This window comes from Cheilinus undulatus, linkage group 15, assembly GCF_018320785.1.
Source record: "Cheilinus undulatus linkage group 15, ASM1832078v1, whole genome shotgun sequence".
Taxonomy (NCBI): Eukaryota; Metazoa; Chordata; class Actinopteri; order Labriformes; family Labridae; genus Cheilinus; species Cheilinus undulatus.
The window spans coordinates 10223205-10799920 of NC_054879.1; the positions used below are offsets into that span (position 1 = coordinate 10223205).

At 38.8% G+C, this 576716-nt stretch overlaps 8 protein-coding genes, 1 long non-coding RNA gene, 1 other non-coding gene and 1 pseudogene across 35 annotated transcripts; 9 read left to right on the top strand and 2 right to left on the bottom strand.

The window, feature by feature from the left end:
* Window positions 1-1712: 1712 nt before the first annotated feature.
* On the top strand, window positions 1713-37387 carry cavin2a (caveolae associated protein 2a). Its single transcript, XM_041807535.1, has 2 exons — window positions 1713-2353; window positions 32682-37387. Exons 1-2 carry the CDS (start codon window positions 1811-1813, stop codon window positions 33591-33593), a joined length of 1455 nt encoding a protein of 484 aa, XP_041663469.1. The 5' UTR covers window positions 1713-1810; the 3' UTR covers window positions 33594-37387.
* A 4207-nt stretch (window positions 37388-41594) lies between these two features.
* On the top strand, window positions 41595-41676 carry trnas-cga. The gene has a single exon. It is a non-coding gene; the product is annotated as a tRNA-Ser (tRNA).
* A 338-nt stretch (window positions 41677-42014) lies between these two features.
* nabp1a (nucleic acid binding protein 1a) lies at window positions 42015-48047 on the top strand. Its single transcript, XM_041807796.1, has 6 exons — window positions 42015-43212; window positions 43402-43540; window positions 43975-44046; window positions 44776-44860; window positions 46182-46251; window positions 47010-48047. The coding sequence occupies exons 1-6, from the start codon at window positions 43119-43121 to the stop codon at window positions 47219-47221; spliced, it is 672 nt and encodes a 223-aa protein (XP_041663730.1). The 5' UTR covers window positions 42015-43118; the 3' UTR covers window positions 47222-48047.
* Window positions 48048-52769: 4722 nt separating this feature from the next.
* On the top strand, window positions 52770-57284 carry LOC121522305 (C-X-C chemokine receptor type 2-like). Its single transcript, XM_041806518.1, has 2 exons — window positions 52770-53197; window positions 54582-57284. Exons 1-2 carry the CDS (start codon window positions 53119-53121, stop codon window positions 55652-55654), a joined length of 1152 nt encoding a protein of 383 aa, XP_041662452.1. The 5' UTR covers window positions 52770-53118; the 3' UTR covers window positions 55655-57284.
* A 5874-nt stretch (window positions 57285-63158) lies between these two features.
* Window positions 63159-148655, top strand: spegb (striated muscle enriched protein kinase b). The gene is made up of 41 exons (XM_041806773.1): window positions 63159-64284; window positions 88210-88293; window positions 90789-90855; window positions 91000-92513; window positions 92684-92827; window positions 92911-93093; window positions 99473-99639; window positions 100235-100323; window positions 104349-104524; window positions 104756-105016; window positions 105112-105270; window positions 105937-106126; window positions 106222-106451; window positions 108177-108296; window positions 109903-110007; window positions 112038-112244; window positions 112326-112449; window positions 114709-114881; window positions 114967-115079; window positions 115243-115411; window positions 115553-115649; window positions 116125-116325; window positions 116546-116603; window positions 117564-117641; window positions 117858-118030; window positions 118145-118171; window positions 118305-118457; window positions 121524-121566; window positions 121664-121732; window positions 121832-124562; window positions 124647-124796; window positions 127982-128098; window positions 128537-128704; window positions 130965-131087; window positions 131543-131707; window positions 133035-133803; window positions 136522-136761; window positions 138139-138362; window positions 141216-141291; window positions 141552-141701; window positions 143277-148655. The coding sequence occupies exons 1-41, from the start codon at window positions 63867-63869 to the stop codon at window positions 143530-143532; spliced, it is 10761 nt and encodes a 3586-aa protein (XP_041662707.1). The 5' UTR covers window positions 63159-63866; the 3' UTR covers window positions 143533-148655.
* An 8124-nt stretch (window positions 148656-156779) lies between these two features.
* LOC121522605 lies at window positions 156780-159881 on the top strand (annotated as a pseudogene).
* Window positions 159882-162183: 2302 nt separating this feature from the next.
* LOC121522714 (carboxy-terminal domain RNA polymerase II polypeptide A small phosphatase 1-like) lies at window positions 162184-212898 on the top strand. 2 transcript variants are annotated; one of them, XM_041807335.1, is made up of 7 exons: window positions 162184-162531; window positions 188670-188818; window positions 195875-195976; window positions 204480-204536; window positions 207241-207333; window positions 208780-208965; window positions 209981-212898. In XM_041807335.1, exons 1-7 carry the CDS (start codon window positions 162459-162461, stop codon window positions 210107-210109), a joined length of 789 nt encoding a protein of 262 aa, XP_041663269.1. In that variant the 5' UTR covers window positions 162184-162458; the 3' UTR covers window positions 210110-212898. The 2 variants fall into 2 exon arrangements, with proteins under 2 accessions (XP_041663269.1, XP_041663268.1); XM_041807334.1 differs by lacking the exons at window positions 162184-162531; window positions 188670-188818 and adding an exon at window positions 189558-192202.
* Window positions 212899-213044: 146 nt separating this feature from the next.
* Window positions 213045-267925, bottom strand: LOC121522712 (obscurin-like protein 1). 17 transcript variants are annotated; one of them, XM_041807316.1, is made up of 38 exons: window positions 267645-267925; window positions 265222-266340; window positions 263450-263719; window positions 260133-260393; window positions 259714-260025; window positions 259340-259606; window positions 258517-258792; window positions 258059-258334; window positions 257541-257816; window positions 256986-257261; window positions 256374-256652; window positions 255923-256189; window positions 255723-255818; window positions 253682-255052; window positions 252958-253233; window positions 249944-250219; window positions 248999-249277; window positions 248545-248820; window positions 248091-248366; window positions 245518-245778; window positions 244794-245069; window positions 244421-244693; window positions 242500-242775; window positions 242144-242419; window positions 241632-241907; window positions 241277-241552; window positions 240910-241179; window positions 240540-240806; window positions 239017-239286; window positions 238286-238552; window positions 235784-236050; window positions 232606-232718; window positions 232307-232460; window positions 228363-228524; window positions 228079-228183; window positions 227406-227672; window positions 221831-222100; window positions 213045-215077 (listed from the first exon to the last, which is right to left on the bottom strand). In XM_041807316.1, the coding sequence occupies exons 2-38, from the start codon at window positions 266234-266236 to the stop codon at window positions 215067-215069; spliced, it is 10962 nt and encodes a 3653-aa protein (XP_041663250.1). In that variant the 5' UTR covers window positions 266237-266340; window positions 267645-267925; the 3' UTR covers window positions 213045-215066. The 17 variants fall into 17 exon arrangements, with proteins under 17 accessions (XP_041663250.1, XP_041663254.1, XP_041663253.1 ...); XM_041807320.1 differs by having other exon boundaries at window positions 249989-250219; window positions 265222-266343; XM_041807319.1 differs by having other exon boundaries at window positions 248091-248336; window positions 265222-266343.
* Window positions 267926-282400: 14475 nt separating this feature from the next.
* Window positions 282401-415128, top strand: col18a1a (collagen type XVIII alpha 1 chain a). Of its 3 annotated transcripts, XM_041807253.1 has the most exons (43): window positions 282401-282566; window positions 282650-282723; window positions 364324-364865; window positions 368243-368326; window positions 373870-373941; window positions 381042-381120; window positions 384005-384067; window positions 384978-385102; window positions 388142-388168; window positions 388364-388561; window positions 388848-388874; window positions 389039-389101; window positions 389220-389297; window positions 389388-389438; window positions 390515-390637; window positions 390765-390827; window positions 391064-391108; window positions 391744-391875; window positions 394159-394230; window positions 396650-396676; window positions 397071-397169; window positions 398928-398963; window positions 399308-399397; window positions 399538-399570; window positions 400067-400102; window positions 402215-402274; window positions 402376-402453; window positions 402546-402581; window positions 403668-403721; window positions 404003-404074; window positions 406347-406415; window positions 406689-406719; window positions 407092-407145; window positions 407246-407280; window positions 407369-407500; window positions 407696-407855; window positions 409094-409158; window positions 409248-409376; window positions 410603-410635; window positions 410733-411053; window positions 411194-411391; window positions 413448-413563; window positions 413741-415128. In XM_041807253.1, exons 1-43 carry the CDS (start codon window positions 282556-282558, stop codon window positions 413952-413954), a joined length of 4107 nt encoding a protein of 1368 aa, XP_041663187.1. In that variant the 5' UTR covers window positions 282401-282555; the 3' UTR covers window positions 413955-415128. The 3 variants fall into 3 exon arrangements, with proteins under 3 accessions (XP_041663187.1, XP_041663185.1, XP_041663186.1); XM_041807251.1 differs by lacking the exons at window positions 282401-282566; window positions 282650-282723 and adding an exon at window positions 348129-348562; XM_041807252.1 differs by lacking the exons at window positions 282401-282566; window positions 282650-282723; window positions 384005-384067 and adding an exon at window positions 348129-348562.
* An 18994-nt stretch (window positions 415129-434122) lies between these two features.
* Window positions 434123-563574, top strand: pcbp3 (poly(rC) binding protein 3). Of its 7 annotated transcripts, XM_041807223.1 has the most exons (18): window positions 434123-434332; window positions 472977-473020; window positions 480693-480744; window positions 480867-480935; window positions 482225-482330; window positions 482582-482684; window positions 518304-518471; window positions 519871-519894; window positions 520003-520035; window positions 523250-523366; window positions 525589-525720; window positions 527547-527675; window positions 534868-534942; window positions 535874-535915; window positions 543569-543647; window positions 549068-549120; window positions 551073-551242; window positions 552953-553760. In XM_041807223.1, exons 7-18 carry the CDS (start codon window positions 518397-518399, stop codon window positions 553005-553007), a joined length of 984 nt encoding a protein of 327 aa, XP_041663157.1. In that variant the 5' UTR covers window positions 434123-434332; window positions 472977-473020; window positions 480693-480744; window positions 480867-480935; window positions 482225-482330; window positions 482582-482684; window positions 518304-518396; the 3' UTR covers window positions 553008-553760. The 7 variants fall into 7 exon arrangements, with proteins under 7 accessions (XP_041663157.1, XP_041663155.1, XP_041663156.1 ...); XM_041807221.1 differs by lacking the exons at window positions 434123-434332; window positions 472977-473020; window positions 480693-480744; ... (2 more) ...; window positions 482582-482684; window positions 552953-553760 and adding exons at window positions 511401-511513; window positions 555997-563574; XM_041807222.1 differs by lacking the exons at window positions 434123-434332; window positions 472977-473020; window positions 480693-480744; ... (2 more) ...; window positions 482582-482684; window positions 552953-553760 and adding exons at window positions 511401-511513; window positions 555997-563574 and having other exon boundaries at window positions 543572-543647.
* On the bottom strand, window positions 489909-511799 carry LOC121522655. Its single transcript, XR_005992995.1, has 3 exons — window positions 511475-511799; window positions 511306-511371; window positions 489909-489939 (listed from the first exon to the last, which is right to left on the bottom strand). It is a non-coding gene; the product is annotated as an uncharacterized LOC121522655 (long non-coding RNA).
* Window positions 563575-576716: the final 13142 nt, after the last annotated feature.

The following is a 576716-nucleotide window of genomic DNA, read 5'->3' on the forward strand; positions in this document are numbered from 1 at the left end:
CTACCTCTATTCTGTCAATAGGGCTAGGCCTGCCCGGTTTCCACAGCAACCTGGCCCCTCCCTTTGGCTTGCAGGGGAGGTGTTTTGAAAGTTCACAGCGTGTTTGTGGCCTTGTATAGAGGCCCAATACTGCCAGTACAAAAAAAAAAAAAAAAAAAAGAAATACATATGATAAAGACATTTAAATAAAATACAGAGGGAAAAAAATCTCGAGTCAAATTAATGACATTAGAAAGTCTAAATTATGAAATTTAGAAATTACATTTATAAATCATGAAATTAAGAAGATAATGTGGGATAGTTTAAATGGTCAAAACTGACGTTTTTTTCCACATTAGATTTTTGATTCATGATTTCACTTTTTATCTAACAACTAAACTAAACTGAATTATACTTATTATTATGAAAAAATCCATATTTGAACTTTTACACTCATTATTTACATTTTTTTTTTACTCAATTTTAACTTTTTAACAAGAACATTTGAAAAAAAAACTCTTACTACCATATCACCATATATTTCAACATAAATATCACAATTTTACATTTTTTATCTCATGATTAAACTTTATTAAATCATATTTTCAACTATTACATAACAGTTTTAAATATAGAGGCAGAAATTTGAGTTCTTATCTCATATTTTTTCTATTTGTATAATCGTTTTGCCTACTAAATGCATAATTTTGAACTATTTTATCATAATTTATACTTTTTAAATCATAACTTAATTTTTATGCCATAACTTTGACTTTTATTTAATGATTCTGACTTTTAGAATAAGGACCTTCTGATTTATGATTCTATTGTTAATGTCATAAATTATTTTTGTCTCAAAATTGTGACCCGATGAAATGTAAGTATAAAACTTACACTTTTGGATGGATATCTCATAACTTTGGGGTCATAATTTCAAGTCTTTTTTACTTACTTTTAGTTTTTATCTTGTAAATATTAGGAGTGCAAATGTTACATTGGCAGATAAGAACATTTCTGCTGATATATTCAACCAATATCTTGTCTTTAAATATGAAATATAAATAAAATATTTTTTTTTTAAGTTTTGACCCTGCATGTTATTGTATGACTGATAATATCGTAATTTTATGGATTTTTTTCCTCATCATTATTTGCCATTTAAAATACAAGATTTTAAACTCATACTTTAAAAAAAAAAAACATCTTATTTTTCTGTTTGTGTCATAATTTCAACTTTTAATCTCAAAATCAACACTTTTAATCTAAGTTTTTAAAAATTTGTCTTGTAAATTTGGCGGTCTAATTATTTCAATGTATTTCATAACTGTCACTTTTTTATCTTGTGATTTTTACTTTTAAAAATTAAATTCATTTGGACATTAGGATGTAGAAATGTGACTTTCTATTACAGTTTCTAATTCATATCTGATGTTTTATTTTTTATATCATAATATTTACTTGTATGTCTTACTTGGGACTTTAACTCATCATAGTTATCTCCGATGACTTCATCTCACTCAATTTACATTTTTTAGAATTTTTAAACTAATAATTATGTCTTCAATTTTTTTTTCCTTTTTGTTATCAAAGCTGTCCTTTTGTTAATGGCGGGAGAGGGCCTCCATATATGAGAGTGTGTGAGCGCGCGGACAGGGACAGGCAGAAAGGGGCGTGGATGCTGGAGCAAGTTAAAGAAGTAAAACAGCCTGCCTTCAGACCTGAGCAGGAGCAAGTGTCAGCAGCATCAAAGAGAGAGTAGGAGCACTACTTTGTCTTTGTGTTTTAGGTGATTTTACCCCATTAAAGCGGGACATTTGACCACCTGTGAACCATGGAAGAAGACGCGTCCACCGCCGACAAGACCAGCGTCACCGGCAGCACCCACACCATCCCGCAGCCCGAAAACACGGAGCTGCTCATCCCGAGCTTCACCCCAGCTTCCGCCCCGTCCTCCCCGACCCCGACCAGCACCCTCTCCAGACTGGGCTTCAAAAGTCCCACCAGCCCCACCGCTGCGGCGCCGGGCAGCCCTGTAGACCGCGGCCAGGTGAGCGCCATCACCGTGGTGGCGCTGCTCGACAAGCTGGTGAACATGCTGGAGTGCGTGCAGGACAACCAGCAGCGCATGGAGCAACGGCAGGCCGACCTGGAGGGGGCCGTGAAAGTTGTGCAGGGTGACGTGACCCGGCTGTCCAAGACCCACATCTGCACCTCCAACAGCGTCAACAAGCTGCTCGAGCGCTCCCGCAAAGTGAGCGGGCACCTGAAGGAAGTGCGGGAGCGCATGGACAAACAGGCGGTGCAGGTGAAGAAGCTGGAGGCGAACCATTCCCACCTGCTGAAGAGGAACCACTTTAAAGTGCTCATCTTCCAGGTGAGCAAACAAAGCCAGACAGGGGAGATAAACGTAGCACAGTAATAGCGTAACAGGAAACACATCAGATTTAATGCTGGATTCATGCCTTCCTAGCTTGGTCCTAGTGACTGAAGTTGGAAAAAGCTCTTCCAACTGTGCTTGTTCATGAGATTATAACTGTCTAGAAGTTTGAAATTACACAAACCAACCTAAATCATATTGTTATGTGTTAATTAATAGAATTAACATTTAGCCAACTTAAACTCGCTTTTTTATGTCAGTCCATCTGCAAAGTTTGATATTTTCCAGTTTGTCTAAGTTGGAAACTAGTTTTCCAACTTTTCCCCCTCTAAAATGTAGAAACGTAAAAAGTGGCATAATGTGGCAGTTATTGTAAAATAACCTGCTGATGTCACAGTGATGTCATCAGGGTCACATGATCCATGGGCTTAAGATATAGTCTAAATTTATACCATGCTACAAACTATGGTGTGGGGTTTCAAATATGCTGACATTTAGGAGGCAACTTGATATGTTCTATTGAAAGATGCTATCATGTTGCATTCTGGGAAATGTAGTACCCAGTGCTTTTAGCTTTAGCATGCACTTTTGTCTAAAAATCACATATCTGGTTCTGCATCCTCAGATTTTGTCCGATTTTAGAATTAGTCACCAAACTTCAAAAGTGCACCGACAACTCTGCCTGACATCCTCTTTGAGAATTAAACATGCAATATGTTTTGCATGTAATGCATTTGCATCATGTGTACTCTCTGTAGTGTGTTTGTATGTGGCTGTACGTCATATTTGCATTGATATTTGACTGCAGTAGTGGGTGTGTTTAAATGTGTTCCTGGTTGGCACTGAAAGGTAATACGCTTTAGGCAAAGAGCACTTTGACATTTCAACACTTAAAACTTGTTGAACAGGACTTACACAACCAATACAGCTAAATTCACCCCTGATTGGAGATGTTTGCTGGTTCAAACTCTTTCAAAATACCTGAAAATGCATACATGTTGAGGCTCTTTGCTCTCATGTCCATTGTGTTTGTGTGGGAGATAGAGTAGAAGGGTGTGTCTGGGAATGGAGCTATAGAGGATAATAGAGGAGGGCTCAGACACCGACTCTGACTGGATCTGTTTACACCCCATGGTCATAATTCAGACAGACAGATGGCTTTTAGATGGATTTACCACTTCAAGTGCAGTATCATACCTGTGAGGGAAAACTTTATACTTACATTATAAAACAGGATCAAACATCCTAATTTACCCAGGAAATCACAAGTGGAAAGTGTGAGGGATATCCTTATATAATCCACCTCCAATTTATCTCAAGAAGATATAGCTGAAATCTCTTCTGTTGCTAAAGAATCAGAGGCCTTGACCTCTATATAGGGCAGGGCAATGTTGACCAAGAACCAAACCATTACAGAACTGTACAGAACCAAACCGGACCACTCATCCAGGCTGATTAATTAATTCCACCATGCTTTTGTTTCCCTGCGACTTTAAAAAAAAACTTGTTTTGCTTGAATATTTCTCTACTTTTGGGACACAAAAGTAGATTAGGAACCAAAAGTATTAAGATTTTTGCACTTTAAACACTTAGCATAGCTATAAACAGCTTGAAAAAATGGCCTTTTTGTTGGCATTTTGTATGCAGAAATCACCACCTGCCCCCCATAAGGAGTTCTCTGCTGCTGTGTCACTTTATCTGCAGAGAACCTTTTAAACACGGGACAAAAAAGAGGATAACAAAAAGAGGTGCAAAATTAAGAGATAAACAGAAAGGCATAGTATCTCCTGATTTGAAGTGATGAAATAAAAACAAACTAAGAAATGCAAATAAGCAATATGCATGTTAGAGCAATGTAACAGTTGTTAGCGTATAGTCTGCACAGTGGTTACTCCTGCAAAAACTCAACTTGTGTATGTCTGACTCCAGACCAGCACAAGATGGGATGTTTTCATGGAGCCTGAGTTTATGAAGTGATAATAAAGAGGTAAGACTCTGAGTCACATGTTATGGTTGCAGGAGGGTTTGGTAGGCCCTACAAGATTTCTTGTTTCAAATGCAGCACATTTAATTATGTAAAGGTTGATTTAGACATTTTATTGTGAAAATTTTACTTGCTGTACCTTGAAGGGGAGAAAACATATTTCCCACCCAAGAAAAGCCAAGATGGAAAATCAAAACTGACAATGCTCTCCTCATTTCTAAAGGAACAGGAAGCTTCCTCCTAATGCATAAGAAATAACCAAGGATTCAATCAAATTGATCCCCAGTGCCTCGTCCGCAGACACATAGAGCTACCTTGTACAGGGGCAGGTCTTGGCACCTGTTGCATTTGAACAACAGAGCCTCAGTACCTGGGAAACCAGATAACAACGGCGGTTAAGAGCTCTCAGCGGCCCAGCCTGTGTCAACAGTGCACCCCCCCTCCTCTGCTGTCTGGGCACACACTTGTATGCACACGCAGAGACACCCTCATAAACACACATATGAAAAAACATGCACTTAGTCATGCAGAGACACTGTGCATGGGTCATGGTTTAATGGTTAAATTGCATCCTTTAAATACATTATGGATATTCAGGGGTCAACTGCATGCCAATTGCTTTTATATGATAGCAGGCAGAAGTAGGGCTGGGCAATATATGGAGTTTTTAAGCATATATTGCAAAACAGGATAAGACGATATTAGGGATGTTCAGTCTGTTCTAGTCTTAAGTCAAGAATACACCCAAGAAACAGTCAAAATCAAGCACTCAATGTTTAACATGAGATCACAGCAGCTTTGGGTAAACAACAGGGGTTTATCTGTCAGTTTGGGGGTCGTGGTTCGGTGCATGTAGTCACAAAATGAGTCTGAATGATTCAGAGATAATCAAACATGACAGTATTTACATGCTAATCTAGATGGAGGTAACGCTCGTAATTGTTTTCACTTTATCACATGGAGTTTTTACAAACTCCAAGCGGACTGTTATGTGTTTTTGCACTGAGGAGAGTCTTTCGTCTAGCCACTCTGCCATAAAGCTCAGATCAAAATAAGTCTGCGGTAATGGTTGTCCTTCTGGAACTTTGTCCCACCTCCATACATGATCTCTGGAGCTCAGTCATTTCAGACGGACACGGTTCTAGCTCTGGAGTCTCAGAACCTTGGTGCTTTCTGGCGAACCAGCCTGCATTCATATCATGTTACACAGAACCAAACTAGGAGGATGTAACTCCATGTCACTTAGTGTTTCTTGAGTGTTTGGGTGAACCCAGCCTTTGCCATGTCTTCGGCATATAACATGCTCTTCCTTGTACTGTTGATTGCCAGATTGCAACCAAACATTCTGTCTCCTCAGCAGACCACTTCTCCATTTTCTGCTAACCTTCACAACCTAGAATATGACCCATCCACTAACGATATCACATTTTTCAAGGAAGAACCAACTATTTTTGGCTCCAGCTGAGAACCAACTTTTCAGTTTCTGAACCAGTTTTTTCAGGTTGAACGCTAGGGTTTGGTATTGTTTGGGTTTTTTCTGATAGCGGTTCTAAATCAGTATGTTTTATACGCCTCTGGTGCCCAAACGGTGCCCAAATACTTTTGAGAGAAATAAAGTGTGTTGAAAGTTGATGGGAGAATATAAGCTGTGTGGTTACCATGGATAATTCACAGAAATATCTTGAAAGATGCCAGCAGAGCATGGGATAAGAAAAGTGGAGAGCAGGCGGGTGGCGGGTATTGAAATGAGGTATCAATATCTGTGTTATCAATCAGTGTGGTAGGTATTGGATGTGTTAGTACCGGTACCATGTTGGTACCAGATTTCAATACCCATCTCTGTTGAACACCCAGTTCAAAATTAGTTTCAGGAACCAGAACCAGCACAGAGCCCTGCCGGTCTGAAAGGCCTATCAGAGTGACCATCGAGTTCTTTATCACCTCTCCTCCAATTTCCCAGTTTCCCAGTACGGCTTGAAGACCAGCTTTTGGAAGAGACCTGGTTGTGCCAAACTTCTTCTATTTGAGAATTATGGAGGCCACCATGGGAACTATCAGTGCAGCAGAAATTTTTTTGTAGCCTTCCCAAGATTTGTGCCTTGCAACAGTCCTGTCTCTGAGCTCTGCAGGAAGTTCCTTTGACCTCATGGCTTTGTTTTTGCTCTGAGGTGCATGCCTTTCCAAATTATGTCCAATCAATTTCATTTACCACAGCTGGACTTTAATCAAGGTGTAGGAACACCTCAGCAAAGATCCAGAGAAATGGGAGGAATCATATGTCACTTTCTTATCAGGACTTTGTGCTTGTATGAGCAAACATGATTAGTCTCAACCTCATTATCAACAAAATAGATAGGGCTTTTACTCTGAAAAACATACCAGAGGTGTAACAGCACTTTACATTCAGGCTCAAGGTATTGAAGGCAGGTTGTCAACTCGGTGCCTCTTGGTGAATGGACGGTTCATGTTGTGGTTCGTGACTTGAGAATTAAACCGTTAAGTTCAACATTAAACATAAATACGAGCACGTTCAGGCACTTTTACTACCTGCACTGCCATCTTTTGTCATTATTTTGTTTGAGAGCCCCTTGGCAATAGAATTTACTCTGCATTTAATCCTCCATGTGCACGCTTTTAACTGGTGCATGTATGCTACCATAGTGCTGCTCAGACTCCTGCTAAAACTGCTGATCAAACTTCTGCTGACTTGACTTTTCCCTCCCATTCTGAGTCAAACAAACTGCTGAGGATTTGTAGATGGGTGTAGCAGGGCCAGGCCAGGCCAGGGCGTGTGTGAGCAGCATGTGTGTGCGTGCAACCTGCTTATTGGATGTTAAGCTGGTGTGTCGGGTCAGGTGTATGCAGTTACAGAGCAGGTAAATTAGACTCTACGTGCCTGTGGGGAGCGGGAAATAAAAGAACTAAGTGCGGGCCTTGTTCCTTCTCCTCCCTCGGCTTGTGTTGACTTTTTGCGTCTATCACTACTTGCCTCACCTTGTCCTTTATTTTACCTCCAGGGTTTTATGGGGTTTTTCTCCACCTGGTGCACACTATCTTTTAGCTTATGCATGTTCAGCATTTTTAAGCCCTCTGCTTCTGGCCTTTTCTAATGAATCTGACTTGCATGTGACCCTTTTTGTATTTGGTCAAGCCACCTGTCATGATTCCCTGAACCTAGATAAAAGCACATGGCACCGCCAGCCTCACGCTACTCTTTGATAGCGCACATTTCCGCACATCCAAGAGCCTCAGACGCACTTCACAGGCCCTGTAGCAATTGGCAGAGGGGCCCTCCTCCTCCCCTCCAAGCTCTTCAAAATTGATCCAGAACACTCATCGCCCTGTATGTGCCAGCTGAGGTGGAAACGCTGGAGGGTTGTGGGTAAACGCCCACTATTGTACAGAGCAAGGGTATACCAGGTCCAGGCTTTGGCCACTGTAGTCTGAAGTGACAGCGATGTCTGCCGCTCTGTTGCGTTCCTGTACATAACACGGACTAATGAGGTCTTAATTACTGCTGCTTAGGCCTTGTTTGTTTGTTTTTGTGCACCAGTGCTTTCCTGTCTTCTTGTAGCCCTGCCCACTCTTGGCCTTTTCTCTTTCACACTCACACTTCCCTGCCATGTGAGATTCCAGCATGTACAGACTGTTTCTGTGCTTACTGTTTGGAAATTGATTGCTGATTAAAGCTGCATCCCATCTGAATTAATAGATTAACTTCAAAAGTTTGTACCTGAGTGTTTAAATATCAAGCATCACTCTTGGGGCCTTATAAATTACCTTATTTGCATCACTGGGGCATGAAATAAGCACTACATGGATTTCATTTCCTGCAACAGAAGCTATTTATTGCTAAAGAGATCATAATCCTCCCATCTGTGTTTATTTCTCAGTGGAATCAAATCAACCACAAAGGCAAATTGAATCTGAGCACAGAGAATTTCATTTGTTTTGTAGCTCTGCACACAAAAGTCTGAGTCAAAGTTTTGTTTGATACTAAGCACTGAGAGGGGAGCTCTGTGGGTCTCACATGGGGATGGGAAGAGGATGTTTGGTGATTGTCTGTGCGTTTGGGAGCTGTAATCGCAGAATGACAACCGTCAGAGCTCTTGCACTATCAAAGAATGTTCATATCAGAAGGCAGAGAAAGAGAAACACGCTCACAGGCCAAGCTAAACACAGTGACTTCAGGGGTTAGGTGTCGGAAAGAAAGTTGTTCCTGCAGACTTGACTTTTAAAGCAATAATGTGTAGGAATTTGTGTTGGTTTGCTTTTGTTACACACTTGAGATCTCTGAGTGCAACTGCAGTGTCATAAAACACAAAATTCTGGTACCTCCCCCTCCCCTTTAGGGCACACTCATACTGGGTGAGCTGTATTGTGCTTGATGTTGCTCGATTCCCAATTTTCAGTTTGTTCGACCAGTGTGAGTGCTCCATACTGCGCTTAAGCAGGGTACAATTCCTTGTCACTGGCACTGATGCTAAAGGTTCGCTACGGCAGTGGTTCTCAACGTGGGCGTCGGTGTCCCCTTGGGGTCAGCACTGAGAGAGGGTCACCAGATGCCTTTAGATAAAATATTTTTTTAATTATTTCAATTTGTATATTTTGACCAATTTTTATGAAACTACATATTAGTTAAATATAAAATGAAACCACTGTCAATTGCTGAGATTTGTGCTGAAATCAAAGTAAGATTTTAAAAATCAGTTAAAAGTAAGTCTGCCCACAGGCCTGCCCCAATTTGGGCCCCAGACATACCCAGAGATTGAGTCATCCCCATTGTGATTTATTGATGATATCAGTGCATTCATGTTTTATCAGTGGCATTGCTGCTAGTGTCCTGGCTTATTTTTTCCACTTTACACCAATTTTGCCACGTTTTAACCCATTTTAATGACTTTTTCTCACCAATTTCTGCCAGTTTTGACACATTCTTGGTCCTTTCAACCCATTTCTGCCAGTTATGATCCCATTTCCCCTCTTTTATGCCCATGTCTTCCACTTTTAAATGCTTAGGGCTGACAGACTCAAGTCGATTGGTCAATTAATTGGTCGATAACCTCATGTTCAGTCAAAATCCAATTGGTCGAAAAATCACACGTGCAACTTTAATTGGAAGAATCCAATGGGAAGGGAGATGTCATGTGTTTTTATGTTTTCAGTTATCTAGTGTTACAAAATATATCATTTCCAAAATAAAGTAACTATGAGTGTGACTATTGAAATATAATTTATTGTGCCTTTAAGGGTAGTTAACTACAGGTTAAATACCCAGAAAGTCAAAACAGTGTCACTAGGACCCTCCCACCTCAGAGGAGAGCAAAGCCTGTGAAGGACATTTATACACCGTTTCGCGTTAATTGACAACAGAAAAAGTCAGTGGTGTGGCAACATTTTGTTAAAAAGGATTATTATTTAATTACAATATAAGGTGGTTATACTGCAAAAATCGTAAGATTTTAAAGTTCATTTTGGGTTCATTTTGAATTTTGATTACCACCTAAATGCACTGACTACATTGTCAGTGATAAGTTTGATGTAGAAATAACATGAAGGTTTTATTTTTTTTGGTCCATCCCACGACCAATCGATTAATTTATGATCTGGTGTGATTTTAGTCGACCAAGTTTTTTTTGGTTGACTACAGCCCTACTTTCCTCCACTATTTCTGCCTGTTTTTGCAACTTTCTACCTATCATTACCTCTACCTCTAATGACCCATTATTGCCGTTTTCAACCCCTTTTCACCACTTTCTACACCAATTTTACACTAATTTTAACCACCTCCACCTCTGAATGGCTCAAAAAAAAAAAAAAAAAAACAAAATTAAGGTTTTGGAGTGGCCAAGTCAAAGTCCGGACTTAAATCCAATCGAGATGCTGTGGTGTGACCTTAAACGGGCAGTTCATGCTCAGAAATCCCCCAATATGGCTGAGTTAAAACAACTCTGTGAAGAACAGTGGGTTGATTTCCTCTACAGCGATGGGAAAGACTCATCGCCAGTTACTGCAAACGCTTGATTTCAGTTATTGCTGCCAAGGGTAGCACAACCAGTTATTAGGTTCAGGGGGCAATTACTTTTTTCTATAGGGCCAAATAGGTTTGGATTTTTCCACCTTAATAAATAAGATTATCATTTAGAAACTGAATTTTGTATTTACTTGGGCTGTCTTTGTGAGATTTTAAAATTGGTTTGATGATTTGAAACATTAAAGTGTGATAAATATGCAAAAAAGTCAGGAATCAGAAAGGGGGCAAATACTTTTTCACGGCATTGTATATGAGGACAATGACGCCTCCATCTCTTAGCCTCAGCTGTTGTCTCAAACAGTACTAGCATTATAAAGCTGTGCACCTTATGCAAGACAAGCACCACCTGCTGCCAAAGTTACATAGTGCCTAAAGCAGGCGACCAGGGCACTCTATTAAAACAAAGCAGATGCCATTCTTCCTGCTAGAAGTTGTTTTACTGTTAGACTGACTTTCAAACTAATAATTTAAGGTAGAAAGTTAGATGTTGTTGCTTATGGCTTCTCTCAATCATTTATTTACACTTAATACTACTAAAAATGACTGTACTTCCTTGAGTGTGAATCCTTGCAGTACATCACCACACCCTAACCTATCACTCAGTAAAGAAGCTGCCTGCGGTGTTGTAACATTTTTTGTGATTGCCTTCTCTTCACTCACTGTCATTTTGTTTGCTCTGCCACCCATTGTCATTGTGCTTTTGTGAATCGACACTTGACCAAAGGTTGTGTCTTAATCTTTGCTTTCAGCACCAGGAAGAGTTTTTCTACGCTGCTTCTTACTCTTAGATGGAGGACAAACTGGTAGTTCTGTTCTCAGCCTCGCCTCAAGCTTTTAAATGTGTTTTACGACACAGAGTGTAATACTTTGGAATGGAAAGAAGTAATGGCCTTATAAATAAACTCAGTAATACAACATCAACTTTTGTGCATACATATGTCATGGGAGCTTTACTACGAGACACATTCCTAAAGCCACACCCTGGAAAAGCAGCAGTGAGAGAGGCAGCATGATAGAGTTGATTATAAAACTTTTAAACTTAAACTGCTCATGATCAGGGGGTTATAATGAGTGTAATTTTGGTGCATTTATTGCGTGTGTTAGTCCCAGAGTTGTCTTTACAAAATCATATCCATCTCCACAGGTTGGAGCAGGTCGTTGGCTGGAGGCTACAGCTCAGATTTGTTGTGTGTGTCCTGACCTGGTGATATATAGCATGGGTTTATAGCCCAGAGCAGTGCTAGCTGTTTCAGTGCACACAAGACTTCTTGGTTCCAATTGTTTACCAAGGGATTAACTTCAAGAAACAGGATTTAATTAAGAGAAAAATGGATTCTGTTACTGTTGAAGTTGTTGTTATATAACAAAAACAAAAAGATAGAAACTTAAATTTATTTATTCTAAATAAACAACTATTAAATGCAATCCTAGACCCATTTTTCATTACTCTTTGTGTCAGTGTTGTCATCAAGCAACTAGTGCTGTACTTAGAAATATTAATACCTCTTTTAGTAACTTATCTGATGTACCTTTCTGTACACTTCAAACATAAAAAAGCTTTCAGGAAAGACTGAAGTCAGCACACAAAAATGTCCTTTTAGGCACTGTAACACCTTGTCCCCACTGCAGCAAGCATTCAATATTGCATCACATGTCCCAGCCTTGCAAGCTCCCTGTCCTGACTGCATCTGTTAAATATCAAGCTCCCCTTGAAAAATGAATGCCATCCAGCGCTTTTATTGTGAATGTGGATAAATGGAAGTGCAATGCTTTGTGTAGATAAGCATTTTACAGCTGCGAGCTGCATAGTTTTGCCTCCATGTTGACACAAGTCAGAGAACATCTAAAACACAGATATAGATATTCATGCACAGCGATCTCCACTTTGTAAAACAAACAAACAAGCTCACGTGAGGGAGGAAAGTGAAAGAAAGTCAAGAAGATCATCCTGTTTGACACACCTGGTGCCTTGTCGTCTTCTTTTTTGTGCCTATGCCAACACGAGTGACAGAGAAAAATACAAACGGGATGAGGGAGGAGAAATGTTGTGCCGTGTTGTGCTGCATTGCTTGTGAGCTGTTAGGATACTGCATTAGGAACCAGTGTAATCAAGCTGAAGTCATTAACACTCTCTATTCAAATAACTTTATATCTTAAGTATCTATATATCTTATATATATATTATATATATGTCCATGCACCTGTTGTACTGTTTTTCTAAGTTATAACTATGTAATTTCAGTAAAACTACAAAAAATGGAAATTGTGAATGCTTTTCTATGGAGAGTTTTTGAGCTAGACATCAGAGTGCATTGTATAGGTTCAATAAAATTGACTGGCTTGTGGTGTCGGAGGGCAGGGCTTAGAAATTAGATTGTTTGCGGATTGAATCACGTCAGAGTGAAGAACTCCAGATGGGGGGCAGGAAGTGATTTCTGCATAGTGAAGCGCTTGATTTGCAAGTCAGCCTGGCTGCAGACAGAATATCTCAGACACCCCTTCTCGCAGACAGTTCTAAGAAGTATCTCGGAATACACACTAAAACTTTCAAAATAAAATCAGGTTAAACATCTGTTTAGGGTAAGGGTAATGGTTAGGGTGCCAAAAGTAAAAAACCCTAGCTGCAAAACCTGTTTACAAGATTTTTAAATTAGCCAACTTAACAGTCTGCTTACAGGAAAAAGCTTGTCCTCCTTAAGAAATCATTCTAACGTAGCTTACATTGCTTTGTTAGATGTGTAAGATTACGTAGCTAAAGCTAAGCTCAGGAAGCACATAGATATCTTTACGAAAAAAGCTATGAAGCTAATGTAAGCCCCATAAACTATGTTATCTGCATAGCTACGTGAGCTGAAGCTACATTTGCTACAGCCATTGCTAAAGCTTACTTGGCTACATTGGCTTATGTAGCATTATCAAGTAGAATAGATATGTTAGCTTGTACTAAAGCTCATGAAGCCAGAGTGAGTCACTGTTCATCTAACATCTTCTAAAGGCTCATATATGTTCTAGTTTGAAACGCATATGGATTCTGACCTTTCTGTACGTACTCTGTGTTCATTTTTCTGTTCTCTTGAAGTTTACAGATACAGACTAAAGCTCGTCCCCCTTAAAAAACACTTAAATGTAGCTTATTTTGCTCCATTAGCTGCATAAGATTACGTAGCTGAAGCTAAGCTCATAAAGCTCATTGATATCTAATTGAACAAAACTATGAAGCTAAAGTTAGCTACATGAAGTACGTTATCTGCATAGCTAGGTTAGCTTTAGGTACATTTGCTAAAGCTCATATTGCTAAAGCTAATTGACTACGTTGGCTGACGTAGCAATGTCAACTATGTAGGTAGTGAAGATTTGTTAGCTTGTGCTAAAGTTAATGAAGCTAAGGCGAGTCACTGTAGCCAACAGTTCAACCGAGAGTAGCAAAACACAACAAAGAAGAATCATTTGGAAAAAAAAGGTGGAACTTAATTGATTATTCTGAGGAAATATAACCACATTTTGAGTGGGTTATGAGAAAATACAAACATAGCAATGATGCTAGCTCACCCAGGCACAAAGACGGACAACTACAAGAGCACACCTGAGCTGCAGACAGACCGTATGGCAGGGGTTCTCACATTTTTCAGCCCACAACCCCCCCAGAAAAGGAGCGGGAGACAAGGGTCCCCCGCTGTACCAGAGGGTGGTTGAATACCAGATAGCGTAGTTGAACACATTCAAGAATAGTCATGTGCAGTCTTACATTTAAAGGATTTTTTAAACGTTACTTTGATAAAAGCGTAAATCTAATCAAATTACCTTATTTTTATTTTACATTTAACTAATTTTATGACTTTTTTGATAAAGAATGGTTAAAATGTACAATTTGAAATCATTTTAAGATATTCTTTATGGAAGGAATCTGGTGACCCCCTCTCAGCGTCTGGCAACCCCCAAGTGAGTCCTGGCCCCCCAGGTTGAGAACCACTGATCTATGGAGTGGACAGAGCCGCGTTAAAATAACTCTGTGAGAGACAGCAACCTCTAGTGAATTTGTTTTTCAATGTCCACTCTAACATAATAGATGCGTATCAGTATGGGAGCAATAATGGTTGTAAAGTTTAAAACACATGGATCTATTTTTATATGTACGTAGAGCATAAATGAGCCTTAAAACGGGTCTTTGCATTATTTAATCCTGATTTAGACCTTTGACCTTGTTCTCTGTTTTAATTCAGAAGTGTTTTTTAAATGCAATGTGGTTATTTGATTAACAGTTAAACTGTGGGAAAAATCACTTGTTTGTAAAGTGTAGGGATTGTCATCAGTGCATGTCAGCATTTTCTGATGATAATTGCAGTGTAAATGTCTAATTTAAGCTTTAAAGTACTAACTCTCTTTCATTTCCATTCATTCTTTAACGGCTGTTTTTCACTTCCTGCGCCCCCATCTGTCATCAGGATCATGTGACTGCAAACAACCTATCAGTCAGTTGTATTAAGAGGTGTGGCTACATGCCTAATGTTAACTGAGATTAGTTGTTTCACAGCATACTATGCATCTTTGATTTAAAAAAATTAAATATTGGTGTTCATAGACTTGTCTTCTTGTATAAACATTGTTCAGAAGCCTGTGTAGTTGCCCACTAGTACACAGGATGTGACATCCATACGTTGCATAAAAGCCATATGTTCAAGAGTTTAAGTATTTCCTGGAGGCTATTTTTGGAGCTAAAGCCAAAAGTAAGACTGAGCTCAGTGATGATGATACTTAAACCATGCTGTGCAGCCTTTAAGGCAACCTTTACCTCATGAACAATGTTGTTTGTTTACAACGTGGCTTCTTGCTTTGTTATCATTCTCTCCCTCCCTTTTGGGTTCATTCCTCAGATAATCCCTCCAGGTTTACAGACAACAGAAAATACAGAGGCAAGAGGAGCAAAGGAGAGATAAATATAGAGAGGAAGAAGACAAAGGTACGAAAATAGCTTATTTTTGTCGAGCAGTAATAGTAGGCTAGGCTACCACCAGTGGAGTTTGGATAAGAGATTACGGTTCGGCTTGCAAACTCGGTGAGCAAGCGGCCTGCATGTGGATTAGGAAGAATTAACTGAACTGCTCTCTCTCTTTCCTGCTCGATGCCACATTCAGGTTTGGCGAGTCTGCTCAACATTTTCACACTCTCAGGCAAGTTTGAAACTGCAGACTCCCCGTGTGAAAGACTGATTTAACAGCTGGGAATTTTATGAAGTCTGTGCCTCCTCCTTCATGTGTTTTAATTTGGCTGCTTGGGTTTTATTGTCTAGTCAAGTCAAATGTGCATATATAGAAGGTTAGAGAGACAGTAATAATGAAAATAAATACAGGCAAAGACAGTTTAAATTATTTCAAAGGCCAAAGATAAAAGGTTTGAGCTGTGATTTAACTTGATTAGATTAGGGATGCACTGATGCATCAGTTTAACATCAGAATCAGACATCAGCCCCTTTGACAACCATCATCCATCAGCAAATAATGAGGCACAAACAGATATCAGTATCTCGTGCTATTTTGTTCTGTCCAGTAAGTTTGATGCTGACATTCTGCACACCTAACTGCCAAACTGAAAAGCGAAAGTGACATGTCATTAAAACTCTGATCTGTTTGAAAGGTCTACAGATGGCTATTTTTTTTTAAACATGGCTAATTTTCCTTATCAGTGCATCCCTCAATTAAATATGTAAGAACATCTGATCTGATGTGGGGGAAGCTGTTCCACAAATAGGGCCCCAAACGGCGTTTCCTCCTGAGTTTCCTCTGAATCCAAGGGACACCAGGTGAGACTCGTGACAGGACCTTAGTGGGTAAAAAATGGTCCATAAACATAGGAAATAATTGCATTTATAACACTGAAAAAGGTGTCTGCTTTACGTTAGGGCTGTTGCCAATCAATAAAAACTTGAAATCACACACACCAACCATTCTAATGGTTGTTGTGGAATAAAAACAATAGAGCACATTGTCCCTCAATCAAACTAATCAGGAACAGTGTCCTCATTAAACCCTCCTGGTAGTCTACATCAGTGGGTCCCAAAGTGGGGTCAGGATCAAGACACTTTCCAAAACAACCAAAATGAAATTTAAAATGATTTAAAACAGATTTTCATTAAACATATTGATATAAATATTTTCAATTAAAAAAAAAACAAAAAACAAATCTTAAGTTTAACTAGAAAAGCACTCAAAGAGCGCAGACTTCCCCCATTAGTCCCTATCTCCCAAAAGTGAAGAATTCTTTAAAAACATTCCTGAATCCAGACAGTGATCCAGATCACTCCCAAAATGTAATTCACCGATTATTCCCTCCTCGGTGGGGTGGAGACACGGTGAGGCAAAGCATTAACTTTGCTGGGTGGACAGTCATGGCGGAAGCATTTCCTGCCGGTGCCAACAGACGCACTGACAGTCTCACCCATGGTCTCACCCATGGTCTCACTGGACGACTGAAAGTCATGGCAGAGGGTGAATATTCCTCTATTCCTCCCAGCATTGTGAGTATTAGCGCTACAATTCGTTCTCTTTCTGTTATGCTCCAACTCCTCTCCTCGACCGGGCATACGTCTTTCAAACTCTATAAACTCTAAAACTTTGAATAGAAACACACTCAAAATGCTGCTGGGATTGAAGTTACTTATGTCCACCATCTCCTGGTGTAAAGTGGTAACAGCGCAGACCTCCGTCATCAGCCCTATCTCCCAATAGTGAAGAGTCCTTAAAAAAATTCCTGGATCCAGACGGTGATCCGAAACAGTCCCAAAATCGAATCAGTTCTTCCTTATGCTATTTCTGACATTTCCTGAAAATCTGTTCATGACTTTTTGAGTCATCTTGCTGACAAACGAACAAACTCACCTAAACACATAACCTCCTTGGCGGAGGTAAAAAGTTGTTAATAACGAGAGAAAAACATATTTTTCTCACTTTAAAAGTTGTAGATGTACCTGAACCAAAACATTTTTTTAGATTATAAAGTCTGAAACCCCACCACTGTTTTCAGTGTGGTTTCTTGTTAATTTTTTTACTTTACATCGTTGTAAATTTTTGTCTTTGAAAACTTGACTGTGAGTTTCTAATGTCAAAATGTAAGACTTTTTAAACGTGAAAATATCAAGATTTTTCTTTTTAATTTCTGACTTTTTGATCCTGAAATTCTGAAATTGATTTCTTGTAAATACATGACTTTATGATCTCAAAAATTTTGGGTTATTTTTTTCAAAAAAAGAGACTTTTTGCACAAAACTGAACAGATTCTGTTCTAATCATGGTTTAAAAGATATATATGTACATCTAATTCTGACAACGCCAAAGCAGACAGGGTCTTGCACTCAACTTGAGACTTTTGGCGCCCCCCCTAGCGGTGGCTTGACCCCAGGTTAAGAGCCACTTGTCAAATCTACCAGTCAACTGGAAGTTGTCAGCCCTATTCTTCATAGAGCTTGGCTTCCAGGCAGATGGCATAGTGCATTGGTTCCCAACCTGGGAATTCCTATTGGGGCACCAAATGTCTTTGGGGGACGCAGGGCTCTGTCTGCTGTGAGGTTGTCAAAATAAGATTTCTAAATCATGATAAGCCCCACAATAAATATTTTATACACAAATCTGTTTGGCAAGAGCAGGAGTGTGTGTAGGATTTAAAAATAAAATTAGCAAAAATAATGTTTTTTTGTCTGGGTCCTTGGGGGGGATTAGCTTTTCTTAGAAACAACTGTGGGGGCGGGCTCAGGGAAGAAGACTTGTAACCACTGCCATAATGCACTGTTCTTTTTCCTGCAGCGAGCACATTTTAATCATGTTTTGCATAATGACGCAGGTATTAACACGCTAATGACATTAATCTCTTTTGCAGACTTGTACTCACATGTACGTTTTCTCACCAACTACCTCCAAATTCAATGAGCTTTCTCTTCTCTCTGTAAAACATGCTAACACTGGAAATGTTTGGTGCTGACTTTTGAAAGCAACTGAGCGACTGAAACTGTGGCGGGAGTTTTGTTGCTAAATTTCTGCCAAAAATACTCAAGGTCCTATTGAAAATCAAATAAGATGAAACCAACCATCCTCTTCTAACTCCGTCAACCACCTCTCTTATCTCCTCTGTCATTAGACCGCAGGAATCCTCTACGTGTCTGCTCCTCCTCAACTTTCAGACCCAAGCCTCCATCCCAAGGCCACAACATACACTACAGGAAATATGAAAACAATAGTCATGATGGTTCTTAGTTCCTATTTCTGAGCTGTTTGATAAAATATGACAATTATAACATGTTCTGAGATAATATGATGACTTCCTGGCTTTTTTTTTTTTTTTTTTTTTTTGCAGATACTCATGCACTCTGACCTCCATATGGGGTAAACATTGTGACAATTGGTGGTAGCTTTATCAAACAAGGACCTGATTCGCAGCCTCTACCAAACAATGGCCCCCAAACTTTGCCTATTGGATTGTAATGAAGCATTGTGCAAAAAGGGGATTTTTGGAGATTTGGACAAAATCCCTAAAGGAGATTAGTATAGCTGTGGTGCAAAGTGAACACAAGAGCAAGAAAAAAATGTAAGAAAACAGGATTGTGTTGAGGTGACGGGGCTGGCGACATGTACCTCATTCATCAATTATGCAGAGGAGATGGAGCACGACAGGCAGGAAGAGTGCAGGTTATATGAGGTTGTCGGCTTCACAGAGATGAGTGTTATAAGTGACAAGAAGCCCAATGGTCCAGTCAGCTGTGGACTTACTACAGTGAATGCCATGGCTTGCTAGAATTAATAAAGAGAGAGCATGTGTCGCAGACTACAAAACCTATTATCATCCACAGCTCACAGCGTGTCATCGTGTAAATTACGGGTTACGTGACCACAATTCTGCAGACGTCCAACATCATCATTTATGTAGTCGGGAATGATCCTCTCTGGATTGCCATGATCTTCTTTCCACCAGCGCGTCAGCAAAATATTGCGCCTGAATTGGTTATTGTGTTGTGTGATTACGCAAGTTAGAAGGCCAGTAAACATGTGTTGTTTTCTTTTGGAGAGGCAGATATGGGAGGGGTGTGAATGAGAATGAATGCCCTAACTTGTTATGCAAAGCTTCATGTGTATCAGGCTAAGAGGTATAAATCAGACAGTAAAAACATGGCTGACAAGATATTTATGATGCATTTAAATGAGCATACTGGTATGCTTTTTCCATTTTTTTGTGGTATATTTAGAGTGTTTTATGCACATTTTTAACCAAGACAGTGTATACACCCCCATACTGTGTGTGTACTGTACAGGGAGAGTTTATCATGTTTTCCAGTCCCATGACCAATCACTGAATTCCATTTCCTTTGCTCCATCCTTCCTCTGTCCACAGATGGCTCCTCGTGCACATTAGGTTAGGGGTGGAAGGGGCTTGATGTTATGTAACAAGCTGGGATGGGGTGAACTGTAACAGGAAGTAGGGGTGGGAAATGTGGACCGAAGATGAGATCTTTTTTGCTAAATAGCAATACACAAAGTGTTTCTCAATATTTTTATCAGTAAATACTGTAGGGATGCAAGCAATCAGTCAGCAAACGCTCAAACCCCTGGTTGATTAGCTTAATTCTTGGTATTTTTAATCATTTCAGACCTACAGTCCCATGCAAATAACTGTGTAATCAACCATATGATTATTGGTGTATGATATTCAGCTGGATTTCTGGAATGTATGGCTGTGGGTTCAAACCCGACCCAGAGATGGCATTATTTAGGTATTCTTCATCCTTAAAAAATCACAGTCTCTCTGTGCACTATCGTGTATAAAATAGTAAGGGACTGATAATACATCTCTGGAAGTTTTGCCTTAGTTCAAGACCTGGAGTAGATTTGGTATGGCATGATGGGCAACCCTAAAGGGATATTTCAAAATTTTGGGGGGGGGGGTTGTTCAGATTCTAATACCAATATCAGAAATTTGTCCCATTCTGCTTAAAATGCAGGTATCGGTACGGGCAAGAACACAAGTTTATGCACCGATCCAATACCATTTGGTTCAGCTTTATATTTTGCTTCGTTTAGCCATGCTAAATGTTAGCGCTATAAACCGAAAATCAATTCTTCTTCGCTGCCAGAAAGCACTGCATGCATGGGCTACGTTTTTTAGAGCAAGGACCCAGGGACCCGCAGCAGCAGCAAACAAAGGTGGCTGCATGACATTTTTTCTCTCAATATGATCGTTAAAATGCCTTCCAGACTGGCACTGTCGTACACAACTAGAAGTGACACAGTTTATCAAAAGTTAAATAACTTGTGAACCATAAATCGTTGCCTTTTTCTTTTTTTTTCCTCTTGAAGCTAGCCGTTGTGCCTTCCCATTGATGCTATTGATGCCTTTGAATCCCATGCGGCAGCATTTTCAGCGAGCCTGGATCTCATGTCACTTTCGATCAGTTAAACTTTCATGATTAAATCCACAACATTGAACTCAATATTGAATGTCTTTTTATCCATTTTAATCGAATCATTTATTACCGCTAGCTCGAATGTTAACTGGAATGCTAATATTGTTTTCCCTTTGTGAGGGTCTGTCAGCCAGTTGCAGGCTGTTCTGTAATCACATGATGCTGCCCGAATAGAGCATAATGGAGAGAGATGGAGAGGCTGTGATGCAGCCCCCTGTATTATTGTGATTTTAATGTTTAGCAGTAAAATAATCAGCAGAACAACTTTAGGGTGACAGAGATGCTGTACGTTAACAACTGTATTTTTGAGTCAAATATAGGTCTAAAATAACTTGCTCTTTTTTTAAGTTAAGTTGTAAGAGATACGTAGCAGTAGTAGTGGTATTAGCCTCCAGTTGTTTCAGTGTGCATTGCTCCTTCACAAAGGACTCACTGGTTTTACCGGCCAGGAAGCTATACAGCGTAACAGATGGGTACAGTTTCTCTGCAGAATTTAGGGAGTTTTTAGTATAAATGGGCCACAAAACAATGTTGGCTCAAACGTACACATTAGTGATAACTGAAGCTTTTAATTTTTAACCCATAAAGCCTCTATGTTTTTGTCACTATTTTGCAATGGAAGAGCATTCAGTTTTCAGGAGTTTGCCTGCCATTTTTCAGAACAAAAAAATCAACAAATTACTAAATATTGGGTGTGTTAGACTTTAACGTCAGTGCTGTTATCAAACAAGTATCAGTTCAATTAAATCTCTATTTATAATATTAATATTTTTAGATAAAAGGAAAAAAAATCTCTAGTTAGACTGAAGATTTCAAAAAGATTATCTTGTGGTCAGTAATTCTTCTGTTAGGGCCCATATATGCTTTACACCTGAAATGCATACAGACGAAGCTTTCTGTCCATACTCTGTGTTCATTTCACGTGTCTTTACGTAAGTTTTCTCAAACCTTACAGATACGGACAAAACTTATCGTTGGTGCAGTGTTAAACAGCGTAGGCATGAATTTAAGCCAAAGAAGCAAAACACAAGATTAAGATTAGTTTAGAAAACAAAATATTTACTAGAGGAAATACAGCTGGAAATTTTGTGTGTTTTGTTAGAAACTACAACTTTAATGGTATTCATGTTAGGGAGGTCAGATGGATCAGTAACAAGGGAGCTGCGGAGGGAAGGGACAGTTGCATCATTTAAAATGCATTAGTGGCATTTTGTACGTATGTACAAGAGGCTTAAGTGAGCCTTGACTGGTTCCTACAGTAAACTTTTTACTGAGCTTTAGGCCTGACATCCATTTAGTCTTAGCCATATTATCAGAAACTATACAGATTTATAAAAAGTATTTTCTAACCCTATTTCTCATTTTTCTCTCATATTTGAAAATATATCGATATCTCTTAAAAGCTTTACATATTACCCAGCCCTAACAGGAGGGATGTAATCAAGCTTATGCAGATAAAGGCAAATTTGCACAAGTTTCACGTGTCTGGAACCAGTCACAGAAGGGATAAGGTGGTGTGTATAAAATCATGCAGAGGGTAGGGAGGGTTGTGGTGGATTAGGAGAGAGAAAAGGTGGAATATTCAGCACTGGAGGTTTATCTGAAATCCTGTTTGTTCAAATGAGCCAAAAAGTCTGCATTTCATCACAAAATAAGGCTGTACTTTAATTGATTAATTTGTTTGTCTGCAGATCATTCTCTGTAATCCTTTTGTCTTAATCTTTTTGCAAGCAAATTAATTTTCAAGGCTTAACAACGGCAAACACTTGTTTACATAAATTTATTTGTATGAGTGAGAGATTGCACGTTTCAGAGGCACCTGACCCTCTGTGCCAACACACCTGCATAGCCTCACCTGTTAGTTTGAAGCACTTTCATGTGTCTTCTTAAGAGGCAGGAAAAGCACACCTGTTTCAGCTGCTTGCACTCATGCACACATAAACACATTCCCCCACTGATTATGTGCAGAAATTCAAACCAAGCAGTATTAGGATCTCGTAAATAGCTAGCTTTCTTTCATATCTTGCATGAGCATCAAAGTTAGATGGGTATTTTTTAGTACTTTATTTGCATGCTTTTTTGTGTTTTTTTTTTCCAGTCAAACTCACATTAAGTGTAAGGGAAAGTATAACATGATCAAGCTGGCCTGGAGAAATGTCAAGATAATGCAGAGCACACTGTTGATTGATGAAGGGAAGGAGTGTACTTGGGTTTATATGGTACCAGATTATGAAGATCCTCCTATAAAATGCACCCACACAAGCACAAACAGTACACAAGAGATAGAGGAATATGAAGTATTCTCAGGGTGGAGCAATAAAAATATATAACTTATCAAGCTCCAGTGAAGTAGTATGGTGATGTGGACATACTGGGCTATAATCTTTAATATATGCTGTTGTGCAATTTTATCTCAAAGCAAAATTTAATTAAAACCTTACATTGAAAAGTTATGGGAGTTTTCCTTTACATGAGAGGAATGCAGTTCCTCTCTGTACTCATACTGATTTATATAGATGGGATTGTGCAGGCAAATCAAGATAAAGATTTAAGCGTAGAGCTAGAAGACAGCTTTTGCATGCAGCTCTTTTAGGCTTAACTAAAGGAGTGTTATGGATCAAAGAAATGCAATCATAGGCATCATCAACTTGTGCTGGTGTTAATTTTGCTAAATGGAGTTTTTGCATGCCACTACACTGATGAACAGAGGTGCCTGAATAGACTATGGAGGTCACTGCTGCTTCACACACTCTGAGGAGACAAACCATGCTAGCAGTATCAGCAGTTTTGGATGAGTCCCGGTAGGGTAGGTGGGACAACATTGAAGTGATTATTTCAGAGGAACAGCAAGAAAATCTTTGCATGTCAAGGGCAGCGTTGCTGTCTGTGGATGAGCTGCTTGGCCTGCACACTGAAGGACTGAATACTATTGATATGACATACTCTTTGTGGCATGAATTAGTGCTTTATTGGATTTTCATGCAAATATGTTGTTGAGAACAGAGCATGTACACTCACTGGCCACTTTATTAGATACACCTTGCTAGTAAAGGGTTGGACCCTTTTTTACCCTTAGAACTGCCTTCATTCTTCGTGGCATAGTTTCAACAAGGTGTTGGAAACATTTTCAAAAATTTTGGTCCATATTGACATGATAGCATACCCTTTACATTGCATCCCAAAGGTGCACTATTGGGTTGAGATCTGGTGACTGTGGAGTCCATTAGAGTAGAGTGAACTCATTGTCATGTTCAAGAAACCAGTTTGAGATAATCTGAGCTTTGTGGCATGGTGCAATATCCTGCTGGAAGTAGCGATCAGAAGATGGGTACACTGTGGTAATAAAGGGATGGACAGGGTCAGCAACAGTACTCAGGTAGGTTGAAAATATCCCCACACCAGCACCAGCAGCTTGAACTGTTGATACGAGGTATGTTGGATCCATGCTTTCATGTTGTTTACGCCAAATTGTGACCCAACCATCTGACTGTTGCGGCTGAAATCGAGACTCTTATGACCAGGTACTGCTTTTCCAATCTTCTGTTGTCCAGGCTTGGTGAGCCTGTGTGAATTGTAGCCTCAGTTTCCTATTCTTAGCTGACAGGAGTGGTACCTGGTGTGGTCTTCTGCTGCTGTAGCTCATCTGCATCAATGTTCAGAGATGGTTTTCTGCATACCTAACTTTCTGCATAACCAGTCTGCCCATTCCCCTCTGACCTCTGCCATCAACAAGGCATTTTTGTGCACGCAACTGCCTCTCACTTGATATTTTCCCTTTTTTGGACCATTCTATGTAAACCCTAGAGATGGTTGTGCATAAAAGTCCTAGTAGATGAGCAGTTTCTGAAATATTCAGACCAGCCCGTCTGGCACCAACAACCATGCCACATTCAAAGTCACTTATATATCCTTTTTCCTCCATTCTGATTCTCAGTTTGAACTTCAGCAAGATGTCTTGGCCACGTCTACATGCCTAAATGCAGTGAGTTGCTGCCATGTGATTGGCCAATTAGCTATTTCTGTTAACAAGCAGTTGAACAGGTGTACCTAATAAAGTAGCTGGTGAGTGTGTAATCATACAGTATTTTTTTGGGAACAGAGAAGTAAAGATGCATTAATTGCAAAAATCAGGGCCAATGCCTAAGCTTGAAATAATCATTTAACCGAGGGCCAGTTGGATATCAATGTTTTTTATTACTTCTCTTGGTAAAAGGCCAACATTATCTCTCATGTTTGATCACAAAACAGATCAAAGTTTGTCACATCCTCTGCTGGATGTTAAGTATCCTCTCGTAATCAGCCTCTGGGAGTGCTAAATGTCAGCATTAAGTTGATATGACACAAGAAATGAACATCTGCCAGCTCTATGGGAGCTGATGTTTGTCAGAAAGGCTGACTTTGGCTGATACTGTTGCTAAACCAATGCATCTGTGCATCCCTACAAAGAAGAAAAACTTCAGTATTTTTTAAAAATCCATGCCTGTGTGGGAACTAGGCCTAAAAGATGACGAGTAAGTGCTGTAGGGTAGTTGTGTTGATATTCATACCTGTGATTTGGGTATGTTTGGTAGGCTTTTTATCTGAAAGGAGAGGCTTTGAAATATGTTGTTTACTGGCTATGACTGAGCTTCACGTTGGTCATTGCCTCCAAATTACTAAAACTGCCTCTGCATACGTAGATGGCTTAATATCTTAGCATTGTAGCATGTGATTCAGCATATTCACCATCATGGTTTGGAGAGGGTTTAGCACAATGCAAAGCTGAGGTCAATTGATGTGTCATAAACAGACATGAACCAAAGATATTTTGACCTGCTGGTGGCAGCCGATCAAAAGTCAGAGTATCATTAAAAGTCACTATTGTCAGTCACATAAACAAAGGGGAGAGAAGCAACAGTATAGGGTTTCCTTCTACTTATTGTATAAACAGAGGCACACACTCACAGAGTAACATGAGTTCATTTGAGCTCTTTCAAAGAGGAGCGACTCCGTCCTGCCCCGCCCTGATCTCTTTCTGTTTGAAAGGAGGAAAACTTGACTACACAAGCTCTGCCTTAGCAACACCTTGCAGAACTTGCAATTAGATGACAATTCTGCCATGCAACCGTTAATTGAGATCCCGACCCCCATTACATAAGCCTAGGGAATATCTTTGAAGTGTGTGCTATTTAACATACAATAAACTAACTGTCACACTAAATTAACTTTGTTTTTTTGGTTGGTTCCAAATGTATTTTTAATTTTGTTTCATCCTGCACTCTTAAGCAGTTTTTTTAAACAATGGCTGATGCCCTACATTGCTACACACAAAGGCATGCATACACGTATCAGATTCTTAGCGGCTAATGAGTGTTTGCTTAGAGGGTGCATTAATTAATGGGGTTCCCAAGAGAAAAGAGCCAGAATGTGTCCACACGCACACAAATACACAGGACGGACCTGGGTCAAATGCTATTTAGGAAGATTTTTTTGTTTGTTGTTGCACGCAGGCCAAGATTGTTAGGGGTTAAACCGGGGACAAGCTTATTTTGCACTGTTGAACTAGTGCAGCAAAACACAAACAGCATTTTAACTTATAAAGTCCAGTAAAAGATGTGGGAAAAGAGTTGGATAAAGGGTGCATAAACAGCTTTAAGTAAAGTTACTCTTGTGTTCTCTTCGGAGGGAGTTTGAGTTTCATTTGCTGCCTCCCACACGCTCTTCAGTACCCACACTGATTATATCAAACATGTTGGAGCTTAATCAGAAAGTCTGTGGCAAGCCCGGACTGGAGCTGAGGTATCTAGCATTGATTCTTTAGAAACCTTAACACCCCAATCAATCTAGGAAGATTAGCATTTATTATCAGGGAATCCTCCACCACTGAGGGTCAGGAGAGGCCATAAGGCTCTGATTTTCTTATCCTGACTGCTTAGATTTAGATGGGATTGTAAACCTTCAGCTATCTCACACTTTAGAGATAACTATTTCACTCTAAAGCACACACAGAAGAGGTGTTTAAGCATACATTCTCCACTATAAATCCTGAGTGTTTCTCTCTACATCTTGTGTATTCAGTGCATAAGCTCCCACACATAAATCCGGCTTTTATGGTTTGATTCTGCACGAACACGTTCAGACGTTGAATGGGTGTGGTGCAGAGTCAGACCTACAGCAATGACTGGAGGGAACAAAACTTAGAGGAGGAACTAGAAATCCTACCAAACCATACGTAGAGGTAACGAGCTATTCCTGAAGAGGCTACCTTTGTTTTTTTGTAGGGGTGGAACCATTCACAGAGGTCACGGTTAAGTGCAACATGAAAAAAACAAGCCATGGATGAGTGCTTCTTGGTTTGACTTATTTTCATTTTGAACTAAAAGTCATAAAAGCTAAGGTTTGTTCCATCTTGTGTTGTGTTGAGATTTCAAAAAAGTCAAAATACAGTTGAAAGACCCAAAATCTGAGATAAAAAGTCAAACTTATTTTTTCAAAAGGTCATAATTAGAGATAGAAGTCTAAATAATGTCATCAGAAGGCAATATGTGATATAAAATGTCGAAATAATGAGTTTAATATGTTAAAATATTATAGAAAAGTCGAAATAGTGAGTTTAAAATGTCAGAATTTTAGATAAGTCAATCATGAGTTTAAAAGAAACATCGCTGTATTACTCTAGGATTGTGGGTAATGTAGTGCTGTTGCCCAAGATCATGAATAAACAATGTATTTATTAAAAAGAGGTTAATAACATACAGATTTATCATGGTCTGCCATTTTAAATTGTATTTTTTCTTAGGTAAAGGCAGGTTCAACCAATTAAAGACACTGTTGTTATACTGTAAAATTATGTAATGTAGAACTGTTGCCCTACATTCATAATACAAATACATGCACCAATCCATCAAGTCTAAACCATGTTTGTTCAGCAGAAACACAGATATCCATTAGCCCCTCACTATTTTAGGATGTAAAGTACCAAACCTGCATGCATACTGAAAGCTGTTCCTTTAGTAGCTGTTAGTGGTGAAATTTAACGCACAATAGTCAAAATACACAGAAAAGCAGTTCTTTGTTTTATTTTCAATTTATGACAACAAAAAAATGTTTAGAAATATAAAAGACTGACAGCAGAGTTGGACCAACTTGTGATGGATCACCCCTATATGATAACCCTCTCTACTAAAGTGTGTGGTATTCTCCAGTGCTAAAACATTTATTGTTTCTCATTTACCTCTGACAACGTGGCCCTGTTCTTGAGCTTGATGTTTGCCTTTAAGAACACGCTGACAGATTTATTAGCCTTACCCCGGCGATACCACACATGCTTGGCACACATCTCAACTGTGAATCATGCCTGCATGTTTGAAATGAAGGCTAAAGGTATCAGGTGTCTGCAAGCTGGTAAAATGGAGGCTTTGTGTGGATTTTTATACTCTTTAAAATTGTTTTGGTTTTTAAATAGAGGGCTGTGAAGTGCTGTGGATCAGACTAGAGTGAAACAGCAGTCAGAGATTATCCTCTGTGCTCATTTCAAATGGCCTCATGTCTAATATAAGACATTATGCAAGCAGGACGAACAAAGAAAATGGCACAAAACTTCTAGGAGAGGTTTTTCAGAATACAGTACCCTTAATGCTCTTTTGATTGGCTAAATGTTGTGCAAGTATTGGCATAATATTGATTGATATTGATTAGTTACACATTGTATGATACCATAATCCAATTCTTTGGAGCCCTATTTACAACACATCATCCTAATACTGTCATGATTGTGGCGGCTTTAACATTCTAGCTCATTATTGGCCAAAATATGTGCCTTTGAGCTTGAATGGGCTTCAGTTAAAGATAACAGAATAGGTAAAAACAAAAGTCCTTAAGTGCAAAATCCAACTACTGGTGATGAATGAAGAAAGGAGGGATGCAGGAATCTTCTAGACCATCTGGTTAGCCCAGTCCTTCAGTATGCATAATGACACCCCAGGAAAGATGTATTGCACACTCCTTTGACAACCTAAGGCATCTTCTCACTTTAAGCCATGCTTTATGGCTGCCTTGCATTCTTGAAATGCTGTCATACTTTACAGACTCATTCTTACAAGCCTGGTACACAGAAACCACTGTTGTTTCAAGAGTCTTCAGGTGTGTTTTGAGGATGACTGGGTTCTTCAGTAGTACTTTAAATTGACATATCCGGTGGTAAAGCATCTCAAATATGAGTAGCCCAAACAGACTGAATGTAGTTTAAATTCCATATTGTAGTCACACTGTTCATAGAAAACACCAAGACATGTCAACAAAAGGATGTGATGCTAAATCTTTATTGGCAAAATTTGTCTATTTTCCAGCAAACTGGTGGCCTTTTTCTTTCTTAACATTAACCGCGACTCTGAACATATCCAGACACTACCTTATACCTGTGTGAAAGAATAGAAATGTCCCTCTCAGGTAAATTGGACATGACATGGGCTTTACAATAACCTGTAATCTGAATAATGTAAGGTGTAAATTTGAGAAGGAAGCAGACAACAGTCAGCAAACAAGCGTTTTGACAAGTAAAGTAAATTTCAGTCTTTTTTTATATTTGGATACATCCTTAATCATGTCATATCAATACCTAAGAAGAAACAGTCATCATGTGGCCAGTTAGTAGAGATGCACAATATTGGATTTTTGCGGATATCCGATATGCCGATATTTACAAATTCATTTTAGCCATGATACCGATATTTAAATATGTTTTACACAGCTAAAAATTCAGTACTTTGAACATGAATTAAGGCTTGAGGATAAAAAAGAAAGAAACTTTTTTCTTAAAACACACTTTAAAGTTTAAAGAATGTAACCTTGCAAAGCAGATGGATACGCCTGTTTTCTTGTTTTTCACTGGCTAAACCATCTTGCAAAGCTCCCATCTGAACCGTTTGGGCCCGGTTAGAAAGTGACAGGACCAATCAGTGACAAGGGGCAGTACTTTCAGGCGCAGCAGAGTCGTGACGTAAACAAGCAGCAGCAAAAGCTGGTGCAGTTATGGAGGAAGAGATTAGTGTGGATGCTGCTAAAGCACCAGTTTTATCACAACTTGACAACATTTCTCTGTTAACAGAAGAGCAAAGAACAGCAGTGAGTTGTTTTCTTTTTAAAAATGACAAAAGTCGAGTACTTACATGTCTATAGTCGCCATGTTTCGTGTTATTCTTCAGTTGCTGCTCATGCGCAGCTCGATAGCGGCTACGTCGTGTTTTGTTGCTCTTATTGGCCCATAGAGATGTGACAGACAGAACGTTCCCCCAATCACACTCCAAGTTTTTTGCAAAGCCTCTGCCTTTTCTCAGATGTTTCCTATTGAAGCTTTCCCAGATGGATGTGTTTCACACATCCATCTGGTGTGTCAGGTTATAAAGAATGAGGATGAATAAAGGAAATGGTCTCAACTTACATAGGTCTATTGGTCCAGCCTAAAACTCCAATAATTTATCAGTATATATGGCCAAGTTTTACAATCAAAATATACTGATTTTCACAGCCAAAATATTGGATGTAAATATTGGCAGAAATTTTGATGTCTGCCGATACCGATATTGTGCATCCCTTTGGCATTAACTTGCCAAACAATTGTTAATTGTCAATATTTCTATCAATTCAGGCCCACAATGACTGTCAAAAGCTATTTCTAATGCCTAATTTTTGCTTCTGCCTTGAGCTTTGCCACCACCTGTGTCTCACTCTGAAAAAAAAGAAAACTCTAATGCTTCAGTTAGTTGCAAAGCTGTCAAATTTAGTTTTGTCAACTCATTTTAACTTTATGTGAAATTTAACCTTCCGCAGCTTGTTAACTTGAGCTTAAAACAAATTCATTCAGTTACTTGTTGATAATTTAACCATTTTTCAGGTTTTCCACCTGTTTCTTCTTAGCAGCTTAGAGTGATAGGAATGGATGTGTATCTATATCCAGTACCAACACATACGGTACGATACCTACCATACCAAACTACATGGCAGATTTCAGTGCTTCAATTCGATACCACCATGATCCCCCACCACACCAAAGAAAAGGCACGAAAGATTTTCTGTGAAGGCACCGTTTAGGCGCCAGCACCTTATCACTTTAGCACCAGTATCAGTGATAGGCTGGCATAGCCATGAACCCTATGCAGAGGCCCAGGCGCATAGCAGACGTGTATTATAATACTAATTTTAATGCATTTAAGATATTTTTTGGTCTGTCAGTAAAAATACTGTTCCAAGTTTACTAGAGCTTTGTGTACTTTACACATAATACAAAAATAAACAATAAGAAGATGAATTATGATTTTAAAAGATTTGAATTTATGTCAGATATCGCTGCATATTCATAAGAATCTCTAGCTCCAGCTCCAACACAATATACTCAGCTTCACTTGCTATGGTTTACCTACACAAGAACAAGCAGGGACCAGGGACAGGCATTAAAACAAAACTGCCTAGTAGTGGTTATGCAGAGTATTGCAGAGCAATATGGACACACCACTGCTTAAGTATGATGTGCATACAATGGCATAGACCACTATAGTGTAAACTCAATGCATGAGCATAAACCAGGCCTACACTGTAACACAGTCGCCCACGATGAGCCAGTGCTATAACTCCAGTTGTAGCTACTGTTTTATGGTCACAATGCTCTTACTACCTGGACATAAATAAGCACAGTGCACAGATGCCATTTCAGATGAGCAGTATGGTTTGACAGTGTTTTAACTTAGAAACAGAGATAAAATTATTTGTAGGTAAAACAACATGTAACGACATTCAGCACAGATATGTGGGTAAACTTGTACAGAGTACGGAAGGCTAGCAGCACTAGCATTTTAAAAGTTTGCCAAATTTGTTGAAACAGTATGATGTTAACCTGCTGATGCTGGGATCCAGTGTTTAGCAGTGTTAACTTAATGGTTCTCAATTTTGACAGTTCAGTTTTTCGAGTAGTCTGAATTTTGATTTGTGTTAAACTGTCTTTGAAATTACTTGCTAGAAACATCCCTAATTCAGAGCTTATGTGAGGCAAAAAGGTGTGCTGCATGTGAGTTGCTGACTGTACAACAATCCATGTATTGTACCTTGTCTTTAAAAGATATAGAAGAGCGCTGTAAACTGATGTGTTAAGTCAGCTCAAAAACCAAGTATCCACTGTTGATACCTTAAGCTGATGTCAATAGGGGGGCTTTCTTTATAAGCATTTCAGAAGTGTAGTGGAGTATGTCAACCACTGAGGCTGCACCTTCACTCCACTCCTGGGTGTGAAAGGATGGGGGCAAATGGGGGTGGGAGCAGTAGGTCATAAATCCCCAGTGGAGTGGAACATCGTATGTGTATGTGCACTCCCACATGTGTGCGATTGCCTGATTGTACGCGGATGGATAGGCAGCAAGTAGGAAGCAAGAGAAGAGAGTGAGCAGTAACAAACTGAAACTCTGGTTATTGAACCTGGTGTTTTCCATCTCTCTCTCTGATTATGTCACATGTGTGTTCATGGAAGCTGTGTTAAAAGCAGAGAGGGATATAAATGACAGAACATTGAGAAGAGCGTACATTTTCTGCAGAGAAACAGATGGAATTCCTCAAATGTCTTGAGAAGTGAGTGTGTAAGGCATGCAGGGACTGGTTTCCTCAGACCTCACCAGGCAGGGCGAAACCATAATATGTTGTGTGTATAGGGTATTAAATTAAAAATGTCCGATTACAATGTCAACACCCTAGCTAGAAGTTAGTATAGCAGGTGGTATGGTGGGTTATGTTTAGAAATTCATCTAAAATATCTTGGCTATGCTTGGCTGGTAGAGTGACTTTTACATTTTAAAGCCTTTCTTTTCACTATAAACTCACATATTTCTGTTCTCCTTCCCTACAGGAAGACAACGAGATCCCAACTAGTGTGTCAGTTAAAGACTCCCTCAAGACCCCGCAACCAAGCCAGTATGATGCAGAATCCACCAACCTGACTCCATCTATTGCTGGCCCTACTCCATCCATCACTGGCTCTGCTGATGGTAGTCGCACCCAAGAGGAAGGTCTTCAAACCATAAGCCTGTCCTCTGATGAGGATGATGATCTTACAGCTCACAAAGAGGGAGAAGAGCTGCTTGATTGTGATGATGGAGTTGGTGCGGGCACTTCCCAGGCATATGAGAGAAGGGCTGATAAATTCAAGCGCTCCAGCCTTAGGAAAGTTGATAGTCTAAAGAAGGCCTTCTCACGCCAGAGCATCGAGAAGAAGGTGAACCAGATCACCACTAAGATTGTTCCACTTGAGAAGCGTGAGAAAATCAAGAAGAGCCTAACCCCCAACCATCCCAAGAGCCCTACTGCCAAGAGTTCCTCCTTCAAGGTGTCTCCTATGACCTTCAATGTCAAGAAAGTCAGAGATGGGGAAGTACCAACACAAGACGTGGTATCGCCTGTGGAAGACGCCCATGTGGAGATACCTGCTTTGGGGGGCTTAGATGTTGAAGAGGAGGTTCCCCTTGCAGAGGTGCACACCCAAGAGGACATGGTGGAGGAAATTCAGGAGATGCTAAGTCCCTCCACCCCAGATAGCATCAAGGTAGAGCTGGCTATCAATGGAGAAGCACCAAGCATTGAGTGCGGGATAAATGGTGAGCGTTCTGCAGGCTTGGCAGTCCCAGAAAATGATGAGATTATTGGGGAGGATGACGAGGAGGATAACGACGAAGAAGGAAAGGAAGAACACAAAAGCCCTGTTGCAACAGCAGCAGATACCCAGATTCCCACAGCAACAATTGCTGTAGAGCAAATGTCTTAAATGTGTGATTGTAGAGAGCATCAAATCTAGTTTACAAATCTTTCTCTTCTGTCTAAAGTTTCTAGATTTTTGAACACCCAGTAGGCCCAAGTCATCTTTCACCTTGAATAGTCAAGGTTTCTTGCAATCACCCATCCTTATCATCATCATAAGCCTGTTTGTTCCACACGAACCCATTCTTTGGTGATTCTTGTTACAATTACTCAAGATCTCAAATTTTGGTCTGACATACCCTAATTGTCCATCTTTGGACCAAGACACTTGGGGGGTCCATCCTTGAACCAGCATAATCAAATTGTCCCATGACCACCATATTCAAGCTGCATATCCCTTGGCCAACATATACTCAGGTCGTCTACCCCTGGACTAAGCTCCCGTTCCTTAAACCAACATACCCTGGTTGCCCATCCTTGGACCAACATACCTCTTTTGCCCATCCTAAGACCAATGTACTCAAGCTGCACATCCCTGGACTAACCTATACTTAGGTTGTCCATCCTTGGACTGACATAACCTTGCCCATCCTTGGATCAACATACCTTGGTTGCCTATCCTTGGACCAGCATACTCGAGATGCCCATCTCTGGACCATCCTATACTCAGGTTGCCCATCCCTGAACTAGCAGGCCCTGGCAGCAAATCCCAAGAATCAGCATCCCTTGGGTGCCCATCCTAGAACCAACATACTCAAGCAGTACATCTCTGGACTACCCTATACTCGGGTTGTCCATCCCTGGACTGACATAACCTGGCTGCCTACCCTTAAACCAACATACCCTGGTTGCCTATCCTTGGACCAATGGACTCAAGATGTACAAACACAGACTCAGGTCGTCCATCCCTGAACTAGAATGCCCTGGTTGCCCATCCTAGGACTGATAAACGTGAGTTGTACAGCCTTGGACCAACATATACTCAGGTCAGTCATCCATGGACTAGCATAACATGGTTGTCAATCCTTAAAACAACATACCCTGGTTTCCCATCCATGGATCAACATACCATGGTTGCCCATTCTTGGACAAACGTACTCAAGATGTACATCCCTGGACTAATTTATACTCACATTGTCCATCCCTGAACTAGAAATACCTGGTTGCCCATACGAGGACTAAAAAACTTGAGTGTTGCATCCTTGGGCCATATACTATATACTCAGGTTGTCCATTCTTTGACTGGTTGCCTTTTCCTGGGGTCAACATACTTGGCCCTAGTTGTCCATTCTTGGATACTCAAGATGCCAGTCTTTGGCCTATTCTTTATTATTTTATTCAATTATCACCAGCCAAGTTTTAAAAGCTGTGGTAGGGTCTACATGGGCAAGCTCAGCTATTAAACCTCACAGAGTATCAGAATCAAGTGCAAGCGCTTCTCAAACCCTGTAGAAGAGTGGTCCAAAGAAAACAACATTGCACCAATGCACCATAACTCAATCCAATCAACGGGTGCCCACCTCTTCAATAGCAGCACATCTCCAGGGCACTGGGCCAACTATCTCTCTCCTGCTCTGTTTGTCTGTCTCTGGAGCTCTCTTCCTCACTGACAAATAGCCTCTTTGTTCTTTGTGTTTTTGTGAAAAATAGTAAATCTCTGGCAACAGCAGACCTGGCCGCTGCCTGTTTGAGGCAGTGTGTTGCCCGGTTGTGTAAGAGTTGGAATGGGGAGGTTCTGGGTTTAAAGTAAGACAGTCTTTGGGTGTTTTGTAGTGAACGAGAGGTTGTTTACTGAATTCTTTGGACCTATGCGGAAAAGGCCCAGATCTTACAGGTGCCTATGCTTCGGCTGTTAAATTGTATGTGACTTCTATCAGGATGTCTAATTTGTTTTTCATAACTTGATAAGTGACAAAACTAATACATTAAAGTGGTAAATCAGTTATTTTAGTTCATGTGATCGCCAATAAAGTAACAATAAACCCTGAAGATTAGAATATATATGTATAGGTTTACTAATAGTCTTTTGGTTGTTAAAGATCACAAAACTTAAAAATTTAAAAGCAAAATATGAAATTAAAGTTACTTATTAACATGTTTTTGTTCAATCACAGTGGCATAATTGAAGGACACCAGTGCAGGATGGAAGCTGCTCTAGAAAACATAAGTAACTCCAGTTAGCTCACCGATTTTAATATTTACATTTCAAATGTCACTTGTTCTGCCTTTGTCTTGTCTGAAAGGCAACTGTGTATGTTTATGTACAGGAATTAATGTTTATTTCTGTGTAAGGCCACACTTTTCTCTAGGTATTAAGAGCATTCACCCTAAAATTGTAACTTTATGATAACTGTCTCAAGTGTGTGTGTGTACTTTACAGTTAAAATTGTATCTGTGAGTTAATTTTATTGAGTTTTTCAGTGATATTTGGGTGTTTATAAGTTGTGGTATTCTTACAGGTGTCCATAGCTTGTATTTTACAAGTGCATCTCAAAAAATTAGAATACCGTGAAAAAGTTATTTTTTTCCTGTGAATTAATTCAAAAGTCAAACTTCCATATTTTCTAGATTCATCATTATAAAGTGACATTTATTTTGTTTTAATCTTCATAAATAACTCCACTATCTCAAAATAGAAGAATATTACAAAATGCCAATTAAAAAAAAAACTTAATAGAGAAATATCTACTATCTAGAAATGTAACCTTATTTATGTACTTGTATAATTGGTCATTGCTTCTTTTTCATGGATTACTGCATAAATGCATCATTGCATGGAGGCAGTCAGTCTGTGGCACTGCTAGGGTGTTATGAAGAGCAGGCTGCTCTGATAGCAGCCTTCAGCTCATCTGTATTGATCAGTCTGGCGTCTTGTATCTTCCCCTTGACATTTTTGCAGGGATTCTCTATCGCATTGATCATCGACTATAACCCCCCCTCAACAATTGATATTGAAAAAAATGCCCAGATTGGTCTAATATTTGATCCATTTTACATTTTAAATCTACCTGTCAGCAATTATTGGCAAATAAGATGCATGATAAACATATACTTATCAGTTCATTCTTGATTAAAACTGATTTTCTTTTAAATTTAGGTGTTTTCCTCTGAGAATCGAAACTAAAGACCTATGTCTTGCATGTTTTTATTCATCAGTCAGGACACAGCACATTATCAGGACATAACAGTCCCAGAAAAAATAAATAAATATCCAGCAAAAATATCTCAATTGCTCCCTTGTGGCAGGCTATGGTACATGGAGTGATCTCATTTAAAAAAAAATTGCATACATTTGAAAGAAAGTAAAGATATCTTGCAAATATGTTTATTAGACTAAAATGTCTAAATGTTTGAAAGTCGGCCCCAAAGCGTCCATCAAGGAAAAAGGGTCCCTTGTACAAAGGTAGTTGATGACCTTTGCTCTATAGGGTTCAGGTCAGGTGAGTGGGTTGACCAATCAAACACAGTAATACCATGGTCAGCAAACCAGCTTCTGGTAGTTTTGGCTGGTGAGATAGCAGAGTTCTGATTTTTGTGAGCTGTAATTATCAAGATTAAATGAAAAAGGTTGTATTATTTCTCTTTATATGAGAATAATCTTTATCATGTTATTCTAATTTTCTGTGATGCCCCTGTAGAGGTTTTCTTAGTTTCACATGTTGAAGACATCAACACAATCAGGGCTCCATTACAAAATCCACCCCTCCTATGTGCAAACATATACTCCGACAGAGCCTTAACCATGCACAGAGGAAGGTTTCCTATCTTTTTGTAGATATGAGTGATTATTCAGGCATGCCTTTATGCATGTCTTTCCTCTCCTGAGGAATCTATGCATCTTTGGGTGGGGGTGGGGGGTGGGGGGCATAGCAGATACCAGCGATATAGAATTAAAGTCAGCTTTATTGTAGTAAAATGTACTCACAGTTAACTGAGAGTAATCCTATAAAGTGTCCTTTGTCTAATTGCACCTTAATTGTGCAACCTTGGCCTCAGTTACAGACGTCTAATGCCATGACTCCCTAAAATGATCCAGTACGAGATTCCAGGTGCCAGATACAAGAGAGGTCAAAGAGGTGGATTAAAGCAGAGGACAGCATTCCCAGCTTTGACGAATTACTCTTGCTTGGCCTATTTTTCATAGCCTTGGCCCTCCTTGTTGAGACGGTGCAGAGCCACAGGTGTTCTGCTCCTGTGGCGGCTCCTGGGCATTGGTCCGTGTGGGTTTTGGAAGTGTGAGAAAGGATTTCAGTTATTGGAAAAGGTGATAAAGAACTTCATCAAAGTTGCCTTGGGGTTAGGCATATGCACAGCTTGGCAGAAAGAAGTTAAAATTGTGAACGTCTGAACAGAATGGAAGGGAGGTTACATACCGGTATCAGTCTCTGCAGGATTCCTTACCTTTGCCTCCCTTGTGTATCTTACACTAGATGAGACTCATTACATATCTATGCAATATCACTGTCACTGAGGTGTAGTAAACAAGAGTGCACATGGAATAGCAGAAATATTTTTAACAGCTTGTGTAAAGCCTTTTTAATACTACATGTGTTATAAAATGTACCTGCCAGTTTACTCAATGGGTTTTGTAGGGAGAATATAAATAATTAGATATAACTGATTTTTAACTGTATATTAAATGTGCTTAGTCGTTTTGAGCTTTCTTCTATTTTGATTCTTCTCTGTATAAATCATCTCACTGAAAAGGGATCAAACACTAGGCTTACTGTGTACATTATGTCTGCTTTAGAGGTTAAATGTGACTGGCTTTGAGTTTTTTCTGCCTAATCAAGTTCATGTGTTGCGCTGGTATATCTGCTAATATTAAACATGTTGTATCCAGATTTGCCTTAAAGTCTGATTTTATGCATCATGAAATCTACCCTGTTTACTGTGGGTCTTTTTGAGAACATATGTAGTGATAAATCATTTAACATCATCTTTGTTTCTCCTTTATTTCCGCTCCCTTAGTTAACCCCTTAAACCAAAGAAGTTTCCCTCACAGCAGAAGCCACTCGAGTGTTAATGTTCTCCTGACACTTGTTTCAAGCATACAGGCATTTCCTTTCAGAAATTAGTATTGTCTTTATCAATAAAGATTTGATAACATTCACTTGTTGTTTGCGTTTTTTTCCCAGCAGATGAGTACATGTCATACATTTCACATAAACTGAATTATGGTAGATGATGTTATGTGTGTCATGCATGCTGGGATTTAACTCATTTGCATGTTTGACCTAGAGTTCACCAGGAAGCATGTTGTAAAGGTTGGAAGCTTGGGAAGTTAATTTATTCCAGTGAAAGTAAGTGTAGGTAATAACATTGTTTGGGATTAATTTAGCAAGTGGTAAAATGGCTTGATGTTTTATTTGTAGTGCACAGTTTAAGGATTAAAGTCTTATAAGTAGGGGAGACTGGGTACAGTTGCAACAAGGGACAGTTGCAACAAGCCTTATTTCTCCAATCAGAAACATGCTGGAGTGATGACACTCACACTACACATGCTCAGTTAGACCCTATGCCCACCAAGAAGAGAGAGGCCATATTGAGCATCTATGAAAGTAGCTTTTTTCATGAGCTGTATTTTTGTCATACTGCCCTGATCTTTTGTATGAATTAATCCAAACATACCTACACTGCTTTCCACATTATTAAGCAAATGACATTTTTCTCTTATTTTCCAAAATATTAATGCAAATGACAGAGTATTTTTCAAGTCATCAGCCATTAGAGCATAATTCAAATGTTTTTGAACAAACTTCATAATGATAACCATTATTTTATTAAAAAAAAAAAAAGCACTTTTCCACACTATTAAGCATGACAGAGTTTTAAAACATTTTTTTGTTTTTAAAGAACTGAAAATGGACATTTGTTGAATTTGCAGCATTAGGAGGTCATATTTACTGAAATCAAAAGCTATTTCAATCAAAAACATCTTAACAGGCAAAGTTACATGTTAACGTAAAGACCACTTCTTTGATATCCCCTTCACAGTTCTTGCATCCATTGAGTTTTTGGATAGTTTCTGCAGGAATTTCTTTGCAGGATGCCAGAATAGCCTCCCAGAATTGCAGTTTTGATGTGAACTGCCTCCCACCCTCATAGATCTTTAGCTTGAGGATGCTCCAAAGGTTCTCAGTAGGGTTGAGGTCAAGGGAGGATGGGGCCACAGCATGAGTTTCTCTCCTTTTATGCCCATAGCAGCCAATGACATAGAGGGATTCTTTGCAGCATGAGATGGTGAATTGTAATGCATGAAGATAATTTTGCTATAGAAGGCACTGCTCTTCTTCTTTACCATGGAAGAAAGTGGTCAGTCAGAAACTCTATATACTTTGCTGAGGTCATTTTCACACTTTCAGGGACCCTAAAGGGACCTACCAGCTCTCTCCTCATGAATCCGGCCCAAAACAGGACTCTGCCCCCTCCTTGCTGACGTCACAGCCTTATTGGGACATGGTGGCCATCCACCAACCATCCACTGCTCCTCCATCTGGACCATCCAGGGTTGCACAGCACTTATCAGTCAACAAGACTGTTTGAAAATGAGTCTTCATGTATTTCTGGGCCCACTGTAACCATTTCTGCTTGTGAGCATTGGATAGGGTGGCCAAATAGTAGGTTTATACACGACTGCAAGCCTCTGGAGGATCCTGCACCTTGAGGTTGGTGGGACTCCAGAGGCACCAGCAGCTTCAAATACCTGTTTGCTGCTTTGTAATGACATTTTAGCATCTGCTTTCTTAATCTGATGAATTTCTCTGGCAGAAACCTCCCTCATTATGCCTTTATCTGAACGAACCCATCTGTGCTCTGAATCAGCCACAAATTTCTCCACAGTACATTGATCACGATTAATTTTTCGTGAAATATTTAATGTTTTCATTCCTTGTCCAAGGCATTACACTATTTGACACTTTTCGGCATCAGAGAGATCCTTTTTCTTTCCCATATTGCTTGAAACCTGTGGCCTGCTTAATAATGTGGAAAGTGCATTTTGGGGTTTTTATTTTTAAAAAAATAACAGTTATCATTATGAAGTTTGTTCAAAAACATTTGAATTATGCTCTAATAGCGAATGACTTGAAAAATACTCTGTCATTTGCATTAATATTTTGGAAAATAAGAGAAAAATGTCATTTGCTTAATACTGTGGAAAGCGGTGTACATTATCAACATTTTTGTACAGTTTTTCCTAATTCCTAAGACATTTCCTAAACTCTTCTTCCATTTTCTCTAAAGCATGTACACAAACCTCAGTTTTCAAATTACTTTCACAGCTCTTCTGGTTCTGCTGTCAAAATCAAACGAGCACATTTAACAGCTTTAACTGTGCTCAAAATCAAACTGTTTTCACATCATAAACACAGCAGTCAAAAGTCAAACACTGCTGAGATGGTAGAAAACACTGTACTGAGCGACTGTCTCTGGGGAAAAAAAATGATTTTTGAGGCAGTAGTAAGATGGCAAGTCAGTGAAGTTCATGACAATAAATGATAGAAATACAAAAATCGCTGCTAAATTTTCAAGAAGAAATATTTAAAGAACAAAAAAACAAAACAAAACACTTTAGCACCTGGACAGGTGAATACAGTAGTCGACCATCAAAACACAAACACTCCAGCAAATTCCAAAATTTGCTGTGTTGCTTCACAACATGGTGTCACTCAGACTCAGCAACACAGACCTTGTACTGTAAAGAATAATCATTTCAATTGTAGCAATACTTCAGCAACGTAGCAATACAACTGACTGAGGTGGGAAGAGAAGAAAGGGGAGGCAAGATGGAGAGAAAGAAATAACACTGATTTTATGAATCTGTGTTTGGTGTATAGCTTTTTACATGGTGTTTGTCTCCCTCCAGTGTTAAACTCGAGGAAACACTCCATTAATCTTTATCGATATTGGCCTTTCAGACTGATGTTCCTTTGATTACCAACTCTGTATAAGGAAATTTTCCTAATTTCAGTTTATATACAGAATTAAACATTACATGCAAAAAAAAAAATAACACTACAATGTCTATATTTAAATTCTCTTCCCGTACCTCATTGCACATGTATTTGTCACGGTGGCCGAGAGGTTAAGGCGTTGGACTCGAAATCCAATGGGGTTTCCCCGCACAGGTTCGAATCCTGTTCGTGACGTCACTTTTTCGTTACCGACTTAAAGTCGGGTAAAAAAATCCTCTCATTGACACATTAACTGTCGTGTTGGATGAATGTCACTCTGAAGTGCCAAATTGCATGTCTTTACGTAGGACGCGTTAAAATGTATGGGACGAAGTCGAGCCACTGTTGGACAGAGGTGTTGTTATGAACATAAATAAAACCCAATAAATCCTTAATATTGTGGATTCAAATAGAAATAGTCATTTTTGCTTCATACTCTGCTCGAATTCAGCGTCTAAAAACTCTCGTGCATTCTCGCGTTGACTCGAATCATTTAGGAACGAACCAACTACTTTCTTTTCTCTGCATGTTTGGGGTTTTCTTTGTTTCATAAATCAATAAATAGAGGCAGAACACAGCTAAAGTCGCTGTCCGTAAATCGATTAGGTCAGGACAGACACAAAGAAGAAAGTTCTCCGGTTATATCCCATTACCAGACACATAATGGAACTTACCGAGTTAGATAAAACAGACCGGCACTGCTCGCTGACGTAGATTTTGGGGCATTGTTGAAGCAGGGGCAAAGCGTGCTGTCAACAGCTTGTACAGGTTTTATAAAGCGTTTAGGGGTATTTAGTGGTTTAGAGGCATACATAACCAGGACATTGAACATAAAGCTTTTAGACGAATAGCGCCGTGAAGAGGAACACTGTCCGCTCTAGACACACTTGGCTTATAACAAAGCAGACTGCGTGCTAGGCTAATACTTCCTTTATAGTTCAAAAAGGCTCTCTACAGAAATGCGATCGATCTGAAAAGGATATTTACGAGGACTAGGTCATCCAGCTTGTCGATTGACACTTTCAGCCGAAGTCTTCACATTGAGTACAGCAGCAATAAGACTTATAGCTGACGTATCTTAAAGCAGGGAGCGGTCTTTGTTAGGACATCTGAGGTTTGACTCGCAACCATTCATGCTGCTGTATCTTTAGCCTTTCTGCCAAATCCAGTGCTTAAGAGCCATTAAAAACATCCAACGCGTCAATAGGATTATGTAAGGAATGAAGCTGTCATCATGGCGAAATCTGTGAAAAAAGATGCACAGAGACTGGCATCCTGAAATCAAAAGAGGATAGCTTTACTAGCCTTTAGCTAACGCTTAGCCCAGTGCTCTGATATCGCTTCTAAGTGAAGTCACTGCGAGTTTGTAGGTCGTTTTGAAGCGGCCAACCTCTTCATTGACATATACTATCGCAATTTAATAGCGGCCTGTTACCCAAATAGCACATTTTAAGTCTTTTAGGATAAACGGTAACGTTTTAGTTGCCGAAGTAGCCCTTGTTTCCTACTTAGCCAGTAGGCTAGCGAGTTAGCTTAGCTGAAGCTAATGTTGTAGCTGCTCTGTGCAGACAGGCAGTAGTTGGCTACTGAGTTTTAAGTGATATAAGGTGAACGAACAGCTTTCTTCAAGGCAAACGATGGCAGCTCCCACAAACGAGGCCTTGTTTTTGATAAAGGACGTGAAGCCCGGGTCCAAAAATTTGAATATCGTGTTCATCGTTTTGGAAATAGGTAAGTAGTTTGGGCATGATGCGAAATACCATCAACTCGTGTCTTTTTTCCTTTAAGCAGCCAGAGGTAATGTTTCAACAGTCATATATGAACGTCAATAAGGCCGATGTCGATAATTTAACCCTTGGAAGATCTGTTGATATGTAACGTTAGCCACATGTTAACCTGATAAATGCTTTGTTCTTTCAGGGCGAGTAACCAAAACGAAAGATGGTCATGAGGTGCGCTCATGCAAGGTGGCAGACAAGAGTGGGAGCATTGCCATCTCTGTTTGGGATGAACTCGGCAGCCTTATCCAGCCAGGGGACATCATCAAGCTGACCAGAGGGTAGGGCTGTTGAAATCACTGATACAGTAATCTTTATTTCCCTTTAGAAATGAGACGTTTATGCATAGCTGTGGATAAGTCTGGCTCATTGGAGACTACAGGCTGACTTACCTGTGAAAACATGCCCAAACACTATTTTACAAAGCTAACAATTGATGGAAAGTTATTAAGAACAATAAAATGATAAGGAGAACTTCACATGGTTACTTTAGATAACTAATTTACAGGTTCTGCCCTGAGATAGTCTCAGTTTTAGAAATAAGGTGTGCAGGGGACCTTTGTTCCCAAATGAAATGGATAGGAAAAAAAATCACTTGGTATTAGTGACAAATTTATATGAATATAGTATATCCCTTGATCATTTAAGTGCATGAGAAAATTGTAGTGTAGTGTAGAAATCTCTCTTCATAAATTGACCTTCTGATCTTTCTTAGATATGCATCCATATGGAAAGGCTGCTTGACCTTATACACTGGAAGAGGAGGAGATCTGCAGAAGATTGGAGAGTAAGTAACTGGCTACAATAAAAAAAATATTTAAAAACCTTTTGATTTGGCATGGGACTCGCACTCCTGGTGGAAGGGGTCTAGTGTTTTGAGGCCAAAACTTAAAAAAAAAAAAAGAGAGAAAAAAAACAGGGTAGACACTACTGATGGCGGAGTCCAGAAATTCTAGTCTTTTATTTTCCAGCATTGGACCAAAAGTGGACATGATTCAGCACAAAACAACAATCAACATGCTGTGCAAACATAAAAACAAACAAAAAAATCCAAACCAATAAAGCTCTACCCCGCTCTACCCACAGAACTAAGCTAGCACTTATCATCTTAACTTACAAATTCAAAACACTTAATTTTTTTCCCCAAGGGGGTAATTCAATAAAACTTGAAGAGCAGTGTATAATTGGAAATTTTCCTGCGACTGTATATTCAGAAAATGTGCTTGACAGCAGTTGAATTTTCTTAAGGATGAACATTTATTTTAAGAACATTACACGGGCAGTCGTATTTTTCTGTTGTCTACCAACATCAGTTTTACAACCTTTTTCACACAAAGTACATCAAAACTAGTTTCCCTTGGCCTAATAATAAGATCAGAGAAAAATATGAAGTATATAAGTTGCTGAATTGAAATCGTCTTTGAATAAACTGACAAAAGAAACCTAAATGCTCTCTGATCAGGCAGTGACCATTAAAACTTTCATCCACATCAAACATGTCTTCTTTTCCTTGCAGGTTCTGCATGGTGTACTCAGAAGTTCCCAACTTCAGTGAACCAAATCCAGAGCTGCTAGCCCAAGCAAACCAGCAAAACAAATCTGTGAGTATCCATAAATAACTGTAGCCAGGTGCACCAGCTAGCCATATGCCTGGGAGTAAAGTAACATCTAACTTTAAACTAGAAGTTACAACCGTCTTTAAGTCATACCCTGTGCACCAGCGAGATGTTAGCTCTTTGTAAGTTGCTTGGGTTCTGACTTTTATGTCATGAGATTTAAAAGCCAGACTAATCCAATATTACGTGAAGATAAAACATGCAGCAATGGTCTGAAAACGTATAAGCGAAGCAACGACAATGCATCTTGTTACACAGCTGTCAGTGAAAAGGCATAAAGATGAGAGGGACAGAGTTGTCTGGAGTTGGACTACAAGTTTGGATGTTTATTCTGGCAGTAAACAGGTGGAAAGTTATCATTTAGCAGAGAAGCCATGTCTAAATAAAGAAAATATAGCTTGATATCCCCTGAATACTTGTGTTAGATAGAAACATGGAGGTATCTACACCTTGCAGGTGTTTTCTGCCAACTTTTGTAAAAACCAGTCTCTTTTGGTATATCATAATCATACATTAAAAAGAAAACAGTAATATAATGTTGAGTAAAGAAAGCTTGTGGGGTGCAAATGTGATTGAAATTACAGCATAAATCTAGACAGTAGAGCAGGGGGGCATTTAAACATTGTGTAGGACACAATAGTATTTATCAAACATCATTAGGGGCATTGAGAAGAGCTCCTTTCAGCAGCTACAACCATTCTCGGTCTCAGGCTTGGTGCACTGGCTGCAAATTTGAGTTCAGAAGTTAGCTCTAGCAAAGTCAGATCTGGGAAGTCAGACTTATTTTATTTAGACCCAGCTGGAACACTTGGCTCCTCCATTTTTTTTATCAACCAATAAATCGGTAGGTATTTACAAATGACCTATAATGGAAATATTTAGCAAAATGTAGTCGTACACTTTGTTTGTGCAAGACTTTAGCTTAGAAGAGGAAGGTGCAGATCCAAAGATGCGCGAAGACTCTACAGGATGGTTAGCTTGCTTTTAAAGGCAGTGGCTGCTAGCCTATCAAGTCAGAACCCTCATGAGTAATATATCTACATGTCAGCTTATACTCCTCATTAAAGTCTGCCAAACATGGAGTTAAGACAGTATAACATTCTGCATGGTGACAATTTAATGTAGCCAAAAATACATATAATATGGCTGCCTTTAGTCCTTCTAGTTCCTCTTTTAAACTGCCTGTTCTATGATGGCCTCTACTAGAATTTGAATCATTCTTTAAAATGCTCCTCAGCAGTACCATGTTAAAGTGAAACACCAATGTAGGCAGTGTATAAAAGATGACTATTGCTTTTTCTCACAGGGAAAACCAGATGGGAATCAGAGGGGAAACTCTCCACCCAATCAGAATTCAGGTACACCTGCCCCACCAGGTCAGTATACATGTATTATTATGTATTCAAATATACCCTTCTCAGCAGTAACCCAGTTAAAAACAACAGAGTATGCATCATGTAGTGGTATGCATTGGCTATGACAGCACAAAACAGCTGCACAATTTCCAGTTATATATATAACACATCTATTTTAAAAAATTGCTTACTTAAATAGGTTAACATGTTAGAAATATCATGAGACAAATACTTCTTAGATAATTGAAGGCACGCAAGGCAACTTACATTTATTAAATTTTGAGTCGCCTGAGTTAGAAAGCACAGGTGTCAGTTATTTTACCTTTAACACTTAACCCTTTACAGCCTAAAAAATTCTATTTTTTTGGAATGGAGATGTTTATTCAACCTTCTTCCAAAAGCCAAAACAAGAAAAATTGCCATAAATTTACATTTTAATTAATTGGACATTTCTGGCTGATAATCTAAGGGAAGACATTTTTTAAAAGTCATTTACTGGATTCTGTACAAAAGATTTTTGAGGATAGTATTGATTATGTTGATTAGCCCGAGGTCTCACAAAACTGTGCATCAAATCTGCTGGTTTTAGAGGGTTAATGCTTCTTTCTAAAACCAAAGTAGTGAAATCAAACATCCCATCATTAAGTTTATGATGAACACTTGTGATTTCTCCTCAGGTTTGTTAGACTGATCTATGTGGAGAAAAGCCTTTCTTTGTAATGAAATGTCTCATTATATAACTTTCTCTGTGTGGATTTTTTTTATTTCTCTACCATCAGGTAATGGTGCCATGCCCCCATTTGCCAACAATAACAACAACAACCCACCACCTGGTGCTCCTCGTGACCCTGGTTTTGGGGGCATGGGGCGACCCAACGGTCGCTCACCTGGAAATGGAGCACCTCCAGTTACCGCTGCAGGACCTCCAACTGCAGCAAAGTCGTCAGTTACCATTAGCAACGGCAGGGACCCACGGCGTGCCAAAAGATGAAAATGGGATCACGGGGGATCATGTGGGAAAATTACGGACATCTCCATGTCTCCCTTTCCCATTTTTTTAACATTTGTGACTTCTCCACATCACAGCCTATGTCGACTTTCAGAATAATGAATTCAATTAGGGACTATTTGCATCATTTTCTACTGGCTAACAAATTGTGTTGTTTTTCATGCATAGTGCAAGTAGTGCACTCAGTAAGCAGCACAATGTGATTGTGATCTACCACTCGATGCACTATCAGGACTTCTTCTATAGTCGAGCCTCGGTGCTTCTTAGTCTGCACCCCTGTCCTCTAAATCTCACTGCAAATTTGCCAGTTCTGTGCCAGTGTTATCTTCCCCCTACATCTCCTTAATCCCCTGTCCTGTTTTGTCTTTTCAAACTATACACCCTACTTGAACACTTGATGCACTTTCTTCTCTTAATTTATGTCAGCAATGTTGCCTGTCATTTAAATCAGGAAATCCATTTCTACTCTCTAGTGGAAAGGCCTTAAGTTGGTGAAAATTAGTTCTGTGACTGAATGCACAAGCGACATTTCTCTCTTAACCAAACTGTGTCTGAAGTGAGTCTGTGACAGGAAAGGTGTTAGTTTTGACTATTTTAATAATGGATAGATAGAATGAGAACTTTTTTTTCCATAGGACATGTTTTTTCTTTATCATTGCTTTCAACTGTACCATATTCAAGGTGGGACCACTCCAATTCTGGCAAAACGGTTCACCCAATAAATTTTACAGTAATTCTGCTGCCAAAAAGTGGTTCCTGTAGTGTATTTGACATAAACAAAAATGTAATAAAATTGGTTTTAAATCTGGGGAATTAGAATTTTCATCAGCATTTTCTGGTTAGGTCAAATACACAAGTATTCAGTTCCAACATTAACCCCTGCAAGAAACCAGTACAAACATCCACAGAAACCCCCCACCAAATATTTAAAATTCACTCAATCTGACCATCCATGTTGATAACTGCTGTCCCCAGTAACTAAGCCTGACATGAGTATCTAATATTTACTCTATAGCACCACCCAGTGCTCACAGAAGTGCATTACACCTGTGTTTTGAAATGTTAAACTTTTTTTTGGTTGTTTTTCCCAAGTCCAAGCTGAGAAACTATACTTTTTTTCAGTTTTACACTTGACTTCCTCTGTCACAACATAATGACAGCAGAGAGCCTTACGTGGAACAGTCCATTTTGAGGCAACTATTGCGCACAAACATTTCTTCATGTCCCTTGTTGCACCAAGCACCTGAAAGTTCTGGCCTGGTTCTCATGTTACCCTTTTCACTGAATATTCAATTATTTTTTCTTCCTGTTTAGTATTTCTAAACTAGTGGACCGGACTGGCTAAGAATTCAATGTGTAGTATGAAAATTAAAAAACAAAAAACCAAAAAAAATTTCCTAAAGAGTTCAAATGTGTAAAATGTAAAAAGAGGTAACCAATGTTCTGAAAAATCTCCAAACTAGGGATACGTAACACCGAATTTTAACCTGTATGCAATATGTTAATATTTACAAACTAATTTAAGTTGATACCAATATCAGAACTGATATTTAAATGTAGGTTTAACCTAAAATGTCAGTCCGTAAAACACAATTTAATGATTAATACATTTCAGTCCCAGTCTATAAAGAATAATCTGGCATTATTTTGAAGACCTTTTAAGACCCTCTTGATTCATATTAACTACGGGGATATTTGTGCTGATAGACAAAAAATGGAGACTAAGAAAAAAAGTTGGTAATTTTTCTAGTTGTAGAATGGAAATTAAACTTTCTTGGAGAATTTTGAGATAAGATGAGAAAAAAAAACAGACACCCAAAAATATCTGACAGTGGAGGGGCTGATTTTTTTAAAACTTAAACAGGTTAAAAGTTATCATACCACAATCTAGAAGTGACAAGTTGTATGCTGTAGGTATATCAACACTACATTTAGGTGTTAAGACAAAACAAGGCATATTTGCCTATTTCAGAATATTCTTTAATGCAGACTTTAAAGCATTGTGACATTTATCACTTTACTTTTGCAGCTTATCAGCCACAGCTCATTTTAATTGACTTGTATTAATAATAAAAATATGTTTACATACATCTGGGTGGATGGTAAATGCCCAAATCTCTGATTAAATCTAAATATAAAACACAAAGGCATAGGAAACTAGCTTCCAATTTCTCTGGATCAATATAGAACAAAAAATGACTAAAATTAAGACCTAATAGTCTTGCCTTTAAGACTTTTTAAAAGCCTTAACTTTGGCTTATTATTTATAAACGTATAATACTTTTTAAAACCCCACACACCTCAAAGCATAAGGAATGGTGATGAATAAAGAAAAGACTTTAGCTGATGTATGTCAGTGGCTCCAGTCTAAACTCTAACTTATTTGTTTGGCCTATATCTATGCCTAATACAGGCAGATTTGCATGGCCAAAATATCAGCAGGGATTTTCATATCTGCCCATACCATAAGCAACATTTTAAAGCTAGTATCTGCCGATAACAGTACTTTTCTTTGTATAAATTTGCAAAGAATCTGGGGATGATGTTGTCTACAGCAGTGGTTCTCAGCCTTTTTTTTCCTTAAGCCCCCCCCCCCCACCACCACCACCACCACCACCACCACCACTAATACATGAGAAAAGCTTAGCTACTTCAGGAACCACTATGAAAAAATACATATCGATTTTAATTGTTTTCATTGACAAAATCCCAACACAATAGGCCTACAGACACTTGTTCTTGATAAAAGATCTATGTATAAACTATTCATTGTTACAACAGCATATTAGGACCACTTTAAAAGAAATGATAGAGGCAAAACTTGTTTTGCTTTAACAGTCTTAATTGTAACCAAAACAGTGTATTTCTGAGATTATAAAGTAGAAAATTTAAAAATCCAACCACTGTTATCAGTTTCTTCTAAGTTAAAGCCTTTAAAATGTAAGTTTAGTATTTTAAAAACTTGAATTTCAAGTTTTTTCTTGTAAATTCACAACTTTTTAAACTCTGAAACTCTGACTTTTTTTCTTTTGTAAATACCCAACTTGATGATGCTGAAAAAGTATTTTTTTCCACACAAAAAAAAAACAAAAAATCACTTTTTTTGCCACAAAATTTACAGACACTCTTGATGTTTTATTGATCTTCAAGGGCGGCCTAATATGCCTTCATACATTATATTTCTAATCATGATTTATTATCATTTTTTAACAATATGTGGTCCTCTAATTTTGATAAGGTCAGAGCAGACAGATTTCTGTGCAGGTAGACCAGTGCTGTAAACATCAATTGTGGTTTGACATCGTAAGATGAATAGTCTCATATTCATCTTTTGATGTCAAATCTAAATGTTTTCAGTCTACAGCAAAAATAAAGGAATTGGCCTCACTGTTCCAATACTTTTGGAGGGGAGTGTATGTGTAACAAGACAGGAAAAATCAGATGTTTCTTTTTAAAGCTAAAAAATCACTCCCACAGCAACTTTTTAAATTCCCATGATGATCTTACCTACATGATCAAAACATGCCTTGGTAATCCCTCCTCTAATAAAAAAAAATCCTCTTGTGACATCAGGAAGTTAAAACACATGAGAAGTGTGGCAGGAAATGCGATACTTGTCACTCGTGTCAACACTGATGCATGTCATGAGCCGGGAACTTCCTCAGTCAGTCGGAAATGTGCTCACATCATGTGGGTCATGATTTTTATAATGCAGCATGATTATCGAGCTTTGGCTTGCCCTAATAGATCTCACTTTGTAGTGTTTATTTTCCTCTCTTAAAAACAATACTATACAGACAAGCAGCTCTCGTGAACATACAGATGCATTTAAGAAAAATTAGAATACCTACCTGTTCATTTTTTTTCCTGATTTAATTCAAGAAGTGAAACTTCTATATAGTTTACATTCATCATTACAAAGTGAAATATATTATGATGATTACTGCTCATGAAAATCAAAAACTCATCATCTCATAATATTAGAATATCACGAAACATCAGTCCTTAAAAAGTATCTATAATACAGAAATGTTGACCTTCTAGAAAATGATGCTCATTTATGCATTAAGTACTTGGCTGGAGCTCATTTTACACAAGTTACTGCATCAGTGCAATGTGGCATGGAGCCAGGCAGTCTGTGGCACTGCTGTTGTGTTTTTTAATGAAGCCCAGGTGTCATCTGTATTGTTGAGTCTGGTGTCTTACATCTTCCTCTTGACATTTCCACAGAGAATCTCTACGGGGTTCAGGTCAGACCAGTTGATTGGCCAATCAAACACAATAATACCGTGGTCAGAAAACCAGTTTCTGGTAGTTTTGGCTTCACTGTGGGCAGGTGCCAAGTCCAGCTGGAAAAGAAAATCAGTATCTAAAGAAAGCTTTTTATCATGTGGAAGCATGGAGGTCTAAAATCTCCTGGTAGACGGCTGACAGCGTTGACTCTGGGCTTGATAAAGCACAGTGGACCAACAGCAGCAGATGACATGGCTCCCCAAACCATCACTGACTGTGGAAACAGAGAACACTGGACTTCAAGCACCTTGGATTTTCTTTCTCCAGACTCTGGGACCTTGATTTCCAAATGAAATGGAAAATTTTGTTTCATCTAAAAAGAGGACTTTGGACCACTGGGTTATGTGATTCAGGATTGACTCAACACTAAGAACCCTAATCTTGTAGTCCATTTCCTGGACCCGTCTGTGTGGGGGCTCTTGATCCACTGACTCCAGCCACAGTCCACTCCTTGTGAAGCTCCCCTAAGTTCTTGAATCTGCTTTGTTTGACAGTCCTCTGAAGGCTGAGCTCATCACTGTAGCTCGTGCACCTTTTCATACCTCACTCTTCCCTTACAGTGAACTTTCCATTAAGATGCTTTGACACAGCCTCTGAGAAGAGCCTGAACTTTCAGCAGTGAACTTCTGTGGCTTACCCTCCTTGTGGATGGTGTCAGTGATCGTCTTCAGGACAATAGTCAGGTCAGCAGTCTTCCTCATGATTGTGGTTGTGTGACTCAGAGAGAGTGAAGGCTCTGATAAATTTGCGAATAAGACTTTTCCACAATATTCTAGTATTTACATAATCAAGATTAAAACAAAAAGTCTTCAAATATTTTACTTTATATAAGGTGTTTCTGGAATATATGAAAGCTTAACTTTCTGAAATAAATCAGGAAAAAAAACTTTCACATGGTATTCAATTTGTTTTAAATGCACCTTTAATCATAGCAACTATAAAACATATGAGAAATTCTTAGAGATGCAGCCTGTGCACATGATTATATTTATTTTGTATTTTTAACCTTAGGAAGTTATAGTTTCTGTTTCATTCTTAAAAGCAGTGTGACAGCACATCCCATGACACAAATGACTCATATTAGGCCATGTTTTTTTTTTATTTAGGAAGTGTTGTGGGTGAGAAAAACCCGTGCATGACTATTGAAAATAAAGACTTGTGATTTTTGAAAACAGACATTGAAAAATGAAGGAGAAAATATTAACTCTGTGTGTAGAAGAAACATTTACATGTCCAGTACTAAGAAGTTGAAGCATAGAGGGAATAAACCTAATTTGAGTTCTGGTGTATGTATTGTCCACTAAAATAATAATACAATGTTAAAAATGAAATGATGTTAAATCAATGTTAAAAATGCACCTTTGGGCAAATATGACTGCAGCCTAATAAGTCCAATGAAAAGAAAGGAAATTATTTTAAAATGAACTTCATCTACAGAAAAATATCACTACACACCTAACTACATTTAAATGAGTGATAGGGTACATATATTTTAGTGTTGAAAACAAATAATACTATTGAAATCAAATTTCTTTCTATGACGCAGGAAGGACAAATGGGCTGATGGGTTGTGTGATGGGAGGGATATGGAGAAATATTGCGCTTGTTCCTTACCTCCTTGTGACATACTGAGTGCCTCCTACAGAGAAGACAGCACAATGACTGGTGAGTATTTTTAACCCTTGGTTAACAGTTTATATTGCTTGATAGTAATAAATAAATGTATTAGTAGAAAAAAAGCAGTTTCAGATGTCATAACACTGTGATATATTATCAGCAAAGATAAATAATTATATCTAATACCTTGTAAATGTAAAGAAATTTAAGTTTTTGTCTCTTTGCCAAAGTTAACAATGTTTTGTAAGATTTATGCCAGGATAAGTTAGAATTACTTTCCTTGATTTCTCCAAACATTGGCTTTTGATTATTTAAATTATTATAATTTTGATTATTGATTAGACTTTTGCAGTGCTTATCAAATTTCTTAGACCACCTGTCATAAAAACAAGAAAATATAGATATTTTAAAAATCTTTCCAAGACTTTTTTAAAACAAAAAAAGTGTTATTTATTTGGCAAAAACAACTAAGTAGTCCTTTTTCACACATAATAAAAATAACTTTGCATGGCCTCTTTTGGCCTTGATAACTGCTTGCAGTCTTGCTGCCATTGTTTTATTTATTTTTCCACAGCCTCTTTTGTTATTGAGTTCCAGATAGTTTCTCGCTGTTACCACACACTTGCTTTAGATCAAACTTTTTTGCAATCAATCTTTGAATCTTCTAAATCCCAAATTTGTTCAAAAGGATTTCCAGTCCAGACTTTGACTTGGCCAGTTCATCAGTTCCAGTACTCCAGATTCCTTTTTCCTTGTCCAGTAGTCTCTGCTGTCACAGCTGTGAAGTATGCTTGTTGTCATTGTCTTGTTGGTATATGAACCCACAACCAATCAGATTCAGTCCAGAAAGGATTCCATGATACACTAAGATGTTGTGATAGACATTCTTGTTCTTGATACTGTTGATTTTCAATAATTTGCTTGCGCTGTTTCCACAAATGGGACCCTGTACAATAATGGAATCTCCACCGTGTTTTACTGTGGGTGCATCTGTCAGAAATTAAGCATAACATTCAACCACTAAAACTAATTTTTCTGTTCAGGAATGACAGTAAGTAACTATATTTTGACATCTCAATATATTTTTATAAGAGAGTGAATTTGAAAATTCATGGATAACAATAATAATTATATTTTAGCATTAAAAAATACAATTTCACTTAAAGAGCTTCTACATGCTGATGTATTTACCATTACAGAAACATAAAAAATGATTATGGTAATTTCCAATGCTGTGGCATAAACCTTACATTGGGTGATGGTCTAATAAATTTGTAAAGCACTGTATACCTTGCAGACTGATTTAAGTTACTTATAGTATGTTCGAAGGTTTTATGTTAATAGGTTTGCAGGTCTATTAGTCTGTTGTCAATAGTTATTCATGAGTTGAACATCTGTGTAACTTAAGTTTCATTTCAATTGCTGTCCTCAGATCCAAACACATCTTCTTTTGACTTTGGCTTCATTTATTATGAACTCAACCTCACCTACAACAACAACACAGAGTTCATCTTTGACCCTGAAACGCAGCCATGCAATCCGTTCACCCTCCCGGATGCTCTGACGGTGTTTATAAGTGCGTTTTATGTCCTGATCTTCATTTTGGCCATTCCTGGAAATCTGGTTGTCGTGTTTGTGATCGGCCCCTGTAAGCAGGCGCTTTCTCCCTCTGACATTTACCTCCTGCACCTGGGAGTTGCTGACCTCCTGCTGGCTGTTACCCTCCCGTTTTGGGCCACATCTATTACTCAGGGTTGGGTGTTTGGAGATGCCATGTGCAAAATTGTCACCATCCTTCAAGAGCTGAGTTTCTACTCTAGCGTTCTCTTCCTGACCTGCATTAGCATGGATCGATACATGGTGATTGTACGAGCTATGGAGGCACGCAAAGCTAACCGGCAGTTGATCAGCTGGGGGATTTGTGTGGCTGTCTGGGTCACTGGGGCTCTTCTCTCTCTGCCCGGGCTTTTCTACTATTCTTACAAGTCTCCAAGTTCCAATAACGAAGTGTGTGCCGAGAAATACGACCCGGGAAGTGCTGATACGTGGCGGCTTGTGACCAGAATCCTCCGCCATACTTTGGGTTTTCTCATCCCATTGGCCATCATGCTGCCCTGTTATGGAGTAACTGTCAAGCGCCTCCTTCACATCCGTGGGGGATTCCAGCGCCAACGAGCCATGAGAGTGATCGTGTGTGTGGTTGTTGCCTTCCTGCTGTGCTGGACCCCGTACCACTTTTCAGTGATGGTGGACACATTTTTCAGGGCAAAGATTGTGCCTTATCAGTGCCCATCGAGGATGGCGGTGGATAAGGCCATGCTTGCCACTCAAAGTCTGGCTCTACTACACAGTTGTGTTAACCCAGTGCTGTATGCGTTTGTCGGGGAGAAGTTCAGGAAGAGGCTGCAGCAGGTACTGAAGAAGATGGGCATCCTGAAGAGAACATCAGTGTCCAGAGCCAGCAGATCTTCACTGTCATCAGAGATTACATCCACATTTATGTAAAAACAAGGAAGATAAACTTGTGAACTGTTGTTGTATAATCTAAAGCAGTGGCTCTCAGCGGGTCTGTTCAACCACTCAAATTTGTTCAGTAAAAATGTTGCCATTTTTGTCTTGGATGGAACAAAAAATTTTTAGTCAAACTAAGACAGGTCAAACAAACATGTTTAAAAACACATCATTACAGAAACACCTGGTGGATGACAGGCATACATTTTATTTTACTCTTTTTCTCATGAAAACATGTAAGTTTTGGTTGTTCTTTAGAGGTCTTAAGAAATGTATGTATTGTCATGAAAACCAGCTTTTTAATCTGAAGAAACCAATGAAAATACATCAAGAGCTTTAGAATAGTCAGAATTTACTTATCACCAGTGTTGGGGGTAATGCATTACAAAGTAATCCATTAGAATCCTACGTTTTGCTTTAACAGACAATCAAATAATCCGTTATTATTATTTTCATAAAATGATGTTACTGAAAAAATAAACTCCCCCTAAAGATAGAAGGGAATCCCAACAGGATCTGCATTGTTTCTCTACTTCCTGTCTGCATGTAGCTGCCTGCCAGCACATGGTAAACACATCATTGTCAGTGTGCACATATTGCTAGCTAGCGAGGACAGCATTACAGCATTAAAAGGACAATTACATGGTGAAATGTATGTTCAAAAGCTCATATGTTGTTTTTATTGAAACGGCTGTGCAGCCATTCCAATGAGACATACTGTATTATACACAGCCTGTGAGTAATACTGTAGGCCCCTGTCCAGCTCCCTGTCAGATTGTGACCATATGAAAGAGATGTAAGCACGTTTCTTAGTTATCGGGCTGCAGAGTTGCAGATTATGGGCTGTAGACTTTGCTGAAGAATGACAGTAGAGTCTACATACTGAAAGGCAGATGTAAGCTACGGGGGGCTACATGCTATTTTAATAATCCACAATAATCGACTGTGTTTCTAACACAGTAATTTAAAGACTTTTAAAAGTAACTCGACCCAACACTACTTATGATGGCTAAACAGATTACACAGATATATTGATTTTTTATGGCTGCTGTATGTTGGTAACTTTTTATATCCTAGCTAACAATTGCGATCCACTGAAAACAGCTCCACAACCTACTTTTGGGTCCCAACCCACTAGGTGAGAACCACCTATCTTAAGTGTTTGACATCGGAGTAATAGTTTTATACTTATGCTATTTTTATAACAACTCTTATTTGTTTAGAATAGCTATTTTGGAAATATAATTGTACAAAACTTCCTGGGAGTGCCATGATTTTTTCCACCGGAAACTGTAAATACTGTAGTATTAATAAAAAATGCTCTATTTTTTTATATTTTAAGTTTGTTGGATGACCATGGGTGATAAAACAATGTTTTTGTGTTCTGGCTTATAATTTTAAATTTATTTATTTGATTTTGCTACGCTAGGCACATTCTTTTCTAACCAATATATGTTTTCTATCTATATACAAAGTCTGTCTTGGTATTGGTTTTAGTGAACTAGAGACGACCTTGTGGTTATCCATCCACTCATTTCTCAGTGATTACAGGGGAAACTGCAAAAAAAAAAAAAAAAAAAAAAAATTTAAGTGCGACATTGTTGCACCACAAAAACTATGTCAACATCAGGAAAAAAAACCTTCATCTTATAAACATCATGAGACATAGTAGAATACTTGAGGTAATCTGACATTAAAATATGAGAATTCACTGATATTTGACCATGCATTTTCATTATGCCGTATTTGTTTGTTAGTCTAGAGATAAGTTATTCATATTTACCAGCATATATACCTAGGCTTTTAAAGAGCAGCTTAATTATCTCAGCTCAAGGTGCTGCCTCTGCCATGATGACATCCTGCAGTAAAATAAAACTGTCCTTCAGCATATATGTCTCTGTACAGGGTTTTTTTTTTTTTTTTTTTTTAAGTATTTGAGCAAGCTTGTAACCATGACAGGGCCTTTGGTTGTATGTATTAATCCTAAAACAGCAAGTTATCTTTTGGAATCAATTTTTGCAATCTTTAAATAAAGATATATATTTGTGTTAATAAAAAAGCAAACTGCTTTGTTTCTCATTTATATAACACCACTGTAACCCATAGGTCAATTTTTATTCAAGACAAAGAGCTGACTGAGGATAGGACTGACTAATCCAGCAAGTTTTGGGATTTTCCTTGTTTATTTGTAGAAAACAGCAGCTTGAAATAACAGAAGTTGTGCAACAGCACCAATACTTCTGCTATGAGGAGGTCACAGAGGCAGGAATTTCTGCTTCTATGCAGAATAAAAGTATTTATAAAGAACTGTTTGACTGCAAAATTCTGTGTGGGTTGTGCAGAGGGCAGGCTCATCTTAAAAGAAGAAGTTGGCCTAATATTTAGCTTGTTGCAGCATCACAGATTCAGGTTTATGCATCTTACAAAACAAAGTCAGGGAAAACAAACAGTGAATAAACATGCAGTTCAAATTGGGTTGCTTTTCTCTTTTATATCATGATAATAATATCCCTCAGTATGAGAATTATTTCAGCAACTACTTGATTTATTAACAGTAAGTCTTTCCATACTATAACAGCCTACTGCCAGTAGCACTAATACATTTATAATTGTGCACTAATTTTAATTTGACCTGAAAAGTATTTATCATCTACCTCTTTAAAAAGTTAATTACCAGTCATGTCATTTAGTAGTCAGTTTAAGAGCATTTTATGATTGCCTCAAAATAATCTATGTCATATTCATAACACCACAAATGTTGACCATCAAACTCCATAAAACAACTTCAGCACTGCTCCTTAACGTCTCATTTCAGTTTAGAAACCTCTCAGACAGCTCAGCAGACAAGTCGGTCATCTGCACCTTGTGTTATTAAACATTTAGCTTTCACTGTTCCTTTCTTTTTCTCTTTAATCCATAACAAGTTCACTTTTCCATGGTTAGGTTTATATTATAATCTTTAATCTACCAGAAGCTCCTTGCTCCTACAAAATAAAGCAGGCCTGTATTGAAAACCCTTAATTTAAGATGCTACAAAAATCGAACATTAATTAGAAACTGTTTTAAATGCAAAATAGTTAAATTTCAAAATTGGAAGATTAATTGAAATTAACTAAATAAATTCCAAGATTAATTTAAATTATTTTTTGTATTGCCCTAATTAAAATCAAAAGCACAATACCAGAGAATGCAAGCACTCACATCAATCTCAAGCCAAAACATCGCTAAATGTGGCTTATTCAGAGAATCCATAATGTCCCGAAATAAAGAGAATCTGAGGAGCCAAAAGGGCTGGCTCTTAATAATACGCTGAGCCAAATGATCCGAATCACTAAAAACAACCGAACTTCCCATCACAGTGGGTTACGGCCTGAGAATACAAGGGGCTGTAGTCTCTTTTTCCCCACCTCACTTCATGAAGGCCTACAGCAGAGGGTGCTGCTGCTTCTGTGGACACTGGTAAGAGCAGTTTAGGGCTTTGACATTTCAGATATTTCAGATATTACTATTACCAGTACATTATAGTTTACTGGTAACTTCCTCATTCACTCTCTGTTTTACCAACAGGGACAATGCCTAGCTGCCAGATCTCTGAGCATACATCCTGCTCCACTGAAAGGTAAGTCTTATTTTATAACTAGACCAAAGTAGGTTTCAGTAATTAGCTGAGGAAACGCCACACAATCAAATATGTTTTTATAAATTTAGCTGAATCATTAATTACCATGACATATTAAACAATATTTGAGTAAGTTCACGTTATTTTACTAAATCAATAACAATATTTATTTATATTAGAAGATATTTTTTTCCTCTCGGGCTGTCCATTCTCCAAGAATCAAGCTAAATAGCAAGCAATGCTAGTTTATGTTCAGTTAAGTTTCTGTTTGTTGATTTATTTTATTCATTTTACGTGGTAAGTTTTTTATAATTATACTGAACAAGGTCTTGTGTGAAATTATTAGATTTAGCACGGTCCTAATTTGTCAAAAAACATTGAACAGTTTATACAAATTTGATAACAGTTTTTTTTTATTTGCTTTAAGCTAGCTGTTTGTTAGCTTTAACCTGAATGACCGTTAGCTCTAACCTGAATGACTGTTAGTTAGCTGTTATATCATAAGGCTAACTGCGCTGCTTTTATATAACAAAATACAAGAAGTAGAGTTGAATGCATAGCTTTTACTTAAGATAACTTAAGTTTGATAAAATATATGTTTATTAAGGGTAGGAACATATGGCTCATTTTGCAGAAACTTACAATTTTCTGTCTGTAGTCTTTACTGAAATATTAATTTGGGAATCAAACCTTATAAAATATATTTTTATCCCCCCCCACAAAACCATATACTATTTGAACAATTATTCTTTCTAGAGTGATAAATTCTTTATTATTTGTATTTATAGCAGTAACATAAGTGTCAAGCACTACATATGTGCCTGACCCCACAATCATGCACCATATAAAAGGTGAGGACAGAAACTTGAGGTCAAAAATGCTTATGTAAAATCATTATATATATATATATATATATATATATATATATATATATATATATATATATATACAGTGCTTAACAAATTTATTAGACTACCCTAACCCTAACCAAGGTAAGATTTATGCCACAGCTGCCCTAAATTAACAGCATTGGTAATTACCAAAATCATTTTTTATGTTTCTGCAATGGTTAATACACAAATATGTAGAGGCTCTTTAACCAAAATGATATTTTTAATGCTAAAATATAATTATTATTGTTATCCATGAATTTTTAAATGTACTGATTTACAAAAAAAAAAAACTGAAAAAAAAGTAAAGCACATCATTATTTCTTAATTAATATGTTAAATTATAGTTATTTACTTGCATTCCTGAAGAGAAAAATGATTTTTAGTGGTTGAATGTTATGCTTGATTCATTGCTGACTTCTCAGAGAAGCCCAGTGAGCCGGCTCAAATTTGGTTGAATTCAGTTTGAAACCCCTCATTCCTGTTCAAAATGGTAAAACATGGAGAGCTCACTGAAAATGAAAGAGTCCGCATTAAAGCACTGATGATGCTGGATGGTTTTTGAGACTAATATGACAGGTGGTCTAATAAATTTGTTAAGCACTGCATATTTACATGGCCATCAGATATACAGTACACTGGAAAAACACATAAATCAACAAAATGGCAAATAAATATTGTTTTTAATAGCATTGAAGTAATTTAACCTCAGAGTAATGTTACTGGAGTCACCATATTGAAAAAACAGAGAAGAAAAAGGTGATTTATTTTCATACTGAGGATATCTGCTGACTCCCAGTTGCGCTTTCTTGATGATCTATGTAGAAATTAGGCCTCAGTCACTGGTGTGACCTCTTTGTGTGGGAATTGTACCAAAAAAAGATTACTAAAAGATCAAATAACATAATTTTATGATAATAATAAATAACAATATTAATAATAACTTCATTTGTATTGCACCTTTAGAAATAGAGATTTACAAAGTGATTTGACAACAAGGAGAATCAAAGTTAAGACAAACCATCATAACACAAGCATAAAAACACAACAAGAAAGACAAAACCCCAACAACAGGAGAACCCATGAAAAATTAATCTAACAGTGAATCCCACATCATAATAGCCAAGCAGACATATTATAAAACCTGAGGACATATCTACCTAAAAGACATCATAAAAACACAGAAACGTAACAGCCCAGTATAAAAGTAAAGACTGAGAATAAAAACACAGAATAATCAAGAGAAATCCGGACAAGACTTTGAGTATATCATGATTATCGATATGTGTTTTGATTCCATACAGCAGCCATTTTGTAGAATTATTTAATTATTTATTTGTTTTTGGGGAAAAAATTTACTGGTGCTACCTTCCCCATGTGAAACCCAATTATGATCATGAACCCCATTTACTCTTGTGTGATGGTTCTCAAATGGTTCATCAAGGCACTCTGGTGTGCCATGAGACAAGTCTAGGTGTGCGTTGGGAATTTGTACAACCACACGTTATTACTGCAAGTATACAACAATAAAAGATATGTAGCAGCAACTTTTAAAGCTAATTCTATCCATATGGTGTGCCTTAAGATTTTGACTTGGTATTAGGTGTGTCTTGGGCAAAAAAAAACCTTTGAAAACCACTCCTCTAGTTCATGGATTAATTTTTTTCTATGCTTTTTATTAAACTATTTTGCTAAAATGGCATCAAGAGTTCATGATGTTAACTTTCTTTACCATTGGTAATCCTGTTTAGGTATGACTAAATTAAATGCAGCTGAGAAGTAGCTACTGTAGAGACAGTGTATGGATGTTGGCAGGATCATAGAAGAAGTTGTCCTTAATGGAGTTAAAATGTGTTTTTATTGTGTTTGTATTCATTTTGTGCCAACTTTGGTCTATGATTTTTGTGCTAAATGTTAAATATACACTTCTGTCATCGCTAAATATAGTTAAAGAATAAGAACATTGGACTTATGCCACTGATGTTACTCTAGTGTTGTCGTTTCTTTTGTTGCTGAATGAAATTAGTGATTCTGGCATAAAGATAATTACAAACTAATTTGCTAAAAAGACAAAAATAAAGATTCAAAGGACTGTCTTTTAACCATTCATGATCATTTTTTAAATATCTCTGTATCTATGGAAAATGTATGTTTGCCAAAACAAACTATTACCATTAAGTTAAGCTTTGAACCAAGATTTATAAAATAAATAAATAAAAGACAATCTCCTGCTTTATGGATTCCCATCATTCTTCTATGACTCTAACCACACGTGAGATTGAGATATAATTTTTCATTAACAAAATCTTTAAAATGCTAATGGATAAGATAACACCGGTGACAAAAATATGTAGTATGCAACCTTTAGATAAATGCCAAAAAAATTATAAAGCTTGCATTCATTCAAATACTTAAAACCAATACATTATGTAATGATGTGGAAAAAGTTAAAGTACTAGAAAGAGAAGTACCTTTTTTACAGTTTGCAACCATACAAGTTTACATTTTTGTAGAAAGGCCCATGCAGCTAACTTAGTTATGTGTTCTTTGTTTTTTCAGGTCTTTTTGTCACAACGGCAGCAATTCTAGTGGATTTGAAGTACTATAAATCTCACAAAATCAGTGCTGTACAGTACAGTACAGTCCTGTACAGTTTGCAGTCTAAGATAAGATCACAACTTAATCATAAAAGAGAATATCATTGGGCTACAGCTGCCAACATGCAATGTTAACACGTGATAACGTTTACATTTATTATATTTGACCACCTCACCACAATTATGAGGCCAGCCTCTACATTTGACCTACAAATTAAATATCTGTTCCATACCGACCACCCCCAGCTTAGCGCTAAGTGTTGCACCAGCTCACATGTTCTACTGACCCCAGGTTGGCTAAAAATGACGAGGGGGCGGGAGCTGAGTGGTGAGTGGGCAGACAGATCACCACGCAGCTGTCAGTGTAAGGCTTGCCGGGCTGTGACTGTCATTTCCCCCTTCGGACTGACTGGCAGAGGTAGGGGGGGATCATGAGTGGGGTGGTCTAGCTCATGGGCTAGGAGGGAGGACTCTGTGCAACTTGCTGGGCAGGACTTGCATTCAAAGAGAAGTCGAGCAGACACAGATATCAAGGCCACTGGGAATAAATAAGGCACCTCAAAGAGGATCTGAAGACCTTGCTCTGCAGAGGAGTTTCAAGAAGTTTCACATATTTGGAGATGCTTCAAGAGTCTGAAAGGGCAGGAAAAGGAAGGAGGAAAGCAAGGCCGTAACATCCAAGAGGCAAGTCGACTGAGCTGTTAATGCAACATGATCCTGTGGGTCTTGCCCTAAAAATACCTCTGGGCAGGAGAGTGGCAGTTATCTCTATCTGCTAAATAACCTGGTAATCAACCATTTATACCCTTTTGACAACAACTGAGGTCAGAAAGCAGCATTTTTACAAGACTTTATCCATGGCAGATGTTTTTATAGATGTTTTAATTGGACTTTTCAAACAAAACTATCTTCTAGATCTTAAATACAAAATGTGAGAACTTTGTTGACTGTTATGTATACTTAATCCTTCTCATAGTATCCAATGGCATCACTTGATTTTGGTTTAGAGAGCAAAGCGAGTGCTTAGTCAGCATTAGAGCCATTCAGTCTTCATACACAGTTAAAGAATCCGTTTAAGGATCCACCAAATCAGCTCCACCATGAGAAAAGCTGAGGTGCAAATGACCCTGAAAAAAGGGGCAGATGAAGCAGTGGCACCCCCAAGCCCCATCATCCCCCCAAAACGGTCCAAAGCAAGTCCCGAACAAGTTGTCCCAGAGCATGGAGGATCCGGTCTTCCAACTCCAACTCCTCCTGTATTTATTCGTAAAATGAGGAATGCTGCTGTAGGGACAGGATGCGATATCCGTTTGAAGGTGACTGTGGCTGGAGACCCTCAGCCATCCCTTTACTGGTACCACAATGATGACCTCCTCAACATGGAGAACCAGGAGTATGGAGGACTCTGGATTAGAGATTGTAAACCCAGTGATGCTGGCTTGTACACCTGCATCGCCAATAATCACCTGGGGGAGGCCCGGAGCAGCGCTGTGCTCGCCGTCTTGGATCTGGGAGAAGGTAATACCAATGATCACGCTATACACTTCATACTTGCATCTGTTTCTCTCATAGAGGGGATTTGGTAGTTTCTGAGTTACTTTTCATCATTTGATATCGTCTCTAAATCAAACAGATAAAGCAGCTCAAAAGAATGACCTTGGACTCAAAGCAGTCAGACACTTTACAGCAGAACCCACAGTAATAGATGGTTTTAACACTAGGCAAAGGCAGACAATCACCTGGGCCTTGTGCTCCATTAGGCCTCAAGATATAGCCATTAAAGGTGTGCATCAAATATGACACGTACATGAAAAATTACATTCAGTGATTAAGATGTGAAATTTGGATGTAAATGAGGGGCCAAGAGTGTAAAAACAGCACCAAAATAAACTGCTATTGTCCTAAAAAATCCTAGGGAGGATCCTAGCCCTAGCAGTAAGATCCAAGCTTCTCAAAAAGCCCCAAAATATCATTTTTTATAAGGATTAGCCTTATAGACACAGTGAAGCAATACATTTGTGGAATATATTGTTGTAACATTGCATGTTATGGATAAGAAAAACTATGATTTGCGACAGAAGAGTGGATATTGCACCAATGGTCAGCTTGTACTTGTACTAGTCTAGAAACATTTTAACATTTTACAGTGAGGGGATTTTCCATTTCAAGTCCCCATGTTAGAGGGAATGAAGTACATTTAGGTATTTGGATTTCACATGCCAGGATATCCTGTACCTCTGTGTCTTTGTTACCTAAAAAGAGATGCTTCGAATTATTTTTTCTGGCTGTGATTGCTTTTAGCTAAATGGTGAAGGGCCTCATGCTGGTTTTTGCCTGGAGCTAAGATTTGGAATTTAGTCGACTCTGGCGCACAATGTACACAGAAATATCATCAGGGGAGTCCGTTTTAAAGGCATGTAATCATCTGGTTTTACACTGTAAAGCCCAATTAGAAAACCTTACTTAAAATCATGCAACGCAATTACCTTAAAATGTAAGTAAAATAACTTTTTGACATAAATAAAGTAAACCAGATATTATGTGTTACATTTACAAAAGCTTTCTTAGTGTTGTGCACTTGACAAAGACACTGGAGTAATATTCTCTGAAAAACAGTATTTGTTAAGTAGTAAATACTTAGCCATTTAGGTTATGTCAACTGAATTTAACTTGTACATTTATGTTGAGTCAACTAACTCACTTTTCCTATCCACTGTAATTTAAACTTAATTCTTTCATATATTTATACATCAAACATTCTTCTTCCTGAGAGAAGTCTCACTTTTTGTGCGGTAATGAGTGATACTAAATCAGGAAGTGTTTTTCCATCAGTACACCAGCCCTGCCTTAGTCTTCCTTCACATCAGAGGGACTTCTCTGACTGAGTGTCTAACTTCACTGAGGTTTAAAATGCCCAAAGGCATTCTGGGAAAACTCTGCTGATTAAGAGATTATTGGCAAATTATTTGATTACAATGTAAAAGATACTGAAGTTATCAAGTACAGTTTACTTCAACTAAAAATATGTTCTATCAACTGTGAGAAATGGGGCTAATGTGGCTGTCTGGCTATTTAAGCTAATTCATTTCAAATTTTTGTTTGACAAGATCTCACTTGTTCAGTTGTACAGTGTTTAATAAAAGTGCACCCCAAGCCAACATTAGCTGTTCCATCATGCCTAACAACCCATCCTTAAGATGTGGGCATGGAGTACTTCAGGTGGGACACCTCTCACTGAGTCAGTAACTTCACTCATGGTGCGAAAGTGTCTAATGTTCGGGAAAATTATGCAGATTAAGGGATGATTGTCAAACATTTTGATTAAAATGACAAAAATATACTTAGCTCAAGTAGCTAGGCCTTACCCTGTAATTTCAAAAACATCAATAGAGCTGCACAAAAGTTGAAACCACAGCAAGTGAGGGCAAACTTGGCTAAAACACATGCTCAGGAGGCTTAAGGTCTTTGCACACTGATGCTGATTTTTTGTCCATCATTTTTTAATGAAAATATTTGCATCAGTGCACGTCATTTAGATGGTGATTGATGATTCAGATCAGCACCTGCTTCTTCCTTCTCGTTCGCTCGCTCACCCCCTCTCCTCTCTTTCTCCCTCTATCTCTCTTGCACTGAACCCTCACTGTAAACACCATCATTTGCCCATGGAAGTAGAACAGATAAAGGAAAACCTTTGCAGCCTACTCACAGGTCATAACAGAGGCTGAATTAAAAAGTTTATCTCCATGTCTTCAACTTGGCATAGTGCTATGGCACATGAGCTGGTGCTGTATGAAGACCTCTGTCAGGATGGATGGATCTAGAGTGATTTTGAAGGAATGACAGAGCCACAGGCTCACAGTACGAAACATTTTGCCACATTCTAGAAATTTTTTAATGGACCCAATGTGTAAAGACCTTTAGACTGTTAAATTCCTTCTTTTTCTGCTGTTTGAGTGTTGTTTAACCTGGCTGCTCCACCTACTGGACGTTGGTGTGAATCAGCAAATCGGCTTGCTTACTTTCAAGTGACTTTTCTTGAAACAACAGTTAAATTGTTTCCTTCACTGTGCTATCAAACATCACTTCTTAAAACTTATAGTTTATCTATCAGGGTTTACAGTGAAACTCTGTTATCTTTTACAGTGCCAACTTCCATAAATATTGTCCAGAATATCACAGTCATCCAAAAGGGTCGGCCTTCTAACAGCAGGAACTATCTATAAAACACATGAGAGGCCTGTCTCTTTCTTTTTCTTCAGTTCGTTTGAATATTGAGCCATGCTGCTAACTTACTGTGTATCTCAGCTTGCCACCATAACTTCTCATGATGGAATTAAAAACGACAATAACCGTATGTTATCGTTAATACAGGTACTAAATGTTGTCTCTCATTTGGTTCATGCCAAGGCAGTGGATATTATTAACTTGAGTGGGAAAAAAACAGTAATTTTAAGAGAATAAAGGAACAAAATGCTGAAATTTACCTCAGCATATTAAAAGGAATTGAGTTAAAAATATTTATTTTCACATTTCTGCAACAATATATTGTTTATATCAAGCCAAATACAAATACAACCTGATTCACAGATTAAAACATGTGCATCCCTCTGTTCTTTTTAAACATAATTTGGTTATTCTTCTGAAGATTCAGACATTTAATAGTTATAAAAGCATACAGAAACTGGATTTTACTGTCTTGAAGAATAGAAAATAGGACTTCCAGTTGTTTAATCCACAGGAAACACACACAAAAAGAAAAGTAGTTAATTCTAGTGTTTTAATATGTTTTTCTGCTAGTTTTTCTCCCACCAATGGCATCTGAAAAGCACATTAGAGCAATAACATAGGTATCAATTGCCTCTGAATTAACTGCAGGCTTTTGTGTTAATCAAAACTTTCGGAATAGCTTCTTTGATAACTTTTAATCAAATTACTCCATGCAAATAATATTTAACTGTTCTATGTTTATATGCTATATTACTTTATAGGCTTCACATAGTTACGGCTAGCAGTAATTATGAGTGATCTAAATTGGCTTTCAGTTTGTTCTATTTTCGAAAGTGCATGAAAGGATATGAAGTTGATAATGCTGAGGAAACAGTTTATTTCTGAATTGCTTTAAATTAGTCTTTTATAGGCACAGAGTGCTCATTTGATATTTTAAACTCAGATGCATGGTTAAATTAGATCTTTTTTTCAGTTCTTAAAGGTCCATTATCTCAATGCTTTTTATGTTTTATGATCTTGGAGATCCAAATTAAAAATACACCCTTTTTAGATATTTTTCTTTTGTTTTTTTTGTTGTTACACCATGTGGGTTTAACTGTTTGAGATGAGCATATGGGGGGAAACTGGTTCAGATAGTTACAGTGCTTGTAGAGTCACTGAAAATAAAATCTTTTTAAACGCCACATTCTTTTGACAAATTAGCCAAAGGGAGCTTTTAAAGTGTGTTTCAGTCAGATTAGTCCCTGTTTTATTGAGGATGCTGTGAAGGCCAGTGTGGCTCCTGTCTGTTAAAGTCCTGCATTCTGATCATCTAAACCTCTTCTTATTCACTGTGTGGTCTCTAGTGCTGATCTACATTCAGCTCACCTGAGTGCTTTGACCGCTTCAGCTGCTGTGAAAAATGACATTACCATATCCACAAATATGCCCTTCATATATCAGCTGGAGTAGTCTGTCGTTGTTTGGCAGGGCTCTGCGTGAGTGTGTAGTGGAAACGCACTCTTCAATTTAGATCTGCCTTTTCCTGCTGAGAGAGCATATGAAGCATGCATTTGCATACACAAAAATGTCAAGTCTCATCACTGCTGAGCACAGTTCAATCAGTTTGGAGGTTTTGGCAAATGATAGCATACTCTGATGATGTAGAATAAAGCACAGGGTGCTTACATAACAATCCCTGCTGATTTTTAAAAATGAGATGCTCTGCAAGCTTAAGAAACTGGTTACTAAAAGAGTTGTGGTTTCTTCAGACTAGAAAATGTGATGATCGGGATTCCTTTTAGTATTGCCTGCAGAAACCACACTGTATTAAACATCCTTTAATATTAAGAGAAATCCTTTGGTGAAGTCAGATAATAGATACCCCTCATCAGATAACATCCCTCGTCTTTTGAAATGTTTCTCTTGATAGTCTGTAATCATAGCATGTGAGCTGCATGTGTGAAGGCCTGTTGTTGATGAGGCAGTGTATCGCACCCATAATCCAAGAGTACAGGATGATACCGACAGCAAGAAGCTAGTGAAAAACGTTACACGTTAGGCATACAACGCTTCATTTTTAACATTAGACATGGCACTTCAATTAGTGCATGTATGGGAGGGATGTACTTGTAGATGTCTCTCATTTAACGTATGCAGATGGCGATTACATACATTTTTTTTAAATGGTCAGAAAATATACTTGGGTGGCTGTTACTCTGACAGTGTTAATTTTGTCAACTAAAACTATGACAAAGGAGGGCAGATGGTGGTTAGGTCACGCCCCATGTACGCAGGCTACCTGGTTTTGGTTTTGTCCTATGGCTCCTCAACTCTCTCATCCCTGTTTCTGATTCTCTGCACTTTCCTCCTCCACCAATATAGGCATAAGAAGCCCTAAAATATACCTTTGAAACTACGACTCAAATTATTAGTCAACTGCCATTTTTTCCATGAGGTGGACAAGGCTGAGATAAAAATAGATCTTTGTGGGTAAAACCTCTGATGAAAAGTTTTTGAGTTTAAACAAAAATGGTAGTGCTGGACTGTTGTACATTCAAAATCTATGATATTTCTCCACTTTGCATATAAGGTATGCCAATATTTCAATTGGTATATTCTAAACCTATCAAAGTATTGATAGTGCATTGATATATTTACATATGTATCAATTGGGCTCTGACCGATGTGGATTTTTTGGGGCAGATGCCGATACACATACTGAATTAAAGTACTAGAAAAAATTCTGATGACAGGTATATCCGATAAAATGTTAACATCATTATTTAAAATTAATGACTAAGTAAAACAAATAGCTTGCATGTCAGAAACCTGATAATTCTTCTGTTTGCTTCTTACTGAGGTGTTAGTGGGTGTTGGTGTGAGGAGCATCATATTGAGGAGTCTGTGATATTTTGCCAACACCACTTAAATGCACCAGAGGGTCAAAATATGAGGAACACCTCTTACAAAAGGAGCAACACTTACTGTAATCTGAATTATAAACATAAAGAAGAATGAATCAATTACAAATACATTTGTTGAAGTACAGTTCATGGTAGTGATGTTATTATTGGTGTGCATTACATTGCACAGATGTGCTAATGAAGTGGTTACTGAGTGTATTTATAAATGATTAATTTATCATCTGTAGGTAATAGGTAAATGGATAAGTACCATCAAAAAATGTCACTGGTGAAAAACTATTTTAATTGTGCCTCTCTGATGCCCTCTAAGCGTTTATTCACACTTTGTCTCCTCTATCTTTCTGAACCATGAAGTCTTTATGAATCCCTCCATCCATCTCTGATGGTCATCACCTGTGTTTCTGTAATTTGCTCTGGTCTTATCTGGCAGCATGTAGCTGCTTGAGTGAGCGTAACATAACTGAGATATTGCTTTATTACGTTCATTGTGTTATTACTGGCTCTGCTAAAGTTTAGAGTTAGCTAATGTTAAGCCAGGTTATTCTAACTTTGACTTGCTAACATAAACACATTAGTGTGACCTACATAACGAGTCACATCATGACTAATGAGCAAACAGGTTGAAGTGAAACAGGAAAACGAAGTTATTGTTTATTGCATAAACTGGTTATAAAATTACCATTGAGGTGAGCTGTTCTCTTTAACAAATTTGATGCCCAGCCAAGCTGCTCATAGCTCTAGTTCTGCTCTGAGCTGTGACATGACAGGAGTCGGAGCGCCATCTACAGGATAAATAATAGAACACGGACATCATGCCCTACGTAAAACCGAGTCATATTCCCTGCACTTTATCAGTGAAAATACAGGTGTTAGCATTTACGTCTATCTGCCAAACTTTTGGCTGATTAATGATTATTTTGATAGGCTCTAACTGGATGATTAAACCAGCTGATTTATTGACTAAAACTGGACTAAAATATTTCTTTTAATTTTCATTGACTAAAACTACACAAAACTATAAATATTAAAAATGATTTCAGTGTGACTAAAACTAAAGAGTAATTTAATCTAAAGACTAACTAGGAATAAAGATTGACATACACTGAGTTTAAGCCAATTCTGTTAAAGTTGTGTTGGTATGCCAGCTCAAACTGTCTCAGTCATTTACAAGGCATGATCAATGCTCATGATTTATGTGCAAACACTGTGCAGTCTGATTGTTGGGCATGACATGACCGCTTACAGTGAACAAGTTAAATCAGAACATCCACCCATCCATGCATCAATCTACATAGCCTATCCCATCCAGGGTCACAGGGGCCTGGAGCCAATCACAGGGCTGATGCAAAGAAACAACCATGCATGCCCACATGCACACCTGCAGGCAATTGAAGTCATGTTTTAGTCTAATACGCATGTCTTTAGACTGTGGGAAAAAGCCATAATACCTGGAGAGAACTCACTCATGCATGGTGGAAAATATACAGACTCCACACAGAAAGGCCCTGGATTTAAACCAGGAACCTTTTTTCTGTCTAAAATCTCCATCAAATGGATCTGGATTCTATCTGGATTGTAGTTCTCTCTTTTGTATGGCTCAACAAACACAGAAAAACGTTCATACAATCCCACATGTGCACATACTGCATCACCAACAAATTAGCAGCTAAATCTTATTCAGTGTTCCCTCTCAGCTGGAGGTGTACAAGTATTTCCTGCTTGTTCACATCTTTCACGATAGGAGGGGGATGAAACATCATGTAAGTAAGCCAGTTGTTGCCAGGGCACTTACAGATGCTGTCCAACAGTTTGTGCTGGCTCAGTCAGGAAAAAGCCCTGAAGTTGGGGCCTGAAATTGGCAGTTATTAACCAAAACTTCAATTATGCCAGAAATAGATCTGCCTAGTTGGAAGCAGCCAGTCGGGCTACCATGTCCTCCTGTGCTCTGCATGACAAACGACACATGAAAAGAATGCTGGTCGGACTTGAAACCAGTTTTACAGTTAAAAAAATCAGATCAGGATTTGCTTTGCTTGACTTTGCTTCAAAGTGCACCTTGTACACCTTGCCTAAGTGAAGGCATTAACTTTCATTATGGATTTGGGCATCAGTAAACTGTCATTAGATCCTCTTTTATGTTTCTTTGTGGTTTTAAGAGCAAAATCTTGAATCTTTTCAGTGTTTAAAGTTTTCACAGGGGAGGTATGATGTTCTGAAGTCAAGGGAAAGAAGATGAAAGTCCTGTTTTATTACACCCTTGTGATGCAGTATGAGAGCAGTCGTGACAGCATGAATCACTGGGGATGTTTCAAAAATAGTGGTGTCATGTAACAGTCATCTAGATTCCTATAGTTTGGTTTGAGGAGTTTTGGCTGCACATTGCACAACACTTTTAGCATTAGGGCAGGTTTGGTACACTCAGAGGCCCCAGGCATAGACCAACATGAGGCCCTTTCTCCCATTTAGTTAAAGCAGTTATACTGTGTGTATGAGGTATTTTTCAAGCATCTCATTTTAGCTAGAGAAGTAGTAGCCAAACCTAAATGTAATATATATACCCAAATACTTAACAGTCTTTGCTCATCAGTTCTCAGAAGAGAATCAAAATTCAGACTCAACACATTGTAATAATATAACACGCCTCTAGGCCAGGTAACTTTTGGTGCCCTCTTTTTTCCACATTTATACATTTTCATCTTATGCATACAATTTTATCACACAGTAATCCACCAGTACAGTGTTTCAGTATCATAAAAGAGCTACCAACTATAATTTGCTTTACATGAATACATTAGGGAGCTTTTTGAGGGGCTTTGACTTAACTGTCAGGGACTATGTGAATATTAATGCCTATTCTGATGCTATTTATGAACTTCTATAGATTATTTACATTAAAAAGGCCCATCTTAATCACAAAAAATACTTGTAGAAATGTGATGCTCTCCTCTAATGACTATACATTGAGACCTGTTGGTGCTCAAGGCCAGGGAATTGTCTACTTTTGCCTAATGTTAAAACAGCTTATGCTTGCATGGTTTGTTTTGTGTTTTAGTAAACTAAAAATGAGCTGAGGCAACATATATCTTTAGTTTTTATGCAGTTACTGGATATCAGGAGTGGTTGTTCACCCTCAGTACTCGTCACATTCCTTTCAGCTTCTTTCAAACATTTATATGAGGTCTGAAAACAACATCTTTATTCAGATGTGCTCCCTTGATTCTCCATTTTAACCTTCAGTTTAATTCAGCTCTCTTCAGCTTTGCCATGTGCGTAGTCTACAGCTGTCCCATCACTCAGTGGTTCTGCCTGAACCTCTCTCTCTCTCTCTCCTCTCTCTCTCTCTTTCTCTTTGAAAATGTCTCTCTGTACCGCCCCCCTCATCCACCAACTCTCCCTGGTTATTTATACAGCGGAATGTGCCAGGCCTTAGATTTTTGTGATGTTAGCAGGCCAACGTCTCTCCTGTTACATAGGAAGACATCACTGCTAATTTTAGCCCGGCCCTGTGTGACTTTTTTCTCTATCCTGACCAGGGAAAGGGCTTAGGATGAATCTGCAACATTTCCTAAATATGCAGGGGCATAAAGATGACTGCAACATGTTGCTGTGTCATGCATCTTTCATTATCTTCGCCTTTTCCATGCCCTTAAAGTGTCTTCTTCCTTTAAACTATGGCTGCTAATTGCACAGTCAATTGCTTATTTATTTATTGGACAAATTGGGTGATGTGTTAATACAAAAATGTAAAGAAAATCCATTTAAACTTTTTTTTTTAATTAAAGGGTTAAGGAAATGGAAAAATTTAGGTGCAATCAATACCTATTTCCACTTTTTGTTAGCAGTACATGATGAAAACAGAAAGCTGCAGGCCATAATCAGAAAACAAATCACTCAAAAATGCTAAAAAGTTACATACAGTTGATGAGACTTGCAAATCTGCGTGATTCTTTTTTGCACACCAGTGGTTTTTAGCCAAAAATCTGTGTCATCTGTTTAAAGCTTGCATGTGATTGATTGATTATTCTGTTTGCAGAGACACAGTACTGGCAGCTTTAGATGTCGCCCCTGAGTGTGACCATGGCTGCTTTCCAGGGTGTTTGGATAGTTTCCTCACCATGTTGTGTTCTTCTAAGAGCATGAATGTGAGCGAACAGGTGGAGCTGCAGTCACACTGTGGAAATCCCCTATACCGCCATTTTGCCTCATTAAGTTTAAAACAAATCAACAAATCAGTGTTTAAGGGCAACAAAAACACATGTGTTGCGTAGCTTATTGCAGACGTTAACAAGTTGAGAGATTTCTTGTTTGTTTGGATAAATGTATTTGAAATGAGTAGGAAACAGAGACACATCGTATGAGTAAGTCAGTCGCCTTTCTAACATTTACCCTTGCTTGTACCCCTTATTTCCAAGTGCCCCCTTGCCCCTTGAAACATAGTTACAGGGGCTATAGGTGAAACCTCCTCCTTACAAAATGGGAGGATATTTCAAGATCCTGATATGTCATCAGCAGTCACTGGCAGCATTTATGTAAACAGGCACAATAACAATACCAGACATTTAGAGTGATATTTGTGCATGTTCAAAACAAGAGGATCATAATGCATTGAAACATCATTAGATTAAGATGTTAGATGATTGGAAATTTGTATTATTCTTATTGTTTAACCAGGAACTTATGTGCATTTGTAAATTTCGTTTTGCACTTGAGCACTGTCTCACTGACATACCAGGAGATCCCATCGCACATGAGCTTAGTCCCAATTCACCCCTTACCCTTTCCACTTTACCCCTCGTTTTTGAGCGCCCCCTTGTCCCTTGAAATAAAGCTACAAGTGACGACCCTTTAAGTTCCTGATACTTTAACAGCTGCTGTTAACAGCATTATGTAAACAGACACTAAGACAATACGGGACAGTAGAACAACAAGGGATTACAAAAAAATGCTTGTTTGAAATAAAAAAGACCATAAAATTATCAGAACAGCATTGAATTGAGATATTAGATTGTTGTGACTTTTACATTTTGCTGATGATTCTTGAGGCATTCTGGGAAGTTTCCCATAGCTCCTAGTTTGGAATGTACCACTTCCCCCCTACCCCTCCATGCAACTAGAATCAGTGCACCCTTCCCCTAGTTATAGATGGGTAGTTATAGACCAGCATCAGCTAGCATTTTCACTTTGTATGTGCGATCTGATTATGAGGATTTTCCTTATTTGCTGTAAAGAATTAAATAGCTTGCAGGATTTTTTAAAAGAAAAAAATAACTATAAAGGAATCTGTGTAGAGTAAATATACTTTCATCTTTTATATTTCATACTATATCACTTTGTATATCAGTCTTTAATGTCAAGGTATTTGTGGAGGGAGACTATGGGAGACATGCTGATCCTCATGTCCAGCTATAAGGACTAGTGGACTGTGTATTGGGGAGCGTATGATGTGACAGGCTAAAGTGTGTTGATTGTATTATGGAGTCCATCACTCTTAATGAGGCAAAAGTCCTAACAAATAAAAAGAAGTATTGACTGTGTATTTATGGTTGCACAAGTGGAGGCCAACGGTAGCATCAACACTCATTTAATGTTAGCTGTAATGCCATCACTATGATGTCTAGCACTCAGATTTGTCATATAGTTTGAGTATGTGACTTTGGCATGGCATATCTTGCAAATGACTAGACTCTTGTTTAAGTCTTTTGGAAGCCAAAATAAGTCCACACATGTGCTATGAATGTAGCAGAAGCTTCTCTGCTGGGTAGGCACGAGCGACCGGCTCGATCAGGCCTGAAGGCTGGCTGACGAGTAAACATTCAAATGCTTGCTGCCACCTAGAAGTCGGAAGTTGAAATTACATCCCAAAACTATTGCACCAGTAGAGTAAATTAATTAATAAAATATCGGTACAGCATTTTAAAATATCAATACCGTATCATGCCACGAAATATCCCAATATTTTAGTGTACTGATATTTTCTAACACCCTTAGAAAGCAAGCAAACAAACATGCATTTATTAGCTTACATCAGCTTACATTTAAAGTTGAACAATAAACTATCATCATTGCAATACCTCAATTTGGATTGCTGTCAAAAGGAATCCAAGGCTTCATTGTATACAGGGGATGAGGGGTTTCTTTGTCTGCTACCACTGTTCAAAGACGGTTTTTCCATCTTGAAATGAATGGCTTTCTTGACACCGCTCTCAAACCAATGATCGTCCCTGGCCAGTATCTTAATGTTGCTGTCCTCAAAGCAATTCCCAGTATCCTTCCCTGTAAGCGAACAGCTGAGTCCTGACCAGATGAGTTGGCTCTGAGCCATAAAATGCATTGAGGAATGCAAGGACTCATACAGGGAAATGAAACAACCCTTACACAAATGCATGGCCCATTACAGGACAGCCAACTCATCTGGTCTGGACTCAGCAGTTCACTTCCAGGCATTAACTATGCATATGTGGATGCATGATGCCACATTTCTCCTGTGTTGGTTTGATATGTTGGCTGTGCATGTCTTTAAAATTAACATGTAGTCAAGTGGTTGAAAAATCCATTACACAGATGTAGTAGAGGTGAAGGAGATATGATAGACAGCTGAATTGTTTTTTTGTTTGTTTGTTTGTATTTTTTTAGATATGTTTTGGGGATTTTTATGCCTTTTTTTTTAGTGCGGAGGAGAGTAGGTAACAGGGATGAGAGAGTGGGGAAGAGACATGCGGGAAAAGAGCCCAGGCTGTCACAAACATGTGGCGTGACCTAACCACTGCACTCCAGACAGCTGAATATTTGAAGACAAACTGACAAACCAAGTCCACATTTATCCACATCATTACAATGAGGTATTGTCCCTGCACAGGGACAAACATGTCTGTCAAAACAGCTGGTGACCGATAAATTCTATTTTAAAAGTTGAAGCTGACACTATACCTGTAAAATAAGACCGGTGTTTCAGTTCAATCAGTGACCGTGCAAACTAGTGACTTTCAGCTGAGTATGTCTGTCGTTGTTTGTATTAATTTATTTATTTTTAGTTACAGACATATCTGATGATTATATTTTGACAATATGTGAAAAACTAAACAAATACATGTGCAAGGATTTTTCATTAGCTGCTGTAACGCAAACATCTACAAATGCAGTTGGCTGAAAGACGCCAGGTAACAGTCACTAATGAAACCATTAGGAGACCAGGTGGTGGACCCCGAAGCTTCTAGGCCAGGGGCATGCTCTCCTGGGAGAAAAATTGTGACATTTTGAAGTTAAATGCACCAATCTTATAACCTGACACACCAGATTGATTTGTTTCACACATCCATGTGGTAAACCTCTCATAGACAGCGTTTGGGAAAGGGCAGAGCCTCAGGTGATTGGATGAATGTTCTGTCACATCTTTATGGGCCAATCAGAGCAAAAAAACATGTGACGTGGCCGCTACCAAGGAGTAAAGTCCATAGAGAACTGCATAACCCGAACCATGGCAACTGTAGACATGTCAGTACATGACATGTTGTTTTTGAAAAGAAAACAACTCAAAGCTGTTCTTTGTTCTTCTAACGAAGAAATGTCTTCAAGTTCTGATAAAACTGGTGCTTTAGCAGCATCCACGCTAATCTCCTCTGCCATAATTTCACCGGCCTCTGGTTGCTGCCTGCTTACGTCATGACTCTGCCGTGCCTGAAAGTACTGCCCGTCGTTGCTTATTGGTCTTGTCACTTTCTAACCTGGCCCAAACAGATGGGAGCTTTGCGAGATGGATCCGCCAGTGAGAAACACGGAAATGGGTGTATCCATTTGCTTTGCAAGGTTATCAATCTTGTGCATTTTTAGAGCAAAATCAAGAGGTTTTATCCAGGGAAATTAGGTTCTCTACAAACAATTTTCTCTTGTAGTCATTAAATCAGAGGTGCACTGATCATAATTTTATTGGCTGGTTACAGTTTAAGTTTTCTCCTTGTCTAACCTGATGATAAAGATTTTTTTTTCTGGTTTAGCTAAAACTATCTCCATCAGGAAATTGTGTTACTGCCTTTATGTCCTGTATTAGTGTTTACTCGTATCACTTAATTTAAGGGGATGTTGATCTATTATATTCAATAGCTTTAGTAAAACAAAATCTAAATGATATGTAAATTAAATTTGTAAGTTAAGTATACATTCTAGAGAGAAATAATTAGTCTTTATGAACCTGGTTCCTTCTCCCTTGTCCATATAACACAGGAATTAATCAAATCACAGAAACAGACACGTTTACAGCAGCTGCACTTTGACTCCTGATGGAATTATGAATTTTCCAACAAATAACTAAAATCAGAGACAGTTTCACTCAGCTAGAACTGAAAATCTGTAATCTGACTGTCTAGTTCCCTTTCTCTGCTTTATTGATGGGTGCAAAGAGTTTTTAACATGTTCATTTCCTGTTAGGTGATATGTCTGACTGAAGCCGACTCTTCTCAATCACACACTTGCACTTTGTCACTTAAGACAAGAATAATACTGGAATATTTAAGAAATTAGGAGGGATGTAATAGAGTTACTGGTAAATTACCGGCCTGTATTGTATATATTTTACAGATTTTTATCAACGTGACAATAAAATATAAACCAATAAAATCCACCAATAATAAAGTCGTTTGTTTTCTATAAATGAGATTACACATTCCGAAACAGTAGGTTAGTGGGCTATCATTATATATATATATCAAACCCAGAGAAGAACAAGTAGAAGAAGAAGCCTTAGCACTGAGAGGCTACAGCGGCGCTAATAAAACAATTTCACTGGTGAAGTTTTTCTGTGTTTTAAGGGACGATAACATGACAGTGTTTGTAAAAATTGCCTTGCAAAAGCCCTCAAGTTTAACACAAAGGATTTCATAAGTCTCTTAAGAGTTGTCATCCTGACAACTGACGGTTAATACGAAGCAGCTTTAGCCACTAGCATTAGCTGCTAGCTTTAGGACCAAGCCAAAGGATAATACTAGGCAGAGTGCTGATTCAGCATGCATTTGAAAACTGCATAAAGTTTGTCATTGAGCCAAAAGGCAAATCTCTAAATAGCAAAATTAGTCTGACAACCTCCTGATCCATCACTACATGTTAGACGTATCCCTGCCTGCTCTGACTGATGTGGTTTAATTCACAGTTTGATTGCCAACAGAAGAAACAGAAGATTAACCAAAGACAACACCATTATTTTGGTTTAAAGATGTACTTGGCATTTTTGCTTATATCTGATACGACTAATGTCAGTGAATATTTCTAATCTTTATGAAGAACATCAGCTCTCTTTCAGTTCTGACTTGTGTGGTATAAAAAAAATTTAAAAAACCTGCTGTCCCTCAAACCTCTCCATGCTCCAAGCATGACAGCCTGTTCTCATTTAAGTGTTTTATCTGAAGAGTAATATGTAGCAGGCTTTTAGTTCATTCATTTTTAATTGAGAAATACATTCTACTTATTGTAGAATTGTATTGTATGAATGCTTGAAATGTCAGATTTGACTGTTTGTTTAGGTATTTAAATTCATTTCCTGGGAAAAGGGAAAAAAACGTATTAGACGCTCTTTAAAACCAAATTATTTCAGTGTTTGTTTATATCGCATTTTGTTTGGTACACAAATGTACTATTTAAAATTTAAAAAAAAAATAACAGTTGTGAAGTCAGAATTGTTTTTGTTTCTTGATGTAAACATGAGTGATGTTAGTTAGAATGAGTTATAATTACCTCCATCACTACATACTATATTAACCCCTCTTACCCCCAGATGTGCATAAATACATAAACTAATTTTTTAAAATCAACAAGTGAAAAAAATTATCGGTTCCTATTAGTTATTGGCCATCAGAAGTAAAAAATTATCGGTTATCGGTATGGGTTCAAAAAAAACTTGTCAGATTCGCAGGTCCTACATGAATGTAAGGTAAAGAGGAACAGTGTCTCACCTGAAATAATTCAAGGCTTTGTCTCCTGTAGCTAGAGTGTCTGAAGCTCAGTCCTGCAGTGCATAGCTTTTTTGTCCGCTTGACAGTCCGTGCATGCAGCACAGCTCACATGCACGTATGGATTCAATGCAAAGCAGTCCGACGTCTGCTTTATGAAAATGTAACGTTGGGTAATTAGACTGTGGTGATAGAAATTAGACTATGGGGATAGAAATTAGACTATGGGGATAGAAATTAGACTATGGCGGAGCACCATGGTCTACATAAGGGGTTGTCAAAGTGAGGGAAAAGTGAGCCTCCCCCCAGAGAAAATATTAAATTCTGTGGACCCCATCCCCATAAATAATATGATTTAAACGATTATATTTTCTTACATTTATGTCTCATCTTTGAGCATTTTTATTTTGACATTTCCTGATTTTTTAATGTTTTGATCTATAAGTGTTTTTAAACATCCATCTTTCCCAAGCAGTCAGTTATTTATTTTCAGTGATGAACGTATCGCCAATATTACCTGATTATTATGCTCTACACCAGGCCTATTCAATTAGCGGCCTGGGGGCCACATGTGGCCCAGAACCAACAAGAGGGCAACCTGTTTTGCAAGTTTTCATAAATTCCCACAGTATTTCAGACCATAAATGCAACACTCTGCATAGCCTAGCAACAGTCCACCTACAATGCACTGCGCTGTTTTGAAGTGTGGCTAGTGATGCTGACAGATGTAGCCCCACGAGTACAAAACATGTCCTTTTCAACTGTAGCTACAACTGTGCAAATTTAGTTTTTATGCACTTCAAGATATGCCTGGGTAAGATGTGACCAACATAATTATTTACAAAATTTCATTTTATTTTTTCATTCTATTCATTTTATTTTTATTCAAGTGAGAAAAAAAACATTTCTACTACCTCCGGTTATTTTCAACCGCTGCTCTGTTGTTGTGTTTTTATGCACTTTTTGATGTGCTTTTGTCATACTGCCAGATTTAAAAGGCAGAATATGAATAAAAAGAGCATATTGATCTGTATTGGTTCCAAATTGACATTACCAGCTGCCTACTGGGCACAAAACATTTCTGGCCTGGCAACATTTCTTGATTTTAAAATTTGGTCCAGTTGAATTTGTACATGATTTGCCCTGCTCTACGCTCTAATTTAGTGGGAACGATGAGTTTGCATCCATGCAGCTGATGCAGGATTGCATAACAGCAGTTCATCCTCCACTTTCTACCTTGCTTGGTACTTGCTTTTGATCATTGATGATGGCATAGCCTGCTGTTGTAGAGGCTGTCTTAGTGTTGATGGTGCTAAATGTCTCAATTGGTTCAATGACCAGATTTCCTTTTACTTCTTGTTTAAAAAAATACCCTGGTTTGGTCACTAGACTTTGTGCTTTTGACTCAATAAAACCTCAGGGTTTACACAGCCTTGTGCTGTCATTAGTTTGTACATCTTTGCTTTTTAAACACTGTGGCTATTGAGCATCATCAAGTCTAATGCAGGACAAGCCTAACTTTAATAGTCAGCTCTACTATAGTCTATAGTAACTACAAATCTGTCCTCTTTGCCCCATGCACAGCAGAGGTTAGCAAAGCAAATCAACTTTTTTCTGGTTTATGGTTCTGCACTTTTCCTGAAGTCCTGTGGCGCCCCTCAGGGGCAGCCCACCTCACACTTTGAAAACCGCTGGTCTATTATAATTAATGGGAAACCCTGGTATATGTACAAATACACCCATGATGCAGCCAGACGCAAACGCAGCGGAACAGAAGGTATGTCTCGGGCCTAAGGAGGCTGCAGTCCTCCAAGCAAGCAGCTCAGGTTTAAACTGACCTGCAACTCTTTTCCCTCATGTCATCCCCCACTCTCTCCCCCGATTAACTACTCAACTCACTGTCCTGTCTGAATAATCGCAAACAAACAAACCAAAACAAAGTAAAAAAGTCAAATGAAATATAAAAGCTGTTTTTCAGACTGTTAAACACCAAGATAAGCAAAAAAAAAAAAGCTAAATAAGGCTGAACATCCGAGTAGCACTGACAGGCACTGTAAAGTTTAGTAGTAATATTCAGTGGCTTTATCGTGATAAGCAATCTCTGTTACACTACATGTTATTTTATGTGGGATTTTAAGACTATTTTAAGCTCAGGTCTTATCATGTCTACAAATGTTTGATTGCACTGTGGTGCATAGGGTAATTTTGCATGCTAAGACTACACAAAATAAGGAACCACTAGGGTTACTATGTACATAGTGGCCTGCTCTACATTTTGTGTATGTTTGTTAAAGGCAACAAGATGAGCATTTTTGCTTTGTTGCAACATAGCATTAATGATGGAAAGCAATTATTCTGCTGCAGGTTATCATGTCAGCGTGAAGCCTGTGCTTTAGCATACCGTAGCTAAGAATAAAACATGTTATTTTCATTACAAGGCTTTGAATCATGTTGGATTTCCCTTTTGTTGAATCAAGGTTGAGTTCATTTATTTTTTACAGAAAAGAAAGAAATCAGGAGAGGTCCACAGAAAATGCAGCTGCCAAGGAAACAAGAAGGCACTCTCCATGACCTGAGATTACATAACACACATACGGTTTTATTAAGTCTGTAGGTAAATGCAATTTTGCAAATGATAGCTGCATTTTTGTATGGAACCAACACCCTAACCATCACTAATTTTCAAGTATAACACCTAGGTGTGACTTTGGAGGGAGAGCCATGTTCTGAACACAGTGGAGACTGAATTAAGTGCAGTTATTTCTGTGTGCTGGTTTATTCTCGGTGCCGAGATGAAATGTGTAAGCAGTAATGCCCTTTCTTTTTCCTCGGGGGAAAGCATTCTTACGTACTGAATCACTCGAAAAAAGGCTTACACCATCCAGGTTATCAAGAATTATTACACCAGATGTTTTTTGCATTAACAGCTACTGAATTTGTCTTGTACAGCAGCACAAGCACTCTCTTATATTTAGGAGCATAACTGCAAATACACCAGTTCCATCTATCACATGCTTTGGAAAGAGCTGTGCTTTGTGTAAGCAGCCAGTAACACATTTTTCTGTGAGAGCTAACAGAGCTCCAGCAATGCAGAGGAGTGAGGAGGTCCCTGTAGCTGTTGCGGTGATTCTCTCCCCATCCCTGCCGACAGCACACCATCGGCTCATTACACCAGTAGAAGAATAAGAAACAGACACATGGGGAGGAAAGAGAAAATGAAAAATGTCAACCAATGCTGTAGAACACTGATCTCAAGAGGGCTGGATCACTCCCACTGGTTTTTCTGCCTATCGGTGTGCACTGCCTGTGGGGTGGAACACAGCGGGGGAAGATGCTTACACTGTCGCTGGCTATTGTGTGGACAGGGGGGCTCCCTCAGAGCGGGTGATATGCATTCAACAGACATTTCCACCTGCGGACGGAGGTCTTTTCTCTTTTCTTTCCAGAGACGGATCCTCTCAGAAGAAGTGCTGAGACTCTGAGATGCAACTTATTATGTAATGGACCAAAGTGCCTTTTTTTCTCGCTTTTCTTTGCATATGATTGAGGAGCTTTTACCGGCAGACTTACAGAATATGACAAGTTTAATCTTTTTCACCTAAGTCAGATGTTACTTGCCGATGTCTTCTTAGAAAAAATCCTGATCCAGGCGCGTAGTAATGGCTCGGAACCCCCCTGTATTTTGGGGAATACCCTGCTGCTGAATGTAAGCCAAGACAAAAAATCCCTTTCGAGGATATACCAACAGTGGCCATGAACAAAACCCACACCAAAGAAATAACCAGGCAAGTGCTATTTTATGTAATCTTTATTAATCATAAATGTCTTTATTCCTCCTCTGTATCGCTTCAATCTTTTGGCTTAAGCAGAGACAAAGCTCTAAAATGTTCATGTGAAATCATGACTGAGTAAATATACTGAAATAGCTTCATCTCAGCTGGAACATTATATTTCTTATTGACAGTCTTCGATGCATTGATGAGTGACTAAATAACATGAAGCTACTATGTACAACTCCAATCTAAAAGAAACCAGATTAGACCAGTGTTATAGTAGAAAATATAACATCAGCCAACAGAAACAGGCATTGAACTTCAATTAGATTCACCAGAGACACGGCTTTGAACTAACTTCAAAGAGGACTTTCAGAGTTGCACTCAAAAGCAGATATTGTGGTGTTTTTCTGACTGATGCTGCCTTGAAAGAGGAGGGTATATAGCGCTTTATCACAATTACTGGCTTGCTGAGTGTAATATATATAATTTGAAATATAAATACAACCCTGAGCAGGAAACATTGTCCAGTCATAACATAACACGTAGGAGGTCATTTGAACACAAAGCCATGCCCTGCTGCTACATAAGCTATGTGGTTTTCAGTCAGCTTACAGTGACAAGTTTATGATCCACACTTTCATGGGACTATAGTGGGATATGTCCGATAATAACTCATGCACTCACTCTGCTACCATCTCTTATCAAGCAAAACTAATTCAGCTTTTGCTTTTGTAGGGACTAGCTCACTGCTAAGTTGGGCATTGATGCCATGTTTCCTTTAATATCAGTTTAAATTTGCATTCACTAACAATAAATAGACTTACATTTTCACATGTGTGGTGATGTCCACTCCAGGAGATGGAACTGGGTTGTATGAGGAAATGCCCTGGTCTCTTTGTTGTACTGTTTAGTTCAATGCCTTAACCTGAGGGCTGCTCAATAATTGCAAAAATCATTATCATGATAGGTGACACTTTAAAATAACTATTCTTTTTTAGCATTGATGGAGCATTAGTAAAGCTTAAGTAAATACTTAACCCGTAATCTATTCATAATCTATGCACTAGATCAGCCTTTCCCAAACCTCAGTATGCTGCAGCCCAACTGGAGACCTAAAAAAGTATTACCTTAACATAAGACTTAAGTAGTTACATTAACGATCATATTGTAGTTTGATAAACAGGGAATTTAGATGCAAATGCTGAGCTTTCAGATGCATAACATAACTCCAACGTGTTTTTAGGGTCACAAAGTACGTTTAAATGAGCCTCTGCCATTCATTTTGTTTTAATCAGGCATCTTGTGTTTGTGTTTGTTTTTTAAATCCATAAAACCTTGTGGCCCAGCAAACTCTTCCCAAATAGCATTAATGTCTCCAAAGACACTAACAATTACATAAAATCTGAAAGAGAGCTGCACTGTAGAATGTTTAACAGAGGGTCACTAGTTAATCCAATCTAATCTCACATGCATGCGCGTGATGAACCGACAGACAGGAATCTTGGTCAGATGAGAGTATACCTAACGACCATCTGACCAGTTGAATGAAAGGTGTCAGCCCTAGTAATGCTCTATTTTTCTGCCTGAATTACAACCACTCTTATCAAAGTTACAAATTATGTATTTATATATTTATACCGTAGTACAAGCATTCTTCAAAATGTCAACCCCTTCCCTTTAAATAAAATAAAAATGATTTAAAAGTGGCAAAAACATTTTTAGAGTGACTCAGATGGGTTTAAAAAGAGGAGAAAATGGGTTCACAGAAAGGAAAATGGGTGGAAAATCACAAAAATGGCTAAAAATCATAAAAACGGGCTGCAAAATTGGTGAAAAAGGGTTCCAAGTGCAAGAATGTGCATAACCAAGAGTGAAACGTGGCTAAATTAGGCAAAAAAAAAATGCAGAAAAAGTGGTGAAAAGGGGTTAATAGTTTCCAAATTGTGTTAGAGGAGGAAAAAGGAAGGCAGAAATTGGCAAGACATCGGTTAACTAAGGCAAAATGGGCAGGAAAAAGTGGAGGAAAGGGTTCAAAAAGTGGCAAAATGGCTTAAATATGGTGAAATGGGCAGAAATTGGATTAGAAGTGGCAAAAATTGGATAAATGTGGAAAAGGGTTAACAGAGGCAAAAACAGGTGGCAAAAATGGCAGAAAAAGTGGTGAAAAGCAGTTAAACTATGGCAGAAATGTGTAAAAAGAGGCAAAATGGGTTAAATGTGTGCAAAATTGATGAAAATTTACAGATGAAAGTGGCAAAATGGTCTGAAAAAGTGGTTAAAAAAGAGGTTAAAAACTGATGCAAAGAAATAACTCCAACATCAGACCCAACCATAGTTTGACACACTTTTCAGCTTCAAAATGAAATATATTTTAGCCAGGAAAGCTAGTATCAATGCTATTGATCCAACACACACACATTGATATCAATAAATTACAGCTGGGGAGGGCTCATTCTCTGGGTTTGTCGGGGGGCCCAGCCAATTCTGTGAGTGGGCCTGCTGATGACATTCGTGTTTTCTTGTATGAGATCTTCGTTAGTTTGTTAGTTTGTTTATTTGTCAGCAACATAACTCAAAAAGATGTGCACAGATTTTGATGAAATTTTCAGGAAATGGCAGAAATGGCATAAAGAAGAACTGATTAGATTTTGGGAGTGATCCGGATCACTGACTGGATCCAGGAATTTTTTTAAAGGATTCTTTACTACTGGGAGATAGGGCTAATGGTGGAGGTCTCTGCTCTTCGAGTGCTTTTCTAGTTTTTTCAATTTCTTTTGATTCCTTTCATAGTTCAAATATCATTGCATGGCTGCATAATGTCAACTAGACCTGTTCTTAGTCCCGGTTCAGTAATACTAATAAAATCACATCTTAGAATGTGTCACAGTTACTATATTTACCAGTTTGTTGTTTTAAAGCCACTTGATTACAAAACATTTTTCATTTATAAACAAGCAAGGAAGAGAAAGAAGCTTTTCATCTGTTACTGTATATATCCATAGCTTCTTCTGTTAGTAATGATAGTTAAGTATCTCTACACTGTCAACAAGATGCATGGCCAGATTAGAGCTGCACCTTAATCAATAGACCTTTCATTTGGTTGTTTTTCATGTAGGATGTTCAGTAGTATTGGCATTGTCACTACCTGGAGCCTGGGTCTGTTGAAGGTGGCGATGCTTTTTGTGTTGCGGTGGCAGCTATAGACCATGTCGCAGGTTATGTAACTTATCACAGGGGCATACTTCAGATTAGGGGACTCTTCACTGAGCACCTATCATTAAATACCTAGTGTTTAGAACTTTTGTGATTACAGTAAAATGCATTAGTGATGCTACTGTCACTTGAATACTGCTTCAGTATATGAGAATCTCAAAGAATGTATCTGATTGTTTTTGATAATTCACATATTTTATGCATTTTATGTAAAACTATACCCTTGGTCACATGTAGGACTTCTGGTTTTGAATATATTTTTAGGGGGAGTGTGTGTGGTTCTGAGAAAGAGATCAGACTGTAAAAATTTTAAGTTTTATGGCAGAATCTGAAGTCAGAATCTGCAGTACAGACGTGATCTTAATATTACATAAATGTGTAGGTTGTTTGAATGGAGACTCACAGGCTTTGATTCACATACGAACACTCAACAAGTGAAGCACTTATAGAGTCCAATGCATTATTTATTTATCTGCTTGAAATCATATGATTTAAAGAGCAAGCTTATTGTGTGATGCTGCACCTTAACAGCGAATTCATGTAAGCATTTCCATTATTCCTTCGCTGAGTTCAGTAGAATAAGCATTGTCCTGTGTGCTTTCACTGCAACAGAACAACAGAAAGCCTCTGTTTATTATAAGCAATAACACCTACTGTGAAGCAAACGCCTCATGAGAGCTGCTGGGATGGCAATGACTCAATAGTACTTTCTATTTTGAGTTCAACCAATGAGTGAGTTTGATCTCAGTCAAGGGGAAGTAGTCATCTTTTAGATGATTTAACTAGAACAAATTTTAGTTTTTAAAAGGGATAAGATGTAGAAAGACTGATTTTTCTCCCCAAAATACGAGAACAAATTGTTGATTTGTTCATTCATAATAAACACCTCTTTTCTATATCAACTTGTAAATGTTAATGAGATGATTATGAATGATACGGACTCAGCAACAACACAGCTGTGGCAGTTTTATTACACTTATCTTAGCTCTACTAATAAGTCCCTGTGGTTGATGGCTTGTCAAGATAATGTATTATATGGATTAAAAAAGAAGCGATCCAATATATATTTATATTTTTACATTTCTGTTGCTATTCAATTTTTAAGTCTTAGCTGAAAAGGAGAAGTTATTTGGCCTTTGTAGTTATATTGTGATCACTTCAGTTTGCCTGCCACTATAGAAACACTGTTATTCGAGAAAGTATATATTTATATATAAAACTGAAACCAGATCGAATTTTGAGAACTGGTACATGTTGTCACAGACTTGACACTCTTATTCCAAGAACAACAACCTGCACTATTTTCTCCACAGACAGCCCCTCAAACTTTGCTTCAGGTACAGTCTGAGTAAGATTTTCTCTCCCTGTTTGAAACATCTTTTTCAGATTCTGAGTCAACAGAAGATGAAGAAGACCAATTTGAGACCAAAGAAGAGGGTGAGGATGTTGAGGACCAGGCTGTGCATACAGGTATTTGTGTTTTTTCCTGTTTTCTTTTAGTTTTTTATTTTTAGGTCATGAATACACAATGTGTAGATGGACAGGTAGCCGATTGTCTTCTGTAGTTCCGTTTTTTTATTTTTTATTTTTTTAAGTATTAGGAACTTTAACATGTGAGAGAGAAGGTGTGCATACAAGATCAGCCAATAACATATCACGTATAGACTCCAGAGGAGGAAAAGTACATCAGAATTACGCTAACAATGTAGTTTGCTAGGAATAGATAGCCCCACTTGATCCTTGGGTGATCACCTCCACAAAATCTGTCTGAATGGTTTTGACATATCTAACCCATTTGGTCCAAAGACAAACAAAAACATCTTTCTGCAGACGCAAAAAAGTGATCTTTTCCATAACATAAATATCATTTACGATATAAATCCAGTGTCTAATTATAGCTTTTTTACAAACAGAGGTCAACATGCCAAACATGTATCTATCACTGCTTCTTGCCTGAAGATTTATATTCCTAAAAAAAATTGTTAAACTGATGAGTTAGGTCTGTTGTAATGATGTTTTAATGCTTTATGAAACTGAATATGGTTCTATAACTGGGCATTCCCAGAAAATGTGCCAGTGGTTGTTTTCCTGAAACCCATACCGAATCCAACATTTAGTAACCCCTCCTGCACAAATGAATAAAACAATTCCAATCAAAAATTTCTGCCACAGATGAAAGTTTGTATTTTTCCATACAAAATTCCACATATTTAAACAGCTTTTATCTTATATTAGTTATTAATTTTATTTTTTTTGTAAAAGGAATCTTAGCAAGTTTAGAGATAATTTCCTTATTTGAACAGTTTTGTAAGCACCTCTAAATGACTTCAATATTGGATCTTCAAGTTCTGTTTCATTTATTAGATTATAATTAAAAATTTCATAAAGATATCTGTAAAAATCTGCATTTTCAAGACCCTATTTTTCCTTATTGTTTTTTTCTGTTTGAGATTTAAAAGACATATTTTGACCTTTTTTTATTGTCTTCATGAAATTTTTTAACTTTATTACTGATTCCTGTGAGCCCTAAAACATGTAAATACAACAACTAAAATACTAAGAATGTTTAAAAGAACAGTTTCTTAAATTTTTATTTTCAACTTCAATTTGTCTTTAGTATTAACAGTTCTGTTTAGCTCAGGGGTGTCCAAACTATGGCCTGGGGGCCAAATGCGGCCCACTTTTAATTGGCCCGCAGCAAATTTGGAACATAAAATGAAATTAGAACATGAAGCTTTTGCTCTACTGTATTGTACTTCCAAGTTTCACCACACTGGCCGTGCTACCATGCTAATTCTGTAAACAAACATTTGACAAGAACACCTCAGTGATGTTTTTATTCATTTGTGACTACACTAAGACACTGACACTGTAAATGGTAAACATAATGGCAACCAAATTAATAATGTTTCTTGATTTATAATGCCCTAAGTAATTACCCCATTTAACAGCGGCGCCAATATTGTCTTTGACTATAAACAAAGCAGAATGTTGTTCGGTCTCTGATTAACCAAAGAAAATCAGCTCAAGGGCGCTATAACGCAATCTAGAGCTGATGGGATCAGCAATGGTTAGGTCAGTTTTTCTGCCACTATTTGGGTCCAGTGTCAATTATATCGACTAAAAATATGACTAAAAATATGACTAAAAATGTTATTCAGCAACATTTTTCAATGAGGATGACGAGACTGTGGCTAACTCAAAATAGATCTTTGAGAAAAAAACCTGTGAGTGTTTATAAAGGAGACAGAATGAGACTTCAATGTCAGTGCTGGACTATTGGCTATTTAAATCTATGATATTGGTCCACTGTGTGTGTAATCTGTCCAACACAAGCAGAGATGAAGTGAGAGAGCAGGAGGAACTTGTGCACTTGTTTGAGTGCATTTCTGTTTGAAGCAGCATGGCAGAGAGAGCACAAGCTGGTAGATTGAATCCGCTTTGGTTGCCAGAGGTAGTATTGGCATTAAATGAAACCAAAATGCAGCACCTGGTTACCTACTTTTCAAAATGCATTGTGAGAAAGAATAAGTGCACTATATAGTGAATAACAATACTCACTCAGAATTCGGACACCACAACAAATTGGCTTATTCACTATTTAGTGCACTATATAGTGTATAGGGAGTGATTTCGGACACAGCCAGTGTCTCAGATGATTGGTCTGTGAGAGTGGCCGTCAGAGATAATAGGTCTGTTATCGAGTTTTCATCAACTAAAACTAAACTGAGACTATAAAGAGTAAAAATGACTAAAATGGGACTAAAACTAATGAGCATTTTAATGCAAAGACTAAGACTCAATTTAAAAATGTCTGTCAGAATTTACAGTTTGGATCCCTTCTCCATCTGTGACTTCATTTGCAAAGAATGAGTGCTTTTCCTAGCTTTTAATGTCACACAATTGTTAGTACTTGATTGCTAACCTTTAGAATAAGTTGCATCTTCTTTTAACATGTGTTGCAGTGAAGGACAAGAGTCCAGAGGATGATAACAGAACACATGGACATGAAGATCACTCGAACACAGCCAGGCAAGAAAGGAACACTCGGAAATTTCTATCAGTTTTAAAAAGGCTTTAGTGTATTCACTGTTGTCTTGTACTCAGATTCTCAGCAGATTGTGAGTTAGAAACAAAATACTGATTCCAGCTACTGAAATCCTTTTTTTTTTTCAGGTGCCAGTCTGAGAATTTTTCAAGAGTTTCTCCCCCAGAAGTCCTCCCACCTCCATCCCCAAGACTCGTCAAGCGTAACTCCACCTCTCCAATGCCAAGTCGCTCTGGTTCAACTACTCCTCTTAGCTTGCGGAAGAAAACTGTGTTGCCAACTGAATACCAAGACACAGTGCCTGGAGAGTTTGAGGAAAAGGTTAAGCAGCCAAAATCTGTAACACAAAGTAGCACCCAGGATTCAAGACCTCAGACTCCAGTGAGCGAGTATTCACGGAAAGAACTCACTCCGAGACCATCCCCAAAGCTAACCAGGGCAAGCTCAAAGGTCTTTGAGAAAGTCCGCGGCTTAGAAGAGCGAAGACGAAGCCTTGATATTCCAGAAGGCTCTACCTCAGGAAGATCTTGGGCCGGGTTTAACCGTGCTGGATCTGTAGATTCAGATGATGGAGGAAGTCGATTGGGCATCTCTAGAGAAAGTTCACGGGAGGATCTAAGGGAGGCTTTGAAAGAAGATGCTGCTGAGCGAAGATCTATGTTTAGACAGAGAGCTGCTTCACTGGAAGAGAAACCTCGCTACTCCCAAAAGGTTCAGGACATCGAGAACAAGTTCACAGAGGAACTCCAGCGCATTAAGAAACTTGTCGGCAAACCACATCTAAAGAAATCGTTTTCAACAGAACAGCTCACTTTAAGGGGTAAGCAGCGCCAGCCTCTGAGGAAAATTGAACCTATTCCTCCACAAGTTCTTCAAAAGCTCCAAGAACGGGAACGTGCCCAGTGGGCAAAGGAACAGAGAGAGAAGGAACTAATGCAGCAACAACAATCAACGCCCCAAAGGACAGCAAGTACTGGTTCAACAAGTGTAACAGTCAGTCGATTCGGAGAGGTTGCAGGCACCCCAGAGTCCATGCAGTTATCTGACTTACCGGGACAACGATCAGTGAGAGAGTTAAGTCGAGTCAGTCCAGTTACAGAGATCGTTCAGAGATCATCATCACCAGCTTTATATCATCAACAAAGGGAAGGTTCGCCAAGTAGAAATGTTCCTGAGATGACATTACGCAAGGTTGAACGAAGACCCCCAAGTCCGCTTGTACAAAGAGTATCTCGAATGCAAGAACCACAGCACATCCAAGAATCGCACGCAACGCAAAAAGACGAGCCTTCAGGGAGAAAGACGCCAATAGAAGTAGTATTAAGGAAGATTGAGAACAGACCTGAAAGTCCTCTGGTACAGAGAAGAGGAATTATGGTTCAAGATTTTCCTTCGCAACCTCCTCAGAAACCCCTAAGGATGTCACCACTTAGTCCAACAGAAGAGAAAATGGAAGTGGAGCCATCTCAACCTGCCTTAAAGATAAGGATCCCTGCAATCATTGTTGAAGATGAAAAGATGGAGGAGGATGTTCCTGTGAAGAAGAGCGAACCTCAGCCAATTTCTACCAGTGCCACAGAGGGACAGCAGCCAAAGACCAAAGTAAAGAAGCGCCGTCCTCGACCCTTGTCTCCAGAGCTTGGTAAGATTTCTGATGCTTTTTTATTCAGCGCATAGCAGTCATGTTAAATCCCAGTGTAGCTGTTGTTTCATCTTAAGTCAACCAGTTAGAATAGCCTTACTACACAGGGTTTCCTCTATGTTTTTTCACTGGAAAAATGACTTCAGGCTTGTCTTTTGTTAACTGTGCAGATTCTTCAGATGATTCTTATGTATCTGCTGGAGAAGACCCGATGGAGGCCCCAGTGTTTGAGTTTTCCCTGCAGGATACTGTAGCATCTGCTGGAGCAGATGTGCTGCTTAAGTGTATCATTGCTGGAACCCCCATTCCTGAAGGTATAATGTTGATACTTTGAGTATTTAACCTTACAGGTGATAAAGAATTAAATTTCTTAATATATTTTTTTCCCTGTGTATAGTCTCCTGGACGAAAGACAATGCTGAAGTTAGTGGGATTGCAAATTATACAGTCAAAGTGGAGGGAGAACGACATAGTCTGCTCATCAAATCAGCTAGAGTAACCGATGGGGGAAAATACTGCGTAACTGCGGTCAATCAGGTGGGCAAGGTGTCCAGCAGTGCCATTCTCATAGTTAAACCAGGTAAGTTTGACTTTTTTTGATATTACGCTTAAATGGACTGCACTCAAATGGCACTTTTTAAGTCTTCTGACCTCTCAAAGCACTTTTACATCAGTTGATGCCTTCACTTTATTATGCACACAATTATACATTGATAGAGGTGGCTTCTTCATAAATCGTTTAACTGTTCATCAGCACAAATTAGTCATGACTCATTCACAAACAAACCACTTCCAAGGTTAGTCAACCCCAGTTTGGGAACAGGCTCCCTTTTTTCCATTAAAGAAGGATCTTTCTTCCACACCGCTCCAAAACAGGCACACCACACATAGAAGACTAGTGCTTGATGGAGTAACAACATTTGATATAAGGGGAGTAATATTAAGTACAGCCAGTTAGCTTGATTAATCTAGCTTGCACAATGGGTTTTGGACATGAGTGAAATTTGGAAAATATTGATGGGAATTTCATAAATTAATAAATTTTTAACATGTGTTTTCACCCATTAATTATTCAGTAACGTAACAGGTAAATATGATGATACAACATATTGATTAACTCTAGCACTAAACTAACATATAATGGGATGTTACTGCACACACTGGTGCAACTTCTGCAATACCTAGCTTAGTGAACATGCTGTCCTAATGAGAAAAGTTGACGTAGAGATCATAAAAGGGTATTTATTTTGCCTTACTTGCACACACTTTGATACGAGTTTATCAAATTTGAAGATTTTAAGCCACAGAAAGATTTTAAAAATCTTAGCTGATTTTTCCAGTGTCAGAGACCCCACACATAGCGACAAAAAAATCACTGATTTTCCAGTCTTGTTCTGAGAGTGTGTGGTGTAGAACTAGAGGATTGACTCAGCACACCACACACTGACAGATTCTGTTCACTGACTACCAGAGTCTCAGTCTGGTCTCTTAAAACGCCCAATCTTGCACGGTCAAACGTGACTTAGAGTGAAAATGCTACGGTGGTCAGCCGTTAGCTACGGTTGCATTTTCGGTCCAGCTCCCTCCCTTGTCACTTTTATTTGTAGTCTGTTTTACAGTACACATTGTTCAACACTGGTTTAAATGCCATAAGCAAACAAGTTTATCCTCCATTTCAGACGTCCATCCCAGTGTTTATTTCGTCAACTACCTTTTTTTCCAAGAGAAAGACTAGACTAAGACTAACCAAAAATAGATCTTTGATGACTGAAACTGATAAAAAGTAAGTTTAGTTTAGGTCAAGATGACTAAAATGTAATTTCATTTTCATCAGACATTCAATTTCCATGATATTTCTCCACTCTCTGCAAATCTGTCAAAATGGTTGTAACTGTATCTCTTCTGTGTTTCAGCTGTGAAGTGCAGGGACCCCAGGTTTTGCACAGTGCATAGAACACACTACCATGATTTGGTACCAGACTTAGGCAATGCTTGGACTAGGAGTTAAGGCTAAAATGTGAGGACTTTTGATGGACTAAAGCGAGACTAAATTGATTTTGAGCTTTCGTCGACTAAAATTAGACTAAAACTACAAACAGTAGAAATTATGAAAATTTGACTAAAACTAAAAGGCATTTAATCTAAAGACTAAGACTGAGACTAAGATTAACAAATATCTGTCAAAATTAACACTGGTCCATCAAACTTTATGCGTCCTGTTTACCAGCACCATCTATGGCACTGCCTGTTTACTATTTTTGCCATTGCTCTGTTTTTGTTTTACTTCCTCCTTCAGTTAGCTTGCTTTCCCACTAGCTATTCCTCTAAATCATATCACAAATCTGCTTGTATTTTCTCAGCTGTCTTCGGCACTCACCACACACATTTAGATTTCTGATCGTAAATATTAAACATGTTCTTTTATCACAGACAGCAAAGGCATGAGCAAACCTTCATGTTCTGCTGTCGTGATGATTTCAGACGCTGACCAACAGTTATTTGGAAGTCAGCTCATGGTTCTGCTCTTACTGTGTGAGTTTATGCAGTCATCTGACTGAAATATTAGACGTGTCAGAAATTCATTCGACAGCAGCTACAGTGGTGTGAAAAAGTATTTGCCCCCTTTCTGATTCCTGAGTTTTTTGCATATTTATCACACTTAAATGTTTCCGATCATCAAACCAATTTTTATATTTCACAAAGACAACCCAAGTAAAACGAAAATGCAGTGTTTGAATGATTATCCAATTTTTTAAGGGGGGGGATCCAAACCTATCTGGCCCAATGTGAAAAAGTAATTGCCCCCTGAACCTAATAACTTGTTGTGCCACCCCTGGCAGCAATAACTGAAATCAAGCATTTGCGATAACGGGTGATGAGTGTTTCTCATCACTGTGGAGGAATTTTGACCACGCTTCTTCACAGAATTGCTTTCACTCAACCATATTGGAGGGTTTTCCAGCATGAACTGCCGTTTAAGGTCACACCACAGCATCTCAGTTGGATTTAAGTCCGGGCCCTGACTGGGCCACTCCAAAACCTTAATTTAGTTTTTTCTTGAGCCATTGAGAGGTGGACTTGCAGGTGTATTTCGGGTCGTTGTCCTGCTGCATAACCCAAGAGCGCTTGAGCTTGAGGGCACATACTGATGGCTGGACGTTCGCTTTCAGGATTTTCTGGTAGACAGCAGAGTTCATTGTTCAAGCAATCACAGCAAGTGGTCCAGGTCCTGAAGCAGCAAAGCGGCCCCAGACCATCACACTGACACCACCATGTTTGACTGTTGGCATGATGTTCTTTTTATCAAATGCTGTGTTATTTTTATGTCCGATGTAACGGGACTCAAACCTTCCAAAAAGTTCAACTTTTGTCTCGTCAGTCCCCAGAATATTTCTCCAAAAGTCTCAGGGATCATCAAGATGACTCATGGAAAATGTGAGACGAGCCTTTGTGCTCTTTTTGGTCAGCAGTGGTTTTGGCCTTGGAACTCTCCTATGATGCCATTTTTGCCCAGTGTCTTTCTTATGGTTGAGTCATGAACTCTGACCTTAACTGAGGCCAGAGAGGCCTACAGGTCTTCGGATGTCGTTCTAGGTTCTTTTGTGACTTACTGGATGAGTCGTGGTTGCACTGTCAGAGTGATTTTGGTTGGCCGACCACTCCTGGGAAGGTTCACCACTGTTCCTTGTTTTGTCCATTTGTGGATAATGGCTCTGACTGTGGTTTGCTGGAGTCCAAAAGCCTTAGAAATGGCTTTGTAACCTTTTCCAGACTGATAGATTCCAATCACTTTGCTTTTTCATTTGTTCTTGAATTTCTTTGGCTCATGGCGTGATGCGTTTCTTTTTGAGATCTTGTAGCCAACTTCATTTTGTCTTACAGTTTCTATTTAAGTGATTTTTTGATTCAACAAATGTGGCGGTAATCAGGCCTGGGTGTGGCCAGTGAAATTGAACTCAGCTTCACAAAAACTGTGGTTAATCACAGTTAACTCATGATTTAACAAGGGGGTCAATTACTTTTTCACACAGGGCTGGAGAGGTTTGGATTTTTTCCCCCTTGAAAAATTAGATAATCATTCAAACACGGCATTTTCGTTTTACTTGGGTAGTCTTTGTGAAATGTAAAAATTGGTTTGATGATCGGAAACATTTAAGTGTGATAAATATGCAAAAAACTCAGGAATCAGAAAGGGGACAAATACTTTTTCACACCACTGTAAATAGCAAAGCTGAGGTCAGCCCTATACATAAAGCATGTATAGATAGTGCATGTCTGGATATTCCAGTGAAGAAGTTCTATTGTATCTTTAAGACATCAGTAATGGCTGAATATTGGATTTATTGATTTTCTTTCACCTTTCTCACTCACAGAGCTTGTCACAGTGCATTTAGAAAGTACTCAGACTCCCTTCACTATTTTTATTTTGCTGCCTGGTGTTACAGTCTAGCCACTCTGCCATAAAGCCCATAACAGTGGAGGGCTGCAGTGATAACTTGGTCCCATCTCCACACTTGGTCCCATCTCCACACAGGATCTCTAGAGCACAGTCAGAATGACCATCAGGTTCTTGGTCACCTGTCTTACTAAGGCCCTTCTCCTCCAGTTGCTCAGTTTGGCCGGATGACCAGCTTTTAGAAGAGTCCTGGTTGTGCCAAACATCTTCCATTTGGGAATAATAGAGGCCACTGTGCTCTTGGGAACCTTTAGTGTAGCAGAATTTCTTTTGTAGGCTTCCCCAGATCTGTGCCTTGGAACAACTCTGTCTCTGAGCTCTGCAGGCAGTTTCTTTAACCTCATGGCTTGGTTTTAGCTCTGATATGCATAGTCAGCAGTGAGGCATTCTACTGTATATTGAGGTGTGTGCCTTTCCAAATCATGTCCAGTCAATTTGGTTTACCACAGGTGGACTCCAATCAAGGTGTAGAAACATCTCAGTAGTGATCAAGAGAAATAGGAGGCCCCTGAGCCAAATTTCAAGTGCTGTTGCAAAGGGTCTGAATACTTTTGTCAATGTGATATTTCAGTTCGTTTGTTTTTTTGTTTTCTTGTTTGTTTGTTTTTAATGCAAACATTTCTAAAACTCTGTTTTCGCTTTGTCATGATGGGGTACTGAGTGTAGATGAATGAGAATAATAATGAATTTAAACGACTGTAGTATCAGGCTGCAGCATAACAAAATGAAAAAAGTGTACGTTGTCTGAATACTTTCTGAATGCACTGGGGATATACACTCATGAGCCATTTTATTAGGTACACCTTGCTAGTACTGGGCTGGACCCTTTTTTGTCTTTAAAATTTCCTTGTGGCATAGTGTCAATTAGGTTTTGGAAACGTTCCTCAGAGATTTTGATCCATATTTACATGATAGCATCATGCAGTTGCTGCAGATTTGTCGGCTGCAGGTCCATGATGCAAATCTCCCATTCTACCACATCCCAAAGGTGCTCTATAGGATCTGGTGACTGTGGAGGCCATTGGAGTACAGTGAATTCATTGTCATTTTTGAGAAACCAGTTTGACAGTATTTGAGCTTTGTGGCATTGTGTATTATCCTGCTGGAATTAGCCATCAGATGGGTACACTGTGGTCATTGGTACTAAGAAGCCCAAAGAGTGGGTAGATTTTTCAGTGCAAAATTCTGCTGTATCTTCAAGACACCAGGAGTGTATGGCTGTTGGATTTATTGATTTTCTTTCACCCTTCTCCCTCACAGAGCCTGTTAGCTTGCTTTACTAAGTAAAATAGTATCTATATCTATGATTGAAATGTTAAATTTGACTTGTGTTAACATGGAGACAAACTGTTCAGCTCACAGCCATCAAAGACTTGTCAATACAAAAAAACCACACGCACATTTCTCTAAATTCAGAATAAAAGTGTATTTTTTATTCTGTTTAAAGTTACCTGACCTCCTTGAAAACAAGATGGTTAACCACATGGGGCTATCCCTCAAGTAAATTTAAAATTTACAGGGCAGAGAATTAAATCTTTAATGGATGCAGTGTGGAAAATAAGTTTCAGATGCTGTGCTATGTGAAGCACGCTCGCATGTTGTCATGACATGCTGTTATGAAGAGCCATTTGGGAGCTGAAAGAGAGCTCTTATGGCTCAAGCAGATCACTCAAAAGAACCCTAATTCCCTCTGCTAGCAGTAATCATGTTTACACATTGATAGCAATGCCTTTGGCTGCAGCTTGGGGGTCAGTGTCTTGCCCAAGGACTCTTCAGCATGTAGACTGCTTGAGCTGCAGCAACAACCCACTCTACTCTTGAGCCACGGCCGCTCAGTTAAGATGAATGTGTATTTTTACTGCAGTATTTTGACTTCAAGTTTTGACATCTAATCTCATTTTATTCCGTTGGCCAAGGAGGTGTTGTTCATGTTGTACTTATATGTGAATGATGCTGTTTTTATGCATCAAAAGGGAACATAACATTTAGTCTTATTGCATTGACTGAATAAGAAAAGGCCCACACACTCAAAGGCAGAAGTACCTAACAGTCATTTTTATTTAACAGATCTTATTCTTCATTGTATAAAAACATCCTTTGGCCTCTTCCCACTCTGGCATTGTGTTTCTGCTGATTCTCTGCTCCCTTGTCATTATCTCTTTGAGCAAAATGTCTCTGCCATATATTCCAGCTGAACAACCTCACTTATAGTTACCATAGCAACTCAGAGGCAAAGCTGAACCTATAAATTGCCCAGTGAGGCTCACTGGCTCCACCCACTGTGAATCCACTATTGTTTGGATATCACGTTTGACATCTCACAGTCTAATTATATTTTAAGGGGGCTTTATTTTCTTTAATAAACAGCCTCCTTGAACCCTTTTTGCCGTCACAGCTGTGCTCTCAGTAACAATAAACCAAATAAAAATGAAAGGTGTTTACAGGACTCACTTGTAAGCAGAATCATATAAAACTACATTTTATCACCCTGTTGCTTTTACAGAGTTGACACATGAGCCAAGGGGAAACCTGGGTGTGCCGATGGATATCAGCAGTCCTATCACATCAGATGAGGAGTATCTCAGTCCCCTGGAGGAAGGCATGGATTTTGGAGGACCAGAGCCAATCAGAAATATTGATACACAGTTCAGAAGACCCCCTTCATTCCTGGTGAGACTCCACAAACAAGACCTAATAATGAGATGCTTTATTGACTCCTTTTTCAAATAAAATATGCTATATGTTTAGCGTTGACACTGGTTAGTTCATATTAGAACTGATTCATGTCACATCATATTGTATCTTGTCTTTTTATTTTATAAAGCCCAATCATAATGTATTGAGCAATTGTAACATTACATCTTATTATATTGTTTGTATCTGATTGTCTTCCCTATCATTTTATATTGTAACATGCTTCATTGTATCATATTGTATATCATCACTTAATCGTTTCCCATTGTATTGTACATCATTTACATCATTTGAACGATTAATCTTATATCATATCTCATCACATTATCATAGCATTCTGTATCATGCCATGTTGCTTTGTTTTATACCTAATCGTGTTTTGAGTTACGCTGTGATTGCAGCCCCTGTTATATAATGTCCTTTATTGATCAGTATGAACTTTCCTGTTTGATTAGGTTACTAACTCTGAGATGAGTCTGTCAACACGCTGATTAAAAAGATTTACAGATTTTAAAAATCTTGCAGGTAAAATTAATCTTTCAGCGTCTAACTTGTGTTACATTTCAAACAGGTAACCATGAGTAATCAAGCTGTCATTGAAGGACAGGAAGTCACCATGTCTGTTAAAATAAGTGGAGAACCCAAACCCATGCTGTACTGGTAAGTACTCTCACTGCTTTGAACTGTTTAAAAGCTTTTGCTGCTCTGGAGATGGATAAGACTTTCTCTGCATCGCAGACCATGAGCTAAGCTTGCTTGACTGCATAGTTTGTCTTTGAACACGCTGCTTGATTTCATCTGTTCAGAGAAGTAGGAGCTCAATGTTTACTGCCTAACAATCTCCTGGCTGACAAAAAGAGTCTTAATAAGGAAAAAGGAAGAAAAACATGCTTCCCCTGTTTACCACAGAGCTGCTCAGTGCCCAGAAACACAAATGTCTGGCTAAACTAATGAGCTCTTAGATAACAATCTGCAGTGCTGAGGCCATCTAAAAAAAGAGCTAGATCTGTTGGTGCTTCATCACAGTAGACAGGTCTTTTACTGATTGTAGAATCTCCTCATATTTTTATGAGCCAGTGGTTTTCTATCTCTCTTAAAGCAAGGACAGCAGCTTCAAATGAGATACTCTGAAATACTCCTCAATTTTCTTATTGTTAATAAATCCCAAAAGAGACAAGAGTTTGACTTTTCTTTCTCCTCCATGCCACAGAGCTCTATCTTTTTAGTCAACCCTTCATACCCCATCTTGCTGCTGTAAATACTCACTGGTGCACCCCATATGTATTAATATACAACTTTAAATAGCTCCTAATAAAATGTGCTAGTTACTGTTGTATGAATAATATTATTTGAACGCAACAGTGCCCAGCAGTTCCAGGCAATTACCAAGCCCTTGTAAAGATGAGAGGATTTATGAGATATTTTGATGTTGTCAGCAGGGACACAACTAGTTCGCACACCAATATTGCCAAATACAACAACATGGTCATGCCCGGAGCTTTAAAACATGCAGCCGGTGCCGGTTTAACATCAGTTTTGTGCCTACAGGTCTCCATAGACAAGTAGGCATGAAATGTAACTTCACACTCTGTGCTCTCATGGGTCAACTGCACTGATATGAAGGACCAAATCATTGAGAGTAAAAAGAAAAACCATGTTACACTTTCTATTGGGGGATTGTCAGGTGTCTCAGACTTGATTTGTCGCTGTAATCATACTTGATTGTTCACTATTGGCTGTTCACTTTTTGGAATGAAATAGATTATTTTCAGGGAAGATAGTTCATGAACTCTACAGCTTGGGAAATCATTGTGCTGAAGAAGACAAAGGCAAACATGTACATATGAAATGCACAGGTGGGGCAAAAGGAAAGGATGTGTTTTGAGAACACATTAAAACATTTTAGAGGACATCAAACATACCATGAAATTCATATCTTCATATAAATTCTAATAGCAGGAAGATAATACAGTTTCCAGGCCAATATCATAGATGTATTGTCACATAGTGCATTTAAAGATTACCTTAGGCGTTAAAAGCGCTTGTTAAAGATCTCTTTTAAACCAAAAATCAGAGGTGGAGAAAGTACTAGACAATTGTACTCAAGTAAAAGTACAGTTACTCTGGTTAACATTTACCTAAGTAAAAGCACTGGTTAGCTACTGAGGAACTGGTTAGCTACTGAGGAACTGGTTAGCTACTGAGGAATTATACAGTAACATATGAACTTTCTGGCAATAACAGCTTGAGAATAGATCTCCAACCAGGTTGTTCAGGTACAGTCACATCTTTGTAATAAAGTTGAATACACAGACATATTTAATTAAACTCATGTAGAGTTTAATTTAACTCTTCTAAAGCGTCTAAAAAAATTCATACAGATGAAGAATTTGCACTGTGTCCTGTAGGAGCACCTTAAGTCACAGGTGAAAAATTCTTACTCAGTGGATAACTTCACACATGTTGCAAATGTGGCTCACAAAAACAACAAAAATCCACAGGAAACATGAGCAGAAGAACCCCAGCAGGGATCACTGTACAACAGACAACATCCATACATAATTAAAAACATTTAAAACACATCTAAACACTCCAACAACAGGGGCAATCTCCCTGATTTGAAATTGCAGTGGGTGGCATTTAGATCAATTGACTCTACAGAGTTGACTAACACTGATGGATCAATACTATCAAATAACTCCAACAATGACAACCATTTCACTCAGAATGGAGTTACAATTACTCTTTTGACCAAAACTGTCCTGTTTTGGCTGTGTCCAGCAGCTGTTTAGGGATGTCATGTGGAGTTATTCTCTCACTATGTGCTACTGTGTAGTCAACAGAGGTGGAAAAAGAACACAATTGTTCTCAAGTAAAAGTATAGTTACTCTGGTTAAAAGTTACTTAAGTAGAAGTAAAGGCACTTATTTCAAAATGCACTACAAACTTGCAAGTACCCAAAAAAGCCACTCAATTACAGTAAGTTGAGTAAATATAATTAGTTACTTTCAAATAAAGCCATTGAAAGATTCAGGAAGTAAATTATAAAGAAACTGAAAACCACAAGTGCCCCTTTGCAGTATATTTATGTCAATTATGTTTAATTATCACAGACTTTTAAATAATTAAGCTGTAGGAGCCTTCCAGTTTGAGTAGGTGACCGTTTTTGTTAATAGAAAAATGGGACTGATTTGATTAGACTTTAAGTTCTAGCGAAGACTTTGCTTCACTTTCTGACTGAAATTGTGTCCTGAATGAGGGTATTGAGTGCCCATCTCTTGGTTTGAACTAGTATCTGCTTTTTCTGTGGTTTGAAGATAATATTAAAAATGCATAATTTTGAAAAACATGAAAAATCAAAACTTGCAAAAGATTCACCAAAGTTTTCTTCTCTTTGAATTTTTCTTAAAGGAGACGTATTATGCAAAAATCACTTTTTCAGGCTTTTCTAACACAAATATGTGCCCCTGGCCTGTCCACAATCGCCTCAAATACCAGAAAAATCCATTCTCTCTCCCCCTCTCTTTCTCCACCTTTCAGAAAATGTGTGCTGAAACAAGCTGTTCCCAGATTTAGCTCCTGGTGACCTCACCAGGAGCGTAAGCACCCGCCCCCAGGTTTGGCTGGCCCTCCCCCACTTGGAGGAATGTTCTGCCCTCTTCTACTGATCCTCTCAACTACCAGCTGAGATGCTGGATAGCTCAGTGGGTTATCCTGCTGACTACAGTCTGGGAGGTTGATGGTTCAAATCTCAGTCAAGTGCTAACCTTTGGATTAAAGTGTCTGTAGTACCAGGAGTACTGCATCCATTTCCTGAGAGGGGTGGAGTCAGACAGCTAATTACCATTTAAAGCCGCAGACACAGAAACGGCTCGTTCTGAGAAGGGCTGAAATAGAGGGGGTTTTAAACGTACAAAAATCCTATACTGGAGTGTTTTTTTCAGCAAAAAACTTCACAGGCATGTTTTGGGGAACTCTGAGACCAATTTAAGCTTGTCTTAAAAGGGTATAATATGTCTCCTTTAACTCAGAACAAAACCTAAGAACACTAGAGAGCATTCTGATGTACATTTGGATGCTGATATGACAGGATAAAATCAGCTCTCAGATGCGCTAGATTAAGAATGACACAGTAGCATATAATTTTTAATAATATTTAATCAAACCATCCTTTTTGGGTTTCATTTCAGGTTGAGTGTGGATGTAAGGTTTCTAATATGAATAAATGCCTACCTATCATTTTTTTTTCTTCATTCTGACAAATTTCAATTGACAGCTCAGCTGAGAACACGGACCCTTATGAAAGACAGGCTGACACATTGTAGGTGTTTGTCTCTTTATGGGATTTGTTAACATTAAAAGCGCTACAGAATATTGTCAGCCTTATCCTTTAATATAGGACACCAGAGTAGGCTGAATCACTCAGGCAGGTTCTGTCATTGGAGTTAGTCATGGCTCTCAAGAGACAATAGCAGAGAAGAAAGTGCTAAACATAATATTGGCAGCCCTGGATAATGTATCCCACCCCCATCCCCTTCCTACCAGCCATGAGAGAGCCTGCAGCTGAAAACAAGTGTGCCTGGTCATCTTTGATTACATAAATATCATATAAAAAATAAACTGAGTGGTGTACGGGTGATTCATCACTTGTTTTAAATCACAGCAATGATTCTGTTCTCTTGTAGGCTAAGGGACAGAGTTACAGTTAAAACAGGCCCACGTCACATCGTCCGGGAAACGGAAGAAGGCACTTTTGAAATGACCATCAAGTCAGCAGTGAAATCCGACTCTGGGATATATATATGTAAGATCATTAATGAGTACGGGACAAAGCAGTGTGAAGGAAAACTGGAAGTTAAAGGTATGCCTCTTTTAAAATAAACTCAACATAAACTTCCCTTTGAGTCTTTTATTGTGTTTCTGGCCAATTTTGCTGACTTTTTGCTACACAAAAGGTAAATTTTTAATGCTAGACTTCTTGTTGATTTGCATAGACATGTATACCATGACTCCACTGAGACTTGTTCACAACACCAGCCTTCAGGTATCATTTAACAGTAGTGCTCAGAAAATGTCCTTTATTTAACCCTAGCTCCACCAGTTGAGCCAGGCCTGGCCGTGGTCCGCCCGGTCAGGGACATTACAGCCAAGGCCGGAGAGACCGTTCTGTTTGAGTGCCATGTCATCGGACCGAAGGACACTGACGTGGACTGGCTGGCAGACGGGAAACTGATCCAGCCGGCATTGCTCAACTGTAAGATGCATTTTGATGGAAGAAAGTGCCGTCTGCTGCTCAACTCAGTCCATGAGGATGACAGCGGGACATATATGTGCAAACTAAGTACTGCTAAAGGTATGTCCCATGAAAAGTCCCACATAGAGTATCAGTGTTTGATTGTCATGACTAACTTTTCTGTTTTGTCTCAAATTCAATGTTTAACTCTTTAGAGGAAGTGACTTCATGTGGCAAACTCAAAGTCCTGCCATCGATTGAGCCTCTTTTCACTCGTAAGTTGGATGTTTTAGAGGTGATTGAGGGACGAAACGCTCGATTTGACTGCAAAGTCAGCGGGACACCAGCACCTAAAATCATCTGGAGTCACTTTGGTAAGATTTTCCTTTGCCATAATGATCTGGGTAATGTGTGAAAACAAGTAAAGTACTAAATTACAAAGGCAAGTTTATTTTTTGTGTGACACTGTTTACATTTGCAAAAGCAATTTTTTAAGTCAAAATCAAGAAAATTGATTTGTTGTCAAAACAGTTGACCTTGGGGAGTGGTATAGTATGTGTGAACACAAACAGCTGAACTTTTCACCCAGATTTAACACAAAAATGGCCCCCTTCATGTTTTTCCCTCCTCCACCATTCCTTTCTTGTTGACAGGAAAACTCCCTGCTGTGAGCAACAAGTGTGAACAAGCAAGTCAGGAAATGTTCTGTGCAGGTTTAGGGTTGCATGTTTGAAAATGTCTTCAGGATTTTTTTAAACCCTCCCCAGGCTAACAGGTTTATACTGGAGGAAAATAGCCAGCAGCTGCCTGGAATCACCACACTTCATGGGGTGTTTTTCCACTTATAAGATTGTTTTTTAACTAGGCAGTGATTAATGGCACAGCACTGTATTTGAGTTAATGATATAGACATTTTACCACCGTAATTAGTTTGAGCTTGTCAGGAGTTTATTTACTGAAAAATTAAATGAAAAATGTGTGTGAAGTGCTGCTTTGATATAGCCATGCATAACAGTATAATGTGCTGCTTCTCTCTTTAGATCAGCCACTCATAGAGAGTGAGGATATTCGTATTCTTCAGGAGGGTGGCCGCCACTCTCTCATCATTTCTCATGTGACCAATGAGGACGAGGGCTTTTACACCGTCACAGCCCGTAACGTGCATGGAGATGCAGAGAGCTCAGCCGAACTTTACATACAAGAACCTCGGCCTGCCATCTCCTCACAGATGTAAGATGGTTATTTAATTTGGTTTGGGGGGCAAAGGACTTGTGTTTTTATAGGCTATAAAATTTTATGTCCTTCTGTCCTTCTTTCCCATCTAGGGCTAAACTGGAGAAGATGCCGTCTATTCCAGAGGAGCCGGAGGTACCAGAGAATGAGGTGGAGCGGTTTACAATGCCAGACTTCATCAAACCCCTTTACGACCTGGATGTGATTGAGGGGAAGGAGGCTGTGTTGAAATGTAAAGTGGCCGGTTTGCCGTATCCCACCATTGTCTGGTTCCACAACGGCAAGAGGATTGAGAGCACAGAGGACAGAAAGATGACACAGTGTGAGTGTTTCAGGAGTCAACATTCATCCGATGTTTAAGTTTTATTGAAATTTATGAACTATTTCATCAATCGCAAGAGAAAAATAATTATGTAAGACTTTATCTTTGTTTTAAATAACATCAACTGCAATTTCAACCCACTCCTCTGGATTAATCACCAGTATGCCCTAAATCTCATTTACTAGCTCTTTTTATCGTGCAAGGAAGTTCAATTTGTACCCAGTTTGTTTGACTCCTAAAACTACTCTTTTATTCCATTTCAGATTTTTTTTTTCAAATAAAAAGTATTAAACCTTCCTCTTCAACAACCAATATTAACACTGACAAACAGCTTTAATCTAAGCCTGTTTTGTGAGCATCTAGTGGAGTTAATCTGCTTGAACTCGCCTGGCTGACCACTCAAATTAGGCTCTGTAAGGTGACTTGAAGCACTCAAACAAAATCACACGCTTCATCCTTACTAAGATGAAAGGACAGGAATTTTAAACATAGCATTTCCAAACATCTTAGTTTTATCTTAAATTAATTTATTTTGCACACAGAAACAAAATAATTTCACAATTTCCCCCTCTAAAACTGACCTTTTTGTGGAGCTATAGCACAAACCACTGTTTTGCAATGATGTTCTTTAACTTTGTAATACTCAAAGCTTGTAAAATCAAGTAAAACTCAGAGTCATCCTCCAGTTTACACACAAAAAAACCCCAGTAAGGGTTTGAGCTGCCACTGAGAAAGCATCATGGCAAAAACTAAAAAAAAAATAATTTTGGTCTTTTGAAAAAGAATTTTTGATGCCTACAAAGCAGGATGAGGCTATACAAAGTTATCACAGCATATCCAAGTGTCAAGAACTGGAGTGAGAAATATCGTCAAGAAAGTCAAAGAGAGCCACACAGTCCAGAACAAGCCTGGCAGAGGTAGGAGGAGAAAGATTTCAAAGACTTTGGAAAGAAAACAAGTGAGAGATGTGTCTAAAAACCCCAGAAATACTGCCAAGACACAAGTGAATGACCTAGCCAAGTCAGGAATTCTAGTCTTAAAGATGACAATCACTAGAGCCCTGCACAGGAATGGACCAAGAAGAACTCCACTTCTGCAGAAGAGACATCTTCAAGCCAGACTGAAGTCTGCTAAAGACAACCTGGAGAAAGATTATGAATACTGGAAGCGTGCCCTTTAGTCAGATGAGACCAATCTAGAGCTCTTTGGCCACAGAGACATTGTTTATGTCTGGAGAAAGAAGGGAGATTCAAAGAACACCGTCCCCACAGTGAAACATGGTGTAGGCATATTATGCTGTGGGGATGTTTCAGTGCATCTGGAAATGGGAATCTCATAAAGGTGGAAGGAATCATCAAGAAAGAAGGAAATGTGAAGATTCTGAGAAGCAGTCGTCACTTTGCCTTCCAGCATCCAAAACATACTTGGCTCCTGGTGAAGGACTACCACCAGAAGACTAAAGTGAACGTTGTTGACTGGCCTGCACCGAGGTTGGCTGTTATCCAGCAGAAAGGAGACTTAACTGACTGTTAGCATCGGGGGGGCTAAAAATTTTGACTGATAGTTTTGTGAAATTATTTTGTTTGCATGTGTTAAGTAAAATAATGTAAGCGCTGTTCTTCCACTGTTGTCTCATTTATTACCATCTTGTTGGATTCAGTTGACACTCAAAGTTATTAACCATTGAGTTTATTGATGCTGTTTTATCTCTACTCTCTCCTGTAGTCCGGGACGTCCACAGCTTGGTGATCCGCTCTGTGTGCCACACCCACGGTGGAGTCTATAAAAGTGTCATCTCTAACAAAGTTGGAAAGGCGACCTGCTACGCTCATCTCTATGTCACAGGTGAGGAATAAATTCAAGTTATGATATTCAGAGATTATCTACATTTCAGCAGTCTTCATTCAGATCTCTTCCCAATATTATCCTCTGATGCATGAATAATGGAAAGTTATTTCTGTATAATATAATAATTCAGAATGAAATATGTCTGCTAAAGTTATTTAGCTCTGAAGCTGTCTCATATGGGGTGTGCTGCTTCTTCTATATAGTTCTTATTTCACTCTTTACTCAATAACAATAGGCCAAAGTTAGATTTCTTTCTAGGTAATCCCAGGTTTTATCCAAACAGGAAGTGAGTACTCATAGCTTTGGACAATAAAAATTATTAAGTGAAACATGACAAAGAGCTGCTTCTTCAGAAAATCCTTTAGCTCAGTTCTAATCTTAAATGGGCTGCTTACAGAGAGAAGGAAACTACAGCAGAACTCTTCAGTGCATGCAAGGTGGGAATTAGCACCCACCACCAGCCAAATGCCATATCTGAGCAGTGTCGGGTGAATTTGCTCAGCCTACCAGCCACTGGGGCAGGTCAAAAAAGTTATGTAAATAAATGATTTTGTGATGGTTAACAGCATAACTGGGTCCTGGTTCTCTGCTTGTTCCCACTGATTGCATGATCAGAACCAAGCAGATCTGAACGCTCACTGACCAAAAAGCCCTGCCTCCTCTCCCGGTGTCAGAGCCGGTTTCAAATTGTGCACAAAATATTTAATTTTAAGTCTGACACTCATGATACAGAAAATGCAGGTGAAACATTTCACCTTATTGAAAAGCCTTTAACTTCAATATCATACCTCATTGCATTATACAAGTTGTCAAAATAAAGTAGCTTGTAGTTTTTGACTGTAGCAGTTGCAGTGGCAGGGAGGCAAAAAAGTTCATTTCCAACCCTGATGCATGCACTCGTGAATATTTTTCAGTGTTAACCTTTGTTTTCACAGAACAGTGCTTTGTATCTGTATTCTACCACAAAGAGAGTGTAGCACTAATTTTAAAGGTGCAGTGTGATATTTTTAGCCTAGCAGCATTTAGCGGGACAAACTTTAACTCGTCTAAATTAATGTTTTGTCCCAGATTGTATGAAACTGTTTTATTTTTATAAATATGGAAAAAAAAATGTATTCATACATAGGGAGGATCTCCTCCTCCTATGATTTTTGCATATTTCATGTTTCTGTGGTACTACAGAAGGGACCAAATGGCAGATACACTTTTTTTTAATACCACTGGTTGCCACGCCTACCACCAGAAAAGGGAGCAGTGCAATCTAGAATCTGACTGTCAGATGTTGCCAATATTCCCAATTTTACACACTGCACCTTTAATAAAAGTAAAGTCAAGATCACAAAGTAAATGTCTTTGATTCAGAAGAAACTCAACAGACTTGTTTTACATTTTCAATATGGACTAAAAAGATTTTTTAAAGGCAAAACAATGTGATTTTCAACATGGAATCTAAACTATAATTGATCATATTTAACCCTCAAGGTGTAGTGATTAATTGTGATTGAAAATTGAATCCATCAACAGCCCCAGTCAATGCATTTTATTACACATCTTTGGCAGCTCAGAGACAGTTGCAACCCTCTAATTCTCTTATCATTTTCAGATATCCTCCCTGACCCTCCAGATGGGACACCAGTGATAGAGTCCATCACTGGGAAAGCCATCATCTTAAGCTGGAAGAAACCAAGGAGGCTGGACCCTTCCATTGGTATGCAAAAAGGATATTCACAATAGTTTTATGCACCACATTGGATAACTGAATTTTGTTTTTGAACACTTTTTCCTACTGTTATTAATGCAGACGCATGTTAAAACTACAGTAAACTGTTCTAAATCAGAGGCTGCACAACACTGTTGGCTCACATCAAGAAGGTTATTGTTTTCCAAGCCAAGCCCTTTCCGTGCAGAGTTTATGTTTTCTACCTTTGCATGTGTGGGTTCTCACTGGGTACTCTGGCTTGCTCCCACAAACCAAAGACGTGCTTGTTAGGTGAATTGGTGACCCTAAATTGACCATAGAGTGCCTGGTTGTTTGTCTCTGTATGTCAGCCCTGCAATTGGCTGGAGACCAGTCCAGGGTGTGCCCCACCACTTGCCCAGTGACCGCTGGGATAGGCTCCAGCCCCTCTACGGCCCAAAACAAGAAAGATGGTGTCAAAAATGGATGAATGGATCTTCTAAATCAGGACCGTCAAAATCAAGGCCAGGGTGCCAAATCCTGGCCTGCAAGATCATATCATATTTTTATTATAACTGGCCCACCGAGATGAGGTCTGCAGATTTCCCCCAGAAGCATGAAAAAGAAAATTTAACCTTTATGATTAAAAATATCTTTCTTAAGTCATAAAATCTGAAAAGGTAAAAATAATTGGATAAAAAGTCAAGAATGCGGGAAAAAGAGATTAGTTTGTGTTTTTATTCCATATTTTTAATTTTTGCATCTCACAATTATGACTTAAACTTATGATTTTGACTTTTTACTTCATATTTTGACCTTTTATGTTCCCAGTTTTGAATTTCAAGTCATAATTGACCTTTCTAAATCATGATTTCAAATTTTATCTTAACTTTGGACCTTTTCAACTCCTAACTTTGACTTTCAATCCCATATTTTGACCTTTTAAATTCATGAGTTTGACTTTCTATCTCTTATATTTACCTTTTAAAACATTATTTTGGCTTTTAATCTTGATTTTTGACTAGTATTTGAACTAATAAGTTTGATGTTTTTACTTAGATTTTGAACTTTAAACTTTATCATTTTGACTTCTCAATCTCACAATCATTTATCATCAGTGCTAATTTTTTTCCATAATATTCATGGTGAAAATGAGGTTGACAGTTTACGGTTGAATGTTGACCCTGTTAGGCTCTCAGGTTAGACCTAAATTCAGAATCAGGCCCCTGCTGTGATTGAGTTTGATATGCCTCTTCTAAATCACTCAAAGATAGAGATAATAGTTTATTTAAGACACATTGCTTTCACTTAACATTGCAGCTTGTATCCTTTCATGGCTTTTTTGTTCTGTTAGTGCCTAAAGCCTCAGTTTCAGAGTGCTTCTCACTAAGGTTTACTGCTTCTTAGTTACAAAAGTGGACTGCTGCTTCCCTCTGTAGTAGTGTGACCCTCTGTTTTAAATTCAGTAGCTCTGCTTACTTAATGTTTGCTCATAGTCATGGAGATACTAGAGAAAACATGAAACCGATGTAAAGGAACCATGCACTGGCATTATTTTCAGCTCTAGACCTAAAACTTGTAATACTGAAACTGGGTCAGATTACATTCTCTCCTTCCATTTTTGTTGACTACGCTGATATCAGGTGTTCCCTTTCATGATTTAGAGAGAAAAGTGGCATTGGCAAGCCTGGCAATCCAAATGTTTAAATATTTTCATGAAAGAGGGCCATGAGTGCAGCAATAAAAAGAGCTGAGTCTGACAGCAGATTTGTGCTAAAGATGCTATGTGCAGAAACTGCATTGATTTATGTGCAGTAAATGGAAGTGGCCAGTCTGAAAAATAGGGAAAGGGCACAGACCCTAATGACTGGACAAAATGCAAAAAAGATACCATGTGACATTAAAATATTCAGTTTAACTTCTTGGCTTTAACATAAAAAGGAGGAGAAAGCTCATTTAAATGCTTCTGAGATATTAAGCTTATAGTGATGGTGTTTTTCTTTAATAACAGAGAACCATAGTTTCATCACCAGTGTGCATTAAACCCCTTTTCCTTTCAGACCCCAGCTCCCTGATGTACGCCATCCAACAACAAGCCCTGGGCTCCATCCAGTGGACCATCATAGCCTCTGGCCTGAAGGAGACCACCTACACCATCACCACCCTCTCCAAAAATGTGCGCTATGCTTTCAGGGTCCTGACCATCACCTCCAAAGCCTTCAGCAAGCCCTCACCTGCCACTGACCCGGTACAGCTCCTGGACAGAGGTACACTCTTTGATCTTTTAGAGTACCCTTTCATCTGTCAGTGTATGCTACAAGTTCATTTACATGATCTGTTTCTTGTAGGTCCCTATCTTCAGGAGGCTCCTGTAATCATTGATAAGCCAGAAATTGTCTATGTGATTGAAAACCAGTCAGTCACCATCACTGTCACTCTCAATCATGTCAACGCTGCAGCCATCTGGAAGAGGTATCAAGTTTCTGTGAATGATTCTTTCTTTTTATTGTAATAATCTGTAAGAGTTTAAATTGAGTAATATGTTACAAGAAGACAGAATACAGCTGTTCAGACTGAATAACCTCACTTATATGTTACTGCAACACATTTCCAACATATGAGGTTTATTTATTCATTGAACCTAAAGGCACACTGGGTATAATTTTTGCACTGAAATGTCCATATTATTGTTATAATAGTCGTAACAGTCTGTGTCTTGTCATGGCAGCCACTATAACAGAGCTGCCATGACGGACATGAAATTTATATCATTGCCGTGGAAATGCTTGATGTTACATCAGGAACTGCTAGATTAGGACGCCTGAACTGCTACTGGAAGCTGCCACTCTGTTGCTGTAGCTCATTCATGTTTTATGCTGCTTACTTGTGATGGACCATGATATTTCTCTGCCATCAGCTGGTCGTTTTTTCCCCACAGCTTGTGTAATTCCACCCCCTGGCATGCTTTAACCCTGTGATGTTTTGGCCCCAGTAGACATTTCCATGTTAAGAAGAGATCTGATAGAGACATGCTAGTCAGGTGTGCCAACCTCGAGTTCTTTTGGCAAAACTGCACTTCATAAGGTGTATTTTTTTAGACCTTTTTGTTGCCCATTGGTGCAGTGGTTGGCACTGTCACCTCATGGCAAGAAGGTTCCTGATTCGAACCCCTGTCTGGGGTTTGGACTTTGCATAGTCTCTCCGTGCTCACTTTGGTTCTCTCATAGTGCTTTCAGACAGACAGGGTTCTGGTTCTGGCTTTGAATCCATTTTCTGCACATCTTCAAAACCTAGGATATAACACACTCACTGATGTTACTACAAAGGAACCAGCTAGTTTTTGGTTCCAGCTGAGAACCAACTTTTCAGGCTCCAAATGTGCCAGCAGGTTTGAATTGGCACAGAGCTCTGCTTATCTGAAAGGCCTATCAGGGTACTCTGGCTTCCTCCCACTGCCCAAAACATGCTGTTAGGTGTGTTTGCTCACAAGAACAAGACATAATGAGACAAGATTTTACATTATTATTAATTTTGTTAACAAAATATATGAGTGGAAAATTTGTCTTTGATATAACTGAAAGTCACAAATGCAAAGCAATACAGGTCTGTTCAGAAATGTTTAAACTTATCCTTGTGTGCTGCATCTTTATTTTACTACACTGTATACTCATTGCTACAATTATGATAACAAAAGAAGCTTTTAGAATATTTTGTAAGTACCTTAAAAAACATTTTACAACAGACTAAAATATAAAAAGCTACATCAGTAATATTAAACAGTTTCTCATCCTCTTTACATCCAAATCTAAAATACTCAAAAGAAATCTTTCTGTTAATAACATGAGTTTTGCCAGTGTTTGATATGACACACTGATGACTGTTAATGTGTGTGCGTTAATGTGCGTGTGGGTTTCTGGCATGGGACCGATGATCTGAACAGATCACAGATCAGCTCAGTTTCTTCCCTAGCTGCCAAGCCAACAATTTTAAAGTGCCAGGAGCATTTTTGTAGTCTTTCCACACTGGTGTTATGCTCCATCATGGCAGCTGGTGCTCTGCGTATCTGTGGCAAATCTTGCGAGACAGGCTTCATCTCAATGAGAAATCTTGTGACGTTTTGATCTTGCAAGATGTTGTGGCAAGAGACCTCTCCACACCCTTACATACTGTTTCATTGGTGACTCTAAGTTGTTTACAGGTGTGGATATAAGTGTTGTTAGTCTCTTCATGTCAGCCCTGTGACTGATGCTACCAGTCCAGGTGTACCTTGCCTCTTGCCCAATGACGGCTGTGTTGGGCTCTAGCCCCCAAAAAGGATAAAAAAGCAGAGATAATGGATGGCTGGACGTCTACATTACAAAATAATCTTCAGACCAACTACACTTTAGCTCAGGTGTATTCATGATCTTCCAACAACTCTGCAGTTATGGTTTTAGTTTTCACGGGAAAATCCTTTGTTATAACATTTTAGTAAACAACCATCAACTGGTCTTAAAGTTGCCACTTAATGGAGCCATTGTTTTACAGTATAATCAAGGTGCATGGCAGACAGTCATAAATAAGTCTGACAGTTCATACAGGCAGCTGTTACTGGGATTATCAAAGATTCCTAACCAGTGAGGTGTATGACAGTGTCCCGACTTACACTCTGGGATCATGCTTAGTCATAGTCTCTTGCTCTCTATCTATAATAAGTTTAACCTGGTTCACAACACAAATTTTCCTCTGTAGGAGAGGAGCGGTCCTGTCCAGTAAACCTGGCCTGTATGAGATGACCATGCCAGATGATGACCAGCACACACTGAAGCTGCTCAAAGTCAAGAGTTCTGACATTGGAGACATGACCTTTGTGGCCTCCAACAAGCATGGCAGTGACAGCTGCACCTTCAGCGTGGAGCTGGCAGGTAGGCATTTGACTGATTTATCTATCCATTAATCTGTCCAAAGGTGATGTAACATCAGTCTGTGCCTTTGAAACTGTGTGCACAGGTCCACCCACGTTTGAAACTATCATGGAGGATTTGGACGTTAGTGCTGGGGAGACTCCTCGCTTTGCTGTGGTTGTCGAGGGAAGACCCATTCCTGACATTCTCTGGTTCAAGGTGTTTACCCTTTAAGCAGTCACAAGCCAAACATATCTGAAGAGGCCCACACTATGTAACATATAAAGAATGACTATAAAAGCTAAACACGAAAACATACCAAAAGGGATTTATTTGTTATGAATCTTTGAAGAGCCTGTGCTCACATAGTATTTCCTTTCAGAATGATATCCTGCTGTCAGAAAGCAGTCACTACACGTTTGTGTACGATGATAACGAGTGCTCCCTGGTGGTCCTAAATGCTCGTCCTGAAGACTCGGGGGTTTACACCTGTACAGCCAGGAATTTGGCAGGATCTGTGTCCTGCAAAGCTGAACTTACCATTCACGAAGGTAAGAGCTGCACGTATCAGCGTCTATAAAATCATTCAGTGTAGAGGGAGATGCTCTTCACAGTAGCACTTTTCTTGTAGTCAACTGTACCTTTTGCAAGTTGTGCATTTCTCTCTTTACATCTTCAACTTGCCCATGTAGCCAAAATGAAAGAAGATCCAGTTGACGATGAGGAGACCATTCTTAGAAAAATGCGCAGGCTGACGGACTACTACGACATCCACAAGGAAATTGGACGGTAAGACAGTTTTTAAACCTGCATTGGTGAGAGCAATCAAACCTCACTTTCTTCTCCACAGAGTGGTTAGTGCAATAAAAGGACACAGTTATAGCAGTGATTGTTGAGAGGTCATCAGAGTAACTTGATAGAAGAATTTTTGTCAGCTAGGTGTGATATTATTTTACAAACATGTATCTTATTTTATTTCTGTTTTGTTACACTGTCTGGTTCTTTCAGGAGGTGGTATTTCATTTTATATTCAACATTCATTTTGTTTTTTGTTTTTTAAGTAGAAGAATGAAAGAAACCCCATACTTTGAAGTATGATGTGCAAAAGAGCCAGTACTTGACCTCATACCTGTTTTTAGTTTTTAGACAGCTGTTTTGCTTCATTTTTGTCTAGCTCCATCATTTTTAAATATGTTCCATTTTATTAGTTTATGATGAGCGAAGGACAAAGTAATGATTTGACCTGGTTGTGTTTTTTTTCCAGAGGTGCATTTTCCTATGTGAAACGTGTGACCCAGAAGATTGGCAAAATGGAGTATGCTGCAAAGTTCATTTCCACGCGGGCTAAGAAGAAGGCGTCTGCATTAAGAGAAATGAATCTGCTCTCCAAGCTGGACCACGAGAGAGTGCTTTATTTTCATGACGCCTTTGAGAAAAAGAATGCAGCCATCATCATCACTGAACTGTATCCTTAGCATGCCAGTAAAGCAGAGGAAGGTCCAACGCAGAGTGCACAATAAGGCTAAAATAAGGCAAAATATTATTTCAAAACTGATTTAGCTTATTTTGCTGTTACTGTGTGCTTTATTATTCTGTGTCTGCTGTAAATGCTTAATATACAAGATGCAGTTACTGTACAATGAGTCCAAGTTCCCAGAGAGGATACCCTTAATTAACTTTTAAAGATGCCATGAGGAGCTGCTTGACAGATTTACAAGGAAATCTTCCATCATGGAGTCGGATGTAAGTCCGGTGTTTTTTGAATACGCAGCAAATCTTACGGTTTAAGCTTGTGTCGACAATTTTAGAGGAACCAGCAAGAGTAAGCTGGATTTAATAAGTCGAGAGCTGAAATATTTCCAGCTCTTCCATTACCCTAAAACACATGAGTGTACACTGTCTGACTACTGCACGAGGGAAGGATTTTATAAGACATTACATTAATGACTCTTATTTGTTACAATGTTACAATGTCATTTAGCAGACGCTTTTCTCCAAAGCGACGTACATTTGAGAGCAAAGTTTTGATTTCTATTTATGGGTAGAGTATTTTATTTACAGTCTGAATTAAAAGATAACTATATAGACAGAAGTATTTGGCCACACCTGTCCAATATTGAATTTAGGTATTTCAATCAGACTCTTTGCCACAGGTGTATAAAATCACACACCTGGCCATGCAGTCTCCATTTGCAAACATTTGTGATACAAAAATGGGTTGGCAAGGGCTATAAAGACATGGTTTGATGAGTTCAGTGTGGAAGAACCTGAGTGGCCCACACAAAGCCCTGACCTCAACCCCACTAAGCACCTTTGGGATGAGCTGCATCTGAGATTGCAAGCCAGGCCTTCTTATCCAACATATGTGCCTGACCTCATAAATGCTCTATAGATTGAATGGGCTAAAATTCCCACAGAAACACTCTAAAATCTTGTGGAAAGCCTTCCAAGAAGAGTGGAAGTGTTAAAGGGGACCAACTTCATATTGAATTATATGTATTTGAATACTATGTCAATACAGTCCCTGCTGGTGTAATGGTCAGGCTGCTGAATACTTTTGTCTTCATAGTGTGCATCATGAACATTTCCAAAATAAATGAAAAATCCTCACTTTAAAAATTCTTAAATTAATGATCAGATTAATACAGTTTATTTATGAAAATTAACAGCAGTACTAATGTGTTTGTGTTATTGGACCACCAGGTACGTTCATGTATAAGACAAATGCTCGAGGGATTGGACTACCTTCATCATCTAAACATCATACATCTGGACATAAAGGTCAGTACCAGAGATCCTTACTTCACTGATTCTTTCATTGTCGCTTTATATATAAAAGACTTGGCTCATCTCTACTATACATTCTTTTTTATTTTGCCTCTCAAGAAAAGACAGCTGGGATAGGCTACAGCCCCCCCCTCGACCCCGAAAGGGATAAGCATAGAAAATGAATGGATGGTTGGGTGGATGGTTCTTAAACATTGTTTTCCTCTTTAGCCTGATAACATCCTCATGGCAGATCCACACGGTGATCAGATCAGAATCTGTGACTTTGGAAACGCAATGGAGATCACACCTGATGAGGCTCAGTACTGTAAATACGGCACACCTGAATTTGTTGCACCTGAAATTGTCAATCAGACTCCTGTGTCAAAGGCAACAGACATCTGGTAGAGTATCTCTACAAGTAAAAACAGTAATCTTTATAAAGCCATATTTATTTATTTTTTACTGTAGTTGATTTACACAATATCTTTTTCTGATTCTTCTCTTTATTCTCCAAGGTCAGTGGGAGTTATTGCATATCTGTGGTGAGTATCATTTTTATATTTCTCACTGTCTTTTTTAGTAAATGTAATCTAGGAGACTATGGTTTTACTGTTAGTTTCTGAAATGTTTGTGGATTCATGTCTGTAAATCTGAAGTATTTCTCTCTGTGATCAGTCTGACAGGAGTCTCTCCTTTTGCTGGAGAGAATGACCGCAGCTCTGTACTGAACATCAGGAACTATAATGTGGCCTTCGAGGAAAACATGTTTGCCGATCTTTGCAGAGAGGCCAAAGGGTTCATCATAAAACTGCTTGTGTCAGACAGGCTGTAAGTAGCAACACAAGATATCTATTTTTCTCAAGATCTGCTCTATGTAAAAACAGTCTGTAAAGAAGTATAAACTAGAAATAACACCTGCAACAAACCCTTCTGGAAATAAGTTTTGAGTTTGAGTATAACACATATTCAGTAGGTGTGTGAATCCTTACAAGACGATTCAGTCCTTGGGTCTTGTTTAATGATTCATCAAAAATGTAGAACAGTTTGGTCTGAGTCATTTCAGCTTGGTATTGTTTGATGCAGTACATTTCAGATTGATTTCACAGTCCAAAGAATGTTTTTCCCTTTAAAGAAATGACAAAGAGCGAAAACTCATGAACCCTTTCCAAATGATGTCCTTGATTTTATTCAGCTTATTGACAAAACAGTAAGAATAAAAAATCGACCCCAGTATGAACAGATAGTTTGATTTCTTCCGTGATTTGCAGAACTTTGTCACTTATTTTTAAAACCTTGATATTTAAGGAAATAATTTTAGCAAACCTGATGTAACCTGAATGTTACATTCATCTAAGTAAGTGATTCTCAACTGGTAGGTTAGGACCAAAAGCAGCAAATGCTGAAAAAATTAAATAATGTCTAGAAGACCTTAGCAGACATGCATCACCGTGTTTTATTTTACTCTGTTTTGCAATGAAAATTAGTGGATTTTAGTGGGGGTTTTTTCAAGTCCTTAATTTTTTTTCCTGCCTTCTTGGTATAATAAACTGTTTTTCCAATGATAATGTGCTTATTTATCAAGATCTCTTGAAAACAACCAAAGTTTACATATCATCAGGAAACAGAGCAAAATAAAATGTATGCATGCATGTCCTTGCAGGGCTTCTATAAACATGTTCTTGTTAAACGTATTAGTTTGTTTTTAAACAGACTTTCAAAGTTCTTTTTATTCAACCTTATGTACATTTTCACTGAAAATAACACAAAACAAAACACTAGACCTACCCCACAACAACTAACCCTTTACCCCTAGCTGGCACTCAAACAGTTAAGTCTGTCACACTTGAATACAATGTTTGATAAAAAGTTTAAATAAAACAGAGATAAAATAAATACAAGACTTTCTGTATGTAAATAAATTGTAACAGCAGCAATCTGACGTAAAAAAAAAGATGTTACAAACCATTGCAACAGTCACAACCCCTCATTCCCAATAAAACTACTTTTCAGGAAATTAAAAGCACTAGATTTCCACATTATTCAATAATGAATTGTCATAGTCAGCACCATGTTTGACACTTTGCATTGGCCCAGACTTTATAAAACCAGCCGACAACAAATGTAAAGGATGTTAGTATGTTAGGAAAAAAAAAATATTGAAAATAATTGAAAAATTAAAATATGTGGACAAGAGGCCACAATCCAACTTCACTGGAACAAAAAGTTGACCAGGAACAATATGACCTGGGGATAGAGAGTATGTGTCAAAGGGCAAACATATAGGTTCAACAACTGCTCATTTACTTGTGTGGTGGGTTTATGAAAACGTGTCAAGAAGGATCTCCACACTTCATTAAATTTCCTTTCAGGACCACACAGTGTACATTTTTTTCAAACATCTTTTATTCAATGAGATACTGAGGGTTGGGCAGCATGCTTCCATTTCAAAAGTATCAAGCAGCAAGCCAAAAGGGTGATAAAGGCCTTGACCCTTTGACCCCCCACTGGTAACTGCATCTCTTCAGGAACCACCACAGAAAGAGATATGAGGGCATATGGATCAATTCTAAGTGTTGATATAGTAAAAATGGCATCAAAAATAGCTTTCCACAAACCTTCCAAGTTGGTATATAACCAAAACATGTGGAACAATGTTGCTTCCCCAAACTTATACCTATCATGATTTGTGGATATATTTAAGCTAATTTGGATTTAGAGAGCAAATATGTTTGTTTTGTGCCATCTTTGTTCAGTCATATGTTTTATTCTAGTTCAAATCTACAACATTTTTCATGAATGAATTTAAATGATTGAAGAATTTCAGAAATTTGGGTTGCAGCCACTCAATGTGCCGGTGATGGTTGGCAAGGCAAACTGAGAACCACGGAGCTATTCAGTTCAGTTTTTGTAGCAATGCTTGTTAAGATAACATATAGAGTTTGTCCTTTGGCTTTGTCAGTTTTATTTGTTCACAAAAGCTTCCTCAACATTTCCTCCATGTTTTGTAACAGCCTAAGTAGTTATTATGTGGACAAAGACGCTCATCTAAATGAATTCTTTCACTACCCCATGCTCATCACACGGGCATCCCTTGTTTCTTTTTCTTTATCTGGCCTTTTTCTTGAACTCCTCCTCTGCCTTCCACTACCACTCCTCTTTAAAGACCCTGTAAAGTGAAAGCCAAAGTTTCTGTCTTAACACTCTAGAAATGTTGGAATATGGTTGTTGTAAACATGTGAAAACTCTGAGATCTACATGAGACTGGATTTAGGCCATTTCATCTCTTTCCTGGCTTGGTTTCATGTGGGCGGGGCCAATATGTGGGCTCACGATGTCATGAGCCTACAGTAGAGAATGACCCTGCCCCTCTAACACTACAATATTGTGGAAGGAAGCAGTCACCTGGAGCAGGGACTTCTGGTTCATTTTGTGCAAAGGAATTCAGTCTTGTACTCTTGTAGCGTTCTATAATGTTCATGTTTCATTGCAACATTATAGTTATGCATGTTTTGTTTATTGGTTCATGTTTTTAGGGGAAATCTTTTTTCCAAGTATGACACCATGAGTGAGGGGGTTAATGCTGCAGACTACCCTTGTCCTGAGTGGGCGTGGTTTCAGCTCATTCAACAGACACACCCACACCATCCTGGAGCAGATTTTACTGCCTCATTTTTCATGATTTGATGCTAAATTTTATACACTTGGAGATGCTTTATGTGACTGAAATGTGACCTGGGGGTTCATAACACAGTGATCTATCATACGACAAACCTAAATACAGATTTATTTTTACTTTACAGGGTCTTTAAAGACAGTGAAGAATACAGTGTATTAAACAAGACAGGAAGAAAAAATTCAAACTTTGAAGACTAAAATCTGCAATTTTTTTTTTAGGAGACCTGATACTCAGGAATGTTTGCGACACCCCTGGTTCAAGGTAAAACTACCTTTTTCTGCTGCAGTTTCCACTCAACAATACCAAAGAAGGTTCATTGATTTATTTCAGTGAATTTAATGTCTTTTCTTTTGTACAGACTCTCAACAAGGGGAAGGCCATAAGCACCGAAGCACTAAAAAAGTTTGTATCTCGCAGAAAATGGCAGGTGAGTGTTATTTCACTTCTAATTCTGGTAGGATTTCTTATATTACACTGTCTATTATGTAGATATTTTAAATGTTTGATTTTATGTTCTCTTTCCCAGCGTTCACTGATCAGTTACAAATCAAAAATGGTCATGAGGTCCATCCCGGAGTTATTAAATGACTCATCCAGTCATATCTCCATCGCCGTTCCCAGGCATCTTAAAGAAGGCTCGCCTTTGCCGTCATCATCCTCAGACTCTGACGAAGACCTTGATGAACTACCATTTATTCCAATGCCGCTCAACATGGAATTTTCTGGATCCAGGATGTCACTGAATGACATCCAGACCAATGAGCAGGAAACAGGGAAACAAGATGGCAATGGTAAATGGTCTGGGTCCGTTCAGGCCCAGGAGGCAATGGAATGTGACCCAAATCAGGTGGATAAAGAAGGGGTCGATTTAACAGGTATAGGTCGCGTGCGGAAAAGAACGTCACCAGACAACGACAAGGGCTCTTCAGATGAAGAAACGCCTACTGAATTGCCACAAAAGTCAGAGCTGGCAAGGAAGCCTCTGAGAAGAGGTTCAAGCATGGAGTCAGACAAACCAGAGGGAGCACGACGAAGAGGAGAGCTGAGACGTGGGGGTTCTGCTGACAGTGCACTTCTGCTCCGAATAACACCTGAAGAAGGCGCTGCAGAGGGAAACCAAGAGGACGGCAGGAGAGTTTTGAAGAAAGCTGTCTCTATGGAGCTACCGCGGAGGAGCACTAGTCCAGGAACGGCAAAGATGAGTCAAGAGGACTACGCTCTCAAACTGGAGCTGATGAGACAGCGTCTGCTTCGTGGTGGCTCTGTGGACAACAAGATGAGTGGATTAAGAGGACCACTGCTGGAAACATTAGGAATGGGTGATGAAAAACGGGCAGTACCCTCAGATCGTTACCCTCGTACTGCTCGTTTGGGCCCACCTCCGCTAATTAGAGCTGCTTCCAGTGATTCAGCAAGGGATGAAGTCCCCAAACCCAAAATTTTGCGCAAAACTGCTTCTTTCAGTCAAGGAGATTCAGAGCCTATAGCTTTACACCGCCGGTCCGGAGCTCCCTTGGAGATTCCCTTAGAAAAGGTAGAAGAGAGACGACTCAAGGAAGCTATATCAATGTCAGCACTAACTGAGCAAATCAAGTTTGACTCCCGTCCAACGACACCTAGAGAACCATCGCCAAAACCACCAACACCAGAGTCAGTATTGCAGGAAAGTCCGACTAAAACAGAAAGTGAGGAATCATTCATGGAGAAAGAGCTGAAGCTTGATGACAGTATGAACGAAAAGATGGATGGGTTGACTACAGATAGCAATTTTGATGAACGATCAAGCACAAGTGGCTTCTCAGAAAAAGACATGAGCATATCAGAAGAACCAATGATTGAATCAGAGTATGCAGGCCAAAGAGTTTCTACTCCTACTCTTTTGGCTGAGAGCTCTAAAGCAGAAGAAAAAATGGAGGAAGAAGAGGAAGTAAAAGAGCAAGAAGAGAAGGAAGAGGTTATGAAAGAAGAGGAAAGACATATCAGCACTGATGAATCAAATGAAAAGGAAAATGTAGAAGTCTCTGAAGAAAAGGTAGAAGAAGAAGTACACATGCCTCCACCATCCTCTGATATGATTATAAGCACAAGCTCAGTTATGGTGAGATCAGCACAGGAATCTTCTCATCACCCAACAAATGTTGTTTCTACTTACGTAACACCCACACCTCCTGCTAAAGTTGTTCTCCCAGATGGACGAACTTCAGCTTATGCCAGTATTATGCAGACCATCATGGTGCCATCGCTTCAGCCTCAAAGCGAACAGTCTTTGGGCCCGTCTACTCCCGTTGTTGTTCAAGAGTCCCCGTCATCTCCAGTATCAACTGTAACACCTCCATCTGCCAGCATGCCCTCTGCCTTGCCCAGTCAACCAAAGCCTACCAGCATTTCCACCACTGAGCACCCCGCTGTGTACTCAAGAGTAGCCTCACCAGAAATGATCACGAAAGAACCCAGTCCACCAAAAACTATCCCACATTCCTCATCCCAACAAGAGCTCTCAGCAGGAATGGACTTTGAAGACATTACCTCTGAGGAGGTCTTTGAGGCCCGCTTCAAAAAAAGAGAGTCATCTCTCTCAAGAAGTCTGAAATTCCTCTCACGCTCAAAGAATGACGAGAAACCACAGAGTTCATCGGACTCTGCAGAGTCAGGGGAGGAGATATACAGACCTGGGCCAATTGGTGCGCCTTTGGAGTTGGCACCAAGGAGACTTGAGGAAAAGTCCAAGTCAGTCCAGGACCTCCGTGAAGCTCAAAAGGACCAAGGCTTTATGAGAAGACTATCTATGCGCCTGAAGAGAACTCCGTCGACCGAACGCAAGGAGGAAGCGACCAAAGAGGAGGATTCACTTGCGTCAAGGCGAAGGCTTTCTTGGACTATTGGCAGGAGAGGCTCACAGGACAAGAAGGATGTGGAGATGGCTCGCATGGATGGAGGTGATTCAATGGCAGATCAAGAGGAAAAGGATGTGAAGAAACCAAATGAATCACCTGTGTTGGCAATGCGCAAGAAGATTGAATCCACAGTGGCTGGCATCTCCACGAGAATTCGTAGCTACTCAGAAGAAAGGAAAGCCTCAGAGGACAAGGATTCAAAGAGGACGCCGATTCTTTCCATGCTTCGCCGTGCAACCTCAGAGAGCCGTGCTCCAAAGGTCACCACTGTTCCTCAGAATCAGCTAGCAGCTCAAGCCAGCAATGGTGCCTCGTCTGAGTCTTTAGACTCTATGTCCAGCCTAAAGTCCGACACATTAAAGGGTATAAAACTGTTACTGTGCTTATTGAAGTATTTACTTTGAACTCTACCTGATTTTGAAGGATTGATTGTGTTTTCCTCTAAAGGTATGGAGGCAGAGCGCAGATCCCGCTGGGATCGCTGGGGGCTGACCAGAGGGAGACGAGATAAGACCGTATCACAACCTGACATACCAACAGCAATCTCAAGAGAAAGCAGTGCCCTTCGCTCACGCCAGTACTCCAAACTAGCTTCTGGTGAGTCTAAAGGAGATTTCAAACAGAGATTTTGATTTAATGTCTGTTAGGCTGGCCACACAATAGATGATTTTCAAATCTTAGATGATTTTAAAAAGGTGGAAGACCACAGACATAAGGACAATTTCAAACGATTTTATCTTCTACCCTCTGAGTCACACATTAGACAACTGAGCCAGACTCTGAGACCACACACCTACCGACCTTGCGTGATCACGTGACTTCAGAAGAATAACAAACATGGATATCCATCAATACCATAGGCTTCATAACACAAGGAACAGAATCAGGATGAAATCCTGGCTGGAATTAAGTTAAGAATGTATGACCCAGCCCGTGATGCTCCCTGGTCTGCTTGCTCTCATTGGTTGTTGTGGGTTTTCCGTCAGAGGGACTACGACCTAGAATTGTCAATATCAAACATGTTTGATATTCGGGTCTCGGAGGCTGTGATGCAATTTGGAGCAGTAAAACAATCATGTTGATACCACACACATGAGGTTTAGTCAGACAAATAGTCATTTGAAACAAGACCCATGATCGTTCGATCCATGATCGGGAGGCAATTCTTACCTCAAATCGGGCTTAAAATCCTGTTGTGTGTGGCCGGCCTTACCAGGCCCATTTGGTGGCTGCGTAAAGCAACATAGACATTTTGGGAAATAAAGAATTGCCACAGAAAATAGGGTAAGACTTCCTCTACCTTTACCCTGTTTAAGGGAGACAAGACGTTTCAACTCGTGAAAAAGAACATACAGTTTTAAGGTTCAGTGTGTCAAATTTTTGAACTGAAATGTCTTTGTTGAAAAAATATTTCTCCACTGTTACATTCTGTACATCGTACATACCAGTAGATGTTTTACATAACCTTAAATAAATACACCAATATACATAAATACACCTTATGAAATGCTGTTTCGTGTTCTGAGTTCTTGATTTGAAACAAGAAGTAAGCAGCGGATGTGGGCAGGACTGAAAAGCATGTTTCCCCTTTTTAGTCTTGATTAAGAGCCCCCTAGCAACAAAATGCCCATACTGTGTGTTTAAAGAGTCACTTTGAGATTCTGAGACTTAAATTTAACCAGAACTGGCATTATGTTGAGAATAAAACACACTGGCCATTTTACTTTTATTATAATAAATATATTACATTAATCTGAGCAAACAATTTTTAATTTGTAGTGCTTTGGACCTTGGTAACTCCAGGGTTTACATTCATAAAAATCAGATGAGCCATCTCATGTGAATTAAAAGACTTTTTGGATCCGAACATTAAATAAAAGGCTTTACCAGCTAACAATGTGGGCTCAGTATAGAAAAACAAAGTGTGTTTTCGCTCAAGGATGCCAGCAACCAGTGGATACTTCTTGGAGTGATCGCTTCTACATATAGCCTTGCACACAACCTTGTAGAAATAAGCAATATATGGATTTTGCCTTGATGCTATGTGTCAGATAGCGATTTTAAGATGTTCTTTGTAGCTGCTTTTGTTTCTTTAAAGTCATGCCAAGCTATGTCTTCATGTGTTTCTTTTACTTCAATCTTAAATAGCCTGCTGCAAAAAGAGAGAGGGGTATTAATTCCTAATCATGATCAAGACAATTAAGAAGAGAAGAAAATATTTCTCCCAAAATGCCCACCTGCACCTTTAAGATAGCTTTCCTACCAGCTCATAACACGTATGTAAATCATCCTCCTAGATATCAGTGAACCCATGGCAACCATTTACCTCATGAATTTCCGTTTGATGCCTCAGTACATATAAATATCTTTTCCCAAAGATAGAAAAAAATAGACGGTACAGTGTGTGTGGGCACAATATAAAAACCTAAACGTAGGCAGGAAGTTGTACCATGGGCCCAGTGATGATGATGGATATCACTGGGTAGAGCAATTCATAATTTTTAAATAGGCCTATCAGAAATAAGATTGGCAGGGTAAGGCAGTTTTATTTATAGAGCAGTATTCATATATAAAACAGATTAAAGTGTTAAAGTGTTACCCTGCTCAAAACAGAGTATTAAGAAGATAATTTAACAATAACAAGACATAAAAACTACAAAATATATTACAAAAAAACAATAATGCATAAATAAGGTAGAACTTGATAACTCCAGATAAATTCTAGTGCCAGATTATTTCAAATAACAGCAGAAAGATGAGCAACTAGTTAGAGTAAATTAAAGTAAATTTAAAGAAAGAATCATGGTTAATATAATTTAGCTTTTTGATGAAAAGAAACCTCTGAGAAATTTCAAAGTGAAAACAGATTTTTACAAAGTAATGTCAATTAAATAAAAAATATATAAGGTAAAATAAGTGACAGAATTATTCTTCCCCTTTAAAGTGAATGACTTAATTCAACAGAGGTCCAGCCTATTGGTGCTAGTAGTCTCACAGTTAGTGACACTGGGATCACCTGAGTGCAGTAAATGTGTCTCATGTGAAGGTAGTATAAAGACACTTGTGTCCGGAAGGTTCAGTCACTGGTTAATCATTATTCCTTGCTACTATTGCACCATGAAGACAAAAGAACACCCCAAGCAACTCACAGTAACAGATATTGAAAAGTATAAGACAGATGATGTGGATACAGAAAAAAATTAAAAGGCACTTAACATCCCCCAGAGTTCAGTTAAATCCATCATCATGAAATGGAAGGTATATGGCACATGTGTAAATCTGCCTAGATCAGGCTGTTGTCACAAACTGAGTGACTGTGCAAGAAGGAGACTAGTGAAAGGGGCCACCAAGACCCCTATGACTACTCTGAAGGAGTTACAAGCTTCAGCAGCTGAGATGGGAGAGATTCTGCATACAACAATTGTTGCCCTGATTCTTTACCAGTTGGAACAAAAAGTCACATTAAATCTGGACTAGAATTTGCCAAAAGGCATGTGGGAAGACAAGTGGAAGAAAGTTCTTTGGTCTGATGAGACCAAAATGGTGCCGTTTGGCCATCAGACAAGACGTTATGTTGTAAAAATTAATTTTGCACTACATTATAAATGCATAGTAGCAAGTGTACTATTTTGTACATGATATAACAAAAATATTGCATATTGTATAAAATGTTATCCATTAAAGGTTAGAATAACATAATTAACAAGATATTTAAAGTCATTGCTCCATTACACAATACACTATGGATGAAATTTAAGAGTTATTATTTTTTTAATTCCCAGATTTCCCTCCTGTCTTCCACATCAAACTGAGAGATCATGTCCTGCTGGAGGGAGATCCAGTCACTCTCAGCTGTTTACCAGCCGGCAGCCCCCACCCACACATCACCTGGATGAAAGGTAAGAATTTAAACAACAACACAGTCCAACACATTTCTCAGGTGCATGCTCAGTATCACTTCACCTGATAATAACAGTCATTTACATAATTACTATTGGGTACATGATAGCAGAGGCATAATAATGTCTTAGATTACATCTCTCTACATGCTAACATGTGTTACCATGACAACAGAAGCAGCACAGAAGATGAGATAAACAACTGAGATTCCACATTAATTTAGAAACAAATTAAACCAGCAGTTTTGTGTCTGACTACCCTCTGATAAGTTGTGTTTGATAAATTGTCATGGAAGAGTTTTATGATTATATTAGAACTACTTTTTAAATGACATTTTGTACTCTCCATCCATATCATTCATTATAATACTGTAATTTAAAAACTTCCTCCTTGCATCTTACAGTAAAAAATAATTATATGCATGCTCTTTTCCTCAGATAAGAAGCCGCTGCAGATCGATGCCAGGATGAACATGATCGCCTGCCCTGATGGCCGTCAGCTACTAATGATCATGCAGACCACCAAAAAAGATGCAGGGGTCTATGAATGTGTTGCTACAAACCCTCTGGCTGCTGTATCCAGCTCTTGCACAATATCTCTTGCTCGTAAGAAAAAGAAATACATCACTTTGATATGCAAAGTAGTAAGCTGTGATAGTCCTGCAAACAGTGCACAGTATAAATTTGACTATATATCCATAATAGGGCCGTTCTTTACAATAACTACACACTAGCATTATCAATGAATATACTGTAAGTGCAATATATAAAAACAGCTTTAAATGCTTTATTGATGGATTAGTAAAGTATTTAGTTAGGTTTGGGACAAAACTGATGGCAATGGGTTTAATTTTGGCAGGGCAAATATGTGGACTGGCGATGTCATTTGTTAATTGTGAGGTAAATTTGCCGAATCTATCAGCCACAGTAGCCTACAAATCATTGAAAGCATCTTAACAGAGATATTTATGCCAGAAAACAGACTTTGTCTCTGCTCTGGCACAAAGCAAGGAAGCTGCTCTCTGACCATAAGGTGACTGTAAGGTCAAGGGACAGGTTAGATTCTGGAGTACTTGTCTATTAGATGCAGCAGGAACAAACATCTTACCTGCTGAGGGTGTGTTTTAGTTCATGTTTCACTTGTCTATAGTCGTGGATGATTAAAAGAAGCAGACTGTGGCTGTCTCTCTACAAGAAGAACCAGTTTAATCCCTCATGTCTGTTAGCATTGCAATGCTAAAGTTTAGTAAAGTATCCATTAATACTATCGGTCAAGGTCTATCCTGCCAGGTCTGTCACAATTAAAGTCTCCAATGCTAAGCATCAATGAAGACTTTTATTTTGAAGATCAACTTTAGGAAATTGAGTGTTTTCAGCAGCAACAACAAAGACATCTCATAAATTGGAGAGACTTAATTTCACATAACTTGACGATGAGATATAAGAAACACCTCAAGTCCTAAATACAAGATGAGAGAATGACACCGAGACTTTTTTGCTCTGAACTGTCTGTCATGCCATAAATTTGACTGTTTCTCTGGTAGCTGACACTGAGCACCAACAGGTCCAATAGAGCAGACAGATATGAAATTTGGCCTGGTGGTTCATAACACATTGGCCTGTCATACATTAAACCTAAATACAGATGTATTATCACTTTACAGAGTCTTTAATAGAAGAAACTATTTTTAGGGTAAAGTAATGTACTAAAAAAACAGAAATCAGGATGGCATTAATGAAAAGAAGAGAAAGAAAAGGGAAGACATTTTTTATTATTAAAAAAATTACTTTGTTTTTGATTTAGTTGTTGGATGGTTTATCTGGTATTATTGGCCACAGGGAATTTTTAAATTCTCTTTTTGTCTAACAATAAACCATACAGGTCATCTGGTATTTTGCAGATCTCCTTTACATTATAATCAATCCCCCTTTTTTATTAAAACCAACATTTCTTTAAATTGAAGAAAAATAAGCCATGAAGCATTGGCAGAAAATTTGATCCTTTATGAGCCCCTGGATGTTAATCAAAATCTGTTTTAGTTTCCTCTTTTACCCTTTGAATGAGGACTGATCATAAGCTTATGCTCTTGTTTAGACCTTCAAAATTATATTTGGATTTCTGTACTGGAATGTGCATCTTGTGCTTTGTCTTTCCCATGTTAAAATTTTGTCTAATTGGCAATATAAACTCAGTCCAGTTCTTCCATAGTGTTTTTAATTTGCCAAGCTCATATCTCTACAGAGAAAATTGGCCTGTACATAGTATATATATCATTCATGACAGTATACCAGTCCTCCATCTTGGGTGTCATGGGCCACAATTCTTTATCTGATAATAAGAGACAGAGGTTTCTGTTTGCTGGAAGAAGTAATTATATTTAAATAAAGTTTGTTTTGAACACAGAAATGATACTACATGTGCCATTGGGGAGAGAAAGCAAAACCCAACAGCTACACTTTTTTTGGTTCAGTTGAGGCATACAGGATTTTTTTTACAAGGTTAGATACTCACCCACGGTGTTCTGGTTAAGGTCAGAGGTTCAATTTTGAGCTGTAAACCTCCTAGATGGTTTGGCGTAGGCAGTGTTCTTGAATATTTAAGGTTAGGGTTATAAATGATTTACTGATGCATCAATAGAGCATTTATAGCTGTGTTTATAAATTACAGAAATTAATAATGCTTTGTAGATGATGAGTTAGGTTTTTACTAAAGCCTGTAGTTTACTAAAGTGTGTAGTTATTACAAAGTTTTACCATCAGTAGAACAATGTACACTATTTAAGATTACTGGAGAGACTGAGATGAACTGGAGGGCAATAAGAAAAAAATAATATACTTTTCATTACAAATACATTTGTTTTCACAGGTCTGCCTAATCGTCCTGGGACCCCTGAAATACCTCAGAAGTACAACAACACAGCCTTGGTGCTGTGGAGGCCATCAGACACCATGGCCCCGTGCACATACTCTCTGGAGAGGAAAACTGAGGGTCAGTTTTGCTCACACCAATCTAATGCCTTGTTCGTTTTTGGATAGATTATTAAAAAGATATTGTGTTTGTCTTGGTTGGCAACATTTTGTTTTGAAATGTCTGCATTATGGGTATCAAACTGTATTCTCCTTTAAAGGTCATATGAGGCCTTTGGCTTACTTCGGGCTATGGCATAATGTGATGAAAGTTAAATATTGGACTACATTATGTAGGAAAGACAAGGTTTAACAACCTCAACCATAAACATGGCATTACAGCCTCACAACATCGAGACAATATTTTTCTGTATGGAAGTAATTTGTGCTGAACTTCAGTGAGATCAGCGCATTTGAGGTTTGAGACTAGCTCACTGATAGCAAATTTTTAAAAAGTGTGATATGTGCAACATAATCAAATAGCATACCCTGTTTTTATAGTATAATCTGTTATTTCTATGATTTTTTACTCTGCAGGTGAGACGAACTGGTTGATCGTTGCTACCGGGGTGGCAGACTGTTACTACAATGTGGTTGACTTGCCAGCAGGGGGCTCCTTCAGGTTCAGGGTGGCATGTGTGAATAAAGCTGGCCAGGGTCCCTACAGCAACCTCTCTGAGGTAGTGACCCTGGATGCAACAGGTGATTAGAACAAAAGAAAGTTTTTTTTTTCTGATAAATACTCACAAAATCTACGTCTATGGTTTTTATTGTATTTATAGCAGGCCATTGTGTTTTATATTTTTTGAGTAGGGCACATTTAACCCATGTTAACAGCTTGTGAGCATATGTGTGCCTTTAATGAGATAGCAATTTGAAAATTGAGTGTCAAAATACTGATTTAAAAACTTTAACTTAGAGGTAACAAGCTGTTGCTGAGATATTAAATAATTGTTTAATTTTAAGCTATTTCCTTGTAAAGATTAAAAGATGGATTATTGAACACATTTTTTGAAATGATACTGACAAGAAAATGTTCGACTCTTTGGCATTTTACTTGGTTCAAATAAGGCTCATCCGAAAAAGTATAAACCCCATTTCAAATAAAGTTTGGACGTTATGTGAAATGTGTGTGTATTATTTACACACATCCTGAATTTGATGTTGGCAGCATTTTTCATGAAAGCTGGGACAGGGGCAAGAAAAGACTGGGAATGTTGGGAAGTTCCACGTGTGTGTAGGTTTTGCAGAAGGTGATAGTGCCATGATTGGGTGTAAAATGAGCACATCTGAAATGCTGAGTTATTTACAATGGTGGTATGAGGTTCTTGACTTTGTGAAACACTGTTTAGGCAAAAGTCCAGCAGTTTATGAAGAACATTTTTCAATCTACAACTGCTTAGAGATTTCACCATATACAGTCTTATAAATCATTAGGGTCAAAAGAGAACAAAAACCCCAGCCAGATTGTTGTTGACTCAAAGTTCAAAAGTGAGCATCTGTGATGGTGCAGGGGTGTATTAGCGGCATGGGGCGTAATAGTGGCATGGCTTATTTTATGTCTGAGAAGGCAGCATTAATATAGAGAGGTACACACAGGTTTCAGAGCAACATATGCTTCCTTATGGACATTGTTTTTCAGGAATGGCCCTGCTTATTTCAGCAAGACAATGCCAAGCCACATTTTGCACAAGTTGCAAGAACATGGCTTCACAGTTAAAGAGTCTGAGTACTATACTGGACTGCTGGCTGTCCAGATCTTTATTCTATTGAAAATGTATGGCACATTATGGAGCAGAATATTTGTCAACCGAAACCTTGCAGTGTAGAGTTATTTAAAAGATATACATCAAGAGAGAATGGGAACAAAATCCCCTATTAATACTTCAGCAATGAGTGTCAGCAATGTCCAAACTATTTTTGGAATAGGGGTTTATAAATCAACATGCGCTTCATGTCTAAAGTGTACATCATTGCTCTGCATCAATGTTTCAAACCAAGTCCTCTTCCTCTCCTTGTCTTTTATCAGAACCTGCCAAATCCAGTGCCACTGTGGTGGTCAAGACTGTCCCTGCTACCACTCCTGCTCCCCCTGTGGTGATGATGTCATCCATGAAAGTGCCTCCCATTAAACCAGCTCCCAGTAAACCCACTCCAGCAGCACCAACCACTCCCTCTCCAGCAGCTCCTGCCCCATCAGTGGTCAAACCTCCTTCTCCAGTCACCGCCAAACCCACGGTGCAGGTTGAGGCTAACCGTCCTGCAGTTACTCCCCCTGTTAGTACCGCTCCGTCTGAACAAGCTCCTGTTCAGACCACTGCAGCAGTGCCAGCCAAGGCCAAGACCACCCTGAGCATCAGTATGAGCAAACCACAATCCAAACTGGCTCCTCCTCCTGTGGTTCCACCCAAACCAAGGAGTCCTGTTGCTGCAACGCCCTCCGTAACCAACAAACCGCCTTCACCAGTGCCTGCAATTGGGAAACCTATATCATCTGTCCCTATGTATGTACCAGCTGCAACCTCTAGAGTTACACCGCCTTCTCAACCCGCTACAACTCCAACCACCACCACCCCTTCAGTCACTCCTGTGACCCTCTCTCCACCCGTGGTGGTGGTGCAGAGCTTGACGCCAGTGCTGCAGGGAGGGGACAACCGTGGTACCCCATCAGGGCGGATCACACCATCAGGACGGCTCACGCCCTCTGGGCGCAGGACGCCATTGGGCAAGCCTGGAGAGGGGTCTCTGCGCCAAGGTGTCCCACAGAAACCTTACACCTTTATGGATGAGAAAGCAAGGTAATGACTACCGGAACCAGGAAAAAATTCTCTCACAGCTTAGTCAAATATAATCTGACATATGCAGTTTGTCAATGAAGAACAGTTTGAAATGCATGCACCACAAATGCTCTTATTTATTCATTTGTCATTGAAACCAGACTCCACTCAGGTGCAGAAATCCTCTTACAACAGGACCACATTGGTATTTTGAAAACATGGTTATCTAGTTAAAAATGAGATAAGGAAGGCTAAAAGGTTATATAAAGAAAAAGTTGAATGTAAGTATAGTAGTGGTGATCTACGAGCTGCTTTGAGAGGAATTAAGTCCATGCCCTCTTTAAATTTAGGAGGTTAGAGTCAGCAAGAGCATTTTTAAAATTGAAGGAATTAATGATGCAGACATTCCAAACATTTTTAATAATTTCTTCTGTCATTTTGAGAAATATGATTTTTCTGAAAATCTCTCCCTTCTCAAAGAGTCTCTCTCCTCAGAAGGTAACATTGTAATCAGTGAGCATGTTGTGAGATCATCTTAAATGTATGAACATAAGGAAGGCCCCTGGTCCTGACCCTTAACAACTAAAAAACTTTAGACTGGTAGCCCTAACATCATTAACCATGAAATCTTTTGAGAAAATAGTGAAAAATCTTGTGTTGTTAAGTGTGGAGGGTAAACTTGATCCACTCTAATTTGCTTACCAGGCAGGAAGAGGTGTGGAGGATGCAAATCTTTAATAACCTTTATAAACATTTGGAACAACGACATGCTCATGCACGACTCTTGTTTGCTAATTTTTCATCAGCCTTTAACACCATGCTGCCTCACCTTTTAACAGAGGGAATGATCAATGATTTTAACTTGCCTCATCAGTTAGTCCTGTGGATTATCAACTTTCTGACAGACAGAACTCAGAGGGTGTCTGTAAATGGCCATTTGTCAGACTCCCTTACTACCTTCACAGGCTCACCACAAGGCTGTGTCCTTTCCCCCCTCATCTTTTTCATGTTCACTGATGCTTGTAGGAGCACTCAGGAGGGCAGCTACCTTGTTAAGTTTTCTGATGACACAGCTTTGCTGTCCCTCCTTCAAGGTCCAGTGTAAGATCATGGAAAGGCTCTACCTGATTTCATTTCCTGGTGTGATGAGAACTTTTTAGATTTAAATGTTTTGAAAATTAAGGAGCTGATCTTTGACTTCAGGAGTCAGAGAGAACCCGTTGAGGAGTGCACCCTTCATAATAAAAAAAAAAAAAGCTGAGATTGTAAGGTCATACAAATATTTGAGCACATGTTTGATGTGAACACTGAGACTATTGTCAGGAAGGGGAAACAGAGAATTTATCTTTTGCATAAACTGAATTCTTTCTCAGTCAGTCCTGACATTCAGTGTTGTTCCTATCAGTCTTTTATTCAGAGTCTTCTTTGTTTCATTTCATCTGCTGGTTTCACGGTCTGTCAGTGAAGGCCAGAAACAGTCTAAACAGTATTATTAAAGTCTGTTCCAAAAATCATCGGTGTTAAACAGAGAGATTTAAATTCCTTTTGTAACCAGCAGATCCTTCGTAAGGCTGAGTGTATTCTGGATTCTCCTGATCATGTACTTATTGGTGAATTTTCTCCATTGGCATCAGGACGATATGTTTTACCTGTGTGTAAGACTGACAGCCATTTAAAATCATTTTTTCTGTGTGCAATCAGATTATTAAATGCTCCTTAGGGTCTTATGTACATCCCTTTCAGTCTTTTACCCTGCAAGTCCCTTTTAAGCCTAAGTTATATCAGTACTCACTTTTTTAGCTCTTCTTGAGTATTTTAGCTTACACTTACTGTTGTTGTCTTTGTCACTGTGTTTTATCTATGTTTTTATGTACAAGCTACTCTGAACCAATTGCCCCTTGAGGGATTAATAAAGTTGTTGAACTGAGTTGATAAAATCACAGCGCATGACCAGGCTTTGATAAATGTGGCACCTGTAAACATTTGCTATTTTGATATTGCGTCCTGATATTCATGGTTCTGCTGGCCTCAGCTCTAGAGTTTACAGCGTGGTATGCAGTACCCAAGAGAAGAGAAACTTCCATGACTTAGAGGCTGACACTGTAACAATACGAGTGGGAAGAAGTAAAATAGTGTTGTTTGGCAGCCTGAAAAGTGGGATTAAAGGGAGTCAAAAAATAGCAACTGTGGAAGGAAATCACTGCTTCAGTCCACAGCGTTGGTGTGGACAACTGAACTCCAGCTTAGGTTTGAGTATTTAACTTATGCAACCCCAATTCCAAAAATGTTAGGGTGCTGTGAAAAATACATCTAAAAAACGTGATGTTTTGAAAATCTCATAAAAACAGATTTTATTAATATTTTCATAACATAAACAAGATACCATTCATTAAAAATGTTAGCTCATTTTGAATTTGATGGCAGCAACGCATCTTAAAAAAGTAGGGATGGGCCATGTTTACCATTGTGTCAACTGTGTTGATGGACAATGATTTCTGGAAGTGTTCCTGATCCCATGTATTGATTTCCAGTACAGAATTCCCATGCCTGTTTTTAATGCAGTATCGCCTGAGGGCTTAAAGATCACCAGCATCCAATATGGACCTTCGGCCTTGCACCTTTCACATCGGTTTTATTCTAATTTATTTTTACAAAGCTCTCTCCCATAGCTCCTATTCCTAAGAGTATGAGTATGTAGTATTTGGAAATTAGTAACCACTGGCTTATCCTTTATCACAGAGGTCGGTTTGGTGTAATCCGAGAGTGCCGGGAAAACGCCACAGGAAATCTCTTCATGGCGAAGATTGTTCCATACGAGGCAGACAGCAAGCAGGAGGTGCTGCAGGAATACGACATCCTGAAGTCTCTTCATCATGACAGGATCATGGCTCTGCATGAAGCTTATGTCACACCACGTTACCTAGTGCTTATCTCCGAGTACTGCAGTGGGAAGGAACTGCTCTTCAGCCTAATAGACAGGTAAAGATTGGGGATGCACAATACTGGATTTTTGCCGATATCCGATATGCCGATATTTTAAAACTCATTTTGGCCGATGCTGATACTGATATTTAATTACATTTTTTCCACTTTAAAAAACACCAATTCCATCCTGTACTACAAATATATATTATTTTTAATATTGGCAGTCTATTTCTTTAGAAACATACAAAACATTTGATTTTTATCAGAATGAAGGATGTATTATTTTTTTCAAATACAGCCATACACTAATGAAAAACTTACAGTAATGTCTTTGAGTTACATCTGCATTACATGCTACATGTATTTTTAGCAGTACAGCCAAAGTCATCTGCATCTTTGAGGGCAATAAAAAGCAGCGAAATAACCTGATGGCACTGAGCTCCACAGTGCATAAAAGAAATAGCTTATAAATTTAGTTTTGTTTGCAGGATGGCTCCCTGAGATACTCCTGACAAAGTGCTTTAAAATAACAACAACAACAAAAAGACAGATTCTTCAATGCGAAAAATCTTACTATAGTTCAGAGCTTAAATATGATTTTAAATTTTTTAAAACTCAAGATGAACAAAAGAAATAAAACTTCAACTGAAGTAGTTCTGATTCTGCTTTAAACAGCACAAACTAACTAAGCAACCAAGTTTAATTGGCATTTCACTGTGAACAGCTCTGTAACAACCCAGTGACACCCACATCTCCCATGCTGGAGACAGGGCACCCAGGGCAGCTGCAGAGTGTGCAGGGGAGACTTGGCACACAGAAGTCTGTCATTGCTATTGCCTTGTTTCGCACACTGTCACGTAGCACGACATGCACATTTTTTATCTCTATTTTCTACATCTGAAACATGCTATCAAAAGAGAGAACCAGACAATCCTGTGAGTGCAGGACAGGCTTTTTAAGACTGAAGTCCTCATATCCACTGAGGCGGGGAGGCTCAACATGCTAACAGGACTGACACTTGATGTCCATAAATCTGTGGTGAAGCTAATATGTTTAGCTTTAATGAGGAGCTTCTTTACGTGACTGGAAATGAAGTTTTGCTGGTCAGGTAGGCTACAAGCGCCTGCTAGGTATAACGAAGTGGGGCTTTAAATGCGTCTAATTAGGATGTCACATTATCGGCTGTACAGACAGTCTTAAATTTTATTATCGGCCAATACCGATCATTAACTTTTTAAGCTATTATCAGCCGATACGATATCCTGCCCATAATATCGGGCATCCCTAGTAAAGATAAACAGATGTTTTTATTAAATGACTGTTAGTCAGGTCTGGGATCACAAAATGCTCCCACATGAACAGAATGAGAAGGTTTTATGTAAATATGTACCCAAGAGCAGCTGCTCTAAGCTGTTTTCTGCTTTATTTCAGGTTCCGTTACTCAGAGGATGATGTGGTCACCTACATCATGCAGATCCTCCAGGGTCTGGATTACCTCCACACTCGGCGGATCCTCCACCTGGACATCAAGGCAGAAAACATCATCGTCACCTACATGAACGTCATCAAGATCATCGACTTTGGCAGCGCTCAAACCTACAACCCTCTCTTCCTCAAACAATTCAGCCCTCCGATTGGAACGCTGGAGTACATGTGTAAGAGTTTACTCAGACCATTGGGAGTGCCAAAACTAAAGCAGCTCTTATCTAAATTTTCATATCAACGTTTGATCAGAAAAATACACAAACCCATCATCAGATACTTTTATTATAATTACTTGCAGCTAAAGAGGCCCATATGTATGACTAAAGGGAGATAAAATTATGAACTTTTGAATTCCTCTGGTGGATGGAATCAAAACTTCTGCTGCTCAGATTTTGTGTAACAAGTAGTTGTTTGCTTACACATAAGTTACGTCAAACTGAAGTGCATAGTATGTAAATTGCACTGCCAATTCGGTAAACCTAAGCTTCCTTTAAGTTCAGTTTTAGTTTGGTTGGGTAACAATTCATAAACAAAGACTAGTTTTATTCAAGTCCGTGGGATTAGGGTTTGCTGTAGAGAACCGAGTTGGCATCTTCTTCTTCTCTCAGTGGCAGCGCTCCCCACTACCTGAGTCTTCTGACGACATTTAAAGGTGACACAGTCGCAACTTTGCACGCACTGCTGTCATGGTGCATTCAAGACTGTCGGACATCCCAACACAGCTTAACTCAATGTTTTATTTCCCACATGAAAACCGGTCCAAAACAATTCACAAATAGAAAATAAAGGAAAGGAAGAGGGACTCTATCTATCACGCTTATTCCTAACGCATTTGACCTGTCAGGATGCACAGCTCTACTGTTGTGGCAGACAGGACTCATCCTGTTATAAGTATAAAAGATTTGGATTTCTCTGGTTCTTAAATTTGTTGGGAATATTTGAGGAGATGTAAGTATTCATCTATAAATACATATATAACACAGGTTATGCCATATTTTCATTAATTTAGACAGTTAAAGTGTAAGTAAACCCCCAGCTCAAAGCTATCTCAGCCCAGTTCAGTAATTCAAAAAATGCACAGAAAGTGAGCAGTTTGGTACTGGAGGGAGGGGGAAAGGATGGGGTTTTCCAAATGAGGGGGGAGTGACAGTGACGTCCACTTGCTAGTAAGTGACACCGTGTCCCGCAGCACTTCTGCCTCAGAGCGATTGTTTGAGGTGGAGGATTTTTCCCCTCTAGAGTCCCCTGAAGCAGGCTGTAGTGTGGTGGTGGTGGTGCAGGTGCAGGAGAGGATGGGAGTGGTCTCTGAATGGTAAAGTCTGTTAGAGGCGATAATGTCAACCTTTTATATAAAGTTTGTTACATAGAAACCCACTGATGGCAGGATTCTGTGTCACATTAGCCACGTCTTGTCTTGTTTTTTTTAAGATTTATTTTTGGGCTTTTCATGCCTTTAATTGATCGGGGAGGACGGTGGATAGAACTGGAAACGGGAGAGAGAGTGGGGAGAGAGTGGCAAAAGGCCACAGGCCAGATTTGAACCCAGGCTGCCCACGTACGTGGGCACCATCTTAGACCGCTAGGCCATCTGTGCGCCCCAAGCCATGCCTTTTCAAAAACAATTTTTCCAAGCAGATGTCTGTTTGAGCTAATAAAAAGCCATAAAATGCAGATTTTTATCAGTTTGGCACAAGTGTCAGAAATAACACCAGCACTGATGTGTTATATCATAGTTCAGTCAGATATTTCAGAAATATTAAAGCATTCATTTTTCTTTAAGTAGAAAATTCAACATATTGAACCCTTAAAATGCTAAAGGCCACTGTGTTTACAGCAGGATATCTCAGCCAGTGAATAAAAAGTGAGTCTAATGAAAGTGTTTACACAGGAAGTGTCCACTGTTCAAAATCATGGGGACAAAAGCACACATGATTTATCTTCTAAGTAAGCATGCTACTTCAACACTAGTTTAAGCAATTGCAAAGAAAATCAATTAGAGCCAGCAGAACTAGACTCTAGACTGTCTGAGTTGCTTGTTGCATGAAGCTCACAGTGGTAGCCTATCCATCTAGAACTCAGGGGATGTTCTCAGGAGAAAAGATATGACATAAAAAGATTCAGAGATCTGGGGAAATTCTTATTTTATAGTTAAAAAGTCCATGTCTTGGAACCCTGCAAATCCCAGATGCTATGCATGGCTTGCAGTGCAAAGCAGGAAGGTATTAATGCTTAATTCGAAACAATAAGTAAGCAAAGAAGATGGATGAAGGTAGGAAGCTAAACAGTGTCTCTACTCATCACCCTTAGTTATTGTTTTGATTAAGAGCCTTTGGGAGGGCACAGATGGCCTGGTGGTCAAGGCACCCCATGTACACAGGCGGCTCAGGTTCAAATCAAGCCTGTGGCCTCTTTCCTGCATGTCTCTCTCCTCTTCTCATCTGCGTTTCAGACTCTATCCACTGTCTTCTATAAATAAAGGCCTAAACCTCACAAAAAATATCCAAAAAAGGAAGGCTCTTTGGTGGCAAAAATGAACATGCTGTGTGTTTAAGTTAAAGTATTTGAGGTTTTAACATTGAAAAGCATTGTTCACATTTTTGAAAGGACAAAAGTATAATGTATTTTAAATCTTTACCAAGAATCAATTTTGACCCAAAAAATCAGACATTAAAAGACTTGAGTTGAAAGGAGGTGTTTCAGTAAACATCCTGCTATAGATATTTTGTTGATCAGTCCTGTTGATAAGATAATTTCTTATTCCTCTTCATGTGGAGGGTTTATGTAACTTTTTTGTCAGTGGGCGTGCTCTAGCTGTGAAAACACAGGAGACTTCTCCACTAAGTAAAACTATGTTTTCACACATTTCTCAAAGTTAAACTCAATATCAAGTCAGTACTTACAGAGAATCGCAGGCACTCAATCATGAACTGTAGTTTCAGCGTTTCAAAGATGTTTTGCAGATGTAATTAAAGATCTGTGTAGACTGATGAAGGCTCTGTGTTTCCCCTGTCTTCTCCTCACAGCTCCAGAGATGTTGAAAGGGGACGTTGTGGGCCCTCCAGCTGACATCTGGAGCGTGGGTGTACTGACTTTCATCATGTGAGTACAGTGTTCACAGCCTCCTCTCGGCAAGCTCTGTTTAAAAAGAAATAGCCTCCATGTGAAATGAGGCTTGGGATTGAATATTTGTCCACTGCATGGGCTTTTAAGAAACAGTAAAGTGGAATATTTTATTTTTTTCTTTTGATTTATATGAAACTCAGCCAATGACCCATCTCGGGTTGTATTTTAATTTTGCTTTATTCATGTAAAGCTATCAGAAGTTTCTATAGAGTCTAAACTTGTCCCTGATTTTCCAGGTTGAGCGGCAGGTCGCCTTTCATGGAAATTGATCCTCAGGAGACGGAAGCAAGGATCCAGGCGGCGAAGTTTGACCTCTCTAAACTCTACCAGAATGTGTCCCAAAGTGCCTCCCTGTTTCTTAAAAAGATCCTCTGTAGCTACCCTTGGTAAGATGGACACAAGTCATTCTTGTGATTACTATGTTGTACAGAATTTCAAATGGTTAATTTATTTAATTCCCCAGCAATCATGTTTTTTCTTTTCAAAAAAATATTGGTAGAGAACGTCTTTCTCCTTTTATTCTGATAGAAAAACATCAGTTCATATGGTTGCTAAGTTGTGACTTTTCAGTTACACATTCCCCTTTTCTCTGGTATTGAAACATTTTCCTGCCCTCATTACAGTAAGAAAATCATTCTTTTCAAACTTTCTCCCATATTACTCCACTTTCTGTTGTAGGCATGGACTGTAAGCATTGTCATGTCACTGCTCTTCTCTCTGGTTGCTAAAGTATCTTTATAAGGCACCTTTTTAATCCTCACTGGAACATACATTCAGATTTACCTCTCACCAACAACATTTTCCAGCTCCTCCTGAGAGATCCTGACGTGTTCCCATGCCAGAGGGGATATATATATATATATTATTTCTCCAGTAAGTTCTCTCCCAGTTGGACATGTCCTCACAGGAAGGCATCTGCCTCAGATGCCCAAACCATCTCAGCTGCTATGTCACACAGACAAAAAGTTAGGGAAGAACAGTCATTTTCAACCATAAAATTGTTACGAATTACCCATGTTTTCCATTGTAGTATTACAAAACACCTGGACAGTATCAAAATACCATTACAGTCGCAGATATATCACACAACTATTGAAGACACAGTCTGACTGTCGCCCTGTGGGATGTTCTGTTGGCTTTACTTACAGTGCTGTGAAAAAGTATTTGCCCTTCCCCAATTTCTTTCTGGGCTTTTTGTTTTGTTTTGTTTCTTTACACTGTATTTTTCACAGTGAAGTGTTTCAGATAAAACAAATTTTAATATTAGACAAAAATAACCAGAGTTAATATGAAAAGCAGTTTTTAAATAATGATTTTATCTATTAAGGGACAAAAGTCATCCCAACCTACCAGGCTGGATGTGAAAAAGTAAATGCCCTCCCTTATTCAATCATGAATTAACTGTGATTAACCACATTTTTTGGAAAGCTGAGTTTAGTTTTATTAGCCATATCCAGGTCTTATTACTGCAAGACCTGTTGTATCAAGAATTCACTTGAATAGAACCTTTCTGGCAAATTGAAGTAGACTGAAAGATTTCAAAAAGCAACACACCATGGTGCCATATAAAAGAAATCAAGAACAGATTATAAACCAATTCATTGATATCTATCAGTCTGGAAAGGGTTACAGAGCATTTCTGAGACTTTGGGACTCCTGTGAACCTTGGTAAGAGCCATTATCCACAAATGGATAAAACTTGGAACAATGGTGAACCTTCCCAGAAGTGGCAGGCCTACCAAAATAACTCTAAGAGTGAAATGACTCATCCAGGAGGTCACAAAAGAACCCAAAAAAAGTCTAGATTTTAATCTAATTGAGATGCAGCGGCATGACCTAAAACAGGCTGTTTATGCTGGAAAACCCTCCAATGTGGCTGAATTCAGAAAAGAAGAGTGGGCCAAAATTCTACATAGTTCATTTTAAACAAAAACTCTTTAACTTTGTTTGGTCTTCTACAGGGCCCGCCCCTCCATTAAGGACTGCTTCAATAACTCATGGCTTCAGGATGCCTACCTGATGCGCCTTCGGAGGCAGACTCTCACTTTTACAACCACCCGTCTCAAGGAATTCTTGGCCGACCAGCAGCGCAGGCGAGAGCAGGTGGCCACAAAGCACAAAGTTCTCCTACGGTCCTACCAGAGCTCGCCACAAACGCCCACCAGCCCTGCCACGCCAAATGTGCCAACCACACCCACCGCGGCTGTCACCCAGTGAAAACAGGCTTCCACAAAACCCGTTGGCAGAACTCAAGGAGCAGTTGCTGGGCCATGAGGCAGGGTTGGCGCTTCAGGTTTGAGTTGCTGAGCTCGGTCAGAGGAAAGTGGAGAAACCAGCAGCGGCTGCGATCTACAGAGACGTCACCTTTTCTCCTCTAAGAATCTGAAGGATTCTTTGATACCGGAGAAAACTCTTACAAAACTACAAGAGCCTGACTGCATTTTTTTTGTAATGGTGGACCTTGCTCAGTCAAGGCAGGATGTTGTGTTAAAGTTTGTACCTCAAGGTTTGTAATTTTGCATACATTTTGGGTAGAATATTTCATTTCTTACTGTCAACACTGAAACTATTAGAGTGGAGAATTATTTATGCATTATGTTAACCCACTATGAAAGGCCTAAAATAGCTCTTACATAGGTTAAAACCACATCAAATCAGTGAAAGAGTTTAACCAGATCCCCATCTATGAAAATTTATTTTATAGCAAGGACAGCTGATAACTTGAGTCAATCAGTCTAATGTACACATTTCTTGACTTGAGGTTTATTTTGTGATGTCTAGCTCCATTCACCAGATGGACAGTACATAAACTTCATCAAATTCTAATCAAAGTATCATATCTTTGCTACAGTATCTGAGTTTTTATACTGCTGTAGCATGACAGTGATTGTCAGGATTGTAAGAATGTAGCTGTACCAGTTCTGAGTTTTTAAAAAGTGTAGTTAGGAGGATGTATTAGAGGATTCTCTGCAAGGGCTATAAGAAAAGCACTCCTATAATCAGCAAAAAATTCTTACCTTTTGGTCAAAAGTAGGATAGAAAGTATTTTCATATTCTCAAAAGAAAAATTTATTACTCTTAGTTGTTACAAGGTCATTAGTTTTGCCCCTTGGGATGACAAAGACAGCAGAACTGTTGTTCCTTCAGCACAAATAAGCTAACGTCATTGGCTTCTCTGCAGCCTAGTGAAAACAATCCAGTTTGATTAGCCACGTAGAAGTAGAGTTTACTAAAATGAGGTTTACAAGATGAGATTAAACTGAGGCCACGTTTACACGTCGACGAAATGATAACACGTTGTTACTTTATGGCTGTTCGTGCCTGAAAATGGGAAGTTTTGAAGTGGCGTTTCAGAGAGAAAACTTTTGAAAATGCAGCCATAAAAATGCTGATACAAAGTTTCCACTGAAAGCTGAGATTTACACACGTGCATTAGGGTTCCAGTCAATACCCAGGAGCAAGTACGTGGACTAAAACAACAATGGAGGACTCATGAGTTTTGTTGTTGCTGCTCACTTCCAGTCTAAATTTCTTTGACATTTAAGGCCTTTCTCAAACCGCTCTCTACACCTTCATCCTCAACACTTCCACAACTTTTGCAAGCTCTTGGGGTCTGCAACATTAAGTGTTCACAAATCATAATAATAATTCAAAAATACACACACGGGGCCACAGGTAGCTCCTGTGTTATATTTTTATGGTCTACTGACCATCAGCCCTTCAAATCCCGGCTCTAAATAAAGTTACAAGAGATGATACTGTAAAAGATGGCTATTAACTGTATATGTATAAAGAAAACATTAATACATAATATGAACAAGACAGTCCAAACTTTATTCAGTAATCGCTGTCTTACCTGTCAACTTAACAACCGGTCACTCCTCTTTCCTCATACATCTGTCCTATTCTCATAGCTGTTGATAGCCCTGATAGTAGCTTTTTTCCATCTCGACAAATGCCATCGATTCACTGAAGTCTTCTCCTTCCAAAAAATCTAATATGAGCTTATCTCGGTACGATTTGTTAAAAGCAGGCTAATCTTTCTCCGCTCTGGTGTCATTTCAGTACCATTCAAACAGTGTGAGCCAACTTCAGTCATGGTGTCAGATAGAGTCCACTCAGAGTGAGTATGGAGTGGTTTGAGAAAGGCTTGTAGTCTTTGTAGTTTCTTGGAGTAGCAAACATCTCATCATCCTTTCATACAGACATTCATGTGTTGGCTATTTTTGTACGTTTACGACTTATCGCTCTGTAGAAGGACGACTGCGTGCATGCATGTGTTTTATTCCAAAGTCTCACTGCCATCTACTGGCTTGGCATGTATACTACAGCGTTTTTAGTCATTTTGATGTGCTCATCAGCTGTAATGAAATGTCTGAACACAGGGGTTTTGAAACTGAAAATGAAAAATTATTGCGTACTCAATGGATTGTTTCTGTGTAAGCGTGGCCTGAGTTTCTATTAAACCCACTGCTGATCCTGGGGTGCATCCAAGTGCCCTTAAGAGTTAGCATTAGTCAGCATTAAAAATATGCCTTTACTATTTATGAACAAAAGTTCTTTATTAAGACAATTTTGAGTGATTCAGTTCTTATTTTTACTGTAATTTTAAATTGCTACAACTAAAAAAGAGGCTTTGCTTTATTTGTTTTTATAAATGACAGATTTTAGATGGCATATCAGTTTTATAATCAAAGACTGAACATTTATATTAAGCATTAAATTAACTTAAATATTCTTTATTTATTCCCTTAAGTGTTATACACCAGCTCATACAAGCTAACAAGACACTGTAAGAAATATAAATTCAATGCATATGCAAATTTGCTGCCTCTGCAGACTGTATAAAACAACACTATAAATGTCAAAATGAAACACAATCCAGCAAACGCTAGGACACAGTAAGCCAAGAGCATAATTAAGAAGAGACGCTTCCTTTTATTCAGTGCTCTATATGTGAGATATATTCAGCATTAACATGGAGAATCTCCTAATGTCTGAGCACATTATTTAGAAGACAAATCCTAGCTTCTTTAAGAATAAAGGCGATGTAAATTATGTGTCATACACTGGATAAACAACCATTCAAACCAACTGGTAATTTCTGAATTACCTTAAAATCTAGTATTTAATTCGTCCTGATGAAATAGCAGCAGACTGTGGGGTTTTTTTTAGAGTCTCCCAAAGGGAAAACGTTTTGAACTGTCTTCCTGCAAGACAGTTTCTGTTTCTGTTTCCTTCAGTATAGTCCACAACGTGCCGTTTCTGTGCAGCTGTGCCGCTCTTTTAAGCCCAGATCAGACCAAAGATTTGCGACGTAACAAGACCGTTTTAGAACGTCACGGGAGACGTTTGCAGCTGTGTGAACTGAGCTGTCGCAGCTCAAACCACACAGGCAGATGGTGTTGCACGTGATTCAGTTTGTCAAACCGCCAACAGCTTCTTTCTATTCTTGGATGTTGCAGGCAGATAAATGTGAAATGAAGAACGGAAATCTCATTTTTATAGGCTATAAACTACAGAGGTAACAGTAAACAATAACAACAACAACAATAAACTTTTCAATCTTACGTCTCCTCCATCAGCTTCACACTTAAGCAGAGCATGCAGTGCCATACTAAAAGGTGACAAAATCAGGGAATTACAGATGAATCATCCTTATTCAATAATCATACAGCCTGATACACATTATCATGATGATAGAGGTAGGATCCGCAGTACCGTCTTTCTTATACAGATTTATTGCGCAGTAACTTCGGTAATACGAGAGTCATTGCTATTGAAAGGCACATCATCTCCCTCTGTTGCAGTGGTGTGAACTGTGAGACTTTCATAAAGTTGCAGCATGGCCCATCGCAAGCATTTGCAGGTTTCAGCTTGTCTCGTCGTGAATCTTTACTCTGAACTGGGCTTTAAGACCATCTTTTGTTCCCCCCGTATTAAGTATGCACATCTTCTAGCTATAAAAAGATAGTTTAGTTTCAGGCTGGGGCGATTGTTGTGAGACAGACTCACAGTTTAGGTGTTGCGCTGCTCAACTCTGCTGGTCACTCTCTCAAATTGAGGAATCTTTTAAATTAAACCACAAGCTTTATTCACTAAACAGTACATGGCATGTGTTCTTCACATGCAGGATTATAAGGGAAAAATAATGGTAAAAAGTGGTGCCAGTCCTCATGTCTGTCAGCAGGCTGTGATCGTGATGGTACATGTCCCAGCATTTACACTGGTACATAGGACACAGCTAGTTTTTAAAAGTGTGTTGTACACCCATGCAAATTTTGTTTTTTTAAACAAGCTTTTATCCAGCGTAACACTTATTATTTCCTCATAAGGGACTATACTAAAGACTCAAGTCTCTGTCTAAATTAAGTTTTACATTGCAACTGTTGGGGAAAAAACTTAAAATCCCCTTCTGCCCTCAAATGGTTCATCTTAAATACTTGCTTTTGGAGTCTTTCCACAGTATAAAGGAGTATTGTGATCTTAAATCAGTATTATTCACTCATCCATCCTCATTCATTCATGCTAAATGTCTGACTTTTCTTGTCCCTTCTCATTACTTTACATTGTAAGGTAAAATTCAGTTTAAGACATGAATGTAAAACGTTTGCACAAATCTCCATATGTTGATATGAAGTACAGATTTGCACACTAAACACACAAAGTGTTACTGGATTCATTTTAAAGTGCATTAAGGATTACAGTCAGACTCCTCTGAGTGTTTTATAGCACATGAAGCTGCAGCACGGATTTAGGAAATCATCTTATTCTGTACTGACTGGCAGAGATTGTTGGTAATTCAGTGAAATTATTTTACTGGTTCTTTCTGTTCTACTGCTACTGCTAGATAACTACTGCCCTTTTCTGCAGCTCTTTGTCTTTTTCCTATGCAGAAGTTAATCACACACAGTTTTAAATAGGAATGAAAACATGCAAGATGAGCATGAGGATGCAATGCTGCATTGTGCAATATCTATCACTATTCTTTAATCCTGTCAGATAAAACTACAGCTCTTTGTAAGCAGACAACAGGGTTTGGAAAAAAGAAGTTGAATGCGCCACATTTTGTATTAAATCCTATGCCGTACTTTGTGGAATGTGTTGCAGTGCCTCGTGATGGATATTAGACCCACAGAGTAAATAGTTTGATAAAATGAACAACAAGTTCTTTATTTTGATTATATGGATGTGACTGCTTTGTGTGTGGTTTGCGATTTGTTTATTTATTGAGTGACTGTATTTGTAATAGCTTCTGCTTTTTATTTGGTGACATTTCTGAATCTGGCATGGAAAAGGCATGACAGCTGTTAAAGGCTATGAACAATAAAAGAAATATGACAAATATATCATTATTGTCGACCTGTTTTTTATTCATATGGATGAAAAATATCAAATATGGTTGCAGAGGTATTTGTAGAGCTGCGAAGAATTTCTTCTAATCCACAATTGAGTAACTCAGCTGAATTTATTTGAGCCATGTATGGAATAACTAACTCTGCCTGCTAGCTGAACTGTCCACTTTTCCAGATGATCATAAGAGCATCTTAAATAAGGGCTTTTTGTAAAGAAAAGAACATATATTTGGGGCAAAATGCCCTCTTAATTACACAGTAGTTGACAAAGTGACCTCTGAATGCAACATTTTTCAATGTGCCCCCTAAAGTGCTCTCAAATTGGTTAAAATCTGACAGAGTGCCCACTTAATGGACCATATGTGACAAATAACCCTCTTAAGGGCACTCTAAGTGGAACAAATGTGACAAAGTGAGCTCTTAAGAACACATTATTTGACAAAGTGCCCTCTTAGAAGCATTCTAAGTGGATAAAATCTGACAAAGTCCCCACTGAGTACACAATATTTGATAAAGTGTCCTCCTCATGCATAAATGAAAAAAGTACTGTCTTAAGTAGACAATATTTGGCAAAGTCCCCTCTTAAGTGCACTCTAGTTGGATAAAATTTGACAAAGTACCCTTTAAGTGCACTCCAAATGGGCAAAATTCAACCAAGTGCTCTTTTAAGTACACAAAATTTGACAATGTGGCCTCTGAAGTGCCCTCTAAGTTGACAAAATTGGACAAAGTACCCTTTAAGTACTCTCTTAGTGGAAAAGTTTGACCAAGTGCCCTCTTAAGTACACAATATTTGACAATGTGCCCTCTGAAGTGCCCTCTAATCTGACAGAATTGGACCAGGTGCTTGTTTTAGTCGACAATATTTCACACTGGCCCATCTTAAGTTCATGCTAAATGTGACAAAGTGCCCTCTTAAATGTGCTTTAAGTGGAAAAAGTTTGACCAACTGCCTGTTTAAGCAAACACTATTTGATAAGTGCCCATCTTAAGTGCCCTCTAATAGGACAAAATCTGACAAAGTGCCATCTTAGTGCCTATTAGGGATTCCTTCTATTTGGCAAATTATGTTTAAGTGCGCTGTGGGGAAATATGACAAATACCCCATAAGTTATGGACCTGTTTGTTTCTACTGTGGATAAAAATCAAATATGGTTGCAGAGTTACCTGTAGAACTCCCATAAAAATTGCTTCCACTCCACAGCTGAGTAACTCTCAGTTGGATTTATTTGAACCATGTAAGGAATAACTCACTGCTAGCCACACTATCCGCTGCTCCAGATCATCTTAAGAGTATCTGAAATAAGTTTTTTTGTAAAGAAAGGAATATATTTCATATTTCTCGGGTGTCTTCTCTCATTTATCTTTCTGAGTATTTGTTTACAGTCAAAACGGAGAAATGCTGGGCGATGAATCACTGCTGTGACATCGTCAAAATTGGATGTAAAAAACAAAAAAAAGGATGCTAATTTTTGTAATAGAAAGTAGAGGGTTTTGGCATTTTATTTTATTTTATTGGAGATTAGAAAGTCCTACATTTATAAGACATCCAGCTCAGAACCTCAGGCAGGGGCGGAGCTAGATGTTGCCAACATTAGGGGCTTAGCCCAAGACTAGGGGGTCTGGGCACATTCTCCCAGTGAGACTTTTTCCAACTTTACAGACACTATTTTCATTGATTTTAAGCTATTTGTATTCATGGAATGCACATATTTTCTTTGGAGGAACCTAATGTGTCTATTAACAAAACAATTATATTATTTCAAAGTGTTAAGTGTATCTCATAATAAACACATAAGTGTTAAATTTACACCTCTAACCCTATTAAGTTTGTTTTTAAAATTCCCAAGACAAATAGAACAACAGAATTTCAAATTGGACTTATCATACAGTGATTATCTGATCAGTTCCTTTCTGACTCACTCTGCTCTCTCTTAGTCCTCTAATCTTGAAATCTCTCCCTTTCTCTCTCTGCTCCACTCTTTTACTCCTGGATGGAAGTTTGCTCCACTGAAAGAAGAAAATATAAAAAAGGAGTTTTAGATTTATGACCATTATACCACCACTAAAAGATCAAGTTTTATATGCATCTTAGTCACATCAACTCTTGGCACCTCTGTCATCTTTTCTGTAACACAGCTCGATTATCTGATCAACAGTTTCATCTTCTGCCTCTTTGTCTTCACCTGATTTTAAAACCACTGGACTAGTGACTTCACTTCCTCTTCTCTCCTTCCTCTCTCTTTCTCTTTTTACTTTTCTTTTACTTCACGTTTCATGATTCCTCAAATCTAAATTCAGCCCCAGGCTTTTCTGTAATAATTCTCCTCTTCTCCTCTCTTGGCTCATCACACATTTCCTCCCTGTTTCTTTCCCTGATGTCAGTCATTTCACTCTTTCTCCTGGAGAATCTTCTTCTGTAAGGGGTATAACTGTCCTTTCCTCATATTTTCATCATAACTGCCCTTATCTCAGCACCTGTATTTATTTTATCCTTTCCTTTACCTTACTCTGAAGCTTAAAACTACCAAAAAGTAAATCACATGTACAGTAGTTAGCGAGGCATAGATTTACTTCAGATATGTGGGGGTCTGGCGTTCCTCCCCCAGAAATCTTTGAGCTTCAAAAGCTTGATTTCCTATATTTTGGTATATATATGTATATATATATATATATATATATATATATATATATATATATATATATATATATATAGATTGATTGATTGATTGATTGCTAAATAAGTTGTAAAATAATAAGTAAAATAAGTTGCTAAATTAGCTATGAATTGCAGAAAAATTCTCAAGTTAACTGTTTCCACTTGATGGAGTCAATAAGGTCAGACTAAATCATCCTAACAAAAATCAAACCATTTTCTAGAGTCTAAAAGCTGCATAATATTTATCCTTATAAGATCCCAGATAAATTAGAAACCAAATCCTGTCAGACTGTCATAATAGCCAATATTCTAAGAGTAAAAAAGGTAGTGTTTTCTACCTGATTTTAACCTCTCCAGTCTTCAGTCAGCTTCAGCAGAAACACAGTAAAGAGTTGACCCAGGCTAAATCATGAGTAGAAGTTTAATCTCCAAATGTTAAAGTATATGCTTAGAGTTTTGTTCAAAATGATAATAAAGTTATCTTTTTTGTTTGGTTGTTTTTATTTTTTTTGAGAGAGAGAGATTTTTCTCCAAAAAAATGAGTGAGAGTGTATTTACCATCTCTGCTGTGCTCAGTGCCTGTGTGACAGACTGACCCAGGGCCACCAGCCTCACTGCAGACTCACAGCTAACAGGATCAGATCACTGTTTATCAAACATGTTCAGAACTCGAAGAAAAACTTTAAGAAAGGAGTTTTGTCAGGAGCGTGGAGGATGCATTATTTATTTTCTCAGTTGTAGCTCCATAATCTAACTGGTTCATGTGACAGACATGTCTGTTTTCGCTTTAATCAGAGTGGTGAGTCTGACTGAAACGGCGCAGACGCACGTGAACGAGCTGTGAGCTCAGGCTGAATGAACGTGCTGTATGTTGGCTGTCTACTAAATCAGACTTTACAAACTTTACCTGCATTCTGACCATCTGCTGTCCTCTATGCTGAACGTTTCTTCATTCAACTTTGGTCTCACTAGCGCAGTCTTGGCTTTTACCAAAGATTGCATATTGTCGAGAAGAGCACTCACTTCATCCCAAATTCATGCACAATCAATAACTTAATGGAGGAGCGAGTCGCTCTGAGACCAAAAAGGTTCAGGCTTTAATGAGAACATCCGGGGCTTGTGTGGCCCTCTAACTCCGCCGATGGCCACAGGTGAGTTTAAATGAGCATCACATGCTTGAAATAAAATGATTTACCCACAGTTTTAAAAGGGTGCCAATAATTTTGTCCATGACTGTGCATAGATGAATACTCAGAAATGCTCCCAAACTTTACAACAAGTTCTGTTTGTTACATATATTAATCCAGTGTAAAAATCAGTGCCAGAATCGACAGAATTTAAGTTATTAGCAAACTTTACGACCTGAAAGACGGAAATTATGGTGCGTTCAGGTTACCTCAGAAAATTAGACGACTGTATCCTATGTGGTATGATATGTTCTAATGCCTCACAAAAGATAGGAACATTTAGTTTTGACAAGAACCATCAATGAACGCAGCTTTGAATACGAAGAAATGATCAATAAGGAGTATCGATAACAGTATCAGTTTCGGTAAAAATTAATGATCCCCATTCCTCATCATAATGACACCCCATCGTGCACAATTTTGTCGAGGAATGCTGCAGTCTCTTATGTTTCTTAAATACAACCAAGCTCTTCTTTAAGTCTTCATTTCCCATTAAAAGAAATGGGACTTTTGAGGATATGTTTGTGGTCTTTAGCAACCATACCTCTGTTTGTTTGCTCATGATGGTAAGCTTGGATTTCTGAGTGTTTTGAACTGTTCCTGGCTATTTAATGTTGTAAACAGTAATGTAATTTGACTTAAAACAGCTGCCGTTAGCTCACTGATCGTTCTGCCTCCTTGGAAATCTTTTCGAGTGCCTCATGTGTCAGACAACTGCAAAAACTCAGACTCAGTCCATCTTATTTCTAGTCAGAAATACCTCTGAGCACTTTACTTTAGGCCTCATTCACCTGACAAATCTAGATAAACTTCTCATTTTCAGATTTTTCAAATAATTCTAGACTTTTAAGTGGCTTTAAAATACATACAAAACACAGATGTCTGTTGATACCGTCTTGTTGTCTCTCCACAACAGGCTGTCCTGGCATGCATTTCAGGTGCAGCAAAATCATAAAACATGGGAAAGACTCAGGATGAAATCATGGCTGAAAATAAAGTACACTTGTGTTTATGGTTGTGAGCGGTGAAAGTACGTATGATCCGTCTGTGATGCTACCCAGTCTGCTCGCTCTCAGTGGTTGTTGTGGGTACTCCGCCAGCTACGACCTAGAATCATAAATATCAAACCGTTTGATATTTTACGATTCTCTTCATAAATATCTCTTCCTGTTGGATAAGAACACTCTTGCATCAGCACCAGGAGCTGACTGCATTTGTTCAGGAACTCCTTCAGGCTGTCCCAGGAACACTTTGATGCAGTTCTTGCCATTGTGGCTCCCAGAATCACATGGCAGGATACCCCATGTATGTGTTTTATATATATGAATATATAATTCATGTGTCTTGGGCTCTGCTGGGGGTAGAGTGCACATTTGGGATCTTTGTTTTCAGGTTTTGTTTGTCTGGCAGGTGATGGAGAAACATCTCCACATGTAGACGCCTGTGTGAAAGCGACCTGCATCCTCCAGAGCCTCCTGAGGTCAACAGAGGCCCAACCTCCTACCTTTAAGACTCAGTCCCCATGGAAAATGCCGGGCGCCTGGGATCCAAAAAGTCCACCAGGTTACTGATGCCGCAGAGGGAGAGGTTCACCTGGTAGTTCACCTCTGAGGTTGCCGAGCGCTCCTGGAGGCATTTAGTTGTGACCAACCCTACAGTACTTCACAAACAAAAGGCCCTTTTCAGGGCCACTGCACTCTATAAAGAGCAAAGTTTCCTTACTTAAAAAAGGCCTACATTAGAGCTTTCCATTATTAGCCACAACATAAAGTGGTCCTGTCTGCTCCTGGATCTGGCCTTAGTCAGGATGAGAGCAGAGAGGGGAGATCCTGGCGGCTCATCTTAACATTCAGACACTAAATAAGAGTAAACCGCAGGAAGCTGACAAACTTTTTAGGATTGATGGTGCCTGAATATGATTTCTAAAGTGGAGCTGAAGATGGAGCAGATGATTCAGCAAATGAGCGCCATTCATGCTGATATTTGCTGCCATGGTCCTTTTGGCATTTTAGGTCAGAGCTATGTTTATCTATATTGATATCAGTCTATCAGCTAAATTGAATTTTTGAGCTAAATATCAGCATACTGTGCTTCCCTTGTCTAAACTAAGAGTAAAATAGTACAATACAGCACAAGCTTCACGTTCTAACGTGGCTGTATTTCATTTTATTTCTTGAACTTTCTGCAGGCCAGTCAGAATTGGACCATTGGCCACAGTCTGGACACCCCTGGTAAAAAAAAGTAACGATAGACCTAGGGGTTGAGACCACATCAGTATATTCATCCCTGTTCACTGAGAATTTGAGCATTTTGTTTGCAAAATGTAGAAAGGATCTGGAAAGATGGAGGAACCTTCCACTGTCCATGGCTGGATGAATTAATGTTGTAAAAATGAAAGTGCTGTCTGAATGTATTTATATTTCCAGACCACCCACCCACCCCCTAATCAAAAAAGGGTTGTTCAAATCTCTGGTTAAAGCGTATTATCGTTTATTTGGAATGATGGACCACATCAAATTCAAAGCAGTTCTCTTCAGAGACCCAGAAAGCTTGCAGGTCTAGCCCTACCCAGTTTCATGTATTATTATTGGTCATGTCATATCAACCATTGGACTGATGAAAACCTACTTCTAGCCCTGACACCTGGGTTCACATGGAGTAAGCCTGCAGCCCAGTCAGCTACCCTGCTGACGTTTGTCTGGGAGATTGATGGTTCAAATTCCAGTCAGGTCCTAAACTTTGGATAAAAGTGTCTGTAACACCAGGAGTGCTGCATCCATTTCCTGAGAAGGGTGTGGTCAGGGGCATAGTCAGACAGCTCATCAACATTTAAAGCCACAGACACAAAAGCAGCTGAGAAGGGCTCAATCAGAGGGTTTTTTGGCATGTAAAAACCCTATACTAGTGTAAATCAGCAACAAATTTCACAGGCATGTTTTGGGGACCTCTGAGACCGATATAAACTTGTCCTAAGGGGCAAAATATGTGGCCTTTAATACATTTCTGCTCTGCCCCATCGGGCCAAAGTAACAAGACTTTTCAGGAAAAATGTGTTGAGTTGACTTTCAAGACTTTGGATTCTCTACAATTTTAGTCTTTTACAGTATTTGAGACATGTCTCCCCAAGTTCAGAGACTACCTGACCCTCTGGCTAAAGTAAGCAAGTGGATTAAAAAAAATAAAACATGTCAAAAGGATTGTTTTTTTTTTTTTTTTTTTGTTCCATGACTTAACATTGTTTTACATTTGTAAAGATGAACAGTCTCCTTCAGCTGAAAAAAACGTAAAACGAGTTATACAGGATTGTGGGCAGCATTGAGGTGCAGGGGTTAGCGCTGTTGCCTCACAGCAAGAAGGTCTCTGGCTCGCTTCCCGGTCAGGGCCGTTCTGTGCGGACTTTGCATGTTCTTCCTTTGCATGTGTGGGTTCTCTCCGGGTACTCCGGCTTCCTCCCACCTCCAAAAACACGCTCATTAGGTTAACTGGTGACTCTAAATTGGCCATAGGTGTGAATGTGGGCATGCTTGGTTGTCTGTCTCTATATGTCAGCCCTGTGATTGACTGGCGACCAGTCCTGGGTGTACCCCGCCTCTCGCCCAGTGACAGCTGACAGCCCCCCCACGACCCCTAACAGGAAAAGCGGTGTACTATTTTAACTATTATTTCTTAATTGAAACAACCTAAAAAAACAAAACAAAAAAAAAAACTACATTTCTCCAACCTTTATAAAATGGTTGTATGAACTTACACATTTTAAGTTCAAATGAGTGAAATATTTATATTGGGTGATAAATGAAACATTTATTTTTAGTTTAGGACAATTTAAAATAATTAGGTTTGCTCAACCGTCAAACATAGTTTCTATGAAGTTAAAAAAAATATAGATTTATCTGATTTAAAAAAAATAAATGATTCAATTAAAAATGTTTCCTGTGATTGATTACTTCATTTTTTTTAGTTCAACCAATGTTTTATTTTTTCAGTGTATAATGAATATTCCAGTCTTCTAAATTCATCATCAGTGGGTCCTAAAAACGTAAAAATCTGTAAAAATTGTCATATGTTACAAGGACAGCATATTTTTGCCTGACTTGTTTAGATTACCTGCAGGTAAATTCTCTTTCTAAAGCATCCATCAGGATTTCCCGGCTAGACGCCGGTTTAGCTGTTAGCTTGTAGCCGCCGATCAGCTGTTAGCCTCTGTGGGCTAGCGGATAGCTAGCTAGCAGCAGCCTGCTCCCACTGCTTCCTCACGCAGCTAACATGGTGCTCTTCAAATACTCGCCCCAGCAGCTTCTCAACCTCATCTCTTTCTCCACTCCAGCCTGTCTTACAGACATTAAATCCCTCGGACTTCTGCGTCGTCCTCGTTATATCCACAGAGCACAGAAACTAAAGTTTGTTTACTCCAGCCACGCCGTCCCCACAGTCCAGTCGGACCGGCGCCCTGCCCACTCTCGACGACGTCATCACAACAAACCACACTTACAGCTCAGTAACCTGAGACCTCTCAGATGCACTAACGTCCCTCCCATTCCCCTCTGCTCATCATCTTCAAACATTTCCACCACATTTATGCTGCAAAATGCCCGGTCCATAAACAATAAAGCCCACCTCATCCATGACATCATCACAGACAGGAAAGTAGACTTCTTATGTCTGACTGAAACCTGGCAAAGCCCAAATGACTACTTCACACTAAATCAAGCAACCCCACCTGGCTATGTGTATATCCAAAAACCTCGCACCACTGGTCGCAGTGGGGGGCTGGCCGTGATATATAGAGAGGATTTCCAGGTTAAGGAGCTACCAGCACCCAGCACCTCAGCTCTCGAGTGTCTAATCATCTCTCTCACTGGATCAGCTCCGCTTCAGATGGTCCTCATCTACCGGCCTCCCAAAGCAGCTACCACCTTCCTGTCTGACCTGTCTGAGCTCCTCACCTCTGTCTGCTCCAGGTCTTCTTCCATACTTCTCCTTGGAGACTTCAATATCCACGTTCACTCCACCAGCTGCACACTCACCTCCGAATTTCTATCACTATTGGACTGCTTCAACATCACACAGCATGTCCAAGGACCCACCCACTCCAAAGGTCACACACTGGATCTTGTGTGCTCCACTGGTCTCACCCCATTCATTCCACAATGCCTGGACCTAGCCATCTCAGATCACCATGCTGTTTTCTTCTCTATCCCCACCCCCCTCCCCAGACAGCTTACAAAACGCAACATCACTTTCCGTAATCTCAAGTCAATAAGCATCCCAGCCCTCAAGAACATGTTAGCTACCAACCTGACCACTACACACCCTATAACCACAGTTGATGCCCTGGCAAATCACTACAATACAGCACTATCCCTCAGCCTGGATTCTCTCGCCCCTCTGAAGACTCGCTCAGTCTCCTTTACCCACCCAGCCCCCTGGTACACTGCTGAACTCCGCTTCATGAAGGCTTCTGGCCGACAGCTGGAGAGACTTTCTAAAAAATCTGGCCTCACCGTCCATCTGGAGGCCTATAAAGAGCATGTGCGCTCCTACAAAGAAGCTCTCTCCAGAGCAAAGTCCAGCTACTACTCATCCCTCATTAGTGACCAGCAAAACCATCCCCGGATGCTCTTCTCCTCAATAAATCGCCTTCTCAGCCCCATTGACAACCTTCAACCTTCATTCCCCAGCCAACTTCGACCGCTGCACTAGGCACCTGCAGTTTTTCCAGGATAAAGTAGCCTCCATCCAGCAGCAACTTTCATCTGGACCTCCACCTCAGGATTTCACTTCACATCAGGACACCGCTCCTCCGCCTCACTGCCGTCTTTCCTGCTTCACACCCGTGGACACTCTCCAAGTGGCTGAATGGATCAAGAAGGCCAAGGCATCCACCTGCTCCCTCGACCCCATGCCCACACCACTGGTGAAAGCATCTCTGTCTGTTCTGTGCCCCATCATGGTAGACATCATCAATACCTCATTATCATCTGGAATTGTCCCCTCATCCTTCCAAACTGCCTCAGTAACCCCCATCATCAAGAAGCCTGGGTCAGACCCGGAGGACCTCTCCAACTATCGACCGATCTCCAACCTTCCCTTCATCAGCAAAATTCTCGAAAAAGCAGTCGCTGCCCAACTCCAGCAACACATGTCCAACCATGAGCTCCATGAACCTCTTCAATCAGGATTTCGCACTCACCACAGCACTGAGACCGCCCTTATCAAAATAACCAATGACCTCCTCACAGCTGCAGATTCTGGACACATCAGCCTCCTCATTCTCCTTGACCTAACCGCTGCCTTCGACACAATATCCCACACCGTCCTCCTTGACCGCCTGTCTCACCATCTTGGCATCACTGATACAGCTCTCTCCTGGTTTCACTCATATCTCTCACAAAGAAAACAGTTTGTTACCATCGGCACCTCTCACTCATCCCCCGCCCCAGTTAACCAGGGCGTGCCTCAAGGCTCTGTTCTTGGACCTCTCCTTTTCACCATCTACATGCTTCCCTTGGACAGATAATTCACAAAAACTGTCTCAGCTTTCACTCTTATCCAGATGACACCCAACTCTATCTCAGCACCAAACCATCCACTCAGCTCACTCCCCACTCCCTGGTAAACTGCCTCCACGACATCAAAGCCTGGATGACCTCTAACCAACTCAAACTCAACAGCAATAAAACAGAGCTCATGGTGGTGGCCCCCAAAGCGCTGCTGCAGAAGGTTGGAGATCTCATGCTCGATGTGGATGGGACCTCCATCTGTCCATCCTCCGAGGTCCGAAACCTGGGCGTCATCCTGGACTCCACCCTCTCCTTCCAGTCCCACATAAAGTCTGTCACCAAATCTGCCTTCTATCATCTCAAGAACATCTCCAGACTCCGACCATCACTCCCTGATTCTGTGGCTGAAACACTCATTCATGCTTTCATAACCTCCCGCCTGGACTACTGTAATAGAGTCCTGTCTGGAGTTCCCAGCAAAACCCTGGACAGGCTTCAGTACGTCCAAAACTCTGCAGCTAGAGTTCTCACCCGCACTAGACCCTGGCAACGCATCACTCCGACCCTCATCCACCTCCACTGGCTCCCTATCAAGTCCCGTATCAACTACAAAGTCCTCCTCCTCACATACAAATCTCTCCATGCTCTGGCTCCCCAGTACCTTTCTGATCTCCTCCATCCATACACACCATCCCGCAACCTTCGATCTTCAGACACCGGCCTGCTTTCCATGCCCAAAACCAAACTCCGAACCTATGGAGACAGAGCCTTCAGTGCTGCAGCTCCCACCCTCTGGAACACTCTTCCTGCAGACATTCGTAGCGCTCCATCTCTGGACATTTTCAAAAAACGTCTCAAGCACCACCTGTTCACCACAGCCTACAGTCTTCACTAAACCACCCCTTACACTCATCCTACCCCTCACATAGTTTGTCCATGTCTATGTGTTCCTGTAAAGCGTCCTTGGGTTTCTTGAAAGGCGCCATATAAATTCAAGATATTATTATTATTATTATTATTAAAGCAGCTAATTAAGCCCGTAGTGTGCAAACATGCAGTACTCATTAAATGCTATGGGATCATTTATATTTATAAACATTACAGCAGCCTATATATCAGCTTTGGTCATATTGATGTTGTTAAAAAATTGCCCAGCCAACAGGACGTCTCATTGGAGCAAATCCAGCCCCAGACCCAAAATGAGCTTGACATCCCTGCTTTGCTGCATGTACAGTATGATTTAGATGCAAAAATACTGACAATAGTGCCTATTGTATTTTTCTCTCAATAACATAATACAAACTCATGTAATACAGCTGATTGGATGCAGAAATACAAATTAACTGCATTAAGTTCTTAATGGGACCTTGGGCCAGATACAATTACTAAGATATTGTATCTGAAAGCATGAAACCCTGAGAAGAGGAGAGGCCATGAACTTCAGAAAATGATGACAATAAGCCACAAGTTTGGGCATAAAAATTATTGACGTAGAGAGAGTCTTTATTCTCGTTTCTCTCTGGAGATGTCAGATTGACATTTGTTTTTTTATGCTCTAAGTTGGAGGCAGTTTGTCCAGCTTGATGTCACCAAGTGTTCACTAATAATCTAACAGATGTTGTTTATAATGCAGATGATATTACACCGAACAGAGTTAAATATGTCATTAGTGGAGCACTGCACACTGTGCTGCTTCTGTTAAATCACACTCATATGGCGGTCATCAAAGAAGTTGAGGTGAGAGATTGGGGGGGGGGGGCTGGGGCCTCCAAGAAATTAATACCGCCCCTGTAGCTTGTAGACGCAGACCAAAAGCTTCATTCAGGATTCCAAATATTGATGTCCAAAATGTTTTCATCTTGGGACACGAGCAGTTTTTCAGCGCTCACACGTCTCATCTAGATCTGGCTGTGTTTTGGCCAGTCTGACCTTACTGTAATGAATGCCATGAAGAACTTTGAACTGAATCAGATTTAGACATTTATTCACCCACTCAAAGCTCTGTCCCACGTAAGGTCAGGAACGCCTGTCCATAGTTCCTTCTCCCATTTCATTTGAATTGAGTCTGCTGCAATACAACGACATCATTGAATTACAGATTTAGAAATTTGACCTTTTGGAGTTGAAGTCATCTGTAGGATGACATCTAAGCTGGAACTTCTAGGTAAATGAGGAAATGATGAATTATGAGTTTGAATGAAACAATCAGGAGATACCAGAAAAAAATAGATTTAGAAATAGCACAGACGGTGGCCAAGTCTGTGACGCTGGAGAAAACATGATCTAAAAAATCCTCTCAAGTCCTTAGCTCATATTGTCCCATTGTTTAAGTGTGACGTCCAGAGGTGTCAAAAGTATTCACATTCATTACTCAGGTAGAAGAATAGATACTAGGGTTTAAAAACACTTCTGTAGGAGTTGAAGTATCTACTCAAGCTTTTTACTCAATTAAAAGTGTAAAAGTACTGAATTCAAAACTACCTGAAGTATAAAGTTAAAGTAATGTAAGGGGGAAAAATGCCATTAAGATGGGCCATATTCTCACTGCCTCTTGGATACTTAAGCCAGACTATCGTGTATTTTAAAATATTGCATTGTGCTTATTTTAGTGTACTTTTATTGTTTTGCTCTATATTAACCTGTTGGAAATAAATGAAAAAATATTCTACATTTAGTTAAAATAATTATAAACCTTAAATAATTTTAAAAATCTCTTTTGCTCGATTGAATGAAGAGTTTTTGAAATAATTCAAAGTGGGGGAGCGTAACTTTGATCCACGGTGTGGGCACTTTAAGACCGCCCCTTACTTCCGTTTTTTTGTTGGACGGTTTCAAGGCTCCCCTGCTCACTATCAAAGTTTTGTTTAAACTTTAAAACCGCTGGAGGCATACAAAGCAACTCACCTTGAAATCATTACTGGCTCTAAATAAATAAATTAAAAATCATTTACTCATAAGCTCTTTAATTTTTAAAATCGCGTTTTGGGAATCATACAGCAGGTTAACGTCAAAAGTATGCTAAAAAATAAACCCCATACACTTGTGAATACCACTTTAAATCTTCATCGCTGTATTAACATAATATTAACTACGAATTAGTTTAAAAATTTGGAAAAGATTTGTGAAATCTTCACATCCTGGCTTGTGGCTTTAAGGATGGGGTTCCTTGAAACCGTCCAGGTCCATGTTAGCATGCACAAATGATGAACTTCTTCAACGTAAAAATTAAGGAATAACTTTTTTAGACGATTTTAAACTTTACTTTTCATGGACTTTAGTCATTAGTGCTTCGTCTTATAGTCTTTATGTTGTTTTTAAGCATTAAACCAAGTATGCGCGTTTGCAGACAGGGAGTGGCAAAATATAAATACATTTTTTGCCATAAATCCTCGAAGTAAGTTCATTCAGCAGCAGCGTCTCTTGTCTTTGAGTGACGGATCTCATGGACCATTCGTCGTCGATAATCACGCAAGTAACCAGAGAAGAGGAGGAAAACGCGACTTGTCGTGAGGAAGGTGAGTTTGGGAAAAAGTTTGTGTGAACTTTTCAAGCTGCGCATGACAATGTCAGGAAGGAGGCACGAGACACAGCGGTGTGTGCGGACGCCACGGTGTCACTAAAGTCACCTGTGGCTCCGTGAACGAGCTGTCACACCGTCCTCAGCCCCGAGGAGACCTTCTAGTGACATTAATAGAGGTTTGGACCAGATTTGAAGAGCCTGTAGTCAAAGCCGGTTTCTTTCTGGGTAGGCCATAGCCATGCGCAGCCGCTTAGGGGTCTGATACGTTTTAAAAAGCAGGAATTTAAATATGAATGAGTGCAAGAAGCACAAAACTCATAAACGTTGTAGTGTTACTCGGAGATTTACCGCAGATTATGGGTAAAACTTCACAAAATGATGAGTCCATCCTAGGGGGGCGGGGTCACTTTGACAGTTCACTGTTATTGTTGTGGACTTTGATGCAGACCAGATTATCTGCACAAGTTTCCAACTAAATCAACCTATTTTTAACGCACTAATTACAGAATTACAACACTGATGTTAGCAATAGACGTAATGTCCCTTTTTGGACTGGAAAGCACAAACGCAGCCTCTAACTCAGTGATACTGAACGTGTGACTCTAGAGCCACATGTGGCTCTTTTGTTATGATTTGGGGATCTTTTATGTCTTTATTTTAAATATTATCTCCCCAGAAAACTTTTCTTTTTTAAAAAGGGAAACTTTTTTAGCCATTTTTTCACCTTTTCACCCGTCTAGGCTAGCTTTTGCCATTAAATACACCTTTTTTTCTTCTCTTTTCATTTTTTTTATTTATTTTTTTGCCATTTTGCAATTTCTTTTTGCAACTTTTCCTCCTTTTTTTCACTTGTATCCAATTTTTGCCCGTTTTCACCATTTTTGCCACTTTTTGCCCACTTAAGCGACCTTTTGCCATTAAATATTTCCTTTTTCCTATGTTTTGCCCATTTTTGCAACTTCTTTTTGACACTTCTTCCCAATTTTTGCCCTTTTCTCTTTTTTTTGCCATTTTTTTTGCCCATTTGAGCTACCTTTTGCTTTTATATGCACTTGTTTCTATTTTTTGCCATGTTTTGCCACTCTTGACTGCTTTTTGCCCATTTTAGTAATTTTTCACTCATTTTTTGCTACTTCATGACAATTTTTGCCACCTTTAACTTATTTTCATGGCTACTTGAAGCCGTTTTTGCCACTTTTCACCACTTGCAAAGGTATTTTTCAACAATTTGGCTCTTTGGTTGAGCAGGGTTGAGTAACACTGCTCTAAGTGAATAATGTCATCCTCAGTAGTGTTTCTTTATGATTTAGAGATAGTTAAATGGTACTTTCTAAGAATTTTCCTTCTGGACCCTTTTGTTGACCCTTGACCCTTTCCTACTCTATCTAAAGTAAAGAAATAAAGCTAAATCAAACACTGATGATTCAATCTCAAACACATCACGTCTTGAGAGCATTTTCAGGTTATTTCTGGCGAAATGAGACATCCCGTGTTCTGGTGTGAAAAATACAGAGGAATTCAAATAAGGGATATTAACTTTTTAGAGCAGTTCAAATTCCAAAAAAGTTGGGATGCTGTATAAAATGTAAATAACAGAATGCATGATTGTCAATATTTTATTTACAATTGAACAGTAACAACATATCAGGTGTTGAAACTGAAACATTTTACCATTTCATGAAAATCATAATTTTTAATTGATGGCAGCAACACATTTTAAAAACGTAGGGACAGGGCCACTTTTAACAACAGTCTAGAAACGTCTGGGGAGCGAGGAAGACCAGTTGCTGGAATTTTGGGAGAGAAATGCATCGTCTTGCTGAAATATGGAAGGCCTTCTCAGAAAGAGACATTGGCCACGTTCACGCTGCAGGCCTTAATGCACAATTCTGATCTTTTCTCAGATCAGTTTTTTTTTTTTTTTAGTTGGCTGTTCACACTGCAGTTGACTTCCAAAAGATCAGGTTCGTGTCTGATTTAGAGCCACATATGAATGTGGCCTGAATCTGATTCGTAAAGGTCAGATTCAGTGTGAAAAGTCAGATATGAGTCATATGTGAGCAAAATCATCAGATTCAGGTCACTTTTAACTGCAGAGTGAACACAGCCTATGTGTGGGTGGGAGCACATGCTGCTCTGAAACCTCTTTCTCCTTTCAGCATTGATAGTCCATTTACATAGACACTAATCTAACCCCATACCATCAGAGATGCCAGCTTTTGAGCTGTGCCAGGTTAACAGGCTGGATGGTCCCTCTCCTACCTTGTTCTGAAATTTGACTGGATAAAATAATAAGAAAAAATGTGTTGTGCAGAAGGCCAAGCAGCATCTCTTTAACATTGGGTTGATGTTATGTTTTTTTCTGTTTGCATGAAGGCGACAGGAGAGCCTGGAGGCAGACATCAGACATCTAAAAAAAACCCATTCACACCTGGACGTATCAGTTAATGGAGAAACTGACTGGTGAAAGCGCTTCTCCTTTGTGCTGTTTTTACGAGTTTTAAGTGCAAATAGATTTTTAGAGTTCAGAATTTTTTTTGTGATCAGTTTGGATATTTACAGAGTTATGATCAATTTTGCAGTGAGGCCAGCCCTTTTTAGATGGTGCATGGATGTCTGATGTCTGCAGCCAGGTGTCTCTTGGAGCAGATGTGATGCTTTCTGCTTATTCACCTTGATACAAACTGTGTCTGTGTTGCAGTGACATTTAAACTGTGATTTACTGCATAGCTCTACATTAGATAGCCCAGTGGTTCTCAAATGGTGTGATTTATTGATGATATCAGTGTATTTGTTTTGAATCCGTAGCAATGGTGCTAGCATCCTGGCTAACAGTTACCTCATTTGGCAAACTATTATTGAGTTAAAATTGGTGTTGAAATTATTCATTCATGCCACTTTTAACCAAGTTAACCAATTTTTCTACCCATTTTGCTGCTTCTTTTGACAACTTAAACCATTTTTGCTTTTTTTTTTTAAATTTCGCAACTAGTTTTAATACTTTTGACCCATTTTTGCTACTTTTTAAACCATTTTTTCATCACTTTTAACCCCTTTTTACCACCTTTTAGCAACCCCTTTGACACCTTTCTGCCACTTGTAGACTATTTTGCCACCTTTTTGACACTTTCAACCAATGTTTGCTACCTTCTTGCTAATATTTTCTCACTTTGCCTTTGTTTGACCACTTTTTGCCCAATTTTGCCTATTTTTTGAATCACTCCTGACCCATTTTTTACCACCTTTGTACAACATTTAACCCTTTTGACCACTTGTAACCCATTTTTGCCACCTTTTTGACTTTGTCTTGTCACTTTTTGCCCACTTTTGCCGTATTTTATTATCACTTTAAACCAACTTTTTCCACCTTTTGCCACCTCCATTTGGGCCCCAGAAACCTCTCTCCTTTATCCCCCCTTATGGGCCACCTTGACTGTTATATTAGTCTTTTTTGTATTGTTATTAATATGGTGTGCCTTGAGATTTTGGCTTAACCCTAGGTGTGCCTTGAGTGAAAAAAGTTTGAAAACCACTGAGATAGCTGACTGAATTTCTTATGAAACACTGCATCAAACTCCACTGACAGCTCACACTGTCACACTCCTTTTTTAATAAAACCTAAACAAGCATACGTAAATGGGTTAAAGTAATGGCTTACTTCATCTTTCCACTACCAGAAAAATGCTTCAGCATGAGGAGAATCATTGTGAAGAAAGAAATCCAGTCTTCTTATCCAGTTAACAGCAGTGTTTCTGTTGTTATCTTTTGTAAAGCTGTCTTTAGTCAGAAGGTGGCAGTACCATCTAGCTTAAAGCTCTTGATAACTTCATCCTGCTCTCTCCTTCTCCTGGTCGAGAGGTCATGAGGCCAGAATGTGGCTGCTGTCCAGCACAGAGGCGCCAGAAAGGATCAAAGACAGAAAAGAGAGTTTTAAAATGTCTTACAGAGGTTTTCAGGAGTTGCTATCCACTAAACATCACTGGTGTTTCATTTTGGTGGCGTGTTTATCTGATTTTGATTCTACAATTTAGATCATTTGCATTTAATAGATGAAAAAACACTGTTATTTAGGCTTTGTATTCTTGTTAAGGATTTTTGCACCAACCAGTCATGTTTCTTGTTCACCAGTTTCATCACAGTGGCTTGTATTACATAGTTTTGGTGTATTTTTGTAATTAGAGAAGAGTAAAGTAAAAATTTTCAGGTGTTTGTACCTGAACCTGACCTAAGACTGGCTTGGCCACCATGAACCTGCCCCTCCATTTGCTCAGTAGAAGTGTGAAGCGAGTTGTCAGATTGTAACAGAAGATCGAGTGTCAAAGTTTCAGAAAGTCGGTCGTGGGAGGCCTCATTCTTTCGGCGTCTGGATAGGAATAGAAGCAGGCGAGTTTGGAGGGCATGCCTTCACGTAGCCCTTAAAGGATCTCAGATAAGCCTGCTTTTACTAAGTAGGCTAAAACATGCTGTTGTGGCGTGAGGTCGTTGCTGCCCCTCGGAAATGCTGTAGCCTCATTATCAGTGTCGGAGCCTTTTGGACGGGGAGGTGTGAGGAATTCTGCAGAATACTTTGCTTCTTACACATTTCTGATACGTCATTATAAAAGAGAAATAAGAGCATGTAAGTCCTGTCAAATTTAGGTAGAAAGCTCTTTTTCATTTCATCTGCCTTGACTCTTTTCCATGTAAAAAAGGAAAATGAAAAAAGAATGGCAAAGATAATACATGACGATAAAGATATGAAAATATGTATGCATTGCTGGTTACTTAAGTTATTATTCAGTGCAGACGGAGGCTGGATGATTCAAGAAAAAACTTGTATCACAATATTTTTTCATTCCAGGAAACAAGGAATTATGCAAATAAATGCTGTGTTTATGAAGCCTGAACAATTATACATATATATATGAACAATTATGATTTGACTCATTCAGTAATAGTTGAAATTATTTTGACCTTTAAAAGTCAAATTTCTTTGCTCTACATGAGAAAAATTTGAATTGCAAAAACACTTCAGAATTGAGATAAACTATCTATATTGGCTTTAGCTGTTTGCAGCATGTTTCTCTCCAAAAAGCTTTTATTTCTTCTAAACTGACACATCGATCTTGAGGAGCTCGTTATGAGTCGTTTGTATATAACATAGAATACCTCTGGCAAGATGGCGGCGGCCCACTGGCCAATGAGGCATCTGCGTATAGCTATAATGTCTATGGTTTTACCCATATTATTTTTTCAGGGCTGATACAGATTATTGGATGTTTTTAAGACCAATAACAAATAATTGGAACTGATATGCATTTATTATGATGTGCAAAATATGGCAAAAGTAAATTTGCATGATGAAAAATTATGGAAATAAACAACTTAGCTCCGTCAGCATGAAAATCAGCAGTCAAACAGGAAGTGATTCCATCCACTTTCTAAAGCCAGCCAGATTTTGGCCCAGCTGCAACATCACAGCTCATCATCAAAACCCGAGCCTGATTTTGAGCGCCGGGAATGAAAATTGGTCATGTAGTCTGACATAACTAATGACGCATCTAAGATGCCCCACGACCACGACTTGACAAGACAAGCATGTCAGCAACTTACATCTTCATCTAGTCTGACACCCTGACCTGACGTCAGCGATGCAAATCCTGACCCCTACCAACAGGAGAGGATTTGCTCCTTATCTTTGCATAATCATACACAACCACCCCCCCCCCCCCCCCCCGGAACTAATGTGTACATTTTATTTTATTTTATTTACATAATAACATGCATATCTTAACTTCTATCCAAAAGAGCCAGTCCATAATGTTCTTCTTTTGATACATCCGTAATTACATGAATGACCAAAAAAATGATGTAGTCTGAGCCAGCCTTAAGTCAGTGGCACCCAGATGAAAGTGTTCATTGGCTGATACTCATATGATACTGAGCCAATCAGTTTGTGTTGTATGTAGGAAATTTTGTGAGACCGCGGAGAGTAAGAATAATGGCAGAGGCGGAGACACACCTTGACATGTCAGCTTGCAAAGTAGTGCATTTTTTGATGATAATTTTATTAATGATTGGTAGAACAAAACACAGACACAATAATCAGCCAAATGCCAAGTATCAGCCTCAATAATCGTCCAGGCCGATAATCAGTCTGTTTCTAGTTTTCTTATCAGTGATTTGTTTTAGCTAACAACAAAATCACTCCAGAGCACTCTTACACACATTTGAGTGCTGATATGAGAGGATGAAATGATTAATTTACAATGCTCAAATATGCTTGTTTAGGGAAAAAACACATTAACACTCACAATGTTGCTGACAAACAAAATACTCTACAAAGAAAAAAAGGCTGATACTCAGTAGAATCAGGTCTGATGGATTGGTCTGCTATCATCTTATCTACAAGCTTAAAGAGAAACAGGAGTGTTGGTCTTTAGGCTGTTGTGAATTATTCCATGCGTTTTGGAAGATGTTAGTTTTGGAATATGTGTTAAAGTTTTCCTGGGAGCCTGTGGAAAAAAAAAGTTAAAACAGGATTGCTGTTTTGCAGCCTTGGGGATGCAAGATCTGTGCTTCTCAAAGTAAAGACCAGAATCTAAAGTTGTTTTGGCACAAATATGGAACCCCAAGCACTCAGATATCTACAGATGCTTGCTAGCTAGCAAGCTAAATCTGGTACCAAGCATCTTTTCTCTTTTTTAGAGTTTTTACTTTGTCCCTGAGAGAAATAAACTTAATAAACTTACCTAAAATAAACAAAATGTATTTAGTTTTATCCCATTTTTCCCCCCATGAAGACAGTGTTTTTCTTGAGATCTTGATGAATGTATTCCATTATCCCTGGATAACAAAGCAGGTTTTCCTGAAATAACAGTCATTTCTTGAGATCTTGTGGCAACATCTAAATTCAACACTTTATTGTGGGAAAACCAGCATTGTTAATGGAAAAATGAAGTTAAATAATATATTTGTACATCTCTATGTTTGTCCTATCTGGGTCCCTTACTCTCAATGTGGGACCTTCCTTAAAAGATCTCTGTTTTACTTTATAAGCTTAAGTCATTTTGCTTCAATAATAAGCTTCAGCTCATAAATCCTGCTGTCCTTTATCACATCACTAAGAACATGTTTATCATGCCATGTTATGGTATAACTGGCTTACTGTAGCAGGCCATGATCGTTTGCATTCATTCTGACTAAACTTGGTAATCTCCCTGGAGCTCTTAAAAATCTGCCTGCACAGCTATGATCAGTGTGTGGCCCTTAACAACCCGTCATGTGCCGGTGGGTATTAGGTCTGTATTTCTGGGCCAGCATACCATGTTAATGACGCGCTTGCAGATCAAGGTCAAACCTACACATGTAGCATGATGCTGCTCTCTTAAATATCTAAGGAGTGCATTGCAAGTAATGCATTAGTGACTCCTTTAAGTCAGGCTAATGCTAGCATGACTTTAATGCTGTTCAGGTAACCCTGCTGTGCAAACCTCGTGACTTGAGTTCAACTGCAGAATAATTTCCATATCGTTTTACTGCTTTTTGGCTGATGCATGCTGTCGTACATACTGTCATGTTGAGGAAATTGGTACACCCATGTCATGCTCCTGCTTTATTTTTAGCCACATTAATGGCGAGGCTCTTGGGATGTTCATGTGCAGCTGATTATGTTTTAAAGTGGGGAGTAAACATTAAAAGATACACCGTCAGCAGAGGTCAGGCAGTTCTCCTCAGTAAGCTATTACAGAAAACCTGTGATCACATTTTCTGCACTCCTGCACTCATGGATTTAATCAATAAACAACTGCAAATATTTGACTTAAATAGGCATTCAAGAAGAAGAGCAGTCTAGAATTTGGAGGATCTGGATGAGGCAACTAATAGAAAACTGCCCATTTAATCTTTTAAAATATGCTTATTTTACATTTTGTAAAAAGCAGTTAAAGGAATACATTAGATTAGCAGCAAGATGCCTTGAATGTTGACTTGCAGTTGAGTTCTTATAGTTTCAAATAATTGCCCATTTTTTCTCATTCATTAAAAACTGATTAAATCAAGAATATCACCGGGCAGCCTTTAAGTCATATTAGAACAGAAATTTCTCTTGTTGTCCTATTTTTCTGATGTAGTTAAGTAATATAGAAGCTAAAAAGAGCCCAAGATATCATTCCCGTAGTTTGCTTTTGACTTTTTTTAGCAGCTGGCTCTGACAGCTAATTTAAAGTTTTGCTGCTGTGCCGAAAAAAGCTTCCTTTAACATACACTAGCATACATATCTTTTTCAAGCATCTATTTCCAGTGCATGAATGCAGCTAAGCTAAATGGCATGTTTCTCACCATTGTAAACAGTCAGGGCTACTGTTTTGGTCAACACGCTCAGCAACAGATTTGAGATCAGGACGGTTTACACTAAACCTGCACAAGGTCGGTCAGAAGTGTGCATGTTTGTCTACGTGTAAAAGTTTCTGAAAATAGTAGTTTTAGTAGTATACGATTGGTAATTAACAAATTCACACGACTATATGAATGCATTTTTAGGACCTTTTTCATGCCTTTGTAGGACAGTGGATAGAGAACAGACTGCCTGCAAACAACCATGCAGACAACCCTTTTAACTGCACTAACAGCATCCTGGAGATATTTTATTAACAAGATACAGAGAGAGGAAGTAATCCAGAAGTGATTTGTGTGAAGTGCTTATCAGAAAATGTAAGCACTGAAATGCACCATTTTAATTCCAACTTTTTGACTTATAATGTTATATGTTAATTTTGATGGGTGTCTGTTCAGGTCAGCAGGTGCTCCAGAGGCTACAGTCCTCCCTGGTCTGGTCTGGTCTGGTCTGGACTGGACAGGTCACATCATAGGATCCTGATCCTGGTGCATATCTGTTGTATGTCCCTCTCCCCATAATTCCCGTCTCTCTTCAGCTATTTTGTCCATTACAGGCAAAAAGACCCAAAATGAACTTAGAATAATAATCCTAATAATGTTTATCTTCAGATAATTATTTATTTTATTAATCCAGAAGGAATGTATCTCTTTTTACTTTGTTGTTGTTGTGAAACAGTTAGGACACAGAGATCCACCAACACAACCACATTTTTTATGGAAAAATGCCCAGACGAAATGTTTATTTGAGTTTGTTGCCCTTCTTGAGGACACCTTGGTGATACTCAAGAAGTAAACTGGATCCTCTCCAGCTACCAGACCTTGTTTCCATATAGGCCCCTTTAAGGGCTTGAACCAGGAACCGTCCTGATCCAAACTCAAATCCCCAAAGACTGAGTTGCAACTTTCCAAATTTAGCGTGTAGCTGAAGCACTGCTGTGTATATAAGGACAGTACACTTTAAACTAGTTTAGCTATTATTCATGAAAAAGGATATCAGCCTACCAACTTCATTTTATAGCTATGCCATAACCAGTGTTGGGTACAAGTTTCAGAGTGATCAGCTCAAGTACTGAGATTACTATTGGTTTTTAAAGGCTAATATTCATAGCTGTTAAAGACCAATATTCAAAGCCAACTTTGACCAATATTTACAGCCAATAGGCTATAATACAGCTGATATAGGCTGGTATCTACAGCTGATTTAGGCCAGAATTTACAACTAAGAAAGTCTTATATTAGTTGTAAATTCTCAGCTGATAAAACACATTTTAATAGCTGATATAGGCCAATGTTTAATGCAAATTAAGGTCATTATCTAAAGCTGAAAAAATCCAATTTTTACAGCCAATTTATACCAATATGTAAGGGGGATATAGGCCACTATTTCTAGTTGTTAAAGGCCAATATTGAAAGCCAATTCAGGCCAGTATTTAAAGCCAGTATTGGCAGTTATTTGTAACTGATATAAGCCAACATTAAAAAGCCAAATTAGGCCAATATTTACAGCAGATATGAGACTATATTTATAGCCAATATTGGACCATATTTATACTGGCTATAGGCAAAAATTACTGCTCAAATAGGCCAATATTTACAGGTGTTGTAGACCAATATTTACATCTGTTAAAAAACCTTTTTACAGCTGATATAGGCCAATATTTTAGCCAATTTAGGCCAATATTTTTAAAAGATACCATCCAATATTGACAGGCAAAATAGGCTTATTTATGCAGCAGATAAAAGCCAATGTGCAGAGCAAATGTAGGGCAATATTCCAAGCCAATTTAGGCCAATATTTACAGCAGATATAAGACTATGTTCACAGCCAATATTTGCTGATATTTATAGTGGGTATTGGCCAACATTTACAGCAGATATAAGACTATGTTTACAGCCAATATCTGCCAATATTTATAGTGGGTATAGGCCAAAATTTACAGCAGACATAGGCCCATATTTATAGATGATCTAGTCCAATATAAAAGCTGATGTAGGCCAACATTTAAAGCCAGTTTAGGCCAATATTTACAGCCGACATAGGCCAATAATTATGGTCTACATAGACCACTATTTATAGCTAATGTAGGTCAATATTTACAGCTGATATACTTGAAGTAAATACCAGCAGAAATATTCTAATACTGATGGTTAACTTTTTAAGGTGATATGTCCTCTGTAAGGACAGGAACATCACAGTGACATAAAAGTTGAAAAAGCCTGTGTCATACATTGAAATAGCTATCCTTAACATCTGTGTCATTGGGGCATACAGCGCTACGCACTGCCTGTGTGTAATGTGCTATGCCTCTGTCCATTTTGTTGATTGTGAGCGGATTAAAAGCTTTAAAGGTTATCACACATGTTAACATTGGTATTAGGCTGCACAGTGGTGACTCATGAGCTTCAATTTGGGATATGGGATGATGGTAGAGTCAACACATTTTACGGCAGACATGTGGTCAGCTTCTTGCTGTTTTTTTTTTACTGATAAGTGGAACGGATAGTTTAAGGGCTTTAATTTGGTAATGCAATAGTACTGTAACTTGTTTCTTTTCTCAGTATGTATGCAGAAATAAAACAAAATACTTTAAATTGTGACACTTCTAATGCTGGTCTTAGTACTACTAATGAATATTATTTGCTTTAAGAAGAAAAATGCCACATGTTGTTCAGCCTCTTTTCACTTCTCTGTTATAACTAATTATAGGCCCGTCTCAAACCTTTCCTTTTTGTCAAAAAAAGGAAAGGTTTGAGTCTCTTCAGTCAGCTTTTAGGTTGAATAACTCCCCAGAAGCAGCGCTGACAAAAGGGGTGAATGATTTTTTACTAACTGTTGACTCAGAGGCATTATCTGCTCTGTGTTTGCTGGATCTAAGTTCTGCTTTTGATACAGTGGATCACTGTATTTTATTGGACAGACTTGAGAATTGTTTTGGCATCTCAGGCAAGGTGTTCCAGTGGTTGAGGTCTTACCTGTCAGAGAGATCTCAAAGTGTTTTCTTTAACAATGTGTTCTCTGAGTCCTGTGCTGTTAGCCATGGGGTACCACAGGGGTCTGTACTGGGTCCACTGTTGTTTTCTCTTTATCTGACAGCTTTGGGTCAAATTTTGCATTCTTTGGGGATCTCTTTTCATTGTTACGCAGATGATCTACAGCTATAGCTGCATGCCTTTGGTCCTTCAAAGTGGATCTGACACTAATAAACTTCAGTCCTGTCTTTCAGCTGTTAGGGACTGGTTATCAACACATTTCCTGCCTCTGAACTCTGCTAAGACACAAGTCACAAGTGAGTAGATATGAGCACATTACTCCAGTGCTGGTCTTTCTTCACTGGCTGCCTGTTCAGGTTAGAGCAGTGCTGCTGCTAACATATAAAACTGGAAATGGCATTGCCCCATCGTACCTGTCAAATTTGGTGAACCCGTATGTCCCTACTCGTGTTTTGCTTTCTCAGGGGGCTGGGCTTCTGAGTGTCCCAAAGGTCCGTAAAAAGATGGTTTGGGAGCGGGCTTTTTCCTTCTGTGCACCAACATTGTGGAACAGTCTACCTGTTGAAATCAGGCAGGCATCTTCCACTGATGTATTTAAAGCAAAACTGAAGACCCACTTGTTTACTGCTGCATTTGAGTCTTAAATTGTTTGTTTTAGTGATGTCCTTTTTATTGTTTCAGTATGTTTGTATGTTTGTGGATTTCTCTGATGTTTTTATTGTCAAGTTGATGTTATCTCTATGTACAGCACTTCGACTGAAAGCGCTTTATAAATGAATTTATTATTGTTATTATTATTATTATTATTATTATTATTATTATTATTATAACAGAGTTATGGACTGGCAACTGATTATAAATGAAGATAAAGAGGAGCACTATCGGTGGAATTGAAGTGGAATTGTTTAGATAAAAAACAGAATTTTGTAAAATATCATAAGATGCAGGTAAAGCATTTAAAAACTACTACGGTTGAACGCTGTTTAACTTTTATTGCTGATGCAAATTAGCACATAATGCAAATCACTCATGTAAAAAAGACAAACATCAGGTACGGCAGTATAATGTGTTGGAAACTACATGGGAAAAACCTCAACAAATCCCCTCCTAATCACTCTGACTTTGCACACCGTGACCTCTCTTATTTTGGATCATAAGTCAGTCAATCAGGAGCCAGAGCCATCTGTGCAGCCAGGCATTCTGTTTATGTTGACATTTGCAATGTAGACATGATCATTAAGAGGCTTTAGGAGTGATGTGATGTTGCAGAGTATTCGGTGTCGGTGGCTCCACTTAATTCTCTTTTCTGTTAATGCTCTGAAACGTGTCTGTCATTTCCTGCTGCGTGCTCTAGGCAACACAACAATGTTTGACTGTTTATGGCCTGAACATAGTATGTGACTTTATATTTATGCACAGAACCTCATTATTAACCGCTGTTAGCAGCTGTTGTGGCTATTTAAAGCTCTCTGATGTGTAATGTCAGAAGAGGTAACAAACTGGGCTGCGTGATGTTTTTTAACACTTTGGGAAAGCTTCACCTGCCCGTTTCCCTCACACGTGTTTGCACACAAACCTTTCATCTGCATACCAACAGAGGAATGTCCCAACAAGCACGCCTGCATGGGATTTAATCACCACTCTCTAGTGGCTTCTTCCACTTAGAGCCTCAGATGAATGAAGCAGTCAGCAGGCTGGAGCTATCGCGAACAACACGTGAATCTGGGTCAGACGTGTTCAGGGATGAAGCTCAAAGTGGGACATACTGAAAGGTGATCATAAGGAAACTATTCTTTTTTAAATAACAGATGTTTTAAGAGATGGTCCTTCCAACAGAAGGGGGGATTTGATCACTGGCAAATGACTTTTTATTTTTCTTTATTTCATAACTTCAATTTGCTCTGCATTTTTTTGTTTGTTTTATTAAATTGAAAGGCCTTACATGCATTATTATAAACATGTTCAGCAAAATTCACAAATACTGCACCTTAAAGCATCAATATGTTTAAAATCAAGTTCCAAAAAAGTTGGGAATTGTGTACAATGTGAATAGGAACAGAAAACAATGATTAGCAAACCTTATTTAATGGATTTTTTAAATTGCATACAGTTCAAATACAAAGTATTTCATGCTCAAACTGAACTTTTTTAAATACACACATATTCAGAATTTATTTCCCACAACATGCCACCCAAACAATGGTGAGTCCACATTTCAAATTGTTTTTTGGAAACAGTGGGCGTCAAGTCTTTAGGGCTAAAGAGGGACCAGACTGTTATCAAGGCAAAGTTCAAGAACCAGCATTTTTGATGTTGGAGGGTGTATTAGTGTCCACATGGCTTGGATCACTTGCACATCTTTGAATGCTGATGCTCACAATGGCCCTCATTTATCAAACTAACAATAACCAATAACTGCTTACAACTTATCAGGCATTCATCTGAAAACAGTCATCATTGAAATAACACACCCCTAGATATTCATGCTTCAGCTGCTGTAGGTACCAGATGTGTCTGGGCCGATGGATCTGTCCGGGGGCCTGCGCCTTCATTCTGCACCTTCCGATGATGTCCCAAACGCTGTTGACACTGTTGACTTCAGCTGGCGGGGTATAATGAAGTTGCGGTGACAGTGTTGCAGCAGCAGAGCTTGTTGGCCTGTTAGAGGCTCTTCTGTAAAATCCTGGAGCCAGGATGTTCTTCAGCATTAGCTGATGGAAGTGGAGGAACTAAGTTTGGTTCTGGTTTCTGGTTTGGCTGTTCTTCCACAGCCTCACCCCCCAGGACTGAATCAGTGACTACAGGTTCAGCTGGAGGGGTATCATGAGGTCATGGGGACGGTGTCCAAGCAGCAGAGTTGGGTTCCAGACCTGTCTGTTCTTCCACAACCTCACCCTCAGGACTGAATCCATGACTGAAAGTTCATCTGGCGGGGGTATAACGAGGTTGTGGCAACAGCGTCGGAGCAGCAGGGTCTGGTTGTGTGGAGGCTGGAGGTGGAACAGTGGGCGTTATGAGTGCATTAATTCTTTTTAATAGACATACACTTTGGTTAACCACCACAGCGTCTTCCTGCAGCCACAGTGATGTAAAATAAGTCCACTACTGTTCCTTAACATCTCATTTCATAAGTCAAAAGTCATTTGTTATCATTTACCTTCATACTGTTCCTTTATTTCTTTTTTATCCATGATAAATTCCCTTTTCCGTAGTTTTATTCATGCTATACACTTCAGTCTACCCAAAGTTCCTTATTTTCTTTTAAAATGAAAGCAGATCTGTAGCCACATGAAATTTCATTTGATTAAGTTGAAGACAAAACAAAAACCCAACATGAAACAAAAGTATTTTTAAGTGGAATTTCAAAATCTTACAAAAAGGTGAGATTAATTGCAATAAACCACAGAAATTCTGAGATTAACTGTGATTAGAATTTAAATCGTTTGACACCTAATATAACCTACATTTATGAATACATATATATATTTAATCAAGGTAAATAAACCAGTCATGAACTGATAGTAAAATAGAAAATATTCTAAGTCATATTGTTTAAAAAGGATAAATGAATAGCTATGTCAGATACAAAATCATTTATTTTATTGATATAAATTCACTTTTATAAATTTTGCAAGACTAAAAGCCTTTGCACACTCAGTCTGTTTTTCTTATGAAATTGGTATTAAAAATCAACTGTTGTGCTAATCATTTTTGTACATTGACACTTTTATCTTTTATCTCTTTTTCAAAGCAAAGAAGATTTTTTTGCAGGTGTTTTGCATTCACCCAAGTTTTTTAGATAAGTGATTGATTTTTCAGAGCTGTGGCTGCTGCTCCCTTCTCACTCTCTCTCTCCTCGCACTGAAACCTCCCTTTAAATACTGTGATTAATCAATGTGTTACTTGGATCTCAGTCATCAAACATGATAGATAAAGACCATTGATTTGTGTTCACAGCCACACAAGAAATGAACCCAGAGTGTTTTCAAGGAGTGAAAGAGAATCAGAATCATTTTCACTGCTTTTCCTCTTTGCAGCATGAAACCATTTGACACGTTCTGCAAATTTGCACCGTGAATGCAAAACATGCATGCATCTGACTTTGTTTCACTTTGGGTTACAAACCAGGAAAACTCATCTGAAAATAACAGACTCTGTGTGCAAAGACTTTGAGACACTTTGTAACTCGCAACGACAGTGAAGAAGGGGTGGGATTAAATAATTGTGCACTTCCTCCAACGCCTTTTCAGATAACCAGATCATTGTGTGTGATATTCTCATATTGCTCTGTGTTTTCTATTTTCCCAAAATTTTTAGTGCTATATATTTTTTGTATGATCATTTTGCTCTCTTTTCTTATTCAAAATAGATTTCAACTTTATTTTTCAATAATGAGCAGAGTCATCAAGTCAAGAAAGGGAGTGCTGCATGCTGACCAACATGCTGGTCTTTACTGGAAATGCCTGGTGGGTCTACTTCTACTTTTGTGTTACGAGGATGAGCTTGGGCAATTGAACTTACAACCCGTGAAAGAATAATACTGGTCCATCATAAAGTTAACCTTGCAAAGCAGATGGATACGCACATTTTCTTGTTTTTCATTGGCGAATCCATCTTGCAAAGCTCCCATCTGAACCATTTGGGACCGGTTAGAAAGTGACAGGACCAATCAGCAACAAGGGGCAGTACTTTCAGGCGCAGCGGAGTTGTGACGTAAACAAGCAGCAGCAAGAGCTGGTGTAGTTATGGAGGAAGAGATAAGCGTGGATGCTGCTGAAGCGCCAGTTTTATCAGAACTTGACAACAATTCTTTGTTAAAAGAAGAACAAAGAACAGCAGTGAGTTGTTTTTTTTTTTTTTTTTTTCAAAAATGACAAAAGTCGAGTACTTACCTGTCTACAGTCACCATGTTTTGCGTTATTCCCTGTAGCTGCGCACACGCAGCTCGATAGCGGCTACGTCACATGTTTTGTTGCTCTGATTGGCCCGTGGAGATGTGACAGACAGAGAATTCACCCAATCACACTCCAAGTTTTTTTCAAAGCCTCTGCCTTCTCTCAGACATTTCCTATTGAAGCTTTCCCAGATGGATGTGTGACACACATCCATCTGGCGTGTCATGTTATCATAAAGTAGAGACACACAACATTAATGAGATACAGCAACATAACAGCAGCTCTTAGTAGAAGTTCCAACTTCATTATGAAGCAGTCTTTTATGAAATGTCATGCATTTCTATGGCAATAATTTAAAAAAAAGTTATACAGCATCAATATATACATTTCACAAAAAGTTCTGCTTATTGTGGATTTAAATAATGGAAAAAAATATCTTTAACTTGGCAGATTTCTTTTCTTACTGTCCTAATTACAACAAGCATCACACAACTATATCTTCACATTCATAAGTAAAGGTACTTTTTAGGGGGCAAATACAATAAACCATAGTGTTGTGTTGTAACCAACATAAACATTTAGTTACACCTCTTATAGTACAGGGCACAGACAAATGGCTGTTTAATAATCTGGCTATTGTTGAATCTATTTATCATAAACTCACTTTTTGGGCCAGAAATGTTGCAAAATCCTAAAACTGCCTGTCATAAATCCCTCCAGCTTTTAATGAAGTTGTCAGGTTTCTCTTAGATTTAGTTGAATAACACAGAGGATAAAGAGAAGCTGCAGATCTTCATAGCTTAGAGGGAGAATGGTTGGTATATTCTTCTGCAGCTACTCTATTTGGATCTTTGTCAAAGTTAATTTGGTTTATTCATGGTCCGGGAATGTTTATGTTATCCAGCATTACTTAAAAAAAAGTACTCTCAAAGCAGATTTGTGTTCACTGCCTGCTCCTCTCTGCTAAACAAAGTATCCATTGCAATCACAACACATTTACACCCAAAGCAGGATGACGGGTCTGTGATAGGCCCCACAGTGCAGTAACACATTTAGCCTTGTCTGAGCAGCACGCTAATGCCTCGGCTGACAGCTCTGACCGCTCATCAAGCTCACCTAATTTATCATTTTCTCTTTTTTTCACACTCCGGCTCTCATCGCTCTGCCACCAGTTGGTGAGGGGTTTCCACTTGTTTGTGCCAGTGGGTGTTGGTACATGGCTCAGTAATGCTTTGAAAGATAATCAACACTTTTAAGTGTAAGTCAAGCTTGTTTTTACTTTTACTGTTTGCAGTAGCAGAACAGTGGTTGTGTAGAAGTAGCAGAGAAAAAATAGAAGTAGCAGCTATAATTAAAAATGAATTGTTTCACAAGTTTAAGGCATTAAATTGGCAAAAAACAATATAGACTCAGAATATTTGACATCACATTTTCTGTCCTGCCTCTAAAAAGAAAAGTAACTTGTTAATTACCGAATAACTGTGCTTAACAAGTACTTTTGTTCACAAATTCCCATAAAAGCATGATCATATTTTGATATTTTTATGGAAAGCTAAACAAAGAAGGTATTTACAAGGACAGTTCCATAGGCGTCATGGCTTTGTATGCCTTTAGACCTTTGTGTGTGGAGAAACGCCTCTTGAAGCAATGTCCGGACTGGATGTGTGGCAGCTGCATGTCAGCACCGTCACGGGTCGGTTTTCATTTTGGCATGCATGTTAACAAGTCAGGGCTCCCAGACTGCCTGCATGAGTTCAACTGCCCTTGTCTCAAATCCAGGGAGTTTAAAATGTAGAAGGCTAGTCTACTTTACTGTTAGCTGTTAGCTGTGTGCATCTCTCAACAAAGATGGACAGGCATATGTTAAAGAGAAGGCCATGTTAACTTTTTTAGCAGATATAAAAGTATATGTTGGAGGAAGATGTTTGCAATGTGCCTTTTGAGTTCCCTGATAAAAACCTACAAGCCAAACCCCTTCAGACTCATAAAGCCATTCCCTGAACTTCAACTATTGTTGGAGCTCTTTGTTTCAAAAGCAGTAGAATATGTCACAGGGAAGATAAACACAATACAATTACACTTCCTGTTTGTGTTTTTCAAAGTAAAGGCCCGATTTCTGTGAAGAACCTCACCTAATTTGTACAGAATGCTTTTATTCTGAAATTTCCCCCTGCTCAGTTCAGCTGTACAATTAATCGATTCACTTGTAAGGAGATTAATTGAGGTAAAACTCTTCAAGAAGGACAGGGCTGCTACAGTAGGAAGACACAGCCAACACACAGCACGCATGCGCCTGATATGAAAGCCGTAATGGTGCAAATCTAAGCTGACACAGGCCACAGCTGTCACACAGGGAGCATGCACCCAGTCTGAAAGGGGTGTTAGTTCAGTCTCCAGTCTTTCTCTGTTTGTGAGTGCTCTGGAGGTGACTCACCTCATTTCACTGATATTTATGTATTTCTTTAAGATTTATTTTTGGGCTTTTTGCCTTTATCAGAGAGACAGGACATTGGATAGAGTCAGAAACAGGGATGAGAGAGTGGGAAATGCCATTCAGTGAAAGAGCCACAGGCTGGACTTAAACCGCCCTGGCGTGCATGGGGCGTGACCTAACCACTAGGCCATCAGTGACCCAGTCACAGATATTTTTGTCAAATAAATTCATTTTATTATGTTCCTCTCTGTCACTTGTTTGGCTCCTAAATACACCTGAATGTAACTGTTGACTAAACTATAGTGAGTGAGGTTAGACTTGTGTCATCAAGTGGTCAACTGAGTTGAAGCAGAAAGATTTGATGGTCATTTCCTCTATATTTACAAATACATTGAGATATAATTGCATTTTAAAGCACCCTAGTAAGCTGACATTACATTAATATTAAGTCTAAACCAGATGTATTGTGTTAATTTATGCACATTGGGCTAGAAATAAACTGTCTTTGCACTCAATTGCAGCTCTTCCATTACACCTTTAGCACATTTTGAGTTCTGTTATTTTTTTCATAGCTTGTTATTGCTTAAAACTTGTTCTTCTTAGGTTCCCTACTCTTTTATAGCCATTTACTTTTTTATTCTTCTTCTGTTTGTTTTTTTAGCAATAAAACACCAAATCAAATTATCAGAATGTGAAAACCTACTTGGCAATAAAATCTAATCCTGAAAGTGTGAGATATTTATGGAACCACAGCAGCATTTAAAAACACAACACTGTAAACTACACAGTCAAAATGGCTTAAACCAGAGGAATATATTGCATTGATATGCAAAATATCAAATATAATGCATGGGTTGAAATGTGACTATCCCACGGTTATAAGATAGGAGATGGGGAGGGGGTTTGTGTGTTGGCTTTGTGAGGTGTATGTGAGCCGCTGTCAGTGCATACTAGAGTTCAGTATGGAGAAGAAACCATCGTTCATTCTGACTTCTGTTAAAGCTGCAGTCAGGGAGCAGCAGGTCAGATAGACGAAACCAAGATGTGAGCCGTCCTTGGCTGTTCTCAGCTCTGCTGAGGCAGCCACAGTCGTAAATGTATTTAAATAAAGGTTCAAAATTTGACCTTCCACTGTTTTAGCTTTCTCTGATGCAACAGAATTTTCCCTTATGGGGCCACCTTTACTAATCTCCACTTACATTGTCTAATGAAATGTGTTGCCTGAAAGTAGGGTTTCAAATGGTGCTGTGAAATTTAAAAATGGACAAATCATCCCAAAATGTCCTTATAACACAGAGATATTAATAGGAAATATAAACCACATTATAAACACATTTAAACAGACAATAACAACAAAAAATGATCTTACCATAATAAAAAAGAGCATTATACATCTTTAAAAATAAACTGTTTTTAAGAAGAGCAAGATGTCAATATGATTCAGCTTGCTACTGTTACAAGCTCTACTATTTAATGTGATAGCATTAAAAAGTACAAAAGCTGTAGTTAATATTATATTTTTCTGTCATATTTGCCGATTAAAAATGACTTTTTAAGGACTTATTTCTGGGCTTTATGCCTTTAATTGTTAGAACACGTTGATATGTTAGGAAATCAGGAGAGAGAGGATTTTATGCAGCAAAGGAGCAAAGGAGCCACAGGTGTGACTTGAACCTCTCACACCCGTTTGTAGGCTCACAGCCTCCGTACATGGATCCGACCCAAACACTGGTGCCCCCATAAAAACAAGGAATTGCCTGATATTGGTTGCCTGCTACTCTTTCGTTGCTGTGGTATTAAAACTGGTAGGTTTTCTTCAAACTTAGCACAAATGTTCACACTGATTTAAGATTATAGGTCAAAGATTAAGGTCACTGGCCCTCATATTCATCTCTTGTTTTTGAGGCCATTCTTGTGAAAACAGGATCTTTTGAATGCTTTGAGGGATTTTTCTTTGTGTCCAAACGCTCACTTCTTCCAAACTCTCAACTTCCCTGCATAGTGAACCATCTACAGACTACAGCAGAATTTCCCAGATTCCAGTATGCTGCGGCCCAAATTGAGACCAGACCAGAAAATCTTCTTGGACCCAACAAAAACACCCTTGTACAACAACAACATGAGACTCTAATATTTACCTTTTAGCTATCATACTTTTGTTTCATAAACAGGGAATTCCAGTGCAGATGCTTTGCTTTCAGATACATTAGCATTAGTGTTTTTAAGGTCACAAAGTATAATTAATAAGCCACTGTCATTTATTTTAAGTGGGCATCTGCAAAGTCACATTTAATTTCCCTTTCTTATATTCATCTCTGTAAATGTACTTTGAGGCCCAGCAAACTCTTCCTAAGTAGCATTAATGTCTTTGACGACTCTGATAAATTCTTAACACCAGGAAGAGAGTGGCCGGTTAATCCAGAACCAGTCAAACCATGACACTGGTTGTATTCATCCGACTAAACTGTCTCTTTGTTAAAACCTCATTGATATGATGGTAAGCATCGCTGGGATAGTGACCATCAGTCATTCACTACTTGTCACAGTGCATTGTGGGAAACAGTGAGGCTCACTTTTGACAGCACTACATAATGTATTCACTAAAGTGTGAGCGATAGTGAATATGGTGTGATTTCTGATATAGACTGGGATTTGAGGATGGACTGATAAGATTGCAGAGGTCAAACATCATTCAGCCTCATGGGCAGAGCAGATAACTTGTTTCATGTTGTCATTATTTCCGCTCTTGTCGGTTCTTTTAGATAATAATATGATCATTAACATCATTTTCCTTGAGATTTTTTTTTTTGCTGCTAGTTAAAAACAAAAATCATGAACAAACCCACAGGCACATAGACTGAGTCATGAAAGACATTATTTAAAACTGCATATATTAAGAAAAGAGTACATCAAGTGACAACAGGACACCAAAATATGTGGTAAAACAGTCTTCTTGCAATTCAACTCTGCAAACAACACATCAACATATTTACACTAAAGGAACTAAAGGAAAAGATCCAAATCCAGCAGCACAAAACCTATACAACCACAAAACCAGACCAGTATATTATAGACACCACAGAGTGATGTAGACTTTTAGGGTTTACTATTTTTAGTCATTTTAATTAAAAATAGCACATTATAGAACACAAGTTGTAGTTAAGAATACACCGTTCCTAATGTTTTAACACTGAGCACTGAGTCCATCATTAATCATTGATTTAGTTGCATAATCAAATTATTAGTACTTTCAAAACCAAAATTTACAACCAAAATAAAACCAGACCTTACCTGGCTGCTTTTTGGGCTGAAACGCACACCCCGCCTTTGTTATGTAATGTCTAATAACCTTTCGCTGCACTACTAAAATAGGCATGGTCAAGTAATGCATAACATGACAGAACTCAACAGGGGTCCATGCTGACAGTCCAGACTGATGTGCAGATCAGATGTACTGGATCACCATGGGTGCCAGTGCTTACATCATGAAACGGATCACATCTTGGCCCCATGTGACCGACGTTCACTAAATGTGTGTAAGACGCTGAGGGAATGAGACGACTGCAGCATGATACACTAAGTACCATAAAATTGGTATTTATTGGGAAAATGTGAAATTTAACGTGTGTTTGTGATAATTTTATAAGATTCCCGACCCCAGATGACTCCTCTAGCAAGGCGCTTAGGTTGCTCTAAAGTTGTCAACGGCAAACCATGTTTGGTTGGGCAATAGAGATGTCAGAATTTTCAGTACTTCCATATTTTTCTATACATTTTAATGCCAAATGTTTCAAATGATACAATCTGTTATTTTTGTGATAATAGTAATGGAAAGCACCGAAGCTTTAGAGAATTATAAATCTTCATTTTAACTCGAAACTGCCAGGAACAAAGGAGTGATAAGTGTCACAAATACGTTTGCAGCTTTTCAGCACCAAAACATTTACAACAGATTTTTTCAGCTGAGACAATGTGACTGTTTTTATTGAATAAAACCAAGAAATCCCCCAACATTCGACCCTTATAGGAATATTATTTTTTGGTGCCATGGTAATATTCATCAACATTATTTGATTTTTAAAACGTCCGGTATAATGATTGTTTAAGACTGAACTAATTATCTTCTCTTAATGCTGACATCACTGTTTAAATGGGCTGATCCCCTTTTTAGGGAGCAAAATCAACCAAATACAGAAACACTAGGACTGCATTCCTGAGGTGCCAGACAAACCTTCGCAGTAAGTTTAGAAATATTTCATACAACACACCCTGGTTGGGAACGAAAATGCACAACATCAATAACCTTTTAAAAATTATTAAATAGATTTCATGAGGAATGAGATGACGTTGTCCTCTTCTGATAAAGCTGCCCCTATAATTGCATCCTGTTATCTTCACCATCCACCATAGTTAAAGGCTTGTGGTTCAACTGAACCATGTCTGTAGCTAGTGCCTCTTTCTCCTCAAATGTTGTTGATTTGTCCAGTCATTCTCTGACTGAGAGAAATGTTTCAGACTGAAGTTTTGCGAGATTGGAGTTGCCTGATGACTTACATGAAATCTGGCCAATCTATCAGCTTTGCAAGATTAGGCTGAGTAGGAAATTAGGAGAGAGAGGGGGGTTGACATTAGGGCTGAATGAGTTGCAAAAATAATCAAATTGTGATTTTTTTTCTCTGATATTGTGATTTAATATGCGATTATTATTATTAGGTTCCTCAACTTATCCATTTTTCAACAAATTCAAGGAAAAATGTATTCTATATGATAGCCTTCATTCAGTCAGAAACACTCATCATACATTTTACCATTTTATTGCAAAATGAATGTGCAGTTTTACTTGGCAGAGAAGGCTTGGCTCTAAAGATGCTCCCAGGGTTAGTCGAGCATCGTGCGTTGACTTTTCAGGGGGCACATGGCTAGAAACCCCTACATGGATGGATACATAAATGACAATGTGTATTGAAAACACTGAAATTATTTTAGAGGTGATTAATCCATAGTAGCATGAATCACAATGTGAGGGTGCAACAAGTTTTAAGCTATAAAGGAGGCGGCTAGGGTGGGGGAGATGAGACTGAATATTAGCTGACAGCAGCTTGGGGTATGACTTCCATGAACTAATGCTAAGCTTCATCAATATAAGAATGAGCTAGTTTATTTTTATTTTATTTTATTCATTTATCTATTTATTTTTTTTGTGGATTGCAAATTTGATACCAATTGCTTTATTGAAGGGGATTATTGTTTTTATGAGACTCACTTTGACTAAAAAAAACATACATAAAACAGGAAAAGGAGAATTTTTGTAAACCATTAAAAAATTGACATTTCAAGTTTCCACAATGTATATAAAATCTCTGCTACAAAAATGAATGCATTAAACTGCTATTTTGACACATTTCAAGTCAAAAAAGTAGTGCAACTTCTGCGATTTGTAAATTGTAGCAGGCCATATTGTGATTTAATCTAAGTTGCAATTAATTGCCCAGCCCTAGTTGATATGCAGGAAAGGAGCCACAGGTCTGACTTGAACCCTGGGCCAGCCATTTAGAGCATCAGTTCAGACCTCATACAGTACAAAAATGCAGGTTTTAAAAGAGTTTGATTGACTCTTTGGCTCAGTTTTTGTTTCCAGGGACACATTTGGGTCCCGACCCACCAGTTGAGAACTGGATTTAGAGCAGGGGTTCCTTAACTTTTCAGTCCGCAACCCCCAAATATAAGAGAGAGACCGGGGAGATGGTTGAGCTACAGTTGTACACAGCTGTGCACATTTAAGAACAGTCATGTAGACTTACATTTTTAAGGGGTTTTTAAAATGCCACTTCATGCATAAATCTTAACAAAAACACGTAAGACATGCGCCATCAACTACTGTATATCTCTACAAGGGCTGGATTTTGCCATGACAGATGCTTAAGGGGGCCATACTTTAAATTAACTAAAATAAGATAAACATTCTGGTCTTATTGGCATTTTATCATGTTAGTATTTGTATTTTCTTTTAAAAATAAGTCATTTTTATGCATTAACAGTGAGATCAGTCTCTAACGCAAGTACACCAGTCACCTGCAAGGGGGTGATTGAAATATTTTAGCCACTGAGTTTGAAGCTGAAATGGGAAATCCTTATCAGAGAAAAAAACGTGCAGGAAACAGCTCTTTGTCTTGATTCTCAGGCAGGAGAACTGTAATCTTAAAGAGCCTGAAGTGGAAAGATGACAGAAAACTGAAGATTCAGTCAGGACTGGTCTGATAATGTTTATTTAATGTTTATTTACTACTAATGATGGATTTCTGTAAAAAAAAAAAAAGATTCAAACAGTCTTTCTTGATTAAAACTGGTGCACTCCTGATTATCCTGGTATTGATTTAAGAGCTGTAGAGATTTAAAAACAAAGATACCGTAAAACCACAGCATCTTTTTTCCTTCACACATTAATCATCGTTTGTGGGCCAGATGGGGAGCCCTGGGGGTCCTGATATGGCCTCTTGGTGACCAGTTTATGATCACTGGTGTAAGATATAGAATTTGAAATCATTTGAAAATATTCCTTGATTTTTGGAAGGCGTCTCATGACCCCCTCAGGGGTTCTGACCCCCACTTTGGGAACCACTGATTTAAAGGAGCCAGTGTGCATAGGGCGCTACCTAACTGCTAGGCCATTGGCACTCAATAATTAGTGCTATAAGAACAAAGATTGATTGATTTATATCAACTCAAAGTTACTTAGCATTAGAAATATTAAAACAATCAAATACATCCAAATTATGTTGTTGCAGTATCAAATGTTAATCTTTTTATGTTTATATAGCCCTAAATTTTAACATACTGTAGGTTTCACATAAAATTTTAAGGATAGAAAGAATGAGAGCAAGCAGACTGGCTGTCAGGGTCGCTCCTCCCTTTACGCAAACTACGCATAGTGCACAGGGCTTCATCACCCTCTTCACATCAGGCCAGTGTTTGTATGATAAATATGATGAAGGTATGTAATAGACAATGTAGACCAAACATGAACTTTACCTGGGTGTCACAGATTAGTTAATCAACCCTCAAAACATCTATTTTTTGAGATTGGTGCCATTTGTGATCAATTAATTGTGTGCAGTGTCCACTCGCTTACCCTCTCTCTCTCTCTCAGTTCATTGATACTTGCTGCACAGAAACTTTCATCACATCTGTCTTGTAAATTTGCCTGTTGCTCTGCACAGTTATAGTGTAAACAAGTGTAAAAGTAAGAGACCTTGAGCAGGGCCAGACTTGTTGTTGAACAACCATCTGTGATAAAGATGGTCTGAGACGGTGAGGCAGAGAGAGAGACAGACTCAGACAGGGAGAAGTAAACACAGCTACAAAAATAACAACAAATAAAGCAGATATATCATGAGTCTAGTATGAACATCATGTCTAATGTTTCATCTCTTTATTTAGGTTCCAGTGATGTTTCCCCATCAAAGAAGCCTCGCAGCAGAGGCCTCCTCGACAGCCTCTTCTGCTGCTTATGTCACCATGAATCAGAACCTCTGCCAGTCAGAAATAATGCCCCCCTGCTGGTCGAAGAAAACGGGAGTCTGTCAAAAGTAAGTTCTTCAATCAACATATCTCTGTCCCCTGTGATATCGACTTACCCTCACCTCCCCTGCTTCAATCATTCTTGAACAGCATGAGGCCGGTGTTGCGTAAAAACATGTACTCATGGCTTCGAGCTTTTCGTGTTTACAAGAACATTTCTCATGGGCTTGGAAGCAATGGACGCTAGTGATGATAAGTACTCCGTGTTCAGACATCCATCAGGGTGATTGGGCACAAGAAGAAGGGCGGAAATGTCTGATAGGATGCTTACTGCATTGCAAAAATCCAAGAACGGCTACTGTAGATGTGCCAGTGAAAGGCAGATTACACTGACTGCTCTGTGGGAAGAGGTCCCTAGGATTACATCAGCAAACTATAAAACAACTTAGGTATCAGGAGGGATTTACAGCATGTGGTCCCTCACATTTTCTTGGTTTTATCAGAGTTTGATTTAAAAAAAACTAAGCCATTAATCAACCCAGAAGGATTGGGTGTGGCTTGTCCGAATGGAAAACATGAATGGCTCAAATGTAAGCCAAGACATATTGATAGCCCATCAGTGACTGACCACTACCTTTTTACATAACATCTTGGACAATTGACAATTCTGTCTAAGGTTTCACTGAGTAGATACTTTTAGACAACAACATGACTTATGGGAGTTATGGTCTTAAGATCAAGTGGTCAAGACGTTCTCAGGTGTCAGTTTCAGATTAATGTCTTAGTTCAGCCTTTTATAGAGATTTGATATTCCAGAAGTTATTTGTCACGGCTTTCCAAGGCCCCAAAAATAAGCTGCTTGGTCTCTTGCAAAGGAAAAGGGGGGTTGAGTCGAGCGCTAGGCTCAGTTTTGGTTGTGACAGGCTGTCATGTCGACTTGCATGCTGCTCCTGTTGCTGTTACTCTCTTGGGTGCGCTGTAGTATCAGTGACTCCCCCCACCACCAGCTGTGTGAATATCCCCTCTGAATGGACCCGGCAGTCACCTGCCTGTCATTTGCACTTGGACTCTGCACGATCCAGACCTAATGTATGGAGCTTTGAGTGAACAAATCTGAACAGAGAAGAAGTTTCCTTATGTATTTGGAAAACTCTGAGAAGAGAAACGTCTCTGAGGAAGAGGAGTCTTCAACAGAAGCGATGATAGGTGAACAATGCCAGGTTTCTAAAATAACAGAAGCTGAAGATTTGAGCAGCCCTTCTAGGGACAGTGAACTGAACATGAAGGTGTGTGTAGACTATACCGAGCAGAATGATAACAGCACAGACTCTTTCTCTGATTGCAACATGAAAGATGAGCTTGAGAACTTCACATTTTGCAGCGGACTCTCTGAGAGCTTTGAAAGCGAAGAATCGTTCGAATCCGACCACACTGCTGATAAGTGTGACACTTCGGGGTTAAGCCAACCATTCGATGAATGTGCTCAACACTGTGAGTGTTTTAAACCTTGCAAGTCCTCTGGGCACTGCGCTAATCATAGCTTAGCTTCTGAATGTAGCCCTTGCTGTGAACATTGTGCCGAACACCTTCAGTTATGTGAGCAATGCAAGCCCTCTGATCAGCAGTTTGAGTCTTTTGACTCAGAGCCAGATCCTTTGGCTTCAAACTGTGATAGTTTGGAGCAGTTTGAAATGTCTGATTTGATGCCTGAATGCACTGACGACCTCGAGTTGCTGCAGCAATATGAGACTTCTGATCAGCAGTATGAGGGCTTTGACTCTGGGCTAGATGCATCAATAGAGGAGTCTGAGCTATGTGAATCGACAAACATCTCTGCCTCTGTGGACTCGCTGGATTGTAGCACTGACCTTTTTGAGTATGAGGAAATTCAAACTGAGAGCAATGAAGATAATACAGAGGATTTCGAGGAGGGTTATCCACAGCAACAAGAGGACAGGCAAATGCAATCTATCAATGAAGAGTATGCCGTTTATCTTGATGACAATGCAAATGAATACAGGGAGGAAAACTCTCAGCTGGACATCCCTGCAGATGCAAATGAAATATATGAAACCGAAGACCCTGAAACAAGCCAAGAGTGCGATCCGAACGAACAATGTGAGACTTCAGAGAAGCACAACCCTGGCAAACCCTCAGAGTTGTACAGTGAAGAAGACTGCTCCTCATATTGCTCCTCTATTGAAACCAAATCCTTTAATACTTGTCCTGAGTGCAGTATTCCTTCAGATCGCTGCTCCGTCTCATCCGGGGAATCTGAGAAAGAAACTCAGGAGGATTCAGGTGATGAGCAGCTGCAGTGGGAATCCTTTGAAGATGACGAATACGTCGAGCAAAGTGATGCTAACGAAAGCAGCAAGGTCAAAGAGAAGTCACCCGCTGCAGATATTGTCATTGAGAATTATTTTGATCTGTTTGACAGGGCAGACTATTATGGACAAGCTTTTGCACAAAAGCAACGTTACATCTCCTGCTTTGATGGAGGAGATATCCATGACCGCTTATTTTCTGAAGCAATTCAGTCTGAGGTGCAAAGATTCGACAGATATAAAAAGGACAATGAAGAAACCCAAGCGCAGGAAACAGATACATATAATAATGCTCCTGAGGAAGTGCAAGAGGAAACTTACCAAGAAGAAAGCCTGATAGATGATAACTATATGGGGTCTAGTGAGTCAGAGAAACCACCAGAGGATTGGATAGTTGAACAGGAATCAGAATCAGAGGCCATTTCTACATGTGCAGAGGAAAGCGATGAAGCAGAGGAAGATGACGAAGCTTCTTCATCAGAAAGTCGTGCGTCTGAAAACTCCAGTGAAGAAGAATCTGAAAGGAGTAGTATGTGTGCTCCATGTGCAGACGACATTTCTGTCGACGGTGATGCTTATGAAGATCAAAATTGTGAATCTCCTGACCTGTCTACAGATGATCAGTCACCGACAGCTGCTGCTACTGAAAGTGACGAGGAAGACAACGACGAGCTTGAGCCAGAGGACAATGTTTACATTGACTGTTCAGAGATGGAGCCATATTGGTACCTCATAGATCAGGAGGAAAATGAAGAGTTTTATGAGCCAGGGGTAGAGGAATACTACCAGTATCAGATGAAAAGCATTCAGTGGCAAGTTAATGAATTAATCAGTGAAGAAAAAGCAAAAATAATGAGTTTAGTGTTCTTCTCTGAAGAGGAGAGAACGACAGATGAAGAATCAGATGAAGACCCTGAATTCAGAGAGATTTCAAGAGAGTTAAAGCTTCCTTTAGATCTGATTCACAGCGTTATAAAGAGCGAGGAGAAGGATGCACACACTCAGCTCAGAAGGACTGAGGAGAACAAGGCCTCCGAGCAAAGCGAGGATTCAGAAGAGGAGCAGACAGATGACGAATCCTCTGAGACTTGTGAATGCGAGTACTGCATTCCCCCAACAGAGCAGGTATTATAAGACTTTGCACCCTGCAGAGAACTATTTAAACTGATTAAAATGACTTTTCATCAGTGTAATTACATTGACTCAAATTACAGAGTAGTCTTTTTGGATTCCTTGAAATCATTCATTTAACTTTTGCTTCAGTTTATTTTGGGGGAAGTAAAACCCCATTTCAAAAAAGTTGGGGCGCTGTGTCAAATGTAAAAAACAGAATTCAATGATTTGCAAAGCTCATTTAAACCCATATTTTATTCACAATAGAACAAAAGCAACATATCAGATGTTGAAACTGAGACTTTTTACCATTTCATGAAAAATGTTTGCTCATTTTGACTTTGATGGCAGCAACATAACTCAAAAAAGTAGGGATGATGCCTCTCAACAATATGTAAAAAACTGCATCTAAAAGTTGTGGAGCAGTTTTCTCAAATCTTTTGGAAGTAGGGTGTGCTTTATTACATTTGAAAATACATCAGTTACTGGTTTGAAACAGAAAAAAACAACTAAAAGTCCAAATGAGGAGGTTCCAGTTTTTTGATACAGTAGCACATAGAGAGAGAATGATTCCACTCTACATCACAAAAACAGCTGTTGCATTCTACATTATTATATAGGTATGGCTCCACCTGAACAACCTGGTGCGAGATCCATATTCTCTAGGGGTACACAATAATATGGGCATGATATTGGTATCGACAGATATTGAGATTTATGCCAACATTTACAACTGATATGTTGGCCTTTATTGACTGCAGGTATAGGACTGACAGGACTGAAAGTAAACTTAAAGTAGAATTCTGCACTAAAATATCTTTATTAATTTTTTAAAAGTGACAACTTCTATGTTGCATTTTTAACTTACAGAATCTCAAGTATGTCCTAAGGTTTTTAAAGACAGAGAAATTCTTAGTTTTTATAATTGTGACATGTTTTGTCATGGTAGCTGCCATATTTTGTGAGTTCTGCGGTTATTATAGTCGACTAAAACTAACGAAATAACTAAAACTGAAATGTAAAAATCATTTTAGTTAACTGAAACTGAATAAACTTTAAGCACACAATGGTAATTTTTTCTAATTTTACACCTTGAGTTGGCTGTTTGAATGTGTTTTTTTTAGAATGGTATGATAGTTACTTTTTCTGACCCCTCAGAGGTATAACATATTACTGAGAAAATAAAAACTAAAAACAAGTAAAAAATAATAAGGAATAAGCTAGAAAGAAGGATTTTTGCACAATTAAAATGATCTAAAATGAAAAACCAGCTAGAAAAATGTGTAAAACTAAACTGAAACTGAAAACAAAAAGTAAAAACTAAATAAAAATAAAAACTAATGAAAAATCCAAACTTGTTTAAGCATTGTCGGCTCAATCGCCCAAACTAACATCCATAACATGGAACTCCCCACACTTGGCATAGCTCAAGTGTAATTCCTAATCAGAAAACTGCTGTTTTGTTTTCATTCATAAATTTCTCATGATGAAGGGGTAATGCTCCAGATTTGCGCTGGATATAGTCCCAAGGTGAAACTTCGCCCCCAGCACACCTGTGATAATAATATAATACTAAACTTTATTTATATAGCACCTTTAAAAACAGAGGTTTACAACGTGCTTTGACATTAAGCAGAATAATCATTTGAACAAAACATCAAACACAACAGCAAAACATCACAAGACAAAACCCCAACAACACAAGAACCCATGGAAAACTCAGCCTGCAATGTAACTCAGCATCATAAACCCAGTAGAACATTAAAAACACAGAACTATGCCAAGTTAGAAAGACATTATAAAACTCAGATATGTAAGATTTCAGAATAAAAGTGAAGACCAAGAATAAAAACCCAGAATAACCTAGACCAATCCAGACAACAACCAACTACATAGAAAGAGGCCTAAGAACCAGAAATGTAAAAGCATTTAAAATATTAGGAAGAGACGGAAAGGAATATCAATCAAACAGTAAGAAGTAGAAAAAAAAAACAATTCAAATGTGTAGTGATTAACAATGTGCATTTTAGGAATGCTTCCAACGTGAACCTGGAAGTACCTTTTTAGGTGGACTTTTAAATACCGTTTTTATGGACAAGAGTCCTCAATTCAAAACAAGAAGTAGACCGCAAAGATGGGTGGAGCTTGGCAGCGCTGGTCTGTGTTTGTCATATTGTGTTATTGCTTAAGTTGAGAGCCCCCTGGTGGTGGAAATTTACATACTGTATGTTTAAGTTTGTTTCCTTGTTCATTGTTACACTTTTGAGTGTATTTTAAGGACTGAGATTTTAGATCTAAACCACATCTAAATATTAATATTGATATTGATATCAGCTGAAATTAGTTTGTGAATATCAGCAAAAATCCAACATAATGCTTCCTTTTTATTCTTATGTTGGCATTGCTAACAAGGTAAGATTATATTTCAGTCACTACTCAAGTAGATTTAACATGAAATACTCTATGCTCTCACCTGAGCAGATTTACTGCAGTGTTAATTTTGGCAGCTGTTTTAAATCAAGTCTTAGTCTTTTGATTAAAACGCCTTTTAGATTTGGTTGCATTTGAGTCCTTTTTAAACCTTGTCTTGCTTCAGTCAGTAAAAAACTCAAAAACACTTTAGTCAAGTTTTAGTCAATAAAAAGTCCTTACATTTTAGGCTTTACTTTTAGTCACAGTGTTTATTCTTTTTCAGCTAATTTAATCAGCCATATTGAAAAATGTATATCTGTGTAAAACACTCTTATTAATGCAGTATCAATACTTTAATTGATTAAAAACACTGATAAAAATGGCTTTTTTGCACAGTTGAGAAATATCAGGGATTTGAATGTCCACTAACATTTTCATCTCATTTTAGTCTCCTCGACAACACTTAACTTGCTTTTAGTTATTTTTTATCAGCAAATACCTATTTTTAGCTGCTTTTAGTCTAGACCTCTTCATGGACAAAAGGTAGCCAAGGCACTTTTGTAATTGTAGTTTTAGTCAATTAAATTAACACTGATTTATAGGCCAGTCATTTTCTTCCACTTAAGTCGTGACTGCATGTTTACTTGAGTACACTTGTCTTGTACTTTTTCCCCCTCTGCCTCTCAGACCTGTCGGAGAATCTTTCAATTATCCCAGAATAGAGGCACGTCTATTTTTATTTTCATCATACTACCAACTGGGGCAACGAATCAATTGCACCTTGGCAGATTTTCTGTGGCAAACTCCAGACCTTTCATTATCCTCACATGGCAGCTTACTCCTCTCTCATAGACACATGCTTAAGTGTTACTAGCTGACTGTCTGGTCAGCAAGTAACACTTCGGTCGGGCCAACTTGGTTTTAGTATCGGAACACCGATCTTTGAGCTCTCGCTGAAGGATGAATCACAGAGTGGTGATACTTAACATGCTCCATCAACATCACAGCAGCTGTAGCATCTGAAGCTTCCTGTAAGCCCTCAACAAAACACCACGGCACAATTTAGACTCTTATGTGACAAGAAACACACGCAGTCAGCCATAAGTCATACATGACAATGTGAGAGGGTAATTTCTTATGTTGAGCTTAAAGCTGACACAGACTACATACATTCTTTTTCTAAATTTACAATGTACCTGCAATCAAAGAGCTTTTTAATGATGGGCAAACTTTGAAAAGAGCTTCAGTCTTTATTTCTCCTCTTGTCTCTAGGTTCCAGCAAAACCGCTGCTCCCACGGATGAAATCCAACGATGCAGGGAAAATCTGTGTGGTCATTGATTTGGATGAAACACTAGTGCATAGTTCATTTAAGGTAAGATAGTGTGTGTGGCCTGTACTCTCATTGTGCTATAATCCAGGTCTCAACTGGTGGGTCAGGAGCCATAAGTGTGTTGCAGACATGTAAAGTAGTAGACTTCTTCTGAGGAAGTCTATGATGTACAGAAGCCCCAAGCTGACATACATTCATTCATTCATTCTCTTGTAATATATAGTTTTGCAGTGATAAGTGAATTTTGGTTGTGTTGGGATTTTGACTTATTTATCTCCCTTTCTTTGGATAACAAAGCTAGTTTTTTCATGATTTTGTGTATATTTCTTGGTATCTCTGAAAAATAGCCAAAATTTGCGTGTCATCACAGGAAACTGAGGGAAAAAACATTCATACATGTCCTTCCATGCAGTGGTGGACTCAGTATGTTTGAGGGGCAGGGGTAAATATTAAGTGTCCCTGACTGTATGCAGTGCGGCATCAACGACAAAAGATGGTCATACATTTCTAGTGAAACTTTAGAAATCCTTGTTGAAATTTAACAAATTGTATTATGTGATTTATCAATGGATGGGGACCCTAGAGGGTACTTTATCCCATTTTGTCCATTAGTGGGAACTCTTAGAGCAGTGTTAATCAGCCCTGCTTAACTAAAGAGCCAAATTGATGAAAAATACATTTGCAAGAGCCACAATCTAGGAAGTGAAAAGTGGCAGAAAATTGGTGAAAAGGGGCAAAATAATAATAACTGTTTTGTTGTTCTTTTAGTCTATATGTGCAAAATCTAATGTTGGCAGCCTCCGGAGAGACAAAGCCTTGTGCCCCCACTGAGATATTAAGCACCCATCCCTCGGAGGTCCCAGACACCAGGTTGGGAACCAGTGTTTTTAGAGGCCTTTTCATCTTTTTTTTTTTTTTTTCCAATTGTAGGGGCTTCCAAAGGCCACTTTCCCAGTGTTTTTCCCAACATTAGACCACCAGAAGGGGCAAAACAACTAACTTAAAACATGTTTGTTTTCTCCTGGCTCTCTGTTCAGTCATGAGTTTTATTCCATTAAGTCCAAACAGCAATGCTATTCATAAAGTAATTTTTAGTGGATGAAAATTCCTGCAAATTTGAGTCTCGATTTCTCATTGAGAAGGTGGTTTTGGGTCCAGTGGCTAGACTAGTTGAGAACTAACTATAGAAGTAACTATTTTTAACCGAATCCTTAAAAGTATTTAAGATAAGCGATTAAATCGTCAGCCATTTTCCTTTCATCTAGAACAGTGGTTCTCAACTGGTCTGGCCTCAGGACCCACCAGTCTGTCTTATGACAGATCGTGACCCAACAACGCATGATTCTTTATTCAAATATGTTGCAGTTTTGAGCATGATTGGACTAAAACACATGACATAAAAAAGAAAAGGGGCAAAACTGACACATTTTTACCCTCTTTCCCCATCATCATGTGCCTATGTTTGCCAATTTTCCAGAGAACTTGTGATACTACTTTATTATCATGGGAAAAGTAGCTATTCATTGCAAAAAGAGGAGATAAATTGGTTGAAATATTGATCAACCATTTAAATTTACCCAATCTTAGAATAAAACAGGGTGAAATTAAAGGTAATGATGCATGTCCAATCCAGTGTTAATTTTGTCAACTAAAACTATGACTAAAAATTTTTGTTGACAGCCTTTTTTTTCCATGACAAAAACTAGACTAACAAAAAAAGATCTGTGATGACTGAAACTGGCAAAAACTACGTTTAGTTTTAGTCAAGATGAATAAAACTAGACTAAAATGTAATGTAGTTTTCATCAGACATTCAAAATCCATGATCTTAGTCCACTGTTGGTAAATCTATCAAAAAAACAGTGCAGCTGTAACTATTCTGCCTCTCAGCTGTAGAAAGCAGGGACCCCAGGTTTGGCAGAGTGCATAGACCACACTAACATGACTTGGTACCATATTTAGACAAGAGAATTCATGCTTGGACTAAAAGTAAAGACTAAAACGTGGGGCCTTCTTATGGACTAAAACTAGACTAAAACTAAAAGGGTAGAAATGACTAAAATGTGACTAAAACTAAAAGACATGACCCACCCCATCCATGACCCACTTTTGGGTCCTGACCCACCAGTTGAGAACCACTGATCTAGCGTGTTGAACCTTTTCATTCCATTTTCCTTCTGCTCACTGGTGTCACATGAACATGCCAAAGGCTATGCAATGTTGTACCTTTATGGGGTTTGAAGGATTTTCAGTCATAGTTTATTGTAACAACTCAGACAGAAGTATGTTTCAGAGGAAAACTAGCTTCTGTGTAACATACTCATATTTGTTATAAATTGTAGGAGCGTGAACACTTTTATAAAGTTTTCTTGAGTGTATTAATGTAATAAACTAACATCCCTGATTCACAGAGAATAGGTTTGTTGACCTTTATATAAATTTAGCAAAGGAAATTACCCACTAGTTATTTCTTGGCCAGGCGCAGAGACTTCCCGGCATTTTGTAATCACTGTTGGATTGCCAGCCAAGATTCAAGGAAGTTATTGCTGATGAGTAGGAAATAATACAGGAAATAATCACCTCTGTATTTTTAATTAAATCTTTTTATAACCTTTGACAAACAAGATAGAACATATAATCATTCTTAAGTAAGTACACTCAGATAGACTGTTGATGAGTCTGCTAAGAGAAAGGGTTTAATAATGGTATCAACCTTTCTCACAAAAGCCTCATCACCCAAAAATAACTGTTCTTCAAATACACAATCATGCCTAAAGTTGTGATTAGACCATGATTAGAGTTTTTTGTTGGTCCAATTTGCTTAAAACAACATCTGGAGTAAAAGACAATGGCAGTTAATGGATAAAAAGAGCAAAGGACATGAGCATAATACTGACAGTGGATAATAAAAGGATAATTAATTTCAAATTGAACGGTATAAACATGTACCGCTCACGGTTGCATCAGTTATTACACAGAAAATTGTACAACATTTGTACAAACATTGCTGGTTAAAAAGTATTTATGTTTGAATATGATATGTGTTACTTTAACGTGTAAAATCTGAGAAAACTTGTGCTTCATAGCTGCGTATTGACCTTTCGTATTTGACGTCACAAGATCTGTCCTGTTCCAGCCTGGACAGCAGAAGAGCATGTTACTTACTGGCTGCCAGTGCTAAATTCATACTCCAACCCACCAATTCCCTGCTGTGATTTGTAATGTCATGTTCAACCAGCGTCATCTCCTGTTGTACAGTAGGGTGTGCTATTCAACGATGTTGATTTAGCCTTTTATTGTAGGGTGAAAGACAGGCAAAGAAGGCAGACAGCTTTGTAGTGCACATTTCATGCAAGGAAAGTTTGTAATGTCAGAATAAACATAGCACATACAATAGCAATGTCTCATCTGCAACAAACGCTTTTTCTATTAAATACAGTTCTGATTAGCATATTTTGACATTTTAATGAAAAACTAAACGAAAAAGAAACCCCAAAGAAAACTTGCTAGCTTCTGAGCTTTAAGTGCATCTAGATTCGACCTCTTTTAGCCCGGGCTTCACCACTGTTGTTAGTCTGTTTTTGGTGAGCGCCTTTGAGGTGACTTAGCTCATTTGACAGAGTCACTGACATTTCTGTTAAGTCGGCCAATTCTGTTACTCTCTGCTGCTTTTATGGCTCCTGAATACACACTGAACATAATGCACAGTTGGCTAATGTCAGTAGTTGTATTACTGCTGCTCAGACTTATGATAATCATGAGTCTGAAAGTGGTCATAAAGAAGTTTGCAGAGTATGGCAGTATTAAAGAAAAAGGAGGTCAGGGGGTAAGCTGACTGATGGGTTGATATTCTGTTTAAAATGGCAGCTTAAATCTGAGCACATATTATTTATTTTATTACAGAAAGCAAATCATTAAAGAAACATCCATTCCTTCTCTGCCATGAAATAGAGTTACAAAATAGTTTAAAGTATTGTTATGATACGATGATGCTGATGTTAAAAGTCTGATTGCAGCTGGTTTGAGTGAGCTGAGGTTAACTAATGTCATGTTCAAATAAGAGAAATAAGCCTGCAGTCTCTTCAGGAGCTCATTCAGGTTTGTTTTGTGTTTGAAAGTTTTCATTTAGTGGCTGAGATTCACTTAAAAACTAACTGAATAGATTTAAAGTAGAGCAAGGTAGTAGCTATTACGCTTTCACCTGTTTAAATGGACTGACAACATTTTAATCTCACTACCATTTGTACATATTTATACATCAGTCTAAAAACTCCAGTCCATGATAGTTTCCTCTTACTGATTACTTGTTTAATTTGGCTATTAATTTCTTGAATTTGCAAGTATTCAAAAATAGCCTGGCACTGTCATCAAGTCTGGCTGTCAAAGAAAACAACCCACTTGCCAAGCCAAAGTAGGCAAAAATAGCTAAAGGATTTGCACCTCATCATTTTGTATATTTTTAGGAGGCAGATGTCTTATTTTTATCTTAAATGACCAAGTCCACGTGCCGCATAAGCATTAACCATTCATTTTACAGCTGCTCCAGTTTCACGATGAAGAACCCACCTGTACCCCACTATTCAACGTCAGGTCTGAAAAAAGACTCAAACCTGAATTTAAAGATTTAAAGGTAAAATGCAAAAGGGCAAGAACGCTTGGCAGTTAAATTAAATGTGCTATAAATGCACAGAAATTTGACAGTTTTTAAAATAAATGTATTCTTTCACATGCTACACATCTTTAAGAATCAACCCTGTACAATTAATATCAAAAAGCTTTATAAATCAATCTCTTTTAGGTAACACTTTTAGTTTGCAGTAGTCCTGCAGATAAGTCTTGTCCTTTAGATCAGTTTACCTTTTAAGGCAGCATTCAGTGAACAAAGTAATCAATGCCAACAGTGGAGGCTCATTTACACGACAAATTATGTAATGAATGCCATGTGGTGTTTCAGTCCTTCTCAGGTCACAGACTGTCCTAAAGGATGTCACTGGATATCGCCACTCGCTATGTGTAAACAGGGTCAGCCTCTGTGAACTCCATGTTTAACACTATGTGAATAATAAAACGCATTATTACTGTGACCGAGAAACTAAAAATAAAGTGAGGAACGTTTCGGAAAAAGTAAGAGAGAAAGGTGGAGCTGCTTGACCTCATTTCTTTCGTATAATCCTTTACAGATATGAAATTAAAAACTTAGAAAATGATCCACATGTTAATGTTATGGAAAACTTCATACCAGTGGTTCTCAACCAGTGGGTTGGGGCACAAAAGTGGGTCCCAGAGCTGTATTCGATAGGTCTTCAATGTGTATCTGAAAAAGAAATTGACACAAAGTGTACAGGAGCCCATAGATTTATATACAGGGGCAGATTTTATTTCACTTAGTGATGACCATAGGCGGAGAAAGGGGGGGCTTATAAGTCTTAAGCCCCGATTGAAAAATGCTACCAACAGGCCCATGTTTTGAGCCATTTTTATGACGATGCCAAGTGTTTAAGGTGCAAAAATACACACATAATTAGTTCTTAAGCTAAAGCAAAATAGTGAAATATTCAGGGAAGTAATTTGTTTAAATACCTCAGAGAAATGGCAGCCAGCAGGAATTAAAAAAACCTCCATCTAAAGCCTGGACAAGGCTCAAGTGCAGTCCATTTTCACAAAGCAGTCCAGTTTGTTTCAGTGCAGTTTTGTCATGGTTTATTAAATTAAACCCATGTTTCTTCAGCCCATGTCCATACACTGTTGCTTGTTGTGACAAGAAATCTATCTCTTTAAGAGATCCAGATCATTTGGCTCAGCTCAGCTCAGTAGAGCTGGTTGTTTGGCTCCCTAACAGCTCTTCATAGGGTAACAGTTCAGCTTTTTAAATGTGAATTTACAGAATGATAGAGGAAAAGAAACTGGCACTCAAAGGGGAGCTAGCTTCAGTACTTAACATTAAGGAGCCATGTGGTAGAACAGGCTCAGTTGTGAACAGCTCATCTTTACTCGGTCTCTTACTGCACAAGGTTTATTCTGTTAGTAGTACATTGCTGTTTTAATTAAAATTATGTTTGAGACAAAATTAGGATTTATTAATGTGAAAGGGGCTCAGCTAGCCTCTTAGCTCAGTACTAGACACCTCAAGTCTCCTGTCTCCCTGTATCTGGCTATATGACACTAGGAGGTTTGCAGGACTGAGTATTTGTGATATTGATCTGCTGCATGCCAGGTAAATCTGTTAAACTCTGGAAAAAATCACTTCTTTGTTAAGTGTAGTGATCGTTTTTGATGTATGTAGAGGTTTTCTTATGATAATTGCGGCTTAAAGGTCCATTTAGAGTTGTAAAGTACTAACTCTCTAGTACTAATGGCTATCTCCCACTTCCTGCCGATCTCTGAATTCCTATACATGACTGTGAATAATCTCCACATTTTTAAATTCCAATATTTTGCATTTCAAACTGTTTTTGTTTCTCTTTGGATTTTCATGCAGTCATAAAGTAAATCTGACTTCCCGTTTGGTTACAAACCTGCTTTTATTTTGGAAGAACATTTAGAACTTCAAGTAGATCGAAGATTATGACATGAATTTAACCACAGAAAATGCACTTGTTATGGGTTAAAGAAAAACAAGTGAGCAGTAAAAAGTCAAATGTTTGATATCACAAGGTTAAGATGGCTATTGACTTGTCCACTGAGCTGTCTGTGAGACATTAAGGAGCAGTGGTGAACTTATTTTACATCACTATGGCTGCAGGTAGATGCTGGAGTGGCTTAACCAATGTGTACTGAAACTTGACTGACCAGGACTGACCATAAGATGCGATAAAAAAAAAATGCTGGGAGAGAGAAGAGGGCGATGCAGAAAGAGGGACAAGAGAAACAACAAAACGACAAATTCATGGCTGTCATTCAAACTGAACCAGACCACTGAGTGGAAACGATCTGTGAGGGCAGGGATGTAGAACTCAGTCACAACAGGGGCTGGATTCTGAGTTTAGGTCTAACCTGAGAGCCTACCAGGGTCAACATTTAACCATGAACTATCAACTTCATTTTCTCTATGAATAAATGATGGGAAAAGAACTTAGCACTGACTATGAATGAGATTTATAAAAGTCAAAAATGATAGTTTAAAGCCCCAAATCTGAGAAGTCAAATTTATTAGTTCAAAATGTCAATAAACAAAAGAATGTTTTTATAGGGCAAATATATTAAATATCAAGTCACAATCATGTTATAAAGTTTAAGATATAAGATTAAATTCAGCACCATGAGTTAAAATGGTCAAAATAAGAGTTAAATTTTAAATTGTGAGTCTAAAAGGTCAAAAAATGGGAATAACAGTCAGAGGTTAAGTTTACATTTTTTTTTACAGGGAATTGGCAGACCCTTTTCCAGTTATAATAAAAATCTTTTGAGATCTTGCGGGCCGGTATAACTGTATCACAGGCCAGATTTGGCCCTCAGGGCACACCTTAATTAGGGCTTCCATACATCACAGACACACATTCACAACCCAAAAGTGGATCCCAATCAACCTGCTGTGAACCACTGATCTAGTAGGGCCAACTGGTGATTCAAAGAATTTTTTTTGTTGGGGCAGCGGGAGGCAAACCATTGGTCCTAACTGTCACAATTGGTGTGTCTCTACTTTTTGTGTGACAGGGAAACTCATTTAACAACTTAATATCAAGAATTAGATTTATTCAATCACAGAAATTTTCAAGAGGTGCTAAAATGTCATTTGCAGGAACAGGGTAATTTGATCAGGATGGTAAATTTAGCCAAGTGTTGTTTTGAAAATAGTGAGCCTAAGTAAAGACAGAACAGGGTTTTAACAAAGCAGACAAGCTCACATGGACACTATCTATTAACTGTGCACGAGGAGATTAAGGCTGTGGTGGCGAGTGGCAGAGAAGGCAGTGGGAGCATGAGCTGGCAGATCAAACCAGAACGAAACAGCTGTGAATACCTGATTTGCATTTGAACTAAGCAGAATTCTCTGACTCCAGCAGGCTGCTTTAGATTCCACACATTTTTGCAAAGGGAGAAATTTGAAAGAAGCGAATAGATAATTAGTTCATTCCCATTTGTATTGTTTTGATGCTAGAATTTTCAAATGCAGGGCAGAACATAAACCAGAATGCTATATTAATAAGAAATAATACAGTTCATGCTCACATTCAGTGTTTACGATGGCTGCTAAACTCTTTCTGTGTGACTTACATTACCTCATACTGTACATATCCAGGCCATGGTGTTATGTCTTACACCTAAAGCAGTGAGGGGCGTATTTCAGGTGTGAGTTCTGCCTAAAGATACAAGATACTTTTATAACCCTGTCACTTTCTGTACAGCCTGACTGCCTGTATTTCAGTGATGAGAGTGACAGGAGTGGTATTATTTACAGTGATGTGAGAGATGGCGTCTTCGTGTCTGTTTGGCACATCTTCTCTTCACATTTTCTGCTCTCACTTTCATCCCAATGATTATGCATTATGGTGTGAGAAATCCCCTTTTCCTGTGTTTAACTCTTCCTCTTTTTTGTTTTCAACAGCCAGTGAACAACGCTGATTTTATCATTCCAGTGGAAATCGATGGAACAGTACACCAGGTAGGAAACCCATGTGATTAAACGGCATTTGGAGCACTAATTTTTTATTTTTCTTCCATAGTATTGCAGAAACATCAGCACATAAAGCACCAAAAGACTTCAAAATTTTTATAAAACCTAAGGAAGGCTTATGAACAGATTTATAAGTCACAAATCAAAGTCTTTGCTCTGCAAAACCTTCAAAGGCTGAAACAAATTAAAAATAAGGAGGTAAAATTAAAATATCCTGCTTGGAGACGTCAGTTTGCATTGAAAATAGCGCTCTAGCGTCCTGACAGAGCTGTGGCCTACTCTGATGGCTCCAAGCAGCAGGTGTCTATTTCCATGGCCTGACGAAATGAGAAAACCCTGGCAGGCTTCTCAGAAATCACAGGCCATCAATCTCGCTCCGTGGCGCATATTATGCACTGCTCATTGGCGCTCTGAAATGGCAGTGACTTCTCCCTGCAGGAGTTAAATACTAACTGTTGTGCCAGGCCTCCTGGAAGACTGAGGAGCTTTGTTGTTCAAAGGGCCTGGGTCTGTTTCAAGTAATCCAGGATAGGCTTGTTAAAGTGGGGAAAGCCTATTCGGGATGACTTGGTTCAGAAACAGGGCTGCCAGCGTCCCAGTGGAAGTAGAAAGTCAGTGGGGAGTTTACCTCAAGTGTTCTTGAGTTAAATATTGCAGCTTTGTCTCTCCTTTTCTCTCTGTAGAGGAACACAGAATCACTCAGAGTCCCTAAATCTGAAGTTTTCAAGCTATATACTGATCATACATCAGATTGTTTTCTTGGCGTCTGCAGCCAAGCCTAAATGTTTACCTCTGTGTGAGAGAACGCAGGCCAAAGCCAGCTTGATGTTGTTGAAAGCAAAGCAAGAAGTGTGCAGCGTGACTGATTACGTACCACTTTGAGAGCTCTCTCTACACCTGTCTGTCACTGGCTGCAAAACAGCTCTGACCACTGCGTCCCTTAACTGAACCCAATATGCAAATATATTAAGTTTAAAGGAGATATCTTCAAAAATAACGTCTTTGAACTGCATGCAAAGCATCAAAATTCTCAAAATATGAAGCTGCTCTAAGCATAAATGAGTTCTGCACAGATGCAGTTGTGAGAGGCTGTGTCTGCAGTTGTCATTTCCTTGAACACAAATCACAAATACTTTAAACTTATTTTATGTTTTAATTTATAAAGCCTTAAAAATAAAGACTGTAGTATCCTGACAGCTTGCAAATGATGCAACATGATGAAGCACAGAATTTCTCTCCCATTGCCCCATTTCTATTTTTTCTCTTCATGGCTCAAAGACGTAGAACAAGGAAAGAGGGAGATGACAAGGTATCAGGAATGTCAAAAAGTTAGATTTTCTTGATTTCCTCACACTTTCATCAGTTAACAGAGCTTGTTAGTTTGTTGATAGTTATGCTTGAAATGTTATGCTAGTCAAAACTTTGAGTCAAAGGCCTATCAGTACAGAGCGGCCCATTTCCATTTCTCCACATTCAAAATAAAAGCACTGGATGTCATATTTTTTTTACAAGGAAAAGCTGAAAAACAGATGATTACACTCAAAAAAAGGGGTAGGAGTGAAAGGTCAACTCAGTTTGAGTCACACCGCTTACAAAAATCATAATATCTCTAATGACTTACTAATACTGTACTGATACTGTAGGTTTTAATTCCTTTTTTTTTTGTTTAATCTGCAAAAACTCAAACATTAGCATATGTAATTATCTTATTTCTGGTTGAAAATATCACATTGCATTCAGTTTAAGCCACAGTTAGTTAACAAGTCCAGATAAGCATTTAATGTCAAGAAATAAAGCACAATAAGGCATCGCTGCATCGCTAGTCAACGGTCAAATTATCTGCTAATTACTGGAGTGTATTGACAGGAGACTGGCTGTCTAAATGGGTTATTTTAGTGGTTCTCAGCTGGGAGTGTCAGGAGGACCCACCACCATCTCCTTAAGGACTATTCGAGACCTGAATTTCATACTTTTTCTATCATAACCAAACTTTTCTAAATGAAAAATGGGGCAGTTTGAACTCGAAGTGGAACAAAAGATGTGGTGGAATAAAGAGATAGAGACAAATCCTTCAAAATAAAAGCACATGATAGGATTTTTGGCCACTAAAAAGGCTTCTCAACTCACTTTTGGGTCCACCAGGTGAGAATTAACTTTCTCAAAACAAGAAAAAATGGCCCTATGTAGTGATTTTTTTTTTCACTTACTACAAGCAATTTAGGCTCTAATTTTGCTATTTATATGTTGAAATGGGATTTTTTTCTGGACTAGTCGAATTGATATTATTTTAAAATATTGGTAAAAATCCAAATTTTCTTTTTTCAAATGAATTTTTTCACTTTTTGCCTTTATTTAGATAGGAAAGGACAGTGGACAGAGCTACCTGGTTGCAAGATCATCATCCGTGTAATGGGTGTGACCTAACCTGTAGACATCTGCACCCCATAAAAATATAATTTTGGACTAGAAATTAGACAAATACACTTTCTTAGACTGAACTTTTGGCTGTGTGGGCATACAAGTTAGATAAAGGACTAATTTAGCCTTTATTTATGTAAATTACGACCTCAGCAGTTTGTTGTTTTTCATCACGTTCTCCATAACCGCACTTCTAAACCTACAACCCTGCACTTTCAGTATCTGTTTAAGGATCTGTGCATTTCAGTCTCTGCTTTGCTTTGTCTCCTCACAGGTGTACGTGTTAAAGAGACCCCATGTTGACGAGTTCCTCAAGAGGATGGGGGAAATGTTCGAGTGTGTTTTGTTCACTGCGAGTTTATCAAAGGTGAGACTTCTTCTCTCTGTCTGTTTTAAATTTCAGCTCCTCATTGCAGACAATTTACAGATAAACCCAAACAAACTAGATGTGGAAAGAGACACCTGTTGCTGTTTTGAAACACTATATGCTTTAAATTACTGGAAGCCCAGTGTTGTTTGATTTATGGGCGACCTTTCACATGCACTTACACAAATACAGATTTATTTATGACGTGTGTCAGTCGATTGCACAGGCATTTTAACCCCTAACATTTACTTCAAACTGTGTTAACCTCAGCCTTGACTTAGCTTTGTGAAGCATTTGGCTGATTATAAATCGGTGACTCACTCTGTCTCGATTAATGACGTTTTAGCTGCTAGGTTTGTTGACAGCACGTGATGGTATTAAGAGTATATGTCATGACCATCGTCCGAAAACAAATACTGATGGTTTTGATGTGCCTGAGCTTCAATGTTGCAGTTAAGACTCTATAGTTGACATGCATGTCTCTTCATGCTCAAACTGAGCGGTGAAATTTGACGCAGCTTCTCGCCCTGTGTAGGTCGTAATATTTATGTGTAAAAGGCTTACTTTTAAACATGATCCTCTTTATCAGCCTGTAAAGTGCCATAGTATTTACGGACTAATATACATCAACATGCATGATTAAGTTATAGCTCTGGAAAGAGAAACTTTAACCCTCTCCACAGGTATTGGGATCATCCTAAGTTTCTAAGTTTGTCCTCTTTTAAAAGAGAAATTTGTGGCTTAAAATACCAAAAAAATAATCTATTTGAGAAAGCAGTCAGCAGTGACATAAACCAAATAGTCTGCCAAATTTTGACTGTTTTTAGGAATAGGTAAGGATGGCCCATTATTTTCAAATATACACATACAGTATTCATTATCTTATGAACGTTAAAAGTCTTGGTGCAACTTTTATCTCATCTTAAAAGATGTAAGTTTTTTAGCCTATTGTTTCCAGTGGTGCCTGCTTGTAATGTGATATTAGACGGATTTGAACATGCACCATCTGCTTGGGAGACTAGCTTCCATATATGGGCCCAACATTTCTGCGAGGCTATCTGCACCCCTTGCCAGTGACTTTAAAATGCACACTCCTACTCTTAGCTACATCAGTAGAGAAGGGCTACTAATATTCTTGAGTCGCTTAGGTTGGAGCTTGTTTGAAATGACCATGAGAATGCTCAATCTGCTGACTGGACAATTTTTAAAAACGGCTGAACAGCATGGAGTTATACTCATCTTAACTATATGTAAACTCTCCTCATTAGTAAGACTTTACATTCTATCTATAATGTAGATTAAAATGATTTTTTTGACTGTAGCATCAGGCTGCAAATAACAAAATTGAAAAAAGTGAAGGGGGTCTGAATACTCTCTGAATGCACTGTATATCTATAGATACAACAGCCTCTTAAATCATGTTCTTGTGTTTTCATGCTCCTACAGTATGCAGATCCTGTATCAGACCTGTTGGACAAATGGGGGGCTTTCCGAAGCCGTCTCTTCAGGGAGTCATGTGTTTTCCACAAAGGGAACTACGTAAAAGACCTGAGCCGTTTAGGACGGGACCTCAACAAAGTCATCATCATCGACAACTCGCCGGCCTCCTACATCTTCCATCCAGACAATGCAGTATGTACTGTAGATAGACAACATATTCAACAGGGATCAATATTAGATTTAGGTATTCAGATACCATGTGATAATCCTGGATTATCCTGGCTTTATTTATGTCCAGCCAACCTATCTCAGTGTGATGAGACTTACAGCTCTTTTGAGAGATCTGGATAATCTGGGTCAGCCAGGTAAGAAAAGCCTAGCTTTCAGCTCCCAAACAGCCCACTTAGTACCATTTCCCGCAAGAATGAGGCGACTAGGATACATCCTGATCGGATGCCCAAACCACCTCAGCTGGCTCCTTTCGAGGCAAAGGAGCAGCAGCTCTACTTTGAGATCCTTTGGGGTGGCCGAGCTCCTCACCCTCTCTAAGGCTGAGCCCAGACACCCTGCTGAGGAATCTCATTTCAACCGCTTGAACTGGCGATCTCATTCTTTTGGTCATGACCCAGAGTTCATGACCATAGGTGAGTGCTGGAATGAAGATCAACTGCTGAACTGAGAGTTTTGCCCTTGCAGCTCAGCTCCCTCTTCACCACAATGGTCCAGCACAATGTCTGCAGTACTGCCAATGCTGCACCAATCCCGGTCCATTCTACCCTCATCCATGAACAAGACCTTGAGATACTTGAACTCCTTCACTTGGGCAAAAGACACCCTTCCCACCCGGAGGAAGCAATCCCCCATTTTCCGGTTGAAGCCAATGGCCTTGGAGGTGCTGACCCTCATCCCGACCACTTCACACTCAGCCACAAACCATTCAAGTACCTGCTTGAGGTCCTCGGCTGAAGAAGCCAGCAGAACCACATCATCTGCAAAAAGCAGAGATGGAATTCTGAGGGCACCCAACTGAAACTTATTGTCTTAAACTGAAAGCTGAGACTGAACTGAGACATATAGTTCATGTTTAGTATGGGTGCAGAGCCTTTCTCTTATGTGTATAAAAGCAAACGTTTTTTGTTCATTCAAACATTTAAAATTTCAGCCTAGTCCTTAAATCTTGTCTCATCTTCCTTCTTTAAATCTCCAGGTTCCTGTTGCGTCCTGGTTTGACGACATGTCAGACACTGAGCTCCTCGATCTTATCCCCTTCTTTGAGAGACTGAGTAAAGTAGACGACATCTATGATATTCTCCAGCAGCAGAGGACTTCAAGTTAACAGAGGCGGGACAGTAGGATGAATACGATCACCAGCAGCTGTTGTCACGGGGCCACGGAGGCTGGTGGGCCAACGGCTCCACGCTGCTTCCAACTACAAGGACCACACTGCAAAAAATGCCTGTCATTAAGTCTCATATTCTAACTGTTTATCACATAAGAAGGTAAAAAAGTCATGTGGGGAGGGTCTGGACTTCAGCAGTAGAAAGAAAGTAACAGGAAGCTGGTGTAACTGGGGATATGAGATTCAATGACCTCTGTAGATTTCTTTTGCAGTGCAGCTAGTGTGTTGTTGTCATAATGCGACAGCAGTGACCTATGTGAGTGTGCTGTAAGCCTAGATTGTGTGAACAGTTATTCAATGCCATTTTACAAATGAACCACATCAGTAATTTTCACGTCAGTATCATGTAGCATTTGTAACAGAAGCTCTAACACAGAGAGACAGTGAATACTGCCCTTCATTTAGTTTTCTTTGGCCTTAAATGGCTGAATGTGTGAGTAGTAAATGACAATCATTAACACTAGAGACTTTATTTTTGGATTAATAATTCCTGTAACATTTTGTGACGCATTTAACTACATAATGAATATTTTTGATCTTCACAAAGCTTTGAACAAAAATGTGTCTGGATGGAATCAGACTCCAGAAACACAACAGAAACCGTCTTTTAGATTAAAAAGAAACTGGAACAGTAATCATAAGAAGTCATATTTGATTGGATGTTGATTCTAATCTAAGAGAAAACATATACACTCTAATCACTAAGCTCCGTAATACTGGATTCTATTTCTTATGTGTTTTAACCCTTTTATGCTGTCTTTTATCCAGTTCAGTCACAATACATCATAACCTTATTTTTATAAATCAACCTCATAACTGCATACTGACATTTCTTTACAGAGATTTGTTTGACATATGATTGAATTAGCTCTTCACTGTTCTTTTATTTCACACGCACATACCTACTCATGCAAAATGTTCATATTATTTTTGTACATACAGCAAACCTGGTTTTATTTTGATTTTCATGTTATTTTGATTAATTTTATTTTGAACTTTTGAGTTTTTCGTTGAATCTGCAACAACAGAGCCATTTGTCATATGTACACTTAACGTGAAGGGGGGAGGCCTGAGCGTCCACAGCAACTTAAAGGGAAATTTCCAGTCCCTTAATTTCTTTTTTTCTAAAAACATGTTTTAGAGTCTTGGTATTGTTTTTAATTGCTCCAGTTAACGACTTCAGCCAGCTGCAGGAATAAGTTCACAAAAAGTTTTTTCCCCTCCAATACAATATCAGTTGAAATGAAAGCCTTTTTGCATCTCTACAGAATAGACCACTACAAAAAAAAATGACATTTGAAGTATTAAAGGTATTTTTTTAAGCAAATGGGACAATGAGTTAGCCCCCAAACTCTTTAAAAACATCTGTAACAGCTGAGGTTCTTATTTCATGATCCCTATGGGTACAAAATGCTTTCTAACATCTTCTTTTGTTTGAAAAGTAATTATTTATGCAATTCTTCCCATATGATATTGGATAATTGATATCTTTATTGATATCCTAAGCATCATAGGAGGATGTAAAAACATAATCTTAGCCCCTTTATTCTAGTTGATTTGATCAATAATTTCCCTACAGAAATCATAAGATTGTCTTAATTTACTAGTCGGTTTTTGAAGCGAATGTACTGCAGATATGTTGTAAATTACTCATAATTAAGCTTAGCATTAGTTCACGCAGGACATGGTGTTCATACGCCCAGCTGTGATCAGCTGTTAGCCAGCTGATACCAGTTATTTCCTCCCAGCTCACACAACTAATCACAGCTCTTTCTCTTAACACAGTGGAAAATATGTAAGAAGTGCTTTTATATTCAAATACACTGTACATCCTTACTGGACATACATAATTAAGCAGCAACATCATGCTCTACATAACAAATATCTGGTGATAATTATTGATCACAGAATCTTGTGAGATTAATTTCATTATCCCTCTTTTGATTAAAAAAATTATTGGACCCTGACAGTAGAAAAAGGCTATCTTTTTAGGATTTTTGTTGTGTTCTATCTTAGTTGACCGTGCTCCAGTTACTAGTTGATCTTCCTCTGAGTCTCCAAGTTCAAAAAGTGTTTAAGACGAAGTGTCCTACCAGCATCTCAGAGTTTTTGACTTCTGAGATCAGATAAAAAGCAGCATATTTTGTCAAACACATATGCCCTGTAATATCTTGTTGACTCCATGACAGCCTGTCCTTTGGCTGCATACTGAAGCAATCTGCCCATCGATCCCTGTCTTCATTTTGACTGCAAATTATTGAAAGATACGTGGAATTAAAAATGCTGGAATTTCCCTTTAAGTTGCCTGTTCTTTTATTTGAAAGCGCACTTATGATCCAATCAGTACTGTTTTAAATTAGTTGCAGATGTTGGAGTTAAATGTAAAAGGCTCATCGGCCCGTTTATTCAGTTTCAGAGGGGAAACTTGAAGCAGACATGAGTGTGTGCATCTCTGTATGTGTGAGGGTGTGTGCGTGTTTCAGCGTGATTGTGCCTGCGTGAGTATTTACAGTTTTAAGATTTTAACTTCAACATGTGAAAAGCGTAACCTGTCTTTAAATAATGATTTAACTTTTTTTTACTGTATGTAAGAAAAGTATTAACGTTGTGACTCGAGTTTAACTGGTTCATGTGAGTTTTTAAAATTGCTGCTGATTAATGTTAAAAAAAAGACAACTAGAGATATTTTTACCTTGTGTCAATAAAGCATGTTTTATTGAAACAGGTCACACGTCACCATGGTGGTTTTTCTTTAATGCTTAACACAACATGGCAGAGGTGGAAACAAGTCTCATGGAAATATGGAATCTGGAAAAGATTTAAGATGAAAACAACTATCAGTCTTTGCTAAGTTCACACAAAACAGCCTCAGTGTTAAAGCTAGCACACCCTGATTATCAATCAAGGTGAGAAAGTTTTTTTAGACTATTTTTTCCTAGATTTCCAATTTTTGGCCCAAAATATTTACACCACAAGCTCCTTGCAACAAGATAGAGCGCCCTTTGTTCTGACTTGAACTCCTAGTTTCATTAAAACATAAAAAATAAATTATTAAAATAAAAATGAACTCTTAATCATAACTAGTTCTGTTTAGGCCTAAAGCTAAATGTTAATTCTCCACTCATTCATATCAGGGCCTTCAGTGTTTAGAGGTTGCTCTTGATGTTGTAAATGTCAGAAATTAACACGTTAAATATTTTCAAACTGCCCTTATGAGAATTTATTTTGTCCTTTTAAAACACACCTAAAAGTGTCTTCCTGCTCTCATTGGCTTTGCGTTGAAAATGTTCCTTATTTCCTTTCAAAATAAAAGCGAGGGGTCTTGCTGCAGATCATACATCTCTGATGGTCCTTCTTGCAGATGGTCAATGTGAGACGCCATCTCTGTCAGATCAGAAATGCACACTAAAACTTTCAAAATAAAATCAGATCAAACGTTTAGGGTTTGGCTGAAGGTTAGGATAAAGGTTAGGATGAAGCTAAAAGTTAAAAATCTGAACAACAAAACCTGATTACAAAATGTTTAACAAAGCCAACTAAACAGTCTGCTTACAGGAAAAAGTCTGTCCCCCATGAAAACGTCTTTAAACACAGCCAATGTAGCTTACATAGCTCAATTAGCTGCATGAGCTAGTTACATAACGTAGCAATGTATTTAAAGTAGCTATGAGGCTAACATAGCTGAAGCTAAGCTCACAAAGCAGCTACATAAGCTAGGTAACTGATCGATGTAGCTCAGTGAGCTTTAGCTACATTTACTAAAGTTAATGTTGGATGGTTAATTATGTAGCTAACATAGCTAACTTTAGCCAAAACTAATGAAGAAAAGCGAACCACCGTTTGGATAACGTTTTCAAAAATGGGTTGAAACACGATTTGATCCTTGGTTAGACCTCAGACCTTTTTCTCTGTTTTATTTATGAAATGTTGCCTTGCATGTAGTGTTTGAAATCTGGTTATTTCATGACTGTAACTGCCAGACTTAATGAAAAAAGTTTCATTTAAAAAAAAAATCAAAAACTGTAAATTTTTTGTACTGACAAATTATAGCACTTCTGGTCTGACGAAGATGGCGAGAAACTGTGTCTATAGAGATATTTTCCAACAACTGCAGATGACGGGAGTATTCTCAGTTTTGCAAATAATGATATACTTCAAGACATAACTGAGTGATAATTAGATTAAACTGCATAGGAAATTGCACAACTTTGCATGTTGCCTGCATGTCAGCTGTATTGAGTAGATTTCCCGCTCTCACGGCTGAACTGCGTTTCAACTGCAATTAACAAAAAAAAAAACAAAAAACAAAAAAACAGCTAATTAATTTATAACATTAAATCTCAAATAAACAGCCAACTGTTGGATTTGTTTAAATTCTAAAAAGTCTGATGAAAAATGTGTTTTTTGCCTCCATATTTATTTTTAAATAGCTCTATTATTTCAGTTATTTTTATATGCAGCTATTTGTAAAACTCTTAGCTCACACTTCATCCGATCAATGATTTTAGTCTTTTATTTCTAGAGTATTTAAATCAAACATTTATTGACACAAATACACATTCGCATAAACCTCCACAGCACAGTTACAGTCCGGTCACATACACACAGAACATTATTTACACCTTTAACTGCACTTTGCTTCGTGATAAAGAAACTGTTAAAACATCCTCACACTCTAACAATGACACATTTTCTACAGTCAGATATTTAGTTCCTTAAATGCAAAGAAAAAACAAACACTCCTTCAGTTAATTTTACTGCATGAAAATCCATCACAACCCTGTTTAAACCACTTTTATAGACGTTCTGTTTGTAAATGTAGAAGCGCTGTCAAAGTCACGACTCGAAGGCATCAATCAGTGTCAATAAGCTGATGACAGATAGGAGAAGTCACTCATGGATCACCTGAAATTTGAGCAGAGAAAAAATTAGACCACTGACCAGACAGCTTAGTCAACACGTTTGCCCTTCTTCTTTCAAAATATAAACCTGTCACGTGTAGGCTGTCCACTAGATGACAAGTTTTAGAGTTTTTTTTAAAGCCCTGTCGCAAGAGTTAACAACTGTCCCATTACACTTCTCAGCTTGTGATCCTCTGAAGAAATCAGCATCTACCTGAGACTGATATACACATTGTGATAACTTTGTTAGGTTGACCAAGGAGAAGTTTTACTTTTCATATAATTTGATTTTTTGGATTTCTTAAGTCTTTAAAAGATTCATTTGATCCAATTTTTGCTAGAAAAAAAATGGGGAATATGGAAAACGACCTGAATAGGGGTTAAATTGAGCAGAAGAATTTTTTTTTCCTGTTATCTCTGAACAAACCCAGAGATAACTTTCATTTAACATTTCCTGCAAATATCCAGTGGAGATACTCATCCATACATTAAGGTTTACTCCATTTACCCATTACAGCATGAATAGCATCAAATGACACAAGAACCCTGATGAAATCGGTCAGATTCATCATTATTATTTTTTATTTCTAGTTGTTTTCATTTGATAACAGTTCTGGGTTTACACTGATAATAAAACAGTTTCTAAAATCATGAGAAAACAGTTTAAATTTGTTTATTTTTACTAAAAAACATCATTGAGATCTCACTAAGTTCTCAGGAAAACTTCTGAAATTAAAGGGCTGTGTCCATAGCTGGCATTTTTAGCTCTGGTGTGGCTCACAACCTCAGTTTCTCACTTGCATTTATTGCTTCTATGTTACAAAAGTTGACCTCTGTTTACCTCAGTACCTCTTAGCCATTTGCAAATAGATTAATATTTTTAGATTTTCCTGAAAATATAAACCATGGTAACATGAAAACAATGTAAAGGAATCCTGTCCTGACATTTGCAGCAACTGTAGACCTGTAGAAACTTTTCCCTTGGAATGATTCAGTTTCTTCTCTGCCATTGCTGTTGACATAACTTGTCTAGCTAATCCTGCCCCTTCTTCATTTTGATTGGTCTGAATGGGGGAAGTGACATCGGTGAGCTCAGGATTGGTCAAAAAGACTTGTGTTAAGAGAGCGCAAAATATAAAACATCTGACACCACAGACTTAAAAAAATGTCAGACTACATTAATGCATATTCGTATTAATGAGCTCTGCCTAACCTTGCAAAGCAGATTGATTGGCCACATTCAGTATCTGTCTTACTGCAAAGCACCAATCTGAAATGTTTGTGAGCAGTCTGAGAACAGACCAGACCAATCAGCCTTATCTGAGGAGAACAAGGTGGCATCTTTTAACATCATTCTTACTTGTATAATAAATACTACAACAGTTCATTTAAATCTAAGAGCCATGCTACTTTACTGTTATAGTAACAAATAATAGTTCTCTCTATTTCATTATCATACTATACTATCATGTCTATTTTCTATCAACTATAGCTGCTACTGTTATTTTTTCACATGTTGTTTACCATTATCAATAAAGTGACCACAATTTTCTATAAAATAGGTAAGTTTATGGTTACAACTGCCATAGATTTGTCTTTCAGTTGTTGTTTTGTTGTTTCTCTTGTCCCTCTCATCTTCCTGCTTTTCTACCATCCCTTCCTCTCCTTCTAGTCCTTTCCAACCCCTGCAAAGCTTCAGCTGAGAGCTGTCAGCATGAGTCTGATCTGGACGACAATAGGGAGGGTTTATGTTGCTACAAGGATATATACAGCTACGCTGGTCTTTATTATAATAGGGTATAGTCTTTATTATAATATTAATGATTGACGGTGGTCTATTATAATTGGCCACAACAGAGAGCACGGTCTAGGCCTGCCCTCTTTGTAAAGTGTCTTGAGATGGCTTTGATTATGAATTGGTGCTATACAAACAAAGATTGATTGATTAATTCGTTGTACTGGAATAATGGCTTTTGCTGATTATCAATTAGTTTGCCTGTAGCTGTATAGCGGCAGTTTTATCAGAACTGGACCACTTTTTTTTTTTTTTTTGTTAAATCAAAAAGAGCAAAGAACTGCATTGAAAGTTTTTCGTGGCAGAAAAGAGGTTTTCGTTCTCCTCTGGACCTGCTTGGGCTTGAGTTTGTGATAGCTACAGGTGAGGTTTAGTTGTATTGCGACCAACAGCTGTGACTGCTATCATTCAGTCTATTAGATCAGATGCTTTAGAAACATTTTTTTTTTTATCAGACCTGGACAGCATTTCCTGATTAAAGAGGAGCAGCGAACCAGACTTTCTTGGCAGGGAAGATGCTTTTGGCACTTCTCTTGACTGGCCTCAGCATGAGTTTTATCCAACAACAAGCTCCACTGTTGTAAACAACAACAGCACCTAACTGCTGAACTCAGGTTACACCTGGAGCTGTGCGTGCCTACCACCTCATTTTGTCTTGTCATTCTGATTGGCTGCTAAAGAATTTGACAGCCGGAATGTTCATCCAATCACCTTCCAAGAATTTTTAAAAAGTCCTGCCCTTCCACATTAATGTTCCATTTAATAAATCATTTCTTTATTAATATTTTTTTAAATCATTTTCTTCTGCAAAGTAACTAATGGCTGTAATTAAGTAAATGTTTTAGAATAATCAGAGCAGTTTTTCCTCTAAACAGTCCTGGATTCAGAGGATAAAGTAAATCAAACATACAATTACTCCACTACGAAATTCTTCAAGTAAAGTGTTGGTTAAAAAGTTTGAAGTCCTTTTTATTTAACTGCTAAACCTAATCAAAGCTTCTACCCATTTTAACTTGTTTTTATTCTCTTTCTCCACTGAACTTTACCTCTGGCTGTGCTGACTTTGCCCTAAATACCACATCCATTCTTGGACAGGTTCACCTCCAAAGCCATGCAGATCATTGAACCTAACACTCTTACTTAAAAGCCCACATAATAAAATAAAACTAAAAATAGCTTACTCCCCTGCTCGTTTAAAAAGCCTAAGAAGGTTTTGTAGGTCTGTGTGCTCTGTACTGCTGACCTACATGGCTGGAAGCATCATAAACACCTTCTATTATTTACAGAATGCAGCGTACAAGGAGCCAAAACATTCAATGAGATTATTACTATGTGCTGTAAGTGCTGCGCCAAGTCATGCAGTGCAATTAACACATTATGATGCCAAATCAGAATCAGGCTGCGGATTTATGAATCTGCTTTTCTGTTTATTTATGTATCTACTCATCTATTTGGTCATTGTTGGTTTGAAAAAGTTGCTATTATTATAAATACTTTAAATTTGATCACATTCAATTGATTTTTCCACCAATTGCATAAGAACCCATCTCTGCTGCAACAAGTGATGCTTTCTTTGCAGTCAAACATAAAACTTGGTTACTACCTCTACCTAGTGGTCAATATATGTATTACATCTTTCTGCAAACTATAACATGTTTGATCAGCAGCCTAAGTTCAGTGGCAACATTGAGGCAATAAACCCCATAGTCTTCAGGAAGTGAATGAGTCCACCACTGCTCCTTAATGTTTCATGTCATTTAAAAAAAAAAGCTCTTAGACCGCTCAGTGGACAAGTCAAAAGTCATCTGCACCCTGTGTTACCAAACATTTACCTTTTTACTGTTTCCTTTTTATCTTTTACAATCAATAACAAGTTCTTTTTTCTGTGGTAATGTTGATGTCATAACTTCAATCTATCTAGTTCCTTATTTTCAAAGCAGGCCTTTATCCAAACAGGAAGTCAATTACCCTTAGTTTTAGGTAGTATGAAAATCCAAAATAAAACAAAAAGCACTGAATGCAAATTGGCATTCAAAATGTGAGAAAGAAATAAAAGTTTAAAAATGATTAACTTTAGAAATGAAGAGATTATCATGATTGTAAAAATGTATAATCTGACAGCCCTCGCTGAAACATAAAATTCAAAAATAGTGTGCTCCAAGGTTATAAGAGATAACTGAAACTAAAGAAAAAAAAAAAAAAAACTTACGTGGCATCCTGTGTTTATAAAACCAACTAAAATAAACAAATATAAAATCAGGGACAGGATCTCCTCAGTTTTAGTCTTTGCAGACTGACAGACTGAACACCCAAGCCTAGATATTTCAATAGTCTGATCTGAGTGAAAAAACCTCCACACAATGGTTAATTCAAGGTCTTGAGCTGTATTTAACTACAAATTTTAACAAATAAAATAAAATATAAGGAATAGCCCATTTAAAAAAATTTTTAACAATTGTTTAATGTTTGCTTTTTCTTTTTTGGATCTCTCTCCTGACAAGTATCCAAAAAACACCAAAATTAACACTAAAACTAAAAAAGAAACTAAAAAAAAATGGAGCATTTATGCAAAATAAAAGCTTAACCAAACTAACAAATCAGGAGAAAAAAATTACCACTAAACTGAAAAGTACAAGAAAAATATAAATTAAATAAAAAATAAAAAATAAATGAAGAATGCAAAACTATTATAGCCTTGGTATGCACCCATGAAAGACACAATTTATTCCTTAGCATTTAGTTAAAAAAGTGCATAAAAAATTGGTTTGGTTACTTTCTTAGATGATTTTAGTGTTTATATAGCTGATTTATTAGGACATCAGTTCTTAGTTTCATGACTTCTGAAGTGATCACATCTGGTTTGGAATGAAGAATGCTAGGAACTTATGATGTAGCACAGATACAAATGCCTATTTGAGATGCCAAATGTGGCGTGATCAAGGTCAGTGTAATAGATTAATCTATATATTATATAATTAATGTTTTCTGGATTAGATTTTTTAAAATCAAACTCAAAATAAAAGGTTGTAATGAATAAATATATGGCACAAAAGGTTTTAAAAAATTGAAGGGGAAATGTTTTTGATTGAAAATCTGACTTTATTTTGTTGCAGCTATGACTTTGTTTGTGAGGGGCAGTAAAGTAATTAACAAAGTATAGTAAAGGAAATAATTTAACAAGTTAAAACTTTCAGGTTGCTTCCAGCCATCTGATGCTTAAATTAAAAGATGTAATATATTGAAACCACCTAACATAAAAGAACAATGAACTGTAAAACATGGAAAGGTAATGTCTTCAAATGGATACGGTAAATTCTGGCCTCAAAGAAATTTTATTCTCTACACATCATGACAGCATTTAATTGTTTAGAATAGTTACCTGGGTGTTCATCTGAACCATAAACTGGACTGGTCTGATAACACCACTGCACTTTATAAAAAAGGTCAGAGCAGACTCTATCTGCTCAGGAGACTAAGGTCTTTTGGGGTGTGGGGGGCACTCCTGAAGACCTTCTATGACTCTGTTGTGGCCTCGGCCATCTTCTACGGCATGGTCTGCTGGGGGAGTAGCATCACAGCGGCTGACAGGAAGAGGCCGGACAAACTGATAAAGAAGGCCAGCTCTGTCCTGGGATGCCCTCTGGAACCTGTGGAGGAGGTGGGGGAGAGGAGGATGGCAGCCAAGCTGTCCTCCATGATGGACAAAGACTCCCACCCCCTCCAACACACACTCACTGCACTAAGGAGCTCCATTAGTGACAGGATGCTACACCCCAAGTGTGTGAAGGAGAGGTATCGCAGGTCCTTCCTTCCTGCAGCTGTTAGACTCCACAACAGAAACTGCTCAAAACAGTCTGTGCAACAACTCATGTTTATATGTATAATCTGTACACATGTTTGTATATATATTTGTGTATATATATGTGTATATAGGTGTACATATGAATATCTCCACCACACCCAATCTGTTATATATCCAACCTGTACATAACTGTTTGTAAATACTATTTATAATTTGTAAGATGATGTTTTTTACATTCCATATTTTTGTACTTCTGTATTTATTAGTGCTCTTTTAATACTACTTTTACTTGTCCTCTATTTCTATTGTGTTTCTGTCACCAATGGCCTGCTTTGTGTATACTACTTTTGCTGCTGCTGTAAACTGGAATTTCCCCTTGTGGGACTAATAAAGGAATATTTTATCTTATCTTATCTTATCTTAGTTTACAAAAAAATCCTACTTTCCTTAATTGTATATGCTTTTCATGATAAAAACTGAGATCAGCATAAAAATTAATATTCCCTTCAGTACAACAATTCACATTAAATTTGCAATATGAGTCAAAATAAAGAAAATAAAGCCCCGTGACGGACTGGCGACCAGTCCAGGGTTACCCCGCTTCTCACCCAGTGACAGCTGGGATAGACTCCAGACCCCGCGACCCTGAACAGGATAAGTGATAGAAAAATGGATACATATAAAATGGATGGATGGAGTCTAAATAATCACAACCAGATATTTTTTCAAATCATTCAGCCCTTGTTCAATCTCTCTAATACTGTGCTGGTTAGAATATAGAATAATATATTGCTTCTTTTCGTTAAAAAGTACATAAGATGAGGAGCTTGAATAACAATTGCATGTTGAATAGCAATAGATATCATTGGAATAGAATAATAATAAATAGTAATAATTATTATCATGTTAAATGCAATTTAATTTTTTTTCCAAATAGTTCAGCCTTAGTATGGTAAGGTGAAGTCTGATTCACAGATTGATCAGATCACGTGCAGCTGCAGTCATTTGTCATAAAATGGTGTCTAATTAGTTACTAAAACCTGACATTAGCTTTTTTTTTTTTTTTTAAATTTGACCTTCACTGACAATCAACAACTTTTGATTTAAAGTTTAGGAGATCACACATAGCAACCTTTTAAGCTACTATGTCTCTGACTTACTCAGTACTCGGAGCTGTGCTTTGCTCTTTGCTTTGCCGTAGGTGAACTCCACCTCTCCACTCATGTCCGGGGAGGTTTGTCTGAGGGTCAGCCTGTGGATGGTGCCCATCTTCTCAAGGCGGACTCGAGAGCTGGCCTGTAAGGTTTCTCCATTCAGAGTCCAAACAGGAGCCTTCAGGACTGGGACTGACACCTCGCATTCAAAGCAGGCCTCTTCTGGGGCCACGACCTCCACGTCACTGAGCTCTCTGACCATCTGCAGAGACTGGGCTGTTAGTGGACAAATGAAAGGAAAACTATTAATTCACAGCATGTGTTTTCAAGTACTACAAGTAGAAATCTGTTTGTCAAAAGTCAGAGAATCATAATACCCCCTTTTGTATAAAACATCCATTGTTCAGTTGTCTATGAGACATTGGGGAGTTATCTCTAAAGAAAAAAACTTAATCTAAGATTATTTAATTGCATAAAGAGGCCTGCTACATTTGACCTGAAAAAACTGACATTAGGAACCCTTGTTGATATTACAAATGCAACGGCTGTGTTGTTACTATGGCACATCAAAAAATATCTGGTTTCAATTAGCTGTAAAAAGTACAAAGATTATTGCTGTAGCTCACATCTTGATATTCTCTGATAATTAAAAAATAAATTATATTTTCCCCCACTTTTAACACATTAATATCAAGAGGCCATGGCCATGTATAGAAATATTATTAGATCTTGTACATGACATATTTGATGGTCAAGTGGCCCAGTTTCTCTAAACATTTATAGCATTTTGAAATGTAGTTCTGTGAATGTTTTAACTACTTTTTATATAAAAATGTAATAGGTAGTTGGGAGTGGCTAGAGAAAAAAGTTATATTAGAATATAATAAAACAATATCTCTAAAGTCATTATGGCATTACCCCAAATATGATGTTAAAATCAGTAACCCATTAATTGAATTTTCCTGTGAAATTGCAGAGGCAGTACACAGACAGTTATCAGTTAAGAGTGTTACCCTTCCATCTTGTCCCATATGGAACGACCCAGTGCTTACAGCAGGTGGTCTAACACTGACAGAGAGTACATGGATAAATCAAAATGTAACTCAAATCAGTCACATCTTTAGGGACTAATTTCATTTCAAGAGTTGAAAGCTCAGTTTGGTTTGCATGACTCTACTTTTCTGGAATATTTACAGCTGAGATCTGTTCTGAAAAAATATGTACGTCAAGGAATTACACCAGGATCTAATAATGTAATCGATAATAAATTAAAGGAAGCCAGTGCTGCCAGAGGAACAGTGTCTGCTATAAATTACTGATTTAGTCTCTCCCTGACAGTACTGCTTCCATCAAAGCACAGTGAGAACAAGAAACTCAGTTTTCTCTGTCTGCAGTGGGATGCAATACTGAAACATTCATCATCAGTTTGTGTCAGATATACAATTATCCAAATGAAGAGCATCCACAGAGCATATATGACACCATATAAATAAAGAAAATGAACACAAACACTTCTGGATTGTGCTGGCATGGATGTGGAGGGACTGGCACACATATACATCTATTGTGGTCTTGCCCTGTGGTAGAAAAATTCTGGACCCAGGTAATCGATGCCCTACAAGTGTTTATGGATGTTCATGTACCTAAACACCCTGATGTGTGCATACTTTGAAACATGAAACATTAATGGAGAATTTGGCCTCGACTTAAGTGGTAACAGTAGGCTGGATGCATCATGGACTACAATCAGAAAAAAATTAAATAATGGATGACAATCTGACTGATTTCTAATTATGTATGCTTACCTGCACAATGTATGTGAGACAGTAATAATGACATGTACCAGTGCTGGTTTTCGCCCCCCCACAACAAATGAGCACATTTTCCATCCCCTAGGGGGACGCCAAAGATCTAAGTGGGGGCACGAGACCCTGCCTGCTGATGTTGCCAAAATTAGATGTACATACGTTATTTTTTAAAAATCATGATTAGAAACATAATGTATTAGGGCCGACATAGAAGATATAGAATAAAAAGAATCTGTTCATTTTTAGGGAAAACCCAAACAAATTCTTGAGGTTACAAAGTGAAAAATTAACAAGGAGCCAAACTGAAAATAGGGGTTGAATTTTCCACTTTTCACTTTATAATCTCAAACATTCAAAGATTTGGTTCACAGACCATGCTTAACAAATTTATTAGACCACCTGTCATATTTGTCTCAGAGACCATCCAGCATCATGAAGTGCTTTAATGCGAACTCTTTCATTTTCAGTGATCTCTCCACATTTTACCATTTTGAACAGGAATGAGGGATTTCAAACTGAATTCACCCAAATTTGAGCCGGCTCACTGGGCTTCTCTGAGAAGTCAGAAATTAACCAAGCATAACATTCAACCACTAAAAATCATTTTTCTCTTCAGGAATGCAAGTAAATAACTATAATCTGACATATTAATCAAGAAATATTAATGTGCTTTACTATTTTTTCAGTTTTTTTGTAAATCAGTAAATTTGAAAATTCATGGATAACAATAATAATTATATTTTAGCATTAAAAATATCATTTGGGTTAAAGAGCTTCTACATATTGGTGTATTAACCATTGCAGTGATTTTGGTAATTACCAATGCTGTTAATTTAGGGCAGCTGTGGCATAAACCTTACCTTGGTTAGGGTTAGGGTGGTCTAATAAATTTGTTAAGCACTGTACATTTACAGCTTTTAGGGTAACAAATGTTTTCATTTTTTAGCTGCAAAATAACGACTTTTTAAACTTGAGATTTTTTAGTTGTTTTTTGAAATGAAGAGATCCTCTTTATCATATTTTTAATGAAGTGGCCCTAATACATTTCCATAATAGTGGAATAGTGGCACTGCATTAACGTGTAAGAAATGGTGATGAATGTAGAAAAGACTTTGGTTAAAGTGGGTCTGCTGATCCAGCCTATAACTCTATTAACATTTATATTAATTAGGCAAATATTTACAGCTGATATAGACAGATTTTCATATCTAAAATTTTGGACTGTACACATCCTTAATACTAAATGTGACAAAAGCTGCATGATCAAAAAATAAAAATGAGTAATTTAGCTCTAGCTCTGTCAACACAAAAAAACTGCACACAGCAACACTGTAGAAAAGAAACTTGATGTCAGTGTTTTCCACAGATTGACACAGCAGTTTAGTGTTTGGGGTGGCCAACCTGCCCAGCATCAATTCCCTACATTTAACTGGTTTTGTTTCTGCTCTTTTGAAAGTATTCACAAGCAGTAAATTAGGTAAATATGCTCAAATAGCATCACTCACCTTTGGAAAAGTTTAATTTAATATTCCTTAATCATTAGTGTTGGGTATTATTTGGGCTTGTTTCTGATACTGATACCAAATCGATACTTTTTAAACGGTGCTAGTGCCTCAAAAGTGCCTGAATCGGTAGTTTTAGGAGAAGAAAAAGCATGATGAAAGTGAGATAGTGAATAAAAGCTGTCTCAGTTATGGAAATGATAAAGATAAATATTCTAAAAACAAGCCAATATAACATAGGATAAGGAAAGGAAATGAGCATTACCTTTATAATTAAGAAACAATGCCAAAAAAAGCAGGCACACATGAATCCCACCAGTTCCATTACCTATTTCCGTGCCTTTATTTGGAGTGGTAGGTGGTCGGCTTGGTTTGGGAAAGGCACAGAAAGGAAGAATCAAAATGTGTGTTGTATTTTGGTTCAGGAGGTATCAGATGTGTTGGTACCAGTACCATGTTGTAGTACTGGTATCAACTGTATCAGATTTTAATACTCATCCTAGTAATCATAGCAGGCAAACTGTGTGTGCAATGGCTTATTGTTGATGATATGTGGAAACCACTGGATGCCATAAACTCATTGGGTCAGTAGCACCCAGGAATCAGTGATGATTGTCTATTACTTATGTGTAGCCAGTTAGATGGTTTTGTGGGTGACACATTAGGTGAGACTGTGGAGAGTGAAAACAAGGCCTGAGGGATCAACACACCTCAGAGCAAAGCAAAAGTAAAACACTTAATAACTGTTTAGTTTATCAGCAATAAGTAACATAAAATGCCGATAATTAGTCAAATGCCTAATAATAGTTGTGATAATTTGACAGACCTATACTTGATTGACTTAGTGTTCAGACTGGCTCAACCGAACAGTTTTCTAAGCAATTTTGGGAGTTCTTTTTGTTGTGTAATCTATTAAACAACAAATGTTCTGCCACCACATATGGTATTTTGCAGGGATAGATGGCATATCCATCCAATGCTGCCCTTTGAAGACGAAAAAACGTCTGACATTGATGAGGGCTCGTGATGATATAGAATTAAGCCATGGTGGTCACCACCACGTTTTGAATGCAGGAAAAAATCTTGTAAATGTGCTCTTGACAATTGAGAGACATTTGACCAGTTTAGAAATAAAATCTGGCCTATTTGTGCTTATTGAATACTTTTAATAAGAATATTTGATTGAACGATTATCAGGGCTGGGCATTACATCACAGATTAGATTATGTGACAATATGGCCTGCTGTAGTTTTCAAATCCCAGACAGTGCAATATTTCTTTAACCTGAAATGTGTTAAAACACCAGTTTAAAGGTAGAGATTTTATGCTCTTCAATTTTTGCAAAAGTCCTACATTTCTTATGTATATTTTTTTTCTAAATCAAATGAGAATAACATGAAAATCCCCCCTCAATATGGCAATTGATACCAAACTTGCAATTGGAGTAAAAATTGCAACAAGGAGCATTATAAGATGACTCCATAAGATGAGGAACCTAAAAATAACTGCATATATACTGCAATCTCAATATTGGGGGGGGGGGGGATCTTAATTAGCTTATTTTTGCAAATTGGTCAGCCTTAATGATTATGACAGTTTGTGCTTAGGAAGTATAGTCAGTTCAGCTCGACCAAACCCATGATAAAAGCTATGAAATTAATCAGGTGTATCAGGAAACGGTGAGTTTGGCTACCAGAAAAGAAGAAAGACTTTTCAGCCCTGCACATCAACGGGAATAGTTGAATGTTAAAGGGAATGTATAAGATGGGGTTCAATGTAGCGGAGAGGTCCTGGTGTTCTCTTTTTACAGAGAAATGACATGTGTAAGGTTTGTTTCACCAGTAGATGGTGCTATGATGGCATGTTTATGGTCACTGACCATCTGCCTGTGTTGCACCAGTATAGGACACTGATGTTTATAGTGCTCTATGTTTCTGAGTAAGTTGTTTGGGAAAACTAGGCCTTGATGAGACGCTTTTACATGCAAACTCATGTATTTGTTGCATAAACCACTACTAAGTGTAGAACTGTCAATATTAAATGCATATATCAATAACAGCAGGAGTAGTACTGAATAAATAGAACTGCTTAATGATAATATCCTGCAAAGAAATCAAAGCTCAAACAGCTATATATGTCAGATTTAAATTGGGTGTTGGATTTCCTTTTTCTTCTGAGGCAGATTCATTTGATTTTACATCATGACTTTACAAGGCAAGTTAAAGCATGATGTAAACTACACATCTTATAATTAATCATAAACTCTCTCACCTTCCACTGTCAGTTTTGCAGAGCATGTATGCTCTCCGACCTGCACGCTGTACATGCCCTCGTCATGTAGCGCCACCTCTTGGATGATCAGTTTGCGGTAGCAGCCTTCACTGCAGATCTCAAAGCGCTCAGACGGCAGGATGACATTGCTGCCTTTGTACCAGCGGATGCTACATCTGGGGTTAGACACAGCACAGTCCAGGAGCACACGGGTCTTCTCTAGAGCTGTCTTATCCTGTAGAGGTTTTACTATGTTGACGGGTAGCTCTGAAGGGATGAAGTGAAATTAGAGGAAGAAGTAGAAAAAGTAATTTTTATATAAAAAAAAAAAACATAAATGGCTGAACAAAGAAACAATAGAAACACAATTTTATACAGTATATCATAAAAAGTAATGAATGTTCTACCCTTGGTGGCCCCTATTTATATCATCAGATATAAGCTGCTTTAATTTTTTTTCTGATTATGAATAAAAAATATTGTTATCCAGGAATTATATTGCCTGAGTGGAAATGCTTTAATAAGCAGAGTCATAGCTCACATAGCTCATAGAGTTAGGGCTGAAAAACTTATTTTATAAGGCAACCCTGTTAATTACTTAATGATAAATTTATTCTGTAAATGTCTACACACTTTATGTGAACAGACACCTTGTTCTATGTTTGAATTTTACCTTCCACCTCCAGGTAAGCAACAGATTCAACTTGTCTGGCAATAAATTTGATCTCCCCAGAGTCTTCTGCTCGCACATTGCACATTAGAAGAAAATGTTTGGTCCCTGAAATGACATTAAAACCATCAACACACATTATGTTATAATTCATATTAATGAGTCATTATTTACAGTTAAAGTAAAACCAATCATTAGATAGTGAAAGAGTAATGCGACTTGTACAGTATCTTTGAAAAGCTGATATGCATTGTGCTGGAACATGTATTTGGGATTTTGATGCTGACCTTCCTGGCGGATCTTGATGGTGCTGGTGGGTTGTATCCTCTCCCCATTTCTATACCATTCTCCAGGCACATCCTCCGCTGAGATCTCACAGACAAACACCGCATTCTGATCCTCCTGGATGTCCAGGTCTTCAAGACCATGCAGGATCTGCAGCTCACGCTCTGCCAAGAAAAATAACATTACATGGGGATGTCTTTACATAATAAGAGGGACAACATAGGGAACAAAAAACTTAATTCACCAATTTTAAGACTCCATTTTCATGTACCTACACAGTAGGTAACCAGAAACAAGATGTAATGTACCCTTCCAAAAATATAATGTTATTGAGAAGAATATTGTCTTTCTGCACAAAACTGTTCAGCTAGATTTCTGGGAACTTTTTACTCCTTTATTAAAAAATGATAGAAGAGTGGATAGAGGTAAAAAAAAAAAAAAACATATGAAAATTGGAAATTACATGAGAGAAAGTGCTGGGGGTAAGTGTCAAACCCAGATCACCCACTTCCAGGACTAAAACATCTGTACGTGTGGTACATGATATATTTTTTTTTTTCTAAATGCTTTTTATGCATTTATTTTTTAAGATGATAACAGTGGATAGAGTCAGAAATGGGGATGAGAGAGTTGGGGAGAGACATGACGTCCATTCACACGGGGAATGACCTCAACACTACGCCACCCGCGCCCCGATGTTGAAAATCATAAGCCCAAAGTCAGACCCTTCTTTCTAAGGTATCATAGTCTTCATTTACCTTTTTAAACATCAGTTATATTTATATTTCAAGTAACAATTTACAACTTTAGACACTTATAGCAGGGTTTTGTTGTGCTATAGTAAAAGTAGCTCTACTACTTAATGCCAATAACAGTTTCATAAATGGAGATAAAGAAGAAATAATAAAAAAATATACAAACTTGCAAGTCAGATGCATTACAATATACTCTCTGTGCAGGATACAGTGGTGGACAAAGTATTCAACTCCAGTACTTGAGTCAAAGTATTGATACTCGTGGTCAAATCTCACTCAAGTACAAGTAAAAGTTGCTTGGTGCGATTTTACTCAAGTTAAAGTACTAAAGTACTTAAAAAAAAAAAAAAAAAAACTTAAGTATTTAAAAGTACATGCATTTAAAAATACTTAAGTATTTAAAAGTACAAAGTACATTTTCTAATATCAGTATATTACTGTATTGTTTTCTCCGTGCTTTTACAGAACCTTGTAACTCTCTGAAACACCTAATGATGTACTGACTTACATGTAGAACCACGAATGCAACAACCTTGAATGCAGAAATGTAGTTTGTTAGCGGTGTACACAGAAGACATTTGAAATGATATGAATCATTCCTCATTTCTGAAATCTCAAACATCGAACACAGATATGGCCATGGGTGCGCTGTTTTTCATATTGAGTTTCTCCTGCCACGTCCATTGCCGAGTTTTGTTTGAATGAAGGAGAGCATGCTACATATAGCGAGGATGACGTAACCTATTTCCAAATCCATCCCAGGTGTGAGCGGTGACTGTGATTGGTTCCCTTCTGTGAGGAGCACAGCGTGTTCTGACTACAAAGCTATGCTGAACTTAAAAGGAACGAGTAACAACAACCTTCCTAGAAATGTAGTGGAGTCGAAGGTACAATATTTGTCTTTGAAATGTAGTGGAGTGAAAGTCATAAGTTTCCAGAAAAACAAATACTCAAGTAAAGTACAAATACTGAAAAAATGTACTTAAGTACAGTACTCAAGTAAATGTCCACCACTGGCATTATATAAGTAAAACTGAATCAATCAGCACGTTTCTATTAGCTTTGAACTGAATATATTAGTGAAGTTTTTCCTTGTAATATGAATTTAGCTTTAAAGATTAAACAAGCTGTCATAATTACGTGCTTTCCAGTATGTACGCCACAATTCAAAATGCACACAGAGGTATTAACTCTGGCTACCTAACAGGTGAATAATGGAGATGTCAATCAAGCGTAGTCTGTGAAGTCTAATCAGGTATAACTCAGATCACCTGTTTAGGGATGATGGGTGTGCTGGGTCTTTAGCCTTATCATATCATCCAAGGTAAGAAAATAACTTTTTCAAATGTGCCATTTGGTGGTTGCTTGAGATTTTTCTGATGCATATATCAAGGTTTATTTAAGACCACAGACAATGGATGGTGCTTATTCTATAATGAGAACTTCATGATGTTAGCGAGGGAAAATGTGTGGCTAGCTTAGTATCAGGGTTACAGCTCTCAGGCTAGCAGCCCTCCAAGTTGGTGTTTAAGCATTTTTTAAATTCAACTTGCATTTCAAAGAAAGGTTTGAAAAAAAAAAACTTCACTCTTGCTAAATGTTACTGGCATTAGCCCGAGAAAACATCAAGGAGAAGCATCTAAACAAAAGCAGGTACTGAAACAAGTGGAGAGCTGGTTAACAACAGCTAACAACAACAAAAACAGCAGGGCTTTTTTACTTAACAGGCATTAAATTTATTTTCTACATTCTGCTGGTTAAAGATACAATATTGGAAACAGGCATACTAACAAATTAACTGAACTAGAAACACACTTGTGCTGTGAATATGGTCACTTACTGGGACTTACTGTTTTTTCATCTGTACTGTAATTTATCTGTTTTAAAGACCTTTTCTTGAACTTTTTGCTAGTCAAAGGGAGAAAACTGCAGATAATGCCATCATCTACCTGCTGCAGTGTGCTCACTCACACCTGGAGGGCAACGGATGCCCTGTGAGAATCACCTTCTTTGAATTCTCCAGTGCATTCAACTTCATCCAGCCTTATCTGCTGGGTGAGAAGCTGCAGATGATGGGTGTGGACTCGCCCATCACCTCCTTGATTACTGACTACCTGACAGTCAGACCACAGTTTGTCCGACTGGGCAGTGTTCAGTCTGGTGTGGTGTAGAGTAGTACAGAAGCTCCTCAGGGGACTGTGCTATCTCCTTTCCTTTTCACCTTGTACACCTCAGATTTCCAGTACAACTCCAGGTCATGCCTTCTGCAGAAGTTTTCAGACGACTCTGCAGTGGTGGGGTGTATGGGTGATGGGAGAGAGGAGGAGTACAGGGTGCTGGTGGACAGCTTTGTGGGGTAGACAGGGAGGAATCACCTGCTACTGAACATGGCCAAGACCAAAGAGCTGGTGATAGACTTCAGGAGGAAGAGGACAGCCCCATAACCACTGTGCATCCTGGAGAAGGATGTGCTGTGGTGGAGTACAAGTACCTGGGCGTCCACATTGACAGCAGAATGAACTGGAAGGCCAACACTGAGGCTGTGTACAAGAAGGGGATGAGTAGGCTCTATTTCCTGAGGAAACTGAGATCCTTCAACCTGTGCAGCAAGATGCTGGAGACCTTCTACCAGTCTGTTGTTGCCAGTGCTTTGTACTTTGCAGTGGTCTGCTGGGGGATCAGCATCGGAGCAGGGGAGACCAACAGACTAGACAAGCTGATTAAAAGAGCCAGCTCAGTGACTGGCTGCAAACTTTACACCTTTGTGGCGGTGTCATTGAGGAGGACTCAAAACAAACTGCTATCCATCATGGATAACCCTGACCCCCCTCTGCACCACCTGCTGGATGGACAGTGGAGTACTTTCTCTAACAGATTGGTGCAGCTCCACTGCCACAAGGACAGATACAGGAAATCCTTCCTACCCCAAGCATTAACTCTCTTTCACAGCTCACCTCTGTCAAACAGAGAGCTGCTACCCTGACCGTCAGCTTCCTTAAATGCAGCCATCTTCTTGCCCTGTTTTTTTTAAGGACGAAGTTCTAGGTCTGAACTACATTTACATATATGGATCCATATCAGTATTTTCTTATATTAACTGTAACTGTTTGCTTATCGGATATCGACAAAAATCCAATATTGTGCTTCAAACTTTTGTCTGTATGTTTACATTTGTAGACAGCAGACTTTACCATAGACCTCCACAGTGCATGATGTCGTTACATCTCCAGCATCGCAGGTGTACACGCCAGAATCACAGACGTTGCATTTCATGACCTGAAGAAACCGTTTCCTTCCGATTGCATAAATACGCAGGTCTTTGCTTGGCTTCACCTCATCCCCATTCTGAGAAAGAAACACAGTTATTAAATCCAACAATGGGAAATAGATCATTCAGAAACAGATAAGCTGATATAATACAACAGAGCAGGCTTTTTGAGTTTAAGATGGAGTTTAGATGACAAACTTTGAAAAGAAGTTTTGCACTTACCCTAAACCATTTCACATCAACATTGTGTCTTGAAAGCTCACACTCAATAGAGATTATCGCCCCATCGGGGAATCTCTGGTCTTCCAGTTTCCTGAACATGGTCACTGGGGGCTCTGTTGAAATGAAAGTAAAATAATCTTATTAAAACAAACCTATCAAAAATCTTCTCTAAAATATAATAGCAGAGTTATGTTGACTGATTTATCGTGATGACATTTTCATCCGATTGTCATTCTCAGCTTTTGAACCCTGAGCTCAAAGGGATGAAGCTTACTGAGTGACTTGGTATGGAGTGGATTATTTTACAGCATGAGGTTAAACTAGCACCTGACAGAAAAGGCTGAACAGAGCTACCGCTTTTCAGTGGGTCATGCTAGGCTATTTTGTCTTTGAAACGTGAGACTGGATGAAGGCGACAGCAGCAGAGCCGACACAGTATTCTGTTATCAAGCCTCTGCTGTTTGGCATTTAGTCTGTTGTGAGTTTTGCTCTCTCCTGTGAAGAGTCTGTCAGCTGATGTAAATGAGATGTTTAAGGATATCTATCACATAACAATTGTTTTTGCCCTAAAATCACTGTTGGTTACATTTTAAAGGGATGTGTGGAAAATCTGGACATTATAATTGTAATTTTAGATCTTATATACTTAAAGGTTCCGAAAATTTGGGAGTAGCTCTGCATTATTTCAGTCAGCAGCTGAAAAATAGACCATAAAGCTGCTTTGGTGCTCTTAATGTTCAGCCCCTCACTCTTGGCATTTCTCCATTAGTACGGTTTCAGGATCCAGTTTGTACTTGCATATTGTGCATTTCTGGCCAAACAACCCAGGGCTGGAGGGCTGTTGGCGGCATCCATAGTCAAGCTTGATAAAGGTTGAAACACCTGTGTTGTAGCTGAGGTCAAGCTTAACAGCATCTCTTTTGTCCAGGTCTTTTCACCCCGGTAATAAACTGCTAGTGTTTTTTGGGCCCGTGGGACATCACACCATGGGCGAACAGCAACCCTACTAGCTGTCCGAACAGTACCCAAGGCCATGCTAACTTGCCACATCCAACCCTTACTCTGCCCTACATGTGCAGACTTTGTTTTGTTTTGTTTTGTTTTTTACAGCAGATTTTCCCCTACCCCCCGTAATGTGCAAGGACATCCAGAACACTACCGGGGTTGTGTCAATCCTCCTCAGCGCCCAATGATGCACTTAGGTAGCTTACTCGTCACATCTAGCCTTACTTCAGCCTCAACTTCTGGCCTAAATATACCTAAGAGTTCTACATAGTACTGTACAATAAAAGAAACACACACTAAAAGAATTTTGACCCAAAACTAGTAAAGACAGAATTATTTTGATATTCATTTGGTAACGTGGCAACGACTGATCTCCTGGACACCCACATTGCTTAATTTAGCTAATTTTGATTTACAATCTACATTTTAGAAAAGGTCAATTAGCCAATTCTAGATATGACACTGAAAAAAAAAAATCCAAGATTTTATCATAAATAACTTGGAAGAAGCACATGCAGTGATTCTGTTCTCTGTCTGTTTTAAGTTTTCTTATTTAGGACATTTTAGGGCTGTTAACGTTTCTGTAGTGGCCTCAAGCTTTTATCTCTCTATTTTTAAGGGTAACATTACTGTCTCTTCTGCTTTCCTTCTGTCTGCAGCAGACACCAACACCAATGTGATCAGTCAAATGGGATGCTTTAGGGACTTGCAAAACTAATTTTGTGACTGGTTACTGAAAGTAGTTAGCAGAGTACAGGTTAGGGCTGAAGGATTTGTTGATTTCCCAATGAGACAGTGATGAAAGGCATGTGCGACAGTCACATTGCAAGATGTGTGATGTCGGCCACATGGTCCAAAGCATGCCATGCTGCCACCATAGTGTTTTGATGAACATAAAAAGCAAAAATTTTCTTCTTTCCAAGACATACAGTGTCTCTGATCACAGTCTAACACATGTCCTAACAGCACGGGAGCATCATCACTGTGTAGCACCATATGCTTGCTGTCTACACTGCATTTGTTGAAAATATAATTCTCTGCCATGTAAATTTTTATGCTCCCTTTGTACATAATATGACATCTAAGGCTTTTATATTGAATGTGGTCAAACAAAGTGTTTGTATTCACATTTTAGTTTTGCCCCCATTTTGACACAAGTCAGAGCATGATGCATTTCAAACACAGGTATGGATGTTATCAATGCACAACTCTCTCCACTCTGTAGCAAGCTCTGCTGAGTGAGGAAAATACAATAGAATCAATTAAATCTTCCTGTCCAACACTCCCGATTCCTTGTCATCTCTCTCTGTCCTCGCTCCTCGCCCATCTCAACGTGAGCAACAGAGAGAAAAATAAGAATGGGTGACTTTGGGGTAAAAACTATTGTACCACATTGCTTGCATGCTGTCAGGATACTACAATAGAAATCAGTGTAATTAAGCTTGCTCACATTTGCATGTAATGGTGTGATACCTCCATCAGTAGAGCTTCATGCAGCGTTTGTGTCCCTTGCATGTAGACCAGTGGTGTTGCTGCTGTCACAGATACAACAGGATGATGCTTGAGGCTGATGCTCAGTCACAGATTTGAAATAAGTGTTTATCCGCTATATTCCTTTTGTCAGACCCTCTTTTGTCAGGCTAGTCCCCAAGGACACATGTGACTGTCTGAGCTGGGGATCAAACCCCTGACCTTTAGATTCAGAGATGACTGATTCTACCTACTGATCCACACTCACACCCAGTTGGCTTGTTAGAGCCATTATATGCATTGAAATAATCTCTTTTGATTGATCTAGAAACAGTTTAAGAGGTGGAGTTGAGGCCTTTAGCCATTTGGTAAATAGCTACAATATGCATTTTCCAGGCAGCTCACCTATGATTTGAATTCTGCAAATATCTGCATGACACCTTGCCTTAACAGATGAATAATTAACTGTTTATTTTCAAACAGCCTGCAGTATGTTTCTGCTGATAAGAATGGGAATTCATATATGACCTTTCCTTGGTTTTTAGAGCCAACCTAAAATGGACACTTGAAGAACTGCTAGAACTGCCAGTTGATTTACAATGATCTTATGGAGAACAGCTTTTATATTGCTACAAAGAAGGAACCAAATACCCGTTCCTGTATTTCTGAACATCATCCAAAGCTGTTTCTCTAAATAACTTACCCTTCACAACAAGCCTTGCAGATGTCTTCAGGTTCTCCACACAGAACATAAAAGTCCCAGTGTCTTCTACTGAAAGGTTGGAGATGGTGAGGCTGTGGACTGGTCCTTTGGCACTCATGCGGAAGTGATTTGTGGGCTTTAGTTTTATTCCGTTTCTTGTCCAGGTACCTGGGACATTCGGATGGGAGAGCTCCACTTCAAATGAGGCTGTTTCTCTCTCAGTGGTTTTAATGTCAGTCAGCCCTCTCTTGATGGTGATTTTTCGAGCTGCAAAAAAATGTGAGAACTGTGTCATTAGTCTAATCTCAATAGTCAACCAGCAACATGCAGCGTAATGGCTGTGTTGTGTTAGTACTTCTTACTAAAGATCAAAGTAATAGTTTAATAAAGGTAACGTTTAAAGATTGGCCCCAGTCATGAATATTTTCATCTGACTACTAAGTCCTTGGCACATGGAGTTGATCTTTATCATCTGAAATTTCCAAATTGAAATGTTGCTAAGATTTGCACACTGACCCTAAAACGTTTATCTGACATTTCAACAGATTGTTTTTTCACATCTGTCCAAGCCATTTAAATGAGTGATAGACTATTGGGAGCAGTGGCTGCTGCTCCTTTCTCTCTTAATCTTTCCCTGGTGCTGAAACTTCACTTTAAACACCAAACTTTGTGGATAACAATCATTAAAAAGGCTACTTTTTCACATAGGGCCAGATAGATTTGGATCCCCCCCCCCTTACAGAATTAAGTAATCATTCAGACACTGCATTTTGTATTTACTTGGGTTGTCTTTGTGAAATATAAAAATTGGTTTGATGATCCGAAACATTTATGTGTGATTAAAAATGCAAAAAGTCAGGAATCAGAAAGGGGGAAAATAGTTTTTCCACTGCACTGTATGCCTGCATAAATGCATCCAGTGTTTCCTTTTTCTTTTTCAAGGACTGAAAGAGCCACAAAATCATCTTCAGGTTTTCTTTTTCAGAAGACCATTTACCTTGTACTGCCAAATTTCACAATTAAAAATAAACCAGTTGGTCTAAATTTTCAAGGTTTGAGTGCATGAAAAAAAAAAGAAAAATCTGATTATGGAACCAAAGAGTGCAACAAAGCTAATAAGACAAGCGGGCAACTGCACAGAAGAAATGTATAGAACCATATAAACCATATCCATATAATAAATATTGTCTTATACTATATCTAGTTTGAAAATGTATCAGTAACTTTGAAAAACCTGATATATTACCCAGCCCTAAAAACCAAGTTAAGTCTGAAGTCTCTGATGGGCAAGTCCAAGTCTGAAGTTACGTAGATCTGTGTGTGTGAGCATGCACACCTCCCAGTCCCTCTAGGACAAAAAAAAAAAAAAAAATCTACCTTGTGATGAAAAACAATTTCTTGCACGGCTCAATTTTTGTGTAGCACATGCAACATATTTGACACTGTACAGTTTAGGGTCAGTCAGGAGTGGATGGTCCCAGTGTTTTCTTTTTCAAAGAGGGAAAAACATCTTTACAGTAATTTTTGCAATAAACACATTAAATCAGTTTTTTATTAATTCAAGTGGCTGGAAAACACATCTGAAAACAGACTCGGTGCAAAGACCTTTACACTGGTAGACACAGTGTCCAGACTCTGTTGCAGAATAGACTTGGACTGTGTAACGTGAACAGCAGTCCGCAGCTTAACAATACATGCTGGCACACATCGACAAGCTGATATTTTAGTCATTCGAGTACGAGGCTTTACACAAAAGCCACATCTGAAACTGCCAACATTTTTCACTTATTCTAACACAGACGAACATTCCCTGTGGAAAAAAGGAGTGTTTATTTTGGAGACCTGATGACAACAACCTTAGTGTGGAAGGCCAGGGTATAATTTTAGATGCAATGAGAGGAGATCCAAATTCATAGGAGGTGCCAACAGCAGCTTGAAGTCCTGACTGTCCCCTTCCCACCCACACTAGTGTTGAAAGAACAGCCTTTAATTCAGCCATTGGACAGTGGATCATAGGACGAGGAAATATAAGTAGCCTCTACTAAGAAAAACAAGCATAAGTACATCTTAATCACTACAAGATGTTGCTTTTATAGTGTGTTAAGCTTCTCAGTTTGAGAGTTTAAGTGGTCAGCTTTCCTGTGAAATTGAAATTTTGGTTATTGAAGAGAAGTATTTAGCTATTTATGAGAAATTTCCCTTCTGAACTTGAGCAGGATTTGTTCCTGGCATCAGACATCATAAGGACTTTATAGACCTTGTGTCAACACAGAAACCCTGCTCTGAAAGTCTGCTTGGGCTGTAAGGCTATCACCTGTTGGTTGCCATCATGTTCCAGTACAAGTGCCACCCCGGTCCCCAGTCACTCAAATTACTCTTACTCAGTTAATTGAGCTTTGCCTTCACATGAAGAAGCAATGAAGGGAGCACAAGAGGTGGAGTGGTCGGCAACGGCGGTAAACAAACAGCAACAGGGCATAGTGAGAACACGTGCACACTCACGTTCCACTGTGAGCTGGGCTTGCGTGCGGTCATGGAGGGTTTCACAGCTGTAGGTGCCCCGGTCAGACATGGCCAATGTATGGATGTGGAGGCTGTGTTTTCGGCCCTTGTGTTTCAGTGTGTACTTTGCTCCCGGGTGGATCAGCACCCCTTGCCTCATCCATTGCACCTCTCCAGAATCCACGCTCACCTCCACCTCTAGACTTGCCTCGCTGTACTCTTCGGCTACAACTGGGGCCATTGTCTTGGTGAACAGCACCTGTTGCTCTGAAATGAATTCAGGAGAACTTCATAAGGTCAGTGTTCCAGTAACTGAAGATTTACAAAGTGGCAGGACAAGTTCAAGCACAGCAAGCAAGTGAAAAAGTCTAAGGAGACTTGGCCCCCTGCTGTGTCACACCAAAACCACAGAGCCACTTGTCTCTGTCAGTTAGTAGAGGAATCCTAACAGGGGAAGCAGCCAAGCTCTCAGTGTTGACAGCTTCTCTTCAAAACTAGTCTTATCTTGAAGAGTCTACCATAATGTTTGCTTATGCTTCACAGTTATTAATACGAGTCTCTTGTATTAATGCTCACATTCACACCAGTATTGCTGAAATAGCTCACAGTTTAAAATCCAGTGATAACTACCAGAGAAATAGGGGGTTATTGAATAGTAAATGGTTGTTAAATGCTGGAACTTGTGTTCATTAAGTATATTGAAAGTGTTTATGTAAGGGGCCACAGCTCACCTTGAACCTGGAGTTCTGCCTCTGATACCAACCCCTCGGCATCAGCTGTCACTCTGGCGCTATCTGAAACCATGCAGTTGTGGATGCAGAGCATGTGGCATAGTCCGTTGCTTGAAATGAGAGTGCGCTCATTCACAGCGACTTGCTTGCCATTTAGGCGCCACACCAACTGAGTGTCCTCTGGTGAAACCACACACTTAAATACTGCGTCTTCTCCCTCTCGGACAGTGATGTTACGAAGCTCCGCTATGAACTCAACAACACGGGGGGCTGAAGGCAAAGCAGTCAGCTGATTTAGATTTGCTTGACTTAACATCACTTTGCTACTTAGTGTTGTGCAATAGTATTCACACCCTCCCTGATTTCTATTTTTTTGTATGTTTGTCACACATAATGTTCAGATCATCAAACAAATTTTGATATTAGACAGAGATAGCCAGAGTAAATAAAATGCAGTTTTTAAATGATGATTTATTTTATTGAGGGGAAAAAAAAGCTATCTGAACTTACCTGGTCCTGCGTAGCCCTCTCATGAATTAACTGTGATTAACCACATTTTTGGAAAGCTAAGCTCAATTCACTATAGTAGCTTCACCCAGGCCTGATTACTGCCAGACCTGTTGAATCTAGAAATCCCTTAAATAGAGCCTTTCTCATAAAGTGAAGTAGGCTAAAAGATCTCAAAAAGCAACACATCATAGTGCCATCCAAAGAAATTCAAGAACAAATGAGAAACAAAGTCAGTGACATCTATCAGTCTGGAAAGGGAACCACAGTGAGAGCCATTAGCTTGGTTATCTTTGTCTAATATTAACACTAGAACTGCCGTGGATCTCTATATACCTAAAGCAGCCAACGGGTCAAATCGACCTGTCATTAAAGTGCCTTGATTTTCATAAATAGCACTGACTGTTAGTAAACCACTGACATTGAACAGCTTATTAACTACAGATAGAAAACTAGATAACTGTTGGAAGAGGATCTGTCACATAGAAAGCTGCTTTGGGCTGATTGCTAATCCCCAAACTTCCTCATCACCGTATTCCGTAGTGCATGTTGAAGGTTGATCTATCGACTTCTGAGTAGGCGTAGCTGCAATAGAGAGAAGGTATTTCCATTGCACCATCTATTTATTGCCGTTGTGAAATAAAACAGTGGGAAAATCAAGGCTTTCTTATGGGGTAAATTTGACCTGCATGGTGGTTCAAGATATAAATGTCCATTAAAAAATTTGAGTTTAGGTAAAGATTGATTTTTACGACACCAGGTGCTATTTAGAAAAACTTATGGGAAAAGTCAAAGACTGACAGTCTTAAAAACTGTTACACATCAAGTAAGATACAATTAAAGAACAGCCTTGGGTAAATTTGACCCACTGGCAGTTCTAGTGTTAAAACTAGTTTGATGATCTCAAACATTTAAGTGTGACAAATATGGAAAAAAATAAGGAATCAGGAAGGGGGCAAATACTTCTCACAGCACTGTACATACCATAAATTTGTTCTGATTTTGAATTTACTTACTTTCTACAGTGACAGTGGCAGAGGTCTTGTCATCTGTAGATTCACAGGCATATTCTCCAGCGTCTTCATCCTGTAGCTGGTGGATGGTAAAGCTACGCTCACGCCCTTGTGCCCGTATTGTGTGCCGGCGGCTTGGAGGGATCTCATGGCCGCCTTTTAACCACTGAACATCTCCTTTGGGCTTATTGATTTCACAGCGTAATATAAGGCTACTGCCCTTTAAAGACGTTATGTTCTCCAGTGGTCTGATGAATTTCACTGGCATTTCTGATGTGTAGAAAATAAATATAATTTCAGAGATCATAATTTTGGGACGCACTTAAATAAAATGGAAATCGATGTGGCATTTTATTGGGTGTTAAGGTCTTACCTTTAACTAAAAGACTGAAATACATCTCATCTGTGTTTACGTCACAGACATATTCTCCAGAATCTGACAGCTGCAGAGGATTAATGGTGAGCTTGTGGGTATTACCCTCGCTGGAGATGTGAATGTTGTCCTCGTTCAGTAGTTGGCCATCTTTCAGCCACCGAACATTAGCTCTTTCACGGCTCACAATGGCACACAGTGTGACACTCTCATTCTCATAGGCTGAGATTTTATTACCTGTATTTTTATTCACAAACTTGACTGGTGGCTCTGAGGAAAATGACATTTAAAAAGAAAGTTGCTTTTGAATAGCATTAATGAAACGTTTACTATAAAAGTGAGATGCTTCAGAATCGTTGGATCTTACCTTGGACCTCGACAATTGTAATCAACTTGTCATCAATGGCATCACAAACATATTTTCCAGAGTCCGAGGGCTGAAGTCCAGAGAGGACAAGTTTCCTCACAACGTCATGGCTGTCAATTTTTATACGAGTGTCTTGTTTTAGTATCTCATCATTTCGTAACCACTGAACAGTGGCGTTTGGCCGAGACACCTCACACTCCAGAGTAAGGTCATCTCCTGCCACCAGAATATGATGCTCTGGGGTGCCTGAGTTTCCAATAATCTGCACTGGAGGCTCTGGACATAAAGACATAGCATTATTTTCCTTCTGAGTAGAGGAAGTACTGATTATGGCTTTGCTTAATAATATGATCACCTTTAACAGTGATATAGAAGACCATCTTATCATCCTTTGCATCACAGGTGTACTCTCCTGAGTCTTCCAGCCCAGCATTAAGGACAACCAGTGATCGGAAAACGCCTTGCTCCTCGCTACAGTATCGTTCAGTGTCATCGATTAATTGATTATCTTTGTACCAGCTGACAGAGGCATTGGATCTGGATAGCTCACAAACTAGAATTATGTCGTCCGACACTAAGAACTGCTTTTCTGTTTTTGCATCACTTTTGCCAACAATTTTTACAGGCAACTCTGAAAATGAACAACACAGAAATTCTGTTGAGAACAAAATCTTTTGTGTCCTTTAGATCATGTATCTATTATGTTTTGATCTTTGAATATACTAATCTGATCCAATAAAGTAACCTGGTTAATGATTTCTTGATATACAGGACTTATAAAAGACTCATAAAAAAATAGAACAGGATCCTCTTTGGATCATCCAATAAAACGTTAACTTATTCAAAATAAATTCTACAATAACCAACCTTGCACTTTTACTTGGAAATCCATCACATCATCCTTTGCATCGCAGACATATTGCCCAGCATCCTCGATTGTGAGTGAATGAATGGTCAGCTGTCGCAGGACACCGTCCTCGAGGATGGTGATATTTCTGGAGTCTTCCACTTCTTCCCCATTCTTCTTCCAGCTGACCTCTGCATTTGATCTGGAAACCTCACAGTCCAGAACTAGAGTCTCCCCAGCCACTTTCTCCACTCTACTTGCCATCTTCCTTGGACGTACAAAGCGGACAGGAGGCTCTGCAAAAGGGAACTTTGTGTTAGCGTTACCTAAACACTGACAAAGCTGAACTTTCTACAAAGCTTGCAGCTTTCTTAACCTGCTATGTTGACAAAGAAAGTCACAGAGTCATCTGCTGTATCACAGACGTATTCAGCTGAATCTTTGACGGTAGTTTCAGGTATTATAAGTCTTCTGTAGACACCATCCACCTCCAGAATAAGGTTGTCATTCTCCTCCACTTCTAGTCCGTCTCGATACCAGCGCACCACTGCATTAGGCCGGGAGATCTCGCAGCTCAGTACCATCCTCTCAGACGTCTGCTGGCACAGCTCCATTTGGGACTGACTTGGGGACACAATCCGCACTGGAGGTTCTGCACAGAGATGTTTATTGTTTGTTTATTGGGATCCTCATTAGCATTGACACATGGCCGCAGCTATTCTTCCTGGGGTCCAGAACATGTTAAAATACAGTTAAGCCATCACTCAGCAGATCAATAATAAAGGAAATCTACCTTTTTCATAACTTTACCTTAGGTTAATACACCCACAGTACCTTTGCATACATCTTTGATTCTGGATGAACAAGACTAAGGCTGGGCAATTAATCAAAAATTAGATTAAATCACAATATGGGCTGCTGCAATTTTCAAATCGTAGAAGGTGCAATATTTCTTTGACCTGAAATTTCTGTCAAAATACCAGTTTATAACTTTTTTTGTGCAGCAGAGATGTGCATTACATGATTATTAAATCACTCAGGTCCCCTTTTTTTTTTTTTTTTTTTTTTAGAAAAGTCGGCAAAAATCCTACTTTCTTCATTTTTATACTTTTTTCTTAATATGAAAATAACTAAACAACAATTCATATCCAGTTAGCAATACAAGTCAAAATCATCACAGTTAGGTATTTTTTCAAAATTGTTCTGCCCTTGTTTAGTCTAATAGTGTGTTGGTTGTAATATAGAATGATTTATTGCTTGTATTTGCTGGAAAATACATTACATGAGGAACTTCAGGAATAATCACATTTTAAATCGCAATTGCAATATTGGGTAAAAAATCGCAATTCGATTATTTTCCCAAATTGCTCAGCCCTAAACAGGACCTTACCTTACAATGAAAGTTATGACAGTTCCATGAATTTTGAAGTTTAAAAATTATTATCATTATTAGGGTTTTATACCTTTATTTAGAGGGAAAGAAGCCACTGGCCAGATTGAGCCTAGGCCACCAAGTTCATGGACAACAGCCCCTAGACGTGGGGTGCATGGGCGTAACCAGAAGGCTACCAGGTTCCCAATAACTTTCAAGGTTTATTAATTGTGACGCTTCATCTTAGAAATTCTCTCCAATGTTCAAATATTTGAAATGAACGAAGAATACCCAATTTAAGTTGGGATTGCCCAGGGATGCAGGGTAAAAGAGCATCTTGTACTGCTACATTGTTTGAGAAAACTGACACAAAACTTAAGTAGAAAAAGCTATGAAGACAATAGGTATTAGCTTGGGTGACAACTGATTAATCTCTGAAAGAATATCCTTAAGTAAAGACAGAATTAGAATGTGACAGGCAAGACCCTTGGTTCTAGAGATGTTTTGTTTTTGTAAGTCACAGTTGTATCGACCTACCACATTAAAACAACCAACACTGAGGCCTAGGTGGAACTGACACAGGGAGTTATGGCATCTCTTCCGTTGTCCGGCTGCTACTGTGTTGCTCTGTGCTGTTTCTCATGTTGACAGAGCTATTGTTGAATTGTTTTTTTTTTCCTTAAAATTTTAAGGTGCAATTTTTCTTTTGCCACAAAAGTACTGCCCCTTGATGCTGATTGGTCTAACTGGGCCCAAACTGTTATCCATCTCTGCAACAAAACTCTCTTCATTAAGTGTGGCTACAAAGAGCTATGGATAGTTTGTGCAAACTTTTTTTTTTAAATAGTGATGGCTTAAGCACAATTTACTGTACTTTTTCTAAAAACTTAAGAATGTATTTTTACTGAATAGTATGGTGGATTACCTGTAATACTTAGATGAAAGAATATGGAATCATCGGCTGTATCACAGACATACTCTCCAGAATCCTCAACCCCACTAGAAAGAATCTTCAGTCGTCGATATGGACCTTCAACCTTGAGTTTTATGTTCTCACTCTCTTGCAGCTTTTGACCATCTTTGTACCAGCTGACAGCTCCATTTTGTCGAGACAACTCACAGCTCAGAATGATTTCTTCAGGAACATGGCGGTCCAGATGGACATCCTCCTTAGGATAAGTAATCATGACTGGAGGCTCTATGGAAGAAGAGCATAATCCCTCCATTTTTTCCATGGATTCTTCATATTTTAAACAAGGTATGTTACATTTTTGGGTGTTTAGATGCTGTTTTCTTACCTCGCACAGTCACCTTGAACAGTAAAACATTATCACCAGCCCGACATGTGTAGGTGCCTGTGTCAGACAGTTGGGCTGAATGTATTGTGATATCCCGTTTGGTGCCTTCAGCATCGATGGTGATATTACTGCTCGAGTGAATTTCAATCCCATCTTTGTACCACTGGACAGCACCATCAGCCCTGGATACTTCACAACACAGAACAAGCTCTTCCTGTTCCACAACACTCTTGTAGAGTTCTTCCTCTGGGATTTCAGCAAATGTCACCGGTGGTGCTGCAGAAAACATGGAAAAAGAAAGTAAGTTGTTGCTTGAAAATTATTGTTTTGACTCATACATGCAGAAGCTGCAGGGACAGTTTGTCAAAGCTTAGAAAAGCCCTGCTATCGAGGTGAGAACTCCTCATGGTTGTTATAAAATAAGTGTTTGTTAATTTTCTATGAAGCAAAGGTGAAATTGAAGCAGTGCACCAAGGCAACACATTAACTATTGGTGTGTTTAATGCAGCAGAGTCATCAGAACAAGCTAGCTCTTCAACACTGGCCTGAAATGTTAAGAATGTGTATAAAAAAATTGTATTAAAATTGGTTATTCATCAGGAAATGGGCTATTAAGATATGATGATGATCAGGTTTTGATTCCCTCTAAGGTATTAGAGGTCTCAAAGGTGAATATGGAACAACAATGATTACATCTCATCAAGAAAAAAGCTTAGCATATCACCTTTCACCTCCACTTGGAAATCGTTGAAATCTGATTCATCATCAGTTTTACAACTGTTCTCTCCAGAGCATGAAGATATGGAGGATTTCTTAACTTCTGTCCTCTTAATTCCCTCAGACTCAGTGTTTATTCCTGATTTTGGCAATGGTTTTATCCCATCCTCATAGCAGCAGGTCTGGGCTCTGGGGTCTGAGCTCTCATACTGATGTTTGATCAAGCTGCCTGCTTCCACAGACGTGCTCCTTTCAGCCTCTGGAACAGCTGAGAATCAAACCGGTGCTATAGGAATTTCAGTTCATTGAACAGTAACCAGATAGTAATCAGATCTGCTGTGCTCTGTTATGTGACATACTTGGATTCAAAGGTGATAGGACATTAATTCTAGCTTTCAGACTGGGAAAATGGTGTTAACACTGTTTGGCATAATAGCAGTACAAACATTTTGTGCGACAACAGGCATACATTTAAACACTGCTGGTGCATGGACTCACATACAGCCGCTGAAGCAGTATAGTAACCATTATTTCACATTCCAAGTGATGACTTTAACATTGAAACTATTGCTGTTTGCAGCAGTTTAAATGGGAAAAAAAACTGTTAAAAGCGTTGCTTATATCCAAGAGTGTGTTTAAGGTACAACTTTGGATTTGTTTTACAGAACAAACACATTTAAAGCCCGTCGAGGTCAGGAAGTTTGCAGCATTTTGAAAATAATGCTTGATACGTTTTGATTACAGTGGCAAGCAGTCATGTGCTCAGTATTGGACCCCTGAACTGAACTGTTGAACACCATAATTTTTTATCCAGTAGTAAAAGCAACATTTAAAGTTGTTGCAAATAGAGATGAAAAAAAACATAGATTTTGATGCCACAATTATAGTCTAAGAATTAATCTTGATTTCATGATATTCACGTTTTTTTTTTTTTGCACTAAATTCAGATTTTAAAATCACATGAACTTTCCAAAGAAATGTAAATGTTTTATTGCTGCCTTTTTTTTTTTTTTTTGTTTAAACAGAAGGTGCATAATGATGAATAATCCAGGAAAAAATGCTGAATAAATTTGACTAAAGTGTTACAGTCTGTTGACTTCACCTATTTCTTTAGTGGATGAAACTGTTTGCTGCTTGGTACCTCTGCCATAGTTAAGCCTGTGTAGCATCACCTAAGAAGCTGTGCTGCTAAAGCTCCACAGCTGGTGTCACATTGTTTTCGTTCTGTGCAGGCTGTGCCAAAAATAGCGTTCCACCCCCTAATCTGAGAGGGAGAACAGAAATCCAAGGTGTTGTGGAACCTTAAGGATTAATTAACTGTGGCATTTTAAAGTTGTTAAAGTTAAACATGAGATCGCTTCATCCCTGGTTGCAAAAATGTTGAGAAGAGTCTGGCTGCAGACTGCAGATCTCAAACACCCGTCTTACAATCCACTGCTGTGAGACATAATCTCCGTTAGGACTGAAGGGACTTAATTTGCAGGTACAAGGTGTATCCTGTTTAAGTTAAGGCAAGTAATGGCTCGCTTTAGCTACATAGCCAAAGCTAACACAGCTCATTAGCTTTGAAGTTAGCATTACTATGTAGGCCAGTGTTCTCGTCAGCTTTAGCTATGTTAGTCATGTCACAGAGTTTTCCTGGAGGACAGGAAGCATTTAAGCATTTTGTCATTAAGTTCAATCTAATTTAATTTTGAACGTTTTTGCATGTATTTCTGTCTAGACAGTAGTGGGGTCTGACAGCAGTGGTCTGCAGAGCAGGAATCTGAGAGAGGTGGTCTGAAGTCTGACTGTCAGGAACATGTAAGCAAATATTTTAACTTCTATACACCAAGCCAAATTGAGGCAATTTGAGTATTTATTTGCAAGTGTTCTCTGCCATTATAATTTTAACTCCATTTTGGTCTCCACCATCTCCTTTATAAATCAATCTGTATTTGTATAGAGCGAATTCATCGCAAAATTTACAGACACAGCAACTCTAAATGGTACTCTTTGTTATAAACCCTGTCCACAATGACGCAGTGAGCTTTGCTGTGCTAGTATTTATAACTGATTGTAATTCAATCTTAGTTAATGTTTGCCATTTTAATACTGACAACCTCAGAGCAGACGAAGCCTTCGGCCTTCCTGAAGTTGCCTTCTTTAGATTTCCAGATGCAATACAGTGTTATAATGAGTTAAAAATGTAATGAAACATTCTCTAAAGCAGAAAGGAACAGCAGAAGGGCCATAATTGTTAACCTTTGCTGTTGGAAATAGTTTGACTTGCTTTGTATGTAGAAATATTGATAAAAGTCATAATAATATGTGTTGATAAAGTAAAATAAAGGCTCCAAAAACAATCAACTTTGTGCCACTTTTGGTCTGAAAGGGGTCTTAATTGCTGCACATCACTAGCAATACTTCCTTAAATCATATTTAATTAAAGGTCTATACAGTATGCTCAGCATTGCAACACCAAAATAATAATGCTGAGGATTAGTTCACAATAATTTAGAATAATATTTGATGCTGTTGTAGTAGCCAAGCCATAACAAGAAAACTTTAATCTGACAAAGCTCAAAATACTTAGATCACCTGCAACATCCACCTTGAATTCTATACGGTCATCTGCAGCCTCACAGCTGTACGCCCCGGCATGTCTGACTTCTGCTGATTTTATAACCAGCGCTCTCAGTTTTTCTTTAGATTGGATTTCATATTCACTTTCTGGAGGTAGCTGTTCTCCATCCTTGTGCCAATAGACCTGGGCAGTTGGCTCTGAGACTTCACACTGAAGCTTAATCGGGCAGCCTGCTTCGACAAATTTGTTTCTTGCAATCTCTGGAAGAGTGGAAAACCTTACAGGAGTAGCTGTGGGGTGTCACAAGATACTCTAATGTCAGAACACCAGATAGTGCTGTGCACACTATATATTTTTGTTTGTGTTATTATGTGCATTTTAAACATATATGGATTTTAATACAGTATTAAAAATCTAAACTGGTATAAGGATGGGTGAGGGGGATGAAGAACATGCTTTAATGTTCACCTTCAACGTCCACATGGAATGTCACAACATCATCAGCCAGGCTACAGCTGTAGAGGCCAGAGTCAGAGACCTTTGCGGAGTGAATTATTAATTTTCTCACACTGCCGTCCCTTTTCATATCGAGTCCAGTTTTGCAAAAAAGCTCCTCCTCATCTTTAAACCAGGACACTTGTGAAGCAGAGTCTGAGACCTCACACTGCAGGATAATTGGACAACCAATAGAAACCATCCTGTGTTTTTCTGACAGTGAGACTGGCATGATCTTTGGTGATCGGCCTAAGAGAGAGGAATAAAAGTGGTTCTCGATGAAGACAAACTCACTGACAGTGGACAAAACACAAGCTGGGACAGTCGCTCCACGTTCTCACAAACAAAAACAAAGACCATCACTCACAGCACAGAGTAAGAAGAACGTATGTTCAGGAGATTATAAGAATAGAAGATGGAATATCACCTTTTACTTCCACTTTAAATGTGACGGTATCATCTGATGTGGAGCATTCATAGGTGCCACCATGCATTTTTTCAGCTGACTGGATCAGTAGTGTCCTTGTTAGACCATCTGCCTGTGTTTCCATATCGTTTTGTGGTAGGAGCTTCATTCCATCCTTGTACCATTCGACATGAGCAGAAGGATCGTGAGACAGTTCACAGCTGAGGACAATGGGAAAGCCGTCTTCCACAGACACGTTTCTGATACTCTCTGGGAGCTCTGAGAACTTCACAGGTAGTGCTATAGGTTTCAAATGTTATAAAAGAGTGTCTGAATAAACTTCATACATGTAATTAAAGTCCAGCCTACTGCATAATCAGTTTGAAGAGTTTTAGAACAAAACATGACACAAAAACAAACAAGCGGTGTCAGAAGGACAAAATATCACTATAGAGGGTTAAAGAGCAAGAATCAAGAAGTTAATCCATAGATGTTGTGCACCAACATTAAGAAGCTTGACAGAAGTGTTGGTTTATGACAGAGAAGCTTTTTTTAGTTAGTGCCTTAATGACACATAAGACCCATTTATTACATGACCAAAACATTAGTCATGCATCTTATGAAGCTGCATAGTGAAGCTGCATGTTCAGCACAGTACTGTGAGGAAAGATGTCCAGAATTTTGAATTTTGCTCTGAAAAACTTAAAAAATTATCAAAGCATGTGGTAGTTTTTCTTTACACTGGCATATCTTAGCAAAATTTAAAAAGAACAATCAATTTTGTTTTTAATTAAATTGCCTGGTTAACAATTCTTATCTAAGGGTGAATTTTTTAGATTACTTCACCAAACTGGCTCAGAGGATTTCCTTTTTGTTTAGTGATTAGACAAAGAGGACTTGATCATCCAATATTATAGTTAGTTGGCAGTGCAAGGCAGTGAAAGCTCTACAGCTTCTAAGCATCACCTTTTACTTCCACAGCAAACTGGATATCATCATCCTTTGACTCACAACGGTATATGCCAGTGTGAGCTTGCTCTGCTGACGGGACTACTAGACTCCTCAAATTTCCCTCTGACTGGATGTCTACTCCACTTTGAGGTAGGAGCTCTGTTCCATCCTTGTACCAACTGACATGTCCTGCCGGGTCTGAGAGCTCACACTGCAGGGCAATGGGACAGCCCGCCATGACCGTCTGTTTCTGGTCAGCTTCAGATAAAGCTGAAAACATCAGAGGAGGAGCTACAAGATTGAATGTGAAACAGAATTTGTCAGTTTTTGTACCAAAAACATGAAAATCAGATAAAAAGTTGAAGTTGAAATGAAAGCCCTGGCAAAGACTCAACTGTTGATTTAAATACACAATTTACTGTTGCTAGAAATTTAAAAATGCTGCAGAGAGAAACTCAGTAACTTAGGATTGCAACTTAATTCAATCAACTGTATAGGAGCCATGAGGAAAAAGTTTAAAGTAGTTATACCCCTTTTAAAATATAGTAGTTAAACAACAAGGTATGTCCTGACCAGGATTTTTGCAGAGATTTTTTTAACGCTATAATCTATTTAAAACTTCAGTTCATCAAGTGCAGTCATGATTGCTAGTGCACCATCGCCTTCCTGATGTAACTGAAAATAAGCACCCTGTTCATTGTGTATTGCAAATTGCTGGTTTGGTTCCCAAAGTGAGTTGGGATACATGGGGATGCAGATCAAAGCAAGACAGTCTGGCTGCAGACTGTACATCTCTGACGGCCATCCTCACGGACCGTTCATCTGAGACAACATATACCTATATTAGATTTTTTTTAATTTTTTTTTTTAGATTCAACTTTATTCATAAACAAAGTCTGGCACTTGCATTCATGGAAATAACAACATTGCAACAATTACAGACTAAGCATCATTTCATAAATAAAAGAGAAAATTATCAGATGTCTAATTGGGTATTAAATTATGTCTAATTATGTCTGTTTTAGAAGTAGTTATGCTGATGGTGGCATGTTTTATCTTCATTAACAAAGCTGCGCTAGATGTAATACATGTTACTACATCAGCCAGTGTAGCTTAGTTAGCTTTGGCAATGCGAGCTTTAGCAAATGTAGCTTCAGCTGACATAGCTATGTACGTAGCTATGTAGCTAATGTAGCTATTGTGCCTGCATTGTGAGCATGACTACGTAGCTATGTTAGCTACGTAACTCTGTTATCTATGTAGCTTATGGAGCTATGTAAGCTATGCTGGCTGTATTGGAATGTTTGGTAACAGTTTCTTTGAGCCGACCTATTATAATTAGGAATGTCCGATATTGGCTTTTTTACCGATAACCGATAACCGATATTGTCCAACTCTTAATTCCCGATACCGATATAAACAGATACTGATAATATGTGGGGTTTTTTCCACCAAAACTACTGTAAGGTAAAAACATCACATTTACCCTGTTGTGAAATTAACACATTAGGCCTAATTTAGTCACTTTATTGTGATGCCCCACTGGATGCATTCATAAATGTAACAACAAGGCTTTCAAATGCAAACATTTGATTTCCCTGTGCAAAAATGAGAAACAACTTCAACTTAAGTCATGGAGAAAAGTGCCAACATGGCACTGCCATATTTATTTTAAAAGACAAGTGCTTCTTTTTTCTTATTTTTTTACATGCTTCAAACAACAGCTTGGATCATGCTCTCCCTGAGATAATCCTGACAATACCCGGCCACTACAACTAGGGCAAAATACTTAGTTTGGACTTCTTCACAAATGGCAAAAGTACAACAAAAACATTGAAGGCAAACAGCTTCAGTCCAGACTAGAGTAGTACTAGTAATTGTAAACAAAGGAGTAAAAATGTTGGCTGATCTAAACTCAGGGTAAAAGTTTTTTGAAAGAATTTTTTTTTTTTTTTTTTTTTTATGAAAATTCGATACCGATAATTTCAGATAATACATTTTTATGCTATTATTGGCCGATAATATCGGGAGGCTGATAATATCGTACATCCCTAATTATAATGTAACATAAATGTTCTTATAATGAACATTTGGCTGTTTACTTTGCTTTATTAAACATTTCCTAATAAGGTTTTGCAAGTCAAGTTTTAAACTTCTAACACTTGGTATGGTTACCCTTACCTTAACCTTAAACAGAAGTTTAATCTGATGTTATTTAAAAACTTCTATCATGTTTTTCCTTTCTGACAGAGACAGCGTCTAAGATGAATGGTCTGTGAGTGTCTGTCAGAGATGTATGGTCTGCAGACACCCCTCTCAGCAGAAGAGAGGTATGACTTTTCAACAGTTTTTCTCTCTCATTAGGTATTAATTGTACCTTTCAAGACTGGAGGCATATTAGTAAAGGGCTGTGGAGCCAAACTTAAATGTTCAACAAGATTTAGCAGAACATAACAGAATATATCTCCTTCGAAATTTTTTTCCTCTGGGAGACCCTCCAGACTGCATCATATATACCAGTATATGAGGTGAGGTTTTAACTTTGCTTATGTATTAAGTGATTGTAGTCTGTAATTACTTTAGTACACACAAATGGTGGGCTTTTGTAATGAAACCCTATACTTATGAGTTTTTTTACTAAACAAGATTAGCTAGTAACAAAATTTGTCATTACTGTAGAAATGTTATTTTTCAGATTGATTATAAAATCCATATGCATATGCATCTTACAGCACTACACAGATTTTATACTTAACTAAAATAGTTTATAGCAGATATTGCTTACAAGAGAAAAAAGTATTTGTTGATGGGATCAGACCAGTCTTATTTAGTTTTTAGTAAATGTTGCACTTGTGCATCCTCTTCAGGCAGTCCCTTGACAGTAAAGTGTAGTTATTTGAAAGGTAGATTGAATAGAATTTGTTGTTCATCGTTCATAAAACCACTATTGAATTTTTGAAGTAGGAGCCTTTGATAACTCTTTATTCTAAATAAAACTTTCTAAACAGACAACAAGTAGTCTTTTTCACCTTTAACATCCACATGAAACTGCATTGTATCATCTGTTGTCTTGCAGATGTAAATCCCTGCATGAGACATCATCGCTGACTGGATAGCCAGTTTTCTTACGGGACCTTCTGCCAGCATCTCTTGCCCATCTGCTTCATGTAGTTTTATTCCATCCTTGTGCCAAGTTACTTGAGCATTAGGATCTGATATCTCACATTGCAGGAATATGGGTTCACCAACTTCAACAGACTTGTTCCTCTCAGCCACACCAAGTGCTGTAATTCTCACAGGTGAAGCTGGGGATGTTTGAGGTAACACCAAGAGAAAATTGCATCACTATTACTGACTACAACAGAATTCATAATTTCAAACAACAGAAAAGCAAAATCACAAATCAAGATTAGTCATGCCAATAATTCTTAAGAGTTAAAGGAAATCCTATATAAGATCATATTTAAGTTATTAGTAATCTCACAGGGGCTATCTTTTGTTAGATTTGAGATAACTAGGCATTCAAGTTAGGATTTGAAGCTAATGTATTTTTTCTTTTCCCTATCTTTAATATTCCTAAGACCACCCAAGCTCAAAGATTTACTGAAGTAGTTTTAGTGTGAACAACATCAAGTGAGTAAATGTAGAAATTGTCAAAAACTCAAGGATTGCAAAGAGCAATCGCTTCATTTTACAAAATGTCAAGATTTTTCCTAACCATTTTTGTTTGATAATGCTAACCGTTTAAATCACCTTCAACAGCCACCTTATTTGCAGTGACATTGTCTCTCCAGTGACAGTCACATGTCCTTGATAGATAGATCTCCTCTGATTGGACAATAGATGCCTTCTTGACATAGTGAGGCTCTGCCAGCTGGGTGGATGAACTTTGCACAGAGTTAACTGTGCTTTCTACTTGGTATTCTCTGGTCGTCATGATGGGATGGCACTCTGCTCGGACTGTTTTGGCCTGTGTGGACTGCCACGGCATCTCTGAGGGTTTGGGTGGGGTTTGCTTTGGTTGATGGAGGTCGTCGTATCCGGTATATTCAGACTGTTTCCAGTTGTACTGTTCTCCATATTCGACAGTGTCTGCATCTTTAGAATTGCAAAAGTCTGATGTTTGCAGGGATGCAGGCATTGTGAAGTTGTCAGTCCTCTCTGACTGGACATTTGAGGTCTGTTGTGGTCTATTTAACTCCTCTGATTTTTCAGTTGCTGTCCATAAGGAGTCAATGGGTCCCTCTTGGGTACCTTTAGCTTGTAAACACTCAAGAAGATCTTCTGGCATAACAGCTGATATCTGTAGGGGGCAACAGAACTCATCCAATTGGACGAATCCTGTCTGTAAAGATTTGATACACTCCTCTGGTTGGACAGTGGCCTCTGGTTGGACAGTGGCAGTGTATGATGATATAAATGGCCCCTGTGATTGCATAGTTGAAGTATGTGAAGATATAGAGGGATCTCTCACCCCTGAATATGCAGTTTTGGGGAGATTACAATCTGATTTGACGGTGGAAATGTTTAGGTGGTTAGTAACGTGCTCTACCTGGGTAACTGTAGCTTGTTGGGGGTCATCTAGATCTGAGATGACTGCTGGTGTCTGTATTAACCTATGTAGCTCCTTTGGTTGGTCAGTCAAAGTCTTGATAGTAGATTCCTCTGATTCAAAAGTTGATGTTTTTTGAAATTCACAGAACTCATCTGTCTGGACTGCTGTCCGCAGAGAATTACCGAGCTCCTCAGGTAGAGGTTCTGCATGCTGTATATAGTAAATAAATTCCTCACCTTTGTATTCTGTGGGCTGGTCAGTGTGACAGAATCGGTCAGACTGCATTATTGATGGCTCTATGGGGTTATTAACTGGAGTTAGAGCATTGTTTATCTGTTGAATGTTTGAGGGTTCCTTTTGCTGTTCAGTTATAATCCAGTCATTTGTTTGGTTATAGGCTGACTGGGTAGTCGGTATATAGCTGGGACGCTCGTCACATGTCTTTGTATCTCCTGTCTTGCCGCCAGAGTTGCCAGTATGACATTTTGCAGACATGCTGTCAGTGCCAACAGGAGAAGCATCTTCAGATGACCTCTGCTCTTGGTCAGAAGAGAGCCTTGGCGTTGTCGCTATAAGCATTGTGATGTACACAGAGAAAGGTTTTCAGTGGTTGATGGTCTCAATAATTCTTCTCACAACAGAATTTCACATCAGTGTGGGTTAGCATGGAGTTATGGGATAATTCATTGCAAAGACAAACAAGAAGGTCGACCAGTATTGGTCTGAGATTGAACCTCTATGTTTTCCCCTTCAGCTGACTCCTAATATTGTTAAACCATCTTTACCGCCTGTATATGACCACCCTAATAAAGCCTAAGAAGTACAGCAATTTCCTTCTCTTTGATAAGAGTTCGTTGTCATTGCAACGATGAGATGTTCAGGGCAGCAATGTGAATGAGAGGATCTGGCGGTCAATAAGAGATAAGATGGACTTTTAAAGATTTGCAAGCTGCTTGTTACAAGCAAAGATGGCTATTAAGATGAAGAATTATTTGACAGACAACATATATGTTAGTATGAGGAGCAGCTATTCAGCTACTAACATCCACATGATGGATTAAGAGCCAAGAACTGCAAAAGATTACATGAGATCAGAATTCAAAATGAGATAAAGCAATCTTTAAAGAAAAGTACAGATGCCTTTGATGATTTGGCTAACGGAAAAATGCACCACTACAGTTATTGGCATGTATGTGCTGGGTTAAGATGGATGACTTATGTTGAAATATATCAAATCACCTTTGACATCAAGAGTGTTTTGGGAAGATTCATCAGCTATCTCACCAATCCTGTAACCAAAGTGACTGCTCTGCTGTTTGGACAAAGCCTGCTCTGCTGTTTGGACAAAGCCAAAAAGAAAACAATGAGCTGGGTGATAGTTTCACGTAGGAAACTAAATACTTGATTCTTAATTGTGCAGGTACAACGTGGAACACCACCTTTCTTCTCTGCACCTAGCTGTGCCTCCCCAGACGTTTCACAGCCAAACCTCCCATCACCAGACAAGTCATAAGACTGGAGGGGCAAAGCTTGGCTGCTGCTCTGTGATACACAGTCACCTTCCCTTTTTGGATAGATCTGGGTTCCATCTTTGTACCAGCAGGCTTTGGCAATGGGATCGGAAATCTCGAATTGCTGAACGATTGGGCAATGCGCCTCAGCTGACTTCACAACATCAGGATCAAGCAGATATGTTGGAGTTGGCACTACAGACAGTCATTGGAAGGATATTATGAGCATTACTCTAAATTTTCGGAACACTGGCTGAAAAAATATCATCAAAACTTCACACATATTAGTTCTGCCTTGTAACAAATAAGAAGACATACAAAAGCTACATACATTGTTAGTAATGACTAGGATATAAAACATTGACCAAAATAAAATCACCTTGGTTTTTTACTATTAATTGGGCAACATCATCTGCTGTTGCACAATAGTATGCTCCAGAGTTTGATGGATGAGTTGGTTCAATAACAAGCGTCTTCTTGATGCCTTCCATTTCAAAATCAGGCTCTCTATTTGAGTCATGCTCTTTGTCTTTCTGCAGTGACACCTGGAATGCAGGTTCTGAGGTTTCGCATGTTGCTTCAGTTGGACAGGACACTCCAAGTGACTGCGTCTCCACAACCTCTGGCGAGGGCAAGGGTGACAACAGCGGCGTTGGAGCTAAAGATGATGATTCATATTATAATAGTAGTCTGAACAGTGGATAATTACAGTCTGATTTCAGAGTCATAAATTTAGCTTTCCCAGACAGGAAACTAAGCTGCCATATGGGCAAATTCCACAAGGGAAACTCACATTTTCAAGGATTACATTAAGATATTCCTTATGTCAGTAGAGATTAAATGGACCATTGTTTAAGGAAGAGTTACAACTTCACACAAAACACCACTTGAACACAGACAGACAATTGCACACTGTAAATGTTAGTTGCATCTACTCTCTAGAAAGCTCTAGGATTTGCTTTAAAATTCAGCAAATTGAAATAAAAATCACCTTTGATATCCACAGTGAAGTGGATATTGTCATCAGATGTTTCACAGGTGTATAGCCCTGAGTGCAAAAGCTCAGTAGATGGGATAATGAGTCTTCTCAATGTGCCATTACTTTGTATATCCCAACCATTCTGGGGAAAGAGCTGTACACCATCTTTATACCAGCAGACTGGCACGTTGGGGTCTGCGACCTCACATTTCAGCTCCAAAAGTTTGCCCGCTTCAAGTGACTTGGTTCTCTCAACATCATAGGAAGTGGAGTATACCACTGGTAAGGCTAGCATTGGAAATTCAGGAAAACTATATAAAATCAAGACTAAGGACAGGAATAATTTACAAAAATAAAACTGCTGAGAACAATATGAAAAGGGGTTCTGAGAGTTTGAATTCAAGGCACAAAAAGTGATTAGAACTACCTGGTTAAAAATTCTTAGAGGTTATGTGCATGAAACAGTCCTTCAAACCACATACAGTAGAAGCAGGGGTTATTAGTTGCATCTAGGAAGAGGATGGTGGGTTACTCTATTAACGCACAAGATATAAAGTGTAAAGTCACCTTTTATCTCCACTTGAAACTCCATGGTATCATCCTGTGTGGTGCACCTGTATACACCAGAGTGGGACAGCTCTGCAGACTGAATAACTAATGTCCTGTTGTTGCCATCTGAGTTGATTTCTAATCCAGAATTTGAAACGAGCAGACTGTCATCCTTGTACCAGCAAACATGGGCCTCGGGATCCGACACCACGCTCTGGAGTACAATAGGGCTGCCTGCTTCGATCGACTTGGTCCTCATTTCTTCAGGAATTGCTGAGAACTTCACAGGTGGAGCTATAGATATGTTTAGATCTTATGTCAACCTCATGCCAGCCCTTAAGATTATTAATCAGTGTTTACTAGCAGGTACATTGCTAACATGCTGTAATGCAATCAAAGAATTTGACAGCTTCATTGCACTTTTAATGAGTGCTAAGAAAGAAGGCAACATATAAGAGTGTCAACAGAGTGAGTTAGTTGCGTTGCTGAAGAGAGCGTGTTAATATTTCAAGTGACATTCAGGTAAAACAAATCACCTTTGATGTCGACACTGAACATGACGGTATCACCCTTTGTCTTGCAGCAATATAACCCAGAGTGGAAATATTCTGCCGAGTGGACAATCAGTGTTCTTGCCAAGCCTTCAGCTAGAATATCTAGTCCAGTTTGAGGATGGAGCTTTGACCCATCTTTAAACCAGTGCACCTGGGCTGAAGGATCTGAGAGCTCACATTGTAAAACAATGGGGCAGCCTGCTTGGATGGTTTTGTTCCTTTCAGCTTCTGGAATTGCTGAAAACCTCACAGGTGGGGCTATGGATATTTAGATATTTCAATGGTTAAGATGTAAAAGCAAATATCTCTTGATAAGTCAGACTTTAGAAAGAAAGTATCTAAAAAGATTAAAAGAAGATAAGAAAAAAGGGGTAAAAAGTGACAGGAAAGATGGTTAGTCTTGGAAGATATCAGTACTGTAAGAAACTCAATCCACTTACCCTCTACTTCTACATTGAACCTGATGACATCATCAATAGCGTCGCAGCAATAAACTCCAGAATGTGATAATTCTGCTGATTGGATGACAATCCTTCTCATGGTGCCCTCTGATTGGATATGAAGACCCTCTGTTGTTTGTAATTCCACCCCATTCTTGTACCAGTGCACTGGAGCTGCAGGGTCTGACAGCTCACAGTACAGCACAATGGGGTTCCCAATTTCTACAAATTTGTTTCGATCCATTTCTGACATAGGTGAAAACTTCACAAGAGGAGCTGCAAATTTAAGAAAAACAATTTACAAACGTTTTGTTTGACTTTGCCCTCTCAGTGAATGACAGGAGACTATGTGCTACAGTCATTTGTATTGGTTGTGCCAGAAAATATTTCACCTGCTGTTCATATGCAGTACATTTAAAAAAAGAAAACAAAAATCCCAATTAGGGATGCACCGATGCACTGGTTTAACATCGGTATAGGTTGCCACTGTTCCTGTAAACAAACATTGGCAAATAACGTGGCATAAACATATCAGCTGCCAATGTTGATCGTGTCCAATCAACTTAATGCTTGCATGTAGTGTACCTAAGCAAGTTTTTTATTAGGCAGAAGAAATCACTTGTTGGAAAAACTCTGAACATGGGGAGAAAATGATGACAAAGTGGGAACAAACATCGGTATAAACATTGGCTTTTGCCAGGTCATTTTAATATTAGTACTGGCCCCAATTTTGACAATCGGTGCATCTCTAATCCCAGTGAATCCTACACTGCTGTTGATGCATACTTGGTATGAGCTAATCATTACATTGATCTGGACTTACCTTGAATGTACAATGCTGCAGAATCCCGGATGCCATAGGCAATAAATGTGATCTCAGCACCATTGTCTGTATCACGTACTCCTCGAATTCGAAGAGATTGGTGTGTTCTTGATCGACGCATTGAATAACGCTCATCCTCCTGGAGCTGAGTTCCGTTTAAGAACCACGTTCCAATAACCGATGCTGAGAGCTCAATTGAGAAGAGAGCATCTTGGCCCTCTGGCACCAGGGCATCTTGTAAAGGGGCTTGTATTCTAGCAACTGGAACTGGAGAACAAAATTAATTTATGAGCAAGTTTTTCTTCAAAGTTGCTGCATTTGAATGAATTGACTATAATTAATTTATTGTTGCTGAACTTAATAACAAGACTTACCTAAGTGAACAGCCCTAGGGAACTCAACATTGTTGCTCTTCCCATATTTGTTCACACTGCAAATACGGAAGCGATAATCGGCCTCACACGGCACACTGTCACCAAGGATCTCCACAGCTGTCGCAGAGTCGGTTGTCAGGCACTGCAGCCACTCCTGTGAGCCAGTGCCCACTTCCTGTCGCTCAAGCACATATCCAGATGGAGGGTTCTTTCGTGAGTCCTGAGCAGGAACCCATGAAAGCAGAGCTGCATTAGCACGCTCTGTGTTGATCTGCACACCCACGGGACAGCTGGGAGGACAATGTCGTGCAGCTGAAACAGGAAAACCAATTATACTGTGATGCCCCATTGGACTTGACAAACCAAAACATGTTAAGTGGTTTCATATAATATTGGAAAATGGTTTCAAAGGATCCTACCTTTAACTCGTAGCTGAGAGGAAGTCTTGGATTTGCCTACGAGGAAAGTCACAAGGCCAGAGTCTTGAGGCATTGTATTAACAAAGACCAGGATGTGAGTGCGACCAAAGGACTTCAGGATGGTCTGATGTGTTTCACGGAGCTCTACGCCATCTTTGTACCAATGTATATCCATTTCTTCTTTTTCAACTTCAACACAAAAGGCGGCATTTTCACCTTCCAATACATCCACTTTTCTTGGAAGCTTGCGCAAAATTGTCCCTGCAAAGAAACACGATAAAGTCAGAGACTCCTTTACAAATTAAAAATTGCACAGTTATAATATAATTTACAATTTGTACAAATGAAACAAAATTATACAGTGCTGTAAAAAGTATTAGCCCCCTTCCTTATATCTTTTTTTTTTTTTTTTTAATATTTGGCACACTAAAATGTTAGTGTAGCCTAAGATAATAACGTAAGATAATAGAAAATTGAGTTTTTAAATGATGAGTTCATCTATTAAGGGAAGCCATACAAACCCTGGAACTATGTGAAAAAGTAACTTCCCCCTTGTTCAATCACAAATTAACTGTGATTAACCACATTTTTTGGAAAGCTGAGTTCAATTTCACTAGCCACACCCAGTCCTGATTACTGCCAGACCTGTTAAATCCAGAGATTACCTAATAGAACCTGTCTCACCAAGGGAAGTAGGCTACAGATCTCAAAAAGCAACACAAGTCACAGGACGTGATGTATGGTGTCACATAACCAGTCACTCCGGGATAACATGGCTTGATACATGTGTACAGAAGTGGAGACGAGACTTTTCTTAACATCATATTTATACCCTTATCCGCGGCTTTTGCCATACATATGGACTTTGCCTCTGAACTATCATCTGTTGCATTCATCATTTGTTCAAAATTATCAAGGTAACCGCTGTAGATGTAGTCATAACCGTACCAACACACAACAGATTTTGAGCGTCCAGCAGTGGATTCACACAAGATGAGATTTTACGAGATTTGCGAGGCTCATTCCCAAAACTACCTTAAATGGAAACACATTCAAAGCACAGTTGAACTTAGTCAAAATTTAAAAAAATATTGCTTTTATTTTGCGAAATTCAAGAACAGATGAGAAACAAAATCATTGACATCTATCAGTCTGGAAAGGGTTACAAAGCCATTTCCAAGGCTTTTGGGTTCCAGCAAACCACAGCGAGCCATTACCCATGAATGGAGAAAACTTGGAACGGTAGTGAACCCTTCCAGGAGTGACTAGCCTTTGAAAATGACTCGAAGAGTGCATCAGCAACTCATCCAGGAAGTCATAAAAGAACCCAGAAGAACATCTGAAGACCTGCAGGCCTCACAGTGTTAATGATTCAACAATAAGAATGAGACTGGGCAAAAATGGCATCCATGAGAGAGTTCCAAAACCACCTCTGACAAAAAAAGAACACAACAGTTTATCTCTCATTTGACGAACATCTTGATGATCCTCAATACTTTTGTGTAAATATTCTGCAGACTAATGAGACAGAAGTTGAACTTCTTTCTGTTACATCTGGTGTAAAACTAACACAACATCTCATCAGGAGAACATCATGCCAGCAGTCAAACATGGCGGTGATATTGTGATAGTCTGGGGCTGCTATGCTGCTTCGGGTCCTGGACCACTTGGTGTAATTGATGAAACCTTGAATTTTGCTTTCTACCAGGAAATCCTGAAGGGGAATATCCATCTGTTTATGACAACAAGCTCAAGCACACTTCAGTTAAAAACTCTGTTAAGTGAAAATAGATCTGCGTTTAGGTTTGTTGTATGACAGGTCACTGTGTTATGAACCCCTAAATCAAATTTAAGCCAACTAAAACATCTCTAAGTTTTTGAAATTAAACTTCAATTGGGGCAGTAAAATCTGTTCCTAGATGATGTGGGTGTCTGTTGAATAAGCTGAAGCCACGCCCACTCAGGACTTTGGATTTCACTTTACAGGCTTTTTAAGCAGCAGGAAAATGATCCAAAACAGACTAACAAGTCCACCTCTGAATGGCTAAAATCTGTATGTTGTGACAAGCTCTATTGCTAAGAAGTCATTTCTCAGTGCCAAAATACAGTAACTTTAAAATCCAGTGATTAAGCTGCACTTGCAGCTACACATGAGTAGATGTAATACAGGGGAACCAGATTGAACTGAACGAGTGACACAGCTGCACACAAACTTTGGGTCGTGGACTTCGAACAAAATGAAAATTGTCACACAAGAGGATGGTCTAAACCATTTTTCCCTTTTTAAAAACAGGCTGTGGCTTATGTACTGGGGCAATACACAAGCTGGATTTTACAGCTCCAGTAAATACAAAAATCAAACAAATACAAATACAACACTGCTATGGCACATATTTGCCTTAGGCAGGGCAACAAAGTTTCTCCATAGGTTAAGGAAAGAATTGTGACTTACTTTTGTAAAGGCTAAGGGGCCTGCAGCCAAGGGGACCTAGATGAAAACTGCACCCTTGAGTTCCTCCTTTACACCCTTCCTTTACAGGCTTCCATTCAAAGATATGACAATGTCGCAATATTTCCTTATGGGAATGCATGATATTGGATTTTTACTATGGATGCACGCCGTTGAATTGTTGTCCATATGCTAATATTTCCAAATTCATTTCGCCGACAAGACATACACATATCTTTTCTTACTAAAAACACCCACCAAGTGTCTCCGGTGCAGACAGAGGCTGACTCAAGCAGAGCTGAGAGAGGAATGAGGAAGTAGACAGTCTGGTAGGCTTTTTTTTTTTTTTTTTTTTTTTTTAACACATGGGGCTTCATCTAAAATGTACAGGACTCATGCTGGGACCCCATGCTGTGTGTTGGGTCCCTGGCAAGCATCTAAAGCTGATGGTGCAGCTCTACATTTTGTCAATTTTAGACTGTTAAATGATTTATCCTGCCAGTGTGCCACAATATATCGGCTGTTAATAGCAGCAAAAATGTTCATATGTGCTGATACTGATATCATGCTGATAATATTGTGTCCTTTGTCTTTCTGCATCCAGAGTTTCCAGGCCTTATTTGCTGTATTAATGTATGTATCAACAAGTTCCCATAATTGGAAAAAACAAATATCAGAGTTAGAGAAAAAAATTTAAAAAGTGCACCATGCAAAAGACATCAGTACAAATTTTTGGTCTGAGACTTATTTCAAGCCTGTGCAATTTAGGTGAAACAAGGAAAAAGCAATGGGGCTTTATAATGTCAATCTGATTGCATGTTTTATGTTTAATATGTTTTTCATGCAGGTTTTTACATCAGCGTTTTACCTTTCACAGCAACCTCTGCAATGCTTCTCCCCCCGTCGGGCATCTCGCAGAGGTAAATCCCATCGTCGTCCACCCCGATGTCACGGATAGTTAGCCGTCGTTTTGTTCCCCACTCCTCCATTCCATATTTGGCCCCTGGCTGCAGTCGCCTATCCTCCAGATACCATGTGATGGGAACAGAGTCCTCTGGAACTTCACACTCCAGAATTGCCAAATCTCGTTCCCATACCTCTAGATCAATGAGGGGCTGCTTGAACCGCACAGGCGGCTCTGAAAGCAAAAAAGACAAACATCAGTTTTAAGAAGCTGTTATTGTGTCTGCAGCTGCTGTTAGAAATTTATCTTGTGAGTTTATATTCAATTCTATTAACTAAGTGGCATTACTTTATCATTTAAAGTCTGCAGGCTGTCTATTGTGGGAAGATTCACACAGTAGATCATTTATGTCCTTGTAGTAAACACTGTAAATTGAAATATATTTGGCAGTAAATTCCAGTGAAGCAAACAAGATAAGCAAAATCATGAGACAAGTGGCCAATTTAGCTGAGGAATGGAAAGGTCATTAACACATCAGGGTGTTAGATAGGAAATAAACTGTCTGTAACTGACACCATCAGACAGAACCAGACAGTTGTAAACAAAAGAATGTGAACTGCATTTAGTAGTCTGTGTGCAAAGCTCTATATGTTTTTTGTCTTGTTTTAAGTCCACATTATTACAAAGACAACTGACAAAATACCTTCCCCATGTACTATCTTAATTGCCTTTAAATCTGACGACAATCCCTCCCTGACAATTAATCCTACATCCTCATTATTTGCTTTACTTCAGACTCATACAATACGTTCTGTTGGAGCCATGAGTTTGGACTTCTCTGGGCCATGTGAGAAATACGATCCCCTTTGCAAAGACTTCGATCACATGGACAAACCCCCACCCTCCAGGACCTTTCACAAGTTAAGTGACTCTGCAGACATCATACTGCTGCTGGAATCCACCTCGGCTGATGAACTTTGCCAGTTTAGATGGCTCTTGGCTCAAATTTAAGATCGTTAATGCATTTCATTAATCCTCCGCTGAACACATGATTGATTGGCTCTTAATGAAGCTAGTGTCAAATGGTGCAATCACTGATTATATTTGCTGCTCACCAACCTGCTGACCTGGCCTTTTATAAAGTACTGAGTGATGATGCAAAGCTTAATGTCCTGATCCTTAATTAGTCATTTGTAAGCAGAAACCTGCCTCATGCAATTAGTGTTAGTGTACTGTTTGCTTCTGAAGAGTAATAGTCATCCTTGTCACAATAACCATTATTTTTATAAGTGAGATATTTATTTGAGTTATTAAATTAGGCTTTTGATCTAGACAGAAGATTAGAGCACTACAATACAGAACAACAATGCTATTTTACCCTTCGCTGTGGAAACTGTGTTTTTCTATGTTCTTCAGTATATTGAAACAAAGTCATTCTATATAAACTGCTATTTTGAGGCCCTGTGATATCTCTATAAAACTTTCTATAGTTGCTCTTTGCCCTCCCTCTCTGGCCTTCCCCCAATAAATGATCTCAGTGTACCTCTTTGAATATATCTCACTGACATCATGCTCGCGTCAAATGGATAGAAACCTTATACTGTTCGCCACCACACCCTGACTCACTGCTTTACAAACTGCACAAACCATAACAGGCTGCAACTGTGTCTGCATTCACGTCTTACAATTCAAGACATGTTAAAACTCTGAAGCCACAAAAATTGATCAGGACTTACCCTTTACAGAGAGGTGTACAGCACTGAGGGTCTGGCCCGCAGTATTTGACGCAGCACAAACATAAACTCCATTATCCTTCTGCTTACAGTACAGAACTTTAAGTGTGAAGTATCCCTCTCTGTCCTCGTATAACAAATACCTCCTTCCAGACAGTATCAGTCTGCCGTCTTTCCTCCAAATGATCTCTGGTTTGGGTTTCCCAGTCACAAAGCAACGGAATTTGGCATGTTTTCCCTCTGTCACTGCAAACATTTTCACTTTAGTTGACTTGGTCATGGCGTCATCTTTGAGCCGGTTTGGCACTTGCCTCCCACTCCTTTGTTTTCCCTGGTGAGTTTTCCAGGGACCATTTGTGTAGCCGTTACGATTTCCTTCATCCTCATGTCCTGGGCCTGCGTCAACAAGCAACACAGCTCCTGCTAAAGCTTCTCCATACTCATTCCTAGCTTTGCATGTATACACACCACCATCAGGTGCACGAGTCTTAAAGATCTTGAGCTGGAACCATCCACCATCCTGGTACCCTACACTGAAATGTGTGCTTTCAAATATTTCATTGAGTTTTCTACCGTCTTTTTCCCAGACGACCTCTGGTCGTGGGTTTCCCCAGAGTTTACATGAGAATACAGCATCTTCCCCTCGACCAGCGCGAGTGGAGAGAGGCTTGATGAGGAATCGTGGCTTATTCTCCTCTCTTAGCTCCATCTCTTGTGCTTCACCTTCCACCTTTAATGTGGCCGCGGCGTATGTTTCCCCAATACTGTTTTTTGCTTTGCAAATATACTGGCCACTGTCCTCTGTTGTCACAGCTGAAATAATGAGATTGTAAACATTTCCATCCTCAAAGACCCTGTATCGTCCTTGTGGGTCAATCTTTTCATTGTTTCGCTCCCAGATAACGGCTGGCCTTGGATCCCCGCCTATTTGGCACTTTAGGACTGCATCAGTTCCACTTTGTACCACCACAGGCCGTGGATAGGCCAAGAAACGAGGCGCACCTCCAAACACGTCCATCCCTGCTTCTTTGTCAGCTTCTTCTCACAGTAAGCAGTCCAGGAGTGTAATAATGGTGAGCTATTCACTGGGGCAGGATGGCCCAACTTCTGCACTGGAAATTTCTGCTAAAAGATGAAACAGATGCAAAATTTGAATACTAAACAGTTTGATTGTGTCAGAGTATATTTTCAGAAAAAAAAGTTACATTTCAATCTATGCAAACCTTTTGGGAGATCTCCAATCATATAAATGACTGTTTATTAAATGATGATACAATAAGCCTTCCATTAATAAGGAAATTAACCCCAATAATTTGGAATGGAAGTGAAGCTTCTGTCATTGAGACACTCAGCCTTTACGTGCATTTGTGGCAGCACGGACGGTTGGTATGATTATTAGGTCTAATTGAATTAGATCTGTCTGCATGAGAGAAAAACACATGCGAGCAGTGTGAGGGGAACATCCTAAGTCCTATTGCAACAGCAGCCACAACACATAGCCAGTACAGCTGGTGCTGTATTTCAATGGGAAAGTGCTTAATATAGTACACCCTAAATAAAGACTTGCGAGGGAGTGTGTGTCAGGTATCACAAAGAAGGCTCTAAAACCCGCGTGCTCACACAAACACAGGCTGAAATCGCAGTCTGCCCACCCAAGAGACCTTGCAGTCAAAATACGCCGAGCTTCCATCACACCCTTTGTTGGCAAGTCTGTCAGGGAGTTCCTTCTCTAAATTTGACTCTTGAAATAGTTTTTATTCGTCATGTTCATAAATAGGAGTTCTAGAAATACTGTTTGTGTTTCACTTTATTCAGTTTCCTGCTCTAAATCATTATCAACTTTTCAACATCAGTGTAATTCAAGTTTGCTTAAGACTTTTCCCTGTGGAGAAATCACACAATAAAATCAAATAAATGAAAAACTATATTTGTACATAAGTCAGATGAGTTTATGAGGGATTGCAGCTTCAATTTTGCTGTGGTAACTTTGACTTATTGGAAAACAGAGTTTCAGATAATAAAAAGCAAAATCACGTTGATGTATATGGAGTAAATTTGTTGCCATCCTAGTTTGCATTTAAAAAAAAATGTGCATAAAAGTTCTATTTACTTGATGCTAGGGCAAGTTCACACCAAAAAACATGGTCGAACTCGTGAAAACTGATCAGTTGAATGTTGATTGCATTAGCTGTGTTGTTTTGAAACTGATTTAACATAAATGGATTTCAACATGAATTTTAACACTTGCAAAAAATCTAATTTTCTACATTGCAGGATGTTTTATCACCATAGTTTGGAAAAGTTCTTCAATATTCCCTTTGGAGCTGTAAAGAGAGGAGATTAACCTCTGTGTTTACTCGTCTCATTTAATTGGAATGACCTCTGCCCCTTGTGAAGCTGTGCTGTGTACCCCTCACATGACCTACCTCGCTTCAGTTGCAGGGAACGACCGTCAACATACATTCCGCACTTGCAATCTCTTTCCGAGGTAAGAAGCAATGCCACTTGTCTCCAGAAGGCTGAGTTATGTCCCAAGTTGACTTCGAATCCAGACACATGCTCTCCTCAGAGATCAAAACTTTTACTCCGGTACATCTTTGAAGAACAGAAATCAGAAGTTCAGTATCCACAGCAGCTTCTCGTTTAACAACTTCAGTGTGGTTCCCCAATCTCTGTGTCGCTCAGGCCTCAGACACCCCAAGTGTCATTGTTCATGGAATACCGTTAAATGCTTTTGCAGCTGCTGCTGTCCCCTAAAAATACTGGCTGCCTCGATGACAGCAGTGAAGATAAGTCAGGCACTTCCATTCACTTGCCAGCAGGGGCTAAAGATAGTTCAGGTGGCCACTGCAGGCTGGACTGCTTAGCTTACTTGAGGCTTTGCAATAAAAATGTAAAGAGAAGAACAGGCTTCTGGTCTCAAAACATTTTAAAGCCCCCTTTAATGTAATCCCCAATATACTGCTTGATTTACAAGTAGTCCATACATGATTCAGTCCAGCATTCACACATCGTGTACCACGAGACCATGAGCTTACTGACAGAGAGAAGTATTGTTTAGTAAATTTTAAAATGTTCCTAAATGTATGCCTTCTATACAGAAGAGTGATAATATAATTACACTAGGGGCAAAAACATAAAAAATAAGTTATTTGTACTGTACACAATCATATCCTCCAGTCATGTAATCTGAACATAATGCAATGATTGGATAACCTGTCTGTCTACCTACTTATTTGTATACCTGCATGCACATATTTGCATGAGCAGACTCTTCCATAAGCTTGAATAAGTTTAAAATAGCAGGGAAATGTGGTGATATAAACAAAAATGGGCTCCCTGCAATCTCTGTTTGAGCTTGACTAGTATTAGTTATGATGAGGCACTCTCTATTTTCAATGTGTTTTTGAAGGCAGCTGTATCTTAATTTTAAGGAGGTTCTTGCAATATCTAGCTAAACTGTTGAGGCTGATTTCTCCAAGGTTGCCTACCACTTTAATTCAAAATAATACTCAAGATGAAGACAAGGAGAGAAATGAATTAATCTCAGTAAATTAGAATATCATCAAAAAGTTGATTCATTTCAATAATTAGATTCAAAAAGTAAAAACTCATATTATATAGATTCATTACACATAGACTGACGTATTTTAAGTGTTTATTTCTTTTCATTTAGATGATTACGGCTTACAGCTAATGAAAACCCAAAATTCAGTATCAGAAATTCAAAATATCGTGAAAACGTTCAACTTTGGAGGCTGATGGTGTCACACTCTAATCACCTGCAAAGGTTTCCTGAGCCTTTAAATGGTCTCTCAGTCTGGATCAGTAGCCTGCGCAATCACGGGGAAGGCTGTTGACTTGACAGATGTCCAGAAGACGATCATTGACACCCTACACCAAGTTGACAAAGCAATCTGGGATCACTTGCAACATTATTCATCACCATCATTGTGTGAATATCATCCATGAATGAAAAACAGAGGTTTACCCTTTGGTAAATACACCTTGTGGTGTGCAGTTTTTCTTAAAAACACTCCTCAATTCAAAATAAGAGAGCAGCTTATATCCTATCATTTTGGAAAAATGTTTTGTGGGGCCAGAACATTACCCAGGTCTAGGGTGGGTGGGGTAGGTTTACATAGCAATGAGTGAGCTTGGGGAACAGAGTGGGCAGTGATGCCAGATTAATTGTGATCTATTACAAGTAAGCAGCAAAAAAACACATTGAGATACAGCAACAGAACGGCAGCTTCTAGTAGTGGTTCATGCTTTCTTGTATAGCAGTCTTTGACTTAACATCCAGTCTTTCACAACAAAAACAAACACTTTGAAACTTTCATAGTGGATATGGACTGTTACAACTGTAAAAATAAAAGGTTTCTCTGTATTTGAATTTGTATATGGGGTGTCTCTAATTGTCCTCCAAGGGGAAGGTAAAATCACTCTTAAAACACCTCACACTACAGGCAAATCTGTCAAGATACAGAACCATTGGATAATCAGGCCTTTGCTGACTTTGGAGTTACAAAGATTTTGGCTGATGAGATCTTTGTAACTCACTCATTATCTCTGCATGACATTAGGAACGTCAGGCTTTGTAAGCTAACAGCATAACACACCTTCATCTCTGGCTAAACTGCTAAGATTTTCAGGGCACTTTGGAGTTTGCATGAAGATTTTCCAAACAAGGAAGTGTTGAATAAAAGATTATGTTTTAGGTATGCTAAATCCTTTTTATTTTTTATTCTAAACTCTTCTTTCATTTATTTGAATCCCTGACATTAGCTAAGCTCCTTTCTAAGCAGAGGGTGCCTTTCATAATTTTGGCAGTAATGGAATCAACCCAAGGATAGTCATGTGATGAAGTGTTGCAACACCAACAGCCGCTGGTGCCAGTGCCTTGAGCACTAATTTGATCATAGCAATGTGTATTCTTGTGCTCAAGTCATTGCTTAGTGTTGGAGAAAGAATCATGTAAACAAAAAAATATATATATATCCTTTTTTCTTTGTCAACTTCTGAGCTCAGTCCTTCAATTCATTAACTTTTAGTGCTAAAGAAGAACAAGTATTTGGTAACATGCAAACATGTCGTATTATGACATGCTTTGACCGACTACAGTAAAGACTATCACGTGTTGACAAGTTCAATGGAGCACACGTGCTTTACTTTACAAGCTAGTTATCTGCATTTAAAAAATACTTATGCAAGCACACTTGTGTCAGATGAAGAGGTGTCTTCTGTGGCATCTGTGTTTATCAGTTTTATTTTGAAACAGGTGAAGAAACACTGAAATTGTTTACTAGGTCTAAGGTGGCAAGACACCACTATTAAAACACTGAATATGCAATAATGTCATTCAACAAGGACACAAATTTGGCAGCAGAATCGCACCTGTTTGAAATATTTTATGTTAATCAACCATTTACATTTATATATGAACATGTAAGTGTATCACTTGTTCAGCTAAAGCTATTAGATATGTTACTGTTAGAAAAATAATCTACATGTCTACCAAGTTGTGTGAGCTGCAGTTGTTGAATAAATATATATAATGGAGTAAAAGTGCAAGTATCTTAAAATTGCACTACTGGGGCAACATCTGGCAGGCAGACAACTTGAGTTGTGCTAATTACCTGACACACATCCTCATTAGTGGTCTATCTAAGCTGCAAGATTTCCAGTCTCTCCCTCTGCCCTGCCGTTGCCTGTGCTACACTGCATTAGTACTTTGCCTTTGATTTTATCCCTACTGCTGCTCCAGCACTTACCTGTAGGCTGTCACTGGAGGTTCAAAATTCTCTCATCACTCCTCCATTTCTGCATGTAAGGTAAATCTGCCAGGAGTGATAAGGTCTGATTCTGGATGCCAAACATAAACTATGTTCTGCTACTGCAATAATTTGAACCCTGACCGATCATGCCTCAGTAGGAAGAGTTGGTCATCTCACAACTGGAAGGCACTGGGTTCAATCACCAGCTTACACCTACCAGCACATGTTTACGTGTCCGTAGAAAACACCCCAATTTTATACCACAGGTGCATTAGTTCATATCAGTAAGTATGGATGTGTATGAGTTAGGGATGTTCCTAGGTGACTAATTTCACATCCAGTCACCGCAAGTTATGATTGCATTAAGCCAACTCGTCTAAGGACAAGTAAACACATTCTGAAAACAACTTCAAACAGTACCGGTTCCCACCATGGTGCTGAGAATTTGATTTGCAGAATGTGGGTAACACCAGCAGCACTAACACAAAGCAGGGCACAGAGAAGTTCACCTTGGAAGAGTAATTTATCAATCTGCTGACTGTGAGGCTGTGATCAACCAGACTTGGGCAGAATCCCAATTCTCCCCTTAACCCTCAATGTTAACCCTCAGTCTCGAAATGCACGTTCCAACGAAGTCTGAGGGCTTTCCCAATTCTTCTGAGAGTTGAGTTGAGGGGCAAGTTTGAAGGCTTTATCTCCCTCAATTTTGAGATGTTTCTGGAGCTCCCTTGGTATTGAGGGTTATCACTCAAAGAAAGATGGCGGCGAATGCAGGGAAGAAATCGAGCTCTAACTGAGATCTAAAAATTATGAAAACCAGTTCAATATCTTAGTTGAATGTTATTTTATGGATTATTTGCCTTTTTGTAATGTAATTTACTTCTTTTTTAAGTGATCGTAAGCTGGTAACCTTGCCATCGCAGACAAGCCTATGAGTTACAACTGAGTTTTGCGTTAGCTAATGGCCGTGTTATACGGTGACTATCAGCTGAATAATGTCTGTGGTTGTGGTGTTTATACATGTTATTTGGTTGAACATTAACAAGTTCTCATTCTTCTTCTGAATCTTCTTCTGAATTCTTCTGAATCGACAGACTACGTCGTTTTGACACATTACTGCCCTCTACAGTCTGAAATCATAACTGCTATTAAGGGGTGTCCTATTTCTAAGTCACAAGATGGCCCTTACACTTGGTTTTGGGGGCGAGTTAAGACTGAGGGTTGAGCTTGAGGGTAAGATTGAGGGTTAAGGGGAGATTCAGCCTTGGACTTCTGTATGCAGCAATGGGTTCGCTTAGCAAGACAGTGTGGTGTTCCCAGTTTCTGAGCATGCAGATGAGAGTCAGAGTCTTTCAGCCCTTGGTCCTCCTGGTCTTGCTGTGCTTTTGTGAGGCCTGAACGTTAACTGATGGCCAAAGGCGCTGGTAGGACTCCTTTGTGGCGACTTCTCTTTGGCACATCTTGTGTCTGATGCTGACATGCTCAGGAGAGCAGGGATGGGAAGGGTCAGCTGTGCTTCAACAGGCACCTGGTGCTCTTTCCCGTGTCTGATCTGCAACCACATACTGGATGCTCAAGACCCGGTGGACTTGTCCGGATGCCTGGAAGCCGGGAGCAGCCAGGGTCAGCCGCATGGAGAGGTCAGCTGGGAAGATACCTGAAGAGATGTGGCATGGGCCTGGTGCAGGCCTGGAGGATGGTCAAACTGGTATTTGCTCCCATACCTTACCTGACTCCACATAGAAGCCTTCTCCACCATTATGTGAATGTGAAAAAGGGCTATATAAACTCAAGTCCATTTAGCACCAACCTAGGATAGCTAATCAAATAACTGGCAAGTCAGCCTTTTATTAAGCAGAGTATGTCGTTTAACAAAATTGTAAACATAAAATGGGGCGTTAGGGGGAACAAAATAATATTTTAGAAGGGACAAATCCAGACGCCTCTTTTGCTTAACTTCCATTGTGGGTTGTCAGATGTTGGCAAAAGTCCAAACACAAGGAACCACGAAGGAAAAAAATCTGAAACTAGCATTCAGATTGGTGGCAAAGGGGAAGGCCAGATGGGTATGAGAGTTCAGGTTGGTGGCCAGGGGACTTTCTTGGGCAGGTCCCTAGCGATCAGCGGGGACAGGAAGCAGGAGGCTCAAGGTCACTGGAGGCTTGATGCCTGGGCTGGGAGACCAGCTGCTGAGGCCGGGAGATGCTGGTCACCAGAGACTGGGAGGCATGGTGCACTGGGATTCTTGACCTTGAGAGATGCACTTCTTTCTTTGACCTCCAAGGTTTACAGGAGAAAAGACTAGGCAAGATCCAGACCAAGGAGATTTCTCAATTTTATTAGTGTTTTTTTCTTCCATTGAAGCCATACAAAAAATGTTCAATATGTAATGGATCTTTTAAAAAAAGGGTCTCTAGGGGGTTCTGCAGGGTCGGTGTTTCTGATCAGATTGTTCTGGCAGGTTTAGGCTAAAAAAACACAAAACCAAGAAACAAAAGAGAAGGACCCAAATGCAGAAAACTCAAAAGGATTCAATATGATAATAAAAAGGCCAACAAACAAAAATGATAACAGTCCAAACACAAGACAAATCCCAAAGAACCATGACAGAAAAAGCCCATAAAACAAACCCTTAAATCAAAATCTCTCAAAAAAGGAAAAATGATCTGACATAGAAGGGCAGGAAAAATAAAATACTAAATACATACAGGGATAATTGGATGCAGGTGAGACTCAGAAAACCAAGCACAGGTAAAACTAATGGCACAATCACAGTAAAGGGAAACTCTAGGAAGTCAAACTAGACATGAAACACAGGGGACAATGATTACAAAATAAAAGAGGAAACTCAACAAGAGAACGAAAATGAACACATGCAAACACAGGGAGGAACAAAATAACACACAAAATACATAAAGTACAAACTTTAAAAAAGTTTGGTTTGGAAAAAAAAACTAAAAGTAGGACAAGACAACACAAAAACACACAATTGTAATTATAATATCAAACAGAAATCTAAATCTGTGTCATGCCAGTGGATAACTTTGGATGGTTACACATTAGTTCTGCTGGGTTTAATTGTTTTGTTGTGTTAGATATTTCTGACCTCTTGATATTAAGTCAATATTAAACATGTACACAGGTTAAAGCATCATGAAGTTATGGTTTCACCATTGAACTAATGTATGTATTCCATAAGTTAATTTTGTATATTATATACCTATAGCTTTAAGCTGCTTTTATACTATAATAAGGTTTGATTTGGTTTACTTTTAGGGGCCAATAGGCAGCATTAGCTTCTCTGCCTCCATGTAATGAGGGGATTGGACAGCACGTGGGCCTGGGTTTTTCACTGTGTGAGTCTGTTGTGTGACCTGCTCTCAGCCTGGGCTGCAGTGTCCCTTCAGCTGTTTAGTGGCTCCACAGTCCAGCACTCCCTCCTCCCTGATTTCAGCTGTTGGAAGTAATCTGATATAACTCAGACCTCTGAAGCTGGTTATGAAACTCTTTGTGCCCCTGACGGAGTACAAACTTACACAGTTGTTATGTTATTTGAAGTCTCATATCCTGAACTGAAAACAGAACAAATGTACTGATATTGTTCTGTACAATCCATCAGATGCAAATTAACACGACTTTCAACTTTGCTATTTTGGCAACAAAGACTTCACATGAAAAAGTACTATGAAGGATTTTGGTAGATTTCTGACACTTACTGTGTATTAATTTGCTCAAATGGCACATTTCAATCAGTATTTACACATGCTTTAACTGACTACATATGATTAGAAGTACTGTATGATTCTAGTTGATCTTAAATTGGTTTGTAAAAGAGAGAAACGAATCAGCAGTGATGTGTGGATATGATAAGTGATGATAGTGGGAACATTTCTGACATTCCCTCTCCCCCATCAGTCAGATGAGTTTCACTGATAAACAGAGAAAAAACCTGGGGTTAAACTACGATGGAAAACAAACCAGAGTCAAGCTGTCACCCTGTATCACACGACCAGTAAATCACAGGACTAGAAAAGGGTGCGAAGCTTTTAAATCTGAGATGCGCTGACAGAATCTGAAGAACAAACACGTGGTTACTAAAGCTGTTTCATCAACAGTGACAGCAGAGAAAACACAGTTGGCTTGTTTTGGCTGTCAGAATCTAAAAAAGGGGTTATTCTGAACTATTTATCAGTAAACTGCAACTTCTGCTTGCAACTGTAGCAAAAGGTATTGAAAGCACAAACATCTGTCTTGGGTTTTACCTATCATCATGATCACTTTATTAGGCATACCTGCTAAACAGTGCATTAATGCAAATATATAATTGGCCAGTCAAAGGCAGAACCCAATTAGGCATGTAGACATGGTAGAGTTGATCTGCTGAAATTCAAACTGAGCATCAAATTAGAGAAAAAATATTATTTTTAATGTGCTGTGGTTGTTGGTCTGGCAGGCTTACTTGTTATTTATAACAAATTCTTACTCTACCATTTAAATGTTGAAGCAGAAATTGAGGCCAGGCAATGCTTTTCCAATCTTTATTGTCTTATTTAATTGAGCCTGTGTGAACTGGAGCCTTAGTTTCCTGTTCTTAGATGAAAGGAGTAGCACCAAGTGAAGCTCTGAGTTCAGATACTCTTCTTCACATCTCAGTTGCAACAAGTGTTTATTCAAGTTATTGTTGCCTTTCATTTTGCTTAAATCAGTGTGGCCATTCTCCTCTGACATTACCTTTGTTCGACCCTCACACCAAACTCTACCACCACCTTGACTACTGCAACTCCCTTGTGTTTGCTCTCCCTCAGAAATCCCTTTATAAACTCCAGCTAGTCCAGAATTCTGTCACTTTTATCAACTCCAAAACCCAATCCAGCCATCACATCATTTCTGTTTTTCAGCAGCTCCAGTGGCTCCTGGTTTAACTTCTGTATTGACTTTCAGATTCTGCCTCTCACCTTCAAGACCAAACATAACCCCACCCTTTCTGACCTCTATGACCTCCTGTACATCAGTGCCCTTTCCGACACTCTCCGGTCCTCTTCCTTCACCCACCTCACCTCACCTGAACTAGAGCCATGGGTTGCTCTGGAACTCCCTCCCATCAGACATTTGTAACATCAAGTCTATCCATTTTCACATTTCTGTCTAAAAACAAGGGCTTTCAGCATAGATGCATTAATCATGATTAATTAAGGTACATAATTAGTGCATTACTGTCTTACTCGTGATTGATTGCATACTTAATTATCACTCTCAGCACACTTTGGTTAAGCCACTGCAGCATCTCCCTACAGCCACGATGATGTAAAATAAGTCCACCACTGCTCCTTAATTTCTCATTTTACTTTAAAAAAGTCAGCTGCACCTTGTACTACCAAGCATGTTTTTTTGTGTTCCCTTATTTCCTTTAAGATACAAAACAAGTTCCTTTTTCTGTTAAATACTTGCCATAATCTTCAATGTATCTGCAGTTCCTCTTTTTCTTTCAAAATAAAGCAGGTCTGTATCCAACAGGAAGTCAATTACCCCTAAATGAAGACGGACTAAATGAAACATGGGTTTAAATTAAAAAAAAAAAAAACGCAAAATTTCAAAATGTGACAAAAAGGGGAGATTAATCACAATAAACTCCAGAAATTCAGAGAAAAATATCGAATAAAGATATAATCACATAATATTATCAACAAAGCATTTCACTCCATAGAACTGCCACCCACTGGGTATTTTGTCTTTTTCAGACCGTTCTCTGTAAACCCTAGAGATGATTAACTGTAATCAGCTGTTTGTGAAATCCTCAGACCAGATGGACCTTTTTTCTCTGGTACAGTGCTAAGTTTAAACCTACGTAGATCACCTTTACCATGTCTGCATTCCCAAGTAAACTGCCGCCTGCCCTGTGATTGGCTTATTAGATATTTGTGCTAATGAGTAGTTGATTAGATATACCTAATGAAGTGGACAGTGAGTGTGTGTAGTTAGGTGTGTGACTCTGTTTTGCTCTTTATAAAGGCTGGTTAGTGACACTGAAATGTTGCCGTGAATAAATCTTTACAAGACGACGAGACATTTATTTGAATGTTGAAATGGATAGTTGAGAGGACAGAGACCCCATAAAATCTTGGTCAAATCTCTGTGCCTAACGCTCAAGCAGTTGTGAGGAAGTGTCATTTTGTTTTGATTCTAGTGCCCCCTGAGGGTGAGTGGCGCACACTTTGCTGTTTAGATCTTAGTTTGACAAGTGGAGCATAGTTTTCTGTAAATGAGTGAAAAACAATAAAACTTGAGTTATTTAAAGCTGCTAATAATCATTAATTGGGAAACAGCTTTAGTTATAACTAGTGGTTGAGTTTACTTTTGAGCTTGAAAGAAAATATTTTTTTTCTGCAAAGGTCTCAGGAGGGGCGCGGGACCCTGTCTGCTCTGATGTCGTCAAAATAAGATGTATTTATATGTATATATTTTTAAACCATGATTAGAAGCTAAATTATATATTAATTGTATATATTAGTATTTAGTTTATTTTTACCCTATAAGATGAAAAATAGAGAATCTAATTTGCAAAAAAAAAAAAAAAAAAAAAAAAAGGAGAGAAATCAAAGTTTTTAGGAAAACAAAATCTATTTTTTTGAAATCATAAGGTCATATATTTACAAGATATCAAATTCAGAATTTCAGAGACTAAAGAGTTGGAAATTTGCAAGAAAAAACTTGAAAATACTAGAAATGGATCTGAAAACAGTTGGATTTTCAAATTTATACTCTCAAAAATGATGTTAGTTCAAGTACATTTACAACTTATTATTAAGAAAATATACGGTGCTTAACAAATTTTTTAGACCACCTGTCATAAAAACGAGAAAACATAAATATTTTAGAAATCTTTCAAAAACTTGTTTGAAACTAAAAACTAAAACTAAAAACGTTTTACCATTTCAAACAGGAATGAGGAATTTCAAACTGAATTCACCTCTTTATACCCAAATTTGAGCCGGCTCACTGGGCTTCTCTGAGAAGTCAGAAATTAATCAAGCATAATATTCAACCACTAAAACTATTTTTTGTCTGTCCAGGAATGCAAGTAAAAAACTATAATTTGACATCAAGAAATATTAATGTGCTTTACTATTTTTTTCAGCTTTTGCAAATCAGTAAATTTGAAAATTCATGGATAATAATAGTCATGATATTTTAGCATTAAAAAATATCATTAGGGTTAAAGAGCTTCTACATATTGGTGTATTAACCATTACAGAAACATAAAAAATGATTTTGGTAATTACCAATGCTGTTAAATTAGGGCAGCTGTGGCATAAACCTTACTTTGGGTGGTGGTCTAATAAATTTGTTAAGCACTGTATATTGTAAATAAAGTCAGTTTTTCTTAAAAATAAAAGGTCCTCTTTATTTTTGATAATGTTTGAGTTTTTATACCAATTATAAAACTGGTGTCGCTGCCATTAACAGGTTCAGTTTGCTTTGCTGGTGTATGTAGTATGATGTAAGGCAGGGTTATTTGATTAGTTTGGACTGAGGGATGGATCCTGAACAAAGACCCCATATGAATGGTCTGTAAAGACATTGCATGACATACTGCATGTATAACGATTTTCACGACTTCAGTCAATCACATTATTTTGGATTTTATCATCTGCAACAACCTGCTCAGTTGATGCGAGCATGCACGCCTTGTGCAATTGTGCATTATAAAATAAAACAAGATAATGTGATTTTAGCCCTTTCAACTTGTAATATCAAAGGACGATACATTAACATGACTACAGCTTTGACACATTGCTCGTGTAGCTTATGCTTACGAATGTTACAGCTTCATTGTAGAGCACCAGTGGGCACCTATGCATTATTTTGTGGAAACAGACCCACCCTGCTCTCTGTAAGGTAACACTGCAACACAGCATTTAACAGATAATTTTGCCTTTCTTTTCCCTGACACAGGAATGTGAGCGAAGCAGACATCCACGGGGCTGCGAACGTGTTCAGACAGCAGCCTGGAGGCCTGCAGATAAGAGCCACTAATACAGCGGAGCCAGGGGACTGAACCTGGTGCCTTTACCTGTAATAACTAACTCACCTCCAGCAGTGGAAGAAGTGGCAAAGAAAGGGAGTACCATGCTCATGGAAAGGAAGAACTACTGAAATGAATACTTCACATGTTTACTTAATGTTGTAAAATCATTTAAATGCAAAAATCAACACCAGAGTAACATTTTTCAGGGCTTTTTCTCGCATCTTTCTCCTTTTTCCCCCAACAAAATAAAAGGTATTTTACAAGAATGTTGCTTTCTACTCAGAGGCACAAGATGATATTTGCACCTAGATCAAATGAGTAAACTGACATATTCTGACATATAAACATGGAAAACAAGTAACAGCCTACACTGCACTTTAGGATTGAAAACAGTGCAGAAGAGGGAAGAGCAAAACCACATCATACTTTCAAAACAAAACCAACTTCATCCTCTAGTGGTCATATTGTGTAAGTGCAACATGCCACATGTCATCAATGCTTTTTCAGGTCAGATACCTGTCCTATCATACCCAAGAGTTACTATTAATATAATGTTGCAGTTTTTAAAACTAATCTTATTGTTGTAAAGCTTATCCAGTATCTTACACTCTTTAGAGTTGATTATTTCACCTCTCCCTTACCTCTGAGCAGGATAAACCAAAGTAAACAAGCATCCTCAGGAACTCCATGTTGTCATTATCTTGTCAAGTCCCTTCTTGTGAGCCACACTACAGCTCCAGAAGCTAAAGTGACAGTGTAAACTCTGCATGAATGACAGAGGATTTTCCGGTGGAAAACTTGGGTTTGCACAGCTCATGCTGTCGTTTGTCACCCATTCACATCCTCTTCAGCTTCTGTCAGGTAGACGAGCATACCTGTGTGGGTTTGTCAGGTTTGTTACAGGAGACACAAGCTGTGCTAATACTGGCTCTTCTCTGTTCATTGTTTCAAAAACAGCAGGAAAAGGATTTATTTAACTTAAAACATATACAACAATAATAGTGGTATTTCTTGTGAATTGGACATCTTCAAGTCCTCCTTTAGGTTCAGCTCAACTACAGACTCTTTTGAATCCCAACATTGCTATCACTCTTCATTTTCTTTTGGTATTCTTTCATTTCGCTAAGTCTTTAGTGTGTTTTTTGTTCTGCCTACGTGTAAACCATCCTTTGGTCCACTGAAAAGTACTTTATTCAAACCCTCATTCCAAAAACGTTGTGACAATGTGTAAAATAAAAACAGAATACCATGATCAACAAACGACTTTCAACCAAACTGAAGAAGATATGGCAGATGATATTTAAACTGATACATGTTTTTTTAAAATATACTATATACAGTCCTGCACATGGTTTAAAAAGTTAAGACGGAAGCAAGAAAAAACTTGTTGAGTTGTGGAATGCTTCAAAAACACCTGAAACATTTCACAGATAAGTGGATTAACTGATAACAGGTGATAGTGCTGCGACTGGATAGAAGGAGCAGATTTTGTCTTTCACAATCAACAAGGGCCAAACTTCTCAACTTTGTGACTGCATGGACAAATAGTCTGACAGTTTGAGAACAATGTTCCTCAATATGCCTTTACAAAGAATTTAGAGATTTCACCATCTAATGTCCATAACATCATCGAAACATTCAGAGAATCTGCAGAAATCTCTGCACGTAAGGGACGAGGCTGAAAGCAACATTGACTGACCATGGCCTCAGGCAGCCCTACATTAAGAACCTGCAACATTCAGTGATGGATTTTACAATGTGAGCTTGGGAACAACTTGGAAAAACACTGTTGATTAACAAACTACATTACCACATCTTCAAATGCAAGCTATGACTCTACCATGCAAAACAAACATCCAGAACCCTAACCCATCTACTTCTGTGGGCACGAGTTCATCTGAGATGGACTGACCTAAGCCAACATTTGAACTGTTTTTGGATACAATGGCTGTAAGGTTGTCAAGGTTAAAGAGAAAAGTTTAAAAGCCAGCATTTGTGATGTTTCAGGGGTTTATTTGTGTCTGTGGTCTGGGTTACTGGCACACCTGTGAAGGCACCATCATAACTGAGAGGTACATACAGGCTTTGGATGTCCCTAAGCAGGATGATGCCAAGGCCACATTTTGCACAAGTTACAACAGCATGGCTTCACAGTGCAAGAGTGCCCAATATAAAAACCCTGCACCGTCGAGCAACTGAAGATGTCCATCAAGCAAAATTGGGAAAAATTTCTACTTTCAGTACTTCAAAAATCTAGTCTCAGATGCTTACAGATTTTTTTTTTTTTTTTTTTTTTAGAAGAAAGGGTAATGTAACAGTCATAAACATGCTCCTGTCTCAACTTTTTTGGAGTGTGCTACATCTATCAAATTCAGCATGTGTGTATAGCTCCAAAAAGCTATAAAGTTTGGGAGTTTGACTTCCAGATATAATGTCTTTGTGCTTTTTTTAAAATAGAATTTAGGTTAATAAGGAATTGCAAATCATTGTATTCTGTTTTAATTCACAATTTATATAACATCCCAACTTTTTTGGAAAGAAACCCAAATAGCAAAAAATAAAATAAAATAATAATAATAATAATAATAATAATAATAATAATAATAATAATTCTGTTCTGTTATTTAGGCCTAATTCTTAAGATTTATGTATTTTAATTGCATATAAAATTTTCATCCATTTGAATTACTTAGATTTAATATAAAGAGGCCAAAAAACTTTATGTACTGCAACAGATTTATGCTGATTTTAAGGAATTTGAATAAATAAATACTAAAAATGTAATCATTTAAATAAAATCAAATAGATGTAATTTTTTAAAAATAAACTATGCCATGATTCATTTTCTGTGTGTTAATGATATATTCTACTGTTTGAAACAAATATAGTTGTATGAAAAGGTTTATTTTAGTATATAGCTTTAGAGCAGTTAAATAGCTATAGATACACAGGTTTTAATGTTACAGTGCACTGAAGCAGCATTATCTGTTATTGCAAGGCACTTAATGTTGTTTTCATAATGTACTGAGTCTGAAGTCCCCTCTAAATGGTTGTCTTTGCTACAAAAACGTTTAAAAATATAGAAAAGATTCTAATTTCTTTACTTGAGTGGTCTTAATCATGTGCAGTCTTATTATTAAGTGTTATAAGGTTATTAAATTTGTAAACCATTCACAGAGGTTGCCAGTACTTTACATGTTAATGTCAATGATCATTGCTATCATATTTGTTAAATTATCGCTGCTATTGTTGAGTTTTTGTGGTCGTGTACGTCATTTAACGGAACGTGTTCCCTTTTAGGACCTGGCGGAAGTCCGCGCATTGAACTCGTGCAGGTCACTCCGCTCGCGCTCCTCACTTCTTCTTCTGTTTCCAGCAAAGCGCTGCGTCTCCATCAGCTGTTCTCCCCGCGTGCAGCAGCAGCAGCCCCAGCAGCACTGCAGGACCAAAGGCAGCTGTGAACTCTTTTTACTTTTCCCCTCACCCCGTGAATAGTCCATGTAGTTTTCCTGCTCGGACTCCGTAAAAGAAGAGATGAAGATGAGGTACTAAACTTTTTTAAATCAACTTTTTGAAGCTTTCAGTGAAGCGGTGAAGTTGTGAATGTGACTGCTTGCTACCTCTGCAGGTGTTCCTCATGGCTGGGGCGCCTTCTCTGCTGCCTCCTTGTTCTTGTCAGCCCTGCTGCATCGCAATGGCCAGGTAAGAACTGGCACTGAGAAAGTGCATGAAAATGATGGCGAGAAAAGTTGTTTGGTTCTTTTGCAACAGTCAAAGCGATTTTTACAGCTCTTGTATTGTGTTAATAGCCCCTGGTAGATTAGCCCCTTCAAAATAAGACTCTAAAACGGTAAAATCTGACTTATTTTTGAGAAATAATCAGTTTAAGCTGGAATTATTTGCTGTATTGGCAAATTTAGTGATGTAATAGCAGAAAACAAATGTTGCTCAGGGTTTCTGTGAACACTGAAACTTTAAAAGTAACTCAATTTGCTTTTTAGATAATGGGTGTTTTACAAAGCTTACTTGAAGGAGTTGCAGCTACATGCTTATTTTATGGCTTAGATTTCATTTTCCCTGCACTTATCTTTAAACAAGTCTCTTTAGCATCCTTTTATTTGTCCCTTTCTGCCTGAGGAGCATGGCTGCCACAAGGCCTGGGTGACACATTGTTGTGATTTATTGATAAAACGCAGCATGTTGTCTGTTCTTGCAAGGTCAGTGGCTCTGGGACTGTTAACAGGGTTTTCTCAAGTCCAAAGTCTGCTTTGCTCAGAAACCTACATTCCCTCTTTGTTTGCCCTGAGTGTTGCTCTGTGTCTGACCAGAGAGGCTGCAACTCAGTTTCTGAAAGATGCTTCCCCCCTACTGCCATCCTTTGTACCAATCTGTTTGCATAATTTCGCAGGCACAAGCTTTCTTCTAAACGTAATCTTTCCAGCTGTTGTTTTGTGCTGTTGTATAATTGATCAAAGATGTAATGACAAAGGACTACTTCCTTTATGCGAAGTGTTTTGTGCAAATGTATGTTAAAGGCTGCTGAATAACCTCACTTTTGTCCTTTGTTTAATTTAGTAAATGCCATCTTGGAGAATAGTGTTGCTGTCAGATGATATGTAGAAGAAATTGAGAGGGCATTGATTAATATTTGATCAACTTCCATCACCAACAGATGCAATATTTTAGCAGCTTTGGTTGAAGACATGCTCTCTATTTCAAGCTAAACCTTTCCTAGTGCTAATTTAATTGCCTTATTTTAGTAAGCAAACCCGTTTAAGCACTACAAGCAAGTTCAATGAAACATTGTTTGCATTTTTCCCTCAGCTGGTTCTCCTTTTCTCCTCTCTTTAAACACAGTAATACACTGACTTTAACATCTGCAAAGCTCAGAACAGGTACAAGAAATTACTCAGAAAGGGTACTGCAAGTAACACTTAAACAATGTGACACTTTCTCAGGAATGCCGTCCCGTCTGTGTGTGTCCAGGTTGAAAAGGCCAGTCACTCCGTCTCAAGAGCAATGCCTTTGGCCGCCTGCGACATGCTTGAATTAGGTCTGATTCATTCCCAGTCCCTGGCTGGGTCAGGAATCCCTATTGTCATGTGATCTTTGACATGCACCCAGCGTGGTTTTTCCCCGAGGGGAGCAGGACGAGGAAGGGGGAGGGGAACGGCTGTATGGGGACACCCCACCGTGCTTTTTAATGGCTGAATTAGATGCCACATTAAAAACCACAGCTGGGTTGGAGTTTTTTCCTTTGAGTGCAGGGACATGATGACAGGCTTTCAGTGTGCTGGGAAGAATAACAAAGCATCCCATGAACCCTTAGATTACTGTATTTGCCTCAGAAAAATATTGGCATGTGATGATGTGCATGTGTTGGGATTGACAGATCCACTTTTTGGATTATACTGCTTACATTTCCTTGAGCCCTAGTTGAGGATGCTCTTGTTGGTAATGATATATGATGGGATAGCAGGTCTGAGGCAGAGCACCGGTTGGCAAACATGTGTTAACACGTCAAGTTTATTTCCAGCATTAGCAGGAAAACATCTGCTTCCACACCTCAGATGTGTCCTGACAATGAAGGTTTAAACTTTTCCTGTTTTCTCACTTGTTTCTTTGGCTGCTAAAAAATGCAAATTTAGGCACATAGCAACTGTCATTATTAGTTTTCATGCTTTCACAACACAATGTAGGCTTACATTGTAATGTCGTCTTTTACGAACTCAATGGACGGTCTGTTTGAGGCTTTAAAAATGGCGCCTTTTCTACTTTGGAAGGCACATTAGTTATGGCAAAACATTGAAATGGCTGACTTTGCAATTTTAGGGCAGTGTTAATCTGATTTATTCATGTAATTTATTAGTCTTCTGTTCTGTTTTGCCTTGTATTAGACATTTAAGGGAGTGGTGTGAAATTGAGAGAGTGAACTGACTGACTGACCCTCCCATGACTGAGTCCAGAGATGACACGTAGTGGTGACATACACATTTCATTATGTGCTTTGGCCCCCCGTTCATACAGGATTCCCTGCCTGATTCTTTGTACAGTGATTGTCCAGGTGGTTGCCAATGATTGGCCTGTATGACACCATTTTTTTATAAACCAGAGAGCAAAATCTGTGTGGAAGAGGGGAGCTTCAAGAGGAGTGTAGGATTAACAAAAGGGTAAATTACATTTCTTTCTGCAAAACGTAGCCTTGCATGTAGATATACAGACTAACATAATATTCCAGTGTAAATTCTAGACTATGTTAAGATAAATACAACACCACATATTTACATGCACAACACACATTTTTGTAGCAGTCTTATAAAGGATGATTACTGTGTTGTTAGGTATAATTTAACCAGAAGGGAAAGGACATTTGGTGCACAGGTACGCTCAGAATTCACCTTTAACCTTAGAGACCCAAAGCTTTCATACCTCTCCAGAGGAGGATAGAGTCTTGCTTTTCCATTTATGATGACTGAAGGGATGTACTTTTTAGGAAAATATCTTCCATTAGTGCTGATTTTTTTGTGAAGGAGAGATATCAGTGGAAAAATGGTCAGTAATATGGAGATATTAATGGAAATGTACAAGCTCACATAAATGGAGGGAACCATTCTGGAAAAATGTGTTAAGGTACTTTATAGCACCGTCTCAGAAGTGTCATTATAATAATAATTTCCCTTTATGTTGGAGAAAATGTGGAAATCAAAGTGCAAACCATGACCATCTACTGAGACTGCACTGTTATCAGTTACTACTGGAAAATGATTTATGAAGCCCTAAAGGCACTTTTTTCAAATGTAAAGTTACTTTTCATTGCAGCACCTCATTTCCACATTATGTATGCAACTGATGTCAGCATATCCGTAAATATACGGACAGTGCCAGAAAATGTATTTACTGGAATTCCAGAGATAAAACAGGACTAAGATTGCATATCAAGAAATAAATGCAGAAGTTGGCCAACCAGGAAAGCAATATATATTTAATATGAATGACAGAATAAACTAGGCTAAGCTAACTTTTTTAGCCATTCAGATGTTTGCTTATGTTGAATTACCCGTTTTTTCATACACATCTGATACTGCCAACGCAATTATACAGCACTTCATATAGACTTAAAAAGCCTGATATATTTCATACTAAAGTTATTAATCTGACTATTAATAATCGGGTTCTAAAATTGACTTTTGCTTGAGTAGGCTTTTGCGTGTGCTTAAAATTTTCCATTTTTGAAGGCAATATCCCCAAGGAAACATACATATGATGTTAAGAAATCATGCCATGGTATTTGCTGCAGCCTTAGACCTGGAATTATACCCTCAAAAGGCAAGTCATATTAGTGTCCTGCATGCCACTGTTGTTGACAAAGCAGGTATCATAAGTCCCGCCCCTTCTTGATTTGTTTGGTCTGTGAGGGAAACGTGACATTAATGAGCAGGGTAGTGAGCCAAAGCTTAAACTTTTCAACTGAGAGAGCTGTAAGCGCAGCATTGAAGAACAAATGACAAGTGCTTTTTTTCACTCAGGACATTAAGTGGGGGCTTTTTATGCCTTTATTCCGAGAGGAGGATAGTGGATAGAATCGGAAACAGGGATGAGAGCATGGGGGTAAGACCTGCAGGAAAGGAGCCGCAGGCCTTACTTGAACCTGAGCCTACGCACGTGGGGCATGACCTAACCTCTAGGCCATATGCACCCTGGTCTGCGGTAGTTCTGAGTTTTAAAGGAGTGCTGCCAATGCAGCAATACCTTTTGATAAATCTAGATATTCCTCTTAAATGTCTTATTTAAATACACAAACAAAATGCATGAAAATGCAAAAAACAAATCTTCATGTCGGGTGCAGAGCTTGCATGTGATTCTGTGCCTTTCAATTTAAAAAACACTCAGTCACAGCTGTTTTTTTTTTTTTTTTATCATAGACATGGTTAAATACTGGTTTCCTGTGATGACAACACTGGCATAAACTCCAGACACTACAGTATGTACTGTAATTTCTTAAAGCTGCTTTTTCCCCAGTAAATGCCCATTAGATTGGTGCCTCTGTTAGGATCATTGTAACCCTCAAATGAAATAAATGGACCGACTGTGCACAGATTCTGTTGACTCAGTGAACCTTGTGATGTCTAATCCCCGGATTTTCTAGTCAGTAAACCTACTTATTCAGTATCGACATCTCTGGAAGTGCCTCATATTAAGCTAGGAGGTTCAATCTAGCATTGTTAGCTTTTAAAATATCATAATACCTATGCTAGAACAATGATTGTTTATATCTGTGTGTGGGGATAGCTGGGTGTGTGACTTTCAGTGTTGGATTACGCATTTGAGGTTGTGGGTGGGGGTTATCACAATGTCAAGTGGGTGTTTGAACCGTCTTGTCTGCCTGTTGTTTCTCTGCGTTTTTAAGAATTTGGCACAATTGACCCTCCATTTATGGATTTATGCTCTTACACGTGCATGCCCTCCTCTGTCTTTTGTCTGTCAGTGACTTAGAAACAGGTCAGCTACCTGCAGTCTGCTGATAACCTGATCCTGGTGCAGTAATGGACTGAACACACCTTAAAAAAACCATTTAACATAAAAACAGTCTAGACTGCACGTTAGCTTCTTTTTGCTTTCAAAAACCATTGTCATAACAGTGTTTATAAGGTTGTTTCTGTCTGTCTCTTCAAACTCATACAGCGTAGCAGGACCACACTGGAAGCAGCACAGCTGTCAAAGAGCGGGACAGAGAAGTGTCTCTTTATGAAGAACACGCTCACCAGGGAGACTGTGGAGGAAATCTAGATATGGTGTAGTTTACTTTTATATGGATGTGTTTTTGTAAGAGAACACGGTGGTCACATCCTGCTTTGATTAGTTAACTCAAACCATCTGGATCCCGGGGTGATTCTGACAAGTTGTATATCTGTTCTGTACATTGAAAAAAAAAAAGACCCAGCTTTACAATTGTCCCAGCATCACCAATTCAAACTGACTGCGTGGACTCATTGTAAGTTTACATTTTTCCCCAAAGATTGCCATTTAAGAACAACATAACCAGCTCAATGCCATAGTTCCTTTCTTTCTATGGGGGTTGGGAGACTTTCCTTGATAATGATCTTCATTTTTTTACACCACTCCTGATTGATTTTAAGTAATTTAATGCTTCAAATTTACCCACTTAGCTGCCACGTCTTGTGCAATTTGCAGCTCAACACACTGGCCTCTCTTTGCTTTATGCCTCTGTTTTAGGTGCTTGAATTTTTTAGTTGCTCTAATGCTCTTAGTTTCTTGCCTTAAAGCCAACTTTAGATTTTAGCAGACAGGGGTTGGCTCAATGTCAGATCTTGAAAAACTTTATGGCTTAAGGAACCTTTTGGGGAACACACAAATGGCTTTTGTAAGTAATAAGAGACATCCAGCCAATTTTATGTTTTACCTACTTTTAAAGAGAGCTCTTGGCAGTCCCTGGCAACCCTTCTTGGATGGTGAGACCCCCGTTTGAAATACATTGGCCTTGACAAGACCAAGACTTTGGGGTTGTTGAGACGGTGCATTATCAAGGATTAATGATTCGTTTTGGAGCATTTGGATACCAAGTAACAGCACTGTAGCGTCTAGGTCCACACTATGCATTAACAATGGCTCTTCAGTGACGACTGGATAACTCACTTGTCCGCCTCTTATGCAAACAAAGTCCATGCATCATTTCCATTGCTCCCTTACCTTGGCTTGGTATCCCTACATGTCGTGAGGCCACTTGCAATGAGGAATGGGGTGAATTCACCACAAGATTAAGGATAGTGGTGCATCTGCAACTGCTTTTCTCACTCACTTGTTGTAAATATTTTTCCAAAGGACACAATAACATACTAAAGACGACAAGTGATGAAGGACTCATGATGTGTCTTTTGCAGATGAAGTGGTTCTAAGAGCTAGCTGCTTTTGTGAGGGATAAGGCCTGGCTCCCAACTGGAAGACATTTCCCTTTTATTTCACTTTTGTTGTTTTAAAGATAGAAAAAGACAAAACAGTACTACTCAAAATGAAAGCATCCTAGACCACCTCTGTATTCAGCTTGACCTATCAGATATCAAACAGTTTTCAATATGCACTGAAGTGTGTTTATACAGAAATTAAGGATTACCACTTGGTATCTGAATGGCCAAATCAGATGTAAATTCTGATGCATTGTATAAATACATCTTTGCAGGGACTAAAGGTTATAGACGAGACCAATAGCATTTAAGTCAGAAATCATATTAGATAACTAGAATTTAATTTTGTAATGTTAGGTACTTTTTTGACAGCAGTAATGCAAGTCAAGGACAAAAATTTGTCACCTGTCCTCAACTTTCCAGAGGTTAACATTGTAAAGCTATGTCCCTGAAATTTTCTAGTAAATAAGATAATGTGGTGGGTAACAGGGGCAGCATACTGTTGTGTTGTTTTGTGATGTCCAGATCACTGATCTGGACTTTGCTGATGATGCTGTAATCGTTATCTGCGCTGTAGATGTCTTTGCTGGGGCTCTTAACTTGCTGAGTGAAGGGGCTGAAGTGTTGGGACTGAGCGTCGCCTGGGCCAAAACAAAGATCCTGGCATTTGTGGATGTCTTATATTCTGCCATCAAATTTGTGTCCGTGAATGGTGAGAAAGTGGAAGTTGTAGACCAGTTCACCCATCTTGGCAGCGTAATTCATCAATCCGCTGACCGCAAGGCTGAGCATGCGTCAGTGGGTTCGCTGAACAAGACAGTGTGGCGTTCCTGGTATCTGAGTATGCCTACCAAAGTCAGAGTCTTTTGGTCTTAGTCCTCCTGCTCTTAGTATACTCTTTTGAGGACTGGACATTGACTGAAAGCCAAAGGCACTTGGTAGACTCCTTTGAGACAATTTCTCTTTGGCACATCTTCGAGGATTGTCGGCAAGGCCATGTGTCTAATGCAGATGTGCTCAGGAGAACAAGGATGGGAAAAGTCAGCTACCTGATACAGGAACATCAAGCACCTGGTGCGCTTTCCTAGGTCTGATCCAGCACATTGTATATTGGGTGCCCAGTGCCTGGTGGGTTGGTCCAGAGGCCAGAGGAGGCCGAGGAAGGCCGTATGGATGGGGCAGCTGGGTAGATACCTTGAGAGATGGGGCATGGGCCTGGAGCAGGCCTGGAGGATGGTCATCAGGAGGCCGTAGCAGCAGAAATGCATACTTTAGGCTCATGATACTGTTGTGTATTTTATATCATAATCATGATCACAAATAGCAATATTGTCCAGTGTAACTGCAATTGCACATAATTACCAAATCATGCAGCACCCGTGGAGTTCAAAACCTTGAAAAGTGGCCTTGAGCCAGTTTTGAGTATCACAGTATAACTAAATGGTAGATTACTTCTATTGAATCAAGGTTGTGCTTGCTTTTTTTAAAATGTAAAATTAAACTGAATGTATAGTTAAAAGGAAGCTCTTGCAAGCTCATTTGTTGCGGATTTAACAAAGTTGTCTTGATATGTGTTGGCTTGCATTTTTGAAGCAGCAGTTTCTGTGTCAACGTATGCACAGAATCTGGCCCCCTTTTTGACCTTGTGGGTGCTAATGTCACAATCCAAAGCAAATGTTTGCAGAGCTTATGGATCAGCTTTGCAGAATCACAAAGAAAAGTAACCACAACAAAAACCATGACATGTGATACAAAGCTAATATTGATCATGTAAACCACACAGATTTGTTAGCAGTGCACTAGTGGGGCTTTGCTAAGTATTTGTTCTAGATTTGCAATGCCCTATCATCTTCTTTTTCAGGGCAGAGCACCCTTTTTGAATGCCGCTGACAGCTGTTATTTGTATTTTTATGTGCTCCCTCCACTCAGCATTTCAGGTGCGCTCGGCTGCTCTCTCATGTCCTCCCTGATGTCAAAATGCTGGTTTGACGTTGGCAAAATACAGAGAGACTGCATAATTACTGCTTCTGTTCCAAGAGAAGAGGATTTGTAAGGCCACTTGCTCTGTACACCCAACTATCTCCAGCACTAATGGCACACTGAGTGCCCTCTTACCTCTCAGCACCTCTTTCCTGTTTGTGACCAAACCCTTACTTATTTGCTTGTCTTTCCCAGCCGTAATCGCAGTAACAGCTAGTGGAAGGTGTGAAGCCTGGCTTTGTAAATAACAGGACTCTGGTTTTAAAGATTTGAACATAGAGCAAGATGGAAAAACTTCAGTGTTACTGCAACTTTCAGAAGTAAAACTGACCCACTTATGTCCCTCTAACTATAGTTATCAATCTTTCAAGATACCTTGCATACCTTTGAAGTGCATCAGAGCTTTTTAAAAGACTTTTTTGGTTATTCTTGGAGCACAAATGAACTACAGCAAGACTGAGTGAAAGACCAAGCTGCTTTAAGGAGTGACAATCCCCACAATGAACCTGTGATGGGTGAACATAGCCACAGTTGTTTTAGACATGTCAGCCACCCAGACATCCCTGGCAAGGTGCTTTTAGCCTCCGTAGAGACCATTACATTTCAGTCCAGCCTTCCTTCTTTTCTTTGTCGTCAGTTTGTCAGCACTGAAGGCCACAGCCTGGGTGAACAGCGGTCTCCATGGCCACCAGGTGCAGATTTTTCCACCACAAAGCCGCATTTGGCTGCTGCAAAAGAAACTAGATCTGTCTACCTGGCACTTTGTCCCCAGTCTCCAGCTTTAGGGAGTGTTCACTTGTCCTCACTGACAGCCTGCTGAACACAGGCAGGCATGAAACAAGAGACCCCCCTACCCACCCACCCATTTACATTCTCTTGTCCTAAGAAACCTATACCATAAGCTTTTCACCCCCATGAGCTGGGACTGATCCAGAATGACCAAGACTATTTAGCCCACTTCATGTCTGCTGCTATGAAGTGATCCTCTTATGTTATTTTAAAGGTGCTTTGCAGATTCAAACCTGCAGTAAGCACATTTTAACTGTCAGATGTGACTAGCAGCAGCTACCACCCAATGCGTTTTTTTAATGAATGAATAGACCATTCAGAATTTCATGAGGCCCCTCTTGGGAATGCCATTGTGCATTTTCGAACCTCACTTTGTCGTTATATCCCTCTTTTTTTGCTCTCCACATCTTCTTATCTTCTGATTGACTCTCCTGATGTGCAGCCTGCTTTTCAAGGCATCCTTGAATTCCACTCATTCACCCGTCCCTCAAGAGCTGCCATGTCTGTAGGCACTTCTCTTTTTTTTTACCCCCTCACAAATCTCACACCATGGGGGTGTGAATTGAGGAGAATCCCATGGGATGGGGAGATTACCATCAAACCAAGAGCTCCTGTGACAAAAGAGGGATTTGCTGAGTCCTGCACCTCTGTCGTCCACTTTCGTATGGTCCTGCCGGAAGTAGGTTGTGGTTTGTGGTATGTGATTTGATGAAGTGGCCTGTCTTCACTGTACCTGTAAGAAACAGAGCATGGACTTTCCAGGTGCAGAAGTAATAAGATGTTATCTCAGGTAGTTGACTTAAAAATTAAAGTAAAATAAGTGAAGATGCAAAGAAAGAAAGAGAAAGCAACAGGTTTTTTTTTACGTTGTTTGTCTTGAAACGATCTCTGTTTCAAACCATTTGCTCTGAGTTTTGCTCAACTTAAACTCCCATGCTTTCAGAGAAAGCATGGAAATAAACAATGATAAAGTGATAGTTTCCTTTTTGGACTCAACATTTCAGACTGGTTATCTTTTGGTCAGAAAGCATCTAACTGTAAGTGGTTCTTAGTGTAAGCTATCTTTTTACTGAACATTCAGCCTAACATCTTTTTTTTTTAACATTCAAAATCAACATAAACTACAGTATATCCCTTTAAACATTATTGTCTTATCCATGATCTTGTTTGAATATGTGCAAATGTATCATAAAAGCTTGGTGTTGTGCCCAACCCTAGTATCGGCTCCCAATATTTAGAAATTTATCAATAAAACTATGCTTTTACATCTTACTTGTATTGAAATGTTGACATTGCATTTATGCAGTTTGAAGAGTGTCACCTCCTCTACCCTCTGTATGTGAGATACTTGATGTAACTTTAATACTTGTGTACCTATAATATCACTTCAGTGAAGTACTTTGGTAAACATACTTGGCTGTATTCCTTTCCCTCAGATGGATCATGTGCTGAGCCTGGAGTTTTTCAAAGTGAATACCTCGGCCGCTCGTAACTTGAAAGCTGCTAATTGTTGTGTGAATCATGAGCTTGCAGACAATGAAGGGTGCCCTCTATTCACTCTGCTTGTTATGGGCCAGGTGGCACAGTGCCATCCATTGAGAGGTTTAGAGAGGAGGAACATAGGCCAACCATGGGGACGTTAAATATTTAGAGGTCCACTGAGAGATTTGCAGGGCCATTCGTCTGCGGATACAGTGGCTTTATCAGACAGGAGATGGGCTAAATGTCCTGCAGTCGCATTCCTCTCTCTGTGGCCACTTGACTTTTTGAGACGTACTGTGAAACTCAGTTAGTGCCGTGTTCAAGAGAACCCCGCGGTTTCACAAGTTCATTTTACGACCTTATTATTTGGCCTTGGTAATAGACTCGGCTGTGTAAAGTTTTTGTAACCTTGAGTTTCCTGTCTTGGATGTGTCTGCCCACGTTAGCAGTTGAATAGAAGATAAGAATGCGACGGGATTATTGGGCAAACTGCTAAATGGTCACACTGTCAGCGTCTATCTAGTCTCCATTGTGCTGTAATAGAGCTCAGCAGTGACCAACCATTTTTTCTGTGGCTCTAATTCAAATCCTCCTTTGACATTTCAGAAAATATTTATATTACTATTTTTAAATCTTGAACCAAGTCAGCCAGCTAGCTGAATACTTGTCACTACAAAGCATTTGATTGGGCACAAAAACAGAACTGGTGAACGAAGAAAAGGGCAAAGTGATACAAGACTGTCTACTAAGGAGTGAAGGACTCCTCATCCTCAAACCATTGTGATTCTAATAACTGAGCTTACTTCTTTCAAGACACACATTGAGCTCCTTTCTTTATTTGTCTTTATTATGGTGTTTATATTGTTTTATAAAAATGTTATACTGCATGTTAGTTTGTGTATACAATGTGTCTTTTTAACATCATGTTTATGGTGTATACAGTCTTCATCTACAGCCCAAAGCAAAAGTTTGATTGGTCATTAAACATTTCCATGGAAACAGCAGGCTCCACCAATCAGAGACATGGCTGTGACACTTAAGCATTGTGGGAAGTGTAGTTATTTTCTCATGATCAAAAATCAGGGTTCCCACGGTCCCTTCAAAAGTCTTAAAAAGTCTTGAATTGGACATTTTTAATTAAAGGCCTTAAAAAGTCTTATTTTTACCTGGCAGATTGGCTTGTCTTTTTCCCGTCTTTGTTTTCTAGCTGTGGTTCTAATCATTCTTCTCTGCATATATTCTTGTCCATGTAACAATTAATGCCATTTACTGCAATGTACATGCATATAGATTGAAAAGAGGCATTAAATGTACCAGAAATCTTCAAATTTGGGCATTTATGGCCAAAAAAAATCTTTTTCCCTATACTATTTGACATTTCATAAACAGTCCATTAAATAAAGAAATTAAGCCCCTTGTTTGTTGTACTGAGGAATGTCATGTCTTTCATTTTTGACGTGTGCCGTGCAAAGTGGTATTGATTTGTCTCAGCTCAAGCCTGAAAAAGGCCTTATCAAGTCTTGCATTTTATTTTTTAAAGTTTGTGGAACCCTGACAAGCAAACCAAGTTTTTCTTAAAATGAGGTTGATATCAAACAAACTGAAGTCTTCTATGGGAGCTCATGGTTAAGTCTATCTTGTATGGCTTTGGAATTATGACTAATAATAAGTCCTTGTGGTAAAAAAAATATGGGATTTTTGCTTCCAGAGCCACATAAATGAGTTCTGTAATTTATTTTTCCTTGACTTTATAGGGGTCGATCACAGCCTCAGTTACTGTAAGATAATTTCTTCCATGATGAACAATACAGTTCCACTGATTGGAGGCTTGTAGATGTGCGTCAGCTTAAGATAAGAAAATACTCTTTTTTTATCCCCAGAGGAGAAATTCTGGCATTTCAGAAAACACAGGAAAGAAAGGTGGAAACATACAATAGGATTTCAATAAGAATAAGCTACAGAAATTAAAAAGGACACTAAAAGCTCTGTACAATAAAAAATCTGTGCAATAGCATTTAAAGTGACGTGTTTATGTAAACTGACATGCTGCATTTTTTAGGAGAGATTAATGCTCACAGTAGTGGTATGACATGAACGTGGAATAGTGTACAAATTGTTCAATAGGAATTGGATGTTATATGTACAGTATAGAGGTACAAGAGGCGTAGATATTACAAAGATATACAGATAAACAGGACAGTACTGAAATCACTAATGAATATTTATGGAATGATATTACTAATATATCTTACAATATGCTGGAGACATGACACAGATGAGCCTCTTAACATTGCTGCTGCTGCTCTACTAAGCTGCAGCTTTCACCGTCCAGGCTTTGCTGACATTTTGTCATACATTAAAGTTGTAATATTACTAATGACAGCATCATCTTTGTATATTGCCTTCCAGATTAAAATTCAATCTGTTTCACAGTCTGGTTTTCAGTCACAGAAGCATTCGGACCATAACATAGACAGTGACAACAGATCAGCTGACGTACTGGTCACCAATAAGATATGAAATAAAAGCACTACAAATACAATACCTAAAATGTTTTAAGATAAATGAAGACATACATGAACATAAAGGTTAAAAAGTATGCACTGACTATAACTCAGTTAAAATTTCAGTTCAGCTTTCAGCAGCCCAATGGTGGAAGAATAATGGAGTTTAAGTATCTGTTAGCTTTCCTTGGAGGGGCAAGAGATCACCACCGGGTTAGCAATAGAGGAGTCAGGTGAGAGAATGGGGCCAGGTTGCTCTATCAATCCCCTTTGCTTTCTGGACCACTTGTTCCTTCCACAGAGAGCTCAAGTCCTACAGCTGGACTCCAGCAATCTGAGCCAGACTTTTACAGTGTGGTTCAGATTGTTCCTGTCCTTCACAGACAACAGTGGATGTGCATTTCAAGGAAAAATGCTTTGCTCATCCCTACAATGTTTTACCTGTGCTTATGGTCTCAGAGGTCTAAATATGAGCCTGGACTTTGTTGGTAGTCCACTGTTGGCTTTATGTGTCAGGACACTTAAACAGGCACATGCTAGCCTTGGGCTTTATTGGGGGGTTTTGTGCTTGTTTTCACTCAGTCTTGTTTCCTACTTTCTTTTCTTTCCATCTGTGAAACACTGAAAGAGTGATAAGGACTCAGTGAAAACAGAAGCAGATTTCTTGTTTGGCCTACTCAGATCATAGGGAGAGGTAATATTTGAAAATAAATTCCCTAAATTCAGTTGACTTTGTCTTATTTTTTGTCTCAGCCCTGAAACTCAGTGTTGCTTGTGTGTAGATGAAGGTTGGCATAGCACTGTTTGAGTTTTCTTTGGGCAGTAGACATAATATTTATTCCTATCTGATTAAAAAAAAACCTGTCCATGCTATTTCTGAAACACTTTTAGTTTTTTTTCTCTATCTGGTTCACAAAGTTCACTCGTTTTAGATCAGGTTGGTGCTCCAGCACACCAAAGCTCCATCACGTGGATTATAACATGCCTTTGCTTGGCTTAAGCTGAAACAGAGGAAGAGCATGACCTGTGGGCTTTTTGTGCTAAAGTGCCCAGCGGGGGGAACAATGAACGCTGGCACCCTGGACCCTAGTCTTGCCTGGACTAATTGAGGGCCCTGATATTGTCTTGTTGATGAAAGCCCTCTTTGTCCCACTTATTTCTTGTCATCTACTGTATCCCCGCCGGGCCTCTGATATAGCCATAGGCATAACGTCATTCCCCTACAGCCATTGTCTCCGTTCATTACAGGGGATTAAAGTGTCAGATGAAGGTGAAGCATGAGCTAGCCGGCAGTATTCATGGAGGACTGTCTGAAGGTGTTTTGGCTCCTAAGCTAAAAGTTTGTGCCCTTTTCAACACCCAGGAATGAGACGTTGGCTTCTGGGGACTGGAGGGCATCCTCTGAGAGAAGGGTCAAAGCCTGTGCTACTCACTTATCAAAAATGAGAGACAGGATTGGCCAAGTAGCAAATCTTAGGGCTAAAGAAATAGGTTATGACGCCCAACTGTGAGCCTCTTTCTTCTTTGGTTGACAGCTTTGATCATCAATTCAACCAACTCTGTAATTTACCCACTTTAAACCCATTTGCATGTGCAGTTGTCCAGTGCAGGGTAATTAAGTGGGGGAGTCCTTTCATCTCATTCATTTTACCACTGGGATATTTCTATCACTCTTCAGATGTCAAGGGTTTGGAACCATGATTCCCACTAATGCAAAGTGGAAGCTTTGTGACAAAAAGCGAAGTGTTTTGCCCGCCTTTCATGGTTGGATTTACTGTCAGTGTTGATCTGCAATGACACGTTCCTGAAGTGTTGTGTGAAGCTGAAACTCAACACTTGATTGGGGCCGAGCAGCTTTCAAAGAACCAGCAGAAGGACAAAGAAATGGGACCAGCCAACAGGCAGATCTGACAATCTGCTGCGCACGCACAAATGAGATCTGCATGCACATTCTTTCCACATGAAGCCCACGTTTTCACCAGAGGATTTTATTTACTTGTGCATTCAGGAGCGACAACAGAAATATTTGGAAACCATTCTTGGCAAAAGTCGACGGCTGAAATGATGTGCACATGTATTTGCAATTTTGCCAGCATTTTTAGGTGCTTGCTAAATCTTAGACCTGTGTAGGCAGGTAGACTTTGTGCATTCACTATCATCATGAGGATGTGATGCACCATGGAAAGAAATAAAATCAGGCAGTTGGAATAATATTGTTTTGTGTATGAAGTAGTTTTTTAATATCAGAGATCAGAGTTTTTTTTTAGATTTCCATCCCCAAAGAGATGAAGTTTGGTGGAAAGGTTTCTTTATACCTCAAGGCTTTTGAAGGTTTTAACTACTTGTGGTAGGTTTACCTTAGACATCATCAAATAACTGTGTTTAGCATTCTGTAAGAAGAGGTAAACACAGTTCAATATCTGAGATTTAAAAGAAGTAAATTAAAGAAGGTTTATATTGCAAAAAAACAGGCCTGGTTTGATGGTGTACTTCCTTTAATATATGACAGTATTTATAGATAATGCAACTGCTATCAAATACCATAGTTAACTTGTCTATTCTTTTACTTCACTCCACAAACAATGAAGATACCATATGCAGGGCTCAGTCTTAGGACCACAGTTATTTACACTCTTTATCAACAGTGTTGTCCATAATGTTCCCAATGCAAGTTTCCTTTGTATGCAGATGACACTGTTATTTATTGCTTTATTGCTTATTATTTATAGTTTCGCTCGTTTTAAGTCCAAGATAGTTAAAGAATAACCTGACACAGCAGATTTAGGGTTAGGGTTAGCAGACTGTTTCATGCATATATATATCTACAGCATTGATATATTTTACATTCATCTGGGAATGCTCCCATAGAAAGAGTTTGGGAAAGGCAGGAATTTTCAGAATATTCTTGGAAGGTGATTGGAGGAACATTCTGTCTCTCACATTCATGAGGCACTAATTAGAATGACAAGATGAAATTAGGTTGTGTGCATTTGCAGCTCCTCGGCTGACAGGCTACTGTTGCTGTAGTTGTGCATAGCAGAGCTCCTTGGTGTATAAAATTCATGTTAAGGCTGGTCAGGAGATGTGCATCTTGTCTGCCAAGACAAGTTTCCAGTGTGACTCAGTACTTTTTTTAAAGAGATAATGTGGTCCAGTTCCAATTAACCTACCTCATCAGCAGCCATTTGATACACTGGCTGACCAATCGCAAACCCATGCCACAGCAGACCGGGAGTAGAGCTAAAACATTTTTTCCATCATAAAAAGCTTTCTATGTTGTTTTACTCTGTATTTCATACAGAAATGTGGTCCAGTTCTGACAAAACTGCTGCTATGTTGCTGATATATCCAGGCTTATCTCTGCAATGGAGGCAGCCATTGCAGTCGACTAGTACAACTTAACCCCACCCAAAGCAAATGCCTCATTTTCCTCAAATGATGCTGAGTGGTCTGAACAGCATACTGTTTGGCACAAACATTGTAGGTTTGAGCTTTTCAAGATGGATTTGCCTAATGACAGAGAAGTCTGGCAAATTCATCTGCTTTGCAAGGTTATAAAGTTGCAGCTAGGTTTTTTATTTCAGAAATAAGTCTTGTTTCTTTTGCAAAAAAAAAAAGACTTTTTGCTGCCATTTTTATGCCTTTATTCAAATATGGTGATGTTTTTTTGAAGGCATACATCTTCTCAATGCCTCAGATTTTTGGAAGCATCTCTTTACCATGGAGCAGTGAGGTCCATAACAAATCTCAGTACCATAACTCATCATTGTAATCCATGCTTAAGTTAGCTTTTCTTCATTGACCACTTGTGTACAAAATCAACTGCATATTCTTATTTATGAGGTGTTACTCAACCTGCTTCTCTCATACTTGTCTAACTCTATTCAAAAGTGGTGCAAGTTACAGTCTCCACTCTTTGACCCAGTCACAAGACTGATTTTTGCTATCTGTCCATCAATGGAAATGGGCAAAAAGGAGTTTCTGGTACGCTGCTCCTGCAGCTTGGAATCTGCTGCAGAAGGATTTAGGTCTGAGGGAGCTGGTCCCTTAAAATCTTTTTAAAGTAGATTAAAGTTATTTGAGGAACATGTATCAGGTTTTAGCTGCTTTGACTAATGACATTCTGCTCTGTGACCCAGGTTTTAGTTGATCTGGGTTTTTTATGTCTGTAACTTGGTTAAATGTGCTGCTGTTGGTCTTGTCCAACAGGCAGCACATTTTCAGGCAGCATGTTGTTATTGTGTTTGCAAAACATTGTTTTCTCAAGCTGAGATGAGAGCAACAAAACACGTGACATAGCAACTATCGACCTGTGCCCCTACCGAAGGAGTAAACTCAATAGAGAACTGCATAACGTGAACCATGGCAACTGTAGACATATCAGTACACAACTTTTGTCTTGTTTAAAAAGAAAACAACTCACTGCTGTTCTTTGTTCTTCTTTTAACGTAGAAATGTTGTCAAGTTCTGATAAAACTAGCGCTTTAGCAGTATCCACGCTAATGTCTTCCACCATAATTGTACCGGCCTCTTGTTACTGCTTGCTTACGTCAAGACTCCACGCGTCCGAAAGTACTGCCCCTCGACGCTGATTGGTCCTGTCACTTTCTAACCGGACCCAAACGGTCCAGATGGGAACCTTGCAAGATAGATTGACCAGTGAGAAACACGGAAACGGGTGAATCCATCTGCTTTGCAAGGTTGATATTAATCAGTGTGACTCAACATACAGTAGGTGTACATTTCACTGTTGACAGTAGCCTGATGAAGACCTGGGTTGGCTGCAATGTGTTGGCTATTAACACTTTTCCATGTCGAACAAAGGCATATGAATGCATTCTCTTTATGAGATAAATCAAGCATATATAGAAAGACCCAAGTACCTAAAGAGTACCAATGTGATTAGTATTAAGACCTTGCAGTGCAATCACCCCTTTGCCTTCACTATATTTAATTTCTTCCTGACAACTAGATCTCTGTGCATTTTTTTTTTTGGGAAATACGAAAGGTTTCTGCTTACATCTTTACCTGAGTCCCACTTGGCTATTAACCTTTTTGGAGACCATTCATGATCTACAAAACCAAAGATTTCCAAGTTTACATGGTACTCTGATGAAACATTGTACAAGATTAGCCAAAATCCTGTCTGCCTTTCAGTAATTTTGGAAGGCAACTTTTATAAATTGTTTGAGTCATCAGTGTCTGTGCACATGCCTCGACATGGTCGTGACAATTTGTAGCTGATGATCCAGACGCCTTCTGAGGTGTTTGATCTTTGAATGCTTTTAACTCCCTCCTTTTGCAGGTTAACACTTTTATTGTCATTTTAATAAGGCTGCTAAACTGTTGTCAAAATATTGTCATGGTGCAGTCCATTTTATTGAGGAGATTTTCACTCTGCATCTGAAAAAAAAAAAACAAAAAAACATATAAACCTTGAACTTTCTGTGTTGAAATACTGCATCAGGGTCGTTAGATGGTTGGTCAATAAATTGTCCCGTGTGACTGGCAGGAGAATCTTAAGAATGCTGATAGCCCTGGAAGTTTGTCAGTGGACAGTCTGCAGGCCAAAGAGGTGGGCCTCTATTTTATTAGATATGAGCATGACTTGGAATGTGACCATAATGTACCTTTTGACTCCAAGAGCCAACAAGCAACGGCAAGTCATAGAGGTCTGCAGTCCTTTAAATTCCTTACTCGAGGACATTTATTCATAAAAAATACAGTCTGTGGTCCCATCATCTTACAGTTAAATGATGCTCCCATTATGTGTGAAATCTTGCTCCCATTTAAAGAGTATACTGTTAAAGATAACATCCCTAACCACAGCTTTATTATGACCACATTGCTATCTTGACACCTCAACATTAAAGGGTTCTCACTCGTCTGGAAGGAAGCTCTATCTGTAGCAGATAAATGATTCATAAATGAAGTCAAGGCAGGCTCATTACTTTATGTAGCATCCATCAGAAGTTGTGGTTCAGTGGCAGAGGAAATATCTGTCAACTGGAAGGTTAGGTGTTTGATCCCCATTTCTTGCAGCTGCATGTAGAAGTGTTCTTAGGCAAGATACTTAACCTCAATCACTTGCTCAGAGCTTTGGTTAGTCAGACGTCTAGAAAAGCATGACGCAGACTCAAGTCAGTTTACTAATCAAACAAAGGATTTGATACAGACACTTTGAATCCAAGTCCAGAAATTCCATGATCAATTACTTTCTATTCTATCTGATTTGATTGTTGATGATTTGGTTTTTATCAGAAAATACTCCACTGTTTATTAAGTTGATCTTGTTTTGAGCTAGCTCTTAACAGAAGGATTAAAGATAAGAGTTGAACTTTTGAAAGGAGGGACTAGTTTCCATATCTGGAAAACACAAGTCTGAGTAAAGCTCACCTGCACATCAGTGTGTCAGGCCACCAGCCTTTTTCACACTGTGTGGCGTTGCAGTTGCGAGGCCAGGCTTAATCTGTAGATTAACTCTTGTTTTGTTTGGTTGGATCCAGTGCTGCAGTGGTCCATGCAGATGTGGGTATACTCTTATTTATTAACTTTTGATTGGGTGTACTCTGTATTTTGAAGTGGGTATACTCTATGGAGACTAAAAAATAAGTACACTCCACATACCTGTGTATACCCTGCACTACACCACTCTGGATCTTGCAAAAAAAAAATTACTGTTTTTTTTTTAGTTCATGAATGCGACTTGACCATCTAGTCTGGTAGCTTCTGCAAGTTGGTGTCCTCACATCCCTTCTTTAGCTGAGTCTTTAGCTGCCATTTAAAGAAGTGGTCCCCAACCACTGGGCCATGTACTGGTTCTGGTCCGTGGGTCATTTGTTACAGAGAAAATAAGTATTTTATTTCCATTTCATTGATTAGCAGAATCTGAAACATGTTCTATTTTGAAAAATTACCGGATACTCTTCCGTTTTGTCTTTTGACCTCTGTGTCTTTTGACCTCTTGTCTTGGTCACATGATACTCATAACTTAAGCCCACGATCTCGCTGAAATGTGTAAAAAACAGAAGTTGTTGGAGAGCTTTTTTCCTAGTGGGAAAAGGCTCAATGAGGAGACAGAAATAGAGCCTATGACTGCCAAGAAAAAGAGGGCTGCATTTTGAAAACAATACCAGCATTCCTACTTAAATACGTGTTTATTGTGTGATTCTCACACCCCCACAGATTCAGCATTGTAGTGAGTTTGTACAATTTTGCATTGGCATATTTATCCTCCACACATTAATGGCTTTTCCATTAAAATATTGACTTTTGTGGTGCAAAACAGGTTGGGGATCGCTGATGTAAAGGACATACCCCTCAGGAATAGGGCCTATAAGGCCATGAGGCAACCTAATGATGATTCGCTTGAACCCATTATACATTTTCCCCATGAAAAACACTCAGCCATCCACCCTTTTTCTACACAGCTATCCTATTTGGGGTTGTGGGGGCTGAAACCAATCCAAGCTGCCATTTGGCAAGAGACGGGTTACACCCTGGACTAGTCACCAGCCAATCACAGGGCTAAGATGTAGAGACAAAATAACCACAGGCACACTCATACATGGGCAATTCAGAGCAGTGGTCTAGCCTCAGGACCCACCAATATCTTTGATGACAAATTGCAACCCAAATTTGCGAAACATTTTCAACAACGCACATTTGATAGATAAAAATGTTGCACTGAAGATCTTAGATAGAACAGAATTTATGACAGGAACAAGAGACAGAACAAAACTGACATGTTTACACCCCTTTCCCCATTTAACCAATTTTCCTGAGGTCTTGAGAAATAACTTCATTAAAATGGGGAAAGCAGCTCTTTTATTGAAAGAAAAGATTAATGAGTTGAAATATTGCTAAAGTGTTTAAATTTAGCTATTATCACAATAAAACAGAGTAAAATAAATGGTATGGTGTTCTTCCTAGACTTTTGCCACCATTTTAGCCAAGACACACATTCGTAACCCACTGAAAACTGCTCTGCAGCCCACATTTGGGTCCTGACCCACCAGTTGAGAAGCACTGATGGAGTCACCAGTTAACCTAACAAGCAGGTTTTTGGTAGTTGGAAAGAAGCTGGAGTCAACTGAACATGATTTTTTTTTGCTCTACTTTGAAGTAGAACTATGTTAAGTATGCTAGTTTTGCCACATTCATCAAATGTTGAGACTTTAAACGAAGAATGTGTTTTTGGCAAATGCAAAACCACTAACTATTGACATGGTTTTAACAGATGAGGAAGAGTAATAGATGTCCTGTAGCTGAACTAAACTTGCAGGGGAGACATTTTTATGGTTAGTATTAAGAAGATGATCAATTACATTCTTGCGTGGACTTGCTGCACCCTGTACTTTAACTAGAAACGTGACATCCATCTTTAATTTACAATCAGTGCTTATTGAATAACTATGAAGCCTATCTTTTTTCTGCTATTAATCGCACAAGACTTTACATGTTATAGATGCTAGAAGTAGATATAGAAATTACTATTTCACTTCTGGCAGTGATGATATAAGTTGATTAAAGCTTGTGGCCAATATTGAGTCTACTTTTAAGTGCTTATCAATGTTAGGAGTCAGTCAGCCAAAAATTCCTGGGTCATGATAGTCATGTTAACTGATGAGGGACTGCAATGAGTGTAAATATTCACATCGCAGTTTCTTTGACTGTCATGACTCGAGGTGTTTCATATAGCCCTCTGTCATCACCATTGCTATGTAACTGAAGGAAACACGTATGCATGTGCATTTACTCAGTTTCAACAAAGATAGCATTATCACACCCAAAAACACTGTCTATATAAAATATAAAGCACTGAGACATGCATGTTTACTGCAAATTTAGAGCTCAATATCTGTTAAACTGTTGCATTTTATCAGAGAACTTTTTAGCCAAACTTACAAGCAAGTTAAATTTACAACACAGTTTACAGCACTTATTATTGACTCATCTGTGAAACCAAAGTATCCTGTGCCAACATGATGTAAGCCAATTTTCCAGTCAGCCCAACTTACGCTCTGGGGCATTCTCTCCGACAAAACAGCAGTGAGTCAGAGCACGGCTTTACGGTCACCTGAGGAAACCTGCCCTCTTTACTTTGATTGAAATGTGAGGTTAAAAAGTTGAATCACAATGTCTTGAAATGAGTCTTTGTAGCTTTATAATTATGTTTTAAGTTAGGAACCAATTAAACTTGCATGCAGACACTCTGTCTAACCAATGTCACACATCTGTTGAGTTAAAGTAATCAAATCCCACATTAAACTGAGGTTTCACTGTTCTGAGAAAGAAACTTATCCAGATACATTTTTGGCAGTCTTATTTAACTCTATATCAGTGGCCTTTTGCATAAGATTAAACAGGATTGCAGACATTTAATTGTGCTTGCATAAGTCTTTGTCTCAATAAACTGGCGTGTTCCTTCTTGGTATGCTCATTGGTGTGTTTTGTTTGTTGTTCATTAGTATAGTTCATGAAGCAGCTGTAAAAATGGGTCAAGTGGTAAGATTAAGTGAGAACTCAAGAACACAATGTGCAACTCGATGGTTTGTGGTTTAGACCCATGTTGTTTGGAGGTTTGTCCTATGGCAGCAGGTTCTGAATACTTTGTGCTGCTTTTTATTACCATTGTTGCATGAAATGTTTTTTTCAGTTTGTTGCTTCAACTCTAAAGATGTTGTTATAAATGATCAAAGCCAGCAGACCCTTACAATCTCTGGCTATCATGCAGGATTGCATGCATGCAGACAGAATACCATCAGAGTAAGAAAATGGAAAATAAGTAGAGCAAACAGAGCTATTTGTTTTAAAATTTGAAACAGAAAGTATGGTTTGTTTAAAAGTAACCACAAACATACCTAACTAGTTAGGTCTGATTTAGAATCAAATCCTTTAAGTTGAAGCCAAACATCCAGCTCTTTGAATGCCTCTTAAATCTCTCTAGTTCAGACCTCATCATAGAGGTTAAAACAGCAAATTTGGGGTGATTGGCTTCAATTGTGATTGATTTATCTTACAGTGTAGACCCGTGACATACAGGCCAACTGAATGATTCTACAACCCCAATTCCAAAAATGTTGAAGTGCTGTGTAAAATGTAGATACAAACAGAATGCAATGATTTGCAAATCTTATAAACCTATATTTTATTCACAACAGAACATAAACAACATGTTGAAACTGAGACATTTTTACCAATTTACGAAAAAGTATTAGTGCACTTTGAACTTAATGGCAGCAACACATCTCAACAAAGTAGGGACCGAGCCAAGTTTACCATCATATAGCATCCTCTCTCCTTCTCTCAACATTTGAAAAGTGACAAAACCAATTGCTGGAGTTTTTGGGAGAGGAACGTTGATTGGCCCTTCTGCTCTTTAGCCTGCAGGACACAGCCTTAATAATTTCAAAAAATTATTAAAAATTTGATGTGCCTGACCACAGAACAGTTTTCCATTTTGCCTCAGTCCATTTTGAATGAGCTTTGGCCCTGAGAAAACTGTGGCATTTTTTGATTGTGTCTACATAGGACTTCTTCTTTGCATTATACAGCTTTAATTTGCATCTGTGTATGCAAACTATGAACTGTGCTGACAGACAATGAGACGCTCAGTCTCAACATCTGATATGTTGTTTATGTTCTATTGTAAATAAGATAGGGGTAAATCATTGGATTCTTTTTATATTTTACACGTGCCCCAACTTTTTTGGAATTGTGTTTGTAATCCTGACACCTCATAGAGCGACTCGGATCAGTGTCCAGTGTTTTTAGGCCTAAATAATACAGGAAATATTAGGAACTGATGCAGCATCACTTTAAAGGCACTTTACACGCCTCTTTCTTGTTTGACAGGCTTCAGCTCGCTTTAAAGGAACATTAAAATGCATCTGCATGCTTGATTGTTTGACTTTTTGTGGTCTGCAACTGGATGTTTTTAGTCTCCTACGGCAGCAAAATTGATAATCCTTATTTACAGTCATAACACTTAATGTGTGTGAATAATGTTTATATGGAAAGGATTCAGAGGATAATTGGCTTATGTTTGAGGGTAATTTAACTTGAAATGTTGTGCAATCAACCACAGATGGAGCATCAGTACAGCGTTCACTTATTATCTACAGTAGAGTCAAAGAATGTGATGTGTGCTGCCCTGCTATAACCCTGCATTGATGGATGGCTCTTTTAACCCCCAACATCACTGCAGTATTCTTCCCCTGAGGGCAAGTCAAACCTCTCACTTCCCCACCCTTTAAAACACAAGTCTGGCCTCAGGCTGCTTACTGTGTCTTCAAGACAAAAAAAAGAGAGGGCCATGAGGTGTGTCTGTGGGAGTGGGTGGGGGGCAGGGATCCTCTGGGTCTTGCTCTGAGAGACTGGATACTTTCCAAGACTTTAGTACATCACTGGGACTTCACACTGGGGTGAAAAGTACTCTGGCACATTACTTTTTATACCCTGAGTTAAAAGCCAAGCTAATGGCAGTGATTTTTAAAAGAGATGGGAAAAGATGGATCTTTTGGTGCTCAGTCTGGGACTTATAGAGTTTGAGAAAAGAAAAGGACAATTTAGTTCCTGAGGTGTGTGTTTGCCTCCACTTCCTCCTCCTTACCTCCCATACTCCTCTCTCTTCCTGCCACCGCTCAGGTATTTGGACACATTCCGGCCGTGCATACCACCGCTCAGCCCATACAGCCGAGCAGCACTATTGGGTTACTGCAGGGTTACCTAATAGGTCTGATCCCAGCTCAAAAGCGGCATACTTGTAAGATCGGCTTCCTTATTAAGTCAAGGAGGCAGAAAAGTCTGCACCTCTTACCTTTAAAATGTAGGTTAGAACAACCGAGCCAAAACTTTACACCTACTGTACCTGAGAATAAAAGCGTTTTCCTTTCAGCGAAAGCTGAGAGTGCTGTGATTTACCTTCAAAATGCAAAACTTAAAAGCTGCCTGAGTGGAAGCCTGGAGTCCTCTCAGGGGTTATTAAATGCTTATGAGTAGTCATCACATACTAACAAGCCATGACTGATAGTTTCCTAGAATTTTATTATGAAGGTGGGATCTTCCTTCTGTTATTTTTGCAAGAGAAGGAGGAGGCAGGAAATGGGTTTTCCATCCAGCTTAGGCTATTGAAGACATTAGGTCTGTACATTTCATCCTATCAGAACTAGAGATATCAACTGATAGAATCCTACTTAATTTTTTGATGTACGGTGCCCCCCCCCCCCCCAAAAAAAACAAAACAAAACAGAAAAAACAGAAAAAAATCAATTAAATGAATATATGAAAAGTAAAATAAGTGAGTGCATTAAAATTCAACCCCTTCAAGTCAGTGTTTGGTAGATCCACCTTTTGCTGCAATCACAGCACTGAGTCCGTGTGGATAGGTCTCAATCAGGTTTGTACATCTGGACACTGTGATTTTACTCCATTCTTTTTTGCAAAACTGCTCAAGCTCCACCAGGTTGCACAGGGATCAGGCATGAACAGCCTCTTTCAGGTCAAGCCAGAAATTCTCTATTGGATTGAGGTCTGGGCTTTCACTCAGGCACTCCAGAACATTCACCTTGTTGCCTTTAAACCGTATCTTTGGGCTTTTGTTGTATGCTTCTGGTCATTGTCTTACTGGAAAATAATTCTTCCCCCAAGCCGTAGTTCTCCTGTGGACTGAATAAGACTGTCCTCCATGATTTTTGCCACGTTCATTTTACCCTCTACTTTTACAAGCCTTCCAGGGCCGGCTGCTGAGAAGCATCCCCACAGCATGATCCTGCCACCACCATGCTTCACAGAGGGGATAGTGTGTTTGTGGTGATGTGCAGTGTTTGGTCTCCACCAAAACACAGTGCATTGTCTTAGGGCAAAAAAGCACTGTTTTGGTCTCATCAGATCAAAGCATTTTCTTCAGCTAGACCATGGAGTCTCCCACATGCCTTTTGGTGAACTCTAGTTGAGATTTAATCTGAGTTTTCTTCAACAGTGGCTTTCTCTTTGCCACTCTTCCATAAAGATTTGACTGGTGAAGAACCTGGGCAACAGTTGTTTTCTGCAGAGTCTCTCCCATCTCAGCTGCTGAGGATTGTAACTCCTTCAGAGTAGTCATAGGTGTCTTGGTGGCCTCTTTCACTTGTCTCCTTCTTACATGGTCTGATCTAGGCAGATTTACACGTGTGCCATATTCTTTCCATTTCTTGATGGATTTAACTGAACTCTGGGGGATGTCCAGTACCTTAGCCTTTTTTTTTCATCCATCCCCTGTCTAATACATTTGAATAACATTTTCTCTGAGTTGCTTGGGGTGTTCTTTTGTCTTCATGGTGCAATCGTAGGCAGGAATACTGATTAACCAGTGACTGGACCTTCCAGACAGAGGCGTCTTTATTCTACAATCACTTGAGAAACTTGAGAAACTACTGGAACAGTACAACAAAGTCCAGGGGATCTGACCATGGCTGCTTGAATTAGAATGACTGACCTGCTGCAGATGAGAAAAAAAAAACAAACAAATTTGTTTTCAAGCTGACAGTTGAAAGTGCTGAATTTTAGTTCAATTTGATGCCCAGGCCTGATGTGCTTAATACTTATTGGTGGGGAATTCACTTATATTATTACACATCATTGCACAAACACAGTGCTTCATTGAGCTGCAGATGCCAGAGTATTAACCACAGGTGATTGGATTGGGACAAGGGTTAATTCTGATCAGCTGATTGTGTATTTTCAGCAAAACAGTCAGTAATGGACAGTTTCCAATCAATTGCTGTATCTCTGATCAGAACACATTCAGCTTGAAAAAGAGACAGACTGGAAAAATGGTAGAAGTGAAGTGTCTAAACATGCACTTTTAGAGAATCTGTTATATCTTTTATATTACCTGTTTGTCTGTTGAGTGTGCTGTCATGAAATTCTCTGTCCTTCCTGTTGCAATTTGTAGCTGCTGCGGCATAGCGTTTGTAGTTCTGTGGTATTTATTCTCTTGTTGAATGGCTCATTGTTTGTCTGAAAAAAAGAAAATGAGGCCACACACAAACACACACCCACCTCATCCTCTTTTCAAACCAGAGTTCACCTTCCTCGGCTGCCAGAAACACCATGGTGCAGCTAAAAAAAACCTCTGCTGTGTTAGTTAGATCAAGGATTTCTGTCACTCAAACCCAAATGGACCTTTCCCCTCCTCCCTCTGCCCATCTCTAAGTCCTGACTTTACTTTATCTCTGATCTCCTTCAGTGAGTCCAAATAGCCATAAGCTCAGTGTCTGAAGTCGAAGTGAGGGGTCAGCGTGCCTTCTCCGTCTCTCTCACACAGACACAGAGTGAAGTCGCCTTGGTGAATAGTCACAGCTTGTGGGGAATGCCTCAGGGTAGACAATAGCCATGTATTCTTTCTTACTGCTCCCACCGTCCAGCTGAATCACTGCAGGACTCTGAGATTTAGTTTGTCCTCCCTCTTTGCTCAAAGTGTCCCAGTTTGACTTGTTTTCCTCTCGTGACAGACATGAGTGAGAAAGTAGGACTGTTTTTACTGTCACTCCAAACAAACCCTGGATTTTCATAATAGTTGTAGACATTTCAGTCAGGCTGAAATCGTACCAAGTTGAAGTCTTCAAAGTTTCACTAATAGAGAGATAAAGTGGTTGATAACTCTTGTATGTACACACAGTGCAGTTTGAAATTTACATGTATTTTTTGTCTTTCAATATTGTCTGTTTGTTTTTTATTTGTTTGTTTCCATGGCTTTGTTTGTTTTTTTCTGATATCTCATTATTAATGTTGCCCCCCCCCCCCCCCCCCCCCCAAGGCATTGTCCGTTGCCAACTTTTAATTGTGTTGTTGTGAACTATTTGAAAAACTAGAAAAAATGTTGGTCATGTCACAAGCTCATGTGGGACTGATGAGCCATGAATGGAACATAAAATGTAAGAACACCAATGCCTTTTTGGAGGCCCTGCAAGACCTCACAAATCAAAACTGTAGGAAATGTGCAAACATTAGCATGTCAAGGTCTTCCAAAAAACTGACATTTAGAAGGTGGTGTTAACCACATTCACCATCCTGGTTTAGCGCATTAGCATGCTAATATTTGCTAATCACCATTGTTGACTGCACATCTTGGGAGGTCATCTCTTTTTAACTTCAGACAACTACAAAAGAAGGACACAATCACAGTGTTTCAAACATTGTCAGAAGCAACCACAGTGCAAACACAACAGGCTTTTGTGTGTTTATGTCGAGAGGCACTAAAGGGCAGAGCAGCCTCTTCCTTTTTCTGTAGCGATGGTGGCCGTTTCCATGTGGTGACCCACTTCTTCTGAAAGACAGTGCTGGAATGTCTGAGTTGCTGAGCTCTGTACTTTCGGGTCCTGCTCTGCCCGCTCCGTTCTGTCGAATCTTTGAAGTCGTGGGATAAAAGGATGCAGCCTTTCCCCATCTCGTCTTTCGTCTTGAAGGGCAGACTGTGCACATTAAAAGCGTCCTCCACACCCTTTGCATTTCTGCTAGGAACGGGCCATAAAAGTTAACTTGCAAAGGACAGAAAGAGGGACAAGTAAAGAGTGCAGGTATTCAGATGACCAGACTTGTACGCCCCACCCAGACTTTCAAAGGAAGCTTTGTGTCTGGGGGACTATTCCTGTTCTTTTACTGCTGCCTTGTAAGTTTTTGGTGATGTTTGATTTGTTTTGGTTTGTTTGGTTTAACTGCATGTTTGGTTGTCCTTCATGCAAAGCTGCAAGGTTGAAAGTTTTCTTTTCACCACACTTTTCAGGTGCAATGAAACGCGTCTCTAGCAGCAAGTGTTAAAAACGATCATGCATTGAGAGCATCAAATGCTTGGTCTTATTCCTCCTTCATAAGCACTTTTTTAAAAACTGTGATGCTTGATGCTTTGCCAGACCCAGACCACAGCCAGCTTCACTATTTGCGTGTCTCAGGGGCTTTTTCTTCACATCTGGCTCTTGGTAAATAAAACACATGCTCAGTTGGATCAAGGGCAGGGAATTGACCTTGGCCAGCTGAGGACATCTCGCTGTTCATAAAAGAAAAATGTCCGATGTGTGTTAGGTTCATTGTCCCAACTTGACATCTCCAGACCACTTCCAACTGATACAAGACATGAATCTCTCAGTTATTTTTTTTTATTTCCAAGGAGTCTTATTAATTGACATACACTATAATGCCAAAAGTATTCTCTCACCTCTCTTCACTCGCATATGAACTTAAGTGACATCCCATTCTTAATTCATAGGGTTGAATATGACGTCGGTCCACCCTTTGCAGCTATAACAGCTTCAACTCTTCTGGGAAGGCTTTCCACAAGGTTTAGGAGTGTGTTTATGGGGATTTTTGACCATTAATCCAGAAGTGCATTTAGGAGGTCACACACTGATGTTGGATGAGAAGGCCTGGTTATCAGTCTCCGCTCTAATTCATCCAAAAGGTGTTCTATTGGCTTGAGGTCAGGACTCTGTGCAGGGCAGTCAAGTTCATCCACACCAGACTCGCATCCATGTCTTTATGGACCTTGCTTTGTGCACTGGTGCACAGTCATGTTGGAACATGAAGGGACCATCCCCAAACTGTTCCCACAAGGTTGGGAGCATGGAATTGTTCAAAATCTTTTGGTATGCTGAAGCATTCAGAGTTCCTCTCACTTGAACTAAGGGGCCAAGCCCAGCTCCTGAAAAACAACCCCACACCATAATCCCCCTCCACCAAACTTTGGTGATGTTTGGCTTGGATGCAGCTGCTCGGCCATGGGAACCAATTCCATGAAGCTCTCTACGCACTGTTGTTGAGCTAATCTGAAGGCCACATGAAGTTTGGAGGTCTGTAGTAATTGACTCTGCAGAAAGTTGGCGACCTCTGCGCACTATGCGCCTCAGCATCCTCTGACCCTGCTCTGCCATTTTACATGGCCTGCCACTTCTTGGCTGAGTTGCTGTTATTCCCAATCGCTTCCACTTTGTTATGATACCACTGAAAGTTGACTGTGGAATATTTAGGAGTGAGGAAATTTCCCAACTGGACTTGCTGCGCAGGTGGCATCCTATCACAGTACCACGCTGGAATTCACTGAGCTCCTGAGAGTGACCGATTCTTTTACAAATGTTTGTAGAAACAGTCTGCATGCAGAGGAGCTTGATTTTATACACCCGTGGCCATGGAAGTGATTGGCACACCTGATTTCAATTATTTGGATGGGTAAGTGAATACTTTTATAGTGTATGTGCACCAAACTGCTTCAGGAGCCATTTGGATAGCACTGTAACCAACCAATGCACCACAGCACTCTCTGTTTGTGGGATCTGTTTGGTTTGGTGGTGAAATTCAACATCCAACTCTTGTTCTAGTTCAGCATGATAAATAGACTTTATTACTAAATGGCCAACACTTGCTTTTAACTTCTTATTATTAGTAAGTTTGTATAGCCTCAGGGAATAAAAGCCAATTTCTTGATGATGTTGATGATAATGTAGTGATAACGGTGGATGATAACGGCAGTGCAATTCCCAGGCAAACCAAATCTTGCTTCAAATGGGGCTAATGGGACTGGAATGATTTTCTTTAAGACATTTCAACTCTCCTCAAAATGTCCAGTTGCCCCCCTCTATACCCCAGGCATGTTCCCTTCGATCTTCTTTGCAGGTTAATGGCTCCATTCCTGTGCTGAATGTCATCACTCATTGCTTTGGTTAGGTATAACCCAGCACAGCCTGCAAACTACTTTATCCCCTTTTTTGGATCTAAATGGAACTAAATCATGCTGTTCCCTAAAAGATGCTATCTGTCTGGTGCTATCAGTTCACTGTTGTTTGTATTAGCCGGTAATTGGAGCCACAGTGGCTTCTGTTGGCAGGCAGCTGTGTTAAACTTTAGACCAGTGGTACTCTACCCTGCCCTACTCAGGAGCCAAAAGGAGGACACAAAAAAATATTTTTGCAAGAACCACAATCGTTCCCTTTGTCACACCCTGCCTCTATACATAGCATAGATTTTGTTTTCTGCTCTTTAATAATATGGGTCAGCAGTTCATTAAAGACACATGTAAGATTACCTGCATTATGACATTTTTTTCCTGCAAAGTCCATTATCACACCAGGTGATCCTCGAGTGTGGAGGTTTGTTGGTGTCAGCACATCACCAAACAATCATAAAGTATGAGTGCACAGCAGCATCAGCAGAAATCAGCTGCAAAAACATTGAAACGAAGGTGTGAGAAACTACTTCTTTCTTGCTCCCTCTGGCTCTCTCATACAGAGCCTGCATGCAAAGGCAATGATATATGGTTTAAAGGAAGACTTGTTACTTACTTGGGAAACCAGCTCTAGGAAACAGACTGATTGATATGACTTGAACTTAATAATTTTTGCTGATGATGCTTTCTTTTGATTTTATAGATTTTCTGAAGCTTTTTTGGACTCAAAAGAGCCACAACTTGACACAAAAGAGCTGCATGTTGTTCTAGAGCCACAGGTTGGGTACCACTGCTTTAGATGGAGCATTTAGGCAGGATTGTGGGCCTGTACTAAAAGAAAATATTAAGAATTAGGTATATGAACTTGCAATTCTGGTGCCAACTCCTGAGGGACTGAATGTTTTAACATTTCGATGGCTTATTTCACACATTCCTACAGGCGACAATTTGGTAGTGACATGAGACTTCTTGCCTAATCTTTTTTGCGTGTTTATCCATTGCCTGTACATTGTTAGAGTCAGACTAAAAATTTGGGATTTAAGTTTTGAATTTGAAAGATGATGTCCTGGTGGGGCTTATTGTCATTTGAATTACATATCTAATTGTAAGTATTAACTTGAAGCTAATTTGTGAAACTGCCATTACCTGATGGGTTGGGATTGGTTTATGCCTGCTTCAGAGTGGATGTGATTTTGCTGCTTGCAGCATCTGACACTTGTCCTCTCCAACTTATGCCATCGCCGCTTTCTCACCAGGCACATGTGTGCTGCATATTAGCTGCTTCTCCCAGCCCTGTCTTAAAAAGTTTTACCTCACCTACAAGTGACCTAATTTATTGTATAGTGTAAGTAGGGAAATAAAGCATTCTTAAAAACAGGGTGAGGTTCTCCACAGAAATGCTATGCTGTGTTTTTTAATTTGAAAAGTGGCCTTCATCAGGACCATTAAGAAACACAAACATATTCTACTGATGTTGCTGTACATCTGGTAAAACAAGGGAAAGATAGCTCTGTGCATCATTTTCCTGGCTATTTTGGCAGGCAGTCTGAAAGCCTTGGCTTGTTAACATGCAAAATGAAATGAAAATCAAGCCTTGGTAAACCCAGTCTATAATGGCCACTAGGGTGAATTACATTTTTGCCTTATTTCCTCTTGACTGTTTTCCTCCATCTGTCCAAAGCAGCTAAAACACAGTTGGATGGCCTTTGACAGACAGACACCAGAATACTTTCAATATCAAATCCCATCCTTATCCTCAAGATCCTGCATTTTCTGCAGAACCTGTAAATAGATATTGCATGGATTTCTGACTTGCTGGCAGATTAAGAAAGTTCTGCATCTGTGGCAGCTATTTTGGTTGTTCACAAAAAATGCCAAAATGGGTCTCCTTTTTCAGTGTGCTTCACTTAAACCTGCAAAGTGATGATTCTGAGATTCCTCTGCTTTTAGATCTGATTTGTTGAAGCATGTTTCTTGGCCAGAAACATTCCTAGAGCTTTTATCTTTTTTTTTATTGTTTTTTTTAGTTGACCTGATAAGAAAGTAGCAAAAGGACATTCATAAACACAGCGAACAGTTGGAAACAGGGCTTTCAGGAGGCATGAGTACATCCCTAGACTCAGCCTCTCATGGGTGGGGTGAACACCTATGGACATGCATCTTTCTCATGATAATGAAATGGTTTTAGGAGGTTTTAAGTCACTAGTCCTGCTGTTTGGCTGACAGCTGGTGGAAAGCCCTTGTGTAGCATGGGTAAAGGTAGAGCTTTCTACCTCATCTGTACGTATAAAGCAAACAGGAATCAGATCCATTATAATGTTATTATACTGAGCTTTTATTCATTTCTGTAGTTCTTGAAAAAGAAATCTGCTAAAGGGCATTCCTGGGGAGTTTAAGAAACTGAAATGACCCTTTCTATATTCTTGGCCATAAAAGTCTTGGCTGCAGCCATCTGTAGACATTTATCCACATGACTAATGCAAAGCTATGATGTAGGAAATCCCTCTATGTCTGTTTAAGAGATTTGGCCCCACGGTAATCTGTGTTATATGTCTGGAGGGCGACAAATTGCGCCACAACATTGCTCTTTCTGTCTCTCTCTCTCCTCCTACACTGTCAGCTTCTTTTCCTCTTGAAGCTTAGTGAAAGTGTTGCGGATGTGAAGTAAATTATATGTGGTTTAAAAACTCCCTCCATCTTTTCCCTCTCCCAAATCCCTCAGAAATCATCCAGACATGCTAAACCAATCACTGACACTTGATAGTGGGACTCCCCCACTTGTAAGTTTGTAGAATAGAGATTGATTATGTGCAGCAGGATTTCCTTCTTAAAGGAAAGAGGAGGCATTTGTGATGACTAATGCTGCTCCCTGATATTCTCATTAGTGACTCAGGGTCAGAACTTTTGAAACCTACTTTTGTTTAATGGCCTAACAATGGTTGGAACGCTGTTGATGTGCCATTTAGAGCCAGGTTGAAATAAAGTACACTTGTTTGTATTGAGGAGAAACAGATGCAGCTGTTTCTGTCCTTCAATGGAGCTGAGTCAGACCGTCCTGTCTCCAGGAGGCTGTAGGTGGTAGAAATCTCCGCCCTCTCCAACTGACCACACAAACCACAGCCTAGGGGCGATACTTTCAGTGTGCCTGCCTGCCGTTCCTCTTTCAAATGCAGTATTTTGGTACTGCAAAGCCTGAACCAACATGATTGGAATGCCTTTTTCCCTCTTTTGTCCTGTTTTTGTAGACAAGCTCTTCTGTGTTAATGGGATAATTTAGGAAGAATGTTTTCACTTTGGGGTTTGGAGCTGGGGGTGTTTAGAGTTCTGAGTAGAGATTGAAGAGATGGACTCAGCGGAAAGACTTTTACTGATCAGAGAGCATCGGCCTGTTTTGTTGTTTGGTTCAGTCCCATCCCTTGAGCTTTATATCCCTCATTAAACTCAGAAACGGCCCGTTATCTTTGAACATTTAGACGGCGTTGACATCATTGCATCGACAAAACACTGGTCCATCTTTGTATCAAGTTTTTCCTTTTTCTGATTTTGTGTTTCTGGTTAAATAATTGTCAAATTAATAAAACAGAGTACTTTATGTTCATACTTGTGTACAGTTTACAGAAGTCTACTTATAAGTCACTGGTCCTAGTCAATAGGAGTTCTCTATAGGCCTGATTGTGGAGTAGACATAGCAATTATCACAGCAGCTGAGCATTGCAGGGGCGAAAAATATAATAAGTGATCAATATGAAGAGGCAAACTAGATCCTTGTTATGAGGCAAACTGTCGTTTCCATTTTGCTTCAGTCCATTTTAAATCAGTTTTGGCCCAGAGAAGACGGCAGCGTTTCTGAATCATGTTCACATATGGCTTCTTCTTTGCATGATACAGCTTTAACTTGCATTTCTGCGTGGCCCAAAAAAACAGGGTTGAAAGACAGCTGATTTCTGGAAGCCCGTGCAGTGACTTCCAGTACAGAATAGTCCCTGTTTTTTATGCAGTGCAGCCTGAGGGTCCCAAGATCACAAGCATCCATTACTGACCTTCAGCCTAGTCCCTTGCACACAAAGATTCTCTGAATCTTTTGATGATATTATGAACTGTAGATGGGGGTATATTCAAAGTCGTACGTCGAACATTTCTCTGAAATTGTTCTAAAATTTTTGATGCAGTTTTTGGTGGATTGGTGAACCTGTGTAGACTGCTGTTGAAAAACATCTTTATGGACATTTACTGCATAATATCTGATTTAAAATAGTAAGGAAGTTCAAATATATTTTTAGGTGTATAAATATTCATTTAAATATGGAATTTACCACAGCTGTCTTGTAAAAATTGGCCTCACCACATACCGTAGTTATGGAATTTGAAACACATTGTCTGACTTAAACGGCTGTTTAAGTAAGATTTGTTGAAACAGTCTTTTTGGGTGACAATTTACCACCAGTAAAAACATTAATGGTCAACCATAATCAGTGATAGAAAAATATCATTACCATATTACGAGATTTAACAGTGGTTAAGTGCTGATTTCCTTCCTTCCTCTGGTTTAACTGTGGTGTTTCCAACATGATGAATGTCCTACATGACCAATGGAAAGTGTAAGATATTGTTTTCAGTAGAAGTATGAAACACAAATCAGATGGAGTAGAAACTGTCTGTGTTTGTTCTCTTTGTGTGTTCCAGGAGTTTTAAACGTCACTACATCTGATATTATTGTTTATACACAGTCTGCCCTGCATGGGATGTGGTTTTGATTTGGTAAATAAATGCTTCTCACACTCAATTACATGTTTACAGAGCACTTTACTGTTTATTTTAGAATGAAGTGGTTGTTAATAAGCCTGACTTCTGCTCTCACTCTTGGGACATCTGCTTTTATAATAATAGCGATGGTAAAACCTTCTGATTTATGTATTTTTTATCCTTGCTGAGGTGTTTCTTTGCATCTTTAAGCCCATCAAAATGGAGATATAATTAAATCAAAGAGTTTTTAGTGCACTGGTTCATAGCCCCCGACAGTCTGACCACATTTCTCTCATTTCTGTGGCTTGGTGTTGTCTTCTCTGTTCTGATAATGAGTCAGCATTATTCTTAGGTTTTATTTCCGTTGCTTTTTATGCTTGTATTGTCTTGTTCTTGCATGATAGCTTTCATCTGCAAACAGTTTTTACTTGCTTGCAATGGATTATGCACATGGAGTTCCAGTGAGCCACAGAATTTCCTCTTTTATCCAACATCTTCTCAACTTTCTGTCAAGAACAGATCTGTCAGGCTAAGAGAAAAAAATCCCTTTGATATGTCTTACTGGAAACATCCAGTTCAATGTGCTGGAAATGGCTGTGAATATGTGTGGTTGACTCTTTGTGTAAGTTGAGGATCCATGTTGAATCTCTTTGCCATTGCATGTGTTCCTGAAATAATGAAGTCTGAAAATAGCGTTAATTTGTTTCTCTTTTGGGGGATTGCATTCTAAAAGTCCTGGGATTACCTTTAGATGTGCTTTTTTGATGGATTTTTATCTCTTATGGGTGTAACTGTCACATGATAATAACATGGGAGGATTTTATGGAGGCTAATGTAGAAAAGGCCCTAAATTACCAGGATTTTAGTCAGTCAAATATCTGGACATCTGGTTTTTTGTAAGACGCAGGCAGGCTGTTTCTATTTCTATAATTAAACTGAGTTTTCTCTATGGCTGTTGTTAGACACAGAACTTTTGGAGTTTGTCAAAATTTTACATGAATTATGATGATTTTTTTTAAGTTTTTTTAAAATCAATCAATCAATCAATCAATCAATCAATCAATCAAATAAAATTGATCTTATAGATTGCACATGGATTTCAAGCTGTGCACAGATTTCATATTGCATACAGTGTTATGAAAAAGTATTTACCCCTTTCTGATTCCTGAGGGCCAGATAGGTTTGGATTTTTTTCCCCCCTGAAAAAAAGTAAATAATCATTCAGACACTGCATTTTGTATTTACTTGGGTTGTCTTTGTGAAATAAAACAATTGGTTTGATGATCCGAAACATTTATTTCTGATAAATATGTAAAAAAATCATGAATCAGAAAGGGAGCAAATACTTTTTCATGGCTCTGTATTTGTAGGTATAGTTACTGTAACCGAGTGCACAGGTTTGTAAAACGTGGGTATAGAATGCAACCACGCCTTTTTCTTTGTCTGATCTGAGGACTTTTTGATTTAAGTTGATTTTTTATGTATGAGGATGGAATATAGTGTACAGTAGGGAAACTACATCAAAGATCTTTGAATAAAAATGGAAATCAACCAGCAATGGCACCTGTAACATCTTTGTAGCATCAAGATGCGTTTTATTTATTTATTTTTTTTCAAAACTGCATTTTTTAGGATGCATTTATAAGGAGCTCCACCTGCACAACCCTGAGTATTTGATGCTTTTTGTAGTGATAGCAGGGTTTTTGACTTGCTGCTACTCTATACTTCTGGCTGTGTTTGAATAGTTTAGTTTGTTGTGTTTCTGCTGTGAAAGAGCAATTCTTACTCTGGAAGTTGCCTCAACTGCTTGTTAAGTAGTCTGTTTATAATGTGTTGTCTCTTCAATTCAGAAAAATTCCAAATGGTAAAGGTGTCTATTTTTTTCATCACAAGGTAATTTCCTTGCTCACCTCTCCTGTCTCACCCACTGTGCTTGTGAACAACCATTAAGTTATGCCTAATAACTAGGGACATGCGTTTTCTGACTGGACATTCACCTGATCAAACAATGCATGCTGACAGAGAGCACGGCTCATGAGTGTCCCATGGTTACTTGATTCATTGCCTCTTGGGCATCCTTTGAAAATGTGGTAAACTGTTCAGCCTCAGTCCATACCTCATTTTAGTGACCATATTACACATCAGTTACAATAGAATATGACTTTTATTTCTCTCTGGCACAGTATAAAACAGGTCACATTTTTGTTAAAAGAGCAGCTTAGAGATTCCTAATAAAGGTTCATAAATTCAGCATGATAAAGTGACAATCTGCCCTTAGACCTCGTCTAAAAAATCAAATAGTTTAAATTCATCGCACAGTATATTGCTTTCTTTGCAAGTGACCAATTGAGGGCACTTACTGCTTGGTTGGCTGAGTAAAGCTTCTGGAAATGACTCCCTTTCATTGGCACAGTCACAGAAGAATGCTCCTCTCACAGCCACAGTCTCAGGACCTTTTGATTTAAACACATGCCTCGCTCACTTTGGGATTAAGAGGCTGAGGAAATGGCCTGTTTGGAATTACCCAATGATTTGTAAAGTCTAAGGCTTAATTCCTGCCTATTTAGCATCAACTGGACTCGCTGGCTTGTGTAACTAAAAGTACCCAGACGCATGGGCATAAGTGTAAACCTAGAAGGTTAAAAAGCAGACATACTGTTCTTTACTTTAATTATTTATTAGAAGTACCACCCAGGCTGTTCCCACTAACTGAAACCATTAGAAGCCTCTTTCATGATAAAATAATTGTTTCATGACTCCAGATCTTTTCTTTGAAGCTGAACAGTTTCAGCAGATTGAACAGATGATGCATTTTCAAGGGGAGACCACATTTAGAAAAAGGCATAAATGTTTGTCCGGCTGTAAATGTTTGTAAATCCCTCAGACACGAAAGACCGATTTTCATTTTACTGACTGTTATTGAGACGTCTGGATTTCCCCTCCATCTGTTAGCAAGCAGGAGAAATTTCCGATTTCCCTCTGTTGATTCTGACTCATTCATTTAACAGCAAAAGCAGCATTTGACTCACTTGTGCGTGAGTCAGTGAGAGGAAATAAACACCGTCTGACTCTTAGCAGATAAAGCTGTTTGACTCTGGACAATAGTAGTAAGACTTTGACAGCATATGTGTGTCTAAGTCAGTTAGATACAGCTTGATCCGTAAGACAATGAAAGCTCTTTCAGGTATGCACAAAGTCTGAAGTGAGTAGAAACAGCCACAAATGATGCCTCAGATCTTTGTGAGGAGTAATAAAAGAAATGCTCCTGTAAATTCATGTCTCTGCACATCCCATTCATGGCAACGAGATGAATGCTGGTTTGTACCGACGCCAAATCAACTAACTTGCCTGCCAGGCCTGCCAGTGAGTTTTTAACATCAAAGAAATCACAGCTGAGAAGGACAAAGACTCCAAAAGGATGATCCAGAATAAAGTTTGAGACAGGGTAATTAGCAATTTTGGCATGAATCAGCACAAACATGAGACATGAAGTCACTTCCAACATAATAGAGATCCTAGCCACAAAAATTAGATTCTTTTGGTTTGTGTGTTAATTGTGCCCTTCAGCAGGCCCACACACTCTGTAACACTCAGCATATTTACATGCTAAGTTAAGTGTGTATGTGACATAGAGGTGTCTGACTCTGGTGGCTATATGCCCGCTCTTATATAGAAAGTTTTGGACCTTATTTCACCAAACAGTCAACAAACAGGCTACTCTCATTCTGGTTGAGGACACACGACCACAATCATGGAAAAGACTTCTGAGTTGACTGTTGTCCAGAAGATAATATTGTCATCCTCCACAAGGAGGGTAAGCCACAGAAGGTCACTGCTGAAAGGGCAGGCTGTTCTCAGAGGCTGTATCAAAGCTTATTCATAGAAAGTTGACTAGAAGAGAAAAGTGTGGTAAGAAGAGGTGCACAAGCAACAAGGATGATCTCAGCCTTCAGAGGGTTGTCAAGCAAAGCAGATTCAAGAACTTAGGGGAGCTTCACAAGGAGAGGAATGAGGCTGGAGTCAGTGTTCCTAGTGTCAAGCCACTCCTGAACCGCTGTGGTGTCATCTGCTGCTTTTGGTCCATTTTGCTTTATAAAGTCCAGAGTCAACTCTGTCAGCCATCTTCCTGGATATTTTAGGGCACTTTATGTTTCCTTCTGCTGAGGCTTTATGAAGATACTTGTTTCCTTTTCAAGCAGGACTTGGCACCTGCCCTCAGTGAAGCCAAAACTACCAGAAACTGGTTTACTGACATTGGTATTGCTGTGTTTGATTGGCCAGCCAACTGGTCTGACCTGAACCCCATGGAGAATCTCTGTGGAAATGTCAAGAAGAAGATGAGAGAAACTAGACTCAACAATGCAGATGAGCTGAAGGCCGCTATCAGAGACACCTGGGCTTCATAACACCTCAGCAGTACCACAGACTGACTGGCTCCCTGCCACATCACAAAGATACAGTAATCTGTGCAAACAGAGCTCCAACCTGTTTTGGACTAATGTTTTTGATATTTTGAGATAATGGATTTTTTTTTTTTGGATGAAAGCTGTAATCATCAAGGTGAATACAACAAAACCATGAAATTTCCACTATTTAAAGATTTCGCTACACAGGAAAAAATGAGCTTTTCATGATTTTCTAATTTTTGTGCAGAAGCAGTGCTCTACAATTCTCCACTTTCAGACAGCTGGTTGAGTTGTCGGCTGCATCGCCTCCTTCAAAGCTGACCATGTTTTGGGTTTTTGGAATTTCAAAAGATTAAATAAATTCATTGTGTTGCTGGGCTTGTCAGCCACAACTGTGTAAAACTTCTACAAGTTTATTTCATTTTTTTGGGTCAGACTCCTCACGTGGTTCTGCTAGTTGTTCAAAACCTTTTTTAATGTCTTTTGTTTCCCGTCAGCTGACTTTTTTGACTTTCTAGCTTTCAAACTAATCAAAGAATGTCCTGTGGCTCTGTCTGCTCCTCACTTAAATAAATATGAGAGCTATTTTGGTGGCAGGGGCAGAGAACACTCTATACTGTGCCATTTACCACACATGACAAAACCCACAGACAAAATGTGCATCTCAGTTTCTGTCAGAATAACCATACAATGTTGATTTTATTCTATTCATAATTATTGGAGGCCAAATCATAACTGAAACCATAACCCGATTAATCACCCAGCTCTAGCATGTACTGTTTCTTTTTCCTATTTACAGGAAGATTTATCCTTTAGACTAGACTCATACATCTTGCTTCATTTAACTTTCAGGCATCCTGCATCTTTTTGATGCTCTGAAGCTCTTATTTGATGTCTAAATTCTATTTAAAGGCAGCAACAGAGAAAACATATCACTCTGTGCCTGAAGTAATTCTGATTTTTCAGCTATAATTAGTATCACTCAGGATAAAAAACAGACTGTTTTGATGTCAAGTGTTTAAACCAGGTCATCATTTCCCCAGAACTAAATTATAAACAGAAATTCTCATAAATGTCCTCCTTTGAGCCTCTTCTTATCTGGGAAAGATGATCATCAAAACAAATACCCACGCAAAAACAAATATGTGAACAAATGAACCCTCAGGGGACGTATACGGTGTCTCTTAGCACAGATGTGACGCAGAGTATCGGACTCAGCCTTTTTGAAAGAAAACAAAAAGGTCAAAGGATTGTTTAAACCAAGTCAGTCTGTTTTTCTAACATTTTCATGCAGTCACTTACAGATGCCTCTCAAAGACATATCTGGATGATTCGTTCTCATTCTGCTCATCCGGTTATGGATCCTAATCCCCAAAGTCAACAGTTCTAATGCCGGACTTCCGATCTCCACGTCGTTTCATCTTTTTGGGAAGTGGGAATGACAGCGTTGTCATCACCCGCCAGCTGGCCAACCCTTCCCCAAACACAGCGCTGGAGCTGATCAGGTAGCAACCAGCAGGAATTCTCTTTTATTCCTTCTGATCAGCCTGTCCAAAACCTCAAATGTTTATTTTCTCTGCCTCAAACAGTCATTTATGTTTGGTTGATTCGTGTGGAATCTGACTTTTTTTATGAGGTGAGAAAATATGGTTCAGCATTTGGCCCTAAATTGGACCCCTTGGCCTCTTTCATGTGTGTCTAATGTCTGAAGAAGGAAGAGTTCAGACTTGTCGTGCACTGTCCTGTTAGGCAGTCACAGCTGGTGTGTGCAATTCCTCTGCTAACCCTTCCACCTCCAGACTCTTCAGCTGGTGTTTACTAGTGGAAAAACAAAATATGAGCTTTTTCCTGTCTTTTCTTCAATGGACTGTTAATTTGATGCTCTGAGAGGAAACTTTAACAGGTTGTATTTGACAAGCCTGAACATACTGTGGGTGGCATATATGCAGGATTACGCCATTTGTGTGGCCTGCATTAGGGATGCACAGATGCCTCAGTTAAACATTGGTGTCGACTGATATCAACCCTGTAGACAAACATCTACCATGGGCAAATAATGCGGCATGTGGTGCCCATCAATCTAAAGCTGCCATCTGGTATAAGTGTTTTACAGAGTCTGATCTCTTGCAGTGATCAAACACAAGAAAACGTACTGGCATGTTGGGAATCTTACTTACTCATCTTAATCATCTTAATCTTATGGATCCAACCATCAACAAAGCTTCTGACTAAGTAAAAAGAATAAATTAAAGTTAAAACTAAAATAATCTAAACTAAGTGAAACCAACTAATAGATCTGCTCCAACCTTGGTAAAGACCTTTACAGTCATTTTTCACTCAGTAGTGAGCAGCTCCAGTCGGAGGTTAAGTGCCTTGCTTAAGGACATCCTCAGTGCAGGAGATGACACTGTCACTCTTCTGTTCCTCCAGCCCAGCTGGTCAAAGGAGTCAAACTCATAACCCTCCAGCTAAAACGACCAATTCTTCCACCTGAAGCCACCTGGTGCTTGCTAATGACCTTCTCCTCTAGCACATTGAGGAGATAAAACATAAATTTGGTGAAAAAAAATCCTAGTAACACCAAATCTAAAGGTTTGATTCCTGCCTCAGATGTGCAGTTATTCCAGGTCCTTAAACACTTCAGACCTAGAGATTGTGTGGTAAATATGTAGCTAACCTGAATGGGACACTTCCAACCCAGTGACCCTCCCACCCTGCCCTTATTAGACAAGCTCAGTGTCTGGATTCCAGGTGTGGGAGAGTCCCTCTTCATTCTTTTCAGGTCTGGAAAGCAGGTAAATGATTTGTCAAAGTGGGGGATGACCCTTCAGTTCAAGTTCAACTAAAGACCAAGCAGCAAATAAGAATTAACTCTTTGATGCTCATCATAAAAAAGTGCAAACAAAAGTAATGTTAAAAAAGTAAGAGCAGGTAACTGTTTCTCCATCTTATGAGTTTGATGATCCACAACTACACAAAATAGTGAATGTATGATCTAGACAGGTGTATGGAAACTGGGTATTTAATTTTAAGTGCTTGTATTACTTTTAAAAATGATCAAAACTGAGTGTAGGTGGCCTTTCTGCATGTAATTCCCCCTCTTTTTCTCCTCAGTTTCTCCCTGAAAACTTATCAAGAGTAAAGAAACATATGAACAGTGGTACAGTGTAGTGCTGCCTGATTTGGTAATAATTGCAGTTGCAATTATACAGAACAATATGGCGATTTGCTGTGATTACAGTATGATATATAAATGTATCATGGGTCTACTTTCTTGGTTATCAGTTATGTAGATGTACAGCCTGGCATTGTGGTTGTGATTAGATTAGTTGTGCAGCACTACCGCAGTGTTCTAACCTTACAGCACTGTGTGAATGTAATACCTTGCATAGCCTTTAGAAAGTATAAGATAAAGTCTGAGTGACAGCAGCCATTTAGTTACTGAGGAGGCCCTGAGTCTGTTCTGCAGTGGCTGCCATATTGAAAAAAATATTTAAGACTAACTTTCGATCATCTTAGTAATGGACAGAGAAAGAAATCAGGTGGGCCTTAAGCCTCCTGACACACAGCTACAATCTAATGCCTTGCAGTCATATTAACCATGTCCCTGATAATGTGTAACTCAAGTAAAAAAAAAAAAAAAAAAAAAAAAAATCACCCTTAAATACAGCATGTGCCCATAAAAACACAAGCAATAGTGACCAAAATACTTTTTAAACCAGCTGTAAACATTTTTATTCCTGCTTTAAAAATAGGCATTTTAACATGAGGTGTATGTGACTTCTAGAGCTTCTGCAGGCAGCCTCAAGTGGACATTTGAGGAACTGCAGGTTTTAGCACTGCCACATTGCTGAACCACAGTCACAGTGATTGCCTCTTGGTTCATACAAATATGTATTTGACTTTTTCTTTGCAGTCTAGTTGTAGAAAAGCTAAATGTTTTTCGTGTTGCTATTTTATTTTATATTTTGCAATGCTGATTCAGCCAGTTTTATCAGTTAGGTGTATTAAGGCAGACACTTGGTCAGTGTTTTCTCTGGGGACCAACATGTAAACCTGTAACCTGTAACATGTAAAAGTCTTAAAATACATTTATAATGTTTCAAGCATGTTATCCTAAAAATACTTTATTTTAATTATTGTCTGTATTTGAAACAAAAATAGTTCATCCATCCTTAATTGTGCAATCAAATGTTTTTGTCTTAGTCTAAAAATTAGACTGTCGCAATAGGAGTTACAGATCTATTGTAGTACAGGAGAGACTTTAGGTTCTTTATGACTGGAATAAAAAGTTTTTATGTAACGGAGTTTGGAAATACTGATCAGCAAAATTCCAACGCTTCCAACACATAATAGTAAAACAATTAGAAAGGCATACACGCTCTGTTCATCACATTTTTGTTCTTCAAGAAAGTCAAATATAGGGCAGGTACTGTTGGAGAAAAGGTCTGAAGATGATCTGTCATCTAAGACTTTTGTTTGCAGCATGGTTCTTTGCTGCAGGATAGTGTAACTAAATATTTTGTCTCTGTTTCCTCTTACAACCAGGATGGACTTTGTTTGTCCGCCCCACCTGCCTTTGATTTGATGTGTTTGTGCTGTGCGTGTTCGTGCATGCTAATAACGGTCCTGTGCCGTGGACTGTAATGAGGTCAGTGTCCCAGTGATCCCCTTCATGACCCTAGCAGTAGTTTAGTCTCCCTCTGCTGATGAGAACAGTGAATAGCATGAGAAAACCAGCAGGATTTCGTATATTATCACATCCCCATGCCCTGAGAGCCTTTGACAGAGATCATGTAGATATTGTGTGCATCTTTTGGCAAATTGATGACAGTCTGTGTTGAGATAGCTCTAAACTGGTGGTGATTTTCTGATCTATCCTCATGCTCTCCTGCACACCATCTCATGCTCTGTTAACTATCAGAGCTGACACCTTTAGGACTGAAACACTGAGTCCCATCATTCAGTAACATAATACCTGTAATCCCATGTTTGTGGTTTCTCTTTGGTGTGGTGACATCAACACTGCAGGTGTGTGTGTGGCCCGGTCATCACATGGCTGCAGCCCATGTAAATAAACACCTTGTAATGAGATTATTATCTTAGTCAGCAACTTATTAAACTCAGAGTGTGTATAAAACAGTCACTTCCTCTTACCTAACCAATGTACACAATCATGCCTAGCCTGAACAGTGAACACAAACTTTCAGAGCTGTTTTTATAAATACTGTGATTTTTTTTCCTTAGACAATGTGCCTTATCTGCCATGATAAGCTATTTGCTGTTGAAAGACCTCATGCACAGTGTTTGAATTTCCACAGGTGTGCTTTTGTTTGTGTAACCTACTAGTAAGTTTGCTTTTTATCATTTGGTGTGTTTGCAGCAGCAAGAATGAGAGACTGAATGTTTAAAGAGCAATCAGTTTTACTGCTCATTGTGCACTTCAAATACCTGCTTATATCTGTTGTTCAGAAATAATCGGAACAAGGGATGTGTGTTTCCCACGGTCCTTATATACAATATACAATATACACTATACACTATACAATATACAATATACACTATACAATATACAATACACAATACGATATGTATCATGATAAATGTTGATTTGGGATATTAGACATGTCATAATAAACATTCCCTACACAGAATTCATTACAGCAGCTGTTATTAATTGTAAAGAGTAACAGAAAAAGTACAGTTTTAAGGCTCTTATACTCTAAAATACTTAACTCAGATCCCCAGGGATCCATGTAATTTAAAATAGTTATTTATAATCACTTAGATATTAATTATTGCAAATACAGTCATATTTAACAATTAAATTGCACTCTCTATTGTCTCTTTTGGTGTTGTTTTTCATCCTTTTCATGTGATATTCTGATTTCACTTTGTTATAAGCCCACTTAAATTTGTAAGATTTAATTTTTGATTTACTGCTCTATAAAAAAAACCACTGCAGTTTTTTTAATGACCCAATGAGTGAGGATGCAACAGCACTACTCACACTCCTTTAGCAGCTGCGTGAAGGCGTTATCAGCGCTGCCGTCCGGCTCATGTCTGTACAATTAAAGCATAAAGTGTTACGTATGATCTCCTGATCTAAAGTTGGGGGAAATTTTGACTTTACAGCATCATTCAGTGTTGGTTGGGATGTCAATGACAAGCACAATTAGCCTAGCAGTTGTTGCTAACATCTAATTAGTCATGTGTTGATAAAGATTTGGTGTTTCTGCAGTGTTTTACCTTGTTTATTGCACAGTTAGCATGACTTATGCCCAACTCCTGACTTTCTGGTGTTTTTAAGAAACCCCAAATAATTTTTCCAGTAATTTTGCTTTTAGATAGCTGGCAGTAGACAGAAACTACGATCCATACTACTGGGGTGAGTACCACCTCAGACTTGTTTTGGGATAAGGAGGTGTGCGCTGCATCATGCTATCTAGCACCTGCCAGCGCCTGTTGGCTTTTTTGTTTTCCACACCATATGTGCTGGGTATTTTAAAACTGAATTTACAGCCATATTGATTCTCTAAACTCTGTAAATACATGTATCAGCAAGGAGCCCATGATGATATATTGCTGTATTGAGTTTTTTTTAACACAGGACTAGAAGGGAAGCACGATATTATCGAGGGCTGACAGCTTCCATTCGGTTGGTCAAGTGTTTGGTTGAAAAGCTTTTGTCAGACCAAGATCACCCTGGTCGGTGGGTGCGATCTTGGTCGACCAAGTTTTTCTTTGGTTGACTACAGCCCTAATATTATCGGCATGATATTGTATCGGCTGATGTAAAGATTTAGGTTTTTCTGAGTTTTACCAACAGACATATATAAGCTGAAGTCTTTTTATTGTTTATCCTCATTCCTTAAACTTGAAATCATGTTTAAGGACTGAAATTTTAAGTTTGAACGACATTTAAACATTGGTATTGGTAATGGTATGGGGTAAAATGAGTTTTGAAATACTGCCATATCAGATGTTGCCAAAAATCCACTCTTGTGCATCCCTTAAAGCAGGAGCTGCTTTCATTCTACTTTTCTGTTTTTGAGGCGAAAATATGTTTTCTTACTATTTTTCTTGTGCTTTAACAGGATGAGAGAAATGATTTATAATAAGTAAGCCAGACAAGACTCATCCTATGTTATGTTTCTAGTTGTAGCTTATTGTTTGAACAGTAGAGGGAGCCATTTCCCCACTTCTGCTCCTCATGTGAAGCACAGGTATAGGGACAATCTGATTGTCCTTACCTGCTGTTTCTTACGGAGATCCAGCTGAACTTCTCTTCTCACCATGAGCAAGTCTGTGGTAAGAACAAAATTCTCCCATGGGCTCTTCAGAGCAGGAAATGTAATTTTTCTTGCATTCCAACTCTGCCAGAGAACATCTTTTATAGACATCAGTAATATCATGATTGCATGCAGACTTAGAAAACATCTTTAAACCTGCACTCTGACTCAGCTAATGTGCAGTTACATGTTAAACAGCTACAATAATGTGCTTAACAATTTCAGCTTATCTTGTGAGGCAGTTCAGATTGGTTTCCAGCAGAAAAGTCAGTACTGGGTGTGTCATAGCCAAGAACACAGCTCCAAGGCATTCAGACCAATTACAGCTCAGACATTTCCGGCTTGACAGTGCACTAATTAGTGGAGACATCACTGGTACAAGAACTCTTCAAGTAGACCTTTTGAGGGGGCAAGTTTTTAAGGTTGATAACCAGACAGTTGGCTTTTAATTAAACAGTAATTTCCTAGAGCTTATCTCTTTGTAGGGTTTTTTTTGTTCCATGAAATAGCACAAAACATTATTTTATTTCTAGCTTTTTAATACTAAAATACTTTTGCTTCCACTTGTTTTGAATTGATGCACTCTAAATTATTTTGATCGTCAGTGGAATTGAAAGTACTGACGTTATTTTAATCATAAAAAAATTGGGTTTGACATCAAAAGATGAATATGAGACAAGAAATCAGTGTTTCAGCTTTTATTTGCAGGTATTTACATCTGGATCTCATACACAATTTAGAAGACAGCACTCTTTGTTTGAACCCACCCATTATTCATGTGAGCGAAAGTATTGGAACATGTGACTGACCGGTGTGCTTTGATGCTCAGGTGTGTCCTATTACATTGATTATTCACACAATAAATAGCACTGAACTTTCACACTCAGTTTCAGATTTGGGTTTTGCCTGTGCAGACTGCATTTATAGTTAGAGGTCTAACCAACATGAAAGCAAAGAGCTGTCTATGGATGGAAGACAACAAGTATGAAGCTGAGAGAAGATGGAAAATCAATCAGAGCCATTGCATGAACATCGGTTATAGCCAGTACAACCATTTGGAATGTCCTGAAGAAGAAAGAAACCACTGGTGTACTCAGTAACAGCTGTCAAATTGGTAGACCAAAGAAAACAGCATTAGTTGATGACAGAAACATTGTGAGAGCTGTAAAGAAAGACCCTTAATCAACTGTTAGTGACATCAGCAGAGGACATCCAGAGGACAGGAGTGAAGGTATCACCATCTACGGTTCACAGAAGACTTCATGAACAAAAGTACAGAGGCTACACCAGAAGATGGAAACCACTCATTAGCAAGAAGAACAGGAAGGCCAGGCTGGAATTTGCCAAAAAGTACAGAAAAATGTTAGCAATATTTCAGTCCATGTTGAAACTGGCAAGATACTAGTTACTAGATACTAGCTAGTGTAGTAGAGAGTGACATTACATTCAGATATGTTTGAGGTAGGATTTTCTTAGTAATACAAAATAGCTGAAAAATGGAGCTGGTAATGCCACGGGGTATTCAGCAGCTGTTGTAAAACAATCAATTCAATTGGCTTCACACAGGGTTTTCATAAACCTTCTCACTGCTTTAGTGTTGAGTCTTTATAACAATAAGTTAGAGAGTACGGTCTAGACCAGTGGTTCTTAACTGGTGGGTCAGGACCCAAAAGTGGGTTGCAAAGCTGTTTCTAGTGGGTTGTGAAATTGTGCCTGAAAAAAAATCTAAGAAAAAAAAAAGTCTAAGATGCACAGAAGCCCTGAGTAGACAAAGAGCACATTCATGCTTTTTTAAACTTTGGGTTGCAGTTTCTCATAAGAAGCGTTGGTGAGTCCTGATGCATGACCAGCTGAGTACCACTGGTCCAGACTTGTCCTCTTTGTAAAGTGTCTTGAGATAACTTCAGTGATGAATTGGTGCTATAAAAATAAAAATGAAAAGTATCTATAGAAACATTCAGATCCTGAGGGATAAGGCTAATAATATCTATCAAAATTAACAATCCCAGTCTGTAATCAAATCTAAGAATAAAATCTGCTACTGTCACAGCCCTGTATCAAGGCCACTGTTAAAGCTGTACCTGGGATTTCTGGTTGCTGTGTTGTTGGCTCTCTGACTTCGAGTGTTTGACTTTATAGTTTGTTGCCATAAAACTGATGTGATAATAATTTGACACACTCTGTTTTGCTTGTGCATGGGAAGCTGTTTCCAAAACATTCATGTTTCACAGGCTATGATAAGATCTTGAGCCAAATAATCAAAAAGACCCTGTTGGTCATGGTGTTTCAGACTGAGAGGAATGTGTTCCCAGGCTTTGATCAGGTCTACTTCATCAGTGATAGTATTTAGTGGGAAAATTACAGTTCTATGCCTTGTTAGAGATGGATAAATATCCGTGCTGTCCTTCATACTGTAAGCTCTCTATCTCTCTCCCATACTGTTACTGTAGTTTAGGCACCACAGGCTACGTTTTCTCCTGTTGTTATGGAATGTGTCTTATTCGGAGTGACAGCCGAGCTGTTTCTGCTTGCCTGAGCAGGACAGAGAGGAACCCTGCAGGGCTCTGACTGTCTGTCTCTTTCCACGGGATACTGGATTGTTCTGTGAAAACGCTTCAAAGATGCAGCCCAGCGCTCACCAAAGAGACATCCAGTTGTTTTTTGTGGCTTCTAGACAAAAAGTTGCTTTTATATTTAAAAACCTGCTGGGATTTGATTGGCATGTATGACAGCTGAGCGCTTCCTTTGACATGGGAGGAGGTTTCTTGTTTCATGGTTTAAGTTGAGTTGGTGTTTTGTAAACTTTAAGTTGTCATTGATGGGAATTTCCAAAAAAAAGTTTAGATAACTCTTTATTTAAGGTCATAATCTTTGCTTTATCATTTTCATTTAGCTATGAAAACTGCTTTGGGGTTTTGGTGTGGGCAGTGTCGGATAAACAGTTGAAATAACTTTATATGATAATTTAGAGTTATTCCCCTCTATGCTTCAGAATTAACAGCCAAACATCATCACCCTGTAAACAAGTAAAAATATCTGTAGATAGTGAGACTTCATGGTGATTAAATGCTGCAGCAGTTCTGCCACCTGCCTCTAGTTCTGGCTGTAGATGTACATCTCTAGAATCATGAAGCTGGGCCCTTTCTTTGAGCTCTACTGCCTGGATGTTAACAAGCACAGTGAGTGGTGAAATGTTTTAATCTACACCGTAAGACTGAAAGGTTGATGGCTGCTAAAAAAGCTTGAGTTGTATAACCTTAAAAAATTCAAAACTGCTATTTCAGCCTCTATTTTTCTGAGCTGATCAAAAACATTTTTTTACATACACAGTACTGATCCCTTAATCTGCAGAGTTTCCCCTGAATGTCTTTGGGTATTAGACGCTTTTGCACCATGAGTGAAGTTACTGTTTTAGTTAGAAAAGTCACATCTATTGGGACCAAGAAAATGATAGAAATAAGGGAAAACAGCAGTGGATGAAGAACTGCTTTACAGAAAATACTCAATTTGGATTTAAACACAATCTTGACGTGTAGGAAAGTTTTCAGTTACATGAAAAACTTGAGTAAACCCAACATAAAAGTGCAAGTAAAACTAAGTTGATCTAACTTAAAATAGCTAAACACCTGCTACTAAATACTTTTTCTTCAGTTACTTATTTTTTTAGGTAATCAGGTTTCTCTAATGTTTTAAGTTTCAGAAGAACTTATTATAGATTGAAAAAGAAACAAGGGAGCTGTGAAAAGGAAAATGTTTGAAAACCCAAGGTGCAGCTGACTTTTGTCATGTTCACTGAGCTGTCTGTGAGTTTTAAAGTGAAATGAGACTTTAAACCGCAGTTTCGACCTCCCTCACTGGAAGCGAGTCTAGAGCACTGTGGCACGGTGTGTAGCCCTGATCAGCGGGCAGAGTTCACGGGAAGGCTGCAAGTTCATGCAGGAATAGTATGTATGTCAACATTGGACAGTTTTACTTTTTGGGCTTAATTTATCATCCTGTAAGTCCATAACCTTGCAAAGCAGATGGATATGCCCGTTTTCTTGTTTTTCACTGGCGATCCATCTTGCAAAGCTCCCATCTGAACCGTTTGGGCCCGGTTAGAAAGTGACAGGACCAATCAGCGACGAGGGGCAGTACTTTCAGGCGCAGCAGAGTCGTGACGTTAACAAGCAGCAGCAAGAGCTGGTGCAGTTATGGAGGAAGAGATAGGCATGGATGCTGCTAAAGCACCAGTTTTATCAGAACTTGATGACATTTCTTCGTTAAAAGAAGAACAAAGAACAGCAGTGAGTTGTTTTCTTTTCAAAAATGACAGAAGTCGAGTACTTACATGTTTATAGTCGCCATGTTTCGCGTTATTCCTCAGTAGCTGCGAACGCGCAGCTTGCTAGCGGCTACGTCACACGTTTTGTTGCTCTGATTGGCCCATAGAGATGTGACAGACATAAACGTTCACCCAATCACCCTCCGAGTTTTTTTTAAAACCTCTGCCTTTTCTCAAACGTGTGAAACACATCCATCTGGCGTGTCAGGTTAGTAAATCCATGGTATTATTGCTTCCACCATTGGGTGTGTACATTAGGAAGTTAAAAGGTTAATCCTTGCTTAAAGGATCTGTGGTTTTATGCAAAATTCTTTGGCTAAATGTCCTCGAAAATGAACTTTTCCTTGTCAGTGGTGCTGTTGTAGCTCTGTGACCCACTGACCTCTTGATGACCCTTTGCTCTCGCTGCAGGATGAGATTTAACGATGATTTGTGATCAGGAGTCCTTGCATTGTGTTGTATTTTGAAAGAGCCGAATATTCTACGCTTGTCACTTCTTTTTTGGTGTTTTCTGATCGACTTGGATTGACACGGTTTGGCAGCGGCCAGCGCTGGAAATAGACCTGCAGCGCATCTCGAACGAAGTGGCGATCCAGGCATGCGCCGCTGCCAGTCTGGAGTGCTGGCTGTGGAAATGCTCTGATAGACTAGAGAGGGAGCGATTTGCTCCACAGTACGATTTGTCGGCAGATCATAGCGCAGTCGCTTTCTGTGGAAATTGGAGGTAAGGAGCAGTGGTGGACTTATTTTACAGGAATGTGGCTGCAGGGTGGCGCTGCAGTGGCTTGACCAAAATTTGCTGAAAGAGATGATAAAGCATGTGCACCTTAATCACACTGGCATCAATGCATTAATGCTGACATCCTTAATACATATATACTTGAGCATAGGTGTGATCATGCAAATGTGCAAGTGCATAAACACAGGTGTAAAAATAAACATATGTGCACATGCAAGCATGAAGTACATAAGCCAGGTTGTTACTTTGTAATTTTTAATGCCTGAAATCTCTGCTGTCATTCATGTTGCATACAAAGTGAGTGACAGAATGCTGCATAAACAGCTTTTGTTTAAATTCATCACAGCAAAGTTAGTTGATAAGTGATGTATATTTGACTGTGAGAGCAAAACAGCAAGTTTTGTTTTTGTTAAACACTATTTACTCATGTTCAGGACAATATTAGCAAAGAGCTTTGACCTATCCATTGTCCAGAGGGGGCGCCAGAATCAAAACAAACAGAAAACTCCTCACAGAAGCTTTTAGGGGAATTTTACAGATCCTCTAAGGAACAACATGCAAATTGATTGTCATAAAATTGTGATTGTTTTTCACCAACCAAGGCAGTGCATGAGCCTCTCATGGAAGAACATAAAAGTGACTCGCACCACTAAAATTTACCAGGCTTGAAACCAAGTCATGCAGTCAGTAATCAGATAATCTTAAAACGTTTGTGTTCTGTTGAACTGTGTTTGTCAATACACAGACAACAAACATGCAAATATACATATCAGTAAAGTCATACCCATCACGCCTATTCTTTCAACTTTTCCAGTGCAAAGAGCAGGACTATTTCCTTTATTTCATGTCCACACAAATATTTATTTGTGTCAGGTGTTGTTGGCGGTCAGACTGAAAATTCCCCCGAGCATTCAGCAGCTCTAACAATGATTTAAGAAACTTCAACAGCTTTGGTTTACATCTAAACGAGAGGCATTTACACTGCAGGCAAGGTTCCTCATTCACAACCTGCTCCTACAGGCCACTGAAAGATGGTGATAAGTCTCTATTTGTGGGAAACAGGACCCCTTTCCCTCCTAATCTGATAGCTGTGACCTTCTGACCCCCTTTCTGTTAGCCAACCCCCCACCTCTCTCATTCTCTGGCTGTCTCACACACTCAGTGACACACATTCACTGGCTGGAGATCTTTGAGTTGTCATTTGAATTAGGCCCCTTCATTCAGACACTTATCCTGTGGCAGTGTGGAAGCACAAGATACAGTATGTTAGGGAGCACAGACTGCTGCTGCCAGGATGAATTAGTTTTAACCCTGTTATATGAATGCTGGATTCTGGTATGCAGGTGTTAATGGGTGGTTTCAAAGTCTACAAATGCAGCTTAATCTCAATTCTCACTGCTAGAGTGATGATAAATTGTAGGGATGCACAATATTGGACGTTTTCCATATTTAATATGCTGAATGTCAATCTTTCTTAACTTACTGTAGTCGATACTGATGTGTATTCTCCCTTGAGTTTTAGTAACAGTTATAAAAAGACACAAAACTTCATTTGACAAGAAAGGATAGGATTTAAACTATCTCAAGCACAGACATTCAGCGATGAAAAACTGAGAGTATTTTCTTTGGATTATTGATATTTGCATTATTCTATGTGCATAGTAGTGTTGTTCCGGCTGTGCACACCCTCGCCCACTGCATTTGTTTCTGAACTTCAGGCCTGCAGAGTGCTGCCAAAAGCAGCTGTGGACAAGAAATCACAAGATCAAGAACGCAAGAATAGCAAGATAACACAGCAACTGAGTCAAATATGTTAACGACAGATTTCTTTGCTTTTCTGAGGTTGTTTTGCTTTTCATTTAGGCATTATTTCATGACTTTTTTGCTTCTACCATGGATGCATGCAGTAGGAAATTCAAAGGATTATGTTTTCTTGAAAGGATGTGTCCATGACGTCTTGTGACCTCTGCGACCCTGAGATGAACTTAATGAACTGGGAAGTAATTATGATAAAGAGCTTTACAACCAGGAGTCCATACATTTAGTTTTATTTTGAAATGACATATCATGCATTTTGGTTCTGTTTTGGTCGATCTGCTCTACGTTGGTAAATGGGTTTTGGCACCGGAGGCAGACTTGAGGACTTAGTGTGCAAGAAGGCTCAACAGTGCAGGTCCACTTTTTTGGTGGCTCTGGTTGTGAAAGTAAAATCCACCATAGGCATTTCCCAAAATCCTTATTACAACAGTTTTAGTGCATGAACCAAGCTTACCAGCCACCATAGTACTCATGACTTGAAACATTTTATTCAGAGCAAAAAGGGCAATAAAAATGGAGTAAAAGGCAAAGATACTAAACTGCATACAAATTTCTTTATGAGAATGAGGGAACTACACATCCCACAGTCCACTGCGATTCATTTCTTAAGCTTCCAAACCATGTACAGTATTTGCCTTTTATCTACACTTATCTTTGATATAGTGTTTACATTTAATGATAATGTTGTAATAAGTTGCTGTTTGCATATATTTTGCTTCAGATTATGACCCCACCAATCAGAGACGATGCTTTGGCACTCTAGGATTGTGGGCACTGTAGTATTTTTGAAATTGTGGATAAACAATTATTCTTAAACAGAGGTTGATATTTGAAGAATTTTTGGAATATATACAATTGTTTCACACTTAGGTAGCTCGTGGTAAGTCTAACTTGGATACTTCTGACAATATGGCTAATGTTCAAATGTACTTAGGAGAAAATGAATGGAAATTTTACCTCCAGAACCACATTGTTTAGTCCTATAACAAAGATTGAACAGTTTGAAAGGGAACAATTTGATCTGGAGTGTGCTTGATTGTTGTGCAGATGGAGTATGTGGAATTTTAGGGTTATGTTTGCATTCCGTGCAAAATGTATTTTTGATAGTTACAAGCCTCAAAATCACTGTGACAACTGCTGACAGACAGTGCATTCTGTAGAGAATAACAGTGAGACCCCTTTTTTTAAAGTGTATACTTTTAAATTAAAGTTAATTCTCCTAACTAAACCGCAAGACTGCAGGGTGGTGTACCCAGAAAGTACGGACAAAATACTTGATATAACCTCTAATTTACATGACGTGGAGGCAATCAATATCACAGTTTACTCAGCCCTGCAGACTTGCCCATATCTAGTGTTGTCTAGCCAGATGAAAAGAGACTAGTATAGAGAGGTCCTGTGCTGAGCTAAGAGGTTAGCTGAGCCCCTTTAACATATAAAAACCGGTACCAAATGACGAACTGTTAGGGAGCCAAACAACCAGTTCCACTGAGCTGAGCCTAATGATCTGGATCCCCTAAAAAAAGACGAATTTCCTGTCACAACAAGCAGGACTGGACAGACATCAGCTGAGGAGATATGGGTAAGATCAGAGTTTAATGTGCTAAAACATGGCAAAACTGTGCTGAACCAGACCACTTTGATGAATCAGACCATACATAACCGCTGTGCGATAAACAAAACATTGCCTTTGGGGAGCGTTCTCTATGTTGAAATCACTACTTGGAAGGGATGTTCTCCACTGCAGTGTGCAGTCATCTACAAAGAACCTAAACTGATAAATTGCCCATGATATCATTTATCTTTTTTAACCTGTCCTTTAATCAAATACCACATGGCCTCCCATGAAGAAAGTTGAACTTTTACTGATAATAAAGCAACAATCTTAAACAAACACCATATAACCCTCATTCCTGTGAGAGCATAAAGACAAAAGTGGCCAAAGATTGCTGATTGTTCCTTTAAAAGGGGGGATGAGGTCAGTGAATGCACTCCAGTTAAAGATTCACAACAGGCCTTAAATTTAGCTAGAAAGCTGGTGAATAGTCCCCTAACTGTACCGTCCTTCACCAGTGATCTGTTACAACCTGTTGCTCAGGGATACCGGGTCAGAGGAGAGATCTTTTTTTTTTTTTTTTTTTTTTTTTTTTGCTGACAGGAGAATGCAGCCCGCAGAGTGAGCGGATACACTGTGTTGGAGATCATCAGATGATGGTTTTACAGGCATTTCCTCATGTGTTTTATTCCTGCGGTTGATTCAAACTGAGATATGTTTACACTGCTGCCCAACTGTGACATGCTGCATGGCTGCGGCTCAGGCGGGGGACCGCGTCTGTGTGGGTTTAGGCCATATGTTCCCTAGAGTTGTCTGTTTGCGTCCCACTGTTTACTCTGCTGCTCAGCTGTGACATGCGGTGCGACTGCGGCCCAAGTTTGTTTGTGTGTGCATATGTGAGGCCGTTGCTGAGTGTCTGTGGATATCCTAATCTGTGTGTGTGTCGTTTAAAACTCACAGCCCTGAGAGCTTAATGCTCGTATAACCACTAAGACTCGCAGCGAGAGGTCGACGACCCCAACTTGCTGAAATAACATCAGTGAAGGTGCAGGAAGAGCCGCCAAAAGGCCCTCAGGCTCTTTTACAGGCTGAAGAGAATACAACCCTCTTGTTTTATTGTTAACTTGTGTCGTAGCGTGTCTAGTTTCATGCCTCTATATTTGTGCAGCAGTAACACTTCAGGTTAAAATGACTTATAAAGAGGAGTGTAGCCCTTACTAGCTGAAGCACTTACCATTGATGCATATTTCAGATGTTTTAAGAAGTTTAGTGACAGCTCCAGTATAAGGTTTCCTCTAAAGTTCACTTTTTACTGACTTTACATGAGTTGTATAGGTGATTATGTTGTTTACACATGTCCTCGTAGTCTTAAATTATTCACTAAAGCTATATTTAGCACTGGTGAAATTGGCTCCCTGCAGATGAAATTTAATATGTGAATGACAGCAAATGCGGCATAAAACACCACCATGCGGTGACAGATAATTGGATGCCTTTGCCCCCTTGTGGATTATGTTCAGCAGGTTTTGTTGGTGTTGTAATTAGTCGATCATTCATCCTCCCATTGATGGTCTCGGCTCTCGGACTCATTCCTAGTCTTAGGTTTCAGCCTTTTGTCTGTGTATTGTGAAGGACGGGCACTGGGGAGGCCTGGAATTTCAGTTCATCCCCGGCTCAATCGTCCAAGGATTTCACAGGTTGCAGACCTTACTTTAGAGGTTACACCACTTTGGAAACCACAAAAAAGTGGGTATCCTTGTCCTGGAGAAAAACTTTACAACTTTTATGGCAAAATCAGAAAAGGAAAATCACAGCAAAACATTTCAACAATGTCAGAATTTTATAGATCTGTAACCGCTCTTTATATATTGTAATCTTTATGTGTGTGTTAGTTTGTTAGTCATTGCAAGCTGAGTTTTCCAAGTCATACTCTGATAGGGATAATTCACCAAACATCATAAAAAATCATGGCTTAATTTTGACCTGTGAAACTGGGCTTTTTCCTTATTATATGCTGCTCAATTTTCTGCTAAAACCCAAATATAATGGTGTGACCAGAGCTTCACTAGTGATGCCAAAAGCACTTAAAGTTTACATTTTATGTAACGTAGGTTAACAGGTCCTTTAGATAACTGCTCCAGAGCTGTGGCTGCAGATCCCTGCTGAGAATACAGTCCTCAGCGGCGGTTTGACAGCAGGTTACCCTTGTGTGAACTGGGTTAAAGGGAAGTTCTGAAACCCTTGTAAAATCCTCATAGACGAATGCAGAAGAAACTCCAAAAAAGGGTAAACTATATTTATAGCTCAAAACCAAAGGAAAGTTAATGATGTCAATTAACCAAAATGTCATGTCTGATCTCATTGTTGTAACCTTTTGTTCTGTTTTGGCTGTTTGTTTACATGACTGCAGCGTTTTGGTTGTATGAAAATGGAAGGTTATGAAAACAAAGTTCAAACTTCTGAAAGAGGCACATTTTCCTTCATTGTGCAAACTGCCAACATGCTCTCAAGGCAGGGACATACTGCACATGTGCATCAGGGCTCCAGTCAGTAGCAGTGCAGTGATTAAATTGGATCCCTCTGTAGTCAGCACCAGAATTCTGAGTCAGTTAAAGGGGACATATTATGCAAAAATCCCTTTTTCAGGTTTTTCTAACAAAAATATGTGCCCCTAACCTGTCCAGAATCCCGTCAAATACCAGAAAAATCCATTCCCTTCCACCCTCTCCTTTTTTCACTTTTCAGAAAATGTGTGCTAAAACAAGCCGTCCTTAGATATTACCCTCATGATGTTACATGGGGAGTAAGCACCCGCCCCCAGGTTTGGTTGGTCCTCCCCGCTAGGAAGAAAGTTCCACACTCATCTCCTGATCTTCTATGCTGGATAGCTCAGTGGGTTACCCTGCTGACTTTATTCTGGGAGATTGATGGTTTAAATCCCAGTCAGGTCCTTAACTTTGGATAAAGGTTGTCTGTAACACTGTAACATCAGGAGTGCCACATCCATTTCCTGAGAGGGGTGTGGTCAGGAGTGGAGTCAGACAGCTAATTACCATTTAAAGCCACAGACACGGAAACAGCTCGTTCTGAGAAGGGCTGAAATAGAGGGGGTTTTAGACATGCAAAAATCCAATACTGGAGTGTTTTTTTCAGCTACAAACTTCACAGACACGTTTTGGGGACCTCTGAGACCGATATAAACTTGTATACTTACTTATATAAACTGTAGAAGCCACTGTAGTTTTCCTGAATGACTACTGCCATAATGCTCTTTTATCTGATGTAAACAACCACTAACAGCTAGCACCGATAGCATCTCATGATTCAACACTGTTTTGAACTAGAAAATGGGGCTAAAGTTGTCTAGAGGCTGTGTCAGAGGCCACGAGTGATGATCTTCAGCTCAGGAATTTGGACGATAACCTGCAAAGAAGGTCGAAAGCTGGTGGTGCTAGCATTGCTAACATTAGCCACATTCTGCAAACCAACTTCACATTGTTACGGTGTGAAGTTGGTTTACAGAATGTGTTTATTTGACTTGGGACTAGTTGGCTAAATGGTTGGGGATGTTAACAGTATTAAGATCTCACAGTAGGATAATATGTAAGAAGTCCATGGTATGGTATTTATTGTGTAATAATGATTTAAACAATCACAATACAACAAATGAAGTCTTGGTGATAAAAGTCAAGTCATCATTTATTAACCATCAATTGCACTGTGAATATTACAATAAGTGCTAAGTGCTGTAGGTGTGGAATAGGCTCAAAAATATTCTTATACTGTGGCTCCAGCGTGTTTACTAACCTTCTAAAACTTCTGTTGTCCACCACTGAAAACAGCTGTAGGTCTTTGGTGCTATGTTCACTGATAAGTAGGATTTTGAACGCTTCCTAGGAATCTTTTGGCCAGGCTAGATTCTTCTCCTTGTATTTTCCCAAATCTTTCTGCGTTGATGATTTTCCAAGTGGCTTCTTATGTATTTGCTCCACTAAAAAAACTAAACTTCTTGCCCTTGAAGTCCTGTTGTTTGAAACTGTCACATGTCCACGGTATTGAGATGCTTCTGTCACCACTACACCACAGTAATAATACCATTAGATGTCTAGTAGTTAGCTTAGCATAGCGGTTAGCTTCTCTTGCTATATCTTCTTTTACTGTCTCCCCCACACTTGCTCTCTTTTGAGCAGTGAGGTTAAAAAAACTCCCCTGTACTGCTGTTATACATACTCATTCATAGTAAATGTTCATGAAATAACCTTATTTTACGGCAGGTTTTCTTCAAATCAAATGTTGTTAATCTAAGATTAAATACTAGCTAGGTCTCATTTTTACTGTAAACACATATCAGTTTAAAAAAAAAGGTTATCAATCCCATGAACTACTAATTATCTGGATCTGTTTCAAGCATTTATGTGCACAGCTTTATCATACCACTGTCATCTTGTCATCTAAATGTGGAACTTTGAAAACGAGATATTATTTGATTTTTAATGGATCTTTTTGATTTAAACATGGCCATGATAATCAATCTTACTCACAGTGGTTGTTAAATATGTGATAATTAGTATATTTTTTAAACTTTGACACATTTAAAGAGGTTTTTTTTTTTTTTTTGAAAAGGTGATTAAAATCGAATTTCAGTCCCACCAATCATTTTTTCAGTTTTTGGAAAGATCACGTATGCAATTTTGTCCCCCCCCCCCCCCCCCACACACACACACAAAAATCCTTATTTTGCATAGTAGAAGGCATAAAAGTCTTAGTTCAGTCTTCTCTTGATCCTCCATGTACAGTGCAAACTTGTCAACTGTTCTTACTATAATTACCTGTTCCGATTACACTTTTGAACACAGGAAATCTTCTTGCTGTGTTGTCATTATGATGCTCACAGTCTACACTCTGTAGGCAGCAGCAGACTTTAAAGGAGACATTGAATAAAAGAACACCATCTTTGAACAAACTTCATGGTATGTTGATAGTTTGAGCCTCACAGGTTACCTGTGCTAAAACAACTTTCACTGTATGTGTGATTGTTCTACCATCATTAAGGGCAATTTACTCTTTTCAGTGTGAAGTTCATCCCTAAAAAAGCAGACAATATCCTAGTCCAGATGTGATGGGTGTATGCTCTTGGCCACCCAAGGTTTTGGCAAGTTGCCTACTTTTAAATATGTGAAAATTCCCCAAATCCTGATAATCTCTTTCTCTGTCACAGAAGAATAGCTTCAGGCAAATGTATTGTCATCTTTGGACTAATATTAACCTGTTTAGAGGCTCATGATGACACATTCCTCTGCAGACAGTCTGTTCTGTCTTTGGGACTTTATTCTAAGGATAGAAAGAGGACATGAAAAGTTAACCGGTTATCAATAATAATGCAGTAATCAGGTTAAAGCCACACTCAAAGTGTTTTTCTGTGATTTTTTTTCCTTTTTTAACTCTTGTACAGTAATCCATGATTTCATTAGAGGGTAGAGCTGATGTTAAAAGCTAATCATTACCTACAGGAATACCGGGTTTATTACTCTGAAGTTTATTGTTCAAGACTTTACTTTAAACATTGTTTTTTGGAGTGTAAAGACTAACTAAAGATAGCTTTGATCACCCAGTTTGACCGACCACAGAGACAGTGAATGAGCAGTCAGTTTTTCATGCCAATTCAGTGTTTGGGTTAGACACTGACCTGACATAGAAAGTCTCCTTGTAAATACTTTATTTCCCCTCTAATCTCTTTTCACAAGGGGCATTTTTTCAGCATGTTAGGTGTTCTGGTTTCAGTTTGCAGTAGTTCCACATGTGGTCTGAGGAGTAATGACCAATCAGGTATCAGCAGGCCTTTGTGTATACAGATAAAACGGTCCATGTTGACAGCAATAAACAGGCAGGACACTATCTTATGATGATGTATTTGTCTCTATAAACTAGGGCTGTAGTCAACCAAAGAAAAACTTGGTCAACTGAAATTACAGCCATACACAACCAATCAAATGCTCTTTTTTTAATGCATGCTTTCTCTAGGTCAACCTAATCAGTGACAGTGTTGCATTCTCCTGGTAGTCCAATTAAAATAGATAAATAAACATAAGCTTTTTCAGTATAATGAATTATATTTTTCCAATTATTGTACACCTATGTAATATTTTGATCACAGCATAACAGCTATTGAAAATTGTATAACTTCAGATATTTTTGTCTTATTTTCCAATGGGTTTGCTGCCAACACAGCATTCACATCATGTAAGGCAGCTGTATTAGCTGAGGTAAACTGAAAACAAGTCTGCAAGTCAGGACTTTAAGGTGTCAATAGACATCGCTGTTTCTCTCTTCTGCTATCTGTCTGTAACAGACATAAATGTTAATGTTTGTATTTCAATGAGTTGATGAAGATAGTTGATAAAACACATTTGCAGACAGGGGAATTAAACAGGCAGCAAGGACACAGAGTGTGTGACAGAAAGGCAGACACTAGCAGCACTGCTTTAGTGCAAACGAAATGCTGCACCTTCCTGCACATGTGTGTTGAGTTGTCGTCGTTTTCCCAAAAAGCCCCCATGTCATATATATTTTTTAAAATTGAGCTCCGGCCCCTCCTTTACAATACTAGTCCTTGTTTTGCATTGTCGACTCTGTTCTACTAAACAATGCACATCATAAGACGTATTTACTAAACAGGAAACTGACATGTTTTCATTCATTAAATTCTCCTATTGAGAGAGAAATGCGCTGAAACAGCCACTTCCTCATCCAGTCGCGCTGATCCTGACATGTATGCACTTGCGTATTATGGATTTATCTCTGTATGACTGCCCATTGCTTAGTGCTCCTTTCTGTCTGCAAATGTCTGACCAAATTAGATTTTGGTCAGGTGACAGCTCATCAACCAACCGACTGCCGGATGTCAGCCCTACATTAAACATTTATCTGCATTAAGGAGAAGCTAACAGTCTTTTATAAATTTGATAATTCAACTTGAGCCACCAATCAGTTTGACACTGGCTAAAGCCAGTCAGCATTACTGTGTCCCAACTGCCTACAACATCAGAGGCATCATCATGTCAAGCATCCGAAGTAATCAATTCAATGTCCATTTTAAATCTTTTTCCTTCTTCTTCTATTATGGACAAACCTGACAATGTTGACTTTTTACAAGTTGTAATGCTGTTATTTTGGTGAATATTATGCCTTTAAATTCCAAGTAAATTCTGTTGATTCGTTTATTTGATGTGAGCAGAGATTGAAGCTGCTGTAGCAGATGAATGGGTGGCTCTCGGGATATAGACAATGAATTAACCATGGTCATGTTGCAGTCTTACAGGCTTTATGGAAAAGGAAGTCTTGTCTAGTAGTTGTTGAATCCTTCACCATAATTATGGAGGAATCCATGTCTGTTCCTGGGAGTTTATATTGCACTGTATAGCAGTTGATGGTAAATTATATTTGTTGAAGATATATGTTTTTTTAGGGGTGCTTTTTACCTTTGCTTGGTTGGACAGCTGGAGACAGACTGGAAATAAGGGGAGAGATTGGGATTCAATCCCATGACCATTGCTTTGAAAACTCTAGCCTTTGTGTATGGGTGGCCTCTCAACCAAGTGAGTGAAACTTGCCAAAAAAAGGTATCATTCTTAATTCTTATTGTGATGAAGTTTACATTCTTATTCATGATACTGTCTGCTCTAAAACCTTCAGTGATTAAAGCAGTTAAGTCGTCATTTTTCTTTTTTTTAAAAGCAACAGTTTTAAATCGAATCAACAATTGTTGCAGGTTTGAAAGGAGACAGTGTCATGGTTAAGAGTGCAAACTTCTCCATGCCCAGAGGGTCAACTTATCTGTTTCCTAATCACTCTACAGCAAACACAACATCAGATTGCGTCACTAAACCTTTCAAAGACAAGCCTTAGATCTTCCAACTTGAAAAGAGTCCTCCATTATAATTGCCATGGTAATAACACTTTTTTATTTGCTCCTTTAAGGGAAAAATGTTCTCTCAAATTAAAGTCTTGTTAAAGGTAGTCACAAGTCTTAGGTCATGTTTGAGCAGAAGCAGCTGCTTTTCATATGACTATGTTGTGTTGAGTTTTCATCAAGGCAAGAGGTGCAAAAATAGCTTGTTTTCATGTATCCATAAACACAGCAGTACTGTGTTTTCTCTTTAATAAATTAAAGGTAAGTTAATGAGGTCTTTGATACATTTTCCCATGTTCCCCCTCTTCCTTTGTTTGTCCAAACAAACTTCATCTTGCAGACAGGGGTCAGCCGGATCATCACTGACCCCAGGCAACGACTGAGAGCTCCAGAATAAAGTTGTCAAACTCTTGTTAAGACATTTATACATCCTCACATAAGCATCTGGAACTTTTACAAGGACCGAGACATGCAGAGCACAAATGACCAAAGTTCCTCTCTATCAACAACTGGGGTTACATACCCGCCTTTATTTTAAACCTCAGTTCTGTTAGAAAAACACTTGCACAAACCTTCTTTTCCTTTTAACACTAAGCTCCTGTTAGCAGACGTCGAGGGTCTCTGTCAACTGATCACAACAGCAGAATGAGAAACTAGTCTGGACAAGAAAGTGAGGCCTGAGTTACTGTGTAACCACAGAGCGCTGAAGAAAGGGGGTCTGAACTGGTTGGAACAATAGATGATACCATATAGAGCAAGGACAGTGTATGCAGGGATACACATAAACTAGAAGAAGGAAATAAGTTGACAAAGTTGCATTTTGAAAAGGCCAGAATAGTCACTTCGCTGAAATGTTGAGATGAAGTGTGCAACCTTTTGTGGCTTGAGTAGCCTAAATTTCTTGCATGAACATAATGCTGTTCATTTGATTCTAAATAATTTTGTTCATTTCAAAATGCAGTTGCTGTAACAAGAAAACATTGCTAGATTTAAGTTGATCATTACTGTTGCAACAGCAACTTTACGATGGATGCAACCTGTTGTCAATGAAAATTTTTGTTGCAAAGGTAAAAATTTATAAAATTTTCTTTATTAAGTCATTCATACACATAAAAGCACAATTCTACTCTGAAAACGAGATTTATTTTATCTTTTACTGTCCAATTCACAACGATTTAAGGGATGTACTATTTAGCAAAATGACTTCGATTAATGCTCATTTTCCTTTGGATGGATGATTATAAAAACCTCAGGTTTTGCTTCAGAAAATGAATTTTTTTGTTGCAGATTATACCTGCAAGGCCTCTGTGAAAATGCAGAATGTATTGTTTAATCCTGAGCTGTGAAAAGATCATGCAACTTTGTAATGGCTTGTAATGAATTTATGTTTTAGAGCACTGCAATGGTATTTCTGGTGTCTTATAAACCCATGAGGGTTGGACACTTTTCTGTGCATGACACATCAATCAATCTTTTACTCAATAATTGGTTGCATTATACAGTGGAAACAGACTTATTTCATGCATTAGTGCTCATATTTTCCAAATCTTCATTGTAAATTAGGGTGCAGTTTTCTGATTTAGGACTAAATGAGGCTGAAAAAACTTTCTCTGCTGTAATTTAGTTTGCAGATTTTAAGGCTACATCTGTTGATGTCTTATCATCTTTAAACAAAGCAAACTAGTCAAGAGGAACAAATTGCCCTTCTGTTTAAAACACTGAAAGCATCAGTATTGTACACTGAAAGGAAAGGCTGCTGTAATTCTAAGGTAGAAGTCAGCAGGAGAGATCGCTTTTCAGTTCTGTGACAAAAGGAGAAGGAGGGGGAAGGAGGAGCCAGGAGAGGAAATATTGCCAAGGCAGCCAATGTGGAGCACACCTCCTCCTGCTGTCCCCCCTCGCTCCTTTGAATGGGGCACTCCTCTTCACTTTTCCTCTCTGCCTGGTGGAGTGTGTGTGGAGACAGAGCTGGACAGAGTGTGTGAGAGGGGGCCGCATGGACATGTCATCTCTGGGAGCCTGATCAAGCCGGTGGACGTGGTTAAGACTTGATCTCAAAAATGAGGACCCAATTTGGAGTTTTATTTTTGTTGGCCCTGTGGCCCATTCAGTCTGGTGCTTGGTTCTGGTCCTGGTCTGGTACTACAACAGTACCCCCAACTGTGGAACAGGAGGGGTCTGGGAGTCCAGCAGGAAGTGGAGAACCACCAGAACCATCAGAGAGGGCTGAAGCGGAGATCATTGATGAAGGGCATGAGGTTGCAAAGGTTGTGCAGACTTGGCATGAGACCACTCAGGCTGTCCGACTGACCTCTCTGAGACCTACAACACAGCCAGGCCATGAACGTGCAACAGGAAGGATTTCATCTCGAATTCGTGAATCTGGTAATGGCAAATCTTCACTAAGGGGTATGGGTTCTGAAGGATCTGGTCATTTCAGTTTTACAGAAAATGCAGGACTTGGATCGGGGCTTGAGTCTGGATTTGAAGAGGTTATCAGGCCAAGTTTCTGGTCTGACTCTGGATCTGGGTCTCAGTCTGGATTTCCAACAGAAGCTGACACTAGTGAGGGATCTGGCTTTGAATCACAGGGGTTTTCAGAGGAGGGCCACCAAGGAACAGTAATGCCTAGTGATCTGAGTGGGTTAGAAAGTGAAAACATTAGAGCCTTTGAGTCAAATGATCTAGATCAAAATAGGACTGAGATTCATCTTAACAGGACAGATGAGGGTCATCCCCATAAATCAGAGCAAAACCTTCATCATTTCAATCAAACCTCCACTGAAAGTACAAGAGATGTTTCCTCTCATGAAAGCTTTGCTTCAGAAGATTTAGTAACCCCAACTGCTGGTACCATTTTTGACATTACTCAGGTGTCTGACAACAACCAATTACTGGAAGTTCCTCAGAGTAATCAGGAAGTTTTACCAACCCAGACAGTTTCATTTTCTAGACAGACAATTTCAACAACCCAAGCGCCAACCAGTGACCCCAAAATGTTTCTTACACAACCAGAAATAGCTATCAAGAGAGCAGACACTATCTTATCAATGATACCAAACCAAACTCAAATGCCAGGTCAAGATTTTGAACCTATGCCAGCAGTAGTAACTAGCCAAAGTCCTGTCTTTTATCCTGAAACGTCAACTGACCATGGACCTAGCCAGGAAACCTCTACTAGCCCAACAGCTGAGAGCCAGTCAGAAGATTTTTCCAATGAAATCCCCACTGAAATTACAGGAAATGTTTCTTCTCAAGAAAACTATACTTCAGACAATATAGTAACCCCAACTGTTGGTACCATTTCTCTTGACAATACCCAGGTAACTGACAAAAAACAGTTACCGGAAGTTCCTCAGAGTCCTGCATATAAATCTGCTGATCAGGAAGTTTTACCAACCCAGACAGTTTCATTTTCTAGCCAGACAATTTCAACAACTATAGCACCAACAAATGACCCCAAACTGTATCTTACACAATCAGAAATAGCTATCAAGAGACCGGACACTACCTTATCAATGATACCAACCCAAACTCAAATGCCAGGTCAAGATTTTGAACTTAGTCCAACAGAAGTAACTAGTCCTATCTTTTATTCTGAAACGTCAACTGACCAAGGACTTGGCCAGGCTACCTCTACTAGCATGACAGCTGAGAGCCACCCAGAAGAAGCAATATCAGCACAGGCTGTAGAATCCCCCCCATGCTTACTGATAGATACCCCTCTCCCTTTCTGCTCTTCTATGGTAGGGGAAAGCTTTATGGTTCCCAATTATCTCAACCAGACTAGTATTGGGGAAGTTCAGGCTCTTTTTAGTGAATGGGCCTGGCTGTTGAAATCACGCTGCCACCATAGTCTGGAGTGGTTTTTCTGCCTTCTCTTGGTACCAAAGTGCGGTTCCTCCGTCCCTGTGCCGGTTCTGCCTTGCCGGAGTTTCTGCGAAGTCTTGCGGGACAGTTGCTGGACACTCTTGGATGAGGGACGCCTCCCTGTGGAGTGCCACACTTTACCTGAAGAGGAGGATGATGGGTATCAGTGCTTGTCAGTTAGTAACCAGAAAGGTAATCACTGGTTCAAATAAATCCATGAATTGGGATTAATTTTGAACCAGTTTTCAATGACCCTAAACCCCAGTCTGTCTGGTGATCCCCTCCTTATACCAAATACCCACCCAGAGAAACTGACACACATCCCTGTCAGCCCAGAAAAGAAATTAACAACTTTGTTCCCATGCACAGGAAATAATGTTTGGAATCAAACAAGCATGCACAAAGATTGTACCTCCCAGGAAGCTCTAACAAGCATGGTACCAGCACTCCTTAAGGTGTTGCATGTCTGTGTTTCCCTTGTCCTTTGGTTGGCATGTGACTTACCCTTTGAAGGTCATTACAGCACAAACACTTACACAGAAGAGTCAGTTTATGGTTCATTACCAGACCTACTGAGGCGTATTTCCTCTTAAGGTAATTCAGTCCAGTGGTAATGTTTTGCTACATGTGGTTTGCACATTCAATCCTGAAATACAGTCATAGCATAGACAGACATAAAGACCATTATGCTAAAAAGATTCAAGACTGGGAGCAAAAAAAAAAAAAGGTATTGGAAGGAAGTCCACTCACCAGTTTATCAACTGGAATTATAACTCATAGAAACATCAGAAAACACAACCAAGTGAAAGAAAGCCTTTCTGCATTTCTACTTATTGGACATTTTTAATAGATTTAGGTTAGTAGGAGTTGTTCTATTGTATGAGGCAAAGGCCCATCTTTTTTAGACAATTTTATGCATGAAATACTGTAGATATTTTGGCATGTCTCCTCTGACAGTTGTTTGCTTGAAGGCAGCTGTAGTATATTTGCTGTCCAGAAATGGACAGATAAAGCTGTCATGCACGGGAAGCCATCATGTTTGCATTGATGGTTTCAAGTGAAATCTTAATTTGCACTGATGATGGTTCTATGACAGCTGGACAGTTATGATTTGCATGTTCTGACTTTAAACTGTTGAGAATTTAAAGTTGCCAGTTAAGGCGACTGTTTCTATCTGATATGGCATCATGTTCAAATGCTAAGGGTTTGAAGATTAATTCACTGAAGACTTTGAACCTTTTGATCTTGTTTGTAACTGTTGTATTAAAATGCATGTGGATTTAATGACTGTGGCATGACAAATACCAGAAAAGTTCATTTATCTGACAGGAATTTCCCTGGGGATAAATGATGTTCAATCTTATCTCATCATTTTTATCTTATCTTACAAGTTGTTTGAAGTAGCTCTCTTAATCAGCCATGCCAGAGCCAGAGGGGTTTTATATGTTTATTTAAGTTACAATAAACTATGAGATGTATGGTGGTTTATCTTTATGTTAATGTTGGTTGAATGTGACAAGCAACAAGTCCAGCCTACAAGTACACAAGGACTACAAAAGAGGGGTTATTCAGTGTGATACCTTTCACTGGGTCACTGTTGTACTCTCCACTCTTACTTCATATCGCTGTGTGTTCAAGACTGTGTCTTTTTACAGTACCGCTATCGCTTTGACAGCTGGCTTCATTGACAGACATGAGTGTCTTTGGCTGCATGGTTGAGTGAAGCATCAGGGACTGAATAGACTCATATTTGTTGCAATTGTTTGAATCCTCAGTGAAACAATCGTGTTTTTTATCAGGGTGGGAAAGGTTAGGATTTCTGTTGTCTTGACACAAAATTTTTATACTTTTTTATCTTTCCTGGCCTTTTTAGCATAACTTCATGCTTCAGTTGTTTGATACAAGCGCTAAATGAGATGTAATGGCTTTATTACAGCTTCATTTTTTGTGCTTAGAAAGCTCAAATAGGATCCACATACATGCAGGGACTTCTAGACTGATCAGTCCTGACAGTTCAAATAGACCCAAGGCGAAATAAAAGGTATGATCTTGTTGCCTTTTTTCACCTGAGGGCCCCTTTTATCAGTTCCCCAGTGGCTGATTCACCACACAGATGTGCATGTTGGGTATCAACGGTTAGACAAGCCTCAAGGTATCACTTAAGTTCTTTCAGCCGCCCTAAATCATTCTTGGATTGACAGTGGATGGAGACCATCTGGATTTACTCAGACAAATGCAAAAATCTCAAAGTGTATATGCACAGTGCTTGTTGAAGTGATGGTTGAGATGGAATCTAGAGGCTTAATCAAATAGTTGAAGCAAACTGCTTTGCTATTGAGTTACCTCTCTCACTGTGAGGCCCTGAAATCCTGGAGATTACTGATAAACTTCAGAGTCAGTAAGAAATTGCCTGTGAGCATTCAAACCTCACATGGTTTCTGTGAACACTCAGCACATTTACATATAGTTTGAGAAGTTCGACCACTGTGCAAGCCCATTAAAACTTGTCCTTTTTTAGATACATGTAAACATGCATGTTCAATTGAAATCACTCTAAATTGAACTTATCATACCTACATAATGCAGCAGGAGATTGATTTATTCGTGCATGTATAAACCTAAATCAATTCCAAATTGGCCAACATGTTTTGCACAAGCTCCAAGATTTCTGTGCTTTGACCCAGAAGTCCATTGTCATAAATGCAAATTGCAGAAATCAAGTGCTCATCCACGCTTTCGATATCACAATGGAATTGGAAGCACAAAGAAAAACATTTGATTTGTTATAAAAGTAAAGTAGGGGAGTATGTACAAAATATACAGAGCTGTTGAGTTGTTCATGTTTTTGCTGTTGGACATATGACCAGTTTATTGCTTGATAACTTGTTCGCAAGATCTTCTGGAACTTGGTCTGATTGTAACTGAATAGGCTGAATGAGGCTTATCACCACCTATTTTAGCTGAGTTAAACAAACCACCCACAACAAGTCAATTTTCCCCATGATGCTTGTGTACTGAGACAAAGACAGAAGTCCAGTTAACTATCCTAACCAGTTGATGACTGCGAATCACATTTACTGTGCATGCAAACAAACTAAATGCCTGTTTCAAAGTCTTGGTGAACTGCAGCGTGTAGTCAGATTGGTAATCGAGATTAGGGGTGTAACAGTTCACAGAGGTCATGGTTTGCTTTATACCCAACTTTTCAAATCATGGTTTGGTTCAGTTTAGTTTGGTTGGATTTGGTACTGGTTCAGCTCGTTTCCCTTGTTTATTTATGTTGTCATTTTTTTCTTTTTTTTTCTTTACCAACAGTCGAGCAGTCCACAGTTTGTTATTTGAAACCACCTGTGACACAAAAATGCACCATATTTGGATTTGTGAAGTGTGCTACGACACTGACTCATTGTTGTTACTAAATAGACAGTACGCTTATTAGTTAGGAAAAATTAACACTCATGCACGTCATTGGAGGACCCCAGAATAGCTTATTAAACACAGGATGGGATGTTGTAACTGAGCCTGAGCAGAGCACTTAAATAGACACTTAAGCCTGAACCACTGGTGCTGCAGCGTCACTGGTCAAACTCCTCAACAGCCACTGCTGGGCCAAATGAGAGCTCGCTCAGGGCTTGCCTCCCCACCTCATGGGGTAAGTGAAAAAAAAAAAAACACACAAGAGCAGTGGTATTTCACCAACGGCCAGTGCACCCCACTTATTCTACCATCGAGATGGTGCTAAGTCCTTTCTTCTCTGCTCTCAAAATGAGCTGCTACTCATTAGCCGCTGGACAAAACAGCTGTTCTCCTAGGAAAACCGGCTGCACGGAAAATAGAGCAGTGGTGTAACGTGGTGTGACATGCTGTGGCGTGTCACATCCAGGCACATTTGGCCACCAGTGTGGGTCTGTTAATAGAATATAATGGGTACGCTCATTTCGACACATATTGATGCTTGAGTCCCCCGTTGCCACTCGCAAAACTTCAGGGAATCCCTTGTCCTCAACATTAATCGGTCTATAGCTTTTTGTTATCTTTTTTCTGGTTGTGCTCGTCAGCGTGTCACAGGCATTCTCCTGAGTGGTCTACGTAGCTCAGTGAGGGTGGTTTGGTGCAGCATTCCACTTGAAGTATCTTTTTTTCTCCATTCAGACATATTTACTGTGTGACGTGTCCACTGTTTTCTTTTCACCCTGAACTGTGATCGTTTAGGACAAATATTGCTGCTGTCAACACTCCCAATAGAGATGCACTGATTGGAAAAATCTCAGATCAGAGTTTGTTCAACTTGATAAAAACCCTCTTCTCTAAATCAGTTAAGTATGCTAGATGCCAGCATTAAATTTATACCAAACAATAGATCAAATCCTTTACTGTCATCTGTCAATGTCACATTATTGGCTGATGTCTTGATGTCTGTCAACGGGGCCAGTATTGCTGGTGAACCTACGCAACTCTACTAAATGTTATGCCACTAGTGAAGTAGCTTTGACTCGTAGATGACTTTGGTCACACATGAAAGCTGAGGATAATGTGATGTAAAGCTCAGTAAATGTTTGCCTTTAAACTTTATATCCCAGTTAATTTGCTAAACAACTCTGACATGGGCTGTTTTCTGCACATGTTCTGATCAGAGCACTTGCCATGCCATGTCTGGGAATTATCAAACGTTCTACCATCTGCAGCTGTGTTTGCTTGATATGTAGGAGGAGGGCAGTCATATTCTCCTTTTGTTTGGAGCTTTAATACATTCCCACTCCTGCATCACGTATCTATGACCTGTCATGGAGGAATGTCTCCTGATATACTCAGCTGAAATTTAATTCAAGAGCTAATGGCATGGAGCTAAACACATGGTGGAACAATGTACACAGTAAAATATGTATCCAGCTTACTGTGAGAATATTGCAGATATCAGAGTGTGCATGAAAACTGTGCAAGAAGTCTGTCAGATGGGATACTTTCTCTACAGGGGGGCTGAAGACTGGCTTGTCAGCGCACACAATAGCCCTTTTAATGATGTTTTTCCATGGTTACCAGGCTTCTGCAGGAAAGATGAGCAGTCATTCATATCAGGGAGCAGAGGCCAACAGCAGTTTATTTGAGCTAGTTCTTGATGGTAAAACTATATGTCACCTTTTTGTCACTAGAGGCTGTTTATTTGTAATTACAGTATAAATCCTGTCCCCAGGCGCCTCTGCGGTGGTCTAAGAGGATGAAAGGATGTTACCCCGTGAACATAAACAATGCCGTATCCGACTGCCTGCGTGTATTTAGACTGTGTTTTGTGGCTTGTTCGCCCTTTTGGTGGTCTGACACTGATTTGTACCAACATGGTTCTGTTGAGCAGAGATTGGTGTAGTATGTCATGACAGGAAAGCCCAAAGCTGCTTCCAGTTCTGCAGCTGGTCACTTGCCAGGGAATCATTCGGAGTTGGCTCTCAGTAGGGATCCAATTATGGGCACAGTAGGTCCAGCTTCTTTGCTGCCAGGAACTAGATGCCCCCCCTGGTTTGTGATGAACTAGTGCAAAGAAAGAAAGTGTTGCAACACCATAGTGAGGAGTTTCAAGCTGGATTTTGAACCTATTGTGACACTCATATTTAACAAGAGAAGATTTTAATGTATCTTCTGTGTTATGTTCTACCATAGTTCCAATAAGACATTCCTAATGCAGTGAGTATATGTAGATAAAGGCTATATGTTGCCCAAATCTTAGTTTCTCACTGGTGGAGAACTTGAACTGTATCATGTTACTCCTTCTCCAAAGAATAAAGGGCACAGTTTGCGGTAGGCCCATCTTCCTCTGTGTGGTTTGTGAATTACAGTCTTCAGGCAGAGCCAACATGAAGTCTCCTTCCTGGCTTATGATGTGGTTTTCAGTTTGATATCTTTTTCTGAGCTTCTGCATCATAAGTTTAAGGATACTGCAATATTTGCCAAGAGGCTCATGGAATAATATTGCCAAAACAAAAGTCAATTTATGCACAGGGTTCATACTCAAAACATCCTGTATTCATTTTATTTTCACCCAAGTTAAACATGAGATCACACGCCTAGGCAGAGAGCGCCTGTTTGGCTGTGGTGCAGGTTGAGAATATTTTCACATTTATACATTATAGATGTGTAGATATAGATCTTAAAGGTTGTTTGCAAGTGGCATCATGTCTCACCAAAGAACTCAAGATAAGGGGCAGGAATGGATTTTTGCATATTGAAGCACCATCAAAATGCCAAAGTTTTATGCTCTTTATGGCTCTGCTTGGGCTACTTTGGCATCCTGAAAGTGGTGGCATATTAAGGCAAAAAAAAGTTTGTAAATCTAATGGAGAAACAGCAGCTGGAGAGTCAGACAATGCTCATGTAGATCAGTTTCTAGTCTGTTTTTTTTCACTACAATTTGTCACTGTCTGGCACAGTAAAGCTTTATTTTTGTGTTTTAACAGCCATTGTCTGTCCAGCTTCGCTTTTTGCTATGGGAAATGGGAAAGACAAGAAAACAATAAGGAAGTAGTCAAAATGAAGTACACTGTACTGAACCTCGCAAAGCAAATGGGTTTGCCAGACTCCATGTCTGTCATCAGGCAAATCCATCTTGAAAGGCTCCAATCGACAATGTTTGTGCCAAACTGAACACTGTTTGGACCAATCATTATCATTTGAGGTGAATGAGGTGGTAGCTGTGGGTGGGGATTAGCGGTACTCAAAGCAGTTTGCAATGGCTGCCTCCAGTGTGATGATAAGCTTGGATATAGCTCTAGTATAGCCTCAGTTTTAACCAGAACTTCACCATGTTTCTGCATGAAATAAAGGATTTTTAAAAGTCACTAAAGGCTTTTAATGACTTGAAAGATTTTTTCGCTATTCTCTCACTTTGCTTGGACATGAGGTTTGCCGGTGTATCTAATCACTGCTGCTGCAGTAGCTATTAGCTTGGATGTATCTGTAGGAAAGCGGCAGTTTAATAAGAACTGTTCCATATTTCAAATAGCCAAACAAAAAGCTTGCCTTGGCAGAGAAGACATTTTATTCACTGAGAAGTTCTGCCATTGACAATCTACGGTAGCGGTCCGCTCAATAGAAGGGCATGCGAACATGGTTGCTCTGATTGGCCCATCACCTTCCCAGAAATTTTTGTAAAATCCTGCCCTTCCCAAACACTTTCTATGGGAGCTTTCACAGAAGAATGTGAAATATATCCATGCAATGGATATTTAAAACAGTCTGTCTGGTGTGTCAGGTTACAATTTATAAAAAATGGCTAAAGTCTTTCTTAATCATATTACATTGCTGATATTCATATTCTTCAGCATATAAAATGCTGTTGAATATGCGGCGCTTAACATGCGTAACTTCATAGATAAATGCTGTCAAATTGCTGGTTCTGTAGTTTTCAATTACCTGAAATCAGGAACATTTGAGCTTATCGATACTGCTATCAAGTCTTACAGGAGTTGGAGCTGATAAATACGGAGCAGCTGTTGATTATACTGCAGTTATTGCAAAGAAGAAAAGAAAGAAGGCATCAGAGGAGATGGAAACTAAAGCCACTTTGTGAGCTGAGGCAGAGGATGGAAAATCTTTTTTGCACTCGCCACTGAGAGACATAGATGAGGACATCCATGTCTGATATTTCAGATACTGGGAGGTAGATTTGACTAGATGTATTGTCATCTGCAGCCATTTATCAGCCTTTAAAGTACACACATTATGCCTGTAGACATCTTCAGAGACTGGCAGTCACCCAGTGCTAACCATAGAACCAATCACAGGGCTGGCAGTCTTTGCTGTTGTGACAGGATGTTTAATTTTTCAGGAAGTGCATGTTGACGGCATCTGATTTAGAAGTATAAATCAGGTTTAAGACTCAACATTTAAATGACATTGTGTACATTTATATAAATAAGTTTAACTAACTGGTACATCTCATGCTGATCACCACAGAGGAAACTTTTGATGATTTAGTCATCTCTCATCAAAGTATTTTGAAGAGAGTTGATCATAAAATGTGTTTTTTCAGGGCCCTACTGATTGCAGAAACATGGCTTGCATAGTTTTCAGAAAAAAAAACAACAAAAAAAACAAAAAAGAACATTTTGCCATATAAAATGATTCCACCAAAGCGTTACATTTTACGATGAACCCTTTTCTTGTCTCCAGGGGTGAACTTTGACCCTCCAGTGCAAACCATTGACAGTCTTTTGCAGAGCAAGAGAGATTATTAGCCTTGTCAGCAGGCCTCCAGGGATGTTTTAAATGGTGATGGAGCGTAGTGAGAGGAACCACAGTTTTCAGGGACCGTCCAGATGGTCAAATGTTTTCCCATGGATAATACAGAATCCTGAACACACCGAAGTTGTATATACAGTCTCACATTGTATATACATTCTCACACTGTATATACAGCTTTATCAACAGGGCATCACAAACTGTGGTACCCCATCCTAGAGTACATGGAGGTAAAAAAAAAAAAAAAAAAAAAAAAAAAAGCTCATTCCTGGTGAGTAAGCCTCTTTCTTGACAAGACAAACTAGGACCATAAACCCAGCGCCCCGCCATTCATCAGCAGGCCTTTTCTACGCTAGATTGGCCTTGAAGCTGTCATTGGTTAACAAAAGCTATTTGGAAAACCTGAATTGAGATTGCACTTAAAATGCTAATGGTGGACCTTTTGTGTACCGCACCATTTTTGATCTTTGAGCAGGAGTGAGTGACCGGCCCTTTGCTGACAATGCAGGCGCACCAAGCAAAAGCATTCCTGTGCAAGTCGACAGCAGGTCAAACCTTTTCGTCTGCTTTAGATCTGGTAATGAAGTTATGTACAGTTCCAAATGTTCTTATTTTATTAAGAGACATGGCAAGGTTACAATTGAAAACCTGATTAGATTGTTGTTTCATTTTTGCTTTCATGATCCAAATAGATATCTTTTCTTTTAGCCTGAAAGAGTGCACATGTGGCCAGTGTGAGGGATGACTAATACTAATAGGTGGGATTTTTCTCTAATGAGAGGTTTGGGATGCTTGGAACGTGAGGGCACATGTGAGGATATGTGCCGCTCATTTAGCGAATTAAAAGGAAAATCAGATGTTTGAAATGAGGGAGGAAGAGCTGGTTAGGCATGCAGCATGCTGAGAGACAACCAGGCTTTGTCTGAGAGATGAGCCTCACATTCCAGCCTATAATGGACTTTGAAGTTTAATCTGCACAAAAATCAAATATTATTTATGTATTTACACTGATTACACTGCATTAATTGCCTTTTTATGCAAATTAAATAAAATGAATTGCAGGCAGACGGGACATATTTTATTGCAGAAGTCATCATTCAAAGCAAAGTCTTCCTCTTAACTCATGGTTGCAGAAATATTTGCAATACCTGCTCAGTTCTGGTTTCAACTTTAAAGCTATCTCTCATGTCAGCGTCAGCACCCTTAGCAGGAGGATTACTAATTAAAGTGGCGTGCTTCTTCCCACATGATGGATTTCACCACTGAATTACTACAAAGTTTTGCCTTTTTCAACCCAGCTCTGGCAGAGTGTGCACCCGAGTGGGAGCCAGGTTCAGACATGTGAGCACAGGCCCGCTCAAGAGACCCTTGAGGTTTCTCATTCTGACTTTATCAGAGTAAACATCTGGTTGGCCCAATGCAAATGACAGCTTATTGTTTACTGCCATCTATGCAGGAGTCAAAGACCAACAGTCCAGCCAAGGTCATGTCATGGTTAGAAGTATGTTTGACTTGGTAGAAAATATCTTTCTGAGTCTTTGCCAGAGTAGTGGTGCTTATTTTATAGGATCTGCAGCTGTAGATATCCTATTTTAACCCTTAACTTCTCAATACATGCATTTCATATCCTTGTTGTTTGTTGCTGCAGAAATATATGCAACAGTTCAACTGAAAACCAGCTGGCATATATATTAATCACTGATTCATCATTGTTTTGATTTTAAGGACTATAGACTCTTTAAATGGGCACCTGCTCTTCCATCTGAGCTAAACCGGCGCGCTGTTATTTGATATTTCATGATTAGAAATTTAAACATTAGCATGCAAAAACAGTCATCCGATTTATCAATGCACGATAGAGGACTCTTGAATCAGTAATGCATACATCTTTTCTAGATTATTTCATCAATAATTACACGTCTAGACCCAATGGTAAAACTTTAATTTTCTATATGTTTTGTATTTAAAGGGACAAAAAGGATCCACTTAAAAATAAATTGATGAATTTTAAAATTCTGATTTGGATTTCCGATTTTTTTTAAATTACAGTATGAAAGACAATTAAGAACAAAAATATGAACTTACAAAACCTCTAAAAAAACCTACATATCTTTTTTTTTTTTTTTTTTTTTTTGAGGGTTAAATCTTAAATCAGCTCCATCTCTTACAATAAGTTAAACATTTCTGGATTTTAACCCTTTATGTGCCAGTTAGACTGCCTAATGCCACAGTCATTTTCTTATTTAAAAAATCTTTATCTTCTATTTAATAAATAAAGTGTTTATCTTCTATTTAATAAATGACGGGGGCCAGGAAATAGTTTAAAATCACAGCCTTGAATATGTCAAAGATTACGATAAGACTTTATTGAGTCCCAGAGGGGAAATTTTCACAACAAAAGTGAGTGTGATACATTTCTGATGCAAACCAGAGCAGGAAAAAGTTTTATTTTTTAATGTGGAAACCACAAACATGATTAATGAAGTGCTCCTATAACTTAGATTGCAAATATAAATGTACATTTCAAGAACTTCACAACAACTTTAGCAAAGAATAAAGTTATATCCAACATTCAAGAAAAGGCATGGCGTAAATTATTTATCATAAGTCTGGTTTTACTTGGGCTGTCAGCATGATTTAAAAACTGCGATGTAGTTTGAAATCCACACTTTTGACACACGTTGGAACGGAGACTCTGCAAGTCTGGGATGCTTGCTGCTATGACATCTGAATTTGGTGAAGTTATTTTGACTATCCGAGTGTCCGTAGACTCCAAAAGGTTTTGACAATGAAATGTCCACTTTCAAAACCCACTGTCAAATACTACAAAATCCCCCAAGACTCACACAAAAACAGAGTGAAATTTATATGTCAAAAATCACCAGTAATTTAAAAGTTTCAGCTGATAAAATTCTAAAAAAATAAGTTCACACTTTGTTATTACCAGAAGACTTTTGTTTAAAGTATTCACTAAGGGTTAATTATTATTTTTGTTAATATGAAAAAATCCAATTTTGATAACCTCAGAGCATCCAGAGCTTCAAAACCCTCCTGAGATCTTTGTCATCCCCCCCAGGAGGGTCCCAGACCCCAGGTTGGGAACCAATACTTAATTGTATTAAAAAACAACTTTTTCCATTAATAAACAGCAGTTACATTCTGTAAACAAAAAGGCATTTAACAGGTTAAATCTGGAAAATAACTGAATATTTGGTCATTCTGATCAGGGCTCAAGTCGATTAAAAGATTTAGAAAAAAGAAGTGGTAAAAAATGGTGGTAAAAAATACAATATTTTTTTCCTAATTCATCAGGAAAATACCCTCTGACAAATAAATATCATTTTCAGTAACTGAGTCAAAATGATTGTTAAAGGAAAAGGAAAAAAGCAGTCATTATGGAGAAAAATGTCCATTATGATGGGCTAGAGCTTCCTTGTATGATGAAGTACACATGTAGGATGATACATACTGAAATGTATGTATTTTGTGGTGAGCTGTCTTGGTTCATATCATCCTGATAACTGCAGATGGTGAGGGCGTAATAAACACTGGAAAGTATTTTTATTGCTGTCCTGTTGCAGCTTGACTGGGTCCTCTGTTAGCTCAGACTCAAATGAAAGCATCTTTAGTTCTCAGACAGCGTGCAGGAAAATCCAGGCTCATGTTTGTGGTCATACAGCAGAAAGCAGGACCTCGGGTTCAATGTACCACCTCCTCGTGTGTTTAGGCTCTACACAAAGCCAAGTGTTGACCCCACTGAGCTCCAGCACTCAGGGCAGCAGGGAGGCTTTGAACCCAGCAACATTATCCACCAGGTGGTAAAGCAAAGCATTTCTTCAAAGCAGCAGACGCTACGTCAAGTGTTCTCCCAAAACAGTGATTTTTCTTTTAGCACGAGGAAACATGACTTTCTGATCAAAAGGTTTTATCTCAAGTTCAGTTTAAACGGAAAAATCTCCTCCCTGTACGTGAAAGAATACACATCAGCCTCTTTGTTTAATGTATTTTCTAAACGCCTCTGATTATTATGCAGTGACCTCGCAGGAGTCACCCAGGGTGATGGGAGGGTGAGCAGAGATATGCAGGAGGCCCAGCTGTTGGTCCTTGAGTGCCCCGCAGCAGTGACATTTAACAGCTGTCACAAAGTTCTGGCGAGGTTTTGGCCTTTTTTAGTGTCTTCAGGAATGAGACGCAAAGATAATGCTCACCCGCGGTCAAAATTTCTAAAATATTTGAAACTTTGAATGTATAATTTTATTTTGGATTATTTGAAATGTTCATTGAGATTCTCTTAAACTAGTTGGCAGATAACATGTCTTGTGATTTCTTTGACTTTCTCTGGTTTTTAGCTCTTATGGCACATGTTATGTCAGACCCTTTAATATAATCACACTGATCTGAAAATAAAGTAATGTAAATCCTAAAAGGGCTAAAACATGAGACTTTAAAGTCACATCATCATGTGCAAAATTTCCTGGACTTGTATCTTTAGATTAGTGGTCCTCAACTGGTCTAGCATCAGGACTAGAGCTGCACAATTAATCTAATTGCAATCCCAATGTAAAGCTCTGCAACTGCATAATTGCATAACAGGCTGCAAATATTTCTGTGTTAAGTAGTGCTTGAAAGGTTCACAAAAATCTCAGCAGAAAGGCCTTTAAGTTTGCACTACTGCACTCAGTAGAAATTCCCTTGGTTTAAAAATAGGTAAAAACATGTATTTTATTGGAAAATATAAAGTTATTTTGAAAGAAGTACTGTAAAACTTCAGGTTGTATATTTTTGAATGCTACTTAGTATTTGTATTTTGAGTTGAGAAATGCACACTTTAAAACTATCATTATTCTTTGCATTTTCCTTGATAACCTAGAACGAAGACTCATCATGCCCTTTATTGCAATCGCAAATCACAATATTGACCAGTATAGTTTGCAGCTGCACGATATTACCAAACTGTGCAGCCTGTCAGGACCTACCACCACCTCCTTAACAACAAATTGTGACCCAAAAATTCTTCAATTTTTCAAACCATAACCTAATTATTTCAGTGAAAAATAAGATAATATGGACTTAAAATGGAACAAAAGATGCAGACAGATCTTTCAGAATAAAAGCACATCATTTACTTTTGCCACATCTCCCACTGAAAAGGACTTTGGGACCCACTTTTTGGGTCCTGACCCACCAGTTGAGAACCAACGCGTCAGATCACCCTCAAGTCTGGAGATGGAAGTTTAATTTTAGCTTAAGGACTCAAATCTTAGGAAGTGTCTTTTTTGTGTTTTGCATCTTGGAGTAAGAGGTGTTACTGGATTTTTCAGATGTATGTGGCTTAACAATAAGTAAATTTGTATGTATTTCACAAGGCATTCGACTCAAGTTTGATTTTTATTACCGTATGCATTTGTATTCTCATTGCAGGCCGTTCCATATCTGCTAAAGTCATCCTTTTCTAATCTCATCTGACCCTCTCTGTTACCTTATTTGGGGATGTCCGTCCTTTCCTTGCTTCAGTCTAGAGGTCATAAAATTGTTTGTGGTCCCTGGAGCAAAGTTGTTTTCAGAGAAGCTCTAAAAAGTTGAGATATGAATTAAGGGATGTTAAGGGAACATAACTACATTTCGTGAGTGTGATATTGATCTTTTCATTGCTTTTGAATGGAGAATGATCATTGACATAGTTTGCTGCTGACTTTTTGACATAGACTCTAAAGCTGACGATCTTAAATCCACCAGGCACACTCACTTAAAGCTGTAAACCTGCGCTTAAATTTTGAGTTGGTTCTTGATCTATACATTGCATTTGTAAAGGAATTTAACCACTGACCTTGTAAGATTTGTGCTTTTTTTCTTTGTACACTAAATACTCCAAAAACCCTTGTACAGGTAAGCAGCTGCTCATCTTGCATCCATCAGTCACATTCCCTTTAAGTGGACTCCTTGCTGCCTCATTGATCCTTCTCTAACATGTCATGCAGCCCTCCCTTCTAACCTTCTTTAGCTGTTATGCAAACATTGGACTCACATCCTCTTCTCTCCCTTTCCAGAGGAGAATGGAGTCTCCCTCCTACAGCTGATTGGAGATCCTCCTCCCAGTGAGATCACCCAGGTCTTCGGCCCCGACAACAGCCCCGGTTATGTCTTTGGTCCTGACGCCAACACGGGCCAGCTGGCCCGCGCCCATCTGCCGAGCCCTTTCTACCGAGACTTCGCCCTCATCTTCCACTTGAAACCAACCTCTGACAGGGGTGGTGTCATCTTCTCCATCACGGACTCCTCACAGCAGATCATGTACTTAGGGGTCAAACTTTCACCTGTGCATGGCGGCAGCCAAAATGTCATCCTGTACTACACAGAGCCCGGTTCGCAGCGGTCCAATGAGGCAGCCAGGTTCTCTGTTGCCTCCATGAGGGATGTCTGGACTCGTTTTGCCATCGCTGTTAGAGACGACAAGGTGATGTTCTACCTCAACTGTGACCCTTATGCTGAGGTGAGGCGCATTGAGAGATCGCCGGACGAGATGGAGCTTGAAGCCGGTGCTGGAGTCTTTGTGGGACAGGCTGGTGGAGCTGATACGGACAAGTTTCTGGTGCGTACACAGTCTTTGTTCAAGCAAAATGGTATTCAAGCCCATAAAACTACATGTAATCATTTTAAAACCACATGACATGCAGAGATTAACCTTGAATATTATAAAACTTTATTATGAAACAAGAAATTTGGTCAGTTCTTGCACAGGACTGACCTCCAGCAGAGTAAAGTTTAGAAAAAGTGGAGTTTTGTGTTTTCATTTTCTAAATCCAGTCATGTGCAACATCTTGGCTGAATAACCCTTCAATGATTTAATTGCTCAAATTGGCTTAGTCTAAACCACAACATAAATGTCTCTATCAGCTCTCCATCTTCCTCAAAGCGGTCTGCAAATAATTGGAAGACCTCACAGTCGGGATGTAATTAACTTCAGTCATTTGACTGCTGTAAATCCCAGCAGTTGACCGCAACAACTGTTGACCTTAGCAGTTAAAGGGTCAGAGCAGTTCACCCAGGGCTACCTGCATGAGAAAACATGCAACTGTGGGTCCACAAATCAGGATGCAAAAAGGTAAAGTTCAAAGCTGTAATAATGAGTAAGCCTAAAGAAATATAAGTATTAGTGAATAAGGGAATTTGGTGGAAAGTATTCAGACCTCCTTTGCTTTTTCAATTTTCATAAGTTTTAGGCTGATAATACAGTCAAAATAATTCATTTTAATTCTCATTAATCTACACTCAGGACCCCATCGTGACAAAGTGAAAACAGAATTTTTACAAATGTGTTAAAAACCTGAAATATTACATTGACATAAGTATTCAGACCCTTTGCAAAAACACTTGGAGTTTGCAAAAATCTCCATGTGAAAGCAAAGAACTTGCATGCATTTTGCATTGAGGAGCAGCTTCTATCATACCACTCTGCCATACACAGTGTGTCCACGAGGTCTCAAAAAGTATTAAAAGTTGATTCATCAATTCAGAGAAAATTAGGGCTTTTTAAAAGCATTACAAGTCTTTAGTGCAAGTCTATAAAGTGTTAATCTTTGTAGATTTTAGAATTATAATTTTCACCACCAGGTTGTAACTTTGTTTTCTTGTTTTTTTGTTTTTAAATTACAATCACATGTAAGATTCTTTTGAAACCATGCCAGATCTAACGATGTTGAGCTGCCAGTGCGTCCTCAAAGCTCTGCTGCATCTCTAGTTGGTGCTGAAGTGCATAATTTGTTAAAAGGTACTTTAAGACCATGGTTAGGCAACTCTAGGTCATTTAAACAAAAACAGACCCTGCATTGTCAGCTACCTTATGGTATCAAACTGACATCTTTTCCCTAACATTCTCAAAATTCTCTATAAGCTCTATAAGAAATTCCACCGGCATTTTCTTTTCTGCATTGTTTCATTTCTATCCTACAATCAGCACAAAACATTTACAAAACCGTACCGCCAGTGAAACAAGTCAGAAACTGAAGATGCAATTGGGTCTTAAACAGCACAAAAGGGTCTTGGCAAAGGTCTTAAAAGTATTAAATTTGATGACAAATTTTCTGCATATACTCTGCATAAAGCTCAAATCACTGGAGGTCTTAAGTGAGTCTTTGTCCTTCTGGAAGTTTGTCCCATCTCTACACAGGATCTCTGGAGCTCAGTCAGAGTGAGCTCTCTTACCAAGGCCCTACTCTCTCAGTTGCTCATTTTTCCTGTATGTCCAGCTCTCAGAAGAGTCCTGGTTGAGCCAGACTTCTTCCATTTGAGAATTAAGGGGGCCACTGTACTTTTTGCAGGCAGTTCTTTAACCTCATGGCTTGGCTTTTGCTCTGATACGCATTGTGAGCTGTGAGGCCTTCTATGGAGAGGTGTGACCTTTTCAAATCATGCCCAGTCAGTCTAATTTTCCACAGATAGACTCCAATCAAGGCGTAGAAACATTTCAGCAGAGATGAAGAGAAATGAGAGGAACCTGAGCTTAATTTCAAGTGTTTTTAAAAGGGTCTGAAGGGGTCTTATATTTAATAAATCTACAAAGATTTCTAAAATTCTGGTTTCACTCTGTCATGATAGGGTACTGAGTGTAGATTAATAACAATTAAGATAAATTTTTTCAACTGTAGCATCAGGCTGCAACATAAGAAAACTGAAAAGTGAAGGGGGTCTGAATACTTTCTGAATGCACTTTAGTTTAACATTTACAAATGATAGATTACTCTGCTGTTTAGTGTTGCCATGTTTGAAAAAAATATTGCAGTCATATGGACAGAAACGACCCCCCCCCGTTCTGTAAGTTAAACTGAAAGAGTTCTAAGAACCATAAAAGCAGGAACACCTTTTAGGGACCCAAGAAAATGGCCCCTGCTAAAAATATATCAATAACAATAACTGCTACACGAAGAAGAAATATTTACACAACCAGACTAAATATTTACAAGTTTTAAGTACTTCCCATCTGACTCAAAGCCCTTGAAATAAAACTTTTAGTGGTTTTCCCAGCTGTAACACTTGTTTTAAACTTTTTATTGCTACTCAAAGACAGCTGCTTATTTAGTTGTAAATCTCAGTACAACACAAAACCATCTATGGTATGTCTTTGTGGTCAGATATTATGTCAGAAAGATGCTTTATATGGAAAATTGAATGTAAAAATGTTTGCTTGGCTGTGTGCTTTTTCATGGCATTGAGCCAGTTAGGTCTTGTGAGTTTATTCCCAAATCAAATAAGGACTTGGCAAGCTTTTTTTTGGCATTTTTATGTTTATATATATATTTTTTACAGTGGATATTCTACTCCTAACAAGGGTTTGCTAAGTGGGTGTCCTTTTTCTTAGTGACATGTCAGCCTTTCTTGTTCAGAATCTAAAATTTATTACAAAGATCTGAAGCAGTTTGTCAGAAAAAAACCATAACATGTCAACTAAACATTGTACATGTTATAAAAAAGGCTGTACCACCATTAAAAGCCTTTGTAGAGTTTGGGTTTGAATGTCAAAGAGCGTTTCCTTTTTATCTTCAAAGCTCTCTTAAAAAGTCCATTTGACTTTTTTCTCAGGACATAAATGTGTCCTGAAGAGTCGACTTCAAATAACTCCTCGGCAGAGAAACCGCCTCCTCATGCACAGCTAATGGCCCTTTGATAGACAGGCAGATAGCATTCATGCTATCAGTGCGAGCATCCCGTGTGGGAAACATGTATCTGATCATATGTGTGGGACAAAGATGGTGGTACTTCACAGGCTCAGGCTAAAACTGGAGACATCAATAGCCTCTCTCATTTTGAGGAAAGAGGGAATTCCCCAAAAGTATGGCTGGCCGAAAGTTCAGAGATAAGCAAACATATTTGGATGTTGAAAGTACGACATCATATGTGTGAGAACAAGTGCTGCTCTGATTTTATTTTGTGGTTCAAACATCAAAAGTGTGTGTGGTCTTTTTGGAACAGGGGGTGATCGGAGAGCTGAGGGTGGTGGGAGACCCCCGAGCTGCTGAGAGACAATGTGAGGAGGATGAAGATGACTCTGATATGGTGAGTGACACTCGTAACAAATCACATTTTGATGACTGACTGGAAACTCTAGAGCATTACAAACACTGTTTCTTAGTAGATAAGTAAGGGATAATGTATTTTATTTCATTTTATCTAAGCCTGATTTCACCAGGAGTATTTCCTCTGAGATTTAAAATCTCTTATACAAGGGAGTCCATTAAACAGACTATAATAGGTAAATACTACTTCAGTCAACAAACCAGCAGCATCCTGCAGTGAAACATATGCATACACCTGTCACATTATCCTGAATTCTCCTTTAAAAATCTCTCAAACTAAAACAACACTTTAGTTTTCAGTGGTTGGACTTTCCCCAAGAACAAGAGATCTTTGAAGGAACTACTTATGATTTACAAGTGACCTACATCTCTCACACAAAAGAAAAGTTCAATGGCTCCTACATTTGGAGCTCCGTCCATAGCAGCATTTAACCCCTGTAGTTTTCTTAAATGAGCTTGCCTAGCAGTTGTAACTTAATGTACAAAGGCTGTTGTCCTCAAGGGTGTTGATTCATGCTCACATACAGCCTTCTCTCAGGGAGAGAATGTATATATTTGTACAGAAGTATATCTGTGCAGATTTTTTTGGCATGTTTGTGCGAAAAATTGAGGTGAGATATGAAGTAAGATATTTAATGGCTAGTCTAAAGGCACCCTTGGGCAGGAAGGAGGATTGACGCAACCCTGCATGCTCTGGATGTCCTTGCATATAACCAGGGGAATAGGAAAATGATCAGTTGAAAAACAACAAAATCCACACTTTAAAGGGAAGTAAGGGGTTGATATAATGAGTAAGCATGGCCTAGAGCAGTGGTTTTCAAACTTTTTTTGCCCAACGCACACCTAAGGTTAAGCCAGTATCTCAAGGCACACCATGTTCATACTTATACAAAATAGACTCTTTCAGTAATGACATTCAAAACTGCCCATAAGGGGGGATAATGGGGAGAATTTTATGGGCCCCGGCCAACTGAGGGATCATGGAGGTCAGAAAAACCTTCATCCATTGTTAGATTAAACTGTGATAACTAATATATTTAACCCAAATAATAAACATTCTAATAAAAGCAACAAAATCAGTTTTATATTTATGCTTTGGTACAATATAGCCTTCTTAAAAATGCTTTCCCATTAAAACAGAATGACCTTTTTATTGGCAATGTTAACAATGTAGATAGAGACACTTAACTAAATGATTAGGAAAGTAATGTCAACTTCATTAGCTAGGTCATAATGTGCAGAACCATCAGGATGCTGGAAAGTTAAGTAGAAGATACTGAGACAACTTTAGTTGAGGAGAACTGAATAACTGTGAAAAGAGACAACAAATATGTTGATGTGGAAAAGTGGGAATAAGGTGGCAAAATAGCAGATGTGGGCAAAAACTGGCAAAGAGGTGGCAAAAATGGGTTAAAAGTGGCAAAAAGGGCCTTGCCATACTATTTGAGAACCACTGGCCTAGAGTACCATCTGGGTGGATAGTAGGGTTGCCATGAGTCCCTGCCAAGTACCCAAAACTGCCGGTGGTCTGCAGGCGTATTACTAGGGGTGAAAAGGTGCTTGACAGTGCTTTACTCTGCAGAGGTACAGATAAGGACAAGATAATTAGCCCAAGATGAAAATGTCATTTTTACAGTATTTCCCAAGTGCTGTTAATTTGGAACTTTTAATGCAGCTTTTCCGACCATCCTAGTTTTATAGTTTTATTTTGTGAGCTTATATTATTTTACTTGGCTCACAGAAACAAAATTATTTCACAAAAACTTCCAGGATCAAAATTATCGATCCCTCTTATGCTAATAATCAGTTGGGTCTCCTTTTTGCTGGATAAAAGCCTGCAGTCATTTGTTGTAGTTTTCAACAAGTCTCAGACACATCTCCTGAGGAATCCCACCCCATTCTTCTTTGGCCAATCTCGCAAGCTCCTCCAGATTTGATGGTCTTTTTGCATGGACTTTGGTCTTCAGTTCACCACCCAGGTTTTTAGTGAGATTTAAAGCCAGGGCTTTGTGCAGGCCAGTCCTTAACGCTCACTTTGGTCTCTCTGAGGTAGTTCTTCACCAGGAGCCATGTATGTTTTGCGTCATTGTCGTATTGAAAGACGAGGTGAAAACTCAGACCTAGTTTTGCTGTGACTGCTTGAGGTTTTCTTTCAAGATTTTCACATGTTCTGTCTTCATGATTCCTTCCACCTTTATGAGATTCCCAGTGGGGAAGCATCCACACAGCATAATACTCCCCCCACTGTGTTTCACTGTGGGGACAGGGATCTTTGGGTTTTACTCCTCTCCCTTCTTCTCCAAACATCTCTAAAGCCAAAGAGCTCTACTTTGGTCTCATCTGACCAAAGGACACTCTTCCAGTATGTATAATCTTTCTCTGAGTTATCTTTAGCATAATTTAGTCTGGCTTCAAGGTGTCTCTCCTGCATAGGTGGACTTTTTCATGGTCTGCAACCTCACAGTCCATTCCTGTAAAGGGCTCTAGTGATGGTCTTCTTTGAGACTACAATTCATTTACTAGTGTTTCAGCAGTTCTGGACTCTGCCAGGCTTTTTCTGGACTGTGAGGCTCTCGTTGAATTTCTTGATAATCCTCACTCCAGTTCTTGACACTTGGAAACGCTGTGATAACTTTGTATATCCCTCTCCTGCTTTGTGAGCATCAACAATTATTTTTCTCCGTCTAAACTGATTTATTTTGTTTTTGCCATGATGCTTTCTCCAGTGACAGCTTAAACCTTTACTGAAGTTTTTATAGTGTGTGCAAATTGGAAGATAACCCTCAGTTTTACCTTGATTTTACAAGCTTCGAGCTTTACAAAGGTAAAGCACCACTGCACAACAGTGATTTATGCTGTAGCTCAACAAAAAGTTAAGTTCTAAAGGAGGCTAATAATTTTGACCCTGGTAGTTTTTATTTTTTGTGAAATAATTTTGTCCTGATCTTTTGTCTGAATATTAGGGGCTCTGCTCCCTTTATCTGTTATCCCTAGAATTACTGTAGGTAAATGTCAATCTATTTCTATGGGGAATGAAACTGTATTAAAGGTCTATGTGGACTAAAGTTATTATTAAATGAAAATACTTTACCTTGTCTTTAAAACATGAAGGAACTGAAGGTTTAACTGATCTGTGCATTGGAATGATTGTTAATTTCAGATTTAACCACCAACCACACAAGCCATAATGATTTCTTTTTTCGTGTTACATCTCTAACAGATAAGTGTGACACAACCTTTTCACCACCGACCGTGACCACCCACACATAAACACAGGTGCCTCACTGCAGCCCACCAGCAGCTCTAACTGTTATTTAGTAAAACATTGCCATTGCAGCTGTTCTCCTTGCCGAGACCACCAAAAACCTGATTTCTACTGATAGTAAGGTTCAAGATTTTACCACGTGCTGACATCAAATCTTTAGATGTTGCTTGGATTAGATGGGAAAACGCATTCCAGGTGGAAATGACAGGTCTCCGATGTCAGGATGCCTCTTTTATCTTAAATGATAACCTCACACACAGCTGCTGTGTTTCCCGTCAACAGGACACATTAAAGTATTACACTACCAAGAAACTTAGAGTCTTTAGGCAGTAACAAACCTAATTTCACATATTTTAATTCAATAAACACATATCAAAGCTGATGACTATAGTGAAGGAACATGAGAAGCATGTGATGACGGTTTACAGAGATGTGTAAAAATGTTCGCTTTTAATGAGAGCAGCTCAATTTGATTACAATTTCAGTTTTAAGAGGAAAGTAGGCACGAACATGAAACTGAAAAATAAAATAAAGCATGACATTTTCTATATTCTTTGTAGTTGGCATGAGTTTAGCCAATTACTAAAAAAGGCTTTGAACTGAAACACATGACTCAAGACTAGCACAAAAACATTAACATTTGATCTTACCTGACAAGCCAGTTATACTGTTTCACATGGCAAGGACTATTTTACATCTGTCTGGGGTGGCAACATCCCATAGGTGGCGTTTGGGAAGGGCGGAGCCTTTCTCAGAGGGTAATTGGACTTAAGCTCTGTCTGTAACAATCATTACAGACCAATCAGAGCAACAGAACATATGATGTATTAGGAATATACTACACCACTCTTTCTCTTAAAGTGATGCTGATTGGCCGTGACATTTTTAGGTGGGAAAAAAGCATTTAGCTTCAAGTTTTGCAAGATGCATCTGCCCAATGACAGGGATCAAATATAGCCAATCCATCTGCTTTGCCAGGTTATGCATTGCAAACAGTGGCATTTAATTATGAACAGGCCATGGATGGTCCTTTCTTGTCTTTTTGGGGGCAGTTAAGTAGAAAATTCAGTTCAACATAAAAATAAGGACCTCCACAAAGTGCATGTGCACGGTCCTGTCCATTCTTTTTCCATTGTGTTTGAATTACAAACTGAAACATACAAATTACTTTGTCAGATGAAAATACTTTCTGGCCTCCTTACCCCTCACTGTACAAATCAGCATGTAAATATATGTAAACATACAACAAACACGCTGCCAGTTTTTATTATTTGACAGAATATAGGACCTCAAAATTTTGTAGAAATAACAACAATCTCTGCCTTTAAGCATAGTTTTAAAAATCTGACACCCTGAAGACAAAAAATGCCTGAAAATAAAAACTTAGTGGTCATTTGGGAAAATGTTTATTCCCAGTCCTGCCATATTTTCACTGTTAGCTTGCTTTGTGCTACAGAGTTTTTCTGGTCTTGGGTGCAGCTGTGAGACTGCAGCTTGCAGTATTTTTCAGTGTCCAGTTTTGAGCCGTATTTTGTCTTGATTGAGGTGACAGAAGAAAATATTAACTTTTTAATTATTAAAAAAATCTTTGCTTCTTTGGCAGAAAATTAACACATTTACCAGTGTGAACACAGAGCTGGGAACAATAAATCCATTGTAAACCCATTCATTCTCCATCTAGCAGAGATTTGTCATTGACATATTAGGATATATTTGATATTTGCTAGGGATAGAGACGATATAGTCAGCTCATGAGACAAAACAAGACACTTTTATGGACTCACAAGAACTAGAAAAGACAAGGCAAGAGGGGGCTGGGACTCAAGCAGATCGCAGATTGTCTCTAATAGCCTCCACACAAACAAATATAAAAGTCATGGGTCTTTCTCTGTGGTAATTTCCAGTTCAACACCAGACTCCATCATGATGACTTCTGCTCTGCAACTATGTACATGTTTGACAAAACGGTTATCACGTTGATGTGAAATATTATGATATTTAAAGTTCACACCCTTAATATCAGCTAAATGAATGTGTAAATGTTGCATATTAAACCTTTTAAAACTTAGCCAACCAACACATGCAATCATTTAGGTAGGGTTGTTTATCCTTTGGGTTTTCTCAGATACCGGCGCTAAATCAATAGTTTTAAAGAGCTATCAGTGCATTAAGGTGTTTTACTGTCAGGATACTTAGGAATTTAAGAACAGCACCTTGTTAACATAAATGTCATATAATATGTATGATTGATTTTCCAGGCTTCGGGTGAAGGAAGCGCCCTGCCAGAAAGCGGATCCTCCAAACCAGCTGTGGACAAACCTAGATGGACGGTAGGAGAAGACTATTTGTTTAATCTTATGCTTTATTTTTTTGGATTTTAACAGAAATGTTTGTGTTTTTGCTTGCCTTGTTCTTCTGGTACGTCTTGCTGAAACAGTTTTGGTTTGTCAAACATTTTCACACTGGAAAATGCTTAAAAATAACAAAAAAGTTCAAGAGAATGCTTAATAGAATAAGAAAAAGATTAATTTCAGTGCGCATATTTGTCTATAGTGGATTTAAAGAGCCAGGCGTCTGTGTAACTGGTTGAAAAAGATTATAATTCTGCTTTAGCAAAGGGAGTTTTCCCAGTTTTAGAAGCACCACCACCATGTCTCAGGTTACTCAAAGTGAGCGAACATTCATCCCTTAAGAGAGATTAAAAACTGCTGAGTTGATGTCTGGAAATGGAGACGCTTCTGTCTTATACATTTAGAAACAAAGGCGTTTTACATAAAGAGTTTGACCTTGTCGGAGTGGAGAGGAGGTGACCTTCTTGGGTTAAAACCAGGCAAACTGGGGAGTTGAGATCCTCAGACATGTTTATTGGAATTTTATGTGCCTGCTGTTTGAATAGAAAACAAGGTGAGTAAGAAGAATTGTGAGCCTCAAATGTTTTTTTGTAGTTTTGGGATATTCCCTCATAAACATCACATGATAAAAACCAGACGGAGATTTACCTGCTTTTAGATGAAGTGTGGCTGGATAGATGTACCTGCAACCCTGAAAGTGCTTACATTAGCACTGTGACCCACTCTGTGCTTGTATTCCAGCCATCTTTTTACTGTCATCCCTGCAGCATTTATAAGTCTTGCATGTCTTTGTCTCATCTTGGTGTCTTCCTTGATCTTCCTTCACACTCTCACTTTCCCCCCACCCTTTGTCTCTCTGTCTTCCCCTCGCTGCTTTCTGTCTCTCTCACTCTCACACACAATCAGATTCCACAGACACCCACTCACATCCTCCCACCCTCAAAGATAGCACGCTGAACTGTAGCACATCCTCCACCCTGCACGATGCTGCTGTGCATGCATGTGTGCACTCCCACTCACAATTATAGTGCAGAGTTAGAAAAACCAGATGTCAATTTGGACCTGATCTGATCCAAGTCGAGGCCCCCCGCCTCCAGGCTTTGTTATTCTGACTGGTTTCTCCATCAGGAAGAGAAAGAGGTGGAAAGAGTTAGCGAAGGAGACATAGAGGGCGTCTCTCCATTCAGTCGGAAGTCTCTCAATCATTACTGCCTCTGCTCTGCCTTGATACCCTGAAACCTTTACGAGGGGGCTTTTCCATCTGTTCAGTAGGCATTTATTAGCATCATGTAATATGCAATGTAAAACACAACAGCTGGCATCTAATGCCTACCTGCAGACATCTTTCCATCTGATGTCTGCTCTCAGAGAGCAGAGCTTACACTCTGTACTATTGTCCAACCAGTGCAATTAAGACAAGTCTGGGCAGAGACACGCTAGACAGGGGGAGCTGTAGAAGTGAAACTTTCCATTTTGTCATCCTGGAATTCATGGTGATAGATGGTAGAGCCAGTCAGTCATCCTTAACAGTGTCACTGCAGGAAATGAAGAGTCCTCTTTAACAGGAAGCCTAAAGAGGAAGAGTTTCAGGAGCACCACTCTAGCTGAGGTGACGCAGTGATTGTTTAACATAGATTACAGCTGTTATAAGCCTTGAGGTGTTTTATATACATTGTATATTAGAAAATTAAGATATTGTATTTCTGCCAATATTTCCAAACCCATTTAAGTCCATAGCAATATGCACAACTTTTATTTTAAAGATTGCCAAGTCTCCCTAGTAGAAGAAGGGACCTGCAATTGAAATTAATACTCCCATTTAAAGGGCAGGATTACAAGGTAGTTCCCTGAATAAATCATGATAAAGTGTCAACAAAAAAGACTTTTTTTTTGAGATGGAAAAATTCAAATTAGCTGAAGTAGAGACCGAAATATTCAGTCCTTAGAACAGAATTTAAAGTTTTATTTTTTATCAGTTCAGGCCTAACATCCCAGTCTATATTTTCAGTCTAAACTTTAACACAGTGACCTGCCACATATAGCCCCTGCAGTTGAGCTTAATAGCAACAACTTTGCTGTCACAAGGTTTGACTGATAACAACGATAGCATCTCATAGGAACAGCATGGTTTAGTGCCATTTTGGTCTAAAAATTGGGATAAAGTTTAGTGGGCTGTTTCAGATCATTTAGCAGCTGACTGTCACCACCAGTGTGTGGTGACAGTCAGCACAGGAATTCATACGTTAACCTGAAGAGGTTAAAGAGGACTGAAGCTAGACAATGCTAACATTGTTGGGCATGTTCTGTAAACCAACTTCATATCATCAGCCCCCTGAAACCAATGTTGTACGTGACAAGAAGAGACATGGGTTATTTAAAGTTTAATAACTTTTGAACCATAATTGTAGCCTCTTACTTTTTTCCCCTCTTTAAGCCTGCCGTTGTGCCATTCCAGTGATGCTATCCATGCCTTTGTAGCTCGGGCGACTTTCCAGGGTATTTAGAGATTAAATCCAAACCAGTAACTTGGATATTGAACACTGTTTTATCAATTTTTAATCAATTTTTCATTTCTGCTGCTAGCTCAGCATGCTATCCACCATATTGTTTCCCCAGTATGCTTTGTGACGGGCTGAGACAACCAATGTCAGGCTGGTCTGTTTCGCATTGTGCTTTGCCAAACTGCATGTCTTTGCACTTAGATCCTGTTTGAGACAGCCTGAATAGCTCATAATTGGGAGATATAGGCCTACTAATTAATGGAATTACTTATAATGCAAATTTATATTATATGTAAATATTTAATGCATTTTTTATTTTTTACATTGCTTTTGCAGTTACTGATCTGTTCATGCCAATAAAGATATTGAAAATCGAGAGAAAGAGAGACAGAGAGCCTGTGAGGTGACCCTCTGTGTCACTGTAGACAGGAACTGTGTTGAATAATGGCTCAAGAACAGACAATATAAAAAAGTACTATGACTTTTTTGTAAATATGTGAATATTTTGAAGGTTTTTTTTGTCCCCAAAACGATTGTTTTTATCACTTTTTGGTCCCCAAAGGGATGAAAGAACAAGTTTGTGCAAAAAAGTCATTATTTTCACAGTTTATCACAGATAAAATCTTGTGAGTTTAATTCCCTTTTAGTTTAGTTTAGTTTGATTTATCTTGGTTTTTTTTTACTTTATAGTTCCATCTTTTTTTTTTTAAAGATGTTTGGAGCAAGTAACCATACAAATTCATCAACAAAATTTGTATGAATTGAAACAGAAAGTTATTTACATTCTAATCTTCATAAATTCATGCTATGAGTTATCTTGATACCATTTTTGGTGGTTTTAATACAATCCTGGAGGACTTTTGCTATAACCCCACTAGGTTTTGTTTTCAAAAATTGGCAATATATCAGATGAGATGGCAAAATCGAAGTCACAATATTTGTTTGTTTGCAGTCATGACTTCTAACAGACATTTTGCTTTAGTTAACAGAGGTTATGTGCAGTACTAATGGCCCCTTGCCATTTGTTTTTTTCAGTTCAAAATACATTGAAGCATGTTTTTCATTTCCTGTGCTTTTAAGTTTTTATCAAACAAGCAGTGTTTGAGGTAAAAACAGTCTTTACTTCAAAAGCCTGATTCTTTTTTAATTGAGAGCCAAGAAATGAGATTCAAACCAAAGTTACTGCAAAAACCAGACTGTTTTTCATCAAAAGAAGAACACAAACATTTGTGATAAATCTTAAGCCGTCACGGAAAAAAACTTCAGAGGTGGGATAAGCTCATAGCCGAAGGAGCTGCATACCTGCTCTACGATTCAGGGGGTTGTGTGGTTCAAATCCATCAACATGTGTGCTCTAAAGAGCAGCGCCTCCCACCCGTCAGCAGCAGCTATGATGGATTGTTTAAGGAGTGAAAGCCGGGTATTTCTAATCACATTCATATATATTATCAACTCTAGACGGTCAATAGTGCTCGACCAAATTCTTGGCATAGTCAGAGCTGTGAAACACAGCAGGGAGAGAATCTCCCAGAGAGGAAGAGTGGTTAATTATCAACGCTGGCTTCACCCGGCCCTTCAGCTGCCCCCTCTCCTACATTCTTTATCCCGGCCCTGTCCTGGATTCCTCAGGTGACAATATGAGGTGTGTCACCGGTGAAGAATGAGCTACAGCCACTGGGGGTGTATTTGCATTATTCCCTCCCCACTGTCTCGTTTTCACCCGCTGGCAGTTTGGAAGCAGGAGTGATCTCCCCCAACTCCCCCAGCCATCAATTACTCCTGCTGCTTCTCCCAGCCCTGCTGTGAACCCAGACTGGAGGATGATCCATCTTTTCTTTGTCTACAAACCCAGTTTTAGGAGTACATAAAGTATGTCTTAGACTTTACAATTTCTGAAATGTATTACTATATAGTGCCAAAAATTGTAATTTAAAAAAATGCTTTGTATAAATGGAAGAAAACAGAAAAGTCGAGACCGCAGTACATCCTTTATAAAGCTTCACCATTCATCTTTAGCTTTGTCTTTATGCTGCATGAATTCTCCAACTGTCTCCTAATATTTTCTGTCTTGCGCTGGCTGTTCTCTGAATTTATGGTCCCAAAGACTCTTTAAGCAAAAGAAGTATTACTTGCATGAAAAATATATATGCCCAATGTTACCTTAGTCATTTTTGTGCAGTTGTGGTTTATATTTTTGAACCAAAAATCAATTTTTATCAGCATGTGGGTTGGGAAGAAGAAAGGTAGCCAACACATGTTAGTGCTTGTACGTGTGTGTTTATATTTCCCCGCAAAACGAAAAAAGGCTTTGAACATCATCTACTGTACTAAGCCAAACAAATGAACCACAAACTCCTAGTCTCTTCAGTCCAGTTGTCTGCTCAAGCTCTGTCAGGTTGCACAGGGATCAGGCATGAACAGCCCTTTTCAAGTCCAGTCACAAATTCTCTACTGGATTGAGGTCTGGGCTTTGACTCAGCCACTCCAGATGATTCACCTCGTTCTCTTTGAACTATTTCTGTGTAGCTTTATGGACGTTCTATGCTGCTGGACTTTTTTAAAGATTTATTTTGGACTTTATGTGGCTTTACTGATAGAGGAAGGCAATGGTTATAACTGGATACAGGGATGAGAGAGCAGGGAGGGGACATGTGGGAAAGGGTCACAGACCAGATTCAAACCTGGGTCGCCCACATACATGGGGCATGCCTGCAACCACTAGGCCATCTGCGCCCCATTCGAGTCATTATCTTGCTGGAAAATAAATCTTCTTCCAACCCGTACTTCTCTTACAGACTGAATTAGATTGTCTTCGAGGATTTTCCTGTATTTTGCCACATTCATTTTACCCTGTACCTTTACAAGCCTTCCTGGGCGGGCTGCTGAGAAGCATACCCTCAGCATGATGTTACCACCACCGTGCTTCACAGTGGGAATGGTGTGTTCATGGTGATGTGCAGTGTTTGGTGTCTGCCAAAGAGAGAGTCTTGTTTGATGGCCAAAAGCACCATTTTGGTTTCATCAGACCAAGGAACTTTCCTCCACTCGACCATGGAGTCTCCCACATGCCTTTTGGCAAACTCCAGTCAAGATTTAATCTGAGTTTTCTTCACCAGGGCTTTCTCTTTGCCGCAGTGTCTCTCCCATCTCAGCTGCTGAAGCTTGTAACTCATTCAGAGTAGTCATAGGTGTCTTAGTGGCCTCTCTCACTAATCTCCTTCTTGCAATGTCATTCAGTTTGTGAGGACGGTCTGATCTAGGCAGATGTACACATGTGCCTTAATTCTTCCATTTCTTGATGATGGATTTAACAGAACTCTGGGGGATTATCAGGACCTTGGATATTTTTTTTTTATCCATCTCCTGACTTATACTTTTTGATAACCTTTTTTCTGAGTTGTTTGGGGTGTTCTTTTGGCTTCATGGTGTAATGGTAGCCAGGAATACTGATTAACCAGTGACTGGACCCTCTAGACACAGGTGTCTTTATACTACAATCACTGAGACAGATTCACTGCACTCAGGGATCCCCATTTCACTAAATGTGAGACTTCTAGCACCAGTTGGCCGAAACTCTGTTGAATTAGGTCAGTCACTTTGCTGTCACTTATTTTGTCTTACATATTTTTGTTTAATTGACAGTTGTCTAGGTTTTTTTTTTGTTGTCTAAAAACCCAAACTACATTGATCATGATTGATTTATAAAATCAATAAAGGGTAAAACATCCAAGGTGGTGAACACTTTTTATAGCCACTATGTAGGAATAGGAATAAGGGAACATTTTGCACTTCTTCAGTCTTCATTTTCCACCCATAGAGTTTTCCACTTGCCATAAAATCAAAATGCTTCCAGATCTATTGCAGGTGCCTCCTGCTGTTGTTTATGGTAACTGAAAAAAATGCAAATCTGCCTCTTGCAGCATCTCTATTTTACCTGAAGGATATATCCACTTCTAATACAGTTTATGTGATTCACATTAACACAAACCACACAAAATTATCCTCCATAAGAAGGGGTTTTGTAGCCTAAAATAAAAAATACTCATTGTGAACTGGGTGAGCCAGTATTTGTATTTTAGATTTGCAACTACGTGCTACATTAATTGACTCCATGCTGTGTTTCCTGACAACACATTTAGTGCAGTTTTGCAATGAGATGTCTGACAGGGATCAACATATAAAGTGCAATTACTGAAAAGGTTTTAGTATGCACGGAGACTGAGGAGTTTTGTTTCATCTTTGCACATGTTGATTTAATGTTGTTTTTAAAAAGGCCCTGTGAAGAGCTGGAAAAACATCTTGTTGGTTCAGAAGAAAGCTTTAGCTGCTCAAACTATAAACCTTTCAAGAATTTAAGTGGTCACACAGAGCAGAAACATGAGTCATTTTCTATGGGATTGTTTGGGATAAATGTGAAGAGGCCAGTTTTCTCCCATGCAGTGAGGGTGATCCTTCTTTTTTTAAAAAGTTATCCAGTGAAAAAGATCCTTAAATCTAGAGCTGGCTTTGCATGTCTTTTATCTGCCGATTTTCTTTTAAATTTCTGCTTTTCTCTGTTTTATGATTGTGTCTCTGCAGACAACTCCTCCATCCTCCAGACCCATCCAGCAGCCACCAGTGACCGGGAAACAGGACGCATCAATCTCAAGAGAATCTGGTGAGTTTATCTACTTATTTATTCCTCAATAGAGAAGAATCCATTTGTTTTTGATTCATAAATCAGAGATTTTTAAGCAAGCCCTCATCAGAAGTGTTTTCACAGATGCCTTTGGACCGGCCCCTCGCTGTTTTCTAAATGTAACAGCTGTAGACAGATGTGTGATCTTTATAACAGGGATGGAAAAAATATGTAGCTTCACCTGCTGAAACGTGACTTATCTCACTTGTTGGGTATGGAGGGTAACGTCAGTGACAGCCCAGGGTGTTTCAGAGTTCATATTCCTGGAAGATTCAGCTCATCAGAGCTTGTTATAAAGACTTTCACTGACTCATGTCTCCATCTAGTGGTCAAAAGGATTATATAATGCCATTCAGGGACAGTACATCTCTGATTTGGATGATCAGCAGAGGTGTATACAATTTTTTTTGTGGTGCAAAGATGCTTAAATGTTTTGAAATGTTTAAAGCCTGCATTAGAATAAAATTTATAAATGATTTTTTTTTGTTCCAATTTGGGCAGCAATTACAAAGAAAGAGGTCATTTTTGAAAGGCAGCTTACATATATCTCTACTCTCGATGTTTTGTTGTGCATGACTGGTTTAACATATCACTAGAAGAATGTCTCACCAGCACCCCAGCAACCCTCTAATGTCTAATTTTGCTGCAGCTCTACACTTCCTCTTCTCAATAGCTCTTTATATCTAAGTGTAGCGTCAAACTATTTTTAGAAAAAATTCTCTAAAAGACCCTCGACTCCATCTAGTGGTGGCTGTGTGAATAACACCTTAAGCAGTTGGCTATCAGACAAAATTTGATCTACAGAGGAAGGAACAAACTTCGGGTAGTAACCTGATGGTTGCATTATTTGTAACATATTTTTCTTTTTTACAATCATATATATTAAACTCTTCCTCCTGTCTAGATCTTTGCTTGTGTTGTACTTACTCTCAGATGTATGTCACTTTGGACAAAAGCACCTGCTGTACTCAAAATTTTAAATAAAGCTGAATGTAATACAGTAAGAGCTGGATCAAATGTTCAAATCAAAGTTGTACTCTGGGCTTTTGATTGCACATTCACTGGATTTAGTCATCAAAGGATGCCAACATGAATTCCTGGCAAGCAGATCATTTTGACTCAGTCGGCTCTTAACTGATGTTATCTCAAAACACTTTACAGAGAGGACAGGTGTAGAACATCCTCTTTGTAATATTATTTACAAAGATGTTACATTGATCCACCATGAGCACAGCACTAAGCAGTGTTTGGCAAAGACAGACTGTGTCTCACCGGGCAGGAACCTCAAGCAGAGCCAGATTCATGTTGAACAGCCATCTGCTAAGACTGAGTGAAGTGAGAATGTGTTAAAATAATAATTAAAAAAAGTTCACAAAGTGTGTACCACCCATGGGGCAATGACATCATACTCAGCATTTGGCCGTTAGAATTGACATACTATTGACTTTATTATTATTATTATGATATATTACCATGTTATTACTGTTTAGACTATATAACCAATTTCACAGTTTGAGATTTATCTCCATAAAACTAAAAAGCTACATAGAATTAGAATTAATTTAACATTCTTCTGAAAGTTATTTCCGAATTCCTATGGGTAATATTTCAAAAGATTTATATAGTTATTTGCCTCACAGTGTGTGACAGTGTTCATTTTGGAATTTATTTTTAATTTTAGTCTTACTTTTAGTCTTTAGATGAAAAAAGACTGGACATGGAAAAAAAGGCCGTTAGCAATATGTCAATATTTCCAAACTCATTTAAGCCGATATGGATATTGGCTGCATGATATCCTGTAAATAAATGCCCCTTTTATTTTAAAATAACACAGTCTTTCCTTTTTGTCTTTTTATAAACAGACACAAAACAAGAATTAAAAAAAAAGTTTACCACAAATGATAAATGAATTATTTTTCATGTGTTGAAATACAGTATTGAGAAACAATGCATTTCTTTCTTCTTTCTTCTTTCTTTAACAGAGGGTAAAACCAAGCTTCATCTTACTTATTTAGTGCTACAAACAGCACTGTATCGACAGTGAGCTCTAGTATACCAAATAAAAAGTGTCACTTTTTAAGAAAAAAAAAGAATGTTATAAATGATAAAATTAATATGAAGATATTAGAAAAATTAACTGAGATTTTCAGCTGAGGCAATTCGCTTTCAACTCTACAGACTCTACGTTAAATTCTGCTGATATCAGATGGAAATACTGTCCGAAATGTACACTTCTGCATACAGATCATCAGCCTTTTACGCTGTTATCTGCTGATACCAACAATGTGCATCCTAAAATAAAAAGAAAAATATCTTTAAATGATTTTGCTGTCAGTCAGTTAAAATTATGATAGAAATTAATTACAGGTCTTGTGATTGATTAATCTTGATTAATCGTTTCATTGCTATGAGAAGGATTACAGAAAGACCTGCATTTCTCTGTTTCTCTATAGTAATTCTAAGATTCACACTTAAAATTTACTCATTTTTTCATCTTATAAAGAGATAGTTCACCAAATACTTCAGTCTTGTATCACTTTCTAGTTTATCCTAGATGGTGTTGATAGCACTGTCTGATGGATAAGACAATTGAAAATAAATAGATCATAGACTAGAACATTTTCAACAAGTCTGTTCATTAAAGCTGCTGTGGACAGGTGGACAGTCATGGTGGTTGTTATTTTTTTTTTCTGAGTAAATGATCAAAGTTAATGCATTATTTTTGCAGAATTACTAAAAAGAAAAGTCATGAATTAATGGAAAAACTTACAAGGTCACTCATAACACATTCTGAAGCATCAAACTGTCTTGACACACTGACTGTGGAGACCTTATTTAAACTGTTTTTTTGCGTTGTGTTCAGTGAGCGACTCCCGGCAGGTTTCAGTTTCTGTGGAGTCCAGGCCCGGACTTCCTGGGTCACCAGGTGGGTCAAGGGGCGGTTTGAAGAAATCACAGAACAAGCATCTACATGTCCTGTTTTATGTAATCTCTGGTCTGGTGTTTTGCATCCCCCATGTGTTCTCCTCCTGCAGGACCTCACATGGATTTCAAAAGCACACAAGCTCAAGAAAGCATGAAACTGTCAGCTTTATGCTTTTGAATTCACGCAGGGTGTTAGACATGTTTGTATATAAGCCAGGGGGATGAAAATATTGGGGCTGCTCCGGCTCTAATCCCCCTGAAGAAATATGCACAAAGAGGGAAAATGGAGGCACACAATTGAGAGAGGAAAACAGCAAGAGAGAGAGAGAAAATGAGAGAAGGAGCAAAGGAGGATGGTGCTTTTTTTGTTGCTGAAAATGACAAGGATTGGACAAGCAGGGATGGTGCTGCATATTAGCTTTGGACACTAATGCTGTGATGTGGGGCGTTAGTTCTGGCGGTAAATATCCCATGCTTCTCTATCTGTTTAGAAGCACAGGATCAATTTCTCTGCTGCTTTATGAAGCACTTAAACATTAGATGACACTGTTTTACTCTGCATGTCAGGAGTGCTGAGATTGATGATTTCTACACAAGCTAAACTAAAAGAGAAAGGAGTTTAAGGTCATTTCAATCAAACCAAAAATATTTTAAGTATGGTGGTGCATGCAGGTGTGGGGCGGTGTATTCAGTTACATCTTTAAACCTTCATGGGGCTTTTTAGCCGCAGCCGTGCACACTGGGACTCTCTCCACCAAGCCAGAAGTCATCCTCCTCTCCGTCCTCTTCCTCTTTGGGGTGCAGGAAGTGTCATGTACATTGTTTGGGTTTGGGGATGCTATCATTCATCATTTTTGAAAGGTCTTTTCATAAGAGTATTAATGACTCTGTCTCTTCATGGTTGTTTTCAGGGCCAGTCGGGGCTAAAGGAGAAAAGGGCGACCGAGGAGACAGAGGAGAGAAAGGAGAGAGGGGACCTATTGGGGCGAAGGGAGAATCAGGATCCAGCTCACGGGGTGGAGCCCGTGGAGAGAAGGTCTGGACCTTTTATTTATTCTTTTTTTCTTGTATAGGATAGTTTTACCACAAAAATACTCTCTGTTCTAATGATTCAGTATGGAGACTGAAACCCCATTGATGAAGGACATGGATCTTTATTTTGCAAAACCTGAAAATCTAAAATCTTCTAGCTCATCAGTACTTTTATAGGCTGTGTGACACAACAGAATTTTATCACCAAAAATTCAGTGCATTCACAAAAGTAAGACTTTTTTCAGTTTCTTGTGTTGCAGCCTGATGCTTAAGTTGAAAAAAAAAATCACATTTGTTCTCATTAATCAAAAATCATAATGACAAAAATTGTGAAAACAGAATTTGATTTTTTATTTTTATTTTTTGCAAATTTATGGAAAATAAAAAACTGAAATATCAAATTAGCATACAGTGCCGTGAAAAAGTATTTGCCTCCTTTCTGCTTCCTGAGTTTTTTGCATATTTATCACACTTAAGTGTTTCAGATCATCACACCAATTTTAATATCTCACAAAGACAACCCAAGTAAATACAAAATGCAGTTTTTAAATGACTATTTTGTTTATTGAGGGGGAAAAATCCAAACCTATCTGGCCCTGTGTGAGAAAGGAATTACCCTGAACCTAATAATTGGTTGTTCCACCCTTGGCAGCAATAACTGAAATCAGGCGTTTGTGATACCTAATGATGAGTCTCTCACATCGCTGTGGAGGAATTTTGGCCCACTCTTCTTCGCAGAATTGCTTTAACTCAGCCATATTGGACGGTTTAGAGCATGAACTGCCTGTTTAAGGTCACACCACAGCATCTCGATTTGATTTAAGTCTGGATTCAGTCCACTGTGCTCTTGGGAACCTTCAGTGCAACAGATTTTTTTGTAGCCTTCCCCAGGTCTGTGCCTACCAACAACCCTGTCTCTGAGCTCTGCAGGCAATTCCTTTAACCTCATGGCTAGGTTTTTGCTCTGATATGCATTATCAGCTGTGAGGCCTTCTATAAAAAAGTGTGTGCCTTTCCAAATCGTGTCCAAACAATTTAATTTAACACAGGTGGACTCTAATCAAGGTGTAGAAACATCTTAGGAAAAAGATGCAGAGAAATGAGAGCAACATGAGCTAAATTTCAAGTTTTTTGTGAAGGGTCTGAATACTTTTATTTCAGGGTTTTGTTTCATAAATTTGCAAAAAAATTCAGAAATTCTGTTTTCACTTTGTCATGATGGGGTACTGAGTGTAGATGAATAAGAATAAATATGAATTTAAATAATTGTAGTATCAGGCTGCAACAAAACAGGTCAAGACAGGAGCTATCTTTGAATTCTTTTGTTGGATTCATTGCCCTCTTATGCACCCGTCTTATGAAACAGATGTGTGGAGCATTTTTCCCATTACTCAAGCTCTACTTAGCTATTAAAACTGTATTTTTATTTTGTCTTTCCACAAAACATTAGAAGAGTATAGAATGTAGGATCCACGAGGACTCTGATTGATAATGAGTATCAACAAGGGTATCAGTATCAATAGAATTATGATCTCATCCATATTGATGAAGCATGGGAATGTTATATTTACCAAATCTGTCCCTTTGAATGCTGCAGTGTGAAGCAAGTTAGCTGGTAAAAACTTGAAAAAGGAAAGAGAGGAAGTGAAAAGCATCTACTGCTCTGGTGAAATGTCCCAGAGGACCACAAGAGGGTGCTAAAAGTCCTGATTTTACAGAGGCATAGGCATTAATATCTAAGCCTCCAATTATCTGTCAGTTATACTTTAAGTCTCTATTATTTTAAAATAGAAGGTATGTTTTAATGATAAAATGCAAAGTAAAATTCTGTTTTCTCATTATTGCAATATTAAGTTTGGTATTTAACACATCACAAGAGTCTAAGTTAATTAAAGTAAATGATATCAAATCATTTTATACAAACAAGTAATGCTTTTTCATGCAGTGTGCCCATGCCCTTGCAGCACTGAAGCTATAAGTAACCATTTGAGTAACTGTTCAAAATTTAGTGGTAAAAATGGTTTGATTTATTTGATTTTAAGATAAATATGATGCAAACACCTGCAGTTACAACTAACACAGCGTCTTTACTCACACTTCATATCATTATCATAATATTTTATTATATTTTTTGGCTGTAAATCTATTTTTTTTAATCTGTCAATAAAAAACTTTTTAGACTTAATCTGCATGATTATATTGACTGATATAATCCAATAATGTTGTGCATCCTATACACTGTAAAAAAGTAGGTTTATATACATTTGTTGGTACAGGGGTTAGCAGGGTTTTTCTAGGCTCAAATTGAGGCAGAGGTGGTACCATTATGACCGTGCACACTCTAAACTTTCTAGGGGTGGTACAGGGGACATGCTACACCAGGAAAAAAACATTTTTTACATTTTAAAGTTAATAACATCAGTCAGTGCACTTTGAAAGCAAAATTAAGAGGCAAAAAAGTAACATTACACTAGCCTGATGTAAAGCTCATTTGGGAGACTTTTCTTTAAAAAAATGGACATGCTTGGATACAAAAAACACAATATTTACCTTTTTTGAATATTCACTAAACACCACCAAGAAATAGCTTTTGATGAATCTGCTGTAGGGAATAAAATCTAGGAATTTAGGAAACTTGAGGTTCTTTTCTTCCTCTTTGGCAGTTTTGGCAGCGAATCCTGGTGCATTGTTGCTGATACAGCACTGCCGCATCGGCTTAATACCGCAATTGTAGTTAAAAATGACATCAACCTGATGCAGTGCTTGTCAGTACATAACAGTTTTCATGACGTCAGAGCTTTGAGAGCTTGGGGCAGCATGACATTTGATGGAGGCGGAGCCTTATTATTTCATACGCAGGAAAAACTCTGGGTTAGGATTTAGTGTACTATGATTTATTGTAATTCTGTCACCAAGGTGGAATATTTTTTTTTCTGGTTCTCTACACAGGTGGATGTTTAACACATGATCATGTCTAAAGACAAATTAGACATCTAATAAGAATTTTATCACTAATGTATTTGTTTCTTGTTCTTATTTTCAGGGTGAACCAGGAGAAAAAGGAGCAAAGGTGAGCTGAAGACTAAATCTTTATTTTATGTCTGATTACTCTGTAACCCTTTAGTTTTTCTACTCCTGACCATCTCAGTGATACTTTTGTTTATAAGCTCTCTGTCAAAATCTCTCTGCTACAACATCAAGTCTGGGGAATTGAGTTGTCTCAGTTTTATTACCTCAGTTAACCTCAATGCTTCTTCATCTGCAGGGCTCTGCAGGCTTCGGTTACCAAGGTACCAAGGGAGAGCCTGGCCCACCTGGGCCAGCTGGTCCTCCCGGCCCTCCAGGGCCTGCCACAGAGTTTTCAGTTGGCAATGATGGCACAGTTTCTTCCAGAGTCCCAGGACCCAGAGGACCACCTGGACTCCCGGGTCCCCAGGGACCACCAGGAGCTGATGGAGAGCCAGTGAGTAGACTACGGTTTAAATTCTTTACATGGAAACACAACATAACTGAAGTGCTGTGGTTTTTGAATCATGATCATATGTTTGTCATGTTTATTGCATACTGTATCTATATGTTATCAGCTGTTGGGCTCAAAGTGTTAAAAAACAGTTAGATCTCACCTTTTCAAAATGTTTAAAATGAAATAAAATTTTACTAGTATGTAAGAATGAATGCCCTGTCAGTTTATTATCAGTCAGTTCAACAAGACAGAGTGTTTTCATTAATTTTTTGTTTAAATTTCACAGGGTGATCCTGGTGAGGATGGAAAGACTGTAAGTTGTTTATTGTATCTCCTAATTATTAAAAATCTTGTACCAAGAATCAGAGTTATTTAAAGAAGGAATTTTAAAGAATCAACTCCATGACACTTAGAGTAGATTCTCCTTGCTTTTAATACCAAGGTATTTGATCATGTAATTTTGTGACTTCTACGCAGGGTCCTGAAGGGCCTCCAGGCTTCCCAGGAACTCCAGGCGATCCTGGACCCAAAGGAGATAAGGTGGGAAACTCACTAACATCAACAGAAAAAAATAAGCATTTTATATTGGTGGTACAAAATAATCTTTTAAAATGAACTGTCTTTGGGAATCCCTTCTAAATGACTCTGGTGCACCCAGGGAGATCGTGGAGAGGGTCACCCTGGCCCCAGGGGACCACCAGGACCTCCAGGACCTCCAGGACCTGGATACAGATCTGTGAGTAAATCTCGTACCTCAGTACTGATCAGGGACCATCTTTTGTAAATCTTGTTCTGAATTCAGATGTTTTTGTTTCATGTGTTTCAGACCTTTGTGGACATGGAGGGCTCAGGATTTCCTGATCTGGAATCTATCCGGGTGAGAACAGCTGACAATTGATATACTGAAGACTTGTCTAACATAGTGAAAATATTTGTAAGAGTACAGCCTGGTGTTCCTGTGGGAACTGTATGGGAACACTGCATGGATGCCAGAAGATGCCTTTTGTCTCTTTTGGCTTTCTACTTGGAAATACCTTCATTGTATTATTTCTTTGTATTTAAAAGCCACATGGAGGAACAAGATACTAACACACTAACAGATTTGACAGTCTAGATTAGAATATATTAAACCTGACACGCCAGATGGATTTTTTTTACACATCCATCTGGTTAACCTACCACAGACAGCGTTTGGGAAAGGGCCTTTGAAAAAAATCTTGGAGGGTGATTGGATGAACGTTCTGTCTGTCACATCTTTATGGGCTAATCAGAGCAACAAAACATGTGACGTCGTAGCCCCAAACTGAGGTGCAGCACTCCATATCAAGGAGTAAACTCCAAAGAGAGCTGCATAACGCGAACCATGGCTACTATAGACATGTCAGTACATGACTTTTGTCGTTTTTGAAAAGAAAACAACTCAGTGCTGTTCTTTGTTCTTCTTTTAACAAAGAACTGTCATCAACTTACGCTTTAACAACAATCCTCTTCTGCAATAATTGCGCCGGCCTCCTCTCACTGTTTGCATACATCACAAGTCTGCTGCACCCGAAAGTACTGCCCCTCAACGCTGATTGGTCCTGTCACTTTCTAACCGGGCCCAAATGGTTCAGATGGGAGCTTTGCAAGATGGATTTGCCAATAAGAAACACGGAAAAGGGCGGATCCATCTGCTTTGCAAGGTTATATTAACTTTCCATCCACCAAAGTCTTGAGTCCATGGACTTTCCCTTCCTGAAAACGTCATCAGTGAACTCGCAGCTCTCAGAAAAATTATCTTATAATGTTACCATAAAGGAGAGCAGTGTTCATTCAGTCTACATTGTGAACAAAGTAAAGACAACCCTGATTAAGGGCACCATAAGTCATGTGTAAATCTTAAACTAGCAATTATATTCAATTACATTAAATTAATATCTTTTTTTTTTTTTTTTTTAATTTTTTTTTTTGCAGGGACTGCCTGGCCTACCAGGTCCCCCTGGTCCTCCCGGCCCTCCTGGTCCTTCTACAGCAGGTACATCATCCAGTTCTGGGGCATTTGGACCTCCAGGGAGAGACGGAGCACCAGGTCAACAGGTACTAATCTCTTGGCACACCAAGACAAAAACTTGAACATTTAAACTGTCTGAATCCTGATTATGAAGACTGTACATTCAACAAAAACAACTGTAAACTATACTGAACCAAACCTTCTGGACTGTAGGGCTTGCCAGGTTTGCCAGGTACTGATGGCACCCCAGGACTTCTTGGTCCTAAGGGAGAAAAGGTAATTACGTTGTTAAAAGTATTGTTTGTTTTATCTTGTTTTCTCATTTTGTTTTCCCAAGAACTCAAAGTTCAATCTGAAATATACAGCAAAACACAAAAACATCTTAATGTCAACTGGATGAATAAGGCCATGTCCGAACACTTGAACAAAATCTCAGTGGAATTCCAATTTTCTGTATAACCTACACAGGTGTTGGTATTAACAGTCTTGTTTTATTCTTTCTTCCACTTTAGGGTGATTCAGGCGAGCTCGGTCTACCTGGAGTAGTTGGAGCAAAGGTGTGGATTTTATTATGACCATGAATATTTTTTCAGTCTCTACAAATTTTACCTTAAAAAAGATCATCTTAACTTTGGGATCAACTCTTCAAAAACACTACAACAGTATAATTGTGCCCATTTGATAAGTGCCATATCAGCTATTACCAAAGTATTTCTAAAGCTTCTCCCATTTATTTTACTTCTCCAGACAAGCTCCTTCTTTTCTTTTCTGTCCCATCTGCTGCCTCACTCTTTATCCTCCTCCTACCTTTCTAAGTCCTCCCATCTTCAGGTAACTTGGCTGCAGCACATCAGCCATCAAACGGGATTTCTGTCTAATAATATGATAATGTTTGTCAAATATTTTCTGCTACAGGCTTGATTTAAAGTTCACTCTGAGTGCTGGCTGTGTCTTGGTTTAACGTTCGATGATGCCTGAATCTGTTTCCAGAACAACGAGCATGGACTTCAAAATACTTAAAAACCAAACTTTTAGCACTGATAACTAAATTCTGCATGACATCATTGATAGCAGTTTCCTCCACTACCAGATTTACACCACCTTACCTCAATTACTTAGTAAAGATAAAACGTGTTTGCTTTCAGTTTGTATCTATTATACCCACCACTAATGAGATAACTTCTTCCTGCAGGGAGATCGAGGAGACCCTGGCTTACCAGGAACCCCAGGAGAGCCTGGACTGGCTGGTTTACCTGGACCCATTGGACCAGTGGGGCCACCTGGGCCTCCAGGACCACCTGGACCAAGTTATAGAGCTGGATTTGTGAGTTCTTATGTAACATTTATTTGTTTATGTGAGAATACATTGTAGTTTCTGTGGTTCTTTTTGTAATCTGGCTCTGTCGAACAGTTTACAAGGACACGGCTAATGACAAATAGAAATCCATCCATTATCTATACCAGTTATCCAGTTTAGGGTCACAGGAGGCTGGAGCCAATCTCAGCTGTCATTGGTTGAAAGGCAGTATTCACCCTGAAATAGGCCCCAGTCAATCACAGGGCTGACATGTAGAAACTAACTAGCAGTCACACTTATGGACAGTGTCCCGTCACAAATGAAAGCATGTGTTTGGACTGTTGGAGCAAGCTGAAGTACCACCATGCATGCATGTGGAGAACATGCAATCAAAAAGAGGCTTCCATCCAAGAGGAGCTTTAAACCAGGAACCTTGCTGCTGTGAGGTGCAAACTATTGCACCGCTGTGCAATCAGAAAATACCAGAAGATGATGATTAAACTACAAAATACAGTCTGATGACAGAAGAGGTTTTCACACATTGGTGTTAAAGTTAAAACTTATTACAACACATTCATCCCCTGATACTCTCCATTTAAATGACGACCATTTGGCCTAAATGTCATATCACAGTATTTGTTTGTCCTTTTCAGTATTATATTGGGGTACTACAAAATTTTAAAAAAACATGCGTATTCAGGGGTTACAACCCCCTTCTCCCCCTTAAAACAAACCTGTGATAGCATATTAAAGTCATGTATGAGAATAAGATTACAGAGAAAATCTTTTTATGAATCTCTCTGTTTACTCTTTTTAAACTGAACCTCTGTAGTTTAATGTTTCACTCCTTGTTTGCTTGTGAAAACATGGCATTTCTCAATGTGGCCCTTCTCAGTAAAGCACCCAGGGAAAACCACAGCTACAGACTTTAGTTGTGAAGGATTTTTGTTGGCAGTACTATGTTTATCATTGATTTAGCTCAGCTTAGCAGTGGTAGCAGGGAGTTTACACTACTGTACTCTACAGCTGCTTCTCCAACCTCATGTATCACCACAACCCACTTATTTGAAACATCATGGACTTAAGCCAAGCAAATCATCGACTTAAACACACCTTTAAGGAGTCCAACTCAGAATAAAGCCTAGGACAAGCCAACTGTGCAAAACGAAGATTCGCTTCACATTACTGTTATCACAGACATCAAACTTCAGCAGGGAGAACATATCTTTAACCTTATTACTTTGCTTCACATTAATCATACGGACACAAACGGTGATGTTTGGCACGTTATCTGGCTGCTCCTTAGTGTCAGAGCGAGGCATGCTGATGACTGGAATCAGACTGAGCTGCTGTCACTTTTTACTTTGTTACACCAACTGTGTAACAAACATGTATGATGATGGTGTTGCAAAAGTCCATACCACGGCCGAAATTTTACTGGTGACGGTATCCGGTTTCCTGCCCGCCACTAGGTTAGAAACATTTTATCAATACAAAAGGAAATTTGATTTGGTCACCAGCACAAGAAAGAAAATATGCAAGCATGCTCACTCAGTGCCACAAAAATGTAATTGAATTACACTGTTTAGCATAGATCTAGTCATAATCTAAACTGAACAAAATATTTAAATGTTTACAACATTTTTTTCTGTACAAACAGGGTAAAATAATTTTAAGGCAGTATTTTTTTGCAGTCCATTTGCCAGTTATAAGCCTATTTGCATAAGAATCTTTATGTTTATATGGGTGTGGCCCTCATTTGTGAGTACATAACCCCTGAAGAACAACTCTGGTTGACGTAAGACTTAATAAAGTTTTTTGTGGCACTGAGCGAGCAGTCAGCTGTACCTTCTTCTTGTTGCTGTTTTTGAATTCCTCTTAACATAAGTGATGTGCACATGAATGGCCTTTCAACAGTGCAAAAAAAAAACCCCATACAGGTCAGTGGGACCTGTTGTAACATAAAAACAATCAGAGCACAAAACTCTGGCAACGATGCACGCAAGTCAGCTAGAGCATACAAATGCAAGATGGCATAATATCTTTTCATTGTGTGCTGAAAACAAAAAGGTCCAAGCACAATATGATTCAAATTTTGTGTGTCAGCGGTCTTGATGATTTCAAGGATGTATTGTTGTGGTATTTTTAGCTTAGTCTTCATTATTAAAGAGAAGGAACTCTTAGCTGCTTCATTAATTTGGTTAATATCAGAATGGTAAACATGGAAGCTTCAAGCTTAAAATAAATGCAGCTGGTATGAAAACTAAATGTTTGTTTGTTAACCATAAAAATGTCTGATTGGGTTTGAAGGATGATATGGAGGGCTCTGGTGGAGTTTTCAGCAATGGACTTCCTGGTGTCAGAGGACCTGAAGGAAGACAGGTCAGTAGTAAAATTTGAAAAATACAGAGGTCATGTGAAGATGCACAGCATTTAATATTCCTCACATTAGAAAGCTTGAAATCTTTGACAGTTTTACTGATCTCATCAATCAGCTTAATTTTTCATAGCTTCATTTCACAACTAATGTTAAATCAAGACAGATGATTATATTAGCAACTTAAAATTACAATGGTGTAACATCTTTATTTGTTGGACAAAAGAAAATGCAACAAAAAATTCTCAGACTCTAAAATCCTGTTAGGAAAGGTTGTTTGTTAAAAATGTTTATGTACACCAAATCAACAAGTAAACCATGAAATTTTAATTGTAATTACATTTTTTAGTGATGTAACATCATTGCAGCTTGCTTTTGAGAAAGCAATTAAGCAAAATTTCAAACTTAACACATATTGTTATTTTTTTTAATGTAGCAGAATATACAACAAACCAACAAGATGTTGTCTAGTCACATTACTCACATGTACATGGACACTTTTATTCCAATCTGATTGAAATCAACCTGATTAAATGTTTTGGGTCAAGCATTTACATTGTGTGTCTATCCGATTGGGTGTTTATATGTGCCCGTTTTTAATTGGAATAGCGGCCACCGCGTCAACGGTCACCACTAGCAACCATAAATCATGTGACCTGTTCGTCACATGATTTATGGTTGCTGGTGGTTTCCAGTGGTATATAGTCCCGCTGCTCCATTATTTCTCCATCCCCCATTGAGGCCGACATCCCCTGAGTCTTGGCTTCTCCACTACCAGCGTTTGAGTCTAGTGACCATAGATATATAGAAGAGTAGATTCAACACGCCCCTTGGATCTGCGTGCCTACGGCGAGGCTAAGCTAGTGGGGGCAAAGTGTCAGGGCATTCTGTGGTTGTAGATGGCACAAAAACTAAAACAACAAGGATGCCTGCACATTGTGCTGCATACGGTTGCACACTACACCGTACGGTTGAAACAAGGAAACTGGAAATAACCTTTCATAGGTAAAAATTGTTTTAGGCTCTTTTTCATTATTAAATCTTGTTGAGAGCTTCAGTAACTACCTGGCTACTAGCAAAACACTAACGCGAGCTAGCAGCTTGACAGCCAAATACCAGTTGATTATAGCTGTAGTATAGTTGTACAAGCAGTAGTAGTAGTACTAGAAGTACATCAGCAGTAGTAGTATAAATAGCCGTTAGAGTCGTAGAAGTAGTATCAGCATTTGTAATAGTATTACCAGTTGTAGTAGCAGTGCCAGTATCAGCAGTAGTAGTTGGTACTACCACTACTACTGGTAGTAGTTATATAACTTATATACATTATAGTTATATGTATAGTTATATACGTTATTTAAGTCCAAGGTGAAGTGAAGTGTTACTATTTACTCAGTGACACACAAAACAATTTCAATGTACCTGTTTCTAACTTGTACAAATGGCAATAAACTCTATGCAAATTATTCTCTTTTATCTCCACAGAGTGTGTTTGTTTCTATAAACATATATATATATTTATATATATATATATAGAGAGAGAGAGAAAGAGTGCGAGAGAGATAAGGAGAGGGAGAGAGAAAAATAAATTAATAAAAATGATTATTTGATTACCTTTACAATTAAATCTTTCTATGTAAAAACATATTTTCAGTATATATATATTTATGTTTTTATACCTACAACTATATATCTATGTATATACATTTATAGATATATAATGGCTGAACATAAAAGATTCCCAGACCTCTGGACTTAAAGAGTAAAATAACTAAAATTGTAGGCTACATTGGTAGAAAGCCCTTTTCCATTTCGTTTTTTTAAATCAAATGCTCTGTATTAATAGAACATGTTTTGACGTTTACAATAAAGCAAACCGCACAAAAATCAGTTGAGAAATCAGCAAGTTATGATTTATTTTCAATGTACATGCATTGCCTTTAATAAGAACGTCGCCCCCGCCAAGATGGCCGCCACGTAGGCATGTCGCGTAGCGGGCTGCTACAGCGCGCTGGCGTATCTAGTGTTATATATATCTATGCTAGTGACCCATTTCTGCTAGCGAGAACAGCTCCTGACAATACGTCATGATGCAGTTACATCAAGACAAAGAGCATGCACAGAAAGAACGTGTCAGATCAATCGGGTGAAGTTGTTTACATGGAAGAATTTTCCCTCTGATCGGGTCGTGAAAAGGTGTAGACCACCCCTCTGCAACGATTAGATTTTTAATCTGATGGGGCTTGATCAGGTTGATTTAGGTGTTTACATGCCGCATTTCTAATCAGTTTGAGGGTTTCACCCAATTGTAAACGCAGCTACTGTTTAAACTGGTTGATCTGAATATTAAACTGGACCTAGTTTTTTCATGCAGTTTGTGAAACAGATAAATAAAATTACAACATGGATAAATGTCTTTACTTTCAGGGTCCTCCTGGCCTGCCTGGACTTCCTGTGAGTAACTGAACCAAACTTCAGTAATCTGTTTTTAGTAATCAGTTATAATCTGGTATTCATGTTCCCTTCTAACAGATCTCAATTTCTTTTTTATTTGACAAAAAAGTCTCTTGTTTTGAGTATGAGTGGTATGAAATAAGAGGAAATACATTATCTTTATTTTTAGTAAGAAGAAGATACAACCGTGCAAGAGGCATTATAACAAACTCACAGCCACATGGATTTAATTTAAACTGTTACGTGCTGCTTTATTTCAAAGGTAGCATGTTAGTAAACAAATGTCAGTGGGCCTCCACTTTTTAGTTTGCTTGTTAGGATTACTTAAAAAAAGGTAAAAACACCTTTGGCTGAAGTTTGTGTATTAAATGTAATATCTATTGTACCCCTGTAGGGTAAACCTGGGTTCCCTGGTATTGCGGGTCAGAAAGGTGAAGAGGGTCCTGTTGGACGAGATGGACAAGCCGGGCTGGATGGCTTTCCCGGACCTCAGGTAAAAACAAAAAACAAACAAAAAAAAAAAAAACATTTGTGTCTTTAGCATCCAGACAACTAGGAATATTTTATGGTTTAGCATGAGATGTCTGATGCTTCACAATAGATCTGGTTAGCAGCAATATGGATTTGTTAGTAATACAGGAGAAAATAAGGGTAATTTTGGTGCGCAGATGGTCGAGTGGTTAAAGGCGCGCACCATGTACGCGGGCGGCCCAGGTTCGAATCCAGCCTGTGGCCCTTTACTGCATGTCTCTCCCCACTCTCTTCCCTGTTTCCGAGTCTATCCACTGTCCTCTATCTAATAAAGGCAAGAAAAGGCCCAAAAATAAATCTTAAAAAGAAAATTAGGGTAATTCTGTTAGGACAGCAGTGCTCGGGAGGTTCTACAGGACAAAATGAAAGCATGATAATAAACCAACAATCATTTAAACTAATTATATTTTTGGTCAACCAAAGAAAAACTTGGTCAACCAAAATTACACCCACACACCAACCAATCGATTGGTCTTTTGGGTGTTTAGAAAAAAAGAGAGTGAGAAAAAATGAGTTTAATCTGTGGCAGTAGCACCCTACTGGTAGTCTAAATGATCTTAAAAAGAAACATATGCTTTATGAAGCTATATTAATAATTCCTCATTGTGTTGTGACGATCAGCGTGCACCTGCCTTTAATCATAAAATTCCCCTGATCATGGCACATTAACTATTTAACATCATATAGCCTAGATAATATCCTCATATCATTATTTGTTGATAATAATTATTTGTTTTGTTGTATTTATTCATTCGTAACGTTAACTATAAACAGGATCACCTATTCCAGCCCACACATTATAATTAATAGCACATATCAGACCTCATGCTGCATTTATTTACTGAGGTGAGGTAAAAAAAAAAGTTTGCTGGTCAGGACTAAATCGTCTTTTCTCTCTGCTCTCTCTCCGTCTGCGCTGAAGTGTTCATTTCAATGAAATGATAAAGGGACTTAATACTTGTGTTTGCTGACCGGTGACTTAAACAGGACACTGGAGTTGATGCTTTGATGGAAGGCGGAGCAGGAGACACTCACAAAGCCATTTCTAACAAACAGCATGCATCTTTGTGTCAAGTTTAAGAAATGTTTCTGAGTTATTTACAGTGTAACCGCCGTTAAACAATCAGAAAATAACATGCTCTGTGTCGCTTTGTGTGCCTTTCCACCTGCTTTCGTTTCATTCTGAACATACACTCATGCACCCAGCCCTGATACCAGATACATGAATAAATGTTCACTCTTGATATTGGATGATGCAGTGTCACTCACAGGCCATGTCCTTCAGGGTCTACATTCTCATGTCATGGCCTTTATGTGATATGCAAAGGAGTTTATTTTTGGTTATGTGATGACAGCTGGGCAAACTGGGATTTATTGATCCCAGTTTAAATGATAAATAGTCAGTTCTTAGTGTTTATTGGTGAGGTTTTTATCTTTCATTTCAGTGTCTAAGATCTTTGCTGGCAACAGTCTGCAGCTTTTTACCTCAAAATTCAGCCAATTTCCATCCAATAGAGAAATTTAGTTGCCAAAAAAGGAGTCATCCTTTTTTAATTTTATAATTTAAGATGAAATAGTTGCAGTGTGTTTGTCCCCAAAATTGTCATTGAAAGCAGGTTGTTCCTTGTGTGTTTGCTGCATATGGAGCAGGTGTTTTACAAAAGGTAAAAGAGCTCTGGATTTGTCTTTCATCTCATTTTTTCTTTCATCCTGTTCACAGGGACCAAAGGGTGAAAGAGGGGACAAAGGAGAGAGGGTGAATATTCATTTAACCTTCTGTACCTGATTCCTTTTTACTCTGATGTTGTTTGTGCCATGTTGATATGATGTTGAATTGCAACACACTATTTCATCCTGCATAATTCTTTATCATTATTTCAAAACTTGGGATCTGTAACCACTTTTAAAGGGGTAAAAAAAAGACCATCACCCTTTATGACACTATTCTCATACTTTAAGGACTTACAGTGGCATGAAAGACCTGAGGTTTTCTTTTTTAATATCAAGCATTTTTTTTAAATTAATTTCAAGCATTTCTGTCTTTTTCAGGTGTTGTTACTGATCCTTTTGCTCCCTATTGTGTGTTTTTTCTTTTTTTAGGGTGATGCAGGTCGGGATGGAACTGGACTTCCAGGTCCACCTGGCCCACCTGGACCTCCAGGAAAAGTCATTTATCAGATTGCTGGCAGTGTGAGTAATAAAATGCATGCTCATTATACACTACTGCTTTTGAAAAGAAGCCGCATTATTTGAATTTATAATATTAAAAAGACAGCAGTTGAATCAGTGTCAGTAGAAATCTTAACTTAATTTTCTTTCCGTCTCCTCAGCCTGATGGCAGCGTTGGCAGTGCTGGACCTCAGGTTTGTATTTTTTCATTATCACAGCCTCATTTAAAACCTAGATCTAAGGGCATTTAGATAATCTCTGAGCCCTGACCCTCTCATATTTGTTGAGATGCCTTGTGAAACATGCATGACCTTGTAATTATAAGTGTTGAAATGTCTGTCAACTGAGACATGTCCAGCTTCTTTGATCCACAGTGAAATATACAATTAACGTCATTTTCTATCTTTGGGAAATTATTGACTCACCATTCAGGGGACACATCGGTGATGACAGCATGTAATTTTTTCAAATAGATAATAATTCATCATTATGGTGTGAACTTTAGCCTCAAATTAACAAAAGTGAACTTTAATGGTTGCATGTAGATAAAGGCAGCTACATATTGTTCATCCGCACTGATTGATATCTGAAATTATGACTCATTTGTTATTTGTGAAGTTAAAAAAAACTGCTCACTGAACACCATTCTTGTGAAATTATAGCTTAGAATATATTTTTTTCCTTCTGCAGGGAGGACCTGGTTTACCTGGTCAGGCTGGGTTCCCTGTAAGTCTCCTGGTTTCTTTCCTCTGCTGTCAAAGTGTGAATCCACAGACATGATGGATGAGTCTGTTTAAAATTTGCATGATAAGACTGACTTTTTTTTTTAGTCTCCCACATGTGAAAAAGTTGTTTGTTTTTCTTTAACCTGTATTTTTTATAATGGTCATTTTTTACTTTTTACAACAAAATTAGAATAATGGGATAGACGTTATCAAGGGTGGTACAGTACAGTTCATTTTCAGTTATGTTTTAAGTAGGGGTTATTTTTTTCAAATGTCCAGTTATCATTACTAGTCCATCTGATCTTCCAAATAAGTGTGAGGAAAATGTTTTCAACTTTCCTCCTGTGTGAGGATTTTCATTTAGCTCTGCAAAGTCCACAATGTGCTGTTTCCATGCAACTGTAGCTAGCACATCTGCTAGCTACAGTATGCTAGTGGAGCTCTTAGCCTGCAGTGATAGTTGTTAGGCAGATTTAACAGCTCACTGCCCTCCTCCACCTTTCCCATGTTATCTTTAACAAGAGGAGTGATGTCCAAACCAGCGCTCTACAAGAATTACTTACTGAACAGTTTATGCTGTTTTCTTAAGATGCAGGGTTAAGACCTAACAAGGGGGAAAAGCAATTAAAAAGTAGAGCGGCATAATTAATCTAATCACTATTGCATGTCAGGCTGTGCTGTTACATAATTGCCTAAAAAGCTGCAGTTATCTTTGTATTAAGTAGAATTTGAAAGGTTTACAAAAATGCCTGCAGAAAGGCCTTTAAGTTTACAGTAGTGCCACTATTACAATTTGTAAAGGTATCGTTATTTTCAGAAATGGAAGAAGCTTTTGAAAGCAGAACTTTAAAAATAAAAACTAAAGATTTTGTATTTTACTACCATTCTCCTTAATAACTAATACACAATGCGATACACAATAGATAGGGTGAGTCCAGTGCAGTGTGTGGCAATGGCAGCTATAGTGACGAGGCCTGTCTCAGCAAGTAATGCTGGCATATACATAGATGCACTGGTAAATAAGACGTAGCTCACTTTTTATATGCATAAATATATATTAAAAGTTCATCGCATACACATGGTTTTTCAGTAATTGCCAAGCTCTAATTGATGGATAAAAAAAAAATCTATAAATAAACTTTGGTGGCCATAAATAAACTATACATAGGTGGCCCCTTAAATAGGATCTAGGTGTGGAAAACAATGGCACATTACCTTACATCTTGCTTTACTTATTACCTCAGTCAGAAATAAAGTAACAACTGCTCAAAAGGCCTGTTTTAGTCTGGTGTAGATTTAGAGTAACAAATGGATTGGCTGTTCAGTTTTTGATCATGTTTTGGTTTTCAGTTTTTTTGTTACTGAGTTTAGCCGAAAGGCTGAGCTTAGTGAAATAATGACCCCTCCCCCTACCAGCAAGACCGAGTCTAGCTTTTTATAAAACTCAGTATGAGCTCCACTTCTGCTTTATCCCTCATCCACAGTTTGACACTAAGCTCCAAAACTACAGGATGAGTTCAGCTAAGTGGGATCAGAACATTAGTTAAAAACCACAGGGTGACATCCAGACAGTTAAGTTTTTTAAAATTTTATATAGGCAAGTGGTGATGGTTGTTTTGTTCACATTTAATAAGGAGCTGCATCCTTTATCTGTATATTACCCAAATGAATTTCAGGTCTCAATATTTTTTTTTTTTATAACACAGCACAGAACATGTAAAGATCACTGCACATCTATGAGCAATGAAACAGGAGCAAACTGCTTCACAGAAGAAGAGCCAATTCATCCGGATAATTTAACAGCGAAGTCTGGCCTCCATAAACCTTAGCAAGCATCCGGTGTTTTCACTTCTACTGTTCCACCATACTGCCAGAGCAGAGACTCAGTGAAGTCCAAACATCTCATTCGCTAATTTCTACACTCGATATTTAAACAGCGGTCTACTCAGCAGTTTGGAAGCTGTACTGTATAGACAGTTTAATGGAATGGCTGATTGTGTGGGCTTCAATTGATTGAGTGGAACAAAGTCCTCCCTGCTGCCAAAGGACTGTAGCTCTGACCTTATGCATGTAAATAATGTTGTTTTTTCATTTTTCCATCTCTGTTCTGCAGGGTCCTATGGGACCAAAAGGTGACAGAGGAGAGCCTGGCCTTCCAGGTCATGCCATGAAGGTAAACACTTGGTTTTTCCCTGTTAATTAAGCTGCTCATCATCGAGAAGACGCCCCCATTATTAAGTCTTTGTTGTGTCTTTGCTGCTGCTATGTGTTCAGGGTGAGAAAGGTGAGCCAGGCTTGGTAATCGGGCCAGACGGAAACCTTCTATCTCTGGAGGGGCTGACAGGTCTGAAGGTGAGTCCCATTATGTCTCGGTCCATCTCTGCCGCTCTGGTGATTGTGGTTTTTTTGCAGTTTATTGAAATCTATCTCTACTATGCACACAGGGAGACAGAGGATCACACGGACCTGCTGGGCCTCCTGTAAGTATTCAGGCATCTCTATCATGATAGCTACACTAATTTTACATTTATATTAGGGTTGTGCATTTAAAGTAAAATTACTAGTTCGGTGTTATTGGCAATCATTTGAATGATATTTGAATCCAAACTAGTGATAAACTGTAAGTTTTTTTCAAAATAAGAGATTTTTCAAACCAAAAATAAAGTTTACAAGGTATAAGACAGTACAAAAGACATGTAATATATGTTAGACAAGAAAAGCAAAGGAGTGTTTTCTGAGAAAACCTTAATCATCAGCATTAACTGGAATACTTCAGAAAGCAGTCACCGTTGCTATGCAGTAACCACTCTTTCAGACTGGTAGCCAGTGTTAGGGCTGCATCTCAGAGACGCTGCATGTCTCACGCTCAGAGAATTTTAAGATTTGTGGTCTCTTCTATATTTTCCTTGCACCACAAGTGGTTATCAGTCAAACTAGACAGGAAAATGATAAATACAGAGCCATATTTACCTTACTATAGCAAATATGCAGGTCCACATTGCTATGTGTTCATTAGAATGTTTAAAATCTGTTTTTTGATGAACTAGATGAAGACCACGACTTAAAATTAGGGAAGCACGATATTAACCCTAGTATGAAAGCTCTTATGGCACCAACGCCTGCAAGCAACAAAACATACTGCCAGTTTTAAAAACCGGTTACTGCATAGCAACGGTGAGGAGGGCTGTGGCTAAAAGACGTCACATACTACCAGTGCGGACTAAAACATAGCAGCCTCCTGGTGAGTTTATAAGCTCAAAATTACTCAAAATGCAGATATCTAGAATATCTAGTGAGTTTTTTTGTTCAGTATACATATGACAGATACAAATATCTGTGCAACAAGATGAACTTGTCTGATGATGCAGAGTTCTTTTTAAGAGATGTGCCAAAAATGATTTAAAACCAAAAAAAATCTCCTTTTTCTATACCATTTACAAACATTGTATTAAATCAGCAATTTCAGCCCTGGCCTGGAGCACTGAAAAATCTTGCATGCCTTTCATTTACTTGGATCCGCCTCAGTCTTCAGTCATCTCTAAAAATCTTTATCCATCTCTCCTTAGGGTCCTTATGGACCTCCCGGACTTAAGGGTGAAATTGGAATGCCTGGACGACCTGTAAGTCTTCTTTATTCAATGTGTAACGTTGGTGCACTTTAAAATAAATGTTCATGGTGTTTGAGTTACTTCCCTCTGGCTCCAGAGACATCCTGCTTGCCAGCACTTAGAAAAAGAACATTCATTGTTGGCTTATTGGATAAATATTTTAGTGCTGAATATAATAAACATGTAATGCTACTTTTTCTATATTTTGACTGCCATGGATCTGTTTTATTCATCTCAACCCCACTGTTTCTGTTTCTCTCAGTGAATATTAATCAATGACTGTCTCCCTTCAGGGCCGCCCTGGTGTAAATGGATACAAGGGTGAGAAAGGAGAGCCAGGCGGTGGATCTGGCTTTGGCTATCCAGTAAGTGTTCATATTATAACCAATGCCTTTGATGATAAGCTGATGTGACACTGGTGGAATTTGAAACAGACAGCTTGACATAATCTTTCTTACTTTCAAACCCCCGAGCCAGTGTGTCATGAGCAGCCTCCAATGTCACAATAAGATTTAAATGTGACCCGTCTGTGACCTGTATTCTGTCAAAACAGAGGTGTTTTAGGCTAGCCCGCCACAGGTGATGTTTGAGCTTGGATTTACTCAGTGAAAAGGAAGAGTGACACTTGGCTGGCTTTCTATATTAGATTGCTTTTAGCTTATTTTGTTTTAATGTGCCTCAATTAGCCAAGAAATCCTTATTGATGCCACTTTCTAACAGCAGTTCAACACCAGGGAGCTTTTTGATATATGTTGTAGCACATTAGCTTTGCAAAGACTCCACTACAGTTCCACAAATACAAGTCCCAGTCTTAAAAACACAGCCCCTTTTTTAATCTGTCAAATGTCAGCTGCTCTGTTCTTAATTTTAGTCTCGTCAGAGAAACTATTCCTTTTACTTTTAAAAGATTGGCCTGTTTTAAGTGCCACTGTGGTTTATATTGAGGAAAATAACGTGTATATATGGATGATTTATTCCACTATAGTGAGCATCCTTTATCCTCATTAGAGCTGTACATATCACAGACTTGTCAGTGTACACTAAATAACAAAAACGTGTGATGCTTACATCATGCTAGCATTAGGTGTCACAATACTGTTTATTAGAGATGTGAAATCTTTCAATATCTCAATTGGATTGGATTCAATCCAGATTCTGGGGGTCATAATTAGATTCCAGATTCATGACATATTCCAGATTCTATATCCTATTTGTTACTAAGAGGTGCTTATTTTAGGATTTGCTCCAGTCTGCTGCACAATAAAATGTGTTCAAGATGACTCATTGCCAGCCTTTTATAATAATGTCAATAAGAAAAACCTTAAAAACGTTGACATTAATGTGTCTGCAGTTGTAGTTACATTGTTTAAACATTTAACATTTTCTGTTATCTAAAATCTATTGGGCAGATATGGTTTTAGAGGAAACCAAAGGGGATATTTAAGTTTCCATTATCTGTTATTAACCCCTTAAAAATCTGAGGGCCACAGGATGGCTAGCAGGGTTTTTTTTTTAACTATTCAGTTATTTACAAAATGACTGTTCATGAGTATACCACATATTATACGGCAGGAGAATTCTGACCATGTTAACCACTCTAGGATAAAACCACCACAGCCAATGCATTTTTTCAGACTACAAACAAACAAGAATAAAAGTGACACGGCTCACCATTAGAGGCTCTTCTGATCATAGTATTCTATCATGAACAGTCCTGCTGCATCAGAAAGAGTCCCCACAATCTAAATCCAGTCAACATTTAGTCCAGAAACACAATTACATCCATAAAGATCCATGGATTCGTTTGGTATCATTTCAAATTTGCTGTTGTTGTTCTAGTCCAGTTCAGGGGAACCCAGTCTTCGCTATTTCTTCTGTAAGTTTGGCATATAATTTGCTCTTCCTTGCACTACTCTCCAGCTTCACCTGGTACTCTGTTGATGCCCAGATTACAACCAAACATTTGTCTCCTCAGCAGACCACTTTTTCTCCATTTTCTCCTTGTCTTCCCAACCTAGAAAGTGATGCGCCCACTGATGATGTCACGATTTCCGAGAACACCCCCCCCCCAAAAAAAAAAAAAAAAAAAAACTGTTTTTGATTCCAGCTGAGAACCAACTTTTCAGGTTCAGAAACATTTTTTTTCTGGTCTAAACAAGTTCAGGAACCAGAACCTGCCGGTCTGAAAGGCCTACCTGAGGGTCAAATGTCTATGGGGGATTTGAATGTGGAATTTTACTTTTCGGAACCAGAGCTGCCTAGAAAGTGGATGAGCACTGCTGAGGTCTATGGGCCACATCCTGCAGCTGCATCGGTGTATCAGGGTAGTTGGAAATGGCTTCACAGAGGAAAATAACAGCAGTGAGTTGGGTAGAGTTAGGGTTAAACTGTCTGCTTAACTTTCTGCTGTTGAAAATGGACTAAGGTAGAAATAAAATATGTTTAAAAATAGTAATTTATGGACATTTAAAACTAATTCAGGATTGTAGAAATTGATATTTTCAGTTCTAATGTGAATCAGATTTTTTTCAGCACCTCTACTGTTTAAGATGTTTGGTTTTTTGTCATCTTAATTAATTGAATCACTCAGTATCCATACCTCTAAAATGACAGAGTGATAACTTGTGTCTTTATCAGGGAGTTCCTGGCCCACCAGGACCACCTGGCCCTCCCGGGCCCCCCGGGCCACCTCTAGATCGCTTCAGTGTGAGTACACAAGATCCCAAATCTCTTTGAACTCAGTTAAGAAAAGCTAAATGTTAGAATTAAGGGAAGATCATCAAATAAAGTTCATGCTCCCTATGTATCCTCTAGCTGAACTAGATCATGCTCGTTTCTTTTAAGCAGTGAACCAGACATAATCTGGTTCTTATGTTCTGGATCATTTGCATAATGTAGCATCAACTTAGGACAAAACTTTCCTCTACTGTTGCTGTCTTCTTGAATTCCTCACCTGATAACTGTTCTTTCTGTTTGCAGCGCTATGATGACAATTCAAGGAATTACTACGGTATGACCTCCAACACACCGTTTGTTGTTTTAGTAGATAAAACATAATACCGAAGGATAGAGGGGGATCAGAATGAAGAAGTGAAGTAATTGTGCCAGTCAGGGAAGAGAGATTTAGAAAGAGGTTTAAAGTGTCTGCAGAGATGAACACTTCTATCTTAATTTCAGTTTGATCCAGCTGCCTCAGCCTGACGGGGATATTCTCTCTATTGTCAGGAGATTAAGCTGTCAAGCCTTTCTAGATTTGAAGAATGAACTGATAAAACACACAAGACATCACTATCAATGGCACAGGGTGCTAACTGTTTTTAAGTCTCAATGTCAAGATTTACCTGAGGGCTGCTGTGTTTTACTTATTGGATGTTTGTTTCAGAAACCAAAGGAGAGAAAGGAGAGCGTGGTGACAGAGGACCTCCAGGAATCCCAGGTAAATCCAAATATTCATAAAATAGCCATGCTGCCTCAGGTTTGACTGAAATGTAAATGACACGCATTTAAAACATCAAACTTGTTTATTTTTCTTCCAGGAACAGCATCTAATGTTGATATTTACGCTTTCAAGGTGAACTAACATTTAGCTTTATTTATCACCAGTTGCTTTTATTACTGGTCTGTGTTTAATCTTAACAGTGTTTAAATGTTTCCCACAGAATGAGCTGAAAGGAGAACGTGGAGAAACAGGTGTGAAGGGAGAGAAGGGAGAGCCTGGTGGTGGATTCTATGACCCACGTTTTGGAGGAGTACAAGGCCAACCAGGACCTCCTGGAAAACCAGGCCTTCCTGTAAGTACTGAAAACAAAGTTATTAGTTGATACACATTATTCAATAACTCAGGTCTCTTTTTGTAGTAATGTGGCTTTAGATTTACAAAGTTCTAGTTTCACTGAGTCAGAAATGAGCAGCCATGTTTTAAATTCAAGAGTGTTATGATATAAAATTAAACTTTTACATCAATTATTATTTTTTCTTCATGCCAGGGACCAAAGGGAGAATCTGTAATTGGCCCACCTGGACCTCAGGGGCCTCCAGGGCCAACAGGGATTGGATACGATGGTCGTCCAGGGCCTCCAGGACCACCTGGACCTCCAGGACCACCAGGGTCTTCCTCACTTCCCGGCGCATACAGGCCCAATCACTGTAAGTGGCTTGATTGATCTTTTATAATGCTTAACTAAACAGCCCTTTGTAGAATCAATAAAAAGAGCTTAGAACCGTTTAAGAGTAAAACTGACTCTTGATTAAGAAGTAACCTCAGGCTTCAGTTTTTACTACTTTAATATCAGACTCAAATCCAGCTGAGCTGTTTTTAAGTCAGTCAGTGTTAATTTTGACAGCTATTTTAAATTAAATGTTAGTCTTTAGATTAAAATGACCATAAGTTTTAACATTTTAGTCATTTTTAACCTTTACAGCTTTAGTCCATACTTGTCAATAAAACCTTTAGTCGAGGCATTTATTTTCTTTGATCAGCCATAATATAAAATGTATATAAAACACTCATATCGAAGTGTCAGTGCTGTAATTGGTTTAAAAATACACTGATGAAAATACTCACATACCAAATTTGCACAGTGGAGAATGGTTTTTTAATGTCAAACCATCCAGCATGAAGCATTTTCATCTCCTTGATGAAAACAAGTCTTAATTTTTATCAGAGTTTTTAATATCAAACTTCTGTTTTTTGTTAAGGTCCTTGCACAACAGAGGTGGGGTTTGTCATGAAAACAATTTGCGCAATTTTTTTTTATTTTAGCCTGTACTGAGTCACTCAGAAGCTTTCACACCAGCAACTTTCCTCGTTGTTATTTTCTTAAGGGAAGGGCATTGGGAATTTATTCCTGCTGTTGCCAAGATGAATTAAGGTGCCATCTGACAGTTTACCAAGGAAAAAAATACCACAAAGTTGAGGATCTGTGCTTCTGCTCCCACTGCCAGGAGTGTGTTGAGTCATACGACCAAAATATCAAACATGTCAGAAATGCATCGGACCAGTTGGGAGCAGCTGGTGGGGCCCTAATTGGGTCGTGGTCGACTGTCATATCCCTCTGTACACAGCACCACAAGCGATGCACGATCCTACTGAAAGCTGCTATGACTTCCATGTGAGTCGCGTGACTCACAATTTGTGACTGACATAATTTTGACACTCAAAATTGCAACAGCTCCTGATGTGTATAGAAAGGCACAACAAATTTTGCCTCTGAATTGTTGGTATATTCCCCGTGTTTATTTGCATTCTCCTTGACATGCATAGGCCTTAAATCTAGGTGTAGTCTTCCTCATGGAAAAAGGTCCTCGACAAACACTTTTAGTCACAGTTTTATTAAAACAAATTAACCCTGAAGTCAATACATTAAATAATTATGTATTTACAGCTGTCAGTGTCCCTGGACCTCCAGGTCCTCCTGGTCCACCTGGAAGTCCTGGTCTATCCTCTGGGGTAAGTCCCATCCTCTGATTATTTGGTTAATTCCTTGAAATAATTTACCACAGTACTGAAAGTAACACGGGTGTTTTTGTTTCCTACAGGTAACAGTGTTGAGATCATATGACACAATGATGGCTACAGCCAGGCGTCAGACAGAGGGCAGCCTCATCTACATCCTCGATAGAGCAGATCTGTATCTGAGAGTACGAGACGGACTGCGGCAAGTCATGGTGAGATAATCTAGTTTAGCCCAGACTGCAGTGCTTTAGATGTCAATACACGACTTAAAATAGGTGCTTTAACAGTAAAACATGTCAAAGAGCTTTAATACTTTCAAATATGAAGTGATTCCTGTATTGATTGTTGGGCATAAAGAGGAAGTAAGTGTCACTAAGCGTATAAACTACATCATCCAAAAGTTATAAACTTCTTTTGGTTTACTACAGTAAAAAGTGACATTTTTATGCTGTCAAAACAAGAGTTTATATTTGATTTTCCTGCAACAGCAAAGTGCCATTTTCAGTGTATTTCTCCCTATTTATGATAAATTTGAGAAAATGTTGGTATTCCTTTTTAATAAATGCACCTTATGAGGTTCCATTTCTAACAAACAGAGTCCTCAATTGAACAATAACAGTAACAAGTAGAACAATGAGGGAGGCCGTGGAGCTGGACGTTGCTGAGCAGTACTGCCAAAAAGTGCCATGTGGGGGGATCCCGCAACCTATGGCAGCCTCATTGCTGAAAATTTGGGGAAATGTCTGAAATACTGTGAGATCCCAGTTAAAAGAATTATAAAACATAGGAATGGTCACTTTTTAAAGGTACAATGTGTAAAATTTGGCTGCATTTCGCCGAACAGAAACGGTGTACATGGGACATAATGTTTATATATCTATGTGAAGTATGTTGAAATAAGTGCACAATCATCCCCTTTAAACTTTTGTTTTCTTTTCACAAAATTAGAAAAAAGCTTTATAAATTTACCTTAACGCGGGTCGCCCTCACGGAGGCTGACATAACGAACCGCCATGTTGTCTATGGTAACGTTTTGGGGACAGAAAGAGCGAAACGTATTTTTTAAATACGAACCTGCCCGCCGGTCCTGAAAGCTACCTGGAAGGCAGGTGGAGAAGAAGACTGACCTATAATCTATAAATATAATCGTTACAAAAATGAATGAATGAACCCTCACCTCGTCACTGCTGTAATTGATGTCTGGCTCACGATCCTTTTGGTCTTCACAAGCTCTCGTCACTTAGTGATGTGACGTTTTGGTAACAGATCGGCTCATTCTAAAATCTGAACGTGAGAATGCCAAATTTTACACATTGTACCTTTAAAGTAATATAGATATTTTAGTGCAGAAATTCCTACGTACTGTATCTTTAATGTTGGTTGTTCAGATGTGCAAACTCACTGAACTAAAAAGCTTTTTTTCACCCTTTTTGTTTAGCTGGGAGAGTACAATCCTTTCTTCAGAGACTTGGTAAGATCCAGTGTAGATTATTAATGAAATAAAATACACAACTTCTGTTATTCAAACGGTTAAACCTCTTTTATAATTTCTTTAATTGTCATTATAGGAGAATGAGGTGGCAGAGGTCCAGCCTCCACCTGTGATCCAGTACCCTCAGTCCCAGGATCAGTCCCACAACAACGGAGCTGGCCATTATTCCGAGGGTGGTCCTTCCATACATCCCATTGAGCCACCACCTCGCCCACCTGTAGACCCCAGATACCCTCCACAGTATGACCCCAGGTTCCCAGACCAGAGACACACTGGTCAGACAGATGGAAGATTAGCCACCAAACAGACGGAGAACAGGTACCCCGTCACACCTCAGAGACGTCCCAGCCCACCTGTCCCACAGCCTGCAGGCAGCCTGGACACATCAGGATCAGGAGTGAGTACAGTTCAATGAAGGAGCTGGCTGTCTAAAATGCATTGCCTTCTCGGCAATAAGAAATCAAGTTATGATGAAGGGGATTTGTTTGTTTGGGTCTAGAGTCATCTACTTTAACTCTTAACATGTTTCTTCGTCAGCTGCACCTCATCGCCCTAAACGCCCCTCAGAGCGGAAACATGCGAGGGATTCGTGGGGCAGACTTCCTGTGCTTCCAGCAGGCCCGTGCCGTAGGCCTGAAGGGAACTTTTAGAGCCTTCCTGTCCTCTAAACTCCAGGACCTCTACACCATCGTCCGCAGGTCGGACAGGGACAGCTTCCCCATTGTCAATCTCAAGGTGAGAGATCAGTGATGGGGAGGCAATGCTTAACTAGGGCTGTATGAAACCAGTTTTATTTGTTCACAGATAGCTTCTGTGATAGCTTCAAGTTCTTCAGTAACTGTGACTTTTGTCACTTGAGGATTATTGTCTCTACCTGAAAGATACCACCATTTTCACTTCAGTTTGTAGTGGTGTTAAAAGTAATCATTTCCATGATGCATCACGATGCAATTGCGGATGATTCTGCATCAGTGCAAAGGCAGCTCATAATAGATGCAGACAGACACTGCGTGTGTATTTTCTCACTGCAGACGGACTGGCTGAAAAGACAAAAATAATGTCCAGCTTCCCTTCTAAAAATGTATTTCAATGGCAGTCTATTTTAAATGGTGCAGCTTTTCTTGCCTTTGCAGTAGTGGTAGCCAAATATTACCAATCCAATCAAACTCCTTTGTTATGAGTGTGCTGGCGAGTCTACCAGGAAATACTCTCCAGAGGGCAGAGATATGGAGCGAGCCAGGGAGGATTAGAAAAGAGGACACCAAAAAAATTAGTTCAAATCAAGGATGAATGGACATTAATATGTCCGTGATGTTTGTTTCCCCACCAACAGTTTAAAACCAGCGATTAGTGCCATCGCGATAGTTAAATGTGGTAATGTCAAACACATTACTACAAGACAAAACCAACACCTGAGGAGCAAACCATATGATGATGTGGAAAATAAATGAGCCAAAGTCCCGATACGATCAATTTACCACAGTCCTACACAACTAACACTCCCCAAAAACCTTCCAACAGCGTTCCCTTAAAGTCATGTTTGTTTGAGTCTAACTAAAATTCATTTCACTGTAAGAAGAGGCTACCTGTCACATGTTCAGTGCAGATTTGAAATCCTAACAGAGCGATCTGAAGATAGTTTCACTCATGAAACCAGAGATGTGAGAGTGAAGGAAGCACAGAGAGAAGCAGGTGATTACGCTACTTAATTTTAATGACATTTATTAAAAACTTTTAGAAAACGACCTAACCTACGATGTAAGAAAAGGGAAAACCTTGACCTTCAATTATACTATTATTAAATATTATTCAGTTTAATGATAAAAGTGAAAATGGATTTCTGAAGAATACTGACATAGGGAGTTTATCAGACTGCTTGCCTCCATTGATCAAAAGTCACTATTAAAAATAGCATTAATATATATATAGAGAGAGAGGATGCATTGGATGAATCAGGATGCATTCCAATATTAATTTCAATTGTTGGCTTGATAATCAAATCATACTGTGAGATCAGTCCCACAGTGTAATTTTAACTCCAGTCTTATTTAAATGGCCTTCAGTGCTGGAGTTCATTGACAGTGTTGATCTATTAAGTGCTAGTCCAACTCTGTAGAGAATCAAAGCTTATGGTGGGGCTTTCCCATCATGCCCTTGGGCAGAATATTTAGATGTTGCCTGTTGAACAGTTGATCGCTGCTGGGCTTCCTTTGCCTGTGTTTCTGGCGTTTTTGATGTTAGACACTCCTGCATCATGAGTGACGTCATCTACTGTGTTAGTCACTTCCTGCCTGTGGCAATGGTCAACAAACAAGGGTTGTGTTTTTGTATTCAACAAAAAGCAGATTTTAGTTCTGCATATTTCACTGTACACCATCCTTGCCACCCCTAACTTTGCCACAGGTGTTCAATACCAGGAGGCAATTTTAACAAAGTAGGATTGCATAGCACCGTCTCAGTAAGTAAAACTGTAAATACTCAAAATTTACACCTGAACTGAAAAGAAATGACAGTGTTGTGTTAAAATAACAGTGAAAAATTGACACTACAAGATTTAACACTTTTTTGTAAATTTAACTCAGAACAAGTGAGAATTATATAAAATTAACGCTGATAATTTTGCTGCATGATCTTGTTTAGAATTTGGGGGGAATTTTGATTTAACAGCATCATTCAATGTTGGTTCACCATGACCTAACCATCTAAATAAAATACTGAGACATGACAAATTGAGAAGAAATATTATTGGGGAAAAAAAGACATTTAAGTCATTGTATTTCTTCCCTTGCAGGACCAAGTGTTATTCAGCAGCTGGGAGTCGATCTTCGGTGATAACGCAAGCAAAATGAAAGACAATGTACCGATCTATTCATTTGATGGTCGAGACATCCTCAGGGACAGCGCATGGTGAGTGCTTGTCCTTGATATTGAAGTAAAACATCCTGTGCCTTATACTGTACTGTCACTGTTTAAGCACAGGAGCCTTTGTGTACTTTGTTAATTGCAGTCCCTGTTTAAATACTGTGAGTAAATCCTCAATGGAAGATACACATGCTAACCTAATTTCATGTGTTTGTCCTCCAGGCCAGAGAAAATGGTCTGGCACGGATCGAGCGCTAAAGGCCACCGTCAAACAGACCACTACTGTGAAACATGGCGGGCGGGCGACCGTGCCGTGTCCGGCCTGGCATCGTCGTTACAGAGCGGACACCTCCTGCAGCAGACGACCAGCAGCTGCTCCGGCTCCTACATCATCCTCTGTATCGAGAACGCCTTCACATCACAGTCCAAAAAATAAACCCCGTCCATCCTCCTTTGTGTTTTTGTTCTGGGCCCTAGGTAAACACAGTTTTTAATTTCCTGACAACACGCCTTGTGATCATGTGGCGTCCGATGAACTGGCCCTGAGGCTCTTTGCCTGGCAGAGACGCTTTGCATCGTCTGCTCCTCCCCTCCACAAACGCCAAAGAGATGGGTCGAACAGAGGGGTGTTGGTCCTTTTTCTCGGGGGCACTGGCACATATTTTCTCCAAGGGATGGAATGAGAGTGAAGAGGCTTAATGTGTTTTCAAATTGTATCCATTTTTTTAAAAATCTGTATATTACATGTTTGTCATTTGTGTTTTTATTTTTATTTTTATTTTTCTTTTGACGTTATCAATGTTTTACTTTTTGAACTGTTTATAAATGTTATATCCATCTTGTTTTTTATTTTAGTATTGATCATTTCCATTTTTTTCCAATTTCATTTTAGAATTTTGGGTTTTGATGGGGTACAGCAAACTTTTAAAGACTATTTTAAATTTTTAAGAAGATAATAGATATTTATTTTTAAATGAAGTTATGTAAGGACATGATTTGGACAATAAAAAAGCTAAATACCCTCATCAATATTCACTTCACTTAAATATTCAATTCTTTTTCAAGAGCTTTTGAACAAAAACTGTGCCTTAATACACTCCCTGGACTGTTTTCCAAATATGCTACTATATCAAATGAATGCATTTCCTTCAATTATTCCACAACTGTGTAAATGTTACTGTTCTCTTTGCTCGAGCACATTTGGATGCTTTTTACTGCTCACCACATTTAAATGATCTTTTTTGGACACACTGCTGTAATGAATAATCCCAAATCCAGAGGGCGAGACTCCCTCTAGCTGAAATTGAGCCTTTTGAATAAAAAATAAAGATTATTTTCCCTTTTACCACTTAATAAGAACCTGTCAGTGAGTAAGCTGGAAATGATTAGTTTGCTGCTAATCTTTGTTGGACTGATTGCTGTCATGAGTGTTAGGGACGGTGAAAACCAGCATGTTTAAGAGGCAGATTTCACAGCAGCCTTGGATTGAATCTTAGACACTAACCCGGCCTCAGTGCTGCTGATGTCTTGACTGAACCTGTGGATATCAATTTTTATAACCAACTGTGCTATACTGTTTCTCCCAGGCACTGAATAAAAGTCTTTTTCAACTACAACAATACAGTGATGTCCTGTACATGCGTTTACTATCTCATGTAGATCTCTGACAGTGCTGTGACCTTGATATGGGACACCCAGCAGCTCTGACCAGCAGTTTTATGTCCTATTCTTTGATTATGTCCCTGATGGCACTGAGCGCACCACAAATCTATCTCCAGGGTTAAAAAATGTTTGGGCAGAATACCTATGGCTAGTCTACCCTCACCGACCACTTCATTAGGTTCACCTGTTCAACTGCTTTTTTTTCTTTCTATCATCAGTTCATGGTGGTAGTGATGCCATGGTACCAATTAAGCATGGTTTATACACCACAGCCTACCTGAGTATTGTTGCTGACCATTTCCCCCTTTTTATGACCACAGTGTACCCATCTTCTGATGGCTACTTCCAGCAGGGTAATGCACCATGTCACAAAGCTCAAATCATATCAAACTATTTTCTTGAACATGACAATGAGTTCACTGCACTCCAGTGTCCTCCACAGTCACCAGATCTCAATCTAATAAGGCACCTTTGGGATGTGGTGGAACAGGAGATTCACATCAAATCTACAGTATCTGTGTGATAGAGACCTTACAACAAAGAGTAGGCAGTATGAAAGTATTTCAAGACTTACCAAACATTTCCTACAACTTTAAAAACCTCATGTGTAGGTTGTGTTTCTGGGGTTCCAAGGTATTAATGAGTTTAAACAAAAAAGGGCTATGAAAAACAGAAGTTGACTTCTTGGCTAATTGCTGAATTGAAAAACTGAAGGTTCGAAACAACAAAACACTCGGTACTCCTTATGGAGTGATGTTTTTTTTCAAAATGAGCCATAAGCAATGGAGCAGGTGGAGTGAAGCAGTGCATCTCTGCTTGTAATCTTTTGCTATTGTTTAGATCAAGATCTCCCTGGTGGCAAAATCTGCATGATGTGCATTTAACCTAAAGTGAAATTTATTACCCAGTAACATCCCTAATTGGTGGGACATTTTTCACCATTTTGCATGAGTTTTACAGTCCTAAATTACCTGAACTTCTGACATCCTCAAATGAAATCACCAGTCAATTGTGAATTCATTTTCTGCAGGTCTAAAAGTAAAGATGGTTTAAAAAGAGGACTGAATTAGGTCACCGATCACTTAATGATGGCTTATAAAATCCTCTTAAATCTCTTCTTTAAAGTTGGAAGGCGTTTCAAGATCATTTTTGATTAAGAAGATTAATTTGAATTATACAGAGTTGGCCTCATTTGGTAGTCACTTTAAATGATTTGCCCAACATAAGAGAGATTCTTACATTCAGGTGGTGATAGCGGACGGTATTTTAATTCTTCTTTATATGATCCAGAATGTTCCTCTGACTGCAGATAATGCTGGCAAGCTCTCACCATGTGACACTTAAAATACCAATGGTAAAAAATAAGATAAACTGCAGCACTGAGGGTAATATCATGAGTCAACAGCAGGGTCAGCTAATACAATGGAGTATTTAACACTGATGGAATTAAAGAAGGTCAGGGTTAAGATCAGGCATTGTGAGAAAGACTATCTCTGTGCTTAGTAATAGATAATACTTCATAATGTTTGCAATACAAAGTATTTTTACTTTGAGATATATATATATACAGTGCTTAACAAATTTATTAGACCACCTGTCATGTTTGTCTCAAAGACCTTCCAGCATCATGAAGTGCTTTAATGCGGACTCTTTCATTTTCAGTGAGCTCTCCACGTTTTACCATTTTGAACAGGAATGAGGGATTTCAAACTGAATTCACCCAAATTTGAGCCGGCTCACTGGGCTTCTCTGAGAATTCAGTAATTAATCAAGCATAACATTCAACCACTACAACTCATTTTTCTGTTCAGGAATGCAAGTAAATAAAAGTGGGTAACTTGGATGACCAGATGTTGGAGAGCAAGACTAGTGTTTACTGAGTTTATTTAAAACAATGAATAATATAAAACAAGGCAAGAAAAAGATTGGATGTAGACTCTTCAAGGACCTGAGAGAACCCTGAATAAGTGACACCTAACAGCCTGCTTTTTTGTCACCCATTGAACAGGAATGAGGAATTTCAAACTGAATTTACCTTTTTATACCAAATTTTTGCCGGCTCACTGGGCTTCTCTGAGAAGTCAGTAATTAATCAAGCATAACTTCAACCACTAAAACTTATTTTTCTGTTCAGGAATGCAAGTAAATAATTATAATTTGACATATAAATCAAGAAATATTAATGTGCCTTACTATTTTTTCAGTTTTTCTGTAAATCAGTAAATTTGAAAATTCATGGATAACAATAATAATTATATTTCAGCATTAAAAATATAATTTGGGTTAAAGAGCTTTTACCTATTGGTGTATTAACCATTGCAGAAACATAAAAATGATGAATTACCAATGCTGTTAATTTAGGGCATGAACCTTACTTTGGGTGGTGGTCTAATAAATTTGTTAAGCACTGTATGTAAACATGTCAAAAGAACTGTGACTTCCTGTGCAACAGCAGTAATAACAAACACCAAACCTGCCATGTTGAAACATCCTGTGGATTTTGAGGGAGCAATTTCAACAGTTGCAAATACTGTCAGTGCCCCATGGATGACCTTGGAGGTGCAGACCTACCCGGGGATCATTGGTGAAGAGGAGGTGTAGAGGGAACTGGATGGTGTAGTTGAGAAGAAAATAGTGCTTCAGCTCGTCTCACAGAGAATAGCTGCAGAGGGGTTCATGCAGACATCTGAGTAATGGTGAACCAAATGTAAAAAACTCTGGACAAATACAGGAAATCAAAGCACATTTCAGCAAGCTGCACTGTGTCATATTGCTACGACGTCACACTGATGGCAACTTCTGTCCTCAAAACCAATAATAATCTTGATACTACAGACTTAAAAGACAAAAAAATATACAGATGCACCAACAATGAAGGGTAAATCATCACAACAATACTACCTACTACATTTACTACCAGAAAACCCTGGACATGAGGGACACACACCTATAACCATAGCATCATTCATCTTGTAGCTGTCGTGCGCTGCATTGCTTCACCAACGGACTCTAGTATTTCAAATGCTCCTGTGAGTGGGGTGGAAAAGCCTTGAAGGTTTAAATTCTCAAGGGAGCTCTCCAGTGTGCAATTTGCCCAAGAGTACTACGGACAGTGTGGTCAGAAAAGCCTTATGGGTAACACACTGGTAAAACTCTAGTATCTGAAGTATAAAGCAGTCAGCTTTGCGTTGGAGGGCCATGAGCCTTCTAAAAGTTACAAAACTGGGCTGCCAGTGACTCTGTGGTTGTGTCTGCATACCCCATGTACAAAGGTTGATGTCTCAAAGCTCACTTACAAACATCTTGGAATTTTTTTCTGCTTTTATTCCAGCCAGGAAAAGCCTTAAAATGACTGTGATTAATGAAACCTTTCTATCAAGTTCTGGGGATATCATGTGGATGCCATCTCCAGTCTTGACCAGGTTTAGCTCCTGGTGGTTCCACACCAGAAGACCAGCTGTTCCACCTACCATCTGAACGTAGACTCATCCCTGATGACAGTTGCGCCGCCTTCAAACTTCAAAAGTTTCAAAGTGGGGAGGTGCAGTTATTTGTGTGGAGAAGGGAGAAAAGCAGTGGGGAGAGGACACACCCCTGGGTGGGACCAATGCTGGTGGTCCAGGTGCTGGATGTGATGCTCCCCAGCCTGACCTGCTGCCTCCTGTCTGTCAGGAAGTAGAAATTGAACAGGTCTCTACAGCACTACAGAAGGCAGATTTTTTCCTTAACTTTCCAAAGATCAGTTTTCTGTAGTTTCCTGTAGTTTATCAACTTTTTTCTTTATAAAAGTTTGTAGTAAATAAGAGCCTTAAGGCATCATCTTGAGCAGCATGTCATTTAAAAATCAAGCATTAGTTATCAGACTGAGTCTCCAAACTTATCCATGCTCCCACATCCTGATAAATAGCGAGGGATTTCCTAAAAATAATCAGTAAATACAGTCACTTCCCACTCGATTCCATCAATCTGCCACTTAAGCATCTCCACCCGCTGGGCAGCCTTATGAGTGCTATAAGGATTAAATTAATTGACTGGGGGAGCTCAGTGTCGCTGCAGTGTCCCTGCTCTGAAAGAAAAAATAAACTAGCATCATAACTCCTGTCCAATCCCTCAACGACCGTGTTTGAGCAAATCTCCAGGAAAAAAATAACTTACTGAGTGACGTATTATCCATTTAAGTCTGGAGGCTGGAGTGGGTGGGGGGTGGTCAGGATGTAACAACCCACAGCTGGCTCTGCAGCTATCCCAGAGGCTGGTGAAGGTTCTATTTAGTGGGTGCTAAGTAATAACCAAGTACAGTGGAATGATCCAGCCATGTTAATGATACAGCTAGGTGACAAGCACATATCCAGGGACTTAATTACGTTTGGGGCAACGGCAAAAAGCCGGTTGTCAGATCTGTGCTCTGTGTTTATTCACTGCTGGTGACTCAGTGCCGCATTAACCCAAAACTAACAATATCTTACAGCAGTCACAGAGCTGATTCTGTTTCGTGACCTTACAATAGAGAGAAGAACAGCCTTATTTTAGTGTAAACCATGCTCAGCACATGTAGGAATGTATACATGAAGGTTTCCTGCCATACATCACTGTTAAATGTCTTCAAGTGTCATAAGATTAATGCATTCTGCCTTCCACTACACCAACATGTTTCCCCATCAAATTAAAGGGTAATACGGAGGCCTAAAGCAACATTTGCCCAGCGTCTGAAGCATGTTAGACCTACTGCGAGGCGCTCACATTTCCCTGACATTTAGGTAGATAATGAGCAACAATCTCCCTGTCTTTAAATTCCCTTGTGAATCTTCTGGCATTTAAGTCTATTTTTTCCCTTCTGTCTTTAAATATTTGATGAGGACGGTGTTATCAGGAGCGGATATTCCTGGCTGTGTGGCCACTTCATCATACCTTCCCTCTTCTTTTACACTGACCAACGTTTGTTTCTCCAAGGTCTTTTATCGCCTTTACATTTAATTATAGGGATGGAGAATCATCCTTGAGGGGAAACGATTTCCTGTTTGCCTTATTTTTTTTTAAGTCTGTGGATAAATATCAAAAATCAGTTGGCAATAACATTTAACTAAGACTTTTAAAATACAATTAGCTTGTCCAAATGAACAAATATATGTATACTGTATACTGTGCCTTTCTCAGGGACAGAAGTCAATATTAGATCAAAATCTAATCTAATCATTTTCAAACAAAACTCATGCACAGCAAAAATGAGGTGTACTATAAATTATTTATGTGCACTTTAAATAAATGTATCTGTGTACAAAATCAAGATATCAATAAACAAATTAAATCAAACCTCTCTTTGGTCCTGCTTTAAAATACTTACCACCAATGTTGACCTGCTTCACTGTGGGGGAGAGAGGAAGAGACCCCTGTGAACATAATAGCTTACATGTGATGTGCCAGCATATAGAGCTGTGTAAACATGTCAGAACGTATTTAGCTTTTCAAACAATACACAGATTTTGTCACGGAATTGTCTTAACAAATAAGAAAATGACTTTTTATGCTCAATATTTCTGGCATGATATTCATATTGGCCAATATTAGCTTAAACATTGCATCTGCAAATTTCTGCGTAATCTGATACCGGCTTGAAGTACTGGCAAAATGTACCACTACACCAGGTATAGGTGGCTGACTAGGATGCCTCACAATCAAGAGGGGCCACTGTGAGCCCTAAACATTCTGGATTAAGCCCTAAATGTGAAACCAACAACAGAGTGTCTACTTCCCCGCTCCCCTCTCAGCTATGTTTGACTCATCTCTCTCTTAGCTCAGGTGACACTTTGTGTTTTAAAAATTAAAGAAGATAAATTGGTAAATAAGTTTGAAAATATCTGCATATTATATTCACCCCCCTCTAAAAGTAGTGAAACAGTGAGGCCAAGCAAGCAAAAACTGAAAAAGAAAGCCTGGAGAAGCATCACAAGAGAAGAAAGCAAAAGTTTGGGGATGTCAGTGGGTCACAGGTTTGATGCAGTACTGCAAACAAAGGATTTACAGCTAAATATTAAGTTTTATTCACTTTAATCTATTTAAAGTCTATCTGTTTAAATACATTCGCTTACCTAAAAAAAAGTTGTGTTCCATTTAAAATAAAGCTACCTTCTAAGTTATGTATCAGATCCAGACGTAAATACCAGGATATAAAAGCTGGAATGTTGATCTCTTGTCTCATATTCATCTTTTAATGTCAAACACAAATGTCTTCAGTCTTGAAATAAGGAACTGGCCTCTCTGTTCCAATGCTTTAGGAGGTCAGTGTATCAGCAAACATTGTTCACTGTAATGAAATGACTGAATCTGTTTTTAGTTGAGGATTTAACTAACTCATATAGCTGGGGAAATCCTTAGTTTTACAGATGTAAGATAGTGTGTCTTATCTGCCATGACAAAGACAGCTGGTTTCTGCTGTTCTGTTACTGCATTTACTTGTGATAGACCACGATTATTCCCTGCCATCAGCTGATGGTTGACGCTCAAGCTCCATCCATTCGTCTTGACTATGGTCCATTAGGAGTTTTTTAATCTATGGGTGGGATTGGAGTAATCATTCCCATGATTCCACACTACCTTGGATGTAATATTTTCTTATTTTTTTGATTGAGAGCCCCTTGGTGGTGCTATTATGTTCACAAATAGCACATCTTACATCTTTTATATTTATATGATACTCGAAGAAAAAAATTCATTACTAAGCCAAGGGTCCACCAATTGAATCCTGCCTTAATATTCAATAAAGGGATCAGTGTTTAACCAGTTAGCCAGGTAAGCATCCCTAATTATTATGACAAAGCAGCTCAAAACTATGGAAGAGTACTGCATCCACATGTGAAAACAAAATTATTCTCAATTTTTCTCAGTTAACAAAATAATAATCATTGAATTGCAAGATACATCCTAACTGCAGTGTTGACAGTTTCTCCTGGAGACATTTTTCTGGTGGTTTTATATTGTAAAAAGAGTTCAAAATCACCTTTTGCGAACACAATGCTCACAGTGGCAACAATAATAATAATAATAATAATAATAATAATATCTTGAATTTATATAGTGCCTTTCAAGAAACCCAAGGACGCTTTACAGGAACACATATACATGGACAAACTATGTGAGGGGTAGGATGAGTGTAAGGGGTGGTTTAGTGAAGACTGTAGGCTGTGGTGAACAGGTGGTGCTTGAGACTTTTTTTGAAAATGTCCAGAGATGGAGCGCTACGAATGTCTGCAGGAAGAGTGTTCCAGAGGGTGGGAGCTGCAGCACTGAAGGCTCTGTCTCCATAGGTTCGGAGTTTGGTTTTGGGCATGGAAAGTAGGCCGGTGTCTGAAGATCGAAGGTTGCGCTATGGTGTGTATGGATGTAGGAGATCAGAAAGGTACTGGGGAGCCAGAGCATGGAGAGATTTGTATGTGAGGAGGAGAACAACAAGGAACTCCTATGAGCTTTGACTACTTTAATATCACATTACTAAAAAAGGAAAAGTGACACATCGATTGCGGTTATCTACTGGTCAGTGTAGGTTCAACAACTGTGATGAACTTTATTGTCACTAACACAAAAATATGAATGCCCAAGAAAACTGTTTTGTTGGTGTATCAAAAAACACTCATGAATTAATAAGCAAGTTTACAGAGATGTTTATTCCCCCTGTTGTGTGCAAGGCAATCATAAGCCACACCCACACATCTGGCACCACTGTGGTGACCCCTTTTTGATTCAACACCGGTTGGACTGCAACACAAACCGGTATGCTATTAATTCAGAAAATGGAGCAGACCCTAGACCAGATTTTTAAAAAAAGGTACATCTTAGATTGAGCACACCATATTAATGTCCATACAACATAGTCTCCTAAAAACACGTAATAGTAATTGAAGCACTTAAACAGTTGAGGTAATAACGTATGGTTGCACAAATTCAAGGTACACCAGTGGGCCTTACATCATTTGAGGAACACTGGTCCTAGTATGGATATGGCCTTGAGATTTTGGCTTGATCTGACAGAAAATGACTCTTGGGCAAAAAAAAAAAAAAAAAAAATCAAAAAGAAAAGAAAAAGTTAAAAACATCTGATCCAGGGTTTCATTCCAGTCTTTTCTAGTGACAAGGATGTGGTTGTTTTCTTAGGTTTTCTTCATTCTGAGAGGAAACTTAATCAGGGTGGTGCTTAAGTGAACATATCTATATTACCTTTAATGAAACACACGTCTGTTATTCTGAATATTTAACATGGATTGTCAGAATCCGTGCAGGATGCGGGCAGGATTAAACACACCTGCTGAGGGTGTGGGGGAGGGAGTGGATGGCATGCACTACGTGAGTGAGCGATAATGGTCAGAAATCCTGCAGGAGCAGGCAGGAGCAGAATTAAGAAAAAAGCCCCACATAGTGCTTTAGTTAACATTAATAGGAGAGACTTTGTAGAGTCAGAAAGTACAATTAACAAGCCCCAGGTATCTGCAAAGCCATATGTATTTTCTTTTCTGATATTCATGTGTTTAAACAAATTCTTTGACCCTAAAAATGCTTTCCTGCAAATCTTATTATCCCCAAAGGGCACTGATAAATTCTTAAAACCATAATGTGCCAATGTAGATTGTCTAACAATGTCAGCAATTAATCCAACTCCAGGTAAACCATGACACTGGCCCATTCAATATAAATAATAAAAAGTTGATATCTATGCTAAATATTATGGTTGTGTTTAATGTGATTCTGGGACTTTATATTATCCCATTATCATTCAAATTTTACTTCAGTTTTTTTAATTTAGGTTTTTTTTTGTTTTTTTCTTTTTTTTAATATTTGCCAATGACCCCTCCAGGCCCTTTGGAGCACCCCCAGGGCAAATCAGACAACCCTGGCCCCACTTTGGGAAGCAGTCCTGTTGTGACATGTATAAGTTAGCTATTCCATTAATGACTAAATAGAAAGTGATATTTCATTTTATCCATTGATTATTGTATTTGTAACTTGTAATTGCAACTTGTTGTCTTTTATTATTTCTGTGAGTAAATATCCCAACATCAGGTTTAGGGAATGTTTATGTTTTAGGAGAGCCATTTTCCATGACACTGTCGTTTTCTTTGTTTTTGTGGTGATTGATGATTTTCATGGTTCAGTCAGGAACATTCTCATCATACAAAATCAATTAATCCACAGAAGCATGAATCTGAATATTAGGGTGCATCAAGTTTTATGCTATAAAGGAGGAGGCTGGGGTGGAGGAGGTTAAGCATTGCCAGCATGGTGCTTTACCATTAATGCAAGCAGGGATTAGTGAGAAGGACGTCATGTTTAAATGCACTGCTGTGTTGAGAGAAAGAGCTGTGATTGGCTGTGGGAGCTGGGAGTCGATGATTGGGATAAGCTGGTTGTCAGCTGATCAGGGCTGGCGTACGACTACTATGTCCTGCATGAGCTAATGCAGAGCTTCATTAGTGACTACAGTTTGTTGTATGAAATGGGCCGATATGCCTCTCAGATAAATATTACTTCTTTAATCAGTGCACACTACTCCTGAACAATTGCTTTAATTTTGTATTCTAAATATATTTTTCTGAACGAGAGTATAACCGTGCAGCATTGAGGGGAAGCCCTTTACAATATTTGTAGTCCTAGTGTAGTAACATCTTGAATTAAACTGTACCAATGTTTGTTTTATTCATGAATGAAGATGTTCTAAAACTGAGCTTTCATTTAAAGCTGAAAACAAGCTCTACAAACAAGTATCTTTGACTGTTATCATGCTCCTTTTTACATCTCTTTCCATGATAACCCATCAGTGATGACGTCATCAAGAATTCCCCTTGGTCAGGTCTGCAGTGCCGGTTCACAACTACCTCACCGAGCTTACACAGCTCACTACCCGTGGTCATCATCACAGCTGGCTACATATTCGATGTGACATCTCCTTCCATCTTCTAATGAATTTTTTATGTTCTTCCTCTCCCACTTGCACGCAGAAGGGGCTTGTATCAGCTCCGCTCTGCAAGTCTGTGCTACTGTAAATTACAGTGTCGCCTTTGGAATCTATGACCCCTCCATCCTGTTATTATTACTACAGATATCTCCACTGCAGGTTCCATACTGACTAGTTTCATGCAGACAGACACATTGTAATGAACAGTAACAGATAGATAATACATATCCATTGAGCTGTGGGGAGTTGGACCGGTGCATCTGAGGAAAGGGAGAATCATGCCAATCATTAAAAATATCCATACATTTATTTTTCTGACTAAGAATAATACATGCATATCAAATCTAATAAGTCAATGTAAAAGTAACACTCCAGCATGGACATTTTTAAGCCAATAAGTCTGATTTTTTTCACACAAGTCTACCATTTGGGGACGTAAACTGCAAAGGATAAGAAACTTCTTTATTTAACTGACAGTTTGATGGCACTCTTGTGTCATGCATATCCAATCATGTAATATTGCACTCAGGTATTGACAGCCACATTGATCTGCTCAGTCTCTACAGGAGATCATTCAAAGAGGAGGGATGTGGGTACCTGAAGGCTCTACACATGTGACAGTTTAATCTGACTGAGATACAGCACATTTCATCTCATCACCATACTTTTGTGGGATCTTCACACAGCAGATAATGACTATATTGTATGTAATTTAAGCACAAAGACTTCTTCAATCTTATAATCTAGTGATGTTGAGCTGTAGGGGACAATTATGGCACAAAAGAAATGATTCCTCTACATTGTGGGTGGACAACTGGGAGCCTTGGGGCCACGTACAGTGGCCCTATACTCATCATGACCCGCAAGTCAATTTCGAATATCAATAATCAAATAAAAATGAAGAATACAAGACAAATCTGCTTTGAAGGATTTCAACCACCAATACTAGGTTCAAAGACCAAATACACTACATCATAAAAATAACATTTCTATAATAATATTTTATTTTTATTATTTTTAAAAATGTTTTTCCTCTTTGCAAAAATCAGTAGATAGCCTGACATGACTGACAGACTGTTTCACATATGTTGCATGGGAATTACTATATATCACATCTATCAGGGCAACAGTCCGTATGGTGTTTGTGAAGGCCAGAACCTTTCAAAGAAATCTCTGAGGGTGAATGGAGAAATGTTCAAATAGAGCCACAAAACATATAAAGTGGTAGGTGTGCACTGCCCCAGGGTATAAAGTACATGACCTGAGCTCAACAGGCAGCAGTAACTGTTAACCACCAGTGAAGCCAGTTGGTGTATCAAACTCATGCCAAAGTCATGTTCTCCACCAATTCACCACCAGTTCTTTGCTCTTCTTGTTGAGTTCCAGCAAAAACTGCTGCTATAGGTTCTCTGCAGATTACGTAACACGGTGGGCATGGAGCGATTTCTGCATAGAGAATCGCTACCAAAACGGCCATGTTTTGAGCTGTTTACAACTATGCCAAGCATTTAAAGAAACATTCTTAAGACTTAAGCTACTTTTGTGTCCCCAGAGTAGTGAAATATCCAGGCAAAAAAATAAAAGATAAAAATAATTTTAAAAACGTAGAGAAAGGGCAGTAGGCAGGAATTAAAAAGCCTGTCTAAAACCTGGAGGAGCAGTGTCACACTCAAGTATGAACTGTTTCCATGGTTTAGCTCATTAAACACGGATCTTGCCCATGTCTCCTTAGCTGATGTCTATCCAGTCTCGCTTTTTGTGATGGGAAATCGGTCTCTTTCAAGAGATCCAGATCCTGTTGAGCATGTTGTTTGGCACCAAAACGGCTCTTCATTTGGTAACACTTTGGCTTTTAAAATGTAAAAAAAGACAAAGGATGGAGGAAAGGAAACTGGCACTCAAACAAGAGTTAACTATCACGGCTAATACAAAAGAGCCATTTAATAGCACAGGCTCACTCGTGAATGGCTAAATCACTCAGTCTACCCCACAAGGTTTATCCGGTTGATAGTATATCACCGTTACAATTAGAAGCATGTCCGTGAAAAACTGAGAGCTCAGTACAAGACTCCTCAAGACTCTTGTCTCCCTTCATCTGGGCAGACAATGCCAGACACAGGACAGAGTAATTTGTGATATTAATCACTTCCACTGCAAGTTAATGTGGTTACTGTGGTAAAAATCTCTTGTTGTGGGGGGCGCAAGTTGCCTAGTGGTTTAAGGCGTGCCCCATGAATAGGTCAGCCCAGGTTTGAATCAGGCTTGTGGCACTTCCGTGTGTCTCTGCCCAGCTCTCTCATCCCTATTTCCAATTTTGTCCACTGTCCTCGTCTGTCAATAAAGGCATAAAAAGCCCCAAAATAAAACTTTACCCCCAGCTGAAATTTGGGATCATGTGATTGCAAACAACCTATAGCTGCATTCATGCTTATGTCTTCACCAACTGCCATTGTCTATGGCGGGTGCAAAGATACCTACCTGGCCCACCCAAGTGTGGAAAGCATGGCCCTGTTCTTGCCCTACATCACCTCCTTAAACAGACTTGACATGGAGCCGGAGTACGGTATGTTTATGTTCACACTGAACTAATGGAACCAGATTTTGGGGTCAAATATACAGGGATCTAGGCTCATGTCCTTGATGTTACTAAATCACAGTGAGATTTGGATCTGACATTAACATGTTAAATTTCTTTACTTGCATTGATCGCATGATGTTTTGTGCTTTAATAAGCATTGCTACACAGCAGCTGGATACTGCTTTTAAATGTCTCATTTTACTTAAAAAGACTCCAGACAGCTTAGTGGCCAGTTCAAACAAAATCTGCACATTGTGACATCAAACAATCCAATAGGAAAAAAGTAAAAGTGTCCAGCACTGTTCTGTTCTCTACCTAAGCACTCATGTGAAGGACATTAGAGATTTGAAAGACAGCTGCTCTGATGCCTCAGTCACATAAACACAAGTCTGTGTAGAAGCTAGCTGCAACAAACTCATATTGATGGAAAAGCTGCATCACCACAGTAAATTGAAGAAGCACAGGGACATCTCATTTTCCTGTGAGAACAATTATAATTTTCCTCTAGAGCAGAACTGAAACCATTAATGGATAAATTGATTAGATGGTAGAGAAGAATGTCCTTTCAAGGAGTTTTCTCAGTGATCTGCTTTTACCTGGATACCTCTAGTAATGTGTAAGAATTGCAGTTGTGGTTTGAAAACTTACCACGCTTATGACAATTTTACTGTAAATTACCTAGAATGGCTCAAGAACAGGTCACCTGTTGCAAGCCAGGGGTGTCCACACAATGACCCAGGGACCAAACTGCAGTCCAATTTTGACTGGCCTGCAGCAAATTTTACAAATAAAATGAAATAACGTCCACATTTGAACATTAAGCTTGTGCTTGTCTGTATTGTCATTCATAGTTTCAGCTCAAGGTGGTGCTACCATGTCAATTCTGTAAACAAACATCTCATCAAGAAGAATTCATTGATGTTTTTTGGACTACACTGAGACAACGCTGTACAGAATAAAAATACTGGCAATCAAAATAACAAAATCTTGTTTCCTAACTCCCTGATGGGTTTCAGCAGCATATAGCACTACCAATGATACTCCGGGGATTAGGCTAATGGCAACTAGAGCCAAACAGCCCAAAAAACCTGGAAATGATTGTCTATATGCCCTGTCAGCCATTAAATCAGGCATTTTGAGCTGCCATGGAGCCATGGAGTCAAGCTCTGCCCAGATCAGCTGATCTAATGCAAGCCCTCATCAGATGACGGCCAGTTGATTTGCTCTAAGCACGCTATTGGCTAATCTTTCTCATGCTGCCTTATTTAGACTGCTCTTGCCTGGCTACACTCTGCCGCTCTCTCTGCAAGCTTTTGCAACCCTCCTCCACCCCAGCTCCTCCTTCATTCTGCTTCTGATTAAATCATGTTTTTCAGTTGTCATTGATGTCCGCTCTGTTCTGATGTTTTTGCCGCTTCTCTCCCTGCCTTAGGGTTTTCTTATCAGCACAGGAAGAGCTAGAATGTGTGCTGTTACTGCTTGATACATTGTAGAATCATGGAAGGGCAGGGGGGTCCCAGAACTGTCACAACAATTAATACCTGCTGATAAAGAAATATGTATAGCTGCCAATCATGTGTTTCCTGACTGAACTAGCTATTTAGGCATACTCAGTCACTAACCATATCTTCACCTATATTAACTGGCATTACAAACTTTCACCTCACCTTGTGGATATTAAAGGGGCCCCAACATCCTTATATATTTCTGTATGTGGCCCTTGAGGAAAAAATTTGGACACCCCTGTTATCAGCAGGGGTTCAAGGAACTTTTTTAATACTGAAAACAAACAATTCATCAATAAAATGTTTAAGAAAGAAAATGATAATGAATGTAATCATTTACATACACACACTTATGCATACAAAACATGGCTAATGAGGCAATTCAAAGTTGTCACTGTCTCCTTTCTTACTTTTTTTATCAATACATTCAAAAATTCTTTCAAAAATCACCCTGAAAAAACAGTACCAGCTCCGTCTGTTGTACATAGACGTCTTGTTAGTCCGTCTATGTACAATTATGTTAACTCTGCAGACTCATCCAGCAGGTATACCTGAACTCTTATGCAGTGCATGCTGGGATAGACTCCACCCTAACCATCCTAAACAGTACTATAAATGGACTGATCATTTTTTATCAGGGACACAGTGAAGCCTGTTTTTTCTGGATCTTGTCATGAACACTAAAAGAGTTTCACAGCAGTGTATAAAAACCCTGCATCCTCCACAGCTGGTGGCCCCTGAGAATTCCCTCCATCCCACGGAAAAAAATCTACCTTTCAGCAAGTCGCCAAGCTGTTTGCTGACAAAAAAAAAGAAAAAAGGAACAGGGATAAAAACTCCTTTGCTCTGTTTTTGATGTAGCATTATTTCTGGTATTTTCTTTACTTCCTCTGATCAGAATGAGGAGTGGGACGGTGATGTACCTTTCATTCCTCAACCTGACAGATCATCATTGATCATCTATCAAGCTGGGAGCGAGCCAGAGACATCGATTGAACAGTCTGAAGACTTGTGGATGAGTAGTAAGCGTTTTTAGTAAACATAAAGGCCTGATGAAATTTCATCTTTATTCGTATACTATACTCAGTGTAGATGTACAATATGTGGCATGTGGGGATTGATTACAGCTGCAAGAGGCAGTAAACAATCGATGATCTAACCAAAAGAAAAATAAGCACCAATCTTCATGTTATGTTTAAGTTACTGTTGAACTTATTTCAAACATTGGCAGCTTAAGCCTCTTTGCATTAGGATTTTTCTGCCTTTCTTGTCAGTAGGGACAGAAATTGAAGAGTCTTTGGGTTGGACCTAGAACTGATTCTATATTTATAATAACTGGTAGTTTAACCAAGAAATTAATTATCTAAAATGTTACTGTGGCTGAGTGTAAATGCATTTTATGTTGCAGAGGCAGATCAATTGTGTGTGAGTCAGAAATCTGCAAATTGAGCTGCAACAATCGATCAAAGAATTGATTATATGACATCTAGTAACAATGATCTCCAGATAATTTTGCTAAGCAATGGATCTTTTGGTAATTGGCAGAAATGCAAACATTTGCTGATTCATGCTTAGGACTGAGCATACATCCTAAGACCCAGCGTGCACGTATGAGGACATTAAATCGTGGCTTTCTGACAACATAGTGATAGTTTTTGCTATCAGAACTTTTGAGATAAGAATGTCCATTGATGTTTAAGTACTTTGCTTTAAATGTTGGGAGAATTTGCTGTTTGTGTATTTTAGGTATCGTGCTAAGAAATCATCATGTATTTTCATTAAAATTTAAGGGATTTGTTTGTATATTTTGAGAGATTCACTGGAAGATTAGATTTAGGGAAAACTGCTTTGGAATCTTTTTTATTTTTACATTTTAATTGGAATTTGGTAAACTTGTTAGGATTTTGGGGGGTTGAATGGGGCAGGAAATTTTTGGAGATTATTCAAAGCAAACCCGGGACATTTATTTGTATATTTTGGGGAATTGGACTGAGAACCAGGGGGGTGAGATTTTCCTTTCAAATTTTCAGGAATTTTCATGGAAGTCTCGGGCAATTTTTTAATATGTTCCTGTCATTTACACAGGATTTTTGGGAACTTTTAGTTTCACTGAAAGATTTGAGGACTATTTGAATTTATTTTGGGGTCCTTTTCTGGGGATACTTTAAAATACATTGAAGAATTTTCACAGAAAATTTTAGGTAAAATCTTTGAAATCTGAAGTATTTTGTTCAGCTTTTTAGAAAGGAAAATTTCCAAGAAATTCCTGTCCAAAGACAAGGCTGTTTTCACTTATCAGGTCCTTCTTATCCCAAATAAGAGGGAGAAAGTAAAAATGAACTTCAAACAAAAGCTCAGGACTTAGGAGGTTAATGTGACAATTTGATGCCTCTGCTTGACATTTATATCTCTAAGAAAAAAGGTATATTTTAGTCTACAACAACACTGCCATGACCAAAATAAAGTTGGGGTGATAGATAAAATGTAAATTAAAAAAAAAAATGCATTGACTAGAAAACCTCATAAACCCAAATTTAATCATAAAGTTTTCTCCAAATTCACAGAATGTTTTTATGATATTATTTACTGTAGATGGTAGGATATTTAAAGTTTGCAGTTTTACTTTGAGAAATATTTTGTTAAGTTGTTCCATAATTTTTAGACGCAGTTTTTCACTGATTGGTGAACCTCTGCCCATCTTTATTCTTGAAAGACTCCCCAGTGCTGGTTGTCACAATACGTAATGGGAGAGAAAAGGGAGATTGTTAACCAATTTTAATCACACATAGCTTGCCGCAAGAAAAAAAAAAAGAAAAAAACATAAGCAAATCAGCTACGCTGGAAACTCTGGTGAACAGTGTAAGATAGTTTATTTGCTGCTGCCATGCAGCGCCTCGATAACCTGACAAGCCAGATGGATTTGTTTCACATGTCCATCTGGAAAACCTAACCTTGCAAAGCAGATGGATACGCTTGTTTCCTTGTTTCTCACTGGCGAATCCATCTTGCAAAGCTCCCATTTGAACTGTTTGGGCCCAGTTAGAAAGTGACAGGACCAATCAGCGACGAGGAGAAGTACTTTCAGGCGCAGCAGAGTTTTGACGTAAACAAGCAGCAGCAAGAGCTGGTGCAGTTATGGAGGAAGAGATTAGCGTGGATGCTGCTAAAGCACCAGTTTAATCAGAACTTGAACTTGAACTTCTTTAAAAGAAGAACAAAGAACAGCAGTGAGTTGTCTTCTTTTCAAAAACGACAAAAGTCAAGTACTGATGTGTCTATAGTCACCATGTTTCGCGTTAATCCATCTGGCATGTCAGGTTATGGAAAACCTTCAATACTAAGCGTTTGGGAAACGACAGAGCCTTTGAAAAAAGCTCGGAGTGTGATTGGATGAACGTCCTGTCTGTTAAATTTTTATGGCCAATCAGAGCAAAAAAAAAAAAAAAAAACGTGACATAGCCGCAACTGAGGTGCGCATGCGCAGCTACCGAGGAATAACGCGAACCATGGCGACTGTAGACATGTCAGTACACGACTTCTGCCGTTTTTGAAAAGAAAACAACTCACTGCTGTTTTTTGTTCTTCTTTAACAAAGAAATGTTGTCAAGTGCTGTTAAACTGGCACTTTTGTAGCATCCACGCTAATGTCTTCTGCCATATTTGCACCAGCCTCTTGTTGCTGCTTGCTTACGTCACAACTCTGCTGTGCCTGAAAGTACCGCCTCTTGTCACTGATTGGTCCTGTCACTTTCTAACCGGGCCCAAACAGTTCAGATGGGAGCTTTTCAAGGTGGATTCACCAGTGAGAAACAAGGAAACGGGCATATCCATCTGCTTTGCAAGATTAGTGCCTTGATGTTTTCCTTCAGAAATGCGAGTAAATCCAAGCCCACTGAAGAATTTTCTTATCCAATGTTAATGTGCACCATCAAAAACACTGGCATCAAGAGGGGTTACAAATTATCAGAGGTCCCCAGTTTATACTAATCCAATGTGAATAGCGCTATAGGTCTTTTCTTCTTAATTTGGACATTTCAGTGCACCAACTCTACATATATTATCCCTACAAGTGAGGCTTTGATGCCAGTCTATCAGAAAAGATTTATCATTGCAAGACATCTTTTTGGAAACTCTAACAATGTAAGGAGCTTTCTTAACATTTTCTGACACTGAATTGACTAAAACAACCAAGTTAATTGATAAGAAAACAAGCCATCAGTGGCAGCTGTTCTGCAAGTTTCTGTGTTATCATGTGTGCATGTGTGACTGCTGACTGAAGCAATCCAAGACTTTATTGATACCCGAAAATTTTAAAAGGCTTTTGGAACACTTCTTTGATATCTAATAGAGTACAGATGAGCAGATTAATCAATAATCAAATGAATCATTAGTTGCAGCTCTCCATCCTGTGCCATCATGTGTGCATGAGTGTCTGCTGACTGAAGCCTCTTCTTCTCTGGTTTCTGGCAGGTCTGCAGGGCAGCATGCGGGGATACAGTGCCGGGTTAAGTGGCCCAGAATCTAATCACTCTAATGTCTGTAGCAGCTCTAAATCACACTCTGTGCTGCAGTGAACGCTCAGTCTGTCCTTCAAAAAGGGGGGAAGCTTTTCATGACTCCTTCCATATTGTAATTATTCCAACTGGATATGAGCTATTGCACTTATTGGCTAGGGCAAGGCACCGGCTGCCTCCACTTCTATTGGCTGCCTGGACACCCAAGAGCCGCCTCCCATTGGTCGCCCGGAGGAGAGTGGGAGGAGATCTCCCCCCATCCTCCCCCTGTGGCAGAGCGTGTAAATGTAAAGACTCTTTCTCTGCCTATTATCTGAGTGACTCGGGGTTTTGGTGTCTGCCTCCGAGCCTGTGCGTTTGTGTGTGAGTGTGAGTGTATGTTGGAGGGAGAAAAGAGATAAAGAGAGAGAGAGGAAGGGAGGGAGAGACAAGCAGCGTTTCTTCTCCCCCCTTTAGCCTCCCCGTCTCCCTGCTCCCTGTCACTCCATCCTTCCTCCCCTCTCCTGGACCACCCTCCAGCCCTGCTTCCAGCCAAGACCGAGACCCCCCTACCACCACCCAGACCACCCCGGGACCCTTTGACTCTCCTCACTTATCCGTCCCACCTCTGCGCAGGTAAGACTTTCTTTATTTCAGGGCTTTAAAAAGTACTTCCTACTCTCTCCTCCTCTTCTTTCATCTTCTTCTCTAGTTTTGTGTTCTAACACTCAGTTTCTCTGGCTTCTCCGTCCTCCCTGCATGCATATTTCAAGTTTTCCCTGCAGCACTTTTGTCCCTCTCAGAAGAGTGACACAGTTGCAGGAGATGATATCAGTGAGGTCACTGTAGTTTTCTTCTTCCTCTGATATTCTGCTCTGATAACAACTTCCTCCCTCCTCCTCTACCCAACAATCTTTTCATCTTTATCTCCTTGTGTCTTTTGCATACCCTCCGGCGTTCAACGTGTGCAAATTCAGTTAGAAAGTGACTCAAATCCTTTGTTTTAACTCTGCCTGGAGCACAAGTTGACAGGAACAACATGCCGTGTTATGGTCATGGAGAAAGCATCTCTAATTGATTTCTTTTAGTGTGTTTATGTTAGTTGGTAATGGCTATTTATAGGCGCTGACGTACCAGACACACGTGCTATCGCTAGGCTTCTTTCCTAATGCTGGGACAGAACATAGGACCGTCCACTGGCTCCAGAACGCATGACATTGCACAAAGTGTAATGACTTTACAAGGCAGTGAGTCGCTTGATTGAATCAAGCAATCGTTCCAGGAGGAGAACTCCAATATTAACATGGCCCATAAAGCATTCCTGGCAACAGCCAAGGAGAAAGAAAAACTGCTTAGTTCTCCATCCGCACATCCTGTGCTTTACCAGGAAGGGGAAGTGGAGTGTGTGTATGTGTTTGTGCATGTGTGTGTATTTGTGAGGGAGACAGAGATACTGCTAAAGTGCTTTAGACATCAATACTGGCAGACAGGAGTTCTTAAAGCCACTCTATCATATCTGAAAATTGGACCTTGCAACAACAACTGAGGAAATGCTCTTACTGATACGCTTTTTGGATTCTATATGGGTTTTTTAAAAGGAAATTGGCATTTTTAAAGTGTCCTGAATCAGATATTTGAATTTCTCAGATTATTTAAGCCGGGGATGCCTCAACTCAGTGGCAGCTGATCAATATCTGCTGATTTTCTTTAGAAATAAGTGATTGGTAGATTGGAATTCATGCTTCCAGAGAAGCACTGTGTGTGGTGTGGTGTGGTGTGGTGTAGTGTAATAACAGATTCATTTCATTGCAAGCCAGTAAGTATTAATCACATCAGTGTTGTTAGCTTAACTGAAATGCCGTACCTGTGACTGTCAGGTTGAAAAAATGTCTGTCTACTCCACTGCTGCTGCAGACCAGTCATCCTCCTCTTCTCAAAGCAGCCATGGTAAGATCCCCAAAATTTTGAGTAGGTCCTGTTATTTACAAATAGAAATTCAGTGTTGAAATTAGTGTTAAACCAGCAGAATAAAAGCAACTAAGCTTATGAAAGCTGACATAATGTGTCAGGGTGTTTTTTAAGGTTGAGTCAGTAAAATCTCTATGGGGCAATGCTAATTTTGCTGACTAAAACTATGACTAAAACCATTTGTCAACAGTCTTTTTTTCCATGAAAAAAACTTCACTAAGACTAACAAAAATAGATCTTTGATGACTAAAACTGACAAAAAGTAAGTTTAGTTTTCATCAAGGTGACTAAAACTAGAAAAAATATAATTTAGTTTTCTTCAGACATTCAAAATCTGTGGTATTTCTCCACTGTGGGTAAATCTGTCTAAAAAAACAATGCATCTATAGCTATTCTGCCTCTCAGCTGTAGAGAGCAGAGTACAGGGAACACACTACCATGATTTAGAACCAGATTTACACAAGAAAATATATACTTGGACTAAAAGTAAAGACTAAAAGGTGAGGACTCTTTATAGCCTAAAACTAGACTAAAACCAAAAAGGGTAGACATTACTAAAATGTGACTAAAACTAAAAGACATTTCATCTAAAGACAAAGACTAAGACAGCAATTTAAAAATAGCTGCCAAAATTAACACTGTTATGAAAGAAGCTGACGTAATGTTACATCAGGATGTGGCTAAGGTAAATAAAACAGCATCATGCGGTGTTCAAATTATGGGCTGTCAGCATTAATACATTAATGAGGATGTTTATAAGCAGTGCTAATTTTTTTGATTACATTTTTAATCTTTATCTAAATCTCATAAATCATTGAGGTTTCCCTCATTTGCAATGATGTTGAGATACAAAGGAGACAAATAAAACATGTCCCATACTCAGTAAAAACAGCAACACACTGTGGTGAAATGATTTGAGATCATCTTAAATTTCCAAGACAAATGAGTGTATCAGTCTTAAGACTTTGTTCAGCATTTCAGCCAGGTGGAAAAGACAGCAATATCGTACTGAGGCTTTGAAATTATCATATTTTACTAAAACCTATCGTACATGTACAGAAAACGCGACAAATGCTCTAAATACCACAAATGTTTGGGTTTTTATCATAATGTTTCACTACAAGATTCGAGGACTACTTAAAGAAAAAAAAAATACGCTTCAGTATTTTCATTAAAATCTGAGGTAATTTCTTTGAAATTTTAGAGAATTTGTTTGGATTTTGGAAAGGGAAATTTCCAATAAATTCCTGTTCAAAGACAAGGCTGATGATTTAACTCATCACACCCTACTTATCCCAAATAAGTGGTAGAAACTGAAAATGATTTCCAGAACAAAAGCCCAGGCCTCAGGAGGTTAATTGAGAAATGTAATGAATACATTATCACACTGATAATTCAGATGCATTACGTTAGGATTCTTGTTGCATTGCTCATGGAGAGTTTTTGTACTGCTCTGTTGAACAAAGTCAGTCAAAGCATGCTGTTAACTGAATTAGGATGATTTGTTTTTGTTCATTTTATCAGGTTAGCCTGTCACCTGCAGGAGTTCCCTACATCAAAACATTAATATATAATTGCATTGGTATGGATCAGCTGATCTCACTCATAGATTAGCGTAATATGCAGCAGATTTTTTTCTTGAGGCCTCCCTTTTGTAAACTTGTAAATATCTCCTAAACTCTGGTAAAATACCTGCAAAGCCTTAAATGTTTCTTTTCTTTGAAGAATTCAGATAATCTTAACAAAGCTTCATCATCATCAGAACACACCAGGTTCTCATTTAAGGCATACTAATTAGCATGTTTGCATGGCTTGCATTATTAAGTTTTCAAGTGACTGTCAACTTTTAAAAACCAGTCTGACTCTATCATTCAGCTTGACCTTTCATACTCTAATAATCACTTTCCAATTTAGAAAATAAAAACAGCATCTGCGACACAAAGCCTCATGGGAACCTTGTCTTCCCAACAGGACTGCCTCGAGGGTCTGTGTGGAATAACTTTGGGACATAAGACATCCTTGACACTTCAAATTTAATTTCAAACATCCTTTTCATTTTGCATATTTATGGTGTTTTTGAACATAAACATGTCAATGAAAAGCAGATTTACGGCGTTGTTGGCAGCATTCACATATTGAATCATTCAGGTGTCAGGTTGCTGGTTTATTAGGACGTGTAAATTGGCTGTCTCTACTTTCTGGAAGAACATGTTAAGTGTTTGTCTGTGCAGCTCCTCTCAAAAACTCAGCTGGATCTAGTCCAAAGTCAAAACAGATCACCCTCCTCATATTAACCCGGTATACGATTTACATGCATCATCATAAAAAGCATGCAAATTGAGCCTTTGAACTAAAAAAAAAAAAAAAAACATATTTCATGCAAATTTGTGTTTCTCATTGAATAAAATACAAGTAAGCTGGAAAATGTGTGTAATCAGTAACAGCAAACTTGGCAGACTGACTCGCATCAAGCAGTCAGTGCATTTACTGAATTAAGGTCCATAGTTTCATGAATCACAGGTTGATTTATCAGCTAAGAGAAAAGAACAAAAACATGTTCTGAACAGTCACTAAATCAATAAGGTTTGAAGCATTTACGGGTTGGCTGGTGGGCTGTTTGGCTCTGGGAGCTTCAAAGAAGACAACATACATCTAAACAGCAGGAGACTGCAAACAGAAGAGCACGCAGGTATGTGTTGCATTGAGAAAATAGCGATAGTATAAAGTGGCCTGCTAATGGAAAAGTAAATCACTTACTTCTTACTTACCACTTCTGACTCTGCTCAGATAGGGGGTGATATTCCCCCTTTCAGGTTGTTACTATTCGACTTTCTTCCAGTTGACCTTGTGTTTGAGTCAGCAGAAAACTGGTTATAAGTTGGACAGAGAAAACATCAGCAAACTTTATATCGCTCTATTTTTTCATCAATTTGACACTTCAATTTGGGCACAAATGCAATGCACATTTTTCATCAAGCTCCTTGGTTCCCAATTGACCCTGCACTAAGCCCCTCCCTAAAACACCCCTGTCCAATCCTTGGTAAGCAACTGTAACAATACATGGAGGCCTGACAAGCTTTCAGCAGACGCTAGTGTACCGACGCGTAATGAGCTTATAGGACATCCAGATCTTTACAGAAGGGTGTTGAAATATTTCTCACAAAGCTACAACAAAGAGAAGACTGATGACAGATATGAATAAAACAGAGACTGAGACCGCATGAAAAGAGGCAGTGATTTAGTTTAGCTGGCAAATGGCTAATGATAACACATGGATATTCAGAGCTAACTCAACATTAGCTTAAAATGTAATCATATCTTAAGTTACTCTGCTGTACAAAAGCAATGTTGTTTACTATGTTTGTCTGAGGGGTCACATATTTCTGTCTGAAATCTAACCCAAGTCACAGATGGTAAAAACTGAGCCTGATAGTAAACCTGAGCTGATGTTTCCCTGTTACAGCCTGCCTGTTTACACTGTCCTCTAGTCGATGGATCTGCTGAAACATAAATTCATCTTACAGCTGCTGCTTCCTGTTTATGTTGCTAACTTGTATGCAGTCCCTCAGGTTTCAGCTTCATTATATCCTCCATTGATGATAAAATCAACATCCATCCATACTGTCATTTCCCTGCAGAGTCGTAAGTTTTAATGTCACAGAAGATATTTTGCATGATGTCTTCAGTCTTGATCTTATGATTAGTCTCTGCCTTAATTAGCCATGTGCTAGCTTAGAGTTAGATATTTAGCGTAATGCTAACGTATCTGCTCACACTTTCAACAAATGATGATATGAATGTAGCTTTCACAAGCATGTTGATGTTTCCGTCTCCTTTTCAGATATTTTAGAACACTTTTCACAAAACAATTTGATAGTATTTCTTTCAGAATACCCCTGACTTACACAGTGAAAAACTAGGTATTCAATACGGCGGATGTAAAAGCTTGCCCAATGTAGCAACAGTAACCAAGGAAGCAGGGCTTGGTGAAGGGTTAACTGGTGGAACAACAACAAATGAACAAAGAGACATGAAGCAAACATGGTTACAAAGCATATTATTACAGAGACACTGGGAGGACATTCATACATTGGGAATTCTCAAAGACCTACAGAGAAGTTGGCTTGTTTGAAAAAGTAGGAGAGTCTGAAAGCTCTACCCTCAGGAAGATTAAATAACGTAAGGCACAATTAATCAAATGGTGACTTAGGGTCACAAGAAACTTTGAACATTCAATACATCCCTACTATCTGTGGGAATTCAAGTATGCAAAAGCAAAACACAAAGTTAGTAACTAATTCAGCTATTGCATTTATGAAGCTCACAATGATGAAAGATTTTAGGTTATTTTTCTTTCTAACCTAGGTCCCATGAAAATGAAGGAAAATGCCTTCAAACATGCTAACAAATTCTCTGAATTTTTTCAGAAAATTCTAGAAATTTCAAAGGACACCCCACATCACAATTCCAAATCAAATTCCCAAAATCAGAAAATAAATCTCCCAACTTCCATTAGAATACCTAAAACTTTTGGCACTAATTCTCCACCCAAAAATTCAAATAAAATCCCCCCAAATTACAAAAGCATTTCCCAAATTTACACACAAATGCCTGAAAATTTACCCAAATATCCCCAAAAAATCCCAAAATCCCATGAAAATACTCATATATGCAAAAATATGTCCAAATTTCTATGAAAACGCTTGAAAATGTCCAAGGAATACTCTAGAATAAACTAATGTCCGCATATGTGCATGCAGCTGACATCTGTTCATGCCACATGTAAAAAAAAACAGGTTCAATCATGTTACACTATTGACATTAGGCTAAAAACGCAGGAAAAGTAAGATACAACTTGTGACTAGTCAGCTGTTTGGCTGACAGCTGGCACTACTGGAACAGTGAGATACTTGCATTTAACACTGTTTCTATTAATAACGCGGTACTTTTGGAGGCTTTCCTTTGTTATCACAAGATAACGAGACATAAACATCAAGGTTATAAGAAAACAACCAAACATGTATTTGTTATCATGGCAGCCCAAATAAAGACAGATTAAGGCTGGTAAACAATCAACAGTTTTTAAAGATTTATTTTTGGTGTTTTGCCTTTATTTAAGAGTTAGGACAGAGGATAGAGCTAAAAGCAGGGATAAAAGAGAGGGGAATGACATGCTGTGAAAAAGCCACAGGCTGGACTTGAACCAGGCCGCCCGTGTACATGGGGCTGGACCTAACCACTTTGTCATCTGTGGCTGAAACAACGAAGATTTTAATTCGAGATTCTCCACAAAAATTCAGCAGTTAATCCTGATTAATCGCATCCTTTCTGTTGCATTTTAAAGTTCCACAATTTTGCATTCAAGAACAGTTTCCACTCCATAACAGATTTTTGCACTGTCCTAAACTAATGGTAATTCACTTCCTGGTTGGATACAAATCTGCTTTTATTTTGATAGAAAATAAGGAAAAGTGAAAAAAGGCTAATGTTTGATAACAAGGTGCAGATGACTTTTGACTTGTCCACTGAGCTGGCTGAGTTTTTAAGGCTGAATTAAGAACAGTTGTGGACTTATGCAATGGCTTAACCAAAGTGTGCAGAAACAAACAATAAAGCATGGAATTAATGCAATTATTATGGCCCTTAATTGCACAGTGATTAATGCATTAATGCTGACAGCCCTAAGATGGATGTATGTTTGCTTTTAAGTAAGTCACAGACTTTTTTCCATGTATTTTTTCTAGGCACACATTTGCACCCACTGAAAACAGTTCTGTGACCCAATTTTGGATCCTAACCTACCAGCTGAGAACAAGCGGCAACCTCCGGCCCTGAAAATGAAGCCAATGTGGAAGTGCAAAAAATTGCAATACAAGGAGTGTCCACTTGAGGCTGGCTGTGAGAACACAGGAAGTCCCATACACAACACATGTTATAGAGCTGTTTTTTTACACAAGAAATAACCTGGTTTACAGCCTGGTTCAAAAAAACCAAACATCTCATTAGCTAATGTCTTCATGTGCTCTTACTGTACAGGGGGGAAATTTTTTTGTACCACAATTGTTCAGATTATATTCAGGAAAAACTCACTTGTCACTGATTGGCCCGTCTCATTTGACTGACAGATAGTTTGACAGGCAGATGCTACCTCCAGAAGGACAGCTTTAGTGCTAGCTTAGCTGACAGGAAGTCGAGCTCAGTGGGCGGGCTCTTGTCTGCCATTAGGTTGAGACAGTGATTTCAATATGGAGCCCTCCACGGATTGCCTTCAAAAGCTGTTTGAGTCTACTACTACTGTAAGCAGACGGCTGACGTCACACAGACTTTGCCCATGGTCAATAACCTCCAGCTCAAAGCCAACACCAGGGCCAACTTTGGGTTGATTTCGTAAACATGCAAAAGTGGTAAATTACTAACCCTAACATTAGTATCAGACTTGTTATGCATTTAAAAAATCCTGTTTAAGTAAGACTAACACAATAAATTATTTTTTTTCTTACTGCAAGTAAATGTAATGTCTGTTTTTTTAGGTCAGCCTTCCTTAAAATATGTTTAACTATATGGTACAAATAGCCTTATCTGCAGCAATGTATTGCACTGATTCTGTGCCAGAATTCCTGTTGGTCTCTCAGTTGAGGGGCCGGATTGACCAACATCTCCTGTGTAGCGTACATCACACAACACATAATGCCCAAAACCTTTCATACCCTGTTTTTTTAATTTATTTATTTATTTTTAAGTTCATAAACTGCAAAGATTAAATCATCTGCACAGTGATAGATCTACGCAATGATGAAAAATAATAGTGTTGCTTTCCATGAACAGATCTTCTTTCTTCCTTCCGCACAGCAGCTCTCATGCAGCCATATTTAATGCACTTACTGCACATCAACTCTTTCAGAGTAAGCTCTCATAAGAAAGCATACGTAAAATCCCTTGTACTATGAGATATTTATGAGCCTCTGGGATGTGGTTGCACACTCCTGCTCGTGCACTCACACGCCTTCCTAAGCCACTGCTGTGAGCTTAAGTTGAGCTTTGCTCAGTTAATGCAGACAATGAGTGTGGCTCCCCGTGTCAGAGCAGTTTTATACTTTCACATCACAGCGTGCCACACGTCACTTTAGGGTGCTAGGTGTTGTGGAGGTGTGATGTCATCGCAGCAAGTGAGACAAATGAAGTGTTGAAGTGGCAGCGTGTGAAATGTGAGTGGACGGGGTTTTCGTTTTATTACTACTATGGAGAAATGTAGAAATAAAAATGATTCACGAGTTATCAACGAGCTTTCTCCTACAGTTAACTATGAAAATGAATTCTGAGTATTATACATTCTCTTCCTCGGAATCCATTTCCTAGTCTTCCTGTCTCCGCCGCTAATTTTCCATTTGGAAAGACAGCGCTGTAAAAAGATGGATCACATGCATCCAGAACATTCAGCCAGGCTTCTTTCCATGTAAAGCCAACGCTCTGCAAGCAGCTGGCCCTTTGTGCCTTGGCCCCTTCGAGCCGTTCCGGATCTCCCGCTGGCCTGGCTCGGGGCACACCGAGTTGCCGGGGTAGAGACTGGCTCAGAGTGAAGAAGGCCATCGACACTGACTAGCTGCTGATGGGGAGAAACGGATGCAGACATAAGGGCTGTGGAGAAATTACTGTCTGACTGTTGTGTGCTGTGACTGAACAGTTCATATCAGGGCTGTCCCAAAACCAAATTTTAATCTTTGATAAGATTCTTTTCAAAAGCAATACATTTTTAGACACTACAGCTACAAAAAAAGAAATCCTTACACCCAGTATGAGCTGTTTTTCACCCAAAATTTACCTGCAGACGTCTGAGTAGTACTAATAGTAGAAATGTTGGTAACTTTTGAGTACTGAAACACTCTTTGAAGAGACAGAGTAAAAGAGTTCCCTTGCAATCTTTGATGGATGTATTCCTCTCCTCAGAATAGCCTCATGAAATACAGTAGATGCAGTGTTTATAATACTGGTACTTTCTGATACTATTGATCTGTAAAGTACCAAAATCGAATATTTTTTTTAAACACAGTAGTAGCAAAAGGTGTCAAAGTATGGAAAACAGCATTCATATAAAGGGAACGAAATGCTCTTGTTCTTAACTTTGCAATATAGATTTAATACAGTTACTTATTGGGCAAAGCTTTCATTTTCATGTAAGTTTTATGTTGTCTGAAACTTAATCAAAATTTTCATTCTATTTTTTTTACATTATTAGAACAACACATTTTAGTATTACTGCAACATTAAAGCACAATAGGAGCATTCATAATCACTTAACTCATTATCTGTAAGCATTATTAAAGACAGTGTGTAGAATTTCTGCACTGAAACTTATTTATCAATTTAAAAAATCCCCATTCTTGTATTTGTTTAAATAAACTGAGGTCTTACAGTGTCTCAAATATTTCCTAAAATATTAAAAAAGAGAGAAATTCCTAATTTTTGCTATTGGACATCTGTAATATGGATCCCCCCACATTCAACATTTCCAGTCCTGAGGTAATTGTTCAATGAAAACCGCACCTCGTGACCCTTATGGAAAACCAATGTTTTGTTTTCATTCATAAATTTCTCATCATAAGGGAGAAATGCACTAAAAAGGCACTGCTTCATGCTGAAAGTGGTCCCAGAGTGTGCACGTGTGCTGGAAGCAGAGGTCACGTTAACCAAAATCTCCATCATTGGCAGGTGTTTTGAAGGATGACAAAAAATTTTGAAGTCTGTCCGTCATTTTAAATGCATGTAATGATGAAGCTGAGCCTGCCTTTCAGCATACTCACACAGATGCATAGACCTTTTCCATTTTGCACACATGGATGTTACTTAATCTATTAAAACAATTCATGTAGCCTGTGGGCTCTATCACTGAATTGGACACTGAAGATTAGTGAAGGTGTAGTTGTCTCTGCGCTGACAGCACTGACGGGCTCCTAGAGGTGTCTGAGTGCATCACAGAGGGATACAGGTCAGCCGACTTCAAACTTTGTGCAGTGTTCAGTGGTGAGCATGTACAAGCTGTAGACTTGGTATCATAAACCATGGCTTTAATTCTAGTTTGAAGAAATAGTTTTTCTTAGGATTTTTTACTTAGTGATTTCTAGGAAATATTGTTCTCTCTGTATTTTATTCACCTTGTCACAAAAAGTGACAACCTTCTGCAGAGTAAAAACGATGATTTGAGCAGCTAGTGAGCACTCTGTAGTAGGATATTTATTATTAGATCACACAGCAAACGTGTAAGTGATCAGAAGTCTGCCTTAATCAATGAAGTTTAGCCTAAATAAAGTCCATCATATATTATATTTCAGTTCTATTATAAAAATGGGAGTTAATAAATGATGATTAACCTAAATAAAGTCTATAATATTACCATTTGACATGTTTGCAGACAGAGCCGTTGCACTTGGTGGAGGAGGATGTGATTGCCATATCACGTTGTCCTTTCTTGTTTCATTATTATAATTCTTCATATTGATTGCAGTATTTGTAGGTCTGAATGTAAGACTAGAATGGACTAAAGATGTGTGGGAGCAGACATTGCATAAACGAGCATAATAATTAGAAATCTTGTGGAGCAGACAAAATGTGCAGTGCTCTACATTACAGCCTTCAATTAACACGTTATCAGCTATGGTCCTCAAACTACTACATCTTGATATTAAAGATATTCTTAAAACCATAAGTGATATCTGCATAGCTCAGTTCATAGTTTGCTTGAAGACAGGGATTGTGCTCCACTGTCACGGCATCAAAAAAGACATGAGGAGTAAACGCTGTGCCGATCTTCCAATTCCATTTAAAGATTATGCTTTTTGGAAAATTTTAGTTAGGAAATGGTGCTTTATAAATTGAATGTTACTAATTATGTCATGTTAAATAACATTATATAAAAGATATTAAAGAAAAAATAAAATGGCAGATTGTAAAACAGTATGACGGATTTTTTATGACCATGTCCATCAAAACGAAGGACAGCAAAAAAGTCTTGTGCAACCTCTGGGTGGAAGTGATGCTGGAGCGCAGACTTCAAAACAAGAACCAAATGGCTGAGATGGGCAGTACTGGTCTGTAGTCTTCATATTGTGTTATTGTTTTGGTTGAGCATTTTACATAGAGTTCATCACTCCTCCATATTCATTTCCAACAGTAGACGTCCCTTTATTATTTTTAACTTACACACACACACACACACCCACACACCCACACACACACAACCTATCAAAAGTACTCCTACTTTTGACATACACTGCAGTACATGCCACAATTATGACCACATTTGAACATCAGTTTGCATTTGCATATTCCCTTCACACAAATTTAAATGTCAACTATTCAAATACAGCCTGACCATTACACCAACAGTGACTGAGAATATTTTAACATTTAACACAACTTCATCTGACACTAGGCATTGGACTTGGTGATGTTAGGCTTACATGCAGCTGCTCAGCCATAAAAAACAATTCCAAGAACCTCCTGCCGCACAGTTTTTGTGTTTACATTAATGCCAGTGGAAGTTCAGAACACTTCAGCTATGGAATCAGCAGCGTGTTGGCAACTTTTACACATCATGCACCTTGGCAGCCGTGGACCCCGCTGTGATTTTGTGTTCTTCAGCTTGGTGGCTAAGGTGCTGCTGTTCCTAAAAGCTTCCACTTCCTAATTATATCAGTGTTGACAGTGTAATATCCAGCAGGGATGAAACTTCATGAATTGTCATTTTGCAAAGGTGGTATCCTATCAGAGCACAACGATTAAAGTCGATGAGCTCTTCCATTCTGTTTCCCATTTGTTTGCAAATGGAGTCTGCATGGCCAGGTGCTTGATTTTACTCACCTGTGGCAATAGGTCTGATTGAAACACCTGAATTCAATAATTAATTGGTGGAGCCAAATACTTTTGTCCATACAGTGTATCTCTCCTTTCTGTATTCTCAAAGACAAAGACACTTTCTACATTATAGTTTCATTTGCTATTATTAAATTATTTTGGTCTTTGTCACTATGTGGAGAAGACAGGACAGTGGATAGAGCAGACTAGAACAGAAAATGAGGATTTTACACCTGATTTTATGGGGAAAGTTGGGGGAATTCAAAAATGATCAAGTTTGGCCAACATTCATCTATATAGCATTGCTAATGACTGCCTGGAAAAAAGGCATTATTACAGCAAATACAATGGACTAGAACTGCAATTGCAAATTTGAAATTATAAAAACAGTCCATGGATCTTCATGGATTTATTCATGTTTTTGGACTAATTATTTGACTGGATTTAGATTGGGAGGACTGTTTCTGATGCAACAGTACTGTTTATGATGGAATTTTATAAAAAAAAAAAAAAAAAGAAAAAAAAAAAAGAAAGAAAAAACTCTATGAAAACACCGTAACATCACAAGATAAAGCATAGGTAATTGTTCAGGCTGATTTTTCAGAGATTAATAAGCTAAATAATAGTTAAATATCAGTTGTTGTTTTTTTAATCAGTGACACGACTTCGTAAAATTGCATTAAAAGTTTACCTATTCTTTTTATTAGACTTAAAAGTTTCATTTAGTTCAGCTTGCTTGTGAGTCACACAGTAATGTGTGCATTCACAGACTGAATTATTTATTTATTTCATTGGAATATTTTATTAGATCATATTCTGATTTTGTTTTTAATCAGAAGAAGAATCATTTCTCAGATTTACTTTTTATAAAAAGTCCTTCTTATTTGTGAATTCTAAGTCAGACTTTTTAATAATATTGTGAAATAACATCAGATAAGACCTGGTAATGCAGCATGTTGTAGTTATGTAGGTAAATGTTTTGAACCAGCACTTTAGTGTGCAGGTTTCTATGCTATTAATCTCCTAAACATTTTGTCAGTCAGGTTTGTGTACATGAATGTGATGAGCTGTTTAATTACGTTGATCGCCTGACTGAAGCCACAGCATGTAAGAGCTGGTAAGCTTGTGTAAAGGGGAAGAAATTAAAAAAGGTTCACTGCCTGCGGTCAAGGCTGAAGATGAACCTCCATGAGACCCTCTCTGTTCAGGGTCACAGGATCATTCATTCCTGCCTCCTTCAACAAATCATGTTGTCAGTGGTGCAGCAGCTTTATTGTGTAGGTCTCTTCAACATTTTAGGAATTTTCATCATCATAAATCAATCCAAAATTACATCAGTTTGTCATTTTTATTATTCTTGCTTCTGCTGGCAAAGTAGTTCATGAAATCTCTTAAATATGGACTGACCTGATCCGTCATAGCTGTTTCCTTACTTCTAACGCTCACTGCTCCATTTGGAGACTGCGACTGTTGACCATCTGTGACTTTAGAGCCACAATATCAGTGGCGATGTTACATGATTTTTAATATTCTAACAGCTGTTACTTTATTTAAGATTTCACGTCACTTTTATTGCAAAATATTTCAACTGTTATATTCACAACTGCCTGGCTGTAATGCAGTTCATTTTTTACCTCACATTGTAAAGGAAATGTTCAATTCTTTGATCTATTTTAACTGACAATGTTAAATAGAATGGATTGTTTCCTTTTAGCATTATAACCTTTCCAGGACCAACAGACCAACATCAGCTGTCGTCTTTCTCTTCATTTATCCATATTCCTTACATTGTAATGTCTGAATTAAGACTAAAGTCTTGGGTCTGCACTACATTTATATATCCGAATGGAAATTGGTATAGTTATTTGCATATGACATTATGTCCCTGCAGAGAACTCCAGATGTGGGGCAAGAAGTGATTTTAGCATGAAGAAGCAATATTCACAGGCCAAAGTTCGATTTATTTTATGCATGTGCCAACCGTAAATAAAAAAAATATTGAGCTACTTTATAATAGTAGGGACATATTCAGGCGATGTTTTTAAGTTTAACAAGCAAGCAGCAGCAGGCAGGAATTGTTTATCAGATGTGATTTAAATAACAAAAATGTGGAAAAGAAAACTGGCGCCAAAATGGAAGCTAGCTACTGAGGTTCACAGAAAGAGCTTTTTTATAGAAAAGGCTCATTCGTTAATTGCGTGGCACTCCATCTCTTACCCCACAAGGGTTTATTTGGTACACCAGTACCAGTGTGCATCAGTGTTTCTGCCTGTCGTGACAAAACGAGGATGACAAACAGTTAAAGGGGTGAATCTAGCCTCTTAGCTCAGTACAAGACTCCTTGTCTCCCTTCAGCTGGCCAGACAACACTACTGATATTCACCTTTAGGCCAAGTGAATCGCTTAAACTGCGGAAAAAAAACAATTTTTTTGGAAAATGAAGCTCAGTGTTAGTTAATGCAGGACACGATAGTCATATGCCCAGAAATAATTGAAATAAAAGGCATAAAAGTTTCAGTTTTAACCTGAGATGTCATAACTCAATATTTGAATATACTCTCTCTTCCTCTCAGTACCTCTCTCTAGCAAGCACTAGTAATTGTCCTCATGGAGAGATTCAAACAAAAAAGTTCAGCAATTAAACCTTGGTAGCCATGACTGTCTAGTCGACCAACCCAAACATCATCTATGAGTGGGAAACAGCAGACGTTTAATCACTGCACATGTAACAGTTCAAATTTGATCTCTCTGGCCATGCAAAGACCAGGCCATGTTTGATCATATCACATGTCAAATCTTCTACCCGTTAAAAAAGCAATGTTTTTTGCGTTTTAGTACTGCAGTACTGACAAAGCAAACCATACAAACAATCTGTCTATCACCCTCGTGGTTTCTTTATCTCTCCTGCTCCACCTTCACACTCACTTGACTGGTAAGCATTTCTCCGTCACTGTGCTGGGCTGTGAACTTAAAAAACAATCTATTCTGAGCCATAATTCATAACAGAATATGGGAGTTGGGAGGGGGGTTTGAGGCATCACCCGCGGCTGAAATTGAACACAGCACCTTTTGAAATCTGAAGCTATTGGGGAGAATTATGATACGTGAAACCAGAGGGCCTTTTTGTCTCTGTGCAAAGCTTCTGGCTGATGTAATTCAAGCTAGCGGAGGGTTATGGGATCAATCAACAGAGCACAGAGGGAAAAATAGAGAGGCTGGTTAAGAAGGGAAAGGTGGAGCATCAACAGAGCTTTAACATTCCCTGCTGCTTTCCAAGCATCACTCTGGGTGGTGCAGTGTGGTCATAAATAGGCAGCCCCTCTGCCCCCTGTGTTAGTGCTATTTTTAAACCTGCTAATACACGGGGGTTAGGGAACCAGCTGTGTGGTGAAGTGACAAGAAAATGTTATTGTTGGCTTGGATTTAAGAGAGCTGTAGTGATCAAAGAAGCATGCACGTACCCATGGAGGAATGTTTGTAGAAGAATTAGCCCCGGTGTTGTTGTTTTAGTAGATTAGAGCTCAAATGTTCTCATTTATGGGACTGGCTTCACTCCACAGAACATGTGTTGCAGCATTAGTATGCTGGGTCTTTTTCCAGATTGTCATTGTGCCCCCTTTATCTTTATTTTTACTTAATTGGAGTTTAAAAGTTCAGCAACAGGTCCAAATGACTGCCTAATCCTCATTTTCTTCATTTATTTGTGAGCAATTAAGTGAAGTTGTAGGTTAATAATGAGAAGGCATAGCTCCAACTGAGCAGTTTTAACAGAACTAATAATGTAATATATCCTTTAAAAGGGTTGACACTGGACACCTGTTACCTGCCAAATGTTTTTGTGCAGTGTCAGGTCAGTTTGCTTAATCTAACAGCCACAGTGGTGGGTTATTCACAATAGGGTATCAGTGATTTGGGTCATAAAACAGCTCAGATTGTATCACAGTCCCCTACTTGGTTGCTCTTAGAGAGAAGCCAGATGGCCATGCTGACCACGATACACCACCTCCCCCTCACGTCAGGGCAGAGGCCGTGTATGTGGATGGCTTGGTGCCACTCGAACTTCTCTGTTATGAGTCAACCTGCTGATTACTAAAAGAAGGGGCCGTGGCGGTGACTCATGGACAAAGGAGCTGCTGTAAAGGATTCCCAATAAATACTTCTGTTCAGAAGTCTCCTGTTATAATATTGAAGAAATGTCTTTATTGGGAAACAGCCATATCAGGAAACGTAATACAACTCAGATGGGTTGTCATGTATTGACATGTGTTTGTATTTAAATGAAGCCCCCTCCAATAGTGACATCAACTTTACAGTACAAGCTCTTCTTAAGGAGCACAGATAAAAGTACCAGATTATGATACTCAAGTACAAGTACAGTTACTTTGGTTAAGATTTAGTTAAGCAGAAGTAAAGGTACTGACCAGAGTAGATACTTTCGATTCCCAAGGGGCTTTCACAGTGAAATATGATCATCCCTTAATGTGCAATAACAACAAGAGAATTGAGATTATATATGTGACAACACAGGCAGTGTGAGTCTCTGCAGCTCCAGCCAAAAAACCTCAGTGACCGAAATCAGTGGGGAGTAAACAGCACATAGCTCTATTTCAGCTGAAAAGTGCTGTCTTTTCACTAATGATGTCATGGTGGTGGCACATGGAAAAAACTCATCTAAGATGACAGGCATCTATGACAGCAGATCAGAGTTTCTGCTAGACTTTTTAGTCTCTGGTCAAAATGACCATCAGTACTCAAGAATTCCAGCCATTTAGAGCAACTACTGCTTTAACATTGTTTTGCAGCATTTAACAGCAGCAAAACAAATAAATCTGAAACTCTGTGATACAGCTTCAAGTCTGCGCTAAAACGGGACTAGGGACACATCTTTATTTCCAAAACAGACCCAAAACTGAGGCAGTAGAAACTGAGCCACGGTAAACCAGAGTGATAGTGATAGATAGAGTGATATTATTTCAGCCTGGTAGACACATACTCATGACCAGACCTTGGAATTGACTGCACAAAGACCTTCTCTTATTTGTATTTGTGTAATTGGTTTAAACACACAAAATGAACTGAGCTTTTCCTTACACACATGAAGTCAGCTACACAATATACACCTTCATTAAACACATAAACAACAGCACTTAGATTCATATTAGCACTGTTAGCCTGTTTACATACCATAACTTAGCAGCTTCCAATAGCCAAATACCATCCTCTACTGACAACACCGAATGGTCTAAACCTGAGTTTCCGTTAGCCGGCAATTGCCGGTCATTGGCTGATAAAAAGGGCGGAAGTCCGGTGGGAAAGTTTGACCAGAGCTTTCTCATAAAACAGAATTTTAATCTCAGTGAGGTTTTCCTGGTTAACCAAAGGCCTAATATCATCAGCGGTATGGAGGGATTTTGAGTATGTCATCGCCGCGAGTAATGAAGAGGCTGAAACTAAGGGAACTGTATAGCTGAGCGGCTGAAACACAGATGCAGCAGCAGAGAGAGAGGCCTATGCCGGCTAATTAGCAGAAGTAGTCTTGGATAAGCCATTAGTGAGAGGAGGAATGGACCGAACTATCTGCTGTGGAGCTTTTGTCTTTTCGGTGTCCAATCAACAGAGCACTGGGGAGTTATGTTAGGATGCTGGTGGAGAATGGTATTTGGCTGTTGTAAGCTGCAAAGTTATAGTAGCGGCCAATGTGATAACAGGCTAATGGTGCTGATGTGAAGCTAACCATTGTTGTTCATCAGTTTAACATGGGCGTATATTGTGTAACCGACTGCGTGTGTAAGGAAAAACGTGCAGCCTTTATTTTGATACTTTAAACCACTTATGCAAAGAAAAATAAGAGAAAGTCTTTGTGCAGTTGGTTCTAGGGTCTAATCATGTGTCTGTAATAACAGGGTAATAATTACTCAGGTTTACTGTTGGCTTGGTTTCTACTGTCTCGGTTTTGGGTCAGGTCTGGAAATAAAAATGTGTCCTTCTTTCCCGTTTAGCACAGACTATATGTATGTATCAATATCAGATTAATTTATTTTGCTGCTGTTAATGCAGCAAAATAATGTTAAAGCAAATGTCTGGTAGTTGTTCTAAATGGCCGGAATTCTTGAGGACTGCCGGTCATTTTGACTGGGGACAAAAAGTCTAGCAGAAACGCTGATCTAAACATATAACTCACCAGTGCTCTGTTAATTAGACACCACATTAAAAGTCTGCATTTCAAATGAAAAATGAGTCTGATGACATAACTGTAACCTCTGCTACATTGTGGTTTATTTGGACAAGTCCTGAAAAGATAAAAGCTCCACAGTGGATAGTTTGGTCCAGTCCTCCTCTCATTGATGGCTTAGCCTACACTGCAGTTGCTTATTAGCCAGGAAAAAGCTACGAGGAACAGAGCTGGAGACCTTACTATCAGCCCCAAGCAGTCCATGCCTTTCAGCTCAATGTGAATCTGTGCTGAATACAGTTCAACTTTATCAGAGATAAAGACAATTGGTCTCAGGTAGATTTACCCACTTAGCAAAGTCCACTACAACTCTGTTTGGTGTGGGCCTTTCTTTTTCAGTGTTTTAGCCGTTCAGCTATACAGTTTCCTTTGTTTCAGCATCTTTATTATTTGAAGCGAGGACTGACTCCCCAGCACCACACGTAGAAGTTGTAAGATGTTGTAAGATTACTTTGAGTTTATATCAAAGGATTCTTGCAACATATCCTCTAGGTAAAACAAAATATAATACGTAAGTATTCAGTATTTACTTATCTGGTCATTGGCATACTTTATGCTTGACATTTTGACCAGTAATTATTTTATCTGCCAGACATCCTCCCTTGAAACCGGCCAAAGACTGGAAAATGCAGATTAACGGAAGCTCAGCAGCAGATTATGTTTAATAGCTGTACATAAAGTCCCGTGATGTTCGATTACCATGGCTAGTTTAATAAGGAATGACAAAAAAATGTGCAATCCATAGATATTTATAACAGATTAAATGAAGCAGCCATTGTAAATTAACCTGATTTCTGTTTGGTTAAATATTGAAGTTATTTTCATGAAGGCTTCATGCGCATGTATCCAATGCTACAACGGTTTATACAACGTAAAAGAAAAGTTGAGAGTTGTACCGTGTGAGTTTGTCACATTAGGAATAAAAGGCATGATTAACTGGTGTTAAAACCAAACTAGGTTAAGTGGTGCAAACAGATTTAAACCAAAGAGCGATCTCTGCAATGGGATAAAGTAAGAAGTAAGTAAATCACTGAAATACAGAGAAACAGATGATCTAAAGCTTCATATTCAAAACTTCTAAATGAATTCAGTTCCACATCCATCACTGATAAATTGGGCAGATGTGGGTCCTTCAGGCTCTGCTTTGTGTACTCGCAATCAGGTCCAGATGTATGGAAATTCGATTTATGACTACACATCAATGTCAACACTCCACTGTGTCTTTAGGAAACAGTATGGATCCCTGTCCAGTCTAAATATCCCTAATTTAAGCCGATAGCCTGTTTAGAGCAGACAGATGCCTTGTGCAGCTCAGCCTGGCTGAGAAGTTGTGTCACTCGCTCAACGTGACTTAATCTTCAGTCCGCTTGTTTATGTTTATTATAAAGTGTGACTTAACTTAAGGTGTAAACACCAAATACAACAGCTGTTTTGGGATGAAAAGTGGGATCATTAGCTCCCTATGCAGTACTGACAGTCATGTGTTGTAAAAACCAAGTAATGTTTTCTTGTTGTTGGCCTTATTTTGGCTTATTTTTGTTTTTTTACGGTACTTGTTGCTTTTTAAAATGTAATGAAGTGCAATACTCCCTCCAAAGTACACTTAAGTAAAGCTTATGTTAATGAGGAACATATAAAGTGATACCATTAGCTGAACCTGTGTGTGCTGTGTTATGCCTGTGATCATAGCTGGCTTTTATAGCGCGAGCAGCACTTCATTTCAGTTCAGACCCAATGTAGTCCAGCGTTCTGAGCATTCAGATGAAGAAGGGGCAGGACTTTTAACAACAGTGGAAGAAAACCCATCTGATTTGTCTTTTTTTTCGAGGGTAAAGTTTTCAGGTCTGCAGCTGCTGCCTGTGTCAAGACAGAATTCCTTTACATTGTCTTCATGTTTTTTTGTGGAAAGGTGGATTCATTTTTAGTGGCGTAGAAACAAGGAATGCTGGTGAGAAGTGCTCTGAAAATGAGGTTATAGGCACTGCCAGTGCCAAAAACCAGCTATGGACACAGATTCTTTGTTAGACAAAACACCAAAGTGAGTGTGTGATTAGAAACTAAATTTTCAGTTAAGAGACAAACCCAGCGCTGTAAAGTCTGACAGAGTTTTTTTAACTAAAGTGTCAGCTACAGATTGCAGGAGACTTTTATATCACTAAGGTGAACTTACAGGTTGAGTCACTCAGCTGGTATCTAAATAGTAACTAAGACAGTGAGATGTAACAGAAAAAAATAATCATACACACTGAAATATCAAAGCTTTATGGCCAGTTTCTGAGAAAGAGTCCATGAGCAGTTTACATTAATACTTATTTTAAAGGCCATGGGGCATGTTCCAAACACACCTAGTCTTATCTAAAATGTTTCACCTCTAGAAATGGCTAGAATACAGAAAAGCATTTAGACTCGTTTGGATCAGTGGTTTTTAATGCTATATCACTAAAATTAGATTTAAAAAAGTAAATTCTTCTACTTTTTGATACATGAAACCCTTTCAACTTCTACAAATGGTAAAGGTTAATCAATATAAAGTAACATTTTTTTCTAAGAAGCAGAGATTCTAGGGATTTGAATCATCTGAAAACACTCCATTGCAGGAACTGGCGGACTACTTCTGCTGCAGAGCTCAAGGCTTTCTCATATTCATAACTGGGAACCAGCTGATGCTGTTTTTTCTTGTATTCCAGTTTGTGATGGAGAAGCATTGTGCACACTTTGGTTGCATCTGCAACATGTGATGTCATTAATTATTTAAAGATCTGCATGTTTTTTTTTTTTTTTTTTTTAATCCTCCACCCACCTGCACACTCCAAAAATTTTGGACCACTCCCCTCCATCCCTGCAGGATTCAGTCCTGTCTGCACCAATTTAGCAAATCTGTGTCACCATCCTGTAGGCGATGCAACACAAAGACCCCCACATATGCTCCATATCTCTGCATGTTTGACCTTTATACATCCTGCTGGTGAATACTATGCACATGTTTCATAATTAATATAATGCAGTTATTATTTATTTATCTTCTAATTACCACTTTTCTTCTTGCATTGCTTTTATGATCTGGGCTACATAATGAACAGGAGGATTTAGGGCAATGGTGGGGTTCCTTATGGTCTTAAAGAATAACTAAATCCCCAGACCACTTTTTAACCAAATACCTTTGATTTTGTGAATTTGACAGTGTTAGTGTTAATAATTTAGGGTACAGATCTCGTTCATTTAATCTAATGAACTTATTCATATCTTTTTAGAAGGATGCATAGTGACATCCCTCTACAGGCCGGAGCCAATGCAACTGAAATTTTTCTATTGACTGATCTGTAGGTGCTGGCTTTTGTCACCATAGAGCTCAACAGCTCTATGCTCTGTTTTCAGAAGGAAGCTGCATGGCACTTCAGAGGTTGGTTCTGTTGTCTCACAGAAAGAAGGTTCCTGTTTCTAATACTAGACATTCAGGGCTTTTCAAGGTTCTCCATGCATGTCTGGGTTCTCTACAGGTTAACTGGTGAGTCTAGATTGCCCAAAGTTGTGAGTGTGAGCACAGATGATTGTTTGTCTCTGTGTGTCAGTGCTGTGATTGGCTGGTTACCAGTCCAGGCACCTAAAATGACAGCTGGGACTGGCTCCTGCGCTCCAAGTTTAGGTGCTGATGCTTTTCAGAAGAAACTGTCTCCATCCTTTTTCCTAAAACAAAGTTGATAACAAACTTGTGTCATCTACAGGAGCATATACCGTCGTTTCACACTCAGATGTCCTTTAGAGAAAAAACAAAACAAAACAAATGAAGAAGTCAGCATTTATTAAACAACAACCACTTTGAATATTACAATATGGGGAAAAAAAGTGCCATAAGTGTGCATTAAGCTTAAAAATATAAACTTAAACTTTGGCTCCAGCATGTTTACTGACCTTTCAAAACTGTTGTTGTCCACCACTGAAAACAGTTGTAGGTCTTTAGAAATAAATCATCTATACACTTTGTGATCTTTTGAGCCCTCGTACTGTTGTGGGGAAGTGGGATTGTGAACGCTTCCTTCAGAGTCTTTTGCCCTGGCCAGATTCTGTTGAATATAAATATTTTTTTGTCTGTCACCTTTTCTCCTTTCTCATTTCTTGACACCAGGAAACCAAAATGCTGTTACACTTCAGATTTTAAACTCACTGGAGCCTCCACAATCTTAAAAACTTTCCCCCTCGCCACTCGTAGCATCCACAATTTTTGTGCTGTTAAATCAAGCCAGCAAGTGGAGAGTGGAGGATGATGGGTAAGCCTATGGTTCCTGTAGTTCCCACTTTCCTTTGCTCTGCTCCACTGAAAAACTACACTTTTTGCCCTGAAGACCTGTTGTCTGAAACAGTGTTCATTTTGTTGACTAAAACTATTACTAAACTGTTTGTTGACAGCATTTTTTCCATGACAAAAAATGACTAGGACTGACAAAAATAGATCTATGATGACTAAAACTTACAAAAACTAAGTTTAGTTTAAGTTTAAATGACTAAAACTAGACTAACATGTAATGTAGTTTTTGTTGGACATTTAAAATCCATGATATTGATGTGAGTAAATCTGTCAAAAAGCAATGCATCTGTAGCTATTTTGCCCCTTAGCAGTTGAACGCAGGGACACCAGGTTTGGTAGAGTACATGGAACACACTACCATGATTTGGTACCAGATTTAGGCAAGAGAATAAATGCTCAGACTAAAAGTAAAGACTAAAATGTGAGGACTTTCTATGGACTAAAACTAGACTAAAATGTTTTTGCATTTTTGTCAACTAAAACTAGTCTAAAAAAAAAAAAGGGTAGAAATGACTAAAATGTGGCTATAACATCAGTTAATCTAAAGACTAAGACTAGGACTAAAATTAAAAAATAGCTGCCAAAATTAACACTGGTCTGAAACTGGCACAGGTCCACAACAACACTGAGGCACTTCTGTCACCACGATACTGGTATATTAACAATACAGTTACATTTCTACTACTAACATGTTTCCTTATGGCAGGAGAAAGGTAGAGAAACTGTCAGACATAGAATCCAAACAAGTAAATTCAAAGAAAACATTAGTAAATATCCACAATTCATAAATGCTAACTAATTGGTAGATTTGGGCTGTTATAGGAGAGGAGCAGAAAATTTAACAAAGAAATCACTGGATGCCAAAACTGTGTGTGTCCCACGCAAAGGAGTCAACCGAATATTAATAACATAAAACCCAAAAATGTAGAGAAAAAAAAAAAAAAAAACTACAAAACTACTTTTGTGGCAAAATGCTGGCACAGGTGGAGACATGAAAGACATAGGTGATAGAAATCAAATGTTAACATTTTACGCATTTTATCTAAACTTAGTGTATTTTTATTTTTTAAAAAAGAAAGAAAAATCATGCTCTCAGTAGTCCTGCATGACAAGTCAGAGAATAACTAAAGTGTATCTGTGACTGCTGATTTCCATGGCATACACAAATCTGATTTTGGCACATCAGACCGATTTAAGCGCTGACAATCAGCTGTCACTTCATTTATAAGCCAACCTCCAATTAAGACAGTCATATAAAGTGTAACACCGCTGATTGATGCACCATCTGGGGAACTTTTTAACCATCTTCTGAAAGAGATAAATAATACTCAACATTATTTATCTAGCTTCATATGGGGTGCGTTGTGTTCTCTAAATATGGAATGTAACTTGCTTTATTTTTGCCATGTCAAAGCAGGAAAAAGCTGACATGATTGATTTCATGATCAATGTTCATATTCAAAATCAGATTGTGTGACAGTTCAGCAATGCTGGCAGCTGCTGCTGACAGACGGCTCTCAAATGTAGTGCAGTGGGTCATGAAAAATGCACAGTAGGCTGTATTCCACCAAAACAATGTAGATTACAGCTCCATTCACAGTCAGAGGAATCTATTTGTAGAGCTGTGCAGCAGTTACACTGAATGTGATGATTCATATTAAGCAAAGGCCTGCAGAAAATTCACTGTGTCCTCTTTAAAGAAAGAAAAAAGCAGACATGTCTGCAGCTTACAGTGAAAATTCACGTCTGGTGATGTCAGGAGAAAGTGTAACAGATATTCTAAAGCTCATCTCTTAGCTCTGGCTCTTGGCACTCGCCGCTGCCTCTCAGCGTTTTTGCTTGATTAAAAAGCACCCAGGAGTTTGTAAGCGCGTGGTAGGTGCGAGCGCACACCCTGACAGCTTAACATACTGATTATTCAAGCCTCTTAGGCTAAGCCACGGCACTCGAGTGATGAACGTCAACTCCCCTCCCTCCCTCACACAGGCTCCATTTCTCCCTCTCTCTTTTTTATTCTTCATTTGAAAGAGTGGAAAGCCAGTGACAGCTTGCAGAAGGCAAACCTGTTGTCTGGGAAGCAGAGGGGATCAGTGACACAGTGATTCATACACTGCTGCGGCTTTATTTAGACATAATCCACACAGTGCAGGGTCCTCACTCGCAACTTCTTGTATGAAGCTGACTAGCACTAACCAGACTGTGTTGTCCTACACTGCAGACCACAGGGAGAGTCCCACCAGTGGGGTTTGATGCATTAATGGCTGTCTGATGTCCTCCAAGTGGGGTCAAATATCACACTGTTTTGTCATCACAGCAAATTCAGACAGTGGTTGTTGTGTTTAGGGACAGTTAAGTAGTTTTTAAGCACTCCTGGTCCATTCCTGTACAGCTCTACACATTGGCATCAAACTTCTCACCTTACTGCCAATTTACTGCAGTAGACTCTTTCTGTGTTAGTAAACAGTATGATGTAATTTGGTGGGTGGGGCTTAGCTGGCAGCAAATTTTTCCTCCTCACTCATAAGCCAGCGCTGGCTAACAAGATGTCTAAGACTTGTGTTTGACAACAGGGGGAGAAAAAACAAGAGTATCTGGTAAAGATGAAGAAAACCACTATTTTCTTAACAGTGCATTTGCAAAAGATAAAGTGTGTAATATTCCTGAATTTACTGATATTTCAGATGGAAAACATGGAGGTGCTGCATAACAGCAGAAATGAATAACACACTGTGCTTTCGGATTTAAATTCCATACAAAAAGTAAATAGTTAGCATGTGCTAACGTGTAGCCTATTTTCTGAACTGTCTTTTTACATTTTATAATCTTATCAGTAAATTATCTCCCCTTGCTCTTCTATCAGAATATTCACCTTGTTGTCTTTAAACTGTTTCTGTTTTAGCTTCCACTGTATGCTCTGGGTCTTCTCCCAAGCTGTAGTTCTCTTGCAGTCTGAATAAGATTGTACTCCAGTATTTTCATATATTTTTACCACATTCATTTTACCCTCTACCTTTACAACCTTCCAGGGTCTGCTGCCGAGAATCATCCCAACGACATGATGCTGCCACTACTGTGCTTCACAGAGTGAATGGTGTATTTGTAACGATGTGCAGTGTTTGGGGTCATAGCATCTTGGCTGATGGGCAAAAAGCATCGTTTTGGTGTCTTGGTGGCCTCTCTCACTACTCTTGTTCTCGTTAATCAGGTCAGTTGGGAGATACTAGTATCTGATTTGAAGCTAAAAGTTTATTGAAATATATTTATTAGAATAGATGTGATACTGAATTATTGTCAGTCTCTTTGGTGCTTGAATTTCACAATGGCATAGCGTGATCGAAGGGCGTCTGTCCTGAGTGCAGCAAGATCTATCCCCCCTGGAGTCCAGACACTGGTGGTGGTGGTGTCAGCTGATGTAAACTGAAGTTGATTAAATGAATGCTGATCAGCTGAAGACCAGGGTTTAAGAGGTGTCTGGAGCTATCGTCTGAGGATCATGTAGTAAAGAGGCCGACCACACTGTGAAGACCTGGGATGATGACCAATGATGTGGTCTTGCAGACTTGGTGGAGCTGGGGAGGTGAAGGGTCGCTTGCAAACATGTGAAGGAACTAGTGGAGGAGAAAGCCAGATTTAAAAAGGGACAGCAGTGATATGATAGGCTAACAATGAGGGAGTGGAGCAGAACCTGGATAGGTGTGAACAGCTGATTATGAATAGTGACTACGGGAGAACAGGAGTGAGGGAGTGCATGAAATAATACAAGGATGAACTATTAAACCATTGTGGAGAATAGTCTTCCTGAATGAACTTACACTAAGCTTCATTTTACAAGGATGGTCTGATCTAGGAAAATGTACACATGTGCCATATTCCCTCTATTTGCTGATGATGGATTTAACTGACCTCCAGGCATGTTGAGCACCTTGGACAGTTATTTGTACCCATCCCCTGACTCATCCTTTTTAATAACCTTTTCTCTGAGTTACCTGCTGTTCTTTTGACTTCACAGTGTCATAGTAGCCAGGAGTACTGATTAGCCTGTTATTGTACCTTCCCAACACAGGTGTCTGTAAACTACAATCACTTGAGACCAAATTTATATATATACATGATGGATTAATAAAATCAACAATAGGGTCAAACATCCAAGCTGGTGAAAACATTTTTTATACGCATGTACAGTGCTTAACAAGTTTATTAGACCATCTGTCATATTTGTCTCAAAGACCATCCAGCATCACGAAGTGCTTTAATGCAGATTCTTTCATTTTCAGTGAGCTCTCCATGTTTTACCATTTTGAACAGGAATGAGGGATTTCAAACTGAATTCACCCAAATTTGAGCCAGCTCACTGGGCTTCTCTGAGAAGTCAGAAATGAATCAAGCATAACATTCAACCACTAAAACTAATTTGTCTGTTCAAGAATACAAGTAAATAACTATAATTTGACATATTCATCAAGAAATATTAATGTGCTTTACTATTTTTTCATTTTTTTTTGTAAATCAGTCATTTTGAAAATTCATGGATGACAATAATAATTATATTTTAGCATTAAAAATATCATTTGGGTTAAAGAGCTTCTACATATTGTTGCATTAACCATTGCAGAAAAAATGATTTTGGTAATTGCAAACGCTGTCAATTTAGGGCAGCTGTGGCATAAACCTTACTTTGGTTAGGGTGGTCTAATAAATTTGTTAAGCACTCTATGTTGTTTGATTTTGTCTCCCCTGGTCTTGCTTTCTTACCACAGTGATGTCATCATGACGTCCACCTTAAAAGGGTCTTTAATAAAGGCCATTCCAACCTGTTTATTCAGCTTCTTAACAATGCTTGGTATTCTATTCCATTATTACTTGGGATTCATGAAAACACCAACCATTAACTGCTAGAAGGATATGTTTTTTATCTGTGTTTTGGGTGTTTCTCTGTGTTGTAAGCCAGGCTGTGTGCACTCTCAGCCGGTTGGTGAGGCCTTGACTGCTACCACTGAGACACACCTGACCGACAGATTGGTCCCAGCTGGAGGCTGAGGGAGCAACAGACACAGCAGAAGCTTACCTAGAGACATTATGCAGACATTATGATCATGTACAATAAAGACTACAGAAAATCAACTACAGGAGTATGTTATGGGCCTGAGTTTAGTAAAGATTTAAGCTTGAGCTTCTTTTTATTTACTTATTTATTTTTACAGCTCTTGAGGGCCATTTTATGCATTATAGTCATGGTCTTTTTTAGTTAGTCACAGATGTGTGCTTATGAGTGAGAAAGTAAGAGTAGAAAGCTGATGTTGCAGAGTTATTTTAGGGGGTAAAAGAGAGATGGCAGGGTAGATAATGATAATGCTGGTTACCATTCACCTTTTAAGGTCATGTTTTGTGATGTATGTGATGTGATGTTTTGCAGTGCGGTGGAGTCGTGACGTAATCAAGTGGCAACAAGAAGCCGGTGCAGCTATGCCGGGTGAAATTAGCGTGGATGCTGCTAAAGCACCAGCTTTATCAGAACTTGACCACATTTCTTCATTAAAAGAACAAAGAACAGCACCAAGTTCTTTTCTTTTCAAAAATGACAAAATACTGACATGTCTATAGTCGCCATGGTTCGCGTTATGCAGGTCTATATGAAGTTTATTCCCTGGTAGTGGCTAAAACGTCACGTGTTTTGTTGCTTTGATTGGCCCGTAAAGATGTGACAGACAGAAGGTTCATCCAATCACCCTCCGAGTTTTTTTTTTCAAAGGCTCTGCCCTTTCCCAAACGCTGTCTATCAGTAGTTTTCCAAATGGATGTGTTTCACACATCTACCTGGCATGTCAGGTTAACACATTGTTGCTTTAAGAAATAATTTCTGGCACAAATGGTTCAAGCCAACAGGACTGTGTTGAGTAGGACTGACAGAAAATACTGTGGGCTGCATGTTGGCTCCATGGTTAGCGCTGTTGCTGCACAGCAAGGAAGTTCCTGGTTCAAATCCCAGTCCGGCAGGACCTTACAGAAGCTTACTGCTCACTTGGTGCATGTGTGGGTTCTCTGGCTTCCTCCCACAATCCCCAAACATGCTTGTCTGTCTCTGAATGTCATTCCTGTTATTAACTGGTGATTAGTCCAGGAGGTACCCTGCTTTATGCCCTGTGACAGCTGAGAATGGCTCTAGCCCCCATGACCAAAATTGGACAAGCAGTGCAGATTACAGATGAAAGGATAACTTGCTGTGCCCATTTACATGTCTGAATAGCTGATTATTTTAACTATTTTACACAGCCAGGTTTCTTTTTCAATTATTTCTATATGTTTTTGACAACAAAGACAACATTTGACACAGATAGATGTTCAAACAAGTCTGTTACTGTACAGTCTAAAACCTTAAAAAACAATCTAGTGTTGTTGAGGTGCTTTCAGTGTTCATTTTTTCAAAGAAAAGATTTTGCTCTTTAGGCAGGTACTCTGCATATTCAGTCTAAAGTTCAACCTTAGTCTTGTATTTTCTTTTCTTCATTTTTGTCTCTATAAGGGATTGAATTAAAGTGAGTTATACTTTATAAGCACTTCCAAGACAACTTTCCAAACACAGACTTGTAATAAGCAATGAATGATCTTACGGACAATAAAAATATCACTAGGACTAAACATAAAAAAAACATCAATGCTGTATGATTACTGAGGAGTACAAAAGCAAAGGTTATGTCATCAGAAATTTCATTCAAGTGACAGCTATGGCAAGAATCCAGCTGATTTCTAAATGGAGATTTAGATTTGTTTTATTCTATTAGGTTGGTTAACTGTTGACCACGCTGTGAACTTATAAGCATGTCTTTTAATAGTCCTTCATGTTGAGTCTTTCTCATCTTCTTATTTCATATTCTACCCTCCTATCTTAGAGGCGAGGGAAGGTACAGCTGTGCTTCCTGTTTCCCTGACACACTTTTCCTGAATGTCGTCTTTATTTTTTTATTTTTGTACTCTTTTTTTTTGCCGTTCCCGGAGCATCTGCAGGAGAGGCTGCTAAGTCAGCGAGAACTCAGCCGGGTGTGCTTAAGCAGATGTAGAAAAGGAGGCGAGCGCTTCAGGAGCTTGAGAAAACACTTCCCCGGGTTGCTGCCGCTGGCGTGTACTCAGAGTCTGAGGTAGTGGGTTTGACGTGAGAGAGCAGCCATAATGAAATGGGGCAGGTCTGAAAATGGAGAGCTTAAAATCCCATTAGCCCTTGCTGCACTTTTCCACCTCCCCATATGTACAGCCTAATTCATTAATCACTAAAAATTTCAGAGACCCCCCGCAGGGGACCCACTTAAGAATTCCATCATGTACTCTTAGAGTAACATTTAGATGCCTGGATGCACCAAAACAATGCAAAAAGTGTGCACTAAGTTGTGTTAAACTGTCAAATACACTTCATATACAGTTAAGCCTCGTTGGACACTCTTTTTTTCTCCCGATCGTTGTTTCTTCTTCGCATTAGGGAAGGGGAAATGCTCTTAACCCTCCCTTCTTCTTCTATTATTCATTTAATGGAAAACTGAAACTGTGTCAGTGCAACTGCACTGATATTGTACCAGACCTGGTGTGCAACAGTGGTTCTCCCCCTCTTTAACACCATTGAGACCTGGGTTTCTTGTGTGCACGCTGTCACCTTGTTTCCTTATCTCCTCCTCCTTTCGCTACCTGATGACATCAGAGACATGAAATTTTTGGGTCTATTTGAGATCCCACCAGCATTTCCGTATCAGTACTGAACAATGGAAACAATAATTAAGACAACTGAAACCAAGCTTTGTTCCTCTTAAAGACTTTCAGGCAAATTAATGTAAAAGCTGCAACATGCATCCTATGTGAATTTATAATCTCACGCTAATTAGAGCCCAAAAGCTGCAAATGTTTCCTTAATTTTTCGACATGTTTCAGAGATTTCTGGAGCAGGCCCATTCTGTTTCCCTGCAGGCAAATCTAAAGTGAAAACAGATTATTTAAACAGCATGGTGTGATCTGCACACACAGATTTGATGGAACTTGATCCGTCGGCTAATTCACTTTTGTCGCTCGCTGAGAGGGAGGGCTGTATGACATCATGATTACCCCCCACAATCTTCCCATCTCCAACAAGCACACTGCTGTCGTCTGTGCAAACATTCAAATCTTGAAACTACCAAAGTATCTGGAGGGAAATCCTGAGAGAGAGAGAAATAGAAGCTCTGGGAATAATCACAAATGCATGGATGTTCAGCTAAAATACTGTCTTCTAATAAACATGCAAAAAACAGCGATGCAAAAAACAGCTCCATAGAAATGTAGGAGGTTCTTAATTTCTTCCTCCTCTTTAGGATTAAGTGGTTAAAGACTCTGAAACATCAAAGAGTTTCAGTGTCGTCTCCGTGTTAAGGAAAGGCTCAGTGCTGAAGGTGTGAAGACGTCAAACGCAGCTTAATACAGGATATAAGGCCGCTCCTGCCACACAGAAGAGACATCACACACACTGTCAGTGTATACATTAAACCTATACATCATTTATGATTGGCTCTTATGGCTAAGTGGTGTATTGTTGCTTATTTCTGTATCTGCATAGTAACTATTCACTGGTGCAATATGCAGCATGAAGGTCTGGGGGATTTACCTTTGATGTGCATTTCCATTCATTACATTTACATCAGAGCCCCAGTGCTGTTTAAACGTCTTCTTAGCCACTGACCCCATTAATGTGCTTAGATCAAACAGTCTTTTATCATATTTTATCTGATATTTAGCCATGAATTCCTCCAGTATAGGGTCAGAGAGCCACGGGGGGGGGGGGGGGGGCTGCAAGGAGTGGGACTGTATTGTATTCGTGGCTGACTCTAAAATGTTTTTTTTTTAGATATATTAAAATAGAAGAACCTAAAAAGGGGAAATTTTAGCATCCCTGAAATTTCAAAGAAACTACCTGCAATTTCTGTGTAAAGTTCCTTAACATATTATTAAAGTTTTATACAAAAGTATCCCAACATTTCTTCAAATATTCCTCAAATATCTGAGTGAATTTTTATCATGAAGTCTAAATCTTAAATAAAAAAAATCCCAGAAAATACCATATAAATTCCTAAGAATAAAAAAAAAAGCCCCCAAAGCGAATGTATCCCTATATATCCCCACTAATTAGGATACATGATATATATCGCGATATTTTGAAATGTCCTCTAACTGTATAATGTTTAATTCAGCCCTAAATAACACTAGTTTGGAAATTAAAATAGACTGTTCAATTGGATTTTTAATAACATTGTATGCAGAAAGGGTAAACATCAATAGAAAGTCAAATTTAGCACACTGTTTTATTTTGAAAGGACTTCATTCAACCTTTTACTAATAAATCAAAAAGACATAAATCCTGAAATGCTTTGTCTTTTACAATGTATTGAAAGTCCTGGAATGTTTTCTGTGTTATGTTTACTATTGCTGATTATAAAATGATTATTTTCCTCATTAAGGGTGAAGCAAACCTACACAAAACTCACCAATCCTGCATGCAGCCAATGGCTAAAACCCTGCAGTCTAGTCCACCATTCAGACTCACAGCTTTGATTACATTAGTCCTTTATCTGTGCTGATGAACACTGGACCAGTTTCTAAAAAAGTTCATGACATGAGAGTATCTTTAGACCTTATTCAAGAAGCTCTCTTGTATGATCGTTGTTAGGCTAAGATGAGGCTCCATAGTTGTGGAGAAGTGGATCACATTTGTCCACCACTGGGCTGTCTTCTCTCTGACATGTACGACTTCGGCAGGGAGTTTTCAGCAAAATGTCGGTGGCCAGGAAAATCAAATATTACGGGTGGAGTGTCTTCATGAGATTTTTAAATCCTGGCTTTTCAACAACACTGGGGTCGTGTCTTTAGCGACATCATTATTACCTCCACATTATCTTGCATTATATTTTAACGATTACCATGTTTAGTCCGACCTCTTCCTTTTTAAATCTGAACCACTGCCAGATGACAGATCATTGTCTGTCTCTGAACGTCGCTAACTCACCACTAGCTCTGTTTACTTCCTCCACTCTTCCATGCTTCTCTCCACAGCTGATACAAAAACTTGCATGTGCAGAGGAGAGTTTTCTGGATGGGTGGGGGAGTGAGCGCTCTGCTGTAAGAAATGTGTTCAGGGACAATGGGAGAAACAAAACACGAAAGTGGCAAAAGCTGTGATACATTGAGTATACCCCACATAACCCCCAGCCCAAATGTAATAATTTTTTCCAATTTTTTATCCATTTTTCAAAATTGTTTCTGCGGATAAGGGCTGAGGTAAACACCATTTGTATCCCACAAAGCTTTGTGATGGGCTGTCACAACCAATAGCAGGCTGTTCCATCGTCCCGTGATGCTTTGTCAAATGTGCATGACTGCGCAGATCACGCAGGAGACGGCCTGTGTCACTGCAGACAGGAACGCTTTGAATAATTGCTCAAATAGAGTCAATACAAAGAAGCACATGGATTTTTTGGATATATATTTTGGTCCCTAAGAGATGGGAGAATAAGGCTGAGCGATAAAAAAATAAAAAATCGTAGTCATTAGTGTTTACTGTGTCACATCTAAAAATCTTTGAGTTTTAATTTCTGTGACATAACTAGAGCACACATATTCCTAAAACTCAGGTTGACCTGAAAAAAGGATGATTAAAGCTTGACTGTGCACCACAGGGTTGGTGTTTTCCAAGCTTCTTAAAACAATAAGTCCATGGAAGACAGAAAGGATAAAAAAAAATTATGTAGGACTTGAGAGGTTAAATAGGTCTTTTGCTATAATCATTATTTGTAGACCTATTTTTAAGGTTTTGTCAATGAAACAATTGAAAATGTTGATTTTAGACAGCAATTTATCATTTTTATATGGGTGGATATTGGGGGGCTTGGCTTGTCTTAGACACAAGCAGGGGGATCCAGGGAAAAACTGTTGGGAACCACTTTTTTAGGTTAAGCTGGGGAGGCTGATGGGAGATGGCTTAGATTAAAATTAAAGAAGATAACCAGTGCCAAGTTGGGATGAAGCAGTTGTAAGGATTCACAATTAACTGCGGTTTAGAAAGTCAGAGTAAATTAACCCTAAAGTCTCCTCAGTTCCTTTGCACTTATTTTCTCACTTGCAAATAAGGGGCAGAGCATATTTTTGTTGCAAGCTGCACATAAACAAAAAAATGTGACATGCTGCAGTGCTTTAGCAGTCCAGCAGCCTGTTAGCAGCATAGGTTCTATCACTTTGCTACATCAGCTTTACTATGGCTGTTGAATACAGCAGTGATCATTTGTATCCACTAAAAAAATGACAGACAACATTGTTTCATGTGCAACATCATCACCTGGTGGGAGCAGTTACTTAAAATGACATACACAGGGGCATTCATAACAACAGTCCGACCAAAGTCAGTGCATCTTTGAGTGTTAAAAGTACACAGTGAAATTATGATCTAAGGTAATTAGGTGGCAAAGGTTTTGCTCTTGGATCCATGTTTACTTGATTTTAGCACAAGGATGCATCACGTGGTCATGCTGTTTTCATTCCTGTTGGTGATTTTGTGCATTTCTGCTGCACAAAATAATCAAAGATGAGCACCAAGAGGAAGCAGAATAAAAGTTAACAAAAGCAGGATGTATCCATGCATATCTGAAATATCTGTAGTATGCAAACCAAAAATCTGCTTCTCAGTTTGTCCAGAAGAGGGCAATGACAAGCTCTCCTAAAAATCACACACATTTGTTTCCATCAAACATGTGCAATGTTTTGCACCTCTTAAACATAAGATGCAATGTTTTCAACTAATTTTGTTAATTTTTCTCTCACATTAACACAATAACTGAATGGGAGATGGGATATACTGTTAGGAGAGACTGAGGATGACAGTGACTGGTGCTTTAAGTCAAACACAGAGCCGTTGCAGTGAGGATCGCAGCCTCAGCACACTGAGTGCTTGCTCAAACTGAGCTCAGCTAGCATCCCATTCAGACTTTTTGGATGGATCAATAAAACATCACAAGCCATAAGGCGGTTTGTCATGGTTTCTAAGAAGCTGGCGTTTTAGAGATAAATGTTTTTATGGGACGACAAATCATGAGGGAGCAAAAGAAGGCTTCAGTTCAGAGAGATCCTAAGCCATAAAGATCATTCACTAGTTATTAGTCAAGGAGGCATGTGTACCTGTAATCACAGCCTCACTGTTAAGACAGAATAATGGTGCCTTTTTTGTGTGGGAGTTTTAACACATCTTGGAGAAAAGGGAGAACAACCGGCTATATTCATGTGAGTAAAATCAGCTGAGAAAGAGCAGAGCTGAGTTAGTTCAACATCATTAAATGTGTAACTCCGCACCTTAGGGAGCAATCAGGCTCCATTTGCAGTATGTCTTCACAAAGGAGGGGAAATCAGGTAATACAGCCTGTCAGAAAAAATTGACTGGTCAACAGTTTGCTGCTGGTAATTTATCAGATTTATTAAAGCTGGCACTTCTCATCTGCAGAAAAAATGTACTAGTAAGGGGAAAAGCAGCTGTGCAGTTTCCATGCACAGAAGGCAGCGTGTCTCCCCATGCATGAAACTCATTTGGCTGACTGTGTATTTATAGTAGACAGCTTCATGAAGCACATTATAGAATTATATTTCCCTTTAATACAAAAATATAAGAGGCAAGATATTATACTTATACTGGACATTAGCAAAGCAGTGCAGACATTTTCCTCTTTCCTTCTGCAGGATTTATAAGGCTCATATGCACGATTGCAGGCAGTGCATTAATGTTTCTCATATGACAATGAGGCACTATTATTAGATCATTTTAATGATTTACATATTTTTTTGCTTTAGTCTGGAGAAAATCTCTTTCTTAGACCATTAAGACAAAAAGAGCTTTGGTGAGAAGAGACAGCACTTTTGTTCTTGTATCAGAGTTTAAATACATAATGTTTCCATGTATTAACACCAAAAAGTGCTATAAAAAGACAAAACCTGCTTGAAAAATCCAATCCCAAAGATAGAATCAGGCTTGCAGGTTACATATCATGCAGTTAGAAACAGAGTTGAGACTGTAAATCTGAGAAATGCTCATAAAATTGATTTAGCAGGCCGTGATAGGATGTCGATGTTGGAATAAATTGGTTATGGAACTTTATTTATTGAACGGGCTGCTTGTCACAGCTGATCACAAAAAAATCCCCTTTGCAGACGGCAAAACCATAAGCTGCTGGTGACCCCCAATGTGGGAAGATGAAACTGCACTTATTTAACAAATCAGGGTTTAGCAGATATGGGACATTTAAAGGTGTGAATATGAAGTCAAGACAAGAAAATACAAAATAACTGCAAATTCAGAGCAAATGTCTTTGACCTGATTTGGCAAAAGCTACACAGATGTATCACTATGTCTGAAGAATACAAACAAAATAATATCACAGACTAAACAGGAATGTGTGATTTGTATTCAGAGCTCTGTGTCTCATTTCTCATTCACACAGATGTCACAAAGGATAACCTGATTTGAATAAACAGTGTGAAATGTGATTGATCTGACGGCCCGTAAAATGATCCTGACAGGCCTCAGTTTGTTTATTTATCCCAGAGTTTGTTCTGCTTAAGTCAGAGGGCATTATAGTCACTTCTGCACATTTTCTCCATAGTGTTGACAGACATAACTATGGCGTGAAAACAATGACACTGGCAGGATTTTTAATAGGCATTAAATGTAAAGATATCACTGATTTTTTTCACACGTGCACCCAATATTTTTTATTCCTGATTACTTAAAAGATCAGACAGGTTCAGTCTTACCTACATTGCAGAAATTTAACAGAGTATGAGCCATAATATAAAACAAAACAATCAAGTCAGGACTTTTTGATTATACTTGAGTTCAGGTCCGGTACTATGGGTTGGTGGTTCCCAGCCTTTTTTCTGAGAATGCCCTCATTACTGCTATTGTCCTGAAGTCAGCTGATGAATCCTTCCCCTCTTCTAAAGTCCAGTCCTGACGACGATAAATTCTTTTCCTGTAGTTCTACATGTGGTTTGTCTGAGTGGTGTTGACATGCCTGTGTGTTGCTTGTCATGGTTGAATACAAACACGCATCCAGCAAATAGGCTACCCATAAAAGGGGATTGAGGCTAAAGCTTTCTGGGGCCCAGAGTTGTGGAGGGGGCCCATGGAGCTTAGCAAAGACATCATGGTCCGTCTTAAATTCAAGCAACATTACCTTTTATTTTTTAATCTAAAACACATTATTACTTATTAAACCTACAAAAACATATTTTATTTTAGTATTTTTGGCTGCTTCAAATCATGAACCCCCTATTTTTAAAATGTTATGAGCCTTTATTTTTGTCAAATTAACATTGTGGATGGGCCCATTGGACTAGGACAGTAATGGCAGTGTATCAATGCTAAGAACTGCATCAGTTTTCTTTCAGTCTGAACAGATGCTGACTGGAGAAGTTAACCACAGTGCTAGCTCTAATACAGATCCAATGTCCATGCACTAATATTACTACATGGCATCTGGGGGAGGGCCCAAATTAGAATATGGCATGCTGCAATTTTTAAATCACAGACAGTGCAATATTTCTTTAATCTGAAATGTGTCAAAATACCAGTTTAGTACTTTTTTTTTCCAGCAGAGACGTTATGCTCTACACATTATCCAAATATTCAACTGTCTTTTTTAAATCTAGTTTAAAAAATTATTGCTTTTATGCTTTTTGTTAAAGTTTTTCTTAATTAAAAGAATGACAAAAATGATCATCCTTTTCAATATATCAGCTGAAATCAAATATGCAATATTAACTGAAATATGTCTTTTCATAATAAAAGAAACAAAGTCAAAATGATTAAGTTTATATCTGAGATTTTAAGTTTAAAGGCTTAAAATCTCAGATATAAAGTCAAACTTTAAAGTTCAAAAGAAAAACACAAATTAAAAGTCATAATGATATTTTTTAAAGGCAAATGTATGAGATAGAAAGTCAAATTCATGAGTTTAAAAGGTCAAAATATGGGATAAAAAGTCAAACATGTTAGGTAAAAGGTAAATACACAAAATTTCAAGTCAAAATGATTTTAAAAAATTCTAAATATGAGATAGAAATTCAAAATCATGAGTCCGAAAGGTCTAAATATGAGATAAAATTTAAAATTATGAATTTAAAAGGTCAAAAAATGAGTTTAATTCTTGAATTCTGAGTCTAACAGGTCAAAATATGGGATTAAAAGTCAAAATTATGAATAAAAAAGTAAAAATATGTAAAAAAAAAAGTCAAAATTCTAAGAAAAAATCATAATTTCGAGATGCAAAATTGAAAATGTGAAATGAAACCACAAATTATTTTTTCTCCTTTTTTTTTCAGATTTTTATGAGTGAAATTTTCAAGGTTAAGTTTACATATCGTTAGCCTCACAGCATAATGGCCGACATCATTTTTTGGCCAAATTGTGACATCTCGACTCTCCTAATGCTGCTGATTCATTGTGCCTTATTTTTCAGAAAACCTTAAAACATGAATCAGGCAATTTTGCTATGAGGATGACGATATTTACACTGTAGGAAATCTGCAGACCTCATACCGGTGGGCTAATTATGATAAAAAAAAAAAAATATATGATATGATCTTGCGGTCAGATTAGAGGTTCCTTCATGGAAAAAAGGAGAGAATGACACCCTTTTCTGCATTTTGAAATGTATGATTGTTTTTTTCTCTTTTGCCTAAGTTGAACAGTCGCATCTGTGACTTTTTTCTATTCTTTCCGTTGTTTCGTGTTTTTTTTATTGCATGCAAAGTGCTCTGAGGACATTGTTTTCTATGTGCAATAAAAACGAATTAAAGTAATAATTAAAGTTGTTATATTCTATATAACATATATTATTATATGTTGTTATAATATTCATCTATTTCTCCTGTTTACTTTGCAGTTTTCTCCTCTGGACTGGCTTTATTGGATCTTCTCTGGAAAACGGTAAATAACTCTTGTGACAAATACATCATAAAATGGTACCATGATATAGAGATAGTACATAACTGGTCACTATACTGCATCATTTAAAAAACATAGTTTAGTCATAAGTTATTTTTGGGATTGAATATTTGGTAAATTGTGATTTATTTGTAAAAATTCTTACTCTACATTAGGCTTAGGTAAAGGTTTTTTTTTTTTTTTTTAACTCTGAATAAAAGTTAGAAATGATTTTGTGGAAAAGCATTTTGTCCAGTAGCAGCTGTTTAAGTATTTTGTTTTTTTTTTTGCCAGGTGCACGCATTGCCATATGTATGTATTTCTATGCCTACAAGGAAATCTTGAAGTAGGATAAATATGAAGAATTGCTCTCAAAACAACTAGTAGAATGCACAGGACACCCAGAAACACTGGTATAAAAAACACACCTGACACATGCTGACAGAAAAAGCACCAGCAAGTGTATGGCCTTGTCTCTTCAACCCGTGCACAGAACGCAGGCACCCTGCACCCCGACACTGGCCGTGATGAGCAGGCAGAACGGAACGCCTCTCTGGGCATAAATATGTCCAGCTTCAAGATATACAACTGGCAATTCCACCTCCAGTTGAAGCCTCGTCGATTGCTTTTTACCCCTTCCCTGCAACTCATGCAGGCGTGCAACACACACAGACAAAATGGTGACCTTACACACGTGCACACAACGCACAGAGCACATAATACACACTCATGACAGAGGGGTCACAGAAGGGATATCTGGAAAATGAAGTATGCAAACAAGGCCATCCATCGTGCACAGATGTTTTTGTGCAGCAGTTTTGTGCGGCAGCCTCCAACCATGGAGTCAGTCCTGGTCTGGATGAGAGATCCAGGATGGGGTGCTTTGTGGTCACTTAGGATATGGCTGTAATCTCCTTTGATAACAGAAGAGGTGGAGTGTGGTTGATAGTTTTTAAATACTGATGTCACAAAATTACTTCTTTAATTTGCATTTTCGAAAAAAGTGTGAGCTGTTTCTGCCTTCAAGCATGCACAAGTTACTTGTTAGCTTTACTGTACATACTAAGGTTTGGCAGAAATGCTGTATGCTGTTGATGATGAACATCAAACCACTGAGTATTATCACAACAACAGATTTTAAAACTGGTATTATTCCAGTAAAAGCCATTTAATGTTCGGGCACCTGTAGCTTTGTGGTTACCTGCGTTGTTCTTGAAGCGGGCAGCCTGGGATGAAATCCGGCCTGTGGCTTCTTCACTGCATGTCATTCAACGTTCTTTTCTTTTAAAACCATTTCAACACCTATTTTTTTGCCACAGAAATAAAACTCAAGGCCTGCACACCCAATAGTGGATGCATTCTTGGTTTCAGTTACCAGAAAATGTAGGCAAACTCTAACTGCTCAAATATGCTGGCAGTCATTCGATTCCAAAACATTGCCAACATATTTTTGGTATTAAGGCAATGAAGTTTCTTTTGCAAAGCAATTTCTGATAATGAATCAGTCAATGATGATCTGTAGTTTTATTCAAGTTTTGTGGATAAAAAAAATTCTGTATTGTTTTAAAATATGCGGGTCAAAAAGTTTTGAAATATTTAAATTTCAACAGTAAATTACATTTTTTGATAGATTAAAACATTTTTGGCCTCCCCTACCCCTCATATCAACATGTAAAAACATATAATGTACAACAAAGACACCAGCAGCTTTTACACACAAATTCCTTTTTTATTATTTTTTTAGAATTTACCACAACATATGAACTAAAAATTTGAGTTTTAAATTCGGACTCTCTAAAGAGGAACAGTTTACTGAAAATACAATCTTAACTAACATCTTCAAGATTTATAAGTCCAGCAATCATTTCATTGACTACTGTATGCTGTTTTGGCCCTTGAGTCTTGGATGCAGCTGTGAGACTTTGATGTGTTGTTTAGCCTTGCAGCACCCCACCCATCATGACCTCGCACCCCCCTGGGGGGCCCACGGCCCACTTTGGGAACCACTGCTGTATCACATGAAGATTATCCACCATGAAACAGTTACAAAACAACATGAACTGTTGTTGTTATATATATTGCAGCCGGTTGTATGGACCCCACTCATGTAGCAGAACTGTTAAACACCCCTCTCTCTACATAGTTTGAGAATTACATCACTCCTACAAGCACTGTGCAAGGCTGCCCTTACAGTTACCATACAACTTTGTCAAACGTATAAACACACCAAAAGACAAAATAACAGACTCACGGGACACTCATTTCTCTCCCACAAAGCCTTGTCCCTGCAGGCACTTTAGACTTTCTAAGCTTTGGGTGGGTAGAGCTTCAAAAATTCGCAAAGATGAGAGCAAATCAAAGTTTGAGGAAGTCAGACTCCATATTAAAGGAAATGTGCACTTTCATTATTATATGTATTGGCTATAGAGTTTTATCATACGTTATTTTGCAAGTGCCAGTGTGCAATAACTGACAAAAAAACACCTTTGAAGCAAAAAAAATCCCTAAAACGCAGCAGTCAAGAAAGCTGATGCACCCTTCTCTAATAAACGTAGCGTTACTAATCCCCCTCACTCATGACAAGGCCTAGTCATCTTCCACACAATGAGTGGTCTCCCTCTAAATGACTTCAAAGCAGAGCGTTTACCACGACACAGCCTTGAGTGATGGATCTACATTTGTGTCAGAAGCAGACAGGGTTAACTAAACAAGCAATTTCCGCACGGCAGCATTTACTAAAAAGCTCGATGGGGCCAGCTAAGCTCCTGTGATTGGCCTTTGTGTGTGAAAGTGACCACTTAAGTGCTGCGCTGCCCCTCCTGAGTGTGTTTGGAGGCATAAGCATTTCCTCAGACTTTCTGCCTGCTCGCACTCTGTGTGTGTATGTCCTTGAGAACAGGCTGGCGTGTGCCTGCAAGCTCACTGATGCATTTGTTATTTTGCTGTGTTTGCATGCGTGAGAAAAGTACATCTTATATTTTCTAAAGATGACTCTATTGTGATGTGGTCTGATGTTTGCGTTATTACAAACAAGAAGAAAGAGAGAATATCAAATCACAGGGAGATTTACCTAACTCATTTTCATTTGATTTATGTTTTTCTTATTGAATTTCCTTCATTGAAGGATATTCAGTTTAACTACACCAAATATTGCATACTTACTTGTCAGTGCTGCTCAGTCTCCAGTCCTGGACACTTAAACCGATATGGTGCAATGACAGAGATTAAGATACAAAGCAGACTGATAGTTTGACCTCTATGAAAATTTTACTTTTTGTTGGCATCCACAAACTAATGACAGCAGGTTACTGATCGCACCACAATGATCACTGAAAAGGTTTAAACTGTCCTTTCCATTTGATTCAGCAGAGTCCATGATTAGGGCTGGAATATTATAGCAAAAATAATAATCACGATTATTTTGATTGATACTGAAATCACGATCAATAAACATTATTCATTGATTTCAAATTTGAGTATTTATTGAACCACAATCTACATGCACTCCTGTAAAACTTGCACAATTTGTAAAATGCAAAAAACACTAAGTGGTCCAGGACCTGAAGCAGTAAAACAGCCACGGAACATCACACTACAACCACCATGTCTTACTGTTGGTATGATGTTCTTTTTACAAAATGCTGTGTTAGTTTTGCACCAGATGTAACAGGACACACCCTCCAAAAGGTTCAACTTTTGACTCATCAGTCCACAGAATATTTTTCCCAAATTCTTGTGAGACGAGCCTTTGTCTTCTTTTTGATCAGCAGTTGTTTGGGCCTTGGACCTCTCCCAGCAACACCATTGTTGCTCAGTCTCTTTCTTATTATTGAATCATGAACACTGACATGAACAGAGTCAAGTAGGGCCTGCAGATGTAGATATTGTTCTGTGTCACCTCCTGGATAACTTGTCAACATTCTCTTAGAGTAATTTTGGTTGACCAGCAGCTCCTGGAAAGGTTCACCACTATTCCAAGTTTTCTTCATTTGTGACTAATGGCTCTCACCTTGGTATGTTGGGGTCCCCATGTCTTAGAAATGGCTTTGTAGGCTGACAGACTGTCAGTGACTTTGTTTTTCATCTGTTGTTGAATTTATTCAGATCGCAGCATGATGTGTTATTTTGTTTTAGATCTTTTTAAACAGGTTCTTAAGGGGTTTCTTGACTCAACAGGTCTGGTAGGTACCAGACGCTTGTACTCAGGCCTGGGTATGGCTAATAAAATTAAACTAATTTGACCAAAAATGTGGTAAATTACAGTTAATTTGTGGTTTTAAAAAAGGGGGATAATTACTTTTTCACATAGGAGCAGGTGAAGGAATCCCCAGTTATTTTATAGAAATCCAACAAGACAGTTGTTTATAACTGAATCATTAACATAATGTACATACAGTCATATTAATAACTCATCTTCTGCTGTATTTCCCGTAATAGATCTTGAATTTGACGTTATGCTTGAGATAGAGAGAGAGAGAAAGAGAGAGAGAGAGAGAGAGAGAGAGAGAGAGAAAGGGGTGACTCCTTCAGTAGTTGGGGTCAGCACTCTAATCTGAGGAGGTGACGGTATTGTGTGAGGATATTTAATGAGAGGATAAAAGCAGAAGGGGGGGGATGAGCATTAGCCTTTTTAGATATCATTAAACATTGATACTGTTGGGGGACTGGAGCTCACTGGGGTCTTTTCATTGACTTTCATGCTGCGTGCTAATACAGTTTCACCTCTAGGGACCTCTTCCCCCGCCTCCTCTAGCCGAGCCCTCAATGCAGCGCTGAAGCTAAAGGCAAGATCAGATCGCCACCCTGCTTCTGAGGATAAGATTAGTGGCTCTGCTGGTGTGTGCGTGTTGCAGATTATATGAGGTCATGCACTCTCTCTTGCTCTCTTTCTGTCTACTGCTCATGATGTATGATACACGTACATTATAACTGTGATAAAACTATCAAAGGCTGGAGGAGACTTGCATATTTTAATCCTATACTTAATCCTCAGAGGCACTTCAAATATTATTCTTTATAACGTTATATTTAGAGTGTGCTTGGAAGTAATTTGGACCTGGATTACCCTTTGTCAACCTCTGACTACCTAACACCTTTTCTTATACAAATTATATTATGTCACACTGTGCTCTTTGCTTTTTTGTCTGAAAAGTTGTCCAGATGGTGGATGTTTTTTTTTTTTTTTTGGAAATAAACAGGCTGAGAAGTCTGTTCACATCCCTGAATTAATTAATCCCACTGAAAAATCCTGACTATAACAATGTGAAATTTAAAGTCATTTTACTAGCACTTTTGGGAGCTACTTGAAAAATTAGTCATCTTGAATCAAATTACAATAAATATGTTAATTACCATCCTTATAACCCGAAAAAGGGGAATATTCCTGCACAGAAATAGACTGTTACTTATCTTCAGTAGATGTCCCTCTAGTGCCACACTGCCAAAAAAAAATGCCCCGGCATTTTCAACCAACTGGCCCTTTGAAGAACAAAACCAACACTGGCCAAAATGCAGAAAAAGAGCTTACAATAACTAAAAATGCACAAGAGAGAAGAACATAGACCCAGCTGTTGACAGGACGCTGTCAGTCTGCCATCTTCAGCGCTATGGACAGCACCACATAGCACTAATTTTGCCTTTTTTTAGCACAAACATTAACAACTTAATCTTTTACAACAAAAATGCCAGCTTATACACTGTGGGCCGTACTACAAACACGGGGTTCAAGGGATGTAACAGTATTAAATCTCACAGTATAATAATACTTCCTTAAAAGTGACATCAGCATTCATTAAACTAAAAATGCACTTTTGACATTACAATATGCCAAAAAACATGCTATAGGTGTGCATCTGGATTAAAAATATATCCGTAGAACCCTTGCACTGTTGTGGGGAAGTGGGATTGTGAACGATTTCTTAAGAGACTTTTACTCAACTAGACTCTGCTCCTCATATCTTCATGAATCTTTTCATTCATGATTTGCCAAGTGGCTCCTTCTATCACTCACATTGCCCATCAAGTGTGTCACAGCAGTCTGGCAATGTCTGCATACTTTCTGTCTATCACCTTTTCTTCCTTCTTATTTCTTGACACCAGGAAACCAAAAGGCTTCCACATGTCAGACTTAAAAGTTGCTGGATCCTCCGCAATCTCAAACACTTTGTTGCCCCTTTTCTTTGGTTTAGGCAGGCTGGACGCATCAATAGTGTATTGCTGCGCCCCACTTTGTCATTCCGTTCTTCCTACCATTGTAGTGCTGTTGATCAAGCAGAGTGCAAAGGATGATGCATACACTAAGGCTGATGGTAACTGTAGTTCTCACTTCCATCCTTGCATCTCCACAAAAATAAAAAAAATCAAACACACTTTATGCCCTGAAGATCGATTGTTGGGTTGATTGTTCGAAACCGTCTAATGTCCCAGATGGTGGTGAGATACCTCTGTTATCGGCTACTCTATAGGGCACACACATTTTCTTATTTTCTGATGACCTGATCCTTTAATAATCGCCATTTAACTCACCAATCTTCTCATTAATTATTGAGCCATCTGAGCAGCACAGCAGAGAAAACAATAAAAATGTTAGCTTACCTGTTTATTTGGCAAAACAGCCCACTAGAGATCCCTAGACCTCCATTCTTTCCTTCTTTACATAATGCTGCTAGTGGGCCTTAGTCTTACTTTTCCATGCTGTTTTTAACAATAGCATCTATTTTTACTCTTATCTTCTTCCGTCTTGGTGTACAAAAGCCAACTGCAGACAATAACAACTTAGCTTGTGTTGCATGCACACAACTTCTATAACCTCCAAGTGACAAGTGAAATCCCGTTCCAGCAGTAAATATTAAGTATTCGTCTGGCTTTAGAGAAACTGTTGGACATGTACAAGGTCATACAAGTAATCAACTAAAAACTGCATCTAACACTGGAGTAGTCTTTTTTCATTTATGACATTTAAGTTCAAAAATATAACATATACTTTAACTATTAACATGTCTCTCATTTTAGAATTAAACCCAAAAATATCAGGACATAGCACAAAGGCCAGCATCCTAAAGATCAATGTGACATAATTTAATTGTTGTTTTCCTCCGCTAACAAATGAAGCTGAAACAAACTAAACTCCCTCATTAAAATAACAGAAAATAAGCAGTTTAGAAGCCAGAGCAAAAGGTTTGTTACCATTATTGCTAGAAAATGGGTTCATTAACCAACCACAAAACATCTCCAAAATTATTTCTGCTGAGTTTTACATTAATTACTTAAGTTTTAAAACTTTAGCCTTAACTTTAGATCATTAATTTGTTGTCTATTTTAATAGCCTGCAGAAAACATCAGAGGCACTTTTTGTTTCTGTTTAACATTTTCTGAAATGAGTTTTTTTCTTACAATAACTCTTCAGAAAAACATGAAACTACTGCTGGATGGTGAGGGAAAATATCCAGCTGAACCCTGTAGTTCACATGAAGCACCAACAGAGGGCAGTACTCTCCCACTAAAGAACGCTGTCTCTGCAGCCACTGTGCATGACTGTATAAGTGAGTCTTCATTGTACAGGGTGTGGCTGTGAAAACCACTCAGAGTGCTGTTTGCTGACAGTGATTAAGGGGCATTTACAGCACAAATCTGATATTACACTATCCAAACATTAATATATTTATCTCTTTTACAGGAAATCAACTCCTCTCCTCCCCTGGAGTTTGTCAACAACTCAACTGCACAATGTAAACAACATCACTGATTCACAGCTTTTATATAAAAAGAGCCACTGATGCTTTTGCTTTATGCAGTATGATTATGTAAGTGTTCACTCTTATTTTAAATCACTTTTTTCTCTCTCTAACAGATCAGCTGAACTTTCTGACTTCTACAAATAATTTGATATTATACGCTTCTGCTGGCCAGGTGCAGCCAAGTAAGTGGTCTCATTAAATTCAATTTATCTCAGCACAGACAGTAATAGCAGCAATGCTTATCCTCAAGTCAGAAAATTCCATCTTTTTAAAAAGGCCTCTGTACAATCAGGCATATTTTTGTCTATTATGTAGATTTAAAGAAAGAAAGTAAAGAAAGTTTTGGCCTCAAACATGCAAAAGCTGATAAAACTTTATAACGATTCAGTAATATATAAATTCATGGCGCATGGGACCATTAAAAAGATAGTAAAGCATAACAATTTATAATAAAAAGATATCTACAAAAGTCATCATCAATTTATCAGATGCAACAGACTGATGAATACGGTTTATCATTTTTTTTTTCTTTGCAAAATGACCTGTAGATGACCTAGGTTGGTCACTTTTAAGTCTCTTGTGTATTACTCATGATCAACAGACTTGACAGTGGTCATTCTCTAACCAGTTGAAAGCTTAAGGTCACACAGTGACATGGGTATCCATTCATTCTTGCTATTTGTTTTAACAGGTTGTTATTAACCTTCAAAGACACTATGACCCACTGTGACATCCAACCCTATCATTGGGTTGGGTGTTAAAGTGTATGGGTTGGTTGTCCTTATACAAACCTGCAGCCTGAATGTGCTACAATGTGAAATAGAGGGTTTGATTGATTGGGAATGATGACAGAAATTCTCAGATTAATTGCAATTTTAAAAATTTTATAATTTGAAACCCTGCATCAGGAGGGACACAAAAACATTAGCCTTAATTTTTCCACGAATAACAGGTTTACTGTTTCGTTAGAGCATTGTCTATTATCAGCATGCAACATACACACATCATTCTTTTTGTGGATGTCTTTGCTCAGCAGTAAGTTTAAACCTAAAGGGAGCTGCAAGATAACATTAATATTACGCTTCTGATGCCACATGCAGCCAGCCTGTGTGTTAGCTGCGACGCCTGTATGTTAAAAATAGACACAGTGATAAAAAGGGGGAAAAGTCACCATGCACAATTAAAAAAGGAACAGCTAATGACTGTTTGCTGTGTGAACGTCCAAGAAAAGCTTTGGCAAAAACTACTCTTAAAATAACTGAATTTTCTTCCTATTTGTAAAGTGGAAGTCCACACATGCTGCTTCACTGCAGCCTTCTTTCACCAAGACTCAGCCCAGGGATTTAGCTGCAGACAGCTAAACATGAACGTACAGAATGACGTCCTCAAACACCCTCTGCTAAGACTGACCTCCAGCATCCCTGCTGTTACGTTCCCATGTTTTCATATCTTCCTCCTCTGATCTGTTCAGGTGTGCGGACCAGACGTTCAGTCTCCCTATTCTGCTGGAAGGCTGCCAGCCACAGGTCACATGACCTGGAAGAAAAAACCAAGGAGACTTTTTGGATCCCTCTTCGGTCAGACATCCCTTCTGTTATTCTTATTTGTATAAACTATTATAAAATGTAGAGATCTTGCAAAAACATACTTTAAGAGTAAGAAAAACTGTGCATTATAAAAGCAATTACATTACTTCAATATGCAGACTTAACATTTAAAAGTGCTTATTTGACATAAAATAACCTGATAAATACAACCTTAAAAAAGCCATCTCTTATTCTGTGTAAAAAATCTCTTTTGACATCTTTTATCTCCGTCTGGGCTTTAGCGTGGGCTGGCTCTCAACCTGAAGGGAAGTCCAAAGGCTGATGAACTGACCTCTGTTGCTCTGGTGTCCTATATGCCCTGAGACAACAACCAGCGCTAACCTGGTGAGTAATGATGCCATTTGATCTGTCGATAGTAAACTGATGGATTCACACACTTCCATTACAGTACATTAAGTTTCAGGACTCAGGTGCCCTTACTTGAACTCTGATGATGGTTGATGTGGGCTGTGCCAGTGCCTGGAGACTTGCCTTGGAGTCAGTTTAGCCAGAAAGCAAAGCTAAATGTCACACATTGTCACACTGTGGAAAACTAAAAATAGAAAGGATGTTTGTTGTTTATGTTTGCAAAATGAATCATCAAATGGCTGCTCATTATTTCCATATTATCCTATGTCTTTTTTATTCTGCTTTTCAAGCCTGTGTTAATATCTAGTCTGCTACGTTTGATAACAAGGCATATTCTTTATTATTCCAAACACTCTCTGTTCCCCTAGCTCAACTATTCTTTTGCTTTTTTGTTTTTAAAGGTGTATTTCTGGATTTTTATGCTTTTATTCAGAGAAGAGGACAGTGGGTAGTTGGAAAGCAGGATGAGAGAGTGGGGGAGGGACATGCAGGAAAGTAGCTGCAAATGTTAATTTTTAGACTTAAAGTATTTTGACAAAGGATTTAATGAGTGTGAGTCACACAAGCTGACACAATAGCAAAGGGAAAAGAAATACATCAGCCAATACCTGTAAAAACAATAATGAGAAATGGAAACAAAGAAAACACAGCTAAAACAGAAGCTGTATAATATAGTTTAAGAACAAAAATAAAAGTTATAGTTAAGTGCTGCATTTAAAAAAAATGTTTGTTCCAGATGTGAAAACCTGATGAGAATTTCTCCATTTTTTGGATCTGAATCTGGGTACAGAAATCACACCTGAGCGCCTGAGAGCTCTGGATAATTCATAGCTTACTCTAACAAGTTGGTGAAGTTTTTTTTAGCCTAAGGCCGGCCACACATTAGATGATTTTTAAATTTGAAACGATTTTAAAAACGTGGGAGACCACAGACATAGGGACAATTTCAAACAATTTTTCATCTTTAATCGTGTGAATGCACACACTAGACAAGTCAATCGGACTGTCAGATCACTGGAGACCACACACCTGCTGACCTGCCAATGACCTGATGTGATCACGTGACTTCAGAAAAAAAACAAACGGATGCCGGTCGATATTTCCTCTTGTTGTCCCTCCACAACAGGCTGTCCTGGCATGCATTACAGGTGCAGCAAAAATCCTTAAACAAGGGAAAGACTCAGGATGAAATCCTGGCTGGAATGACGGTAAAACTGTGTTTAAGCCTGTGAACGGTGAAAGTATGTATGATCTGGCTGATGACGCCACTCTGTCTGCTCGCTCTCATTGGTTGTTGTGGGTACTCCGTCAGAGGCACTATGACCTAGAATTGTAAACATCAAACGTGTTTAATATTTAAGATTCGGGGTCTGGCAAGCTACGACGCAATTTGGTGCAGTAAAATAATCGTGTTGACACCACACCATGCAGAGTATTAAGACAGGCGGCACTCAGGATACATACCCACAATTGTCAGGGAAGGCAAATCTTGCCTCATATTGGGCTTAAAATCCTGTAGCGTGTGGCCGACCTAAGCCATTCAGAGCTTTATAAAACAACAGTTTAGTCAAGACCATTTCATCAAGAAGCACACTTATTTTGCATTTAAAAACATCTTTTCTTTTTCAAGTACTTATTAATTTGCACTTATTGCAGTTGTTTATATTTGGCAGTGTGGCTGTTATGGGATCCCCCTGCCCTTCCACAATTCTACTTGGAAAGCATGGATCAGGAAAAGCACACATTCCTTCCCTCCCTGTGCGTTCAAGGAAAGCCTGAAATAAGGAGGGAAGCAGCAAAAAGCCAAGAACACAGCTGGCATCAGTGACAACACAACAGTGATTGAGTCAGATGCGGAACAAAGGAGGAGTTGGGGTGGAGGAGGGTTGCAAATACAGCTTGCAGAGGAAGAAGCAAAGACAGTAGCAGAGTTAATTTTGACAGCCATTTTTAATTTTAGTCTCAGTCTTAGTCTTTAGATTAAATGCTTTTAAGTTTAGTCTAGTTTTAGTCCATAAAAAGACCTGACATTTTAGTCTTTACTTTCAGTCCAAACATTCATTCTTATGCCTAAATCTGGTACAAGATCATGGTAGTGTGTTCTATGCACTCTGCCAAACCTGGGGTCCCTGCTTTCCACAGCTGAGAGGCAGAGGAGATAGAGATGTATTGTATTTTGACAGACTAACCCACAGTGGAGAAATATCATGGATTTTGAATGTCCGACAAAAATTAAATTACATTTTAGTCTAGTTTTAGTCATCTTGATGAAAACTAAACTTACTTTTAGTCAGTTTTAGTTGTCAAAGATCTATTTTTGGCTAGTCATAGTCTAGTCTCTCTCATGGAAAAACATTTTTAGTCATAGTTTTAGTCAACGAAATTAACACTGGAGAGTAGGTAGGCTAGAGCAGCATTAAAAAGGCAGCACGAGTGAAATTAGCCAATTGCATGCTTGGAAGGGAATCGGCTGTCAGCTGATGAGGGTTTGCTTGAGATCAGCTGATCTTATTTATAAGGCAGCACTTGACTCCATGGCCTGCCTGAACTTACACTATGCTCAGTGAGGTATATCTATTCTCTGACAGACAGGAATTCAGGACTGAGGGCGCATGTTGATGAAAATGTGCAATGTTGTCGTAAGCTGTTGTGTTTCAAAGTTATTTGTATAGAAGAACAGGTCATTTTTTTATCATGTTACACAGTGTTTCTGATAAACTGCTGTAATTTCAAACCCCAGACTGTAGGTCATAACGGTAAATGGTGCATATCTGTACTGAAACAGCACTTCTCTGGTCTTTTGATCAGTCAAAATTGTTTCACACGACATGTTAGGGATTCATGCTATTGCCCCTTTGGCAATGTCCAATATATCAACTCATTTTAATAAAAATACAGATTAACTGCAGCATAATCCATACTACAACTGACACAAATCTTAAATCAGTTATGATATTGATAGTGGCGTACAGATAGTGTTAATGTAATTGAGTCAGTCTCAGTTAAGCTCTCTCTTTCTCTGATAATTGGCAGCATCACAGGCAAACCATTATATCCTGATGTGAATAGTATTGCACAGTTAAACTGTAGTTTGAAGTGCACGTATGCTGTCAGTGTAGCCTCAATGCGTCATCTGAAGGCTAAAATCATCAATACAGCAAGAGGGAAGAAAGAAAAAGTACACTTTTATGTTTTTTCTGCATGGACATGTTGATCAGTCTGTCAGCCTGCTTGAATTCAAATCCTTTGAGCACGTCTGTACGTGCCTGCATATACACATGCACGTGTGTTTCGGCTATTAAACACTTGCAGCAAAGCTTTATAGATTGATCCTCAGAAAAAATATCTACCCTGGCTCCCTCTACAGAGCCCTGCTGTGGACTGATAGGACTAAGTCAGCAGATACTGGCATCCTTTCATAACACTGAGGGGAAGAACTGTGCTTCTGCTGCCCCTGGCTATAATACAGAGTCTGTATTATACACCTTACAGACGGATTTACAAGACTATTAGCACACAGGAGATTTCAAACACATTTGAGGGTAAAGCTCAGGCAAGTTTTCTTTGTAAACCCCAGACTTGTTAGCTGTACTGAAAATGAAAAAAGCTTGCACTCTAGCAACACATCCCAAACATTTCAGTCTACTGATAGAACTGTTCATTGTCTCAAATTAGTTTGTTTTAAAATATAATCAATCTGGCTTGAGTAACTCAAATTTGTGCCATAAAATTTTTGGGAAATTTATGTTTTGACCACTTCTTTTGTTGTATCTCACGTTTCCTTTGGGTTAGGCAGTAGATTGTAGAAGTATTGTCACAACCTTTAAGCTTGCATGTATGCAGCCTGGGTATGCTGAAGGTGGCAATGCTGCTTGGTCTTAAACGGCCATCTGCTAGTGTAGGTGAGGTCATTTTCTGAGTGTTGGTATTGTGGGTGGTAAGAGCTAGCATAGAGGGGGTGGCTCTGGTATGCCAAATTCACTGTCCAGCCTCTGTGAGGTGTAGTAGGACTAATTGGACGAAATAGGGAGGTGAAGGGAGGTTCCCACTTGACAACCCCAGTGACATCCTGGCTCTTGATATCCTCCGTCTAAATAATTGGGTTTGGGAGGCCCTAAAACGCCACATAGTGTTGGCATTATCATTACATGGAGCTCACAGGTACTGAATGTGTGTCTGTTGCATCACTGTTGACTAAGGGCCATGATGGAGAGTACTTAACTTATCAGGGGGCAAAAATGGCGTATAGTCTGGGATAAAGATGTGTCCACTTGGTGCATATGTTGCATTAGGACACAAGGTTCTGGTGTTTACTTTAAAATAAGAGTGAGAAATTCTTCACCTTTTGGTAGTCAACCAGGTAATGGTTTATTTATTGTTAATGGTTATGGTAGGAGCTCTCTGCCAATTAGACACAACATTGTGACTGAACAACAATATGTAATACAGACATGGTTTAATGAGTTCACTTGCGTGGTTGTCAAGCAAAACACAGGGAATGACAGTACTTGACTGTGTGGTAGGGGTCAGGTGAGATGATTTACAGCAGGGATGCACCATTTTTTTTCAGTACCAATAAATTATAGGCTGAAATTGCAGATACGTATGTTATATTCCTGTGATGAAATGGCTGTAGTCATACGAAGAAAATCTTGGTTTGTCTGAAACTACAGCCACACACTGACCAAGATTTTGGCCATTGGGTCATTTATGAGCATATATCAGACCACATACAGCCGTTTTTTTAATAGGAAGAAGGGAAAAGATCGCTTGTCGGGACTAAATGACCAGGAGACATAGTCTTCTTCTCTCTTCTGCTCTCTCTGTGTCTGTGACAGACACTAACGCTCAACATTTTAATCCAATGATAAACAGATAATACCATGTATTAAAAGACCATGGGAGTTGAGGCTCTGAGGGAGGGCATGACAGAGACACTCTCAGAGCTACTTTGACACAAACAGCTTTGTGTCGAGTTTCAGATATGTTGTTTCCAAGTTACAGCGAACTGCTGTGAAACAATCTGGATATAACAGGTTCTGCGTCACTTTGTGTGTCCCCCTCTGCCTGTATTGCCCTGCACTGCATTGCTCTTCTCTGTCTCCTGCTGCCCTTCTCTCATTCAGTCAGCTGCACGCTCCGCCATTTCATTTTTGAATGCACATGTGTGCAACCAACTGACGAACAGCAACCTTGGTTGGATGAGAGTATATCCACCAACCATTTGACTGAAAGGTGTCAGCCTAGATAAAATCCATGATGATAAAGGTGTATGTCTACTTCCTCACAAAACTACACATTCCAAAACAGTAGGTGATGTTGTGGTATGTGAACTGCCATTAAGCTCAGACAAAAAGAAAAGGACGCCTCAGCTGTGCAGCTGAAGAAGACTAAACATAGCATTACTGCTGTGGGAGTTAGAGGTGGATGACACAAATGTGTTTGTAAAGCATGCTCCACAAAATATTCCAAATAGGGGTAGACCAATCATTGGCATGGTTGATTACTGATGCCAATATCTGGCATTTAGCCGATTATCAGCATTGTATCTACTGACATCCACCAAAATCAATTAATTCTAAGGTGTGCTAGTTCAGCTTCACTGCAAGGGATGTCTTTAACTTTGGTTTTGTTTTCACTCTCTACAGTCAGCTAATGCTTGCCCACAACACTATCTGACTGGCCTGATGTCACACAAGGACTAGCCAATCAACATTGAGACCTGCATGGAAGAGATGCCACACACAGGGTGTGTGTGGCACCTCTCTCTGTTTCTTGTTGCTACAGTTTTACTCTGTGCCGTTTCTCATGTTGACAGAATTAGTGCGAAATTGTGTTGCAATGCTAATGCATTAGCGCCAGAGACAACCAAAAGGCAAAGCATTAACAAAAGAAAACTGTCTGACAGTCTCCTGATCCAGCCATTATTTCTTAGCTGTATCCCTGCCTGCGAGAGGAAAGCTTTACTTTTATTTTTTACCTACCCTAAAGGAAAAGATCAGCAAACATAAGTAAAAATGGGCAAGGTGTCCCCTTTTGTCGATAGATGGTGTCACCCCTCACAGGAGATTCAATGTCTAGTAAGCCTTTTGATCTTTTACTATTCAAACAAATTACAACAGAGGACGAAGGCTTTACTCAGAAAACACCACTATCGAGAGCATAGCTGGATGTCTGTTGGGACTGAGGGCTTGTAGACTTTTATTCCAAACAAGAATAAATCTGATTGATGATGGGATTAGTATGAAGCAATTCTACAAAGTGCACACAGGAAACCACAACATCACTGTATGATATTTGTTGTAACAAAATAAACCAGCACTCATCCACATTCAGCCAAAGATGGTCTTATAGGACACACTCATTCTAAGCAATTTCATGCTTCACTTTGATACACCTGCGCACATTGTAACCTGAAATGGCCTGTGTGACGCTATTGAGAGGGTCTACTTGAATCTCTGGGGAATAAATGGCATAGAGAGTGACACAGAAAAAGTTTTGAGGACATGTTAAAAGACATGTATCTACAGGGCTAGTCATCAATGCAGACTGGAATATTTGGGAGTTATGCTCACAGTATCTTTTCCCACACTTGTCAGACTGGATTTATGAAGGATCTTCAACATTTTAATCCCCTACAGAGTCTTATAAATCAAGCAAGTGCATCCAAAGACTCTATAAAAAAAGATGCAAAATCAAGCAATCAACTGAAGCAAAGTGTGCAACACACAATAAAAGCTCACTGAGACCTGATGAACCAACACTATGTTAGAAGGTTTTAACCCACTTTTTATGTACTGAATTATCATGGTGTAGCCCTGGCCTTGTTATTTTTCTGCTAATTAAACCCTTTTCATCACTCTCTGTAAACTGTATAAAGGAGAGTTGAGAAAGCCAGCTCTGCAGAAACGATTAAGTTAAACATGAATGAGATGGTTGAAAGTTGCTTTCAAGCAGGATCCTTCCTTGTCCTGAAAACTGGCATCACAACCACCTACAATGATTGATGATTACGATTTACATCTCACATAAAAACACTCTCAAAACATAAGAATATTACAAAACACCAACTGATCAATCAAACCTTCTGGAAAATTATGCTCATCTATGCACTCAGTAGTTGGTTCCAATTGCATGAATTACTAACCTTGCAAAGCAGATGGAGACGCTCGTTTTCTTGTTTCTCACAGGCGAATCCATCTTGCAAAGCTCCCATCTGAACCATTTGGGCCTGGTTAGAAAGGGACAGGACCAATCAGCAAAGAGGGGCAGTACTTTCGGGCACGGCAGAGTTGTGACACCAGCAAGTAGCAACAAGAAGCCGGAGCCGTTATGGCGGAAAGGCTTAGTGTGGATGCTGCTAAAGCACCAGTTTTATCAGAACTTGATGGCGTTTCTTCATTAAAAGAAGAACAAAGTACAGCAGTGAGTTGTTTTCTTTCCAAAAACAACAAAAGTCATGTACTGACATGTCTACAGTTGCCATGGTTCGCATTATGCAGTTCTATATGGAGTTTATTCCTCCGTAGCTGTGCACGCGTACCTCGGTAGCGGGGACGACGTCAAGTGTTGTGTTGCTCTGATTGGCCCATAAAGATGTGACAGACAGAATGTTCCTCCAATCACCCTTTGAAAGGCTCTGCCCTTTCCCAAATGCTGTATGTTGAAGGTTTTCCAGATGTATGTGTGAAACAAATCCATCTGGCGTGTCAGGTTAATGCATTACTGCATCAATGCAACATGGCATGGTACTCCTGGGGTGTTTCCAAACCCAGGTTGCTCTGAGAGCAGCCTTCAGCTTGGCTGTAATGTGGAGTGTGGTGTCTCTCATCTTCCTCTTCACAAAAGATTCTCTGTGGGGATCTGGTTAGACCAGGTGGCTGGCCAATCAAACACACTGATACTATGGTCAACAGACCAGTTTGTGGTAGTTTTGGCTTCACTGTTGGCATGTGCTGAGTTCTGTTGGAAATCAGTATATCCATAAAGCTACATCAGCAGATGTAGGCATGAAACGCTCTAAAATCTCCTGGTTGATGTCTGTCGGTGCTGACTCTGGACTTGATAAAGCACAGTGGACCAACAGTAAAAGATGACATGACACCTCAAACCATCACTGACTGTGAAAACTGAAAATACTGCACTTCAAGCACTTTGGACTCTGTGCCTCTCCAGTCTTTCTCCAGACCCTGGGACCCTGATTTCCAAATGAAATTCAAAATTTACTTTCATCTCAAAATGGGATGGTGCAATGGTTCAGTTCTTTCCTTCTTTTGCCCAGGTGAGACGCTGATGACGTCTGTGGTTAAGGAGTGACTTGACACCAGGCCATGACACTTGTAGTCCATTTCCTGTACAGATCTGTGTTTGGCTCTTGATCCACTGACTCCTGCTTCTGTCCACTCTAGGTGAAGCTTCCTCAAGTTTTAGAAACTGCTTTGTTTGACAACCCTCTGCAGGCTGAGCTATCTCTGTGGCCTGTACATCTTTTCTCACCACACTTTTACCTTTTTCTCAACTTTCCATGAATGCTTTGATACAGCACTCTGTCTTTTCAGCAGTGACCTTCTGTGGCTTACCCTCCTTGTGGAGGGTGTCACTGATTGTGTTCTGGACAACTGTCAAGTCAGAAGTCTTCCCTATGATTGTGGTTGTGTGGACTGAACCAATGTGAGAGAGTTGAGGCTCAGGACACCTTTACATATGAGACTTTGCCATAATAAAATGTACTGAGATAGTATTTTTATTATTTTTATGAGCTGTAAGCTGTAATCATTGAGATGAAAAAAAGTTTAATCATTTTTACTTTGCAAATGATGCATCTAGAATTCATACAAGTTTCACTTTTTGAAAGATAAACTATTTCAGAATTTATCGAGATGCACCTGTACATATAATAAAGATTAGCCTTGCTGCAATCAGCTGATTCTAATGAGTGTCTTGTACTATTACTAGCCACTCACAGCTCCCTTCATCCTTCCTTCGCTTCATCAATGCTGATCACACTACAATGCTAATGGAAAGTTTCACTTCCACCACCCAGCCTCCTCCTTTCTAGCAGAGAGCCTTGTTGCAATAATACATATTGGCCTATGTTAATTAATCTGTGGGCCTTGTTGCAGCCTCATATTCACTTTCATGCTACTAGAGTTAATTGCTGCTAAACTAAGTTGCGTTGTATTTGACATGCATTGTCATAAACGTATCTAGCTACACGATGGCCTATAGCTATAGGTTTTAAAAGCTGTTGCATTAAACAGTTAAATCAATGACGAGACTGTTCCGGCCTTAACTTCCTCAAACATAAAGTGTAACCCACATCCAGTACTTGAGGCATTTGATGCGTGTCAAAAGGCGCACATAGCCCAGACTGGATGAGTCATGGAGACAGAAGCAGCAGTCCATGTACAGACGCTGAGTCGTTCCAATTCAAGGAGCAAATGTGATAAAACTGCAGCTTTTCTTCAAAACTGACAGATGTCATTGTGTGTTGACACACATCAAAACACAGCCAGTGTGGGCTTACAGAGGGAAACAAAGGATGTAGATGTTTTAATGTCATGAGCTGGCATGTTTGTCCTGAATTCTGTGCAAATTTAGTAGAGAGAGTAGGTATGTATCATCAGCATCATACTGCAGACTCTTAGCTGTAAAACTATTTATATATCATTATAACTTCACAGAGCTGAATCTAGCCACTTCAGCACAGTACATCATAAAATGAGAGTGAACATAAAGTGCTCATGAAAACCGTCTAAACAGGGTCAAGTAAGTGCTAGCCTCCTTCTGTCATCTCTAGTCGTGACAAAATGTATTTTCAGTACAGACTAATTAGAGGAGTCGAGCTGTCATTCTGAGCAGTGTAAACTTTTGTTATTTGTTGACAAGCTGCTTCTGTAACTTGCTACTTTTGTTGTTTCCTTAAACTGAATCTGCTAAAGCTCTGCTGTCACAGAGAGAAACAAAAACAGGATGTGTGGCTCGCCATCATGTACGCAACTGGACAAGTTAGCAAAAGACTGGCCCCAGTATCGACCCTGCTGACAGTCTGTTAGATTAAACCACCGTATGTTCAACATATCCTGTTTAATTACACAAAATATAGCCAGAGTGATGCTGTTTCCTTCATCGTATCCCCCTGTTAAAACATGTTTACAGCCAAATTTGACAGCTGGATTCTTAATACATTTCAATAATAACACAGCCTTTTTCACAACACTTAATAAATACTGAAATACTTTCTTTTTATCAGTTTCCAAGGAATGCTGCATCCAGAGAAAACTTCTCTCTTTTTTGCTCATTCCCTTTGACTTGTTCCCTTTCATGTTTACATCAGAGACCAGTCAGTAAGACCAACAAGATGTGACATGGCTCTGAGTTTTGAAGTTAAATTCTTTTAAACATTTACCTTCTGCTACCAAAAAGCTTTAAAGTCGATAGTAAAAGGACAGAAGCTGTCACTTACTAGGTTATTTGAGTCTTATCCCCCAAACCGCATTTCCAATTTACCATAGAAGAAATAATAAAAAAAGGCTGTCATTTCTAATCCCATTTAATCATATTTAAGTCATATGTTTAAGGATCAATTATTTTGCACTTAGAAACACAAATCTCAAGTCCATATTTACAATGTGAGGTGTTTCTTACCAGTTCATGATCTGAGAATCAGACTTAAACATATATTCCTGATTTTTAGATTTATTTTCAAAGGGAGTAATGCAGGGCTTCAGCACTGCGGTCAGAAATCATGATAAAGAGATAGAAGATGGCTTCAAAGTGCTTATTCTGTAGTGGTTTGAAGATAAACTGATCTGGATCTGTAACAGATCCCATTCGAGTAGGGATAGGATGGTTAAACAGTTTAACAGTTAAATTTGTTTGGTGAGAGAGTCTCTTGCACTTCAGCCCCTCCACTAGTGGAGGTCAGTGCTCACAGAAGGACCAGCAACAAACAGAGGTGTTTCAGTGGGTAAACCAGGTAAACCCAATGAAGAAACTGGAGCACACGAATCACTTGATGACGTTTAATCAGGTGCAGAGGACTAACGTTTCGACGCGCACTGCGTCTTCATCAGAGTCAAACAGTACTGGTGCAGTTTGAAAACCTTAAATCCCCTCCTGAATAAAGAGTTACAACACTGATTGGTTGTTTAAGGTGGGACGTCAGCCCACAGTGGACGAATACTGTGACAGCACTCATGTCAAACCATCTATTCCAAACAGGAATATGTGAACATAATTCACAACAAATATATACAAAGTATACAATATTTACAAAATACATAGACCGACAATAAAGACAGTAAAATGTAACATACTTAGCGTAACAAATCCACATATTACAAAAAACATGAGAGGCTAAGTTCTTCATTCAGTTCAAATGGTTCAACCGTGTTAAGGGTGGTTAAGGGTGGTTTATCCACTGAAACACCTCTGTTAGTTAAATTTGTTTATCAAATTAGCCGGCGCGAGATTGACGAGTTGGTTAGACTAATTACCTATACATTTTTATAGTTAATGGCCGCTGCCTTCCTGCCTGAGCTTTCCACCGGCATTTCACTGGACGTAAAAATGAGAAGCTTAGCAGTTAGCGTGTAGTAGGAACAGGGCGGCATGACAGTATATTTAAGTAATAAATGGCAATAAAGTGATATGTGGGCTGTCAATGGTTGAATGTACATAGAACTGCTCAACTGAAGCAGAGGTGGCCACATATCAAAGCACAATATTAATCTTTAAAGGGGATCAAAGGCTGGCAGAGCTAGCTGATCATGTTAGCCTTGCTGTACACAGTATATCAGGCTCATATCGTACCAGCTGACACAATGACCCTGTGAGGAATTTGACTGTTTTCTAAGCATTTTCTCCTCTTTAGACTAGTTGTTTAATGGTTTTTAAAGGGGGCGTTTGGGGAAGCAGACACCAGGGAACATCCTTAGATCTGAGTGCATCAGTCCTTGGAATCCTGGATTGTAAAATATGACACAATTAGTCAATGCACTGACTTTCATGTTAGAAGTGGTTTCACTGAGGCTCTGCTGCTTGTTATCCTAGCTTGTTTGGCACTGCTCCAGCTCAGTGTCTTCGATCTCACATGATCTGTCTTGACCTTACACCTTTCCGTAAGAATTACGCTAGCAGTAAGTATTTGGTATGAAGCTAGGTGAGTTGGCTCAAAGGTCAAATCATGTGGTGATTTTGTGGCCAAATCAATACATTTGATTGTGATTAAATGATATTAGACAGCAAGCGTTTCAGCGCTGGACACTGATTCAAGTGAGGCAACTGGAGATAACGATATCTAACAGAGATTTAGACCATATATTTACAATCAGAGAAATAATAAAAGAAGAAAAAAGGACAAAATTGTAGGGAAGCACAATATTGTTTTGTTCTGGAAATATCTGATATGCCAATATGTAAACATTTATTCTAGCCGATACTGATACTGAAATTTAGATATTAAAACACACTTCAAGAAACGACAATGAATAAAGAGAAAGACTTCAGATGACGTAGGTCTGTTGGTCCAGCCTTAAACTCAATTTACTTATTTGTTTGTAAGGCCAATATTTACAGATGATACGGGCTGATTTTATAGGCAAAAAAACACAGTAAAGTCAATGCCCCCCCCAACCAAAATACAGCACTTTGTGAACAAAGTGGCATATAAAATAATAGTAATCTGTGTGAATTGTGATAATGATTTTTGCCTTACTCGAGCAGCCGTACACTCAAATGCCATCAGCATGTGAAGGTGTGACGTGAGTAGAGAGTTCAGACTTTGTTGTGGACACAAGAGCTAAGAAGGATGGAGGATTCAGCTCTCAGTTAAGCGGATCCTTTTTTTGGGTTCACTACAGGAGCACTGTTTGCCTTTGTTCCTCCTGCTGATGTTATCTACTGTTAGTAAACACCATTTAATTTGGGGGATTTATCTTTGAAAATGCAGTCGCGGAAAAAATGTTTCAATAGAAATGAAATTAGATGCACTGCCTGAAGGTGATTTGTTTTACACTGAACAATAACTCGCCTGCTGAGTAATTCGTCTCGCTTAATTGTTAATCTATATCAGGTTTGATAGAGGCACCTCTGCATAGATTATATCAGATCTAACTGCTTTTTCTTTCTTAGAACAGATACGCTGAGGGATACATGTTCAAACTTTGATTTCTCGTATATAATTGAGCCATGCCGAATCTGGCACGTTTTAAAACCTGAAGCTAAATGTGAAAAACACAGAAGGAGAAAAGGATAAATCTAAACCTCAGTGACCTCTCTGCCCTCCTGTCTTTTACTCTTTCACACTGAATTTCAAAGGAATACATCAAAGATGGATTTTTTACATCCTAGTTACCTCACCAGGATTATTACAACTGTAAACTTTTTCATGTTCGTTGAAAAAGCCAAGGTTCAGGCGGACTGTGCATTGAACCTATAAGGGAACTTAATAGCTTGAACTTGAGAGGCCATGAGAGTTTGGACAAGGTTACATACACAAAGGTATCAAGGAACATAAAGCAGAGAGCATGAGGCTTTTACTCTTCAGACTACTGTCTTATTACACTGGTTTAAGCTGTGAGTAATGTTTGATACTCTAAAAACATTTAGGCCTATTTCCATCTAACAATTTACATCAGAAAACTAAAGCTACATGCTACATTCACGTCTAGCATTAACATTTTAAGAGTACAATTTCACATACAGGAACCAGTACAACTTGACATCGGTGCACAGTATTTCCCACACATTTACAAAACTTGGGTGTAAAAATGAATGAATATTCTATTTACATGTCTGGTCATTTACATGACCCATCCCACATGGAAATGTTCAGACACTAACTGACAAAACAGTAAATGTTCTTGGAATCAAGCGAGCACCAAACGAGAAGGAGTATACCGGGGTATTATAAATAAAGCCACAGCATTACGTTAATAAACATAATAGAGGGCACAGGGAAAAAAATATCCTATCACAATATTTTATGGCCAGATTACCATCTCCATTTTATCATGATTTTTTTCATTCCTTTTTAAAAATAAATTTGTAAGTTAATGACCAGCTAAAACAACATTTTCTCTATATATTTTTGTTAAATGTACAACTACAGTGTTCACATGCCAGTTTGTACTCTATCTTCTGCTCCAACCTGCCGGTCAATCCTTTTTTTAAATTTGCCATTTCAACATTGGCATCATCAGCTAAGAGAAGTCTCGAAGTCTTCCCCCAGAATATTTAGGTACCAAACATTTATTTTCCCCCATTATGATCTATTTTATGGAACTAATGTCTGCATTTTCAGCACCACTTTAAAATGATGATACTTTCTTGTGTTTTTAAATCCACTTCAGTGTTTATCAGGGAAAATCAAAAACCTTAATTTTCATTTTAAAGCATGTGGACTACACATAGAATTCCCACAGCTAAAGCTTTAAACAAGCAGCCTGTTCTTATGCATTTTTTACACTAAAGAGTTACTTCAGCCTTTTTAAATGCCAAAATAAGAAAATATAAACATAGCCCAGAATATGATTCATTTCTGAGACAGTTGGTTATGCAGTAAAGTAGTGACGGTATGTTATTTTAATCTTAATCTTAATTTTAAAGTGGTTGGGAAAACATTAATTCACAGAACGTTGACCTAGGCTATGTGTCACACTCGTACCAGCCTGCTGCTTACAATGAAGTAGAGAGGAGAGACATGAAGGCTGGGATGCAGCAGCAGCAGCATGTGGGCTAAAGAAAGACAGGGAAATCAATTATTATACAGTTAAAAACATTTTCTAATAACGCTCGATGTCAGGACCTCGTAGACATCGCCGGCTCCCTTGGTAAAGCCGCTGATAATATAAAGTTTCACTCCTGCTCCCGTTATCCTTTCATTTTTCTTTCATCAAAAAACTTATAAACTCATAAACTTTGTGCAGATTATGAAGACTTTTTTTTTTTTTGGCACACTGATGGTTTAGAAAACTCAAGACACAGCTTCGAATAAGAAGTTAGACATCTTCTTAAGGACTAAGTCTTAAGTTTGTGTTTCGTTTCCAGCCATATATCCCTGTTGCACTGGGAAGCAGAAAAGGAAGGGTTGAGGGAGGATAGAACTAGAGGTAAAAGAGCTGATTCTACAATATAACAGCTTTAGCAGATCACAGATACATTCTATTTCTTCACAATCTGAGATCGCCCTATCACGCATCCCCACTATAACATTTACAATAAGTGCCTTAATACTGTGCATCTGTGTGTGAAGTAGGCTTGTTCGGTATACTGGTACTAAATTGGTACCGGGGTACTGAGGCTTTTAAAACGGTACTATACTGCGCTTGGATGAGACCGGTACTTTTTTTTTTACGTCACCGCATAACATCACTGCATTGTAATTTGAGCCGAGGCGAGCAAGATGGAGCAAGCAGGCGAGCCTTAACCCTTAGGGATGGCCTTTGTTGTAAAATAAGTGCAAGGTTTATAAAAACATTAATAACTTTTGAACCATACATGACAGTCGCTTACCTTTTTTTTTCCTGTGAAAGCTGACGGTTTCGCCGTTCATTTGCTAACCTGGACGTCCTTGTAGCTCTAAAGGACGCTGTTCTAACAAGCCTGGAACTTCGATGACTTTTCCAGGTCTTTGAAGATTAAATCCACTGCGTTGGAGCTGATTATAAATGCCGTTTTATCCATTTTTAATCCATTTTTGATCGTGTTTTGATTATCTCCTGCGGGTGCTGCCATCTTTGTTTTGGTCAGTGAGGTCATTTTGTCATGCAAAGCATCTTGGGAGGATTTTCAACCAATCAGAAGGTGGTGTTTCTCACGTCATGCTCTCTGTAACTGCCCCTGCCCAAACACCTTTCCCTAATATTAAGTTTGACAAATAAAGAAAAAATGTTTTTGATAAACAGTTTATATATATATATATATATATAAATTCTCATATCAGTAAATGGTTAAGTATTTAAAATAATAATGATGGTAATAATATTAGCTTTAAGCTTTTTTAACCTTTAAATCCCACACAAAGAAAATATCTGTTCTTTTGGTTTGTTTGCATTTTTTTTTCTGTATCCTAAAACACTGACAGAAACAAACAATGACATGTTATGTTTTTTAACACATTAATTTTTTTTACTGATGCATAGTTATAGTTCTAAAATTTTCTATAAAAATAAAGTCAATAATGACATTTTTTGTGTTCTCTTTTTATTTGGAAAAGTATCGAAATACATGTTGGTACCGGTATCGATACCAAAATGTTGGTATCGTGACAACACTAGTGTGAAGATACTATAAAAGTGATGACAGAGGTCCTGTTTATAGTGTTTGGCTTATCTGTTAAACAACAAACTTGTAATAAAAAGGACTTCCTATACATGCCTACATTGAGATGCATTTTAAATTTAAGTTTCAAAAGCCGTTGTTTCAACATTTTTTCCGCTGCTTCTTGCTGATATCATCCTGCACTTTAGGGCGATGGTTATGATACACTACATCATCATCAACAAGCCTTCACACACAGAGCTCACCTGCTATGATTACAGAGTATCTAAGGAAACATTTCATCAGATGACTATCTGTTTATAGCATAGTGCTGATGATAACACCAAAAAAGCAGAAACAAAAACTAATCAGAAGAAGGCAAGGAAGACCAACCATCTCTACCACCCAAGTATAGCGTCATTAATGGGACACAGGTGGGTTATAACAGTTTTGTATGGTACAATGGCTGAAAAGACTGTGGGGAACACTTAAACCTCAAAATGATCTCCATTTCTGTAAAATATCACTTCACCTCAAAACACTGCAATATTTTACGCATGTTGCCCCTTTACAAAAGTACGTTGGGACTTTAATGACTTTCTTGACAGAGTTATACTCCAAAGGCCTGGGTAATGATGACAGAAGTGACTGTTATAGATCAGTATAAGGTAAGACTGTGGTGTCATCCATGTCTAACATCTCTAAACTTTTGTCATCATGAGAGTTACTTTTAAGACTTTGCTTTAGATGTTTTGTTGCTTGACCACACGGGTAAAAATTTCCAGGCTTCTCTATTATGGAAACAAATCTTGATCACTATAATTCTGATTGGTATTAAAGTCATAATGCTTAAACCTGACTGAAAGTAAATCATGAGGAGCTGAACAGTGTGCTGACTGTTTTCTGTAGTTAGTGCTCTTTTGTCCTGCATCTGTGTACATTTTGCCTGGATGTGTGCACACTAGTTATCTTTTTCCCCTATAAAATATAACAATAAACCCTCTGATAGGGCTGGACGATATGGACCAATATGTATATCTCGATATATTTTAGCTACATTTCAATATTCAATATATATCTCGATATATTTGTCCGTGAAGAAGGAATAAAAACAGATTCAGTTGAGTCAAATCCACATAAACTGAATACTGTCTTTTATTAAACCAGTTGCATAGGTTGTCATGTACATTAATTACACGAAAAGAAACTACTTGTATATAAATTAATAAAGAATTAAATAAATTCAATCAAGAAATAAAGTAAATTATTGAAGTAATAAGTAAAGTATTAAGTAGTTATATAAAGTAAATATCTTCTCTGCAAAACAAAATACATACAGCTGTGCATGATACACCACAGCTTTTGTGATATCTCTCTACTTTTTACCTTTTCTTTCATAGGGCTCATTGCAACATTGTTGCACTTTCCTTTGGTTTGGCTCGCATTCACATTGCTCTTGGCTCAAACGGACCAAACCGTCTTAACACCTACAAATTTTGCCCGTTAGGGGCGCTGTTGTCACAAACAAACGGCGACCAGGAAGAAAAGACGGCGTAGAAGAAGACGAAACGGAAATTCAGCTCTTTCCGCCGGTCTTTTTTTCCTCATAAACAATGAAAAAACACCTAACTTACACTGTCTTGGGGTTTCTGCTTTTGCACAGGGGCACTGCGAGCAGCCAGCGAGGCAGTGAGCTGTCCAGCATGTTGTTCTTTACACAATATGAATAAATCAGCACAGACTACGACGTGTTGCTATGGCTACACAGACGCCAAGCGAGGTACCAACGTGTTTGAGTGTATTGAATCTCACTTAAATCTGTACATCATTACGCTTTATACATCGTCCTGCCTTTGGTTCACAAGTTGGTCTACACTCCTCATACTCTGTGCCACCACTGCAAATGATGATAGAGATTCTTCGTTCTCGACTCTTTAGTTGTGGTTTTTTTTGGCACTCTCTACAAAAAACATTAATTTGCTGATCGTCTGATGTCTTAAAAGTGCAGTATGTAATATTTAGCCTAGTAGCATTTAGCTGAACAAACTTGGTAAAATAAGCAAAACATTTCTAAGACGGTCTATCTAAATAAGTGTTTAGTCATCTAAATTCAAAAATAGCTATTTTGAAAAAAAAAAAAAACTCAGAATAAACCTTTAATTCATACATAGCGAGAGTCCCCTCCATGGATGCCGCCATCTTGGATTTTTATATGTTTCCATGGTAACATAGAGGAAAAAAGGAAACAAGGATAAATTAAGTTATTGTATTGTATTTTATTGACATTACAGATACACATTAAATTCAACTGGTTGACACAGTTTCCAGCAGAGAAATGCAATCTAGAACCCACTTCTAGATGTTGATATTCAGTTTTACACACAGCACCTTTAAAACAAAACCAATTCCAAATAATATAGCCACTATTTTTCTTCTAACCGACTAAAGGCCCAAACATACTCGGGCAGAATGTACGCTAAACAGACTCCGCGGAGGTCCGCGCTGACTCAAAGCCGACGTCCGCAAAGTCCGAGCGTGCAAAGCTCAAATTTTATGACCGCGTGGACTCCGCTCCGTGTACTAGTGTCACACAAAACACTGCTCGGCATGTATTTTACACATCAACCCACATTAAATGTGACACCGACCTGCATTTTGTTCCTCTGTGCAGCGCTGACAGGTGAGCGGTGACTCCCAGAGTGGAGAAGGATTGGGGCTAGGTACCCAACTAGATCATCAAAGTTTTCACGTGTCATTTGAAAGTATTGAAAATGTTTTTCCACGTCAACTCTTAGCATGGAAACTACTACACGGCAGTGTACTTGACTATGGAAGCTCTGATGACCGCGGACATTCCGCGCGAAGTCCGCTCCACTCACAGTACGCTCGAGTATGTTTGGGCCTTAACTCTTCTACTACACTCATTTTGTTAGCGGTCTCCATGTTGTCTGTGTTGTTGTGGTGAGAGGGGGAGGGGTTGGGTCCTTGAGTTTCGCAAGGTCTTGGAGGGGGAGGGAGCAGTGGGCATTTGAGTTTCATTAAAGAGGAAGTGAACACTAACATTTTTTATCATCTGTACACTGAGGTTATTTACTGAACTATAATAAAACACACCAGTGTTGGTGTTATAGCTGAAATTTGCACCAAACTGATAAAAATCTGGATTTTACGGCTTTTAATTAGCCCAAATGGAAATCTGCCTTGAAAAATCTTTTCTGATAAGGTGGGGCTTATGTGACATAGAAACCGACCATCGGTGGGTTTCTACATCACAAACTCTATATAAAAGGTAGAGCATTACCGCCTCTACCTGACAATCATTCAGAGACCACTCCCATCCTCTCCTGCACTGCTTCAGCTCTGAGAGCTCCAGCTTGGGTAACGCAGGTGCTAGAGCAAACGACTCGAACGGGTAGTGCTCAGGACCACCACGGTCTGCCACCACACTATAGCCAGGGGACTATGGACGGGAAAACTCCTCCACTTTAAAAGATCACTATGAGGCAGCAGTGTTGTGGGACTCTGTCTATGTCTCTCTCTGACAAGGAGACATCACTGTCGCTCACGCCTTACCTGGAAAACCCCATCCTTTTCCCCTCCCTCCTTTCAGAACCAAACTGCTCATTTTCTGGGCATTTTTTGAATTATGGAGGTGGGCGGAGTTAGCTCTGAGCCGGCAGTTCACTTACACTTTAAGTTTTGGAGGGCAAGGGAGGCGTGGAAGGACAAAGAGCAACACAGAGTCAAGAGAAGTAGGTGAAATGGTCACTCGTGTTTAAGTTTTTTTTTTTTTTTTTTTTTTTAAAGATTTATTTTTGGGCATTTTTGTGCCTTTTATTAGATAGAGGAGGACAGTGGATAGAGTCAGATACAGGGTCAAGAGTGGGGGTGAGACATGCGGTAAAGGGCCTCAGGCCGGATTGGAACCCGGGCCGCCCGCGTACATGGGGAGCACCTTTAACCACTAGGCCACCTGCTCCCCGCATTTAAGTATTTTAACATAAAACTAATTATATCGATATAACAATATTGTCCTGTGTCATATCTTGTATAGAAATATATTGATATAGATTAAAATCTCGAGATATTGCCCAGCCCTACCCTATAAGATGTATGCCACACATAAAAAAATTGTGGACAATATTAGAATAATAAGCATGCAGCACAGTAATCATTTAGATACAGGTTCATAGGTTCCACCCTTCCCAAACATACTATGGGCTGTTGCTCAGATGGATGTGAAAATATGGTCCATGCAGTGGATATGTGGAACAGTCTTTCTGGCATGTCAAGTAATTATCATTATTCTCATCCTCCAAGAAAACCTTGTTGCAATGCGTAAATTAAAATGGTGCATTAAAATTTGTGGAGGGAAACCAACACTAATGACATGCATCAGAGGGAATGGGAAAATATTACATATGAGAATTACACCGATGTGACAAAAACAAATGGTCGCCCAGATCATGGTAAAAGGATCTATAATTTCACTTACAACTGACTTTATATCTGTCTTTACTAAAAGTATCCACATGTGTCATAACTGCAATGTAAAATCCAAAATATGTGCGAGGGTGGCTATTTTATGGAGCAGATATTTAAAACTGAATTGTGAAAAATAGCTAAACATCTAAACAATTTGTCAGATTATTTCTTTAAAATGCATTATGACTTGAATCTAGCTGTGCCTTTAGTGTAGAAGCTACCAGCATGATGTTGTGGATTTGATGTATTTAATTTTTTTTTTTTTTTTTTTTTTTTGTGTCTTTATTTTGGAGATTGCTCTTAGGATAAACCCACTCATAAAGCATTAAGGCACAAATACTAGTACAAACAAACATACATGCACTGGCAAATGCAGGGTAACAGTGTAAACACCTATGGCTTGTAGACACTGATGGAAGTCAGCGCAAGCTCAATGGTTAAAATCAAAAAATCCAAAATAATAGCAGTGCAATAGGCTAAGAATAAGGTTTGTAGTGTTGCTGTTGACCTTGAGTAACTGCAGAAGTGTTATCAGTCAATTAAAAAATATTCAGGAGAATGTGCAGGGCCTCAGGCATTAAAATGGAATCATTCAGTGTCACAGCTGATTAGTATTCACTGTTTGCTCTTCGCAAGGAAATTTAACCAATGAGACACAATTGTTTGTTTATCAAGGTTTACTTAGCAATACATCAGTGTGTGGAGTATTCTATCAACTGTGAGCGACAGGATGTGGTATGATAACCAGTTTGATGTATGAATGGTGAATCAGATTAGATGCTACATTAATATCAGAGTCAGCACTGCAAGATACAACACAAAATCATAAAGGCAGCTCAAACACAGCTTTGGCAAAAAGATAAGCCTAGCAAGGAGCTAGCAGCTAGCATGTTTGACTACTTCACTGACATGTCAGTCAGAATAACCAGGCACCCATTTCAAGTGTATGCCACCTCAAACCCCCGCCGAGCCCACAGGCATCACAATCTGGGGCACCCATCGTGTCTCAGCAGTCACTTATGCTATGGTCAAAGCATGTTGACACGACTAGACTGCATTAGCATTTCTCAAAACTGGGTTTTTTCGGTTGGACACCAAAGGCAGTGTCACGAGTTGTGACGCCGAGACCACCTGACTTCAGTTCTTGGCCAATGACTTGCCAGTATTTCATCTTGACTTAGTGATAGCAAGATATTATCATTCAATTCCATTTTATTTATTCTAAGCAGCTTAGGTGGTGTCATCTGCTCGGAGCAGCAAACAGGTAAATTATTTTTTAAATACTTACTGATGATGTTAGCATGAAATGGCTGGGGTCTAATGCTGTAATTCTGAGAATTTAAGTCTTATTTTCGGTCCCTTACATTTTGCAATTATCTCTTTGAAAACACAACACGATACTGAGTGAAGATCATAATCCAAGCAGACAAGCAAATGAAACTTTTCCAGTGAGTTGCCCTGATTGGATTAGATGGTATGTTTCATCAACGTGCCTTGCTTAAACTCTGAATTTATCAAGGATTTTCCTTTAGACTAATTGGGTCAAGCGTTTTACAGTTTAAGTTATATATGGTAACATTTCTTGTAATGTTAAGGCAGTTAAGCATGCTTAGTTTGCTAGCATGGGTGTGGGCTTACGGTGGCTGGTTACTTACAATGTCTGTGACAAGCTACTGCTCATGCTACAACTGAAGCACCGTGGCATTTTTATTTCTACTGGTAGACCGTTTTCCATTAGCTATGTCTCTTTTTAATGCATTTCATTTGTTAATTTAGGGTTCTCCAGTTGCCGACCACATAAGAAGGATAAAAAAAATTATCACTACACTACACTACAATACACTATTTTAGCCTTTCAAGATAATGCTAGGAGGCAGGAGAACAATGCAAGGGGTCAGCAACTCGTGACTGTAATTTAGGTTGAGATCTCAACTAAGCTGGCTGATTGGAGATGACAGCTTTCTGGTTTGCTTAGGGGGGGAAATGGGTCTGGCATAATGGCTGCTTGCAGACTGAATAGCTGCAACAAAAGGCTTCTCAGCATGTGTATCTGCACATATAATCAAGCTTCCCTTTCTCCTCTTATACAACTAATTTTCACAAATGCATCTGGGCTGTTTGTGGCTAGGAGACCATTTTGAAACGTTTCAAATTGCCCTGCTAAAGACGGAAAGCGCTAATTAGCCAAAGTAGCTAGCAGGTGATGTTTAACCCAAACAAAAGGGTGACACTTATTCCTCAAGGTTATCATCTCAAGATGTTCCTGGCAGGAAAATACGCCTAATTGCTCCTATGCTATATGTAGACACACAGCAGGCTCTGGTGATTTGAACTGCAGGAGACAGAGAAGCAAAGGGCTTGCTGAAATATGATGTGTCAGAGCAGCTGTAATTTTCTACCATAAGTGCTAACCTCTGCTAAAATATGTTTTTAAGCTTTGCCACTATTGTGTTCTCATCTACATGAGCGTCCTGAAAATGAATAATGACCTTCTTTGCCCAATCATGTTTAGTGTTTTAACTAAGAGAGATCCGACAGCTGGCTTTTCAAAGACAGCAAAAATTGATGATCAGAAATAGCTTGTGCTTCAGACAGACAATGCTATCTATTTTGTGTGCCGTTTTAATCTCGCAGAATCTGACATTTGTTGCAGTAACAAATTTTTCAAATGTAAAATCACAAAATGTCTTGCCTCAAAATGCTTCAGAATACTTTATATTTTTCAGATAAGTTAGGGCTGTTTTCATCAAATGTGTGACTTTAAAAAAATGTTCAACCAACTGGAAAACACTTTACTACAACAATGCTTTTCAGTGCAGTGCTTAACCTGCCTTGTTTCACTGAGTGAGCTTTATGTTTCTGCTGCTGAGCTTTGATTGCATGTCAAAGCATGACTGCATCCCTTAAGCACTGGTTGTCCTGAGAAACAGTGATTGGACCACTAAAGGTAAATGAGACATTCAATACTCACTTTAAAGAGTAAGCACTGACATCCGTGAAAGCTTTACAAGGACATTCATGAGTAAATACTGAAGGTAAAACAGAAATATATGCACAGCAAACCACACAGTAAAATGACATGGAAATATTTTGATGAAAAATCCATGGATTGAGGAATCTCTGTCAAGTAACCTTCATCAGACATAACAACAGATTGGTAGCACTGGTACATATTTGTTGTATGTGATATATAAACAGCTCTTGTACAAGAATAGAAATATTACGTCACTTTGATTAAAAAATCAACGTGCCTTGACAGTTAAACTGTTCTCTGTACTGATAGATTGTTATTCATGCCATGAAAACCCTGCCTGTTATAACTGATTGGGTAATTGCATTTAGCATTAATGTGGCCTTTTGAAGGCACAAGCAATTAAGACTCATGCATGCCTTTTGTGAAGAGAAACAGAAAATTATTTTTAGAACAATAAACTAATTAAAAATAACTGATTTGAAGTCCTGCTTCCCTGTTTGTTTCTAAGTTGTCAAATCTTGACTAAAACATTTGTTGAGCCATAAGTGGCATACAAAAACTCAAACTCTATGTAATGAAAGCTTTAATTAATGATGATAACTCCTTAAACCTAAAGTTGAATTTTTAGTCTTGCTGAGAGTTTAATCTTATGAGTGATAGGGATACAACATGGTACCGATATCAACACATCCGATACCTACTCGACCCAACTACAACACACATATCAATACTTCAATTCAATACCCCGCCACTCCAAATGAAATGGAGAGAAATAGTTTTGGAATGTGTGAGATTTATGTATTAAGTTACACCACTTTCTCTTACTTATCCCACAGTCGACTGGCAACTTACAGAGATATTTCTGTGAATCATTTACGATACCCAGACAGCTTATAGTCCCTTGCTGACTCTGAACACACTTTTCTCCTCTCAAAAGAATCAATTCTGGCAATGTTTAGGCACCATGTAAAAAACACAGATTTAGCACCAGTATCAGAAAAAACAAAAACAAAACCATCCTGAATGAGTCAAGTGAGACACACAGTACAAGATAATTGTGACAATTTTTGGCCTGACCCCACGATCAGGAGATTCTAATGATTATCTTGCCAGATTTTCCTGTGGTGTGGAGAGAGTGATTCTTATTCCCTCTCTGATCTCCTTAGAAGACAAACCTAGCCACTTTGACGTGAATTTGTAAGCATTAAATATAATATTATAATTTTTACAATCAGAAATCCTGTTATGTGGCGAAACAGCCAAACAGGCATGAGCTTTGGAGTGGCTAAGTGAAAAGGAACAGTTGACAATCCAAAATTGGAATGCAACAAAGACAGCCATGGCAATGATAGTAAATATAGGGATTGGAACCGAGAACCGGTTCCTGTCGAGAACCGGTTCCAATTGGCCTGATCCATCGACATCATTTACACTTTATCTTAATGATTACCTTATCAATGCCTCACCTCTGCGTGCCATAAAATACAGGCCTCGCATGTGACAGCCAGCTGAACAGAGAAGCTGAGAAAATAAACATTTACCGGGCTATACAGTATCGCCACAAGGTGTTTATAAAACACATTTTACAAGCACTTGTTGGCGTGCATGCATACACACAACGAGAGGACCGTGCACGCCTCTGCAGCGCTTCATCTAATCCTTTATCAAAATGCTTCGAGTCTAGAATAAAAAAGGTTTATAAAGAGATGTTTACAGGAGCAGGAGAAGTGAATTATACAAGTAAAACAGGTTAAATCATGGCATGGGATCAAATGCAGTTTCTCTTTTATCTCTTTCAATGACGCAGACATGCGCTCTTTTTCCTCCCTCCCCTCCCCTCCTCCCAGATGTAAGATGAGAACTAATAATCTTAATCTAATAACAAATAATCTGGGACTGTGAAGTCATGTTCAGTGTGCCTTTAAACAGAAAAAGATTGGAATTTAATATTATTTATATCCACACTGTGCTTCAATGGTGAGCTCTGTCCTGCCGAGTGTTTACTTTACGACGATCTTATAAAAGTTACAGAACACTTTAGCGCATAAAATGACCAACAAGCAGTGAATAATCATCTATATTTCACATTAAACGGGCAAAGATAAGTTTAACCATTTTTAAAACCCCTCACTGGTTTCTGTTGGCATGGCTGCAGCATGCCAGCATACCTGTGAGTGTGCGTAATAATTTGTCATCACTGATTTATAGCCAGAAAGAAGAATGAGAGCATTTTCGAACTCACGTTGTCTTAGATCACATTGGAGCCAGCGGTGCATGTCTAACAGTTTGACTTTATAGAAGACTACCGCAGTGCCAGAACTGTACCCCCGCCGTGCTTGCGCCATGGCGTGTGAGTATCTGTGCACCGGTATATGTGCAAGTGTTCTTCCTTTGCAAAACTGTCCCGACATGATTATCAGGAGTTCAGTCATCACTTTTAAAGCATGTTCATACACAGACAGTGGTGCTGTGTCAATCAAAATAAAAAGGGAGAGAGCTGAACCAGAGGTTGCATTAACCAAAAATTCTCCATCGCTGACAAATCTTTTAGAAGGATAGAACATTTTGAAGCTGTCTGGCATTTTGATCGACTGGAATAAAAGGTGATGATACTGTGTCTCAGTTCCCTCACACAGACTGATGAACAGACTCTTTCTGTTTCGCACACATGGCCTATCAAGCAGGTTATTACATCTATTCCAAAAAATCTCATCAGGGAACACTTTTCCAAAGTTTGACATTGTAGATTAGTGAAAACACACGTTTGCAGACAGAGCAGTTTCGTTATTATAATTATAATTATAATTACACTAAATGCAGTGCTTGTAAGTCTGAATGTTACCCTAGAATGGACTAAAGTTGTGCGGGTGTGGTCATTGCATTAGTGTACAATAAAGATTAAAAATCCAGTGGAGCAGACAAACACGTGCAGGGCTTCACAGTGTAGCCTTTTAAAAACCTGCGAATCGGCTTTAGTCTTTAAACTACTACATCTTGATCTTAAAATATTCTTAAAACAGTAAATAATACACAAAATGGCACAGTTCAGACACTTTGCTGCTGCCTTACTACTTTCACTCCATGCAATGAAAAATGCATCACCTCAAGATTTTTCTTTTTATAAAATTTGATGTTATTTTATATATTCAATGTAAAACAGGAGCTGATAATAAACAACAAGCCACCAGGAAATTTTAGAGCTATAGCCTAATTTGGAAAGTCTAATGCCAAGCCACTACAGCCATTACATCTTAAAGTTTAGATTTTAGCTCATAACACTGTATCTCATAGATAGCAAGAGCAAAGACAGTGCTACAAGCTTTCTAAAAAAGGTGGTGCAACCACTCACAATGGCCACGGTTACATGATGTTTTTAAATTCTGAATTAATCATACAGAATTAAATAATTCAGAACTGAAGTATTCTCCTTCGTGTTTACATGGAAATAGTAATTCCGAATTAAGGTTCGGCCGTCCTGGAATATATGCCCGCTAGTGCGGAATATGTGCATCATCGCAACAGGACAAGGGAACGAGGGGCGGTAATGCACCAAAGTGATGGATGCCAACTGCCATAAAACCTAAGAAAAAGAAGAAGAAGACAAGGGGACGAGCATGCACAGAATGACCGGAATTAATTTAAAGCGGAATGAACGTATACATGATCGAGGAATTATTAAATTCGGATTTAAAATCAGAATAAACCGGCCACTTAATTCGGATTTAAGTTTAATTCGGAATGGTCATTTTCATTCAGAATTAGGTGTTTACAAGGCCTTTTTAGAGAGGATTTAACTTTAATTCTGAATAAAAGGGGAATTAAAGCTCTCATGTAAACGTGGCCAATGAGGCAGAAAAAGCGCTTTCCTAAGAAGTCCCTAAGGTTACAGAGTCTGAATGGTTTTCTGCCACCTGAGCTTGTTAGCACCCATAGGTGTTACACACACTGTCTGCCAGCTTTCAAGAAACATACTGCAGCCATTATACTTGCTACAACAGGACACATAAAGTAAGTCAGCACATTAAGTTCTCACACTGCTTGTTAGTTTAAAAAAAAAAAAAAAAACACCATTTGAATAGGGTGCAAAATGTATGAATTATAGCACCAGAATGCAGCAGTGTTTATGAGATGGTTGTGCTATCTTCATATTAGAAATTTGAAAAAGGGCATCTATAGTGCTGCAAAAGTGGCAATGGTAAGCCAATGGACAAGCCTAATGGAAAAAACAATTGCAGTCGCCATGACTGGAGCCTGCACCACATAGTGGAAAAAGAGTACAACTATCAGCCATGTAGGACAAATGTACCTCTCATCTTTCCTAGGCTGAAGGAAACAGCACAAGGAGCAACATCTTTGTTTTCCAAAGTGCAGAATGATGTCAGATGGTTAAGTTTCACAGTGATGTTTCAGACTTGCACGGACACCAGCTGGCATTGAGATTAAGCAGTTAAACAGAAGAGTCTGTGGAGCGCTTTCTTTTTAACCACTGGGCCATTTAAACCACTGATGCAGGACTAGGATGTGCTGTGTATTAAGGGCAACTTGCTTTAAACAGTTCTCTATAACAACAATGCAGAAGGGCCTGTGTTACAAAAGTTGATGAAATCGAACAGGTTACATATACAAGGCATAACATCAGATACTAAAAATGATTATGCACATTAACAACAAGTCTACGTAAAAACAAATAGGATTACAAGTCTTACAAGTTCCTATCCTTGGCATATTATGCATTAGCAGCCTACAACAGCGACATTCCTATGACAGGCCATCTCATAGGTTTACAAGTTAATCGAGGGCAAACTACCAGACTCACCACAGTGACTACACGGAAGAAAGGAAAACACAGAAAAAGAGGATATAAGTCCTACTCACTGTGATTCATGTATGTTTGAGCATCAGGTCGGTCTAATAACTGACGAAGTCCGTTCCAGTAATTACCTTAACAATGCCACAAACTGCATGGTTAATTAGCGCAAGAAGCCACCAGACCATCTGTAAACATACCAGTTGGAAAGAGACGAGAGAGGGATGTTTTACTCACGTTGTCATGGTGATAACCGTTCTCTATCTCTTCAGGAAGGTCAGTTGGTCGACAAAATAATCCTGTCTTTCCAATTTAAGGTCAACAGGAGGTCTTGCACAGCTCAGTGAAGTCCGGATGTCTCTACCGTCGACGAATGCTAACATTAGCACCGTGACCGTTGGTTAGCTAACATAAACAGTAGCTGGTTAGCTTACTTTAACTATCCGTACCTTTGAGAACATTGTGTGTCCTATAGCCAACCTCATTTCACAGAAAGCTACAGTTTTGTTAACCCATTCATAGTCTAGAAAAAAGAAAAAAAATGTGCAAGATATGCCATCGAGAATTGGTTAATTAAGGGGAGCTGCACCTGGCTCCTCACCACCGCCCTTTAACTCAGCTACTGCAGTCTTCATGCTAATTTCTGTGTTAGCATGATTCAACATGTAAGCCATTCAATATATTAAGGGGTAGAAAGTATCAAATAACACTTAATATCTCCTTTTAGTTTTAGCTGGGTAATTTTTTTCTGCTTTTACTTTTTTAATAGTTTAGCTTTTTTTAACAGTAAATTTATTATTATGATTATTTACTTATTTTCAATTTTGCAAAAAGAGGAGGCCTACGAAGAAATTAAATAAATACACACAAAGCCAGCCCAAGGCAGTTGTATACGGGCCAAATGCCTAGTGTCATACATGCACTTTTATTAACAGCTAGTTGCACAATTTCAACATGTAAAATGAAAGAACATTTAAAAACTACCCATTCTTGAAATAAAAATGAATTTGATAGTAGACTTAAACTATTTTTACTGAGTGTTAAGTCTGACATGAATGATATTAAGTTGTTCTGCTTGGTGCACTACATCCTACATTTTCCTTCTCCGTACATCAATTCAAAAACCAGAGTGTTGGGTATTGGCTGTTGCCCAGTATTGATCTGATACTGGTGTAAACTTTCTGGACCTACTGTGCTGTGGGAAATTGGCACATTATTTTAGCCATATGTTGTGTTCACATTAGACGGCCCCTCACCAAGTATTCTGGGAAAACAAAATGGCTGTTATCATTGGAGCTAGTGGATAGATATGATCAAATATGGATTTTTAAAAATGAATAAAAAAAATTTGTCTAGCAGATCTACAGCTCTGGATTTTATCTTTTAAGTTCCCAAAGAGTCCCCCAGATTACAGGCTCACTTGAAACACTTCCATAAAAGCTACGAAGGCCAAACAGCCTTCTCCTAGTCCTGCAATGAAGTACTGTATCAACTTGTTGAGATAGGCCTTTTAATGAACAATACAGTGCAGGAACACATACAGCTGGCAGTGATTCTTAGACCATTGAGTGTAAAAGAATAGCTAAAATTGGCTATTTAGGACTCATCTACATGTTGAGGATGAGGATTTCATGCCTTTCACTTCCCAATGGTAGCATTATTTCCCCAAACATATTGACAGTACTCAAAACAATCCATATTTTGTAGACCATCATCCTGGCAGTGTTAAGGAGAAGGATTTTCCTCTACCGGTACATAATATCACCAAAGCTAAGTTGTGGCTGCATCTTTCTGATTTAGGCAATTTAAAAATTTTAAAAAGTGACCCTGGTGTTGTATAAGGGTCCAATGTGACAAAAATTCACAATTTTAAATTAATATCTCTGTTTTTCTGAGGTTATAAGGTAATGCAATCATGTGGTTTTTGAGGAAATTGCAAAATAAAATGCCTGGAGCAGCAGCTCCATTCAGTAAAGAGTAGCGACTGTTCTAAACTCTTTTTGCCCTCCAGGCCTCCCTGCTGGTCTGAATAACATGAATAGAGACTCCGTTTATTGCCCAGCCCTTCTACTCAGTAATTCAGTACCTTGAGTAGACTGAATTAATTTCTTTAACCTCTTGCATGAGTACAAATTAGTAAACAAGTCATTTTACTTCTTTTAAATGTTAATTAAAGTAATCGCTCTAACTTGTGCCCTTTGCATGTATTACAGTTCAAACAGACAGTCTTTTTCTTTACCTTGTAACCTAAAGTAAAGGATTTCCCATTGTTTTTTTATTGTTTCCTTTTTCTTTTTAAGTGTGTTTTAACTTAGAATTATTCATCAGCACAAACACTGCAGATACAAAGGACTTTTTTGTCTACCAGTCCAAAACAACACTGGCCTAAGGTCATGTCTGGAAGGAAATTAGCATTTCCTTGTGGATGTGAATATGTAGCTAAACAGGCCACCAGACATATCCAGACAGGTGCAGAAAACATTAGCTGACAGCTCAGGAGATGGTTGGAAAAACCCTGGGGCATTTATTGTTTTATAGTATGTGAAAAAGGAAGACAGAGGGTCACCTCAATGCTGGCTTGAAATGAAATTTCTGATTATGTTTCGTGAGGGAGATGACATTTCTCTGAAAGTTAAGTTGAACACTTGGTATTGGTAGTACTTTTGTACTACTTTATTTTGTCCATTTATTTATTTATTTATTTATTTTCCAGCCATCTTGGCTGTGTTTATTGAATTTAGCTCAAATTTGCCAGAGGATATTCAATTCTTGAAAATTTGTATGATCACTGTCTCAGTTCCTTAAATTAGCCAAAATGGCTGAGCTACACAAAAACTGACACATTTGTTCCCGACAACAGAAATGTCCCATTTAAAACCAAAAATGCCATTTTTGATCCCACTTTTATCTTTATATAAACTCATACATTCCTCAATGTTATGATTTTATTTTGGACCGCTAGCTTTCAATTTTAAATTTTCATATTGGTTCACCGGATGGCGCTACTTTTTCCCATTCAAAGCATGCTGCAAATTTTTACACTTTTCACTGTTTTCCGCGAGTGTGCATTGCTACTCAAATGTGTCGCTATTGATAATGGTTGATGTGTGTGTGTAAAAAAAGTGTGTGCGTATTTTATTTGAGTTTTCTGTGATTTTGTTCTATTAAATCAGCAGAGTTTTGTAAACACACTTGGGTCTAAAGGGTTGAAAACCCCACAAATATGATTAATAATTGCTACGTATAATTCAGGCTGAAGTAGTTTTAAAATACTTAGCTTACTTGTTTAAAATGGAAAAAAACAATATATATCATTTTTGCTGCATTTTTTGGGGGGAGGCTGACATTGTTTTTCTTTAGGCACAAATGCATTAAGATATTAAAGGAATTCTTAAAGGTTAACTACGTTTTTGAGTCAACATCAATTCACATTATGATTTATAATGAACATTATAATTAAAAAAAAACACTATATATTCTCCCCTCTCTTGCCGACTTTAGAACTATAATTTCCAGACACTGTGTTTGAAGTTTAAGTCTTATTTCATTTAAATCGCTCTATTGCTTTTTGAGTGGTGTATTTGTTCTTTTTGTTTGTTTCAGTGTGCTTTATGATCTTTACAGCATTAAAAATGAGATAAATCTCAATGTCTTCAATGCCTTTTAAGAATAAATGAAGACCTAAAACACAATGAAACAACGACAATGTTATTTTTGTCATCAGTCGCACAAGGTTTCTCTGTGTTGTGCTGATTCAAATCACAACATGCAAAGAATGAAAGGAGAAAATAAGAGCTTCAGAAGATTTCCTGCAACCTTTTTTAGGGAGTTTAACTTTGATTTAAAACAGCCTTTTATGCCTAACAACTGTTCTGTTTGTCTCTGCCTTTGTGGCAAAGGCAAATGGGAGCAAAGTAATCTAACTGTGGTAACACAAAAGCTCCTATTGAAGACTTCATCCCTATGGAGACAGCATGTCATCATGCTGTGACAAGTGAACAATATGACATCTGATATTTCAGGAGCTGTGCTGATTGAATTAATATCGCCATTTAGACTCGCCCCATGCACATGGGATAGATAAGCAGAAGATTTAATCACCTTGTTAAAAATTGGCTGTATTTTTCCGTGTCGTTGCATACACTGCAGTGCCCAATTAAACACTAAACAGGCTGGTTACTCATTTTTAATTTTGAAATTCCAGACTGGAAATAGACTGGAGGGAATTGGTTATTATTACAGGCTACCTACATCTTGTCTGCCCAATTATGTTACACTAATAAAACAAATATTGTGTTGGGACCTCAAAAGTCATACGTATGATAGCCATGCTGTATTTACAGACTCTCTCCTTGACAGTTATTAGTCTCAGAATGAGGTTCCTGAAAAGTTACTTACATTTTCAGGATTTTAGATAATGAACAAAACTTATGATTTTAATCTAGCTGCAGGAATTGAAAGCCGAAGGGGACAGGTGAAAGAAAGAGGTAATCAAGAATGAAAGTGCAGCAGTTCAGTTTGTCCTTGAGGGAGAGAAATTTAAAGGAGGCAGGCATCAGTCAGGCAGGTTAAAAGGTGCTATCGGCAGTTAGATTTGGAGGGAAACTTGTCATGCCACGTGAGATAGTTTGCACTGACCTGAGGCCTCACATAATGCTTTGGTCTGCAAGTCAGCAGATAGTTTGTTTTATGGCACTGACGGTTCCTTGGGAGGATTCTACGGAGGAAGTGTATGAAAGGGAAAAGTTTAGATACGCAGATTAAAGTTGAGGTCATTTGACACCTTTTTTTTGTCTGTTACAATGGCGGCTACATTTTCTAAAGTTTTTTCAAAATTTTCCTGTGTTATACCACATTACCACCAGGTGTTTTGAAACTGTATAATACAAGAAACAGTTAGAGCCAAGCACAGAGAGCAGAGCATGTCTCTACAGGCATTTCATTCAATCCTTTAACAAATACAAAATGAGGGCATATTAAAGGGGTGCTGGGAGTGATCTATAGCTGCAGCATTAGTTTCACACTGCACTTGTAAGCTGAGTTACATCAGGACAGAGGATTAAATGGACTCTCAGTGTGTAATGGACATTTTCTTGTAAAACCAAATGAAGGACCAATGTAAAATAGTTAATAAATTTCATAGTTTTTTTCAGAGGGGCCCACCTTAATGCTTCATGTTGCCATTAAGTTGACATAACATGCTTTTAGCTAAAAATGTTGAGATTGCAGATTTCTTTTTCCAATAGAAAAATATATTTCAGTGGGTCCAACTAAAATAGATGCACCAACTATTTAAGGTGAGACCCTAGAAGATGTTGGCTCAACTTAAATCTAAATGTTCACTTGATACATATGTTACATCATTTAAGAAACTCAATATAATGTGTTGTATCAAATAGTTCAATTATCAAAAATGCACCCAATACTTCATAATTTGTTCACTCAATGGCAAGGTTATGATTTTTCATTAGTTTTTACTTTTATTTCATTTTCACTTTGTGTGTCCAATTTCAGTTTAGTTTTAATTAGTTTTGACTGCTGGGTGTTGGTGCCGGTCAGTATGGTTGTGTTAAAGACTTAAACTAAGGATAATTTGTCTCTATTTTCATTTTATTTAGTTTTTTTTGCTTTTTGAACACGCTAAACAGTTTTAGTTAGTTTTCACTTTTTTTTTTTAACAAAGCTTCGTTTTGATTTAGTTTCATTTAACTAAAATGATTTTGGAATTTTAGTTTTAGTTAACTATAATAACCTTGCTCAGCAGTAATCAAGTTTGATTTTTTTAGTGTATTAAGGTTATATCCATCCATCTATCCATTTTCTATACCGCTTATCCTGTTGGGCGTTGCGGGGGGTTGGAGATTATCCCATATGTCACTGAGCGAGAGACGGGCTACACCCTGGGCTGGTCTCCAGTCAATCGCAGGGCTGACATTTAAAGACAGACAACCAGGCATGCTCACATTCACACCTACGACCAATTTAGAGCCACTGATTAACCTAATGAGCATGTTTTTGTTTTTGGTAGTGGGAGGAAGCCAGAGTTTTATTAAGGTAATGTGTGAAATAGAAATCCCACACTATTTTCAGACAGAATCTGGAAATGTGAAGCAATGTTCTAAGTGCTTTTTAACAGATAAAAATTGGTTGTAAACATAATTTCTTTATGCATTGAACAACAACAGTGAGATCCATCCATCCCTGACTTTCATCTACAGCCTACAGCCTATAAAGTTACAGAATACTTCAGCGCCAAAAATAACCTACAGACATGCACATGATTTTAATTGATTTACATATCATGTGAAAAAGGTTAACATAAGTATAAATGTATTTTTCTTTTAAGTTTGGTTTTAATTATGCCAAGGTCGCTGCTGCTGAAGCAAGTATTTTAATAAGCTATAGATCATTTACCATTAACCCGAGAAAGAAGAATTACATTGTTTTTAAACTCACATTGCCATGGATCACATTGCAGCCAGCCATGCTTCCTCATATAACTTGGTTTTATGTCGTAACATGCAAGTAAGATTTGATCCTTTTCTTTGATAGGTTCATTGTCAGACAAATCATCATCATCATCATCATCATTAGCAGTAGTTCTGTCATCACTTTTAATTAATCACCTTTAATACCATGGCTATTTTTATTACCCTGAGATACAGTTTTACTGTATTGCCTCCCATCCCTGCCTCAGACCTCTTGAGGTGTTGTGGGAGTAACTGAGGGAAACACTGGTGAAGCGGGGCTCCCACTTGATAATCCTGGTGAGCAGCTGGCTTGTTGTTGCCCATCAGTCTACATGATTGACTTGTGGGTGCCAGTAGTAAGGACATCACTGGGTTCAGGGATTTCTTCTCTGAGCACTTATCCTTTTGTTTGCCATTTGTTTGATGGACACACACACAAAAAAAGACTTTTTATGCTTTCATCCACACGACTTAAGATGAAGTGGTATTACAGCTGAACTATTATCTTTATCTGTACTGATATGTTTAGAAATAGTAGATATGAAACAGTGTACTGTTTTTAGGAAGTTTATTTTGGTGTGTTTTGTGACTGGCAGGTGACTGGCTGGCTGGAATACCACCCCTCTCCTTCTCCGTCTGAGGACATCCCATTCCATCAGGACGATAGTTCGCTGCCACTTCACCCCAGCATGGAGCCCACCAAAGTCCAATCAGAGGGCGGCCTCAATGTCACCCTCACCATCCGCCTCCTCATGCATGGAAAAGTAAGCGACACACAATCTCTGAAGTTTGCTCAGTCACGTCTGTGTGGATTTACCTCAGCTGCACTCAGAATTAACTTAAAATAATTAAACAACAACCGCTCCTCGGCAAAAGCAGTCCAGTAAATTGGTTTTTCAGGCAGATCCATATTCACATAAGAGACTGCAAACATTCAGCCAGCTGTTTCTCTGTTTCAGCCGTACCTGACGTCCATTTTCATTCTGAGAGATCAACGTGAAAAATGAGACTTTCATGGCCTTATGTTATCTCCATGCTAAGATGCTGCCCTCCTGCCCCAGCCTCACCATGACAACAGGCTCTGTGCAACATGCCAGATCCTCCTGGGAATAAAATATGACCCTGTCTGTTAGCCTTGGCTTTCAGCTTACTGTAGTGTGTACAGTCTTTGGCGTTAATACAGATTGACAGAAATGATACAGAAGTTAGACTTTTGGCACTCCCTGCTCCTCTGCAGGTGTCGCTTTTCTGCATATGAACAGCACACAAGAGCTGGACAGCATTTCATAACATTAGGTCTGACTTCCAGCTCCCCTTAGTGCGATCCTGTTGACCCTTTTCATTGGTTTACATGTGTGCTCCCTTTAATGTGGACATACATACCTGTATTTTAAATATTTGAAGTATTTCCATTTTGAAAAGGAGGTTGTTGAAGGGTTGGTTGAGGACAAGAGTGCACTGGAATTAAAGAGCTGGATTGCACAATAAAAAAAGGGTTCAACTTGTGTTATAGTTTGTCAAAAAGAGTTGCGAACTCAGGGTTAGAGATAGTCTGATTTAGAGGTAAGGAAAAAGAGAAAAAAGGAAGAAGATTGGGGGTTGGCTTCTCCCTGACCCTGAATAGGACAAGTTGTATGGATAATGGATGGATGAATAGTTAGTTTGTTGGTCTAATCACCAGATGTAAGATGTGTCTTGCTGTTTAAGTGCAACAAATACTTGAAATGGATAACAAATATTAAAAGCAGGATATTTAAGGGCACCTACAAAGTAAGTGACTTTCCAAAGTGATGATTAATATGCTACGAATGCTAAGGGAGGAGTCCGGCACATTGCAGGAAGTCGCCTGCAGTGTTAACGTCACAACGGATGTAACCCTCTCAGTCTCTGAGAGAGGTCAGAGAGTGTTGACGCTGGCAGCCGGCACTGCCCTGCTGCCCTTTTCCCCACAGTGCCACTCAGAGCTCATGAAGAGTGATTACATACATATGGAGAGTGTGGCCCACAACACCAAAACACAGCTGTGAGACCTCGGCATGCCCCTGTAATGTCTGCTCCTCGACCAGGACAAACAACTTCAAGCTGTTAGAACTCACTAAATTTGTCTTGAAGCTTCTTCAGTGAATCATGTACAAATTCACACTTTTCTTTTTTGTATTGCAGGAAGTTGGAAGCATAATTGGAAAGGTATGTTAATATTGTGAGATCCTACATACAACTACAGAGACATATATATGCATAACTTAATGGTGAAAAAGGACTGAATAATTTAATGGTATTTTTTCTTCCCTACAGAAAGGGGAAACAGTAAAAAAGATGCGAGAAGAGGTGAGTTTCCTACAAATATTTACATTATGTAGTTCAGTTTTTTTTTGTAAAGAGTATTTTATTAAATTTTACATAAACATGATCACATTTTGGTCAACAACTCACATGAATCCCATTTACAAATATAACATTAAGTTATACACTGTACCTTCAGAGAGAATTCAGATGATGTAGCCTGATGCAGCAGTCATTTGAATTATTTTTTTCTGTCATTAATCCATACTGATTGCTCTGCCATGATGAAGTGAATACAGAATTTTAGAAATTCTTGCAAATATATTGAAAAGAAAAAATAGAAATATGACATTGACATAAGTGTTCAGACTCTTTGCATAAGCACTTGAAATTTAGCTCAGGTTCCTCCAATTTCTCTCAGTCTTTGCTGAGATGTTTCTACACCTTGATTGGAGTCCACCTGTGGTAAATTGAATTGATTGGACATGATTTGAAAGGGCACACACCTCTTTACAACTGACAGTGTATATTAGAGGGATGAAAACAGAATATATGGTCAAAGTGACTGCCTTCAGAGCTTAGAGACAAGATTGCTGCAAGTCACAGATCTGGGGAAGGCTGCAAAAATGTTCTGCTGCACAGAAGGTTCCCAATAGCACAGTGGCCTCCATAGTTCTCAAATGGAAGAAGTTTGACACAACCAGAACTCCTCCAAGAGCTGGTCGCCTGGCCAAACAGGCAATCAGGGGAGAAGGGCCTTAGTAAAAGGAGTGGTCACCTTGACTGGGCTTCAGAGATCCTGTGTGAAGATGGCACAAAATTCAAGAAGGACAACCATCACTGCAGCCCTCCACTGATCTGCTCCATGGCAGAGTGGCTTGACAGAAGCCTCAGTGCAAAACACATGAAAGCCTACTCAGAGTTTGCCAAAAAAACAACTTTAGGACTGTCAGACTGTGAGAAACAATATTCTCCGGAGGAAACCAGGTACCGCTCTTCACCTGCCCAATACCATCTCAGCAGTGAAGCATGGTGGTGGCAGCATCATGCTGTGTGTGTGTGTGGTGTGTGTGGGGGGGTGTTATATTATATTAACAATGCATAAACAGAATTCGAAAAATGTTTGCAAATTTATTAGAAAAAAAAGAAATATCACATTTACAACATAGATATTTGAGCCCTTCCCACATCACTTGAAATTTAGCTGATAAATGAGAAATTTAGAATCCAATGGTGACTCTGACTGAGCTCCGGAGATCCTGTGTAGAGATGGAACAAAGTTCCAGAAGGACAATCATCACTGCAGCCTTCCACTGATCTGCTCAATGGCAGAGTGGCTAAACAGAAGCCTCCCCTCATTGCGAAACACATGATAGGCCACTTGGAGCTTGCAAAAAGCACCTGAAGGACTTTCAGACTATGAGAAACAAAGTTCTCTGGTCGAATGAACCCAAGATTGAACTGACTGACCTTAGTTCTAAATGTAATATCTGGAGGAAACAGGGCACCGCTCATCACCTGCCCAATAACATCCTAACAGTGAAGCACAGTGGTGGCAGCATCATACTGTGGGGGTGTTTTTCAGCAGTAGGGACTGGGAGGCTGGTCAGGTTCAAGAGAAAGCTGAATGGAGCAAAGTACAGGAATAGCTTCAATGAAAACCTGTTCTGCAGTGCAGGACCTCACAATGGTCTGAAGCTTCACCTTCTAGCATGACAATGGGCCTAAGCACACAGCCACCTCTGTGAATGTTCTACAGTGGCCCAGCCAGAGATCTGATTAGAATCTCTCTGGACAGACCAAGCTGCAAACTCCAGTACTGAAAAATGAAGCCAATACGGCAAAGTGCAAAAAAATTGCAATTCAGGGAGTGTCCACTTGAGACTGGCTGTGGGAACACCAGAAGTCCCGTCTGAACACCTGTTAAAAAGCCAGTTTTCATACTAGAAATAACTGGTCCACAGCCTGGTTTAAAATACCAAAGTGTTTCATTAGCTAATGTCTTCATGTGCTCTCGCTGTACAGGGGGTGAATTTTTTTGTACCACAATAGTTTAGATTATATTTAGGAAAAACCTCACTGCTGACTGATTGGCGAGTCTCATTTGATTGACAGATAACTCAACAGGCAGAACTTACATTTCTGTCAACCGGAATGCTAGCTGGCTAGCCATCAGGAAGTTGAGCTTAGTGGGCGGACTGTTAGGTTGATCCAAAGTTTGGTTGATACTGAGATTTCAATATGGAGCCTGCTTCAGATTGGCTTCAAGAGTCATTTGAGTCCACCTATTGTAAGCAGGCGGCTGACGTCACACAGGGTTTGCCCAGTTCTTTCTACAGTCTACTGCATTGGAGAGACTTGAAAATGGCTCTCCACTCACCCCATCAAACCTGACTGAGCTTAAGAAGATTTGCAACGAAGAGTGGCAAAAACATCCCCCAATCCAGGTGTGCATAGCTAGTTGTGTCATATTCAAAAAAGACTTGAGGCCGTAATCACTGCCAAAAGTGCTTCAACTAAGTACTGAGTAAAGGGTCTGAATACTAATGTCAGTATCATATATATAATTCTTTCATAGATTTGCAAAAAAACAAAAATGGGGGACTGAGTGGAGATTAATGACAGAAAAATGAATTTGACTGTAGCATCAGGCTGTAACATAACAGTGAATGCACTGTAAACACTAATATGTATGGCACAGATAAAGTGAAGAAAATGAAAGGGACAAAAAGGAAAAATGAGAAAAGCTAAACATACAATAAACAAATACATAATGAAAAAAATATATTTTTAGAAAGCATTTTCCTGAATTGATGTGCACCATGATTCATTCTAATTTTACAACAAGATTACTAATACTTTGTTCATTTTACATCAAGGTCTACCCACAGTACTGATGTATTTCAAGTAGTCTCTCCATTTTATCAAATATTTCTAAGTTCTGCCATTACAGCTTGAAGAGATTTGTTTGTATGGTGGTAGCTTTGCAAACTCTGTGATCCATTCATGAAAAAAGGGCTCCCTTAAGTTCCTCCAGTTTCTCATTTTTAGACACTGTGTAAATGTTTTCATAGCTTGTTGCTTAATCATACCTCTCAAAGCTCAATAAATGTCATGAATAGTTTGAAATACATTGTTCATCGTGCCTTTTAGTCATTAGCAGGGAATAGATTATTCAAATGAGGGATATCTATTCCTGATTTACAGTCTCAGCACTGCATTGACTCCATTGACAGCATGTTTGCATTGTTTTTTCCAGAGCGGAGCAAGAATCAATATTTCCGAGGGCAACTGTCCTGAGAGGATTGTCACCATCACTGGACCAACAGACACCATCTTCAAGGCTTTTGCTATGATCGCCTACAAATTCGAGGAGGTATGATGTGAATGTATGAAGACTGTACAGTTTTCTGATCCAATCCAAACAAGTTTATTACTAAAGCACATGTAAAAACAAGAAAAAGTTGACCAAAGTGCTGTAAAGTAAAAAAATTAAATCAATGAAGACTTAAAAAACACAAGTTAAATTTAAAAAGGACTGGTTATTAAAAAATAAAACATTAAGACCAAAAGAAAAGGAGAGGAAAACAAGACTCTATCAAGCAGAGTCAAAACCAGCGTTTATAGGTTTGAGTTTAAAACAGGCTCTGCAGTGGACAGCTGAACATGTGAAGGCTGAGAGTTCAAGAGTTTCAGCAGTGCTGCTGAAAAGGCTTGGTCACTTCTGCTTTGACAGTCAGGACAGTCAGAAGTAACTGATCAGTGGATCTGAGTGTCTGAGTGTAAAATTTTAAAATTAATCCTCAAACTCATAGAGTCAGTGAAGAGAGGCTTACATAGGGTAAATGTGGTTGCATTTATTGTTTTAAAACAAGTTGAACAAGCTGTAAATGATAAGGAGAGGCTTGGCTCAAACAAAAATAAGTGCATTACAATAATCAAGACATATAGTGATAAAAGCAAGCATAACCTTCTCAAAAACCAGTCAAAGATAAATGAACTTCACCTCTGGTTAGATCCAGAGATGGAAGAAACTGGCTTTACAACTGAATTTACCTACTAATCCATTTAGTCTTTGTGCATGATCATTCTCAGATGGTTTTGAAGAGGGTTTCAGAAAGAGTCCATGAGGGGACAGGTCCATACTGGGGTTGGTGCACCTCCATGGGGTCCAGAAACAATGATCTCAGTTCCTGCTTGACAAAACTGAAAGCATCTAAGCATCTTTAAAACAGTCAATAACTGAGCCCAAATGATTAGAGGCACTGACCATCAAGGGCATGTAAAGCTGTGTGTCATCAGCGTAAAAATGGAAACAGATACCGTATTTTTTCCGCTTTACATAAAGAAAAATATAACATCTCACTGGTGGCATCTAAAGTTTTCATTTTCACTTTATTTGGAGCAACTTTGGTTAACAAGAGGGCTCATGTATTCTACTCTGACTGCCTGAGGCACGTATTGTTAAAATTATTGTGTACTCTCAATTACAATAACGTATAATTTAATATAACAAAAAGAGCAAATACATAGCTTTCACCAAAATGTACTAACCTAGAATATATACTTTAAAACTCAAATCAAGACAGAATGCTACATTTTATCAGCTATACGTATAATTTAAGCTACTTTTAAATGCAATAAATGACTCACCAGTTATCAAAGAATATTTTAATTACATTTGTTCCTTTTTATTTGCTAATGCAATAAATGTTACTTCATAAAAAAGAGCTTTACAGAAACAATTACTGCCAATTCTGTTGATTAAAGTCATACAAAGAACAAAACATATACCAATAATCCAAGATAATCTATAAATATTACTCTTTTATGTTGTAGTTTTTGCATGATGTGATATTGGCACCTCATGTTTACAATTTGTTGATATCTTGATGACTCATGGGCCACATTTAGTTAGGAAGGGGACCGCATATTGGCCCAGGCCACCTTTTCCCACCCCTAATGTATACAAAGACTGTATGTAAGAAATGGATGGAGCTTCTTGGCTTAAAAAGTACAGTCAATTTAGAAGCCTTTCTAATTGCCAGCAGGGGGCAGCTCCACAGATTTTAAAAAGTTAGTTTATATATTGCCTGATGTAGCATTTTTCAAAACATGTTTACATAGTTGACAAAAAAAGTTGTGTTTATTTTATAAACCAAAACTCAATTTGTGTATTTTATGAGGCATGTGTGTTCTATGTCTGTCTTCAAGGAACAGAGCCCGTCATTGGCTGTAAAAGGTGAATTTAAATTGTGCCCTTTCAGTTATCTTTTCCTCTGATCCTGCCTTTGATATGATTAATCTAAATGGATATACTAAAGCGCTGTGACTGGAACCAAAGAGCAGACCCACCGCTGTGTCCTCAGTGACCGGAGTCTCTTAGATCAAGTCCTTTGTTTCCTACATATGAAGCAAAAAGATCTGAGAGGAGGATCAAGACGTGTGCAGTTTATGTGTACTGACCTTTACTCTGAACTAACATGATTTATTGATAACTTTTACAGACAAAATGAGTGCTATGATGTTTCTGTCGAAACATTCCGGTAAAACATAAAAACTATGAAATGTCATATATGTTTGTTTCTGTTTTTATAGGACATAATCAATTCCATGAGCAACAGCCCAGCCACCAGCAAGCCCCCAGTCACCCTGAGGCTTGTAGTTCCTGCCAGCCAGTGTGGCTCCCTCATCGGTAAAGGAGGCTCCAAAATAAAGGAGATGAGAGAGGTATGGGATCAAATGTATTTATGACCTTCAGTTTCTCACTCGGATTCAAATCTGAGACTTTTTCCCTCATATCTTTATGCAAGACCAGTAGACAGTGAAGTGCAACAACTTTGTTTCAAGTATGATATACAGTGCTGTGCAGAACTTTTTGGCATGTTTGTGCAAAAAGAATTAGGCTGAAGTAAGGTGTGTAATGGCGAGAAAGCCCACCAGAGGACACGAACAGGAAGGAGGAGGATTGACACATCCCAGGTTGCGCTCTGGATGTCTTTGTTTATTACCAGGGGCATGGGAAGATAATTTCCGCACTTATGGCAGAGTATAAGCTTATTTATGCTCTACATAGGCATGAAAATAGATCAGTGTGTTTTCAACTTTACAACCGTTAGTAGCCTCATACTGATGTACGTCTATCATGGTGGTGTGGACATTGAAAAACGAATCCACTAGAGGCCCCCGTCTCTTCACTGAGCTACTTTGATGCTTCTCCGTCTGTCCCACAGAGTGAGGAAAGATCGGTCCATCCTCTGCTAAGTTATGCTTTTGTAGTTGTCAGGTGAGCTAACATCATTGATACTCATTATTTGTTTATATTTCCTCAGATAACTTGATTAAGTTCTTTCAAATTTTTCTTCTTCATTGTGTTTGATAGCACTCATCAACAGTATGTTGTATGAAGAGGGTTAGATATCATCACTTGCCTTTTGAAATGTTTCCCTTGTAATCTGTTATCATAACAGTTGACCTGCGTGTGATGGATTACTCAGCCTTTGCTGGACCTTCCAGCAGATTTTCCAAAGATCTTTACCCTTTAATATTGTCACAAATTGGTGGTTAATATAAGACGCCATGAGTGCAAATCTTCCATAAATTAGCATCTCTGCATGCATGAATTCCATTCTGTTAAAGTGTCAGTGGAGTCAAGTGTAATTCCATCGCAGGTAAACCTTATTCTTCTCAATGAGTCGTTAATTTGTTGATCTCCAGACGAGAAAAAAATGATCAAACAATGCTGACTTGCTTGAATCAAGAGTTTTAAAATGTCACCCAACAGCAATGTGAAAGACTGGTGGAGAGCATGCCATAATGCATGAAGGCTGTAAATAACTACCAGGGTTTTTCCTCCAAGTTTTGATTTCAGAGCTCTTTCAAGTTAAAACATCAGTATCCATTTTTAAAAATAATTATGAACATATTTGTGTTGAAGACTTCTTTGCCAGATGCATATTGCTCTATTCTTAACCAGTTATTTTGATTTTCTGCCAGCAATTCAAACCTTAATGAAAATAATGTATTTGGATATTGAATGCTTTGGAGAGATGTTGAATACAATAAAAATACAAATTTTGTTTAACTCAAACTAATGAATATCTGCGCCAGGGAAAAAACATTTTTTTCGCAGTGATCTCTTGTTTTTTTCTGAAATTATATTGATTTAAAAAGACTTGAGGGTCCATAGATTATTATGATATCAGTGTAGTAGGTCTTTTCATTATTTTAGCTCAGATCTTAACAGAATCAGCTAGTTTTGGCACCTAGACTTAACTACACTGAACAATTTTTAATCTATTTGTGAAATGTGTGGGACATCATCAGCAACTTGCTGCATTTCAAAGCTGAAGGCAGAAGCACAAGTCACTTATTTTAGTGTTTTTTAACTGAAGTGGAAAATGTTTGCACAGGAGCAGAGCACAAAGACCATTTACATCTCAAGCAGTACATTTACATTTTAATGCTCTACAGAACTGAGTTGATGTGAGTGCTGCATTTCTCCAGGCTTTCTTACCAACATTGTCACATCCCTCAAAGTCTTCCCTCTCCTCCAGTCCACAGGGGCCCAGGTCCAGGTGGCAGGAGACATGCTGCCCAACTCCACAGAGCGTGCAGTGACAATCTCTGGGACCCCAGAAGCCATCATCCAGTGTGTCAAACAAATCTGTGTGGTCATGCTGGAGGTAAGGCATGTTTTTATTCTTACAGCTCCAAGTGAAGTCCAGTTTTACAGGAATGTAAGATCTTAAAAAAAAAGGCATATTGATGTTTTATTGATCTGGTTGTTTATTATGCACTCTTCTCATGCAGACAATGTGACATTTATTTTCAGTGATTGGGTGAGCCCTGCATACAAAGTGTGAATTCAATGGGGAAGAGTTGGCTTGGCATGTAGTTATTAGTATCTCTGCGACTGCAGTCTTTGACCTAATATTTAAGATGCTAAGTAGGGCTGACACCCTCCATTAGTTGGTTGATGAGTTCTCTTTCAACAAAAATCTCCTTGGTCTGGCAATTGCAGAAAGCAGCAGTGCTTGAAAGAAAATAGAACCACATAGATTACCAGACATGAATGTATTGAGTTTGTACTGAATTCAAGATGCCCTGCCCTTTTTCACAGCTCATACCCCCACTGTCCTGGCTAAGATTAAGGTACAATTGTTTGCCAGCCATAAAAGAACATAAAATCCCATTGGGGACGCTACCCAGTCTGCCTGATCACATTTGTAGTTTTCCATCGGCAGCAGTCTGGCGGAGAATTTGTAGCAGATGTGCTCTGACATTGTAGGGAGCTGTAAAGTAAGTGTGTACACACCACAGACTTGAGGATTATTTTGATAAATCAGTTTCTGCAATGATCCTCGATTCAGGACATGCCCCCCAGTCATCACAGAGAGTAAATCTAGCATAAAGTTGGGCTTAATATCTTGTGTGTGGCCAGCCTAAGGTCCAAACTACAAATTTGTCAGAAAATAAGACTGAGTGGCTCAAAGTTTTTAAATATTTCAGTCATGTTTTCTTATTCAGGAGATGATGGTGGGAAGGTTCGACCAGTCAAAAACTATTGATTTAGACTACCAGGAAGGTTACCCCATCACTGATTGGGTTGTTTTAGAGATAATTGTACATGTCAGTTTTTTTCATGACCAGTCAATTGATTGGTTAGTGGTTATAATTTGAGTCAGTCAAGTTTTTCTTTGGTTGACTACAGCCTCACTGAATAGTTATTTTCCATCTCACATCTGATCCAACTCTTGCATTCCTGCCACTTAACCCCTTCAACCCTAAGTCTTTTTTCCTCTATTTCTCTTTTAGGTTTCTGCTTGAAAAATTGCTTACCCATAATAAAATTGGTATATCTCTGCAACCACAAGGTCTATTTGAATAATTCTGGTGTCTCATCGTAAAGGGAACACTTGTGAGATTTGTTGAGAGGTGTTAATATGAGTATATGTAATACTGATGTAATACTGGGAGTAAATGAAGATGGCACACAGCAAAAATTTTTAAAAAATTTCATTTAAAGGTGAGATTGTGTGTTCTGCATGAATTTTTGCTGCTGTCCAGCCAAAAATATGGCAGGTGAGTTAACACAGCTGAGCTGTACGGAGTTTGATATGTCCTAATTCATTTAGTTGTTATTTGAGTTGTGTTTGTGGCTTGCAAAAATGGTTATATAGTCGTGTAGCCCAGGTTCTCCTGTTTAATTTGATGTGAAACATCACTGTATTCTTTCATGATTAGTGCATTATTTCACACTGTGTTTGCACAAATGTTTATTTTTAACAATAACTATGTAAAAGTAGCAAGAAAACATTGGAAGTGAGGAAGAACAGACTTACTTGCTTACCTTATATTCATTTTGAGCCCCAGACTGAGAACAAACCCTGGCCCTATATTTGCCAAACTGTATGCATCTGTGGCACTGTCATCATCTACATCATTAATGTTCATTGTGAAGAGCTAAAAACATTTGCCAACATCAGCTTTTAGATTTCATCTTTCTTCACTCTGACCTTTTCATTTCACCCTTTTTTGCCTCCTTTGTCCTTTATTATCTTTTTCATTTGCATTTTGATTAATCCCTGTGTTTTATGACTTGATTTCTGACATTACATGGACAATTAGATTTGAGGGTAAGGGGGAGTTAATAACAGTCTACATCACTGCACTTGCCTTACAGTAAAGAAGCCTAATGATGATTCTTGGACCGTGTGAAGTCTAATCAGATGGATTATTCCGACATCAAGTGGGCAGCGGCTGGCGGGTTGATGTGTTTTTCCATAACTTTTTCTTTTTTCCCCTTATTGCTTGTGGTGCCCTTGTGGCCCCAGTAGGTGGGTCGGCCCATCTGGCATTTGCCTGATTTGCCAAAATGCCTGTCCAAGACTGACTGTATTTCTGTTTAAGTTTGTTTATTATGTTGACCAAATGCTGCTTCTTATGGCATGCTCAGTTTGTTGAAATCATGCAAAAGAAAGAGATGGAATGGGAAACAGCAGAGAAGACATCAATGTGGGATTATTATTGATGCCAAACTACTTATAAATTCATAAATAGATCCAGTAATGCATAAACAAATCCATAAACATAAAGATGCACATGAATATTGGCCAATACAAAGAGTAGGTAGTAGTTGGAAGCTGAAAAGTCAATTTTTTCTTAGAGCGTAGGTAGAAATAAAGTTATCCGTCACTGCTGAAAAGGCCATTTGATTGGCCGTGTTGTTGATTGGACCTTAACTCCACTCCTGCTGTGGAAGATCAACAAATCTGTGTGTCATTCCACTGAGTTGTAAGGTGATCCCTACATGTGTGTGATAGGGAGTTTCTTCTCACTCAGCTTTGGCTCACAGGCTTACAGTGTGGAACTTCTGAAAATACAACTGGCTGAACTGGCCTAACTGGTCACTTGTCAGTGCGGATGTGATGCTTGGAGAAATTAATATGCTCATAATTTATCCCCCAAATTTATAATCTGCCCATCCAGGAAAGACTCGCAGACAAATAACAACATGTTAGACGATCTTGCATGTTTAGTTTGCCTAAAAATGGGCACCAGGGAGAAAACTTTCTGTTTTTATGCATCCAAACTTTGGAACTCAGAGCCTCTGGACATCAGAATAGCAAACTGTCTGGGTGTTTTTAATGGCCAAATAAAGACACATAGGTTGTTTCAATATTTTGATTTGATTTTCTTTGATTATTCACCAATTGTTTTTAATTAGAATATACTTTATTAACCTGACATGCCAGATAGACTGTTTTTCCATTACATGTATATATTGCATTAATCTGGGAAACCTCCTGTACAAAGCGAAGGGGAAGGCTCTAAAAAAATGATCTGAAGATGATTGGATAAATGTTCTGTAAGTCACATTTATCTATAGACCAATCTGAGCAAAAGGACAAAACTCATGCACACCATAAGTTCAGCAGAAAGGCAGTGTCGGAGTTTACCAATGGGGGAGCTTGCTGGTGGATAAAACTCATGGTGAGGCCGGAAGGAGGGCAGAAAGAAACTGTCACTAAAGCTACACAAGAGCTAATAGCTTCACTGGAAGCAATCATTACTACAAGCTTGCAATACAACTAAACCCTTCGGCAAACTCTTGCTGAAGCAGGACAGGGGAGAAGAGTGAAAACATCTTAAAAACCATAGAAGGTTTTCTTTGTGATTCTTTGGACTTATTTGCTCCTGTTTTAATGAAGAAATATGGCCCAGTTCTGATTAGCCTGCGGCTACACTGTGGCTACATCCCAGCTCCACCAGCAGCCATTATACCGGCTCAGAGTACCTCAAAACCCCACCCATAACTATCGCAAACTTATGCCAAAGCAGGTTTGGTAGAGGAGCAAGAACATCTTCTCTATCATGAAAAGCTTTCAATATCTTTGCTTTATTTTCATAAAGACATGTGGTCCAGTTCTGATCAAAACTGCCTTTATACTACTTGAGCTAATCGCTACACTGGTGGTAGCCATTTCTACTTGCTTCTAGTGCAGCTAAACCCTGCCTTTAACTAATGCCTCATTCTCCTTAAATGATGCAGATTGGTCAGGTCATTTCTCAGACCGAGCACAGTCATTTACAGATAGACGCTTTGCAGAACTGGTTTGCCTGATGACAGACATGGAATCAGGCCAATCTATCAACTTGGCAAGGTTACTATTTTATAGCTTGTTTCTTCTTTTGGTACTGTCACCTATCTATCAGTTCTTTGTGAGGCACTTTTAGCTGTAATGTTTATATGTAATAAAATTTAGTTGTACTGCACTCAGATATTTTTTTTGTTATCTTGGCCATTTTAGAAGATGATTCAGACGTTGGTATACTGTATGGAGACTGATGGATATCCTGCACTATACCACCATGTATTGGTAGGACTTTGAAAGAATTTCATATTAAACCAGATTATTTCAAGGTTTGTTTATATGGTAGCTTGGTTACTTAACTCTGGGGTTTTTTGATTGTGGCAGAAATTACAACCATTTGATTGATATTAAGAAACAGGTAATATATGGACCACTGAACTGTCATGTTGCCTGAGGGGCAGCCGCACTAGTGTAGCAAATTCTGCAAGTTCTTCTGTTACAGTAGCTTGATATGCCAGCCAGACTATATCTGTTGCATGGCATATATTTCATACACTGGTAACAGTCCCTAGTCTGTGTTTTGGAAGGGCAGAACCTTTGAGAAAAAAATTCAGATGGTAATTGCACAAATGTTCTCCTTATTATACCTATTATAGGCCAGTCAGGGAGATGATATATATAACATAGTGGGCACACAGAGTCCAGGCAGCCTCTGTCATTGTTCACCATCGGTGGAGCCAGTAGGTGAATCAAACTCATGCTGAAGCAAGTCGGTAGGAAAGCACAAACATGTTTTCCATCAAGAAAAGCTTTCAGTGGGGTTCTTTGCTCTTATTTTAATACAGAAATGTTGTCCAGTTCATTTAAAACTGCTGTTATCATTAAATCCTAGCTTATCACTTCACCTGTAGCCATTATTTACTGGTTTGCACTTCAACTAAACCATGCATGTAGCAACTGCCTCATTCTTCTCAAATGATTCTGATTGGTCAATCCATTCTCTGACATGCAGAACTGTTTCAGCTTTCAGCTTTGCAAAATGGTTCTGTTTAATTATTTACATGGTATCTGGCTAACTTATCAGCTTTGCAAAGTTACTGTTCCAGGTTTGGCTCTTCAAAAATAGAGTGCTCTCATATGGCTAATAACATTTTACCTCTATTAAGTTAACTAACGTCTGCCTTCCTGACATATATAGCTCTATTGCTTTTCATCTGAAGTATGTGCTGTGGCTCCCTCCCTCTGCTCCTCACTTAAATCACAGAAAGAGTTGTTTTGGTGGGAGGAGCAGAACATACGCTGTGCTAATTGTGATTGAAATCACTCTGATTGTTTTTGTATTTCAGTAGCTGATTTGCTGCTCAAAGAATGCTGGAATGCCAAGCATCATGGTCCAGCCTGTCTGCTCCACTTTTTAACAGCTTTTCTCTCTCATTTTGCCTCTGCAATTATCATATCCATTCATGAACTGTCAAATCTATGTATTTGTATGCCTTTTTACAGTTTTAGAGATCCAATAATCTACTTACACCACCAGCACCAATATTTTTTTTCACATATGACAAGATACTAATGAGAGGTTTATGAAGGGTAGTTTTCTTTTTTAAGGAAACCCCTCAGACCTCTCTGGAGGGTTCAGTTATAAAAAGAGTACATTGAAAATAGTGCAACCCAGTTTTGAATAGTTCTAGGTTATGAGAGCTGTGCTGTATTTATTTCTTGCATCTGTCTCCGGAGTTATTATTTTCATTGCCTGTGGGGGTAAAGGCATTTTCTCAGAATCTGATTTCTGAATGGGATTAATTTTTTTGCAGGGAAATGTCACAAGAGATACCAATTACACTTTCTGCTGCAGAACCAGGGTGTTATTGTTGTCTGTAAATGTCATCCTGACAAGCAATCTGCTCAGTGATAGAAGGAAATTTGATTCTTGTTTCACACGTTCTATTTAGTTGCAGACTCAGACTCAGGGATTTTTCATCAAACTACTTGTCTTGTAGTTGTTTGAAAGAATTTATGTAACAACCCAGCTTGACTGCAATAAAAAAAACCCAGAAAACTCTTTGCTGTTTCTTAATGTTAGGGCACACACCTAAGTGAATATTCTTCCATCTACAATGCAGCAGCTACAGAGAAAATCTGATTAAGCCCTCTCAACAGCCCTGTTAGAGTTGCTCAACATGGATCGATAATTCCATGTCATTATTGTAAGTTTGCAAACTGTAACTCCCCAGCCCTCTCATTGAAACAACCTCCCCATTGTAATTGTAAATAAAGAACTAGAGACGTGGTGGTGCATTTATCAGCAACCCTCTTAGTTAACACAGGCCAGGGCCTCCAATGTTTTCACTCCTCATGAACAGAGACAGCTATCTATGAGCCTTAGGGCTTGTTTTGTGTTCATGAACATGTTCCAGTATTGCTCTTAGAATGCCAGCAAATTAAAACCCATCACTCAGAAACACTCTCGTCATACATTTTACCATTTTATTGCAGAGTGGATATACAGTTTAACTTGGCAGAGAAGGTTCTGCTCTAAAGATGCTCCCTGGGTTAGTCAAGCAGCATGCTTTGACGTTCCTGGGAATGCTAGAAACCCCCATGGATAGATACATTTATGACAATTTGTACTGAATACAGTAAAATTTCAGTTCAAAAGCAACTGATACTTGGTAGCATGAGTCTGAATATGAGGGTGTAACAAGCTTTATGCTATAAAGGAGGAGGCTGGGGTGGAGGAGGTTAAGCTTTGCCAGCAGCAGCAGCAGCATAGTGCATCAGCATTAATGCAAGCAGGGATTAGAGAGGAGTACGTCAAATACACCGCTGTGTTGAGAGAAAGAGCTGTGATTGGCTGTGGGAGCTGGGAGGCAATAATAGATATCAAAATAAATTTGTATAATATGACCCAACATCCTGATGTGTGATGGGAAATAAAATTTAAAAAGAGTGCATTAATTGTACAGTAACAAAAAATAACCAAACAATATTACAATACTACAGTAAAATAAAGGCCAACCATGGCAAGTGACTAAGTGGAGTCATTAACACTTCTACATAAGCAAACCCTCCTGAATCTCAGGAACAAACATAGAATCACTTCTCCTTGTCACCTGACCTCACTTAGAAATGAAGGCTTGATGCATTTTATACACATCTTTCAAGGTAACAAGATATTATGTGTTATTTTAGGACTTAAAAATGCCTGTGTATGATTTTTTATGCTTAATATGCAGAGGAACATGCTGACTATCTCTCCTCTGTCTTTTCTTTCTCTCAGTCTCCACCAAAAGGTGCCACCATCCCTTATCGCCCAAAGCCCGCCTCCACCCCGGTCATTTTTTCCGGTGGCCAGGTAAGAGCTGAGCCAGTTTCTTCTTATTATTTTGTGCCCTCAGCCAACCTGAAACTCTTCAAATGCAGCATCAGCTGTGGTTGCTGTAGCTGATGCTGCAGTAGATGGTTTCAGCGATAGTTTTTACTTTTTCTTTTAAAGCTTTGATGTCAAAAAGAGGCTTTTATGAATGAGGCTGGCTGTGCTTGAAAAACGCAGAATCCATGGTTATTTTAAGCACTTAAATGAAGTTTTTGTTTAACTTTGGTGGCATTAATAAGAATAATAAGAATAATATAAGTGTAACATTTAGATCTGTTGTTTCAACAGGTAAGCAGATGCTGTTATTGCTTCTTTGTAGAAGTGCATTTATGGATAAAAACTCAGACAAGACAGCCCTGTCCCAACTTTTCTGGAACATGTTGAAGTATCAATTTCATAACGTGTGTATATGAACAAGATATATCTTCCATTTGTACCTTATTTGATTATATTAAGGTTTTAAAGGATTTGTAAATCAATAAAATATTTCATTCAAATTTTACACAATATCCTTTTTTATGTGGGGTTGTATGTATCGCATGTGTGTGCAACATTTTATGCTGTTATTATGAAAACATATTTACAGTACATACAATGTCAGACAGTGCATATATGTGCAGGTTTAGGATGTAGATGTATTCAACACTGAGAGTTTTACAGCAGCCTTCTATATGAACAACATCGATCTCTAAAAATCACATTTACAGTACAAGGTCTTATTCCACATAGGTTTATGTATAAAAGATGTGCTGCTTGTGAAACTCTGAATATGAATACTATCAGATAACCTTGTCATTATGCTGTCTTAAAAATGCACAGATTTGCATCAACACCTGTTTTTATTTGTCTCCCTTTATGTTGTTCACAATGTGCTGAAATATGCTGTTTGTTGTGTTTCTTGTCTTTTCAGGCCTACACAATTCAGGGACAGTACGCCATACCACACCCAGATGTGAGTTCTAACTGTGTTTCTTATTTAATGAAGATCTATATCATGATTATTTATGATTGAAAACAGCAGCACACCTTTGATTACGCAAACATGCCAGCTCTCTGAAGTAATTTAGGTGGAAATCATCAATCAAACTTCCAAAACTCTGTCCTTGTGGTTAAAAGGTGAAATGAGCTCAGACACCCTAAAAACTTTCACCAGATGTGGTTGATAACCAAACACTGTGTGTGATAATGATAAAGGAAGGGACAGTAATGGCAGTTTTTGATGTAGACACCCCCTTAATTTCAATGGACCATATAGTCTCCATTAATAATCTTCCTTCATCTGTCCTTGTCGTGAGAGCATCTTAAGAGCTACCATGTGTCGTATCCACTAATTCAAAGTTGGGCTGTGATTGATGCCACTGGAGGTGCTGGTTGACGGTACAATCACTCAAGAACAGGCTTGACACCCTCTTCCACCCTCATTAAAACTCCTCTTAAAAGGAGAAGGGGGCTTGGGAGCATCCGTCTATCCTCCATTCCTGATGGAAATGATACTCAGCAGGGGATGGACGTAATGCGACCATGTCAGGTGGAGAAGGAATTCTCTGACAGGCATGTAAAACTAAAGGTTCTCCACTTCTGAGTCACAACTGCCAGCTAGAAGGGCATCTGGTAATTGATGGTGCAAAATAGATTTACATTTAGTTACTATGCTCATACTTTGAGTTATTTGTCTCTATGTTTTGCAAGTTTAAATTTGGAAAAAGTTACAAGGACAAGGGGCACTTGGGTACATCCCAAGTCTCTGAATAATATTCATGTTTTCCTCCTCTCATCTTCACGTTGCATCTTAGTCTCTCTCTGCAAGGATGTAAGAAAAGCTCTTTAAAGGAGAGATGAAACAAATTTAACTTTTTAAAAGACATTACAATTTTAAAAAGTTAAATTTGAAGTTAAATGTTTGATTTTGTTTATTTTATCAAATGTTAAGCACTGTAAAAACTCAAATTTACACAGGTGTATGTGTCTAACTTCACCTAACAAATCCAGATATACATTTAATCTAAAGCCCAGTTCAGACAAAAGACTGCGATGCAATGAGACAGTTTTAGAGCGTCGATAGCTAAAGCTGCAGCAGTCTGAACTGAGCTGTTGCAGCTCTAATCAAGCCATCTGACGAGTGATTCAGCTGGTAAAGTCGCAGACAGTTGGTTTTAGAACATTGCAAGCAGATAATTGTGAAAAAGGGATATAAATCTTGTTTTGAAAGGCTATAAATGCCAATTTCATCAGTTAAAATCATGCTACGAATTTGGAAAATAATTACATCTCTTTTCTCATCCTCATGATAATCATTAGTCATCACCATTGCAGCGTGTCAGTGAAATTTAACATAAACACAGAAAAGCTTTGCTACCTCAGTCTTAATAACAACGATATCCGCTAATAATATCTATTTTTCCATTGACAAATTCAGCTCTGACAGCCTCTAATTTCACATGGATTATCTCATAAAGTGCCACATGTACTGCTTATGAGCACACCTGGAAAAGAGAGAGCCTTTTTCCTTTTCACATTTATTTGTGTATTGGAAATGAAGGCCTACATTTAACTTTTTAAAGTTTTAACACACAAACTTCAGCCATTAAACTCTCCTGTCCAGTCCTGTCTCCTCCATCTGTTGCACATCAGGCTTATGGCACAGCTGATCAAGGACACAATATAGTTAATGGACGATTTCATGTAAAAACTTAAGGAAAAAAGATCAATGTAATCATTTCCAAGAAGAAGAACTTACTTGATGAATGTCTTGAAGGCAGATTTACAAGCAAATCTTATTTTAACACTCCACAAGAAAACTTACTGATGTTTACCTTACACTAGCAATGCAGTTGTTACTTTTTGTTTTTTTAAAAATAGGATTTTTCTCTTAAACTTTTGTGGATGGTGAATATGGTTAAATAAGTCAAATGACTTTATTTTGACTAGAAATAAGAAGAGCAGTCACTTTTAACTTTGATAACATTAAGGACTGTAATTGCCACAGCACTGCCACTGTTAAGCTACAATAGAGGGGCAGCAACTGGATTCTGTAAACCATGGCATCTTCCTTCTTCATCCCTTCCAGTGGTGGAAGATAAGCAAACCACTGCTCCTTTAAATGTCTAATTTAACTCTCAAATCACTCCTAAATGACCCAGTAGATAAGTTAAAGTAGTGTGCACCTCCTGATGTAAAACTTCAGGCTATTTACAATTCCTTTGAGCTATTTTCATTTGTTTTTCAATCTATAGCAAGTTCTTTTTTTCCATTGTTGTTGCTTTCAGTCTACAAGAACCTTTCTGTTTTCTTTAGAAAGATACAGGTTTATTTCCAAGCAGGAAGTAGAGTACCCTTAACTCATGACAGTGAACATTACAAAGTTAAAGCCTAACAAAGAACAGTTTCTTGTTCTTTGGGTTGCTTGGACAGAGAAAGCGGCTAGACTGGGACCCCTGAGAAGTGTAAATGCTGTGTCATTCACCAGAATCCTTGGACTTCAGGGAGTCATTTTGTACATGCACTCCTGCTTATTTCTTAGTTCATTACAGTGCTGGACTTTAAAGCTAACTCCTTCCTATACCCTTTGGCTCACCACACACTAGACAATTTTCAAATCTTAAAATATTTTACACATGACGTTGACCACAGATATAAGGACAGTTTTTCATATTATGACCTGTGAGCAAATTTACCAGACCCAACAACCTCAAAGTGAAGATTCCCCACACAAGCATCAGACTAGGAGGCTACCTGGTCTGCTCACTCGCATTGTTATTTTGGGGGTTTACATTGCAGGCACTACAATCTAGAATCGTAAATATCAAATGTGTTTAATATTTGTGATTTGGAGCAGTAAAATAATCCTGTTGACACAGAAAACTTTTGCAACAAGCCTCTACTCAGGATACGCCCCCAGGAACGTAAGGGGAGACAAATCTGGCCTAAAATTGGGCTTAAAATCATGCAGTGTGTGGCCAGCCTTAGTCACTGAATCAGACCAAACTGATGTAGCAATGATTCTCTAATTTGAATCGTACATCTAGAGGTCAAGAATCATAAAGTGCATGTTTTTGCATTCATTTTGATCAAAAGAGCAAGATAATGGTAAAATAAATGTTTCACATTGACAATATGGACTTGAAATTAGTTTGAAATGCAAAATAATTCAATTTCATACAGTATATGGGATTAAATGTGTGATTAGTTGTGATTGAGTATTACCACGGTCCAAACAATGACAGTCCTGGAAGTCAGACAAATGCACTTGTTTTGAGTTGAATGTTTGGAGTGTGCACACTTTTTCAACCCTTAGAGCTTTAGACAGGAACACTTATTATCTGTCAGTTGGCCTCCTTGTGGACAAAGTGGTACTTTCTAAGTCTTTGATAATTGTGTTCATGCATCAGTTGTGTTTTCTTATGAAAGATATTAAACTGCTATATCACTCCCTGTAAATCTTAGCTATGAAAAAGTGTCCAAGCCTGTTTCTGAAGCGTGCTGTTAACCTTGTCTAACAACAACCCTGTGGCAGCAGTTACAGACAATCAAAACTGCTATTTGGATATGTAGTCTCTAGTTTCCCAATTGTCTGGTTTGCTTTTGTTGCTTGTGAAGCATCATCAGTATTGATTTCAGTTTGTTTTACGACAAGCCCAAAGTCCTTCCAGAGGCTTTAATCCTGCAATAACCTAGAAATATTCAACAAACATAATTAATTAGTGACTCCTCAGCAACTAGCACTTGTTCACAGTCTTGTTCAGGGCACCTGTTAGTGTCTGTTTTCAGCTCAGTCAATGTCATTTCTCTGGTATGAAAGTCAGATCAGCTGCAGCATCCAATAAATAACTGATTAAGTGATATCCAGTAAGTGGGCGTGTCAGGCAGTTAATGGATGACATGACTATAAGCATCATCACTCCAAAGAGGAGAAATAAGAGCTATGGGAAGGCCTGCAAGAAAGCGGGTCTGAAACTATATATAGAGAGTATCCACATGATGTCATGGTAGGCGGACTCGCTGAAATTCATCTTCTGAGTGACAGAAAGAACATACAGGTGACAGGAGTCAGAGGGAGTAAATCAGACAAACAGCTTAATTCAGCTGAAAAGTGCTGTTTTTTTTCCATAGTTAACAATGTTCTCTGCGAGCAGAATGAATCAGATCCACAGCTGATGAAATATGTTTGTAGTAATGTTTAGATTTGTACCTTTACAGTGAAAAAGACAAGACAAAGCTATGCAGTTAGAGTAGTATATACTTTATGCATTGTATCCCTCAGCCTACATGCATTCAGTCACATCATGTCCTGATAGTATGCAAGTATTAGATACTGCATGGCATCACACTGCCCTGCACGCTCACTCTACTACCCAATCAATATTGAACTCTCTATTGTGTAAATTTCAGTTTTTCCCCCTGTAAATAATATTACATCTAGTTCTTTATTTTGAATACAAAGAGACAGAAGTGTGGTGCTCTGTATTGACAAATATGTTTGCCTCCATGTTCACACAAGCGCGCAACACATTTCAATCAAAGATGTGGAAACCATTTGTGCAAAACTATCTCCTATTTTTAACACAAGGTAACAACAAGCTCACACTGGTGAATTGGTGACTCTAAATTGGCCGTAGGTCTGAGTGTTTCCACTTACGACGGCTGCACTGCGATCCACCTGCTAAACGTCCTGCTGAGCAAATGGCTCCCTCTCCAGTCAATCAGAGAAATTCTATCAGTTCCAGTCTGGCACTGTGTCCTGAAGTGCCACTCTGCTCCGCTTCTTTGGACATATGCTGCAGGCACATTTTCGGTACTGGCTGCTGCTGGATGGTGCCAATCCAGGTAGAGCAGGTTGATCCAAACAGCCAGAAAAATGCGCAAAGTATCCGGTCAACTTCATAGTACAACGAAATGTACAGACTCCTGATAGTTAATCATCACTGCATGCTGATGAAGTCTCATCCTGCAGCACAAGCAAGAGATCATCAGGAGGTCAGTGGGTCACAGAGCTCTTATGGCTCCACTGGCACACACCCTTCATCAGATATGTTGCTGTAGATACTGTTAATGGGGCTCTATGCAAGATTTAGAAAAATATCAGTGTAGCGACATCGCTGGCCATTAGGCGAACTACAACAATATTGTGTTGCTCGTCCACGACGGCACGCTCCTTGCTCATGAACGAGCCTCCGGTTTATCAGCTGACACACATGCAGACCAAGGTGATTAACCGGCATCGTGTATACAGAGGAGGTAAGTGAAGTAACACTTAAAAGTTCCACAAACTAAAAATGAAAATGAATAAAGGATATTTGAACTAGTGCGGACACAGCACAAAGGCTATTAAAAAAGGACAATATTTTCGCGACCATTTCTATGAATGAACAACTTAGCGACTTAGTGCAGCACTGACCAATTTAATTGTCTCTCCAAATGTGTAATGTGTGATGTGTATTTAATGGGACGCGTTTTAGAGCAGAAGCAACAGGGCTAACGTAGCTCTGATAATGGTGCCTCAACAAGATATTTTACAAACTAAGTATCAAAACATAAACTCAGTAAGTTGAGTCCAGTGCCAGGAAGCAAGAAAAAGATGAAATATTATGCGGAAAACACTAAATGAGCAACGTGACATTCTCGTTGTTTGGATAGCATCTTTGTAAGCAAGCTAACGTGATGTAGCGTATGGGTTATACAACATAAAACACTACATTGTATTTCATGGTCCAGAGTGATGCTTTACCTTTTCCACAGAAAGACGGCCATCTCTGGATCGGTATTTATCCCAAGCGCCGAGTGTAGCTCCCTCTATTTCTCAAATGATCCATCGATATTTATCCTCTATTTCCCCCTGCGTCGGTTACACTCTCTTTTAGCTTGACGGGCTTCAGCAGATAAAACTGTCTTAGTTTTTTATGTTTTTCGAGGAGTTTGTGTGGGTGTTTGGGCTGCGCTAGCCGGTCGTTTACTCGCAGAGGCAGCCTTCTCCATTCAACACGCCAGTGTCAGGTATAAACAGAGCAACGGGGTGTGCGCATTACGTAGTACCCGACGTCACTTCCGTTGAGATTTCGCGGAAAATTCGTCCCGAGTTCTTCACAGAGAAACGACTCCATAGGCTTATACAGGCAAACAAGGAAGACATAAAGAGCCTCATTCTTCACATCGGGATAAAGTGCGCACCATTATATACTCAAAGTGGGAAGTTTTAAAGCAAAAATCTTACATAGAGCCCCTTTGAGACTTGACAAGTAAAAGTTAACTTTTTAGGTAAAAAGCCTCAGAACTTCATAATGTACCCATCCACGGCATAAGCAATAAAATCATGGTATCATGTCAAAATGAATGGCAAATCAACCCCAAAAAGGCAAATTTAATGGCTGTTGACATACTATTCTTGCAGGGCTGTGCTGCATTGCGCAGCGCTGACTACACGCTTCCAGTATGCGAAGTCGCTCACCTTCGGATGGAGAATAGCGTGGTGCAGTGGAGCATGGTGCAGCAATTGCATGTGGAAATTGCAAATAAGTGTGCCTGGTTGTTTGTCTCTATATGTCGGCCCTTCAGTTGACTGGTAACCAGTCCAAGACAGCTGGCTTAGGCTCCAGCCCCCCGCAACCCCAAGCAGGATAAGCAGTGTAGAAAATGAAGGGTAACAAGCTCTGTTGGGTGAGAAAACTGAAAGAAAAACAAAAAAATACTCCTCTCAAACACTCCTGAGGCCCTGTCATCTCCCTACTATCTTGTTCCTATCTCATTGAGAGCAAAAGAGTGGAAATTAAGGACATGGTGACAGGACTTCACGCTGCTTCACATGTAGGCTGTCACTGCTGTAGACCTTTTGCATCTGCATCTGCAATCTGTCCCGTCCAGTCTCATCCCCACCTAGACAGCAAAAGGTGCATGTTACTCACTGGATACTAGTGCCAGGTAAAAACTCCTGTTGACAAATTCCCAGCGGTAAGCTGTGTAGTGCAGGTTTTGTACACGGAAAGTTTACAAAGCTTAAAATGTCAGAATTAGCTGCCTGAAAATCATTTTAAGAAGTGTAAACAAAGCATTTCCTGATGTAAAGCTGTGTAACCCAAAACTTTGATTTAAGTGCTTGAACCAGGCTGATGCCTGCCTCCTGACGCTGCTTTGTGTACTTAATATCAGGTATATAATAAAGACAAGACCCCAACTTCTGGCCACATGTTAATGATTGTCCACAAGTCACTGTGTCTTTCAGATATCCCCGATTCAAGCAAATTTTGCCTGTTTTACTCCTGTTTTCATGGTTCTTCATACAGCAGACTGTTGTTACTCATGGTCTGCGGAAAATGTGACGTCAGTGCATACCCTCTATATTTCAAGCAAGAAATGAGAGTATATCATTTTGGGGGGACTTGGGATGTACCCACAGTTGGACTAAAATCAAATGACGTCTGAATTCAGAACTTCATGACAGACAATCACCCTCTTTCTGTATCTCTTTCTCTCTTACTTTTTTGTCCTCCACCACCCTGTGTCATGACCTCCTTCTCCTCACTGTCTCTTCACTCTAGTTTTGTTTGGCTTCATTTCTCAGTGTGTCCTGTGTAACAGTAACCTCTTAGTTCTACTTTCCCTCCTAACCCTTCAGCAGTTGACCAAGCTCCACCAGTTGGCTATGCAGCAAACCCCCTTTACCCCTCTCGGACAGACCACCCCTGCTTTCCCTGGTACGTACCCACGAGTCCCTGTAGATAAACTCCTTCTCTTTGCATCCAGAGAAACATTTTTCTCTCTCCCTACCTTCCACCTTATCTCTCTTTTGGCACAGCATGACTTGGTCCCTGTGGTTTCTCTCCTTCTTTGATTTTTTTCATGTATATTTTTTTTTCTCTTGGCTCTGTCTGATTTTACACCAGTGAAGGGAAAAAAGGAAAAATGACACTGGGCTCCGGTTGAAAATGATGTATTGAAAATTGTATTATCACTTGGCAACAGGATTCACCTTTCCTCCAACATGTTTTCAGGTTGTTTAGGCCTCCATTAAAGAAGAAGACTGCCAGTGAAATAGACTGGCCGCACTGTTATATTGGCCAACATGCTGCTCCCCATCTTAACAGAACTATTTCAAAAGACATTTTCCTTCATAGCTGTGTCATGTCTCATGTTTATATGCAAAACATCAGCTGGAAATCACATTCTCCTATATATAGGTTGCGTTTTCATGATGCGTGAAATGATCACTTAGAGCAAGCTACATCGAAAACATCTCCAAGCCCCGCTTTCAAGCATTTCTCCAAACAAAATCCTCCCAAAAAAAACAAATGTAAACTACTTGACTGTATTTGGAAGAAACGACCAAGGAAGATGATTATAAAGGGAGTATTGGTAATGTAAATGTTACAGTACCTATAAAAAAGTGTTCACCCTCTTGGATGTTTTACCCTTATAATGTCAAAGTGAAACAGATTTCTACAGACTAATGTCAATTAAATAAGAATATGTAAGGTAAAATAAGCAACTGCATAAATATTCATCCCCTTCAAGTCAGTATTTATTAGATGCACCTTTGGCTGCAGTCTCAATCAGGCTTGCACATCTGGAAACTGCAAGTTTACTGCATTCTTCTTTGCAAAACTGCTGTGTGTGTGCAGCCCTTTTCAATTCCAGACACAAATTTTCTGTTGGGTTGAGGTCTAGGCTTTGACTCACCAGAACATTCACCTTGTCTTTAAACCATTTCTGTGTAGCTCCCCTATCTGGTTTGGCTCATTGTCTTGCTGGAAAACAAATATTCTCCTAAGATTGTCCTCCAGGATTTTCCTGTATTTTGCTGCATTCATTTTACCCTCCACCTTTCCAGGGCCAGCTGCTGAGAAGCGTAACCACAACATGGTGCTGCCTCCATCATGCTTTACAGTGTGGATGGTGTGTTTGTGGTGATGTGCTGTGTTCGTTGTCTGCCAGGCATAGCGTCTTGTCTGATGGCCAAAAAGCACCATTTTGGTCTCTTCAGACAAAAGAAATTTTTTCCACTTGACCATGGAGTCTCCCACATGCCTTTTGGGGAACTCTAGTCCAGATTTTACGAGTTTTCTTCAACAGTGGCATTTTCTTTGCCACATTCCCATAAAGCTTTGACTGGTGAAGATCCTGGGCAACAGTAGTTGTATGCGGTCTCTCCCATCTGCTGAAGCTTGTAACTCCTTCCGAGTAGTCAGGTGTCTTGTTAGCCTCTCTCACTAGCCTCCTTCTTGCACGGTCATTCAGTTTGTGAGGGGCGGCCTGATCTAGGCAGATTTACACATGTGCCATATTCCTTCTATGTCTTGATGATGGATTTAGCTAAACTCTGGGGGATGTTCAGTGCCTTGGAATTATTTTTTGATCCATCCCCTGAGATTTCAATCATTTTTCTCTAAGTTGCTTGGAGGGTTCATTTGTCTTCATGGTGCAATGGTAGCCAGGAATACTGATTCACCAGTGACTGGATATGGATCTTTATACTGCAATCACTTGGGACACATTCACTGCACTCAGGTGATCCTCATTTCCCTGACTGTGAGACTACTAGCACCAATTGGCTGGACTTCTGGTGAATTAGGTCAGTCACTTTAGAGCAGGTGAACATTTATTTTATCTTACATATTTTATTTAATCAACACTACTTTGTAGAAATCTGGTTTCACTTTGACATTAAAGAGAGTGGTTTTTTTGGTCAAATTTCAAATCATATTGACCATGACTGATATATAAAAGGGTAAACCATCCAAGGGGCTGACTATTTCCATAGGCACTGTACACTCCGCTCTTTAGCCTCTCAGGATCCATTACATCAGTGTTGCCTTTACCCCTTGCATATAAACTGACCACTTTTCAGAGATATAACTGTATAAATTCAAGTAAAACTGTAAGACATTGGTTGGCTGAAAGAAATGTGATTTGCTCATGGTGTTGATGGGTGTAGCTTAGCGAAACGTCAATTACTCAATGCAACAAAAAGTTTTTGAAATCACAGTTTCATGCAGTATGCTGTTGCACAATCTATGGGTTTGCTTTGTCTCATGTTGTGGAGTTAAAGGGATATTTCTGTATTTTTTAAGTTAGGCTGTATAAAGTATAATATATAGGCTATAGTAGTGGCATTAGCCTCCAGAGATTCCAGTGACCGTTACTCCTTTAAGGACACTCACTGGTCATTCCGGCAAAGGAGCTAGGCTATAGAGTGTAGCAGACAGGTACACTTTCTTTCCATTATTAAGCAAGTCTTAGGTCAAAATGGGCCAAACAGCAATGTTCCCTCAAACACTCTATCAAAACTTTTGAAGTGTTTTATTTTTCACTTAGAAAGACTCTGTTTAGCATGATTTTGCAATGCAAGCTTTGGCGACAGGCTTTTTACCCTCAATGTATTGTCATCTCCCGATATACTGTTCTGGTGTGCGGCTTCGTCAGAGACAACAACATCAAACTAAACTAAAACAAAACTAAAAATGAGCGATTTAGACTCGAGAGTAACGACCTCTACAGATGGATTCAGCAGGAAGAAAGATAGAAGAGATAAACTTCAGTGAAAACTGGAGAACATGTTTTCTGGTGATGTAGATGTAGAAACTGTAAGCCCATGTAACTAGTAGGCCTACATAATACTTCTTCAGGACATTTTAGAGGACAGAGGTTCACAGGTACCTGCAGTCTGCATCACTCCCCATCCAGAGTTCCCTTATCAAACACTGGTGTTAAACAGACCTCCTTCAGCTTTTCTAAGATAAACTGGAAAAACCGACACCGACCAGAAGAGCTGAATGGAAATTTATCATCCAAGTAAGTTTATGACAGTAGCTTTATTTTTCTAATGGCTGATAATTAGACAATTCACAGTCGGCAGGATATTTTTACTTTATGAAAAGATACGCTGAGAGTGATGAACACACAGCTGAAGCTTGCATTGCAAAATAATGTCAAAAACAGAGGCTTTCTGTGTGAAAAGTGAAATGCTTTAAATATTTTCTATCGAGCATGCATATGAATCAATGTTTTTTGACCCATTTGGAACTAAAACGCCTAAATTATGTGGAAAACTGGGTCTGGTACACTTTTTAGCCCAGCTTCCCTGTCGGTACAACCAGCAAGTTTTCTTTATAGGGCAACACTCATTGAAATGTGTCAAGGCTAATGCCACTTCTATCGCCAAGTCCCTCATATGACACAACTTAAAAAATACTAAAATATCCCTTTAAGTCCATCTGAAACCTACACTAAAACTAGCTCAGTTGTCGCCAAGTTTTGTCGTTTGGTTTCACCATGGAGACATAAGGTTTTTAGTTTACCTAGCAGTGCATAATGCCCAAACTAACCAGTTTTTTGTTGCAAATATTACTTTTTCGAATTAATCTGAACAATCACTAAAAAGCAAAATATGGTGTTTGACACAATGGTGTCTCCACTGTTTGTCTCTAAAAAGGCTACTGGATGAAAACAACTACTGTGAACTGTCACCAATCCACAAACAGTAAAATAAATATAAAATACACCAGACCATTGTGAATATTACAATAAGTTCATGAATAAAAGCCAAAAACCTTCACCTACAGCCACTGTAAAACAACAGTAGTGATAATAAGTGGTGAAATTTTCTGTAACAAGAGGTCATTTAATGTTACTTTATTTTCTATTTATTATTTTTTTCATTAGGTGGAACAAAAATACCAGCTTTGAAATCACTGCAGTTTAGAAAAAGTTTAGTCATTGATAAAAAAATGGCAATCAATTGTAAGTCAATTCAGAGAACTGAAAGAGGCTACAGGCGCCAGGCAGACAGAACAAAAGAGGGAAGATGGGAAAAAGCCAACTCAGAAATGGGCAAATAGGATGCCTCCAACTCCTGCAAAATCTGCCTCACAAAAATGAAAACTAATGAAGAATTTTAAAATATACAACAACCTGCAAACTACAGCCCAAACTAAAACAACAAACCCAACAATCTTAACATGCATGGGAATGGAAATTAAAGTGAAAGGAAACTGCTTGGATAAAATGACAGAAACAACAAAAAAGAAACAAAGAAGCTCTCAGACCAACCTCCTCCTCACATTTCTTAGTGCTGGAGAGTGTCTGCCAGCCTCATGCTCCTCTAAATACATCCCTCCTCCACACCTAGTGCAGATCACACTCAGGTGCTGCAGGTAGAGGGAGGAGGGAGTCCAGTGAGCCAGGAAGAGTGAGAACATGCCAGCAGGCAGGGCCAGTCTTAACAATCATCAAGCATCTGAGGGGTGTAGTCTACCAGGGAGAACAGAACTGCATTCTTCCACTTTTAGAAACCATCCACCATGACAACCACTTATAGAGCTTTACATTTACTGTACAAGGAAGGAAGTTGAAGATTGAAGTTACAATTCAAGCCTACACTGGAATTACAGCTAAGTGTATCAGCTAAGTCGTCCACTAAGCTTTGAGACCTTAACTTTTTAAAATGAAAGCAGGTTGGATCATCAATCTATCAAAGAGCAGATTCAGGCATTGCATAGGTCAGCCACAGCCATTTATTAGGCTACAGATACAAAGACTGAGCATTTTTCTTTAAAAGTTAAATTATTTGTCTAACTTAACTAGTAAATTAATGTTTCTATAAACTCAAAAGCTCAGCTCTTCTCCTTCAATGGCAACGCATCCCTCCACAGAGAAGCTGTTGGCCTTTTTGTGTCTTTGACAGCAGTCAAATGTGATGAAGGGACCCCAATACAACATAAATTATCAGAGATGCACAAATTGTTTTGATAATCTGTATCTATCAGGCCAACAACAATCTTTTTATATTTTTTACAAGGTTCTTTAATGTCTGAATTTAAAGGAGTCTCTAAAAATATACCTATAGAGCAAAAGATTCATGTAAAATAGATTGCCTACCCTGGATTTATTAAATCAACTCTGAAGTTAAAGAATTGTAGCCTTTCTGCAATATTTAGTAGGCTTAACTCACATCGAAACAATGGACAGAAACTTCAGTGAGCAACATAACAAATAAACTAGAGTAGAGAAAGGATTTTGTAATGTTTGAATAATGTTGGAATAATCCTTTAAAAGCTTCAACTGTGTTAAATTGAGTTGTAAATTTAACTCCCTCTTTTGTCATTGCTCCTAAATTCAGGTTTGGATGCCAGTCCACCAGCCAGCACCCATGAACTCACCATTCCTAATGATGTAAGTAACGCCTTCCTGAGACTGCTGACTGAAGGTTTCAAAAAACACCGGGCCTCGTTCACCAACCGTTCTCACGAGAGAAAAAATGTTCCTAAAATTCAAGTTTTTTTAACAGTTGCTAAGAAGACCCTGACAGTTTTCTTATCACACTGGAGATCACTGTTTGACGAAACACCAACGGAGGGGCATTCCTGCTTGGCAACCCTGGTGAAGTGTGTTGCCTTCTTGCTGCCCATCTGTCTGCTAGGTGACTTTCAGAGGCAAATAGTGAGGATTTAACTGGGTTTAGGGGCTTCTTCACTGAGAGCTTATCCTTTCTGTAGAGCAATGGGTCATGAGACACGAAGAGGGTGTCACCAGATGCCTTCCAAATGTTAAGAATATTTTTGAATGATTTTAAAAGGTACATTTGGCAAATCTTCTAAAAATATATGCATAAAATCTGTCAAACTTAAAATAAAAACATGGTCATTTTGTGAGATTTATGTTCTAATCAAAGTAATTTTTAAAAATTTAAAAGGTAAGTCTGCACATTTTCTTTAATGTGAATGGCTGTGTTCAACCATGTTTTAAACACCCTCAGGTACAGTGGGGGTCCCCTGTCTCTGGCACCCTTATTTTGGGGGTTGCAAGCTGAAAAGTTTGAGAACCCCTGCTGTAGAGCACAAGAATCTTGTGTTCTCCTAAAAGAAAAAGAAAAAAAAAAGAAATATATATATATATATAAAATATATATAAAAATACACACACAGATATACAGTGTATATATATATATACACTGTATATCTGTGTGTGTATTTTTTTTTTAAATTAAACTCTTACTTAAAAGAATAAAAACTTACATTTCCTTTCCTCCATCAAATCATACTTAATAAAAAAATGGCTACCTCCATTTAGGTGTTTGTAGCACATATTTAATATCCTCTACTAGTGCTAAATATATAAATAAATCAGATTGGGGCGCAGATGGTCGAGTGGTTTAAGGTGCTACCTGTGTACACGGTTGTCCCGGATTTGAATCTAGCCTGTGGCATGTCTTTCCCCACTCTCTTCCCTGTTTCCGAGTCTATCCACTGTCCTTCCTCTATCTAATAAAGGCATAAAAAGACTCGAAAATAGATCTTTAAAAAAATAACTAAATAGATAAATCAGATTTGGAGCAGAACTACATCAAACTTGGAACTATGAAAGTATTTCTTATACTTGGAGTTCACTGCTTGATTGCTTTCATGTTAATTTTAATTTGGACATTGTCTGTGTGCATTCTGTGTTTGCACACAGCCCTGCAGTCTCATGCTCTTATAAAGGCATAAAAGAAGGACATGTCATGAATCTGCAGTAGGTTTCAATTCACAAAAATCTAAGGTAGATTTTGGTGAATGAGGCCCAGTCACACTGATTTTTCTTTCAACCGGTGAGTTTTTAAAGGATTTTTTTTGTTTGTTTGTTTTTTTTTTACAGTGAAAGGATGTCTATTGTACAAAAAGATTGCATTTTATGTCATGTTGTAAAATTGTAATTTTTCAGATTTTAGCCATAGAGAATCCTGATCCACTTACATGAAACTTTAAGGATGGGTGTCATTTAATTAACTGATAACAGAAAAACTTGCAGAAAGAAGCCTTTCACTGAGATAATCCCGTTCTCTCAAACTTATTAAATGCTGTAAGAACAAATGATTAACACCATTAACATCCATGATCCTGCAAACTTCATTTCTCACTGTCGGCACAGCAGAAAACCCACATCGCAGCTGATCTACTGACCGTTGTATCATTAATCAAACTTAATTTCCTGCAGGATGGGATTAAAATTAAACCAGGACCATTTCATAAGCCATTAAACTCCCTTTTTAACGTCAAGCATATTACTGAAAGTATTAAGTAAAAATGTATTAAGCCAACACAGAGGGTTCCTTCCTTCACGTTCAAAGACTTCTCTTTTTTCCACAGCTAATAGGCTGCATTATTGGCCGCCAGGGAACCAAAATAAATGAGATTCGACAGATGTCTGGGGCGCAGATCAAAATTGCAAACGCTATGGAGGGCTCATCAGAGCGCCAGATCACCATCACAGGGACCCCCGCTAACATCAGCTTGGCACAATATCTCATCAACGCCAGGTAACCTTTTTACTCTTTCAGTGGGGATGCAGCACAAACTACAGAATAAAAGATACTCTTGAATGTTCATGCTCGTAGCCAGGATCAGAGAGGAACTTCTAACTGCGATTGTTCTGTTTGAAATGAATAAAAATATCTCTTTAGTTTAGTTTTGACAGCCCTGACACTAATACTTTGATGAGTTGCTAGAAATTGCACAATATCTGTCAGGTTTTGACAAAAGGCGGAGATGTCCATGAATAATGTGGCTATTCATGTTATTCTTGTTCTTTTCTACTTCTGCTACTTATTTCCATTTTAGTGAAGGCATTAAAATGCATTATGTTTGAATGAGTTCACTCTTTGCAAGTGTCTCGTGGGAGCAATGCCAACTACTGAGACATGCTGTGTCTTTGAAAAGAACCTGCAAATTCAGTGAATCCTTTAATGAATCTTTAAATGTAGAAAAAACAGCCTGTGGCCAAGTCTTATTGTGTAAAACTGCACAAAGGGGGCAAAAGCTCAGCTCACCTAATACAGCAGCTGTAAGAGGAATAACAGCATAATGAATTAATCACAGTGTGATTCCCTGGGTGAAAAAAAGCACATTCTGAAGTGCACAAGTTATCTTGTGTACTTCAAGGGTAAAACTAAGAGGCTAAATCTATGAAAACAATGTTCTCCTTGAATCTTTTATTTACCTTTTTTTGCTGCTGTTCTACATGGGAATAGGTCATGTTTATTTTTTATCAGTATTGATACACATGCTGATACTTCATTTCAATCATAATTCTTATCAATACGACTACTGATACTTTTCTATTGTTTTCAGAAAGTGATAATATGTAATAGAAATGGTAAACGCTCAGTACACATTGAGTTAAAAGTTCTTTAAAAAAGTCAGGAATTTATCATTTTTATATTGCCAAAAAAATTATCTCCCCCACATCTGTATTTGATAGTTATGTTACATCATCCAGACCTTACAAGACTCTGTAGCAGAATCAATAAGCTTAAATGTTATTGAGGTTTGTAAAAATGCAAAACCAGGTCCTTACATAACTAGGTTATTACTTTCATCCCTAGTCCTAGAATTAAAACGACAGAATTGTTTCCTGAGTTATTGACAACTTTGGTGCACACTGTATTATGTTGATATACTATAGGCTACTTAGCTCAAACCCATTAATGTTTGGAGACTTGGATTCAGCTCAGTAAAGTCAATGCATCTGGTTTAAAGCTTAACTAAAGTGGCAGCAACACTACACAAGAAATGTTTATGTTATTATGAGTGAAAAAATCCCATCAGCTTCTTTTTAAAGTAAATGTTTGCAGTGCAAACCATGGCAGGCTGTCACTGTCTAGTTAATAGGAAACTTAAAAGCAAGAGACAGAAATTTGTCAAGAAGTGAAAAAAAGTGTTGGATGGTAAATACTAACTCTGCATAACAATAACATACTGGGGAACATATTTTCCGTCTCCGTCCAATGTCCTGTCTCACTTTCTGTCTGAATTTGTTATCAACAGAGGAAATAAATGTGACTTTCAACACTGTGAGGAAACTGAACCTCACTGATGTCCTCATAACTTCACCTCAAAGTCAAATGTAATCTGTACTGAAGCAGCAGAACCCACATATTCCACAAACATGACTTTACATCTGTGACTTCTTCAGGACATTCCAGACAGTCTGCTGACAAACTAATGCTTTCCCACAATCCCAATGGCAGGTTCAGGGACGTGGCTGCAATGTGGAGTGATCCCTCGTCCATGACTCCATCCTGAAGTCACCAAAATCTGTTTATTGGCTGAAAAGAAACATCCAAACCAACACTTGACATTTACCCTCTATGTGTTATCCAATTGAACTTCCCGTCTGGTTTTGATTTTTTTTGTATTAGCCTATAAGAGAGATTATAAGTAAAAGTCAAACTATAACACTGGAAATTGTTTGACATAAAACATTATATTGTTAAGGCCTGTGTCAACTAAAGCATTTTATGTGCTGGCAGCAACCATTTTCAATGCAAAACCATAGTTTGACATTATCAGTGATCTTGCAAAGCTGCTTGATTGGCCAGATTCCATCTCTGTCATCAGGCAGATCCTATCTTGCAGAGCTTAAGTCTGAAATTTTGTTCCTGGTAAAAGAAAGACCAGACCAGTCAGAAGCATTTGAGGAGAACAAGGCAGTAGCTATGGGCGATTAAGCCACTACTCATCAGTGCCACTTCTCCCTCAGGAACCAATCAAAATCAAGCATGGGCGGGATCTGATATCGGCTCTGTCAACAACAATAGACAAGGAGAAGCTAATCTGACTTGTCTGGATTCCTTTATGTTGTTTTATATGTATTCTTGCAGATATTTGCTTGCGTGAAAGCAAATGAAAAGCGTACAGAGCTACTTAAAATAGACAATGGTCACTGCCGAGGGAAGAGGAAGCTAACTTACATAACCTGGCAGGAGTAAGCACTGCGTAACAGCACTTTGAAACTAAGGTTGTTAGCGCTGCCAGCACAAATACTGCTGTTAATGGACACAGAGGTTAAGGAACAGTTTGACATTGTATTTTATAAGCTAGCAGTTAAACTACCGCAGTCATTTTTGTCAGTTAATTATGAAACTAACAGCTGAAGCAGGGGAAAGCTAGTCTGGATTTCTCCTATGTTTAAGAATCTTCCTACCTGCACCACTGTATTGAAAACAGAAGCTGTGACTCATATCAAATGTTCACCAAATGAAAAGCAGTGAGTCATACAACAAACAAGAAAAAAATAACCTGATTTTTATGGATTCCTTTAAATTTGTTGTCTTCAATTCCTCTATTTCTTATGAAATAAAACGATAAGCTGAATAAAAAAAAGCAGAGCAAATGTAAGCTAATCAAGCTGAATGAGTTTTAATTTGTGAAGACAGATAAATGCACAGATTGAAACAAGGCTGTATTCCAGAGCTAAAAGCAGTCAATCATTTTTCAACAGTCTGGCTACAGACCGTTCATTTCTGACGACCACTCTCACAACCGTATATCTCTGAACAGAAATACACGCTAAAACGTTCAAAATAAAATGATTAAACTTTAGGGTTAAGATGGCATACCAAAAGTTAAAATTCAAAAACCTGGCCTGCAGATCCTGATTACAAAATGTTTAAGTCTAGTAAACAGTCTGTTTACAGGGAAAAGCTTGGTCTCCATGGAGACATTCCAAAACAGCCAGCATAGCTTACATAGCTTCGTTAGCTGTGAAAACTTTATAGCTAATGAAGCTACATAGCTAATCAAGCTATGTAGTTAAGGGAGCTAAAGCTACACTAACAAAACAGCTTTGAAAGCTAACAATCTACATAGCTTTAGATTATGTAGCTAACATTCCTATGAAGCTAATGTAGCTAAAGCTAAGCTCACAAAGCAGCTATGTATGCCAAGTGGACACATCTTCTAAATAGCCACATTTGCTTTACCTTGTTTTTGCTAAAGCTCACTTTGCTAAAGCCAACATAGCTACATTGGTTTATGTAGTAAAATGAATAACATGGCTAAAGTGAGCTACTATTTGTGTAACTACTTCTAAAATGGATCTTTGCATGATTTAATCCTGGATTAAACCTCTGATCTTTTTCACTGTTTTATTTATGAAATGTGCTTAGTCCATTAAGTTTGCAGTGGGGTTATATAGAATGTAACTGTCAAACTTTATTTATGAATAAAACTGAATTTTAAAAAATCTAAAACTGGAAATGCATTTTACCAGCAAATTATGACACTTCCTTCCTAGGGTAGACGGTGTCTCAGATGTGCGGCCTGTGAGAGTGGCTATCAGAAGTGTACGACTGCTGCCGGACTCTATTTAACTCTATGCATCTCTGGTGTTTTGAAATTCTATGCTTCAAGTAATGAGGCTGATTTGCATAAAAACTGCAAAATTTTCCTGAAATAAATACCTGTACATAAGGCATTCTACAGAAATACTGCTCTGCAGCACAGCTGGGGGAGCATTTAACCGTATAAGTTAATTATCCACACTGTACGGTGTGTTTTGACTCATTTGGACTAGTTTCTCATGCACAAAAGCAGACCAATCTTTTTGCCAATGAAGCAGCGCTGTGGTATTTTCCCTCTCATCTACCTTACTACAGTAAACTAAAGCATATTTCTGTTAATGTCAAACTGTTCCTGTAAGTAAGATTTAGCATGCCTTGTTTGTTGAATAATAATGTATTTCTTTTTGAGATAATTATATCAGCTACATTTGCCTATAATGTCCTATTGTGTCATTGTCTGGAAAGAATAAAAATCCTAAAAATGCAAAGTGATTTTAAAAAATATAAAGAAAAACTAACATATATGCCACTCAAGCAATGCTTTTTGAAAGAAGAGTCATGTGATGACTCTGTCGGGGAATACAGCATCAGATCACCATTATTTTCTGACCACTGCATGACTTATAAAAAAGTCTGAAAGTGCATGGTTAGGTCATGAGATTTTTAGATGTATGATGTTTATGAGAGAGATAAGAATATGGTTTTAAAGCTGTGACAGAAAAAAAATATATATGAATAAAAACATCAACCACTAAGGCCAAGCATACACTGCCTGACTTTAAAACCAGCCCTGCATCTGACATAAATTCCCACAGTGTATGCCCGGTCTTAATGCAGCCTAACTTTCACTCTCAAACCAAAGGACCTCTTTCACAGCTGTTTTATTTTCTCTGTCCACCCCTCCCTTCCTCTCCCCTTTCTCCCCCCCAACCTTCCCTGAACTGTTCTAGGCTGACGTCTGAAGTCACAGGAATGGGCACTCTCTAGTTTCTACCCATCTCTCCTCAGTGCATCACATGACCCTTGAGCAAATGGCATTGCACCTAGTTGATTCTTTTCTCTGTGTTTGACTGTCCTGATATTTGAGTGAGTTTAACTATTTATAATTTCTAGTATCTACTGTAAACGTATCGGCACAGTTAACTAGGATTTCACACATTTATCCTCAGACTCTGTTGTTTCTTTGTTTCTGAAAGTCACTTTACTTTTTTGACACTCTAGTACCTTTCATTACACCTCACACTGCACCACCTTGTTTTACCTCATGTTTTTTCATATTGATTTTCTTGTTTTAAACTGAAGGCGCCTGAAAGTAAATGCAAAGCAAATCTAGAGAGTAGTATAGACATTTAAACTGAGGCAGTTATATAAGTGACACTTTTCTAAGTATATTAATGTAAAGGAATCCCTTAACTTAAATGTTTTTACACATTTTCTTCGATTGATGGCATCAAGGGGTTTGTAAAAACTTAAGCTGGCTGCACACTAAATAATTCAAAGCCTGATTTTAGACCTGGTTAGACATCCCCAACAATCGAAAGGGGTGTGACTCGATATAAAGCTTATCATAACCAATTATTTGTCCAAATAATCCCCAAGTTTGTGGTGTCAAAATGATTATTTTACTGCTCCTGATTGATGTTGAACCTTCCAAATCATCATGAATACCTAACATGCTTGATATTTGTGATGTCAAGTTGGATTTCATCTGACAAAAGACCCACAGGAGCCAATCAGACCAGCTGCAAACAAACACTATTAAAGACCTTTTGCATCTAATGTCACACAGTCTGTTTCCTCTGGCTACAGTCTGTCTGAAGGGGCAAAATTTGCATTTCTCACTGGCAGCTACTTCCTCTCAGTGATCTGTGTAGTGCACATTTTGTACAAGGAAAGTTAAGAAAGTTTCAGATGTCAGTATTAGACACACTAGATTGATTTCCATAGCAGCACCTCTTTTGTGACAGAAGCACTACATGGGCTAATGCTAAGGCTTGAAAACGTCTGTAGCCTATGAGGGTTTAAAATGTGACGCCGTTTACAGGTGACTTTCAGCCAAATGAGATGCTCAAAAGGAAGACTATATTCTTGAATGCCTTGTCTTTTAGCCTGCAAAGCATATTGTGACATCCTGAAGAAAAACTAAACAAAGAGGCATTCATGAGGACAGCTAGGAAGGCATCAAGGCCTTTTGATTCTTTTTCAGTCCACTTTTCAAGTTTCACTGTTTGTGCGCCCTTGAGGTGAATTACTTCATTTGACAAATTCACTGATATATGTGTTATTTCAGCTAATCCTACACACTTACTGTCTCTTACATTTATTGCCCACAAATAAATGCTGGAATATAATAGTCAACCAAAATGCATAGCCCAGTGTCAATACAGTCCCCTTAGCTGTCCTCTGTAATACATGACATCAGAATAGTAACACGTCTGCAAAGGGTCCATGCCATCTTCTCAGCCAGGATTTTAAAGATCCATATTTGTTGTTAGGCGTGTTTCTGTGAGATCTTGTCTTTTTTGACACTCCACTGTGAAGTTTTTATAACAAATGGCAGCTGTGTGGTCTGTTTCAATCATCTACTGCGATGGTTCCTTCAAAGGAACTCTGCAAGATCAGACAAAGTCACTTCATTGAATAGATATTTGCATCCCTCATATGTGTAATGAACAAAAAACTTAACTACATATCTGCATTTGAGAAAAAAAATAATTAAAACATGGCAGTCTCCTGGTGAGTTTATAAATTGAAATCTTCTGGAAATGCAGATATCTAGTGTGTTTTTGTTTTATAAACATAAGAGATGAACTTGTATTATCAGGTAGGGTTCCTTTTAAATGGCACTGCCTTTAAGAATTTCTACTGCAACACAAGATACTGTAGCGCATGTTATGGCTGTTCCAGACTGGGTGTAGGGTGTCTGTGTCTCAGCAGCATCATCTTCCCAGCATCAGGGAAGAACAGCAGAAAATCTAAAGCAGTGGTTTTCAAACTTTGTTGCCCTAGGCATACCTGAGATTTAGCCAAAATCTTAAGGCTAGCCATGTTTACATTAGATGCATGCAAAATAGCCTCTTTTATAATTGTTTTGTATCTTTAGTTGTATAGTTGTATAATATACAGTTGTGCAAATACCCATGGCACACCTAGACCTGTCACAAGGCACACCAGTCAAACAATTTGAGAACAATTCCACAAGCCACACACGTCTATAGGCTAAAATAGACTGGTAAATGCCAAATAGAGGGCCATTTTCCCTCATTTTGGCACCGTGATTCTCAAATTGTCAAGCTATAAGGCAACCACCACTTTCAAGACGTGACATTGTGACTCAAATTTCTCACTGAATTTCTTTCAAGGAAAAACTTGGTCTTTGATGGAGCAAACATGACTGAACAAAGAGACAGGACAAAACTAATGGGGAGGACATGCATGCAAACATGTTATTTTACTATGTCACCATGCCACGATAACATAGATTTTGGTGGGGGTTTTTTTTTCAAGATCTTAAGAAATAATGGCATGATCATGAGAAAACCAGCTTTCTTCAAGAGGAGATGGCAGGATAAATTGGTTGAAATCTCAAGAAAACAATCAGAATTTACTCCTTGTGCAGCATAAGAGAGCAAAATAGAATATATGGAAACGGGTCTGGCATGAACTTCCACACATGCTAGATATTTTGCCACTGTTTTTTAATTTGAAACAGAGTGAAAATAGCTCAAAAACCCAAATTCAACTGTTGCTGGAGCTTACTGTGTCCACATCGGTAGAACATGTCACAGAGAAGATAAACACAAGACCATTACACTTCTGATTTGCGCTTTTCAAAATAAAAGCCTGGTTAAGGAGAAAATCTTGTTCTTTGTACAGAATGCTGTTATTTTGTATTTTCCCTGCTCAGTTGGTGATGAATCAAGTAACTTTTAGCAAGATTTATAGTGGTAAAACTTACTAAGTAAGACGGGGCTGTGATAACAGGGAGACACAGCCAACACACATCTGGTATGAAAGCTGCAGGCCGGAGTGATCATGCATGGCAGCTGTGTGCAGCAAACACGAGCCTGTTCTGAAATGGAGTTAAAGAGGCTATTTTGCATGGATATGAATGTGATGCACCTTCAGATTTTGGGTTGATCTGGGCAAAAAAAAGATGAAAACCACTAGTCTACTGAGTGCATCCAGTGATTTAATTTGTTAAGTGTGCAGCCAGCTCAAGACTACTTTAGAATCTTTACTGGTGCTTTTGTATCACAAAATCCCTACATGAATCTCCCTATCAGGGGTTTTATTCCTGTGTATTCACCACTGATATTATACTGAATTAAATCAGTGCTTTTCTCTGTGCCTGCAGATGTTTGCCTGTTAGTCGTAGTGTTGTATGAACACAATACAAAGGTCTGCATGACACAAAAAAAACTGCATTTCCAATTTACCTCCATGTTAAACAGGTTGGAACAGAGACTGGATGGTGAATGCGCATATAACACACCATAAACAGTCAATTTATGAGTCGTCACTCTGACTCCAATCTAAATGACGCCAATAAACACACACTGTAACACGCACATATCAGTCTTTTACGGGTTTGATATGAGAGCTGACAAAAAGGGAGAGAGGAAAAATGTCACAGCTAGGAGTGAAATCGTAAATGCATGTTATAAATAAACCCCACTTTATTCACCTATACTCCACCAAGATGTAATCATGTTATTCATGCTGCCACCTCGTAGCAAATAGGCCACACAGAGCGGTCTGTGAATCGACTCATGTATATGTGCCATCACATGTAGCTTATTTAAGTTCTTCCATGTATGTCAAAGGGGTTGAAAGGCTCCTGGGAAGCAAGACTCTCATTAGTCAAATAATGGATGTTTTTCTTCTGCTTCCCACACAGACGCCTGACGTAGTTCAGTTGCCTTTTTAAGAAATGTGGCGCCTTTCTAGTTGAGTAGCACGACACATTGGAGAGGTATGTTTTGACATATATATCCACAGTCTGAACCAGTTATGGGTTATGCAGGTAATGTCAAGCTACTAATAAGCCTTACATAATATTCATGTATGACCCTTCTGCAGTTGCTATGTTATAGAATATCTCCTTGGTTACACCAGGCATCTCTTTAAGCTATTGATCTGTCCTAGTTTAACACGCGCAGATACCCAACAGGTGTTTGTGAACTAAAGCTGAATGTATCATTAAATATGCTTCAAATGCTAACATTTATACATCATACTCTATGAAACACACATTTATGGGTGTCTTTTGTATCAGAAACTTCAGTGAGCTCAGAGGGTTTTGGGGTAGAATGATTTATTTAGGAGAGGAAATGAGTATTTATCAAATCACATTGTTACAGATTACCTTTTCACATGGTAATCTATAGTTTATTTAACCATTAACACACTATGGATTGTTTTCTCTTAAACTGAATTGAAAATGAACCAAAACCGAGTAGGAGTGACCCAAAATAGTGAGAAATTCAATGATTCATTCATCATTTACTACCAGTCTCATAGTTGAATGCCTGCTTGCTCAACAAAGATCATTCCACTCTATCTATACAGGGTGCTTATTTTTTAATTATTATTTTAATATCTGCCTGTTTTCTCAAAATCAGTCATGCCTTATAGCCTTTCTTGTGATAAATGAGGTCTTAATACTTTTTAATGCAACACTAAAACACTTTATGCCACATAAGAGATAAACCACACAATTAAGCTAAATAATTTAACTCATTATGTCTCCTCACACATATTTGTTTGCTTTTATAAGTAGTTTGGTGCATTTAATCTTATACAATCCAACTTTTTGCTGTGCTTTTTCTTCTGCTTTGCATTGCCACTGCTCTGCACATTGCAGGGAGAAAAGTTTGATTCATGTGAATATAAAGGAAGCTCTGAACTTATCTTAATTTTTCATGCCATTTAAATTTAAAGCATCAAATCATTAATGAAAGAAGATCCAAGGCATGTGTTAGCCTGTTTGCTATCTAAACAAAACTCAGGTTAGCACTGGAGCTGTGCATGTCTACCACCTTATTTTGTGTTGTCACTCTGATTGGCTCATCATGAATATGACAGACAGAACATTCGTCCAATCACCCTCTGAGAACTTTTGTAAATGTCCTGCCCTTCCCAAACACTTAGTATGGGAGATTTCCCAGATAGACGTTAAATATATCATGCAATGGATGCATGAAACAGTCTATTTGGTGGTCAGGGAATATTTCGAGGTCATTTAAAATAAATTAAACTTCATACTATAAAATACTTCAATATATGTTGATATTAACTGACAAAATACAGCCAGAAAGTTTAAATTAAAGGCTACCTATTTGATGTAGAGAAACAGTGTCATGTTTAAACTGGTGTTAGATTAACTGGTGACACTTCAACTTACTGCTTGCTTCCCAATCATAACAGTTCATCAGTACTTTTGGAGTATTAAATGTTTGTAAGGATAAGGCTTAGCAGAGTCGCAAAAGTATCTTTAAAAACACAAATTTTAGAAAAGAAAATACAGATAACTTTTCAGATGCCAGATAAAAAAGGATGAAATAAACAGTGGTTGCTCAAATTCTGCAAATACTTTCCAAGTACCATTAATGTCTCTGAAAACGAAGTGCTGGCAATGTAAAATTCTTATGAAATAAAAATCTGTAGGTTTCATGTTTTGGTTGTATGAGGGTTTGTTTAATTTTTTCAGGCTGGATTCAAGCTATGAGTCCTCTGAGTAAATGCACGTGTAGCATGGCTAGAATTTCACAACTAGGTGAGAGAAGGGATGGATCAAATCCTTTAAACCAGGGGTTCTCTGACTTTTCAGCCTGTGACCCCCAAAATAAAGGGGCCAGAGACCAGGGACCCCCCCGGTACCTGGGGATGGTTGAAGCATAGTTGAACACAGTTGTGCAAACTGAAGAATAGTCATGTGCAGACTGACATTTTAAGGATGTTTTACACATGATTGTTATTTCAGCATAGATCTCATGAAATGATCAGGTTTTTATTTGATATTTAACAAGTTTTTAACACGACCCCCACAATGAGAACCATTGCTGTGAACTGTTGTCCCAGGTCTCAAAAACACATAATCACATGGTTTATTTCTTATGTTGCATTAAGAGTGTGTATCAATATGCACAAAAAGAAAGACATTTGACCAACAGTTGACTTTAGGCAAAATCTGACCAATCAGATTTGACTATATAAGCTCTACCCCGAAAACCAAGGTTTACTCATTATTGCATGATGACCCCAATGGTATCTCCTATTCTTTTCCCCCCAAAATTTGGCTACAGAGTGAGACAATGCCATCTATAACTTCATCATTTACAGTCATGACACTCTATCAGGTATTACGTATGTTGATATGGTCACTCAGTTTAAATTATTCTATTTATAAACTTTGATGCAACCACAGAATCTACTTCCAAGCCTGGATATGCATTACTTTGAGTGTTAACTACAGCAATGGATCGTTGGTGGCATTTATTCTACAAGAAAAGTGATACACTGTTGGTCGGGCACAAACATTTCACATTTACCCACTGCTACACATTTACATTCTGAATGTAAATCAGCACGTTAGAGCTGGTGTGATGTGTTTCCAATATGAACAAACTAAGGTCATGTTTACACGGGGATGATCCACTGGATTTGTGGATTTGTGGATTTCTTTTTCAGCTTGATGATGTTTTCAAACCAACCTGCACATAGATTGGCAAAAATTGACCAAAAGTCCTGCAATACTCATGCCAGGTCTGTAGTTAGTAGTGACTTAGTGAACATGTGCATGTGCACATAGTCTTCCTTTTTCAAAGCGGTTACACATGGTTAACACATGGATATTTGTGTGGATGGATGACGAGATGCCACTCCAAGTGACTCTTAAGTACATAGTTAGGCTCAGTCCCAGTTCTAACCTTTACCCCCCCTGCAATGATGTCATGCATGGCTTCTGTCTTGAACCATAATGTCCATATGTGGAGGTCTCCATCATTACTACAATGATACAGTGGCGTTTTTAGAAGTTTTCACTCCAGATCCTGTTTTCCGGTTGCAAGAATTCAGTTTTCATGTGAATGAACAGCCAAAAATTAACAGAAGGTTGATGTTTTTGGATTAAATTGTCCTGTAAACATGGCCTAAAAGAAATGCTGATTAAAGCCTAACAGCATTTTTGTTTTATTCTTTATTACATCCGTCATTTACAGATTTTTATCACAAATGTAGCTGATACTGTCAGTCAGGTTCCCAGCTACCCGGTTTCATATGGAGGCCAACTTTGGAGGCCACTTTGCAAACATCTCAGCTGCCTTTTGAGCGTTATTATTCCGGTTTACATAATCATGACAGTGCTCATGTATTCATCCCTCACAGTTCTGTTCAAACACCTCTCAGTCTGTTTCTTTGTCATTGAACACTTTCTGTTCTGTTATTGTGCTAGAGCAGCAAAAAAATAAAGTTTAGCACTATATGAGGCTGTTTGAAGAGATATGTCTGGTTCTTTTTAAGTTACACTATTTGCCTTTTTGAGGTCTGTATTTGGATTAATTATTTATTGAGGTTGGTTCTGAAATGTTTTGTAAAAAGAAGAGAATAAAGTTTGTGTTTTTCCCTTGACCTGAGTCTTGACTCCTTTATTGAGATGTTTAACTTTGTTTCATCACCTTTGTTTGTCTGTGAAAACTCAAAGGTTAAGAGTCTAGTTAAATTCAGAGCTTTGTAAAGTGATGACACTCTTTATCTGACCATTTACAGTTTTTGAGGTATTTAATGTTGAAAGCTAGGGATTTAGAGATGTCTTACAAAACAATTAAAATTGAATGCAAATTAGCTTGATTTAGTAAAATAATAACAACGATAATGATGTGATAGATTTTTTAACCATAAGGCTGAAGTATGCTTACTCTTTAATTTTCCATTCGTATATGTATTTCCCTTATTTATGAGTATTTAATTGTTTATATACTTAACTGTATAGTGCATTCAGAAGGTATTCAGGCCCCCCTCACCTTTTTTCAATTTTCTTATGTTAAAGCATACAATAGTAAAAAAAATGTGTCCCTTTTATTGTCATTAATCTGCACTCAGTACTCCATCACGAAAAGGTGAAAATAGAGTTTTAGAAATCTTAGAAAATTCATCAAAAATAGAAAAAACTAAAGTACCACATTGACATTCAGACTCTGCAAAAACACCTGAAATTTAGCTCAGGTTCCTCCCATTTCTCTGAATGTTTGCTGAGATGTTTCTACACCTTGAGTGGAGTCAAATTAAAGTAAATCAAACTGATTGGACATGATTTTGAAAGGCACACACTTCTTTATAGAAGGCCTCGCAGCTGACAGTACATATCAGAGCAAAATCCAAGCCATGAGGTCAAAGGAACTGCCTCCAGAGCTCAGAGACGGGATTGTAAAGATCTGGGAAAGGCTACAAAAAATTCAATCGCAGTGAAGGTTCCCCAGAGCACAGAGGCCTTCATAATTCTCAAATGGAAAAAAGTCACCTGGCCAAACTGAGCTATCAGGGGAGAAGGGCCTCAGTAAGAGAGGAGACCAAGAACCTGATGGTCACTCTGACTGGGCTCCAGAGATCCCTTGTGGAAATGGGCCAAAGTTCCAGAAGGACAACCATCACTGCAGCCTTTCACTGATCTGGGCTTTATGGCAGAGTGGCTAGATGGAAGCCTGTCCTCAGTGTAGTTTTTTGCCAACTCCAAGCGACAAAATAACATCATCGGCTAGAGCTGTAATTCTGTTAACATTTGTTAAAGTAGTAGAGAGTATTTTCAGAGATATCACACACATTAATATGAATGCATCAGATTTAGAGAGGGCCAATTTGCTAAAACTTTCAAAGGACCAATCATACTGCAGGCAGGCCTGCCTCTACCAGTCACATGTATACTGCATATCAGTACTGCCCAGCCCTGCTCATCCAAAGAGCCAAATTGCCAAAAAATACCCCTGCAAAAGCCACAATCCTAGTGGTGAAAAAAATGGGCTAAGGTGGCAATAAAAATACATTAAAGTGCTCAAAAAATGCCCAAAAAGTGGCAAAACAGTGGCAACAAATGGGCGAAACGTATGCAAAATAGGCATAAAATGGCAAAATCTGGGTGAAAAGTGACAAGAATGGGGAGGAAAAAGAGGCAAAAATGGGTAATAAGTAACAAAAAAACGAGTAACAGGTGGCAAAAATGGTCAAAAAGGCAACAAAAACGTAGCAAAAAATGACTGAAAAGGTCAAAATAGGTCTAAAAAGGAAAAAAAACTGGGTGAAAAGTGACAAGAATGGGAAGGAAAAAGGGCACAAATGGGTAAAGTGACAAAAATAATGAGTAACAGGTGGCAAAAATGGCCAAAAAAAGCACCAAAAACGTGGCAAAAATGAGTCAAAGTGACTAAAATGGGCAAAAAGCAGCAAAGAGTGGCAAAATGGTAAAAGGTGTCATTTAATGGTAAAAGGCAGCTTAAACGGGCAAAAAGTGGCAGAAATGGGGGGAAATTGCAAATTGCAAAAATAATAGAGGCAAAAACTGGTGAAAAAGGGGAAAAGCTGGATAAAAGTGGCAAAAATTGGTGAAAGTGGCAAAAACTGGCTAAAAGCAGCAAAAAATTGATTAAAGTGGCCAAAAAAGGGTAAAAAGGGGCAAAAATATGCAAAGAAGGGCAATGGAAGTATACAGACAAAAAATAAATAATTAAAGCATCTAAGTGTGTGAAACTAACTGATTAATCTGACTTGCAATTGATTTTTTTCTGAGGTCAAAGTTTCCCTTTCTTAAGGTTTTTTTGGGAATAATATTTCAAATTAAGACACAAAAGAGTCACAAATCATCACAAAAGAGCCACCTGTGGCTCAAGAGCCACTCATCGAGTATCACTGCTGTATATTGTGTCTGCATCCTGGTAATTTTAGAGGATGTGCGCAGCTGAAGCATCAAACCAATAAAAGGCCGCCACGATGCCTCCATGGATATGAAGTCACCAGCAGACTCTGTCTGCTTTTGGCTTCTCCTGGTGGACACTGGTAGTGGAAGAAGAGAGTCACATGGACACAGCAGAGGTAAGAGAAGATTTTCAGACTTACTTTACTTCTTATTTCAAAACAGGATTGAAGATGGAGAGCAGATAAGTACTGCAAAAGACTGTTGCAGAATACAGTTCACACAACCAACATGATGCAGCATGTGAACCAATAACATCTATATATAAATGACCTTGTTGAAAGGTGAAAATTACATTTAAAAAATGAGATAAAATAAAATTTTGAAACCTGTACTGTGATATAAATCATAATGTAGATTTAGACTTTTTTAAGATTTATTTTTTGGGCTTTTTTGTGCCTTTTATTTGATAGACAAGGACAGTGGATAGAGTTGGAAACAGGAGAGGGAGCGGGGAGAGACATGCGACACAGGGCCACAGGCTGGATTTGAACCCAGGCTGCCCGTACACATGAGTGGCACCCCAGACCACAAGGCCATCTGTGCGCCCCAGATTTAGACCTTTTTTTAACATCCCTCTTGAACAGTACTGAACAGTACTCTGGCCCTCCCCCTGCAGACTCTAACTGAACCCTTGGACCAGCAGACAAAAATCATGTTTGTTTTGTTTACAACTGCACACTGTATGTGCAAGATCATTGATAAAACTGCACCATTACCTATTCAACAGTAAACATACACATCTGTACTGTTTCTCCTGTTTTGCTCCTTTATACAAACATAAGGTTTACATTATATATTGAATCTCCGCTTTGATTCAGTATTTTTATCATAATCTATTCAAGCATCCTCATATTTGTATTTTTCTCTTTGTTATTTGTTTTGCACCAAACAGGAAGTCAAATTCCTAGTATATGAAAATATGCTTGGCAATAAAACTGGATTCTAATTCTACTGAAAGTATCAACTTCAAAACAACTGACCTATTGCTATGCCCCGCCCTTCAAAGCCACAGGCCAATCATATTTCTTGCAGCTACACAATGCACTCTGACATGTGGCTTGTAGACCCCCAAAGAAAAACATCAGAAATGTAAATTTTCTTGCAGTTTTACTGAAATTTATCCAGTTGTTACTCAGAAAAATGGTCAAACAACGTCTAAGTAGCACTGCTTCAAGGTATCCTGTAAGGCTGGAGAATTAATTGTATTCTATCTTGTTCCATTAACCTCATAAACAAAGCAGGATGTGGCCTTTGGATTAAGAAGTCTGGTAGACCACACAGTCAGCTCAGCATAGAGGTATACCATCACCTTGCAGCAAACTTTGCTATATAATACTACTGTTAAATAGTTAATCTGTTCTGTCATTATGATATTGTCTTTTCAACTTACTCTTACTATTTTTGTTCTTTGGTGACTGATCATCAGTGCGAGGGATGCCAGTTGCCCTGTGTAAGCTAGGACATCCTGTATTTGAGTTTAACTGGTTTATCCCAGGCAGGAATAAATATATTGATGTTTCTTTCACCTCTAATCAGAGGACACTTTAGTGATCCTCGACCAGATCCCTCATCACAGCCAGCAGCCCATCATACACTGATCACGTCAATGAAGTGATTCCTATTATCCTGTCATCAAAGGAGGCGTCAAACGCCCAAAATCCTGCTGGAGTAAGTTTCATTTATGGAGGATTTTGTTTGTTTTGTGCACAAATGTGGATAAAGAATGGATAAAGTATCAAAAAGAAAGGATTTTGTAGCTGGAATAAGGAATGGAGGTTAAAGACATGGGTTAATTCAGTCAGCAGAAAGTCAACAAAAGCTTTCCTGGAGTTTTTCGATAAACCATGGAGGTGAGCATGAGGTAAACCTGCACGCAGCTGCAGAGATGCACAACAAGGCCGAGGGTGCTGTCAATATCGGTGTGTTTTTAGAGAACAGTGACACCAGAAAACAACATAATTTTATCAAGTGAAGCCTCATTTGTGTACCACGTCTGGTGCAGGTGCAGCACAGAGCTGTGAACTGTCATGTTGGGAGTTTTTTCTGGCTGTGCACAAGGACAAAAGACCGCTTGAAGCTGTCAGAAACAGCAAGAAGTATTGATGGAAAACAGTAAACTTGGTGAGTCATGCCTCTCTTTTGGATTTAAAATCCATTTCTGTTGTTTTCGTTTCAGGGCTCAAAGCTGTGATTTGTTTGTATTTATTTGAAGGTTCATAAGAGGGGTTCTCAAAGGGGAGTCCAGGGACCGTAAAATTTCAGGAGGTTGAAATGGATCAGATTTTTATTTGAAATATCAAATGTGACTTTTTAGGACATGATCTCATCAACTATCTTTAAAACATCTATCTTTTTTTTCCTCAGATGTATGGATATAGTATAATCCTAAGTTTAGGGTTACTTTTTGGGAAAAGAGAGTTTTATTAATATGAAAGTAGTTTAAGTCAAACTACAGATCAAATACAAAGTTTTCCTTTATACACGACCAGATAAAAAAGTGAAATATATATAGATTTGCTCAGGGTACTGGCTGAAGACAAATCTGGAGTTGGGTTTTGCATCTGACGGATCATCATCCAACAGCGATCATGTTCTCCCTGTGTAGTTAACGAGCAGTTTGTTGTCTGTGGTTAAATGTTGCTCTTCGTCAATGCTCTTTGTGAAAATCAAAAGGTCTTTTGCATATGACCTCACATCACAATAGAGAACTCCAGAAGGGGGCCACAGTACTGCTGATGCTGCACCAGTCCACCTGTCAGTCTCGTGCTCCCTTTTACCCTCTCTCGTGAGCAAGACCTGAAGATACTTGGACTCCTTCACCTGAGCCAGAGACTCACTCTCCACCGGGAGGAAGAAATCCATCGTTTTCTTGCAGAGAACCTCGAAAAGTCTGATCCTAAATTTGCCTCAATACACTACACTCACACATCATACCTACATGGCCTTGGCACTGAGCTCCAGTCTTGTGTCCCTTATTTTGCAAAGGAAAAGATTTCGACTCCATAGCTGGAGCAGGAACCATGAAATAATTAAACAAATAGTAAAACAATTAAATAAATAGTGAAATAAGTAGATGTGTTTTTACATAGAATGAATGAACATTTTAAATAATTATTTAAACATTTATTTATTTATTCATGTGTTTCATAAGTTATTTATTTATTTATTACCAATTTTAAATAATAAATGACACATTTAATCAATTATTTAATTATTTAATAACATATGCATTTAATTAATTTAATAATTATATATTTATTTATATATTTGTTGATTTATTTCCAATATTAAATAACTAATGACACATTTAATTATTTAATTAGTTATATATTTATATATATTTCATTTTGGCATTTTCAGTCTTCTATACTAATCAGTGTTAACAAAAAGGAAAAACAGGACACCACCTTTCAAGAGGGAGCTAACTCCTGACATCCACAAAAAGAGCAAGCTTAGGACTCCCTCTTGACTTATCATGAATAGAGTCATCATTTTAATCATACAAGTATCTAATGAGATTATTTTTCAATCTCAGTTATCAATCTTTATTTATAGAGCACCTATTTATAACCTTTGTTATATCAAACACTTTTAAAATCATGTCAATTATTATTTACAAAGACCAAACATTAATCCACTGGATGTAGCAATATTAAGCAAATTAACAGGGAAAGGAAAAACTTTTAAGAGGCGTAAAGATCAAGAACCACACTCATGTTGAAGAGTCATCTGCTCAGATTGTGCTAGTGTTGAACAGAGACAAACATGACAATGCAGGATGCTGATCAATAACCAAATCACTCTCATGCATGCTGACGCACAGGCATAAAGCATATAAAAATAATTAAATTCAAACTGATGTATTTCAGAATCTTGGCTTTTCTTAAACTGCAGCTCTGTCAGATATGAAAGACATGAGTGAAGTCTGGACCTCAAAGGAGCCCTTGTTCAAAGTGCTTAGTTAATCAGGTTCCTATTTTTAAATATATGCCTTTCCTTTCATAACTTTAATGTAAAATCTGACCTTCAAGTGTCAAACAATGTGTGAGCAGGGTTTTTCTCTGCAGGGCAGTTTTTTCACATCCATCTACTGTGAGGAAAATGTCACTGTTTCCTTTAATCTCAGGTAAATGAGATGAAGCTAAACTTGGTCCTATCTGAAACTTAGGCTGCCTGCACACCAGATGGTTTTTAAATCCTAACTGATTTAAAAATGTGGAAGACCACTTACATGAAGACAGTTTCAGCCCATTTTTTGGCTGAGCAATCTTTCAAACACACATAGTTACTGAAGAAAACTGAAGAGAAAGAAAACTCAGTGAGGAGCAAATAGCAGGCTAATACTAACAGACGCTAACCTTGCAAAGCAGATGTATTCGCCCATTTCCATGTTTCTCACTGGCCATCCATCTTGCAAAGCTCCCGTCTGAACTGTTTGGGCTCGGTTAGAAAGTGCCAGGATCAGTCAGCGATGAGGGGCAGGACTTTTGGAGTTGGCAAGGAGCAACAAGAGGCCGGTGCAGTCATGGTGGAACACATTACCATGGATGTTGCTAAAGCATCAGTTTTATCAGAACATGACAACATTTCTTCGTTAGAAGAAGAACAAAGAACAGCTGTGAGTTGTTTTCAAAAACGACAAAAGTCGTGCACTGACACGTCTACAGCTGCTATGGTTCACGTTATGCAGCTCTCTGATGTGTGAAACAAATCCATCTGGCGTGTCAGGTTAATCAGACGCTCCAAGGGTCTCTGAGGAACACTTGACTGACAGCTGTCAGTGATTTTGATTCAATCGCAACTTGAACTCGCTAAAGTCAGCTAATTACCACTCACCTGTTCTTGGATGATGAAGATTTCTTGCTGGTCGCTTCATAAATGGCAGCATTACTGATCCAAACACTCCAAAAAGATGGAAGCACGGGTAAAGGGTTACCCTTTAGTCCGTCCCCACCCTATTTTGATGTTTTACTCCATTAGATACACCTTACTGTTTCTCCTCAATATAGATCTTTTATCTTTTTGATACCTTTTTTCGCCCATATCTTGAAAGCCTGGTCTCAGACTAAGTGGTAAAGTACTGTGACAGGTGTGCTTTAGGAGAGGGAGACAGGCTGCTGCATATATTAGTGCACATCCTCCTATATTTTCAGTGAGCACCTCTTTCTACTTATATGGCACTTATTGGTCCGGTCCTTCTCTGACTGTGAACAAGTGTTTTAGCTTGAAGCACTGCAAGATGAGTCCACCTGATGACAGATGTGGAATCTGGCCAATCCATGTGCTTTGCAAGGTAAGGTCCAACCTGATCAGGAGCAGTAAAATAGTCATATTGACAACACACACTTCAGAATAAACTGGACAAATCAGTTGTGGCGAGCCTCGAATAAAGCCTAACCCCTCCTTGCAGGGCCAATCAGGCTCAAAGGGAACACTGAGGCCTGGAGTGGTCTAGTGTGCGACCGGCATAAAATAAACCTGTGTTGCAGTATTGGAGGTTTGATTTTGGTGAAAAGAATGTTTCTAACATGACTCAGAGAAAAAAGAAGAGCTTTATTCACTTTAGGATGTTATGACAGCATGTGCAAGGACATTGGCATCTTTTGTTGGATCAACTAGGAAGAAAATAAAAGAAAATAAGCTTTTGTACATTTTCTGACAGATTCCTGAAGTGAAGAAGAAGAGGACTCGAAGCCTTGACTGGGTAACACTGAAATCAGCACACGTGAGAAAGGATTTATTGTGCTCTTCTCTACTTTTCTGCCGTGCCAAAGAGAGTGACATTCCTCAAAAAGACAGCGAGGTAAGGAAGGGGTCCTGTATTTGCTAAACAGGCCTTCTAAATAAATGATGATGTGATGGATAACAGATTTTAAATAAACCCCAGATAACCCTACAGGAGGTCTTCTAGTGTCTACTTAGACACAACTTAATGGCCATAAAGTGCAGAAAATAGCATCAGTAAATTCCTCAAATGCTGTTTACAGGCAAGCTTTATGGCAATTAGGACGGTAACAGATTTTTGGCTTCATTTCCCTAAAATTACTTGTGATTGCATACATTGGCAGCGGTTTCCCACAGAGCCAAATCTTCACAGCTGCTCTCTCTGTGAAAGTTCGTTAAAGCTGAGGGGAAACATTTCCTTATCTTCTCATTTTTATCCTCAAGCTTTGGCCAAAATCTTTCTTGCAGTTGAAGACACAGAGTAAAGACACTGCTGTGTGTATGTAGTGATCGAGTGCAGATGCTCTTTGGATACTTTTAGATCTGCTTTATTTATGCTGTCTTCTAAGGGGCTCACTGCATGGGCAGATATGATCTCATTAAAAAGGAGCAATTTAAATGAGTCAGACACCATTCTACTCATGTAATGAGGCCTACATGAGATACAAAAAACCTGAGATCAGTTTAAATAGACAGCAGAATAGACAGGAACATGCAGGTGGGGGACACATTAGCAGAAATGATGCAGCATGGTGCAATCACTGGTAACACCCCTGCAAAGAAAACTCCATGTACAGTCAATAATAGAGTTATTGATTGTCAGTGAGGTGCAGAGGGGATAAAAGTATGCATGCGCATTACACAGGTAGGAAAAAGATGCAAGTATACGGGAAGGATTTATGAGTAAAGGTAAAGGTCCAGCTTTCTTAAACACATATGACATGAATTTTTCCACCAGGGGCTCTCCATCTAAAGAATACCAAAAGATGAGGAGTGGAGCTAACCTGGCATGCCAGATGGATGTGTTTCACACAGTCCATCTGAATGTCAGACGTAACACGGTACCATCTGGTAAACCACTCATACACAGCGTTTGGGAAAGGACAGAGCCTTTGGGTGATTGGATGAACATTTTGTCCGTCACATTTTCACAGGCCAATCAGAGCAACAAAACATGTGTCGTAGCCGCTATCAAGCTGCGCCCCTAGCGAGGACTAAACTCCATAGGGAACTGCATAACGCAGCTGTGGCAACTATTGACATGTAAGTACACAACTTTTATCGTTTTTGAAAAGAAAACAACTCAATGCTGTTCTTTGTTCTTGTTTTAACAAAGTTAACGTTATCAGACGTTCTGATAAAACTGGCGCTTTAGCAGCATCCACGGTAATATCTTACGCACTAGGACAGCTGAAGGAAGACAGACAGGAAACATGAGGAGAGAATGGGGGAAGACATGCACCAAACGCGACCAAAACCACAAATCAATCCTGCTACCAAGGACCACAGCCTCTGCTTATGGATGCCTGCTTTACCAACAGAGCAACACCAGCGCCCAATTTTTTTGGGCTATTTTTCTTTTTCTTTTAAACATGAACAAATTTTCTTGGTGCAGACTAAAGATGAAACAGTTACTGGTATTAGTGTTAATGGTGATAAAACATCACCATGTGTTCACCATAATGTTCATTTTTTAATTATCATAACAACAGTTAGCAATAACTAAGCTTTAATATCATGGTGAATACTGTCCAGACGGCATGCTACCTAGGCTTGTTTACTGAGATGAATGGAGAAAAAGACATTCGTGGGTCAACCAAAGAGATGTTAAACATGTCAGAGAGAAGGAGGCATTCAAAAAGTTTATAAAGCACTCCCAAACTTTGGAGCAGCTGCCGATTGTTAAAAATATGAATCCAATGTTGAAATCCCTGTTAAAAGTTTGCAGAATAGAAGTTAATTAAGCTGCAGTTGGTAACTTTTTCTCATACATCCATGGGGAAAGATTTTGAAAATCAACATAGCCCCTCCCAACCTGATTCTTTCTCAGTTCACTCGCACAAGCTGGCACACGGGCTGGTTTTAACAAGGCCTCTGACAGTCAGTGGCGTGCACAGACTTTTTCAAGGGCAGGGGTGAAAAGAAAAAAAGGGCACATACAGCGCGTTCTCGCCACTGAAGAGGGTACTAAGTTTGGCGTGTTTTCAAGGGCACTTTAGACATGTTTATATGTTATACAAACGACACATTATATAGCCTTAAAACAGACTAACTAGACAGACTACTCAAGTTAGTTTGTAGTTGGGATCAGAATTCACAAGAACTGTGTAGATTCAACGTTGGACTGTGAAGAACACACATAAATAAATAAATGAATAAATCCCTAGGGGGATGCACTGTTCCACATTATTATGCACAACAGAGTTTTAGAACATTTTATAGGTTGTAAAGAACTGAAAATGGTCATATGTTGAATTTGCAGCATTCAAATTTACTGAAGTCAAAGCTATTTCAATCAAAAACATCTTAACAGACAAAGTTCCATGTTAACATAGGATCCCTTCTTTGATATCACCTTCACAATTCTTGCATCCATTGAACTTGTGAGTTTTTGGAGAGTTTCTGCAGGAATTTCTTTGCAAGATGTTTGAATATCCTCCCAGAGTTGCTGTTTTGATGTGAAATGCCTCCCACCCTCATAGTTCTTTAGCGTGAGGATGCTCCAAAGGTTCTCAATGGGTTGAGGTCAGGAGAGGATGGGGGCCACACCATGAGTTTCTCTCCTTTTATGCCCATAGCAGCCAATGACACAGAGGTATTCTTTGCAGCATGAGATGGTGCATTGTCATGTATGAAGATAATTTTGCTATGGAAGGCACTGCTCTTCTTTTTGTACCATGGAAGAAAATGGTCAGTCAGTAACTCTCTATACTTTGCCAAGGTCATTTTCACACCTTCAGGGACCTTAAATGGACCTACCAGCTCTCTCCTCATGAATCTGGCCCAAAACAGAACTCCACCCCCTCCTTGCTGATGTCACAGCCTTATTGGGACATGGTGGCCATCCACCAACCATCCACTACTCCTCCATCTGGACCATCCAGGGTTGCACGGCACTCATCAGTAAACAAGACTGTTTGAAAATGAGTCTTCATGTATTTCTGGGCTCGCTGCAACTGTTTCTGCTTGTGAGCATTGGTTAGGGTGGCTGAATAGTAGGTTTATCCACGACTGCAAGCCTCTGGAGGATCCTACACCTTTTAGGTTGGTGGGACTCCAGAGGCACCAGCAGCTTCAAATACCTGTTTGCTGTTTTGTAATGACATTTTAGCATCTGCTCTCTTAATCTGATGTATTTGTCCGTCAGAAACCTTCCTCATTATGCCTTTATCTGAACGAACCCCTCTGTGCTCTGAATCAGCCACAAATTTCTTCACAGTACAATGATCACGCCTAATTTTTCATGACATATCTAATGTTTTCATTCCTTGTCCAAGGCATTCCACTATTTGGCACTTGTCAGCAGCAGAGAGATCATTTTTCTTGCCCATATTGCTTGAAACCTGTGGCCTGCTTAATTATGTGGAACATCCTCCTTAAGTAGTTTTCCTTTAATTGGGCTCACCTGGCATGCTAAGGAGTGTTACGTGGTTGATTTACCCAGTGAGCTCCGGTACAAAGCTTCCCTGAATTTCTCCACAAAATCTTCCTAACTTGGGATAAAGAGCCCTCAACAGGCCTCACTTTCCACTGGTCAACAAGACTATGCTACACCACCGGCTAGCAGGCCCCAGCAAAGCCACATCATACAGCAGGTGAAATTTATACAAATAGTAACACTTCTCAATGCAAGTCAACATAGCAAAATAAAGGAAAAGGCCAGTTACCTGTCCAGGAGAGAAGTAGTCCGCCCCGTATCTGAAATAAAACTTTTCAGCTCTGAAGCATCCTCCAACGGTATTTACTCTCATTTTCTTTCCTGCTCAGTCCTCTTCTCTCCAAGCGTTTTCAGTGTGTTTGTCGTGTTGTTACTGGTATACCAATGGCTGTTTGGGAAACTTGTCTCTGCACCTTGAGTTACCACTGTCAGCCATTGTTAATGTTGTTTTCTTCTCCTGCGCGTTCATTTAGCGAGACTAGCGGATCAGGGCGAGGGAGTAAGCCCTGCCCCTCGACCAATCAGGGTAGAGAAGTCAGAGGCGGATCTGATTGGTCGGTGATACCTGGAGTGGTGGAGAATTTTTGACTGCTGAATACAGAAGCATATGGAAACACAGAAATCTCACAGTAGTCTCATTTTACTCCTCTCACCAAGCTCTGGAAATACATTTGATCCAAATACAACATTTAAAAAATAGTGTTTTAAGCTAAAAGTTACCAAGTGCAGCTTTAACGAACCAACTGACGGTTGTAATATAATGCATTCAAGGACAGTAGGATTCCATGGTTGTAGTAGACAGTGTATGAAAAGTCATTATGTTTTTACATGTAACCTCAAGAACATGTAAATTCAGCTTTCTGGGATAACATTCCTTTCCCAGCATTTTTCAACTTAGGATTGTACACGGCTACTTTTATAGCAAAACACTGGGAATTAAATGAACACAGAGAATTCCTCCCTTTGGAGAAAAGTTTACAATCTATTAAATCTGTAAATATCCTTCAGGGTGAGCCAGTTTAACTAGTCATCTCAGCTGTCTTGTTGATCACAATCGTATACCTTCCCTCCTCTTTCTGTCCAGTCTCTAACAGACCGTACAAATTAATTAACTGTCCTAATGATCCTCAGGCTGATCATAGCTTTGACTAGGGAAGTCCATGTTTCTCTGCTTTCGTACTCTACTTTCTGACGGATGTCTAAATTAACAATACTCTAATTGGACAATGTGTGTTCCTCCAGATGTACACAATATAGAATTAGAATGAAAAGGGTCAAAGTGTCCCACAGTAAGCATTAGTTTCCTCTTAAAAGAGTCACTT

Bases quoted from the DNA above. Each gene is read 5' to 3' on its own strand.
- cavin2a (XM_041807535.1), top strand. From the start codon at position 1,811: ATGGAAGAAGACGCGTCCACCGCCGACAAGACCAGCGTCACCGGCAGC. The intron at 2,354-32,681 runs GTGAGCAAACAA...CCTTCCCTACAG, and splicing joins TTAAAGTGCTCATCTTCCAG to GAAGACAACGAGATCCCAAC.
- nabp1a (XM_041807796.1), top strand. From the start codon at position 43,119: ATGGCAGCTCCCACAAACGAGGCCTTGTTTTTGATAAAGGACGTGAAG. The intron at 43,213-43,401 runs GTAAGTAGTTTG...TTGTTCTTTCAG, and splicing joins GTTCATCGTTTTGGAAATAG to GGCGAGTAACCAAAACGAAA. The intron at 46,252-47,009 runs GTCAGTATACAT...CTCTACCATCAG, and splicing joins AGGTACACCTGCCCCACCAG to GTAATGGTGCCATGCCCCCA.
- LOC121522305 (XM_041806518.1), top strand. From the start codon at position 53,119: ATGGAGAAATATTGCGCTTGTTCCTTACCTCCTTGTGACATACTGAGT. The intron at 53,198-54,581 runs GTGAGTATTTTT...TGCTGTCCTCAG, and splicing joins AGAAGACAGCACAATGACTG to ATCCAAACACATCTTCTTTT.
- spegb (XM_041806773.1), top strand. From the start codon at position 63,867: ATGAGAAAAGCTGAGGTGCAAATGACCCTGAAAAAAGGGGCAGATGAA. The intron at 100,324-104,348 runs GTAAGTACTCTC...GTTCTCTTGTAG, and splicing joins CCCAAACCCATGCTGTACTG to GCTAAGGGACAGAGTTACAG. The intron at 118,458-121,523 runs GTAAGTAGCAAC...TTTTTTTTTTAG, and splicing joins CTGCTTGTGTCAGACAGGCT to GAGACCTGATACTCAGGAAT.
- LOC121522714 (XM_041807334.1), top strand. From the start codon at position 189,887: ATGTATTTGGAAAACTCTGAGAAGAGAAACGTCTCTGAGGAAGAGGAG. The intron at 195,977-204,479 runs GTAAGATAGTGT...TGTTTTCAACAG, and splicing joins TAGTGCATAGTTCATTTAAG to CCAGTGAACAACGCTGATTT. The intron at 207,334-208,779 runs GTGAGACTTCTT...ATGCTCCTACAG, and splicing joins TCACTGCGAGTTTATCAAAG to TATGCAGATCCTGTATCAGA.
- LOC121522712 (XM_041807316.1), bottom strand. From the start codon at position 266,236: ATGGACGTGTTTGGAGGTGCGCCTCGTTTCTTGGCCTATCCACGGCCT. The intron at 263,720-265,221 runs GTAAGTCCTGAT...TTTTGCTTTCAG, and splicing joins TGTACACCTCTCTGTAAAGG to AGCCGCCTGTGCGGTTCAAG. The intron at 232,719-235,783 runs GTAAGTTATTTA...TCATTTCAACAG, and splicing joins TGCAAGGCTTGTTGTGAAGG to AGCCCCCAGTGACCATGTTC.
- col18a1a (XM_041807251.1), top strand. From the start codon at position 348,238: ATGAGGACCCAATTTGGAGTTTTATTTTTGTTGGCCCTGTGGCCCATT. The intron at 396,677-397,070 runs GTGAGTAACTGA...GTACCCCTGTAG, and splicing joins CTGGCCTGCCTGGACTTCCT to GGTAAACCTGGGTTCCCTGG. The intron at 411,054-411,193 runs GTGAGTACAGTT...TTTCTTCGTCAG, and splicing joins TGGACACATCAGGATCAGGA to CTGCACCTCATCGCCCTAAA.
- pcbp3 (XM_041807218.1), top strand. From the start codon at position 511,481: ATGGTGATAACCGTTCTCTATCTCTTCAGGAAG. The intron at 519,895-520,002 runs GTATGTTAATAT...TCTTCCCTACAG, and splicing joins TTGGAAGCATAATTGGAAAG to AAAGGGGAAACAGTAAAAAA. The intron at 549,121-551,072 runs GTAAGTAACGCC...TTTTTTCCACAG, and splicing joins AACTCACCATTCCTAATGAT to CTAATAGGCTGCATTATTGG.